This window comes from Mercenaria mercenaria, chromosome 17 (genome assembly GCF_021730395.1).
Source record: "Mercenaria mercenaria strain notata chromosome 17, MADL_Memer_1, whole genome shotgun sequence".
NCBI lineage: Eukaryota > Metazoa > Mollusca > Bivalvia > Venerida > Veneridae > Mercenaria > Mercenaria mercenaria.
Genome location: NC_069377.1, coordinates 17,399,615 through 17,854,761, shown reverse-complemented (window position 1 = coordinate 17,854,761; position 455,147 = coordinate 17,399,615). Strand labels below are relative to the sequence as shown.

At 36.6% G+C, this 455,147-nt stretch overlaps 2 protein-coding genes and 2 long non-coding RNA genes across 4 annotated transcripts; 3 read left to right on the top strand and 1 right to left on the bottom strand.

The window, feature by feature from the left end:
* The first annotated feature begins 19,536 nt into the window (after window positions 1–19,536).
* Window positions 19,537–256,145, top strand: LOC123536082 (dynein axonemal assembly factor 3-like). Its single transcript, XM_053529209.1, is given in 17 exon segments — window positions 19,537–19,871; window positions 50,399–50,446; window positions 78,031–78,125; window positions 100,621–100,714; window positions 109,079–109,172; window positions 121,933–121,996; window positions 142,501–142,586; window positions 150,039–150,132; window positions 173,030–173,152; window positions 197,537–197,659; window positions 202,299–202,331; window positions 202,334–202,436; window positions 210,989–211,132; window positions 224,716–224,830; window positions 232,338–232,412; window positions 239,618–239,699; window positions 255,843–256,145. Coding segments are annotated over 17 exon segments (1,509 nt in total). The 5' UTR covers window positions 19,537–19,804; the 3' UTR covers window positions 255,912–256,145.
* On the top strand, window positions 87,949–89,658 carry LOC123536083 (uncharacterized). The gene is made up of 2 exons (XR_008368221.1): window positions 87,949–88,377; window positions 89,459–89,658. It is a non-coding gene; the product is annotated as an uncharacterized LOC123536083 (long non-coding RNA).
* A 70,072-nt stretch (window positions 256,146–326,217) lies between the features above and the next one.
* Window positions 326,218–409,227, bottom strand: LOC123536293 (differentially expressed in FDCP 8 homolog). Its single transcript, XM_053528779.1, has 9 exons — window positions 409,110–409,227; window positions 403,311–404,058; window positions 384,190–384,302; window positions 383,590–383,739; window positions 355,300–355,444; window positions 349,274–349,438; window positions 347,928–348,055; window positions 340,176–340,289; window positions 326,218–326,466 (listed from the first exon to the last, which is right to left on the bottom strand). Exons 2-9 carry the CDS (start codon window positions 403,972–403,974, stop codon window positions 326,218–326,220), a joined length of 1,728 nt encoding a protein of 575 aa, XP_053384754.1. The 5' UTR covers window positions 403,975–404,058; window positions 409,110–409,227.
* Window positions 409,228–420,519: 11,292 nt separating this feature from the next.
* LOC123537553 (uncharacterized) lies at window positions 420,520–421,506 on the top strand. Its single transcript, XR_006683559.2, has 2 exons — window positions 420,520–420,838; window positions 421,244–421,506. It is a non-coding gene; the product is annotated as an uncharacterized LOC123537553 (long non-coding RNA).
* Window positions 421,507–455,147: the final 33,641 nt, after the last annotated feature.

Sequence of the window (455,147 nt, the reverse complement as noted above, 5' to 3'; positions counted from 1 at the left end):
TCTGACTAAGTTTCATGAAGATAAAATTATAAATGTGGCCTCTAGAGTGTTAACAAGCTTTTCCTTTGATTTGACCTAGTAACCTAGTTTTTGATCTCACCTGACCCAGATTAAAACTTGACCTATAGATCATCAAGATTAACATTCTGACCAAGTTTCATTAAGATATGGTCATAAATGTGGTCTCTACAGTTTTAACTAGCTTGATTTGACCTGGTGACCCTAGTTTTTGACCCTACATGGGCCAGATTCAAACTGGACCTTGAGACCATCAAGATAAACATTCTGACAAAGATTCATGAAGATACAGTCAAAAATGTGGCCTCTGCAGTGTTAACAAGCTTTTCCTTTGATTTGACCTGGTGACCTAGTTTTTCACCCCAGATGACCCAATATCGGACTCGTCCAAGATTTTATTAAGGGTAACATTCTGACCAAGTTTCATTAAGATTGAGCCAAAATTGTGACCTCTAGAGTGTTAACAAGCTTTTCTTTTGATATGACCTGGTGACCTAGTTTTTGACCCCAGATGACCCAATAGCAAACTCATCCAAGATTTAATTGAGAGTAAAATTCTAACCAAGTTTCAATAAGATTGGGTCAAAATTGTGACCTCTAGAGTGTTAACAAGCTTTTCCTTTGATCTGACCTGGTGACATAGTTTTTGACCTTAGATGACCCAATATCGAACTCGTCTAAGATTAAATTGAGAGTAACATTCTGATCAAGTTTCATTAAGATTGGGCCAAAATTGTGACCTCTAGAGTGTTAACAAGCTTTTCCTTTTATTTGACCTGGTGACCCAGTTTTTGACCCCAGATGACCCAATATCAAACTCGTCCAAGATTTTATTGAGGGTAACATTCTGACCAAGTTTCATTAAGATTGGGCCAAAATTGTGACCTCTAGAGTGTTAACAGTCAAATTGTTGACGACGGACGGACGACTGACGACGGACGGACGGACGACGGACACAGGGCGATCACAAAAGCTCACCTTTGAGCACTTCGTGCTCAGGTGAGCTAAAAATAGGGGATGGAGCCTGCCAAAAAATTAGAGGTGTGCAAGTTTATATCATGATAAACACATTATGCAAGTTTTCAACCATTTATATTAAATACTTTTTGAGCTAGATGTGTCACATGGTGAAAATGTGCATTTTTGACTATTTCAGGGGCCATAACTCTAAAAATAGGGGACTGACCCAAATGAAAAACAGGAGGTGCGCAAGTTCATATCATGATAAAGACTCATGCAAGGTTTCATGAATCTATATCAAATACTTTTTGAGCTAGGCATGTCACAGGTGAAAATGTGCATTTTTGACTATTTCAGGGGCCATAACTCTTAAAATATGGGGCGGACCCAAATGAAAAATAGGAGGTGCGCAAGTTTATATCATGATTAAGACTCATGCAAGGTTTCATGAATCAATATCAAATACTTTTTTGAGCGAGGCGTGTCACAAGGTGAAAATGTGCATTTTTGACTATTTCAGGGGCCATAACTCTTAAAATATGGGGCGGATCCAAATGAAAAATAGGAGGTGCGCAAGTTTATATCATGATTAAGACTCATGCAAGGTTTCATGAATCTGTATCAAATACTTTTTGAGCTAGGCATGTCACAAGGTGAAAATGTGCATTTTTGACTATTTCAGGGGCCATAACTCTAAAAATAGGGGGCAGAGCCAAATAAAAAAAAAGAGGTGCGCAAGTTCGTACCATGATTAAGACTCACGCAAGGTTTCATCAATTTATATCAAATACTTTTTGAGCCAGGCGTGTCACAAGGTGAAAATGTGCATTTTTGACTATTTCAGGGGCCGTAACTCTGAAAATAGGGGGCGGAGCCAGACGAAAAATAGAAGGTGCGCAAGTTCATATCATGATAAAGACTCGTGCAAGGTTTCATCAATTTATATCAAATACTTTTCGAGCCAGGCGCGTCACGAACTTCGGACGGACGCACGGACAGACGGACGGACGCACGGATGCACGGACAAGACCAAATCTATATGCCCCCACCACTCATGGGGGGGGGGGGGCACAATAAGTAATGATAAGAAGTCTGAAATGTCCGTTAAGACTAAAGATACGGTTTCTACTAGAATCTAGTACGAACAAAAATAAATCTGAAAAAGAACCTTCAAAAAATAGAAATATATCTAATAGTGATAAGTCTACAAGTTTAGATACACCTGTAGAATCAAATGTTAAATTTATTCAAACTAAGCCGTCTGTATTAATGAAACCAGCGAAATATGATGGTACAGGGTCTTGGATAGACTATAAAGCACATTTTGAGGCTTTTCAAAAATTTAATTATTGGTCAGATGAACAGAAAGGGTTGTATCTCGCTGTATCGTTAAGAGGGCAAGCTCAGGGTGTATTTGGAAATTTAGGAAAGTCTAGTAGTAGTTATACTGATTTAGTAAATGCACTTCAAGGAAGGTTTGCACCCCCAAATCAGACAGAGCTATACAGAGCGCAACTTCGGGAAAGACGACAGAAAGCCACAGAAACTTTATCTGAAATGGCTCAAGAAATAAGACGTTTGCCTAATTTAGCATACCCTTCAGCCCCTGGAGATGTAAAAGAAACCCTAGCAAAAGAAAAAATTATTGATTCACTTTCAAATTCAGAAATGCGTTTAAGAATAAAACAAGCCAGGCCAATAAATCTAAATGATGCTGTACGCCATGCAGTAGAACTCGAAGCATTTAATAAGGCTGAACGTAAACGTCTAAAATAAAATAACCAAATATATTGTGCAGCAGGTACTAAACCGTTTCAACGCTTTTGAAGTAATGCAGACAATTATTCTTGCATTTTTTCCAATATCTACCTTTTATTTTCACCGACTTCGTCATTTTTTCAATGTCATTTATATATTCTATGCCAAACATGGCGGAAATTAACATATTGAAAATTTTCACCTAAACTATGGGCGAGTAGCTTTAAAAACCAAATTTATCTAAACATATACTTAGCTTTTCATTGCAATTTTATTCTTGAAAACATATCCACCATGTGGTCTACATTTAAGCAAGTCAAAGCTTCTGTGCTAATCACAACATCACACGATTCAAAATCAATCAAATTACAGCATCTTTCGGGCTATTGTTGTTTTCTCTGATTACATATGCTAAAAGCTAATAGCATCATCTGAAAAAGAATAATTAATATATCTAATATTAAATCGAATTGTAAACGCTTTAAAAACGACCGAGCTAAAACTATTGAATCAGTTACGCTCGATAAATTAAAGAACGAATATGTATGCTTCGCTACTACTTACTGATACAATAAGCACACCATTTATTTACTAGTTCACAAAACTCGTCCCAGAAGTATATACATTTAACCGAGATACCAAATTATTAACTTTCCTTCAATAGCATGTTTTTTTTCATGGTGAATTTATATTAAATAATATTAACAATAAAATAACACATAAAGCAAGAAAACATCTGCAAAGTCAAATAGAAAAATAAATAAACGAATCTATAAGATGTATATGTTATACAAACCTTCTTGTACACAAGTACCATAAAACTAACCGATTTGTTTGTTTGTTTTCGGTTTAACGCCGTTTTTCAACAGTATTTCAGTCATGTAACGGCGGGCAGTTAACCTAACCAGTGTTCCTGGATTCTGTACCAGTACAAACCTGTTCTCCGCAAGTAACTGCCAACTTCCCCACATGAATTAGAGGTGGAGGACTAATGATTTCAGACACAATGTCGTTTATCAAATAGTCACGGAGAACATACGCCCAGCCCGAGGATCGAACTCGCGACCACGCGATCCGTAGACCGACGCTCTACCTACTGAGCTAAGCGGGCGGGTCTAAAACTAACTGAAAATATACAAAACAGAGATAACAGATTTTAATATAAAACTTTTCTTTGTTTGAACATTCTGACCAGACGGAGTAATTGTTGCACCATTTGCACGAAAACTTCGTGACCTGACACTACCAAAACCTTCTCTGTGGTTACACGAACCGAATCACAAAGGATTATGTAGTTCGTCACTTACAGTTTTGCTATATAGGTAACTAATCCGCCGCTTACGATATTCAAAATGTTTACAGATAAATTGTTTCAAATTTCTACAGCCAACATTACTAATTCAAGTATTAATGGATCGCGATAATTTCATTTTAACGGTACTCGGTAAAATCCAAAAACAGGTAAAGCAGGTGTGTTATCCGATAAGTGGTGTTAATTTGTATAGTGTAGTATTCTTAACTCTAAATACGATCCTTTATTCCAAAACAGATTTGTAGCCTAGTGGATAGTGTGCCGGTCATCGATTCTTTTTATGTTTGTATGGTGTAGGTTCGAGCCCTTCTTTTTATTAAATGAATTTTACTTATTCTATTTTGCAGGTATTTTTTTTATATCGTCTTTTGTATTTTTTCTTTCATTTTTTTTTCATTTATGTATTTGTTTATGTATTGCAATGTATATAGATTCAATGTCTATTCTAATAAGAGATCCTCTAAAAAAATGTCAATAAGTAATCAATATAAGTGCACAAGAAAGTCATGATATAAATAGTTTTACATGAATTCCTTCTCCAGGTAAAAACATGCTGAAAAAATAAAAAAAAGTAGCTCGTCCTGTATTCGAACCGGCACCGTAAGCTTACAAATCATACGTGTTCACCACTAGACCACGCCGCAACTTGCATTGGTTTTGCGGTATAAGATATTTGTCATTTAATGTGTCCACCTGACTCCCTATTTCATTGTTATGGGTTAATCCGGTATTAGTAAATAAAGGCCACAGTTATCGCGTTTTGTTAATACAGAGTGGGCCAAGATTAAAACAAGATATTTTGTAATACCGTATTAGCATATATCCCATAGCGTTGATGAACCTTACATGGCAATAATCTTCGTACAAGATATTCTAGCCAAAATCAAAACTTTAAACAATATGAAATGTCTCATTTTGTAGAAACAGTATGTTGATAAATTCTAAGACATTCCCGTTACATGTGTCTAAATTTCAAACACATATTCATTTTGACAAAACACTACGGAAAATAGAAAAAAGTAATCAGTCTTTACCTTTCCGAAATTGCCACCTTTTTCGCTGAGTATTAGATTGAAATGTTCCTTTCAAGATGCAGATGTTGTCCAAAAACTGAATATTCATCTGATAAGGGTTTGTCGAGTTTTCTTACGAGAATAAACAAATAATCAAAATACTTGGTTTGCTGTCAAATATTCAACCTCGAGTGAAGAATTATCAGTTAACAATCACGTAAATAGTGCACTGAAAACATGAGAAAATCGTGAATTGTAAGCAGAAAACACGGTAAAATAACTACCGGGAACTGGAGATAAAAATAGTTAGCAGACGATGAAAAACGTGAATAATTTCATATATACTTTTAGTTCAGGTCTTGCAAACTGAGCTGTTTTTGTACTCTGGAACAGCTGCATTTGAAAGCTGATGTTCACTATATTTTCACACCTCAAATGAAGGTCACCCTAAATTCAAGATGGCGGAAGTACCTTAAAGGGAAAGGGAAGGCCTATTCATAAAACAGAGTGGTGATTATAAACACTTTCCATACTTTACCTGTTCAATTGTACTTATAACTGTACAATTTATTGTTAGAAACTGACTAAATGAATTTGAGGACTGTCTGTATTTTTGCAAAAACTGTTTAAGGGGACGCATATTGCTACACAGGTCAGGCGGGTTAAATGCATAATGTCGATCACTTGAAATTCATCTTGAAAAGGTGGTTAATTTTCCCACGACTTCTCGGCGATTCACTGCAAAAAGTATTACTGCGCCGGACGAAAGGTAACTCTAATAAACAACGGGAGATTTTGATATTTAAGTGCACTGTAGTTCATGAATACCAAGTTGAAAATTAATAATGGCAACATTTCTAGGCCCTTATTGTAAGCCACTCGACTTCTGTAACGATAAATGTTTAATGTATTAAGGGGAATATACTCTTTTAGTTTTGGAATGTGGCATTCCTTGACCACCGTATCTTTTCTTATGCACTACTTTGTAAACAAACTAAATAATGTGTTTAAACTTACACATGCAAAATGAAAAGCAACACAGTGAACTTATTTCACTTTTTTTCTTTAAATTAGAATCTGTAGGAGATTGATAAATGTTTGGACAAGGTGAAGCACTATTATTTTCGCACAAAAAAAAGTATTAATTGTTGACTTTGAAAGTACACAATAAGTCTTATGTAATTCAACAATAACTTTCTTGTTTCAGTTTTTCTCATTTTCATTTTAGTGAGCAATCCTTTGTGTACTTATAACAGTTGAAACAGTACCCATTTCATGTACCAAAACTTTGTACTTTTTTGCAGGTAAATTTGATCATACCCCACCCACTTTTTTCTGATTTCAAAGTATGCGTCCCCTTAATATAAGGCAATTTACATACAATTGAAATAGCTATTTACATACCTTTAAAAAATCTCCGTGCCTGGTCATCCAATAAGTGGCTTACTGTCCTTTTCCACAATTTATTTCGGTATCAGTATTTGCTAGATGACTTTTTGTTAGAAATATTCTTATTCCAGTGTATAATTGCAGGACTGGTTCTCATAGTGTAAGCAGAGTCATGCATTGTCCAAATTCTTTTGTTTTGATACATGTTAACAGTGTTATAGAAAGAATCCATGGCATAAACAAAGTTTTGAGCATTTCTGTAAAAACTTGCTTTTAAAGAGTTGCCGCGAAAAACTTGAAAGAAGTACTTGTTTTGCGCTACTATTTTGTGAATTTGTTTAAAAAAATCAGCGGTCGACTATTCGAATCTTTTACACAATGGAATTAACTATTATAATAAAACAAGGGCCAAAGGGCCATAATTTGTATTATATTCAAGAACGAGTTGTCTAACTTTATTATTTTAATATGTTTGATCACTGGGAAGACCTGTGTGATGTTTCAATCAAATACATCCAGTGGTTACTGAGATATGGTCTTGATGTTACTTGCACGCAAAATCTTAACCAGAATTTTTTTAAGTCGAACAAGGGCCATAATTTGAATTACATTCATGCAAGAGTTGTCTAACTTAATTATTTTAATAAGGATGATCACTGGGAAGGCTCGTGTGATGTTTCAATCCAAGACATCAAGTGGTTACTGAGATATGGCATTGATAGTAACTTGCACGCAAAACCTCAACTAAGGTGTGACGCAGACGCCAGGGCCAGTAGAATAGCTCTCCTTAATCTTCGAATAGTCGAGTTTATAAAATGTATGACTATGAATATAGTATTGAAGTTCTATTTTCTTTCAACTCATAAAATGTATCTTCATACGATACTAGAGCTGAAGGAACACAAATTTAGATACTTCACTGATTACAATAACAGGATTGAAACAGTTAACGGTACCCAATCGGATATGATATTATTTGGTTATTTAACATTGTTCTGTACAATACGGAGATATATTTGGACGAGTACCGAGCTGAGAATACCATATTGGACGAGCCGCTAGTTCAATATCGTTTTCTCAGCTGGGTACGAGTCCAAATATATCTCGTATTGTACAGTACAATGTTAAATAATCTTTTTATTCTATATCTATTTTATCTTACTATAATAATAGTTTAAATTAAAAATGTTTCACTGAATATTGTATTCCTGCCTTTTCTAGTTTTTCCCAGCTTGGTATGAGTGCACATATATATTATACAGAACAATGTTAGACCTTAAATAACCTTTTTATTCTATATTTATTTCACTTCATACGTAATATACGCAATTCATTGAATGTTGTTTTTTCTGCGTATCATCATTAAAAAAGTATATGGTGCAACCTCCCTACAACAGCCATTTGGCGATTTGGGTGGTAATAATACTTGGCTGAGATATTATGCCCACAAACATTGTCAGCAAGTTTGGTGAAGATCGGATGAAAACTGTTCGACTTAAAAGAGCGGACAAGGCTAAATTCCCCGTTTTTCGAGTAATTCAAGGACTATAATCAAAGAGTGCCTGGTACAATTTGGCTGGTTATCGAAATTGGCCGGATGTAATGCCCACAAACATTGTCAGCAAGTTTGGTGAAGATCCGACGAAAACTGAATTATAGAGCAGACATGTTTTGGATGCTGACCGCCCGTCCGCTGCCATTCATAATCTTCTCCATTTTGTTTCTTAACCGTTAAATAAAAACTGCTGAGGTATCTATTCAGACAGTCAGGGCTGATACCAATTTCTAGGTTTCGTCCGGAACGGCTTCTTTTAGCGACTTTTCAAATATTCCAACATCTGATGATCCTTTTTACTGTATTTTTAAGTTTTTGATTATTAACGAACGTTTTAATATCTAAATCAGATAGCATTGTTATCCCTTGAATCGTTTTTGTGTGTTGTAAACAAAAAAACTCAAATTAAATCCAGATTTCAAGACGCATAATCAAACTCTGTACATAGAGCGCCTACTTCATCCGATTTACATTCGGAACATTTTCACGCGTTTCGGGCTTTATCGTATGTTTAACATGGGACTGTTGAACCGTCCAAATACAGAAAATACAGGATTTTTTGTACGCGCGTGCGTCCAAATACAGAAAATACAGGATTTTTGTACGCCCGTGCATCCAAATACCGTAATATATTGTACGGTCACGTGTTGCAAATGAACGTTCGCGATTGGATAGATAAAATAGGTATAGAATAATGTTTTATAAATTGTAGATTTACACATAATTTTATCACTTGTGTATATCTGATTATAATCAGAGAAAAGGAAAGTATTTGTTCTCAGTCAAGTTTTCATCTTTTGGTACGTTATTTGGCAAACTATTTGGAAAATATTTCTCTAGTTCACCATAGTTAAGTCAAGTGAAACATAAAATGACTTCTCCAGATTTTTTTTAGATTTTGAAGAAATTATCCGATTGGGCACCTTTAATCCCTATGCTTTTCCCATGCAATGACCATACATTCTTTTCAGCCGGTGATCAGTTTTGTGACTACAACTCGGCAACCTTTACCATCCCACATAGGCGATCTCGCTAGAAAAAGGCATGCCAAATAGGCTTGAGTTAATGGTAACATGTAGAAGTTTTGGCTGTACGATTTCCACAGTATTAAATTCTGAAGAGTGTAGGACAAAATTCCCTGCGGACATAACCCCATTCGCTTATTTTTGCATAGGTGGACAAAACCCTCTTCATCTTTTTTTACAAGGAGGACAAAACCCCCTTCACTGAATTTTACAAGGAGGACAAAAACCCCTTCGCATTTTTTGCAAGGAGGACAAAAACCCCTACGTGTTTTTTACTAGGAGGACAAAACCCCCTTCATCCTAGTATCAAAAGGGTAAATAGTACTCTTAACAACAAGACAAACACAGCAAAATAAATAAATGTTTGACAATATCTTTGATAAATTATGTATCTGTAATTACGTACATCAATTGAATGTGAATAAAAAGGTTTCTTGAAGATAAATAAAATTTGAGAGTATAATATGGATAATTGATGCACTTATTCTTTTATATACAATTAATACATTTTGTTCCTAAATAAGTAAAATTAATCAGACTGAAAAATGAACATTGCCAAAATTACTGCATATACAATTATTAAAGTTTGTTGATTTTTTTTAATTTGTTAGTTGTTTGTTTTTCTCATTGAACTGTTCATTAAAGTAGATTGAATGAAGAGGGTTTTGTCCTCCTTGTAAATAACGCGAAGGGGTTTTGTCCTTCTTGTAAAATACATGAGGGGGGTTTTGTCCTCCTCGTAGAATTCAGAGAAGGGGGTTTTGTCCTCCTTGTAAAAAAGACGAAGGGGGTTTTGTCCGCCTGTGCAAAACTGAGCGAAAGGGGGTTTGTCCGCAGGGGATTTGTCCGGATCCTAATTCTGAAAGTTTCGGAATCTTAGATTCTGTAGTTGCTAAATATATAACTGAAAATGAGTTTTCATGCCAAATAAGTATATAGCACTTCATGCAATATCATCTCATTTTCCAGCCGTACTCTTGCATATTTTTGAGAATGAAAACAACGGTCGCCCCAATTATTTTTCCAAATAAGATATATACAATGTATCACAATAAATGTAATATCATTTGAAAGAATACCTCTGTTTTCTAAAACGGCCGTATGTATGAGGCCGTTTTTGTATAGTAAATAAAGTAGTGGCGAACTTTTCCCTTTGACGCCTGCATTGCAGGACTTGGAAGCTTGTAACGTTCATGTACAGTTCTTTAATTGCTATCAATATTCGCATTAAAATAGTAGGTTATCAAATGCTTGTTTGTCATCCAAAAAACACACGTACAGATTTAAAGAGTTTTCTCTTGAAATATAAACGCATCCGCGCAAGACAAATGAAGTCATAATGCATCTCTGAATGCATCCTAGCTTTTCTTGAAACCCACCTATTGTATGCTTAAGGTCATGATCAGCCTGCCCTTACACCGCGATAAAAGTATCATTGCAAACACTTTGAGCACAACAGACGATAACATAATAAAGCACGATAATATTTAAATTTTGTCGTCTTTTGAAAGTTGCTCGTAAAGTATAAGTTACACCTGACATAAGATATTTTCCTTTTCCATAACTTAAGATGGACATAAGAATCCAGTAAGTAAGTTGATAACTTAATTAAGCAAAATTGTGACAGTTTATAAAAGAGGAAATAACTACCATTTTAAAAGATACACTGAACGAAAATTGTAAGTATGAAATATTTAACCAAATTTGACACCGTCACTCGTTAAATACCGTGGCAAATCATAAACGGATTACGGCCCCGAAACGGATAACACAAAAGGAATGGCGTCAACGTGAAAAAAAAACGTGGACTTCACCGCGCATTTCATGGAAATTTAATGACGTTGAAGGGCAAAATATTCATTTACTTGGTGTTTACGCATTTTATGCTAGAATAACGTTAGCGTATGTCCTTTTCGTGCTCGGGCAACAACCAATCCCTCGGGATTCTGCAGATGTTATATCACGAAAAACATATATAAATATTGATGTCGACAGTATATAAATGTATACTGTAGTTTGATTGTATTATCTTATATAATTAATAGATATCACACAGTTAAAAGTATCTGTGTGTTTATTTTGATAAGTACCTGTTATATATGTATTACCCTATACCTGTTATATTATCAAATAAAATTTAATCCTAAATGATACTGATCAACTCTAATTGTTGTTCGTATCGTCTGCTGAACTTCACCAGTTACTGACTTGACATTGTTACATTTATTTAAAACAAACATTGTACATGTAAATTGATGTTTGTCATTCTCCCATACCAGACTTCTACCATAGCAGAATTTTTGGCAGAAATTTGATCTTATTCTTTCTTCCAAAAAGAACGTAATTTGACAATAATGACATTAAAAGGAAATACATTAGACATAGTCTATTATCCCAGGATTACGTAAATTCTGATTTCTATAAACGTTGGAATTGGAACATAAAAATATTTACATTAGGTCTTTATTTCCAAACATCCACCCGAAAAGAGACACAATGTCTTTAATTAGGCTATAGGCCTAATGAGATTCTATTAGGTTAGAAACATTCACAGACCAACTTTTTAAATTTGAAGCATTTATTATTAGTGATCTGTTTAGAACTATGATAATAAATTATGTAAAATTGTTGATACAGTATGTTTCAGTATGAATAACAGAAATTATTCAAATACGTTTTTCTCTTGATCTTGGTGCAGATGTATATCTATACCTTACTTTTGTTTGTTTAGAACATTTGTCAAGTGGTCACATGTTGAGATTTAATTTTAATGCAGTCTAAGGCATAACAAGCCTATACATCATATATTGCATTCAAAAATTATGGATTATCATTAATACAGTTAATTGTAATAATAAAACATAAAATTCCTAAAACGGATCCATAATCTGAGATATTAGCAGCCAAAGAAGTACAAAATACATTTATTTTATAGCTCTTTGTAGCCTTACTTATTTGGCAAGTTGGGATGACTTATTTTATAGTTGTCATCCCTAGGGACAGCGACAGTCAATCCCAAACGTCCTATTATTTGGACTATGTTGTAGCCATTGCAATAACACCACTTCTTTATTTTTTGTATGGGCACTGGTGATTTTTCAAGGGAGCACTGCCTTTTAAGTATCACCTAATTTCATATTATCTTTACATGTTTGTAAACTACAGATATTAAGCTTTCAAATTATTGATAGATAATTGTCAAATTTAAAGCAATCAGGAAAAAACAGGGATGGCCGTGTTTTCCCACTTATGGAAGCTGATGGTGACAACGGGAAAAAATCAGCAATTTTCAAGTTTTCAAATTGGTATTAACAAGTCATTTGCAGTTGGATTCTACAAATCTTTACATATTTTTAATCTGCATAATATCATCTTTCAAACTACATATATATCGTAGCAAAATATAAAGTAACCAGGAAATAATTAGGGATGGTCGTATTTTATCACCTTCTGAAATAGATTTTGATTACTGTAAAAAAAAACATTTTATTTTAAAATAATATTACCAATTTGTGTATAAGATAAGAGATATAAGATAAGATAAATTTTATTTTAAGTCGGCAAGACAGAGAAACAATACAACATAAGCGACAAGCGCTTTTTAACCGACTATATATAACAAAGATAAACAGAACATATAGTAAGCAAGCTGTAAAATAAGAGATAGTGTTATACAAAAGTTACATGTAGCAGTACAACATGAAGTTAAACCTGTGAAAGACCTGATGCTCTTGACCAAAAGCCTAAGAACTACTTAAGATAAACATGAAATAAAAAACTGAAAGGCAACACTGGCGCAAAAGGCTGAATAAAAAAATATGCTAAACGAGAAAATCACCTCAGATCAGATCTGAAATGAACTGAGCAGCAGCTCCTTTACAGTAGCACATAAAACATAGCATGGAAATAAGATGTAATAATGACAATAGCACATAGAGAACATAAAATGCATGCAAATTATTACTTAAAAGAATAGAAAGAAAAGTGTGCAACTATAGCAACAAAACAAAGAAACCAGCTAAAGCAGCTAAACATGGAGAACAAGGCATAGATATAAGTCGACTACACAAGGAAACAATGTATACAAAAAGTAGCTAAAGCATGCAAATCAAGACAAGTATTGACAACACAATGCAACAAGCACAGCAAGTAACTAACTAAAGCAACTAAACACTGAGAAAAACGCATAAAACTATGTCAACTACACAAGGGAAGCAAGGTACACATACTAATTGTAGCAAACAATGAGGGACAAGGCATACAACCAAAAACAGATAAACAAAGCAAAAACTACCAAGCAAATAAAAATAAAAATATCAAAAATAAAAAAGCAAAAGACCACAATGAAAGTACAAGCATAGAATTAAACTGGTTGGGTGTAATGAAAAGAGATGCCGTCCGGTCCTATAGAACGAGCTGCTAAGTATGTTTGCACATTGAACATTTGCAGTCTTGACCATTCCAGTGTGAAATTAAGCTTTTAAATTGATTAAAACTAGATGTGTTCCTAAAATTTTCTGGGAGCGACATATCTGAAGCTTTGTTTACCATAATTGTTGTTACCCGGGGAACATCTAATAGGTTGGAATACCTAAAATTGTAACCAGCATCATGGACATGAATTAAGTCATTTAAAACAGGTGGAGCGATGTTGTTAAAATTTTTAAATGTTTCTATGGCCATTGCTCTAGTTTTTCTGATATTCAAGCTAGGAAGGTTTGCTTTACTAAGTAGCTGTTCATATGTACTTGAATAATCTTCATAAACAAAACGAAGAGCTCTTTTTTGTATTTTTTCAATCTTATTTGTACTTTTATTGGAACAAAAATGCCATGTCAGAGGACAGAAGCTGAAGTTTGATAAGATAAAGGAGTGAAAAATAGTTAACCTACTTAGTTTACATAAATTTCTGCCTATATTCTTTTCAATATGTTTAGTTGTTGTGCTGCCTTACTGCAAATAGTACTAATATGATTTTATAAAGTGAGAGAAAAGTCTAAGTTTACTCCTAATAGTTTAACTACATCATCGCATTCTATATTGGCATTTTTAATACTGAGCTTAATATTTTTGAAGGTGCAGGTAAAATGCTGACAGGCCTGTAGTTAGATTTTAGAAGAGGGTCATTTTTCTTAAAGATTGGAGTAACTTGAGCTTTCTTTAGTCGATCTGGGAAAACGCCACTGTCAATAGAGCTATTTATAAAATTTGTATAAAATGGAACCAGTGATTGTGAGCCTAGTTTAAGTAATTTTATTGAAATTTTGTCAACACCTGTGGCTTTCTTTGCATTAAAATTGCGTATAATCTTAGAGACTGTAGACTGACTTACATGATTAAAATTGAAAGAGTTTGTTGTAATAATTTTTTTATACTTGGATGACTAGCCTCATCGAAATTGACATCTTTACCAATATCTTTGGCAACATTTGCATAAAAACTGTTAAAAATTTCTGCAACATCTGTATTGTCTGATACTATTTTGTCATATTCGTTTAATATTATTTTGGTCTGATTGCTTTTGCTTTTATTTGACATATAGGGTTTGATCGTTTTCCAAAAATCTTTATTCTTGCAGCCACCTATGCATCTTTCCTGAAAAAAATTATTAATTGAAATACGTTTAAGTTTATTTACATAATTTCTTCTCTTCCTATATTCTTCCCATGTTTTAGCATTTTTATTTTTCAAAAACTTTGTGTGAAACATTTTCTTATTGTAAATTGCTTTTCTTAATTTTCTATTCATATAAGGCAGTTGTACGGGCTTTTTGTAGACTTGTTTAAGAGGTGCATGCTTATCAATAATATTTATTACATCTTTCTCAAAGTCATTATAAGCAGTATCTATGTCAATTTCATCCATGTTCCTACCGTCAGTAATCATACTCAATTCATTATTAAAAGATTCCATATCAAAAATTTTAAAACTTCTAAAATTGACTTTTTGTTTCTCATTTCCTGGTACACTACTATTTATCACAGTACTGATCATATTGTGACAATCACTAATGCCGGTTGAAAAATTCAGAGTTTTGAAACAAAGGTTCTTATGATTTGTTAAAAATACATCTAAAAGAGAGGGGGTACAATCTTTTTTAAAACAGGCGGGGTTTTTTAATAATATTTGATAAATTAAAAATTTCCATAATGTCCAGGAGTGGTCTACTTTTGGTTTCAGACAAGAGATCATAATTCAGATCCCCTAGCACAGCATAATAGTCATAGAGACTAACACATCTATCAAAAGTTTTACAAAAATTTTCATCAAATAAATTATTTTGCATACATGGAGGTCTGTAAACACAGAAAAAAACACCATTTAGATTTGTTCAAATTTACCTCATATATTATGTTTTCAAGATGTTCAGATTCAATATCTTTCCGTCTGCGTGATGGAATGTCAGTACGGATAAAAGACACTAACCCTCCTCCATGAATGTTCCTGTCTCTTCTTTCTAATTTAAATCCTGGTACTTCAAAAATGGCATCACGATAAGTACTGTCCAATTTTGTTTCAGAGATAAATAAAAGATCAACAAGTTTATCAATCAGAATTTCGTAAATTTCATCAAATTTGGATTTAAGACTGTTACTGTACAGATGGGCCACTATGAATTTTTTGGGGTGCATCTTACGGAGTTCAACAAGTTCCTTGAAAGCAGAGCCACATGCAGAATCAGATGATGTGTTGATATCGACTTCCGTCATATCGTCACTGAAGAAAGAGTCTGTAAAGTGAAAGTTTTCACACTGGCTGCAGGTGCAGGGATCAGAACTGTTACCGAGATTAGTATATTCCATTGGTGTAACATTAGCACATTTAATGTGAATCCATTTATAACACGCCTCGCACTCTAGAGCTCTGTGATTGCTAGCTACTGGTCTGTTACATACACCACATGGGTATTTTGTGGGTCCAGGGTTTTGTGCGATATCTCCAGCCATGACTAGTAGATACAGTTTATAACACTGGCTAAGTTTAATGGACAAAGATGGTACACGTCGATTATGTTTTAGGTGGTAAAATATTATGCTGTGTAAGTTTATAATGCTCGAAGTTGGAGCTATTTTGAAATACGTTACATAATCATTCAGGCTGGTATCATGAAGAACTGCACTTTCTGAACAGTTACACTTATGACTGTTAACATTTAATTGAGCTTTATGAGTTAAGTTTGTGCAGCAGCTGAGGCAACTGCAAAATACAAGTATTAACACAACAAAGTTTATGGGCGCTGCCATGTTTGTTACACTCAGGTGAAGTAGAAAAAGATTCCTGTAAATTCCTGTAAATATCGAGTCCAGGATCACTCCGTGGATGGATAAAGTTTATAAAAGCGTTATTAAGATACTCTGATGTAAAAACGAGAGCTTAAAATCGTTTAAAAGCCAAAAATTTCAAATTTTCGGGTGCGCTTTTCAAAGTTGATGCTTTTCCTAGCGCATGCGCACTCTATTAATACTCTATGTATGGTCGGATTATTAATTTCTTTTAATATTCATAAACTGCATAATGTCAGCTTTACAATGATGTATGTATTATTGTTATATGTAAAAAATTGAAGACTCTATAGGACGGATTACACCAAACCGGAAGTGACTACTCAGTGTTACATGTGAAGTAGTCCAAAATGTAGTTCCATGCTATGGAGGAAATCTGGTATAATGAGTGACATGAGGAGGTGACAGTTAAATTTTTGGCTTATGTTTATTGCTTATTGTATTGAGAATAGATCTAGACCATTTTCATTGTAAATTTCCTGGAATAAGTTTTATTCTTTGCAAAAAATGTCTACCTACGCGTAATTGCTAAACGGCTGTTTTCATGGGGGCATTTTTAGAGGGTGATGTGTCTCAGAACAAATTATTTTTCTTATATACAACATAACATGTCAATATTTTTCTATTTTTGATAAGAAGACATGTTATACTAAATGACCAGATATGGTTTTCATATCATTGAAATGCTCTAAAATGCTGAAAATGAGGTCTGAATGTTTTGTTATTAATATGAAATAAATAAGGAATTGCATTGGTAGAATGTAACCTATAAGTTGTGCAAGGGTAAAAATTGAAACTTATTTAGATGTGGCTGTAAATAGGCAAGTTTGGCCAGATTATGATAGAAAATGACAATTTCAGTACAATTTAGCAGAGAAAAAGAAGAAAAACTAAAAATATTTCAATATCACTGTTTTGGGTGTATTTTTTTCAAAAAATGCATATTTATTTGAATAAATATTGGTAAATTTTAGGTGTCACTGGTGAGTTTGGGTATATTTTACAGTAACAGTGTGTGATTTGAGTGCAGTTTATGGTAAAACTTAATAAAATATGGCAAAAATAAGCCCAAGCAAGGAAAAGTGGTCAAAAATAATGTCGCAACAGCTTTTTTCCAGGAAATTTGGGGCGCTAGCATACGTTACTGAAAAAGCCATAAAACCTTGAAAATTGATTGTATCAAACTGAAACTGGTATTTTTTCCATGCATTTAGGTTACTGGTACAATTTAAGTGAAAATAACACATTTTGAGTATGAAAAATTTTCCTTTAAGGACGGATTACACCAAACCGGAAGTGACTACTCAGTGTTACATGTGAAGTAGTCCAAAATGTAGTTCCATGCTATGGAGGAAATCTGGTATAATGAGTGACATGAGGAGGTGACAGTTAAATTTTTGGCTTATGTTTATTGCTTATTGTATTGAGAATAGATCTAGACCATTTTCATTGTAAATTTCCTGGAATAAGTTTTATTCTTTGCAAAAAATTTCTACCTACGCGTAATTGCTAAACGGTTGTTTTCATGGGGGCATTTTTAGAGGGTGATGTGTCTCAGAACAAATTATTTTTCTTATATACAACATAACATGTCAATATTTTTCTATTTTTGATAAGAAGACATGTTATACTAAATGACCATATATGGTTTTCATATCATTGAAATGCTCTAAAGTGCTGAAAATGAGGTCTGAATGGTTTGTTATTAATATGAAATAAATAAGGAATTGAATTGGTAGAATGTAACCTGTAGGCATACAGACACTAAAAAGAAAAATGGCGTGAAAAAAAATGGCATAATGGCGGATTCAAATAGTCCTCAGTTTTTTTTGCTCTGTAGAGCTATTTTCCTTATTTTCTTTGCAATTTTTTTGCTAAAATCACATGACAGATCTATGCTTGACATGTAGGTAGCATTTTCATAATGAAATAACAACATTACAAAATGTTTCATGGAAACGTAGATCATACACCACCAGTATAATTTGGGGTCTCATTTTTTAGCTGATTTTGCAGTTTGTGTGTTTGACTGAAATTATTTTTCTTGCATCAAACATGACCCCCACTTTTCTTTTGATTTTTAGTTAGTACTGACAATATTCTTCAAGAAAATGTAGGTTACAGAAATTTAAAATGGGTCCTGATGTGTGCTGCGGTCATTGGAATTAGGTCAATTTTATAGAATAAAGAACAATAACTATTTAGTGTGTTATAACCTATAGGTATGACGGAAGTAATGCGCCGGTATTCCTCCGTGGTCCACTCGAATGTAGTCCCTGACACTATATAGTTTCAAATTTTTTTGGTGGTAAAAAGGGCATTTTCATGCTAGGTATTGCTTTTATTTTTAATTTGATCAGTAATTATATCCTTATAGAGTATTTTAGAAGAGGTCAGATATATGGAAGTTGGTAATATGTAGTTTAAGGATGTTGCTAAGTGACAGCTGCGGATGCTGGGAAAGTTTGCGGAAGAATACATTGTTTACAATAGGTTAGAGACCACCAATTGTTTTCCCATAGACTTACATTGTAACATTATGGCGTGTACGGCCTTCCATACATCGAAACATGTATATCTAATTACAAGTTTTTCAAGAACTATCTTAGTTCTACCAAAATATCGGACGGAAAACATATGAATAGTGATACTTTATTTAAGTAATTTTCGTGTGAATGAGATGACCCCCTGTTTACACAAAGAGCTATAAAAATACTTCTTTGGTTTACATCATTGACATGGCGGGAGAAATTCGTTTGATAAAACTTTTTTTCAATACACATAAAATGTAGCAAATTTTGTCAAAATGTATGATAAAATACTGTAAATGCAGTGAAAAAATAATCACTTCCTGGGTTTGTTTACATGACTGACCAATCAGAACGCACAGACGTTACCTTATTCCCAGGTATACACTTACCTCATTCCCAGTAAGTTCCCTGTACTTTTTTGAATTGGTGGTCTCTGACCTATATTGATGTCATTCAAAGTTAGCCGGTGCTCTTGCATTATGGTCGACATTTCTGTGTTTCCAATAGCATTTGGATTATTTTGTAAAAGGAACATGGTCTGGCAAGAAGTGAAAGAATGGAAAAGTAAAATAAAACACTGCAGACTTTGACAATTTAATATGACTCAAAGAAGAAATGTTTTTAATACCGTCATACCTATAGCGACGGCCGGACTATCCGGATGGCCGGGTAGCGCTGGATTATACACATTCCCGGAACTGTAGGCACGGGCGCAGACAGATTTGCATGAGAAAAATGGGATAAATAACTTTTAATTGTTGCTTAATTGAATAAATTTAACTAACGGTTAGCGCGAAAAAAATCCTTAATTTAATGTTGCATGTATCCTTATATAAATATCAATTACTGCAGTACTGCTTTGTTTACAAATGGCTGAAGTTTAGCCAAGCTCATTCATGTAAAATTTTATATTGTAACGTCTCTCAAATTTTATTATAATTTGCGTGGCCTATCTTCAAGATGACTGATGCATTTGGCTCAATCACTTGGTGGGGATTTAGTCCTGCAATAGACCTACTTGATGAAGGTAATTTTTTTTCCTGTAACTTTTTTATTTGGAAGTGTGTCTTGGGGTAGGCCCTACGGATCCGTACTTCTAGAATCTGATTCTAGAGGTACGGATCCGTACCTCTAGACAAGCCTGTTAGGGGTTTTTTAGGGGTACGGACCTCCGTTTTTCTAGAGATAAAGGGTCATTTACATTTCAAATTTTGTTGAAAATGAAATAACAAATAACATTTCATCAGAATTCACGATTGTTCCTAGCTGAAATATTTCAGCTCAGAGATGTTTATATGCTGTTAGGATCTCTGAGCTGAAACGAATCCCGTACTGAAACCTAACCAGGAAACGTGCCAGAAGTCTGTCACGCTGTAATTTCATCAAATGAAATGCAATGGACTCACCTTTTACTTTAAAATATTTCTGATCCATTTTTCTTTTGATCTGGCATAAAATAATCTATGCAACATAATTTGAACGGCAGTGGCTACTGGTTGGCGACCCAGATTTGGACAATTTTACAACCTTTTCAGCTGTCATATTTTCATTTTTAATTCAAAATCCATGAAATGTTACCTGAATCAAGTTCAGTTCTTCAGCATGTTCAGTGTCACAAAACGCGAATTTGTTTGTATATAAAAATAAACTGAACACGTCACTGAGGCCCGAAAAAGGGTACGTAAATTTAACGTTTTAAGCGTGTTGCAAGACCCAGAAATCGGACAGTAAGAAAACGCTAATTATCATCATTTCTGTCACGCAGAATCACTATTAGGCCAGCGTAAATGTTAAAAAGACGTGTGTTTACCTTGTTTACATTCAACTATTAGTATATTGATATAAGGCTGTCGAGACTTAGTAATAAAACATTCAGATGGCCTATATATACGACACAAAATTTTAAGTAAAAACATTGGTTTAAACGCATTTAACTGGTGTTATTGACGAGAAAAGCTTGACACTTGTTTTAAAACACGCAATTTTCATGTCTGCATTTAGCAAATTGTAGACAAGTACCCCTTGAATAATGTTGGGGCCTCAAAAGAAGTATGCGCAAGCGCACTGAAAGCACATGCAGCTCCCCCCAGCGAGAGCTGTCACACCATTTCGTGAACAAATGTATATATATTCCAATTTTATTATAAGTTTTACTTACTGATTTGCAATTGTTGCAATGGATGTTGCACATAAAGCAAGCGTCTGTGTACTTGTCAACAAATGACAAAAAAAACAACGCCAAGATAAGCGTTTACGCGACTGTCCGATTTTCTGGGTTGTCCGAAATTCTGGGTCGCCAACCAGTAGAGAACCGGAATCGGTTCCCTAGACTGCGAAATTATTCGTCCGGAACCGGTTCTCTAAGCAAAATACCGTGCATAGGCTAGGGAACCGGAATTTTATTTCTATGCATAATGCTGCCGAAATCCACTTTGTTACTTGGTAAGTGTCATGCATATTAATATCTTAATTAATTTTATCATGCCCTTGCATTTATCTGCGTTTACTGTCTCCAAAAGTGTACTCGCCGCATATATACCGTGTCTGCCGTATTGGAATGATATAAACTAGTACAAATGAATGCGTGAAAACTACTTTGCAGTTTTTAAATGTTATTAAATTTTGCTTTAAACTTGTACTATGTTTAAATTATTTAAATATAAAATAATATCGGTACGTATTTGCGTCATTACATGTTTATAGATGAACAAATTAATTTAATTGCCCTTTAAACTTCATACAGATTCTTTGATCACTTTAAATACTTGTTTGTAACACCTCGGCATTTCACGTTCAAAGATATGTAATCAATACTAATTAACAGAAATTACTTAATTTGTTTTAATCGTTTCTTTTATTGTCTTATACCTTTTAAGTTTAAATTTCAAGTTTATTTAGGCTCCAGTGTCGACGATTTCGCATTCATTCGTACTAGTTTATTTTATTATTCCAATATGGCGGACAGTATGCGGCGATACACTTCTGGAGACACAGTAAACACAAATAAATAAAAGGGCATAGCTAGCTGAAATGGTAAAAATAATTAACTTATTAAGATAAGAATATGCACATGATACTTACCAAAAGAAACAAAGTGGATTTCGGCAGCATTATGCATAGAAATAAAATTCCGGTTCCCTAGTCTATGCACGGTACTTTGGCTAGAGAACCGGTTCCGGACGAATAAGTTCGCTGTCTAGGGAACCGATTCCGGTTCTCTAGCCACTGCCAATTTGAACACAAGTTATACACTCAAGTTTCAAACTGGTACCCCTGTCTGCAATATTTTGTGGGCCATTACAGTTGTCACCTGATCAGGGTACTCTTCATTTTGAAAACCAATAGACCATATAGAATAATTATTTATTGACCTTTTCGGAGAATTTAAACCTTATAAGGTAGGTTTTCTATGAATTTTATTGAAAATGGTCATGTTTATGATTAAATTAAATTCATAAATAGGTGAAATTTTGATCTTGATTTTCAAAAATAACCACGTGCTTTGAACTGTTGCATGACGTCATCAGTTTCTCACGAGAGACTGTGAGAGATGTTGCGGTTTGATACTGGTTAGTTAACCAAATGGGGTTTCTCCATAACTTACTGACGCGACCATCAGAAAATAAAAAACAGCGTCAGTTAAGTTATGGTAGCCAGAACTAGGTTGTTCCTAATCCCCGTACCGTACATCCATATTCGGGAACACTAGGTTTTGTACAGAGAATGGCGGAAAAGTACGGAAACCGCAGTCTACATTTAAAAATATATTTCGCGGTTATTCTTTCATCATACTATGAAATAATGCCGTTAATATAGTGAATGAAATATAATTAATAAAATTATATAAACACATAAAGCTTATTAGATCTACAACAGAGAACTTTCATATAGAAGTTAGAATTACATATACATTGATTTGATTATATAGATGCAAAAATAGCCTTTTAGCAAAGGCATATCTGTTGAAAAATACATTATAATCGATCAGCTGAAATGGGGGGAGACATATTGTTTTTGCCCTGTCCGTCCTTCCGTCCATCAATCTGTCCATACGTCACACTTCATTTCCGAGCAAAAACTGGAGAACCATTTGACCTAGAACCTTCAAACTTCATAGGGTTGTAGGGCTGCTGGAGTAGACGACCCCTATTGTTTTTGGGGTCACTCCATCAAAGGTCAAGGTCACAGGGGCCTGAACATTGAAAACCATTTCCGATCAATAACTAGAGAACCACTTGTCCCAGAATGTTGAAACTTCATAGGATGATTGATCATGAAGAGTAGATGACCCCTATTGTTTTTGGGATCACTCCGTCAAAGGTCAAGGTCACAGGGGTCTGAACATTGAAAACCATTTTCGATCAATAACTAGAGAACCACTTGACCCAGAATGTTGAAACTTCATAGAATGATTGATCATGAAGGGTAGATGATCCCTATAGATTTTGGGGTCACTCTGTCAAAGGTTAAGGTCACAGGGGCCTGAACATTGAAAACCATTTCCAATCAATAACTAGAGAACCACTTGACCCAGAATGTTGAAACTTCATAGGATGATTGTTCATGAAGAGTAGATGACCTGTATTGATTTTGGGGTCACTCTGTCAAAGGTCAAGGTCACAGGGGCCTGAACATTGAAAACCATTTCCGATCAATAACTAGAGAACCACTTGACCCAGAATGTTGAAACTTCATAGGATGATTGATTATGAAGAGTAGATGACTCCTACTGATTTTGGGGTCACTTTGTCAAAGGTCAAGGTCACAGGGGCTGAACATTGAAAACCATTTCCGATCAATAACTAGAGTACCACTTGACCCAGAATGTTGAAACTTCATAGGATGATTGGTCATGAAGAGTAGATGACCCATATTGATTTTGGGGTCACTCGGTCAAAGGTCAAGGTCACAGGGGCCTGAACATTGAAAACCATTTCCGATCAATAACTAGAGAACCACTTGACCCAGAATGTTGAAACCTAATAGGATGATTGGTCATGAAGAATAGATGACCCCTATTGATTTTTGAGTCACTCCGTCAAAGGTCAAGGTCACAGGGGCCTGAACATTGAAAACCATTTCCAATCAATAACTAGAGAACCACTTGACCCAGAATGTTGAAACTTCATAGGATGATTGGTCATGAAGAGTAGATGACCCCTATTGATTTTGGTGTCACTCCGTCAAAGGTCAAGGTCACAGGGGCCTGAACATTGAAAACCATTTCCGATCAATAACTTGAGTACCACTTGACCCAGAATGTTGAAACTTCATACAATGATTGTACATGCAAATTAAATGACCCCTATTGATTTTGGAGTCACTCCGTTAAAGGTCAAGGTCACAGGGGCCTGAACATTGAAAACCATTTCCGGTCAGTAACTTGAGAACCGCTCGACCCAGAATGTTGAAACTTCATAGGATGATTGTTCATGCAGAATAAATGACCCCTATTGTTTTTGGGGTCACTCCGTTAAAGGTCAAGTCACAGGGGCCTGAACATTGATAACCATTTCCAATCAATAACTTGAGAACCTCCTGATCCAGAATGTTGAAACTTTATAGGATGATTGAACATGCAGAGTAGATGACCCCTATCGATTTTGGGGTCACTCTATTAAAGGTCAAGGTCACAGGAGCCTGAACATTGAAAACAATTTCCGATCAATAACTTGAGAACCACTTGACCCAGAATGTTGAAACTTCATAGGATGATTGAACATGCAGAGTAGATGATCCCTATTGATTTTGGGGTCAGTCTATTAAAGGTCAAGGTCACAGGGGCCTGTTCATGTAAAATCATTTCTGGAGAATAACTTGATAACCACTTGACCTAGAATGTTGACACTTAATAGGATGATTGGACATGCAGAGTAGATGACCCCTATTTATTTTGAGGTCACTTGATCAAAGGTCAAGGTCACAGGAGCCTGAACAGTGACTTGAGAACCACTAGGCCAATAGTGTTGAAATTTAGCGGGATGACTGGACATGCCAAGTAGATGATCCCTATTGCAGCCAACCGTCAGTCTCTTTGCTCCTGACCCCTATTGACTTCTTGCCTATAAGACTTTGCATTGGGGGAGACATGTGCTTTTTTACAAAAGCAATTTCTAGTTTTATATTAAAAATAGATTTCAAAATACATAGTCGTATAAATATACATCTTGTAACACATATAAAAATGAACATCACTATTCGTAATTTAATTATCTACATTCTACAATGTAGAGAAATATAATAGATTAATTATGTCTCATTTCAAGTATCTACATGCACGGTAAAACGGATGAAATTCTGCGGGAAAACAAGTATGGCGTCCATTTTTCGTTCAGAGATACAATTACAATTTTAATTGAACGGCTGTCACTGCGTTTCCACGTGTTTTTATGTATCGTGCAAATGATATTAAATTTAAGAAGCATGCTGTTTCTACTTCCAAATTTTAAATGCACTGCCTTTAAAGTCTAGCGAAAAAAAATCATTGTGGATAAAATTTCAAGGTTTTGACAATTTTCATTTTTGCTTACTTGAAACAACGAATGGGGGCAGGTGTGGGAGGGGGTTCCACCTTCAGCAGGTGGAGGTATGGGGGGGTGTCTCCCAGAATTTTTTTTTAAATCAAAAAAATCATTTCGTGCGATTTGGCGTGTATTTGAAAGCTTGCTGATGGGTAGATATGTGACTCCTTTTATCGTTTTTTTTTTGTGAATAGTGTCTTTTAAGTTCAGTTCAATAAGTCAAGATAATGATAATAATACAAACAATTACCAAAAAAGACACACTATTAAAAAAAATGACAGATGCGACGAGCATAGAAAAGGTCATCGTTGTTTATAAAACAAAGATTACATTGTACCATTTAATAGAAAATTAATGTAAACTGAAACTGTCTTTTTTATAGATTCTATTTCATTCCACTATTGTGAAAAGGTATATAGCTATACAGAATCATTTTCGCATAAAAGTAATGCTCTGAGCTTTCTAAAAATCATATTCTATGATACAAAGAATATTTACATGTATATGTACACAGCTAAGAATATTTGGCAAGTAATGCCTAGTTCACATCTGCGGAGCCCGTAGATTGCCCTTATCCTTCTTCAAGTGCAGGAGGCGGCATTTATATTTTCGTACGGATTCACGGGCTCCGCAGCCTCACCGATTTGTTTAGTGAAAAGTTATTTATACAAATTAGAAAAATCGAAATCCCGTAGCTCGTAGACGTGTCGTAGATGACATTGCAAATCCCCGCACGGGCATCTTTAGGAGGCTTGCGCTGATCGTGCAGCAAACGCACGATTTTTCGGTGACATGTTGCCCAAAAGAAATCGTACGGAGATTGTAGGCTCGTCGGACCTTAGCACGGCCTCTCACTTACTGCCCGTGCCATACCCACGAAAATGCACAGATATTAATCAGTCATCGCGCGGCAACTCTACAGCGGCGGCATCATTGCCGCAAACATTTTTCAGATGGTTATATATATATATTGGCCATCTCCAACATGTTTTCATTATTTGTCTTTTCGGAGAAATAATTACCACTAAGATTAAGAGCGGCATACCCACGGTTGCAGTTGAGGCAGGTCAGGAGAAGAGAACATTGAAACGTTAGGTAAAAATCTGTAAAAGGCTGCCGGGGCTCAATCCATTGATCTTTTGCAGGTTTAGACGGTCATCAATAGACTTTATACAAAGGTTACAACGTCAATAGTAGTAAACATATGTAAGCTGGTGAGCATAGCGAGCGGAAAAAATCAAAGAATGGACATTCAAGGGTATTTTGGTGTAATGAAAAATGCAAGCTTTACCGAAAAAGGGGCATCCGTCGCTCCCCCACCCCCTGGTTACGCCCTTGAGATATTAGTAAAAATTATTAGAGAAAGGCCCTTTCGTTCCTTTCAGCATATGAACTTAATGGATCATTTTCAAACTTTATTAGATATACTAGTAAAACATTCTGCTGATGTTATGATTGTTATCATTACGGCTTGAAGATGAAATGCAAAACATAATAAAATTATATATTTTTGAAATGCAAAACATAATAAAATTATATATTTTTATCAAATCCCTTAATTGATTCCAAATATCTTAATAATCTGTTTATGGCACCGGGTTTTTATAAAATAGTATTAATAATAGTAAGAAAAAGAAGAAAAATAGAACAATCTGTAGTTTTATCTCAAGGATTTTCAAATGTTTATTATCAACATTAATTGAACACAGTTAAGTTACATGTCATTTCTACACTCAATTAGAAAACGACAATGCATGTGACAAAAGAGCCTAAGGTTAGCATTTATTTAGATATCATTTATTATTATTATTATTATTTTATTAGCTCACCTGTCACATAGTGACAAGGTGAGCTTTTGTGATCACCCTTCGTTCGTCGTCAGTTCGTGCGTCAACAATTTCTTGTCTGCACGATAGTGGTTTCATTTATAATTTTATTTTAACCAAAATATAAGATCTCGGTTCCTTTCTTGAACTGGCCAGATCCCGTTATGGGTTTTAGAGTTATGGCCCCTGAAAGGGCCAAAATTAGCTATTTTGACCTTGTCTGCACAATAGCAGCTTTATTTATGATTTGATTTTTACCAAACTGGCACACAACTTGTATCACCATAAGATCTGGGTTCCAGAGTTATGGCCCCTGAAAGGGCCAGAATAAGCTATTTTGACCTTGTCTGCACAATAGCAGCTTCATTTATGATTTGATTTTAACCAAACTTGCACACAACTTGTATCACCATACAGGGATCATCCCAGGTCAAAATTTTAGGGAGAAGTGACTTCTCCCTCCACAGAAGTTAGGGAGAAATCAAGGAATTTAAGGAGAAGATTCGTCATAGTATTTAGTTTCCCGCCTATTTATCCACTTTCTATGGGTCTTGCTATAACTTATAAACAGTAATTATTTAAGGAAATTGAATATTGTATTATTATTTTCATGAATTTCTAAATAAAGTACAAACTGAGCTATGAAAAAGTGGCCTTTAAATTTTTATCCGAAATTTACACGTCCGAAACTTGTAAATGTATCAGGTGCACGTTCGAAACGCCGTGAAAATTTTCATTCATATTTCGATTCTCGTGCTTTAATAATGCCCGATTCTTGCATCAACTTGTTCAGATTTATACATTTAATTGATTGATTTATTAATCTTTTCGAAAATAATACCAAACTTGTAGATATTGGCGATCTTTTTACAAGATTTTGTCCGGCAGATCAGACGACTGCGAAATCGCTTTTTATCCACATTGCACGGGCAATTAATTTACAGAAATTGGCCGTATTTGAATTAATTTTCATAAAATCAAGAAATAATATACAACTGATGCATAAGATCATGCACTCGTAACGTTTATCGGCTTTTTATCGGCTTTTTACACGCCGATTGAAAATTTTCAAAATGGCGGCGGCTTACAATATTATTCATAAACTACAGTGGGATATTAACGCCACAACTGGCTGAAGTTTGACAGGCGAGTAGGCGGGGTTGACCATGGATTTATCGGTAATTTAACCTAGAATATGCATCAAGTTTTACAACTTTAAGTAAACAGATTACAACACTCTGAAAAACTCGGCGATTCGGATTTCGCCCGGAGCCGATAATTAGGCGAAGTGGCCTACTTTACAGCGATGATATTGCTCAAATCGCCTTGTAGGATGATCCCTGCCGTAAGATCTTGGTTCATTTCTTGAACTGGCAAGATTTCGTTATGGGTTCCAGAGTGATGGCCCCTGAAATGGCCAGGATTAGCTATTTTGACCTTGTATGCACAATAGCAGCTTCATTTATGATTTGAATTTAATCAAACTTGCACAAAACTTGTGTCACCATAAGATCTCGATTCCTTTGTTGAACCGGCCAGATCCCTTAATGGGTTCCAGAGTTATGGCCCCTGAAAGGGCCAAAATTAGCTATTTTGACCTTGTCTGCACAGTAGCTGCTTCATTTATGATTTGATTTTAACCAAACTTGCACACAACTTGTATCACCACAAGATCTTGGTTCCTTTCTTGAACTGGCCAGATTCCGTCATGGGTTCCAGAGTTATGGACCCTTAACGGTCCAAAATTGGCTATTTTGGCTTTTGCAGCCATATAGACTTCATTTATGGTTTGATTTGATACAAACTTCCAAAATATCTTCAACAACAATAAATCTTGGATATCATGACAAATCAGATCCAGTCGTAGGTTCCAGAGTTATTTTATATCTGATTACCTCCCCTGATTGTAATCAAAATGGATTTATATCAGTAAGTATTTATAGGACTTATTTGAAATTTCATTATTGTCATTAGTTGGACTGAGCCAATCAGGGTAGATAACTATGGACTGATTTTATGTCAAATTACCTCCCTTTATTTCAAATTAAAATGGGTATATCTCCGTCAAGAGATTTATTTGGCAGATCCTTCTTTTGTTCACTTACAATAATTTTTTTTTAATTACTTCCCTTTTACGTTACTATAAATAGCTTATTTTTAGTAACTTTTTTATTATTGGCCATAGGGAAAAACCGAGACCACTTTTCCGTGGTACAACATGGATGGTACCTCCAATTTTTAGGTGTATTTTGACATATCTGTACCTTGTAAGAATTTTTTTCTTTTTGGTTAAATTTCTTCTCTTTGTTGTTACTGTCCTTTGGACTTAGATATTTTTTCTGAGGACCTTCTTGTCCTCAAGTGCAATGATAACAGGTGAGCGATATAGGGCCCTCTTGTTATTATTATTATACCAGATTTATATAGTGCCCTTTTCATGATCAATTTCACGTTCAAAGGTGCTTTACATAGTCCAAATGCAGCCACACAGGGCGCATAATTCATCCTCTGCTAGTACAGACACAGAGCGATCTGACCAGAGGGACAGAGTGAGACAAAGCCCCCACGACAGAGAGATCAGAAATCAGATACAGGCTTGTCCGGCTAACTTAGCCTAGCTCGTTGCGAATAGACAGCCTGGTTCTTTAACGTGCCCAGTGTATAGCACTGATACACGCAAGGATTGCCTGGGTTCCTGACCAGTACACCTCTAGTTGGGTGGGAAACACTGAAAAGCGTTTCTGAAAATTCCCCGAGTAGCTGCCGGGGATCGAACCCCCGACCTCAGGATTGGAAGGCCAGTGTGCAAACCACTGAGCTATCCGTCCACCCACTACATTTACTACGACAATTGTGTTTAATATAATCAGTAATAAGTTGAAATAAAGAAGAAACATTCTGAAAATAAACGAGAAATTTTAGAATAAAATCTATTTGAGGATCGCTGTGTCACAAGTGAAACAAAAATTCCAAGTGAAAATCTTTGTATTTTTCTCTCATTCATCTCATTAAAATATAATTACTTATTATTTCATGTTACACACATAGATCAGGCCCCGACCTTATCTTTTTTCAGCAGTTGCCAGCAGGTCCACGAACTGCTAAAATCTAGTAGACCTGCTCAGACTTTAGTGGACCTCCAATTCTATCACATAAATTGTGATGTTGTAGACGTCATAACTTCATATATGACTCAAAGAAACAGGACTTATTTCTAAAATAATTAAAAATGGAAGACTAGCAATCTGTTATCCCGAAAAATAATTATTTTGAAAAGTGTCCCAAAATATGGACACAATAATCATCATTCACCCCACCCGTGTTGAAAGTGAAAAAAAACAACATTAACAATTATCGGTAATTATTCTGATGATAAACTAAGTAATTGGCCTTGTTTTTATCATCAATTAACACCCCCTCAAAGAGCTAAAAGAAGTGTGTCGGTTATTATGGCATCTGAAGTGGAGATCAAAGCGGTATAGTTGCCTGAGATTGTCATGGCATTACGTCATGTTTTCGCGCCATGTGACACATCACTGTCTGATCGTACTTTCTTGATTCCATAAATTGTTGAGAAGAAATCAATAAAAAAGTTTTTTCTTTAATTTTTAAAAGCGAATGTGCAATATCCCGAATAATCTGACCTGTAAATGTGTCAAACCGTGAATAATGATAGTGGATATCCTACCTCTGTGACCTATTTGCCCTTAAGGAATTTACATTATTGTTTGAGAAGAATATCTTACAAAGTGTTGTGTCCAAAAATACATGTACAAATTATTAAAAACCGCAACAACATCACACTGCTTTATTTTAAAACCACATTTCTATTTACGTTCACGAGGTCACGTAACCTATTCTGCCGCGCTAACAGAAATCTGTTTGCCAAAAATCATTTTACTCCTTGTATTTAAATTGCTGCCGCTTTTTCATTAATTAAGATTTTTTAATTGTGTTTTTTGTACTTTCTGGTCAAAAGTCTGAATTTTATTATCATAGTATGTACCGTTTATTTACTTTAAGAAAGAAATAAATAATCAAGATTGCGCTGTTTGAAATTTTACAAAACATTATATGAAAATTTGATCGTTTTTAAAGAATTTTGCCTACATTCCTGTTGATATCTTATTAAAATTGTTATAGAATTCAAACTGTATTAGTTCTCAAGCGGTGTTGAAAATTTGAAGCGATTATATTAAAAAATGAATGCACTACGCGCGTTTTTTGTGTCAAAAGTAACCGCAATGTAAAGTAAATATTACGATAGGGCGCACATGCTTGTGGAATGGAAAATTACCAGCATGACGTTTTGATATTTTTACGATTCGCGGGTAAATTCCAGTTAATCCAGATAATTTTGCCTGATGTAATTTCTCAATTTGGTAAAGTTACCACGTAAAAATCACTCGCCCGATCGGTGGAGTAGTCTTCTTCTTCTTCTTCTTATCGTTCGCGACTACACTGTCAGACCAGTAGCCTTGATGAAATTTGTGGTTTGCCGCAGAATCTCAATGCCTCCATACAATTTCTGGTGGATTGAGGTATCTATCGGCCAAGTCGCAGCTCGCTCCTGGTCATGCCTTTTACATCTCTGAAGTATATGCTCCGCAGTCTGATCTTCTTCACCACATGGACAAGTTGGCGATGATGTATTTCTTGTACATGCGAGCATTGAGCTTGTTGTGCCCTGAGCGGAGCCTGACCATCATCACTTGTTCAGACCGATCAAGGAGATGAAAAGCATCTTCCTCCATCCTTGGTCTCGTTAGTGCCTTGATGATGGTGACTTTCTCCTTGTAACTCACAGGTTCTGTTGGTTGTTCTGACTGAGCTCCTAGCTTAGCCAGTTTGTCTGCCTCTTCATTGCCTGCAAGTCCACAATGGGATGGAATCCACTGAAGTGCTACTTTGCAGGTTATACTCAGGCTCTGCATTCTCCTGGCTAGCTGCGGAGCTTTATTGTTGATCAGAGCTTCCATGACAGACAGTGCATCTGTGAGAAAGACGACTAAGGAGCTTTCTTCTGCCGAGTGTTCAACCGTTGAGACAGCCTTCATGAGTGCTTCAGTCTCTGCCTTGTAATTGCTGCAGTGTTTTCCTGTGGCTGCATGTAGTGTTTCTCTCTTGCCAGATGGGTATTGAATGAAAACTCCTGCTCCTCCATATTTGACGGCGCATGTGGCTGATCCGTCTGTATAGACACGAGTCCATGATTCCGGAGGATAGTCTTCATTGATCATAGCAAGTGTGAGGCTCTTCCAAATGCCTTCATCCTCTTGCTTCCCGCAGTCAAGACAAGGAACAGCAAGTCTCACAGTCACTGAGGACAGATCATTCGCTAGTGGGTTTATAATGTCTTCACTACCTAGGGGAGTCGTTGGTATGTTCAGCTCAGTTTTGAACTCTCGGTTGAGTTTCTTTGCCTCATGTATGAAGCTGCTACATTTGAGCCGATTCTTTGTGTAGCCATCTAGCTTGGCTTTCATGGGATGGTCTTGAAAAGACCTGAACTTCTCTGCTTGAAGCAGAACCTTTGCATGTCTTCTGTCTTGTAACAGCTGTGTGCCTGTTAGCTTCTCCATGAAGGAGATTGGTGTAGACTTTGTAGGACCTGTCATGATCTGCAATGCTTGGTTCTGGACCTTGTCTAAAGCCTGTTGGTTAGTTTTGGCAGTAGTGGACCAGGCAGTTGAGCTATACTCTAAATGGGGTCTCACTGTTCCCTGGTTTACTGTCTTGAGTATTTGCTCATTTGCTCCCCACGTTGTTCCAGCAAGTTTGCGCATCATGGCAAGCTTCCTACGGGCCTTCCCTTCTGCTTGACTAATGTGGGGCTTCCAGGTTAGCCGTTTGTCAAAGGTCACTCCGAGGTATTTTGCCTCGTCTGCTTCAATCAGCAAAGCATTTCCCATCTTGATTTTTCCCGCCCTCTGCTTTGACGACAGGGAGAATAGTGTGGTGGACGATTTCTCTGTATTGATCGACACACACCGATCTTCAGCCCAAGCTGAAAGCTTGTTGATGGCTTCTTGCATCCTGTATGTGGCTGTAGTGGCATGTTCTTCCTTATACCATAACACCAGATCGTCAGCGTAGAGAGCAGCCTTAACTCCTTTCGGTAGTTCAGACACCAGATCATTGATGAAAAGCAAGAAGAGTGTAGGGGATAAGACTCTGCCTTGTGGGACACCATGACGCAACAGGAACTTCCTACTGCTGGCATGTTCTAAATTGACTCTTGCTCTCCTGTTGTGGAGGTATGACTTAATCCACCTCAGCATGTGACCTCCTACTCCAGTCCTCATCAGCTTGACGAGGAGCCCATCAGTCCAGACTTTGTCAAACGCCCTCTGCAGATCAATCCATGCTTTAAGCACGACTTTCTGCTCTTGGAAGGCATTCTCTATCTCTTGCGATAGGTAAGTGGTCTGGTCCTCAGTGGAGCGGAATTGTCTGAAGCCAGCTTGTTGCGTTGCGAATAGGTTGTTAGTCTCCATGTAGCACTTCAGGCCTGCATTCACAATCCTCTCCATGGTCTTTCCAACACAGCTGGTTAGGCTGATTGGGCAGTAGCTTGCAGCCTTCTTTGGATCCTTCCCTTTCTTGTGGATGGGGATCATGACTGCCTCTTTCCATATCAGTGGAAGCAGTCCTTGTGTCCAGCTGTAGTTGTAAATTTCCAGGAGTTTGCAAATTGCTTCAATGCCTTAAGATGGGTCAGCATTTCATTTGTGACTCCATCTGGTCCAGGAGACTTCTTTGTCTTCAACTGCCTAAGAGCTGTCTGTAGCTCATGCAGTTTAAGACCCTGCTTCATGCATTCTGGTGTCACTTGGCTTGTCTGCCTTTCCCTTTTTTCTCTTCGGGCTTCCCTTTGCCGTTCCCTGTTGATGGGGATGTTGGAAACATCTTTGTAGTTAGAGGCAAAAGTGTTTGCTGCTTGTTTACCCGTCAACAGTTCACCATTCTCTTCCAGAGTTACTGAGCCTCTTCCTGTTTCTTCATCGTTCAGCTGTCGTGTCAATCTGCACAGCTTTTGGCCATCTCGCTCTAGGTTGCGCGAGGCTGTTTTGTTTCTCCAGCTCTTCCTCTGTGCTTCCCGTTTGTGCCTGAGGAATTTGGCCTTGGCTTGCTGTAGAGAGAGGTTACTTTCTTGTGAGGGTTTGTTTTCTGCTTCCTCCCTGGCTCTGATAACTTTGCCTGTAGATTCTCCAACTCATCACTCCAGTAGGGCTTATAGTCTTTTCTTGCTCCCCTTGGAATGGCGCTGTAGGCAGCCTTAAGTATACTGGTGTTGAAGTCTTTGACAACCCGGTTGATGTCTCTACCTTCCACTCTGATGTCTTTACAGAGCTCATCACTCAGACTTTGGTAAAAGGTCCACCTGGCCTTCTTGTAGTTCCATCTGGGGATGTTAGGTGAAGTAGAGGCTATACGGTCCATAGTAAGTTGGACTGGGCGATGGTCGCTACCTCCTAGTTGTTCATTGACTTCCCGCTTGACATGTCCATGTATGTCATCAGTACATAAAGCAAGATCAGGGGTTGATGTTGTTCGCCAGCTTCTGGAGTAAAAAGTTGGGGGATCGTCTGGCTTGTTGATGAGGTTTAGCTTGTTATCATCTTGCCAGGTCTCCACTTCCTCTCCACGTTTATCCAGGTGGTCATATCCCCAGCTTTTTGAGTGACTGTTAAAGTCTCCTACAATGATGAACCTGGTTTCATCAGTTGTAACTTTGTCAAGGGACAGAGCTTTGTCACTTGGAGAGTATATGTTCACAAGTTTCAAACTGAACTCGTTCTTTCTGAGGCTCAGAACTTGGAACTAGGAGTCATCCATATGCGTGTTGGTCTGGACAGTGCTGATGTTGTTCCTGACCAATGTCATGATGCCTCCTTTTCGTCTTCCAATTCTGTCACAGCGGAAACACTGGTATCCTCTGACTTTGAAGGATTTCTCTGGCTGTAGGTGAGTTTCCTGAATGCAACAGACATTGATGTCTTTCTCATGGAGGATATGCTCAAGTTCAGCTTTCTTGTTGAAGACACCCTCCGCATTCCAATGCATCAGCCTGAAAGGTTGATGCGAATTGGTTCTTCTTCTTGGTATGTTCCTCCTTCTTCTCTTTGCATGTTGTGGATTGAAGGAGGGACCCCCAGTAGCTGTGGGTGGACTCTATCGAGGCTCAGAGCCCGGCACTGAATCCCCCTGGTGGGACCTCAGAGATGCAGCACCACATTTTTGAATACCGGATGGCTGTGTAGTCATAGCGATATTCGTGGTGCTGTGGTTCGTTAAGAGAGTGCCAATGACCCAGCACCTCTGTCTTCAACTCTCTAGGTTTCTTTCGGTGTTACCTCACCATTAGTTCCGAGTTAAAACCCTATCCTGGGAACACAGGAGCTATTTGTCCCATAGCTGGGGGTCTGTTCGTAGGCATCAGGGCGTGTCCACACACCGGTGGGCCTGGTATGCCACATGTCTGGGGGCAGACCTCCTCCGAGTCCCCTGCAGTTCTGCCCGAGGCCGCAAGGTGCTCAGTTACCGTGTGGCGCCAACTCGGAGGCACTGCAAAAGTGCTTGTCTGCAGAGAGGCTATGTACTGGCAGGGAAGACTTACGCACTCGGCTCCTTTTTCACCAGAAGGCTAGCCAGCTGTGGAGGCTGAAAGCGGAAGGTGACAAGCACACAGCACACCACACTTGACGCATCAGCAGACCAATTGCCACACGGTGGAGTAGTCCATTCGTGCTATCCTGACTTTAACTCGCCAATGCTTATAACTGTAGAATGCCGTGCTTAAGGTAAAATTAACTTTTGTTTTGTGAATTCGCCGATATGGGTACGATTTTTCGCCCTTATTTTTCACTTTTAAGGGTTTTATTTTATTTGCAGACCGTGACTGAAAATTGGTTGACCGTCGGTCTACCCAACTTTTGATAGTTAGTGGACCTGCCGATATTTTCGTTGCGTCGGTCCAACTGTCCGCCGCTAAGGTCGAGGCCTGTAGATATAACTTACTATCGTACATTTTATACTACCATAAATTTCACAGGTAGATCTATGTTAAAAGTTATCTGCTGTTTGATTATTTAATAAAACTATATTTCATGATTTATCTAAAATATTATATAGGTCTAGATATAACAACCGCGAAATATATTTCTAAAAATAGACTTCAGCTTCCGTACATTTCCCCCATTCTCAGTACAAAACCGAGTGTTCCCGAATATTGATGTAGGGTACGGGTACAGTATGGGGATTAGGAACAACCGAATTCACCTTAAACTTGGATCTAAATGCTTTACAGATAACAACGTTCATCCGATTTGTTACATTTTCTTTCGGAACGTAAATAACCGAGGAACACCAAATAAATCACGAGGATTCGAACTGGCAGAAAAAAAGATATAAAGATTAAACAAAATAATGTTAAATATGTTGGGAAAAAACTATTTTTAATTGATAATTAACCCTTAGTGTATTTATGTTTTTAGCACATTTGGTAGCCGTTACGAGATACATGGGACGTTTTCACAAACAGTTTCTTTTACTTAATGTCGCTTAATTGATTATTAAACAATCTATTCCGTGCCAATTATCATTATACCTTGTTAAATAACAAAATAAATTGGTGCATATTATTAGGAGTTTTATCGTTTGTAGCGTAACGTTATGTTCTTACGGTAAACTAACGTATTTTGAATCAAGAAATATACTACAAGGTACGGAGAGAAACTATCAAGGTACCTGCTTTTTTCGTATTTGTACATAAACAATGTATTATCAGTGCATGAACCACTAGTTGTCATTAACAGCACGAGAGTCATCTGGCATGGGGGTGCCAGATGGGTTTTGCCGGCATGGCTAAAATCACCGGAAACACCAGTCCGGTGTGCAAGAAAACTTGAGAATGCTTGGGCCTAGGATCATGACAGTTGATAGCAGAGCTACCGGCGCCGAGAAGCAGCGCCGACAGCGTCGCATTACGGTTAGACGTATGAACAAGAAAACGAATAGAGAGATCTAACTGTGTATACTATCGAGTTGAAAATTCGTGGTACTTTTTGGAATCGGTGTTGTTCGGACTTTTTCATGTGCTCTATGCACATAGTAATTAATCAGTAAAGACGTCAGTAGACGCTTACTGTTTTCGGTTGACAAAAGCGTTTCGCTTACTGCTTTGAATATTGAATAAAAATGCAAATGAGCGTTTGATAATAAGAAATAAATGCTTAATACATTTTCTACGAAGACAAAAAGAAATAAAACACAATATTTTCATTTTGAAACGACTTTCGTCACGCTGCCATTACTGAACTTTATTATATATACTTATGTTTGTCTCATGACGTCATAACTCCACAATGGTGTAGTGGTTAGCGAGTTCGCGTTGTAATTCAGAGGTCATGAGTGCTCACCTGGACCAGTTTTTTTTTATTTCATTTTTTTTGTATTATTATGAATTTTGAAAATATTGTATAACTAAAGTCATTCATGTGAAATTTAACATGTGTTTAGTTTTGATGTCAGGTTCCACTGTAGTGCCTGTGCAGAACTCAGTAGACATAACTTTAAAAACAAAAACAGCTTTAGAATCAAAATAATGCTCTTCTCCCCATTCGCATGTATTTCACGGGTATGAAACGTTGCCTGTGGCACAAAATGTGCCCCACTGAAATGAAGGCATTGCTCTTCCAACAGCACAGGCAGTGAGCAGGATGTTTACAAATATAATGGACACGGTGAGTAAAATTGCATGTTTTTGGTTAATTTCTTTTTACAGTAAAAACTTTTGAGAAATCGGGGAATGCAGCGGGATGTAGTTGTATCTTGCCGACACATCCATGCCCTGTTAGTGAAGAAATATGTAATATTGTTAGTTTGCGCGTACAGTAACGTTAAAATTACAGAAGCAGTGAATATTTCGAGTCATTTTACCTCCTGGTAAGAAAGGAATTATGTATTTCTGTTGTATGTTATAAATGAAAGTAGGTGCTACCTAAAAGGCAGAGCTCCCATGAAAAATCACCAGTGCCCGTTAAAAATTACAGGAGTGGTGCTGGAATTATCTGGAATTATGGATTCGTTTAGGAAGTTTATGTTCTTTTAAATCTATTAATGAAAATTCATGATTTCTGAATGCATGTTTTAGACTGCATCAAGATTAATTCTCGACATGTGAAAACTCTACAAATATTATGTATATAATCAAAAGAAAGTTTGGTATAGATTAACATCTGCACCAAGATAAAGAAAAAAAAAACGTATTTGAATAATTTCTGTTATTCTTATTAAAACGCACTGCATCAACAATATTACATAACTTATTAGCAGAGCTACCGGCGCCGCTTTGCGGCGCCGACAGCGTCGCATTACAGTTAGACGTATGAACAAGAAAACGAATAGATAATTCTTACTGTGTATACTATCGAGTTGAAAATTCGTGGTAATTTTGGAATCGGTGTTGTTCGGATTTTTTCATGTGCTCTATGCACATAGTAATTAATCAGTAAAGACGTCAGTAGACGCTTACTGTGTACGGTTCACAAAAGCGTCTCGCTTACTGCTTTGAATACTGAATAAAAATGTAAATGTGCGTTTGATAATAAAACATTAGTGCTAAATACATTTTCTACGAAGAAAAAAGAAATAAAATACAATATTTTCATTTTTAAACGACTTTCGTCACGCTGCCATTACTGAACTTTATTACATATACTTATGTTTGTCATGATGACGTCATAACTACACAGTGGTGTAGTGGTTAGCGAGTTCGCGTTGAAAACCAGAGGTCGTGAGTTCGAACCTCACCTAGACCAGATTTTTTTTTCAATTCCTTTTTTTTTTATTTCAGTTTTGTTTTCTATTATTATGAGTTTTGAAAATATTGTATAACTAAAGTCATTCATGTGAAATTTAACAAGTGTTTAGTTTTGATGTCAGGTTCCAATGTAGTGCCTGTGCAGTAGTCAGTAGACATAACTTTAAAAACAAAAACAGCTTTAGAATCAAAATAATGCTCTTCTCCCCATTCGCATGTATTTCATCCCTTAGCTTTAAAATCACTGACCAGATTTTATCAAAAAAACTAAAACAGTTGGCGATGAATTATCAATAAACATCAAAAAGGTTTTACTACCACCCCTATTTTATAGTGCTAATTGATTAACCATAAAAAAGCCATAGAAATGTTAACTTAGAAGTTCAGTAAATAAACAGGGTTTTTCGAGAATTTCGGCAAACACTGTTTTTCTCCGGTAAAATTCTGATCATTAACTTTTAAAAGATGCTAGTCTTTTGGGTTTAAAACAAGCTTTGTACAGTCATGTAAATGATTGTAATTTTCCCATACCAGGTGTCTATTATAGCAGTATTTTTGACTGAGAGTTGGACACAATCATTCTTCCTTTCAGAAAGAACCAAAATTTGACAATTATGACATTTAAAAGAATTACAATAGTCATTTCCAGCATTACGTAAATTCTAATTTCTATTAACTTTGGAATTGAAACATTAACTTTTTACATTAAGTCCATCTTGCCAAACATTCACACGCAAAGAAACAAAATTCCTTCGGCTATTGGCCTAATGAGATTCTGTTAGGTTTGAAGCTTTTCAATTTGAAGGAGTTATCATTTGTGACTGGTTTCCAGTATAATAATAATTTATGTAAAATTGTTGATGCAGTACGTTTTAATAAGAACAACAGAAATAATTAAATAATAAAGAAATAATTAAAACACACTACGTTAAAGCAATTAACTATTCCTGTAGAACAAAGCAACTAACAGATCTACAAAAGCAAGGAATTATTACATTACTACCAAAAGAGGGAAAAGATACATTATCTTTATCAAACTGGCGCCCTATAAGTCTCTTAAATGTTGATTATAAAATTGCAACTAAATCAATAGCGAATCGTCTTAAAAAAGTTATAAATTCCATAATAGATAAAGCTCAAACAGGATTTTTGAAAAACAGATACATCGGTGAAAATATTAGGTTAATATTTGAAACTATGGAATATTTACAAACTAAAAATGAACCCGGCCTACTACTGTTTGCAGATTTTGAAAAAGCTTTTGACAGCATCGATCATACTTTCATGTTTCAGTGCTTATACCACTTGAATTTTGGTGTCTCTTTTATTGATTGGGTAAAATTATTTTACAACGATATAAGTAGCGTAGTTATAAATAACGGAAACTTGTCCGAATCCTTTCCAATAAAGAGGGGTGTAAGACAAGGATGTCCATTGTCATCTCTGCTTTTCATAATATGCATTGAATTTTTAGCAGATTATATCAACACTGATAATTCTATTAAAGGAGTGACGATCAATGGTAAAGAAATTAAACAAACACTTTTTGCAGATGATGCAACCTTCTTAAACAACGGACAAAGAAACTCATTCGAAAAACTTATTGATGTCATCACTAATTTCGGAAACATATCAGGACTAAAACTTAACTTCAACAAATCAACAATTTTAAGAGCGGGATCTTTAGTAAATACAAATATGAAACTGTGTAATGATAAAAAATTTAATTGGACATCTGAATCGGCAAAAACACTTGGTATGACATTCTCGAACAATATTAATAAAAATGTAGACCTTAATCTAGACCCAAAATTAAATAGCTTTAAAAACTGTTTGAAACAATGGGAACACAGAAAACTAACATTACTAGGAAAAATTACAGTGATAAAAACCTTTGCGTTACCGAAGCTTATATATCCTTTTACAGTTTTACCAAGTCCGTCTGAAGAAAAATTAAAGGAAATAATAAAGATAATGTATAATTTTATATGGAACAATAAACCAGAAAAAATCAAAAGAGATGTACTACAACTTGATTACTAGAAAGGAGGACTAAAAATGATAAATATTAAGTGTTTTTTGAACTCGATAAAAGCCTGTTGGATAAAACGATTTATGTGTAACAGTGAAAGTGTAATTTGGGGTACTTTCTATAATACAATTCTAAAACCAGCAGGGGGAAAGTTAGTATTTGAATGTAATTTAAATGATAAAGACATTGAAAACATATGTAAAAACAACACATTTCTCAAAGATGTTCTTATTGCATGGCATACTATTAAGAAGGTTGAATTAAATGACATAAGTGGAAAACAGATAATCTGGAACAACTCTGACATAAGGAATGGGAATAAAACGTTGTATTACAAAGAATGGTATGAAAAAGGAATAAAATATTTAGAACACTTATTTGATTACAGGAAAAAAGATTTTTACTCTTTTGAACAATTCAAGTATTTATACAGTCTAGAAGATAATGAATTCCTAAAATATTATCAAATTATCACCAGCATTAAGCCAGATCTAAAAGAATCACTTAAAAAAGAAAACATTATTTACAATACTACAGACAACCTGCTTAATAAAATTCAAGCAGCAAAAGCACCAAACAAATTACTATACACCAAACAATTAAATGTAAAACTTAAACCAGAAATAAAATCAGAAAAGAAATGGGGATCTACTGTTGAAAACAATAACATAAAATGGAATAAAATTTATGGACAAATTTTTAAAGCAACGATAGACACAAAAATTAGAAACTTCCAGTATAAATTTTTAATGCGAATAGTTCCAACAAATAAATACTTGTACAAAATGAAATTGTCTAGAACAAACTTATGTGATTTTTGTAACATGCAAGTGGAAAGTATAGAACATCTATTTTGGGAATGTAATCATGTTCAAATTTTGTGGAATAGACTAAGTAACTTTCTTGCAGAAAAGGGAATATCGTGCCTGTTCAATCTAGAATGTATAAGTTTTGGCACTGTGCAAACGGGGTTAAAAAGCAATACCATAAATTTCATTATTTTTTTGATGAAATATTTTATTTTTCAAATGAAAAATAGACAAAAGGTTCCCGTATTCAATCAGTTTTTATCCTATTTAAATATCAGAATTTGTCTAGAAAAAGAAATAGCAATAATGCAAAACAAAATTGATTATCATTTAAAGAAATGGTCTTTCTTGAATTTTTAATATGCATCCTTACCACGTACATCACTGAGACACATGAAAAAAAAAAAAATTGAAATAATCTATTTCAAAGGTAATCAAGAGCGCACATGGGTATACTCTATACTCTATACTTTTTTTTTTCTCTACTTTTATTTTATACAGTGTTAACTTTCTTCTCAAATTAAGCGTCTTATCATGCAAAATGGATACTTTTATTTATCTTTTTTTGACATACAAAACGATTTTATAAACAAAACTGAAAGGGAAATAATTGCAATTGTTTTATGTATCTCAAAGATATTATTTCTGTTTTATTATTATTTAGTAGGTCTGCAGAATTGTACAAAACAAGTGTAACGTGTTTGTATGATGTATGTCATAAAAGAGAAAAAAAATAAATTATAAAATAAAAAAAAAAGAACAACAGAAATTATTCAAATACGTTTTCTTCTTTATCTTGGTGCACATTTTAAGCTATATCGGACTTTCTTTTAATTATATGCAGAATATCTTTCGAGTATTTCACATGTCAAGAATTAAATTTGATGCAGTCTAAAACATGCATTCAGAAGTCATGAACTATCATTAATACTTATAATTTTAATAGGTCTAATAGAACATAAACTTCCTAAACGAATCCATAATTCCAGACAATTCCAACACCACTCCTTTAATTTTAAAGGGGCACTGTGATTTTTCAAGGGAGCTCTGCCTTTTAGGTAGCACCTAATTTCATATTATCATACTGGAAACCAGTCACAAAATGATAACTGCTTCAAATTGAAAAGCTTGAACTTTGAAAATTTCAAACCTAACAGAATCTCATTAGGCCAATAGCCAAAGGAATCCTGTGTCTTTGCGTGTGAATGTTGGGCAATGAGGACTTAATGTAAAAAGTTAATGTTCCAATTCCAAATTTAATTACTAACGACTTTAGTTATACAATATTTTCAAAACTCATAATAATACAAAAAAAAATGAAATAAAAAATTAAAATTAAAAGAATCTGGTCCAGGTGAGGTTCGAACTCACGACCTCTGGATTACAACGCGAACTCGCTAACCACTACACCATTGTGGAGTTATGACGTCATGAGACAAACATAAGTAGTATATAATAAAGTTCAGTAATGGCAGCGTGACGAAAGTCGTTTCAAAATGAAAATATTGTGTTTTATTTCTTTTTTCCTTCGTAGAAAATGTATTTAGCATTTATTTCTTATTATCAAACGCTCATTTGCATTTTTATTCAATATTCAAAGCAGTAAGCGAGACGCTTTTGTCAACCGTAAACAGTAAGGGTCTACTAACGTCTTTACTGATTAATTACTATGTGCATAGTGTACTTGAAAAAATCAGAACAACACCGATTCCAAAAAGTACCACGAATTTTCAACTCGATAGTATACACAGTTAGATCTCTCTATTTATTTTCTTTTTCATACGTTTAACTGTAATGCGGCGCCGGTAGCTCTGCTATAAAGTTTAATGATATCTGATCAATTGAGATATAATACATGTCCAGGAAAAGGCATATCCTCTCGTTCTGCCGACTTTTAAGTTAAGTGCTGCAGGCATCTCGAAGGTGTCGCAGGCATCGTGAGGGGCGCAGTCATCTTGAATACTACTGTTGTCAGTCGTACGTGTAATTCAGCGGGGCACATTTTGTGCTGCTGGCAATGTTTCATACCTGTGTATTAATAATGAGGGGATATCTCCCTGTCTCGCCATACATTGCCAGGTTATTCGTAGACATTTTCACATTGAGTGTCTGTTTGAGGAATTTGCGGTGTACCCGCTCGATTTTGTCCGCTTGAGAGAAGCCCCAGATTTCCGAGCAGTAATTCAATATTGATGTTACAAAAGAGTCAAACAGGTCAAATGATATCTTAATAGGCAGACACATATCTTTTGTTAGATATTGCAATGAATACATAGATTTAAGTGCTTTTGCGGCTAAATTATCAATTCCCTTCCTTAAAGCACCACCAGAAGTGAGTACGAATCCCAAGTAATTAAAGTTATCAATGATTTCAATTTGATTTCCATTAAAGGTGAATGAATCATTTCTAGAAAGTTGACCACCTTTTCTGAAAACAACAATTTTAGTTTTTTTGACATTTACACACAAGCTCCATTTTTTAGCCCCCCTTCAAAGAAGGAGGGGTATATTGTTTTGCAGATGTCGGTCGGTCGGTAGGTCGGAATGAATGTAGACCAATCTGTTTTCGGATGATGACTCAAGAACTCTTGGGCCTAGGATCATGAAAGTTGATAGGGAGGTTGGTCATCACCATCAGATGACCCCTATTGATTTTGAGGTCTGTATGTCAAAGGTCAAGGTCACAGTGACCCTGAATAGTAAAACGGTTTCCGGATGATAACTCAAGAACCCTTGGGCCTAGGATCATGAAAGTTTATAGGGAGGTTGGTCATGACCAGCAGATGACCCCTATTGATTTTGAGGTCAGTATGTCAAAGGTCAAGGCCACCGTGACCAGGAACAGTAAAATGGTTTCCGGTAATAACTCAAGAACGCTTAGGCCTTAGTGTCAAGAAAATTGATAGTTAGGTTGGCCATGACAAGCAGATGACCCCTATTGGTTTTGAGATCATTAGGTCAAAGGTCAAGGTCACATTGGCCAGGAACAGTTAAACGGTTTCTGATCTTCTTGTCCAAAACCATAGGGCCTAGGGCTTTGATATTTGGTATGTAGCACAATCTAGTGGTCCTCTACCAAGATTGTTACGTTTATTTCCCTGGGGTCAAATATGGCCCCACCCCAGGGGTCACATGGTTTATATAGACTTATATAGGAAAAAACTTTGAAAAACCTCTTGTCCAAAACCACAGGGCCTAGGGCTTTGATATTTTGTATATGAAATCATTTAGTGGTCCTCTACTAAGATTGTTCAAATTATTCCCCTAGGGTCAAATATGGCTCCGCCCTGGGGAGTCACATGGATTACATAGACTTATATAGGGAAAAACTTTGAAAATCTTCTTGTCGAAACCACAAAGACTATGGCTTTGATATTTTGTAATGTAGCATCATCTAGTGGTTCTCTACCAAGTTTGCTCAATTATCCCTCTAGGGTCAAATATGGCCCCGCCCCAGGGGTCACATGGTTCATATAGACTTATATAGGGAAAAACTTAGAATCTTCATGTCCAGAACTTACATCATTCAAATTTGGACCACATGTATAGTTTTGAGTGACAAGATGAACCTTGACATGAGTTGACCTTGATCTTGACCTAGTGACCTACTTTCACATTTCTCAAGCTACAGCCTTCAAATTTTTACCACATGCATAGGTTTGTGTACCGAAAAAAACTTTGACCTTGTTATTGACCTAGTGACCTACTTTCACATTTTTGAAGGTACAGGCTTCAAATTTGGACCACATGCATAGTTTTGTGTTCCGAAATAAAATCTGACCTTGATTTTGACCTAGTGACCTACTTTCACATTTCTCAAGCTACAGCCTTCAAATTTGAACCATATGCAAAGTTTTGTTTACCGAAATGAACTTTGATTTTGAGATTGACCTAGTGACCTACTTTCACATTTCTGAAGCTACAGGCTTCAAATTTAGACCGCATGCATATTTATTTTTGTCTTCTGAATTGAAATTTGACATTGATTTTTACCTATTACCTACTTTCACATTTCTCAAGCTACAGCCTCCAAATTTGAAGCACATGCATAGTTGTGTCTACCGAAATGAACTTTGACCTTGAAATTGATCTAGTGACCTACTTTCACATTTCTCAGGCCACAGCTTTCAAAAATTTGGACCACATACACATTGTTTTGTACCGAAATGAAATTTGACCTTGATTTGGACCTTGAGCTAGTCTTGAAATTTGGAACATTCAAAAATGGCTCAGAGGATGGCACCAAGATCACTCTGTAATCTCTTGTTAGGTTAATAGGTTAAAGGTCAAGGTCAGATTAAACCAGAATGGTAGAACTTTTGTTTACAGTGAGCATATAATTTCTGTTCCTTGTGCAATTACTGAATGCATCAAGGGGGCATTTCGTGTTCGACGAGCTCTTGTTTACAGTACTCCTCTAGTTGGTTCAAGTGTAACTGTAACCCGTTTGCTGAATCGCTAAGCAATACACAGTCATCAGCAACATAATTAGAAATATTGATAACTGGTCAAGTGTCAATCCAGAAAAAATATTTTGCTGAAGGCAGGTCTCAAGATCATTGATGAAATGACAAAACAAGATTGGCGAAGTTATCTCCCCCTGGAATAGTCCAACATCGCATTTTGAAGAAATCTGATAGCATATTCATGTGTCAGACACATGATTTGAACTCGTCATACATTGACCGCAGTAATTTTAACAGTTTACCATCCATACCTTCCTGAATTTGCTTGTACCATAAACCGTTTCTATATATTAAGTCAAAACATTTTCTGTAATCTATAAAGGCTGTGTACACCTTTTTGGATTTTCCAAGTACATCTGAATGATATTATGAAGAATAAATATTGCGTCCGTTGTACTTTGCCTAGATTTAAATCCAAATTGTGCATCTGTGAGTTTATCATATTTGTCTGACCATGCTTTTATAGTGTTATTAAGGATATTCTGCAAATTGAAATTAGAAATTCAGGTGAAAAATCAGAATCCTCGGAACAGCTTTGGAAATGCAAGGACACTAAAAATAAATGATAAAAGTTTATCGCCAGATCCCATCATGTGTTCCAGAGTTATGGCCCCTTTAAAAGCGGACTTGAAGTATTGTTCCACATCATCACCCACATCATATGACACAAGGTGCATAACTCTTGCACCAATATTTCCTGAATTATGCCCCCTTTTTGCTTAGAATTACACTTATATAATGCTTTGATACACTTTATCTGTACCTCTCTTATTATTTGATATTTTTCAACACAGACTCAAGCTATTGTGCAATATTCATCCACCACTGGAGTCATTAAAAACTCCAATGACAGTTCTTGACAGATTTAAATGTTTTTGGTACACAGGTGTAACATCATAAAATAAGGTAAAGTTCGACTTTGGCTACAAACCACCAATTTTTTAGCTCACCTGTCACAAAGTGACAAGGTGAGCTTTTGTGATCGCGCGGTGTCCGTCGTCCGTCCGTGCGTCCGTCCGTGCGTGCGTCCGTCCGTCCGTAAACTTTTGCTTGTGACCACTCTAGAGGTCACATTTTTCATGGGATCTTTATGAAAGTTGGTCAGAATGTTCATCTTGATGATATCTAGGTAAAGTTCGAAACTGGGTCATGTGCCTTCAAAAACTAGGTCAGTAGGTCTAAAAATAGAAAAACCTTGTGACCTCTCTAAAGGCCATATATTTCACAAGATCTTCATGAAAATTGGTCAGAATGTTCAACTTGATGATATCTAGGTCAAGTTCGAAACTGGGTCACGTGCCATCAAAAACTAGGTCAGTAGGTCTAAAAATAGAAAAACCTTGTGACCTCTCTAGAGGCCATATATTTCACAAGATCTTCATGAAAATTGGTCAGAACATTCATCTTGATGATATCTAGGTCAAGTTCGAAACTGGGTCATGTGCCATCAAAAACTAGGTCAGTAGGTCAAATAATAGAAAAACCTTGTGACCTCTCTAAAGGCCACATTTTTCATGGGATCTGTATGAAAGTTGGTCTGAATGTTCATCTTGATGATATCTAGGCCAAGTTCGAAACTGGGTCACATGCGGTCAAAAACTAGGTCAGTAGGTCTAAAAATAGAAAAACCTTTTGACCTTTCTAGAGGCCATATATTTCAGGAGATCTTCATGAAAATTGGTCAGAAGATTCACCTTGATGATATCTAGGTCAAGTTCGAAAGTGGGTCACGTGCCTTCAAAAACTAGGTCAGTAGGTCAAATAATAGAAAAACCTTGTGACCTCTCTAGAGGCCATATTTTTCATGGGATCTGTATGAAAGTTGGTCTGAATGTTCATCTTAATGATATCTAGGTCAATTTCAAAAGTGGATCACGTGCCATCAAAAACTAGGTCAGTAGGTCAAATAATAGAAAAACCTTGTGACCTCTCTAAAGGCCATATTTTTCATGGGATCTGTATGAAAGTTGGTCTGAATGTTTATCTTGATGATTTCTAGGTCAAGTTCGAAACAGGGCCATGTGCGGTCAAAAACTAGGTCAGTAGGTCTAAAAATAGAAAAACCTTGTGACCTCTCTAGAGGCCATACTGATGAATGGATCTTCATAAAAATTGGTCAGATGTTCACCTTGATAATATCTAGGTCAAGTTTGAAACTGGGTCACGTACCTTAAACAACTAGGTCAGTAGGTCAAATAATAAAAAAACCTTGTGACCTCTCTAGAGGCCATACTTTTCATGGGATCTGTATGAAAGTTGGGCTGAATGTTCATCTTGATGATATCTAGGTCAAGTTTGAAATTGGGTCAACTGCGGTCAAAAACTAGGTCAGTAGGTCTAAAATTATTAAAATCTTTTGACCTCTCTAGAGGCCATATTTTTCAATGGATCTTCATGAAAATTGATCTGAATGTTCACCTTGATGATATCTAGGTCAGTTTCGAAACTGGGTCACATGCGGTCAAAAACTAGGCCAGTAGGTATAAAAATAGAAAAACCTTGTGACCTCTCTAGAATGAGATCTTCATGAAAATTAGTGAGAATGTTCACCTTGATGATATCTAGGTAAAATTCAAAACAGGGTCACGTACCTTCGAAAACTAGGTCAATAGATCAAATAATAGAAAAACCTTGTGACCTCTCTAGAGACCATATTTTTCAATGGATCTTCTTGAAAATTGGTCAGAGTTTTTATCTTGATAATATCTAGGTCAAGTTCAAAACTGGGTCACATGAGCTCAAAAACTAGGTCACTATGTCAAATAATAGAAAAAACGACGGCATACTCAAAACTTGGTCATGTGGGAAGAGGTGAGCGATTCAGGACCATCATGGTCCTCTTGTTTTATGTAGTTATGGCCCCTTTCCAACTTAAAATTTGCCAAACTTATGGTTTCCGGACAATAAATCATGAAAGGCTTGACAGATTTAGATAAATTTTGGTACACAGGTGTAACATCATCAAATACAGGTAGGGGGGGGGGGGGTTTAACGTCGCACCGACACAATGATAGGTCAACTGGCGACTTTCCAGCTTTGATGGTGGAGGAAGACCCCTGTTGCCCCTCCGTGCATTATTTCATCACGAGCGGGCACCTGGGTAGAACCACCGACCTTCCGTAAGCCAGCTGGATGGCTTCCTCACATGAAGAATTCAAAGCCCCGAGTGAGGCTCGAACCCACATCGATGAGGGGCAAGTGATTTGAAGTCAGCATCAAATACAGGTCAAGTTCAATTTAAATTGCACCTTCTTTTGGCCATGTCATTCTTATGGTTGCCATTCTTCTGTGACAAGACCGTATTGTGGGGGTATTCATCACTCCTGTGACAGTTCTAGTTTACACTGACATATTCTTGATTGATGAATATGTATTTTGTATAAATATGAGCGTCGTACGGTATCAAATACTTGTCCTGAAAATTTCTTTGCATTATCTTCTAGTACACTGTTTGGACACGTTTTTGAGTGTCATTGATACTTTATATTGTTTGTTTTATTTGACCTTGAGGGGCAGGGTTTCCCGACGGTCCACTGAATTATTGTACAGGATTTGTAGTACATGTAACCAATGAGGTGTTGAATCTTAGTTGTTTGTTACTGAAGATTATGAAATTAAACATAAAACCTTTAAAATGTAAAATTTCAGGAATATTCAGCAAATTTAACCGGAAGCAATGTCAGATGGTAAAATTCCTCTTCAGGTGTTTATATTGTCACTAGAATTGTCACAAACTAAGGGTTTTCATAAGAAATCTGCTCAAGTGATGAACTTGACACCTTTCTGGCATCTTGTTTGTACAATGAATTGCTAAAGTATAATTCCCGCACGATAACTCAAACAATACATGCTTGATAATTATGATTTTTCTTCATTAAAACGTTTCAATACAGAAAATATTTTTTGTAAAACATTACAGTATGCACTGACAACCTTTTTGAGTTCAGTGCATGAGAACCATAATAATCAAACAATAATATAGATATTTATGCTGTCGTTTAAATTATCGTGCGGGAGTAGTAAGTAAATATTTAGTTTTTCAACTTTATACAATTTAATGTGTTGTTTCTTTCAGATCATATTAGAGCTATGAAAGAGATGAACATGGAAGACACAAAGACGAGTATGTATGATTGAGTGTTAAAAGTTTGACTGGCTGTTTTGTTGCCTTTTTTTAACCAGGTTTTCGTAGAAAACCGGTTATTAGGTATGTTGTTGCGTGAGGGGGGGGGGGGGGGGGGGGGGGGGAGTGCGTCAAACTTGGTTTGTGCACAATTTAGGATTGCATTTGGGGTTATTTGGGTCAACCAGTTATTAAATTGGGGTATGTCATTGGATGGGTGGGCAGACAGGTGTGCGGGTGTCAGACTTGGTTTCCGCAAAAACTTTAGTTTGGAACAAGCTATAGACACCAAACTTGGCCAGTAGATAGATGGTAAGGAGTTGAAGGTTGGGATTGCATTTGGGATCATTTGGGTCATGGTCAAGGTCGCTATTACTAAAAATAGAAAAAATATTTTCCACTCAGTAACTTCAGTTTGCATTGATGTTAAACTTGGCTTAAGGTAGCTTATAGAACAAGGCGATTGGTAACACCGGTGGATGCTCCCTGAAGCAAATATCTAAAACAGGGGCAATTGAAAAACAGGGTCATGTGGAGTTATGTCTTAGTTACTGCACTCCCCCTCAATGTGTTCTATAAGAATTTTAAGTTTGATATAAGTTTCTCTTATAGTTAAAGAGAGATGCTCTAGACAAAGTTTTAAGACAAAGGGAGGTAATTAAAAAAAATGAGGCCAGCTAAATTTATGGTTTTTAGTTACTGCACTTCCTCTCACTGATCTCTGTAAATGTGTGAAATATTGAATCAATCATATATACACTTTTCAAGTAATACACTGGAAACATTTTTTAAACATAAAGGGAGATAATTCAAAAACTGGGTAAATTAGAGCAAAGAAGTATAAAATACACAGAATGGCAACAGGAGATAATCTCACGTAAGCTTGTGTCAGCGCGTTATCTTATTGATGCGTTTGCTGACAAGTGATAACAGACGCTTATTAAAGTATTACAGTGACGATACGGCCGGCACGTAATAAACCGAATCGGGTCCAATTTTCAAACGACAGCTGTTGATTTCTCAGACTTCCAGTCATAAATTCATTCTTTCCACATGTAGAAAATACTAATAACATTAAAAAGACACCATTATTGTTATAAACAAATGATCCGATAGAAAGTTTTCACGACACAAATTTTTATTTTTCTGTTGTCTGTTTCATACACTGGTAAAATGAGATCTCATTCAGTTCCCACGTGATGTTGGCGGGATTTGCTGTATATGCCTTTCAAGTTGCTGATCTATATATTTTTATAGCTCTTTGGCTAGAATTATTGTTCCTTGAAAATGCACTCCCTCTCACTGATTTCAATCAATATGTAAAGTACTAAGTTAATCCTTGATATAGTTTCCAAGTTATGCTCTGGACAAGGTTTTTTCACATATGGGGACATAATTCAAAAATGGGGTCAGCTTGAATTATGGTTCTTTGATATTGCACATCCTCTAACTGACCTCTATCCATATTTACAGTATCAAGTCAATCCCTTCTATAGTTTTGGACTTAGGCTCTGGACAATTTTTTTACATAAAGGGAGATAATTCAAAAATAGGATCAGCTAGACTCATAGGTTCTAGTTATTGCACCTCCTTTCAGTGGTCTCTATATTTGTGTGAAGTATCAAGTCATTCCTTCTTATAGTTTTCAAATTATGCTCATAACAAATTTTTTAGCTCACCTGAGCACAAAGGGTGAACTGTTGTGATCGCTCACCGTCCGGCCGTCTGGCGCACATTTGTCCGCCGTCTGTCCGCACTTTCTTTTAAACAACATCTCCTAAACCACCAGGCCAATTTTGATGAAAATCCACAGGGATGTTCCTTTGATGGTCTTCTTTAAAAATTGTTCAAAGAAATGAATTCCATACCAAATTCTGGTTGCAACCAAAAGGAAAAACTTTGAAAATCTTCTTGTCCAATACTGCAAGGTGTAGTGCCTAGATATTTGGCATGTAACGTCATCTAATGGTTCTCTATGAACATTGTTCAAATTATGCCCCTGGGGTGAAAAGAGGCCTCACCCCTGGGTCCCAAATTTTACTTAGACTTGTATAGGAAAAAAACTACTTGTTTGAAACCACAAGACCTAGGCCTTTGATATTTGGTATGTAGCATTGCCTTGTGGTCCTCTATCAAGATTGTTCAAATTATTACCTTGGGGTGAAATTAGGCCCTGCCCCGGGGGTCCCAAGTTTTACATAGTTTTATATAGGAAAAAAATTGAAAAACCTTTTTGTCTGAAACTGCAAGGGAAAGGCTTTTGATATTTGGTATGTTGTGTTGCCTAGTGGTCCTCTACAAAGATTATTCAAATTATGCTCCCGAGTTGAAAAGAGTCCCACCCAGGGGGTCCCAAGTTTTACACAGACTTGTAAAACTAAAACATTAAAAATCTTCTTGTCTAAAATCACAAGACCTAGGCCTTTTGGTATTTGGTTTGTAGCATTGCGTTGTGGTCATTTTCCAAGAGTGTTCAAATTATGCCCCTGGGGTGAAAAGAAGCCCTACCCTGGGGGTCCCAAGTTTTACATAGACTTATAAAGGAAATATTTTAAAAATCTTCTTGTCTGAAATTTCAAGGCCTAGGCCTTTGATATTTGGTATGGAGCATTGCCTTGTAGATCTCTAATTAGATTGTTCAAATTATGCCCCTGGGGTGAAAAGAGGTCAATTAGAGTTATGGTTCTTTGACACTATACTTCCTCTCCCTGACCTCTATCAATGTGTGAAGTATCAAGTCAATCCCAACACTGTACTTCCTCTCACTGACCTCTAGCAATGTGTGAAGTATCAAGTCAATCCCGACACTGTACTTCCTCTCACTGACCTCTAGCAATGTGTGAAGTATCAAGTCAATCCCTTTCATAGTTTTGGACTTAGGCTCCGTACAAGTTTTTTTACAAAAAGGAAGATAATTCAAAAACGGGACCAATTAGAGTTATGGTTCCTTATCACTGCACTTCCTCTCAATGAGCTCTATCATTGTGTGAAGACACTACTAAGATACTTCAACACTTTTCGAGTTATGCTCTGGACAAAAAGTGTGACGGATGGACGCATGGACGGACAAGGTGGCGATTATATGCTCCCCCTTTGGGGAGCATAAAAATCAAGTTTGGGATTGTATGTGGTCATTGGAGTCAAGTTCAAGGTCAGGATAACTTACTAAATCTTCACACAGTGGGTCTAGAGCGTTGCGCCAAAAGCTACTTTTTAGTGAGTGGGACGGAAAGGTGTCAGGTCAAATGCAAAAAAATCATGGCGAGCTTTTGTGACCGCTCAATGTCCATCGTGTGTCATAAGTCTGTCAAAATTTTCTAATAAAATCTTTTTCTTGAAAACCACTTGGCAGAATTACACCAAACTTGACAGAAATGATTCTTGGATGGCCCCCTTTCACAGTTGTTCAAAGAATTGAATTCCATGCAGAACTCTCGTTGCCATGGCAACCAAATGGGAAAACTTTAGAAATCTTCTTGTCCGAACCGCAAGGCGTAGAGCCTTGATATTTGGCATGTGATATCAACTAATGGTCCTCTATGAAGATTGTTCGAATTGTGCCCCTGCGGTGAAATGAGGCCCCGCCCTGGGGAGCACAAGTTTTGCATAGACTTACTGTATATAGGAAAAAACTTTAAAAATCTTCTTGTCTAAACCAACAAGACCTAGGCCTTTGATATTTGGTATGTAGCATTGCCTTGTGGTCCTCTACCAAAATTGTTCAAATAATAACCCAGGGGTGAAATTAGGCCCTGTCCCGGGGGTCTCTAGTTTTACAGACTTGTATAGGAAATTTTTTTTAAAATCTTCTTGCCTGAAATTGCAAGGCCTAGGCTTTTGATATTTTGTATGTAGCATTGCCTAGTGGATCTCTTACAAGATTGTTCAAATTATGTCCGACAGGAAAGGCCGTACCGGCGACAGTAACCATCAAAACAAATCAACACCCTTTACAATATTTACAAATTTATTTACATAAGATGATTATTAACAATGAATAGATGATATGAAAAAAAAACTGATTATAAGAAAGAAAGAAAAAAAAATCAAAGTTCATTATCACCAGATACAAAGTTCTTACAGTTCCATTTTAAAGTGACGTGACACAGTTCTTTAATTTAATTGCGAACTTTAAGTAGCACAAACAATATATAAACGTATCTGTAAATCAAGTCCCTTTAAACCGTGAATACGTTGATTCCGTTTTGGCACCCTATGGTGGTAGGTGATTGCATCCCTGAGCTGACTTCAGAGGATAACAAAAATCAGCGTCTTTGCGGTTTACGGCACAACCATGGGACGACAGCTCTGCGCTGGGAATATCACATCCAGGCGAGTGAAGACAAGTAAACCTTGGGCATTGTACTTCCGGGTTATGACATCACCAGGTAAAATCGTCTGGCGGAAGAAGCTAAAATATATAACATATGGTAAGCACCATAGCAAAACAAATAAGTCAGGGCATAAAACTGCTCCTTTGGGTACACCATACCTCCGTAGGCTCCTATAAATAATACGTGCTACTTATAAAAAATATATGTGCTACTAAGTTCAGACGTCACGTGATTAAAATACGTCACTAATTACTTCCATTATTACAAAAATTACTTTCTTAACCCTTTACCACATCGATACGTTTATCACCGTATCTATCGATTACCGAACAGAAACGTATTGACCCGAGTCTATCGGTTCCCGATAGAAACGTATTATACCGATTAACGGCCATTTGAACAGAATCGTTTTATCCCGTGTCTCATAATCAATCGCTTTATTTTCGTTCTTTTCCTAAAGAAACAAATTCCGGATGTTTACTAACTCAAAATATGGGATTTCGTCATCATTATTTACGTACAAGATCATGTGGTTACTATTTAAATTTATCGAGTACTTTGCAAAGAAAGGGTTTTTTCCTACATGTGCACGACGCTACGTCATGGAAAATTACTGAGAAAACTGCTTGCAACTGGACGGTTCGCGGGCTTTCCTCGTTCTAAAAATAACAACCATTTAACATCAAAGTATTTTTAAATGTGTTAGGTCATGAAGGTCACGCGTGATACATGCAGATTTCCCCTAAACAACAATTTGTGTATACGATGGCTTGGAATTTATGGCCTTACATAACGGGAAGTGTTAATCAAAACAGAAGGACCGCGGCTTTCAAATATTTTATGACACCCCAAGAGTTAATTGCAGCGGAAGTCACCCGTGATGTACCGACGTTTGATCATTAAAATATTACGTAATATTATCTTAAAAACATTTTAATTTTTAGCACAAGAATATTGTAGTCGGTTACGAGTCTCGATCTCAGCGATCTTTTTGCACTTTCAGAAATTTTACGATCCGTTATTTTTGTAGTGTTATTCAGTTTGAGGGTTGTTTTTTTTATATAAATACTTACCGATTCCGATTCGGAAGATAAGTCTATTAACTATAAATCAAACTTTCAAACATCATTTTGAAATGAAATTGTATATGAATTTCAATGTGAAAGTAATCCAAAACAGAATTTTATGCCTAAAAAAATATATTCGCGTACTTTAACACTTTATATCTTCGAAACTCAAAGAGAAACTACAAAAAAATTTTGTATCATCGAAAAGAGAATTTAAATTGCTATAAACTTTATATTGACAAAAATAATGTCAAACTTACAGAAAATATTAAAATAATGACATTTTTAACATAAGTGTGTGTAATCACAAAATAATGCCAACACCTCTGTTCAGATAAGACAGTCACCTTTATCAGCCATATACCGATTATTGATTATTGATTATCACTTATCAGTGTTATGTAAAAGAGGTTACTCTGGCTTCTGTTCTGTGTGGTAAAGGGTTAAAAGACTAAAATTGAAGTATGAAAAAGATATGAAACTTTTATGATGAAAAATATAGATACGGAAATGATTAACTGCAGCTATTATTTACAACTACAAATTAACAAAATTCAATGTAAATCAGACGTTATATCATAGTTTGCATCCATATAATATCTAATGCCATATAACAAAACGGACATTGTATGTATATGCAATAGACTGGCACACAATTTCATATTACAATAATATATAACATACATGGTACTAGACTTGCCATATAGATTTATACATAACAATACAATGCAGTAATGGCATTCCATAACGAAATGTTTGACATAAGTTTTTGAAACAAAGTACTTTATAAATATCATGTTACAAATTTCAGTACAAATTTTACATCTTATATAAACGAAACATTTTAGACTCCTCTTTCGAAATAATTTACAAAAGTCTGAAAAAATTAATAAATAGTCCTGACATACCGAAACTAGCCAAAATCATATGCCGAAAAGTAAATGTTACAGAATTCTGTAGAATGCACAAAAATTTACCAAATAAAAATCGTAATGCAAAATCATACAAAAATCTAACAAATAAATTTCTTACCTCGATCGAGCATCAATTTCTAGCAAGAAAATTAATCAGACATAGATTCGTCTATAATGTCGGAAGGTGGTGTGCGCAAGGCATATCTAGTCCAGTCTATTTAAAGGGTAATGTCCCGCCAAATACTAAATTTCATGGGATTCACTGCCTATGCGTAAACTCTTGACTATTTGTATTTCCACGGGATTCACGATATAGCCGGGGAATCTAACTACTTTGGCGCGGATTGAAATTGACAATTTGAGGCCCATTATAGTGGTTTTGGGGATAAAAACATAAATTACTGAAGTTTATAAAATATCAACTTTCTTATTACTGAACCGAATTTAATGAAATTTACATGGAAATTTAAGTTATGAAATACAGAAAAACATGAGAGGTATTTCATGCGTGAAATCTAACATTTACCCCAATAACTCAAAAATTTACAAAAAGATGATGCAATACCTGCATTTACAATACAGATAAAATAAGGCCCGTATGTCAATTTGTGACACTGGGGTAAAAAAAGGGGCCCTGCCAAGGGGGTCACTTGTTATATGAGTTGTATAGGAATAAATAGTTAAAAAATTATAAGATCATATTTCCTAGACTGTTTAATTGTAAATACCTGATGACCCCAAGAGATTAGGGGTCACTTGACTGTAACCTTGACCTACTCACCTACTTTCCTGTTTTTAGCTCACCTGAGCACAAAGTGCTCATGGTGAGCTTTTGTGTTCGATCTGTGTCCGTGGTCCGTCGTCGTCCTTCAGTCGTCGTCAACAATTTGACTGTTAACACTCTAGAGGTCACAATTTTGACCCAATCTGAGTGAAACCTGGTCAGAGTGTTACCCTCAATAAAATCTTGGACGAATTCAGTATTGGGTCATCTGGGGTCAAAAACTAGGTCACCAGGTCAAATCAAAGGAAAAGCTAGTTAACACTCTAGAGGCCACATTCATGACCATATCTTAATGAAACTTGGCCAGAATGTTAATCTTGATGATCTTTAGGTCAAGTTTAAATCTGGGTCAGGTGGGTCAAAAACTAGGTCACCAGGTCAGATCAAATGTAAATCTTGTTAACACTCTAGAGGCCACATTTATGATAATATCTCTATGAAACTTGGAAGAATGTTAATCTTGATGATCTTTAGGTCAAGTTCAAATCTAGGTCAAATGGAGTCAGAAACTAGGTCACCAGGTCAAATCAAAGGAAAAGCTTGTTAACACTAGAGGCCACATTTATGACTGTATCTTTATGAAACTTGGTCAGAATGTTTACCTAGATGATCTTTATGTCAAGTTCAGATCATGGTCATATGGGCTCAAAAACTAGGTCACCAGGTCAAATCAAAGGAAAAGCTAGTTAACACCCTAGAGGCCACATTTATGACCATATCTTAATGAAACTTGGCCAGAATGTTAATCTTGATGATCTTTAGGTCAAGTTTAAATCTGGGTCAGATGGGGTCAAAAACTAGGTCACAATGTCAAATCAAAGATAAAGCTTGTTAACACTCTAGATACCTAATTTTAAGTTTGAAACTCATGGGAATTGATCAGAATGTTTGTCTTGATGACCTCTAAGGCAGGTTTAAATCTTGGTCATGTTGAGTCAAAGACTAGGTCACCAGGTCAAATCAAAGGTAAAGCTTTTTAACAATCTAGAGGTCTAATTTATGACTATATCTTCATGAAACCTGGTCAGAATGTTAATCTTGATGATCTTTAGGCCAGGTTCGAATCTGGGTCATGTGGGGTCAAAAACTAGGTCACCAGGTCAAATCAAAGGAAGAGCTAGTGAACACTCTAGAGACCACATTTATGACCGTATCTTTATGAAACTTGGTCAGAATGTTAATCTTAATGATCTTAAGGTCAGGTTCGAATCTGGGTCATGTGGGTTCAAAAACTAGGTCACCAGGTCAAATCAAATGTAAAGCTTGTTAACAATCTAGAAGCCACATTTATGACTGTATCTTCATGAAACTTGGTCAGAATGTTAATCTTGATGATCTTGATGATCTTTAGGTCAAGTTCGAATCTTGATCATGTGGGGTCTAAAACTAGGTCACTAGGTCAAATTAAAGGAAAAACTGTTTAACACTTTAATGAATTTTCATGAAACTTGGTCAGAATATTAATCTTGATGATCTTTAGGTCAATAGGTCAGGTGAGCGATACAGGGCCTTCATGGCCCTCTTGTTTAAGATACAGCCTTGAAATTTGGATGTGTACAGGTTTCCACACCGATCTTAAAACTGACTTTCAGTGACCATCAATGTGACCTACTGATCTACTTTCTAATATTTTAGGATCAGTTTGCCATTTTAAACATGTGGCTCAAATTACTGAGGTGAGTGATTCAGGGTCATCATGACCCTTTTTTTATGCCCCCGAAGGGAGGCATATAGTTTTTGCACCGTCTGTTGGTCTGTCCGCAATTTTCGTGTCCGGTCCATATCTTTGTCATCCATGGATGGATTTTCAAATAACTTGGCATGAATGTGTACCACAGTAAGATGACGTGTCGCGCGCAAGACCCAGGTCCGTAGCTCAAAGGTCAAGGTCACACTTAGACGTTAAAGGTCATTTTTCATGATAGTGCATTGATGGGCGTGTCCGGTCCATATCTTTGTCATCCATGGATGGATTTTCAAGTAACTACGCATAAATGTGTGGCACAGTAAGACGACGTGTCATGCGCAAGACCCAGGTCTGTAGCTCAAAGGTCAAGGTCACACTTAGACGTTAAAGGTCATATTTCATGATAGTGCATTGATGGGCGTGTCCGGTCTATATCTTTGTCATTCATGCATGGATTTTAAAATTATTGGGCACGAATGTGTACCACAGTAAGATGACGTGTCGCCCGCAAGACCCAGGTCCGTAGCTCAAAAGTCAAGGTCACACTTTGACGTTAAAGGTCATATTTAATGATAGTGCAATGATGTTCATGTCCGGTCCATATCTTTGTCATTCATGCATGGATTTTAAAATAACTACGCATGAATGTGTGGCACAGTAAGACGACGTGTCGCGCGCAAGACCCAGGTCCGTAGATCAAAGGTCCTAAACTCTAACATCGGCCATAACTATTCATTCAAAGTGCCATCGGGGGCATGTGTCATCCTATGGAGACAGCTCTTGTTATCCCCCGACGAAAGTCGGAGGGATATAGTTTTGGCGTTGTCCGTCCGTCCGTCCTTCCGTCCGTCTTTCCGTCCGTCCGTCCTTCCGTCTTTCCGTCCGTCCGTCCGTCCGTCCGTCCGGAGCCATATCTAGGAAATGGTTGGGAATATTTATTTAAAACTTCATATATATGTTCACCACTATGAGTTCTTGCGGCCCTTCAAGTTTCAGTCAGATTGCCCAAGTAACACCAGAGTTATGGCCCTTAGAAGTTTCTAGTGTTAACTATATAGGGTACTATAAATATGGCAATTTCTGCATCATAACTTTTGATATATTTGACCTAGAACTATGAAACTTAAACAGAATTTAGATCACCATAATGTGGTTGTGTACACACAATTTCATTCGGATTTATATGTAATTTAAGAGTTATTGCCCTTTAATTGTATATAAATCCACATATTTGTACATAACAAACTTACCATTTGGTAGAATTTCATTAAATTTCTTTCATTCTTTTCCATGAACGTTTATTGTAAACATGTGAAGTTGTGTACCCACACCTGGTCACCCCCTTACCTTGATCACACACCTCCCCCCCCACTATCCCCTGACCCCCCCCCCCCAAAAAAAAAATAAAAAAAAATTAATTCCTTATTTTTGATTTTTTTCAAACAAACTTCATATACATGTTCACCACTATGAGGTTATGGGGCCCATCAAGTTTCAGACAGATTGCCCAAGTAACACCAGAGTTATGGCCCTTAGAAGTTTCTAGTCTTAACTATATAGGGTACTATAGATCTATAGATATGGCAATTTCTGCATCATAACTTTCGATATATTTGACCTAGAACTATGAAACATTAACAGAATTTACAGCACTATAATTTGGTTGTGCACAGACAATTTTATACGGATTTCTTTTGTAACTTCAGAGTTATTGCCCTTTAATTGTCTAAAAATCCACATATTTGTACATAACAAACTTACCATTTGGCAGAATTTCATTAAATTTCTTTCATTCTTTTCTGTGAACATTTATTATAAACATGTGAAGTTGCGCACCCACACCTGGTCACCCACTTGCCTTGGTCACCCCCCCTCCCCCCCCCCCCCCCAACCCCCCACAATTTTTTTTTTTTTTTTTTTCATTTCTTATTTTAGATTTTTTTCAAACCTTCCAAGTTGTACCATTCCCCCACCTCACTTCTCCACCCAGTCATGCCCACCACCGATCATGCATCCTCTGCCCCCCCCCTCCCCTAACTTCACCCTTTTACCCCTTTTTTTTTTTCATTTTTAATTTCCAATCAATATTTATAATCAACATGTGAAATTTTATTTCCTCTCCCGTTCCCCTGCACCCCCACCCCCTAAAAAATAAATATATACATATATCTATATATATATTTCCATTCCTTTTTATACGCCCGAAGGGACGTATTATGTTATACGCCCGAAGGGACGTATTATGTTATGACGCTGGTGTCCGTCTGTCCGTCCGTCCGTCCGTCTGTCCGTTAGCAATTTCGTGTCCGCTCTGTAACTCTTGAACCCCTTGAAGGATTTCAAGGAAACTTTACATAAATGTTCACCACACCGAGACGATGTGCAGACCGCATGTTTTGGATGTCTCACTTCAAGGTCAAGGTCACACTTAGGAGTCAAAGGTCATATCAGTTTGTTTCGTGTCCGCTCTGTAACTCTTGAACCCCTTGAAGGATTTCAAAGAAACTTGACACAAATGTTCACCACACCAAGATGACATGCAGAGCGCATGTTCCGGATGACTTGCTTCAAGGTCAAGGTCACACTTAGGGGTCAAAAGTCATATCAGTTTGTTTCGTGTCCGCTCTGTAACTCTTGAACTGCTGGAAGGATTTCAAAGAAACTTGGCAGAAATGTTCACCACATTGTAACGATGTGCAGAGCGCATGTTCCGGATGACTCGCTTCAAGGTCAAGGTCACACTTAAGGGTCAAAGGTCATATATGACTTTGCTTTGTGTATATTGCTCTGCATTGCAGTGGTCTTGTTTTTATTTGGCAGATCTCTTTTTTGTACTTACAATAATTTTTTTTTTTTGAATTACTTCCCTTTTATGTTACTATAAATAGCTTATTTTGAAACTTTTTTATTATTGGCCGTAGGGAAAAACCGAGACCACTTTTCTGTGGTACAACATGGATGGTACCTCCAATTTTAAGGTGTATTTTTACATACCTATACCTGATAAGGATTTTTTTGTAGACTTTGATTTTTTTTTTTGTGGACTTAGATTTGTTTTTTGAAGTTTTCCTTTTGTTGTTCCAGTCCTTTGGGGCTACAACAGTCAAGTTCTTAAAATTTTGCTCAAATCCTATGATGTAAGCCTTCGGGCGTATATTGCCCCGCATGGCTGCGCTCTTGTTTTTTTTTTTTTTTTTAAATGTTCAAACCTTCAACATGTTAAGTTGTGACTGCACAAACCTTGCCCTCAGCCATGTTCAAGATATTTTACCTGTGTTCTCTTAAGGACATCTGTTCTTTTAAGTTCAAATGTACATGTTAAACAGCAACACCTGGTGCCAAACCACTCAAAGATAATATTTCGTTCCAGTTAAACTTCAAGCTCACATTTCAATTAACTGCATTTAATTTTAAAAGCTAAGCTTATTACATTAAGCATATCCCATTCAAAATAAATTCTTTAGTCAGGATCAAAGTATCATACATTTATTATGTACTCTTTAATTAAATATTTGTTTTCTGTTAAATTGATTTTGACTGATGAAATTATTTGCTTCTTATTAACATCCTTAACTTTTTGCCAGATATATCTTTTTGCCATTCCTCACCACAAACCCTTTCGGCGGGGGATACCAATTCATCGAATTTGCTTGTTTCTTTTTGTTTTTGTGATAAAAAGGGTCATTTTAATGCAATTTGGTCAAGGTCAATGTCACAGTTATTAAAAACAGATTTTTATGCCCCCAGCATCTACTGATGCGGGAGTCATATAGTGATTGTCCTGTCCGTCCGTTCATTCGTTTGTTCATCCGTCTGTACGAGGTTAACCAAATGGGATCGTTTCGTCTAGCATCAATACCCCTTACTAGAATGACTTAATACTAATGCAGATGTAACCTGTGACCATTCCTCATCTTCAGACGTCACCTGACCTCAGTTTGACCTTGACCTTGACCTCATTTTGGACTTAGATGCAAAATCTATCGACAAGGATGCCACTGGGGGCATCAAGCGTTTATTGAACACAGCTCCTTGTTTCATTTAAAATAGATTTATTTCTCAGTGCGATCATCAAAAAGGTGGTTTCCGCATTATAATTTTAGTTTGGACTTACTTACTGCCACAAAAATTTGTGTACAGCAAGCTTATCTGAAAAACTAGGCTTGAATGATATTTGGTGTCACTGTTACTAAAAATAGAAAAATGGCTTCCACTCAATATTTTTAGTTTTGGTGCGCTTATTGTCTGTATACTTGTTGTGTAGATAGCTTTTATGAAAGACAAAAGGACTTGTTGTGTAGATAGCGCTTATGAAACACAAAAGGTTGGGAATGTATTTGAGGTCACTTGGATTGGGGTGAAGATCAGTGTAGCTAAAAATAGAAAAATGGGGTCATATTTGAAATAAAAAATAGATCTTTGTGCTGTGGAATGGAAGGGTCTTGTTTCAAATCTCACTGAAATCCCAGTGTTTTTAGCTCACCTGTCACATAGTGACAGGGTGAGCTTTTGTGATCGCCTTTCGTCCGTCGTCTGTCGTCCGTCCGTCGTCCGTCCACAATTTCTTGTGAACAAGATAGAGACAACATTTTGCAAGCAGTTTTGATCAAACTTGTACAAAACTTGTATTGGCATGATATCTCGGTTCCTTTCAAAAACTGGCCAGATCCCATCATGGGTTCTAGAGTTATTGCCCCTTAAAGGTCCAGAATTTGCTATTTTTGTGCGTCAACAATTTCTTGTCTGCACGATAGTGGTTTCATTTATGATTTTATTTTAACCAAACTTGCACACAACTTGTATCACCATAAGGTCTTGGTTCCTTTCTTGAACCAGCCAGATCACATTATGGGTTCCAGAGTTATGGCCCCTGAAGGGCCAGAATTAGCTATTTTGACCTTGTCTGCACAATAGCAGGTTCATTTATGATTTGATTTTTACCAAACTTGCACACCACTTGTGTCACCATAAGATCTTGGTTCCTTTCTTGAACTGGCCAGATTCCATTATGTGTTCCAGAGTTATGGCCCCTGAAAGGGCCGAAATTAGCTATTTTGACCTTGTCTGCACAATAGCAGCGTCATTTATGATTTGAATTTAATTAAACTTGCAGAAAACTTGTGTCACCATAAGATCTCAGTTCCTTTCTTGAACCGACCAGATCCCATTATGTGTTCCAGAGTTATGGTCCCTAAAAGGGCCAAAATTAGCTTTTTTAACCTTGTATGCACCATAGCAGCTTCATTTATGATTTGATTTTAACCAAACTTGCACAAAACTTGTGTCACAATAAGATCTCAGTTCCTTTCTGGAATTGACCAGATCTCGCAACAGGTTCCAGAGTTACGGCCCCTGAAAGGGCCAAAATTAGCTTTTTTGACCTTGTCTGCACAATAGCAGCTTCATTTATGATTTGATTTTAACCAAACTTGCACACAACTTGTATCGAACCAAGATGTTGGTTCCTTTCTTGAAATGGTTAGATTCCTTCATGGGTTCTGGAGTTATGGCCCCTGATAGGGCCAGAATTAGCTATTTTGACCTTGCTGGCACAATAGCAGCTTCATTTTTGATTTGAATTTAATCAAACTTGCACAGAACTTGTGTTACCATAAGGTCTTGGTTCCTTTCTTGAACTGGCCAGATCCCCTAATGGGTTCCAGAGTTACGGCCCCTGAAAGGGCCAAAATTAGCTATTTTGACCTTTTCGGCTTAATAGCAGCTTCATTTAATATTTGATTTTAACCAAACTTGAACACAACTTGTATCACCATAAGATCTTGATTGCTTTTTATACGCCCGAAGGGACATATTATGTTATCGCCTCGGTGTCTGTCAGTCTGTATGTCTGTTGGTTAGCAATTATCCTTCTGCTCTGTAACTGTTGAACCCGTTGAAGGATTTCAAAGAAACCTGACACAAATGTTCACCTCATCGAAACAATGTGCAGAGCGCATTTGGATGGCTCACTTCAAGGTTAAGGTCACACTTAGGGGTCAAAGGTCATATGACTTCTTTTATGTGTATATTGCTCTGCATTTGCGTCGATTGCAGTGCTCTTATTTATATTTGGCAGATCCTTCTTTTGTTGACCTACAATATTTTTTTTCAGTTACTTCCCTTTTATGTTACTATAAATAGCTTATTAAGTAATTTTATTATTATTGGTCGTAGGTAAAAAACCAAGACCACTTTTCTATGGTACAACGTGGATGGTACCTCCAATTTTTAGGTGTATTTTGACATATCTGTACCTTGTAAGAATTTTTCATTTCTTTTTGGTTAAATTTTGCCCTTTGTTTCTGTCCTTTGGACTTAGATATTTTTTCTGAGGACTTAGATTTACTTTTAATTTCTTCCCTTTGTTGTTCCTGTCCTTTGGGCTTCATCAGTCAAAATTTTGCTCGATGTAATCCTTTGGGCATAAAACTACTGGCCTGATTTGAAAATAATTTTAATTGAAGTAACTTTAAGAAACTTTCAACTGTATTTTCTCATAATTCTTTTGATTGATCTCAATGCATGGAGGGGCACCTGGGGTCTTCCTCCACCATAAAAGCTGGAAAGTCGCCATATGACCTAAAATTGTGTTGGTGCGACGTTAAACCCAACCAAATAAAATAAATTTTGATTGATCTGGATTATGATTCTTTGATCTTCTTGTACTTAAGTGCAATGATAACAGGTGAGCGATATAGGGCCATTTTGGCCCTCTTGTTTTTTTTTTTTCGTTTTTTTTTTTTTGGTGACAGAAAGGTCATTATAAATAATGCCATTTTATAACTAAAACTAGAAAAATATGGTTATAGTTATAATAAAAAATAGATTTTTCTTTCAGTTTGATCATCAAAAAGCTGGTTTCGAGTTTATAACTTTAAATATAAGAACTGGCTTTGGATTATATTTTGGATCACTGTTACTAAAAATGGAAAAATGGTTTATGCTCAATATCTTTAGTTTGGGTGCACCTTTTGTCAGCAAACTTTGTGTTAGGTAGCTTTTCTCAAAGAATCATAAATTACATAGGAAAATGACACATACTTTTCTTATACCTGTACTTCTAATTGGCATGATTGGATGCAGTTAGATTATGTATAATACAATATGACCATTTTTTAGCTCCACTATTCGGATTACTTTGTACAAGGGAAACAAATCTGTTCCTGTCCATAACACTATTGCTAATGACAATGGAAAACTTTTTATTGCCGAGGCGGTCCAGGTTCAATTCCCGACAAAGTCATCTTTTCTAGCTCACCTGAGCTCATGAAACTTTGTCAGAATGTTAACCTTGATGATCTTTAGGTTTTAATTAAATCTAGGTCAAGTGGAGTCAGAAACTAGGTCACCAGGTCAAATCAAAGGTAAGGCTTGTTAACACTCTAGAGGCCACAGTTATGACTATATCTTAATGAAACTTGGTCAGAATGTTAACCTTGATAATCTTTAGGTCAAGTTGGTCAGGAGGGTTCAAAAGCTAGGTCACCAGGTCAAATCAAAGGAAAAGTTAGTTAACACTCTAGAGGCCACATTTATGATCATATCTCTATGAAACTTAAAAGAATGTTAATCTTGATGATCTTTAAGTCAAGTTTATATCTGGGTCAGGTGGGGTCAAAAACTAGGTCACCAGGTCAAATCAAAGGAAATGTTAGTTAACACTAGAGGCCACATTCATGACCATATCTTAATGAAACTTGGTCAGAATGTTAACCTTGATAATCTTTAGGTCAAGTTTAAATCTAGGTCAGGTGTTGCCAAAAACTAGGTCACCAGGTCAAATCAAATGTAAATCTTGTTAACACTCTAGAGGCCACATTTATGATAATATCTCTATGAAACTTGGAAGAATGTTAATCTTGATGATCTTTAGGTCAAGTTCAAATCTAGGTCAAATGGAGTCAGAAACTAGGTCACCAGGTCAAATCAAAGGAAAAGCTTGTTAACACTGCAGTGGCCACATTTATGACCATATCTTAATGAAACTTTGTGAGAATGTTAACCTTGAAGATCTTTAGGTCAAGTTAAAATCTGGGTCGGGTGGGGGCAGAAACTAGGTCACCAGGTCAAATAAAAGGAAAAGCTAGTTAACACTCTGAGGCCACATTTATGACCATATGGTAATGAAATTGGTTAGAATGTTAACCTTGATGATCTTTAGGTCAAGTTTAAATCTGGGTAAAAAACTAGGTCACCAGTTCAAAACAAAGGAAATGCTTGTTTACACTCTAGAGGCCTCATTTATGACTGTATCTTCATGAAACTTTGTCAGAATGTTAACCTTGATGATCTTTAGGTCAAGATCGAATCTTGGTCATGTGGAATGTGACCTACTGACCTACTTTTTTGTTTTTAGCTCATCTGAGCAATGCAAAGGTGAGTTATTGTGATCACTTGATGTCCGGCGTCTGTCGTCTGTCTGTCTGTCGTCTGTCAACATTCAGCTTGTGTATGCGATAGAGACTAACTGATCTTCATGAAATTTAGTCAGAATGGTTACTTGATGAAATCTAGGCCAAGTTTGAAAATGGGTCATCTGGGGTCAAAAACTAGGTCACTAGGTCATATAAAAGAAAAACCTTGTATATGCAATGGATGCTGTATTTTTCAATTGATCTTCATGAAATTTGGTCAGAATGATTGCCTTCATGTAATCTAGGTTGAGTTCGAATATGAGTCAATTGGGTTCAAAAACTAGGTCACTAGGTCAGATCAAAGAAAAACCTTGTGTATGCAATAGAGACTGTATTTTTCAAATGATCTTCATGAAATTTAGTCAAAATGATTGCCTCGATAAAATCTAGGTCAAGTTTGAATATGGGTCATGTGGGGTCAAAAACTAGGTCACTAGGTCAAATCAAAGAAAAACCTTGTGTATGCAATAGAGGCTGTATTTTTCAATTGATCTTCATGAAATTCGGACAGAATGATTGCCTTGTTGAAGTCTAGATCAAGTTTTAATATGGGTCATATGGGATAAAAAAGTAGGTCACTAGGTCAGATCAAAGAAAAACCTTGTGTATGCGATAGAAGCTGTATTTTTCACTTGATCTTCATAAAATTTGGTCAGAATGATTGCCTTGACGAAATCTAGGTCGAGTTCGAATATGAATCATCTGGATTAAAAAATAGGTCACAAGGTCAAATAAAAAAAAAAACCTTGTGTATGCGATAGAGGCTGTATTTTTCAATTGATCTTCATGAAATTTAGTCAGAATGATTGCCTTGATGAAATCTAGGTCAAATTTGAATATTGGTCATCTGGTTTCAAAAACTAGGTCATTAGGTCGTATCAAAGAAAATACTTGTTTAAACTCAAGAGACCACATTTTTGGTCCAGTCCTAATGAAAATTAGCCAGAATAATTGTTTCCATGAAATCACTAGGTCAAACATGTTTACACATTTATGATGTGTTTCTCAGGTGAGCGACTTAGGGCCATCTTGGTCCTCTTGTTTAAGATACAGCCTTTAAATTTTAATGACATGTACAGTTTGCACACCGACCTTAAAACCGACTTCAGTGACTATGAATGTGGCCTACTGACCTACTTTTTTCAGTTGAGCGAGACAGGGCCTTCAGGGCCCTCTTGTTTTATATATTATTTGTGAAATCGTAAATGTTTGTGTACATGTGTATTGTTGTTGTTGTTAACTGAATGCCATACTGAAAATAAGTATAAGTTTCATTTTCATGTTATGTACACTTTGTATGTTAACTTCATTAAATAAAGAGTTTATTATCCAACCCAATTCACTAGTAGAAGACCAAGGTCACACTTAGAGGCCAAAGATCAAATAGCTCAAATTTGTGTATGCTCTGTATCTTCTTAACCACTGGAACACTTTTTATAAAACCAGAATCAATTATTTAACCTCATCAAGCAAAGTTGCAAAGTGCACAACCCAGGTCACTTGGTTCAACAACAAGGACGCACTTGAAGGTCAAAGATCATGATCACAACATTTTACTTCTATCAGAGCAGCATCTCTTGGGGTATAAATTACCTTCAGTGATAACTGTAGTTTACTTTCAGTTCAGTTCATAGTATCCCTCATCAAGAACCCCCACCTTACACATACACACCTCTCATTGCCCCTGTTATTTTTAGCTCACCTATGCATTTCAAGCTCAAGGTGAGCTTTTGTGATCACCCTATGTCCGTCGTCATCCATCGTCTCTCATCGTCAACAATTTGACTGTTAACACTCAGGTCACAATTATGGCCCAATATTAATGAAACTTAGTCAATATGTTACCCTCTATAAAATCTTGGACGAGTTTAATATTGGGTCATCTGGGTTACCTAGGTCACCAGGTCAAATCAAAGGAAAAGCTTGTTAACACTCTAGAGGCCACATTTTTGACATTATTTCTATGATTTTTTGGTCAGAATGTTAATCTTGGTGGTCTTTAGGTCAAGTTCAAATCTGGGTCAGGAGGGGTCAAAAACTAGGTCACCAGGTCAAATCAAAGTAAAAGCTTACTAACACTCTTAATGCCATATTTATGAATTATCTTCATGAAACTTGGTCAGAATGTTAATCTTGATGATCTTTAGGTAAAGTTCGAATCTGGATCACGTGGGGCAAAAAACTAGGTCACTAGGTCAAATGAAAGGAAAAGCTAGTTAACACTCTAGAGGCCACTTTTATGACCTTACCTTAATACAATTTAGTCAGAATGTTTATCTTGATATCTTTAGGTCAAGTTCAAATCTGGGTCAGGTTGGTTCAAAAACTAGGTCACCAGGTCAAATCATAGGAAAAGCTTGTTAACACTAAAGAGGCCACATTTATGACCATATCTTAATGAAACTTGGTCAGAATGTTAATCTTGATAATCTTTAGGTCAAGTTCAAATCTGTCTCAGGTGGGGTAAAATACTAGGTCACCAGGTCAAATCAAAGGAAAAGCTTGTTAACACTCTGGAGGCCACATTTATGACTGTAAACTTTGTCAGAATATTAACCTTGATGATCTTTAGGTCAAGTTCAAATCTGGGCTATGTGGAATATGACCTACTGACCTACTTTTTTGTTTTTAGCTCACCTGAGCACAAAGTGCTCAAGGTGAGCTTTAGTGATCGCCCTGTGTCTGTCGTCGTCCGTCTGTCAGTCGTCCGTCGGTCGTCAACAATTTGCTTGTTAACACTTTAGAGGTCACAATTTTGGCCCAATCTTAATGAAACTTGGTCAGAATGTTAACTGCAATAAAATCTTGGATGAGTTTGATATTGGGTCATCTTGGGTCAAAAACTAGGTCACCAGGTCAAATCAAAGGAAAAGCTTGTTAACACTCTAGAGGTCACAATTTTGGCCCAATCTTCATGAAACTTGGTCAGAATGTTACCCTCAATAAAATCTTGGATGAGTTCGATATTGATTTATCTGGGGTCAAAAACTAGGTCACCAGGTCAAATCAAAGGAAAAGCTTGTTAACACTGTAGAGGCCACATGTATGACTGTATCTTCATGAAATTTGGTCAGAATGTTAATCTTGATGATACAAGGTCAAGTTTGAATCTGGGTCATGTAGCGTCAAAAACTAGGTCACCAGATCAATTCAAAGGAAAAGCTAGTTAACACTCTAGAGGTGACATTTAAGACCATATCTTAATGAAACTTGGTCAGAATGTTAATCTTGATGATATATAGGTTTACTTTAAATCTGGGTCAGATGGGGTCAAAAAGTAGGTCACTAGGTCAAATCAAAGGAAAAGCTTGTTAACACTCTAGAGGCCACATTTATGACCATATCTTAATGAAACTTGGTCAGAATGTTAATCTTGATGATCGATAGGTCAAATTTAAATCTGGGTCAGGTGGGGTCAAAAACTAGGTCACCAGGTTAAATCAAAGGAAAAGCTTGTTAACGCTCTATAGGTCACAATTTTGGCCCAATCTTAATGAAACTTGGTCAGAATGTTACCCTTAATAAAATCTTGGACGAGTTTGATATTGGGTCATCTTGGATCAAAAACTAGGTCACCAGGTCAAATCAAAGGAAAAGCTTGTTAACACTGTAGAGGTCACATTTATGACTATATCTTCATGAAACTTGGTCAGAATGTTAATCTTGATGATCTCAAGGTCAAGTTTGAATCTGGGTCATGTAGGATCAAAAACTAGGTCACTAGGTCAAATTAAAGGAAAAGCTAGTTAACATTCTAGAGGCCACATTTATGACCTTATCTAAATGAAACTTGGTCAGAATGTTAATCTTGATGATCCATAGGTCAAGTTCAAATCTGGGTCAGGTGGGATCAAAAATTAGGTCACCAGGTTAAATCAAAGGAAAAGCTTGTTAACATTCTATAGGTCACAATTTTGGCCCAATCTTAATGAAACTTGGTCAGAATGTTACCCTCAACAAAATCTTGGACGAGTTTGATATTGGGTCATCTGGGATCAAAAACTAGATCACCAGGTCAAATCAAAGGAAAAGCTTGTTAACACTGTAGAGGTCACATTTATGACTATATCTTCATGAAACTTGGCCAGAATGTTAATCTTGATGATCTCAAGGTCCAGTTTGAATCTGGGTCAAGTAGGGTCAAAAACTAAGTCATTAGGTCAAATTAAAGGAAAAGCTAGTTAACACTCTAGAGGCCACATTTATGACCTTATCTAAACGAAACTTGGTCAGAATGTTAATCTTGATGATCCATAGGTCAAGTTCAAATCTGGGTCAAGTGGGATCAGAAATTAGGTCACCAGGTTAAATCAAAGGAAAAGCTTGTTAACACTCTAGAGGTCACAATTTTGGCCCAATATTAATGAAACTTGGTCAGAATGTTACCCTCAATAAAATCTTGGACGAATTTGATATTGGATCATGTAGGGTCAAAAACTAAATCACCAGGTCAAATCAAAAGAAAAGCTAGTTAACACTGCAGTGGCCACATTTATGACCATATCTTCATGAAACTTGGTCAGAATGTTAATCTTGATGATCTATAGGTCAAGTTTAAATCTGCGGGTCAGGTGGGGGTCAAAAACTAGATCACCGGGTCAAATCAAAGGAAAAGCTAGTTAACACTTTAGAGGCTACATTTATGACCATATCTTAATGAAACTTGGTCAGAATGTTGATCTTGATGATCTTTAGGTCAATAGGTCAGGTGAGCGATACAGGGCCTTCATGGCCCTCTTGTTTCTGATTGTCATCAGTACTTTTTGCAGAGGTCCAGACGGTGATGGGTAATGATAACACACTTGTGACAATTTCAAAACCGGTATTACAAATGTTATCTATGATAGACGTTTCAATGTGTAATTTGTAAATGACACATGTGAAGAAACTACTAAGACTTCTTTTATTTATCAATAAGTGCATATAGAAATTAGATTTTCATTCATTCATTTCTTGACGGACTGGTGTTGACAACATAGAGAAGGTAAGCAAAACAACATGGAAGATTTTCATATGATAAATCTGACTTTTCCTTATTTTCTGCCACTTCTGTTTGAAAAACTGTACTCGAATTTGCAATTTTTTTCTCCAAATGTAGATCTCATAATTATCGTCTCCATTTTATGAAAAGGCTATATTATTTCCTTTATTTCCATGCAAACAACCGCTGATTAAAATATTTAGATCTGATTATCTTCTCGATCCCGCAGAAATGATGTAATAAGTATTATGCTTTAGTCTAAAACTAACCATAGTTGATCAATAAAACTTTTCTTCAATCTTTCTTCAATAATTAATCTCATTATCAGATCAAATATACCGACAAACAAACATTTAAGATAGTTGAGGAATAGATCATGCAATTCTCACAGCGTGCAAAAATTTTGAATTAATCGATACATTCTGACCGCTGAAGGTGTGAACAATTTTGACACCTCTGCTCGAGTTTGCAAAAAGCAACAAAGAGTAAATTAATACACAAGAACCATGTGTGATGCTTGAGCGATCAAGCCATGGTAATTTCACATAGAAAATAGAAGGAAATCTAACCACATGAATTGCTCGAGCGAGCCCGGATGCTTGAGTCATCGGTGCTCAAGTGAGCGGTGTTTCACTGTATAAATAACAAGCTCAGTTTCAGCTTGACTTTCAATAAGACAGTTGAAACTATATTTCGTAATCGCTTATTTCAAAATAATGGCTATCTCGAAGACATTTTCAAGTCGCATGCCAAAAAATATGTGCACAAAATATCATTTTAAGTGTAATTTCAGTTATCTCTAAGTAAAATGCCCAATCTCTTTGAATTTGAAATTCAGAGTTTGAACTGTATTTTTGAATATGATATTAAAAAGAAAACTATAAGAAAAAGTCAAAGAAATTTAGATCTGAAACCCACAGGCCATTCGGGCCACCATTAGCTTGCAGAATTTACCGGTTGAATTTTTCTCCCTTTTTCTGTACAAAAATGAAGGGGGGAAAAAAACAACCAGGAGTGGTGGGAGGGGGACCAACCGGTTGATTTTTTCCCTGGGAAAATACTGAGTGGGGGAAAACCTGGGCTGTTACACTGGATCACTATCTACTGGGAAGTCATTAGAATAATTACTGCTGATACAGTCTAACTGTAATATTTGTGTTTCTGCTCATCAGTTTGCTTTGGCGTCGGTTGAGGCTTATTCACATTTTCCAACTATCGCCACATCAGAAAGTAAACCCAGAAAGCCGCGAATATTTAGAAAACTTTTAAAAATTAAAAACCCATAAACCATGGGCGCTGCCATATTGGATCTAATCCTCTGACATGGTTAAAATACGAAATGGGTTCTTACTGCGATTGAGACCTGTCCGCAATAAGATGTCATGTTTGATTGTTTGGTTATATTTAATAGGACAGACACCATAATGGAATTGCTTGTGATGAATTTTTACCGAAAAAAAAAAACTTTGATCTATCCAGTGTGGCTTTCTATAGGGGAAAAATCCCAAAAAAGGGGAAAACAAATTTTAGACATAGGCACTGGAAATTCATACCAATTGGCAAGAACTGGCATCTTATGAGAAGTTTATTTTTGTACTCAAAACTATAATTTGTTCTATAAAGATCTATGCTGTCAAATAGAACTACCAAAAGTGACATATATTTAGATTTTATGTCTCTGTTCTCAAGGCATAGAGATGGATCTTCATCAAACTTGGTCTGAAGCATCATTATATAGCCCGCCCGCTTAGCTCAGTATAACGTTGGTCTACGGATCGCGGCGTTGTTAGTTCGATCCCCAGGCGGGGCATAATAATATTATGTTCTCCGCGACAAGTTGATAAAAGCCATTGTGTCTGAAATCATTCGTCCTCCACCTCTGATAATTCATGTGGGGAAGTTGGCAGTTACTTGCGGAGAACAGGTTTGTACTGGTACAGAATCCAGGAACACTGGTTAGGCTAACTGTCCGCCATTACATGGCTGAAAAACGGTGTTAAACCCATAACAAACAACGAAAGCATCATTATAATGGTCCTCTCCCAAATTTGTTCAAATGGGGGCACTTGTCCCCTTTTAAGAGGCTGCTAGTGTTAAAAATAGAAATACCTTTAAACAAATTCTTACCATGGACTGCTTGATGGATCTTCATTAAACTTGGTCTGTGGCAACATTATATGGTCCTCTCCCGCGTTTGTTCAAATGGGGGGACTTGGCCCCAGGTTTTAGGGGCCGCCAGAGCTAAAAATAGAAATACCTTTTAAAAGTCATTTTTAATTTAAAATTTGTAAAAAAATTTAATATTTTTTTTTTAAAGTTAATACTTTGTCACAAGCAAGATCTTATCATGAACTGCTTGATGGATCTTCATCAAACTTGGTATGAAGCATAATTATATGGTCCTCTCCGAAGTTTATTCAAATAGGGACACTTGGCCCCTTTTAGGGACTGCTAGAGCTTAAAAAAGAAATACTTTTAAAAGTCATTTTTAATTTAAAATTTGTAAAAAAAATTATTAATTCTTTTTTTTTAAAGTTAATACTTTGTCACAAGCAAGATCTAATTAGGTCAAAGTCTGCCTCAGGTGAGCGACTTAGGCCCACTTGGGCCTCTTGTAAATTATAGCCTCGTTTTGGAGCATTCTTCCGAAAAAATCCGAAGGTGCGCGACGGATCGGTAAGCAATCGGAAAACATACTTTCGGTTTGAAATAGGAAGAAGGTATTTGTTTATTTATTGGTTATTCTTGAACATATTCATGACTTTTGGTCAGATCCGATGCAGTGAGTCATATTTTCAGTAAATATGAAGTCACAGCTACAGACTCTGGTTTTTATATAATTCTCGTTCGGGTGTTAGTAGTGGAACTTTAACCATGAAATTAATAAAAATTAGTTCCCCATATATACATTAATGATTTCACAGTTTTAAATACAAAAATGTTGTCCTACATTTTGTTAGGGACAAATGTGACAGGATGGTCGAACCGGAGACAGAAACTACAGGATCAATTTAACACTCACTACAATATTTACAAGTTTATTTACAGAAAAAATGATTATTTACAATGAATGAAAAGAAAACTAAATAGAAGAAAAGAAAGAAAAAACTGAGCTCACAGTCCGATTTCTACAAGATGTTCAGTTCTATTAATTACAATTCATTTTCATCTTGACGTATAACAGGTGTTTCCTTTTACTTAAAACTTAAAGTAGGGGCCTCCGTGGCCGAGTGGTTAAGGTCGCTGACTTCAAATTACTTGCCCCTCATCGATGTGGGTTCGAGCCTCACTCGGGGCGTTGAATTCTTCATGTGAGGAAGCCATCCAGCTGGATTACGGAAGGTCGGTGGTTCTACCCAGGTGCCCGCTCTTGTTGAAATAATGCACGGAGGGGCACCTGGGGTCTTCCTCCACCGTTAAAGCTGGAAAGTCACCATATGACCTATCATGTGTTGGTGCGACGTTAAATCAAAGAAAAAAAAGTACTTAAAGTAGCACTAAGAACTAATCTTTGGTAAAATAATGTCCCACTAAATCGCGAAGACGTTGACTCCTTTTTGGCTCCCCATGTCCGGTGTTTGTAGGTGTTTGTATCCCTGAATTGTCTCAGTTGACTACAAAAATCAGCGTCTTGGCGGTTAAGGCACAACCATGGGACGAAAGATCTCTGCGCTGGGAAATTCACATCCAGGCGAGTAAAGTAAAGCAAACCACGGGTATAGGACTTCTGGGTCGTGACATCACCCGGTAAAAAGTTGTCTAGTGGAAGAAGCTAAAATGTATAACATATGGTAAGCACCATAGCAAATACTAATAAAGGCATAAAATTGCTCCTTTGGGTACACCATACCTCCGTAGGCTCCCATAAATAATACATGCTACTTACACAAAATATACGTGCTACTAAGTTCATACGTCACGTGAATACAATACCTCACTTATTACTTCCATTATTTCTCAAATTAATTACTTACTAGTCTAAAGTTAAAGTATGATAAAGATATGAAAAGATTATGATGAAAATTTATAGATAAGATGATGATAAACTGCAGCTATTATTTACAACCACAAATTAACAAAAAAGCAATGCAAATCAAACGTAACACAATAGCTTGTATGAACTATTATCAGATGCCATACAACAAAACGGACATTTTATAGATATGCAATATACTGGCACATGATAAATTTAAATTGCAATTACATGTTAAATACACGGAACTAGACTTGTCAACACATACATTTATACATTACAATGCAGTGCAGTACCGGCGTTCCATAGTTTACAACGAAAAGATTGACATATACGTTTTATGACAATAAGTACTTGCTAATTTTTACGTTACACAATTTCCAATATAGATTTTACAATTTATACAAACGAAACATTTTAGATTCCTCTTTCGATATGAATAGTTTACAAAAGTCAGAAAACTTTAATAAATTATCCTGACATACCGAAACTAGCTAATCTCTTGCCGAAAAGTAAACGGTTTACAAAATTCTGTAGAATGAACAAAAATTTGCTAAATAAAAATCGTAATTCAAAAATCATACAAAAATCTAACAAATAAATTTCTTACCTCGATTGAGCAAAATTTTATTTCTACCAAGAATATATAAGTGACATAATGTCGTCTCAAGACTGTAATGGCGTGTGCGCTAAAGATATCTAGTCCAGTCTGTTTGTATGCTTATGTCCTGCCAAATACTGGATTTTCACGGGATTCACGACATAACCATGAAATCTTGACTATTTGGATTTTCACGGGAATCACGACATAGCCGTGAGCTTTGACTACTTTGGCGTGAATGTGAATTGGACAATTTAAGGCCCGTTATAGTGGTTTTGGGGATAAAAACATAAATTACTGAAGTTTAAAAAATATCAACTTCTTTATTATTGAACCGAATTTAGTGAAACTTACATGGAAATTTAAGTTATAAAATACAGAAAAACATGAGAGGTATTTTATGCGTAAAATCTGACATTTACCTCAATAACTCAAAAGTTTACAAAAAGATGATGCAATACCTGCATTTAAACTACAGATACCTTGAGGCCCGTATGTCAGTTTGAGACAACAAGAGAGGATTTGTTCACCTTAATTTTTTTTTCAGATTTGAAATTTCAGTTGATAGGGTTTATTGTCCTACCTTTTAAAACTGTGGGAGTGGCTTTGTCTACTTGATCATCAAAAAAAATTAGGAGTGGTTATTTCCACTTCATCAAAACATAGCGGAGGGTTTTTCTGCTTCGTCAAAATAAAGCAGGAAGGACTTTGTCTGCTGTATAATAATATAGCTGGAGGGGCTTTGTCTGTTTTACCAGAAAACAGTGGGAGAGATTTTGACCTGCTGTCAATAGCTATAAAATGCATTAAATGAAGAATTTTTTTGCAGGAGAGCTCAATGTGTTATTAATTGGAGCTGGTGATTTGCGCCATGTTATGATGACAGTAGCAAAATCCTACAGACATAGAAAAAAGAAATTGAATGTAAGTGTTTTGCTGCATTAATACTCGTGTGACTTGCAATGCTTTGTTTCAAAATATATCATTTTTAGCCCACCATCTGATGATGGTGGGCAATTCAAATCACTCTGCGTCCGTCGGTCGGTCCGTTTATTAACAATTTCTCTATGTCGCATCTCCTCGGAAACTACTGGGGGGATTTTGACCAAACTTATTATGGGAGACACAAAAAAGTTTTTATGCCCCGGGTTGCTGTATGTATGCCCCGAAATCTTGTGTGTCCAACTCCTCCCACACTGTTAGCCTGATTTGCTTCAAACACAGATGAACAAGCTTGATGTGCATAAAGGAAAGAACATTTGCTGTGACTATTTTTCCTGCAGTTATGGCCCTTTGATAGTTTTGCTATATAGTGTATAGAGAAAGTTATTGTGCCAAACTCCCCAAGCACTATTGAAAGGATACGCTTGAACGTTTCATAGATGAAGAATCTTATGTGAAGATTACCATAAATAATGGACTTTTTTCTGCAGCTTTTTTTCTATAATTAATTGGCTCTTTCTTAATTTCACAAAATAGACCATAGGGAAGACATTTGGTGTGCTCAACTCCTACACTTTTTGAAAGAATGGATTGAAAGTTACTCAGATGCTCAACCTTTTCTGAATACAATGTACTTCAAACTTTTAGTCGAACATCCTTCATGTGAAGATGATCTGTACTAAAAACTTTAGAGGATGATGCAGTATGTGGAGACATCTGTGTCTAATATACATAATCTAGTTTTCCATTAATTTGGGAAATTTGGCCGGGGTTTTTATTAACTGAGAACAAAATATAAAAGAATTCCATAATAGCAGGTTTTTCAGACATTTTCTAAAGTGTTTTGTGAGACTCCGCTGACAATGTCTATGTTCAGTAGTATAAATGTATTATCATAACAGGAAATTTTTCCTGTCCGTGTTGGTGGCATTTCAACTTTATGGGACCATCACATTCAGATTGTCAAAGCTTCAGCTCTGTTAAACCTTCCCCATAATGTCTGGTCAGATTTTAAAGAGATTTTAATCAATACAAGGATTGATCAGTGCAAAAATTTCTTATACATATTCTTATGTATATACATATTTTATAGGTTTTGTCCGTTTTGATTCTTCATATGTACCAGGGTTATCACCAAGCCTTTCCCCCTAGGCTCAAATATGGGTCCGTCATCAACATTTGTGTTTAAACGACATCTCCTCAAAAACCACTGAATGGATTTTGATGAAACTTGGCCATAATGTTCCCTGGGTGGTCCTCTATCAAAGTTGTTTAAACGGTTCTCCTTTGTTGTACCTAGGGGCTTTTGAAATAATTTCACACAAATGGTCTTTATGTCACCCTCTGCCAAGATTGTTAAAATTATACCGATTCTACAAAAAAATGGCCGCTTGGTCACTTTTCCCTATATGTATATAGTGGAAACTTTAAAAATCTTCTTGTATGAAACTGCTTGCCTGATTTTAGAATAATTTTACACAAATAGTCCTTATGTGACTAAGATTGTTCAAATTATTTTGATTCATCATAAACATGGCCGCCAGAGGGTGTGGTCACTTTTCCCTATATGTATATAGATGAAACTTAAAAAATATTTTTATGCCCCCAAAGGGAGGCATATAGTTTTTGAACCGTCTGTCGGTCTGTCCGCAATTTTCCGGTCCATATCTTTGTCATCCATGGATGGATTTTCAAATAACTTGGCATGAATGTGTACCACAGTAAGACGACGTGTCGCGCACAAGACCCAGGTCCGTAGCTCAAAGATCAAGGTCACACTTAGACGTTAAAGGTCATTTTTCATGATAGTGCATTGATGGGCGTGTCCGGTCCATATCTTTGTCATTCATGCATGGATTTTAAAATTATTGGGCATGAATGTGTACCACAGTAAGACGACGTGTCGCGCGCAAGACCCAGGTACGTAGCTCAAAAGTCAAGGTAACAGACGTTAAAGGTCATATTTCATGATAGTGCAATGATGGGCATGTCCGGTCCATATCTTTGTCATTCATGCATGGATTTTAAAATAACTACGCATGAATGTGTAGCATAGTAAGACGACGTGTCGCGGGCAAGACCCAGCTCCGTAGGTCAAAGGTCCTAAACTCTAACATCGGCCATAACTATTCATTCAAAGTGCAATCGGGGGCATGTGTCATCCTATGGAGACAGCTCTTGTTGTTTCTAAAATATTTTAAAAGTTCCAAATCAAGAAAAAAAGATGACCGTGTCAGGAATCGAACCCCGGACCGCCGCGGCAATAAGAACATTTTCCTGTCGTCGTAACCAATAGGTCTATAGCTGAAGTAGTGAGTAATGACTTCAAAATATAGATATTTATAATCGAGACAGTTTACATGGAGTAAAAGCATGAAAATTTTTTTGTTCTTGTCGAACGATCTTGAGGCATGCTGCTTTAAAAGAACTGAGATGATTTATGGATTTGCAGTTGAAGTGCTGTGAACTTCGTTTCTTTTTCCTTACTTTAAAGAACTAAATCACAATTTGACATGCATACACATTAGGGGTGTAACGATACATCGAAATATCGATGCATTGCGATACTGAGTGTCCCGATAGTATGCATCGATAGAAAAGTCACGATCCAATAACAATCACCGATAGTTCCTTAAACAATCGATAGTTTCGATAGTTTTGAAATTTTAGTAAATACAGAAATAATTAATAATTCATAAATCAAGAAACAGAGCCAGCTCTCATTTGCGCCTCGGAAAATGTTTACGTCTCCATTACAATAATAACCCTCATGGAATAAAACTACCATAAAGGACTGAGAAGTCTGGGAGATAATTAATAAATTTAATTTTTTTTTAGAAACTTTGATTAAATATATTTAAATAATCTTAAATGAGAAAAAGTACTTTGGACATGGAGAAAGTAGGCTACTTGTATGATATAGCAAACTGTTCGGTAGGGCCATTCATTTAGTGCTGGTACACTTTAGTCCTATCCGTCAATTTTCGATGCTTTGGGTTATTAAACACGTTGACATTTGCAACAATGGCCGTTTCGTTTGAGTATACCTTCCATAGGTTTATTGTTTTACTTATTGTTTCAAAGCCAAGGAAGGCAAGAAATAGAAAAAATGTTAAAAATATTTAATGTTAGATTTATATCTGTCCATTTCAGTTAATATACAAACATCTCAATGTGTATTATTAACACTATTAACAGCAATTATAAACGGTGTTGTGTCTTACACTGTGTAAAAATGCCAGTTGGTAGTTTTACTGTACAAAACATGGTGGCCGATAACTATTGCAATAGTATTGCAATAGTAACCTGCAATAGAATAGTATTGCAATAGTTTTTCAGCAATATCAATAGTATTGCAATAGTCAGAATTGGCCTCAATAGTCACCCCTAATACACATACTTCAGCTTGTGTTTAAAAGGGTTGTAGGACATTTGCCCCCCAGGACATTTGTCCCCCAATGAAAAAATGTACTACCAGAAATTTGCCCCCCCGCCCCCCCACTTGAAATGTCCAGTAGTACATTTGCCCCCCACTTCTTATTTTTAGAATGGGCATTTGCTCCCCCCCCCCCCCACCCCCCAATATTTTTGTCCTATGTGCCGGTAGATATACTGTGTTTTATGTTGTTTTATTATCAAAATTACTCTAAAAGGCAATTTTCAGTCAAAAAAAACTATTTTATTGATAAAAATTTGATGAATATGTTAATTACATTCAGGTGTTAAGGTAAATAATAGCCTATTATTAAAAGTGCTCATAACAATGTTATAATTTTTAGCTCACCTGTCACAAAGTGACAAGGTGAGCTATTGTGACCGCTTGATGTCCGTCGTGCGTAGTGCGTCGTCCGTCAACAATTTCTAAAAATAATCATCTTGAAAACCACTGGGCAGAATTACACCAAACTTCACAGGAATGATCTTTGGTTGGCCCCCTTTCAAAATTATTCAAAGAATTGAATTCCATGCAGAACTCTGGTTGCCATGGCAACCAAAAGGAAAAACTTTAAAAATCTTCTTCTCAAAAACCAGAAGCCTAGAGCTTAGATATTTGGTGTGAAGCATTGCCTAGTGGACCTCTACCAAATTTGTTCAAATCATGACCCCGGGGTCAAAATTGACCCCACCCCAGGGGTCACTTGATTTTACATAGGAAAATCTTAAAAAATCTTCTTCTCAAAAACCAGAAGCCCTAGAGCTTAGATGTTTGATATGTAGCATTTCCTAGTGGACCGTTACTAAAATTGTTCAAATCATGACCCTGGGTCAAAATTGACCCCGCCCCAGGGGTCACTTGATTTTACATAGGAAAATCTTCAAAATTTTTCTAAAAATAAACCAAAAGGCCTAGAGCTTAGATATTTCACATGTAGCATTGCTTAGTGGACCTCTACAAAATTTGTTCAAATCATGACCCCCAGGGTCAAAATTGACCCCGCCCCAGGAGTCACTTGATTTTACATAAGAAAATCTTCAAAATTTTTCTAAAAATAAACCAGAAGGCCTAGATCTTAGATATTTGACCTGTAGCATTGCCTAGTAGACTTCCACAAAAACATTTCAAATCATGACCCAGCCCCATGGGGTTACTTAATTGTACATAGAAAAATCTTCAAAATTTTCTAAAAATAAACCAGAAGGCCTAGAGCTTAGATATTTCACATGTAGCATTGCCTAGTGGACCTCTACAAAATTTGTTCAAATCTTGACCCCCCCAGGGTCAAATTGACACAGCCCCAGGGGTTACTTGATTGTACATAGGGAAATCTTCATAAATTTGCTAAAAATAAACCAGAAGGCCTAGATCTAAGATATTTGATATGTAACATTGCATAGTAGACTTCTACAAACTTTGTTCAAATCATGACCCCCGGGGTAAAATTGGCCCTGCCCCAGGGGTTACTTGATTGTACATTGGAAAATCTTCCAATAAAATTTCTAAAAATCATCAGTTTGGCATTTGAAACATGTAGCTCATATTACTCAGGTGAGCGATCCAGGGTTATAATGACCCTCTTGTTTAATTTGTGCAATGTTTTTAACACTCAAACTTGTTAATTTGGCAATTATCTACTAGAAAGATGTAAGAAACAAAGACATTGTTATCTGCAATATGATAATTATCTTCTACTAAGTTCCTAAAAAATCACTAGGGGACAAAAATATTGGGGGGCAAATGTCCGTTTCAGAAATAAGCACTGGGGGGCAAATGTCCTACCTACCATTTCAACTGGGGGGCAAATGTCCAGCAGTCCACTTTTTATTGGGGGGCAAATGACCGTTTCAGAAATAAGCACTGGGGGGCAAATGTCCTACCTACCATTTCAACTGGGGAGCAAATGTCCAGCAGTCCACTTTTTATTGGGGGGCAAATGTCCGGATCCTGAAGCCTTTCAGTTTTCAAGCCTTAATTTTCACTAAACAGAGACTAAAAAAATAAGCATGAGAAGCTCCACAGCTGGTCAAAATCACCCTCGTCTACACAGACCTGGATTCAAAGGGGTGGGGGTGGAGGGGTTTGGAAGCCTATGCTCTCCTGCCCCTAGTAGCCCGAGAAGTTACGTTTATTTAATAAAGTTTTGACTAAAAAATGCACCAGAACCCACTGTTTCACACTTGTATTAAAAAAATTCCTGGACCCTCTATCTTCTATACCTACCGCCAAGAAAATATAAAACACTAAAGATATGACATTAAATAGATAGTAAGTGTAACAAGTGTTATGTTGTTTATTTTATATACATATCCCATCTTTATGCATACAAGACAGACCACGGCTTCAAAAAAATGGATTGGCTCCGAAGTGGCTCCAAAATTTTGAAAGTGGCTAAACTGGTGGCTCCAACTTTTAAAATCCCAGCGGACGCCCTGCTTCTCTCTCTCTGTTATTACTAAATACATTTGACACAGACTTAAGCTATTGTCCAGTATCTTTATCCGCATTTGAGTAATTAAACACTTCAATGACAGCTCCAGTTTCCTCACAGTATGCCCATTTTTGCAATCCAGCATCGAATTAATCGAGCACGCTGTCTCCTGAGACAGCCCTGTTTTTTGTTGTCATACAATCTGGAGGTCAGTGCCTTAAGTTGAAACCAAACATAATTATGGACACCGGTAGAACATGTTACATTGTAGCAGTAAGCTATTTCAGTTGAAATGTTGCAAAAAAAATCGGCAAAAGTCTTTCCCGAAATTTTAAAGTATTTTCGATAAACTTTCACAAGGGGACATAGTTGAATGACCAGTTAATCTGCTCATTGTCCAGTTTGATAGTGATTGATGCAAGTTACCTGAAATGTTACCTGTATGATTATAGATATAAAATCTACAGAAGGACCAAAAGGATCATAAGTATCGAAAGCTATTAAGGGCCGTCTGATAAAAATAATACATACATCCTGCATATTGGTTTAAAGTTTTTTTTACAGAACTTTATGCATGAGCAATATAGGGTCATTATGACCCTCTTGTATATGTTCTGTTGCTGAGAAGCTCTACATAGCTTTATAATGTTCATTGTTTCACAGAGTGATGGTAAATGATATTTACCTTTACCCTTTCCTCACAGAACTTCTATGTTTTAATAAAAAACTTGATTACAGGAAGAAAATTTCTCAATATATATTTTTTATGCTCCTGTTGTCAAAGACCTGAAGGCATATAGTGTTAGAATTGTCCATCTGTCTGTCACACTTTCTTGTGTACTCAACTTCTCTGAAATATCCATCCAATTCATTTGAAACATTGAAGCGGACATGTGCATATTGCCGGAACTTTCATGTCAGATTAAATTTTCTGGAGTTATTGCCCTTTCTGGATTTAAAATATATTACAACAGTTACTGTTTACTCAATTTCTCCTACATATTCTGTCCATTTGAAATAAAACTTAGTGTACATCATCAACATGACATGGACATGCACATACTTTCGGGACGGAGTGTTCAATTATTTTTCAGGAGTTATGGTCCTTTTTGGTATCTAAAAATATTGCAACTACTTCAGAATAAGGTGTATCCACCAAGATTGTTCAAGTTATCCCCCTAGGGTCAAATATGGCCACGCCCACTCAGCCTCTGGGGTTCACCTTTATATAGTGATAAACTTTGAAAATCTTCTTGTCCAAAACCACAGGACCTAGGCCTTTGATATTTTATATGTAGCATCATCTGGTGGTCCTCCGCCAAGATTATTCAAACTATCTCCCTAGGGCATACATGTGATAAGTTCAGAATCCCAAAACTGGAGGTTTGCCATTTTTCAGCTGGAGTTGGGGTCTCAAAACTGGAGGTTTTTTATCGACATAAATTAAGCGCGCGGACACATAACTTTGAGACAAAATCCAACATTTTAGGCCATACAATAACGCATAAGTCTACCCCACCCGTCCCTAGATTTGCCACCTAATGCCACTCTTTGCCACTTATTTCCATGAAAAAAGGGTGGCAGTTGGTGGAAATAGGTGGCATTAGTTGGCGTTTGGTGTAATTCAGCTCTTTTTTCACCTAAGTGATAAATTTGCCACCAAAAGCCACTTTATTTTGGTGGCATTTAGGTGGCATTAGGTGTAAATTTGAACATAGATTTTCTTTATGGTGGTAGAAAGGTGTAAATTGGTGGAAAGTAGAACATAGTTTTTTTTCATGGTGGAAATCTAGTGGCATTTAGTGGAAAATAGGGACTTAGCAAATTTTCTTGGTGGCGAATAGGTGGAAAAAAAAACTTAGAAATTTTTGTGATGTTTGATTTAAAAGAGAACTGTAAGACATTGGATTACCCTGTACAAAAATCTTCACATGGACTCAGGTTGGAATCAAGGTATAATGGACACTAAACTTCAAACTTCAGGCCTAATTGACACGGAACCTGACTTTGCTAAAACTGCACATTGAAAACAGCTTGTAGAACACAAAATGCTCCCGACCCCCACTTGATGTATTCCTGGGCTAGCGCTGGGTTGAAAAAAGTTTGAGCCAGATTTTTTACGCCCCGGATCGAAGAGGCTCGCACGCCCATTCGTGTGTCCATGAAGAGTTTAGTTGTGGATCCTGCGGGCTTTGGTCGATTCCTGAAGGGGAATTTCTGAACAGGAAACTTTTGTGAACAATAAAGATCAAACACACTTAGCTTTCAACATTCTTTAATCTTGTCTTTTGATGAGATAATAAAAGATGATGACCAGTTATTCAATCAAGTTACTTCAATCATGGCATGTGCCACAAACAAACACCTTTGATCCATGTATATTCATTAATCAGTACCAATTTAGCTAAACAAACTATGAGAGATGCTTTTAATTACCCCAAGGACACAGGTTTATTGTCACTTGATGGTGTTAATGAACCATGGACTGTGCCTCTTGTTTATTGCATGTTTTGCCACAGTCTGTCTTAGCACTCTTTGGTCCAAAATAACATTATATGAAAATTGACTGGCTTTAATTCTTAAAGTAGGGTTTTTTTTAGAGTTTGAGCCATTTCTGAATTTTCTTGAGCCAAAATTAGCATTTTATGCATTTTGCTCAAAATGCCCATTCCAGCGCTAGCCCTGTATTCAGTAACTGTACAAGAAACAAAAATCATTTTGTCACTGTGCACTGGATGTTTGATGTACTACCTTTATATCAAGAATTATGGGCCATTTACCAGTCATAAGTGACTTCTGTATCAAATTTGATCTTAGACCAAAGCATTATCTAGTTATTGGGCAAAAAGCGTTCTAATGTTCTGGGTCAATGTGACCTAGACCTTTGACCATTGACTGACCTCAAAATCAGTAGGGGTCCTCTGCCGGTCATGATCAACCTCCCTATGCAGTTTCATGATCCTAGGTCAAAGAGTTCTCAAACTAACATCCCGAAACAGCTTAACTGTTCCAGTTCACTGTGACCTTGACCTTTGACCTACTGAACTAAAAATCTATAGGAGTTATCTGCTAGCTATGTTCAACCTTCCCATTCACTTTCATGATCCTAGGCTCAAGAGTATTAGAGTTATCATCTGGAAACTGTTTAACTGTTCCAGGTCGCTGTGATTTTGACCTTTGACCTACTGGCCTCCAAGTCAACATGGTCACTGCTGGTCATGACCAATCTACATATAAAGTTTCATGATCTTAGGCCCAAGCATTCTTGAGTTATCATCCCGAAACCAATTGGTCAACATACCAAATGACCGACAGACTGACCAACATCTGCAAAACAGCCTATACCCAGGCTCCTTCTTCAAAGGGTTTCATTAAAATGAGAGTAAGTCTATGCTGACTCTATCTGGACAAAAATAATATTCAGAATGGTATACAGAAAAATTTTCGTTCTTTTGTGAAACAGAATATTTACTGCTTATTATAGCTTTGCATTATATTCAAAAAGACAGAAAAGGTGGAAAATAGGTGGCAACTGTACTAGCTGAATCTGAAAAGATCATTTTGAAATGTGTCTGCAGTGTATTATTTCTGCATGAGTGAAAGTTGGTTAAAGATAAGATTAATGATAGATCAAGTTACAAGCTCCCACACAAATGTATAGAAACAACCCAGGTGAATTTGGGTCAGTTAAGATTTATATATGCAGGCAAACATCAGGTCAGATGCAAAGAAATAGTTCTTGCCTGTTCTCTTCATTAATTGAAAAAAAAAAGAAGTGTTTATAAAAAGGATGTTTTTACAATAGCTTTCAACTTAAGGTTTGACACCTTCTTTAGCTGACCAAGAAAGTGTATGTGTGGAATCAATTTATCTGTGTAGTAATACCAAAATTTGAAATCTGGCATTTGATGAGTCAGCCTGGGAGAAACTGAAACACATTGTGAGAGGTAACAATATTATACTGTTTATTTTTTTTAATTATTACTGTCTTTAACATTGTCTTAATTACTTACTCTTAACAAATACTGAATTTGAAACAACATTTACCAAACTGCTTTGAATTAAAGTCAACAAATCTCCTTTATGTCTTAGGAAGTTTGGCAGATGGATAAATCCCAGATATATTTTCTGGAATATAGCTCAATCATGTTTATAACACTGTTTGTAAAATTGTATCATTTTGTAATTATTTACATTATTGATTAGCACTTGGGATACAATATGTACTTTAAACTGTTCATACCAGGTACCTTCTGTGAAAAAAGTGCAACTTTGTGACATGATATGCCTGCCTGACGGTATATCCCTGAGCAGCATACAGCTTATTACTGCATAAAAGAAACATTATCAAGATAATTTTGAATCAGGTAAATATTATATGTTTTTATAAAAGCTAATGTTTAAATAACCCTTAATTTTTAAAGAAATACACCAATTAATAGAAATTCCTGGCATATTATATGATAAATATTAATTATAAATGTGATGAAAAGGCGGAGGGATATTATTTTTGGCGTTGTCCTTTCTTTTTTATCTGTCCGTCAGATTAACTGAAAATGCTTGTAATTGGAAAAATATTTTTATAGCTTTGTCTATAGAATCACTAAACCTCATGTAATTATTATAAGCTCATTAACACTGCTTAACACTGCTCAATTATTTACCTAGTAAAAGAAGTATTTCCCCTTGATTTGGTAAAAAATAGGGATTTTTCCTGCATCTATTGATGGACTTTACAAAAATGTAGATCACTACAGGACAGCATTGCTTGTGCAATTTCCATCAGGATCACTTCAGTAACCAAAGTTATTGCACTTTAATTGTTTTTCAATCCATAAATTCCTACATAACAAGTAATCTATTGATAATATTCATGAAATTTGACACAAGTGTAAATCACCTTAGAGCAATGGTGCTTCCACATCTTTCATCAATTCTCAAGTTCTTGTTATTGATTCAAGATGCATATATTTCCACAAAACAATGTAACTGTTTGAGTGAATAGAATTTTTTCTACAATGTAGATTTTGATAAAACTTCTCACAGTTATAATAAAGATGTTGCATTTTACTGTGAAATCATTTTTATTCGCGTAGGACGAATTTTCGCGTATTTCGCGCTAGAACCAATGCGTGAATTTAAGACCGCGCTGTTATTATTTTTTAATTTATTTTTTCATTTATAAATTGAAAATGTGCGAATTAAAGCCCGCGCGAAACAGTCGTTTTTACGTTTGCTTGAAATTTCATGCCAGCGAATTTAAATGATTTCACAGTATTTGACATAGATTAAGTTTGTAGAGTTCTTCGTTTATGTCAGTGAGTTACAGTTTAGTCTTTCGATTTCATAATATTTTCTAGAGGAAATTTACAATTTTCTGCAAAATTATTCAGAATGTTAGAAAAATATATCTATTAATAGTTGACATTGTATGGTTTGCTGTTACAGATTGTGTGCTGGAAAAATGGCCTTACATTCAAAGGAGTGAAATTTGGAGAGTCATTCGCCATCTACTTAAGCCATCCTGGAATATGAAAAAATAAGACTGCATTGACAACATCCTGATCCTCGTGTTCAGATCTTTTGTGATTTCTTGTGAAGAGTCTTTGATTTTTCATAAAAATAAAAAATATATTAATATAATTTGATTTTTGCTTACTACTGAGTTTTTTCAGATTCAGCAGGTGCAGCCGATCATATTTTCCTACTATTGCCAGCTATTTGGTGGCATTTAGTGAAAAATAGGACTGCCACCATAGTGGTGTTTTGGTGAAATTTTGTTTGCTTACTGCCACCTGTTAGGTGGCAATTGGTGGAAGTAAGTGGCGTTTAGTGGAAAATATTTTTACACCATAATGGTGGCATTTTAGTGGTAATTTGTCTAAATACTCCACTTACTGCCACCACGAAGGTGGCTATTGGTGGAATTAAGTGGCAAACAAATTTTCCACCATAATGGTGGCATATTGGTGTTAAACTGTCTAAATACTCCACTTATTGCCACCTAAAGGTGTACACAAGTGGAAAGAGGTGGAATTTAGTGGAAAACAGGTTTGCCACTGTCCTGTTCATTTTTTCACAATTTTGGTGGCATTTTAGGTGGCATTTTGGTGGAAAATTGTCTAAATACTCCACCATTGAAAAGGGTGGCATTATAGTGGCAAATCTAGGGACGGGCAGTAGAAACAATCCTCATAACTCTTGATATGAATATTAATGTATTCAGAGTTATGCCACCTTTTTACTTACATTTTTTGGTTGAAGTTTTAAATAATATTCAATATATATCTCTGTTACATTCAAAGCTACTGACGGCAAAGCTTTAACTCAGAGCCAATCACTGAGAAAAGTTGAGCACTCCCTCTTGTTCTAACTTTAAACTTTCTTAACAGATTAAATTTGTTGAAACAAAGTCTCACTTTAGGTCTGAAATGGTGGTGAACATGCATTAACATTATTCTACTCGAGGACTGGAAAAAAAAACGAAGCTCTACATTAATCAGAACACAACTCATAAATTATGTAAGCTCCTTACCCCACCCACTTTTGTGATCATTAATGATTTTGTTATGAAAAACAAAAAACAGAAATGCATCAACATGTATTTACCCTTACCAAAATAATGTAGATTGATGTTATCAAATAAATGAGTGTATGTTTTCATCCAATTTTCAATAAAATACGATCGATTTTTGGAGCAAATTGATTTGGTAAACATTGGAAGAAAATGGCATAACTGCATAAGGGGAAGTAACATTCATGTTCTAAAAATAGTAATGGGTTGGTTTTTCCAACAATTATTTATGCGATTTTATTACTGAACAAAACTTTTCTTCGAATAATCAAAAATTTATTTCAGCTAGGAATTATTTCTTCTGACTGGGAGTTTTTTTGCTTCATATTGGTAAAAAAATGGAGCCTAATTGGCAAAGGCCCTGCTTGTCTAATCCCTTATCAAAACAAACAATCATGTTATCAAAATTCACCTGTGAAAAACAACTCCAGCTAGCCAGCAACCTCCGGCTACATGTGTGTCAAACATGTATAATACACAACAGTCCGTGACACTTTAATTTACTGTGTAAACATATTTGGCACTCCTCGGTAATTATCAACCCAGTCATAATATTGATTTTTTTTTTTTTTTTTTTTTTTTTGAAAAGCGGGAGAATTATGGTTTTGGTCGGGAGACGGAAGGCAAGGTGAAAAAATCGGGATTTTGACCCTCCCGCGTGGGAGATCACATGTATGCCCTAGGGTCAAATTTGGCCCCACTCTGGGGGTCAGATGGTTTATATAGACTTATATAGGGAAAACTTTGAAAATCTTCTTATACAAAACCACATGGCCTACCGCTTTGATATTTGGTATGTAGCATCATGTTGTAGCCCTTTACTTGTATTAAATTTTTACCCTGGGGTTAAAACTGGTCCCACCGCTTTTTCACAAGCTATTTCATATCATTCTTGCAGGTGTGAGAGATGTGAGACACAAATTATCTTGCAGGGATGAGTTTTAAGACAAATTCTTTTAAAATGTTTTTGAGGTGTACCGTTTGAGGTTTAAAGGCATATTTTAAGCTAATTTTCATGAGTGAAATTGAAAGATAAAATTGTTGCAGGTGGGGAAAGCTTTTTGTGACAGAAAAAGTTTGTATAAAAAAGTTGTGGAGAGAAAGTCTTGAATTTTGAGATGTGAGACAAAGTTTTGCTGTGTGAAAGTGTGAGACAAAGTTTTGAGGTAAAGCTGTGAGACAAATTTTTGCTGTGTGAGAGGTGAGAACGTTTTGATGTTTGAGAGCTGTGAGAAAAGTTTTACTGTGTGGAGCTGTGAGAAAGTTGTGCATGTGTGAGGCTGGAGACAAAGTTTTGCATTGGGTGAGAGCTGTGAGAAAAGTTTTACTGTGTGAGAAATTTTTGCATGTGTGGAGTGTGAGAAAATTTTTTCAGGTGAGGCTGGAGACAAGTTTTGCATGGTGGAGCTGTGAGACAGTTGGATTGTGGAGGCTGTAGACAAGTTTTACATGTGTGAGAGTTTTGGAAAACCTTTTTACATGGTGAGGTGTGGAAAAGTTTTATGTGTGGAACTGTGAGACAAGTTTTGCATTGTGAGAGTGTGAGAAAAAGTTTTGCTGGTGGAGAGCGTGGAAAAGTTTTGCATGTGTGAGGTGTGAGACCGTTTTACATGTGTGAGAGCGGAAACATTTTTACATGTGTGAGAGGTGAGAAAATTTTTTTTGCATTGGGGGGCTTTGAGAAAAATTTTTTTGCATGTGTGAGAGTGTGAGACAAAGTTTTGCATGTGTAGGTGTGGAGAAAAGTTTGATGTGTGAGGGTGAGAAAATTGGCATGTGTGAGGTGTGAGCAAGTTGTGCATGTGAGAGCTGGAGACAAAGTTTTGATTTTGGAGGCTGTAGAAAAAGTTTTGCATGTGTGAGAGCTGTGAGACAAGTTTTTGTGTGTGGGCTGGCATGAGACAAGTTTTGCATGTGTGAGAGCTGTGAGACAAAGTTTTGCATGTGTGAGAGCTGTGAGACAGAGACAAGTTTTGATGGGGAAAGGTGTGAGAAAAATTTTGATGGTGAGAGCTGTGGACAAAGTTTTGTTGTTGGAGGTAAACAAAGTTTTGCGTGTAGAGTGTGAACAATTTTTAATGGTGGAGCGTGGAAAAGTTTTTATGTTGAGAGCTGGGGAAAAATTTTTGCTTTTGTGAGAGCTGTAGAAATTTTTGCATGTGTGAGGTGTGAAAAAAAGTTTTGCTTGTGTGAGAGTGGGGGAAAAGTTTTGCATGTAGAGGTGTGAGAAGTTTTGCATTGTGAGGCTGTGAGAAAAAATTTTTTAAAATGTGTGAGGCTGTGAGACAAGTTTTCATGTGTGAGAGCTGTGAGACAATTTTTGCTGTGTGAGAGCTGTGGACTAAAAAAGTTTGAAATTTTGAGGTTGTGAAAGATGCATGGAAAAGTGAGAATGTGAATTCATTTGAAAAATCTTTGGGGGTTTTAGACGTGGAGAAAAAAGTCTCGGGGTTTAGATAAATGAGAAAAACAAAATCTAGCAGATGTTAGGTGTGGGGACGGGTTTTCTTGGGGTGTTAGATGAATAAAAAAACAAAATCTCCCAGTGCTTAAAATCTGAGAGAAAACAAAGCTTGGGGGGGTTAGTGAATGAGAAAAAAAAAAATCTAGCGATGTTTAAAGCTGTGGAGAGCAGGTCTTTGGAGGTGTTAGATGAATGAGAAAACAAAATAGCAGGTGCTGAGCTGTGAGAAGTAAACAACAGTCTTGGACGGTTTTAGATAAATGTGAAAAACAAAATCTAGCAGTCTTTGATTGTTTGAAAGGGACAAATGGTTTTGGTCGGGTAGAGAAGGGAAGGTGAAAAAAAAATTTTTCCCCTAGCGTGGGAGTCACTGTACCCAGGGACAAATTTGCCCCACTCTGGGGTGGTTTAGATAAAATGGGGAAAAAAAACAAAAAACCACATGGCTACCGCTTTGATTTTTGGTATGTAGACATGTGACAAAATCTTAGGGGTTAAAATGAGCCCAGCTTTCAAAAGCAAAATTTGCAGGTGTTAGAGATGTGGGGGATTAAATCTTGCAGGTGTTGAGATTATGAGCACAAACAAAATGTGGCAGGTTGCTTGAGTTTTTGAGTAGAGGGGACAAAGTTTTTGGAGGTTGAAAGATGAATTTTGAGGTGTTAGATGATTAAAGAAAAACTGAAATGTAGGGCAAGGATGCTTGAGATTGAGAGCTGTGAGACAAATTTTTGGGAGTGTGTTAGACAAATTTTGAGGGAAATAACAAAGTTTTGCATGTGTGAGAGCTGTGAGAACAGTTTGGATGGTGTTAGATGATGAGAAAGATTACAGGTGTAGAGCTGTGAGAAAGTAGTCATTGGAGGTGTGTTTTGCATGAGTGAGAGCTGAAGAAAGTCTTGCAGGTGCTTTTGAGTGTGAGAGGGAACAAAGTTTTGGATGGTGTTAGATGATGAGACAAATTTGCAGGGGGGCTTGAGCTTTTGTGAGGAGAAACAAAGTTTTGGGGCTAGGTTTTAATGGTGAGAGTGAGACAAAACATGTGTGAGAGCTGGGGCAGTTTGCTGTGAAGAGGTGAGACAAAGTCTTGGAGGCTGTGAAAAATGCATGTGGAAAGAGCTGGAAATTTTCCAGGTGTGCTTTGAAGCTGTGTGAGAGCGGAGCAATTTTCTTGGAGGTGTGAGAAATGAGAAAAATTCAAAAGCTGTAGCAGGATGTGTAGAGCTGTGAGAGAGGACAAAGTCTGTGCATGTGTAGACGTGAGACAAGTCTGTGAAATTGTGAGAGCTGTGAGCTTGTGCAGTGGAGAAGCTTGGGGTTTTGAATTTTGAGACTGTGAGACAAATTCTAGCAGTGTGCTTGAACGTTGAGGGGAGACGGAAACAAGTTTTGAGGTAATTAGAAAATTTTGGATGTGTGAGAGATGAAAAAAAACAATATTACATGTGTGAACTGTGAGACAAACAAAGTTCTTGGAGGCTGTGTAGAAAATTTGATGTGGAAAACAAAGTTTTGCATGGTGATGAGCTGTGAGGGACAAAGTTCTTGGAGGTGTGAGAATTGAATGTGTAGAGCGGAGACAAGTTCTTCAGTGTTAGAGCTGTGAAAAAGGAAAAAGCTTGGAAGTTTTTAGTTAAGTGTAAAGAACAAAAATCTAGCTGTGTACAGAGCTGGGGGAAAAGGGATGAAGCTTGGGGGTTTTGTTGTGTGAAGTGTGAACAAAGATAATTTAGCTGGAGCATTTGCAGTGTAGAGTGGGACAAGTCATGGGGAGGTGTTAAAATGAAATTTTTTTGAGAGGTTGTAAAAGATGAATGGGAGAAAGAACAATTTGATAAAATCTGGTGCTTAGAGTGTGAGAGAAACAAAGTCTCGGAGGTGTTAGATAAATGAGAAAAACAAAATCTAGCAGATGTTAGAGCTGTGAGAGAGACAGAGTCTTGGAGGTGTTAGATGAATGAGAAAAACAAAATCTAGCAGGTGCTTGAGCTGTGAGAGAAACAAAGTCTTGGAGGTGTTAGATGAATGAGAAAAACAAAATCTAGCAGGTGCTTGAGCTGTGAGAGGGACAAAGTCTTGGAGGTGTTAGATGAATGAGAAAAACAAAATCTAGCAGGTGCTTGAGCTGTGAGAGAAACAAAGTCTTGGAGGTGTTGGACGAAAGAGAAAAACAAAATCTGGCAGGTGCTTGAGCTGTGAAAGGGACAAAGTTTTGGGAGGTGTTAGATAAATTTTGAGTGTTAGAGAATGAGAAAAACAAAATTTAGCAGGTGTTGAGATGTGAGAGGGACAAGTCTGGAGGTGTTAGATAAATGAGAAAAACAAAATCTAGCAGGTGCATGAGCTGTGACAGGGACAAAGTCTTGGAGGTGTTAGATGAATGAGAAAAACAAAATCTAGCAGATGTTAGAGCTGTGAGAGGGACAAAGTCTTGGAGGTGTTAGATAAATGAGAAAAACAAAATCTAGCAGGTGCTTGAGCTGTGAGAGGGACAAAGTCTTGGAGGTGTAATTTTGGAGGATGAATGAGAAAACAAAATCTGCAGGTGCTTGAGATGTGAGAGAAAACAAGTCTTGGGGTGTTGTTGAGGTTCTTAGAGGGGAATTTGGAGGTGTTAGATGAATGAGAAAAACGATATCTAGCAGGTGCTTGAGCTGTGAGAGAAACAAAGTCTTGGAGGTGTTAGATGAATGAGAAAAACAAAATCTAGCAGGTGCTTGAGCTGTGAGAGGGACAAAGTCTTGGAGGTGTTAGATGAATGAGAAAAACAAAATTTAGCAGGTGCTTGAGCTGTGAGAGAGACAAAGTCTTGCAGGTTTTGGATGAATGAGAAAAACAAAACCTGGCAGGTGCTTGAGCTGTGAAAGAGACAAAGTCTTGGAGGTGTTACATGAATGAGAAAAACAAAATTTAGCAGGTGCTTGAGCTGTGAGAGGGACAGAGTCTTGGAGGTGTTAGATAAATGAGAAAAACAAAATCTAGCAGATGTTAGAGCTGTGAGAGAGACAAAGTCTTGCAGGTTGTTGGACGAATGAGAAAAAAAAAAATCTGGGCAGGTGCATGAGCTGTGAAGGGGAAAAAGGGTCTTGGAGGTTTTAAATAAATGAGAAAAACAAAATCTAGCAGGTGCTTGAGCTGTGAGAGGGACAAAGTCTTGGAGGTGTTAGATGAATTTTGGAGGTGTTAGATGAATGAGAAAAACAATATCTAGCAGGTGCTTGAGATGTGAGAGAGACAAAGTCTTGGAGGTGTTAGATAAATGAGAAAAACAAAATTTAGCAGGTGCATGAGCTGTGAGAGGGACAAAGTCTTGGAGGTGTTAAATAAATGAGAAAAACAAAATCTAGCAGGTGTTAGAACTGTGAGAGGAACAAATCTTGGAGGTGTTAGATAATTTTGGAAAAATGAAAATCTAGCAGGTGCATGAGCTGTGAGAGGAAACAAAGTCTTGGAGGTGTTAGATGAATTAGAAAAACAATCTAGCAGGTGCTTGAGCTGTAGAGGACAAAGTCTTGGAGGTGTTATAGTTGATGAATGAGAAAAAAAAATATCACAGGTGCTTGAGATGTGAGAGAGACAAAGTCTTGCAGGTGTTGGACAAATGAGAAAAACAAAATCTAGCAGGTGCTTGAGCTGTGAATGAGACAAAGACTTGGAGGTGTTACATGAATGAGAAAAACAAAATCTAGCAGGTGCTTGAGCTGTGAGAGGGACAAGTCTTGGAGGTGTTAGATGAATGAGAAAAACAAAATCTAGCAGGTGCTTGAGCTGTGAGAGAAACAAAGTCTTGGAGGTGTTAGATGAATGAGAAAAACAAAATCTAGCAGGTGTTGAGCTGTGAGAGAGACAAAGTGTTGAGGTGTTAGACAAAATGAGAAAAAAAAAATCTGGCAGGTGCTTTGAGCTGTGGGAGGGAGGGACATGTTTTGGGGGTGTTAGATGAATGAGAAAAACAATATCTAGCAGGTGCTTGAGATGTGAGAGGGACAGAGTCTAGGAGGTGTTAGATAAATGAGAAAACAAAATCTAGAAAGATGCTTAGAGCGTGAGAGAAACAAAGTCTTGGAGGTGTTAGATGAATGAGAAAAACAAAATCTAGCAATGTTAGAGCTGTGAGAGAACAAAGTCTTGGAGGTGTTAGATAATGGGGAAAAACAAAATCTAGCAGGTGCTGAGCTTGTGAGAGGACAAAGTCTTGGAGGTGTTAAAATAAATGAGAAAAACAAAATGTAGCAGGTGCTTAAAGCTGTGAGAGGGACAAGTCTTGGAGGTATTAGATAAATTTTGAGTGAAAAAAAAAATCTAGCAGGTGCTTGAGCTGTGAGAGAAACAAAGTCTTGGAGGTGTTAGATAAATGAGAAAAACAAATTCTAGCAGGTGCATGAGCTGTGACAGGGACAAAGTCTTATAGGTGTTAGATGAATGAGAAAAACAAAATTTAGCAGATGTTAGAGCTGTGAGAGGGACAAAGTCTTGGAGGTGTTAGATAAATGAGAAAAACAAAATCTAGCAGGTGCATGAGCTGTGACAGGGACAAAGTCTTGGAGGTGTTAGATGAATGAGAAAAACAAAATCTAGCAGATGTTAGAGCTGTGAGAGAGATAAAGTCTTGGAGGTGTTAGATTAATGAGAAATACAAAATCTAGCAGGTGCTTGAGCTGTGAGAGAAACAAAGTCTTGCAGGTGTTGGACGAATGAGAAAAACAAAATCTGGCAGGTGCTTGAGCTATAAAGAGAAAAAGGGTCTAGGAGGTTTACATGAAATGAGAAAAACAAAATCTAGCAGGTGCTTGAGCTGTGAGAGGGAAAAGAGTCTTGGAGGTGTTAGATAAATGAGATGAAGAGAAAAACAATATCTAGAGTGCTTGAGATGTGAGAGAACAAAGTCTTGGAGGTGTTAGATGAATGAGAAAAACAAAATTAGCAGGTGTTGAGCTGTGAGAGGGACAAAGTCTTGGAGGTGTTAAAAATGAGAAAAACAAATTTAGCAGGTGCTTGACTGTGAGGGGGAAAACAAAGGGTGTGTTGGGAGGTGTTAGATGAATGAGAAAAAACAAAATCTAGCAGGTGCTTGAGCTGTGAGAGACAAAGTCTTGGAGGTGTAGATAAATGAAAAAAAACAAAATCTAGAAAGATGCTTAGAGCTGTGAGAGGGACAAAGTCTTGGAGGTGTTAGATGAATGAGAAAAACAAAATCTAGAAAGGTGTTGAATGTGAGAAAAATCAAAGTCTTGCAGGTGTTGGACAAATGAGAAAAACAAAATCTAGCAGGTGCTTGAGCTGTGAATGAGACAAAGACTTGGAGGTGTTACATGAATGAGAAAAACAAAATCTAGCAGGTGCTTGAGCTGTGAGAGGGACAGAGTCTTGGAGGTGTTAGATAAATGAGAAAAACAAAATCTAGCAGGTGCTTGAGCTGTGAGAGAAACAAAGTCTTGGAGGTGTTAGATGAATGAGAAAAACAAAATCTAGCAGATGTTAGAGCTGTGAGAGAGACAAAGTCTTAGAGGTGTTAGACGAATGAGAAAAACAAAATTTAGCAGGTGCATGAGCTGTGAGAGGGACAAAGTCTTGGAGGTGTTAGATGAATGAGAAAAACAAAATCTAGCAGGTGCTTGAGCTGTGAGAGGGACAAAGTCTTGGAGGTGCTAGATAAATGAGAAAAACAAAATCTAGCAAATGTTAGAGCAGTGAGAGAAACAAAGTCTTGGAGGTGTTAGATAAATGAGAAAAACAAAATCTAGCAAATGTTAGAGCAGTGAGAGAAACAAAGTCTTGGAGGTGTTAGATAAATAAGGAAAACAAAATCTAGCAGGTGCTTGAGCTATAAGAGAAACAAAGTCTTGGAGGCGTTAGATGAATGAGAAAAACAAAATGTAGTAGGTGCTTGAGCTGTGAGAGGGACAAAGTCTTGGAGGCATTAGATGAATGAGAAAAACAAAATCTAGCAGGTGCTTGAGCTGTGAGAGAAACAAAGTCTTGGAGGTGTTAGATAAATCAGAAAAACAAAATCTAGCAGATGTTAGAGCTGTGAGAGAAACAAAGTCTTGGAGGTGTTAGATAAATGAGGAAAACAAAATTTAGCAGGTGCTTGAGCTGTGAGAGAAACAAAGTCTTGGAGGTGTTAGATGAATGAGAAAAACAAAATCTAGCAGATGCTTGAGCTGTGAGTGGGACAAAGTCTTGGAGGTGTTAGATGAATGAGAAAGACAAAATCTAGCAGGTGCTTGAGCTGTGAGAGAAACAAAGTCTTGGAGGTGTTAGATAAATGAGAAAAACAAAATCTAGCAAATGTTAGATCAGTGAGAGAAACAAAGTCTTGGGGTGTTAGATAAATGAGAAAAACAAAATCTAGCAGGTGCTTGAGCTGTAAGAGAAACAAAGTCTTGGAGGCGTTACATGAATAGGAAAAACAAAATCTAGCAGGTGCTTGAGCTGTGAGAGAGACAAAGTCTTGGAGGCGTTAGATGAATGAGAAAAACAAAATCTAGCAGGTGCTTGAGATGTGAGAGAAACAAAGTCTTGGAGGTGTTAGATCAATCAGAAAAACAAAATCTAGCAGATGTTAGAGCTGGGAGAGGAACAAAGTCTTGGAGGTGTTAGATAAATGAGAAAAACAAAATTTAGCAGGTGCTTGAGCTGTGAGAGAAACAAAGTCTTGGAGGTGGTAGATGAATGAGAAAAACAAAATCTAGCAGGTGCTTGTGCTGTGAGAGGGACAAAGTCTTGGAGGTGTTAGATGAATGAGAAAAACAAAATTTAGCAGGTGCTTGAGCTGTGAGAGAAACAAAGTCTTGGAGGTGTTAGATGAATGAGAAAAACAAAATCTAGCAGGGGCTTGAGCTGTGAGAGAGACAAAGTCATGGAGGTGTTAGATGAATGAGAAAAACAAAATTTTACAGGTGCTTGAGCTGTGAGAGAAACAGAGTCTTAGAGGTGTTAGATGAATGAGAAAAACGAAATCTAGCAGGTGCTTGAGCTCTGAGAGGGACAGAGTCTTGGAGGTGTTAGATGAATGAGAAAAACAAAATCTGGCAGGTGCTTGAGCTGTGAGAGAAACAAAGTCTTGGAGGTGTTAGATGAATGAGAAAAACAACTGTGAGAGAAACAAAGTCTTGGAGGTGTTAGATGAATGAGAAAAACAAAATCTAGCAGGGGCTTGAGCTGTGAGAGAGGCAAAGATGTGCACCTGTTAAGAGATTTGAGACAGACAAAATCTTACAGGTGTCAGATCTGTGAGATTTCACATTTGAGAGATTTGAGATGGACACATTCTATCAGGTGTAAGAGCTGTGAGACACATATATATATGAGAGATATATAGAGCAGACAAAGTCTTGCAGGCTTTAGAGCCATGAGAGAGGCAAAGTTTTGCATGTGGGTGAGGTGATAGAGTGACAAACTCTTGAAGTCAGTTGCAGGTGTGAGAGATGTCAGACAGACAACATCTTGCAGATTTGAGATGTGTGAGACAGAGTATTTGCTGTCATCTAAGGTTTTGACTTCTTCATTATGACAATTTCTTTGTAAAGACATTCTTTCAGCTAACTAATTCTTTGTTATTTTTTCCAGTTTTATATCTTGGAGAACAACTTGGAGCTTTATGCAAGAGACATGCTATTTCTAACTATTGCCCTAGAACCTCAGTACAGAATGGGATTACAAGGTATTAACTTTGATAATATTTTTGGAGATAATCACGGGAAGAGGGCTAAGGAGCAAATATGAAGTATGCAGTCAATTTTTTGTCTTGTATCTGGAACTTAGCATTTACTTTGATATAGGAGTAAGTTGTAAGTAATGGGCAGTGATTTTTTCTTAGTTTGAGGGGGAAAGATGGTGGGACACTTAATTATACTAAGGAGGGAAATTTTGTGTCATTTTGACAGGAAAGGGAATTTTTTACATAGGTAATATTTAGAATCCTTCCAACTTTACTAAATATGTTCACTGCAATTGTCCTAATAGCATTTTAGTCCCTCCAGATTCATAATTGAGACATGGTTCAAAGGATTTCAATAAAACATACGGTAGTAGAAATGTTAACTGTTGTAGGGAAATGCAGTGGTGCAAGTTTCAGTCAGATTGCATTTGGAAGGCATGAGTTATGGCCCATTATATTTAAATATTTAGTACATAAACAGTGTTTTTATTCTGTTTATGAAAACAAGTAAGTTAAAAAGACATGAATGTCTGGTAAATTTATTAGATAAGAACAATTAGATAATATTATGGAGAAAACGCAAAAAAAAAAAGTCAGTCATAGTAATACAAAACAGGATACAGTAGATTCACATGGGCAACTTAGTATAATTTTACTGGTTTCAAAATGTTTTGTTTTTAGCTCATCTGTCACGTAGTGACAGGGTGAGCTTTTGTGATCACCCTTGGTCCTTCCGTCCACAATTTCCTTGTTAACACGATAGAGACCACACTTTGTATTTGATTTTAATTATACTTGCACACAGCTTGTATGGGCATAATATCTCGGTTCCTTTTGAAAACTGGCCAGATCCCATCATGGGTTCTAGAGTTATGGCCCCTTAAAGGGCCAAAATTTGCAGTTTTTGGCTTATGAACACGATAGAGACCACATTTTGCAATCAACTTTAATCAGACTTGCACACAACTTGTATTGGCATAATATCTCGGTTCCTTTCGAAAACTGGCTAGATCCCTTCATGGGTTGCAGAGTTATGGCCTCTTAAAGGGCCAAAAATTGCTATTTTTGGCTTGTGAACATGATAGAGACAACATTTTGCAATCAACTTTAATTATGTCTCCCCCAGGAGACATATTGTTTTTGCCCTGTCCGTCCGTCCGTCAGTCCGTCCGTGCGTCCTTCCGTACGTCCGTACGTCACACTTCATTTCCGAGCAATAACTGGAGAACCATTTGACCTAGAACCTTCAAACTTCATAGGCTTGTAGGGCTGCTGGAGTAGACGACCCCTATTGTTTTTGGGGTCACTCCGTCAAAGGTCAAGGTCACAGGGGCCTGAACATTGAAAACTATTTCCGATCAATAACTAGAGAACCACTTGACCCAGAATGTTGAAACTTCATAGGATGATTGGCCATGAAGAGTAGATGACCCCTATTGATTTTAGGGTCACTCCGTCAAAGGTCAAGGTCACAGGGGCCTGAACATTGAAAACCATTTCCGATCAATAACTAGAGAACCACTTGACCCAGAATGTTGAAACTTCATAGGATGATTGGTCATGAAGAGTAGATGACCCCTATTGATTTTGGGGTCACTCCGTCAAAGGTCAAGGTCACAGGGGCCTGAACATTGAAAACCATTTCCGATCAATAACTAGAGAACCACTTGACCCAGAATGTTGAAACTTTATAGGATGATTGGTCATAAAGAGTAGATGACCCCTATTGATTTTGGGGTCACTCTATCAAAGGTCAAGGTCACAGGGGACTGAACATGGAAAACCATTTCCGATCAATAACTAGAGAACCACTTGACCCAGAATGTTGAAACTTCATAGGATGATTGTACATGCAAAGTAGATGAGCCCTATTGATTTTGGGGTCACTCCATTAAAGGTCAAGGTCACAGAGGCCTGAACATTGGAAACCATTTCCGATCAATAACTAGAGAACCACTTGACCCAGAATGTTGAAACTTCATAGGATGATTGGTCATGAAGAGTAGATGACCCCTATTGATTTTGGGGTCACTCTATCAAAGGTCAAGGTCACAGGGGCCTGAACATGGAAAACCATTTCCGATCAATAACTAGAGAACCACTTGACCCAGAATGTTGAAACTTCATTGGATGATTGTACATGCAAAGTAGATGACCCCTATCGATTTTGGGGTCACTCCATTAAAGGTCAAGGTCACAGGGGCTTGAACATTGAAAACCATTTCCGGTCAGTAACTTGAGAACCACTTAAACTAGAATGTTGAAACTTAATAGGATGATTGGTCATGCAGAGTAGATGACCCCTATTGATTTTGGGGTCACTCTGTGAAAGGTCAAGGTCACAGGGGCCTGAACATTGAAAACCATTTCCGGTCAGTAACTTGAGAACCACTTGACCCAGAATGATGAAACTTCATAGGATGATTGGTCATGCAGAGTAGATGACCCCTAACGATTTTAGGGTCACTCTGTTAAAGGTCAAGGCCACAGGGGCCTGAACATGGAAAACCATTTCCAATCAAAAACTTGAGAACCTCTCGACCCAGAATGTTGAAACTTCATAGGATGATTGTTCATGCAGAGTAAATGACCCCTATTGTTTTTGGGGTCACTCCGTTAAAGGTCAAGGTCACAGAGGCCTGAACATTGATAACCAGTTCCGATCAATAACTTGAGAACCACTTGACCCAGAATGTTGAAACTTCATAGGATGATTGAACATGCAGAGTAGATGACCCCTATTGATTTTGGGGTCAGTCTATTAAAGGTCAAGGTCACAGTGGCCTGTTCATGTAATATCATTTTTTGGAAATAACTTGAGAACCACTTGACCTACAATGTTGAAACTTAATAGGATGATTGGACATGCAGAGTAGATGACCCCTATTTATTTTGAGGTCACTTGATTAAAGGTCAAGGTCACAGGAGCCTGAACAGTGACTTGAGAACCACTAGGCCAATAGTGTTGAAATTTAGTGGGATGACTGGACATGCCAAGTAGATGATCCCTATTGCAGCCAACCATCAGTGTCTCTTTGACTTTCGCTCCTGACCCCTATTGACTTCTTGCCTATAGGACTTTGCATTGGGGGAGACATGCGCTTTTTTACAAAAGCATTTTCTAGTTTAACTTGCACACAACTTGTATTGGCATAATGTCTCAGTTCCTTTCGAAAACTGGTCAGATTCCATCATGGGTTGCAGAGTTATGGCCCCTTAAAGGGCCAAAATTTGCTATTTTTGGATTGTGAACACGATAGAGACCACATTTTGAAATCAACTTTAATCAAACTTGCACACAACTTGTATTGGCTTGATATGTCAGTTCCTGTCAAAAACTGGCCAGATCCCATCATGGGTTCCAGAGTTATGGCCCCTTAAAGGGCCAAAATTTGCTATTTTGGCTTTTACAGCCATATAGAGAATTCATTTATGGTTTGATATGATACAAACTTGCAAAATATCTTCAACAACAATAAATCTTGGATTCCATTTTGAATCTGTCAGATCCAATCATAGGTTCCAGAGTTACTGCCCCTGATTGACACCTGAAAGAGCCAAAATTTGTTAATTTTTACCTTGTGAACACGATAGAAGTGACATTTTATATTTGATTTTAACTACACTTTCACACAGCTTAAGTCACAGTAAGATCTCAGTTCTTGTCAAAAACCGGCTAGATTCCATCATGGGTTCTGGAGTTACTGCCCCTGAAAGGGGCAAAATTTTCTAGTTGGCCCTTTCAGCCATATAGAGGTTTCATTTATGCTTTGATTTAATACAAACTTGCATAGAATGATTATCTTGATGATTTCTAGGCCATGATCGAAACTGGGTCATGTCACTGGTCAAAAACTAGGTCATCAGGTCAGATCAAAGGATAAGCTTGTTAACATCCTAGAGGCCACATTCATGATCCTGTCTTCATGAAACTTGTTCAGAATGTTCATCTTGATGATTCCTAGGCTAAGTTGGAAACTGGGTCATATGAGTCCAAAAACTAGGTCACCCGGTCAAATCAAAGGAAAAGCTTGTTAACACTCTTGTTTATTTGATGTGCATGAAACTTGGTCAGAATGTTTCTGTGCATGAAATATCACATGAATTTTATCTGGGTCATGTGGGGTCAAAAACTAGGTCACCAGGTCAAATCAAAGAATAAGCTTGTTTACACCCAAGAGGCCGTGTTTTTTGGTCCAATCTTAATGAAAATTGGTCAGAATATTAGTCTCCATGAAATCACTAGGTAAAACATCTTTACACTGTTATTGTGTGTTACACAGGTGAGCGACTTTGGGCCAGTTTTGGCCCTCTTGTCTAAGTTCAGACATTTCCAATACAATGGTGATGGTTTCAATGCAAAATTTTGATAAAATATTTGATTTCAAAAGTTCCCGCAAAAGTGATATCTTGACACTGACAAGATAAAGCAAAGTTTATTAGGCAGGCCGATTTTGTGCTGTATCTTGTATGAGGGTAGGATAAATTGGAATACTGCCACAATGGAATATAAGAACATTTTAAAGATCATATTTATTTATTATATCATATAGCTATTTCTGTTTAATTTTGATTAATTTCAAATGCTTTGTGTGTTGTAAAATGAAATCTCAGGATAATTGTACACATCTGTAGCATTATGAGGGTTGATCCAGAAGTAATGTCACTATGTCCATTTTGTATTTATCCATTGTTGCAAGGGATGATCAATATTTACATAGACTGCCTCTATATCATTAATAGTATAAGACATGCATTAATAAAAAATAAATCAATAGAAATGTCGTTCTATCCTCTACTATGTCTGTAAATACCAAAAATGTCTGTCTCTCCTACATCAAATGACGGCGACTTGAAAACAAACACTATCGCGCTGCCGGCCCACGTCGTGATCAGTTTGACGATGTCAACGATGTCGCCTATCCTGAATGTGCTCAAGATACGTCTGGTGTGATCAAATATCATTGTACAAGAGAAGTGAACACTGCTAAATACCTTCCGCATGTTTAATTTGTGGTCAGAATGCTGTGTGCGGTTCCATAGCTGACATTGGCAGCCTCTGACAGCTCCCGTACGGTCATTCTGCAGTCCGCTTTCAGTTTGTCTTCTATTGATGTTACGACTGGCGGTCCGATTGTTGACTTCTGTCCACGACCTGTATCGTCTTCAAGGGACAGTTGGCCATCAGAAAAGCGTCGAAACCTGTTGAATACAAGTACAGGGCAAGCGCAGTTTTCTCCCCGTGTCTGCTTTAGTAGCTTGTATGTTTCCGATGGTGTTTTGCCTATTTCTATGCAAAATTTAATGTTTGCGCGAATTTCCAAACATTCTTGTGATATTTAAATTCAATGCATGCGTGACTGTCATACAGCAGAAGTTGTTTATTTCACAAAGCAACGGCCGAAAAATTGACATCATTTATGGGACCAGTCTACGTAATTATTGATCATCCCGCATATATTGTTATAAAAATATATCATCAGCATGCAGTCATGATTATACAGGTAAATATTATTTCCTAAGGTTGTTTGTTTTAAAAACACAGTACTTCAAAGTTCCTAAAAGTTCCTCCCTCATAGTATTTTGCTATATGCATAAACAGCTTTTCTTTTATAGATGGAAAACTGCAACCAAACAAAGACAGTCATGAGTTGACATCAAAATAATACACTTAATCATAGGAAACTGTAATGTTGTGAAGCTTTCAGCAGTCCACTGTGAAAACTATAGTGACATCCCTGCAGATTAAAGTTGCTTTCTGTGCATGTCAATATCTCCATAAATATATAAGCAATGGTTTTTAGCTCATCTAATCTTTTGAAAAAAAAAGATGAGTTATTGTCATCACTTGATCGGTGTCGGCGTTGGCTGGTTGGCTGGTTAAGTTTTATGTTTAGGTCAGCTTTTCTCCTAAACTATCAAAGTTATTGCTTTAAAACTTGCAACACTTGTTCACCATCATAAGCTGACTCTGTACAGCAAGAAACATAACTCCATCCTGCTTTTGCAAGAATTATGGCCCCTTTTGAACTTAGAAAATATCAGATTTCTTGGTTAAGTTTTATGTTTAGGTCAACTTAAATTCTCCTAAACTATCAAAGCAATTGCTTTAAAACTTGCAACACTTGTTCACCATCAATACCTGACTATGTTCAGTAAGAAACATAACTCCATCTTGCTTTTTGCAAGAATTATGGCCCCTTTAGGACTTAGAAAATATCAGATTTCTTGGTTAAGTTTTATGTTTAGGTCAACTTTTCTCTTTATGGTCTAAGCAATTGCTTTAAAACTTGGAGCAGTGATTTGCCATTAAAAGCTGACACTGCACAGCAAGTACTGTAACTCTACATTGCCTTTTTGCAAGAATTATGGCCCCTTTTGGACTTAGATAATCATGAGGAGGACAATATTTCCATTATACAGGGCCAAAAAAATCACATGAGCGTCTGCACCCGCAAGGCGGTGCTCTTGTTATGATATTTTCCCATCAGTTTCATAATGAAATGTTATCAAAAACATCTTTATATAATGGATGTTATACTGTAAAAGCATAAATTTTCGCGAGGGTTTAATTTCCGCTATATTCACGAGGCTCTACATCTCGCAAAACTTAATCCTCGCTTAAATATTCACCATTAATATAATTAAAATTCAAGTATGATACCATTTTTACAGTTTCGCCAATATTTAACCTCATGAACAATACTCAAAATTTTGATCCTGCGTAAAAATGTGCTTTTACATTAAGCAAAATGAACAACTGTAGATTTGTATAGATGAAAATTAATTTTAATCATCTTCCAGTAGGGGACTTTGTATTGCATGGCAATACATCAAACACTAATTATGTCTCCCCCAGGAGACATATTTGGGGGAGACATATTGTTTTTGCCCTGTCCGTCCGTCCTTCCGTCCGTCCGTACGTCACACTTCATTTCCGAGCAATAACTGGAGAACCATTTGACCTAGAACCTTCAAACTTCATAGGGTTGTAGGGCTGCTGGAGTAGACGACCCCTTGTGTTTTTGGGGTCACTCCGTCAAAGGTCAAGGTCACAGGGGCCTGAACATTGAAAACCATTTCCGATCAATAACTAGAGAACCACTTGACCCAGAATGTTGAAACTTCATAGAATGATTGGCCATGAAAAGTAGATGACCCCTATTGATTTTGGGGTCACTCCGTCAAAGGTCAAGGTCACAGGGGCCTGAACATTGAAAACCATTTCCGATCAATAACTTGAGAACCACTTGACCCAGAATGTTGAAACTTCATTGGATGATTGGTCATGAAGAGTAGATGACCCCTATTGATTTTGGGGTCACTCCATCAAAGGTCAAGGTCACAGGGGCCTGAACATGGAAAACCATTTCTGATCAATAACTAGAGAACCACTTGACCCAGAATGTTGAAACTTCATAGGATGATTGTACATGCAAAGTAGATGACCCCTATCGATTTTGGGGTCACTCCATTAAAGGTCAAGGTCACAGGGGCCTGAACATTGAAAACCATTTCCGGTCAGTAACTTGAGAACCACTTGACCCAGAATGTTGAAACTTACTAGGATGATTGGTCATGCAGAGTAGATGACCCCTAACGATTTTAGGGTCACTCTGTTAAAGGTCAAGGCCACAGGGGCCTGAACATGGAAAACCATTTCCAATCAATAACTTGAGAACCTCTCGACCCAGAATGTTGAAACTTCATAGGATGATTGTTCATGCAGAGTAAATGACCCCTATTGTTTTTGGGGTCACTTCGTTAAAGGTCAAGGTCACAGAGGCCTGAACATTGATAACCAGTTCTGATCAATAAGTTGAGAACCACTTGACCCAGAATGTTGAAACTTCATAGGATGATTGAACATGCAGAGGAGATGACCCCTATTGATTTTGGGGTCAGTCTATTAAAGGTCAAGGTCACAGTGGCCTGTTCATGTAAAATCATTTTTTGGAAATAACTTGAGAACCACTTGACCTACAATGTTGAAACTTAATAGGATGATTGGACATGCAGAGTAGATGACCCCTATTTATTTTGAGGTCACTTGATCAAAGGTCAAGGTCACAGGAGCCTGAACAGTGATTTGAGAACCACTAGGCCAAGAGTGTTGAAATTTAGCGGGATGACTGGACATGCCAAGTAGATGATCCCTATTGCAGCCAACCATCAGTGTCTCTTTGACTTTCGCTCCTGACCCCTATTGACTTCTTGCCTATAGGACTTTGCATTGGGGGAGACATGCGCTTTTTTACAAAAGCATTTTCTAGTTTAAGTTTGTTATACTGTTTGTTAAAGGGATAAGGTAAAATGAAATATGTCAAAGGAAACAAAAAAATGAGTATTGTGCTGTTTATTTATCAGAAAAGATGGAGCTGTTCCTTGAAATATATGGGAATATTCTGGTGAGAAAACAGTGCGAGGAGTACGTTGTCAAAATGGCGTCGGAACTCATCAAGTAAGATAGCCACATTGAAAAATGCTAATGTCAGTAAGGTTTTATATGCTTGTATATTATGTTGATGTTAAATAATATACCTGTTGTTAAAAGGTTGACTATTCAGAAAGGGGCATAAATTATTCACAAAATATTATTATTATTATACCAGATTAATATAGCGCCCTTTTCATGATAAACACGTTCAAAGGCGCTTTACATATAGCAAACGCAGCCACACAGGATGCGAAATTCATCCTCTACTAGTACAGACACAGAGCAATCTGACCAGAGGGGCAGAGTGAGATGAAGCCCCCAGAACAGATAGAGAGAAATCATTTTAGATACAGGCCTGTCCGGCTAACTTAGCCTAGCTCTTTGCGAATAGACAGTCTGGTTCTTTAACGTGCCCGGTGTATAGCACCGATACACGCGAAACCGTCTTTCCTGGGAAGAACCAGTACAGGCCTCTTAGTTAGGTGGGAGACACTCAAGAGCATCTCAGAAATTTCCAGTGCCTGGACCACGATTCGAACCCCGGACCTCTGGATTGACAGTCAAGTGTGTTACCACTAGACCACCAGCCCACCAAATAGGTAGAGCTATTGTACTCTCACCCATTCATTGGTGTCTGCATTGACATTGACTTGCACACATGGATTTTGTTAAGATTTTGTAAGTAGGTTGGTATCTCAGAAACCACTGATAGAAACTTCACATACTTGTTTACTTGATCATCTGACATGTATGCAGTACTGTTGGTTTCTATCATACTATCGTCTACCTAAATATCAAAGCATGAATGTAAGATAGCAATGAAAGGATGGCGATTTTGGAATGTTAAGATGGCGTTGGTAAGATAGTATAATAGCAATAGTAGGATGATAGGATAGCAATGGTAGGATGATAGGATAGCAATGGTAAGCAATGGTAGAATGATAGGATAGCAATGGTAGGATAATAAGATAGCAGTAGTAGGGTGATAGGATAGCAATGGTAGGATGATAGGATAGCAATGGTAGGATAATAGGATAGCAATTGTAGGATGATATGATAGCAATAGTAGGATGATAGGATAGCAATTGTAGGATGATAGAACAGCAATAGTAGGATGATAGGACAGCAATAGTAGGATGATAGGATAGCAATAGTAGGATGATAGGACAGCAATAGTAGGATGATAGGACAGCAACAGTAGGATGATAGGACAGCAATAGTAGGATGATAGGATAGCAATGGTAGGACGATAGGACAGCAATAGTAGGATGATAGGACAGCAACAGTAGGATGATAGGATAGCAATGGTAGGACGATAGGACAGCAATAGTAGGACGATAGGCCAGCAATAGTAGGATGATAGGATAGCAGTTGTAGGATGATAGGACAGCAATAGTAGGATGATAGGACAGCAACAGTAGGATGATAGGACAGCAATAGTAGGATGATAGGATAGCAATGGTAGGATGATAGGACAGCAATAGTAGGATGACAGCAATAGTAAGATGATAGGACAGCAACAGTAGGATGATAGGACAGCAATAGTAGGATGATAGGATAGCAATGGTAGGATGATAGGACAGCAATAGTAGGATGATAGGACAGCAATAGTAGGATGATAGGACAGCAATAGTAGGATGATAGGACAGCAATTGTAGGATGATAGGAAAGCAATGGTAGGACGATAGGACAGCAATAGTAGGATGATAGGACAGCAATAGTAGGATGATCATTGATATGATAGCAATTGTAGGATGATAGGACAGCAATAGTAGGATGATAGGATAGCAATGGTAGGACGATAGGACAGCAATAGCAATGGTAGGACGATAGGACAGCAATAGTAGGACGATAGGACAGCAATAGTAGGCTGATAGGATAGCAATGGTAGGACGATAGGACAGCAATAGTAGGATGATAGGATAGCAATTGTAGGATGATAGGACAGCAATAGTAGGATGATAGGACAACAATAGTAGGATGATAGGATAGCAATGGTAGGACGATAGGACAGCAATAGTAGGATGATAGGACAGCAACAGTAGAATGATAGGATCGCAGCAGTAGAATGATAGGATAGCAGTAGGACAGCAGTGGTAGGATGATAGGATAGCAATGGTAGGATGATAGGACAGCAATTGTAGGATGATAGGACAGCAATAGTAGGATGGTAGGATAGCAATAGTAGGATGATAGGACAGCAATGGTAGGATGATAGGACAGCAATGGTAGGATGATATGATAGGACAGCAATGGTAGGATGATATGATAGGACAGCAATGGTAGGATGATAGGACAGCAACGGTAGGATGATAGGACAGCAATGGTAGCAATTGTAGGATGATAGGACAGCAATAGTAGGATGGTAGGATAGCAATAGTAGGATGATAGGATAGCAATGGTAGGATGATAGGACAGCAATAGTAGGATGATAGGACAGCAATGGTAGGACGATAGGACAGCAATGGTAGGACGATAGGACAGCAATAGTAGGATGATAGGACAGCAATGGTAGGATGATAGGATAGCAATGGTAGGATGATAGGACAGCAATGGTAGGATGATAGGATAGCAATAGTAGGATGATAGGATAGCAGTGGTAGGATCATAGGATGATAGGATAGCAATAGTAGTATGATAGGATAGCAATAGTGTGTTTCTAGAGGAAGAATGGCCTACTTTCCTGGGCAGGTATGCTACAGTTGATAAAGACATCATCATTGTGGGAGACATGAATTTCCATCTTGATATTCCATCAGACCGAGATGCTGTCAGATTTAAAAGTGTACTTCAGTCATGTGGTATGCATCAACATGTGAACGGACCAACCCATGCCCGCGGTCATACATTAGATGTTGTAATAACCAGGAACGACAGCAAAATAATATCATGTGTCGAGGTCATCGATCCAGGTCTTTGTGACAATACTGGTAATATGTCACAGGATCACCATGCAATTCACTTCAACTCCTGTGCCGCAAAACCAGCTCCGATACGGAAGCAAGTTTCTTTTCGGAAATTACGCTCTATTGACGTAAGTTCTTTCAAACAAGACATCTCAGCGTCCCTTGCACTAAGTACGTTTCCAGAAGGCGCAGACGTGGATCAGCTAGTAAATGCATATTCAAAAGGATTATCCTTACTGATAGATAAACACGCTCCTTTACGCACAAAAACTATTGTTCTTCGACCTAGCTGTCCGTGGTTTACAGACGAACTTCATGAGGCTAAACACTTAAAACGCAAGCTTGAGCGGAAGTGGCGTAAATCCAAACTAACAATCGACCATCACCTCTATAGGGACCAATGTGCTACCATGAATAAACTCCTAATTCAGGCACGAACCGACTACTTCTCTGATAAGGTGAAGTCGTGTGGCACTGACCACAAAAGTTTGGCCAAGGTAACCAAAAATCTACTAAGAGACAGCCAAGATGCTTCCCGTCCCTCTAACACATCATCAAAGGAACTTGCGCAGAAGTTTAGTGAATTTTTCATCGAGAAAATTGAGAACATTAGAATGATATTATTTCGCATAGCCAAACTGATCGTGATTCAGTAGACTTGCATTGTTCAGAACACCAAGAAGTTTCAAATTGTCTTATTGATTTGGCTCCTACAACGATAGAAGAGGTAGAACAAATTATACAAAAATCTCCAAACAAATCCTGCAAACTTGACCCTTTACCAACATGGCTTCTGAAGAAATGTCTCGATGAGCTCTTGCCGCTGATAACAAACATCATAAATACATCAATGGAATTAGGTTATGTACCAAAAGAGTTTAAAAGTGCTAGGATAAGACCCCTGCTTAAGAAACCAGATCTTGAACCAAACATTCTCAAAAACTACAGGCCTGTATCTAACCTCCCTTTCATTTCAAAAATCTTAGAAAAGGTAGTAGATGCGCGTCTTGAGCTGCACTTGAGTGAAAATGAGCTACATGAGGGACTGCAGTCTGCTTACAGAAAGTTTCATTCAACTGAGTCGGCTTTGATAAAGGTACAGAATGACATCCTCACATCTCTCGATCAAAATTCTGTAACAGTCCTCGTGCTACTCGATCTTTCTGTGGCTTTCGACACGATTGATCACCAAGCACTGTTACACCGGCTCGAACATCATTTTGGAGTCACAGACAAAGCACTTGCATGGATGTCATCATATCTTAGTGACCGCTATCAAACTGTATGCATTGATGGTGAGTTGTCGACGCCTACGTTGATGAAATACAGTGTGCCCCAGGGATCAGTGCTTGGTCCAAAGAACTATATCATGTACACTAAACCCGTGGGTGCCATATGCAGACGTCATGGACTTCTTCATCATTTCTACGCTGATGACTCTCAACTATACCTATCTTTTAAGCCGATAGAGGCTGTGGCCAGAAGTGAAGCTTTGCGCCGCATTGAGAGCTGTCTGGCTGAAATTGTCTCGTGGATGAATTCCAACATGCTGAAGCTCAATGCTGATAAAACTGAGGTAATGCTATTGACATCAAAGCGTAACTCCAAGTACATTGATGACGTTTCTGTGAAGGTCGGTGATTCTGTGATAAAATCCACGAAATGTGTTAGGAATCTTGGAGCAGTATTTGACAGCGGTATGGATATGGAACAACAAGTCAACTCGGTGTGCCGGGCTGGATATGCACAACTTCGCAGAATAGGTCACATCAGACGGTATCTTACCAGTGATGCCACAAAAACCCTTATAAACAGCCTGGTTACTTCATGGTTAGACTCTGTAATGCCTTGTTAAGTGGTATACCAAACAGCACACTTAACAAGTTGCAACATGTCCAGAACACTGCAGCTCGCGTAATCACTAAGACGCCCCGTCGCAATCATATAACACCGGTTCTGAAGGAGCTTCACTGGTTGCCAGTGAAATACAGGGTGCAGTACAAGGTTCTGACCCACACCTTTAAGGCTTTACACAATCAGTCCCCTGCCTATATTAGGGATATGCTAGACGTGTATAAACCAGTCAGGACCCTAAGATCACAAGACACGCTGTCACTTGTTATGCCAAAATCTAAAACCATGATGTATGGCAATCGCAGCTTTTCGTGCACTGCTCCAAAGCTTTGGAACTCCCTTCCTGTCAAGATCAGGGAAGCTGACACGCTAGCTGCTTTCAAAAGCCTGCTCAAAACCCACTTCTTTGTACAATATTTTGTTAACTGACGGATACATTTATGTTTTTTATCTTGTTTTTAAATTATACTTGTTTTCATTCATGATTTTTGTTAATGTGGAATGCATTATCTTTGTATATGTATTTGTTTGTGTTTTTGCAATTTATTCTGTAAAGCACTTTTGAACGTGTACAGGTGCATGAAAAGAGTGCTATATAAATATGGTATAATAATAATAATAATAATAATAATAATAGTAGGATGATAGGACAGCAGTGGTAGGATGATAGGATAATAATGGTAGGATGATAGGATAGCAATAGTAGGATGATACACTGCTATACTACTATTCTGTCATTGCTATGTTACCTTTCTTCCATCCTATTATCCTACCATCAATATCCTACTGTCCTACTAGTCCTTTGTTCAGTTGTACTATCCTACCATCACACTTTTTGATAATTGGATGATGGGCTATGGTAGGATATGAAGGAAAAAATACTGCTTTAACATGTACTGTACATATTTCATGACTCTATTTTAAGCTCACCTGAGCAAAACGTCCCCAAGGATGAGCTATTGTGGTCAGTGATTGTCCTTCATCCTTCAACATTTTCCTTTAAACACCATTTCCTCCTAAACCACCAGGCCAATTTTGATGAAACTTCACAGGGATGTTCCTTGGATGGTCTTCCTTAAAAAAATCAAAGAATTGAATTCCATACAAAACTCTGGTTGAATCTGTTTGATATTTGGTATTTAGCATCATCTAGAAGTCGTCTACCAAGGTTGTTCAAATTTCCTCCAGGGTCAAATATGGCCTCTCCCTTGGGGTCAGACTTATATAGGAAATAACTTTGAAAATCTTCATGTCCAAAACCACAGGGCCTAGGGCTTTGATATTTGGTAATTAACATCATCTAGTGGCCCTCTTCCAAGATTCTTCCAATTATCCTGCCAGGGTCAAATATGGTCCTGCCCTGTTGGTCATATGGTTTATATAGACTTTGGAGTTTATTGTTTACCACATAGAAGGTCCTGTGCATGAAGAGAGTGGGATCCGTTTTCTCATTTACCACAGAGAGGGATCCGAAATGCATACACACCGTTGGTATGGTATTGTTCGCATGAATGCAAATTATTGCATTTAAATAAATGCGGATGTTTGAAATCATTGTGCTGTCCAATGTGATTCGAATCCTGGGCCAGCAAATTGGTACAGAATAATATTCATGTGTAGCAGGGGAATGAGCTTTGAGCCTTCCATTTCATGTCCGCTCTGTATCTCATAAACCCCTTGGAGGAAATTCATGAAACTTGGGTCAAATGATCACCTTATCAAGATGATATGCAGAAAGTATAAGTCAGCCATGTCGGCTCAAGGTCAAGGTCACAACTCACGGTCATAAGTTTGGGCTTTCCATTTTGTGTCCGCTCTGTATCTACTAAACCCCATGAAGAAATTTCAAGAAACTTTTGTCAAATGATCACCTCATCAAGACCATGTGCAGAACTCACGAGTCAGCCATGTCGGCATAAGGTCAAGGTCACAACTCTGGGTCAAATGTTTGAGCCTTCCATTTTATGTCTGCTCTGTATCTCCTAAACCTCTTGAAGGATTTCCATGGAACTTGGGTCAATTAATCACCTCATCAAGATGATGTGCAGAACTCATGAGTCAGCCTTGTTGGCTCAAGGTCAAGGTCACAAATCGAGGTCAAAGGTTTGAGCCTTCCATTTTATGTCTGCTCTGTATCTCCTTAACCTCTTGAAGGATTTTAATATGACTTGGCTGTAATATTCCATTTATCAAGACAATATGCAGAATTCAAAATTCACCCCTGCCAGCTTAAGGTCAAGGTCACAACTGGATTGTTTAATGGTTCCACCCAATATCATAAACCCTTTCACTATCCATAACAATGGCGGGGGATATAGCTGTCTTTCAGACTGCCTTGTATTGATAAAATTTATTTCGAAAAATGGAAAATGTAGTGCCGTGTAAGAACACTTTTACTACAGGATAACTGTAAATTCATAAAAATATTATGAAAATTGTGGTGTCGAGAGCATTTCTCCTGATTTGCACAATTGTATATTTTGATATCTGTCTGTATTCGAGCTGTAATTTGTTGTATAGTCACACTATAAGAACATTATCTTGCATGCAAATTGTCTAATATCTATGAAACTTACACAGGCAAACATTAGCAGTAATGAAATTTTTCTTAAAAGAAATATGCCATTATTTTTTTCTTAAAAGTGGTGGCGATATACAGTAGTGGTGGCGCTATGGCTATGGTATGCATTTTCTGTTCAGTTGCGGCTACCAACTTAAACATCTACCTTGTTTAAGATCTGAACAAATTGAATGGGCATCAAATCTCCAATCAGTAAAAACACACACAGAGAAAAGACAACAGTTGGTACCTAAGAATTTCCAAAATAAAGGTGTCCACCACATAATATTTCCTATGGCCTTTTTCATTGCGAAATGTATCATTATACATATCTAACCTGCTGAACTCCATCTGCATTGAATCATTTTATTACGTCGAGAAACAAGATACATGTAACATCAGCATGTGGTATGTTCCTGGGTGACAGAAACTCAATTTGAACATTTTCTTTTTCAAATATTTTCAGAACATCTTTTAATACTTCTGAAATTGTTTTCTCTTTGGTAAAAAGAAAGGAATCAATAGACTTATCTGCCTAATTAACGAGTCTTCACAGGCACCAAATTAATACAATTAATACATTCTTCCATTCCGCTAATATTTTCAAGTACTTCTCCATATTTATTGCCATATTAGAATTGTCTCATATCTTAAAGTGTTTGTTGATTTGAAAGTGACTGACTTGTCAAAAGTTTTGTTTTATTTGGAATGTGATTTCAGTTTTATGACCTATTTTTATGCCCCCGAAGGGAGGCATATAGTTTTTGAACCGTCTTTCGGTCTGTCGGTCTGTCGGTCTGTCAGTCTGTCCGCAATTTTCGTGTCCGGTCCATATCTTTGTCATCGATGGATGGATTTTCAAATAACTTGGCATGAATGTGTACCACAGTAAGACGACGTGTCGAGCGCAAGACCCAGGTCCGTAGCTCAAAGGTCAAGGTCACACTTAGACATTAAAGGATAGTGCATTGATGGGCGTGTCCGGTCCATATCTTTGTCATCCATGGATGGATTTTCAAATAACTTGGCATGAATGTGTACCACAGTAAGACGACGTGTCGCACACAAGACCCAGGTCCGTAGCTCAAAGGTCAAGGTCACACTTAGACGTTAAAGGATAGTGCATTGATGGGCGTGTCCGGTCCATATCTTTGTCATCCATGGATGGATTTTCAAATAACTTGGCATGAATGTGTACCACAGTAAGACGACATGTCGCGCGCAAGACGCAGGTCCGTAGCTCAAAGGTCAAGGTCACACTTAGACGTTAAAGGATAGTGCATTGATGGGCGTGTCCGGTCCATATCTTTGTCATCCATGGATGGATTTTCAAATAACTTGGCATGAATGTGTACCACAGTAAGACGACGTGTCGCGCGCAAGACCCAGGTCCGTAGCTCAAAGGTCAAGGTCACTCTTAGACGTTAAAGGTCATTTTTCATGATAGTGCATTGATGGGCGTGTCCGGTCCATATCTCTGTCATTCATGCATGGATTTTAAAATAACTACGCATGAATGTGTGGCACAGTTAGACGACATGTCGTGCGCAAGACCCAGCTCCGTAGGTCAAAGGTCCTAAACTCTAACATCGGCCATAACTATTCATTCAAAGTGCCATCGGGGGCATGTGTCATCCTATGGAGACAGCTCTTGTTTTTGATCAGTGAACAAATAAAGCCTTTTTTCAGTGACGGCATTTTGGAGGAGTTATTATGTTCTTGTTGAGGAACTTGCCTCCAGTGGGATAATTATGTTCATTTGAATTAATCCCTTCAAAGAAAAAGGCTTGGCAGCTTTAGATATTGTTCTTCTTTTAAAATATAAGGAGATCCATGCACTTTTCCCTTTTTAGCTCGACTATTCGAAAAATAGGGGAGCTATCCTACTCGCCCCGGCGTCGGCGTGAGCGTGTGCGTGAGCGTGAGTGTCACACAAATGTTGCGTACCACCCCACATATTTTCGAAGTCCATTGAGATATTGCTTTCATATTTTGCATACTTGTTTACCATCATGACCCCAGTCTGTAAAAAGGTGGAGGCAACTCTATCAAGCATTTTGACTGAATTATGGCCCCTTTTTGACTTAGAATAAATGTTAAAGTTTGCGTACCACCCCACATATTTTCGAAGTCCATTGAGATATTGCTTTCATATTTTGCATACTTGTTTACCATCATGACCCCAGTCTGTAAAAAGGAGGAGGCAACTCTATCAAGCATTTTGACTGAATTATGGCCCCTTTTCAACTTAGAATAAATGTTAAAGTTTGCGTACCACCCCAAATATTTTCAAAGTCCATTGAGATATTGCTTTCATATTTTGCATACTTGTTTACCATCATGACCCCAGTCTGTAAAAAGGAGGAGGCTACTCTATCAAACTTTTTGACTGAATTATGGCCCCTTTTCGACTTAGAATATGCTTATTGTAATGTAAAAGTTTTACTTATTGCTTATATTATACTATCAAGCACTGAGAATAGTTGAGCATGCTGTCCACTGACAGCTCTTGTTACTTGAGACTTCCCATCTGCAACGGATAAACAGTGTCTGCATGATAGTTGAATATATAAAAGGTTTATAATGTGATTAAAAACTTAGTCGTTCCATCATTATTCACACACATGCTTCTCTTAATTCTAAAATAACTTTCAGACATTAAATATAAAAAGGTAAATGACAATCTCTGTACATACCTTATTTCTCATAAAAACTACTTTTTTATAGTCAACGCTACACGTCCGCCACAGCGCCACCACTACTGTAGAGCGCCATCACTTTTAAAAATGCTGGTGTATTTCTTTTACATGAGATTTTTTATGCCCCCAGCATCTACTGATGTGGGAGGCATATAGTGATTGTCCTGTCCGTCCGTTCGTTCGTTCGTCCGTCCGTACGAGGTTAACCAAATGGGACCGTTTTGTCTAGCATCAATACTCCTTACTAGAATGACTTGATACTAATGCAGATGTAACCTGTGACCATTCCTCATCTTCAGACATCACCTGACCTCAGTTTGACCTTGACCTTGACCTCATTTTGGACTTAGGTTGCTTTATATGGTCATCTCTTGGTTAACCAAATGGGACCGTTTCGTCTAGCATCAATACCTCTTACAAGAATGAATTGATACTAATACAGATGTGAACTGTGACCATTCCTCATCTTCAAACATCACCTGACCTCAGTTTGACCTTGACCTCATTTTGGACTTAGGTGCAAAATCTTTCGACAAGGATGCCACTGGGGGCATCAAGCGTTTATTGAACACAGCCCCTTGTTTTATGTCTGTGTGAGTATCATACAGATGTAGACCATTTACATGCATGTTAGTGTTCATAGAGTGTGTCTATGCATATAAATTTAGTTGGAATGCATACAGATGTCAAAATTTACAAACGTCGGAATCAGGAGCAAAGCTCTTGATACCACAATTTGCATAATATCTCAACAAAGCTGCAATCAACATATAGTAAAAGTGTTCTTATGCAGCACTACATTCACCGATTTTTATACGCCCGAAGGGACGTATTATGTTATGGGCCTGGTGTTCGTCCGTCCGTTGTCCGTCCATCCGTCCGTTAGCAATTTCGTGTCCGCTCTGTAACTCTTGAACCCCTTGAAGGATTTCAAAGAAACTAGACACAAATGTTCACCACACCAAGACGACATGCAGAGCGCATGTTTTGGATGTCTCATTTCAAGGTCAAGGTCACACATAGGGGTCAAAGGTCATATGAGTGTGTTTCCTGTCCACTCTGTAACTCTTGAACTGCTTGAAGGATTTCAAAGAAACTTGGCACAAATGTTCACCACACTGAGACAATGTGCAGAGCGCTTGTTTCGGATGACTAGCTTAAAGGTCAAGGTCACACTTAGGAGTGAAAGGTCATATATGACTTTGCTGTGTCCGCTCTGTAACTCTTGAACTGCTTGAATGATTTCAAAGAAACTTGGCACAAATATTCACCACACTGAGGCGACGTGCAGAGCACATGTTTTGGATGACTGGCTTCAAGGTCAAGGTCACACTTAGGGGTCAAAGGTCATATATGACTTTGCTTTGTGTATATTTTTATGCATTGCAGTGCTCTTGTTTTTATTTGGCAGATCCTTTTTGTTCTCGGACAATAATTTTTTATGCCTCCGGCATCTACTGATGCGGGAGGCATATAGTGATTGCCTGTCTATTAGTTTGTCCGTTCGTTCGGTCGTCCGTCCGTACGAGGTTAACCAAATGGGACACGTTTCGTCTAGCATCAATACTCCTAACTAGAATGACTTGATACTAATGCAGATGTAACCTGTGACCATTCCTCATCTTCAGACATCACCTGACCTCAGTTTGACCTTGACCTTGAACTTGACCTCGTTTTGGACTTAGGTTGCTTTGTATCAACAGGGATGCCACCGGGGGCATCAAGCGTTTATTGAACGCACTCCTTGTTTTTAATTACTTCCCTTTCTTGTTACTATAAATAGCTTATTTTGAAACTTATTTATTATTGGCAGTAGGGAAAAACCGAGACCACCTTTCTGTGGTACAACATGGATGGTACATCCAATTTTTAGATGTATTTTGACATAACTTTACCTGGTTAGAATTTTTTTGTGGACTTAGAAATTATTTTTTTTAATTTCTTTTTTTTGTTCCTGTCCTTTGGGCTTCAACAGTCAGGTTCTTTAAATTTTGCTCCCATCCTCTGATGTAACCCTTCGGGTGTATAATGCCCCGCTTGGCGGCACTCTTGTTTAAATAAGTTATATCAATGAAAATTTAACATCAAATAGATTTTACTCACCTGTTTACATTTTGAAATCGGTGATAGATAGCTGCACCAGGAAAATGTCAATAGCTGTTTTCCTTATCACCACTGTTTGGTGGTGGCACTAGGGTTTAGTAGCCGTGTATTGGAATATGATGATATTGGTATATTTTAATGGTTTAGCATATACCAAACAAATATATTCAACAAGAAAATAATCTTTTGAAATAAAGTGGGTGGGGTAAGATATATTTTGATTATTTCACATTATTTAATTGTTTATATACTTCAATATTGTTATTACATTGACAACGAATATTCTAGGATGGAAAACCAAAGATAATAAGACTAAGTTTTACTGCGTAACTTAAGTAAATTATGAGATATGCAAAGTTATATATTTTCAAAGTTGGCTGCCATTTTGATGACGTCATAGATAGGTCCAGTCGCAGCATTTGAACTAGTGATGTGTATTTTTGTGACCTTCAGACATGGTCTAACAGTTTGGTATATGTCCCCATTATAATCTTTTTTTCTGATCACACAGGATCCCCGCTCTGCATACTCGTATGTTTTGCACACAGCTCAAGACAGGGAACTAGCAGCATTTATGCAAGTTTTGAATTTCAGCTGAATTGAATTAGCAAAGTTTTGAGGAATTTGATAGGGGTGTACAGTAATCTTCAAATCTGTTTCAGAATGGTTACAGATTTAAACTATCTGGAAAGGAAACTACCTCCCATAGATCTCAGTCAGCTGAAGGTAACTTCTTTCTTCTGTATATTATAAGAGTTGATATGGGCATGGTTTCAGAAGTCTCATGTCTGGTGCCTAGGACATGCCAGAAAGTGTTGTTGGGCTTCTAAATATTTTAAGAAGGAGCACCACTAGCTTCCTTGAAAATCAGTGATCACTAGTTTGAAAATGAGTCTCTGGTCTTCAATGAAAGTCATATTCACAAGCAATAATCCTTGGTTACATACTTGACAATGAATTTAGGGAGGTATATAAGAGTCATGTTATGAATTGTGAATTATGATTTGTTAAAAAAACATGGCTGCCAAAGTCTTAGGTTATTTTATTCTATACGGCTGTATTAATTCAAAATAATTTCACACAAATGGTTCTCTAAAAGTGCTGACTTGGTATCAGAATAATTTCACAGCAGTGTTCCTTCAATTCATTCTATATTGTTTACTTTAAGCATGGCCTCCAGTGGGCTGGGCTAGTTTTCCCAATATGGCTTTATAGAAAAGTTATAAGATCTCTCAAACCACTTCCACACGGACCCAACTTTCAAATTCCTTCAAGGAAAAGGAAAAAAAGATGTATATATATATATATATATCTTTTTTATGCCCCAACACATTTATGTTGGGGGTATGTAGTGTTGCTGCTGTCCGTACGTACATACGTCAGTCCGTCCATATGTACATCCCGAAATCTTGTGTGTCCAATTCCTCCCACACTATTAGCCTTATTTGCCTCAAACTTTCACATATGAACAAGCTTGATGTGCAGATGACCATAAAGAAAGCAGTTGTTATGCCCCCGCCATAAAATGGGGCGGGGCATATAGTGTTACCCCTGTCTCTGTGTGTTTGTTTGTTTGTTTGTTTGTGTGTTTGCGTTTGTTTGTGTGTTCTGGAAAGGGTGATGTTCGTGTCTGGGCCATAACTTTTACATGCATGGTCCGATTTCAGAATAATTCCACACAAATGATAAGCATGGATAGACTGTCATGCGCAATAACCAGGTCCCTAGGTCTAAGTTCAAGGTCACAGTCCTTGGTTGAACTTAGCCACTTTTCACTACATATATACTGATATTGTGGTCTTCGTGTCCGTTCCGTAACTTTGACATGCATGGTCCGATTTCAAAATTATTTGACACAAATAATAAGTATGGATAGACGATGTGTCTTGCGTAAAAACCAGGTCCCTAGGTCTAAGGTCAAGGTCACACTTTGAGGCCAAAGGTCATATACAAGAATGACTTTGTCCTGAGCATTTCTTTTTCATGCATGGAGGGATTTTGATGTAAGTTGGCTTAATTGTACACAATCATGAGACAGAGTATCATGCGCAAGAACCAGGTCCCTAGTTTAGAATTACTTCCTTTTGTTGTTACTATAAATAGCTTATATTGTAACTTTTTTATTACTGGTCGTAGGGAAAAATCAAGACCACTTTTCTGTAGTACAACATGCATGTTACATCCAATTTTGAGATGTTTTTTGACCTATCTCTACCTGGAAAGGATTTTTGTGTGGGCTTAGAATTTTTTTTTTTTTAGCTCACCTGAGCACAAAGTGCTCATGGTGAGCTATTGTGATCATGCTGTGTCCGTCATCCGTCATGCGTCTGTCCGTCCGTCAAGTCGTCCGTCCGTCGTCAACATTTGTGTTTGAACAACATCTCGTCCAAAACCAATGAATGGATTTTGATGAAACTTGGCCATAATGTTTCTTGGATGGTCCTCTGCCAAAGTTATTCAAACGGTTCCGCTTGGTTGCACATAGGGGCTGCTAGAGCTAAAAATAGAAAAAAGCTTCAAATAACATTTTCTCCTAAACTGATGGTCTGATTTTAAAATAATTTCACACAAATGGTCCTTATGTCACCCTCTATTAAGATTGTTCAAATTATACCGATTTGTCAAAAAACATGGCCGATAGAGGACGTGGTCACTTTTCCCTATATGTATATAGTGGAAACTTTAAAAATCTTCTTGTGTGAAACTGCTGGCCTGATTTTAAAATAATTTTACACAAATGGTCCTGACCCTTTACCAAGATTGTTCAAATTATTTTGATTCATCAGAAGTCATGGCCGCCAGAGGGCGTGGTCACTTTTCCCTATATGTATATAGTGGAAACTTTATAAATCCTCTTGTTTGAAACTGCTTGCCCGATTTTAGAATAATTTTACACGAACGATCCTTGTGTGACCCTCTACCATAAATTGTTCAAATTATTTTGAATCGCAAAAAACATGGCTGCCATTGGGCGTGGTCACTTTTCCCTATATGTATATAGTGGAAACTTTAAAAATCTTCTTATGTGAAACTGCTAGCCCGATTTTGAAATAATTTTACACAAATGGTTCTTGTGTGACCCTCTACCAAGACTGTTCAAATTACTCTGATTCGTCAAAAAACATGGCTGCCAGGGATCGTGGTCACTTTTCTTCTCTGAATCAATAATAGCTAGAGCCTTGATATTTGGCATGTGATATCAGATTTGTAATGTCTACCATAATTGTTCAAATTATTGCCCTAGGATCAAACGTGTGTGTGACATGTATATAATATAGGCTAGTAGATAGAATAGAAGAAACCTAACTCTGTACTTATACAAACACACTTGAAGTCTTGTACACAGGTGAGCGCTTTAGGGTCAATGACCCTCTTGTTTTAAGATTAACTTCTCAAGAGTCCTTCTTTTTGTTTGTATATATGTATATAGTGGAAACTTTATAAATCTTCTTGTTTGAAACTGCTTGCCCGATTTTAGAATAATTTTACACGAACGATCCTTGTGTGACCCTCTACCATAAATTGTTCAAATTATTTTGAATCGCAAAAAACATGGCTGCCAGTGTGACCTTTCTCATGTTGCAGGGGCATCCATGTCTGTGACACATTTCTAGTTTCTGTGACTGGGAGAAACAATCCCCATAACTCTGTTTGAATTTTGATGGAGTTATGTCCCTTCTTGACTTTGACTTTATCAATTTTTAGCTCACCTGTCACGAAGTGACAAGGTGAGCTATTGTGACCGCTTGATGTCCATCGTGCGTCGTCCGTCGTGCGTAGTGCGTCGTCCGTCAACAATTTCTAAAAAAATCTTCTTGAAAACCACTGGGCAGAATTACACCAAACTTCACAGGAATGATCCTTGGGTCGCCCCCTTTCAAAATTATTCAAAGAATTGAATTCCATGCAGAACTCTGGTTGCCATGGCAACCGAAAGGAAAAACTTTAAAAATCTTCTTCTCAAAAACCAGAAGCCCTAAAGCTTAGATATTTGGTTTGAAGCATTGCCTAGTGGACCTCTACCAAATATATTCAAATCATGACCCCGGGGTCAAAATTGACCCCGCCCCAGGGGTCACTTGATTTTACATAGGAAATTCTTAAAAAATCTTCTTTTCAGAAGCCCTAGAGCTTAGATATTTAACATGTAGCATTGCCAAGTGGACTAAAGTTGTTCAAATCATGACTCCGGGGTCAAAATTGACCTCGCCTCAGGGTTCACTAGATTTTACTTAGATTTCTGTAGGAAAATCTTCCAAAATTTTTAAAAAAATAAACCAGAAGGCCTAGAGTTTAGATATTTGACTTGTAGCATTGCCTAGTGGACCTCTACAAAATTTGTTCAAATCATGACCCCCGGGGTTAAAATTGACCCCACCCTAGGGGTCATTTGATTTTACATAGGAAAATCTTAAAAAATCTTCTTCTCAAAAACCAGAAGCCCTAGAGCTTAGATATTTGACATGTAGCATTGCCTAGTGGACCATTACTAAAGTTGTTCAAATCATGATCCCGGGATCAAAATTGACCCTGCCCCAGGAGTCACTTGATTTTACATAGATTTCTATAGGAAAATCTTCAAAAATTTTAAAAAAATAAACCAGAAGGCTTAGAGCTTAGATATTTGACATGTAGCATTGCCTAGTGGACCTCTACAAAATTTGTTCAATCATGAACCCCGAGGTCAAAATTGACCCTGCCCCAGGGGTCATTTGATTTTACATAGGAAAATCTTCAAAAAATTTCTGAAAATAAACCAGAAGGCCTAGAGCTTAGATGTTTCACGTGTAGCATTGCCTAGTGGACCTCTACAAAATTTATTCAAATCATGACCCCCAGGGTCAAATTGACCCCGCCCCATGTGGTTACTTGATTGTACATAGAAAAATCATCAAAATTTTCTAAAAATAAAGCAGAAGGCCTATAGCTTAGATATTTGACATGTAGCATGGCCTAGTGGACTTCTACAAAATTTGTTCAAATCATGACCCCCGGGGTCAAAATTTACCATGCCCGAGGGGTCACTTCATTTTACATAGGAAAATCTTCAAACATTTTCTAAAAATAAACCAGAAGGCCTTGATCTTAGATATTTGACCTGACCTCTACAAAATTTGTTCAAATAATGACCCCTTGGGTCAAAATTGACCCTGCCCCAGGGGTCATTTGATTTTACATAGGAAAATCTTCAAATATTTTCTGAAAATAAACCAGAAGGCCTAGAGCTTAGATGTTTCACATGTAGCATTGACTAGTAGACTTCTACAAAATTTGTTCAAATCATGACCCCCGGGGTCAAATTAACCCCGCCCCATGGGGTTACTTGATTGTACATAGAAAAATCTTCAAAAATTTCAAAAAAAACCCCCAGAAGGCCTAGAGCTTAGATATTTGACATGTAGCATTGCCTAGTGGACCTCTACAAAATTTGTTCATATCTTGACCCCCCCCCCCCCAGGGTCAAATTGACTCAGTCCCAGGGGTTACTTGATTGTACATAGGGAAATATTCATAAATTTGCTAAAAATAAACCAGAAGGCCTAGAGCTTAGATATTTGATATGTAACATTGCCTAGTAGACTTCTACAAACTTTGTTCAAATCATGACCCCAAGGATAAAATTGGCCCCGTCCCAGGGGTTACTTGATTGTACATCGGAAAATCTTCTAAAAAATTTCTAAAAATCATCAGTTTGATATGTGAAACATGTAGCTCATATTACTCAGATGAGCGATTCAGGGTCATCATGACCCTCTTGTTTAAACTCAAGAGACCACATTTTTTATCCAATCTTAATGAAAATTGGTCAGAATGATTGCCTTGATGAAATCTGGGTAGAGTTTGAATATGGGTCATCTGGGGTCAAAAACTAGGTCACTAGGTCAAATCAAAGAAAAACATTGTGTATGCGATAGAGACTGTATTTTTCAATTGATCTTCATGAAATTTTGTCAGAATGATTGCCTTGATAAAATCTAGGTCCAATTTGAATATGGGTCATCTGGGGTCAAAAACTAGGTCACTAGGTTATATCTAAGAGTATAAATGCTTGTTTAAACTCAAGAGACCACATTTCTGGTCCAATCTTAATGAAAATTGGCTAGCATATTTTTTTCCATGAAATCACTAGGTCAAACATGTTTACACTGTTACTGTGTGTTTCTCAGGTGAGCAATCTAGGGCCATCTTGGCCCCTTGTTACAAAATTATGCCCCTTTTTCAACTTAGCAGTTTTTGGTTATATTCTTTTATGTAAGCTGGTATCTCAATACCCACTAATAGGAATGGATTGAAACTTCACAAACGTGTCTACTGTCATGAGCTGATAAGCACTATGCAGGTTCCATAACCCAGTTTTGCATTTTTACAAAATTATGCCTCTTTTTCGACTATTGTATTCATTCAGTTGACAAGGCTGTTGAATAATCGAGCGTTGCTGGCCTCCGAAAGCTCTTGTTTATTGAACATTATATAGATGCTTTTATGTAAAGCACTTTTGAAGGTATTTTTATATAGAAAGAGTGCAATATAAATGTGGTGTATAATAATAATGATAATAATAATAATTATAATCTCTAGGTCAAGTTTGAATCTGCATCATGTGGGGTAAAAAACAGGTCACCTGGTCATATCAAAGGAAAAGCTTGTGAACACTATAGAGGCCTCAGTTGTGACTCAGTCTTTATGAAACGTAGTCAAAATGTTTTTCTTGATGATTTCTAGGTAAATTTGAAATTGGGTCATGTGGGATCAAAAACTAGGTCAGACCAAAGGGAAATCTTGTTAACACTCTAGAGACCACAATTTAAGTTTGAAACTCATGAAAATTGGTCAGAATGTTTGTCTAGATGACATCTATATCAGATTTTAATCTGGGTCATGTTGGGTCAAAAACTAGGTCCCTTGGTCAAATCAAAGGAAAGGCTTGCAGAGCTCCAGATAAGCTTTTGGTGCAATTGGGTATTTACCCATCACTTTTTGTCTGAATTGGGTATTGGAAATCTGAATTGGGTAAAAATGATATCATTACCCAGCCTTTTCAGAAGTAATTGGGTATTTGCTAAAACCAATTGGGTATTTCACCAATCTCGCATAAACAATTGAGTATTTTTTGCTTATGGTAACATGGTTATATCTACATATTAACTACATAAAAGTACTTTTTATAAATCAATATCACCCTTCAATGTTTTAATACAAAGAGATTAATTAAAACCGTACTGTCTTTTTAAAATTGTTTTTACATGCCTGTAATCAATGTAAACATGTGTTTCAATCATTTAATGTATTCGAGATACTTTTGTTCCATACTGTTCTTGTCTTTTTCACATTTAATATAGTCGGAGATCAATTCATCAATATCCCGAACGATGTGTTCAGCGCAGTATTCGTTCTCCCATAAGATGTCGTCCAGTATCGGTGACACTACATCGTCACAAAGAGATAAATGTCATTGTTGAACAGCAAGATATCCCACTAACTTGTTTTGTTTGTGCTGCAACAATATTGTTTACTGCCCTTTTTTACATTTTATCGGCGTTAAAGAAAATTGTTTACAAAGCGTCCAAATGACACCTATCAGCCGACTGAATGGTCCTTCAATTTTTCCGATAAATTGCAACCTGTTTTGCGGGAATGTATAATCGGTCAGTTGTCAAGCGTTAAAGTCTCGTACCCGTTGTAGTAATAAGGAAAATGCGATACGCAAGCGACTTTTTATGAATTGGGTATTAGGAATTTTAATTGCGTTTTAGTACGCACACTATATAAATTAAATTGGGTTTTCTGCAATTTCAATTGCGTAAATACGCAAATACGCAGCTTATCTGGAGCTCTGGGCTTGTGAACATTCTAGAGGCCACAGTTGTGACTTAATCTTTATGAAACTTGGTCAGAATGTTTGCCTTGACGATTTATAGGTCAAGTTGGAAACTGGATTATGTGGGGTCAAAAACTAGGTCAGTAGGCCAGATCAAAAGGAAGTCTTGTTAACATTCTAGAGACCACATTTTAAGTTGAAACTCCTGAGAATTGATCAGAATGTTTGTCTTTATGACCTCTAGGTCAAGTTCAAATGTGGGTCATGTGGGGTCAAAAACTAGTTCACCTGGTCAAAGCAAAGGAAAAGCTTGTGAATACTATAGAGGCCACAGTTGTGACTCAGTCTTTATGAAACATGGTCAAAATGTTTTTAGCTCACCTGTCACAAAGTGACAAGGTGAGCTTTTGTGATCGCGCGGTGTCCGTCGTCCGTGCGTGCGTGCGTGCGTCCGTAAACTTTTGCTTGTGACCACTCTAGAGGTCACATTTTTCATGGGATCTTTATGAAAGATGATATCTAGGTCAAGTTCGAAAGTGGGTCACGTGCCTTCAAAAACTAGGTCAGTAGGTCAAATAATAGAAAAACCTTGTGACCTCTCTGAAGGCCATATTTTTCATGGGATCTGTATGAAAATGGTCTGAATGTTCATCTTGATGATATCTAGGTCAAGTTCGAAACAGGGTCATGTGCGGTCAAAAACCAGGTCAGTAGGTCTAAAAATAGAAAAACCTTGTGACCTCTCTAGAGGCCATACTTGTGAATGGATCTCCATAAAAATTGGTCAGAATGTTCACCTTGATGATATCTAAGTTAAATTTGAAACTGGGTCATGTGCCTTAAAAAACTAGGTCAGTAGGTCAAATAATAAAAAAACCTTGTGACCTCTCTAGAGGCCATACTTTTCATGGGATCTGTATGAAAGTTGGTCTGAATGTTCATCTTGATGATATCTAGGTCGAGTTTGAAACTGGGTCAACTGCGGTCAAAAACTAGGTCAGTAGGTCTAAAATTATTAAAATCTTTTGACTTCTCTAGAGGCCATATTTTTCAATGGATTTTCATGAAAATTGTTCTGAATGTTCACCTTGATGATATCTAGGTAAGTTTCGAAACTGGGTCATGTGCAGTCAAAAACTAGGCCAGTAGGTATAAAAATAGAAAAACCTTGTGACCTCTCTAGAGGCCATATTTTTCATGAGATCTTCATGAAAATTAGTGAGAATGTTCACCTTGATGATATCTAGGTAAAGTTCAAAACAGGGTCACGTACCTTCGAAAACTAGGTCAATAGGTCAAATAATAGAAAAACCTTGTGACCTCTCTAGAGACCATATTTTTCAATGGATCTTCATGAAAATTGGTCAGAATTTTTATCTTGATAATATCTAGGTCAAGTTCAAAACTGGGTCACATGAGTTCAAAAACTAGGTCACTATGTCAAATAATAGAAAAAACGACGTCATACTCAAAACTGGGTCATGTGGGAAGAGGTGAGCGATTCAGGACCATCATGGTCCTCTTGTTTCTTGATGTCTTCTGGGTTAAATATGAAATTGGATCATGTGGGATCAAAACCTAGGTCAGTAGGTCAGATCAAAGGGAAATCTTGTTAACACTCTATAGAGACCACAATTTAAGTTCGAAACTCATGAGAATTGGTCAGAATGTTTGTGTAGATGACATCTAGGTCAGGTTTGAATCTGTGTTATATGGGGTCAAAAACTAGGTCACTTAGTCAAATCAAAGGAAAGGGTTGTGAACATTCTAGAGGCCACAGTTGTGACTTAATCTTTATGAAACTTGGTCAGAATGTTTGCCTTGACGATATGTAGGTCAAATTGGAAACTGGGTCATGATGGGTCAAAAACTAGGTCACTAGGCCAGATCAAAAGAAAGTCTTGTTAACACTCTAGAGACCACATTTTAAGTTTGAAACTCATGAGAATTGATCAGAATGTTTGTCTTGATGACCTGTAGGTCAAGTTCAAATCTGTTCCATGTGGGGTCAAAAACTAGGTCACCCAGTCAAAGCAAAGGAAAAGCTTGTGAACACTCTGAAGGCTATAGTTGTGACTAAATTATTATTAGTCCCCTACTGGTTGAAAACCAGTTACGGGGACTATAGGAATGCGCTTTTCCGTCATTCCGTCCGTCCGCAATTTCGTGTCCGGTCCATAACTCTGTCATCCATGAAGGGATTTTAATATTACTTGGCACAAATGTTCCCCATGATGAGACGACGTGTCATGCGCAAAACCCGGACCCCTAGCTCAAAGGTCAAGGTCACAATTGGAGGTCAAAGGTTAACAGGGCTTTTTAGCTCGACTATTCGAAGAATAAGTAGAGCTATCCTACTCACCACGGCGTCGGCATCACACCTTGGTTAAGTTTTTCGTACCAATCCACATTTTGACAAAGTCTTTTGAGATAAAGCTTTGAAACTTTCAACACTTGTTTACCATCACCATGTCCAGTTATAGGCAAGAGCACATAACTCCATCAAGGATTTTGGCTGAATTATGGCACCTTTTGACTTAGAAATCATGGTTAAGTTTTTCGTACCAGTTCATATTTTGACAAAGTCTTTTGAGATAAAGCTTTGAAACTTTCAACACTTGTTTACCATCACCATGTTCAGTTATAGGCAAGGGTACATAACTCCATCAAGAATTTTGGCTGAATTATGGCCCCTTTCGACTTAGAAATCTTGGTTAAGTTTTTCGTACCAGTCCACATTTTGACAAAGTCTTTTGAGATAAAGCTTTGAAACTTTCAACACTTGTTTTCCATCACCATGTCCAGGTATAGGCAAGAGTACATAACTCCATCAAGAATTTTGGCTGGATTATGGTCCCTTTTGACTTAGAAATCTTGGTTAAGTTTTTCGTACCAGTTCATATTTTGTGTAAAGTGTTTGACATAAGGCTTTGAAACTTTTATCACTTGTTCAGTATTATAGTCTCTATCTGTAGGCAAGAGTACATAACTCTGTCATCTATTTTGGCTGAATTATGGCCCTTTTTGGATTTGGAAATCGGTTTTGTTTTTGTACAAGTCCATGTTTTGTCAAAATTATTTGACATATGGCTTTTAAACTTTGAACACTTGTTTATCATCATGATTTCCATCTGTAGGCAAGAGTACATAATCCTCACAACTATTTTGGCTGAATTATGGCCCTTTTTGGACTTGGAAATCAGTTAAATTTTTTATACCTCTATATTTTGTTTAAACTGTTTGACTTGGAAACTTTGAACACTTCATAACCATCATGGTCACACATTGCCATTAAGTGCAAGACTTATCGAAATCCACAAATAAAGGAACATGGTCTGTCTAATCTATTTTTTTCTTTTGTCTGAAAATCTGTTGTAATAATTTGACACCATTCTTCAATCAATTCTTCGAATAGTCGAGCGCGCTGTCATCTGACAGCTCTTGTTTCCTGTCCGGTCCATAACTCTCCCATCCATGAAGGGATTTTATTATTATTTTGCACAAATGTTCCCCATGATGAGACGATGTGTCATGCGCAAAACCCGGACCCCTAGCTCAAAGGTCAAGGTCACAAATGGAGGTTAAAAGTCAACAGGGCTTTTTTCCTGTCTGGTCCATGATAAACTCTCCCATCCATGAAGGGATTTTAATATTACTTGGCACAAATGTTCCCCATGATGAGACAACATGTCATGCACAAAACCTGGAGCCTTAGCTCAAAGGTCAAGGTCACAATTGGAGGTCAAAAGTCAACAGGGCTTTTTTTCCTGTCCGGTCCATAACTCTCCCATCCATGAAGGGATTTTAATATTACTTGGCACAAATGTACCTCATAATAAGATGATGTGTCATGCACAACTTTCAGACCCCTAGCTCAAAGGTCAAGGTCAAACTTAGCAGTCAAATGTTAACATAGCATGAACAGGGTCTGTTTCGTGTTCGGTCCATAACTCTGACATTCACTAAGGGATTTTAATATCACATGGCACAAATGTTCCCCATGATGAGACGACGTGTCATGCGCAAATCCCGGACCCCTAGCTCAAAGGTCAAGGTCAGAATTGGGGGTCAAAGGTCAACAGAGTTTTTTTCCTGTCCCATCCATAACTCTGCCATCCATGAAGGGATTTTAATATATCTTGGCACAAATGTTCCCCATGATGAGACAACATGTCATGTGCAAAACCCGGACCCTTAGCTAAAAGGTCAAGGTCACAATTGGAGGTCAATAAGGTTTTTTTCCTGTCCGATCAAGAACTCTGTCATCCATCAAGGGATTACAATGTTACTTGGCATAAATATTTCCCATGATGAGACAACATGTCATGCGCAACACCCAGTACCCTAGCTTAAAGGTAAAGGTCACACTTTGAGATCAAAGGTCAATAGGATTTTTTCCTGTCCGGTCTATAACTTTGTCATGCAAAACAGGATTTAGATATCAGTTGGCACAAATATTCCCCTAGATGAGACAACATGTCATGCTTAAAACCTAGGCCCAAGGTCTGATGTCAAGGTCACACTTAGAGGCCAAAGGTCAGACACAAGAATGACTTTGTCTGGAGCATTTCTTCTTCATGCATGGAGGGATTTTGATGTAACTTGGCACAAATGTTCACCAACATAAGACGGATTGTCTTGCGCAAGAACCTGGTCCCTGGGTCTAAGGTCAAGGTCGTATTTAGAGGTCAAAGGTCAAATTCAAGAATGACTTTGTCCGGAGCATTTTTTCTTCATGCATGGAGGGATTTTGATGTAACTTGGACCAAATGTTCACCAGCATGAGGCACCCTTGTTATTAGAATTACGTCCCTTTGTTTTACTATAAATAGATTTTATTGTAACCTTTTTATACGCCCATTTGAAAAACGGGACGTATTACGGGAACGCCCCTGGCGGGCAGCGTCCACAGACTTTGTCCGGAGTATATCTTCTTCTTGCATGGAGGGATTTTGATGAAACTTGGCACAGTTGTTCACCATCATGAGATGGAGTGTCTTGCGCAAGAACCAGGTCCCTAGGTCTAAGGCCAAGGTCACACTTTGAGGTCAAAGGTCAAATTCAAGAATGACTGTCCGGAGCATGTCTTCTTCATGCATGGAGGGATTTTGATGAAACTTGGCACAGTTGTTCACCATCATAAGACGGAGTGTCATGAGCAAGAACCAGGTCCCTAGCTCTAAGGTCAAGGTCACACTTGGAGATCAAAGGTCAAATTCAAGAATGACTTTGTCCGGAGCATATCTTCTTCATGCATGGAGGGATTTTGACGTAACTTGGCACAGTTGTTCACCATCATGAGACAGAGTGTCATGCGCAAGAACCAGGTCCCTAGGTCTAAGGTCAAGGTCACACTTAGAGGCCAAAGGTCAGATACAAGAATGACTTTGTCCGAAGAATTTCTTCTTCATGCATGGAGGGATTTTGATGTAACTTGGCACAATTGTACACCATCATGAGACGAAGTGTCATGCGCAGGTCCCTTCTTTAGAATTACTTCCCTTTGTTGTTACTATAAATAGCTTGTATTGTAACTTTTTCATTACTAGTCGTAGGGAAAAATCAAGACCACCTTTCTGTAGTACAACATGCATGTTACATCCAATTCTGAAGTGTATTTTGACTTATCTCTACCTTGTAAGGATTTTTGTGTGGACTTACAATTTTTTGGGGGGATTTTTTTTTTTTTTTTTTTTTTTTTTTTTTTTACGATTAACTTCCCTTAGTTGTTACTATAAATAACTTATATTGTAACTTTTTTTATAATTGACCGTAGGAAAAAACCAAGACCACTTTTCTGTGGTACAACATAGATGCTACTTCCAAATTTTAGGTGTATTTTAAGGTATCTCTACCTGGTAAGGAATTTTTATGTGGATTTAGAAAAACAAAAGAATTACAATAATTACTACCGCAAAATTAAAATTCCATTTGCAAATACAGGCGCTAGTGTAATGAAATTTGCTGTGATGGGCATATATTGTGACATTCTGGCACTCTTGTTATTACTGGCCTTAGAGAAAAATCGAGACCACTTTTCTGTGTTACAACATGCATGTAACATCCAATTTTTAGGTGTATTTTGACCTGTCTCTACCTGGTAAAGAGTTTCTTGTGGACTTATATATATCCAGTAGGGGACTTTGTATTGCATGGCAATACTTCATTCACTTGTTATTATTGTACCAGATTTATATAGCGCCCTTTTCATGATAAACACGTTCAAAGGAGCTTTACATATATAGCAAACGCAGCCAAACAGGGCACGAAATTCATCCTCTACTAGTACAGACACAGAGCGATCTGACCAGAGGGACAGTCTTAGTGAGACAAAGCCCCCAGAACAGATAGAGAGAACTTTTAAGATACAGACTTGTCCGGCTAACTTAGCCTAGCTCTTTGCGAATAGACAGTCTGGTTCGTTAATGTGCCCAGTATATAGCACCGAAAACTTGGTTAGAATGTTTGTCTTGATGATCTCTATGTCAAATTTGAAACAAGGTCATGTGGGGTCAAAACTAGGTTGCTAGGCGAGATCAAAGGAAAATCTTGTTAACACTTTTTGTATATGACATCATCTAGTGGTCCTCTACTAAGATTGTTCAGATTATTCCCCTAGGGTCAAATATGGCCCCGCCCTGGGGGTCACTTGGTTTATATAGACTTATATAGGGAAAAACTTTGAAAATCTTCTTGACCAAACATCAAAGACTAGGGCTTTGATATTTGTAATGTAGCATCATCTAGTGGTTCTCTACCAAGTTTGTTCAAATTATCCCTCTAGGGTCAAATATGGCCCGGGGGTCACATGGTTCATAAAGACTTGTATAGGCAAAAAACTTAGAATCTTCATGTCCATAACCTACATCATTCAAATTTGGACCACATGTATAGTTTTGAGTGGCAAGATGAAGCTTGACATGAGTTGACCTTGATCTTGACCTAGTGACCTACTTTCACATTTCTGTAGCTACAGCCTTCAAATTTGGACCACATGCATAGGTTTGTGTACCGAAACAAACTTTGACCTTGTTATTGACCTAGTGACTTACTTTCACATTTTTGAAGCTTAGTAACAGACTTCAAATTTGGACCACATGCTTAGTTTTGTGTTCCGAAATAAAATATGACCTTGATTTTGACCTAGTGACCTTTTTTTCACATTTCTCAAGCTACAGCCTTCAAATTTGAACCACAAGCATAGTTTTGTGTACCGAAATGAACTTTGATCTTGAGATTGACCTAGTGACCTACTTTCGCATTTCTGAAGGTACAGGCTTCAAATTTGGACCACGCGCACAGTTTTGTGTTTCGAAATAAAATTTGACCTTGATTTTGACCTAGTGACCAACTTTCACATTTCTCAAGCTACAGCCTTCAAATTTGAACCACATGCATAGTTTTGTGTACTGAAATGAACTTTGATCTTGAGATTGACCTAGTGACCTACTTTCACATTTCTGAATGTACAGGCTTCAAATTTGGACCACATGCATAGTTTTGTGTACCGAAATAAAATTTGACTTTGATTTTGACCTAGTGACCTACTTTCACATTTCTCAAGCTACAGCCTTCAAATTTGAACCCCATGCATAGTTTTGTGTACTGAAATGAACTTTGATCTTGAGATTGACCTAGTGACCTACTTTCACATTTCTGAAGCTACAGCTTCAAATTTTGACCGCATGCATATTTTTGTGTTCTGAATTGAAATTTGACATTGAATTTTACCTATTACCTACTTTCACATTTCTCAAGCTACAGCCTCCAAATTTGAAGCACATGCATAGTTCTGTCTACCGAAATGAACTTTGACCTTGAAATTTATCTAGTGACCTTCTTTCACATTTCTCAAGCCACAGCTTTCAAATTTGGACCACATGCACAGTATTTTGTACCGATATGAAATTTGACCTTGATTTTGACCTTGAGCTAGTCTTAAAATTTAGAACATTCAAAAATGGCTCAGTGGTAGGCGCCAAGATCACTCTGTGATCTCTTGTTAGGTTAATAGGTTAAAGGTCAAGGTCAGATTGAACCAGAACGGTAGAACTTTTGTTTACATTGAGCATATAATTTCTGTTCCTTGTGCAATTACTGAATGCATCAAGGGGGGCATTTCGTGTTCGATGAGCTCTTGTTAACACCGAGTCATTCACCGAGGAATGTCAGTATCTCACTCGAATAAAACTGAAAGTAAAATGTGTAAACTAGAAATACATATTCAAATAAATTCATCGATGGCAGTCAATTTAACGTAGTGCACGTCGTAGTACATGTCGTTCTTTTATCATAGATATCAAATAATTGTGTACCATATTCCAATTAATCGCATGGTTAATCAGCAGTTTCTTTATAAAACGTTTTTTTTGCATTCTAACATGCTGACAATTAACGCGAAGTGTCAAAGACGTAACCGCGGCGCTAATTGGCTGAACACAATCGACTCTGGTGTATCGGATAATTTGATTCACTTTCACACTTCTCGGGAAAATCTTGCAAGTACCTGAAGTAGGCGGAGCTTAAATTATGCTGCCGGCGTGTGTTTGTGTATTTGACACTCGTTATGACACTGTGCAAATTGTCAACAGTCCGGGTAGCAGTAATTAGCGAGTGCGGAAATCAAAGAAAATTGGGCGACTTGCATTTCGCTTTGAGGTTAGATTTGAGCGAAGTTTGAAGTTCTAGAGCGCCTATTTCGCTCAAGTCGCCCACTTGCGAGAGCCCTGAGACCAATCCGTTTCCGGATGATAACTCAAGAACGCTTGGGCCTAGGATCATGAAAGTTGATAGGAAGGTTGTTCATCACCTGCAGATGACCCATATTGACTTTGAGATCAGTAGGTCAAAGTTCAAGGTCACAGTGACCCTGAACAGTTAAACGGTTTCCGGATGATAACTCAAGAACGCTTGGGCCTAGGATCATGAAAGTTGATAGGGAGGTTGGTCATGACCAGCAGCTGACCCCTATTGATTTTGAGGTCAGTATGTCAAAGTTCAAGGTCACAGTGACCAGGAACAGTAAAACGGTTTCCGGGCGATAACTCAAGAACGCTTGGGCCTAGGATCAGGAAAATTGATAGGAAGATTGATCATGACCAGCAGATGACCCCTATTGATTTTGAGGTCAGTATGTCAATGTTCAAGGTCACAGTGACCCGGAACAGTTTAACGGTTTCCGGATGATAACTCAAGATTGCTTGGGCCTAGGATCGTGAAAGTTGATAGGGAGGTTTGTCATGACCAGCAGATGATCCCTATTGATTTTGAGATCAGTATGTCCAAGTTCAAGGTCACAGTGACCCGGAACAGTTTAACGGTTTCCGGATGGTAACTCAAGATTGCTTGGGCCTAGGATCGTGAATGTTGATAGGGAGGTTTGTCATGACCAGCAGATGACTCCTATTGATTTTGAGATCAGTAGGTCAAAGTTCAAGGTCACAGTGACCAGGAACAATAAACGGTTTCCGGGCGATAACTCAAGAACGTTTGGGCCTAGGATCAGGAAAATTGATAGGGAGATTGATCATGACCAGCAGATGATTTTGAGGTCATTTTGTCAAAGTTCAAGGTCAGATTGGCCAGGAACAGTTAAAACGGTTTCTGGACGATAACTTGAGAACGCTTGGGCCAAGGGTCATGAAAGATGATAGTGAGGTTCATCATGACCAACAGATGACCCCTATTGATTTTAAGGTCAGTAGGTCAAAGGTCAAGGTTACAGTGACCCGGAACATTTTAACTGTTTCCTGACAATAACTTGAGAATGCTTGGGCCTAGGATCATGAAACTTGATAGGGAGGTTGGTCATGACCTGTAGATGACCCCTATAGATTTTGAGATCTGTAGGCTTAAGGCAAGGTCACATTGACCCGGAACAGTTAAATCCTTTCCAGACGATACCTTGAGAACGCTTGGGTCTAGGATCACTAAACTTGATAAGGAGGTTGATCGTGACCAGGAGATGACCACTGTTGATTTTGAGGTCAGTAGGTCAAAGTTCAATGTCACATTGAACCAGAACAGTAGAACTTTTGTTAACAGTGAGCAAATTATTTCTGTTCCTTGTGCAATTACTGAATGCATCAAGGGGGGCATTTCGTGTTCGACGAGCTCTTGTTTGACTTTCGTATTCATTCAATCGACAAGGCTGTTGAATAATCGAGCGTTGCTGTCCTCCGACAGCTCTTGTTAATTCTGTCATCATAAAACTTGGTCAGAATGTTTTTTAATCCCCTGCCACGAGTGGTGGGAGTTATAGGAATGGTCTCCATCTGTCCTTCCATCTTCCGTCCTGCTGTCTAACGTCCTTCCGTCCTTCCGTCTGTCCGTAACATTTTGTGTCCGCTCTGTATCTCCTAAACCCCTTGAAAGATCTTTATGAAATTTGGGTCAAATGATCACCTCATCAAGACAATGTGCAGAACCCATGAGTCACCCATGTCTGCTCAAGGTCAAAGTCACAACTGCAGATCAAAGGTTTGAGCCTTCCATTGTGTGTCCGCTCTGTATCTCCTAAACCCCTTGGAGGATAATCATTAAACTTGGGTCAAATGATCACCTTATCAAGACAATGTGCAGAGTTTGAGCCTTCCATTTCGTGTCTGCTCTGTATGCAATGCATATGTTGTTTTTCTCTATCATATACGAGCCAGGTATGATTTTTAGCCTCATTAAATGTTTGGTCAACCCTCTTGTTTTTGTACTTTATTTCTTTTCACTACGATTGTTGGGCATTAATTAACCTTTCTTTCCAATAATATGTTAATGACACCATTTTGATGTGTTGTCTGAGATGGTACGATAAATGTTGGAGTGACCGCATCCGGATTAAGACCGTGTCAAAATTTTCCAGTCGTGTCAGTTGGACGACTTTCCAGAAGTAACATTGTAAAGGTGTTCCAAACAATGTTTCTGGACAGTACAGTTGCCAAGAAATTCACATGACTGTGGAGAAAGGAAAATGGCATATATGGCAGTATTTGGCATTGCACCCCAATAAACTTTATTTTTGTTATTTTGTGGGATTACCATTAACGACAGTTTATTTTCTTGCATTTGAGTGTTTGGAATATGTTCCTTGAACAAATTATTTTTAATTTGAAATCCTTGAATTTTGGTGAGAGATTTCTGCATGAACCATGCCAGGGCTCCAGATAATTTTTTTGGCCTATGAGTATTTACTCATAATTATTGTGAATGAGTAAAATGGTAAAATCTGAAATTGACAAAGAGTAGTAATTTTGCTCCTGAAAATTTGTAAATGAGAAAAAACAGAAATCAGTTTTACAACATACTTATTGGGTGCATGAACAGTGATGAATTTGTTTGCAGTTCAGTTTCAATTCAGCTTTCAAGTTTTTGCTCCCTTTTCTCCCTTGGCTTGTACTGGCTTCACACTCACTACCGAATCCAATAGTTTATTCAGTATACCTTTAAAGATGTTTTGGGGATCATTTTATGTTGAGTAGGTAGAGCGTTTGTTCACTTTTACATTTTAGAAAGATCTTGTTGTTTACTCTGCACCGGAAGTTGATATTTTACATTGACACTGCTTTAAAATACACTTAGCCCCGATTAATCTCTTTTTTGCAAAAATATAAATTATATCTCAAATGACGTACATACCATTGATCTAGAAATACAATCTATATTTTTGCAAAAAAGACATTAATCTTTACCATTTCTTTAGCATACAAACCACCACCAGCGATTATTATCCTCCGTATGTTGTAGCGTTATCCAGGAAAACTGCAGCATCCTAAATCTGTAACATAATATCCTCCATAACCGAGTCTCGTGTAACAGTTCCTCCCCCGTGAGTAAAAAGTCATTGCATGCATTTCTGTAATTTCATATACGTTTTTATATGCGTTTCTGTAATTTCATATACGTTTTTAAATGCTAAAAAGTTATCAGACATGCGTTTATGCATTACTTCAAAGCGTAATTTACACTAATACGCATCTTATCTGGCATCCTGCCGTGCTCAGGTTATATGAATCACAGTCAGTGTATATGCCCATGGTATATACCGTCAAAAACCTTTATAACTAATATTATATAAAAATATAAACATATATGCCAATATAAACATGACTGTATCAAAAATATAACGTTTATGTTCATTGATATCACAGTGTTTAAATTCATATCAGTTATAATGGACACTTCAAATCTGCTAATTTGGATAAATAAATACTGATAACAAATCTTACAAATGTTGCTGGTTTTATACGCCTGTTTGAAAAACTGGACGTATTATGGGAAGGCTCCTGGCGGTGGGTGGGCGGGCGGCGTCCACAGACTTTGTCCGGAGCAATTGTTCACCATTATGAGACGGAGTGTTGCGTGCAAGAACCAGGTTCCTAGATCTAAGGTCAAGGTCGCACTTAGAGGTCAAAGGGTACAAGAATGAAAACTTTGTCCGGAGCATTTCTTCTTCATGCATGGAGGGATTTTGATATAACTTGGCATAAATGTTCACCACCGTGAGACGGAGTGTGTAATATCACACAAATGATAAGCATGGATAGACGATGTGTCATGCACAAAAACAAGGTCTCTAGGTCTAAGGTCAAGGTCACAGTCCTTGGTTGAACTCAGCCAATTTTCACTACATATATACTGATATTGTGGTCTTCGTGTCCGTTCCGTAACTTTCACATGCATGGTCCGATTTCAAAATAATTTGACACAAATAATAAGTATGGATAGACGATGTGTCTTGCGCAAAACCAGGGCCCTAGGTCTAAGGTCAAGGTCACATTTAAGAGGCCAAAGGTCACATACAAGAATGACTTTGTCCTGAGCATTTCTTCTTCATGCATGGAGGGATTTTGATGTAAGTTGGCTTAATTGTACACCATCATGAGACGGAGTGTCATGCGCAGGTCCCTTCTTTAGAATTACTTCCCTTTGTTGTTACTATAAATAGCTTATATTCTAACTTTTTCATTACTAGTCATAGGGAAAAATCAAGACCACTTTTCTGTAGTACAACATGCATGTTACATCCAATTTTGAGGTGTATTTTGACCTTTCTCTACCTGGTAAGGATTTTTGTGTGGACTTAGAAATTTTTTTTTGGATTTTCTTTTTTTTTTAAGATTAACTTTCCTTAGTTGTTACTATAAATAACTTATATTGTAACTTTTTTTATAATTGACCGTAGGGAAAAACCAAGACCACTTTTCTGTGGTACAACATAGATGTAACTTTCAAATTTTAGGTGTATTTTAAGGTATCTCTACCTGGTAAGGAGTTTTTTAGTGGATTTAGAAAAACAAAAGAATGACAGTAGTTATTATACAACCACAGAATTAAAATTCCATTTGCACAGGTGCTAGTGTAAAGAAATTGGCTATGACGGGTGTATATTGTGACATTCTGGCACTCTTGTTATTTACAGTTGAAAGAAAGAGATTTCTTAGAAGCAATATTCAAGTTTTGGAGAAACAGAGATATAAAAGGAGTTTTTGAAGTATCAGCTTACTGGTAAGTAGAGTCATACAACTTCAAACTTATGTTGGTATGAAGCGCTTTAATATAATCTATTATTGGTTGTTTTTCTGTTTGACTAAAGATGTTGTCAGTAAGGTAGCAGGTCATATACTCATAGAAAGTTCATCTCAGTGATTGCTTTCTTCCATTTTTAGCATGATTATTTGAAATTTTTCAAATTAGTGTGCTTTTTTGTCACCCTTGCATTGGTGCTAGCATCTGTCTGCTTCACAAAAGGTTTGCATGTAAACACAACAGTTTGCTAAAAAACAACTAGACAAAATGCTCAGAAACTTCAGACATGTTTTCAGCATCATGATAACCTACAGAACAAGATACCTAGTTCTTGCTTATATGTTGTAAAAATTATGCCCCTTTCTAGCTCAACTTCCCGAAGAAAAAGTAGAGCTATTGCACTCGCCCCAGCGACGGCGTCGGCGTTGCCATTGGTTCAAGTTTTTGATAGTCAAATATCTCTGTTACTATTGAAGCTATTGATTTGAAACTTAAAACAGTTATTGACTATCAAAGTCTACACAAGGCGAAACAATCCCCATAACTCTGGTTTCAATTTTGACAGAGTTATGCCCCTTTTTAGCTCACCTGTCACAAAGTGACAAGGTGAGCTTTTGTGATCGCGCGGTGTCCGTCGTCCGTCGTCCGTGCGTGCGTGCGTCCGTAAACTTTTGCTTGTGACCACTCTAGAGGTCACATGTTTCATGGGATCTTTATGAAAGTTGGTCAGAATGTTCATATTGATGATATCTAGGTCAAGTTCGAAACTGGGTCACGTGCCTTCAGAAACTAGGTCAGTAGGTCTAAAAATAGAAAAACCTTGTGACCTCTCTAGAGGCCATATATTTCACAAGATCTTCATGAAAATTGGTCAGAATGTTCATCTTGATGATATCTAGGTCAAGTTCGAAACTGGGTCACGTGCCGTCAAAAACTAGGTCAGTAGGTCAAATAATAGAAAAACCTTGTGACCTCTCTAAAGGCCATATTTTTCATGGGATCTGTATGAAAGTTGGTCTGAATGTTCATCTTTATGATATCTAGGTCAAGTTTGAAACTGGGTCACTTGCGGTCAAAAACTAGGTCAGTAGGTCTAAAAATAGAAAAACCTTGCAACCTCTCTAGAGGCCATATATTTCAAGAGATCTTCATGAAAATTGGTCAGAATGTTCACCCTGATGATATCTAGGTCAAGTTCGAAAGTGGGTCACATGCCATCAAAAACTAGGTCAATAGGTCAAATAATAGAAAAACGTTGTGACCTCTCTAGAGGCCATATTTTTCATGGGATCTGTATGAAAGTTGGTCTGAATGTTCATCTTGATGATATCTAGGTCAAGTTTGAAAGTGGATCACGTGCTATCAAAAACTAGGTCAGTAGGTCAAATAATAGAAAAACCTTGTGACCTCTCTAAAGGCCATATTTTTCATGGGATCTGTATGAAAGTTGGTCTGAATGTTTATCTTGATGATTTCCAGGTCAAGTTTGAAACTGGGTCACGTGCCTTAAAAAACTAGGTCAGTAGGTCTAAAAATAGAAAAACCTTGTGACCTCTCTAGAGGCCATACTTGTGAATGGATCTCCATAAAAATTGGTCAGAATGTTCACCTGGATGATGTCCAGGTCAAATTTGAAACTGGGTCACGTGCCTTAAAAAACTAGGTCAGTAGGTCAAATAATAAAAAAAAACCTTGTGACCTCTCTAGAGGCCATACTTTTCATGGGATCTGTATGAAAGTTGGTCTGAATGTTCATCTTGATGATATCTAGGTCAAGTTTGAAACTGGGTCAACTGCGGTCAAAAACTAGGTCAGTAGGTCTAAAATTATTAAAATCTTTTGACCTCTCTAGAGGCCATATTTTTCAATGGATCTTCATAAAAATTGATCTGAATGTTCACCTTGATGATATCTAAGTCAGTTTCGAAACTGGGTCACGTGCGGTCAAAAACTAGGCCAGTAGGTATAAAAATAGAAAAACCTTGTGACTTCTTTAGAGGCCATATTTTTCATGAGATTTTCATGAAAATTAGTGAGAATGTTCACCTTGATGATATCTAGTTAAAATTCAAAACAGGGTCACGTACCTTCGAAAACTAGGTCAATAGGTCAGATAATAAAAAACCTTGTGACTTCTCTAGAGACCATATTTTTCAATGGATCTTCATGAAAATTGGTCAAAATTTTTATCTTGATAATATCTAGGTCAGGTTCAAAACTGGGTCACATGAGCTCAAAAACTAGGTCACTATGTCAAATAATAGAAAAAACAACATCATACTCAAAACTGGGTCATGTGGGAAGAGGTGAGCGATTCAGGACCATCATGGTCCTCTTGTTTAGCTCACCTGTCACATAGTGACAAGGTGAGCTTTTGTGATCACCCTTCGTCCGTTGTCCGTCGTCAGTCCATCCGTGGGTCCGTGCGTCCGTCCGTCCGTCTCGTGCGTCCGTCCGTGCGTCAACAATTTCTTGTCTGCACGATAGTGGTTTCATTTATGATTTTATTTTAACCAAACTTGCACACAACTTGTATCACCATAAGATCTCAGTTCCTTTCTTGAACTGGCCAGATCCCATTACAGGTTCCAGAGTTATGGCCCCTGAAAGGGCCAAAATTAGCTATTTTGACCTTGTCTGCACAATAGCAGCTTTATTTATAATTTGATTTTTACCAAACTGGCACACAACTTGTATCATCATAAGATCTCGGTTCCTTTCTTGAACTGGTCAGATTCCATTATGGGTTCCAGAGTTATGGCCCTTGAAATTGCCAGAATTAGCTATTTTGACCTTGTCTGCACAATAGCAGCTTCATTTATGATTTTATTTTAACCAAACTTGCACAAAACTTGTATCACCATATGATCTTGGTTCCTTTCTTGAACTGGCCAGATCCCATTATGGGTTCCAGAGTGATGGCCCCTGAAAGGGCCAGAATGAGCTATTTTGACCTTGTCTGCACAATAGCAGCTTCATTTATGATTTGAATTTAATCAAACTTGCATAAAACTTGTGTCACCATAAGATCTCGGTTCCTTTCTTGAACCGGCCAGATCCCATAATGGATTCAAGAGTTATGGCCCCTGAAAAGGCCAAAATTAGCTATTTTGACCTTGTCTGCACAATAGCAGCTTCATTTATGATTTGATTTTAACCAAACTTGCACAAAACTTGTATCACCACAAGATCTTGGTTCCTTTCTTGAACTGGCCAAATTCCTTCATGGGTTCCAGAGTTATGGCCCCTTAAAGGTCCAAAATTGGCTATTTTGGCTTTTGCAGCCATATAGAGACTTCATTTATGGTTTTATTTTGTATCTGATTACCTCCCCTGATTGTAATCAAAATGGATTTATATCAGTAAGTACTTATAGGACTTATTTGAAATTTCATTATTGTCATTAGTTGGACTGAGCCAATGAGGGTAGATAACTATGGACTGATTTTATGTCAAATTACCTCCCTTTATTTCAAATTGAAATGGGTATATCTCCGTAACTAATGACGTATGTCAATAGATTTATTTGGCAGATCCTTCTTTTGTTAACTTTGTCAATAATCATTTTTTTTTTAATTACTTCCCTTTTACGTTACTATAAATAGCTTGTTTTTAGTAACTTTTTTATTATTGGCCGTAGGGAAAAACCGAGACCACTTTTCTGTGGTACAACATGGATGGTACCTCCAATTTTTAGGTGTATTTTGACATATCTGTACCTTGTAAGAATTTTTTTTTTCTTTTTGGTTTAATTTCTTCCCTTTGTTGTTCCTGTCCTTTGGATATTTTTTCTGAGGACCTTCTTGTCCTCAAGTGCAATGATAACAGGTGAGCGATATAGGGCCATCATGGCCCTTTTGTTTTAACTCAACTAAGCACAAAGTGCTCAAGGGTGAGCTATTGTGGTAAGTGGTCGTCCGTCAACATTTTCCTTTAAACAACATCTCCTCCTAAACCACAAGGCCAGTTTTAATTAAATTTCACAGGGATATTCCTTTGATGGTCTTCTTCAAAAAAATTTCAAAGAAAACTCTGTTTGCCGTGGCAACCGAAAGGAAAAATCTTCTTGTCCAAAACAATAGGTCCTAGGGCTTTGATATTTGGTATTTAGCATCATCTAGTGATCCTCTGCCAAGACTTTTCAAATTATCCCCCTATGGTCAAATATGGCCCCGCTCTGGGGGTCACATGGTTTATATAGGGAAAAGTTTGAAAATCTTTTCCAAAACCACAGGGCATAGGGCTTGATATTTGGTATGTACATCATATAGTGGTCCTCTACCAAGATCGTTCGAGTTATATCCTTAGGGTCAAATATGGCCCTGCCCTGGGGGTCACATGGTTTCTGTAGACTTTTATAGGGAAAACACTTAGAGGTCAAAGGTCAAATTCAAGAATGACTTTGCCCGGAGCATATCTTCTTCATGCATGGAGGGATTTTGATGTAACTTTGCACAATTTTTACCATTCCATCTCCTGCACAAGAATCAGGTCCCTAGGTCTAAGGTCAAGGTCACACTTAGAGGTCAAAGGATACAAGAATGAAAACTTTTGTCTGGAGCATTTCTTCTTCATGCATGGAGGGATTTTGATATAACTTGGCACAAATGTTCACCACCATGAGATGGAGTGTCATGCGCAAGAACCAGGTCCCTAGGTCTAAGGTCAAGGTCACACATAGAGGCCAAAGGTCAGATACAAGAATGACTTTGTCCCTAGCATTTCTTCTTCATGCATGGAGGGATTTTGATGTTACTTGGCACAATTGTACACCATCATGAGACAGAGTATCATGCGCAGGTCCCTTCTTAAGAATTACTTCACTTTATTTTTAGCTCACCTGAGCAATGCTCAGGTGAGTTTTTCTGATCACTCGATGTCCGGCGTCTGTCGTCTGTCTGTCTGTCAACATTTAGCTTGTGTATGCGATAGAGGCTGTATTTTTCAACTGATCTTCATGAAATTTGGTCAGAATGATTACCTTGATGAAATCTAGGCCGAGTTCGAAAATGGGTCATCTGGGATCAAAAACTAGGTCACTAGGTCAAATCAAAGAAAAACCTTGTGTATGCGATAGAGGCTGTATTTTCAGTTGATCTTGATGAATTTTGGCCAGAATGATTACCTTGATGAAATCTAGGCCGAGATCGAAAATGGGTCATCTAGGATCAAAAAGTACGTCACTAGGTCAAATCAAAGAAAAACCTTGTGTATGCAATAGAGGCTGTATTTTTCAATTAATCTTCATGAATTTTGGTCAGAATGATAACCTTGATGAAATCTAGGCCGAGTTCGAAAATGGGTCATCTGGGGTCAAAAACTAGGTCGCTAGGTCAAATCAAAGAAAAACCTTGTGTATGCGATAGGGGTTGTATTTTTCAATTAATCTTCAAACATTTTGGTCAGAATGATTACCTTGATGAAATCTAGGTCAAGTTCGAATATAGGTCATCTGGGGTCAAAAACTAGGTCACTAGGTCAAACCAAAGAAAAACCTTGTGTATGCGATTAAAGGCTGTATTTTTCAAATAATCTTCATGAATTATGGTCAGAATGATTGCCTTGGTGAAAACTAGGTCAAGTTTGAATATCGGTCATCTGGGATAAAAAAATAGGTCACTAGGTCAAATCAAAGAAAAAGCTTGTATATGCATTAGAGGCTGTATTTTTCAATTAATCTTCATGAAATTTGGTCAGAATAATTGCATTGTTTAAATCTAGGTCAAGTTCGAATATGGGTCATCTGGGATCAAAAATTAGGTCACTAGGTCAAATCAAAGAAAAACCTTGTGTATGCAATAGAGGCTATATTTTTCAACTGATCTTCCTGAAATTAAGTCAGAATGATTGCCTTGATGAAATCTAGGTCAAATTTGAATATGGGTTATCTTGGATCAAAAAGTAGGTCAGTAGGTCAAATCAAAGAAAAACCTTGTGTATGCGATAGAGGATGTATTTTTCAATTGATCTTCATGAAATTTGGTCAGAATGATAGCCTTGATGAAATCTAGGTCAAGTTCCGAATATGGGTCATCTGGGGTCAAAACCTAGGTCACTAGGTCAAATCACAGAAAATACTTATACTCAAGATTTTTGCTTCAATTTTAATGATAATTTGTCAGAATATTTTTGTCCATGAAATCACTAGGTCAAACATGTTTACACTGTTATGTTGAGTTATGGTGTGTTTTTCAGGTGAGCGACCTAGAGCCATCTTGGCCCTTTTGTTACTATAAATAGCTTATATTGTAACTTTTTCATTACTAGTCGTAGGGAAAAATCGCGACCACTTTTTTGTAGTACAACATGCATGTTACATCCAATTTTGAGGTGTATTTTGACCTATCTCTCCCTGTTAAGGATTTTTGTGTGGACTTACAATTTTTTTTTTTTGGATTTTTGTTTGTTTAAGATCAACTTCCCTTAGTTGTTACTATAAATAACTTATATTGTAACTTTTTTATAATTGACTGTAGGGGAAAACCAAGACCACTTTTCTGTGGTACAACATGGATGTTACTTTCAAATTTTAAGTGTATTTTAAGGTATCTTTACCTGGTAAGGAGTTTTTTGTGGACTTAGAAAAACAAAAGAATTACAATAATTACTAAACAACCACAAAATTTAATTTCCATTTGCAGGTACAAGACTGGTGCTATTTGCTAATTTGCTGTGATGGGCGTATATTGTTACATTCTGGCACTCTTGTTTGACATAGAAATTAGTTAGGTTTTGCATACCATTCCATATTTTGTCTAAACTGTTTGATATATGGCTTTGAAACTTTGAACACTTGCTTATCATCATGGATGGTTACATATTGCTGTATATTGCAAGACTTATCCAAGTCCACAAATACATGTTTGTCTTATCTATTATTTTTCTTTTATCTGAAAATCCCTGGTAATATTTGACCCCATACTTCCATCAATTCTTCGAATAGTCGAGCCTTATTCTGACAGATTATTTTTGTTGCATACTTTATTTTACAAATAATAGAATAAATAAAGCAAATAGAAATACTTTCTTTGTAGCACTCTTTCTTATAGTAGAATATGAATACAAAATGTGGAAAATTAATGTCCTTAAGCAGAAGTGACATCGTGATGTTTCACTGATGCACAATAACTTAGTTCCACTTTAGTTTTATTGTTTGTAGTGTAACGGTAAGTATGTTCTTACCATAAAATAACATATTTTAAATCGAGAAATATACATAAGGAATGGAGTAAAAATGGCAAGGTAAATGATTTTTTAAAATTTTGCATAAACAATATATAATCCATGTATGGATCGCTAGTTGTCATTAACAGCATGAGAATCATCTGGCATGAGGGGTGCCAGATGGGTTTTGCCGGAATGGGTAAAATCACTGGAAATGCCAGTCCGGTATGCAAGAAAAGATTGTGAACAATTGTTGGTGAATTTCAGGGATTTAAGACAGAGACAGTACCTTGGGGTAAGATATGACACAAGGACCAATGTATATGACTGGGATTATAATATGAGATTATCACAAAGAGATGTAAGTAACAACTATATGATTAACAAACAATCAAGGCCTTTGAGTTGTTTATCGTCTTAAGCCCCGATCTTACATTCCCGGTGACGGCCCCGGTTCTCCCAGTACATTAGCCAGTATACCTGGACAAACCGTGACATTTTTTTTGCAAAAATTTAAGTTTGATCTCATATTCCCGACCTTGTCCCGGTAAATCCCCGATAATGAAGCAGAATCTACACTTTGATCCCGGTTTAGTCCTGGTCTGACACCGGATATCCACGATGATTGTCCGGCGTAAACCCAGTTGATCCCGGTGTAATCCTGAGTGACCCGGGTCGTAGCCGGTAGTGCCCCGATGACCGCAGGTAGCATTCCATCATAGCCCGGCTGTGATCCAGTGACACACCGGCGCCTACCGGTGCTTACTCGGTAGCATATAAAACAGGATGCACGTCGATCCCCAAAAGTTATCTTGTAGTCACTTGAAGCCAAACATCATGCCGAAGACCAAGAAACCTGCCAGAAAATTGCCACCAGTGGGAAGTTAAGTTGAAGACAACTCTACCAAGAAGCAAACACAGAGCCCAACGGACGAAGACTCTGCTGGAAGGCAAAAACCTCCCTCCCCAAATAGGATTTTCACAGTGTTTTTATATACTATATAGAGGATATTTGTTTGTTTTGAGTGAATATGGAATATAGACCTATTTCACTCAGAAGTGAGAAAATTCCAAATAGCGCTCGTGAAAATGTGAAAATTTTCTCACCGAGGTTAGATATATTCCATATTTACAAAAAAAACACATTTTCTTTTTATTTTATGCTTAATTACGTTGAGATTTGCATTTTGCAACAAATTTTAATCTCATCGCATAAAACAGACGCACGTAAACAGACATGACGTCAGACGTGTTGTGACTTTAGAAAGACGCACAACATAAAGTTCCATTTTATTTTATTTTTTGCTGCATAACATTATGAAATTCTCATAAATAAAAATAAAATGATTTGAATCGAGAAATATTCTACAAAGAACAAAGTGCGACTACAATTTTCATCCTGTTTTAAGCAAATAATTTAAAATTTATACACAATGTACAAATAGATCAGCATTTACAGTGAGTGATATGCAGTGAGTGATATGGATTATATCACAGTATTTCATCAGTTAGCATAAAATAAATCATCATCTTATCTTATATCACCACAACTTCACCATCTGTTACCGACATAGATCCGTGACCTCACCTTCTGTCACCATCGTGTGGCCGGAATTAGCCAGCACACACCTGGTTAAACCCGGACAGTCCGTTGTGAAACGGGATTCTACCGGACTCAACCGGTGGTTTGCCGGAATTTCCCGGCTATAACCGCGAGTTAATCGGCGAATAAACCTGGGCTTACCGTGCTTCACCTGCACTATGCCGTCCTGGGGCCGGAGTTCGCCGCAGCTCTACCGTGTATATCCGGTGTTACCCCGGAAACTGCCGGCATTGCGCCGATTTTGCACTGAATATGCCGGTTTTGGCCATCATTCCCGGTGATTCCCGGTTGTGTTAAACATTTTAAAACAACTGGGGCCGTTTGCCAGTTCTACAAGATTTATCAAGGATCTTCCTGGACGTTCACGGAATCGTCAAGGTTGTACGCCGGTTCAACAAGGTTGAACAAGGTTTATCCCGGACCACTGAACTGGGATAAACTGGGAGACCAAACCGTGACAGTGAGATCGGGGCTTTAATCTACCATGGTTCAGAGTTCAGATGCGTAGGAATTGAACCACAAGGGTGTTAGCCTGAGTGGTTAAACACTGAAGCATCTGAATGATGAACCGTGGTAAATTAGATGATAAATCACAAGAAGTTAACCATTGTTTATCGCAGAATATACAGAGCTTAATTTCCTTCTTTGTTTAACTGGAAATCAAATCAAGTCATGTTAGAATTTTATTGTTAGCTTACCTGAACCCAGGGTTCATGGTGAGATATTAGTATAGGTGGATGGTCCAGCATTCAGTATCTGTCAACAACAGTTTACATAGGCATATTCTCTGAAACTTCTTGTCAGAATTACACCAAACTTGGTCTGTAGCATCTGGCAAGGTCCTCTCTTAAGTTTGTTCAAAATCAATGGTTCCTCTTGACCCCTTTTTATACCCCCACCAAACATGTTGAGGGGGAGGGGGGGGCTATGTAGGAGTCAGTTTGGCATGTCCCGTCCCGTCCTGAAATCTATATGCCTGGAAAGATTTTAATTTAAGTTCACATTATTATTCCTCAAGACCAGATGACATGTTGAACATATCACCTATGCCTGATGGTCAATGGTCAAGGTCCCAATTTAAGGTCAGAGGTTAGATATTTAGTTTTTGCTCCATAACTTCTATGTGCCTGGAAGGGTTTTATTACTAAGTGGATTTGATTCAAACTTAAAGTAGTTGTTCAACATCATAACCCATATCATATGACACAAGAGCCATAACTTTTGATACACTTTCACTCTATCTAAATGGATTTGATTCAAACTTAAATAGATGTTCCACCTTATCACCCACATCATGTGACACAAGGTGCATAACTCTGACACCAATTTTTCATGAATTATGCCCCCTTTTACTTAGAATTTAAGGTTAATTTTGATGCATTTTTATTATATCTCAGTTATTATCAAACACATTTGATTCAAACATGAAGTAGTTGTTCCACGTCATCACCCACATCATATGACACAAGGTGCATAACTCTTGCGCCAATATTTCCTGAATTATGCCCCCCTTTTTGCTTAGAGTTATACTTAAATAGTGTTTTGATACACTTTATCTGTACCTCTCTTATTATTTGATATTTTTTAACACAGACTGGAGCTATTGTGCAATATTCATCCACCATTGGAGTCATTAAACACTGAGTGACAGTTCCAGTTTCCTCAGATGTGCCCAGTTTCACTATCCAGCATCAAAATAGTCGAGCGCGCTGTCTCCTGTGACAGCTCTTGTTTTACATAGTTATATCCTCTTTTCAACTTAAAATTTGCCAAAGTCATGGTTCCTGTACAATTATTCATGAAAGGCTTGACAGATTTAAATGTTTTTGGTACACATAAAATACAGGTAAAGTTTGACTTTGTCTACAAACCACCAATTTTTTTTATGTAGTTTAGCCCCTTTCCAACACTCATGGTTGCCAGACAATAATTCACAAAAGGCTTGACAGATTTAGATAAATTTTGGTACACAGGTGTAACATAAAATACAGGTCAAGCCATGTCTTTCTTATGGTTGCCATTCTTCTGTGACAAGACCGTATTGTGGGGGTATTCGTCACTCCTGTAACAGTTCTACTTAGGGGCTGCTAGAGCTACAAGTAGAAAAAACATATAAACAACTTCTTGTCATGAGCCACTTGATGGATCTTCATCAGACTTGTTCTGTAGCATCATTGTAAGGTCTTCTCCTAATATTGTTAAAATTTGTGCACTTGGCCTTTCTTAAGGACAGTTGGATTTAAAACAGAAAAAAGAAACTTCTTACTCTCTGGAACCTTAATTAAATTGTAGCATCATCAGTTTGTTCAAATAGGGGCATTTGACACCTTTTATGGTCCACTAGCAATAAAAGTAGAAATACCTTTCAACAAATTCTTTTCATGAACCTCGGGAAAGATCTTAATAAAATTGGTCTGTATCATCATTTTAATGTCCTCTTTTCATTTTGTTTAACTGGGAGCACTTAAACCCATTTTTGGCAAAGAAAAGAATAGAAATAACTTTAAACAATTTTGCTCATGAAGTCCTTGAAGGATATTCATCAAACTTAGTCTGAACCATTCTAATAAAGTCCTCTGTTAAATTTCTTCAACTGGGGGCACTTGACCCCTTTAAGGGGACATTAGAGCTAAAAGTAGATATATCTTTAAATGACCTTTTCCCTTGCAGTGCTTGGTGGATCATCATCAAACCTGGTCTTTAGCATCCTTGTAATGTTCTGTTTTAAATGGGGGCACATTAGCTGTTTTATGTTTTTCATACTAAACACAGTTGTTACAATTCATGATTCAGTGTGTTATACCTTCATACATTGAAGGTCAAATGATCAAGGTCAGGTGAGTGACTTAAGACCGCTATGGCCCTCTTGTGTATCTTTATATATTAACTGTAAAAAGCTTGACTTGTATTGAATTCAGGGGCTTACTTGGGTGAACGGTTGAGGATGTTGACTAGATCACTTGCCTCTCACAGCTGTTAATTTGAGGTACAATTCTTTTGTTTGAGGAAGGTTGGTGGTTATATCCAGGTGCCCACTCATACCAGGAACAATGCCCAGAGGTGTGCCTGGAGCCTTGCTCCCACTGTCAAAAGCTGAAAAAATAAACATAAGACCAAAATGACTCTGTCTGGGTGACAAAACTTATTTCACAGAAATAAGTAAAATAGGAGGAAATATAATTATGTCTTCAACATGTAGTAGGGGAGACATAATTATTGATTTAGTATGTCAGTCTGTCTGTATGGCACAAAGTTTGTGCACATAAGTCCTCCTGTCTGTATGGTCCACATAAGTCCTTCTGTCTGTATGGCACAAAGTTTGTCCACATAAATCCTCCAGTCTGTATGGCACAAAGTTTGTCCACATAAGTCCTCAAGTATGTATGGCACAATGTTTGTCCACATAAGTCCTTCTGTCTGTATTGCACAAAGTTTGTCCACATAATTGCCCTGTCCATCCGTCCGTCCATACGTCACACTTCATTTCCGATCAATAACTTCAGAACCATTTGACAAAGAACTTTCAGACTTCATAGGGTGGTAGGGCTGCTGGAGTAGACGACCCCTATTATTTTTGGGGTCACTTCATCAAAGGTCAAGGTCACAGGGGCCTGAACATTGGAAACCATTTCCAATCAGTAACTTGAGAACCACTTGACCCAGAATGTTGAAACTTCATAGATGATTGATCATGCAGAGCAGATGATCCCTATTGATTTTGGGGTCACTTTGTTAAAGGTCAAGGTCACTGGGGCCTAAACATGCAAAACCGTTTCCGGTCAGTAACTTGAGAACCACTTAACCCAGAATGTTAAAACTTCATTGGATGATTGGTCATGCAGAGTAGATGACTACTATTGATTTTGGGGTCACTCTGTTAAAGGTCAAGGTCACAGGGGACTGAACATGGAAAACCATTTCCGATCAAAAACTTGAGAACCACTTGACCCAGAATGATAAAACTTCATAGGTTGATTGGACATGCAAAGTAAATGACCCCTAACGATTTTAGGGTCACTCTGTTAAAGGTCAAGGCCACAGGGGCCTGAACATGGAAAACCATTTCCAATCAATAACTTGAGAACCTCTCGACCCAGAATGTTGAAACTTCATAGGATGATTGTTCATGCAGAGTAAATGACCCCTATTGTTTTTGGGGTCAGTCTATTAAAGGTCAAGGTCACAGGGGCCTGTTCATGTAAAATCATTTTTTGGAAATAACTTGAGAACCACTTGACCTACAATGTTGAAACTTAATAGGATGATTGGACATGCAGAGTAGATGACCCCTATTTATTTTGAGGTCATCTGATCAAAAGTCAAGGTCACAGGAGCCTGAACAGTGACTTGAGAACCACTAGGCCAAGAGTGTTGAAATTTAGGGGGATGACTGGACATGCCAAGTAGATGATCCCTATTGCAGCCAACCATCAGTGTCTCTTTGACTTTCGCTCCTGACCCCTATTGACTTCTTGCCTATAGGACTTTGCATTGAGGGGAGACATGCGCTTTTTTACAAAAGCATTTTCTAGTTGTTTTCTAAAAGTTTCAGGGACACTTAAATTGTTATCACAATCTTTATCAACAAAAGTCAAATTAATACGGCTTTTAAATGGACAAAATCTTAAAACAACTCTAAGCAGTATCCAGTATCTCACTCATAAAAATAAATGACATCTCCCACTTAAAGGTCAAACACGGGGGACATGTGGACAGTTATAACAATTGCTATCACAGTTTCTTTGTGACCGCTTGATGTCCGTCGTCCGTCGTGTGTCTTCCGTCATGTGTCCGTCAACAATTTCTAAAAAAATCTTCTTCAAAACCACTGGGCAGATTTACACCAAACTTCACAGGAATAATCCTTAGATGGCCCCTTTCAAAATTTTTCAAAGAATTGAATTCTACACAGAACTCTAGTTGCCATGGCAACCAAAAGGAAAAAATTAAAAAATCTTCTTGTCCAAAACTGCAAGTCGTAGAGCCTCTATGAAGATTGTCCAACTTAACAGGGAGATAAGCGCGTTACAATTGCACCAACACTAATTGATAGAGTGACACCTGTCATAATGTATTACAAGTTAAGTGTTTGAGATTCAGTCAATACCCCAAGGCGCGAATAAAGCTGTTGTTAGAATTTGCAAACATGTATAATATATACGTCAATCTAAACAATTTTAGCAGTTTTCCATTAAACCTTTTACATTTTTTATCTTCCTTTTAGCACCGTCGATATCAGCTTCAGTGTTTTGCTTCAAATTTATATCCTTCGTAAGTCTGTCTGTCAGACGGTCATCATAACTCGTGTAATGTCTGTAAATGAAATAGCATCCAAGCAGGCATACGACATCGAATCAACGTTGGATATTGGTTGGATTTAGGTCGCAACGTCGGCAACCTAAATGCAATGTCGAACAGACGTTGAAACCACGACGTCTAACAGACGTCGGTAGTAGACGTCTAAGCGCCGTTGGATAAATGTCGAATTGTGAGTTTTTCTGATCGCTCAATGTCATCGTCCGTCAACATTTAGCTTGTGTATGCGATAGAGGCTGTATTTTTTAACTGATCTTCATGAAATTTGGTCAGAATGATTACCTTGATGAAATCTAGGTCGAATTTTAATATGGGTCATCTTGGTTCAAAAAGGATGTCATCCGGTCAAATTAAAGAAAAACCTTGTGAACGCAATAGGGGCTGCATTTTACACTGGATTTGTATAAAATTTAGTCAGAATAATTGCCTTAATGAAATCTAGGTCAAGTTAGAATATGGGTCATCTGGGGTTAAAAACTAGGTCACTAGGTCAAATCAAAGAAAAGCCTTGTGTATGCGATAGAGACTGTATTTTTCAATTGATCTTGATGAAATTTGTTCAGAATGATAGCCTTGATAAAATTAAGGCCAAGTTCGAAATTGGGTCATCTAGGATGAAAAACAAGGTCACTAGGACAAATCAAAGAAAAACGTTTTGTATGCGATAGAGGCTGTATTTTTCAATTGAGATTCATGAAACTTAGTCAGAATGATTGCCTTGATCAAATCTAGAACAAGTTTGAATGTAGGTTACCTTGGCTTAAAAACTAGGTCACTAGGTCAGATTGAAGAAAATACTTGTTTACACTTCAAGAGACCACATTTTTGGTCCAATCTTAATGAAAATTGGTCAGAATATTTGTTTCCATGAAATCACTAATGTCAAACATGTTTACACTGTTATCATGGTTTGTTTCTTAGGTGAGAGACCTAGGACCTCTTGTTTTAAATATTTTGCAACAAAACATAATTATATTTTCCAATGATAAACTCGATTCTTGAATGGACACACTTGAGTTTAAAACAAAATCATAATTTCAATTTCATTTTTACACGATGTAACTCTTAAGTGTAGGTAAGTGTTTATTAGTAAGCATTTATGATATTAAATTAGTCTGGTGCAAGAATTTTCAGGTTTGGCTCAATTTTAAACTATGATGTCAGATAAAAATGGTAATCTGACCTAGCGTTAAACTTTACACATGTAGCTCAGTTAGACACACGCAACTCGCAGTAACTCATGGTAATTTGATACATTTGCGAGAGTTTTGCAGACATTTAGAGCAACTGTATGGATTATTATTCAACACGATTTGTAGAAAGTGAGTATTTTAATATTCATTTCTCAGTTATTTGACTTGACAGGTCAGTTATTTTCCGTCTTTGAAAATTCATACAATTCGATAAAAAAGATAAAACATTTAACCATAAAATAATAATTTTAAACATACTTAATAATAGAGTTAACATTGATTAGAATGTTTAAAATTTAAACTTTCAGAATGCCTTTGAAATTACTGAACATTAAAATTTTATATATCTCAGATGAAGTTTGCACAGATAATCGTGAAGATTTTGAGAGATTCAACAAAGCAGAAAGTTCTCCACTGACTACACCGAATTTATGTTGACCTTATACTACTGTTTGCAGATCAAATTGCCCTTTCGCCTTTTTTTAAATTGATAGACTTTTACCTTTACGTCACAAAAGCAGCAATGCTGAAGCTATTTTTGGACCTCGTCTATACAGGTAACTCCGCCCTTTAAGTATTTTTCCGATACGAGTAAATTGAATGAACTTGTTTACATTGGCTGCATGACGGAGAATTTTACAAGATAAAATGCTGATTTAAATACTGTTGGAATGGGTGTTTAACCGGAATTTAACAGATGTACTTATCTTCATTTCAAATTTAAATGAATCTTGCCACAATACACTACATTTAGGTAGCGTGGATGTGAAAAAAAGACACCTTCTTACACATTACAGGCATTTTTAGCTCACCTGAGCCAAAGGCTGATGGTGAGCTTTTGTGACCACTCAATGTCCGTCGTGTGTCTTGTGTCCGTCAACATTTTCTAAAAAAATCTTCTTCTTGAAAACCACTGGGCAGAATTACACCAAACTTCACAGGAATGATCCTTGGGTGGCCCCCTTTCAAAGTTGTTCAAAGAATTGAATTCCATGCAGAACTCTGGTTGCCATGGCAACCGAAAGGAAAAAATCAAAAAAATCTTTTTGTCCAAAACCACAGGGCCTAGGGCTTTGATATCTGGTGTGTAGCATCATCTAGTGGTCCTCTACCAAAATTATTCAAATTATCCCCCTAGGGTCAAATATGGCCCCGCCCCGGGGTCACATGGTTTATATAGACTTACATAGGGAAAACTTTGAAAATCTTCTTGTACAAAACCACATGGCCTAGGGCTTTGATATTTGGTATGTAGCATCATCTAGTGGTCCTCTACCAAGATTTTACAAATTATCCCCCTATGGTCAAATATGGCCCCGCCCCAGGGGCCCGAAGTTTTACATAGACTTATATAGGAAAAAAAGTTTAAAAATCTTGTCTGAAACAACAACACTTAGACCTTTGATATTTGGTATGTAGCATTGTCTTATGGTCCTCAACCAAAATTGTTCAAATTGTACCCCTGGGACGAAAAGAGGCCCTGCCATGGGGGTCCCAAGTTTTATATAGACTTATATAGGAAAAAGCTTTAAAAATCTTCTTGTCTGAACCCATACGACCTAGGCTTTTGATATTTGTAATGATGCATTGTCTAGTAAATTATGCCTCTGGGGTTAAAAGAGGCCCCGCCCTGGGGTCACTTAGTTTTTATGTGAGTTATATAGGAAAAAATACTTAAAAAATCATTTGATCCTATTTCCAAGACTGTTTAATTATTATTACCTGATGACCCCAACTAATATGATGTCACTTGACTGCGACCTTGACCTACTGACCTACTTTCTTGTTTTTTAAGATACAGCCTTGAAATTTTGATGACGTACACAGTTTTGCACACTAAACGTAAAACTGAATTTCATTGCCCATGAATGTGACCTACTGACTTTCTTAATATTTTATCATCAGTTTGACGTTTGAAACATGTAGCTCGTATTACTCAGGTGAGCGATCCAGGGACATCATGACCCTCTTGTTTAGATATTTATGTCTCCCCCAGGAGACATATTGTTTTTGCCCTGTCCGTCCGTCCGTCTGTACGTCACACTTCATTTCCGAGCAATAACTGGAGAACCATTTGACCTAGAACCTTCAAACTTTATAGGGTTGTAGGGCTGCTGGAGTAGACGACCCCTATTGTTTTTGGGGTCACTCTGTCAAAGGTCAAGGTCACAGGGGCCTGAACATTGAAAACCATTTCCGATCAATAACTAGAGAACCACTTGACCCAGAATGTTGAAACTTCATAGGATGATTGGTCATGAAGAGTAGATGACCCCTATTGATTTTGGGGTCGCTCCGTCAAAGGTCAAGGTCACAGGGACCTGAACATTGAAAACCATTTCCGATCAATAACTAGAGAACCACTGGACCCAGAATGTTGAAACTTCATAGGATGATTGGTCATGAAGAGTAGATGACCCCTATTGAATTTGGGGTCGCTCCATCAAAGGTCAAGGTCACAGGGGCCTGAACATTGAAAACCATTTCCGATCAATAACTAGAGAACCACTTGACCCAGAATGTTGAAACTTCATAGGATGATTGGTCATGAAGAGTAGATGACCCCTATTGATTTTGGGGTCGCTCCGTCAAAGGTCAAGGTCACAGGGGCCTGAACATTGAAAACCATTTCGGATCAATACCTGGAGAACCACTTGACCCAGAATGTTGAAACTTCATAGGATGATTGGTCATGAAGAGTAGATGACCCCTATTGATTTTGGGGTCACTCCGTCAAAGGTCAAGGTCACAGGGGCCTGAACATTGAAAGCCATTTCCAATCAATAACTGGAGAACCACTTCACCCAGAATGTTGAAACTTCATAGGATGATTGTACATGCAAAGTAGATGACCCCTATCGATTTTGGGGTCACTCCATTAAAGGTCAAGGTCACAGGGGCCTGAACATTGAAAACCATTTCCGGTCAGTAACTTGAGAACCACTTGACCCAGAATATTGAAACTTAATAGGATGATTGGTCATGCAGAGTAGATGACCCCTAACGATTTTGGGGTCACTCTGTGAAAGGTCAAGGCCACAGGGGCCTGAACATTGAAAACCATTTCCGGTCAGTAACTTGAGAACCACTTGACCCAGAATGATGAAACTTCATAGGATGATTGGTCATGCAGAGTAGATGACCCCTAACGATTTTGGGGTCACTCTGTTAAAGGTCAAGGCCACAGGGGCCTGAACATGGAAAACCATTTCCAATCAATAACTTGAGAACCTCTCGACCCAGAATGTTGAAACTTCATAGGATGATTGTTCATACAGAGTAAATGACCCCTATTGTTTTTTGGGTCACTCCGTTTAAGGTCAAGGTCACAGGGGCCTGAACATTGATAACCAGTTCCGATCAATAACTTAAGAACCACTTGACCCAGAATGTTGAAACTTCATAGGATGATTGGTCATGCAGAGTAGATGACCCCTATTGATTTTGGAGTCAGTCAATTAAAGGTCAAGGTCACAGTGGCCTGTTCATGTAAAATCATTTTTTGGAAATAACTTGAGAACCACTTGACCTAAAATGTTGAAACTTAATAGGATGATTGGACATGCAGAGTAGATGACCCCTATTTATTTTGAGGTCACTTGATCAAAGGTCAAGGTCACAGGAGCCTGAACAGTGACTTGAGAACCACTAGGCCAAGAGTGTTGAAATTTAGCTGGATGACTGGACATGCCAAGTAGATGATCCCTATTGCAGCCAACCATCAGTGTCTCTTTGACTTTCGCTCCTGACCCCTATTGACTTCTTGCCTATAGGACTTTGCATTTGGGGAGACATGCACTTTTTTACAAAAGCATTTTCTAGTTTCATTAGGTAAGTATCATCTTTAAAACTAATGCTGTTGTTTTATCTTGTTGTTTTTCCGATATTTTCATTATGTATGTATCATCTTCAAAACTAATGCAGTTTTCTGTTGTTTTTCAGATCGCGTGTTGTGTCTGCAGATGATTTTAAGCTACGTTACATGCTTCAAAATTTGAGTCAAAGCTGTTTGGTAAAATGAAAGTGAAAGTAGTTATTTCCTGATGTCTACCTACGCAATATTAGCATTTTCATCACGTGTTTTTAGCTCACCTGTCACATAGTGACAAGGTGAGCTTTTGTGATCACCCTTCGTCCGTTGTCTGTGGCGTGCATGCGTGCGTCCGTCAACAATTTCTTGTCTGCACGATAGTGGTTTCATTTATGATTTTATTTTAACCAAACTTGCACACAACTTGTATCACCATAAGATCTCAGTTCCTTTCTTGAACTGGCCAGAGCTCATTATGGGTTCCAGAGTTACAGCCCCTGAAAGGGCCAGAATTAGCTATTTTGACCTTGTCTGCACGATAGCAGCTTCATCTATGATTTGAATTTAATCAAACTTGCACAAAACTTGTGTCACCATAAGATCTCGGTTCCTTTCTTGAACCAGCCAGATCCCTTAATGGGTTCCAGAGTTATGGCCCCTGAAAGGGCCAAAATTAGCTATTTTGACCTTGTCTGCACAATAGCAGCTTCATTTATGATTTTATTTTAACCAAACTTGCACACAACTTGTATCACCACAAGATCTTGGTTCCTTTTTTGGACTGGCCAGATTCCATCACGGGTTCCAGAGTTATGGCCCCTTAAAGGCACAAAATTTGCTATTTTGGCTTTTGCAGCCATATAGAGACTTCATTTATGGTTTGATTTAATACAAACTTCCAAAATATCTTCAACAACAATAAATCTTGGATTCCATGATGAATCTGTCAGATCCAGTTGTAGGTTCCAGAGTTATTTTATATATGATTACCTCCCCTGATTGTAATCAAAATGGATTTATATCAGTAAGTACTTACAGGACTTATTTGAAATTTCATTATTGTCATTAGTTGGACTGAGCCAATGAGGGTAGATAACTATGGACTGATTTTATGTCAAATTACCTCCCTTTATTTCAAATTAAAATGGGTATATCTCCGTAACTAATGAAGATACTGATCTGAAATTTCATTTATATAAACAGATGGACTTGGACAATCAATGAAGATATATATTGACTGAATTTATGACAAATTACCTCCCTTTTTTATCTAAATGAATACACCTTAGCAGCTTCTAAAGAGTTTAGTTTGAAACGTTATTTATGTCTTCCATGGTAAGAAGTAGTCATATTAGATAACTCTTGATTGAACATTTATCAATATGAATACTTTACTAATATATTGTTGTAAAGGCTTGTACTCTGTATCTTCTACATGCATATACCAATGCATGATTACCTCCCCTGATTTTAATAAAAATGGATTTATCTCGGTAATTATTTATAGAACTCATTTGAAATTTCATTATTGTCTTTAGTTGGACTGAGGCACTCAGGGTAGATAGCTATGGACTGATTTTATGTCAAATTACCTCCCTTTGTTTCAAATTAAAATGTCTCGATAACCAATGAAGATACTGATTTGAAATGTCATTTGTGCCATCAGATGGACTCGGACAATCAGGGTAGATAATTTTTGACTGAATTTATGATAAATTACCTCCCTTTATTTTATGTAAACGAATATATCTCAGCAGCATCTAATGAGATTGGTTTTAAATGTTATTTAAGTCTTCCAGGGTAATGAAGTCATGTTAGTACAAAAATGCAGCATTTGAGCCTAGGACCCTTAAACTTGGTGTGGAAATTGGCCCTGACTAGGTCAAAAGGGACTGTTACAAGAAAATGTTTATCCTGATGATATTTAATGTGTATGCCTATGTGCTCTATGTCAAAACTTGATCATATCATTTTGAGCAATGGTACTCAGGTGAGCGATACAGGGCCATCATGGCCCTCTTGTTCTGCCTAAATTTCAGTACCTTTTGCTGCAGACTTTTCTTTTAAAGAATGTATCTCGTGTTTAGCTTCCACAATAATTATAAAACATGATTGACTCGTTGTCGAGTTGTTGGATTTGGCCATCATTGATTAAAGGGCATAAGATCGATTCCTGGAACCGACCATGCCTCTTTAGTTAAGAAATGTTGGTCAATTCTTTTGGAATATGTGAGTCTTGACGCGATCCTATGAAACAATTACGAGTTATTTTCTCCACTCGAAAGAAATTGTCATGGCTGCCGACCTGATATTCCTTGCATGGTTGGAAATTTCGTCGATAATATTTGTCATTACAGACAAAAAAAAAAACGCGGTTTCCATTTGAATGTAGTTGAAATATTCTATATTCTACTTTTAAAACAACATATCCATTATCACCTAATTGTACTTTAAGATGTGTGCAAGTAGGCTACAGTGATTTCAAAGATAAGAGTCAGAGCGCGCGCTTTGTGTTACGTCAAGGACGCATTCAATGAATAGATGGGGTGGGGTTAACCTGTCAGAATTACTCAAAAAATAGCTTCAGCTTCACCGTTTTTGTGACGTAAACGTGCAACTCTATCGATTTCAAAAAAGTTGAAGGGGCAATTTGATCTGCAAACTTATATGACGATAGATGTCGATTGAAAAGAATTTTAGTGTTACATTATTAATAAAATGATTAATAAAGATGAAATGATTAATAAAGATGAAATGATTAATGTTGGTTCTTTGAAAGAAAACCGATCTGGTCAATATCAGAAATATGACGTCTGACCAACGTCAGAAAACCGACGTTGAATCGACGTCAGAATCCGATGTTTAAAAAACTTCCATTTTCAACCAAAACGCAACTGTGAATTGATGTCTTTATCCAACGTCGTTACGACGTCGAATGCCCACTTGGATAGTTCTTAGATACCGTACACAAAAAGTATATCTTCTAAAACTATGTTACTCCAGCTTTTTGTCTATTATTTGCCTGCTTTAATCTTGGGTAACAACAGTCGCGTATCGAAAATGAAACACACGAACATACAGTTTATGACATGAAATACATGGCATTATATGGTAAATATAATAATCGTGCTTATAGAAAGTCGTCCGTGACTTCAGAACTGTATTCATACTTAATGAAATATGAAATATTTAAAGCAGTAGATTATTAAGTTATTATGTTACAAACAACGTAATCAAAAAGCATTTATAGCATTATCAAACTGCAGATGATTGACCCCTGTCACTTTTACCAGGTCATCATTAAATATTTCTAGCAGATACACTGCCGATCAATGATCCATGTCAGTTTTACAGTGTAGCTGATGAAAATCAATCACAGCATTAACAAACTGCTGACCATCGATCTCCCTCAATTTTACACCTCGTCTTATATGCGAGTGTCAGCAAATATCAAGATTTTTTTCGGATCAAAGTTAGGGTCTCGTTTTATAGATGAATAGTCTTATAAGTGCAGACGGACAATACTTGTACTTTCAAAGGAATTTGCAATGAATATTATTTGAATGATAAAGTTACTTTAGTTAAAGATGGGCCACTAAATGAATCTGTATTCTTTTATTTAAGAATTCTTAAAACAGAACAAAGATATGGACCAGTATTGAAATAAACATTACAAATTATTTTCTCTCCAGTGTAACAGCACAGTTTTTCCCCTGGTCAGGTTTTTTCCCCCTTCATTTTTGTTTCTTCCCACGATTATTTTTCCCCCATAGTTTTTCTCCCTTACTTTTTTTGTGCGCAGAAAAATGAGAAAAAAACTAGCTATGCATTCATCTTGCTCTGTAAAAAACTGCAAAATGATAATTAAGCTAATCCAAGATAAGTGTCCTGTTTGCATAAAACACTCTATGTTTTTCATACTCTTGGTCAGATTTGGCCACGATCTAATAAACTGTGCCATGCTGTCTCCACCAATAATAGATCATCACTGCCACCGATCTAAAAATAGATTAAAACCGGCACCATACTGGCACCACACCGGCACCACTTAAAATAGATCACTACCAGCACCATAGCTTCTTTGGAAATAGAAACCAACAACTAGCCGGCACCAGGAGTATCCCAGAAAGCCATGTAAAGGCCAAACCGGCCTCATACCAGCTACGTCACCGTATATTTAGCAGTATGCAGCATCACACTGCACATAATGCAAACCAGACTTGCATAGTCATTACGGTCAAGTCCACTCAAGAAGTTCACAACTGCTGAACGAAATCGGTCAGGGAAAATCTCTTAACCAACAAGAGAGCATGCCCTCCATAGCTCACATTCAGCCAAATCATACTAGAAGCAACCCCACTTGGGCCTTAGAGACCTGCTCCGCAGCAACTCCAACTACGAATCTCACCTCTGGGAGTAACTCCAGCATCGGCAACAGTTACTGTCTATGCAACCTTTCACTTGCCTCTAGCTCTGCCAGCATGATAGTTACCACGGGCACTAACAATACAGCGCTGCAGAACAGAGTGTGAAACTGAAACACCTCCAAAGATGAGGATAACCTTATATATAGACATATCCAGTATACAGATGCCTCTTTACAAAGAAGCAACATAGATCCTAAGTAAATATGTAAAGTCTTAAGGCATTAAAGACTACACACTAAATGTGCAGCAATAGTATGATATCAAATAAAAAATCTTTGAGATCATGCATTGTGACCCAGAGACAGCAAATAACACAAAAATATAAGTTGTAACAGGAAATACTATTGGATCCACCAGCTTCATACTCTCAACCTAGTAGGGATCAATATGTATAGATAGAATGGGAATACTCAGCCACTTCATTAAAATTTTATCTTATATATGGAAAAACTTTGAAAATCTTCTTGTCCAAAAGCACAGGGCCTAGGGCTTTGATATTTGGTATGTAGCATCATCTAGTGGTCTTCTACCAAGTTTATTCAAATTATCCCCCTAGGGTCAACTATTGCCCCGTCCTGGGGTCACATGTTTTATATAGACTAATATAGAGAAAAATCTTAAAAAAATTCTTGACTTAAACCCTAAGGCCCAGAGCTTAGATATTTAGTATGTGTTATTCTCTAGTGGTTCTCAACCAAGATTGTTCAAATCATGACCCTGGGGTCAATATAGGACAAGCCCGGGTGGTCCCTTGTTTTACATGGACTTACTTGTTTTTTAAGCAGTGGCAAAGAAATTTGGACCACAAGGATAATGTTTGATACAAATTTCAATACTCCTTTTGAATAGTCTGAATCATGACCTACTGACCTACTTCCTTGTTTTTGAAGATAGAGCGTAGAAATTTGAACCAGGTTTATAACTTTTGATACTGATTTCAATACTCATCTTTAATATTCTTAACCCTGAACTACTGACCTTAACTTTCGTGTTTTTGAAGCTACAGCAAAGAAATTTAAACTACCAGTTTAATTTTTAAACAGATTTTAGTAGTTATCTTGAATAATCTTTACCATGACCTACTCACCTAGTTTTTGTTAGTGAAGCTTAAAGACCCACCATGACCTAGTGACCTACATTTTTCTCCCACAAGAACTTCATGAAAATCATTCTAATAATACAGCTTTATTACATGGATGACAGGCGGATAATATAGGCCCTCCCTGAATTAATATGTTTTCACAACTTCATCTACAAACTTATTCCGTCAATCGCTTTTCAGTATATGGTTAAAAACATTGATAAAGCCAGCATTTTTTTATTTTCTGGTTTACGGGAGATTTTTCAAAAAGTTTGGGGGGGGGGGGACAAATAAAAATAAAAATCCCAATTTTGAGCAGTCGACCAAATAAATAAAAATAAAACGTCCAAAAGGATACAATTTTTTTTTATTTTTTGTACACCACAGAAAACAACAGCTTTCAAGCTTAAATTGCATACACACAAATGAACTATTCTGAACTGGTTTATATCTCATCATCCCAGTATACTGTTGTTTTCTTTATGTGTAGCTTGTATGAATAATGCCATTTTCAAAGTCACCAAGGATATGTATTATTTGTGTTTTTGTATGTATCTATTTTGTAGTAAAAATACGACTTGTGGAAACATTTTTCATAATAAAATATACAGATACCACAGTTGACATATAAGAACATTGCATAATGTTTATTATATAAACATGAATAAAAACTGCTATTAAAATGGGGATATGCAATGACTACTTTAGGTCTGCATCCTACATACATGCATATTAATTGACTGTAGATGCAAAGTGTTAAAAGACAGGCATTGTCATACTAGAAAGCCAAAATTACGAATTGATATAAACTATGCACATTGGCTTTAAAATTAAATGGCTTTGGGTAAGTTTCAGTGACTTGAATATTGTTTTATATTTTGCCGGTTGTCAGTGCCACCTATATTGTACGACAAGCCAAAACAGTCTGAATTTTGGTTCAGATAAAATGTGTACAAAATAACAACCTTATCGGTTGATTTTCAAACAACAGTATCGGAGAGTTAAAAGACTCTTCACTGAGATGGGACTTGGACTTAGTAAGTTATGAGTCCACAAAAACATTTATTACTGGATATGTCATTATGTGTTCCTCAGTGTCAAAGGCACATGTGACATTATACTGTAAGTGTATTAATATTAGCGGAGTACTAATTTTCGAGCTATTAGCGGGATCGGGCATGTGCTAATTCATGTCTAGCGCTAATATTAGACTGAAATGAAAGGCTTTCCTAATAAAAAGTAACATTTATTGTATTGTAAATATCGTAATTACAATGCAACAGAACACAGAAATACATTATGTAGTGTGTAAATATGACAATAACTGCATTCCTAACTAATATTCTGCTGAAAGTTTTGCTGTTTGAACATTAGTAAAAAAAGTCATCTATTTTTGTAAATTAAGTTGCATTTTTATCAAGTTTCAAGTTCCTTCGGAGTAGATCGGATCGCCAGTTTGTCTGGTGGCGCTAATTACGAGTGTCGCCATAACATTTTACTGCTTTGAAAACCAAGTGTGAATTTGAAAACAAACAATTATCACCATTCTGCACTGTATACTAATAAACTTTGATAATGTGGCAGTTGAGTCTAATAAGTCCAGGGGTGTTCAAAGATAATCTGTCAGAGATCTTGTGCAAAGCAATTATTGGATTTACCTGTATTGGAAAATAAAGTGTCGATTGTATTGAGGTCAGCTGCCACATTATCAAAGTTTATTAGTACATGTACAAATTTACAGTATACAGAGTAACATGATCTGTGTGTGTTCGGGTTTAACGTCTTTTTCAACAATTTTTCATTCATATAAACGACAGGTAACATGATCTAAACAAATTTAGATTTTATGTCATACTGTAGACCTATGCATGTTTATTTGCAGGCCATGTCGATTTCATTACGAATACCAGTCAGCCGCCAGCCATTTAGTATTGTCGAGTTTTTCACATTCTGATGGGCAGTAATAAGCCAGTTTGCGTGAATAGGATTCATTCTTGAATGTTTCGGGCTATTCCGTATTTCATCGGAAATTGGTGTTTACGATACCGCCAATTGGTTATTTTAGCACTGCTGATACTGCGCTAATACAAGTACGCGCTAATAAGTCGAAACTACTCAATTTAAGGCGTTTGCGCTAAAATTTAGCTGCGCTAATATAAGTACACTTACAGTAGTGTCTAAATGTTTGTCCCAAACATACTTTCAAAGGGGCTTCCTACAGATTTTATTGGTATACTTCAAGTGAACAGGACTCATGAGAATATTGCTGGGAATTTCATGTTTGATAATTATCTTTTGAGTTACAGTACCTGGCTAGAACTTAGTCAAACTAATTTGACGCGATCCTAGGAAATATTGAGATAATCTTTTCATATGGGCAATATCTCCACTCGGATTAGATTGCCTGTCAAACATCTTAAACAACCATTAATCTGACTGTCCAATTATTAGTCCCTTACTGGTTGAAAACCAGTTTCCGGGACTATAGGAATGCGCTTTTCCGTCATTCTGTCCGCCCGTCCGCAATTTCGTGTCCGGTCCATAACTCTGTCATCCATGAAGGGATTTTAATATTACTTGGCACAAATGTTCCCCATGATGAGACGACGTGTCGTGCGCTAATCCCGGACCCCTAGCTCATAGGTCAAGGTCACAATTGGAGGTCAAAGGTCAACAGGGTTTTTTTCCTGTCCGGTCCATAACTCTCCCATCCATGAAGGGATTTTAATATTACTTGGCACAAATGTTCCCCATGAGGAGATGACGTGTCGTGCGCAAATTCTGGACCCCTAACTTAAAGGTCAAGGTCACAGTTGGAGGTCAAAGGTCAACAAGGCTTTTTCCTGTCCGGTCCATAACTCTCCCATCGCATGAAGGGATTTTAATATTACTTGGCACAAATGTACCTCATAATGTGTCATGCACAACTTTCAGACCCCTAGCTCAAAGGTCAAGGTCACACTTAGCAGTCAAATGTTAACATAGCATGAACAGGGTCTGTTTCGTGTCCGGTCCATAACTCTGACATTCATTAAGGGATTTTAATATCACTTAGCACAAGTGTTTCCAATGATGAGACGACGTGTCGTGCGCAAATCCCGGACTCCTAGCTCAAAGGTCAAGGTCAAAATTGGGGGTCAAAGGTCAACAGAGTTTTTTTCCTGTCCCGTCCATAACTCTGCCATCCATGAAGGGATTTTAATATTAGTTGGCACAAATGTTCCCCATGATGAGACAACATGTCATGCGCAAAGCCCAGACCCTTAGCTCAAAGGTCAAGGTCACAATTGGAGGTCAAAGGTCAATAAGGTTTTTTTCCTGTCCGATCCAGAACTCTGTCATCCACCAAGGGATTACAATATTACTTGGCATAAATGTTCCCCATGATGAGACGACATGTCTTGCGCAACACCCAGTACCCTAGCTTAAAGATCAAGGTCACACTTTGAGATCAAAGATCAAGAGGATTTTTTTCCTGTCCGGTCTACAACTTTGTCATGCAAAGCAGGATTTAGATATCAGTTGGCACAAATATTCCCCTGGATGAGACAACATGTCATGCCCAAGAACCAGTCCCTAGGTCTAAGGTCAAGGTCATATTTAGAGGTCAAAGGTCAAATTCAATAATGACTTTGTACGGAACATTTCTTCTTCATGTATGGAGGGATTTTGATGTAACTTGGACCAAATGTTCACCACCATGAGGCACCCTTGTTTTTAGAATTACATCCCTTTGTTTTACTATAAATAGATTTTATTGTAACTTTTTTATTACTGGCAGTAGAGAAAAATCGAGACCACTTTTCTGTGGTACAGCATGCATGTTGCATCCAATTTTTAGGTGTATTTTGACCTGTCTCTACCTGGTAAAGAGTTTCTTGTGGACTTATATTACATAGATTTTTTTTTTTAAGATTATTTCCCTTTGTTCTTACTATAAATAACTTACATGATAACATTTTTATAATCAGCCAAAAAAAATTCAATATGAAAACAACTGTGGGTTTTTATATATGCACATTTTAATCCAAGTGTGTTGTTATAACATATTGTATATATAGTACAATATTGTTTATACATCATTGACAGATATCAGTTCATTATGTTATACTGCAGTAGAGAAAATTAGGTGCCTTCCAGTAGGGGACTTTGTATTGCATGGCAATACTTCATTCACTTGTTTTGACTACATGTAGTTTGAATTTTTTATCACATGTATCTTTGTCAAGCATTTGAAGGGACATGTGCCATTTTACATTGAAATTGCACTTTGTTTTGAACAGAACTACTGAAAATTGTGGTATTAGTTATTTTTTCTGCTCTAACCCTCAAGACTTCAAAGTAAAAAAAAATGTGTTTAGCTAGTTGTTAGTTGATACTCACTTTTGCTCTTCCATTTTGCCATTTCTTTGGTTTCTTTCCTTTTTATCAATTGTGGTATTTTTCTGACAGTCCCACATGAATTTGATAGTTGTCCAATTATAATATACAGACAACAAATCTTGTACATGTGATACGCCAGATTTTTCAACATCTGGACAGCGTTGATAGTGAAGGTCATTTTTCATAGGTGATTATTCCTAATGTTGAGCTTTAGGTGCAGTAATTTCTACTCAGATCCAATTTGTTTACAATACTTGTTATCTCTGCAAACTTATTCCAAAGATTATTGTCTGTTAACTTGTATATTTTTCCTATTTATTAATTTCACACAGTTACATTCATGGAGGCCGCCATTTTTCATGCGTCTGCTGATCTTGATTAAAAACCTCTACCTTACAGTTAAACTTTTATTTTTGGTAGCAGCAATTATGGACGGTCGGCGGGTAAAATGAAAATAAAAGTACTGAAAATGACTTTTATTTTTATTTTGTTTTGTCAAAAAATAGGGTCGGCGCTCCCATAAACCAGAAAATTAAAAAATGCTGGCCTAAATAATTATCTTGCCATATATAAACAAAGATTTATCTAAACTTAGTTTAAAATAATCAAATACTGTTCTTAATGCTACATTCATCCAAAACAATGTTTAGACATTAAACACATTGTCTTGGCCTTAAATATCTCACAGTAAACTTGTATCTCTCACTTTTTTCATGCAAATCATGTATAATTGCCATCATGGAAACACAAAAGAATACTGTTATTTTGTGGTGCCTCTTTAAGCAAAGAAATTTGTTCAAGCAAGCAACAAAACTTGTGTGTATGTTTATATCTTGGTAACCATAATATGTATTTGATTGAGACTTTACACAATGCTTATAATGCATTAAAACCTATTAGAATAGCCAAGTCAGATCACATTGGTTAATATACATCCAAAGGGACGTATTATGTTATGGCGCAGGTCTTCGTCTGTCTGTACATCCATCCGTTAGCAATTTCATGCCCACTCTGTAATTCTTTACTTGAAGCATTTCGAAGAAACCTGACACAAATGTTCACCACTTCGAGATGACATGCAGAGTGCATGTTTTGGATGGCTCGCTTCAACGTCAAGGTCACACTTAGGAGTCAAAGGTCATATGACTTTGTTTTCTGTCTGCTCTGTAACTCTTAAACTGCTTTAAGGATTTTAAAGAAACTTGGCACAAATGTTCACCACATTGAGACAACGTTCAGAAAGCATATTTCGGATGGTTCACTTCAAGGTCAAGGTCACACTTTCAGGCGTATATTGCTCTGCATTGCATTGCTCTGTATTTAATTAAATGAAGACCTTTTTTCGATTGCATACAATTAACAGTAGTTTTATCTCAGTTAGAACTGTATGTATTAGCTGAAATAGCTGTGTGAATTTTAGAATTTTACAGAATGTGTTTTTCAGGCAGAGATTATCAATTCACATGAGTATCGATCCTGGAGAAGTACAGGAGTAGCATTTGAAGTTAGGGAAGGTGATTATGATGTTCCAAATAAAACACTGGCTTCTGGTCTCATTCTCACACAAGTAAGTATACATTTATATAGTTTTGGGTGAATTCAGTTACCTGCAGTCAAGATTTGTTAACATATTACAAGGTTAGCTTCATGTTAAAGGTAGTCAGATGCCCGTTTTTAGCTCACCTGTCACATAGTGACAGGGTGAGCTTTTGTGAGCCCCCTTCGTCCGTTGTCCGTCCGTCCGTCCGTCCGTCCACAATTTCTTGTGAACACGATAGAGACCACATTTTGCAAGCAACTTTGATCAGACTTGTACAAAACTTGTATTGGCATGATATCTCGGTTCCTTTCAAAAACTGGCCAGATCGGATCATGGGTTCTAGAGTTATTGCCCCTTAAAAGGCCAGAATTTGCTATTTTTGTGAGTCAACAATTTCTTGTCTGCACAATAGTGTTTTCATTTATGATTTTATTTTAACCAAACTTGCACACAACTTGTATCACCATAAGATCTTGGTTCCTTTCTTGAACTGGCCAGATCCCATTATGGGTTCCAGAGTTATGGCCCCTCAAAGGGCCAAAATTAGCTATTTTGACCTTGTCTGCACAATAGCAGCTTCATTTATGATTTGATTTTTACCAAACTTGCACACAACTTGTATCACCATAAGATCTTGGTTCCTTCCTTGAACTGGCTAGATTCCATTATGGGTTCCAGAGTGATGGCCCCAGAAAGGGCCAGAATTAGCTATTTTGACCTTGTCTGCACAATAGCAGCTTCATTTATGATTTTATTTTAACCAAACTTGCACACAACTTGTATCACCATAAGATCTTGGTTCCTTTCTTGAACTGGCCAGATTCCCTTATGGGTTCCAGAGTTATGGCCCCTCAAAGGGCCAAAATTAGCTATTTTAACCTTAACTGCACAATAGCAGCTTCATTTATGATTTGATTTTTACCAAACTTGCACACAACTTGTATCACCATAAGATCTTGGTTCCTTTCTTGAACTGGCTAGATTCCTTTATGGGTTCCAGAGTTATGGCCCCTGAAAGGGCCAGAACTAGCTATTTTGATCTTCTCTGCACAATAGCAGCTTCATTTATGATTTGATTTTTACCAAACTTGCACACAACTTGTATCACAATAAGATCTTGGTTCCTATTTTGAACTGGCCAGATTCCATTATGGGTTCCAGAGTGATGGCCCCTGAAAGGGCCAGAATTAGCTATTTTGACCTTGTCTGCACAATAGCAGCTTCATTTATTATTTGAATATAATCTAACTTGCACAAAACTTGTGTCACCATAAGATCTCGGTTCGTTTCTTGAACCGGCCAGATCCCTTAATGGGTTCCAGAGTGATGGCCCCTGAAAGGGCCAGAATTAGCTATTTTGACCTTGTCTGCACAATAGCAGCTTCATTTATGATTTTATTTTAACCAAACTTGCACACAACTTGTATCACCACAATTATTATTATTATTATTATTATACCAGATTTATATAGCGCCCTTTTCATGATCAATTTCACGTTCAAAGGCGCTTTACATAGTTCAAATGCAGCCACACAGGGCGCATAATTCATCCTCTACTAGTACAGACACAGAGCGATCTGACCAGAGGGACAGAGTGAGACAAAGCCCCCACGACAGAGAGATCAGAAATCAGATACAGGCTTGTCCGGCTAGCTTAGCCTAGCTCGTTGCGAATAGACAGCCTGGTTCTTTAACGTGCCCAGTGTATAGCACTGATACACGCAAGGATTGCCTGGGTTCCTGACCAGTACACCTCTAGTTGGGTGGGAATCACTGAAAAGTGTTTCTGAAAATTCCCGAGTAGCTGCCGGGGATCGAACCCCCGACCTCAGGATTGGAAGGCCAGTGTGCAAACCACTGAGCTATCCGTCCACCACCACAAGATCTCGGTTCCTTTCTTGAACTGGCCAGATTCCATTATGGGTTCAAGAGTTATGGCCCCTGATAGGGCCAGTATTAGCTATTTTGACCTTGTCTGCACAATAGCAGCTTCATTTATTATTTGAATATAATCAAACTTGCACAAAACTTGACTCACCATAAGATCTTGATTCCTTTCTTGAACTGGCCAGATCCCATAATGGGTTCTAGAGTTATGGCCCCTGAAAGGGCCAAAATTAGCTATTTTGACCTTGTATGCACCATAGCAGCTTCATTTATGATTTGATTTTAACCAAACTTGCACACAACTTGTATCACCATAAGGTCTCGATTCCTTTTTATACGCCCGAAGGGACGTATTATGTTATCGCCTCAGTGTCGGTCTGTCTGTCTGTTGGTTAGCAATTTCCCTTCCGCTCTGTAACTCTTGAACCCGTTGAAGGATTTCAAAGAAACCTGACACAAATGTTCACCTCATTGAAGCGATGTGCAGAGCGCATATTTCGGATGGCTCACTTCAAGGTGAAGGTCACACTTAGGGGTCAAAGGTCATATGACTTTGTTTTGTGTGTATATTGCTCTGCATTTGCGTTGCATTTCAGTGCTCATGTTTTTATTTGGCAGATCCTTCTTTTGTTCACTTACAATAATTTTTATGCCCCCACTTTGCGGGGGGGGGGGGGGGGGGGGGGGGCATATAGATTAGCCCTTGTTCGTCCGTCCTTCCGTCTTTCCGACCATCCGTCTGTCCATCCGTCCTTCCAAGAATGTTGTGTCGCGCCTAGCTCCAAAAGTATTTGACGTAGAGTCACAAAACTTTACAGGAATGTTGGTCAGCATGTGTAGTTGTGCACCTGGGGTTTCGCGTCCGGATTCATTCAGTCGTGTAGAAGTTATGGCCCCTGACTTTGTAAAAATTGGTCATTTTAGTGTTGTGTCGCGCCTAGCTCCAAAAGTATATGACTTAGAGTCACAAAACTTTACAGGAATGTTGGTCAGCATGTGTAGTTGTGCACCTGGGGTTTCGCGTCCGGATTCATCCAGTCATGTAGGAGTTATGGCCCCTGACTTAGTAAAAAATTGGTCATTTTAATGTTGTGTCGTGCATAGCTCCAAAAGTATTTGACCTAGAGTCACCAAAGTTTACAGGAATGTTGGTCAGCATGTGCAGTTGTGCACCTGGGGTTTCGCGTCCGGATTCATTCAGTCTTGTAGGAGTTATAGCCCCTGACTTAGTTAAACTCATGGTAGCTCCAAAAGTATTTGACCCAGAGTCATCAAAGTTTACAGGAATGTTGGTCAGCATGTGCAGTTGTGCACCTGGGGTTTCGCGTCCGGATTCATTCAGTCGTGTAGGAGTTATGGCCCCTGACTTAGTTAAAAATTGGTCATTTTAATGTTGTGTTGTGAGTAGCTCCAAAAGTATTTGACCTAGAGTCACCAAAGTTTACAGGAATGTTGGTCAGCATGTGCAGTTGTGCACCTGGGGTTTCGCGTCCGGATTCATTCAGTATTGTAGGAGTTATGGCCCCTGACCTGGGAAAAAATTGTCATTTTAATGTCATGTAGTGGGGGCATCTGTTTCCCATGGACACATTTCTAGTTTTTTAATTACTTCCCTTTTATGTTACTAAAAATAGCGTCCGTTGTCCGGCGTCCATAAACTTTTACTTTAAATGACATCTCCTCATAAACCGCTAGGCCAATTTCATCCAAACTTCCAGGAATGTTCCTTGGGTGAAGCTCTATAAAAATTGTTCAAAGAATTGAATTCCAATTGCAGAACTCTGGTTGCCATGGCAACCGAAAGGAAAATCTTTAAAAATCTTCTTCTCAAAAACCAGAAGCCCTAGAGCTTAGATATTTGGTGTGAAGCATTGCCTAGTGGACCTCTAGGTAAAATTGCCCCAGGGGGCAGTTGATTTTACATAGGAAAATCTTCAAAATTTTTCTAAAAATAAACCAGAAGGCCTAGAGCTTAGATATTTCACTTGTAGTATTGCCTAGTGGACCTCTACAAAATTTGTTCAAATCATGACCCCCGGGGTCAAAATTGACCCCGCCACAGGGGTCACTTGATTTTATATAGGAAAATCTTCAAAATATTTCTAAAAATAAACCAGAAGGCCTAGAGTTTAGATATTTCACTTGTAGTATTGCCTAGTGGACCTCTACAAAATTTGTTCAAATCATGACCCCCGGGGTCAAAATTGACCCCGCCACAGGGGTCACTTGATTTTATATAGGAAAATCTTCAAAAAATTTCTAAAAATAAACCAGAAGGCCTAGAGCTTAGATATTTCACATGTAGTATTGCTTAGTGGACCTCTACAAAATTTGTTCAAATCATGACCCCCATGGTCAAAATTGACCCCGCCCCAGTGGTCACTTGATTTTACAAAGGAAAATCTTCAAAATTTTTCTAAAAATAAACCAGAAGGTCTAGAGCTTAGATATTTCACATGTATCATTGCTTAGTAGACGTCTACAAAATTTATTCAAGTCATGACCCTGGGGTCAAATTGACCCATCCCATGGGGTTACTTGATTGTACATAGAAAAATCTTCAAAATTTTCTAAAAATAAACCAGAAGGCCTAGAGCTTAGATATTTGACATTGTAGCATTGCCTAGTGGACCTCTACAAAATTGTTCAAATCGTGACCCCCCGGGGTCAAATTGACCCGCCCCAGGGTCACTTAATTTCATAGGGAAATCTTCAAAATTTTTCTAAAATAAACCAGAAGGCCTAGAGCTTAGATATTTTCATATGTGACATTGCCTAGTGACTTCTACAAACTTGGTTCAAATCATGACCCCTGGGATAAAATTGGCCCCCGCCCCAGGGGTCAGTTGATTTTACATAGGAAAATCTTCAAAAATTTTCTAAAAATAAACCAGAAGGCCTAGAGCTTAGATATTTCACTTGTAGTATTGCCTAGTGGACCTCTACAAAATTTGTTCAAATCATGACCCCGGGTCAAATTGACCCCGCCCCATGGGGTACTTGATTTACATAGAAAATCTTCAAAAATTTCTAAAAATAAACCAGAAGGCCTAGAGCTTAGATATTTGACATGTAGCATTGCCTAGTGGACCTCTACAAAATTTGTTCAAATCATGACCCCGGGGTCAAATTGACCCGCCACAGGGTCACTTGATTTTACATAGGAAAATCTTCAAAAATTTTCTAAAAATAAACCAGAAGGCCTAGAGCTTAGATATTTGACATGTAGCATTGCTAGTGGACTCTACAAAATTTGTTCAAATCATGACCCCAGGGATCAAATTGACCCGCACCAGGGTTACTTGATTTATATAGGAAAATCTTCAAAATTTCTAAAATAAACCAGAAGGCCTAGAGCTTAGATATTTGACATGTAGCATTGCCTAGTAGACTTCTACAAAATTGTTCAAATCATGACCCCGGGTCAAATTGACCCCGCCCAGGGTTACTTGATTGTACATAGGAAAATCTTCAAAATTTTCTAAAAATAAACCAGAAGGCCTAGAGCTTAGATATTTACTTGTAGATTGCCTAGTGGACCTCTACAAAATTGTTCAAATCTGACCCCCCAGGGTCAAATTGACCCGCCCATGGGTTCACTTGATTGTAAAGAAAATCTCAAAATTTCTTGAAATAAACCAGAAGGCCTAGATCTTAGATATTTGATCATGTGACATTGCCTAGTGGACTCTATCAAAATTGTTCAAATCATGACCCGGTAAAATTGCCCGCCACAGGGGTCAGTTGATTTTACATAGGAAATCTTCAAAAATTTTCTAAAATAAACCAGAAGGCCTAGAGCTTAGATATTTCACTGTATATTGCTATGGACCTCTCAAAATTTTCAAATATGACACCCGGGATCAAATTGACCCTAACCCATGGGTTACTTTATTGTACATAAAAATCTTTCAAAATTTCAAAAATAACCAAGGCCTAGAGCTTGATATTTCATGTAATTGCCTATTGGACCTCTACAAAATTTGTTCAAATCATAACCCCGTGGTCAAAATTGACCCCGCCCCAGGGGTCACTTGATTTTACATAAGAAAATCTTCAAAAAAGTTCTAAAAATAAACCAGAAGGCCTAGAGCTTAGATATTTCACATGTATCATTGCCTAATAGACCTCTACAAAATTTATTCAAATCATGACCCTGGGGTCAAATTTACCCCACCCCATGGGGTTACTTGATTGTACATAGAAAAATCTTCAAAATTTTCTAAAAATAAACCAGAAGGCCTAGATCTTAGATATTTGACATGTAGCATTGCCTAGTAGACTTTTACAAAATTTGTTCAAATCATGACCCCGTTCCATGAGGTTACTTGATTGTACATAGAAAAATCTTCAAAATTTTCTAAAAATAAACCAGAAGGCCTAGAGCTTAGATATTTTGATATTTGAGCTTACAAAATTTGTTCAAATCATGACCCCCGGGGTCAAATTGACCCTGCCCCATGGGGTTACTTGATTGTACATAGAAAAATCTTCAAAATTTTCTAAAAAAAACCCAGAAGGCTTAGAGCTTAGATATTTGACCTGTAGCATTGCCTAGTGGACCTCTACAAAATTGTTCAAATCATGACCCCCCTAGGGTCAAATTGACCCAGCCCCAGGGGTTATTTGATTGTACATAGGGAAATCTTCATAAATTTGCTTAAAAAAAACCCAGAAGGCCTAGATCTTAGATATTTGATATATTACATTGCCTAGTAGACTTCTACAAACTTTGTTCAAATCATGACTTCCGGGGTAAAATTGGCCCCGCCCCAGGGGTTACTTGATTGTACATCGGAAAATCTTCAAAAAAATTTCTAAAAATCATCAGTTTGACATTTGAAACATGTAGCTCATATTACTCAGGTGAGCAATCCAGGGTCATCATGACCCTCATGTTATCCCACGCTGATGAAATCGGGAGGGGGGTATTGAAATGGCATTGTCCGTCCGTCACGTCCGTGCATCCGTCCGTCCATCCGTCCGCAGCCATATCTCAGTAACTAGTTGGTAGAATTTCATGAAACTTGAAATAAACATGAACCAACATACTGCGATGGTGCCTGTCAAGTTTTTTTGATTGGTCAATTTTCCTTAGAGTTATTGCCCTTGATTTAATGAAAAATGCCCAAAAATGTCCGTCCGCAGCCATTTCTCAGTAACTATCGTGTAGAATTTCATAAAACTTGATATAAACATGCACCAACATACTGCGATGATGCCCGTCAAGTTTTTTTTTTTGACTGGTCAATTTCCCTTAGAGTTATTGGCCTTGATTTAATGAAAAATCCTCGTCTGTAGCAATTTCTCAGTAACAAGCTGGTAGAATTTCATGAAACTTGGAATAAATATGAACCAACATACTTCGATGATGCCTGTCATTTTTTTTTTAATTGGTCAATTTTTTAGCTCATCTGATTTTTTGAAAAAAAATGATGAGTTATTGTCATCACTTGAGCGGTTGTCGGCGTCGGCGTTGCCTGGTTAAGTTTTATGTTTAGGTCAGCTTTTCTCCTAAACTATCAAAGCTATTGCTTTGAAACTTGGAATACTTGTTCACCATCATAAGCTGACCCTGTATAGCAAGAAACATAACTCCATCTTGCTTTTTGCAAGATTTATGGCCCCTTTTGTACTTAGAAAATATCAGATTTCTTGGTTAAGTTTTATGTTTAGGTCAACTTTTCTCCTAAACTATCAAAGCTTTTGCTTTGAAACTTGGAATACTTGTTCACCATCATAAGCAGACCCTGTACATCAAGAAACATAACTCCATCTTGCTTTTTGCAAGAATTATTGCCCCTTTTGGACTTAGAAAATCAGTTTTCTTGGTTAAGTTTCATGTTTGGTCAGCTTTTATCCTAAACTATCAAAGCTATTCCTTTAAAACTTGCAACACTTGTTCACCATCATAAGCTGACCCTGTACAGCAAGAAACTTAACTCCATCCTGCTTTTTGCAAGATTTATGGCCCCTTTTGGACTTAGAAAATATCAGATTTCTTGGTTAAGTTTTATGTTTAGGTCAACTTTTTCTCTTAAACTACCAAAGCTATTGCTTTAAAACTTGCAACTCTTGTTCACCATCATAAGCTGACCCTGTACAGCAAGCAACATTACTCCATCCTGCTTTTTGCAATAATTATTGCCCCTTTTGGACTTAGAAAAATCATTTTCTTGGTTGAATATTATGTTTAAGTCAACTTTTCTCATAAACTATCAAAGCTATTGCTTTAAAACTTGCAACAGTTTTTCACCATCATAAGTGGACACTGTACATCAAGAAACATAACTCTATCCTGCTTTTTGCAAGAGTGATGGCCCTTTTTAGACTTAGAAAATCATGGGTAGGACAATATTTCTATTATACAAAAAAAATCAGATGAGCGTCAGCACCCGCAAGGCGGTGCTCTTGTCTTAGAGTTATTGCCCTTTAATTGTTTAAAAATCTACAGATTTGTACATAAAAACCCAACCAATTGGTAGAATTTCATTAAACATCTTTCATTCTTTTCCATGAACATTTATTATAAACATGTGAAGTTGTGTACACACACCTGGTCACCACCTTGCCTTGGTCACCCCCGGAAAAAAACAAAAAAAACTGTTATTTTTCATTCCTTTTTAAAAAAATTTCAAACCTTCCATGAATATTTATCAACATGCAAAGTTGTACCATTCCCCCACCTCACTCCTCCACCCAGTCATGCCCACCACCCCAAGCATGCATCACCCCGCCCCCTCCCCCCGATCTTTTTTTTTTTTTTTTTTTTTTTAATTTTCCATCAATATTTATAATAAACATATGATGTTATGAAATTATTTGCCTCTTATTAACATCCTTAACTTTTTGCTGGATATACTGTTTTGCCGTTCCTCACCACAAACCCTTTCGGCGGGGGATACCAATTCATCGAATTTGCTTGTTTATTATTGGCCGTACAGAAAAACCGAGACGACAATTCTGTGGTACAACATGGATGGTACCTCCAATTTGTAGGTGGATTTTGACATATCTGTACCTTGTAAGAATTTTTTTTTGTTTTTGGTTAAATTTCTTCCCTTTGTTGTTCCTGTCCTTTGGACTTAGATATTTTTTCTGAGGACTTAGATTTATTTTTAATTTCTTCCCTTTGTTGTTCCTGTCCTTTGGGCTTCATCAGTCAAAATTTTGCTCCTATCCTCCTCTGATGTAATCCTCCTGGCATGAAACTACTGGCCTGATTTGAAAATAATTTTATTTGAAGTAACTTTAAGAAAATTTCAACTATATTTTCTCATAATTCTTTTGATTGATCTTGATTATGATTTTTTGACCTTCTTGTCCTTAAGTGCAATGATAACAGGTGAGCGATATAGGGCCATTATGGCCCTCTTGTTTCTGCTAATGTTCAAAAGAACCGAGACTGAAATATCTTGAAAATACACTGTCAATAGCTGGTTCTCAGCTTACCGGGCTCACACAGAAAGCAAGGTAAAACAGCCTCCCTGAGTTTCGAAGGCTTTGGTGTTTAGTTGCTTTTAAAAAAAAATCCTGGCCCAATAATAATAATAGCCCATTTAGACAGGCCAGTATAATGTCTGTTTGATTGTATATTGAGAACTATATTCAGTCGCTTATTACAGTTCATCTTTATTTGTTTGAACTCTACAGAGGAATGGAAGTTTGAAGAAACAGTAGTTCAATCCAGTCATAATTTTTCAGGTTCTTGATAGTTTATATGGTTGAACTTTCCTTTCTGTCTTTCATATTTTAATGTTTCTCAGTATAGTTGTGACCCCAAAAAATTTGAGTAAGCATTCAAAAATGTCCATCCATCCATCTAAATTTGTGTATATCTCAAGTTATGCGCCTTGGGTTTTAATTAGGATGTTACTCAGTTAGAGACCCTTGACTTAGTTAGAAATATGAATGAAGGACTTTTGTTTGTGTCACAAAAGTTTGACCTAGGGTCTTGAAGTTGAAAAATTATAGGAAGAATATTCATCATGTGAAGTTTAGCACTTAGAGTTTCGTTTGGGATTTCTCTCCGCCAGACCTGGGTTATGCCTTTTGTGACCCTTAACTTAGTAAAAGAAATATGCTTTAAGGTCCAAAAGGTTTTTGCTGCACATATCTGAAAGTGTTTCTTTCATCTTGTGTTAGTATCTTCTTTATTTAGTCTTATTTTGTCAACTAGAAACATATAATCATACACTTGTCAGTAAGTTTGGGCAGTAATGTCCTACATTTACCCCCTCTCCCCACCCCCACACACACACCTACCTACTGGACCACACACCCCTCTCCCACACACACCTACCTACTGGACCACACACCCCCCTCTCCCCCCCCCCCCCCCCCACACCTACCTACTGGACCACAGCCCCTTTCCCCCACACACCTACCTACTGGACCACAGCCCCATCTCCCACACACACCTACCTACTGTACCACACCCCCACCCCTCTCCCACACACACCTACCTTCTGGACCACACACCCCTCTCCCACACACACCTACATACTTGACCACACCCCCCTCTCCTACACACACCTACCTACTGGACCACACCCCCCCCCCCTCTCCCACACACACTTACCTACTGGACTACACCCCCTCCTCTCCCACACACACCTACCTACTGGACCACACCCCAAGGTAATATGAAATTTTCCTGGTCTTAAATTTTTATCAAGTAACAGAATGACCATACAGTGACAGTAAGTACACACACACACACACACACACACACACATCCAGTTTCTAAGTAACTCTTTCCTCCATCCCTCTGAACACAGAAATTTTAATGTTTTTACCTGGTGTCCTTCTAAAAGCATTTTAGAGTTTCCAGTTACACAATATTTAGTTTCATTCCATGTGCCTCCAACAACATGAACAAAGTACTTCCTATTTGCCCGTGCGAAAATGGAACAGGAAATCCTCGGATAATGTCCTGAAAATATCTCAGGAATTCCTGGGATAGTCCTGGGACTTTTCACGCCGTTAAATGGGACAATCCCAGGATTTTCCTATGAACAGGAAAAAACAGGACATCTGAGAATTCCAATCCTACTATCCTGAAAATCCCAGGCATGTCCTGAGATTTCCTGAAGACAGGACATAAAAGTATAATATTGTCCTGTTCTCAGGAAATCCCAGGAATTCTTGAAGTCAGGATATCCCAGGACAATTGTCCTGTCTTCAGGAAATCCCAGGAATTCCTGATGTCAGGAAATAACAGGACAATTGTCCTGTCTTCAGGAAATCCCAGGAATTCCTGATGACAGGAAATCTCAGGACAATTGTCCTGTCATCAGGAAACCCCAGAACATGTAATTGAATACCTTGTAAACATGATTTGAAATTCTCTTTGGCGGGAAATACAGTTAACAGTTGACTGTTAAAGTTCAATACTATTTACAGTAAGAATATAAGGATTATCATTTCCTAATATTAAAAAATATTTTGTAGTTAAAAGGCAAACATCATGTACATTGAAACAGTACAACCTGTCATAGCAGAAATATTAATTTGTTGGCACACCTTAAATCAGCTCAAATATGTGCACTCATGGCAAAAAAAACTAGGTGAAAGTACTACTATTTAGTCTAGAATCATCAAATTATGAGCTTCATACTGAGCAAAAAGCTCTTATCATTCTATGATCTGTTCACTAGAGTGAAATTGTTTTTGATCAAACATGCATGTACAGATAACCTAAACTGTAGTAACGCATTTCACTTTTTAATGCTCTGACTGATTTTAAAGAAAACTACTTTTCTAAATAACTTATTGTTTTGTAAAATCATTAAATGAAGGAGTACATTTAGTATTATTTCTAAAAGTTTATACAGAAATAATTTGCTAACTTACCACCAATTTATAGAATATATTCCTGTTACACTGACAACACCACAATCAGAAGTACTTAATGATACAGTTTCTCCCAAAACATGGGTCTTCAACACCAGGATGTAATTAACTTATTACGCCATTAAAAGATCATGTTTCAAATTAATTACCATCTTTCAATCTGTATCTTTTAGAAAAAGTCCTATCTTTTTCCTGTGAACAGGACAATTTTTCTATCAAAAGTCCTGTCTTTTAGTGTTAAAGTCCTGTCTGGACTTTCTTGCAGCCTTGCTAAAAGAATCCCAGGATAATCCTGGGATTTCCAGAGAACAGGAAAATATTTCTGCACGGGTACATTCAAATTTTTGGTGTTCATGAGCAATTTTCTTCAGTACAATTAGTTACTGATAGGAATATCTAGAATGTTATAAAAATAGATACATATACAATTCAAGAGTGAATTTGACCATTTTTATGCCCCCTGCATCTACTGATGCGGGAGGCATATAGTGACTGTCCTGTCCATTCGTTCGTCTGTCCGTCCGTCCGTCCGTCCGTATGAGGTTAACCAAATGGGACTGTTTCGTCTAGCATCAATACCTCTTACTAGAATGACTTGATACTAATGCAGATGTAACCTGTGACCATTCCTCATCTTCAGACATCCCCTGACCTCAGTTTGACCTTGACCTTGACCTCATTTTGGACTTGGGTTGCTTTATATGGGCCATCTCTTGGTTAACCAAATGGGACCGTTTCGTCTAGCATCAATACCACTTACAAGAATTAATTGATACTAATATAGATGTAACCTGTGACCATTCCTCATCTTCAAACATCACCTGACCTCAGTTTGACCTTGACCTCATTTTGGACTTAGGTTGCTTTGTATCGACAAGGATGCCACCGGGGGCATCAAGCGTTTATTGAATGCAGCTCCTTGTTTAGCTCACAGAATTTGCAAAGATCACAGGAAAACAAACAGAATCAAAGGACTGAAAATGCTGGAGGATCGATTGTCTTTGAACAACACAGATTGTACAAGATTTTGACGATTAGCATTTACCAATTAACATTAGCTATTTGGCATTGACAGAACCGGCTACCTAGCCACTGCCTTTTCCGCATGTAAAGATATGACTGTTTAAGGTTTAGGAGTATATCACCAAAACACAGAAATTTTTGATAAACGAACAACATCGTTACCAATATTTTACCTGACCAGTACATGTTCTGCCATACTGTCCCGTACTTAAAATATTCTGAAAAAGTTGTCCCCCTTTGAAAATGAATGCCATTTGTAAAGAAATAAAAATAAACAATTGCTGAAAACTATGTTCCACCTATTTATGTGAAATTTCAACACTCGCACGCTATTGCAAATGCATCAAAACAAACATGTGTAACAGTTCTTTGAAAATGGTGAGTTTTTAAAGGCGCTTGACTGTCCAGAAGTGGGGCCCCTTTAGGCAGTCCTTTTCCGGAATTCAATGTTTATATCAGTATACTGACACTTGTTTTGTAGTTTTTGTAATGATAGCGTGTATATTACTCTACAAAACAAGTGTCAGTATACTGATATGAATTAAAACATTAAAATCATCTTTTCTTAGAAAGGAAAAAATTATACTCCCTCGATAGAGAAAAAGTGTTGCGATATATATCGGATCAGTTTTACTGTGCTGATGTATATCACAACAGTTTTTTTCCAGTGAAACTCTATAGAGATTTCTGTGTTGATATATATCGTAACAGTTTTGTTACCATGTTTAACATACTGCAAAAGATCAAAGGAAAACTGCAGCACTATGCGATAATAATAGAGTAATTAAATATCATTAACTTTTGCCGGTAGCTTTTAATTTTAGCTAGTGATCAAAAAAGGCACTAGCTAATTTCAGCTAGTACAAATTATTGTTAAATTTGATCCCTGATATTACTCAGGTGAGCGATCCAGGGTCATCATGACCCTCTTGTTTAATGAAATGGATGTCCTGAAACTAAATTGAGCGCCGTAAAATCGGCAATGTCACAACTGTTTAGGGCAAGGCTAAAACGTGATTTTTCGATGCCATTTGCATTAGAAGTGTGCATTTGACCTTTTTAATAATAATAAATCGGGTGAAAATCAGCTTTTGCTATTATTTAAACAGGTTATCAAGGATCAACAAGTTTTTGAAATTCCTGCTCATTACGCCTTCTTTACCTTAAAAATGACTAATAGTTTGCAAACAAAGGCAATGTGCAAAATAAATTGAAAAATCACTATTCCATCATACATGTAAGTATTATAATCTATTATTTTACCCAAATAAAAAATATTTCAACAGTTATTGAAGTTCTCCCAACCTGAAAAAACTTCAACTTGATTTTTATTAAAACTGAGAACTTAAATCAAATGATTAGAATTGTTGGGGTGACTAGTGATTCAACAGCTTTTATGGTTTTATTTTTAGCTCGACAATTCAAAGAAAAGGGGAGCTATCCTACTCGCCCCGGCGTCGGCGTTAGCGTGAGCGTCACACAAGTGTTAAAAGTTTGCGTACCACCCCAAATATTTTCAAAGTCCATTGAGATATTGCTTTGATATTTTGCATACTTGTTTACCATCATGACCCCAGTCTGTAAAAAGGAGGAGGCAACTCTATCAAGCATTTTGACTGAATTATGGCCCCTTTTCGACTTAGAATATGCTTATTGTAATGTTTAAGTTTTACTCATAGCTTATATTATACTATCAAGCACTGAGAATAGTCGAGCACGCTGTCAGCTGACAGCTGTTATTATTTCAGGTATTCAGCTGCTTTAGTGTTTTCTGTTTATCTTTTTACTTTGTGTGTAAATCTGTTTACTGCTAGTATGTATACATCCTATGAGTTTGTTCATGTTTAAACTGGATTAAATAAATGGTTAAAAAGTTTATTAGTATTTTTCTGTTGGGTAACTGCATTATTATCATTGAATTCTAAAAGTAGCATTTATTTATTTATTTTGGTGGGGTCGCGTTATGCACAAGTTATGCCCCCTTTTTACTAGAATTTCTGGTTCAAGTTATGATGCACCTTTGCTCTAGTTATTACTAAAAAGATTTGATTTAAACTTAAAATAGTTGTTCCACAATATTAGCCACATGATAAGACACATGGTGCATTACATTTGCAGAATTTTTCCATGGATTATGTCCGTTTTATACTTATTTAATGTTTTGATACACTTTTTCTATATCTCTGTTATTACTGAATACATTTGACACAGATTTAAGTTATTATCTAATATCTTCATCCATATTGGAGTCATTAAACACTCCAGTGACAGCTCCTGGGCTTCTTCAGATGTACCCAGTTTCACCATCCAGCATTGAAATAGTCGAGCGCGCTGTCTCTTGTGACAGCTCTTGTTCACTTTCACGGTGAGGATGTGTACACCGGATATTGCCATTTAGTGATAAGGTATTTTCCGAAAATGTGATAATTTTTCGTCAACAAGGTAAGTAAAACACCTATTTACTAATGTATTAACTATTATAGAAGAAAAGAGCATTACTTTTAATAACTATGTACTGTATATAATGCTCTCACAAGTGTAAAATGAGTCAATCTTATGAAGAAAAGCTAAAATTTGTGATAAAATGGCAACTTTATCATCTGATAAATGCAGGTCGGGGACATTTCTCCCGATATCGTCACTTATTGTCTTGTGATAAAAGTTCTGAATCATACGATTTATTTAGCTACATACAAAGAAAAAATATGCAAAATTTCAGCTTTGTAAATGTTCAAGTGACAGAGAAATTGGTGATAAATGAGCATCGATGGTGTACTGTGTATTGCAAATATATGTACTGTATTGACCACATTTTACTGTACTGTGTAATATTTACATTATCACTGAGTTTTATAGAATAAATCTTACAAAATGTACATTATCATTTCCTTTTCAAAGTGCAAAACAGTAATTTCTTTAGCCCTGAAGATACGTGATGTTTTTACATTGATATTTATAGCGTTTACTCTGTTGTAATTCATGTAATAAGCTCTAAACATAATTCACAGTCACCATAGTGCAACAGTGGGCAATATTTTTTGTGCTTACCAGTTGTAAATGTATATATATTCTATTCTTACGTTGAGCATTGTTTAAGTTGATATTACATGAATTATCAAAAACAGTTAAAGGTATCTTTTTAAATTTGGCATTGGGATGCCACTAAGTCTTACTCTTAATATCTTGCAGAAAGCCCGGCCCTACTAATAAATACTATATTATGATTTATTTCGTTGCAATTCAACTTGTTTATGTGTGTTTATGCCTCAACGAACGAATTTAAGGCCATTTTATTGAACACCACCCAAATGACAAGAATAATATAGTACGCTGTTATGACCCAAACTGCAAAAAAGTAAATTACACGATGGCACATATGCAGAGAAAAAAAAGCAGAAAAAATACTGTTGATTCAGAAAATAATAAAATACATGTTTCAAAAAGGAACCCGCTTACAAAAGGGACCAATTTGCAACAGAAAGAAAACTTTGATTTGGGCAAAGGGTGAGGAGCCTGTTCACTGACGCAGTGAAAATGTATGCTACCTACCACACCCTCTAGCAGAACTCAACATTTACACAATGCTACCAGTACCAAAATATAATTTAGAGACACATACACAGCTGTGTACGTGGAGCATTCAAAGATACACAGAGTGCAATTCCATGGACAGACAAGGTTTTCGGAGAGTATTGTTATACAGTCTTTCAAAGAATATGGCAAAGTAGATGGATGAACAAATAGCCTTTAATCAGTTTGTTTGCCAAGAAAAGTTTTTTTTAACTGGTATAGTTTCCTATATTTCTTGACGTCGCAAAATGTTTTCCATCGACAACTTGGTTAATATGAGGTATAGTGAAGACTGCAAGTTGTTTCGAAGAGCAGGCTTAAAACTCTTCTGAGGATTTTACAACTGCTTGCATAACAATTAAAGACCACATTTCTGATGCTAAATTAAGAGGAAAGAGAAAAGCCAGACAGACGAATACTTATTGACATTAAAAGAAGCAGCTGGTTACTGCATAAATGTGATGAGAGTACATTACTCCCACATAAAAGACTGGGCATTAATACTGAAATAGGTTCTGTTGTGACAGATTTATTTTACCAAACATTATTTGACAAGCAATATTTTAAAAGCCATGTTTTACTTTGATAAAGAACAAATAGTCATGTTCATTGAAATATTTATTAAACAAACCTGAAACGTAACTACAAATTCATAAAATAACAAAGATCATAATAAGATAGTAGAAGAACTCTATAAGACTTGTCTTTAGTTCTAATCTTTTCCATCAACTATACTTGTAATGTTAGTATATAAATATAATTATGCATATTGTTGGGAATAAATATGTTTAAACCAAAGATCATAAACATTTTACATTCAACAGTTTGAATACATGAAAAAAAGTTCTTGATCGTTTATTATTGTACAAAGTTGACCTTTACAAGAAATATACTATTTTGGTCAACAGGGAAGTTGATCACATAAAAGTAATAACGAACTGTTTGCATAGAAATGGCATATATCATGCAAATGAAGTATACAATATGACACCTATTTTGTTTCGTATGTAGCAAGTGGTGAGCTAATTACATTTCAGAACAATGCATTTAAAGCAATAAATATAGCTTTGACTATATTGTTTTAAGAAATTTTCAAGTGAAACTAGTTCGAAGGTTCTATGTCAAATGAGTCTAAGGTTATTGAGGAGAAACAACTTTAAAAGTTCAGCCCCTATGACCTTGACCTTTGAACCATTAACACCATAATTGATAAGGGTCATCTATTGACCAAGGTTTATGTCTCTTTATTGTTTAAAGGCAAGAGGATTACATATTTTCATGTTTGCTCTTCTTATAAGGGGAGACCTTTTCCACACTTATCGTCATCATATCCTGTGTTACATTATAAAACTTTACGGGTGTACTTGTGGCTGGGTCTTTACTTGGCAATGGCTAGTCTTTAGACAGTTTCTCGGAGTGACTATTGGCATGCTGCTGTAATTGTAAGTTGTAATATCAGTGTTCAAACTGTTGCTTGATAGTTTCGCTGTGAAGTCTAATGTCATCTGCAAACAGAAAAAGACATTCCATCATTTGGGTCAATGTCATTACATGCCTTGTCTATTTAATGACCATAAATGCTGAAAATATGAACAGTTTTCAATATCAGTACTCAATACACGAAACTGCAATACACAGTACACATATTACTTTGAAAACTCAATACACAGTACACCATCAACGCTCATTTATCACCAATTTCTCCGTGATTTGAACATTTACATAGCTGAAATTTTGCACATTTTTGAGTCGGCTAAAGGCTGAAAGCCTTTTGACGAGTCCTTGCTGTTCAGCGATTCTCTAAATGGACCGAATAACACGCGAAGGGATGTAGTTCCATTAGATTTCTCAAACTTCAAACAGTTCACTGCATGAATGAAGTTAAGTTGTGTCAATTCCCTTTGCTATGACCAATATACGATGTAATCTGTCATATTTATGACTTGTAATTGTGCAATACTCGAATGTAACTCATTAAGCATAAATGTGCATTTTAAGAATTGCGCAGGCTTACAAAGCTTGGGTAACATCCAGCGAAAGACAAAAAATAGTTCCACAGGGCTCCAGATAAGATGCGTATTAGCGTAAATTACGTATAGAAATAATGGAAATACGCATGTCTAATAATTTCTAAGCGTATAAAAACGTATATAAAATTACAGAAACGCACACAATGCTTTTTTAAAAACAAAATCTGAATTGTCTGGATGCGTTAGGTAACATAGCCGATCAGCCTTAATTCTCCCACATTGAACGTAAACACGCATCGTAAGATTTCTATAAACTTTGCGTGGGTTGAATTTTGCAGTCAGTAAACAGATAAATTATCGGAAGAAGAAGCTCTTACTGGTTTGTTTAGTTACTACTGATATTAAAAATGATTTTTATTCTTATTTTTCGAGAAATAAACAAATTGGCGAAACATTAAATTGTATTTTCTTGTAGTTTTTGAAATCGAAAGTAGATCGTCTATGTTTGGCTGCTTTCGCGAAACAAAACAACTTTTTTATGAAAAGATTTAAATAAGAGATAATTTAACCGTAAACTTCAATGTCAGATACTGCCAATTGCTGCTAAATGTCTTCGTATCATCACAATTTGTAGAATATATTGTTGAAACTGGAGAAAAGTGTTATCGTATCCGGATATAATATTTTGGGTAAATATCGAGCTGTGTTATGAAATTTTAAGAAAAAAACTAAAAACAAACTGAAACTGGTAGACTATACTGTCAGTACATCAATCATTAGCCGACTCAGGCCCTTCAGGCCTTTGATTTCTTTGTATGTAACTAAATAAATCGTATGTTTCAGATTTTCCCCACAATGCAAATAGGTAATGGTATCGGAACAAATGTGTTCACGGCATGCATTTATCAAATGATAAACTGGTCATTTTATCACAAATTTTAGCATTTCTACTTAAGATTGACTCATTTTATGCTTGTGAGAGCATATACACAGTATCTGGTTATTAAAAGTAATGCTCTTTTCTTGAAGACTCACTGTAGTAGTATTATACAATAGTAAATCAGGGTTTTACTTACCTTGTGGATGAAAAATATTCACGTTTTCAGAAAATACCTTATCACTAAATGGCAATATCTGGTGTACGCATCCTCACCGTGACTTTGAAAATGGCCAAAAATTAACATTTAATATTTCTAAAAGCTATCCATCATCTGATGGAAACGTCACACAAACCAGAACATACTGTTAGTTTATTATATCAACTTGCATTACTCTTTCATTTATTTTGACAAAATTATTTCCCTTTTTTATAGCAAAATTGTTAATTTCATAAAAGTTTCTCTGAAAGTATTGCATTGAGCTTCAAAACAGGTTGTAAGGATCATAAGGCAACGTCAGGTCCAAGGTCCCAAAATTCTGACTTTAATTTTGACAAAATTACTTTCTTCTTGCACTTTGAAGATGACCTTAGATAGCTATTTCATTTAAAACCTAGTATGATTCTCCAGACAATTTTGAATCACAATGCAATAACACACACCTCAGGTCAAATTCTATATGAATTCTGTGTTTTATTTTGCAAAAACTTTTAAGTTTTGCTCCAAAATGAATGCAGATAATACATTGAAACTCTATAGATAATTAGATATTGTAACATTTAGGGTAATATTCCAGCAGATAATACATTGAAACTCTATAGATAGTTAGATATTTTAACATTTAGGGTAATATTCCAGCAGATAATACATTGAAACTCTATAGATAGTTAGATATTTTAACATTTAGGGTAATATTCCAGCAGATAATACATTGAAACTCTATAGATAATTAGATATTGTAACATTTAGGGTAATATTCCAGCAGATAATACATTGAAACTCTATAGAATATTAGATATTTTAACATTTAGGGTAATATTCCAGCAGATAATACATTGAAACTCTATAGATAGTTAGATATTGTAACATTTAGGGTAATATTCCAGCTTCTGGGGCATTAATTCAAATAGTCGACCATTGGCTGTCTTACAGAGGGCTTTTTTGTGCATTCATGGATTATTCAAGTAATTTGGCATTAACATTTACAGTAACAAGATGATATATTGCATTCAAAGACTTATACCCCAACTTTAAAGGTCAAGGTCACACTTGCAGTCAATGATTTAAGGTCATTTTTCTTGTCTACTGTATAACATTTAATGCTTTTTGAAGAGGAGGGGGATGCGTAATAACACAGTATTTATGTGGCCAAGTTAGAGAACCACTGGTTGAAATGAATTCAAATTATTGCCCTTATTTGCCTTAGAAAAGCTGACTGATGCGTTGCATGCAAGTTGTTTTCATTACCATGTAAAATTTTAATTATATTGAATTATCTTATGAACAGCTCTTGTCAAAGTTACTTTTCTCTGCCTGCTAATAATTTAATGTTTTTAAAGATCATACGATATTTTCCTAGATGCTTTAGTTATCAGGGGGTCGGACGTATATAATGTCTCTCGGGTTTTTAAGCGAGAATTCAATGTCATCTTGGCAGAAATGGCAATGTAAACAGAGAAATGGGAGTTGTTTTTTCTCCAAAAACATGTAAGTATATGCTTATTTGCCATTTGATCGAACTGCTGATATACTCTTTTGATAGCCACATGTATAAGGTGAGATCGACACATTCGTTTTTGGTCGTACAGTTGACAGTACAAAAACTATTACAGGGACAAATTGATTTGAAGTGACTGTTTTTGGATTTCTGTCATGTTTTTGTGCAAGTTTTGACCAAAACAGGCATTCTGCTCATGTTAGATTGACTGTATTACGTACTATATTACTCAAGAACAGGAGAATTACAAGGCTAACTCCATTTTCATTCAACGTTTCGACTATTTATTAAGTCTTCATCAGGAAGTCAACAAATATATCTCAATTTCGGAAATGTTTGCACGTTTCTAAAACCTGGCATCGCCTGTTTTAGCTCACCTGTCACGAAGTGACAAGGTGAGCTATTGTGACCGCTTGATGTCTGTCGTGCGTAGTACGTCGTCAACAATTTCTAAAAAAATCTTGTTCTTGAAAACCACTGGGCAGAATTACACCAAACTTCACAGTAATGATCCTTGGGTGGCCCCCTTTTAAAATTGTTCAAAGAATTGAATTCCATGCAGAACTCTGGTTGCCATGGCAATCGAAAGGTAAAACTTTAAAAATCTTCTTGTCCAAAACCACAGGGCCTAGGGCTTTGATATCTGGTGTGTAGCATCATCTAGTGGTCCTCTACCAAAATTGTTCAAATTATTCCCCTAGGATCAAATATGGCCTCACCCCAGGGTCACATGGTTTATATAGACTTATATAGGGAAAACTTTGAAAATCTTCTTGTACAAAACCACATGGCCTAGGGCTTTGATATTTGGTATGTAGCATCCTCAAGTGGTCCTCTACCAAGACTGTTCAAATTATCCCCCTAGGGTCAAATTTGGCCCCGCCCCGGGGGTCCCAAGTTTTACATAGACTTATATAGGAAAAAAAGTTTAAAAATCTTCTTGTCTGAAACCACAACACTTCGACCTTTGATATTTGCTTTTTAGCATTGTCTTATGGTCCTCAACCAAAATTGTTCAAATTGTACCCCTTGGGTGAAAAGAGGCCCTGCCCTGGGTGTCCCATGTTTTATATAGACTTATATAGGAAAAAGCTTTAAAAATCTTCTTGTCTGAAACCATACGACCTAGGCTTTTGATATTTGGTTTGGTGCATTGTCTAGTAGTCCTCTACCAAATTATTCAAATTATGCCCCTGGGGTTAAAAGAGGCCCCGCCCTGGAGTTACTTAGTTATTATGTGAGTTATATAGGAAAAGTACTTAAAAAATCATCTGATCCTATTTCCAAGACTGTTTAATTATAATTACCTGATGACCCTAAGTAATATGATGTCACTTGACTGTGACCTTGACCTTCTGACCTACTTTCTTGTTTTTTAAGATAAGATACAGCCTTGAAATTTTGATGACATACACAGTTTTGCACACAAATCGTGAAACTGAATTTCATTGACCATGAATGTGACCTACTGACTTTCTTAATATTTTATCATCAGTTTGACATGTAGCTCATATTACTCAGGTGAGCGATCCATGGTCATCATGACCCTCTTGTTTTAACTTTAAGCATATTTGGATGTCTGTTGGGCCTATTTAAGCAAATTTAATGTATCAACTAGTTTCAAAGCATAAGCAAATCAAAGGTTGAAACATACATGCTAATTGTGAAAAAGTAAAACATAACTTAAACCAATATTTGCATTTGAAACGTATATGCCATTCGAATACTGTGTTTACCATGTTACATTCTAGACCCTTGTATGTAAAAAAATTTTTTTGGTCTTAAATCACGTACAGTAAGATACGGTACAAAAAATCGTAATTTTCTGCATTTTAAAAAAATCTTTCTTTTTTTTAATTTCACTGAAATAGTAAAATATTATCTATGATCAATCATCTTTATGGAAATTGCAGATTATAAGTTTGGTCATTTTTAAATTAGCAGCGGTATTTTAATTGGAAACAGTTCAATCGTTTTATATCGGCAATCTCCGGAGAAAAGAAGCACGTCAGAGCATTTTCAAATGTTCATATTGAACTTCACAACTTATGAAATAGAAGTCTTAATTAGACTAGTCTACATGCATTAACGTTGTTTGAAACTGCCGCAGCAAGTAAAAGGTAGCCCTTTCGTATTATGACCATAGTGTCTAAGGATTGAACCTTTCCAGCGCTCATTTAGGTCTGTCTGTCAGTGTAGATCGTAGATATGTTGTAGATAAGATATATTACTAATATGTTGTAACTTTACCCTCTCCATATCTCCCTTCCTCTCTCCCTATCCCCCTCTCTCCTTCCATCCACCCCTCTTTCTATCGCTGACTCTCTCCTCAATTCGACACCCTCTCTCTCACTCCTCTATCCACCTCTTTCTATGTCTATGCATGCTGTAAAGATAATAGTTACGAATATCGAAATAATTGTCCTTTAATATGTTACGTCATTTTAGATGCACATGTATACATCTATGTATCGGACCGCATGCGGATGTGTACAATCAGTATCCTCTGGATTATTTTTTTGTGATTAGTTAGTAGATACAGTATGTCGTTCACTTCATTTTGTTAAATGGGGGTATTTTAAAGGAATAGGCCCACACATCTCAATCATGTAAAAAAAAGAATAAACATAGAAATAGTTGTATTTATAAAGAGAGCTCTGAAACTAGGCTATTTACATATTAAACGTCTTGGTGAAACATCAGAAACAATAGTCAATAGTTGTTTTTTTCCGCTATTTTCGACCTCAGACCTCTTTAGTTTTAGTAAGTTGTCACATAATCTATTTTTTTCAGACAGACATGCGCAAGGAGTGGTTCACGTACCGCTAATTAAGAGCCCTCTCTCTAATGGCAGAATGCGGTGTTTTGAAACCAGTTGATACATTAAATTTGCTTAAATAGGCCCGACAGACATCCAAATATGCTTAAAGTTAAAAAAACAGCGATGCCAGGTTTTAGAAACGTGCAAACATTTCCGAAATTGAGATATAGTAATATAGTACATAATACAGTCAATCTAACATGAGCAGAATGCCTGTTTTGGTCAAAACTTGCACAAAAACATGACAAAAATCCAAAAACAGTCACTTCAAATCAATTTGTCCCTTCAGTAGTTTTTGTACTGTCAACTGTATGACCAAAAACGAATGTGTCGATCTCACCTAAGCTTACACGTGGCTATCAAAAGAGTATATCAGCAGTTCGATCAAATGGCAAATAAGCATGTACTTACATGTTTTTGGGGAAAAAAACCTCCCGTTTCTTTATTTACATCGCCATTTCTGCCAAGATGACATTGAATTCTCGCTTAAAAACCCGAGAGACATTATATACGTCCGACCCCCTGGTTATAATCATATTGGATTGGAAACTCCTTTGGAATACAGCTAGCAATTAAGGGAGTCTCTGCAATACAAAAGTTGAACAAAATGATTTATTCTTTATTGTCAGTTTTGCACTGGTCTTGCTCTAAATCTGATCTTCTGCCTTTAATAGCTTATACTTATTTCAGGGTGGGGAGAAACATGCAAAAAGAGGTTACTGGGGTGATATACTTGTTAGTCCATATGTTCCATTGGGCATACAGTGTGAGAACAAATCTTTCTTCACAAAAGCAAATAAACAATTTACAAAGGTATGTATACTTATGAAGTTATGTTGTTTTCAACAATTTTTATTAATTATTTGGGCCCAGTTGTTTTAATGGTTGGTTAGATTTTGATTCAAAATCTTAGTCTTGGCAGGAAACACTAATGTGATGTTTTGATTTAACTGTAAAGACTTACAAGAGGTCAACATCCTTTACTTCAGAATATGGTACACTAATTTTCGAAATATAACCCTAAAAGTTTATACCGTTACCTTAATCACATGTTAAATTGTAGAACAAATGGGCCATGATGTAGATTAACAAGACAGTAGGCAAATTAGTGTAATGGAGTTTTTATGTATATGCTAATTTTTGCTTGACTCTTTTTGAAATAGTAGAGCTATTATTTTCACTCCGTGATGACCTCACCATCTGCATCACATACAGGTTTTGCATGAAGCAGGTATCTAACTACTGGACAGAATGCTTTTAAAATCCATACAAGTATTTTGCATGATGAAATGACCTCACAGAGCCAGTTTCCATAAATACTGATTTACATTTTTATGCCCCCTACTTTGGGGGGGGCATATAGATTTGCTCTTGTCCGTCCGTCCTTCCGTCCGTCTGTCCGTCCGTCCGTCCTTCCGAAAATGTTGTGTCGTGCGTAGCTCTGAAAGTATTTGACGTAGAGTCACAAAACTTTACAGGAATGTTGGTCAGCATGTGTAGTTGTGCACCTGGGGTTTCGCGTCCGGATTCATTCAGTCATGTAGAAGTTATGGCCCCTGACTTTGTAAAAATTGGTCATTTTAATGTTGTGTCGCGCCTAGCTCCAAAAGTATATGACCTAGAGTCACAAAACTTTACAGGAATGTTGGTCAGCATGTGTAGTTGTGCACCTGGGGTTTCGCGTCCGGATTCATTCAGTCATGTAGAAGTTATGGCCCCTGACTTTGTAAAAATTGGTCATTTTAATGTTGTGTCGCGCCTAGCTCCAAAAGTATATGACCTAGAGTCACAAAACTTTACAGGAATGTTGGTCAGCATGTGTAGTTGTGCACCTGGGGTTTCGGGTCAGGATTCATCCAGTCATGTAGGAGTTATGGCACCTGACTTAGTAAAAAATTGGTCATTTTAATGTTGTGTCGCGCATAGCTCCAAAAGTATTTGACCTAGAGTCACCAAAGTGTACAGGAATGTTGGTCAGCATGTGCAGTTGTGCACCTGGGGTTTCGCGTCCGGATTCATCCAGTCATGTAAGAGTTATGGCCCCTGACTTAGTAAAAAATTGGTCATTTTAATGTTGTGTCGTGCCTAGCTCCAAAAGTATATGACCTAGAGTCACAAAACTTTACAGGAATGTTGGTCAGCATGTGTAGTTGTGCACCTGGGGTTTCGGGTCAGGATTCATCCAGTCATGTAGGAGTTATGGCACCTGACTTAGTAAAAAATTGGTCATTTTAATGTTGTGTCGCGCATAGCTCCAAAAGTATTTGACCTAGAGTCACCAAAGTGTACAGGAATGTTGGTCAGCATGTGCAGTTGTGCACCTGGGGTTTCGCGTCCGGATTCATCCAGTCATGTAAGAGTTATGGCCCCTGACTTAGTAAAAAATTGGTCATTTTAATGTTGTGTCGTGCCTAGCTCCAAAAGTATATGACCTAGAGTCACAAAACTTTACAGGAACGTTGGTCAGCATGTGTAGTTGTGCACCTGGGGTCTTGCGTCCGGATTCATTCAGTCATGTAGAAGTTATGGCCCCTGACTTTGTAAAAATTGGTCATTTTAATGTTGTGTCGCGCCTAGCTCCAAAAGTATATGACCTAGAGTCATCAAAGTTTACAGGAATGTTGGTCAGCATATGCAGTTGTGCACCTGGGGTTTCGCGTCCGGATTCATTCAGTCATGTAGGAGTTATAGCCACTTACTTAGTTAAAAATGGGTCATTTTAATGTTGTGTCGTGCGTAGCTCCAAAAGTATTTGACCTAGAGTTTTTGGCCCCTGACCTGGAAAAAAAATTGTCATTTTAATGTCATGCAGTGGGGGCATCTGTGTCCCATGGACACATTTCTAGTTAGCTCACCTGAAGGTGAGCTTTTTGTGTCCGTCGTCGGTCGTCCGTCATCAACAATTTGACTGTTAACACTCTTAGAGGTCACATTTTTGGCCAAATCTTAATGAAACTTGGTCAGAATGTTACCATCAATAAAATCTTGGATTAGTTTGATATTGGATCATCTGGGGTCAAAAACTAGGTCACCAGGTCAAATCAAAGGAAAAGCTTGTTAACACTCTAGAGGCCACATTTATGACCATATCTTAATGAAACTTGGTCAGAATGTTAATCTTGATGATCTTTAGGTCAAGTTCAAATCTTGGTCAGGTGGGGTCAAAAACTAGATCACCAGGTCAAATCAAAGGAAAAGCTTGTTAACACCTAGAGGCTACCTTTATGACAATATCTCTATGAAGCTTTTCCTTTGATTTGACCTGGTGACATAGTTTTTGACACCACATGACCCAGATTCCAAACTGACCTAAAGATCATCAAGATTAACATTCTGACCAAGTTTCATGAAGATAGTCATAAATATGACCTCTAAAGTGTTAACAAGCTTTTCCTTTGATTTGACCTGGTGACCTCATTTTTGACCCCACATGACCTAGATTTGAATTTGACCTAAAGGTCATCAAGACTAACATTCTGATCATAGCCCGCCGGCTTAGCTCAGTAGGGAGAGCGTTGGTCTACGGATCAAGGGGTCGCGAGTTTGACCCTCGGGTGGGGTGTATGTTCTCCGTGACGATTTGATAAAAGACATTATGTCTGAAATCATTCGTCCTTCACCTCTGATAATTCATGTGGGGAAGTTGGCAGTTACTTGCGAAGAACAGGTTAGTACTGGTACAGAATCCAGGAACACCGGTTAGGTTAACTGCCCGCTGTTACATGACTGAAATACTGTTGAAAAGTGGCGTTAAACCCAAAACAAACAAACATTCTGAGCAATTCTCATTAGTTTCAAACTTAAAATTGAGACTCTAAAGTGTTAACAAGCTTTACCTTTGCTAGTTAACACTCAAGAGACCATATTTATGACCTTATCCAAATGAAACTTGGTCAGAATGTTAATCTTAATGATGTTAAGGTCAAGTTCCAATATGGGTCAGGTGGGGTCAAAAACTAGGTCGCCAGATCAAATCAAAGGTAAAGCTTTTAATAATCTAGAGGCCACATTTATGACTGTATCTTCATGGAACTTGGTCAGAATGTTAATTTTTATGATCTTTAGGTCAAGGTCGAATCTGGGTCATGTGGGGTCAAAAACTAGGTCACCAGGTCAAATCAAAGGAAAAACTAGTTATAAAGGGTTAGAATTAGGTCAGGTGAGCGATACAGGGCCTTCAGGGCTCTCTTGTTGGTTTTTTTCAGATGGTGAACTTTGCAGTTATCTACACATGTGTCTAAAATACAGATGAAAATGTATGTTCTGATTTGTTTACATTCATTTACAGACTTCATCCGATGTAGCTGAGTACAATGTAATATCCATGTTCTGTGTTTACATTCATTTACAGACTTCATCCGATGTAGCTGAGTACAATGTAATATCCATGTTCTATGTTTACATTCATTTACAGACTTCATCCGATGTAGCTGAGTACAATGTAATATCCATGTTCTGTGTTTACATTCATTTACAGACTTCATCCGATGTAGCTGAGTACAATGTAATATCATCCGATGTAGCGGAGTACAATGTAATATCCATGTTCTGTGTTTACATTCATTTACAGACTTCATCCGATGTAGCTGAGTACAATGTAATATCCATGTTCCGTGTTTACATTCATTTACAGACTTCATTCGATGTAGCTGAGTACAATGTAATATCCATGTTCCGTGTTTACATTCATTTACAGACTTCATCCGATGTAGCTGAGTACAATGTAATATCCATGTTCCGTGTTTACATTCATTTACAGACTTCATCCGATGTAGCCGAGTACAATGTAATATCCATGTTCCGTGTTTACATTCATTTACAGACTTCATCCGACGTAGCTGAGTACAATGTAATATCCATGTTCTGTGTTTACATTCATTTACAGACTTCATCCGACGTAGCCGAGTACAATGTAATATCCATGTTCCGTGTTTACATTCATTTACAGACTTCATCCGACGTAGCTGAGTACAATGTAATATCCATGTTCCATGTTTACATTCATTTACAGACTTCATCCGACGTAGCTGAGTACAATGTAATATCCATGTTCTGTGTTTACATTCATTTACAGACTTCATCCGATGTAGCTGAGTACAATGTAATATCCATGTTCCGTGTTTACATTCATTTACAGACTTCATCCGATGTAGCCGAGTACAATGTAATATCCATGTTCCGTGTTTACATTCATTTACAGACTTCATCCGATGTAGCCGAGTACAATGTAATATCCATGTTCCATGTTTACATTCATTTACAGACTTCATCCGATGTAGCGGAGTACAATGTAATATCCATGTTCCGTGTTTACATTCATTTACAGACTTCATCCGATGTAGCTGAGTACAATGTAATATCCATGTTCCGTGTTTACATTCATTTACAGACTTCATCCGATGTAGCTGAGTACAATGTAATATCCATGTTCCATGTTTACATTCATTTACAGACTTCATCTAATGTAGCTGAGTACAATGTAATACTAATATCCATGTTCCATGTTTATATTCAAATGAACCATATGTATTACCTGAACAAAAGATAGAAGCTGCAGATACACAACAATCAGCTGGACCAACAGTCACTGGTACTTATACATTTTAGATATTGTCTAGAGGTACTGCTGTACTGCTTAGCAACTTGTAAATGACAAATAGTGAGTAAACTTTGATATAGGTTAAGGAGTTAAAAAAAAAAAGGTTGACCCAGTTTAAAATGCCTATCTAACCAATGGGCCTATTTGACCCAGTTTCTAATGCCTATTTGACCAAGTATATAGTGCCTATTTTTGACCTAGTATATAATGCCTATTTGACCCAGTATATAATGCCTACTTGACCCAGTATATAATGCCTACTTGACACGATATATAATGCTTATTTGGGGCAGTATATACTGCCTACTTGACCCATTATATAATGCCTATTTTACCCAGTATATAATGCCTACTTGACCCAGTATATAATGCCTACTGTGAAATCATTTAATTTCGTCGGCACGAAATTTCGTGGTTTTGACCAAAACGGCTGTTTCGTGGGGACGTAAATTCGTGGATTTCCAATTTTTGAAGAAAAAAAAAAATCAAAAAGAAATCATAATTTCCACAGGAATAGATCTACTAGTACTTCTGTCCTTACATGTGAAACCTACACGTGTCAAACAGCGCTACCATGGTTACCGAATTTGCAGTCAACGCCGCGGGAGATTAGCGAGTGATCATGTGCCAATTAACGACTGCGTTATCTATAATTATACAAACCCTAATTTGTAAAACTTTTTAGAACTGTGAAATATTCAATGAGAAAAGTCGGCGCCAATTAAAAAGTGTCAAAACCGTAGCACCTTGCACAATTAGTATTCATAATTGAAACAAATATAAAGTTGATCATTTGATCGAGTTTTAAACAAGAACTACTTATTTTACCGCAAATTAAAACATACTATTAAAGATTTAAATAATGTAGTGCTAGTATAACCATAATAATTCTTACATAAACTATTATAAACTGGTCCGACTTTTTTTTTTGGCAAAAGGAATGCGCGTCTGCATCTAAAATTACAAGCTGTTGAACTTGTGCATGTGTTATTTCCTGCCGGGAAACGTGTAATCTGAATTAGGTATAAATGCATGGGATACAAATCTTACAATTAATATGTAATATTTAATAGTTCCAAAGTCGTAGTATTTTACTACATGTCATTAAAATAAGGGCTAGTGTATAAACATTGCATAGCGGGGCCGTAAAAAATCATATAACAGCCGATTTATAGTGTAGTTGGCACGTGACGTTACGTCAAACTTCTTTATTTAGTATCTACTTTCACTTCGACAAACATGTCATAAACAAACCACGGGTACATTTCTAAATGAAATAGTCGGTTTTGTTTCCACGCATACTTACGTTTATCGTTGATGGAGATTCCATAAACTACACGAAAGCTGCAGGTTAGTACTGCCGCATGCATACAACTACGGATCAGATCGAACGGCTATGGTGTCAATTTTGGCGACTGCGTACAATTATTAAAAATTATCGTGGGCATAATTTGTTCGTTGGGACTTAAATTCGTGGTTGAGCTCAACCACGAAATCCACGAAAATTAATCCCCCACGAATAATAATGATTTCACAGTATTTGACCCAGTATATACTGCCTACTTGACCCAGTATATAATGCCTATTTTACCCAGTATATAATGCCTACTTGACCCAGTATATACTGCCTACTTGACCCAGTATATAATGCTTATTTGACCCAGTATATACTGCCTACTTGACCCAGTATATAATGCCTATTTGACCCAGTATATAATGCCTATTTTTGAACTGGTGTATAATGCCTATTTGACCCAGTATATAATGCCTATTTTTGACCTAGTATATAATGCCTATTTTTGAACTAGTATATAATGCCTAATTGACCCAGTATATAATGCCTATTTTTGACCTAGTATATAATGCCTTTTTGACCCAGTATATAATGCCTATTTTACCCAGTATATAATGCCTACTTGACCCAGTATATAATGCCTACTTGACCCTTTATATAATGCCTATTTTACCCAGTATATAATGCCTACTTGACCCAGTATTTACTGCCTACTTGACCCAGTATATAATGCCTATTTGACCCAGTATATACGGCCTACTTGACCCAGTATATAATGCCTATTTGACCCAGTATATACTGCCTACTTGACCCAGTATATAATGCCTACTTGACCCAGTATATAATGCCTATTTTACCCAGTATATAATGCCTACTTGACCCAGTACATACTGCCTACTTGACCCAGTATATAATGCCTATTTGACCCAGTATATACTGCCTACTTGACCCAGTATATAATGCCTATTTTACCCAGTATATAATGGCTATTTGACCCAGTATATACTGCCTGCTTGACCCAGTATATACTGCCTACTTGACCCAGTATATAATGCTTATTTGACCCAGTATATACTGCCTACTTGACCCAGTATATAATGCCTATTTGACCCAGTATATAATGCCTATTTTTGAACTGGTATATAATGCTTATTTGACCCAGTATATAATGCCTATTTTTGACCTAGTATATAATGCCTATTTTTGACCTAGTATATAATGCCTATTTGACCAAGTATATACTGCCTACTTGACCCAGTATATAATGCCTATTTTACCCAGTATATAATGCCTACTTGACCCAGTATATACTGCCTACTTGACCCAGTATATAATGCTTATTTGACCCAGTATATACTGCCTACTTGACCCAGTATATAATGCCTATTTTTGAACTGGTATATAATGCCTATTTGACCCAGTATATAATGACTATTTTTGACCTAGTATTCGTCGTAACTGGGTTGCCCGAAGTCCGGGACAAGTAGATCCTGTTTCGGGCAAGCCAAAGTTTTCAGGTGGTTGCCCGAACGGACAAGTGCTTTTTCCGAAATTTAAATCCCTTAATTTTCACAATAATTACAAAAAAGAGTTTCATGAATCTGAAATGAACATCCTAAATACTAGCTTTCGTATATTTATGCAGGAATTGATGACTTCACATTTGCAATATATAAAGTTGCTTTATAAAATTCAGAAATTACATCCCTATGACTGGAGTTTACCTGCGAATCGTAAAGATATCAAAACGTCATGCCAGTAATTTTCCATTCCTTGAGCACGTGTGACATATCGTATCGCCGTTACTTTTGTTTATTGACACGTATACAAAAAACGCGTGTAGTGCATTCATTTTTAGCTCACCTGTCACAAAGTGACAAGGTGAGCTTTTGTGATCGCGCAGCGTCCGTCGTCCGTCCGTGCGTGCGTGCGTGCGTCAGTCCGTAAACTTTTGCTTGTGACCACTCTAGATGTCACATTTTTCATGGGATCTTTATAAAAGTTGGTCAGAATGTTCATCTTGATGATATCTAGGTCAAGTTCGAAACTGGGTCACGTGCCATCAAAAACTAGGTCAGTAGTTCTAAAAATAGAAAAACCTTGTGACCACTCTAGAGGCCATACAGTGGCTAGTCTTTAGACAGTTTCTCAGAGTGACTATTGGCATGCCGCTGTAATTGTAAGTTGTAATATCAGTGTTCATACTGGTGCTTGTTATTTTCCCTGTGATGTCTAATTTCATCTGCAAACAGAAAAAGACATTCCATCATCTTTTAGGCCAATGGAATTACATGCCTCGTCTATCTTATGACCATAAATGCTGAAAACATGCACATTTTTCAATATCAATACTCAGTACACCAAACTGCAATACACAGTACAAATATTACTTTGAAAACTCAATACACAGTACACCATCGACGCTCATTTATCACCGATTTCTCCGTAATTTGAACATTTACAAAGCTGAAATTTTGCACATTTTTTCTTTGTATATGACTAAATAAATCGTATGATTCAGATTTTCCCCACAATGCAAACAGGTTATGGTATCGGGACAAATGTTTTTACGGCATGCATTTATCAAATGATAAACTTGTCATTTTATCAAAAATTTTAGCATTTCTACTTAAGATTGATCCTTTTTACGCTTGTGAGAGCATATACATAGTATCTAGTTATGAAAAGTAATGATCTTTTCTTCTGTAGTAGTATAATACAATAGTAAATCGGGATTTTACTTACCTTGTTGACGAAAAATAATCACGTTTTCGGAAAATACCTTATCACTTGGTGGCAATATCCGGTGTACACATCCTCACCGTGATAATGCCTATTTGATCCAGTTTCTAATGCCTACTTTACTCAGTTTATAATGCCTACTTGACCCAGTATATAATGCCTATTTGACCCAGTTTATAATGCCTATCTGACCCTGTATATAATGTCTATTTGATCTAAATATATAATGCCTATTTTACACAGTATATAATGCCTTCTTGGCCTATTTGACTAAGTATAATAATAATGCCTATTTAATCAAGTTTCTAATGCCTACTTGACTCAGTTTATAATGCCTACTTGACCCAGTATATAATGCCTATCTGATCCAGTTTTTAATGCCTACTTGACTCAGTTTATAGTGCTTATTTGACCCAGTGTATAATGCCTATTTGACACAGTTTCTAATGCCTATTTGACCCAGTAAATAATGCTTACTTGACCCAGTATATAATGCCTGTTTGACACAGTTTCTAATACCTATTGACCCAGTATATAATGTCTATTTGATCTAAATATATATTGCCTATTTTACCCAGCATATAATGCCTATTTGGCCTATTTTACCCAGTATAATTATAATGCCTACTTGACCCAGTATATAATGCCTATTTGATCCAGTTTCTAATGTCTATTTGACTCAGTTTATAGTGCTTATTTGACCCAGTATATAATGCCTATTTGACACAGTTTCTTATGCCTATTTGACCCAGTAAATAATGCCTACTTGACCCAGTATATAATGCCTATTTGACACAGTTTCTAATGCCTATTTGACCCAGTAAATAATGCCTACTTGACCCAGTATATAATGTCTTTTTTGACCCAGTATATAATGCCTATTTGACACAGTTTCTAATGCCTATTTGACCCAGTAAATAATGCCTACTTGACCAAGTATATAATGCCTATTTGACACAGTTTCTAATGCCTATTGACCCAGTATATAATGTCTGTTTGATCTAAATATATATTGCCTATTTGACCCAGTAAATAATGCTTACTTGACCCAGTATATAATGCCTATTTGACACAGTTTGTAATGCCTATTGACCAAGTATATAATGTCTATTTGATCTAAATATATATTGCCTATTTTACCCAGTATATAATGCCTATTTGGCGTATTTAACCCAGTATAATTATAATGCCTACTTGACAGAGTATATAATGCCTATTTGATCCAGTTCCTAATGCCTATTTGATCCGAATTATAATGCCTACTTGACTCCGTTTATAATGCTTACTTGACCTATTATATAATGCCTTTCTAATGCCTATTTTACCCAGTATATAATGCTTACCTAACCCAGTATATACTGCCTACTTGACCCAGTATATAATGCCTATTTGATCCAGTTTCTAATGCCTACTTGACTCGGTTTATAATGCCTACTTTACCCAGTAAATAATGCCTATTTTACCCAGTATATAATGCCTATCTGACCCGGTATATAATGTCTATTTGACCCAGTACATAATGCCAATTTTACCCTTTATATAATGCCTACTTGACCCAGTATATAATGCTTACTTGACCAGATATATATTCTGCCTATTTTACCCAGTATATAATGCCTATTTGACCCAGTTTATAATGCCTTTTTTTCCCAATATATAATGCCTATTTTACCCAGTATATAATGCCAACTTGACCCAGTATATAATGCCTATTTTACCCAGTATATAATGCCTACTTGACCCAGTATATACTGCCTACCTGACCAAGTATATAATGCCTATTTTACCTAGTATATAATGCCTACTTGACCCAGTATATAAAGCCTTCTTGACTCTGTTTATAATGCTTATTTGACCCAGTATATAATGCCTGTTTGACCCAGTTTATAATGCCTATCTGACCCAGTATATAATGTCTTTTTGATCTAAATATATATTGCCTATTTTACCCAGCATATTGTGCCTATTTGGCCTATTTTACCCAGTATAATTATAATGCCTACTTGACCCAGTATATAATGCCTATTTTATCTAGTTTCTAATGCCTACTTCACTCAGTTTATAGTGCTTTTTTTACCCAGTATATAATGCCTATTTGACACAGTTTCTAATGCCTATTTTTGACCTAGTATATAATGCCTATTTGACCCAGTATATAATGCCTATTTTTGACCTAGTATATAATGCCTATTTGACCCAGTATATAATGCCTACTTGACCCATTATATACTGCCTATTTGACCCAGTTTATACTGCCTACTTGACCCAGTATATAATGCCTATTTTACCCAGTATATAATGCCTACTTGACCCAGTATATACTGCCTACTTGACCCAGTATATACCGCCTACTTGACCCAGTATATAATGCCTATTTGACCCAGTATATACTGCCTACTTTGCCCAGTATATAATGCCTATTTTACCCAGTATATAATGCCTATTTGACCCAGTATATAATGCCTATTTGACCAAGTATATAATGCCTGTTTTACCTAGTATATGATGCCTACTTGACCCAGTATATAATGCCTATTTGACCCAGTTTATACTGTCTACTTGACCCAATATATAATGCCCATTTGACCCAGTATATACTGCCTACTTGACCCAGTAATAATGCCTATTTGACCAGTATATACTGCTACTTGACCAGTATATATGCCTTATTTGACCCAGTATTAATGATAATTGATCCATTTTTTAAGCCTACTGACAGTTTATAATGCCTACTTGCCATTATATAATGCCTAATTTGACCCATTTTATAATGCCTATTGATCAGTTACTAATGCCTACTTGACTCAGTTATATATTCCTACTTTGAACCATATATAATGCCACTTGACCCAGCATATAATGCCAACTTGACCCAAGTGAAATAATGCTATTGATCATTTTCTAATGCTACTGACATCAGTTATAATTTCCTACTTGACCCAGTATAAATTGCCTACTTGACCCAGTATATAATGCCTATTTGATCCAGTTTCTAATGCCTACTTGACTCAGTTTATAATGCCTACTTGACCCAGTATATAATGCATATTTGACCCAGTTTATAATGCCTATCTGACCCGGTATATAATGTCTATTTGATCTAAATATATATTGCCTATTTTACCCAGTATATAATGCCTTCTTGGCCTATTTGACTAGGTATAATTATAATGCCTATTTGATCCAGTTTCTTCTCCGTGACTATTTGATAAACGACATTATGTCTGAAATCATTAGTCCTCCACCTCTGATAATTCATTTGGGGAAGTTGGCAGTTACTTGCGGAGAACAGGTTTGTACTGGTACAGAATCCAGGAACACTGATTAGGTTAACTGCCCGCCGTTACATGACTGAAATACTGTTGAAAAACGGTGTTAAACCCAAAACAAACAAACAAACAAAATGATCCAGTTTCTAGTGCCTACTTGACTCAGTTCATAATGCCTACTTGACCCAGTATATAATGCCTATTTGATCCAGTTTCTAATGCCTACTTGACTCAGTTTATAGTGCTTATTTGACCCAGTATATAATGCCTATTTGACACCGTTCCTAATGCCTATTTGACCCGGTAAATAATGCTTACTTGACCCAGTATATAATGCCTGTTTGACACAGTTTCTAATGCCTGTTGACCCAGTATATAATGTCTATTTGATCTAAATATATATTGCCTATTTTACCCAGCATATAATGCCTATTTGGCCTATTTTATCCAGTATAATTATAATGCCTACTTGACCCAGTATATAATGCCTATTTGATCCAGTTTCTAATGCCTACTTGACTCAGTTTATAGTGCTTATTTGATCCAGTATATAATGCCTATTTGACACAGTTTCTAATGCCTATTTGACCCAGTAAATAATGCTTACTTGACCCAGTATATAATGCCTACTTGACCCAGTATATAATGCCTATTTGACCCAGTATGTACTGCCTACTTGACCCAGTATATAATGCCTATTTTATCCAGTATATAATGCCTATTTTACCTAGTGTATAATGCCTACTTGACCCAGTGTATAATGCCTACTTGACCCAGTATATAATGCCTATTTGACCCAGTATATAATGCCTACTTGACCAGAATATAATGCCTATTTTACCCAGTATATAATGCCTATTTTACCCAGTATATAATGCCTATTCTAACACAATCCGATTCATTTTCCTATTAAACAAAGAAGGCAGAAAACAGTGAATTATTATACAACAAATCACTGTTCTGACGTCACAATTATTACGTCATGATTTATTCAACGACAAAACACTGGATGAGATATATTATTTCTTAATTTCATCCAGTATATAAGGCCTATTTGACCCAGTTTCTAATGCCTACATGACCCAGTTTATAATTCCTACTGTGCGTGGACTTAATGACTGGATAAACCTGTAGTGAGAGTGTAAAGCTGAAGTGCTTATGTCTGCTGAGATCAGCCTTATAGGATAAAAGGCATGGTACATAGCAGAAACAAATTCTTAACATTTAACTAATTGTAGAAATCCTTGAGGAAGATGAGGCTGGTAAGGAACAAGAACTGGAGGAAAATGAAGCTGAAGAAAAGACAGATGTGAAGGCAGAGTATAGCAAGGAAGTGAAAGGTGCTGAATCAGTGGAGAATAAACCTCTGGAGGCAGAATATGGTATGTAGCACACTGTCACAGAAATACATGAACTACTCTCTGCTCACCTACAGTGCAAGCCATACACTACTCTTTTCAAGTTTATATCAATTTCTTTTCACTTCAATGAAAATATAAATATTTCGTTAGATTTCTTTACCAAGTAGTTTTCTGTTTAACACCAAAAAAGAGTTTTCCATTGTAAATTTCAGTTTTTTGGACACACAAAAATGTTAAGATTGCAATTTTGACAATATTTTACTATGAAATGTTTTGCATAAGCAACTTCTGGGCATACTATGCAATTGTGGTGCTTTTGTTTCATCACCACTTTGTTCAATGAGACATTTGTTCATTAGTTTCTATCAATATGTAAATGACAAACATATTTTTGAGAACTATTAACCTTTAGCATGCTAGATAAATAGTCGTCTGCTGGAAATGTCGTCTGCTAAAATTGTAAAGTTCATTCAATTTGCTCCAAAATTGGAAGAAATATTGTCAGAGTAGCAAACAGCTTGGAACCTGATCAGACGCCGATTTAATCGGCGTCTGATCTGGTTCCAAGCTGTTTGCAAAGGCTGTTAAATTCGCCTGCAGCAGGCTAAGGGTTAAATAAACATGGGAAAAGAATATTGCCTATTTCCTGGATTTTTAGCTCGAGCTATTGTGATCATGCTGTGTCCATCGTCCATCCGTCTGTCGTCAACAATTGTGTTTAAAAAATATCGCCAAAACCACTGAATGGATTTTGATGAAACTTGGCATGGATGTTCCTTGGATGGTCCTCTACCAAAATTGTTCAAATGGTTCTGCTTGGTTGCACATAGGGGCTGCCAAAACTAGATATAGCAAAATCTTCAAACAACATATCCTCCTAAACCGATTTTGAAATAATTTCACATAAATGGTCCTTATGTCTTCCTCTACCAAGATTGTTCAGATTATACCGATTTGTCAAAAAACATGGCCACCAGGGGGAGTGGTCACTTTTCCCTATATGTATCAGTCAGGGGTGTAACTGTTTCAAGTTATCGCAGTTTATAACCCATTCGCGTTATTGCTTATACTTTCATAACTTGTTTCAGTTATCATAAAATATTACAAAGCCCAAAGAATGGGACTAGTGCATTTATTTTCTGAATCCTTGACCTTTTATCTTTCCAGCTATGCAGTAAAAAATTTTACGTAAGGCTGATAAAGTTTACTATATTTTATAACTAATACAGGTTATAAAATGCTTGAAAAAGTAACTGAAATAGGTTACATAACTTAAAACAGTTACACCCCTGACTGTGTATATAGTGGAAATTAAAAGAATTCTCGTGTAAAACTGTTGGCCCGATTTTAGAATGATTTTATGCCCCGCCATAAAATGGGGGGGAGGGGGTGGCATATAGTGTTACCCCTGCCCGTGTGTGCGTTTGTTTGTGTGTGTGTTCGGGAAAGGTTGATGTTCGTGTGCGGTCCATAACTTTGACATGCATGGTCCACTTTCAAAATAATTTGACACAAATAATAAGCATGGTTAGATAATATGTCATGCACAATAACCAGGTCCCTAGCTCAAAGGTCAAGGTCACAGTCCTTGGTTGAACTTAGCCAATTTTCACTACATATATACTGATAATGTGGTCTTCGTGTCCGGTCTGTAACTTTGACATGCATGGTCCGATTTCAAAATATTTTGACACAAATAATAAGCATGGATAGACGATGTGTCATGCGCAAAAACCAGGTCCCTAGGTCTAAGGTCAAGGTCACACTTAGAGGCCAAAGGTCACATACAAGAATGACTTTGTCTTGAGCATTTCTTCTTCATGCATGGAGGGATTTTGATGTAATTTGGCTCAGTTGTATACCCTCATGACACAGAATGTCATGCGCAAGAATCAGGTCCCTAGTTTAGAATTACTTCCAATTGTTGTTACTATAAATAGCTTATATTGTAACTTTCTTATTACTGGTCGTTATGGGAATAAACAAGACCACTTTTCTGTAGTACAACATGTATGTTACATCCAATTTTGAGAAGTATTTTAACCTATCTCTACCTGGTAAGGATTTTTGTGTGGATTTGGGAATTTTTTTTTTTTTTTTTTTTTTTTTTTAAGATTAACTTCCCTTAGTTGTTACTATAAATAACTTATGCCGTGACCTTCTCATGTTGCAGGGGCATCCGTGTCTGTGACACATTTCTAGTCGTTTGTCTTAAAATCTCTGGTAATATTTTGACCCTATACTTCTATCAATGCTTCGAATAGTCAAGGGCACTGTCAACAGACAGCTCTTGTCTTTATTCCATCCTTTCTTTTCTTCAGCTGAGAGTGAACCTCGACATATTCCATACCTTACTCTGATACTGTGTAATTTTCATGTGAAAGCAACATTTCAAGAACACAGCCTCTTCAAAACTTAACTCTAAGCAGTGCTAAGCAGTGCATGTATAGTTTAAAACAAGATAAAAGCATGGACCAAGTAAAGCATATAAGCAACAAGTTCAAAACATACAAATAAAGGAACATAGTGTGACAACACCTGTAAAACAACGTTGGAGTGTTTACACTAGTTCATTCTATAAAAAAACACCTCTACATTCCTTCTTAGGTTTTACAACAGTATACATAAAAGTTACCGCTGACAGCTGAATATACACTGGGACCCCGTTATAACGCTGTCGTCAGGGTCCAAGGTGCGAGACCCGCGGATCTAGCGGGGTTAAATTTATAACGCGGGTTGGCCGAAAAAGCGGTACATGCAATACCCCACCCACCGGTAATGTATTAGACGTATTTTGAATGCTGTTTTATGTTACATAAGAAATTCTAATCGTACAAACGGGACATTTATTTACCTTAAATGCTACTGAAAAATGCATTAAAAGAATTATATCGCTGTGTCAGCTTCTCATTTCATCGTGATTCTAAAAGAAAGTTGGAATTGTGTACCCCGGAAGTAAACATATAACGTTGTGTGAGGAGTGCGTGGTCGTGAAAATTACATATGCAATGCAATTGCAATGGGGGTTTATGTAACTAAAAGAGAGAAAAACGCGGACAGTCTTAAAATATTTTGTTTTGAATACATGAAGAAAATCGATAAATAAGATAGAAAATTGTAAAATCACCGTCGTTTGCAGCATTCTAATCTTGGTTAATTCCGATAAACTGAATGTGATGATTACGAAAAACGGCTGCATTTTATTACAAAACTGGGCCTGTTGTTTGATTTTTTATTCTCTCAAATGTTCATGTCAACCGCTTAATTGGTGCAAACTTAAACGGTTTGAAAGTTGACTGACCAATGTTACATGCTTGTTATGCAAACAATCTAATTTTGACACGGTACTGATTGCCTAATTGTCACTTGTCTACATGTATTCAAACTTTAACAAAGGCGATACGCAAACAAGTAAGCTAGCAGACAATTATTATCCCCCGACGAAAGTCGTCGGAGGGATATAGTTTTGGCGTTGTCAATTTCGTTCTGATTTATTTGTAAATTAAGAGTTATTGCCCTTTAATTGTATAAAAAATCCACATATTTGTACATAACAAACTTACCATTTGGTAGAATTTCATTAAATTGCTTTCATTCTTTTCCATGAACATTTATTGTAAACATATGAAGTTGTGTACCCACACCTGGTCACCCCCTTACCTTGATCACAACCCTCCCCCTCCCGACACCCCCACCCCACCCCCCTCCCACCCCCCTCAAATTTTTTTTTTTTTAAAATTCATTCCTTATTTTTTATTTTTTTCAAACAAACTTCATATACATGTTCACCACTATGAGGTTATGGGGCCCATCAAGTTTCAGACAGATTGCCCAAGTAACACCAGAGTTATGGCCCTTAGAAGTTTCTAGTGTTAACTATATAGGGTACTATAGATCTATAGATATGGCAATTTCTGCATCATAACTTTTGATATATTTGACCTTGAACTATGAAACCTTAACAGAATTTAGAGCACTATAATGTGGTTGTGCACACACAATTTCGTACGGATTTCTTTTGTAACTTCAGAGTTATTATGCCCCCCTTTGAAAAAGGAGGGGTATATTGTTTTGCAGATGTCGGTCGGTCGGAATGTAGACCTATCCGTTTCCGGATGATAACTCAAGAACGCTTGGGCCTAGGATCATGAAAGTTGATAGGGAGGTTGGTCATCACCTGCAGATGACCCCTATTGATTTTGAGGTCTGTATGTCAAAGGTCAAGGTCACAGTGACCCTGAATAGTAAAATGGTTTCCGGATGATAACTCAAGAACACTTGGGCCTAGGATCATGAAAGTTGATAGAGAAGTAATGACCAGCAGATGACCCCTATTGATTTTGAGGTCAGTATGTTAAAGGTCAAGGTCACAGTGACCCTGAACAGTAAAACGGTTTCCGGATGATAACTCAAGAACACTTGGGCCTAGGATCATGAAAATTGATAGGGAGGTTGGTAATGACCAGCAGATGACCCCTATGATTTTGAGGTCAGTATGTTAAAGGTCAAGGTCACAGTGACCCTGAACAGTAAAACGGTTTCCGGATGATAACTCAAGAACGCTTGGGCCTAGGATCATGAAAGTTGATAGGGAGGTTGGAAATGACCAGCAGATGACCCCTATTGATTTTGAGGTCAGTATGTTAAAGGTCAAGGTCACAGTGACCCTGAACAGTAAAACAGTTTCCGGATGATAACTTAAGAACGCTTAGGCCTAGGGTCACGAAAGTTGATAGGGAGGTTGTTCATGACCAGCAGGTGACCCCTATTGATTTTGAGGTCAGTATATCAAAGGTCAAGGTCACAGTGACCCTGAACAGTAAAACAGTTTCTGGATGATAACTCAAGAACGCTTAGGCCTAGGGTCACGAAAGTTGATAGGGAGGTTGGTCATGACCAGCAGGTGGCCCCTATTGATTTTGAGGTCAGTATGTCAAAGGTCAAGGTCACAGTGACCAGGAACAGTAAAATGGTTTCCAGGCAATAACTCAAGAATGCTTCGGCTTAGTGTCAGGAAAATTGATAGTTAGGTTGGCCATGACCAGCAGATGACCCCTATTGATTTTGAGGTCATTAGGTCAAAGGTTAAGGTCACATTGGCCAGGAACAGTTAAATGGTTTCTGATCTTCTTGTCCAAAACCATAGGGCCTAGGGCTTTGATATTTGGTATGTAGCAAAATCTAGTGGTCCTCTACCAAGATTATTCCCTGGGGTCAAATATGGCCCCACCCCTAGGGTCACATGGTTTATATAGACTTATATAGGAAAAAAATTGAAAAACCTCTTGTCCAAAACCATAGGGCCTAGGGCTTTGATTATTTGTATATGACATCATCTAGTGATCCTCTACTAAGATTATTCAAATTATTCCCCTAGGGTCAAATATGGCTCCGCCCTGGGGGTCACATGGTTTACATATACTTATATAGGGAAAAACTTTGAAAATCTTCTTGTCCAAACCGCAAAGTCTATAGCTTTGGTATTTTGTAATGTAGCATCATTTAGTGGTTCTCTACCAAGTTTGTTCAAGTTATCCCTCTCGGGTCAAATATGGCCCTGCCTCAGAGGTCAAATGGTTCATATAGACTTATATAGGGAAAAACTTAGAATCTTCATGTCCATTCAAATTTGGACCACATGTATAGTTTTGAGTGGCAAGATGAACCTTGACATGAGTTGACCTTGATCTTGACCTAGTGACCTACTTTCACATTTCTGTACCTACAGCCTTCAAATTTGGACCACATACATAGGTTTGTGTACTGAAAAAAACTTTGACCTTGTTATTGACCTAGTGACCTACTTTCACATTTTTGAAGGTACAGGTTTCAAATTTGGACCACATGCATAGTTTTTTGTTCCAAAATAAAATTTGACCTTGATTTTGACCTAGTGACCTAGTTTCACATTTCTCATGCTACAGCCTTCAAATTTGAAACACAAGCATACTTTTGTGTACTGAAATGAACTTTGTTCTTAAGATTGACCTAGTGACCTACTTTCACATTTCTGAAGGTACAGGCTTCAAATTTTGACCACTTGGATAGTTTTGTGTTCCGAAATAAAATTTGACCTTGATTTTGACCTAGTGACCTACTTTCACATTTCTCAAGCTACAGCCTTCAAATTTGAACCACATGCATAGTTTTGTGTACCGAAATGAACTTTGATCTTAAGATTGACCTAGTGACCTACTTTCACATTTTTGAAGGTACAGGCTTCAAATTTGGACTGATTGCATATTTTTGTGTTCTGAATTGAAATTTTACATTGATTTTTATCTATTACCTAATTTCACATTTCTCAAGCTACAGCCTCCAAATTTGAAGCACATGCATAGTTCTGTTTACCAAAATGAACTTTACCTTGAAATTGATCTAGTGACCTGCTTTCAGATTTCTCAAGCCACCACTTTCAAATTTGGACCACGTACACATTGTTTTGTACCTAAATGAAATTTGACTTTGATTTTGACCTTGAGCTAGTCTTGAAATTTGGAACATTCAAAAATAGCTCAGTGGATGGCGCCAAGATCAATCTGTAATCTCTTGTTAGGTTAATAGGTTAAAGGTCAAGGTCAGATTAAACCAGAATGGTAGTACTTTTGTTTACAGTAAGCATATAATTTCTGTTCCTTGTGCAATTACTAAATGCATCAAGGGGGGCATTTCGTGTTCCACGAGCTCTTGTTGCCCTTAAATTGTCTAAAAATCCACATATTTGTACATAACAAACTTACCATTTGGCAGAATTTCATTAAATTTCTTTCATTCTTTTCTGTGAACATTTATTATAAACATGTGAAGTTTCGCACCCACACCTGGTCACCCACTTGCCTTGGTCACCCACCCCCCCCCCCCCCAATTTTTTTTTCATATTTTAGATTTTTTTTAAACCTTCCATGATTATTTATCAACATGCAAGTTGTACCATTCCCCCACCTCACTTCTCCACCCAGTCATGCCCACCACTGATCATGCATCCTCTGCTCACCCCCCCACCCCCCCATCTTCACCCTTTTACCCTTTTTTTTTTTTTTTCATTTTTAATTTTCTATCAATATTTATAATCAACATGTGAAATTTTGTTTCCTCTCCCGTTCATCCGCACCCCACCCACTAAAAAAATAAATATATACATAAATATATTTCCATTCCTTTTTAGCTCACCTGTCACAAAGTGACAAGGTGAGCTTTTGTGATCGCGCGGTGTCCGTCGTCCGTGCGTGCGTGCGTCCGTAAACTTTTGCTTGTGACCAAATTCATGGGATCTTTATGAAGATTGGTCAGAATGTTCAACTTGATGATATCTAGGTCAAGTTCGAAACTGGGTCACGTGCCTTCAAAAACTAGGTCAGTAGGTCTAAAAATAGAAAAACCTTGTGACCTCTCTAGAGGCCATATATTTCACAAGATCTTATTGAAAATTGGTCAGAATGTTTACCTTGATGATATCTAGGTCAAGTTCGAAACTGGGTCACGTGCCATCAAAAACTAGGTCAGTTGGTCTAACAATAGAAAAACCTTGTGACCTCTCTAGAGGCCATATATTTCACAAGATCTTCATGAAAATTGGTCAGAACATTCACCTTGATGATATCTAGGTCAAGTTCGAAACTGGGTCACGTGACATCAAAAACTAGGTCAGTAGGTCAAATAATAGAAAAACCTTGTGACCTCTCTAAAGGCCATTTTTGTCATGGGATCTGTATGAAAGTTGGTCTGAGTGTTCATCTTGATGATATCTAGGTCAGTTTCGAAAGTGGGTCACGTGCCTTCAAAAACTAGGTCAGTAGGTCAAATAATAGAAAAACCTTGTGACCTCTCTAAAGGCCATATATTTCATGGGATCTGTATGAAAGTTGGTCTGAATGTTCATCTTGATGATATCTAGGTCAAGTTCGAAACAGGGTCATGTACGGTCAAAAACTAGGTCAGTAGGTCTAAAAATAGAAAAACCTTGTGACCTCTCTAGAGGCCATACTTGTGAATGGATCTCCATAAAAATTGGTCAGAATGTTCACCTTGATGATATCTAGGTAAAGTTTGAAACTAGGTCACGTGCCTTAAAAAACTAGGTCAGTAGGTCAAATAATAAAAAAAAACTTGTGACCTCTCTAGAGGCCATACTTTTCATGGGATCTGTATGAAAGTTGGTCTGAATGTTCATCTTGATGATATCTAGGTCAAGTTTGAAACTGGGTCAACTGCGGTCAAAAACTAGGTCAGTAGGTCTAAAATTATTAAAATCTTTTGACCTCTCTAGAGGCCATATTTTTAAATGGATCTTCATGAAAATTGATCTGAATGTTCACCTTGATGATATCTAGGTCAGTTTTGAAACTGGGTCACGTGCGGTCAAAAACTAGGCCAGTATTTATAAAAATAGAAAAACCTTGTGACCTCTCTAGAGGCCATATTTTTCATGAGATCTTCATGAAAATTAGTGAGAATGTTCACCTTGATGATATCTAGGTCAAGTTCAAAACAGGGTCACGTACCTTCGAAAACTAGGTCAATAGGTCAAATAATAGAAAAACCTTGTGACCTCTCTAGAGACCATATTTTTCAATGGATCTTCTTGAAAATTGGTCAGAATTTATATCTTGATAATATCTAGGTTAAGTTCAAAACTGGGTCACATGAGCTCAAAAACTAGGTCACTATGTCAAATAATAGAAAAGACGTCCTACTCAAAACTGGGTCATGTGGGAAGAGGTGAGCGATTCAGGACCATAATGGTCCTCTTGTTTTAATTTTTTTTTAATGTTCAAACCTCCAACATGTTAAGTTGTGACTGCACAAACCTTGCCCTCAGCCATGTTCAAGATATCTTACCTGTGTTCTCTTCAGGACATCTGTTCTTTTAAGTTCAAATGTACATGTTAAACAGCAACGCTTGGTGCCAAGCCACTCAAAGACAATATTTCGTTCCAGTTAAACTTCAAGCTCACATTTCAATTAACTGCATTTAATTTTAAAAGCTAAGCTTATTACAGTAAGCATATCCCATTCAAAATAAATTCTTTAGTCAGGATCAAAGTATCATACATTTATTATGTACTCTTTAATTAAACATTTGTTTTCTGTTAAATTGATTTTGACTAATAAAATTATTTGCTTCTTATTAACATCCTTAACTTTTTGCCGGATATATTTTTTTTGCCATTCCTCACCACAATTAAACCCTTTCGGCAGGGGATACCAATTCATCGAATTTGCTTGTTGATTTTTGTCACAGTTGTCATGGCAAAGGTGTTAAAGTACACAGGACTGGTACATGTAGTTTTAACGCTGGTTATGATCAAATTAAATAGCATCCGCAGACTCGTTTTTTTGTGCCCCCCCCATGAGTGGTGGGGGCATATAGATTTGCTGTTGTCCGTGCGTCCGTCCGTCTGTCCGTCCGTCCGTCCGTCCGAAGTTCGTGACGCGCCTAGCTTGAAAAGTATTTGATATAAATTGATGAAACCTTGCATGAGTCTTTATCATGATATGAACTTGCGCACCTCCTATTTTTCATCTGGCTCCACCCCCTATTTTCAGAGTTATGGCCCCTGAAATAGTCAAAAATGCACATTTTGACCTTGTGACACGCCTAGCTCAAAAAGTATTTGATATAGATTCATGAAACCTTGCGTGAGTCTTAATCATGATATGAACTTGCGCACCTCCTATTTTTCATCTGGCTCCGCCCTCTATTTTCAGAGTTATGGCCCCTGAAATAGTCAAAAATGCACATTTTGACCTTGTGACATGCCTAGCTCAAAAAGTATTTGATATAGATTCATGAAACCTTGCATGAGTCTTAATCATGATATGAACTTGTGCACCTCCTATTTTTCATCTGGCTCTACCCCCTATTTTCAGAGTTATGGCCCCTGAAATAGTCAAAAATACACATTTTCACCTTGTGACACGCCTAGCTCAAAAAGTATTTGATATAGATTCATGAAACCTTGCATGAGTCTTAATCATGATATGAACATGCGCACCTCCTATTTTTCATTTGGGTCTGCTCCCAATTTCAGAGTTATGGCTGTGACAGGAAAGGCCGTACCGGCGACAGTAACCATCAAAACAAATCAACACCCTTTACAATATTTACAAATTTATTTACATAAGATGATTATTAACAATGAATAGATATGAAAAGAAAAAAAAACTGATTAGAAGAAAGAAAAAAAAAGAAAGTTCAGTATCTCTAGATACAAAAGTTCTTATAGTCCATTCTAATCTGACGTGACACAGGTCTTTAATGTAATTGTGAACTTTAAGTAGCACAAACAAAACAGCTTCTAAATTCAAAATACAGTCCCTTTAAACCGTGAATACGTTGATTCCGTATTGGCTCCCTATGGTGGTAGGTGATTGCATCCCTGACCTGACTTCAGAGGATAACAAAAATCATCGTCTTTGCGGTTTACGGCACAACCATGGGACGTAAGCTCTGCGCTGGGAATATCACATCCAGGCGAGTGAAGACAAGTGAACCTCGGGCATTGTACTTCCGGGTTATGACATCACCAGGTAAAATCGTCTGGCGGAAGAAGCTAAAATATATAACATATGGTAAGCACCATAGCAAAACAAATAAGTCAGGGCATAAAACTGCTCCTTTGGGTATACCATACCTCCGTAGGCTCCCATAAATAATACGTGCTACTTATACAAAATATATGTGCTACTAAGTTCAAACGTCACATGATTAAAATACGTCACTTATTACTTCCATTATTACAAAGATTACTTACTTAAAAGACTAAAGTTAAAGTATGAAATGATATGAAAAGTATATGAGGAAACATTATAGATACGGACATGATAAACTGCAGCCATTATTTACAACTACAAATTAACAAAATTCAATGTAAATCAAACGTTATATGATAGTTGGCATCCATATAATATCTAATGCCATACACTAAAACGGACATTGTATGTGTATGCAATAGACTGTCACACAATTTCATATTACAATAATATATTACAAACATGGCACTAGACTTGCCATATAGATTTATACATAACCATACAATGCAGTAATGGCGTTCCATAATTAACAAAATGTTTGACAGAAGTTTTTGAAACAGTGCTTTACAATTATCATGTTACAAATTTCGGTACAAATTTTACATCTTATATAAATGAAACATTTTAGATTCCTCTTTCGAAATAATTTACAAAAGTCTGAAAAATTTAATAAATCATCCTGACATACCGAAACTAGCAAAAATCATATGCCGAAAAGTAAATGTTACAGAATTCTGTAGAATGAACAAAAATTTATCCAAAAAAAATCGTAATGCAAAAATCATACAAAAATCTAACAAATGAATTTCTTACCTCGATCGAGCATAAATTTCTAGCAAGAAAATAATTCAGACATAGATTCGTCTATAATGTCGGAAGGTGGTGTGCGCAAGGCATATCTAGTCCAGTCTATTTAAAGGATAATGTCCCGCCAAATACTAAATTTCATGGGATTCACGGCTAAGCCGTGAGCTTATGACTATTGTCATTTTCACGGGATTCACGATATAGCCGGGAAATCTAACTACTTTGGCGCGAATTTAAATTGACAATTTGAGGCCCATTATAGTGGTTTTGGGGATAAAAACATAAATTACTGAAGTTTATAAAATATCAACTTTCTTATTACTGAACAGAATTTAATGAAATTTACATGGAAATTTATGTTATGAAATACAGAAAAATATAAGAGGTATTTCATGCGTGAAATCTGACATTTACCTCAATAACTCAAAAATTTACAAAAAGATGATGCAATACCTGCATTTACACTACAGATAAAATAAGGCCCGTATGTCAATTTGTGACAATGGCCCCTGAAATAGTCAAAAATGTACATTTTCACCTTGTGACACACCTAGCTCAAAAAGTATTTAATATAAATGGTTGAAAACTCGCATAAGTCTTTATCATGATATAAACTTGCACACCTCTAATTTTTTGTCTGGCTCCACCCCTTATTTTTAAAGTTATGGCCCCTGAAATAGTAAAAAAAATGCACTTTTTCACCTAATTATATATCTAGCTGAAAAAGTATTTGATGTAAATTCAGGAAACCTTGCTGGAGTCTTTATCGTGATGTGACCTTGCACACTTAGCATTCTTCTTGAGAACCTTAGCTCTTATTACAGAGTTATGGCCCTTGAAATAGCCAAAATAGTGGATTTTTTGTTTGTGATGCTCATAGCTCAAAAAGTATAGCGCCTAGAATAATGAATCCTTTTCATAAAATGTTTGTTGAGGCTATACCCCATTAAGACTGCAAACATTTGAATTATTGCCACTTATTTGTGACAAATGAACCAGTGGGGGGCACACCCTGTGTCCTACAGACACATTCTAGTTTTGGGTTTTTTTTACCCCCGAAAATTTGGGAGCCAAGAGCATACAACATTATAACGAGAACCGCGGTATATCGAGTAGCGTTGTAACGGGTTTCGGGTGTACATGCATTGGTATCTAAAGGCACAATATGGCAATCACCAGAATGCTGGTGTAAATATTTATATGAAAAACTTCTGGTGTCCTTTCTATAATATCATAAAGCTGATGTTAGAGGGCATGAGGGGTGTTTCATGTTTTTTTTCATGGCCCTCTTGTTTCACATGGAGTAGATTTTTATGCCCCACTTCGAAGAAGGTGGGGTATATTCCGTTTTGCAGATGTTGGTCGGCCTGTCTGTCCATAGACCAATCTGTTTCGGGATGATAACTCAAGAACCCTTGGGCCTAGGATCAGAAAGTTGATAGGGAGGTTGATCATGACCAGCAGATGACCCTATTGATTTTGAGATCAGTAGGTCAAAGGTCAAGGTCAGAGTGACCCAGAACAGTTAAACCGTTTCTGGACAATAACTTGAGAATGCTTGGGCCTAGGATCATGAATGTTGATAGGGAGGTTTGTCCTGACCAGCAGATGACCGCTATAGATTTTGAGGTTAGTAGGTCAAAGGTGATGGTCACAGTGACGTCTGGATGAGACCACTTGTGCCTAAGGATCATGAAAGTTGATAGGGAGGTTGGTCATGACCAGCAGATGACCACTTTTGATTTTGAGGTCAAATGTCAAGGTCACAGTTACCTGGAACAGTTAAACTGTTTCAGGATGATAACTTGAGAATGATTGGGCCTAAGATCACGAAACTTAATAGGGAGGCTGATCATGACCAGCAGATGACCCTATTGATTTTGAGGTCAGTAGGCCAAAGGTCAAGGTCACATTGACCTAGAACAGTAGAACTTTTTTTGCCAAATGACTAGAGAATGCTTTGGTCTAAGATCACATTTCATACTGAGTTTACTTATGACTGATAAAGGACCCATAATTATTGATTTCAGGTCAGTATGTCAAATGTCCAGTGCACAGTGACCAAATAATTTCTGTTCCTTGTGCAATTACTGAATGCATCATTTTGTGTTCTACAAGCTCTTGTTCTAACTTAAAAGTAAAACCTTATTTTTCATCAGCTGAAAAGTGTGGCTGATTGTGTATATATTTAATTACCTGCCATGATTTATCAGTGGCATAGCAGTATTACTAATGATTTGGTACTCACCTTCTTTGTGTTTCAGTGCCATTGCCTTTAGAGGATGTAAAGATTACATTTCTGCCTGTAGGCTCTTTGATAGATCTATGCAAGAAAAGCAAATATAAAGAACTCTTTCACATCATTTACTTTTCAAACAGGTAAGCATTCCTAATGTAGTATATATTTAAATATGTATTTTCACTATATATTGCAGACTTAACATTATTAAAATGGTAAGACTAACTCATTTTGATTTGTCAAAAAACATGGAGGCCAGAGGGCGTGGTCACTTTTCCCTATATGTATATAGTGGAAACTTTAAAAATCTTTTTTGTGTGAAACTGCTGGCCCAATTTTAAAATAATTTTGCGCAAATGGTTCTTGTGTGACCTTGTACCAAGATTGTTCAAATTATTCTGATTTGTCAAAAAACATGGCTGCCAGGGGGCGTGGTCACTTTCCTTCTCTGAATCAATAATAGCTAGAGCCTTGATATTTGGCGTGTGATATCAGATTTGTAATGTCTACCATATTAAATTGTTCAAGTTATTGCCCTAGGTTCAAAAGTGTGTGTGGCATGTATACAATATAGGCTTATATAGAAGAAACCTAACTATATACTTATACAAACACACTTGAAGCCTTGTAAACAGGTGAGCGCTTTCGGGTCAATGACCCTCTTGTATCTTTTTAGCTCGTCTGATTTTTTTTTAAAAATCTACAAGGTATTGTCATAGCTTGATTTTGGCCATCTGCATAGGCTGTTGTTAAGATTTTTGTTTAGGTCTAATTTTTCTCAAAAACTATAGGAGCAATTGTTTTAAAACTTTGCACACTTGATTTCCACTATTAGATAAGTAATTAGGTCAAGAACCATAACTCTGATATGCATTTTATTACAACTGTGGCCCTTTATTTACTTAGAAATTTTGAATGTCTTGGTTAAAAAATTTGTTTATATTAGGTTCACTTTATTTGAATACTACAAGAGCAATAGCTTCTTGTTTATCATCATTAGGTGAGTTAGTACCACCAAGAACCATAACTCTAATATGCATTTATCAGAATTATGGCCTTTTATATACTTAAAAAATTGGAATTTCTTGGTTAATTTTTTTTCAGGTCCATATTGTGTTCACCTTAGCAAAAGTGCAAAGGGTAAGCTGTTGTAATTGCTCACAGCCTGTCCATCGATCTGTTGGCTGTCCATCCATCCATCTGTCTGTAGTCTGTCAGTTTGTTATCTGTCTGTCCATAATTTTCTTTAGTTGACATCTCCTCTGAAACTACTGGTCAGATTGCACCAAACTTGGTCAAGCTTGGTTTGTAGCATCATTGTAAGGTCCTTTCCTAAACTTGTTCATATGGCGATCTCTGCACCCTCTAACCCTTACCATGCTAAATTTCTATAATGGACTGGTCCATCTTCCAATAGACCTTTTTCCCATTCCCTGGTTACATGCAGAGTTATCTGCACATTGTTATCCAAAACAAGGCACAGACTGCTGGATGGACACATTGATATATCGTAGTAATCGTTTTTTTTATAAGATATCTGACAAAATTGAATTGTTGTTTTTGTTTTTGTTTTTTTTTACTATACTTCTTCACACATTTCCTGTTGGTCGGTTCTATAATGAAAACTTCATTTCTATACATATTCATAATTACTCTTATTACGATGCAAGTGAAAGCCTAAAACTCACACTGAGTTGCTAATACATATACATGATATATTGAGATGTAGTTTGATAGAATGAATATTAAAAGACAACCTGCGCTCTGTAATGTAATTTGGTATTATACACATAATGATTTAATTAATTCTGGTTTTGTGCTCGAATATGATAAAGATATTGACAGCATGTGGGACTGTCCTTGATTGACATCAGATTGGCGTTCTGATTCCTGTGACTAGTTTGCAAGTATTTTATTTAAAGCAGGAAAATGTCTCCAGATGTATGCCTCTTTTCAAAGAACTTTCACTATACCCCCACAAAACGAAATTTGGGGATGTATATAGGAGTGAGCTTGGCGGTCGGTCCGTTGGTTTTGCATGGTTTTCGGATGATAACTCATGAAAGGCTTGACCGATTTAAATAATTTTTGGTACACAGGTGTATACAGGTTAAGTTCAACTTTGAGGTCTTTTGGTCAAAGGTCAAGGTCACAGGGACTCGGAACAGTTAAATGGTTTCCGGATGATAACTTGAGAACGTTTGGGCCTAGGATCATAAAATTTGGTACACAGGTGTAACATCATGAAATGCAGGTCAAGTTTTACTTCGAGGTCAGTAGGTCAAAGGTCAAGGTCATAGTGACTCGGAACAGTTAAATGGTTTCCGGATGATAACTTTAGAATGCTTCGGCCTAGGATCATAAATTTTGGTACACAGATGTAACATCATGAAATGCAGGTCAAATTTGACTTTGAGGTCTGTAGGTCAAAGGTCAAGGTCACAGTGACTCGGAACAGTTAAATGGTTTCCGGATGATAACTTGAGAACGTTTGGGCCTAGGATCATAAAATTTGGTAGACAGGTGTAACATCATGAAATGCAGGTCAGGTTTTACTTTGAGATCAGTAGGTCAAAGTTCAAGGTCATAGTGACTCGGAACAGTTAAATGGTTTCCGGATGATAACTTGAGAACGCTTCGGCCTAGGATCATAAATTTTGGTTTACACAGATGTAATATCATGAAATACAGGTCAAGTTCTACTTTGAGGTCAGTAGGTCAAAGGTCAAGGTCACAGTGATTTGGAACAGTTAAATGGTTTCCGGATGATAACTTGAGAATGCTTGGGCCTAGGATCATGAAAATTGATAGGGAGAGAATGCTTGGGCCTAGGATCATGAAAATTGATAGGGAGGTTGGTTATGACTAGCAGATGACCCCTAATGATTTTGAGGTCAGTAGGTCACAGGTCAAAGTCACAGTGACCTGGAACATTTAAACAGTTTTCGGTTAATAACTTGAGAATGTTGGGACTAGGATCAGGAAACTTAATCTGGAGGTTGGTCATGTCAAGTAGATGACCCGTATTGATTTTGATTCCAAAGGTCAAAGGTCATTTAAACCTTTTACGGACAATAACTTGAGAACACTTGGGGGGAGGATCATGAAACTTCATAGGGAGATTGATCATGACTAGCAGATGACCTCTATTGATTTTGTGGTCAGTAGGTCAAACGTCAAGCAAGTTCGGCTTTGACATTGGCTTAGTTCTGTGACAAGGCCATATTGTGGGGGTATAATTCGTCACTCCTGTGACAACTCTAGTTTGTAAGTAAATATATATAACTAAACAGTAAAAGTCAATAAAGCCACTGCTCTAGTTGAAGAAGACTCACAAAGTGTATAAAACAGAAATGTTTAGCTGCATCTGCACTTAAAGAATTGTAACATACTCGTAGAATAACAAGTTAAGTCTAAAAATATCTGGATCAATAGACACATTTACAGTGCTGTAAATTGAAGTCATACCACTCCTCGGAAACTGGTAAAGTTCTTTTAATCAAAAGCTTGAAACCCGGTTTCAAAAATCAAGGATTACTAAAACAATAGTAATTTAGTGTGAAATTTTGCATATACAAAGTAAATGAAACAGAATATAAGTATCACAAATGTGAAAAAAATACTAGTAACGAAAAAGTCGTTCGACAAAGTTACTATTTAATAACTATTACTAATAAACACTAATTTTCAATAGACACATTTACAGTGCTGTAAATTGAAGTCATACCACTCCTCGGAAACTGGTAAAGTTCTTTTAATCAAAAGCTTGAAACCCGGTTTCAAAAATCAAGGATTACTAAAACAATAGTAATTTAGTGTGAAATTTTGCATATACAAAGTAAATGAAACAGAATATAAGTATCACAAATGTGAAAAAAATACTAGTAACGAAAAAGTCGTTCGACAAAGTTACTATTTAATAACTATTACTAATAAACACTAATTTTGTAGCTACTTAAAAGGCCATGACGGGCTCCAAAAAATTAGCGTGAGATATATTGAAGTTATTTTTTTCCTAGTAAAAACTTATTAGTATTTAAAATTGGACTAAAGAAAATAGTGGGATTCACATCATGAATATCAACTACCTCTTCAAAAAAATAGCTAGCAGATATTTGAATGTCAGAGGACTGTGTTGCACTTATGTAATTTGGATCTACCAACTTTGGTGTAATGTTTGTAACTCAATAAAAATTTACTTTTAAGATTTCTTTTTCATTGACGTTTAAGGAACTCGAGAACAATGACTTTTCTGTAGAAGTAGTAAATCATTTTGTCAAACAACATCCTATTCATTAGGCCTAAAAAAAATTCTTTTTATTCCGGTAACATGCTCAAAAAAATTAGGGTAGGTAGGTTGGAAATTTTTTTTTTTTGGAATTTTTTTTTTTATTAAGGGAGACTTTGCGGAAATTATTCTTGTGTCAAAAAATGAATGCAAATAAGGGGGTAATGCCTTTAGAGCATCAATAAGTTGATTTCTAACATCACTGGCCATGTTTAAAAAGTGCATGAAAAAGTGCAGTTTTGCAACTTTTTGTTAAAAAGTTGAAAAAAAATATTCTCCAAGGCCATAAAAACATTTAGGATCAGGCCAAAAATTTAGCGTAGGTCGGGATACCGGAAAAAAACAATTTTTTTTTTACGCCTTATCATTATCTCTTAGTTCTGACTCGGCAGTCTGCGCCTTGTTTTGAAAATTCGGGATTTGGCGAGAAATCCCAATAATGCTAAATTCGCCGAATGTGAAACTGGTCTATTTGGGCAGTACCGTTTAAAAATCGTTAATAAATTGTGTGTTGTCCAAATATTTGACAAAATTACCTTGCCAGCGTCTTAAGTTTAAATTATAGCAATTGTTAACATCTTACTCAGGAAATTAGTTTTAAAAATATCAGGGTCCAATACATTTTACACTTTCACGGGAAGCGCTTTATCAAGTAGGATGCTGTACCACGAAATTAGAATTAACTCCCTTGGTAAAAGTGAAGGTCACATGCATCCGAAACATGATGGATTAAAAGTAAACAAGGACTAGAAAAATGATTTTCTGTTTGAAATAATATTGAAAAAGAAAAGGTTACTAAGTTGATAGGAGGTAAAAGCAGCACAATCTTTTGTTTATTCATTTATTCCCTTAGTACTAAACAGGCTAACTTTAAACTTTCTTGACGGATTAAATTTGTTGAATCAAAGTCTCAATTAAGGTCTAAAATGGAGATTAATGTGCATTAACATTATTCTGCTCGGGGATTGGAAAATTTTAAGATCTAAATTGGTCTGAACACAACTCATAATGTAAATTCCTTACCCTACCCACTTCAGTATACAGATACAGACAGGAAAAAAAGAAAAGAGAAAAGTGACATTCATCGATATGTATTTACCCTTACCAAAATAATGTAGATTGGTGTTATCAAATAAATTAGTTTGTTTTTAGCTCACCAGAGCACAAAGTGCTCAAGGTGAGCTATTGTGACCGGTCATTGTCCGGCGTCTGTCGGCGTCCGTCGATTTGCCTTGTGAACACTCTAGAGGCCACATTTGTGACCCAATCTTTATGAAACTTGGTCAGAATGTTAGTCTTGATGATCTCTAGGTCAAGTTCGAAACTGGGTCATGTGGGGTCAAAAACTAGGTCAGTAGGCCAGATCAAAGGAAAAGCTTGTGAACACTCTAGAGGCCACACTTGTGACCCAATCTTTATGAAACTTGATCAGAATGTTAGTCATGATGATCTCTAGGTCAAGTTCGAAACTGGGTCATGTGGGGTCAAAAACTAGGTCAGTAGGCCAGATCAAAGGAAAAGCTTGTGAACACTCTAGAGGCCACACTTGTGACCCAATCTTTATGAAACTTGGTCAGAATGTTAGTCTTGATGATCTCTAGGTCAAGTTCGAAACTGGGTCATGTTTTTCAAAAACAAGGTCAGTAAGCCAGATCAAAGGAAAAGCTTGTTAACACTCTAGAGGCCACATTTGTTATCCAGTCTTTATGAAACTTGGTCAGAATGTTTGTCTTAATGATCTCTAGGCCAAGGTCGAAACTGGGTTATGTGGGGTCAAAAACTAGGTCTGAAGGCCAGATCAAAGGAAAAACTTGTGAACACACTAGAGGCCACAGTAAATTGTTTTGACCCAATCTTTATGAAATTTGGTCAAAATGTTTGTCTTGATGATCTCTAGGCCATGTTAGAATCTGGGTCATGTTGGGTCAAAAACTAGGTCAGTAGGCCAGATCAAAGGAAAAACATGTGAACACTCCAGAGGCCAATGTTTTGACTCAATCTTTATGAAATTTTGTCAGAATGTTTGTCTTGATGACCTTTAGGTCAAGTTTGAATTTGGGTCATGTAAGATCAAAAACTAGGTCAGTAGGCCAGATCAAAGGAAAAGCTTGTGAACACTCTATAGGTCACAGTTGTGACCCAATATTTATGAAACTTTGTCAGAATGTTTGCCTTGATGATCTCTAGGTCAGTGTTGAAACTGGGTCATGCGGGGTCAAAAAATAGGTCAGTAGGCCAGATCAAAGGAAAAGCTTGTGAACACTCTTTAGGCCACAGTTGTGACTCAATCTTTATGAAACTTGGCCAGAATGTTTGTCTTGATGATCTCTAGGTCAAATTTTAATCTGGGTCATTTATGGTTAAAAACTAGGTCACATGGTCAAATCAAAGGAAAAGTTTGTGAACACTCTAAAGGCTACAGTTGTGACTCAATCTTTATGAAACTTGGTCAGAATGTTTGTCTTGATAATCTCTAGGTTAAGTTCGAAACTGGCTCATGTGGGTTAAAAAACTAGGTCAGTAGGCCAGATATCAACTCTGGTGAGCGGTATATAGGGCCATCATGGCCCTCTTGTTTCATCCAATTTTCAATGAAATAAATCTGATTTTTGTAGCAACTCAATTTGGTAAATCATTCGAAAAAAATGGTGTAACTGTATAAGGGGAAATAACTTTATTGCAACTAAATATAAATATTATGATATATTATAGGGGATGTGTGTACATAGTATGTATTTATTGTGATTAAAGTCCATTTTAGAACAATCTGGGACTGGAATTATAAGCATTTGTACACTGTTACTTCCGTAAAAAGTAGCACACTATCAAACTTCGCCTTGATTATTTTTAATGGGGCGAGCGCAAGCAAAAAACAACAAACATTATTTGTGTTTCTGAAAATATACGAGTGGCAAATTCAGTGAACAGCTTTTTAATTTGGTGAAGCCTGAGATTATGAAACATAAGAATTTTATTCATCTTGTGAAATTGTGCACCTGGTGTTCTGTTTGGGATTTTACTCAGCCAGACAAGAGTTATTGTCCTTGAAATACACATGAAGAGCTTAAAGGTTTATGTTGCAGTTATCTTAAAAAAGATTTCACCCACAGTCATAAAACCATGCACAGTGACAGGAAGCACTAGTGGCCTATGAACACACATTATTTTTTTTTTAGTTTGCCCCATTTTAGACTATAGTTTTCTTCTCTCCAGCATTTTAAGGGCCATGTGTCATACAATGTTGACATCCTTCTTAGTTCTATGCTGGTTAGAAGAGATTGTTTTCAAAAGACACTGCTGTCAGAAAGCTGTTTTACCTGCAGTATTTGTTGAGGGCAGAATCACTCCTTGTTTTTCAGTATGGTACATCTACTGAAGCCAGAGATCAGCTTGTTGTTTGCAGACAGAGCAACAGTCATCATGGAATCAGCAAGGTACAATCTCTCAGTATAAACATTGTTAACACTTGAGTATATTATATCAAAATCTTGGGGAAAACACATACATTAGAATTTTTACCAGAAATCAGTCTGAGAATTTTATTTACAACTGACCTTTTATGGTTTGTGTAACAATGACTTCGGGGCCTCCGTGGCCGAGTGGTTAAGGTCGCTGACTTCAAATCACTTGCCCCTCATTGATGTGGGTTCGAGCCTCACTTGGGGCGTTGAATTCTTCACGTGAGGAAGCCATCCAGCTGGCTTACGGAAGGTCGGTGGTACTACCCAGGTGCCCGCTCGTGATGAAATAATGCACGGAGGGGCACCTGGGGTCTTCCTCCACCATCAAAGCTGGAAAGTCGCCATATGACCTAAAATGTGTCGGTGCGACGTTAAACCCGAAACAAAAAAAAAAAAGTAACAATGACTTCAAGTGAAAATCTCAGTCACTGCTTAACTGGTTATGGACATCTCAAAAATGTCATCAATATTTAAAGGTACTCTGAGAACATGACGCTTTCTCGAACTATCAACACCTCAGCACGCTTTAGACATGCGAACAAACATTCCATAATTATGGGTACATTAAAGGAGAAAATCACAGTTAATTTGAGCATTTTTTAACAATATAAGGCAGACTGTATTGATCATTAATAATTTGCTGGAATTAAAGAAAAGGGACTCTTACGTAATAACAAACACGCTATTTTGATTGCAACTTAATTGAACAGCAAACAGAAATTTTGTATTTCACCTGGTTTTGATAATCTACTGGCCCATAATTTGTTCATCGCGTCAGACTTGTAGAATGCAAATCCAGGCACAAGTTATAAATTAATGGTTTATATAGGTAAATACAGCATGACTATGGTTGCAAAACATTAGGTTGATACGTAGTGCAGCTCTGCATTGACCAACAGTAGAATTATTTCTTATATACATATTAAACAGAATTAGTGCATATGAAGAACAAAATCTCTTTTTCTTGTACAGTGTCTTGATTTGTACATATTTGTTAAAGTATTAAAATACGTGGATATAATCTCTGTTTTTAACATTAGATAATGATGTGCAGTTATTATGCCAGGCAATTAGTGATTCTTACGACATGCTATTTTTATGCAACCTGGAAATCGGTAATCCACTAATATTTCTGCATGCTAAATGTCTGGAATTCCAGATTTGCTAACTTTTTCAACACACGGAAATATTCACATATACAATAACCTTTCTGGCATATATATCCTTGCTTGGCAGAGCTCTTGTTATAATTAATATTACATTTTGTAACAGGGCTCCGGAAATGTGCCAGTTTTGGACCGATTTTTTACTTTTCAGCATACATGCCATATCTCCGGCCGGGAGCCTTTTTCTCCCGTATTTTCAATATATCTCCCAGTCTCCCGCCGGGACATGAAAACCTCGAGCTCCCATAAAAAAATAAATTCAGAAAAAAAGTTCTCTGTCGAAAAATCGTATCTCGGACCCAATGTAGACCTTTAGAAAATACTTGAAATTCAACATCGAGTAGCCCGGAAATACTCTTCAAACATAATTTTGATAATTGTCTATAATCCCTAGCTTGTTTATCGAGAGATACACGCCTGAGGCATTAATTACCTTTCCGCCTTCTGACACCATCTGCAAACAATTAACCATTTAATTTTACCTGTAGGCAATTGTAAACATGTGCATTCGAGATTTTAGACTGATTCAATAACATCAAAGTCGCTGATCTGTAGTTTTTAAAACAATATGTATACCAGTCTTAAAATTACGTCATTTTACCGCCACCTGCCAAAGTGTACTTTCGTTTTCGCTGACCTCAATATTTATCGAGAGACAGGTTAGTGCTAACACCGAGTTCATGCTTCTCCATTTAAATACTTGCACAACATGCAAAAAATCAACCACAATTTAACAAAAATTGGCGAGTTAATGTCAGACTACACAGAATTTCGGACAAACATGAATTCGGATAAGTGAATTTTTTAAGATAAATTGCAATTCTTACTGCCCAAAGACTGCCATTTGTCATGTTGCAATAATTAACGGGAGAAGAATTCCCAGTTTAATTACATGTAGTTTTAATCTAAATATGGACAATCCAGCAGTAGAACGACTTTCATTTTTGTTTTAACAACTTCATTTCTGAAAAGAAATGACTGCCCTTAAAAGACTGTTTGGACATGATATGTCCGCAATCTTTTGAGTATTGTATGCTTAAACATGTCAAAAAGATCACTCTCTCCAGATGCAGAAGCATCAACACATAAAGCAAAAACAAAGTTCCTGGTTCAATCTTTCATGGAATTCTGAATTTCCTTGGATTAATTAAAGTGCTGTAAGTAATAATCATGCATTCTATACACAACTGTTGGCTCCACTCATCAATTCAATATAGAAAACTTGATGATTTTTTCATGAAAACGGCTATTTAGCGCGTAACAATGAGCATATAAAAGTCTCCCTTATTTTTACCCAAATCTCCCTTAAAAAAAGCCCTGCTGAGGCAAATCTCCCTTACTGACCGTCTGAAAATATGGCATGTATGTTTTCAGACCGATTCGTGAAGTGAAAAAACGAAAAAATTGGTCTGATAAAAATGGAGAAAAAGTATAAATTTTGATCTGAAATCTCAATATTCGATCACTTGCCAAGCAGGAAATTGTTGATCGTACCCTCAGATAATCATTTAACGTTTCAAACGTTCTGATTGTCACCTTGGTAATCGATCTGTAATTAGCATGTGACACTACAGTGATTGCGCAGCACATCCTTTAATGTTTGCAGGCAGCCAACTGCAATGTTTGAAACATTTTTGACTGGACCCAAATGCTTCTGATTCGATCCAAATGCTTCTGGGACCCACTTCTTTTATTTAGACCATAAGCCGACGGATTGTTATACCCCCACCAAACATGTTTGGGTGGGGGTCTATATAGGAGTCAGTTTTGTCGCGTCACGTCATGTCACGTCCCGACGCGTCCCGAAATCTATATCTCAGTTATTACTAAATGGATTTGATTCTAACTTAAAATAGATGTTCCACCTTATCACCCACATCATGTGACACAAGGTGCACAACTCTGACACCAATTTTTCATGAGTTATGCCCCCTTTTACTTAGAATTTAAGGTTAATTTTGATGCATTTTCACTATATCTCAGTTATTACTAAATGGATTTGATTCAGACTTAAAATAGATGTTCCACCTTATCACCCGCATCATGTGACACAAGGTGCATAACTCTGACACCAATTTTTAATGAATTATGCCCTCTTTTACTTAGAATTTAAGGTTAATTTTGATGCATTTTCACTATATCTCAGTTATTACTAAATGGATTTGATTCAAGCTTAAAATAGATGTTCCACCTTATCACCCACATCATGTGACACAAGGTGCATAACTCTGACACCAATTTTTCATGAATTATGCCCCCTTTTACTTAAAATTTAAGGTTAATTTTGATGCATTTTCGCTATATCTCAGTTATTAGGAAATGCATTTGTTTCAAACTTGAAGTAGTTGTTCCACATCATCACCCACATCATATGACACAAGGTGCATAACTCTTGCACCAATATTTCCTGAATTATGCCTGCTTTTTGCTTAGAATTATACTTAAATAGTGTTTTGATACACTTTATCTGTACCTCTCTTATTATTTGATATTTTTTAACACAAGCTATTGTGCAATATTCATCCACCATTCGAGTCATAAAACACTCCAGTGACAGTTCTTGACAGATTTAAATGTTTTTGGTACACAGGTGTGACATCATAAAATACAGGTAAAGTTCAACTTTGTCTACAAACCACCAATTTTTAGCTCAACTATTCAAAGAATAGTCTAGCTATTCTACTCACCCTGGCGTCGGCGTCGGCGTCACACCTTGGTTAAGTTTTTGCATGCAAGTACATACAGCCATCAATTAAAGACAAATAGCTTTGAAACTTATTTTTTCTTTTTCTAGGTCAATTACCAACCTCTCTGGGTCAAGTCCCATAACTCTGACATGTATTTTGACCAAATTATGGCCCCTTTTGGACTTAGAAAATTTTGGTTAAAGTTTTACATGCAAGTTACTATCTCCAAAACTAATGCAGATATTGATTTGAAACTTCACATGTGTCTTCGGGGTTATAAAACTAGTTGATGGCAGCAAGTCCCATAACTCTGACTTTCATTTTGGCCAAATTATGCCCCCTTTTGGACTTAGAAAATTCTGGTTAAAGTTTTGCGTGCAAGTACATACAGCTTTTTCTAAAAGGCATATAGATTTTAAACTTATTTTTTCTTTTTCTAGATCAATTACCAACCTCACTGGGTCAAGACCCATAACTCTGACATGTATTTTGAGCAAATTATGCCCCCTTTTAGACTTAGAAAATTTTGGTTAAAGTTTTACATGCAAGTTACTATCTCCAAAACTAATGCAGATATTGATTTGAAACTTAACATGTGTCTTCGGGGTTATAAATCTAGTTGATAGCAGCAAGTCCCATAACTCTGACCTTCATTTTGGCCAAAGTATGCCCCCTTTTGGACTTAGAAAATTCTGGTTAAAGTTTTGCGTGCAAGTACATACAGCTATTTCTAAAAGGCATATAGATTCTAAACTTATTTTTTCTTTTTCTAGATCAATTACCAACCTCACTGGGTCAAGTCCCATAACTCTGACATGTTTTTTGAGCAAATTATGCCCCCTTTTAGACTTAGATAATTTTGGTTAAAGTTTTACATGCAAGTTATTATCTCCAAAACTAATGCAGATATTGAATTGAATCTTCACATGTGTCTTCGGGGTTATAAAACTAGTTGATAGCAGCAAGTCCCATAACCCTGACCTTCATTTTGGCCAAATTATGTCCCCTTTTGGACTTAGCAAATTCTGGTTAAAGTTTTGCGTGCAAGTACATACAGCTATTACTAAAAGGCATATAGATTTGAAACTTATTTTTTCTTTTTCTACATCAATTACTAACCTCACTGGATCAAGTCCCATAACTCTGGCATGTATTTTGGGCAAATTATGCCCCCTTTTGGACTTTGAAAATTCTGGTTAAAGTTTTACATGCAAGTTTCTATCTCCAAAACTAATGCAGATATTGAATTGAAACTTCACATGTGCCTTCGGGGTTATAAAACTAGTTGATAGCAGCAAGTCCCATAACTGATATGCATTTTGGTCAAATTATTCCCCCTTTTGAACTTAAAACTCTTTTGATATTTAACCTTTTTGGGTAATATTTTCCTGCTTCTGGGACAATATTTCGAATAGTGGAACTTGGCTGTCTTACGGACAGCTCTTGTTTATGTAGTTATGGCCCCTTTCCAACTTAAAATTTGTCAAACTCATGGTTGTTGGGCAATAACTCATGAAAGGCTTGACAGATTTAGATAAATTTTGGTACACAGGTGTAATATCATAAGATACAGGTCAAGTTCGATTTAAATTGCACCTTCTTGTGGCCATGTCTTTCTTATGGTTGCCATTCTTCTGTGACAAGATTGTGGGGGTATTTGTCACTCCTGTCACAGTTCTAGTTTTATTTCAAAAGGCTATGTTTGAAGACAGTTAAAAAGAAACAAAAGGTCATTGCATTTAATGAGACATCACATTGGAAACCAATAAAATATTTTTTATTATTACTTGATTTGTAAAAATTACATGGTACATTTGGCAGTACAGCTGAAACAAATACAGAAAATCATCTTTGCAACCCGACTGTACAAAAAAAGGACTGGCAAACCCAAATGACCTGAAGGAAACCGGAGTGGTGGACTGGCTGGTTTATCAAATTGGTCTTACAAAAAAGTTCAAAAATGAAATTTTGTTTACATCAGAGAAGAATATATAAGTTATCAAAACGTGGTTGCTTGTTGAAGTACAACGCCAGTGAAATGAAATATCCGCGTAGATTGATCAGTACCATGATTAGGACGGCCAACCAATGTGACCTTTTGGTACCCTACACGGGAAGTTCGATCTCAGCGTTCATATAACCTACACATTTGGTCCATGGCAGAGTACTCTAAAAATACTGAGGATATTTGGCAGAGACTATGGGTCGAGTAAATCACTTTGACACATTGTATTTTATAAAAACCCTTCAAATAATGAGGAAACGCTGTGTTTATGGTACCAAAGTCACATGCGTTGGCTTTTAGACTAGATAGATAAATACGGTGCCAGCAAAACAATGCCTCAGCAATTTTATCCTAGCAAGTATTTCTCGGAAAAACATCGAAACTTAAACAAAGTTACAACCACATATAACACTGAATGACTGTTTTCATTGTATTATAACTCGCGGTGACTGGTAAATCATTTTTAGCTTGACTATTCGAAGAATAGGGGAGCTATCCTACTCGCCCCGGCGTCGGCGTGAGCGTGAGTGTCAAACAAATGTTAAAGTTTGCGTACCACCCCAAATATTTTCAAAGTCCATTGAGATATTGCTTTCATATTTTGCATACTTGTTTACCATCATGACCCCAGTCTGTAAAAAAGGAGGAGGCAACTCTATCAAGCATTTTGACTGAATTATGGCCCCTTTTCGACTTAGAATAAATGTTAAAGTTTGCGTACCACCCCAAATATTTTCAAAGTACATTAAGACATTGCTTTCATATTTTGCATACTTGTTTACCATCATGACCCCAGTCTGTAAAAAGGAGGAGGCAACTCTATCAAGCATTTTGACTGAATTATGGCCCCTTTTCGACTTAGAATATGCTTATTGTAATGTTAAAGTTTTACTCATTGCTTATATTATACTATCAAGCACTGAGAATAGTCGAGCGCTCTGTCCGCTGACAGCTCTTGTTAATGCCTAACATACTAGTTACTTTAGTCTATCACATTTTACAAATGTAGTCTATATGTATGATACGGCGGTTGTGGTAGCGCAGATGTCGTGATTTTCATTTCGGATAGATTGGGTTTTCAGAATTTCCGGAGCCCTGTTTTGTAACATTTTTCATTAAAAGGGGGATAATTCAATCAGTATGAAAAAGCTGGAGTTACGGTTAATTGTACTGATCATTGATACTGAATATCATTTAATTATCTTTGGTGACTCAAGACGAGAAGAAAGTGAGATTGAACTGAATGAAAGCAGTTTGGACTGCAGGTGTTCATTTGTAAGGCAACCCAATAGCCTTCAACATAATTGTAATATTTTCTAGGTATATGTTGGAGTTGAAACTAGAGCAAGTGAAGATGTTTGTAGAAAAAGTTCGTGGAATAGCTGCAGCTGCTGGATGCACAGTATGTATTGTGAAATCTCTTATTGTAAACACTGGTAACAAGGGAAGAGATACTCTCAGTGTTTTTAAGTAGAATATAGATGTTTATATATCTTTAACTTATTGTAAGCTGTCAACAGGATAGCTGAAAATAACATTACTTTTGTGCAATAGGGTGTAAAGAAAGTTTGTTCCAATTTGAAAAGTAAACAGCATATATTTTAAGTCATCTTGAATGCTGTTATGTTGACTTGTTGCTGCTACGTAAATTTGGTAAATTTCAGATTTCTTTTTGTAGAGTATATCTAAAATACCTGCAGCTTGAAAATAGTTGTTCCACCTAAGAATATATACCAAACAAAAAATAAAGGTTATAAATATATAAAATTCAGTGTATCTCTTTTAGGGTCTGCAACAGGAAAATTTAATGATGTAACAAATGAATAACTTTATTTTTCAATTAACCTTGTTTTTGAGACATCAAGAAAGATTGATAAATACAGTGTAAAATCTGGTAAATAAACGCATATTCGAATATAAGCGCATATCAAAAGTAAGCGCATATGGCTTTACCGTTATTCCGTATGGGATAATAAGCGCATGTCGTGCCTTTACCATAATTTTGTCTCAAAAGTAGGCGCATATCCGATTACTGATAAACAAACAACAGATGTAGCAAAAAGATGTAATTAATGGTATTATACCGTGATAATTGTTTATCATAAATACAGGCGAAAAGTGTTATTACCTGTTGAATAGCCGGTAGGTGTTAAAAGATTTTAACGTCTATTAATTGTCTGATAAAACGATAATTGTTTACGATAATCATGCTTTTTGAATAAAAAATGTTTTCAGTAAATGAAAGTTTGCATTGTCATAACAGTTTGTCATTTTTTGTAAATCTGTGAAAAGAATATGGATAAAATGCTACAATCTTAGTGTTGAACAATTATTGAATGGTCCGAGAGATTGAATATTATTTGCAAAATATGTATTCATTATGCTTTCATTTTGTCTAAATAATGTATGCAATAAAAAGGAAGTAGTCCACTGCGCACGTCCATGACCATGTTTTACTTTCGTTTTCTCAACCAAGGTAAGCACTGTCAATATTCTTAATATATCAAAAATAGGTGCACGCGGCTTGTCTATAAATGCATATCAAATATAAGCGCATAGTTTTGGCTTAAGTATAAGCGCATATCAAAAATAGGCGCATTAAAGTGTCACTAAAATTATTATAAGCGTATACCCTTATTTAGCAGATTTTACAGTATAATGATTACTAATGACTTATGACAGGGTTTGTAAATAAGTATATGAAGCAGTTCTATTTTAAAACTTGGTCTTTATAGCATTGTTATAAGGTCCCCTTCCAGATTTGTTCCAATGGGGACACTTGGCCCCTTTTAGGGTCTGTTAAAGCTTAAAGATAGAACAATTATTTAACAACTTGATGGAACTTCATCGAACTTGGTTTGTAGCATCATTTATAATGTTGTTGAAGTTGGGCACTCGGCACATTTTACGGGTTGCTAGAGCTAAGAAAAGAAATACTTTTAAAAGACTTCTTCTCGTGGACCACTTGATGGATCTAATTTTCATCAAATTTTATCTGTAGCATCCTTATAAGGTCCTCTCCCAAAAGACTTCAAATGGGAGTGCTTGGTCTCTATTAGATGGTGCTAGAGCTAAAAATAGAAATACATTTAAAAGACTTCTTCTCATGAACAACTTTATGACTCTTCATCAAACTTTGTCTCTAGCTTCATTATATTAGGTACTGTCCTAATTTTGTTCTAAAGGAGGCACTCATTTAAACAGCTTCTTCTTGTGAACCACTTCACAGATCTTTGACAAACTTGGTATGCGGCATTTTTTTAAGGTCCTCTCCCATATTTATTCAAATGAGGACATTAGGCCCTTTTAGGAGCTGCTAGTGCTAAAAATAGAAATATATTTAAACAACTTCTTATAATGAAGTGCTTGATGGATCTTCTTCAAACATGGTCAGTAGCATCATTTTTAGTCTTTTCCCAAGTTCGTTCAAATGGAAACCTTGACCCTTTTTAGGGGTCACTAGAGCTTAAATTAGAAAACCTCTATATGACATTTTTTACTTTTTTGATGGATCTTCATGAAACTTAGTCTGTAACATCATTGTAAGATCATCTCTCACATTTGCCCAAATTGTGGCACTTAGCCCCTTTTAGGGGCCACTAGTTTATATTAGTCACAGTTGTTACAATTCATGATTCAGTGTGTCATACATATATTCAAGATCAAACAGTCAGTGTAAAAACAACTTCTTCTGTGAACTGCTTCACAGGTCTTTATCAAACTTGGTATGTAGCATGATTATAATGTCCTCTCCCACATTTGTTAAAATGGGGGGAGATTCAGGGGTTGTCCCATTTTAGGAGCCGCTAGAGCTTAAATAGACATACAGTCAAACCTGTGAACAAAGACCACTCATCGGAACAAGCAAATGTCAAACTTCTCAGCCATTATCATGCTCATAAAAAGTATTTTTACAGCTTCTACAGCACTTGCTTTCTTTGTGTTCTATGTAATAATTCCTTTTGTAAATCATAACCACTACTACCATCATCACCATCATCATCATCATCATCAGATACTCAGAAATAGGACTACACTCGTTTGGAATGAAATACAGAAATACCTTTAAACTTTGGAAAAGAAGAATGCAATGTTATGTTTCTTTTTATTTTAATATGCACTCTAATGAACTTAATCTAATGTTTTACTAAGCATCAATCATATGCTAAATATGTAAGCATTTCATTCTGTACCAATTTGCTTACTGCAGATTGGGAAATTTTTGTGAGAGTTTATTTTGCGCACTGACAGGTTTATGTTTGCGGTACTGCAGATTCGTCAATACACGCATAACTGCGATAAACGAAAATGTAGATGTCCAAAACACAAGAACAGTCGAAGTTGCAAATTTGAGAAAAAATAAAATTCTCCCAATTTACAGTAACCTTTAACATCTGTCACTTATCACCAATGTTAACCTAAACAATATTATTCTGTCTGAAGTCCCCTTTGCTGCACAGTAACTGACTCACTTCTTTACAAAAAAGTCACTGATCTTTGTTATGCCCCCCTTCGAAGAAGGAGGGGTATATTGTTTTGCAGATGTTGGTCGGTAGGTGGGTCGGTCGGTCGGAATTTAGACCAATCCGTTTCCAGATGGTAACTCAAGAACGCTTGGGCCTAGGATCATGAAAGTTGATAGGGAGGTTGGTCATCACCAGCAGATGACCCCTATTGATTTTGAGGTCTGTATGTCAAAGGTCAAGGTCACAGTGACCCTGAATAGTAAAACGGTTTCCGGATGATAACTCAAGAACACTTGGGCCTAGGATCATGAAAGTTGATAGGGAGGTTGATAATGACCAGCAGATGACCCCTATTGATTTTGAGGTCAGTATGTTAAAGGTCAAGGTCACAGTGACCCTGAACAGTAAAACGGTTTCCGGATGATAACTCAAGAACGCTTAGGCCTAGGATCACGAAAGTTGATAGGGAGGTTGGTCATGACCAGCAGATGACCCCTATTGATTTTGAGGTCAGTATGTCAAAGGTCAAGGTCACAGTGACCAGGAACAGTAAAATGGTTTCCAGGCAATAACTGTAGAACGCTTGGGCCTAGTGTCAGGAAAATTGATAGTTAGGTTGGCCATGACCAGCAGATGACCCCTATTGATTTTGAGGTCATTAGGTCAAAGGTCAAGGTCACATTGGCCAGGAACAGTTAAAACGGTTTCTGATCTTCTTGTCCAAAACCATAGGGCCTAGGGCTTTGATATTTTGTATGTAGCAAAATCTAGTGGTCCTCTACCAAGATTGTTCAGATTATTTCCCTGGGGTCAAATATGGCCCAACCCCGGGGGTCACATGGTTTATATAAACTTATATAGGAAAAAATTTGAAAAACCTCACGTCCAAAACCACAGGGCCTAGGGCTTTGATATTTTGTATATGACATCATCTAGTGGTCCTCTACTAAGATTGTTCAAATTATTCCCCTAGGGTCAAATATGGCTCCGCCCTGGGGGTCACATGGTTTACATAGACTTATATAGGGAAAAACTTTGAAAATCTTCTTGCCCAAACCACAAAGACTATGGCTTTGATATTTTGTAATGTAGCATCATTTAGTGGTTCTCTACCAAGTTTGTTCAAATTATCCCTCTAGGGTCAAATATGGCCCCGCCCCAGGGGTCATATGGTTCATATAGACTTGTATAGGGAAAAACTTAGAACCTTCATGTCCATAACTTACATCATTCAAATTTGGACCACATGTATAGTTTTGAGTGGCAAGATGAACCTTGACATGAGTTGACCTTGATCTTGACCTAGTGACCTTCTTTCAGATTTCTGTAGCTACAGCCTTCAAATTTCGACCACATGCATAGGTTTGTGTACCGAAAAAAACTTTGACATTGTTATTGACCTAGTGACCTACTTTCACATTTTTGAAGGTACAGGCTTCAAATTTGGACCACATGCATAGTTTTTTGTTCCAAAATAAAATTTGACCTTGATTTTGACCTAGTGACCTACTTTCACATTTCTCAAGCTACAGCCTTCAAATCTGAACCACAAGCATAGTTTTGTGTACTGAAATAAACTTTGATCTTGAGATTGACCTAGTGACCTACTTTCACATTTCTGAAGGTACAGGCTTCAAATTTGGGCCACTTGCATAGTTTTGTGTTCCGAAATAAAATTTGACCTTGATTTTGACCTAGTGACCTACTTTCACATTTCTCAAGCTACAGCCTTCAAATTTGAACCACATGCATAATTTTGTGTACTGAAATGAACTTTGATCTTGAGATTGACATATTGACCTACTTTCACATTTCTGAAGCTACAGGCTTCAAATTTGGACCGCATGCATTTTTTATGCCCCCGAAGGGAGGCATATAGTTTTTGAACCGTCTGTCTGTCAGTCTGTCCGCATTTTTCGTGTCCGGTCCATATCTTTGTCATCGATGGATGGATTTTCAAATAACTTGGCATGAATGTGTACCACAGTAAGATGACGTGTCGCGCGCAAGACCCAGGTCCGTAGCTCAAAGGTCAAGGTCACACTTAGACATTAAAGGATAGTGCATTGATGGGCGTGTCCGGTCCATATCTTTGTCATCGATAGATGGATTTTCAAATAACTTAGCATGAATGTGTACCACAGTAAGACGACGTGTCGCGCGCAAGACCCAGGTCCGTAGCTCAAAGGTCAAGGTCACACTTAGACATTAAGGGATAGTGCATTGATGGGTGTGTCCGGTCCATATCTTTGTCATCGATGGATGGATTTTCAAATAACTTGGCATGAATGTGTACCACAGTAAGACGATGTGTCGCACGCAAGACCCAGGTCCGTAGCTCAAAGGTCAAGGTCACACTTAGACATTAAGGGATAGTGCATTGATGGGCGTGTCCGGTCCATATCTTTGTCATCGATGGACGGATTTTCAAATAACTTGGCATGAATGTGTACCACAGTAAGACGACATGTCGCGCGCAAGACCCAGGTCCGTAGCTCAAAGGTCAAGGTCACAGACGTTAAAGGTCATTTTTCATGATAGTGCATTGATGGGCGTGTCCGGTCCATATCTTTGTTATTCATGCATGGATTTTAAAATAACTACGCATGAATGTGTGACACAGTAAGACGATGTGTCGCTCGCAAGACCCAGGTCCGTAGCTCAAAGGTCCTAAACTCTAACATCGGCCATAACTATTCATTTAAAGTGCCATCGGGGGCATGTGTCATCCTATGGAGACAGCTCTTGTTTGTGTTCTGAATTGAAATTTGACATTGATTTTTACCTATTACCTACTTTCACATTTCTCAAGATACAGCCTTCAAATTTGAAGCACATGCATAGTTCTGTCTACTGAAATGAACTTTGACCTTGAAATTGATCTAGTGACCTGCTTTCACATTTCTCAAGCCACAGCTTTCAAATTTGGACCACATAACATTGTTTTGTACCGAAATGAAATTTGACATTGATTTTGACCTTGAGCTAGTCTTGAAATTTGAAACATTCAAAAATGGCTCAGTGGATGGCGCCAAGATCACTCTGTAATCTCTTGTTAGGTTAATAGGTTAAAGGTCAAGGTCAGATTAAACCAGAATGGTAGAACTTTTGTTTACAGTGAGCATATAATTTCTGTTCCTTGTGCAATTACTTAATGCATCAAGGGGGGCATTTCGTGTTCGACGAGCTCTTGTTTTGTTACACTTGCCATTTTAATGTTCTGTAATAAATCACCACAGTTCATTACACTGTTCAGTAGGTCCAAGTGTCCATGACTCACAGCAAATGCCTTAAGCTTTTCCACAAAACTAAAGCACTCAGTAACTGAACATGGTGCACACTCTCTAATGCACAGTCATCATCGTCATGATCGCCCACATCATTTTCACTTCTACAGTCCTTCAGCAGTAATTATTCTGTTTGCTATAATGCGCAAGTCGTGAAAGTCATGCCAGAACGGTCAAGCTTGCTTGTTATTGGGGGTCCAATATAACTCTTGGAAATGAATTAGGTTGGTCACTGGTCGTGGTCGCTATTCACAGCCTTTTTATGAGCACTTTTAGCTCGACTATTCGAAGAATAAGTAGAGCCACCTACTCACGTCGGCGTCACACCTTGGTTAAGTTTTTTGTACCAGTCCACTTTTTGACAAAGTCTTTTGAGATAAAGCTTTGAAACTTTCAACACTTGTTAACCATCACCATGTCCAGTTTAAGGCAAGTACATAACTCCATCAAGGATTTTGGCTGAATTATGGCCCCTTTTAACTTAGAAATCTTGGTAACGTTTTTCGTACCAGTTCACATTTTGTGTAAAGTGTTTGACATAAATAAATTATGGCTTTGAAACTTTTATCACTTGTTTATTATAACAGTCTCTATGTGTAGGCAAGAGTATATAACTCTGTCAACTATTTTGGCTTAATTATGGCCCTTTTTAGCTCATCTGATTTTTTGAGAAAAAATGCTGAGTTATTGTCATCACTTGGTTGGCGTCGGCGTCGGCATTGGTGTTGGCATTGGTGTTGCCAGGTTAAGTTTTATGTTTAGGTCAGCCTTTCTCCTAAACTATCAAAGCTATTGCTTTGAAACTTGCAACACTTGTTCACCATCATAAGCTGACTCTGTACAGCAAGAAACATAACTCCATCCTGCTTTTTGCAAGAACTATGGCCCTTTTTGGACTTAGAAAATCAGATTTCTTGGTTAAGTTTTGTGCTTAGGTCAGCTTTTCTCCTAAACTATCAAAGCTATTGCTTTAAAACTTGCAACACTTGTTCACCATCAAAAGCTGACTCTGTACAGCAAGAACATAACTCCATCCTCTTTTTGCAAGAATTATGTCCCTTTTTGGACTTAGAAAATATCAGATTTCTTGGTAAAGTTTTATGTTTAGGTCAATTTTTCTCCTAACAAAGCTATTGCTTTGAAACTTGCAACACTTGTTCACCATCATAAGCTGACTCTGTACAGCGAGAAACATAACTCAATCCTGCTTTTTGCAAGAATTATGGCCCTTTTTGGATTTAGAAAATATCAGATTTTTGGGTTAAGTTTTGCGTTTAGGTCACCTTTTCTTCTTAATGGTCAAAGCTATTGCTTAAAGCTTGGAGCAGTTATTTGCCATTCAAAGCTGACACTGCACAGCAAGTACCGTAACTCTACATTGCTTTTTAGCTCACCTGAGCCAAAGGCTCATGGTGAGCTTTTGTGACCACTCAATGTCCGTCGTCCGTCCATCAACATTATCTAAAAAAATCTTCTTCTTGAAAACCAAAGGACAGAATTGCATCAAACTTCACAGGAATGATCCTTGGGTGGTCCCCTTTCAAAACTGTTCAAAGAATTGAATTCCAAATAGAACTCTGGTTGCCATGGCAACAGAAAGGAAAAACTTTAAAAATCTTCTTGTCCAAAAGCGCAAGGCGTAGAGCCTTGATATTTGGCTTGTGACATCATCTAATGGTCCTCTATGAAGATTGTTCAAATTATGCCTCTGGGGTGAAAAGAGGGCCCGCCCCGGGGGTCCCAAGTTTTACATAGACTTATATAGGAAAAAAACTTTAAAAATCTTCTTATCTGAAACCACAAGACCTAGGCCTTTGATATTTGGTATGTAGCATTGCCTTGTGGTCCTCTACCAAAATTATTCAAATTATAACCCTGGAGTGAAAAGAGGCCCTGCCCTGGAGGGTCTCAAATTTTACATTTTAGACTTATGTAGGAAAAACTTTAAAAATCTTCTTGTCTGAAACTGCAAGGCCTATGCTTTTGATATTTGGTATGTTGCATTGCCTTGTGGATGTCTAACAAGATTGTTCAAATTATTCTCCTGGGGTGAAAAGAGGCCCTGCCCTGGGGGTCCCAAGTTTAACATAGACTTATATAGGAAAAAAAACTTGGCTTATGTTTGGCTTGTGACATCATCTAATGGTCCTCTATGAAGATTGTTCAAATTATGCCCCTGGGGTGAAAAGAGGGCCCGCCCCGGGGGTCCCAAGTTTTACATAGACTTATATAGGAAAAAAACTTTAAAAATCTTCTTGTCTAAAACCGCAAGACCTAGGCTTTTGATATTTGGTATGTAGCATTGCCTTGTGGTCCTCTACCAGAATTGTTCAAATTATGCCCCTGGGGTGAAAAGAGCCCCTACCCTGGGGGTCCCAAATTTAACATAAACATATAGGGAAAAAAATCTTCTTGTCTGAAAGTACATGGCCTAGGCCATTGATATTTGGTGTGTAGCATTGCCTAGTGGATGTCTAACAAGATTGTTCAAATTATTCCACTGGGGTGAAAAGAGGCCCCACCCTGGGGGTCACTTGTTATTTCAGTAATATAGGAATAAATACTTAAAAATTATCAGATCATATTTCCTAGACTATTTGATTATAATTACCTGATGACCCCAAGTGATTAGGGGTCACCTGACTGTGACCTTGACCTACTGACCTACTTCCTTATTTTTTAAGAAACAGCTTTGAAATTTAAACGTGTGGCTATTATTACTCAGGTGAGCGATTCAGGGTCATCATGACCCTCTTGTTGCAAGAATTATGGCACCTTTTGGACTTAGAAGATCATGGGTAGGACAATATTTCTATCATACAGAGACAAAAAAATCAGATGAGCGTCTGCACCCACATGGCGGAGCTCTTATTGGACTTGGAAATTGGTACAATTTTTGTACAAGTCCATATTTTGTCAAAACTATTTGACCTGTGGCTTTGAAAGTTTGAACAATTGTTTATCATCATGATTTATATTTGTAGGCAAGAGTACTTAACTCTGTCAACTATTTTGGCTGAATTATGGCCCTTTCTTGACTTGGAAATTGGTTCAGTTTTCGTACATGTCCATGTTTTGTCAAAACTATTTGACATGTGACTTTGAAACTTTTAACACTTGTTTATCATCATGATTTTCATCTGCAGGCAAGACTACATAACTCTGTCAACTATTTTGGCTGAATTATGGCCCTTTTTGGACTTTGAAATTGGTTCAGATTTCATACAAGTCGATGTTTTGTCAATGCTATTTGACGTGTGGCTTTGAAACTTTTAACACTTGTTTATCATCATAATTTCCATCTGTAGGCAAGAGTACATAACTCTGTCAACTATTTTGGCTAAATTATGGCCCTTTTTGGACTTGGAAATCAGTTAAGTTTTTTGTACCAGTCTGTATTTTGCCTAACCTGTTTGTCATATGGCTTTGAAACTTTGACCACTTGTTTATCTTCATAGTCTACTTACCTAGAACAAGGACTTTAGCTGAGTCATGGCCCTTGTTTGGACATTAGGTTTCGCATACCATTCGATATTTTGTCTATTAACTGTTGCTTACCAACATGGTCACACATTGCCATATAGTGCAAGACTTATCCAAAACCACAAATGCAGGTACATTGTTTGTCTTATCTGTTCCTCTTCTTTTCTGAAAATCTCAGGTAATATTTTGACCCTATACTTCTATCAATGCTTCGAATAGTTGAGCGTGCTATCAACAGACAGCTCTTGTTCTACGGGGGGATCAGAGACCGGTCATTGTTGACAGGTGGTCGCTACACAAGGGTGGTCGCTAGCACAAGTTTGACCGTATATTATACAGTTTTACACAACGTGCCTTGTCTATCACTTGGCAATGATAATGTGCAATAATCAAAACAATGTGTTGTCCATCATTAACCACTGAATGTCCAGTTATAGATACAATAACTAAAACTTCCATTTCCACGTAATTTAAAGTTTCACCTCCATACAACTGGTGTAAATTGTTCTGCTGATGACTCAGTAAAAATGAAGGTATATGTATTCTGCAATCTGATGTAGCAAGTCTGACAGTTCACAACTGCATTCCAGCTAAAATCTACGGAATCCTGTTTGTGCCACTTTAATTCTCACCTCACTAACACACATTATCGCATTGGTGCTTTATCCCAAAACATATATATATGTGAGATTGAACAATCCTCGCGAAGTTTTTAGGGCGATAATTATCGTCTTAATTTTCGCATGTCTTTCTTAATTCTCACATCGGGAAATTGAAATTCTGCTTAAATACTGATACATAGTTGCGAGAATCAGTAAAACTTCATATTGTCGCCGGGTGTTAGGGGTTATTTCTTTCTTTAGCACCGTGGATGAAAATTTCTGTTACATCGTTAAAAAGGGCAGGGACTGTCATTATGTCTTCCCCCCCCCCTCTGGGGGAGACATATTGTTTTTGCCCTGTCCGTCCGTCCGTACGTCACACTTCATTTCCGATCTATAACTGGAGAACCATTTGATCTAGAACCTTCAAACTTCATATGGTTGTAGGGCTGCTGGAGTAGACGACCCCTATTGTTTTTGGGGTCACTCCGTCAAAGGTCAAGGTCACAGGGGCCTGACCATTGAAAACAATTTCCGATCAATAACTCGAGTACCACTTGACCCAGAATGTTGAAACTTCATAGGATGATTGGTCATGCAGAGTAGATGACCCCTATTGATTTTGGGGTCACTCTGTTAAAGGTCAAGGTCACAGGGGCCTGAACATTGAAAACCGTTTCCGGTCAGTAACTTGAGAACCACTTGACCTAGAATGTTGAAACTTAATGGGATGATTGTTTATGCAGAGTAGTTGACCCCTATCGATTTGGGAGTCACTCTGTTAAAGATCAAGGTCACAGGGGCCTGAACATGGAAAACCGTTTCTGATCAATAACTTGAGAACCTCTTGACCCAGAATGTTAAAACTTCATAGGATAATTGGACATGCAGAGTAAATGACCCCAATTAATTTTGGGGTCACTCTATTAAAGGTCAAGGTCACAGGGGCCTGAACATGGAAAACCGTTTTCGGTCAGTAACTCAAAAACCACTCGACCCAGAATGTTGAAACTTCATAGGATGATTGTTCATGCAGAGTAAATGACCCCTATTGTTTTTGGGGTCACTCCGTTAAAGGTCAAGGTCACAGGGACCTGAACATTGATAACCATCGAGAACCTCTCAATAACTTGAGAACCTCTTGATCCAGAATGTTGAAACTTCATAGGATGATTGAACATGCAGAGTAGATGACCCCTATCAATTTTGGGGTCACTCTGCTAAAGGTCAAGGTCACAGGAGCCTGAACATGGAAAACAATTTCCGATCAATAACTTGAGAACCACTTGACGCAGAATGTTGAAACTTTATAGGATGATTGAACATGCAGAGTAGATGACCCCTATTGATTTTTGGGTCAGTCTATCAAAGGTCAAGGTCAAAAGGGCCTGGTCATGTAAAATCATTTCCGGAAAATAACTGAGAACCTCTTGACCCAGAATGTTAAAACTTCATAGGATAATTGGACATGCAGAGTAAATGACCCCAATTAATTTTGGGGTCACTCTATTAAAGGTCAAGGTCACAGGGGCCTGAACATGGAAAACCGTTTTCGGTCAGTAACTCAAAAACCACTCGACCCAGAATGTTGAAACTTCATAGGATGATTGTTCATGCAGAGTAAATGACCCCTATTGTTTTTGGGGTCACTCCGTTAAAGGTCAAGGTCACAGGGACCTGAACATTGATAACCATCGAGAACCTCTCAATAACTTGAGAACCTCTTGATCCAGAATGTTGAAACTTCATAGGATGATTGAACATGCAGAGTAGATGACCCCTATCAATTTTGGGGTCACTCTGCTAAAGGTCAAGGTCACAGGAGCCTGAACATGGAAAACAATTTCCGATCAATAACTTGAGAACCACTTGACGCAGAATGTTGAAACTTTATAGGATGATTGAACATGCAGAGTAGATGACCCCTATTGATTTTTGGGTCAGTCTATCAAAGGTCAAGGTCAAAAGGGCCTGGTCATGTAAAATCATTTCCGGAAAATAACTGAGAACCACTTGACCTAGAATGTTGAAACTTAATGGGATGATTGGACATGCAGAGTAGATGACCCCTATTTATTTTGGGGTCACTTGATCAAAGGTCAAAGTCACAGGAGCCTGAACAGTGACTTGAGAACCACTAGGCCAAGAGTGTTGAAACTTAGCGGGATGACTGGACATGCCAAGTAGTTGATCCCTGTTGCAGCCAACCATCAGTGTCTCTTTGACTTTCGCTCCTGACCCCTATTGACTTCTTGCCTATAGGACTTTGCATTGGGGGAGACATGCGCTTTTTTACAAAAGCAATTTCTAGTTAGAAATTTGTTTCGGTGAATTGATACTAATTAACCAGGAAGAATTTTATTGATCAATTGTCCAAAAATTTTATCCCAAGCGACCATCCCAGGTTTTATTAATTCTCGCAACTATGTATCATTATTAAAGCGAAATTTCAATTTCCCGATGCAAGAATTAAGAAGACATGCGAAAAATTAAGATGATAATTATCAACTGAGAAACCTTGCAAGGATGGTTAAATCTCGCATGTATATACGTTTTTTGGACAAGGCAACAAAGTGATAATTATCCCATTATCGCGTGTTGGTAAGATGAGAATTAAAGTGGCACAAACAGAATTCCATATAAATCTGTATTAGACCAATATCGTCTGGAACTGTGTTAATAGTAGTTCAAATAGTAGTGATCCATGAAGACAACAATTGACCATCTATTTGTAATTAGGCGTAGTCATTGACATGTGATACTTGTTTACAATTCACATCAAAAAGGACTGCCACCAGTATCACTAAGCTAAGTGTTCTGTATAGGTAAGGTCCAAAAGGCCTCTTTTGACATCACCACTTGGTTGACTGAAAATAAACAACAGACAGCATTAATAAATCAGCATGTAACATTAAGTTTATAATATAAAACTAAACACGTGAAGGTGGGTGGGAATTTTGTGTCTGTTTCACCAGCTAATGTGTTCCACCAAAGAGAATCTGCATGATACTGTGACGTCAGTGATAAATTTGCTGTTGTAACCGAAGTATTCCAAATGACAAATAAAATGACAAATTGTCTAAAAATAGCATCAATCTAAAAATTGCATTGAGAAAAAAAAACCAGATAATTCCTGCCTCAATACGTACATTTTTTTTCTATGCAGAAATATTCGGTATTTCCTAATGAATTTAATTCAAACTAATAGTCCTTCCACATCATCGACCTCATCATATGACACAAGGTCCATAATTCTGGCACAAATGTTAAGTGACTTTTGTCCCCTTTTAAACTTTTTAAGGCTTTTTACTTAGAAATTCAGTTTAATTTTGATGCTTTTTTCTCTATATCTCTGTTGTTACTAAATGGATTATATTCAAACTTAACATGGTTGTTCCATATGGTCACCCACTTCATATGACAAAATGTTCATGATGCTGGCACCATAATTCTATGAGTTATGGCCCCTTTTTACTGGAATTTCAGGTTCAAGTTGTCACTTCTGTTCTATTTCAAATATTTGATTCAAACCTCAAAACGTTGCTCCACATTATTAGCCACATGATAAGACACAATGTCATGGTGCATTACTTTTGTAGAAATTTTTTATGAATTATGTTCCTTTTGTACTTATTAAATGTTTTGATACACTTCTCTGTTTCTTTTATTACTAATTGCATTTGACACAGCCTTAGGCTATTGTAGCTTCATCCAGATTGGAGTAATTAACACTCCAGTGACAGCTCCATCTTCCTCAGGTGTGCCAAGTTTCACTATACAGCATCAAATTAGTAGTGCATGCTGTCTCCTGTGACAACTCTTGTTTAGTCCCCTACTGGTTGAAAACAAGTTTCGGGGAGTAAATACCCCATAATAAGACAATGTGTCATGCACAACTTTTACCGCCCGCCCGCTTAGCTCAGTAGGTAAGAGCGTTGGTCTACGGATCGCGGGGTCGTGAGTTTGATCCTTGGGCGGGGCGTATGTTCTCCGTGACTATTTGATAAACGACATTGTGTCTGAAATCATTAGTCCTCCACCTCTGATTCATGTGGGGAAGTTGGCAGTTACTTGCGGAGAACAGGTTGGACTGGTACAGAATCCAGGAACACTGGTTAGGTTAACTGCCTGCCGTTACATGACTGAAATACTGTTGAAAAACAGCGTTAAACCTAAAACAAACAAACAAACATGCACAACTTTTAGATCCCTAGCTCAAAGGTCAAGGTGACACGTAGCAGTCAAATGTTAACAAGGCATGAACAGGGTCTGTTTCGTGTCCGGTCCAGAACTCTGTCATCCGCACACAAATGTTCCCCATGAGACAATATGTCATATGCAATACCCAAACCCCTAGTGCAGAGATCAAGGTCACACCTGAAGGTCAAAAGTCAACATTGATCTTTTCCAGTCCAGTCTGTAAAATATTTTGATATAAGCTAATGTGTCATATGGACCCAATGAAAAAATTTATTGGTGTATTTTCTTTGGGTTTTCTTCCCTTTAATATTGATTTCTCACATTTTTTCTCATATTTTCCCACCAATTTCAAAATAAAATGTTATCAAAATTAAAATAAAATACTCCTTAGCTTGACTATTCAAAGAATAGGAAGAGCATAATTGGACTCACCCATGCTCCGGCATCTGTTGGTATTTCAGTACCCACTAATTGAAATGAATTGAAACTTCACACACTTATTCACTATCATGATCTGACATGCTGTGCACAGGTGCGATAACTCTACTTTGCACTTTTACAAAATTATGCCCCTTTTTTGACTTAGCAGCTTTAGTTAAGTTTTTGAATTATGTAGGCAGGTATCTCAGTACCCACTAATGGGAAACTTCACACAATTTTCCATTGTCATGAGCTGATATGCATTGTACAGGTTCCATAACCCTGTTATGCAATTTTACAAAATTATGCCCCTTTTTCAACTTTTTTTATTAATCAGTGGACAAGGCTGCTGAATAGTTGAGCATTGCTGTCCTCCGACAGCTTTTGTTTACATTTCTAAATGTTATGAAACAACCAACAACTGTAGATTTTTGTATATGCAAATTTGATCCATGGCAAGTGTTTTTTTTTATAACATATTGCATATATAGTACAATATTGTTTATACATCATTGACAGATATCAGATCATTATGTTATACTGCGGTAGAGAAAGTTAGGTGCCATATGACCGTTTCGTGCCAGTTTACTGTAAAACCCAACTCATTTATTCGTTCCAGTAGGGGACTTTATGGCAATACTTCATTCACTTGTTCTCTTTTTCTTCTCTGTGATTAACTTTTTCCTATATTTTTTTTTTGTTACATAAAAAAAAGGAGAGGAAAAATTAACCAGTTAAATTTTCCCCCTTTTATTCATTTTTCTTCCTCTCTTAGTGATTTTAAAACATGAGAGAAAACAATGACCAGTTAGTGAAGAAAAAAAGACCAATTGTTTTCCCTCCTATTATTTCCCCCCAAGAAACAAACTTTCTTTACACCATTGACAGCATGTTTTAATGCCCATCCATATCTACTTAAAGATATGTTATGCTCATCTTCCAATAAAAAAAACCCATTTTATCACAAGATTTTGATTTGAATCCAGAAAAGTCTCATTAGGTATATTTTACTGTGCTAAATGTGCAAATTAACTATAAATGGAGAGTTGCAATCACAAAAAAAAAATCTAAAATGTTTATATTTCAGCCTATGGAAGAATTTGATCCTGAAAAATCAAACTTCATCAAGATGTTATTTGAAAGGAAAGGCACTTGAAAGATACAGTAACGTTAACAAGGATGTGTTGATGTGAACCTGCTGATAATGTTCCATCTGTGTCTAAAGTAACTGTTACAGTTATGAAAGAGAAGAAATTGAAACAGACATAAATATTGGAGATTTAAAATCTATGCACAAGGGGTTTTCTACATACATAAAACATACATAGATACCATTTTCTTCAACATTAAAGTGACCTGTATGAAGGCTGATTAAAAAATGAAAATGCTATACTTTCTTTGTTTTTGCTGCTATTTTGATATCGTGATGTATTGCATTCAGTATTCTTTGATGATGTTGTATATAAAACTAGGGCTAAATGTATGTATTCGATATCTGGTCATAACACTTATGAGGGGCCTAGGGTCTTGAAAGTTGATGAGGAGGTTGGTCATAACAGCAGATGACCCCTACTGATTTTGAGATCAGTAGGTCTAAGGTCAAGGTCACAGTGACCTAGAACAGTTAAATGGTTTCCAGACGATAACTCAAGAACACTTAGGCCCAGGATCGTGAGAGTTGAAAGGGAGGTTGGTCATAACCAGCAGATGACCCCTATTGATTTTAAGATCAATAGGTCAAAGGTCAAGGTCACAGTTAGCTGGAACAGTTAAACTGTTTCCAGATGACAACTTTAGAACACTTGGGCCTAGGATCATAAAACTTAATATGGAGGTTGATCATGACCAGCAGATAACCCGTTTTGAGTTCAGTAGGTCAAAGTTCAAGGTCACAATGAACCGGAGCAGTTAAATGGTATCTGGAAGATAACTTGAAAATGCTTTGGCCTAAGATCATGAAACTTAAAAGGAAGGGTGATAATGACCAACAGATGACCTACAGATGACCACTATTGATTTTGAAGTCAGTAGGTCAAAGGTCAAGGTCACATTGATGAAGAACAGGTCTACAGGTTCCTGATGATACCGTATTGTGGGTTAATTCTGCGGGCAAAAAATTCTGCGGTTTTGTCCTAAAATGGGCCTAGTTTATTTCTGTTCTTTATTTCTGTGAAAGGTATAATCCCCTTGGTAACCCTTTTGAACAAATCCCTCCAAAATGAAACCATTGATGCTGAAGAAGTAATGGATTTGGCCAGGGATTCATTCACATTAATGCCTGTGGACATGGAGACCTGTCTACCTAAAGGAAATAGCTACTAACACCAGTCATTAACACCAGATATAGAGCTTTATGCCAGGAAAATTCACCTGTAACGCCTGATCAACTGTTTGGAGAAGATTTTGGGGAAAACATTGAAAGAGATTGATGAGAACAGGAAGTTGGTCTTTCGGCAGGGAAACAGCACCCAAAAACTGCGTCTGTGTCAACATACAATAACACAATCAGATATGACAGACATGTGCACAATAGTTACCATAATAACAGAGCTCACTTGCAGCAGAGGCCTTTTTTGGGGGGGAAAGAGGTCCAACAATCTGAAGACAATACACAAAGATCACATAAAGATGGTGAGGCAAAAGAAGTAAATGAAGTCAGTGCTGTAGGTGTAAGTATTTTGAACTTAAAACATCTGCAAAATAACCCAGAAAATTTCAAAGGGGGAAAGATTTCAGAATTTTATGAAAACTGGACAAACATTACATCAGATAAAAACCTCTTGACAACTGTATGTCATGGTTACAACATCGAGTTTCACACAGTTCAAGGAGAAGAAGACGGGAATATCAATCTTTTGTATATTGATGACATTTTACTTCAAAGTGACTCACATAATGATTGTGTTATAAATGTTTCAGACACAATTACATTAATTGATAGTTTAGGGTTTACCGCTCATCCTAAAAATTTCACCACAAATGACAAAGCCGATTTGATCTTAAAAGAATTTAAAGACTGGGATTTCTTCCATTCATTCAGTACTTCAACAAGCAGAGGGTGTTCTATTTTAATCAGTAAATCAATGAGCTATGAACTAATAAACTATTTCGTCAATGTAAACGGACGCTATATACTTATTAATATTTTCATAGACAATGACACCTATACAATTCTAAAAATTTCTGCAAACAATGACAAAGCTATGCGAAATAATTTCTTTAATAATCTAACTACATTACTGAGTGAAAATGCACAAGGATAAATCATATCAGGTGGTGTTATGAACGATATATTGCAACTCTCTGATAGATATAACAAAAATGAACATTTTAAATCCATACCGGGAGAAGGACTGACGAATTTCCTAAAATAAAACAATCTTAAGGATGTATGGAACCTTTTTAATAATAGTAAAACACAGTATACTTGGAGAAGAGAAAACAACTCTGAAAAAGGTAGAATTGATTATTGGCTGATTGAAGAAAATGTAATGTCTCTGATTTTAGGTGCAGATATAATACCTGCATGTATTAAATTTACAGATCACCAGGCTATTTCATTAAAAGTGACAAAACCAACAAAACATGGTAAAGGATATTGGAAACTTAATACAATGTATTTAAATGATAATTTGAAAAACTTTAATAGAACAAACAATAAAAAAAAATGTGAAACCACTTACAAAAACACTGTATCTAAAACTGATCTCTGGAAGTTTTGTAAAACTGAAATTAAAAATACATCAATAAACTACTCAAAAATGAAAGCAAAGGAAAGAAGAGATAAAATTGATGAATTGGAGACCAAGCTGAAATTACTACTCGAAAAAGAAGAAACTGTTGTTATAAAAAAAGAAATAGAAAGTTTAGAATCTAAAATGCAAGAATTATATGACATTAAAGCTAAAGGCACACAGATTAGATCAAGAATGAGATACATCGAAGAAGGTAAAAAGAATACAAAATATTTTTTAAACCTTGAAAAATCAAGGCAAATAAAGAAATCTATATACTTGTTGAAAATCAATGGTGAAATAGTCACAGAAAAAACATCAATTTTAAAGCAGACTGTTAATTATTATAAAACATTATATTCATCTTATGAAATTGACCAAGATAAAATAACTTCATATCTAGACAATACGCCATATGAACAAAAACTCTCTGAAACAGATGCAGATATTTGCGAACGGTCCATTTACAACAGATGAAATTAAAAAATCCGTTTTTGAAATGAAATCTAATAAAACTCCTGGAATTGATGGTCTCCCATAAGAATTTTATTAAGTGTTCTGGTATTGCATCGGAAATATTCTTACAGATTCTTTTAATGATAGCTTTGATAAACAAGAGGACCATGATGGTCCTGAATCGCTCACCTGTCCCCAAATGACCCAGTTTTGAACTGAGTATGACGTCGTTTTTTCTATTATTTGACATAGTGACCTACCATAGTTTTTGAGCTCATGTGACCTAGTTTTGAACTTGACCTAGATATCATCAAGATAAAATTTCTGACCAATTTTCATGAAGATCCATTGAAAAATGTGGCTTCTAGAGAGGTCACAAGGTTTTCCTATTATTTGACCTAATGACCTAGTTTTTGAAGGCACATGACCCAGTTTCGAACTTGACCTAGATATCATCAAGGTGAACATTCTGACCAATTTTCATGAAGATCCATTCAAAAGTATGGCCTCTAGAGAGGTCACAAGGTTTTTCTATTTTTAGACCTACTGACCTAGTTTTTGACCGCAGTTGACCCAGTTTTGAACTTGACCTAGGTATCATCAAGGTGAACTTTCAGACCAACTTTCATACAGATCCCATGAAAAATATGGCCTCTAGAGAGGTCACAATGTTTTTCTATTATTTGACCTACTGACATAGTTTTTGTCGGCACTTGACCCAGTTTCAAATCTGACCTAGATATCATCAAGATGAACATTCTGACCAATTTTTATTAAGATCTATTCCAAAGTATGGCCTCTAGAGAGGTCACAAGGTTTTTCTATTTTTAGCTCACCTGTCACAAAGTGACAAGGTGAGCTTTTGTGATCGCGCGGTGTCCGTCGTCCGTGCGTCTGTCCGTGTGTGCGTAAACTTTTCCTTGTGACATCTCTAGAGGTCACATTTTTCATGGGATCTTTATGAAAATGAGTCAGAATGTTCATCTTGGTAAATTCTAGGTCAAGTTCGAAACTGGGTCACGTGCCGTCAAAAACTAGGTCAGTAGGTCTAGAAATAGAACAAGAGGACCATGATGGTCCTGAATCGCTCACCTGTTCCCACATAACCCAGTTCTGAGTATGACATCGTTTTTTTTATTATCTGACATAGTGACCTGGTTTTTGAGCTCATGTGACCCAGTTTTGAACTTGACCTAGATATTATCAAGATAAAAATTCTGACCAATTTTCATGAAGATCTATTGAAAAATATCGTCTCTAGAGAGGTCACAAGGTTTTTTAGCTCGACTATTCGAAGAATAGTCTAGCTATTCTACTCACCCTGGCGTCGGCGTCGGCGTCGGCGTCGGCGTCACACCTTGGTTAAGTTTTTGCATGCAAGTACATACAGCTATCATTTAAAGGCATATAGCTTTGAAACTTATTTATTCTTTTTCTAGGTCAATTACCAACCTCACTGGGTCAAGTTCCATAACTCTAACATGTATTTTGAGCAAATTATGCCCCCTTTTGGACTTAGAAAATTCTGGTTAAAGTTTTACATGCAAGTTACTATCTCCAAAACTAATGCAGATATTGAATTGAAACTTCACATGTGTCTTCGGGGTTATAAAACTAGTTGATAGCACCAAGTCCCATAACTCTGACCTTCATTTTGGCCAAATTATGCCCCCTTTTGGACTTAGAAAATTCTGGTTAAAGTTTTGCGTGCAAGTACATACAGCTATTACTAAAAGGCATATAGATTTGAAACTTATTTTTTCTTTTTCTAGATCAATTACCTACCTCACTGGGTCAAGTCCCATAACTCTGGCATGTATTTTGGCCAAATTATGCCCCCTTTTGGACTTAGAAAATTCTGGTTAAAGTTTTGCGTGCAAGTACATACAGCTATTACTAAAAGGCATATAGATTTGAAACTTATTTTTTCTTTTTCTAGATCAATTACCTACCTCACTGGGTCAAGTCCCATAACTCTGGCATGTATTTTGGCCAAATTATGCCCCCTTTTGGACTTAGAAAATTCTGGTTAAAGTTTTGCGTGCAAGTACATACAGCTATTACTAAAAGGCATATAGATTTGGAACTTATTTATTCTTTTTCTAGATCAATTACCTACCTCACTGGGTCAAGTTCCATAACTCTTAACATGTATTTTGAGCAAATTATGCCCCCTTTTGGACTTAGAAAATTCTGGTTAAAGTTTTACATGCAAGTTACTATCCCCAAAACTAATGCAGATATTGAATTGAAACTTAACATGTTTCTTCGGGGTTATAAAACTAGTTGATAGCATCAAGTCCCATAACTCTGATATGTCCCCTTTTGAACTTAAAACTCTTTTGATATTTAACATTTTGGGTAATAATTTCCAGCTTCTGTGACAATATTTCGAATAGTCGAGCTTGGCTGTCTTATGGACAGCTCTTGTCTATTATTTGACCTATTGACCTAGTTTTCGAAGGTACGTGACCCTGTTTTGAACTTTATCTAGATATCATCAAGGTGAACATTCTCACTAATTTTCATGAAGATCTCATGAAAAATATGGCCTCTAGAGAGGTCACAAGGTTTTTCTATTTTTATAACTACTGGCCTAGTTTTTGACCCCACGTGACCCAGTTTCGAAACTGACCTAGATATCATCAAGGTGAACATTCAGATCAATTTTCATGAAGATCCATTGAAAAATATGGCAGCTAGAGAGGTCAAAAGATTTTTCTAATTTTAGACCTACTGACCTAGTTTTTGACTGCAGTTGAACCAGTTTCAAACCTGACCTAGATATCATCAAGATGAACATTCAGACCAACTTTCATACATATCCCATCAAAAAGTATGGCCTCTAGAGAGGTCACAAGGTTTTTTTATTATTTGACCTACTGACCTAGTTTTTGAAGGCACGTGACCCAGTTTCAAACTTGACCTAGATATCATCAAGGTGAACATTCTGACCAATTTTCATGAAGATCCATTCAAGGGTATGGCCTCTAGAGAGGTCACAAGGTTTTTCTATTTTAAGACTTACTGACCTAGTTTTTGATTGCAGTTGACCCAGTTTCAAACTTGACCTATATATCATCAAGATAAACAATCAGACCAACTTTCATACAGATCCCGTGAAAAATATGGCCTCTAGAGAGGTCACAACGTTTTTTCATTATTTGACCTACTGACCTATTTTTTGATGGCACGTGACCCACTTTCGAACTTGACCTAGATATCATCAAGATGAACATTCTGACCAATTTTTATGGAGATCCATTCACAAGTATGGCCTCTAGAGAGGTCACAAGGTTTTTCTATTTTTAGACCTACTGACCTAGTTTTTGACCGCACATGACCCTGTTTCGAACTTGACCTAGATATCATCAAGGTGAACATTCAGACCAATCTTCATACAGATCCCATGAAAAATATGGACTCTAGAGAGGTCACAAGGTTTTTCTATTATTTGACCTACTGACCTAGTTTTTGAAGGCACGTGACCCACTTTCAAACTTGACCTAGATATCATCAAGATGATCATTCAGACCAACTTTCATACAGATCCCATAAAAAACATGGCCTCTAGAGAGGTAACAAGGTTTTTCTATTTTTAGACCTACTGACCTAGTTTTTGATGGCACGTGACCCACTTTCGAACTTGACCTAGATATCATCAAGATGAACATTCTGACCAATTTTCATGAAGATCTCATGAAATATATGGCCTCAAGAGAGGTTATAAGGTTTTTCTATTTTTAGACCTACTGACCTAGTTTTTGATCGCACATGACCCAATTTCGAATTTGGCCTAGATATCATCAAGTTGAACATTCTGACCAATTTTTATGAAGATCCATTCACAAGTATGGCCTCTAGAAAGGTCACAAGGTTCTTCTATTTTTAGACCTACTGACCTAGTTTTTGACCGCACGTGACCAAGTTTCGAACTTGACCTTGATGATATCTAGGTCAAGTTCGAAACTTGGTCACGTGCCGTCAAAAACTAGGTCAGTAGGTCAAATAATAGAAAAACCTTGTGACCTCTCTAAAGGCCATATTTTTCATGGGATCTGTATGAAAGTTGGTCTGAATGTTCATCTTGATGATATCTAGGTCAAGTTCGAAACTGGGTCACGTGCGGTCAAAAACTAGGTCAGTAGGTCTAAAAATAGAAAAACCTTGTTTCCTCTCTAGAGGCCATATATTTCATGAAATCTTCATGAAAATTGGTCAGAATGTTCATCTTGATGATATCTAAATAAAGTTCGAAAATGGGTCACGTGCCATCAAAAACTAGGTCAGTAGGTCAAATAATAGAAAAACCTTGTGACCTCTCTAGAGGCCATATTTTCCATGGGATCTGTATGAAAGTTGGTCTGAATGTTCATCTTGATGATATCTAGGTCAAGTTCGAAAGTGGCTCATGTGCAATCAAAAACTAGGGCAGTAGGTCAAATAATAGAAAAACCTTGTGACCTCTCTAAAGGCCATATTTTTCAATGGATCTTCATGAAAGTTGCTCTGAATGTTCATCTTGATGATATCTAGGTCAAGTTCGAAACAGGGTCATGTGCGGTCAAAAACTAGGTCAGTAGGTCTAAAAATAGAAAAACCTTGTGACCTCTCTAGAGGCCATACTTGTGAATGGATCTCCATAAAAATTGGTCAGAATGTTCATCTTGATGATATCTAGGTCAAGTTCGAAAGTGGGTCACGTGCCATCAAAAAGTAGGTCAGTAACATTGTGACCTCTCTAGAGGCCACATTTTTCATGGGATCTGTATGAAAGTTGGTCTGAATGTTTATCTTGATGATATCTAGGCCAAGTTTGAAACTGGGTCAACTGCGATCAAAAACTAGGTCAGCAGGTCTTGAAATAGAAAAACCTTGTGACCTCTCTAGAGGCCATACCCTTGAATGGATCTTCATGAAAATTGGTCAGAATGTTCACCTTGATGATATCTAGGTCAAGTTTGAAACTGGGTCACATGCCTTAAAAAACTAGGTCAATAGGTCAAATAATAGAGAAACATTGTGACCTCTCTAGAGACCATATTTTTCAATGGATCTTCATGAAAATTGGTCAGAATTTTTATCTTGATAATATCTAGGTCAAGTTCAAAACTGGGTCACATGAGCTCAAAAACTAGGTCACTATGTCAAATAATTGAAAAAACGACGTCATATTCAAAACTGGATCATGTGGGAAGAGGTGAGCGATTCAGGACCATCATGGTCCTCTTGTTAGATCTACTGACCTAGTTTTTGTCCGCAGTTGACCTAGTTTCGAACTTGACCTAGATATCATCAAGATGAACTTTCAGACCAATTTTCATACAGATCCCATGAAAATTATGGCCGCTAGAGAGGTTACAAGGTTTTTCTATTATTTGACCTACTGACCTAGTTTTTGTCGGCACGTGACCCAGTTTCAAATCTGACTTAGATATCATCAAGGTGAACATTCTGACCAATTTTCATGAAGATCCATTCAAAAGTATGGCCTCTAGAGAGGTCACAAAGTTTTTCTATTTTTAGACCTACTGACCTAGTTTTTGACCGCAGTTGACCCAGTTTCAAACTTGACCTAGATATCATCAAGGTGGACATTCAGACCAACCTTCATACAGATCCCATGAAAAATATGGCCTCTAGAGAGGTCACAAGCAAAAGTTTACGGACGGACGCACAGACGTTCTAACGAAACGGTATTTATGTGACACCCCCATTGTTCTCTCTATTGTTCTAACAGTCACATAAAAAGGAAAAGGTCAGATAAACAGAACGGAATGAATGACATCAAAGAGAAAGTACCGTTATGCAGTCACTTAACCATCATTTCGCGGGCACGCACGCACGGACGACGGACGCCACGCGATCACAAAAGCTCACCTTGTCACTTTGTGACAGGTGAGCTAAAAAGAATTATCTCACTCTCAGAAAATTAGTTGTCTAGCTTTAGCTTACAAAAAAGGTGACCCTTTATTATTAGAGAATTATAGACCTATATTATTACTTTGTGGAGATTTTAAAATAGGAACTCATGCTTTAGCAAATAGATTACAGAAAATTATTCACAAAATTGTAGGCTTTATTAAAAATAGATTCATTGGATATAATATAAGACTTATACAAGATGTTATTGATTATTCTGAAAAGCTTCAAACTGAAGGAGCCATCTTATTTTTAGACTTTCGAAAAGCATTCGATACTTAAGAATGGAACTTTTTAATAAATGTTTTAAAACATTTTGGATTTAAATCCAACTTTATTCAATGGGTTGAAACAATATATAATGATATCAAGTCATGTATTCTTAATAATAGACACAGATCACAAACATTTAATCTAAATTAAGGTATTAAACAGGGCTGTCCACTTTCAGCCCTTTTATTTATAATAGCAGCTGAAATTCTAGCACTAAGTATACGGAAGTCAGAAGAAATAACTGGTATTGAAATAAAAAATAGTATAAACATATAAAAATATCACAACTAGCTGATGATACAATGCTGTTTATGAAATCAAGTCAAGATATTAATAACAATAGAAATGGTTGAGCAATTTGGCAAACATTCGGGGCTTGAGCTTCATAAAACCAAAACAGATTAGCCATGCGGATAGGATGTAATAAGTCAAACATGGAAACCACAGGAAATATTACAAGGCCGAACAAACAAATAAAGGCATTAGGAGTATATTTTGGCACAAATAAAGATGAATGTTCAGCTTTAAATTGGAAAACAAAATTAACAGAATGTAAACAATCAATAGAAACATGGAGTAAACGTAAGGTGACCATTTATGGCAAAGTTCAAATCATTTAAATTCTACTAATACCAAAATTTACATATCTATTTCATTCTCTAGTTGTACCAAAAGAAACAAGTGAATGAAGTATTGCCATGCAATACAAAGTCCCCTACTGGAATGCACATAACTTTCTCTACTGCAGTATCATAACATAATGAACTGATATCTGTCAATGATATACAACAATATTGTACTATATATATAATATGTTATAACAAAACACTTGGATTAAAATTTGCATATAAAAACCTACAGTTGTTTTCATATGGAATTTTTTGGCCGTTTATAAATAAAAAAGTTACCATATAAGTTATATATAGTAACAACAAAGGGAAATAAATCCTGAAAAAAAAAAATTATGTAATATAATTCCACAGGAATTTTTTTACCAGGTAGAGATATGTCAAAATACACCTAAAAATTGGATGTAACATCCATGTTGTACCAAAGAAAAATGGTCTTGATTTTTCCCTATGACCAGTAATAAAGTTACAATATAATCTATTTATAGTAACAACAAAGGGAATTAGTTCTTAAAACAAGGGTGCCTCATGGTGGTGAACATTTGTTACATCAAATCTCTCCATGCATGAAGAAGAAGTCTCCAGATAGTCATTCTTGAATTTGACCTTTGACCTCTGTGTGTGATCTTGACCTTAGATCTAGGGACCTGGTTCTTGCACAAGACGATCCATCTTACGGTGGTGAACATTTGTGCCAAGCTACATCAAAATCCCTCCATGCATGAAGAAGAAAAAATCCTATTGTCCTTTGATCTCCAATTGTGACCTTGACCTTAAGCTAGGATTCTGGGTGTTGCGCGTGACACATCGTCTCATCATGGGGAACATTAATATGCCAAGTAATATTGAATTCCCTTGATGGATGACAGAGTTCTGGACCAGACAGGAAAAAAACCCTATTGACCTCCAGCTGTGACCTTGACCTTTGAGCGAGGAGTCCGGGTTTTGCGCACGGCACGTCGTCTCATCATGGGAAACACCTGTGCCGAGTAATATTAAAATCCCTGGATGGTAGAGTTATGGGCCGGACAGGAAAAAAGCCCTGTTGACCTTTGACCTCCAATTGTGACCTTGACCTTTGAGTCAGGGGTCCGGGATTTGCGCACAACACTTCTCATTATGGGGAACATTTGTGCCACGTGATATTAAAGTTATGGACCGGACACGAAACGGACCCTGTTCATGCCATGTTAACATATGACTGCCAAGTATGACCTTGACCTTTAAGCTAGGGGTCTGAAAGTTGTGCGTGACACATCATCTTATTATGAGGTATATTTGTGCCAAGTAATATTAAAATCCCTTCATGGATGGCAGAGTTGTGTACCGAACAGGAAAAAAGCCCTGTTGATCTTTGACCTCCAATTGTGACCTTGACCTTTGAGCTAGGGGTCCGGGTTTTGTGCATGACATGTCGTCTCATTATGGGGAACATTTGTGCCAAGTAATATTAAAATCCCTTCATGGATGACAGAGTTATAGACCGGACACGAAATTGCGGACGGACGGAATGACGGATGGACGGAAAAGCGTTTTCAACCAGTAGGAGACTAATAATAAACAAGAAACGCGGCAATGCCACGAAACCAGGTTTTCAACACTTTTCATAAGAATAAACAAGAGTGCCAGAATGTCACAATATACGCCCGTCACAGCAAATTTCTTTACTCTAGCACCTGTATTTGCAGATGTAATTTTAATTTTGTGGTTGTTTAGTAATCATTGTAATTCTTTTGTTTTTCTAAGTCCACAAAAAAACTCCTTACCAGGTAGAGATACCTTAAAATACACCTAAAATTAGAAAGTAACAACTATGTTGTACCACAGAAAAGTGGTCTTGGTTTTTCCCTACGGTCAATTATAAAAAAGTTACAATATAAGTTATTTATAATAACAACTAAGGGAAGTTAATCTTTAAAAAAAAAAAAAAAATACAAAAAAAAAAATTGTAAGTCCACACAGAAATCCTTACCAGGTAGAGATTGGTCAAAATACACCTCAAAATTGGATGTCACGTGCATGTTGTACTACAGAAAAGTGGTCTCGATTTTTCCCTACGTCTCGTAATGAAAAAGTTACAATATAAGCTATTTATAGTAACAACAAAGGGAAGTAGTTCTAAAGAAGGGAACTGCGCAAGACACTTCGTCTCATGATGGTGTATAATTGTGCCAAGTTACTCAAAATCCCTCTATGCATGAAGAAGATATGCTCCGGACAAAGTTTTCATTCTTGTATCCTTTGACCTCTAAGTGTGACCTTGACCTTAGACCTAGGGACCTGGTTCTTGTGCATGACACTCCGTCTCATGATGGTGAACAATTGTGCCAACTTTCATCAAAATCCCTCCATGCATGTAGAAGATATGCTAACCTTAACCCTAACCTAACCCTAACCCTATTTTTAGTAACAATGACCTTGAGCTTGATCCCAGAAACCCCAAAATCAATCCCAAGCTACAACTTTATATAAGTTTTCTATACACCAAGTTTCATCATGATAGCTCATTCCTAAGTTAAGTTATTGACCGGAAACCTTTTTTCTATTTTAAGTAACAGTGACCTTGACCTTGACCCCAGAAACACCAAAATCAATCCCAGCCTTTGTCTTGATATAAGCTACATACATACCAAGTTTTATTGAAATATCTTTACCGAAACAAAAGTTATTGACCGGAAACACCAGTTTGATGCCGCCGCCCATCCGCCCGCCCGACCAACGGCATACCCCAATCTAATAACTCAGGTTTTCAACGAAAACCTGGTTAAAGATATAAATATTTGATATTCAAGTTCCTATGGGATAATAAAAGAGAAAAAATAAAATGAACCACACTTATTGGAGATAAAGAATGTGGTGGAATAAATATGATAGATATTGACTGTCATAAAACTAAAATAGGTCAAAGTGCTGACAGATAATAATAATGCAAGTTGGAAAATCATTCCAAATTACTATTTAGATGACTTTGGAAAAGACTTTCTAATTTTTTCAATGTAATTTGATCAGTGTGAAAAGTATTCAACTGAACAAAATTTCAGATTTTTATAAAAACTTAGAACTCTTGCTGAGGGTGAAAAACCTAGAAAAGCATCTTGAAATAAAGACATTCATTTGGGTTAGAAGACAAAATTTAATGTTATGGTGTAACAGTTTCATCCAAATAAACAATAAATATCTATTTTTATGTGCCCGAAGGGACGTATTATGTTATGGTCCCGGTGTCCATCTGTCCGTTAGCAATTTCGTGTCTGCTCTGTATCTCTTGAACCCCTTGAAGGATTTCAAAGAAACTTGACACAAATGTTCACCACACCAAGATGACGTGCAGAGCGCATGTTTCGGGTGACTAGCTTCAAGGTCAAGGTCACACTTAGGGGTCAAAGGTCATATGAGTGTGTTTCGTGTCCGCTCTGTAACTCTTTAACTGCTTGAAGGATTTCAAAGAAACTTGGTACAAATGTTCATCACACTGAGACGACATGCAAAGCGATTGTTTCGGATGACAAGTTTCAAGGTCAAGGTCACACTTAGGAGTGAAAGGTCATATATGACTGCTGTGTCCGCTCTGTAACTCTTGAACTGCTTGAAGGATTTCAAAGAATCTTGGCACAAATGTTCACCACACTGAGGCGACGTGCAGAGTGCATGTTTTGGATGACTTGCTTCAAGGTCAAGGTCACACGTAGGGGTCAAAGGTCATATATGACTTTGCTTTGTGTATATTGCTCTGCATTGCAGTGCTCTTGTTTTTATTTGGCAAAATACCTTTTTGTTCTCTTACAATTGATTTTTTTTTTAATTACTTACCTTTTTTGTTACTATAAATAGCTTATTTTGAAACTTTTTTATTATTGGCAGTAGGGAAAAACTGAGACCACTTTTCTGTGGTAAAACATGGATGGTACATCCAATTTTTAGATGTATTTTGACATAACTTCACTTAGTAAGAATTTTTTCTTGGACTTGGACATTTTTTGGTGGGGAATTTCTTCTTTTTGTTGTTCCTGTCCTTTGGGCTTCAACAGTCAAGTTCTTTAAATTTTGCTCCCATCCTCTGATGTAACCCTTCGGGTGTATATTGCCCAGCTTGGCGGCGCTCTTGTTTGAAAGTTGGATTAAATCAAAGATAATATTCGTGAATGACATAATAAACACAAAAGGAGAAATTGATCAAAATAAATGTATGCTAAATAAGCTGACAGACAAAAGGAACTGTTTAGCTGAATTGAATAAGATTTTCCAGGCTATACCAAAATTATGGAAGCAAAAGCTCAAATCTGAAGATTCGTCTAAAACTAAATAAAAACTGATAAAATTTTGAAAACTGAAGGAAAGTCGTAAGATACGCTAGATACCAAAGCTATTTATCAAGTATTAGTCAAAACAATATCTATGAAACCGATAACTCATAAATATTGGTCAACTAAAATAAATGAAGAAATAAAATGGAACAGCGTCTATCAATTTATAAAAAGAATTCCCAATAATCGACATAAACAATTTAAATTCAGAGTCGTAAACAAAATATTTACAAGTGGAGACATACAATACTCCCGTAGAATTTCTGAAACTCCTCTGTGTGTTAAATGTAGAGTCCTAGAGGATTATGAACATCTTTTCATAAATTGTACAACAGTAGATATATTCTGGACAAAAATACAAAATCTGCTTTATAAGTGTGGAATTCAAAGAAATAAGCGCAACATAAAAAGTTTAATTTTTGGATACAAACTTTATGAACCGAATTATTTCTATATCAACAAATTTTTAACCAAAGTACCTCTTTTTAACTTAGAATTTCAGGTTAATGTGGTGCACTTCCACTATATCTTTGTCATTACTTAATGAATTTGATTAAAACTCAAGTTTTTCCAGATCCTCATCCTCATCATATGGCACAAGGTCAGTCACTCTGGCACAATTGTTTTATATGAGTTATATCTCCTTTTTATTAGTTTAATTTTGATGCTTTTTATATCTCTGCTGTTACTAAATGGATTTAATCAAACTTAAAATGGTTGTTCCACATCTTCACTCACATCATACAACACAAGTTCGATAATGCCAGCACCAGTACATTCTGAGTTACGCCCTCTTTTTATTAATAGAATTTCCAGTTGAAGTTGCAATGCAATTTTGCTGTATCTCCAGTATTACTGAATAGATTTGATTAAAACTTAAAATAGTTGTTCTGAATTATTAGCAGCATGATATATGAAACCTGGTGCATTGCAACTTTTGCAGAAGTTTTCCATGAATTCATGTTCCTTTTATACTGATTTAATTTTTTGAGACTTAAGCTATTGTCCAATATCTTTGTCCACATTTGAGTCATTAAACACTCCAGTGACAGCTCCAGCTTCCTCAGATGTACCCAATTTCACTAGATTAGGACTAACAAAATTAAGATCAAACATCATCTTATGGTAAGTTTCATTTAATTTGCAGAATCCCACAAGGCTTGTTGATTGCTTCATGAATGCCATATATATTTTTCCAATGGCGGCTCACAGTTGTAGAAATTCGGCCACCATTGCGCTTACTCTCTAAAACGGAGAACATGAAAGTTCATGTGAATTACTTGGGGAGCAACTCCGAATAGATTTAACAAGAGCACCTCCATGTGGGTGCAGACGCTCATCTGATTTTTTTGTCTCTGTATAATAGAAATATTGTCCTACCCATGATTTTTTAGGTCCAAAAGGGGCCATAATTCTTGCAAAAAGTAATGTAGAGTTATGGTACTTGCTGTTCAGAGTCAGCTTTTAATGGCAATTAACTGCTCCAAGCTTTAAAGCAATAGACCATTAAGAAGAAAAGTTGACCTAAACGCAAAACTTAACCAAAACTGATATTATCTAAGTCTGAAAGGGGCCATAATTCTTGCAAAAAGCAGGATGGAGTTATGTTTCTTGCTGTACAGAGTCAGCTTTTGATGGTGAACAAGTGTTGAAAGTTTTAGAGCAAAAGCTTTGATAGTTTAGGAGAATAGCTGACCTGAACACAAAACTTAAACAAGAAATCTGATTTTCTAACTCCAAAAAGGGCCATAATTCTTGCAAAAAGCAGGATGGAGTTATGTTTCTTGCTGTACAGAGTCAGCTTATGATGGTGAACAAGTGTTGAAAGTTTCAAAGCAATAGTTTTGATAGTTTAGGAGAAAAGTTGACCTAAACATAAAACTTAACCAAGAAATCCGATATTTTCTAAGTCCAAAAAGGGCCATAATTCTTGCACAAAGCAGGATGGAATTATGGTAGTTGCTGTACAGGGTCAGCTATTGATGGTGAACAAGTGTTGCAAGTTTCAAAGCAATAGCTTTTCTAGTTTAGGAGAAAAGCTGACCTAAACATAAAACTTAACCTGCCGACGCCAACGCCGACGCCAATCAAGTGATGACAATAAATCATCATTTTTTTCAGATGAGCTAAAAATGAATAATCATTGTTTTGCACTGAAAGACCTTAGTACATCAACAGCTCAATTATTCAAAACAAATTTCAAATGCTAGGAAGGAAAATTTAGTCACATGCAAATTCTATGTTTATTGTATCCCAAATTGTCCAGTTTACAAATTAATCACTTTCCCGTTTATTTTTGCACTGTCAATCGGAATACAAATTCATTTTTAGCTCCACTATTCGGAGAATAGGGGTGCTATTCTACTAGCGCCGGCGTCGGCATGTCATTTCTTGGTTAAAGTTTTTCGGCAACCTTTGTTTTTTGTCATATCTTTGTTACTATTGCTTATATCTTACTGTAGCTTCACATAAACATTGTCCAGCATACAAAGAAAGTAATTGCAGGGGCTGGGCCCATTATACCAAGGTCAAGGTCACCAAGGTGTTGTACTTAGGCTAGTTTTAAGGTTAAAGTTTTTCGGCAACCTTTGTTTTTGTCATATCTATGTTACTATTGCTTATATCTTACTGTAACTTCACATAAACATTGTCCAGCCTACAAACAAAGTATGTGCAGGGGCTGGGCCCATTATTCCCAAGAATTATTTTCATGTTAAATTTTTCCGAAAGCTTTGTTTATAGACATATCTTTGTACTTTAAAAGATAATGACTTGAAATTAAAACTATTTTTGACAGAATTATGCCCCTTTCATACTTTAAGTTTTTTGGCAATCTTCGCTTTCTGGATATAACATTAGTATAATATAAGATTATGACTTGAAACTTAAAATGTATCTTTATCATCATCATCTGCATGTGTAGTAACAATCCCCATAACTCTGATTTGTATTTTTGACCAAATTGCCCCTTCCATACTAAATTCATTTTATTGTCAAATCGCCAAATAGTGGAGCGCTGTCTTACGGACAGCTATAGACATTAAAAAAAATCGAGGCGAATGCCTATATCTTCGCTGTACATGCATATTCCAGAATAACTGTGGAAAAACTGCGGACAAATGCAAAAATTTAGTATTGAAAAGTCACCTGTTATATAACATGTCCAGAGTGGTTGCCTATATTTTCCACAGACATCTCTAGAAATCACTCTGGACAGACATCTCTAGAAATCACTCTGGACATCTTTCAAAATGTTCATGGAATGTTCACGGACACTACGAAAATGTAGCACTTAGAAATATTTCTGGTCCTTTCAACTCTGGAAAATAACTGTCATTTTCTGAGGGATTTTAAACACATCAGAAAATAATTATCATCTGACTGGGAATGCCATGTGATCAAGTTCAGCCAATTAGATTAACTTAAAGAGAAATTTTCAAAATTTGTAACTAGAAGTCTGATGTAAACAAGTTGTGTAGAAATTAGTGAAACTTTAGCAAATACATGTTGATGTTAAAATGTTATAGTCAGTCAACTTCTAGGGGCATGAAAGCACATTTTTTTAAAATTATATCTGCTTGCATTTTCTTAGCAACAGTAAAGTTCCATAGAAAACAAACAACAAAATCCATAATAAATTTATTTACAAATATAAATAATTTTAGCATTCTTTTTTAACAACTGCTTATCACATATAATGAAAGACAGGCAAATGGTCCCTAGCACCATAATTGATCATATGCAACTAGACAGGTCTATGGTTTAATAGTGGTTTTCTGTGTTAACAGGTTAAAGGACATTATGATTTTTTTTAAAAACCAAAATCAGTCCTAATTTTAAACCCAATGACCTCAAAATCAGCAGGGGTCATTCACTGCAAAGGAGCAATGTGCCTGTATCTTCAATGTTTCTTTGTCATAGGTCAGGGTATTTTCAACATATTGAGCAGAAAGGTATTTTGAAAACAAAGATGCCATCTGAGCAATGTGATGATAGGTTAAAGGGTTATCCAGATATTAAGTAGAAATCATTTTTGTTTCATGCACTGCACATGAACATGCATGGGGTCATGCACTATCGAGTCTGAAAATCCTAGGTTAAGGCATTCTAGTTATTCAGCAAAAATTTCTAACAGACGTACAGAAAGATGACCTGCACCACCGCATAATACATCCCTTCGGGTGTATAAAAAGGGGCATAACTTAAAAAAGTAAAATAAAGTTATAAAAACCTGTACATTGTATGTCAGATCATTACTGTGAACAATTGTATGAAGTTTCAATTCATTCCTACGAGTGGTTACTGGAATACCAGCCTAAATTAAAAATTTTGAGTCCAACAATGATGAAACATGTGCATAAGTGAACAAGTGTGTGAAGTTTCAATCCATTCTCATAAGTGGTCACTGAGATAACAGCTTACAAACAAAAATTTAATAACTGTCCATAAGAAGTTGTCAGCAGGCAACCATAAGAACTTGTCAGCTGACAACCATAAGAAGCTGTCAGCTGACAACAAAGGTTGCCACATACGGTATTTCACTGGGATTTTACATAGACCTATTGTCTCATGGGAAAGTTGAAAAAACAAATCCAAAATAGCCCGCATATATTTTATTTTGTACGTCTTATAACAAACTTGTTCGAGGACCATGCTGGGATGCTACTGACCAAGTTTAGTGCAAGTGCAATTCTGACCAGTTGTTTCAGAGATGTCATCTGAAGAAATGTGTAGAAAGGCCGATGGGCAATGGAAAGACGCATGCAAGCTGGGTGGTGAGCGATCAGAACAAATCACTCTCGAGCACTTCCTGCTCAGGTGAGCTGATAAAGAAAGAAACTTATGGGACCTGTCATTCAGTTGGTATCACCATGAAGAAAGCATGTGCGATTTTCATTCAATTGTAATAAGCAACTAGAAATTGCTTTTGTAAAAAGCACATGTCTCCCCCAATGCAAAGTCCTATAGGCAAGAAGTCAATAGGGGTCAGGAGCGAAAGTCAAAGAGACACTAATGGTTGGCTGCAATAGGGATCATCTACTTGGCATGTCCAGTCATCCCGCTAAATTTCAACACTATTGGCTTAGTGGTTCTCAAGTCACTGTTAAGGCTCCTGTGACCTTGACCTTTGATCAAGTGACCTCAAAATAAATAGGGGTCATCTACTCTGCATGTCCAATCATTCTATGAAGTTTCAACATTCTAGGTCAAGTGGTTCTCAAGTTATTCTCCAGAAATGATTTTACATGACCAGGCCCCTGTGACCTTGACCTTTAATAGACTGACCCCAAAATCAATAGGGATCATCTACTCTGCATGTTCAATCATCCTATGAAGTTTCAACATTCTGGGTCGAGTGGTTCTCAAGTTACTGACCGGAAATGGTTTTTCAATGTTCAGGCCCCTGTGACCTTGATCTTTAACGGAGTGATTCCAAAATCAATAGGGGTCATCTACTTTGCATGTACAATCATCCTATGAAGTTTCAACATTTTGGGTCAAGAGGTTCTGAAGTTATTGATCGGAAATGGTTTTCAATGTTCAAGCCCCTGTTACCTTGACCTTTGACGGAGTGACCCCAAAAAACAATAGGGGTCATCTACTCTACATGACCAATCATCCTATGAAGTTTCAACATTCTGGGTCAAGTGGTTCTCAAGTTATTGATTGGAATGGTTTTCAATGTTCAGGCCCCTGTGACCTTGACCTTTGACGGAGTGACCCCAAAAACAATAGGGGTCATCTACTCTTCATGACCAATCATTCTATGAAGTTTCAACATTCTAGGTCAAGTGGTTCTCTAGTTATTGATCGGAAATGGTTTTCAATGTTCAGGCCCCTGTGACCTTGACCTTTGACGGAGTGACCCCACACGATGCTGACTCCAGGGGTTTCACAGTAACTGTTGACTTTTGTTGCTGGGACATGATTTTGTAAAACAGCAAAATACAGTTACAAAGCTGCTGTATAGCATGTCATATCATTACACTGAAGAAGTGTTTGAAGTTTAAGTGGTAACTAAGATACCAGTTCACATATACAAGAAAGTCATGATGACCCTATATCACTCACCTGTTATAAACCTGTCCTAGGAATCATCAAGATAAACATTCTGACAAATTTCATGAAAACAGGTAATACATTTGGCCTCAATGGTGTAAACAAGCCTTTCCTTTGATTTGACCAGGTGACCTAGTTTTTGACCTCACATGAGCAAGTTTCGAACTTGGTCTAGGAATCATCAAGATAAATATTCTGACCAAGTTTCATGAAGATAGGGTAATAAAGGTAGCCTCTACAGGGTTAACAAACTTGACTGGGTTATCTAGTTTTTGAACCCATATGACCCAGTTTCAGACTTCCTACGAATCGTCAAGATAAACATTCTGACCAAGTTTCATGAAGATAGGGTTATAAATGTGACCTCTAGGGTGTTAACAAACTTTTCCTTTGATCTGACCTGGTGACCTAGTTTTTGACCCCACATAACCCAGTTTTAAACTTGGCCTAGGAATCATCAAGATAAATATTCTGACCAAGTTTCATGAAGATAGGATCATAACTGTGGCCTCTAGGGTGTTAACAAGCCTTTCCTTTGATTTGACCAGGTGACTTAGTTTTTGACCCCATATTACCTAGTTTTGAACTTGGCCTAGTAATCATAAAGATAACCATTCTGACCAAGTTTCATGAAAACAGGGTCATAAATGTGGCCTCAAGGGTGTTAACAAGCCTTTCCTTTCATTTGACATGATGACCTAGTTTTTGACCACACATGACCCAGTTTCTCGCTTGGCCTATAGATTATAAAGATAAACATTCTGTGCAAGTTTGTATCAAATCAAAGCATAAATAAAACCTCTATATGGCTAAGAGGGCCAAAATAGAATAGAAAAGGTTGCCCCTTTCAGGGGCAATAACTCAAGAAACCATGATAGAATGTAGCCAGTTTCGAAAGGAACCGAGAACTTATTGTGATTTAAGTTGTGTTTAAGTGTGGTTAAGATCAAATGTAAAATGTACCTTGGATCGTGTTCACAAGGTAAAAATTAACACATTTTGGCTCTTTCAGGGGTCAATCAGGGGCCATAACTCCGGAACCTATCATTGGATCTGACGAATTCATCATGGAATCCAAGATCTATTGTTGTTAAAGATATTTTGCAAGTTTGTGTCAAATCAAACCATAAATGAAGTCTCTATATGCTGCAATAGCCAAAATAGCAAATTTTAGCCATTTAAGGGACCATAACTCTGGAACCCATGATGAAATCTGGTCAGTTTTCAAAAGGAACTGAGCCAAAAAAGCAGTTTGGCCCTGGTAGGGGCCATAACTCTGGAACAATGATGGAATGTAGCCAGTTTTTGAAAGGAACCAAGATATTATGCCAATACAAGTTGTGTGCAAGTTTGATTAAAAGTTATTGCAAACTATGGTCTCTATCATGTTAACAAGAAATTGCGGACAGATGAAGAAAGATCACAAAAGCTCACCTTGTCACTACGCGACAGGTTAGCTAAAAAAAAAAAATGGATGCCCACATGGACAAGCTAAAAACAGTTTTAGACTTAGTAGGGTGTTTTGCATTGTAAATTTTAGCCACTGAAGAGAAATTTTATTGTTTAAGGATTTCATATAATTTTCAGCGTATCTTGCATAAAAACATTTTCACACACACAAAAAAAACCTGTACAATTTTTTAAAAATCTAATTTTTTCTTTCAATTTTACAAAATGAAAAATACATCTTTGGCCATAAAATCTACATTTCTAAAGGTATCAAAACTCCTTGGAACCAGGATCTTGCAAAATAGTCACATTTCATGAATCCGGTCAAACAGCAAAACAATAATCAAACATGTGAGCGAGCATTGCAGTGGCAATACGGAAGTCCCCTACCAGTAGAAAACTTTCTAAGTGTTCATTGTTGGCAACAGTGTTAGAACTAAAAATGCTTCAAGGAGCTAAGAAACAAAAAGTAATTTTACTTACATCTCAATACTGACCCTGACCTACAAGCATAGATCAAGTACGCAACACATTGTCTCATCATGGGGAACATTTGGGTGCGGTACTAAGATAATCCATTCATGCACATTAAAGTTATGGAGCGGACCTTCAGTAATGACCTTGACCTTTGACTGACTACCATTGGTCATGTGCGCGACACAGTCTAATCATGGGGAACATTTCTGTGTAGTAATAAAAATATCCTTCAGTGTAATTAAAAGTTATGGATTTGAAACAACATTTTACTTGACCTTAAATGGTGACCTTGACCTTTAACCAACAAGCATAGATCATGTGTTTACACATTGTCTCAACATGGGAAAAATTTGTGTGTAGCCCCAAGACAATCCATCAATGATAACAAGAGGGCCATGATGGCCCTATATCACTCACCTGTTATCATTGCATTTGAGGACAAGAAGGCCCTCCGAAAAAATATTTAAGTCCAAAGGACAGGAACAACAAAGGGAAGAAATTTAACCAAAAAGAATAAAATTTCTTACAAGGTATAGATATGTCAAAATACACCTAAAAATTGGAGGTACCATCCATGTTGTACCACAGAAAAGTGGTCTCGGTTTTTCTCTACGGCCAATAATAAAAAAGTTACTAAAAATAAGCTATTTATAGTAACGTAAAAGGGAAGTAATTAAAAAAAGAATATTGTAAGTGAACAAAAGAAGGATCTGCCAAATAAATCTGTTGACATAAATGAAATTTCAGATCAGTATCTTCATTATTAGTTATGGAGATATACCCATTTTAATTTGAAATAAAGGGAGGTAATTTGACATAAACTCAGTCCATAGTTATCTACCCTGATTGTCTCAGTCCAACTGATAACAATAATGAAATTTCTAATAAGTCCTATAAGTACTTACTGATATAAATCCATTTTGATTACAATCAGCGGAGGTAATCAGATATAAAATAACTCTGGAACCTACGATTGGATCTGATTTGTCATGGAATCCAAGATTTATTGTTGTTGAAGATATTTTGGAAGTTTGTATCAAATAAAACCATAAATGAAGTCTCTATATGGCTGCAAAAGCCAAAATAGCCAATTTTGGACCTTTAAGGGGCCATAACTCTGGAACCCATGATGGAATCTGGCCAGTTCAAGAAAGGAAGCAAGATCTTGTGGTGATACAAGTTGTGTGCAAGTTTGGTTAAAATCAAATCATAAATGAAGCTGCTATTGTGCAGACAAGGTCAAAATAGCTAATTTTGGCCCTTTCAGGGGCCATAACTCTGGAACCCATTATCGGATCTGGCCGGTTGAAGACAGGAACCGAGATCTTATGGTGACACAAGTTTTGTGCAAGTTTGATTAAATTCAAATCATAAATGAAGCTGCTATTGTGCAGACAAGGTCAAAATAGCTAATTCTGGCCCTTTCAGGGGCCATAACTCTGGAACCCATAAAGGAATCTGGCCAGTTCAAGAAAGTAACCAAGATCTTATGGTGATACAAGTTGTGTGCCAGTTTGGTAAAAATCAAATCATAAATAAAGCTGCTATTGTGCAGACAAAATCAAAATAGCTAATTTTGGCCCTTTCAGGGGCCATAACTCTGGAACCCATAATGGGATCTGGCCAGTTCAAGAAAGGAACCGTGATCTTATGGTGATACAAGTTGTGTGCAAGTTCGGTTAAAATAAAATCATAAATGAAACCACTATCGTGCAGACAAGAAATTGTTGACACACGCACGCACAGACGACGGACGAAGGGTGATCACAAAAGCTCACCTTGTCACTATGTGACAGGTGAGCTAACAAAAGTTATTGAGTGGAAACAATTTTTACTTGACCTTCCATAGTGAACTTGACCTATGATCTACAAATGTAAGTTATGTCTGTGCATAATCTACATATTGCCCTCTAGTCACATACCAAGTTTTATGAACCTAGCTTGAATACTTTTTGAGTAATTGCAGGATCCAGATTTGCAAACGGATGGACGGAAGGCATTCCTATAATCCTCTATGGAGTTCCACCAGTAGGCGACTAAAACGAAATCAAATCACAGATGCATACAGATAATCAAGCTTCTAGGAAACCCACAGTTACTGAAAAATGTAAGTTATTCATTACTTGTGCAAAATGATCTTTACATAATAATAATAATTACCATAATGAAAAAGTGCTTTTGAACAAGATGGTCATGATGGCCCTAGATTGCTCACCTGAGTTTTTTAACAAGTTTTTTCATGCATAGAAAATATTCTTCTATGTAAACCTATATTATATACATGTCACGCACACTTTTGAACCTAGGTCAATAATTTGAACAAGTACGGTAGACATTACAAATCTGATATCACACGCCAAATATCAAGGCTCTAGCTATTATTGATTCAGAGAAGAAGATTTTCAAAGTTTCTAATATAAAAGCCTATAGTAAGTACATGTCAGACACAGGGGCATGGCCACTTTTTTTTTTACCTTAGGCCAGTAATTTGGACAAGTATGGTATACATAAAGGGAAAAGTGACCACGCCCCCTAGCAGCCATGTTTTTTGACGAATCAGAATAATTTGAACAATCTTGGTAGAGGGTCACACAAGAACCATTTGTGTAAAATTATTTTTAAATTGGGCTAGCAGTTTCACACAAGAGGATTTTTAATGTTTCCACTATATACATATAGGGAAAAGTGACCACGTCCTCTGGCGGCCATATTTTTTGACGAATTGGAATAATTTGTTCAATCTTGGTAGAGGATGACATAAGGACCATTTGTGTGAAATTATTTTAAAATTGGACCATCAGTTTAGGAGGAGACATCGTTTCTATTTTTAGCTCTTGCGGCCCCTATGTGCAACCAAGCAGAACCGTTTGAACAATTTTGGAAGAGTGACCACGCCCCCTGGCAGCCATGTTTTTTGACGAATCGGAATAATTTGAACAATCTTGGTAGAGGGTCACACAAGAACCATTTGTGTAAAATTATTTTTAAATCAGGCTAGCAGTTTCACACAAGAAGATTTTTAAAGTTTCCACTACATACATATAGGGAAAAGTGACCATGCTCTCTGGCGGCCACGTTTTTTGATGAATCAATATAATTTGAACAATCTTGGTAGAGGATGACATAAGGACCATTTGTGTGAAATTATTTTAAAATTGGACCATCAGTTTAGGAGGAGACGTCGTTTCTATTTTTAGCTCTTGCGACCCCTATGTGCAACCAAGCAGAACCGTTTGAACAATTTTGGTAGAGGACCATCCAAGGAACATCCATGCCAAGTTTCATCAAAATCCATTCAGTGGTTATGAAGATGTCTTTTAAACACAATTGTTGACGAAGGAAGGATGGACGCACGAAGGACACAGCGTGATCACAATAGCTCACCCTCAGGTGAGCTAAAAAACTATGGCCTCTTGAACCGAGATCTTACTGTGACTGAAATTGTGTGTAAGTGTGGTTAAAATCAAATATAAAATGCCACTTCTATCGTGTTCAGTAAAAATTAACACATTTTGGCTCTTTCAGGGGTCAATCAGGGGCCGTAACTAAAAATCAAATCAAATCATAAATGAAGTCTCTATAATGGCTGCAAAAGCCAAAATGGCAAATTTTGGCCCGTTAAGGGGCCATAACTCTGGAACCCATGATGGGATCTGGCCAGTTTTCAAAAGGAACCGAGACATTATGCCAATACAAGTTGTGTGCAAGTTTGGTTAAAGTTGATTGCAAAATGTGGTCTCTATCGTGTTCACAAGCCTAAACAAGAGGACCATGATGGTCCTGAATCGCTCACCTGTCCCCACATGACCCAGTTTTGAACTGGGAATGACGTCGTTTTTTCTATTATTTGACATAGTGACCTAGTTTTACAGCTCATGTGACCCAGTTCTGAATTTGACCTAGACATCATCGAGATAAAAATTCTGACCAATTTTCATGAAGATCATTTGAAAAAAATGGCCTCTAGAGAGGTCACAAGGTTTTTCTATTATTTGACCTAATGACCTAGTTTTTGAAGGCACTTGACCCAGTTTCGAACTTGACCTAGATATCATCAAGGTGAACATTCTCACCAATTTTCATGAAGATCTCATTAAAAGTATGGCCTCTAGAGAGGTCACAAGGTTTTTATATTATTTGACCTAATGACCTAGTTTTTGACCGCACGTGACCCACTTTCGAACTTGACCTAGATATCATCAAGGAGAACATTCAGACCAACTTTCATGAAGATCCATTGAAAAATATGGCCTCTAGAGAGGTCACAAGGTTTTCTATTTTTAGACCTACTGACCTAGTTTTTGACCGCACATGACCCACTTTCGAACCTGACTAGATATCATCAAGGTGAACATTCTGACCAATTTTCATAAAGATCCATTGAAAAATATGGCCTCTAGGGAGGTCACAAGGGTTTTCTATTTTTAGACCTACTGACCTAGTTTTGGATCGCACATGATCCAGTTTCGAAATTGACCTAGATATCATCAAGGTGAACATTCTGACCAATTTTCATGAAGATCCATTGAAAAATATGGCCTGTAGGGAGGTCACAAGGTTTTTCTATTTTTTGGACCTAATGACCTAGTTTTTGACCGTACGTGACCCAGTTTCAAACTTGACCTAGATATCATCAAGGTGAACATTCTGACCAATTTTCATGAAGATCCATTGAAAAATATGGCCTCTAGAGAGGTCACAAGGTTTTTCTATTTTTAGACCTAATGACCTAGTTTTTGACCGCATGTGACCCAGTTACAAACCTGATCTAGATATCATCAAAGTGAAAATTCTGACCAATTTTCATGAAGATCCATTGAAAAATATGGCCTCTAGAGAGGTCACAAGGTTTTTCTATTTTTAGACCTACTGACCTAGTTTTGGACCGCAGGGGACCCAGTTTCGAGCTTGACCTAGATATCATCAAGATGAACATTCTGACCAATTTTCATGAAGATCCATTGAAAAATATGGCCTCTAGAGAGGTCACAAGGGTTTCCTATTTTTAGACCTACTGACCTAGTTTTGGACCGCACGTGACCCAGTTTCAAAACTGACCTAGATATCATCAAGGTGAACATTCTGACCAATTTTCATGAAGATCCATTGAATAATATGGCCTCTAGGGAGGTCACAAGGTTTTTCTATTTTTAGACCTAATGACCTAATTTTTGACCGCATGTGACCCACTTTCAAACTTGACCTAGATATCATCAAGGTGAACATTCTGACCAATTTTCATGAAGATCCATTGAAAAATATGGCCTCTAGTGAGGTCACTAGGTTTTTCTATTTTTAGACCTACTGACCTAGTTTTTGACCGCACGTGATCTAATTTCAAAACTGACCTAGACATCACCAAGATGAACATTCAGACCAACTTTCATGAAGATCCATTGAAAAATATGGCCTCTAGAGAGGTCACAAGGTTTTTCTATTTTTAGACCTAAGGACCTAGTTTTTGACCGCATGTGACCCAGTTTCAAACTTGACCTAGATATCATCAAGGTGAAAATTCTGACCAATTTTCATGAAGATCCATTGAAAAATATGGCCTCTAGGGAGGTCACAAGGATTTTCTATTTTTAGACCTACTGACCTAGTTTTGGACCGCAGGGGACCCAGTTTCGCACTTGACCTAGATATCATCCAGATGAACATTCTAACCAATTTTCATGAAGATCCATTGAAAAATATGGCCTCTAGGGAGGTCACAAGGTTTTTCTATTTTTAGACCTACTGACCTAGTTTTGGACCGCACTTGATCCAGTTTCGAACTTGATCTAGATATCATCAAGATGAACATTCAGACCAACTTTCATAAAGATCCCATGAAAAATGTGACCTCTAGAGTGGTCACAAGCAAAAGTTTATGGACGGACGGACGCACTAACGCACGGACGCCACGCGATCACAAAAGCTCACCTTGTCACTTTGTGACAGGTGAGCTAAAAAGCAAATGTTGACCCTTTTTTTGGTTCATAACTCTGGAACCCATGATGGGATCTGGCCAGTTTTTGAAAGGAACTGAGATATTATGCCAGTACAAGATGTGTGCAAGTTTGTTAAAATCAAATGCAAAATGTAATCTCTATTGTGTTCACAAGAAATTGAGGACAGACGACAGGCAATCACAAAAGCTCACCTTGTCACTACATGACAGATTAGTTAACAAGAGCTGTCCGTAAGACAGCCAATGCTCGACTATTCGAATTATTGTCCCAGAAGCAGGAAAATGTTACCCTAAATGTTAAAATATCTATAGAGTTTCAATCCAGTATCGCCCATGTGGTTCTGGGACGATCTGTGTATGAAAAGAATTGGAACCACTGCCTTACCCTTGCATGATTGTAAGAGGCGACTAATAGGGTCTTAACACTTGCTTTTGCAGTAACTCTGTAATTCCAGCAGGTATGCAAATTTTGATTTCATACCTCATGTTTTTATTTCGATGTAAATGAGATGTGGAACCAAAATTTGTAGTCCTGTTTGGCGCCATATAACCTATACTGTGTTGGTGCGCCGTAAAACCCAAATAAATAAATACAATCCAGTATCTACATCAGTTTTGGAGATAGTAACTTGCATGCAAAACTTTAACCAGAAGTTTTATGTTCAAAAGGGGACATAATTTGACCAAAATGCATGTCAGAGTTATGGGACTTGATGCAATCAACTAGTTTTATAACCCCGAAAACACATGTGAAGTTTCAATTTAATATCTGCATTTGTTTTGCAGATAGTAACTTGCATGTAAAACTTTAACCAGGATTTTCTAAGTCTAAAAGGGGGGCATAATTTGCCCAAAATACATGTCAGAGTTATGGGACTTGACCCAGTGAGATTGGTAATTGATCTAGAAAAAGGAAAAATATGTTTCAAATCCATATGCCTTTTAGTAATAGCTGTATGTACTTGCACGCAAAACTTTAACCAGGATTTTCTAAGTCCAAAAGGGGGCATAATTTGGCCAAAATGCAGGTCAGAGTTATGGGACTTGACCCAGTGAGGTTGGTAATTGACCTAGAAAAAGAAAAAATAAGTTTCAAAGCTATATGCCTTTAAATGATAGCTGTATGTACTTGCATGCAAAACTTCGCCAGGGTGTGTAGAATAGCTAGACTACTCGAAGTATTCTTAGAATAGTCGAGCAAATAATTGTTGTATTAAAGAAGTATTTTGTACCTACTTCCTGTTGTGATCTTATTTTTTCTTTAGCTTTAAATTAGTATTGGGGTAGAGGCTCGTATAGAATAGAATAGTTGAATATTCACTGGGGTGATTGTCTGCGTTTTAGCCCAAAACTGATGGCAGTGAATATTCAGGATAACTTGGGAACGAACATGGCAAAACACCTCCTACCCAGGATATATGCATACATTCATGGCAGTCATAACCACACTAAAAAATTTGTGGAGCAAGTTTTACACCACAATCTTTATAATCAATACAATCTTTATAGATTTGAACACATCTATAAAAACATCTAAGCTTCAAACAAAAATTCAAATATTCTTCTGCTAAAACTGAAATACTATTTCATCTTAAGTCAGAGTTCTTGATAGGAAATGCAACAAAGAGTTAAAATATTGTTTTCATTCTGATTCTAATTAAAATGACATACATGTAGTTCAAAATGAACAAAAATAAAAATTTCTGACAAAAATTGGGAATGGAAATCACATTATAAATAAACTAGATTTATATCCATAGGACACTGGTGCCCCCACGTCCTGTGACTATATGGTTATATGTTACTTGCTGACAATACAAGACTACCCCTGGTGCACAACTTCACCTAGGAACAACACTCCTATAGTTTCATGACTCTATGTCAAATAGTTTTTTAGATACATGAGACACAAACTTTTAAGCCCATTATGTATATTCCTGGTAAGTCAAGGGCCACAACTCTGATCCAGCTGAGTGAAATCCCAAACAAAACCCCAGATGCACAACTTCACATAATGAACAACAAAACAATCCTGTAATGTTTCATGATTTTAGATCTAACACACTTCGAGATAAATGTGACACAAACTGTTAGGCCCGTTCTGACAAGTGTCACACCTCTGCTCATACTGAATAAAATCCCACATAATCCAAGGTGCACAAGTCATTTTGAGATATGCAGAGATATGCACAACACAAATTTGTAACGGCGGATGGACATCTGGACGTACAGACAAGGGTATTTCTAAGTGCCCAGCCCCCCCCCACCCCCCACACACACAAAGACATTGGGGGCACAAAAACAGAAATGTATCCTGCTTAGTCCTGGAGAAACAAAGCTAAAATATTATTTAAAAGTCAGAGTTAAAACATCATAAACACATGAATGTATCTCAGTCATTATCACAGTTACACTACAGCATTGCAGTATCAAAAAAACATTCCCTACCCCTTGCTTTACACTTAACTGTTGCAATATATCTTTTTTAAAAATAAAAGGATCTTATAGTGTTGGATGAACAGACATGTGTCTCTCCACTGCTTTCTGCATTGTTCAAACAAAGTTAGTTTCAGTTCCTCTGAATAGATTTACTGTTATTTATTGTTGTCTGGTAATACGAATACCATGTTTTAGTGCTGACTGACTGGTGGATAGAAGCCAGCCAGAAGTTTCTTCTGCGATACACAGGTAGTATGCTACTAATGCTTAAATTTCTATGAACTATTTTTTTCAGTTTTCCGTTTATTTCGCCTTTCACATCTTGGACAGACCCCATCACGTTTGGCAAAACAATGCCTGAAAAAAAAAAATAGAACAACAATTAAATGAGTAATTTTCTCATCAGTTTAAAAGATCTATTTCAGAGCTTGTTTTTTAACTATTATTAAAATACAAATATCTTTGGACATAAAACCAAAAATAATGCTCCCTACCCGTACAAGGATTCTTCCACTACTATACACCATCAAAAGATGGAGAAACAAGGCTATCACTGGAACTAAATGATGCTCCCTTGTGGTACAAGGACTCTTCCCCCACCACCATCAAAAGATGGAGAACAAGACTATCACTGGAACTAAATGATGCTCCCCTGCGTTACAAGGACTCTTCCCCCACCACCATCAAAAGATGGAGAACAAGACTATCACTGGAACTAAATGATGCTCCCCTGCAGTACAAGGACTCTTCCCCCACCACAATCAAAAGATGGAGAAACAAGACTATCACCGGAACTAAATGATGCTCCCTTGTGGTAAAAGGACTCTTCCCCCACCACCATCAAAAGATGGAGAACAATACTATCACTGGAACTAAATGATGCTCCCCTGCAGTACAAGGACTCTTCCACCACTACCATCAAAAGATAGAGAAACAAGACAATGACTGGAACTAAATAAAGCTCCCCTGCGGTACAAGGACTCTTCCCCCACAACCATCAAAAGATGGAGAAACAAGACAATCACTGGAACTAAACAAGAGGACCATGATGGTCCTGAATCGCTCACCTCTTCCCACATGACCCAGTTTTGAGTATGATGTCGTTTTTTCTATTATTTGACATAGTGACTTAGTTTTGAACTTGACCTAGGTATTATCAAGATAAAAATTCTGACCAATTTTCATGGATATGGTCTCTAGAGAGGTCACAAGGTTTTTCTATTTTTTGACCTATTGACCTAGTTTTCAAAGGTAAGTGACCCTGTTTTTTTTACCTAGATATCATCAAGGTGAACATTCTCACTAATTTTCATGAAGATCTCATGAAAAATATGGCCTCTAGAGAGGTCACAAGGTTTTTCTATTTTTATACCTACTGGCCTAGTTTTTGACCGCACGTGACCCGGTTTCGAAACTGACCTAGATATCATCAAGGTGAACATTCAGATCAATTTTCATGAAGATCCATTGAAATATATGGCCTCTAGAGAGGTCAAAAGATTTTAATAATTTTAGACCTACTGACCTAGTTTTTTATCGCACGTGACCCAGTTTCAAACTTGACCTAGATATCATCAAGATGAACATTCAGACCAACTTTCATACAGATCCCATGAAAAGTATAGCCTCTAGAGAGGTCACAAGGTTTTTTTTTTATTATTTGACCTACTGATCTCGTTTTTTAAGGCACGTGACCCAGTTTCGAAACTGACCTAGATATCATCAAGGTGAACATTCTGACTAATTTTCATGAAGTTCCATTCACAAGTATGGCCTCTAGAGAGGTCACAAGGTTTTTCTATTTTTAGACCTACTGACCTAGTTTTTGACCGCAGTTGACCCAGTTTCGAACTTGACCTAGATATCATCAAGATGAACAGTCAGACCAATTTTCATACAGATCCCATGAAAAATATGGCCTATAGAGAGGTCACAAGGTTTTTCTATTGTTATACCTTCTGGCCTAGTTTTTGACCGCACATGACCCGGTTTCGAAACTGACCTAGATATCATCAAGGTGAACATTCAGATCAATTTTCATGAAGATCCATTGAAATATATGGCCTCTAGAGAGGTCAAAAGATTTTAATAATGTTAGACCTACTGACCTAGTTTTTTAACGCACGTGACCCAGTTTCAAACTTGACCTAGATATCATCAAGATGAACATTCAGACCAACTTTCATACAGATCCCGTGAAAAGTATGGCCTTTAGAGAGGTCACGAGTTTTTTTTTTTTATTTGACATTCTCACTAATTTTCATGAAGATCTCATGAAAAATATGGCCTCTAGAGAGGTCACAAGGTTTTTCTATTTTTATACCTACTGGCCTAGTTTTTGACCGCACGTTACCCAGTTTCAAATCTGACCTAGATATCATCAAGGTGAACATTCTGACCAATTTTTATGAAGATCCATTCACAAGTATGGCCTTTAGAGAGGTCACAAGGTTTTTCTATTTTTAGACCTACTGACCTAGTTTTTGACCGCAGTTGACCCAGTTTCGAACTTGACCTAGATATCATCAAGATGAACATTCAGACCAATTTTCATACAGATCCCATGAAAAATATGACCTTTAGAGAGGTCACAAGGTTTTTCTATTATTTGACCTACTGACCTAGTTTTTGAATGCACGTGACCCATTTTCGAACTTGACCTAGATATCATCAAGATGAACATTCAGACCAACTTTCATACAGATCCCATGAAAAATATGGCCTCTAGAGAGGTCACAAGGTTTTTCTATTTTTAGACCTACTGACCTAATTTTTGAACATACGTGACCCACTTTCGAACTTGACCTAGATATCATCAAGATGAACACTCAGACCAACTTTCATACAGATCCCATGAAAAGTATGACCTTTAGAGAGGTCACAAGGTTTTTCTATTATTTGACCTACTGACCTAGTTTTTGAATGCACGTGACCCAGTTTCAAACTTGACCTAGATATCATCAAGATGAACATTCAGACCAACTTTCATACAGATCCCGTGAAAAGTATGGCCTTTAGAGAGGTCACGAGTTTTTTTTTTTTATTTGACATTCTCACTAATTTTCATGAAGATCTCATGAAAAATATGGCCTCTAGAGAGGTCACAAGGTTTTTCTATTTTTATACCTACTGGCCTAGTTTTTGACCGCACGTGACCCAGTTTCAAATCTGACCTAGATATCATCAAGGTGAACATTCTGACCAATTTTTAAGAAGATCCATTCACAAGTATGGCCTTTAGAGAGGTCACAAGGTTTTTCTATTTTTAGACCTACTGACCTAGTTTTTGACCGCAGTTGACCCAGTTTCGAACTTGACCTAGATATCATCAAGATGAACATTCAGACCAATTTTCATACAGATCCCATGAAAAATATGACCTTTAGAGAGGTCACAAGGTTTTTCTATTATTTGACCTACTGACCTAGTTTTTGAATGCACGTGACCCATTTTCGAACTTGACCTAGATATCATCAAGATGAACATTCAGACCAACTTTCATACAGATCCCATGAAAAATATGGCCTCTAGAGAGGTCACAAGGTTTTTCTATTTTTAGACCTACTGACCTAGTTTTTGAACATACGTGACCCACTTTCGAACTTGACCTAGATATCATCAAGATGAACACTCAGACCAACTTTCATACAGATCCCATGAAAAATATGACCTTTAGAGAGGTCACAAGGTTTTTCTATTATTTGACCTACTGACCTAGTTTTTGAATGCACGTGACCCATTTTCGAACTTGACCTAGATATCATCAAGATGAACATTCAGACCAACTTTCATACAGATCCCATGAAAAATATGGCTTCTAGAGAGGTCACAAGGTTTTTCTATTTTTAGACCTACTGACCTAGTTTTTGACCCCACGTGACCCAGTTTCGAACCTGACCTAGATATCATCAAGATGAACACTCAGACCAACTTTCATACAGATCCCATGAAAAATATGGCCTTTAGAGAGGTCACAAGGTTTTTCTATTATTTGACCTACTGACATAGTTTTTGATGGCACGTGACCAAGTTTTGAACTTGACCTAGATATCATCAAGATGAACATTCTCACCAATTTTCATGAAGATCTTGTCAAATATATGGCCTCTAGAGAGGTCACAAGGTTTTTCTATTTTTAGACCTACTGACCTAGTTTTTGACCGCAGTTGACCCAGTTTTGAACTTGACCTAGATATCATCAAGATGAACATTCAGACCAATTTTCATACAGATCCCATGAAAAATATTACCTTTAGAGAGGTCACAAGGTTTTTCTATTATTTGACCTACTGACCTAGTTTTTGAATGCACGTGACCCATTTTCGAACTTGACCTAGATATCATCAAGATGAACACTCAGACCAACTTTCATACAGATCCCATGAAAAATATGGCCTCTAGAGAGGTCACAAGGTTTTTCTATTATTTGACCTACTGACCTAGTTTTTGAACGCACGTGACCCACTTTCGAACTTGACCTAGATATCATCAAGTTGAACATTCTGATCAATTTTCATGAAGATCTCATGTAATATATGGCCTCTAGAGAGGTCACAAGGTTTTTCTATTTTTAGACCTACTGACCTAGTTTTTGACCGCACGTGACCCAGTTTCGAACTTGACCTAGATATCATCAAGATGAACACTCAGACCAACTTTCATACAGATCCCATGAAAAATATGGCCTTTAGAGAGGTCACAAGGTTTTTCTATTATTTGACCTACTGACCTAGTTTTTGATGGCACGTGACCCAGTTTTGAACTTGATCTAGATATCATCAAGATGAACATTCTGACCAATTTTCATGAAGATCTTGTCAAATATATGGCCTCTAAAGAGGTCACAAGGTTTTTCTATTTTTAGACCTACTGACCTAGTTTTTGAAGGCACGTGACCCAGTTTTGAACTTGACCTAGATATCATCAAGGTGAACATTCTGACCAATTTTCATGAAGATCTTGTGAAATATATGGCCTCTAGAGAGGTCACAAGGTTTTTCTATTTTTAGACCTACTGACCTAGTTTTTGACGGCACGTGACCCAGTTTCGAACTTGACCTAGATATCATCAAGATGAACATTCTGACCAACTTTCATAAAGATCCCATGAAAAATGTGACCTCTAGAGTGGTCACAAGCAAAAGTTTACGGACGCACGCACAGACGACGGACACCGCGCGATCACAAAAGCTCACCTTGTCACTTTGTGACAGGTGAGCTAATAAAGCTCCCCTGCGGTACAAGGACTCTTCCCCCACCACCATCAAAATATGGAGGAACAAGATTATCACTGGAACTAAATGATGCTCCCCTGCGGTACAAGGACTCTTCCCCCACCACCATCAAAAGATGGAGGAACAAGACAATCACTGGAAATAAATGATGCTCCCCTGCGGTACAAGGACACTTCCACCACCACTAGACAATGCCACATGTAAAATATCAAAGCTCTGTGGCTCTCAGTTTCAGACAAGAATTTTTTTTTAATTTTTCCTATAGAACTCTATGTAAATTCAAGGGACCACAGTGCGGGACCAATACTGACCCTGGGATCATAACTTGAATAATCTTGGTAAAAGTCGACTAGACAATGCCACATACCAAATATCTAAACTCTAGGTATTCCGGCTTCTGACAAGAAGATTTTTGAAACATACCATATAGTCAAGTAGGGAAAACAAGTAAACCCTGTGACGGGGCCTCTCTTCACACCAGGGACAAAATTTGAACAGTCTTGTAAGAGAACCACTTGGCAATGCTATATATCAAATATCAAAGATCTAGGCCTTGAACTTTCAAACAAGAAGATTTTTAAAGTTTTTTCCTATATAAATCTATGTAAAACTTGGGATCCCTTGGCTGGGGCCTCTTTTCACCTCAGGGGCTTAATTCGAATAATCTTGGTAGAGGACCACTAGGCAATGCAACATACCAAATATATAAAGACTAGGCCTTGACAAGGAGATTTTTAAAGCTGTTTCCTATAAAAGTATATGTAAAACTTGGGACCTCTTTCACATTAATGGCATAACTTGAACAATCTTTATAGAGGACCATTAGATGATGTCACATGCCAAATATCGAGGCTCTATGCCTTGTTTTGGACAAGAAGATTTTTTAAGTTTTTCCTCTTCATTGACATGGCAACCAGAGTTCTGTGAGGAATTCAATTCTTTGAATGATTTTGAAAGGGAGCCACGAAAGGATCATTCGTATGAAGTTTGGTGTAAATCTGCCCAATGGTTTTTAAGAGGAAGATCTTTTTAACAAGAGGGTCATTGACCCTAAAGCGCTCACCTGTGTACAAGACTTAAAGTGTGTTTGTGTAACGCAATGGTACAAATACAAAGCTAATTGCTTCTTCTATGTTAGCCTACATTATATACATGTCACACACACATTTTTGAACTTAGAGCAATGATTTGAACACTTCTGGTAGACAGTACAACTCTGATATCACAGGCCAAATATCAAGGCTCTAGCTATTATTGCTTCAGAGAAGAATTTCAAAGTTTCTTATATATAGGCCTATAGTAAGTACACGTCACACACTTGGGCTTGGCCATTTTTGGCTTTAGGGCAGTAATTTGGACAATTATGGTAGAGAGTCACACCCTTATATCACATGCCAAATATCAAAGCTCTAGAGAAAAAGATTTTTTAAGTCAGGTAGCTGAAAATCTTTTTCTAACCAAAAAGACCCATATGTACAATGAGCCAGAACCTTTTGAATAACTTTCAAAGAGGGCTACCAAGAGATCATTTGTGTCAAGTTTCATCAAAATCCATTCAGTGGTTTTGGAGGAGATGTTGTTTAAAGAAATTGTTGATGAAAAGTGACCACGCCTTCTGATGGCCATGTTTTTAAACGATTCAAAAAAAATTGAACAATATTTGTAGAAGATCACAGTCACAAGGACCATTTGACGTGTGAAATTATTACAGTTTTATACAAGAAAATTTTCTAAGTTTCTACTATACACATATAGGGAAAAGTGACAACACCCGCTGGCTGCCAGGTGTTTTGCCAAATCGAAATAATTTGAACAATCTTGGTAGCAGGTCACACAAGGACCATTTCTGTACAATTATTCTAAAATCAGGCTAGCACTTTTTTAAATTTCCGCTATATACATATACTGAAAAGTGACCACGCTCTCTAGCAGCCATGTTTTTTGATAAATCATTATAATTTGAACAATCTTGGTAAAGGATCACATAAGGAACATTTGTGTAAAATTATTTTAAAATCTGGCCAACAGTTTCACACAAGAATATTTTTTAAATTTCCACTATATTTACTCACCGTCATAAGAAAGTACCCACACTGAAAATTCTTTTATTTTGTCCTAAGCAATCGAGCTTGAAATTTAAATGGTATAAACTGGTGTTATGGTCAACGCTGAATGATATTAAGGTTAAACATACGGAATATAAAGGTTGCTTGGATTGCTTGTGGTGCACATGCAAAATGGGCATTTTTACGAATAACTGTTCATTACAAAGTTTTTTGTGTGTTATCAATCAGTGTAAGGATATTACAGAAAAACGCCATTGTTTTTGCTTATTACTGCACCAAAATGGCATGTTTGAATGATGCTCAACGTGACCAAGCCATTGGATGATTGAGGGTGGTATGTCATATTGGCAAGTGGCACATTGAATGAATTGCGCACATCAAATTATAAGAAAATTTGTCGAACGGCACAATGCAACCGGGTCTGTGAGTGACAGAGAGCATTCTGGACATTCTAGAATCAACTTGGTCGCAGGACCTACAATAGCGGTAATCCCATCCAAAACTGTCAGCAGCTATTTCAAATGCTTGTAAATGAATGGAATGCCATCCCACAGTATCATATATAACGTCTGATTCGAAGTATGCACCGAAGATGCCAAGCATGTATTGATGTTAGAGGTGGAAACATTTGCTATTAGGTCTGTGACTTTTTGTTTTCACTTTGTGCACATTTCAAAACAGTAAGAACTTATGTATTCAATAAATTCATGTTTTTGGTGCTTAACCATATTTTAAAATATCTGATCTATTTCCAGATTGAAATTTATCTCGATTACTTGTGCTTTGCTTATTTTTTACCAACATTACTCAGTGAGTACTTTCTTATGACGGCCAGTATACATATAGGAAAAAGTGACCATGCCCCCTGGCTGCCATGTTTTTTGATGGATCAGTATAATTTGAATAATCTTAGTAGACGGTGACAAAAGGACCATTTGTGTGAAATTATTTCAAAATCAGACCATCGGTTTAGGAGGAGATGTTGTTTGAAAATTTTTCTATTCAGCTCTGGCGGACCCTATGTGCAACCAAGCGGAACTGTTTGAACAACTTTGGTAGAGGACCATCCAAGAAACATCCATGCCAAGTTTCATCAAAATCCATTCAGTGGTTTTGGAGGAGATGTCTTTAAAACACAACTGTTTATGACAGATGCACGATGGACACAGCGTGATCACAATAGCTAACCATGAGCATTGCTCAGGTGAGCTAAAAATGCTAATTTCTTTCAGGTCAAGGACAATAAGAGGCCAGGACTCACCATGGGATGTAAAATTAGTTTCTAAATCATCCTACAAGGTTTAAAAGAAATATATGTAATGGTTTTAGAGTTATTCCCAGTTGCTGCGCCATCACCATCATCAGAATTTGGATCACTTAGTCTCGCTTCCACTAGAAGTGGATGAGACAAAAACTGTGAACCTGGTACCTCCGGTATAAAGAAACTAGGAACAATCGTCTTACTCTTGCATGAACATGAGAGGCAACAACTAACGGATCTGAACACTTGATTTTGCTGTATCACTACGATTCCAGCAGCTATAAAAGTTTTGATTCTATACCTTATATTTCTATTTTGATGTTAATGGGATGTGAAACTGAAATTTTCAGTCCTGTTTGGCACCATATAATCTGTACTGTGTTGGTAGACCCAAATCAATCAACAAATCAAACTAACAAGAAGACTTTTTAAGTTTAACAAGAGCTCGTCGAACACGAAATGCCCCCATTGATGCATTCAGTAATTGCACAAGGAACAGAAATTATATGCTCACTGTAAACAAAAGTTCTACCATTCTGGTTTAATCTGACCTTGACCTTTAACCTATTAACCTAACAAGAGATTACAGAGTGATCTTGGCGCCATCCACTGTTCCAAATTTCAAGACTAGCTCAAGGTCAAAATCATGGTCAAATTTCATTTCGGTACAAAACAATGTGTATGTGGTCTAAATTTGAAAGCTGTGGCTTGAGAAAAGTGAAAGCAGGTCACTAGATCAATTTCAAGGTTAAAGTTCATTTCAGTAGACAGAACTATGCATGTGCTTCAAATTTGGAGGCTGTAGCTTGAGAAATGTTAAAGTAGGTAATAGGTAAAAATCAATGTCAAATTTCAATTCAGAACACAAAAATATGCATGCGGTCCAAATTTGAAGGCTGTAGCTTGAGAAATGTGAAAGTAGGTCACTAGGTCAAAATCAAGGTCAAATTTTACTTCGGAACACAAAACTATGCAAGTGGTCCAAATTTGAAGCCTGTACCTACAGAAATGTGAAAGTAGGTCACTAGGTCAATCTCAAGATCAAAATTCATTTCAGTACACAAAACTATGCTTGTGGTTCAAATTTGAAGGCTGTAGCTTGAGAAATGTGAAAGTAGGTCACTAGGTCGAAATCAAGGTCAAATTTTATTTGGGAACAAAAAACTATGCATGTGGTCCAAATTTGAAGCCTGTACCTTTAAAAATGTGAAAGTAGGTCACTAGGTCAATAACAAGGTCAAAGTTTTTTTCGGTACACAAACCTGTGCATGTGGTCCAAATTTGGAGGCTGTACCTTCAAAAATCTGAAAGTAGGTCACTAGGTCAAGATCATCTTGCCACTCAAAACTATACATGTGGTCCAAATTAGAATGATGTAAGTTATGGACATGAAGATTCTAAGTTTTTCCTATATAAGTCTATATGAACCATATGACCCCTGGGGCGGGGCCATATTTAACCCTAGAGGGATAATTTGAACAAACTTGGTAGAGAACCACTAAATGATGCTACATTACAGAATATCAAAGCCATAGTCTTTGTGGTTTGGACAAGAAGATTTTCAAAGTTTTTCCCTATATAAGTCTATGTAAACCATGTGACCCCCAGGGCGGGGCCATATTTGACCCTAGGGGAATAATTTGAACAATCTTAGTAGAGGACCACTAGATGATGTCATATACAAAATATCAAAGCCCTAGCCCCTGTGGTTTTGGACAGGAGGTTTTTTAAAGTTTTTTTCCTATTTAAGTCTATATAAACCATATGACCCCCAGGGTGGGGCCATATTTGACCCCAGGGAAATAATCTGAACAATCTTGGTAGAGGATCACTAGATTTTGCTACATACCAAATATCAAAGCCCTAGGCCCTATGGTTTTGGACAAGAAGATCAGAAACCGTTTAACTGTTCCTGGCAATGCGACCTTGACCTTTGCTTAATGATCTAAAAATCAATAGGGGTCATCTGGGGATGGCCAACCTAACTATCAATTTTCCCTAAAACTAGGCCCAAGCGTTCTTGATTTTAATGCCGGGGAAAACCTTTTAATTTTCCCTGGTCACGGGGACTTGACCTTTAACATACTGACCTCAAAATCAATGGGGGGTTTCCTTTTGGGGCGGGTGAAAAAAACCCCCCTATCAATTTTCGTGACCCTAGGCCAAAGGTTCTTGATTATAAAAACCGGAAAACCTTTTTTTTACTTTTTCAGGGAAACTGTGCCCTTTGGGCCCTTTAACAAAGATCAAAAAAACAATGGGGGAATACTGTTTTTCCCTTACCAACCTCCCTATAAAAACTTTCATGACCCTGGCCCAAGGTTTTGAGAAAACCTCGGGAAAAACCTTTTTTACTATTCAGGGTCACTGTACCTTGCCCTTTGGCTCCATCCTAAAAATCAATGGGGGTCATCTGCGGTGAGGGCCCAAAACCCTCCCTATAAAATTTTTTCATGATCCTGGGCCCAAGCGTTCTGAGTTATAAATTTTGGAAACGGGGGGGTTTTAACATTCCGCCGGGACCGACCAAACCGAAAAACTGCAAAACAATAACCCCCAATTTCCTTCGAAGGGGGGATAATTAAATTCCCTATTCCCCCGCCGCTTACTCAATAGGGGAGCGCAGATCAAACGGATCGGGGGCCATGAATTTGAGCCCTAGGCGAGGAAAATGTTCTCCAGACGTTTGGGATAAAAACATTGGGTCTTAAATCATTTCCCCCCCCTTTGCCCCCAAGGGGGGAATTTGGCATTTTGCTTCGGAGAACGGGTTTGAAACTGGTAATAATCCCGGGGTAAGGGCTGTTAACCCCCGGGCCCGGTTTCCGTAACTGAAATCTTTTGGGAAAAAACGGCTTTAAAACCCCAAACAAAAAACAAAAGGAAAGGGGGGACTGTTTTCAAATACATAAAAAAATACCTGTTTTAAACCCGTAAAAACCCTTTTTGAGAAACACAAACTGAAATTGTTGTCAAATGGAAAAAATTATCTCATCCTATAAACACTTTTAAACGAAAAAACCCCTTTGCACGACAAACGAAAATATTTAGGTTATTAAGCATTATTCTTTTACAAAATTTTAAAGTATTTTGGATAAGTCCCCAATTAAACAAAATAAACAACACGGGTTTGTAAAAATTTTAAAGGGAATTTTCATTTTTCTGCATGATTGCATCACAAAAAAAAGGCCCTATATCGCTCACGGGTTTTCATTGCATTTAAAAGGCCCCAAGAAGATAAAAAAATCATAACAAGATAAATTAAAAAGGAAATCTTTAAAAAAATATATTTAAAATTTTTTTCTTAAATATACTTCAAATAAAATTATTTTAAAAATCAGGGCCATATTTTTCATGCCCCGAAGGATTAAAATCAGGGGAGGATAGGAGAAAAAATTTTGACTGATGAAGCTCAAAGGACAGGAACAACAAAGGAAAAATTTAAAAAAAAAGAAATCTAAGTCCTCAGAAAAAATACAAACGTCCAAAAAAACGGGAAAAACAAAAAGGGAAAAAATTTAAAAACCAAAAAAAAAAATTTTTTTTTTTCCCAAGGTACAGAAATGTAAAAATACCCTTTAAAAAGGAGGTACCATCCATGTTTTTCCCCACAGAAAAGTGGCTGGGTTTTTTCCCTAGGGCCCTTTAAAAAAAAATTTACTAAATGCTATTTATAGTAACATAAAAAGGAAAAAATATTTAAAAAAAAAGGGCCTTTGTGGCCCAATATATCCCTCACCGGGATTTTGATATGGCCGAAAGACCTGTTTTACCCCACATGACCAAAAGCGAAAAATTGACCTAAAGCCCTCAAGACAAACATTCGAAATTTAAAATTTTATAAAGTTTGGTTTTCAACTGTTTAGAAAGGGGCCTCTTAGAGTGGGCACAAACTTTTCCTTTGATTTGACCCGGTGACCAAGGGTTTTTTGGGGGCCCCCCATGACCCCGATTTCGAACTTAAACCCAAAAGGGTTATCAAAAAAAACATTTGAAATAATTTTTCATGAAATTTCAAAAAATTTAAATTGTGGCCTAGGGTGTTGAAAAAAATTGTCCTTTGTCGGGGCCCAGTGACCCCAGTTTTTGAAACCCTACATGAAACCCAGATTCAAAAATTTACCTAGAAATGATTAAACAAAAAATTTGACCCCGTTTTTTATAAAGACTGAGTTAAAACTGTGGCCCCTAAAATGTTCCAAGCTTTTTCCCTTTGATTGACCAAAGACCTAGGTTTAGACCTTAAAAATAAAACCCCGATTCGAAAACCCGCCCTAGAGACATCAAGTCCCAAAAATTTTTGACCAACTTTTATAAAAATTGGGGCAAAAAAGTGATCTCTGAGTGTTCACAAACTTTTTTCCCCTTTTAATCTGACCTCTGTTTTAGTTTTGGGGACCCAAAAATGACCCAGTTTCGAACTGGGCCTAGAGATCATCAAGGGTAAAAGTTTTTGACCCAAATTTCATAAAAATTGGGTCACAAATTTGGTTCTAGGGGTTGGTTTATAGCTTTTTCCTTTGATTGACCCATGACCCAGTTTTTTTACCCCAAAATGACCCAGTTTCCCATTTTTTATAGAAAAACACAAATTTCATTCTGACCGGGTTTTTTATAGATTGGGTCAAAAATGTGGACTCTAGGTGTTCACAAGCTTTTCCTTTGGGTCTGACCTGTGACCCTAGTTTTTGACCTTTACAAGGGGCCCCCGTTTTCCCAAAATGACCTAGGGGATTTATTTAAAACTAACATTTGACCAAGTTTCATAAAGATTGGGTCAAAAAGTGGTCTCTTTGATGTTCACAAGCTTTTCCTTTTTATCTGACCTCCGACCTGTTTTTTTTCCCTACGCCCCCCCGGTTTTTGAACTTGACCCAACCTCATTTAAGGGAAAAAATTCGGCCCCAAATTTTTAAAAATTGGGGCCCCAAATGTGGCCTCTAGAGTGTTTCCCAAAGGAAAAAAGTTATGGGCGGGCCCCGCCCGGGCAATTACCCGGTCACAATAGCCCCACCCTTTAGCACTTTGTGCCCCTGGTTTAGCTAAAAAAGGCTGTCCGTTTAAAACAGCACGCTCGACTTTTCTCAGGGTTGACTCTGAATTAGAAACTTTGCCATAAAAAAAAAACCAAAATTAAAAAAAAGGGGGGGAATTCTGTTTAAAAAAAAAAAACAAGTTAAAGGGAATTAATGGTGTAGACTTTGAAAAGGGAAAAAAATATTCTGATTTTAAGCAAAAAAATTTTTTGTAAAAAGGATATTTGACCTTTTTTTCCAAATTAAAAAAAAAAAAAATTCAAAAATTTAAAAAAAAGGGTAAAATTTTTCAAAAATTTAAATCGAGTTTAATTGGTTTTGGGACCCCCCCCCCCCCCCCCCCAAAATTAGAATTTTTATAGTAAAAAACTATTTTGGTTTTAAGTCAAAAACTTTAAAAAAAAACAGAATATTTGACTTTTATCAAAAAAATTTAAAAAAAATTTTAAGTTTTAAAAAAAGGGGATAAAAAAAATCAGAGTTAATGGGGTTGTTTTCTCCCGGGTTTTGACTTTTTTGGTTTAAAAAAGTATTTTTAAATTTCAAACCCAAAAACTTTGATAGAAACAGAGCAAGGTTTAAAAGCTTTGATGTAACCGAGAAATTTTACTTTTAAACAAAAAATTTTTAAAAAAAAATTCTAAGTTAAAAAGGGGCATAATTCGCAAAATTTTAATCCCGAGTTTCGGGGTTTTTTTCTTCTTGGGGTAGATTTTTGGGTGGTAAATAAGTATTTTAAGGTTTTAAGTCAAAAGCTTGGGGCAGTAAAGGATATTTGATTTATCAAAAACCCAACCAAAAAATTTTAATTTAAAAAAAGGGGGATAAATTTTGCAAAAATTTAAATAGAGTTAGGGGGTTTTTTCTCGTGGTTTTAGACTTTGATAGTAAATATCTATTTTTTTGTTTCAAGTCAATAGCTTTGATAGTAAATAAGATATTTAACTTTATCAAAAAAATTTAACCAAAGGCGACGCCACGCCGGGGGGGAGTGCAAAAAACTTTTTTTTTTTTTGAAAAAAACAAAACTAAAAAAATTTTTGTAAGTGAAAAAAAAGAAGGGGTTTCCCAAAAAAGAGGGCCCCGATGGCCCTAGGTCGCTCACCTGAAAACACACCATAAAGTGAAACAAAGTTTTGGGCCTAGTGATTTCATGGAAAAAAAAAGAGGGCCCTGTTTGGACATGGGCTAATTCCCCCCCCCGGGCCTTAAAATAATTGAAGGTAAAGTTTCCCGGCAAGGGTTTGTGTCTGAAATTTTTAATTTTGGGAAAAACTTTGGGAAGGAAAACCTTTTGTTGTGGGCAGCTTCAGGGGTTTTTAAAGATTTTGGAGAAAGAATAAGCAGTTTGGGGAGGTGGGTTTTCTGCTAAATTTTTTAATGTTTTATGGGAAAAGAAAAGCTATAATGGGTTTTTTTTTATGGCTACTGTAAAAAGAAAAGGGAAAGGAAAAAAAAACAGGGAACAAAGGTGCCAGAAAGTCACAATAACGCCCCTAAAGGCAAAATTTTTTACTCCCAGCAGCTGTAATTTTCAAAAGGAAATTTTTAAATTTTTTGGGTTTTTTAGTAACATTTTAAGGGGCTTTTTTTTTTTTCTAAATCCCAAAAAAAAACCCCTTTCCCTAGAGATACCTTAAAAAACACCTAAAATTGGGAAAATAACTCTATGTTTTTACCACAGAAAAGTTCTTGTTTTTTCCCAAAGGTAATTTTAACAAGAGGAAAAAATAAAGGTCCTGAAATTTGCTCCCCCTGTCCCCACATGACCCCGGTTTTAAAACCCCCCCTTTTAAAGTCGTTTTTTTTATTAATTTTACATTGGGACCCAGTTTTTGAGCTCATGTGCCCAGTGTTTAAATTTAACCCAGAAAATTCCCCAAGATAAAAATTTAACCAATTTTCAAGAAGATCCCTTTAAAAAATTTTGGCCTAAAAGAGGTTTACATGATTTTTTTTAAATTTTACCCCATGACCCAGTTTTTTGAAGGGACATGGCCCCGTTTCGAACCCTTTACCCCAGATATATCAAGGTGAACATTCTGACCAATGTTCATGAAAAATCCATTCAAAAGCCCGGCCTCTGAAAGGGCCAAGGTTTTTCTATTTTTAGACCTACTGACCTATTTTTGACGGGAAATTGACCAAAAATTTGAACCCTTTACCAAAAATCTCAAGATGAACTTCAGACCAACTTTAAACAGAACCCATGAAAAATATGGCCTCTTAAAAGGTCCCAAGGTTTTTTTTTTTATTATTTGGAAACCCACTGACCAATTATTTACAACACGTGACAAATTTCGAACTTGACCTAGATTCATCAAGGGGAACATTTGAAAACTTTCATGAAGAAAAATTTTCCCCCCTTGAAATTTTGGCCTTTCCCCCAAGAGGTCACAAGGTTTTTTTTTTTTTTTTAGACCTCTGACCCAGTTTTTGACCCCAGTTTAACCAAATTTCGAAACTTGCCCCAATAAACATCAAGATAAAAAATTTTAACCCAAAATTTTTTATACAGATCCCATGAAAAATATTTGGGCCCCTAGAGAGGTCCCCCGGGGTTTTTTTGTTTTTTTACCTACTGACCTAGTTTTTTGTGGGATGGCCCCGTTTCGAACTTGAAAACCCAGATATCATTAAGGGAATATTCTGACCCAATTTTTATGAAGAACCCTTTACAAATATGGCCCTAGAGAGGCACAAGGGTTTTTTTATTTTTAAAAACCCCATGGAAACCCAGTTTTTGTCAAGTTGACCCCGTTTAAATTGACCAAAAATCATCAAGAAACATTCGACCAAAATTTAAAATTTGATCCCATGAAAAATATGGCCTCTAGAGAAGGGGGGCACAAGGTTTTTTTAAATTTGGGCCTACTGACCAGTTTTTGAAAGGGCAAGTTTACCGGTTTCCCCAAAAATGACCCAGATATATCCCAAGGGGGAACATTCTGAATAAATTTCATGAAGAACCATTGAAAAATTTGGCCTCTAGAGAGGTCACAAGGGTTTTTTTATTTTTAAAAACCTATGGGCCCAAATTTTTTTATCCGGGAGTTGAACCAAATATTTGACTAGTAATGAAAAAGTTTCAATAAAAGCTAAAATTTTTTGTAACAACAAAGGGGAATTTAAATTTAAAGAAGGGGGAAAAAAAATTGGGGCCCTGACACTTCGTCCTGATGGTGTATAATTTTTGGGGCAAGTTTCATCAAAAACCCTCCATGAAGAAGAAAAAAAATCTTCGGGCAAAAATCATTCTTGTATCGACCTTTTTGGGCCCCTAAGTTGACCTTGACCTTTAAAAACCAAAGGGGTCGGTTCTTGCGCATGAAAACATCTCGTGGTGGGGAAAAAATTTTTGCCAAGTTATATCAAAAACCCCCTATTTTATGAAGAAAAAAATGCCCCCGGCCCAAAGGTTTTCCCCTTCTTGTATCCTTTGAAATAAATTTTGGGCCTTCACCTTTAAACCCAGGGCCCCGGTTCTTGGGTCAAGGGCACTCCGCCTCGGGGTGGTGAAACATTTGGTCAAGATTAACAAAATCCCTCAAAGCATAAAGGGAAGATAGGCCCCCGGGCAAATTTTTTTAAAAAAAACTGAAAAAAGGGGAAAAAAACTAAAAAAAGAGGGGCCTGATGGCCCTATACGCTCCCCCTGTTTCATTGATTTTTTCCCAAAAAGGGCCTCAAAAAAAATATCTAAGGCCAAAGGCAGGAAACAACAAAGGGAAGAAATTTTAAACCCAAATGAAATGTGTCCATGGGCACAGATCCCCCACTACCTTTACATTATCAGGGGCCAGAATCCTACAATACTGAATGAATCCGGATCGAAACCCCCGGGGGGCACAACAAAACATGCTGACCAAAATTCCCGTAAAAAATTTGGTGAAATTTTAGGTCAAAAACTTTTGGGGCTAAAGCGCGACACAAAAATTAAAAAAAAACCAAATTTTTTTAAAGCAGGGGGCCCTAACTCCCTCATGACTGGGGGAAACCCGGGCGCGAAAAAACCCCCTTTTCACAAATACACATGCGACCAACATGCCTTTTTAAAATTTTTTTTGGGGCTCTAGGTCATAACTTTTGGAAACTAGGCACGAACAACTTTTAAAAAGACCCAAATTTTTCAAAGTCAAGGGCCCTAACTTCACATGGGCCGAAAAGAATCCGGATGCGAAAAACCCCCGGTGCACAAATTCACTGCGGGCCAAATTCCTGTAAACTTTGGGGGATTCTAGGCAATAAATTTTGGAGCAAAGCGCGGGCACAACCCTTAAAATGACCAATTTTTTACTTTAAATCAGGGGCCATAACTCCCACATGTCTGGATTAATCCCCGGGCCCCGAAACCCCAAGGGGGCACAACTACACATGCTGACCCAAAAGCCTGTAAAAATTTTTTTGACTCAGGTCAAAATACTTTTGGAAACTAGGCAGGACACAACATTTAAAAAAAACCCAATTTTTTTCAAAGTCAGGGGGCCATAACTTTTACATGACTGGGAAAGAATCCCGGGCGCGAAACCCCCGGGCACAATACACATGGACCAACATTTTTTGTAAAATTTTGTGACTCAAAGTCAAAATTTCTTTTTAGAGCTACGCGCGCAAACGTTTTCGGAAGGGGCGGACGGGGCCAGACGGATGGCGGAAAGGGGCGGACGGGGCAAAGCAAATCTATATGCCCCCCCAAAGTGGGGGCAAAAAAAGGAAAAAAAAAAAACTTAAAAGGTACAGTGGGAAAAATTCCGAAAAGGACCTTCTGAAAACCGGAAACCTTTGAAAAACCCCAAAGAAAACCCCAAAGGGCCCCTTTTTTCCGTTTTTTAAACTATATTTTTTTTTAACCTCTTTAAAACCGGAACTTCCGAATTCCCGAAAACTGGACATTTATAATTTTTAACACTAAAATTGACTTTTGAAAACCGAACAGCAAAAATTTAGCTTGTTTAAAAAGTTTCACCTGAAAATCCAGAAAAAGCTTTTCAAAATGTTCTTTTGTTTAATTTTTAGTGGTGCGGGTTTTTTTTTTGACACGCTATAAAATCCCAAAAGACAAAATTTTATGAAAAGGGGGAAAGTAATTGCGATTTTTTTTCTTTGTATTCAATTTATAAAACGTAATGAAACAAAAATCTTATGTGTAAAAAATTTTTTTTAATGTCGAACGAAAGAAAGATGGAAAGTTTTTTAAATTTTTTAGTTACATTTAATTAACTTGCTTACACTTAATTAAAAACTAATGTTTGACGAACTCGGGGCCCAAAAATGGGAAAATTTTAAGTGGAATAGGTTTACTAAATGCTAAATTTTATTAAAGTTCGGGTTTTTTTTTTTATATTTGTTAAATTTTTGTTTTTTTCTATCCTTAATGTTTGTAAATAATTAATTAATTATTTAATTAATTTATAAATTAATATGAAATTGTAAAGTTAAGAAGGATAAAAATCTCCTTCATCCTAAGTGTAAGAAAACATAACTCTTGTGGACAACGTCCACTTTGCCTACAAACTTTCAAACTTCTGAATTCCGGAAACTTCCAAAAACCGAACTTTTAGGCTGGTCCGGAGGTCGTTCGGTTTTCAGAAGTTACACTGTATAGATATGTTAAAATACACCTAAAAATTGGAGGTACCATCCATGTTGTACCACAGAAAACTGGTCTTGTGTTTTCCCTACGGCCAATAATGATAAAGTTACTAAAAATAAGCTATTTATAGTAACGTAAAAGGGAAGTAATTAAAACAAGAGGACCATGATGGACCTGAATCGCTCACCTCTTTCCACATGACCCAGTTTTGAGTATGACGTCGTTTTTTCTATTATTTGACATAGTGACCTAGTTTTTGAGCTCATGTGACCCAGTTTTGAACTTGACCTAGATATTATCAAGATAAAAATTCTGACCAATTTTCATGAAGATCCATTGAAAAATATGGTCTCTAGAGAGGTCAAAAGATTTTAATAATTTTAGACCTACTGACCTAGTTTTTGACCGCAGTTGACCCAGTTTCAAACTTGACCTAGATATCATCAAGATGAACATTCAGACCAACTTTCACACAGATCCCATGAAAAGTATGGCCTCTAGAGAGGTCACAAGCTTTTTTTATTATTTGACCTACTGACCTAGTTTTTATAGGCACGTGACCCAGTTTCAAACTTGACCTAGATATCATCAAGTGAACATTCTGACCAATTTTTATGGAGATCCATTCACAAGTATGGTCTCTAGAGAGGTCACAAGGTTTTTCTATTTTTAGACCTACTGACCTAGTTTTTGACCGCACATGACCTTGTTTCGAACTTGACCTAGATATCATCAAGATGAACATTCAGACCAATTTTCATACATATCCCATGAAAAATATGGCCTTTAGAGAGGTCACAAGGTTTTTCTATTATTTGACCTACTGACCTAGTTTTTGATGGCACCTGACCCACTTTCAAATTTGACCTAGATATCATCAAGATGAACATTCAGACCACTTTTCATACAGATCCCTTGAAAAATATGGCCTCTAGAGAGGTCACAAGGTTTTTCTATTATTTGACCTACTGACCTAGTTTTTGACCGCACGTGACCCACTTTCAAACTTGACCTAGATATCATCAAGGTGAACATTCTGACCAATTTTCATGAAGATCTCATGAAATATATGGCCTCTAGAGAGATCACAAGGTTTTTCTATTTTTAGACCATCTGACCTAGTTTTTGCTGCACATGACCCAGTTTCGAACTTGACCTAGATATCATCAAGATGAACATTCAGACCAACTTTCATACAGATCCCATGAAAAATATGGCCTCTAGAGAGGTCACAAGGTTTTTCTATTATTTGACCTACTGACCTAGTTTTTGAAGGCACGTGACCCAGTTTCGAACTTGACCTAGATATTATCAAGGTGAACAATCTGACCAATTTTCATGAAGATCTTGTGAAATATATGGCCTCTAGAGAGGTCACAAGGTTTTTCTATTTTTAGACCTACTGACCTAGTTTTTGAAGGCACGTGACCCAGTTTCGAACTTGACCTAGATATCATCAAGGTGAACATTCTGACCAAGTTTCATGAAGATCTTGTGAAATATATGGCCTCTAGAGAGGTCACAAGGTTTTTCTATTTTTAGACCTACTGACCTAGTTTTTGATAGCACGTGACCCAGTTTCGAACTTGACCTAGATATCATCAAGATGAACATTCTGACCAACTTTCATAAAGATCCCATGAAAAATGTGACCTCTAGAGTGGTCACAAGGAAAAGTTTACGGACGCACGCACGCACGCACGGACGACGGACACCACCGCGCGATCACAAAAGCTCACCTTGTCACTTTGTGACAGGTGAGCTAAAAAAATATTGTAAGTGGACAAAAGAAGGATCTGCCAAATAAATCTGTTGACATAAATGGAATTTCTGATCACTATCTTCAGTAGTTATGGAGATATAACAATTTTAATTTGATATAAAGGGAGGTAATTTGACATAAAATCAGTCCATAGTTATCTACCCTGATTGTCTCAGTCCAACTAATAACAATAATGAAATTTCAAATAAGTCCTATAAGTACTTACTGATATAAATCCATTTTGATTCCAATCAGGGGAGGTAATCAGATATAAAATAACTCTGGAACCTATGATTGGATCTGATTTGTCATGGAATCCAAGATTTATTGTTGTTGGAGATATTTTGGAAGTTTGTATCAAATAAAACCATAAATGAAGTCTCTATATGGCTGCAAAAGCCAAAACCGCCAATTTTGGACCTTAAGGGGCCATAACTCTGGAACCCATGATGGAATCTGGCCAGTTGAAGAAAGGAAGCAAGATCTTGTGGTGATACAAGTTGTGTGCAAGTTTGGTTAAAATCAAATCATAAATGAAGCTGCTATTGTGCAGACAAGGTCAAAACAGCTAATTCTGACCCTTTCAGGGGCCATAACTCTGGAACCCATAATGGAATCTGGCCAGTTCAAGAAAGAAACCAAGATCTTATGGTGATACAAGTTGTGTGCCAGTTTGGTAACAAAAGGGCCAAGATGGCCCTAGGTCGCTCACCTAAGAAACACACAATAACAGTGTTAAACATGTTTGACCTAGTGATTTCATGGAAACAAATATTCTGACCAATTTTCATTAAGATTGGACTGAAAAATTGGTCTCTTGAGATTAAACAAGCATTTTCTTAGATATGACCTAGTTTTTGATCCTAGATGACCCATGTTCAAAATCGACCTAGATTTTATCAAGGCAATCATTCTGACCAAAATTCATGAAGATCAATTAAAAAATACAGCCTCTATCACATACACAAGGTTTTTCTTTGATTTGACCTAGTGACCCAGTTTTTGACCCCAGATGACCCATATTCAAACTCGACGTAGATTTCATCAAGGCAAACATCCTGACCAAATTTCATGAAGATCAATTGAAAAATACAACATCTATTGCATACATGATGTTTTTCTTCGATTTGACCTAGTGACCTAGTTTTTGACCCTAGATGACCCATTTTCGAACTCTGACTAGATTTTATCAATGTAGTCATTCTGACTTAATTTCATGAAGATCAGTTGAAAAATACAGCCTCTCGCATACACAAGGTTTTTCTTTGATTTTACCTAGTGACCTAGTTTTTGACCCCAGATGACCCATATTCGAACTCGACTTAGATTTCATCAAGGTAATCATTCTGACCAAAATTCATGAAGATCAATTGAAAAATACAGCCTCTATCGCATACACAAGGTTTTACTTTGATTTGACCTAGTGACCTAGTTTTTGATCCCAGATAACCCATTTTCGAATTCGGCCTAGTTTTCATCAAGGTAATCATTCTGACCAAAATTCATGAAGATCAATTGAAAAATACAGCCTCTATCGCATACACAAGGTTTTTTCTTGATTTGACCTAGTGACCTAGTTTTTGAACCCAGATGACCCATTTTCAAACTCGGCCTAGATTTCATCAAGGTAATCATTCTGGCTAAATTTCATGAAGATCAATTGAAAAATACAGCCTCTATGGCATACACAAGGTTTTTCCTTGATTTAACCTAGTGACTTAGTTTTTGACCCCAGATGACCCATTTTCGAACTCGACCTAGATTTCATCAAGGTTATCATTCTGACCAAAATTCATGAAGATCAATTGAAAAATACAGCCTCTGTCGCATACACAAAGTTTTTTCTTGATTTGACCTAGTGACCTAGTTTTTGAACCCAGATGACCCATTTTCAAACTCGGCCTAGATTTCATCAAGGTTATGATTCTGACCAAAATTCATGAAGATCAATTGAAAAATACAGCCTCTATAGCATACACAAAGTTTTTCCTTGATTTGACCTAGTGACCTAGTTTTTGACCCCAGATGACCCATTTTCGAACCCGGCCTAGATTTTATCAAGGTTATCATTCTGACCAAATTTCATGAAGATCAGTTATAAAATACAGCCTCTATCGCATACACAAGCTAAATGTTGACAGACGACAGACAGACGCCGGACATCGAGTGATCAGAAAAACTCACCTGAGCATTGCTCAGGTGAGCTAAAAATCAAATCATAAATAAAGCTGCTATTTTGCAGACAAGGTCAAAATAGCTAATTTTGGCCCTTTGAGGGGCCATAACTCTGAAACCCATAATGGGATCGGGCCAGTTCTAGAAAGGAACCGTGATCTTATGGTGATACAAGTTGTGTGCAAGTTTGGTTAAAATAAAATCATAAATGAAACCACTATCATTCAGACAAGAAATTGTTGACGGACGGACGGACGGACTGACGACGGACGAAGGGTGATCACAACAGCTCACCTTGTCACTATGTGACAGGTGAACTAAAAATAGGCAAGGTACAGTTATTGTTCTTGCAAATTGCACTTCCTCCCAATGTGTTCTATCAGTGTATGAAGTTTGAAGAAAATCCCTCCAGTACTTTTGGAGTTATGCTCCGGACAAAATTTTTTAAGAAAATATGATAAAGGGGAATAACTCAAAAAACAGGCAAGGTAGAGTTATTGTTCTTGCACACTGCACTTCCTCCCAATGTGTTCTATCAGTGTATGAAGTTTGAAGAAATTCCCTCCAGTACTTTTGGAGTTATGCTCCGGACAAAATTTTTTAAGAAAATATGATAAAGGGAAATAACTCAAAAAATAGGCAAGGTAGAGTTATTGTTCTTGCACACTGCATGCACTTCCTCCCAATGTGTTCTATCAGTGTATAAAGTTTGAAGAAAATCCCTCCAGTACTTTTGGAGTTATGCTCCGGACAAAGATTGTTGCGGACAGACAGACGGACGGACACACGCAAGGACGGAGAGCATTTCTAATATCCCCTTTGCCTTTGGCGGGGGGATAAAAATATTCTGACCAATTATCAGTAGAAATTGGAGCAAAAATCTTGAGTATAAACAAATATTTTATTTGATTTGACCTAGTGACCTAGTTTTTAACCCCAGATGATCCTTATTCCAACTTGACCTAGATTTCATCAAGGTTATCATTCTGACCAAAATTCATGAAGATCAATTGGAAAATACAGCCTCTATCACATACACAAGGTTTTTCTTTTATTTGACCTAGTGACCTAGTTTTTGAACCCAGATGACCCATTTTCGAACCCAGCCTAGATTTCATCAAGGCAATAACTCTGACTTAATTTCAGAAAGATCAATTGAAAAATATAGCCTCTATAGCATACACAAGGTTTTTCTTTGATCTGACCTAGTGACCTAGTTTTTGACCCCAGATGACTCATTTTCGAACCCGGCCTAGATTTCATCAAGGTTATCATTCTGACCAAAATTCATGAAGATCAATAGAAAAATACAGCATCTATTGCATACACAAGGTTTTTCTTTGATTTGACTTAGTGACCTAGTTTTTGACCGCAGATAACCCGTTTTCGAATTTGGCCTAGATTATAAGGTAATCATTCTTAACCAAAATCATAAGTAAATGAAATACGCCCCCTATCGCATACACAAGGTTTTTCTTTGATTTGACCTAGTGACCTAGTTTTTGACCCCAGATGACCCATTTTCGAATTCTGCCTAGATTTCATCAAGATAATCATTTTGACCAAAATTCATGAAGATCAATTGAAAAATACAGCCTCTATCGCATACACAAGGTTTTTCTTTGATTTGACCTAGTGACCTAGTTTTTGACCCCAGGTGACCCATTTTCGAACTTGGCCTAGATTTCATCAAGGTAATCATTCTGACCAAAATTCATGAAGATCAGTTGAAAAATACAGCCTCTATCGCATACACAAGCTAAATGTTGACAGACGACAGACAGAGGACAGACAGACGCCGGACATCGAGCGATCACAAAAACTCACCTGAGCATTGCTCCGGTGAGCTAATCAAAGGCCTGAATGGCCTGAGTCGGCTAATGATTGATGTACTGACAGTATAGTCTACCAGTTTCAGTTTGTTTTTAGTTTTTTTCTTAAAATTTCATAACACAGCTCGATATTTACCCAAAATATTATATCCGGATACGATTACACTTTTCTCCAGTTTCAACAATATATTTTACAAATTGTGATGATACGAAGACATTTAGCAGCAATTGGCAGTATCTGACATTGAAGTTTACGGTTAAATTACCTCTTATTTAAATCTTTTCATAAAAAAGTTGTTTCGTATCGCCAAACATAGACGATCTACTTTCGATTTCAAAAACTACAAGAAAATACAATTTAATGTTTCGCCGATTTGTTTATTTCTCGAAAAATAAGAATATAAATTATTTTTAATATCAGTAGTAACTAAACAAACCAGTAAGAGCTTCTTCTTCCGATAATTTATCCGTTTATTGACTGCAAAATTCAAAGTTTATAGAAATCATACGATGCGTGTTTACGTTCAATGTGGGAGAATTAAGGCTGATCGGCTATGTTACCTAACCCATCCAGACGATTCAGATTTTGTTTTTAAAAAAGCATTGTGTGCGTTTCTGTAATTTTATATACGTTTTTATACGCTTAGAAATTATTAGACATGCGTATTTGCATTATTTCTATACGTAATTTACACTAATACGCATCTTATCTGGAGCCCTGCTGGAACTATTTTTTGTCTTTTGCTGGATGTTACCCAAGCTTTGTAAGCCTGCGCAATTCTTAAAATGCACATTTATGCTTAATGAGTTACATTCGAGAATTGCACAATTACAAGTCATAATATGACAGATTACATCGTATATTGGTCATAGCAAAGGGAATTGACACAACTTAACTTCATTCATGCAGTGAACTGTTTGAAGTTTGAGAAATCTAATGGAACTACATCCCTTCACTGTGTTATTTGGTCCATTTAGAGAATCGTTGGATAGCAAGGACTCGTCAAAAGGCTTTCAGCCTTTAGCCGACTCAATAAAAACAAGAGCACTGCAATGCAACGCAAATGCAGAGCAATATACACACAAAACAAAGTCATATGGCCTTTGACCCCTAAGTGTGACCTTGACCTTGAAGTGAGCCATCCGAAACATGCGCTCTGCATGTCGTTTCAATGAGATGAACATTTGTGTCAGGTTTCTTTGAAATCCTTCAAGGGGTTCAAGAGTTACAGAGTGGAAGGGAAATTGCTAACCAACAGACAGACAGACAGACGGACACTGAGGCGATAACATAATACATCCCTTCGGGCGTATAAAAAGGAATCAAGATCTTATGGTGATACAAGTTGTGTGCAAGTTTGGTTAAAATCAAATCATAAATGAAGCTGATATTGTGCAGACAAGGTCAAAATAGCTAATTTTGGCCCTTTCAGGGGCCATCACTCTGGAACCCATTATGGGATCTGGCCAGTTTAAGAAAGGAACCAAGATCTTGTGGTGATACAATTTGTGTGCAAGTTTGATTAAATTCAAATCATAAATGAAGCTGCCATTGTGCAGACAAGGTCAAAATAGCTAATTCTGGCCCTATCTGGGGCCGTAACTCTGGAACCCATAAGGAATCTGGCCAGTTTAAGAAAGGAACCAAGATCTTGTGGTGATACAAGTTGTGTGCAAGTTTGGTTAGAATAAAATTATAAATGAAGCTGCTATTGTGCAGACAAGGTCAAAATAGCTAATTTAAGGCCCTTCAGGGGCCATAACTCTGGAACCCATAATGGAATCTGGCCACTTCAAGGAAGGAACCAAGATCTTATGGTGATACAAGTTGTGTGCAAGTTTGGTAAAAATAAAATCATAAATGAAACCACTATCGTGCAGACAAGCAATTGTTGACGCACAAAAATAGCAAATTCTGGCCCTTTAAAGGGCAAAAACTCTAGAACCCATAATGCGATCTGGCCAGTTTTCGAAAGGAACTGAGATATCATGCCAATACAAGTTTTGTACAAATTTGATCAAAATTGCTTGCAAAATGTGGTCTCTATTGTGTTCACAAGAAATTGTGGATGGACGGACGGACGAAGAGCGATCACAAAAGCTCACCCTGTCACCTCTCACCTACGTGACAGGTGAGCTAATAAAAATCATGAGCAAATGGCATTGTTTGAAAAACTCAACAAAATTTCATAGTGAACATTAAATCATAGTAAAAACTAATATTTCTGATCAAAATTGAATCAACCATCTATATGATTTTCAATGGATTTAACAATACTTTGAATAACAAGAGGGCCATGATGGCCCTATATCGCTCACCTGTTATCATTGCACTTGAGGACAAGAAGGTCTTCAGAGGACAGGAACAAAAAAAGGGAAGAAATTAAACCAAAAAGAAACAAGAGGACCATGATGGTCCTGAATCGCTCACCTCTTCCAACATGACCCAGTTTTGAGTATGACGTCGTTTTTTCTATTATTTGACATAGTGACCTAGTTTTTGAGCTCATGTGACCCAGTTTTGAACTTGACCTAGATATTATCAAGATAAAAATTCTGACCAATTTTCATGAAAATCCATTGAAAAATATGGTCTCTAGAGAGGTCACAAGGTTTTTCTATTATTTGACCTATTGACCTAGTTTTCGAAGGTACGTGATCCTGTTTTGAACATTATCTAGATATCATCAAGGTGAACATTCTCACTAATTTTCATGAAGATCTCATGAAAAATATGGCCTCTAGAGAGGTCACAAGGTTTTTCTATTTTTATACCTACTGGCCTAGTTTTTGACCGCACGTGACCCAGTTTCGAAACTGACCTAGATATCATCAAGGTGAAAATTCAGATCAATTTTCATGAAGATCCATTGAAAAATATGGCCTCTAGAGAGGTCAACAGATTTTAATAATTTTAGACCTACTGACATAGTTTTTGACCGCAGTTGACCCAGTTTCAGACTTTACCTAGATATCATCAAGATGAACACTCAGACCAACTTTCATACAGATCCCATGAAAAGTATGGCCTCTAGAGAGGTCACAAGGTTTTTTTATTATTTGCCCTACTGACCTAGTTTTTTAAGGCACATGACCCAGTTTCAAACTTGACCTAGATATCATCAAGGTGAACATTCTGACCAATGTTTATGGAGATCCATTCACAAGTATGGCCTCTAGAGAGGTCACAAAGTTTTTCTATTTTTAGACCTATTGACCTAGTTTTTGACCGCACATGACCCTGTTCCGAACATGACCTAGATATCATCAAGATGAACATTCAGACCAACTTTCATACAGATCCCATGAAAAATATGGCCTTTAGAGAGGTCACAAGGTTTTTCTATTATTTGACCTACTGACCTAGTTTTTGATGACACGTGACCCACTTTCAAACTTGACCTAGATATCATCAAGATGAACATTCAGACCAACTTTCATACAGATCCCATGAAAAATATGGCCTCTAGAGAGGTCACAAGGTTTTTTTATTATTTGACCTACTGACCTTATTTTTGATGGCATGTGACCCACTTTCGAATTTGACCTTGATATCATCAAGGTGAACATTCTGACCAATTTTCATGAAGATCTCATGAAATATTTGGCCTCTAGAGAGGTCACAAGGTTTTTCTATATTTAGACCTACTGACCTAGTTTTTGACAGCATGTGACCCAGTTTCGAACTTGACATAGATATCATCAAGATGAACATTCAGACCAACTTTCATACAGATCCCATGAAAAATATGGCCTCTAGAGAGGTCACAAGGTTTTTCTATTTTTAGACCTCATGACCTAGTTTTTGACCGCAGGTGACCCAGTTTCGAACTTGACCTAGATATCATCAAGATGAACATTCAGACCAACTTTCATACAGATCCCATGAAAAATATGGCCTTTAGGGAGGTCACAAGGTTTTTCTATTATTTGACCTACTGACCTAGATTTTGACGGCACGTGACCCAGTTTCGAACTTGACCTAGATATCATCAAGGTGAACGTTCTGACCAATTTTCATGAAGATCCATTGAAATATATGGCCTCTAGAGAGGTCACAAGGTTTTTCTATTTTTAGACCTACTGACCTAGTTTTTGATGGCACGTGACCCAATTTCAAACTTGACATAGATATCATCAAGGTGAACATTCTGACCAATTTTCATGAAGATCTTGTGAAATATATGGCCTCTAGAGAGGTCACAAGGTTTTTCTATTTTTAGACCTACTGACCTAGTTTTTGATGGCACGTGACCCAGTTTCGAACTTGACCTAGATATCATCAAGGTGAACGTTCTGACCAATTTTCATGAAGATCTTTTGAAATATATGGCCTCTAGAGAGGTCACAAGGTTTTTCTATTTTTAGACCTACTGACCTACTGACCTACTTTTTGATGGCACGTGACCCAGTTTCGAATTTGACCTAGATATCATCAAGATGAACATTCTGACCAAATTTCATAAAGATTCCATGATAAATGTGACCTCTAGAGTGGTCACAAGCAAAAGTTTATGGACGGACGACGGACGACGGACACCGCGCGATCACAAAAGCTCACCTTGTCACTTTGTGACAGGTGAGCTAAAAAAAAATTCTTACAAGGTACAGCTATGTCAAAATACACCTAAAAATTGGAGGTACCAGCCATGTTGTACCACAGAAAAGTGGTCTCGGTTTTTCCCTATGGCCAATAATAAAAGTTACTAAAAACAAGCTATTTATAGTAACGTAAAAGGGAAGTAATTAAAAAAAAGAAGGATCTGCCAAATAAATCTGTTGACATAAATGAAATTTCAGATCAGTATCTTCATTAGTTACGGAGATATACCTATTTTAATTTGAAATAAAGGGAGGTAATTTGACATAAAATCAGTCCATAGTTATCTACCCTCATTGGCTCAGTCCAACTAATGACAATAATGAAATTTCAAATAAGTCCTATAAGTACTTACTGATATAAATCCATTTTGATTACAATCAGGGGAGGTAATCAGATATAAAATTACTCTGGAACCTACGAATGGATCTGATTTGTCATGGAATCCAAGATTTATTGTTGTTGAAGATATTTTGGAAGTTTGTATCAAATAAAACAATAAATGAAGTCTCTATATGGCTGCAAAAGCCAAAATAGCCAATTTTGGACCTTTAAGGGGCCATAACTCTGGAACCCATGAAGGAATCTGGCCAGTTGAAGAAAGGAAGCAAGATCTTGTGATGATACAAGTTGTGTGCAAGTTTGGTTAAAATCAAATCATAAATGAAGCTGCTATTGTGCAGACAAGGTTAAAATAGCTAATTCTGGCCCTTTCAGGGGCCATCACTCTGGAACCCATGATGGAACCTGGCCAGTTGAAGAAAGGAAGCAAGATCTTGTGGTGATACAAGTTGTGTGCAGGTTTGGTTAAAATCAAATCATAAATGAAGCTGCTATTGTGCAGACAAGGTCAAAATAGCTAATTCTGGCCCTTTCAGGGGCCATCACTCTGGAACCCATAAAGGAATCTCGCCAGTTCAAGAAAGGAACCAAGATCTTATGGTGATACAAATTGTGTGCAAGTTTGGTTGAAATAAAATCATAAATGAAGCTGCCATTGTGCAGACAAGGTCAAAATAGCTAATTCTGGCCCTTTCAGGGGCCATAACTCTTGAACCCATGATGGAATCTCGCCAGTTCAAGAAAGGAACCAAGATTTTATGGTGATACAAGTTGTGTGCCAGTTTGGTAAAAACCAAATCATAAATAAAGCTGCTATTGTGCAGACAAGGTCAAAATAGCTAATTTTGGCCCTTTCAGGGGCCATAACTCTGGAACCCATAATAGGATCTGGCCAGTTCAAGAAAGGAACCAAGATCTTATGGTGATACAACTTGTGTGCAAGTTTGAGTAAAATAAAATCATAAATGAAACCACTATCGTGCAGACAAGAAATTGTTGACGCATGGACGCACTCACAGACGGACTGACGACGGACGAAGGGTGATCACAAAAGCTCACCTTGTCACTATGTGACAGGTGAGCTAAAAATCACGAGCACAATTCATGGATTTGCAAGAACTCCCAATGTGGTTTATACCCATATAACTGCACTTTCAATTGTTAAACAAAAACATCAAATCAAGCATATACAGATGCTGATAATTATGCAAATACATCTATCAGCCCACAGTGTATAGTTAACATGGAGACCCAAATCAGAGTTGTTGCATTGTCCAGTAAGGAATACAATGTAGCCAAAATACATTAGAAGGTCATGAAGTACAAATGCAAACTGCTAAATGGAAGAGAATAAATAGGTACAGGATAATACTGGAGTGAAATGCAACATTTCAAAATGTATGTTCATTTTAATATTCAGCTTCAAATTAAGTAAACAGTGTGCCATGAATGTAACATCCTAACGACAATCTCGTTTACAAGGGACTTGGTGAAGACTACTGGTAGCTGTTTAAGATTTACCCTGGACACATGATGGACCATGCGAAAAGTGTACAAGAGTAGTATTCCTTTTCATGAAGTAACAAAATGAAATTTACTTTTTATTTTACATTTTCAATGTCATCTCGACTGTTACAGCATGGTGATTAGAGAAGCACACTGGGGTATGGTCAGAGAAGCACACTGGGGTATGGTTAGAGAAGTACAATAAGGTATGGTCAGAGAAGCACAAAGGGTTATGGTGAAAGAAGCAAACTGGGGTATGGTCAGAGAAGCACAAAGGGTTATGGTGAAAGAAGCAAACTGGGGTATGGTTAGAGAAGCACATTGAGGTATAGTAAGAGAAGCACACTGGGGTATGGTTAGAGAAGCACATTGAGGTATGGTTAGAGAAGCACACTGAGGTATGGTCAGAGAAACACACTGGAGTGTGGTCAGAGAAGCACACTGAGGTATGGTTAGAGAAGCACATTGAGGTATGGTAAGAGAAGCAAACTGGGGTATGGTTAGAGAAGCACATTGAGGTATGGTAAGAGAAGCACACTGGGGTATGGTTAGAGAAGCACATTGAGGTATGGTTAGAGAAGCAAACTGGGGTATGGTTAGAGAAGCACTTTGAGGTATGGTAAGAGAAGCACACTGGGATATGGCAGGAAACACACTGGAGTGTGGTCAGAGAAGCACACTGGGGTATGGTTAGAGAAGCACATTGAGGTATGGTAAGAGAAGCAAACTGGGGTATGGTTAGAGAAGCACATTGAGGTATGGTTAGAGAAGCACACTGAGGTATGGTAGAGAAGCACACTGAGGTATGGTTAGAGAAGCACACTGAGGTATGGTAGAGAAGCACACTTGGGTATGGTTGGAAGCAATGGTATGGTAAGAAGCACAACTGGGTATGGTTAGAGAAGCACATTGAGGTTAGGGTCAGAGAAGCACACTGGGTATGGTTAAGAGAACACATTGAGGTATGGTTAGAGAAGCACACTGGAGGTTGGTTAGAGAAGCACACTGGAGTGGGTCAGAGAAGCACAACTGGGGTATGGTTAGAGAAGCACACTGGGTGGTAGGTACAAGGGTAGTTAAGAAGCACACTGAGGTGATGGTCAGAGAAAGCACACTGGGGTATGGGTTAGAGAAGCACACTGAGGTATGGTCAGAGAAGCACACGGGTATGGTCAGAGAAGCACACTGAGGTATGGTAGAGAAGCACATGAGGTATGGTCAGAGAAACACAAGTGGGTATGGTCAGAGAAGCACACTGGGGTATGGTCAGAGAAGCACACTGAGGTATGGTCAGAGAAGCACACTGGGGTATGGTTAGAGAAGCACACTGGGGTATGGTCAGAGAAGCACACTGGTATGGTAGAACACATGGGTATGTCAGAGAAGCACACTGGGTATGGTTAGAGAAGCACACTGAGGTATGGTTAGAGAAGCACATTGGGTATGGTCAGAGAAGCACACTGGGTATGGTAGAGAAGCACCTGAGGTAGGTCAGAGAAGCACACTGAGGTATGGTAAGAGAAACACACTGGGGTATGGTTAGAGAAACACACTGGAGTGTGGTTAGAGAAGCACACTGAGGTAGGGTCAGAGAAGCACACTGGGGTAGAGTCAGAGAAGCACACTGGGGTAGGGTCAGAGAAGCACACTGAGGTATGGTCAGAGAAGCACACTGGGGTAGGGTCAGAGAAGCACACTGAGGTATGGTCAGAGAAGCACACCGGGATATGGTCAGGAAACACACTGGGGTATGGTCAGAGAAGCACACTGAGGTATGGTCAGAGAAGCACACTGGGGTATGGTCAGAGAAGCACACTGGGGTATGGTCAGAGAAGCACACTGAGGTATGGTCAGAGAAGCACACTGGGGTATGGTCAGAGAAGCACACTGGGGTATGGTCAGAGAAGCACACTGAGGTATGGTCAGAGAAGCACACTGGGGTATGGTTAGAGAAGCACACTGGGGTATGGTTAGAGAAGCACAATGGGGTATGGTCAGAGAAGCACACTGGGGTAGGGTCAGAGAAGCACACTGAGGTATGGTCAGAGAAGCACACCGGGATATGGTCAGGAAACACACTGGGGTATGGTCAGAGAGAGCACATGAGGGTATGGTCAGAGAAGCACACTGGGGTAGGTCAGAGAAGCACACTTAGGTATGGTCAGAGAAGCACACTGGGGTAGTTAGGAAGCACTGGGTATGGTAGAGAAGCACACTGGGATGGGTCAGAGGAGCACACTGGGTATGGATCAGAGAAGCACACGGATGGTCGGAAAACTGGGTTGGCGAGAAGTACATGAGTATTGGTCAGAGAAGCACATTGGTGTAGGCCAGGATGACATGGAGGTTGGTCAGAGAAGCCACCTGGGATATGTAGAAGCACACGGTATGGTCAAAAGACACTGAGTAGGATTAGAGAACACACTTGGTTATGGTCAGAGAATAGCACCTGATTTTGCCGTAGAGCACACTGGTTATTGGTCAAAGCACATCTCGAGTATGGTCAGAGAAGAACATGGTCTGGTCTGTGAATCCACTGAGTTGTCAGAAAAGCACATTGGGGTTGCCAGAGACATGGTATGTCTAGACAACTATTGGGGTATGAGTTAAGACCTGGTAGGTAGAGAACACAGTAGGGTATGTCCAATGAAGCACATTGGAATGGTTAGGAAGCACACTCGGGAATTGTCAGAGGACACATGGTTCATGAAAGAAGCACGAGTTTGAAGTTGGCCTCTAGATTGTTAACACTTTACATTTGATTTAACCTGGTGACCTAGTTTTTGACCCAACCTGACCCAGATTAAAACCTTCAAGATTAACATTCTGACCAAGTATCATTAAGATATGGTCATAAATGTGGTCTCTAGAGTGTTAATTAGCTTTTCCTTTGATTTGACCTGGTGACCTAGTTTTTGGCCCCACATTCGTTCTTGACCTATAGGCCATCAAGACAAACATTCTGACTGATGAATTCTCATGAGTTTCAAACATTAAAATTAGGTCTCTAGAGTGCTAACAAGCTTTACCTTTGATTTGACCAGGTGACCTAGTTTTTGACCCCACCTGACCCAGATTGGAACTTTGCCTACAGATCTTCAAGATTAACATTCTGACCAAGTTCCATGAAAATACGGTTATAAATGTGACCTCTAGAGTGTTAACTATCTTTTCCTTTGATTTAACCTGGTGATCTAGTTTTTCACCCTACATGACCAAGATTCGAACCTGACCTAAAGATCAGCAAGGTTAACAACCTGACCAAGTTTCATTAAGATATGGTCATAATTGTGGCCTCTAGAGTGTTACCTAGCTTTTCCTTTGATTTGACCCACTAGTTTTTGACCCCACCTGACCCAGATTTGAACTTGACCTAAAGATCATCAAGACTAACATTCTGACCAAGTTTCTTTCTATAAAAGCACAATGCTACAACAAAGTCAGAATGAAATACTCCTTGGCATTTGCATACAACTGGATCATAAATGGGATTTGCATGTTAACGTTATATGTAAAAAGATATCCTCTTACATATGGTTACTCTCTAGGATAAAGGAATTTTTAAGTACAGAATATAGAATCGTATTTTATAAAGCTTATATTCAACCACATAGAGATTATTGGAAGCACAGTCAATAAAAATATACAGAAAATTATAAGATTGCAAAAATGTGAATGTAGTATCATATTAGGATGAAATTACTCAGACTTGAATCAAGCTCTCACTTTTCTCAATATACAACGGTTTGATCAGCGTCTCTTTTACCAGAAAGCATGTTTTATGTTCAAAACCGCAAATAGTCTATTACCAAACTACCTATGTGAAATGTACAAACAAAAAGAAAGTACAAAATTAATGATACGTCTTTGTCATAACGGTCAAACACGAACAAAAATTTTTATATACCTAAAACACAATCAGAACTTTTCAAATATAGTTCACTTTATTCAGGTCCAATTGTTTGGAATATTTTTACCTATCGATGTAAAATTGTCTAGCTCACTACAGTGTTTTAAATCAAAGTGTAGCAACTGGATGACTATGTCATAAAATAGACATGTTAAAGTGATTTCAAAACTAAGATAATTTGTATTTTTGATGTTCGTTTATATTTTTATTTCATGTCATACTTATGGTAATATTTGTTGTTGTTTTTTGTTTGAACTATATTTGTATAATCTGTGTTATAAGAGGGCCTCATGGAAGATTAGCGTCAGCTAAATGAGTTACCCTCTATAAATAAATAATTACTTACTTACTTACTAGATATGATCATAAATGTGGCCTCCAGAATGTTAACTAGATTTTCCTTTGATCTGACCTGGTGACCTAGTTTTTGTACCATACCTGAACGAGGTATCAACCTGACGTAAAGATCATTAAGATTAACATTATGACCAAGTTTCATGTAGATACAGTCATAAATGTGAATACTAGAGTGTTAACAAGCTTTTCTTTTGATTTGACCTGGTGGCCTAGTTTTTGACCATATATGACCAAGATTTGAACTTGATCTGTAGGTCATCAAGACAAACATTCTGGCCAATTCTCATGAGTTTAAAATTTAAAGTTAGGTCTCAAGAGTGTTAACAAGCTCTACCTTTGATCTGACCTGGTGACCTAGTTTTTGATCCCACCTGACCCAGATTACAACTTGACCGACAGATTTTCAAGACTAACATTCTGACCAAGTTCTTTAAGATATGGTCATAAATGTGGCCTCTGGAGTGTTATCAAGCTTTTCCTTTGATTTGACCTGGTGACCTAGTTTTTGACCCTACATGACCAAGATTCGAACTTGACATGAAGATCATCAAGGTTAACATCCTGACCAAGTTTCATGAAGATACAGTCATAAATATGGCCTCTAGAGTGTTAACAAGCTTTTCCTTTGATTTTTTGACCTGGTGACCTAGTTTTTGACCCTACATGACCCAGATTTGAACTTGACCTTAAAATCATCAATATTAACATTCTGACCAAGTTTCATAGAGATATTGTCATAAATGTGGCCTTTAGAAAGTTAACAAGCTTTTCTTTTGTTTTGACCCGGTGACCTAGTTTTTGACCACAGATGACCCAATATAGATCTCGAAAAATTTTAAGATTTTATTGAGGGTTACATTCTGACCAAGTTTCATTAAGATTGGGCCAAAATTGTGACCCCTAGAGTGTTAACAGTCTAATTGTTGACGATGGGCACAGGGCCATTACAAAAGCTCACCTTGAGCACTTTGTTCTTTAAAAAAAATCTAGTAAATATAAGTGCCCTTACAATTTAATAAAGGATTTATGTTAGATTATTTATACCAAGATATAAGTTTCCAGGGCATAACTTGAATACTATGTAAGGTATTTACTTCATACTTTACATACTGATAGAGAAGACCAGTGAGAGGGGGTGCAGTGTTAAAGAACCACAACTCTTGCTGACCACATTTCTCCTTAACACAAACTCTGTGACTGAAAAAACCCTTATACTACAGTTATTTCAGGAAGCACCCACTGGTGTTACCGATCACCTTGTTTTTCCTGATAACAGTGAAACAAAACAAGAGGACCATGATGGTCCTGAATCGCTCACCTCTTCCCACATGACCCAGTTTTGAGTATGACGTCGTTTTTTCTATTATTTGACATAGTGACCTAGTTTTTGAGCTCATGTGACCCAGTTTTGAACTTGACCTAGATATTATCAAGATAAAAATTCTGACCAATTTTCAAGAAGATCCATTGAAAAATATGGTCTCTAGAGAGGTCACAAGGTTTTTCTATTATTTGACCTATTGACCTAGTTTTCGAAGGTACGTGACCCTGTTTTGAATTTTACCTAGATATCATCAAGGTGAACATTCTCACTAATTTTCATGAAGATCTCATGAAAAATATGGCCTCTAGAGCGGTCAAAAGATTTTAATAATTTTAGACCTACTGACCTAGTTTTTGATCGCAGTTGACCCAGTTTCAAACTTGACCTAGGTATCATCAAGATGAACATTCAGACCAACTTTCATACAGATCCCATGAAAAGTATGGCCTCTAGAGAGGTCACAAGGTTTTTTTATTATTTGACCTACTGACCTAGTTTTTTAAGGCACATGACCCAGTTTCAAACTTGACCTAGATATCATCAAGGTGAACATTCTGACCAATTTTTATGGAGATCCATTCACAAGTATGGCCTCTAGAGAGGTCACAAGGTTTTTCTATTTTTAGACCTACTGACCTAGTTTTTGACCGCACATGACCCTGTTTCGAACCTGACCTAGATATCATCAAGATGAACATTCAGACCAACTTTCATACAGATTCCATGAAAAATATGGCCTTTAGAGAGGTCACAAGGTTTTTCTATTATTTGACCTTCTGACCTAGTTTTTGATGGCACGTGACCCACTTTCTAAACTGACCCAGATATCATCAAGATGAACATTCAGACCAACTTTCATACAGATCCCATGAAAAATATGGCCTCTAGAGAGGTCACAAGGTGTTTCTATTATTTGACCTACTGACCTAGTTTTTGACGGCACGTGACCCACTTTCGATCTTGACCTAGATATCATCAAGGTGAACATTCTGACTAATTTTCATAAAGATCTCATGAAATATATGGCCTCTAGAGAGGTCACAAGGTTTTTCTATTTTTAGACCTACTGACCTAGTTTTTGACCGCACGTGACCCAGTTTCGAACTTAACCTAGATATCATCAAGATGAACATTCAGATCAACTTTCATACAGATCCCTTGAAAAATGTGGCCTTTAGAGAGGTCACAAGGTTTTTCTATTATTTGACCTACTGACCTAGTTTTTGACGGCACGTGACCCAGTTTCGAACTTGACCTAGATATCATCAAGGTGAACGTTCTGACCAATTTTCATGAAGATCTTGTGAAATATATGGCCTCTAGAGAGGTCACAAGGTTTTTCTATTTTTAGACCTACTGACCTAGTTTTTGATGGCACGTGACCCAGTTTCGATCTTGGCCTAGATATCATCAAGCTGAACATTCTGACCAATTTTCATGAAGATCTTGTGAAATATATGGCCTCTAGAGAGGTCACAAGGTTTTTCTATTTTTAGACCTACTGACCTAGTTTTTGAAGGCACGTGACCCAGTTTCGAACTTGACCTAGATATCATCAAGATGAACATTCTGACAAAGTTTCATAAAGATCCCATGAAAAATGTGACCTCTAGAGTGGTCACAAGCAAAAGTTTACGGACGGACGCACGGACGCACGCGTGGACGGACGACGGACACCGCGCGATCACAAAAGCTCACCTTGTCACTTTGTGACAGGTGAGCTAAAAATTCCAAAGCCAATTCTTTCTATAAGCTTGCTATACAACAAATTTGGTGATAGTTTGTTGATCACAGTGAAACAATTTCTTTAGTAACTGTGACCTTGACATTAACCCTATGGCATCTGAATGGTTCTTTTTTATTACAAAAAAGTATACAAGAGGCCCATTAGTCACTCACCGAATGAGGACACTGATCATCTGACCTTGCTTCTGACCAAGTTTTGTGAACATCCTTTCAGTAGTTCATTAAAACAAGAGCTGTCAGTAAGACAGCCAATGCTCTACTATTCGAATGGTTGTCCAAGATGCAGGTATATTACCATAAATGTTAAAATATCTTTAGTTTCAATCTAGTACCTGCATTAGTTTTGGAGATAGAAACTTGCATGCAAAACTTTGACCAGAAGTTTTTAAGTTCAAAAGGGGACATAATTTTGCAAAATACATGTCAGAGCTATAGAACTTGATGCTATGACCTATTTTATAAACCCGAAGAAACGTGTTAAGTTTCAATTCAACATTTGCATTAGTTTTTGAGATAGTAACCCGCATGCAAAACATTAACTTGGAAGTCCAAAAGGGAGTATAATTTGGCCAAAATACATGTCAGAGTTATGGACTGGATGCTGTCACCTAGTTTTATAACTTGAAGTTTCAAATCAATATCTGCATTAGTTTTGGAGATGGTAACTTGCATACAAAACTTTAACCAGGATTAATTTAATAGTAATTTGCACCCAAAAGGGAGCAAAATAGCCCAAAAGGACCATTTGTGTTAAATTATTTCAAAATCGGACCATTGGTTTAGGAGGAGATGCCGTTTGAAAATGTTTCTATATTTAGCCCATGTGCAACCAAGTGGAACTGTTTGAAAAACTTTGGTAGAGGACCATCCAATGAACATTCATGCCAAGTTTCATCAAAATCCACTCAGTGGTTTTGGAGGAGATGTCTTTTAAACACAATTGTTGACGACAGATGGAGGCACGCACGGACAACGGACACAGTGTAATCACAATAGCTCACCCTGAACATTGCTCAGGTGAGCTAAAAAATCAAAGATCCTCTATTTACCTCACAATCTGTTTTAATATGTTGAGCCCAGCTGGAGTGAACTTGAGCTAATTCTGGAAGCAAGGTATCTTTCTGAATATCTATGAGATCCTTCATGGAGTAAATGTCAGAATTTTCTACAAAATGTTGCCTATTCTTCAGTTGTAACAGAAGCTTACTCTTCATTGCTAATGAACACAGTAAGATATAACGCTTCATAATGAGCAATTCCTCTCTCAATTTCTGAAAATAAATTTGTTTAATCATCAATAAATGAACATAAAAGAAGAGATTGTTTTCCTCAAAAAGTGTATCCTACAGACATTGTAAAATGCCACAAACTCCAAAGAAAATCAGACACATAACATTCCAACAATATAACTAACCACTCTTGTGGTTTAGTGAAACTTAGCCCAATGGTGTAAAGAAAGTAGTGTAAAATTGGACAAATCCTGGGCCATAACTCTGCTGAAAATCATTGAACCAGAACATGCTGATGATATACATAACTAGGCTTGCAACTGATAACTCCTGTAATGTTTGGTGGAAATCTGCTAACTGCTTAAGAGAACCTGACAAAATATCATAAAATTTGACAAATAAAGGGCCATAACTCTGCTGAAAATCATCAAAATGGAATATGCCCATGAAATGCACAATTACGCTTGGCAATGATCACTCTTCTGAAGTTAGGCATAATTAAGTTTGACATAATTCATCCGGGTGGTGTTGGAACAGTTGCATAGACAAGGTAGACTATGACAAAGGACCAACTCCACTGAAAATCATTGGACTTAAACATGCAGGTAACATGAAAAATAAGGTTTGGCACTGATCAGTCCTGTACAGTTTGGTGGAAATCTGTCCAATAATATAAGAGTAGTGGCCAATACATCATAACATTTGATGAATCAAGGGCTATAACTCCACTGAAAATCATCAAACCGGAACATGTCAATGATTTGCACAGCAAGGCTTGGCAATGATAACTTTTATGAAGTTTGGTGTAATTACTCCCAGTGAAACTGAAACTGAATAATTCGATTAAACACCTATTTCTATACAATGACATATTCGATGGCGTTGTACATAATAATAATAACTAGAATGTGTCTGTAGGACACAGGGTGTGCCCCCCCACTGGTACATTTGTCACAAATAAGGGGCAATTACAGTTGTCACAGGAGTGATGAATTATACCCCCACAATATGACCTTGTCACAGAACTAAGCCAATGTTTAAGCTGAACTTGCTTGACCTTTGACCTACTGACCTCAAAATCAATAGAGGTCATCTGTTGGTCATGATCAACCTCCCTATGAAGTTTCATGATCCTCGGCCCAAGCGTTCTCAAGCTATTGTCTGGAAAAGGTTTAAATGACCTTTGACCTTTGGAACCCAAAATAATTACGGGTCATCTGCTGGTCATGACCAACCTCCCTATTAATTTCGTGATCCTAGTCCGAAAGCGTTGTGAAGTTATTGTCCGAAAACCGTTTAAGTGTTCCAGGTCACTGTGACCTTGACCTATGACCTGCTGACCTTAAAATCATTAGGGGTCATCTGCTGGTCATTACCAACCTCGCTATCAATTTTCATGATCCTAGGCCCAAACGTTCTCAAGTTATCATCCGGAAACCATTTAACTGTTCCAAGTCACTGTGACCTTGACCTTTGACCTACAGACCTCAAAGTCAAACTTGACCTGTATTTCATGATGTTACAGCTGTGTACCAAAAATTATGATCCTAGGCCCAAGTGTTCTCAAGTTATCATCCAGAAACCATTTAACTGTTCCGAGTCACTGTGACCTTAACCTTTGACCTACAGACCCTAAAGTCGAACTTGACCTGTATTTCATAATGTTACACCTGTGTACCAAAATATATGATCATAGGCCCAAGCATTCTCAAGTTATCATCCGGAAACTGTTTAATTGTTCAGAGTCACTGTGACTTTAACCTTTGACCTACTGATCCCAAATTCGAACTTGACCTGTATTTTCTGATGTTACATCTGTGTACCAAAAATTATTTAAATCTGTCAAGCCTTTCATGAGTTATCATCCGGAAACCACAAAAACCAATGGACCGACCGACCGACCGCCAAGCTCACTCCTATATACCCCCCAAAACTTTGTTTTGTGGGGGTATAATAATTCAAATGTTTGCTGTCTTAATGGGGTATAGCCTCAACAAACATTTTATGAAAAGGATTCATTATTCTAGGCCATATACTTTTTGAGCTATGAGCATCACAAACAAAAAATCCACTATTTTGGCTATTTCAAGGGCCATAACTCTGTAATAAGAGCTAAGATTCTCAAAGAAGAATGCCAAGTGTGCAAGGTCACATCACGATAAAGACTCCAGCAAGGTTTCCTGAATTTACATCTAATACTTTTTGAGCTAGGCACATAATTAGGTGAAAAAGTGCACTTTTTTACTATTTCAGGGGCCATAACTTTAACAAGAGGACCATGATGGTCCTGAATCGCTCACCTATCCCCACATGACCCAGAGTTGAACTGAGTATGACGTCGTTATTTCTATTATTTGACATAGTGACCTAGTTTTTGAGCACATGTGACCTAGATATCATCAAGATAAAAAATTCTGACCAATTTTCATGAAGATCCATTGAAAAATATGACCTCTAGAGAGGTCACAAGGTTTTTTTCTATTATTTGACCTAATGACCTAGTTTTTGAAGGCACATGACCCACTTTTAAACTTGACCTAGATATCATCAAGGTGAACATTCTCACCAATTTTCATGAAGATCTCGTGAAAAATATGGCCTCTAGAGAGGTCACAAGGTTTTTCTATTTTTCGACCTACTGACCTAGTTTTTGACCGCACATGACCCAGTTATGAACTTGACCTAGATATCATCAAGCTGAACATTCTCACCAATTTTGATGAAGATCCATTGAGAAATAGAGACATCACAACGTTTTTCTATTTTTAGACCTATTGACCTAGTTTTTGACAGAACGTGACACAGTTTCAAACTTGACCTAGATATCATCAAGGTGAACATTCTGACCAATTTTCATGAAGATTTCTTGAAAAATATGGCCTCTAAAGAGGTCACAAGGTTTTTCTATTTTTAGATCTACTGACCTAGTTATTGATCGCACATGACCCAGTTTCAAAACTGACCTAGATATCATCAAGGTGAACATTCTCACCAATTTTCATAAAGATCCCATGAAAAATATGGCCTATAGAGAGGTCACAAAGTTTTTCTATTTTCAGACCTACTGACCTGGTTTTTGACCGCACGTGACCCAGTTTCGAAATTGACCTAGATATCATCAAGGTGAACATTCTGACCAATTTTCATGAAGATCCATTGAGAAATATGGCCTCTAGAGAGGTCACAAGGTTTTTCTATTTTTAGACCTACTGACCTAGTTTTTGATCCCACGTGACCCAGTTTCGAACTTGACCTAGATATCATCAAGATGAACATTCTGACCAATATTCATGAAGATCTCATGAAAAATATGGCCTCTAGAGAGGTCACAAGGTTTTTTTTATTTTTAGATCTAATGACCTAGTTTTTGACCCCACGTGACCCAGTTTTGAACTTGACCTAGATATCATCAAGGTGAACATTCTGACCAATTTTCATGAAGATCCATTGAGAAATATGGCCTCTAGAGAGGTCACAAGGATTTTCTATTTTTAGACCTACTGACCTAGTTTTTGAACCCACGTGACCAAGTTTCAAACTTGACCTAGATATCATCAAGGTGAACACTCTGACCAATATTCATGAAGATCTCATGAAAAATATGGCCTCTAGAGAGGTCACAAGGTTTTTCTATTTTTAGACCTACTGACCTAGTTTTTGACCCCACGTGACCCAGTTTCGAACTTGACCTAGATATCATCAAGTTGAATATTCTGACCAATTTTCATGAAGATCTCATGAAAAATATGGCCTCTAGAGAGGTCACAAGGTTTTTCTATTTTTAGATCTACTGACCTAGTTTTTGACCGCACGTGACCCAGTTTCGAACTTGACCTAGATATCACCAAGGTGAACATTCTGACTAATTTCCATGAAGATCCATTGAGAAATATGGCCTCTAGAGAGGTCACAAGGTTTTTCTATTTTTAGACCTACTGACCTAGTTTTTGACCCCACGTGACCCAGTTTCGAACTTGACCTAGATATCATCAAGGTGAACGTTCTGACCAATTTTCATGAAGATCCATTGAGAAATATATGGCCTCTAGAGAGGTCACAAGGTTTTTCTATTTTTAGACCTACTGACCTAGTTTTTGAAGGCACGTGACCCAGTTTCGAACTTGACCTAGATATCATCAAGGTGAACATTCTGACCAATTTTCATGAAGATCTTGTGAAATATATGGCCTCTAGAGAGGTCACCAGGTTTTTCTATTTTTAGACCTACTGACCTAGTTTTTGAACCCATGTGACCCAGTTTCGAACTTGACCTAGATATCATCAAGATGAACATTCTGACCAATTTTCATAAAGATCCCACAAAAAATGTGACCTCTAGAGTGGTCACAAAAAAAAAATTAAGCACGGACGCACAGACGACGGACGCTGCGCGATCACAAAAGCTCACCTTGTCACTATGTGACAGGTGAGCTAAAAATAGGGGGTGGAGCCAGCCAAAAAATTAGAGGTGTGCAAGTTTATATCATGATAAAGGCTTATGCAAGTTTTCAACCATTTATATTAAATACTTTTTGAGCTAGGTGTGTCACAAGGTGAAAATGTACATTTTTGACTATTTCAGGGGCCATAACTCTAAAAATAGGGTGGGGACCCAAATGAAAAATAGGAGGTGCGCTAGTTCATATCATTATTAAGACTCATGCAAGGTTTCATGTACCTATATCAAATACTTTTTGAGCTAGGCATGTCACAAGGTGAAAATGTGCATTTTTGACTATTTCCGGGGCCATAACTCTGAAAAATAGGGTGCGGGCCCAAATGAAAAATAGGAGGTGCGCAAGTTCATATCATGATTAAGACTCATGGAAAGTTTCATGAATCTATATCAAATACTTTTCGAACTAGGCGTGTCACAAGGTAAAAATGTGCATTTTTGACTATTTCAGGGGCCATAACTCTGAAAATATCCACCCCCAGACGAAAAATAGGAGGTGCGCAAGTTCATATCATGATAAAGACTCATGCAAGGTTTCATCAATTTATATCAAATACTTTTCGAGCTAGGCGCGTCACGAACTTCGGACCGGCGGACACATGGACGGACGGACGCACTCCCATGTCACACACACACTTTTGAATCTAGGGCAATTATTTGAACAATTATGGTAGACATTACAAATCTGATATATCAAGGCTCTCGCTATTATTGATTCAGGGAAGAAGATTTTCAAAGTTTCTAATATAAAAGTCTATAGTAAGTACATGTCAGACACAGGCCATTTTTTTTTTTACCTTAGGGCAATAATTTGGACAAGTATGGTATACATAATGGGAAAAGTGACCACATCCCCTGGCAGCCATGTTTTTTGAAGAATCAGAATAATTTGAACAATCTTGGTAGAGGGTCACACAAGAACCATTTGTGTAAAATTATTTTTAAATCGGGTTAGCAGATTCACACAAGAAGTTTTTTAAAGTTTCCACTATAAACATATAGGGAAAAGTGACCACGCCCTCTGGCGGCCATGTTTTTTGACAGTCCTGCAATTTCATACAAGAAGATTTTTAAAGTTTCCATTATATACATATAGGGAAAACTGACCACACCCTCTGGCAGCACGTTTTTTGAGGAATCAAAATAATTTGAACTAGAAAATGCTTTTGTAAAAAAGCGCATGTCTCCCCCAATGCAAAGTCCTATAGGCAAGAAGTCAATAGGGGTCAGGAGCGAAAGTCAAAGAGACACTGATGGTTGGCTGCAATAGGGATCATCTACTTGGCATGTCCAGTCATCCCGCTAAATTTCAACACTCTTGGCCTAGTGGTTCTCAAGTCACTGTTCAGGCTCCTGTGACCTTGACCTTTGATCAAGTGACCTCAAAATAAATAGGGGTCATCTACTCTGCATGTCCAATCATCCTATTAAGTTTCAACATTGTAGGTCAAGTGGTTCTCAAGTTATTTCCAAAAAATGATTTTACATGAACAGGCCACTGTGACCTTGACCTTTAATTGACTGACCCCAAAATCAATAGGGGTCATCTACTCTGCATGTTCAATCATCCTATGAAGTTTCAACATTCTGGGTCAAGTGGTTCTCAAGTTATTGATCGGAACTGGTTATCAATGTTCAGGCCCCTGTGACCTTGACCTTTAACAGAGTGACCCCAAAATCAATAGGGGTCATCTACTCTGCATGAACAATCATCCTATGAAGTTTCAACATTCTGGGTCGAGAGGTTCTCAAGTTATTGATTGGAAATGGTTTCCATGTTCAGGCCCCGGTGGCCTTGACCTTTAACAGAGTGACCCCAAAATCGTTAGGGGTCATCTACTCTGCATGACCAATCATCCTATGAAGTTTCATCAGTCTGGGTCAAGTGGTTCTCAAGTTACTGACCGGAAATGGTTTTCAATGTTCAGGCCCCTGTGACCTTGACCTTTCACAGAGTGACCCCAAAATCGTTAGAGGTCATCTACTCTGCATGATCAATCATCCTATTAAGTTTCAACATTCTGGGTCAAGTGGTTCTCAAGTTACTGACCGGAAATGGTTTTCAATGTTCAGGCCCCTGTGACCTTGACCTTTAATGGAGTGACCCCAAAATCAATAGGGGTCATCTACTCTTTATGACCAATCACCCTATGAAGTTTCAACATTCTGGGTCGAGAGGTTCTCTAGTTATTGATCGGAAATGGTTTTCAATGTTCAGGCCCCTGTGACCTTGACCTTTGACGGAGTGACCCCAAAATCAATAGGGGTCATCTACTCTTCATGACCAATCATCCTATGAAGTTTCAACACTCTGGGTCAAGTGGTTCTCTAGTTATTGATCAGAAATGGTTTTCAATGTTCAGGCCCCTGTGACCTTGACCTTTGACGGAGTGACCCCAAAATTAATAGGGGTCATCTACTCTTCATGATCAATCATCATATGAAGTTTCAACATTCTGGGTCAAGTGGTTCTCTAGTTATTGATTGGAAATGGTTTTCAATGTTCAGGCCCCTGTGACCTTGACCTTTGATGGAGTGACCCCAAAATCAATAGGGGTCATCTACTCTTCATGACCAATCATCGTATGAAGTTTTAACATTCTGGGTCAAGTGGTTCTCTAGTTATTGAACGGAAATGGTTTTCAATGTTCAGGCCCCTGTGACCTTGACCTTTGACAGAGTGACCCCAAAAACAATAGGGGTTGTCTACTCCAGCTGCCCTACAACCCTATAAAGTTTGAAGGTTCTAGGTCAAATGGTTCTCCAGTTATTGCTCAGAAATGAAGTGTGATGTACGGATGGACGGACGGAAGGACGGACGGACGGACAGAGCAAAAACAATATGTCTCCTGGGGGAGACATAATAATCTTGGTCGAGGATCAAACAAGGACCATTTGTGTGAACTTATTAAAAATCGGGCTAGCAGTAAATGTTTCATACAAGAAGAATTTTAAAGTTTCCACTATAATAGGGAAAAGAGACCACGCCCCCTGGTGACCATGTTTTTTGAGGAATTGGAATAGTTTAAACAATCTTGGTAGACGATCACACAAGGACCATTTAACTCCTTGGGGCCGAAATACGACTTAAGGCGCTATATTTTCTACCCCTATCGCGTCGTTATCCGACTATACGCGCGTAATCAGGACTCCCCAGGACGGCGATTGACGAGTATAGTCGCCGCACCGAGATCATGCTGACTGCATCACGTACTTGTTAATTTTTGATAATCCTGATAAAAGCAAAATTATTTTGCATACCGGCTATTATTTCTTAGATGTTATAATTATACTAATAATTAGTTTCCTTGTTAAAATAAATGTTTGTAAATATGCGGTAAAGGAAATAAAAAAGACGAACTCCGCTGTGTTTCCTTCATAGTGTATTTCAAAAGATTAAAATAATGTCGGCTGCCAGAGACTTTTCTTACACTGAAGAAAATATTCATTATCATGCTGATTAGTTCCGTCGGATGATGATTGAGATGATTAAATTTCATTATCAGAGAAATGGATGATCGGAAAATGTTAAGTTTTAGAAAGCTGAAATTTGTACACTTACATCGCATTAAATTCAAATGGATAAAAATAACACAGAAAAACATGTTTCATACATAAAAATGTGAGTAAATAAATGCTTTTTCTCAGTTTAATAATTCTTCAAAGATGGGTATAAATATTACAACTTAACTGTCTCAGTGCGAGTCACACAACGTTTGTGTACATGTTTAGAAATTAATTATACATCAAAATAAACCATCGATATTCACACAAAATGGGTGTTAATTTTGATTAATGCTGATGTAAATACTCTGTGTTAATAATGTGTTTCTATTTATTGGAATTTAATGTTTTTACATGTGAAAAAAGTAATAAAATCAGAAATGTCCAAATATTTATTAAACGCAATAGGTGTGTAAAAATGGTAAATGTTTCGAAGTGAAATTATTATTCTGTTTGGATATAAGTTACGGACGAAAGTGGATATATATAAATATTTGTTCAAACTTGGAAGATTTTGTAAGTATAGTTTTATTTACACCCATGTTAATAATATTTCAATGCATGATTTTAATTGACTGCATGCGAGTGTGATTATGATAAGATCAGATAATATTCTTTGACGTCAGGTTGTAATTCTTATCTCGCCGCAGCATGTATATTATGATATCGGCCTCAGGGAGTTAAGTGAATTTATTTCAAATTGGACCAGCAGTTCCATAAAAGAAGATTTTTAAAGTTTCCACTTATAATATACATACAGTCTAACCTCCCAAAACATCACCTCCCAAGAGCGTCATCCTCTTCACAACGGTATTTTTGATTCCCCCCATTAGAATTCAAAGTTATTTCACCTCTAAGGAACGACACCTCTCAACAACAAACAACGACACTACTTTTTCTTCCCAACGACGCATGAAAACCTATGTTAAGTAAACAAAGCGTGATCACAATACCTCACCATGAGCACTTTGTGCTAAGGTAAGCTAAACAAGAGGGTCATTGACACTAAAGCGCTCACCTGTGTACAAGGCTTCAAGTGTGTTTGTATAAAGTAATGGTACAAGTACTAATTGTTAGCCTACATTAAAGTAATTACAGAATAAACTAGAGCTATCACTAAAGGTGATGAATGTACCCCCCGCATGCACTGACACAGTACACTGCAATTTTACGCACACAAGATTTCATAATTATGTGGACTGTATGTATATAGACTGTATGTATACAGTATAGTAACAAAAAACAAAGTCCCATAACTATGCAGAATATTTATCTAAAAGAACGTAACATGCACCATGCACAACTAGGGTTGGTACTGAAGTTTCATTAAATTGTGTGCAAGTGTTCGGAAGATTAGGCACACACAAGATTGCACATGCAGACTGTATGTACATAGTATGTTAACAAGAAACAAAGTCCCATAACTCTGCAATTTTTGTTGTTGAAAAAACCTAACATGCCCCATGCACAACTACTGTTGTTACTGATCACTTGTGTGAAGTTTCATTAAATTGCGTCAAAGGGATGAGAAGGGTGCGCACAAGATTGTGTCTATGTATATAGTATTATACTATAGTAACAAAAAACAGTCCCGTAACTCTGCAAAAACTAGAGCTATCACTAAAGGTGATGAATGTACCCCCCGCATGCACTGACACAGTACATTGCAATTTGACACACACAAGACTCCATAATTATGTGGACTGTATGTATATAGACTGTATGTATACAGTATAGTAACAAAAAACAAAGTCCCATAACTATGCAGAATATTTATCTAAAAGAATGTAACATGCACCATGCACAACTAGGATTGGTACTGATCACTTGTGTGAAGTTTCATTAAATTGTGTGCAAGGGTTTGGTAGATTAGGCACGCACAAGATTGCATATGCAGACTGTATGTACATAGTATGTTAACAAGAAACAAAGTCCCATAACTCTGCAATTGTTGTCGCTGAAAGAACCTAACATGCCCCATGCACAACTACTGTTGTTACTGATCAGTTGTGTGAAGTTTCATTAAATTGTGTCAAGGGGATGAGGAGAGATGGTGCGCACAAGATTGTGTCTATGTATATAGTATAGTAACAAAAAAACAAAGTCCCATAACTCTGCAAATTTTTTTTCTGAAAGAACCTAACATGCCCCATGCACAACTACTGTTGTTACTGATCAGTTGTGTGAAGTTTCATTAAATTGTGTCAAGGGGATGAGGAGAGATGGTGCGCACAAGATTGTGTCTATGTATATAGTATAGTAACAAAAAAACAAAGTCCCATAACTCTGCAAATTTTTTTTTCGGAAAGAACCTAACATGCCCCACGCACAACTACTGTTGTTACTGATCAGTTGTGTGAAGTTTCATTAAATTGTGTCAAGGGGATGAGGAGAGATGGTGCGCACAAGACTGTGTCTATGTATATAGTATAGTAACAAAAAAACAAAGTCCCATAACTCTGCAAATTTTTTTTCTAAAAGAACCTAACATGCCCCACGCACAACTACTGTTGGTACTGATCACTTGTGTGAAGTTTCATTAAATTGTGTCAAGGGGATGAGGAGAGATGGTGCGCACAAGATTGTGTCTATGTATATAGTATAGTAACAAAAAAACAAAGTCCCATAACTCTGCAAATTTTTTTTCTTAAAGAACCTAACATGCCCCATGCACAACTACTGTTGGTACTGATCACTAGTGTGAAGTTTCATTAAATTCTGTCAAGGGGATAAGGAGAGATGGTGCGCACAAGATTGCGTCTACGGACAGACGGACAGACAGACAGACAACCTGAAACCAGTATACCCCCCCTTACAACTTTGTTGTCGGGGGGTATGAAAAATTCTGAAAGAACCTAACATGTCCCATGAACAACTACTGTTGTTACTGATCACTTGTGTGAAGTTTCATTAAATTGACCAGACGCCAGGCTCCGCCTACAGGTCACGTGGTACCACAAAATACTAAACCTCCGACATTTAGATCGATAATAGCTGATGCTGCTACTTTACACGATATTTCTAAAGAGATTGACAAGAAATTTCTGTCTTATTATGTGTCTTTAAAACATTTAGATGATTTTCGAGAAAGTACTGTTAGGAGTCTTACATTGATAGTTTTGGGATTTTCCGACATTCGGGGACGGAATTAGTTGAGAAAGCATGTATATTCAGAAGACGGAAGAAGGCTTACACGACGACAATTACTGATGATATTTATTGTTGAAAATTTTGTGTTGCTTCTTTAATAAACCACTGACAAGTTTATGTGTGTTTTTATTATTATAAAAATATTTGTTTATCATTCAGTTTGATATTTTCTTAGTATTTTCTCGACTTGTACTCTATCAGTACTTATGCCCCGTGTGCAAAACTGGAAAAAGTGCATTGAAGGATAATGATACATTTACATTTTAGGTATAAATAGCCCTTCTCCCTCAATCTAAAAAGAATTCACATCACCGATGTCTTTCCACGTACATGTTGATCGAGGCAACTGAAAAGTTTGGGCACGAATAATGTAGCACTTTTAGTTCATATTTTTGCTACTTGAACATTCTGGCACTTTCTCTTCACAGTTTCTTGTTATGTAAATGCCCAATAAGAAGTGCTATGGCTGAGAAATAAACCAACAATGCCTAGTTTATCTTTGGCCTACGATGTGTCTGCTGAACCCGTAGACTGCCTGTATCCTCCTTTCTGTGTGACTGCGGAGGCAGTGGGGATGGGGGGGGTGGTATGGATGTGCGATTTTTGTATGGGCTCCGCAGCCTCTACGACTTTGTTTAGCGAAAAGTTATACATATTTGAATTAATTGAAAGCCCGTAGACCGTAGACATGTCGTAGGTGGCATTGCACAATCTCCGCACAGGCATCGTTAGGAGGTCATGGGCTGATCGTGCAGCCAACGCATTCCGTGGACAAAGTGCCTAAAAGAAATCGTACGGAGATTGTAGACACCTGAGACCTTCGCACGGCACTCGCAGAGCTGCCACAAGGTTCCTGCTTGCTGCAGTACCGAATGAAATCGCATGGATATTGAGCAATCATCGCGCGGCCACCCTACAGCGGCCGCATCAAAGTTTCCGTGCGGCAGCCTTTATATGGCATAACATTTTTCAGATGGTTATATATATTGGTCATCTCCAGCACGTAAGAGTTCCATTGGAAGCCTGCGGTGACTGCAAGAAAACTGCACTGAAATTGCAAAAAAAAAAAAAAAAAAAAATATGGCACGATGCCCGTATTTAATGTGAACACATACACCGTAGCTCGTAGCCACCTACGATGCCAAATTTAGACTAATTTATCGCACGGCACCCGGGTCAAATGTGAATTAAGTGAAAGCTAGATATATTAATACCATTGTATATACAAATATGTGGTAGTTTCCGTCGATTTTATCCACTTTCAATCGTCTGTGAGGACGTCCACAGGTCTTAATATCCAGCGAAGATACTTCTCAAAACTTTACTTAGGTTTTGGAAAAGGAATAATCTAGGCGTTCTGGGAAGCGACTATCGGACTTGCAAAGTCCCCACTGACACCTTTTTACCATTTCTAATAAGTTTTACTTGTATATATAATCATTTTCAAAACGAATTTATCAGTTATTTTAATCGGTGTCGAGATCGCAATGTCGGAGGGTAATATTTACATTAACACTGTATGGAGGTGTGCGTCGAATCAAGCGCATTGATTGGTTGATCGCTTATCGATTTATTGGTTTGATTGACAGCCGGCGTCTGGTCAATTGTGTCAAGGGGATGAGGAGAGATGGTGCGCACAAGATTGTGTCTATGTATATAGTATAGTAACAAAAAACAAAGTCCCGTAACTCTGCAAACTTTTTTTTCTGAAAGAACCTAACATGTTCCATGCACAACTACTGTTGTTACTGATCACTTGTGTGAAGTTTCATTAAACTGTGTCAAGGGCATGAGGAGAGATGGTGCGCACAAGATTGTGTCTATGTATATAGTATAGTAACAAAAAACAAAGTCCCGTAACTCTGCAATTTTTTTTTTTTTGAAAGAACCTAACATGCACCATGCACAACTACTGTTGTTACTGATCACTTATGTGAAGTTTCATTAAATTGTGTGAAGGGGATGAGGAGAGATGGTGTGCACAAGACTGTGTCTACGGACAGATGGACGGACGGACGGACAGACAACTTGAAACCAGTATACCCCCCCTTACAACTTTGTTGTCGGGGGGTACAATAACTCAAACAGAGGCAGGGAAGTTCTCAACCCTGTTGCAAGCATTATGTCTGATGTGAAATGCATATTCTTCTTCTTGGCCAAAACTATTACAGCTATTAATCTGTAACAAAATGTTTTCAGCCCAAGCATTTGAAGTTTTTCTTAAAGGTCAGATGTGAAACAGAAGTACTTGTGTGATTGGTTCAAAATAAATAGTTGCCCAAAACATTGTCATGCATGTTTGTCTCTCTGGCTGGACTTACAGAGGCTGAATAACTTGTAAATTCACAGACTTCTCACAGTCAGAAAGCTTTTTTTCTTTATTCATGGGATTGTTCCTGTTTTTCTAGAAGTGTGGGAACCATGTATACAATATGTCTAACTGGTCTTTAACATCAGGGGCATAAAGAGAACCAACTTTACAAGATTTTCCTGAAACAGGTCATTTTGTAATTTTCCTAATGGAATGTTGCTAAGATCAGCTCAAAATACCTTTGAAGAATATATTATTAGAGATATACATGTCCATACAAGCAGCTATAACACTTTGTAACACTGATAAAAGAACAACAATAAGATAAACCTTGACTTCATTGAGTTCCTCCACAAAGCTGAATAACATAGGGTTGATATCTTGTATTCTTATAACAGCTTTGTTCTCCATCAGTCTAAGAAACTGTTTGGAAGCTCGACATACCTGCAAGTACAGCATTTTCATACAACTTTTACCAGTAAACTCATAATTATAACAGAGCTTTACATGCCAGCTTAAGTTTTTGCTATTTTCAGAAGTCCTGCAAGAGATAAAACACTAAAAAAGAACCATATTTACCTACAAATAACAAAGCTAATATAACTGTTAATACATTATTTTACTTTGTATTATATAGTCAACTTTTTTCTGTTTTGATTCTCTTGGATAACCTGCACTGATGTCATGCTGTTATTATACATTGTAGGAAGTTACATGTGCTTAATACACACAAAATTTCAGTTCTATGAAAACTAGAGCTATAACTAAATGTGATTTATACCCCAAAGTAAAGCTCTGTTTGGAAAGGTAATAATGGTAATAAATAATACTCACTACATCTTATGTTTAATCCAAGTTGAGTGGAGGAGATAATTTCACACACATTCAATTAAGAGTAATAGAAAGAGTAATCATTCTTGTACTTTTCTGTCTATTCAATGTGTATTAGGAATTCATTTTATTATCTCAAATCATAAAATGTGAAAAGTGTATACAGAAAGTTCTTTTTTATACAAAATAATTTAACAAGAAACTGTAATCAAGTTACCAATGTCCTCTAGCTGCCTAAGAACATTTTTCACAAAACATATTACCATCCAAGAAAATGACAACGCACTCAAACTGATCATCAATTATTTTGTTTTTGTTGGCACTTATATGGTGACTTTCCAGCTTTGATGGTGGAAGAAGACCCTAGGTGCCCCTCACTGCATTATTTCATCATGGGCGGGTACCTGGGTAAAACAACGGACCTTCTGTAAGGCAGCTGAATGGCTTCCTCACATGAAGAATTAAATGCCCCAAGTGAGGCTCGAACCCACATCGATGAAGGGGCAAGTGATTTGAAGTCAGTGACCTTAACCACAATCAATGATTTTAGTAATACGTGTTTACCAACTGATCATTTACACTTATTTGTGTTCATAGAGCTCTTAAAGAGAATTCCTATAGTTTTTTTTCCTTTCATAGAATTTTTTCAAATTCACATATATGATCGGAAATTTTGTGCTGAAAACAATGAATAAATAAAAAAAATGGGTCACCAGGCTTGTTTTTGTGAAAAATTGTTTTGAACACACCCACTGTTGCTGAAACTGCGAGCGATTTTTCAACATTTTCATAATTTTCTGTTTTTTATAAATACCGACCAAAATATACATAAAGACAGCACAATAAGGTTGATTCTTTTTACAGATTTCATTATATACTTATTTGATATCATAGTCATATTTGTAATACTATATCCTTACAATAATGGGTACAAATGAAAAATAAATCTTGTTTCTTATTCACTTTTGTGATTTTTTTTCAATGAAAAATACCCATAGTGAAGAATATTTTTTTAAATTTTGAAAAAACTGTTTCATAGAATTTTTTCCTATTTTTCTTCTGTATGAATAATTTTATTGTGAGCATGAAAATGGCTAAAAATGTATGGGTCACCAGGCTAAATTTTATGTTAAGACTGCTTGAATACAACACCTGTTTGGACGAAAAATGGCGCGAACCTGACCAAATTGATTACATGTATATCTGCTAGAAGTTAAAAAAAGTTTTTAAAATTCTTAATTCTTTCTATAATTGAATACTAAATAATCTGAAAGGTGATATTGTCTTATCAGTACTAAGTCAATTGTCTTACATTATATGAACAACACTGTCTTTGTACTAAAATGCGATGTGAAAACACAACCACTAAAATGGCAAGATACCTGGAAGGCATGATACTTTTCAATACAACATAAACCAGTATCAACATTTGATTACTGAAAAAACTTATCAAAACTGTTATTTCATTCAAGACTCCTCATATTTAAGGTTGTATGTCACATGTTTCAAGAAATGTTGACTTCATTTCAGTTTTCCATAGAAAGTGTCAGCTGCGCAGAAAGATGCGCATAAAAAACTATAGGAATTCCCTTTAATAGACATCAGATTTTCACTGGAAGTATTTTTAAACTTATTTTCCTATCCTGGTTGCCCAACCAAGATAGCGTTACTTCTGCATAAGTATAAATTTAACAAGAGCTCACAGAACACGAAATGCCCCCTTGATGCATTCAGTAATTGCATAAGGAACAGAAATGATTTGGTCACTGTACACAAATGTTCTACTGCTCTGGGTCAATGTGACCTTGACCTTTGACCTCAAAATCAATAGGGGTCATATGCTGGTCATGATCAACCTCCCTTTTAAGTTTCGTGATCCTAGGCCCAAGCGTTCTCAAGTTATCATCCGGAAATGGTTTAATTGTTCCAGGTCAATGTGACCTTGACTTTTGACCTACTGACCTCAAAATCAATAGGATTCAATTGCTTGTTATAACCAACCCCCTTTTCAACTTTCATGATCCTAGGCCCAAGCGTTCTTGAATTATCATCCGAAAACCGTTTAACTGTTCCTGGTCACTGAGACACTGACCTTTGACCTACTGACCTCAAAATCAATAGCAGTCATTTGCTAGTCATGACCAACCTCCCTATCAATTTTTTTGATCCTAGACCCAAGCGTTCTTGAGTTATCATCCGGAAACCCGTTTAACTGTTCGGGTCACTGTGACCTTGACCTTTGACCTACTGACCTCAAAATCAATAGGGGTCTGCTGGTTATGACCAACCTCCCTACAAACTTTCACTGGTTTAATCTGAAATTCATTCTAAGTAAAAATTTGGGATAATTCATGAAATATTGGTGCAACAGTTATTGCCCTTGAGTTATGTGATGTGTGCGATGATGGCAATAACTATATGAAAATAGAAGTGGATCTAATCCGGTAATAACAGAGATTAAGTGAAAGTGCATCAAAACTTTAACCAAGGTGTGAACACAGGAAGAACGAGGATGCGGATGCCAGGTTGACAGTATCGCTCTCCATATACTTTGTATAATCAATAGGGCAAGAGTCCCTACTTGAACAAAGAGGTCTTAAAAGACTGCTACAGAGCAAACTTGATCAATCAGTAGAAATATTTATTTAAAGATATTTCAATTTTTAGCTAAAATGTCCCTTTAAATAGGCAAAGTAGCCTTATTTGGAGAAATTTATCAGAGGACTATATAAGAAAGCTACAGACCAAGTTTGATGAAGATCCATCTAGGACTTAATGAGAAGAAAATGTTTAAAGGTATTTCTATGAAGTTTTGATGAAATTGGCACAATAGTTTAGATGCTCTTTAAAGAAATGTGGGCAATGGAGACCCAACGATCCTTAAAGCTCTCCATTCATGCTTTTGTGCTGAGGTCAGCTAAAAAATCTACCAAATGTGTTTCCTTAAATGAAACTATATATAGCTGAGACCAACATTAAACAACAGTTGCCAGCAGGGGTCATTCACAGCCAATGAGCAATTTGACCGCCAAGTTTGAGGGTTTTAGCTTAAGTCTTTCTCAAATTACTGAGCATAAAAATTGTATGTACTTAACAGGCACTGTGATCGTGACCTTTTACCAACTATAAGATTCATCTTCTGTTCACTGACAATGTGCCTTCAAAGTTTTAAGGTTGCAGGTCAAATAGCTCTCAAAATAATAAGAGGAAATTACTTTGATACTAACAGGAGATAGATCCTTATATAGCCCAAGACTCAGTCATCCACTGCCCATTGGCAATGTGCCTACCAAGTTTGAGAACCACAGGCAAAAGCATTCTAAAGTTAGTGAATGGAAAGGATTTTTGTATAACATTCACTGTGATCATGTCCTTTTACCTTGACATTTGACCCACTGATTTTAATATCAACATGGGTTAAACACTGCAAAAACATATCAAGTTTGAGGATTGTAAGTCAAAGCATTCTTAAACTAAATATCTAACCAATATGGACAAGTGCCAACATAATACTTCCCTTCAGGCATATAAAACGTAAGCAAAGAAGTTATTCATCTTTTATACTGCATTTCCTTTCAATGTCCTCTGCCAGTGTAAGAAGATGCAACACTATCTCTGGACAGAAACGTAATGGATAGACACATGCACAAACAGAGATCATTAAATACTGTGAAATCATTATTATTTGTGGGGGATTATCTTTCGTGGATTTCATGGTTCAGTCCCAACGAACAAATTTAATTATGGCCACGATATAATGTAAATTGTACTCAATGTCGCCAAAAAAGACAATCATAGCCGTCTGATCGGGTCTGATCTGGTCCGTAGTTGTGCGGTAGTACTGACCTGCAGCTTTCTTGTAGTTTATGGAGGCTCCATCAATGATAAACATAGGTATGTGTCGGAACAAAACCGTCTATATCATTCAGACATTTACCCATGGTTGGTTTACAGCATGCTCATCAAAGTAAAAGTAGATACTAACAAGAGCTGTCCGTAAGACAGCGCGCTCGACTTTTCTCAGTGCTTGACTCTGAATTTGAGCTTTGCCAGTAAAAAAAAATCCAAGTTAAAAAGGGGCATAACTCTGTTAAAATTCAAATTATAGTTATGAGAATTTTGTCTCCTGGCGTAGACTTTGATAGTAAATAATTATTTTGAGTTTCAAGTCAAAAGCTTTAATAGTAACAGAGACATTTGACTTTATCAAAACATTTAACAAAAAATTCTAAGTTAAAAGGGGCATAATTCTGTCAAAATTCAAATCAGAGTTATGGGGAGTGTTTCTCCTGGTGTAGACTTTGATGGTAAATAAGTATTTTAAGTTTCAAGACAAAAGCTTTGATAGTAACAGAGATATTTGACTTCATCAAAAACTTTAACTAAAAATTCTAAGTTAAAAAGGGACATAATTCTGACAAAATTCAAACCAGAGTTATAGGAATTGTGTCTCCTGGTGTAGACTTTGATAGTAAATAACTATTTAGAGTTTCAAGTCAAAAGCTTTAATAGTAACTGAGATATTTGACTTTATCAAAAATTTTAACAAAATTTCTAAGTTAAAAAGGGGCATAATTCTGTCAAAATTCAAATCAGAGTTATGGGGATTGTTTCTCCTGGTGTAGACTTTGATAGTAAATAACTATTTTATGATTCAAGTCAATAGCTTTGGCAGTAACAGAGATATTTGACTTTATCAAAAACTTTAACCAAAAATTCTAAGTTAAAAAGGGGCATAATTCTGTCAAAATTCAATCAGAGTTATGGGGATTATTTCTCCTGGTGTAGACTTTGATAGTAAATAACTATTTTAAGTTTCAAGTCAATAGCTTTGATAGTAACAGAGATATTTGACTTTATCAAAAACTTTAACCAAAAATTCTAAGTTAAAAAGGGGCATAATTCTGTCAAAATTCAAATTAGAGTTATGGGGATTGTTTCTTCTGGTGTAGCCTTTGATAGTAAATAACTATTTTCAGTTTCAAGTCAATAGCTTTGATAGTAACAGAGATATTTGACTTTATCAAAAACTTTAACCAATGCAGACGCCGACGCCGGGGCGAGTGCAATAGCTCTACATTTTCTTCAAAAAGTCGAGCTAAAAACAGAAGTTTGATGTAGCATCACGTGCCAACCGCACTATGCTGCAGCTGTGTAATTTGATTTTTTCGGCCTCGCTCTGCAATGTTTATATTCACTGACATGTAGTAAACTGCTACTACTTTGGGATTATTTGATATCATGAATTAATTGCTAGATTTGCGTCCGATGCATTATTACCCAATTCACATTACACGTTTCTCGGCAGGAAATAACACATGCATAAGTTCAACAGCTTGTAATTTTTGATGCAGAAGCGCATTCGTTTAGCAAAAAAAATATTTAAATTAAAGTCTAGCAACCAGTTTATAATAGTTTATGTAAGTATTACTATGGGTATACTAGTACTACTTAATAAAAACAACAGCTATGTATGGAACTCTTTTTTTTTCATGATTCTAATCCATTTATATTGTATCAATTGTGTGCAAAAACACATTTTTAGCAACAAAAAATCAGTAAATCTATAATAGTTTTTTTTTTAATTTGCAATAAAAGAACTATTTCTTGATCAAATGTTCTTGATCAAATGATCAATGTGATGAACATTATATTTTGTTTTGACTATGAATGCTAACTGTGCAAGACTATATCCCAGGTGTTACGGTTTTGACACTTTTTAACTGGCGCTGACTTTTCTTATTGAATATTTCACAGTTTCATTAAGTTTTGCAAATTAGGGTTCGTATAATTATAGATAACGTGGTCGTTAATTGGCACATGATTACTTGCTAATCTGCAGCGTAGATTGCAAATTCGGTAACGATGGTAGCGCTTGGCACGTGTAGGTTTCACATGTAAGAACAAAAGATCTATTCCTATGGAAATTATGGAAAAAAAAAATGTTTTTCAAAAATTGAAAATCCACAAATTTACATCCCCATGAAACAGCCCTTTTGGGCAAAAACTACAAAATTTCATGCTGACAAAATTAAATGGTTTCACAGTACTCTTAAACAACATTCAGTTTTGGCTTGGGTTAACAACTCGACACCAACTGGTTTTTATACTACTTAAGGTAAACATGCTATATCTAAATGAAAACATATAAAACAAGAGGGTCATGATGACCATGGATCGCTCATTGATTAAATGAGCTACATAGACAAGGGTAAGAGATCAGATAAGAAAGTCAAATATAAGTAACAACTGAAATCTTTTCCCAGTTGTGTGAATATGTATCAAATGTCAAACTGATGCTAAAATATTAAGAAAGTAGGTCAGTAGGTCACATTCATGGTCACTGAAAGTCAGTTTTAAGATTGGTGTGCAAAACTGTAAATGTCATCCAAATTTCAAGGCTGTATCTTAAAAAAAACAAGAAAGTAGTTCAGTAAGTGATGGTTACAGTCAAGTGACCCCTAATTACTTGTAGTCATCAGGTAAATATAATTGAACAGTCTAGGAAATATGACCAGATAATAATTGAAGTATTTTTTTCTATATAAGTCATACAAGTGACCCCTGGGACTTCACCCCAGGGGCATAATTTGAACAATCTTATTAGAGAACCATTACGCAATGCTACATACCAAATATCAAAGGCATAGGCCTTGAACTTTCAGACAAGAAGATTTTAAAAGTAAAACTTGGGACTCCCTGGGTGGGGCCTTTTTCCCCTTAGAGGCATAATTTGAACAATTTTGGTTGAGGACCACTAGGCAATGCAACACACCAAATATCAAAAGCCTAGGCCTTGCAGTTTCATACAAGAAGATTTTTAAAGTTTTTTCCTATATATGTCTATGTAAAACTTAGGACCCCCAGGGTGGGGCCTCTTTTCACCCAAGGTAATAACTTGAACAATCTTGCTAGAGGACACCACAAGGCAATGCTACATACCAAATATCAAAGGCCTAGATCTTGTGGTTTCAGACAAGAAGATTTTAAAGTTTTTTCCTACACAAGTCTATGTAAAACTTGGGACAGTCTTCATAGAGGCCCATTAGATAATGTCACATGCCAAATATTGAGGTTCTATGCCTAGCACTTTTGGACAAGATTTTTTAAGTTTTTCCTTTCAGTTGCCATGGCAACCAGTTCTGTGTGGAATTCAATTCTTTGAACAATTTTGAAAGGGGGCCACCCAAGGATCATTCCTGTGAAGTTTGGTTCAGGTGAGCTAAAACTTCCCATGTTTGCAAGTCTTACCTTCCATTCATCAAAGTCCCAGTTGTGGAGAACTCGAGCAGGTATCAACATGTTATCATTCCAATGACACAGCTCACAGTAAAAGTTCCCTGAGTAATCACATAAACGAGGCTCACTAAATCCAGACTCTAAAATGTTCAAACAAAATCTCAGAGAATTTATCGACAAAAAAAAATTACACTATTATTTATCTTTCACCAGAACTTCTGGTTATAACTTACTACTGTCAAAATAGGACAGAGGGACCTCTGTAAAGTCAGACAAACATAACAAAGTAATTCCAGTTCAATGTGATACCATTTAAATTCGCTGGCATGAAATTTTGTGCAAATGGCAAAAAAGACATTTTCGCATCTGCTTTAATTTGTGCATTTCCAATTCGAGATAGATTTTTTTTTAAAATATCTATTTTTCTCAGAAATCGCCAGCATTGCATGTGTCACTACCATGTACCGCTCATCTGATTTTTTTGTCCCTGTGTAACAGAAATATTGTCCTACCCATGATTTTCTAAGTCCAAAATTCTTGCAAAAAGCAATGAAGAGTTACAGTAATTGCTGTGCAGTGTCAGCTTTTAATGGCAAATAACTGCTCCAAGTTTTAAAGCAGCAGCTTTGACCGTTAAGGAGAAAAGTTGACCTAACGCAAAACTTAACCAAGAAATCTGATATTTTCTAAGACCGAAAGGGGCCATAATTCTTGCAAAAAGCAGGATGGAGTTATGTTTCTTGCTGTGCAGAATCAGCACTTTATGGTGAACAAGTGTTGCAAGTTTTAAAACAATAGCTTTGATAGTTTAGGAGAAAGGGTGACCTAAACACAAAACTCAACCAAGAAATCTGATTTTCTAAGTCAATAATTTTTGAAAAAAGCAGGATGGAGTTATGATTCTTGCTGTACAGAGTCAGCTTTTGATGGTGAACAAGTGTTGAAAGTTTCAAAGCAATAGCTTAGATAGTTAAGGAGAACAGTTGACCTAAACATAAAACTTAACCAAGAAATCTGATATTTTCCAAGTCAAAAGGGGCCATAATTCTTGCAAGAAGCAGGATGGAGTTATGTTTCTTGCTGTACAGAGTCAGCTATTGATGGTGAAAAAGTGTTGCAAGTTTTAAAGCAATAGCTTTGACAATTTAGGAGAAAAGCTGACCTAAACATAAAACTTAACCAGGCAACGCCAAACCAACACCAATCAAGTGATGACAACTCTTCATTTTTTTCCAAAAAGACAGCAGTAGCTATAAAAATTCATAGTTTTAAGCTTTTATGGTTTTTTTGCATTGTTCAGTTGCAAATGAAAGCAAAAACTCTTCAAGAACTTCATTTGTGATAATTACAATACTTACTAAATGATATAGGTCCCCTGCACTCAGCACATCTGTAATTTTGTGATGACAGTCCCCTTTCAGGACATATATCAAGGCAATAAATTGGGTCTTCCTGAACCTTTACATAGGCACACGTTCTTGTAATCTGGTTAAGGCACTTTTCATGGGAACAATAGCCACATTCTGTAGATAAAATATGTTAACAATAAACTCATTATGCAGATAAAACATGTTAACAATAAACGCATTCTGTAGAGAAAATATGTTAACAATGAACACATTATGTAGGCATAGGAAAAAGAGATCAATATAATTGCACCTTTACTAATCCTACCAGGTGTTCTGTATTACAAAAGTGCTTCTATTGTGACATTTCGATACAAGCAAAACTGTATTATCTGCACTATAAAATACTTACTGGTATTTCATTTTATTATCGGCTTGTTAAAAGTTATTTTTTACCATAAGTAAGTTGACAAAATCATAGGAACCAGTGGTTCAGGGTTAAATCAAACACATATTAATAAATCCTAACGATTTTGTTGTGCAAAAATGTATATTATTGTGTTTTAAACCGTTTTCGTTTTCTACTCTATTGTGTAATTGCAAGGGAAGTAAACTAATAAATATCTCTGCTTTAAAGTACTAGCCCAAGGCAAGAGTTGACATTATTTGCGGATCACAACTTTGAATTAAATATTAAAATTTCTGTTATTGATATTAGCAAAACTATCATACACTGCACATTTGTGAAATCATTTTTGTTAATTTCAAGGACTTGGAAATCAATTTCTAGACTTTATTTAATGTATTTCTATCAATGAAAATGTTACGGTCTATCTCTACATTATGCAGATAAAACATGTTAACAATAAACACATTCTGTAGATAAAACATGTGAACAATATACACATTATGCAGATAAAACATGTTAACAATGAACATATTCTGTAGATAAAACATGTTAACAATAAACACATTATGCAGATAAAACATGTTAACAATAAACGCATTCTGTAGAGAAAATATGTTAACAATGAACACATTATGCAGATAAAACATGTTAACAATGACCACATTATGCAGATAAAACATGTTAACAATAAACACATTCTTTAGATAAAACATGTGAACAATGAACACATTATGCAGATAAAACATGTTAACAATGAACATATTCTGTAGATAAAACATGTGAACAATGAACACATTATGCAGATAAAACATGTGAACAATGAACACATTATGCAGATAAAACATGTTAACAATGACCACATTATGCAGATAAAACATGTTAACAATAAACACATTCTGTAGATAAAACATGTGAACAATGAACACATTATGCAGATAAAACATGTTAACAATGAACATATTCTGTAGATAAAACATGTGAACAATGAACACATTATGCAGATAAAACATGTTAACAATGACCACATTATGCAGATAAAACATGTTAACAATGACCACATTATGCAGATAAAACATGTTAACAACAAGAGTGCAAGAATGTCACAATATACGCCCGTCACAGCAAATTTCTTTACTCTAGCACCTGTATTTGCAAATGGAATTTTAATTTTGTGGTTGTTTAGTAATAACTAAGTGTTTTGTTTTTCTAAGTCCACAAAAAAACTCCTTACCAGGTAGAGATACCTTAAAATACACCTAAAATTGGAAAGTAACATCTATGTTGTACCACAGAAAAGTGGTCTTGGTTTTTCCCTACGGTCAATTATAAAAAAGTTACAATATAAGTTATTTATAGTAACAACTAAGGGAAGTTAATCTTAAAAAAAAAAAAAAAAAAAAAAAAAAAAATCAAAAAAAAAAATTGTAAGTCCTCACAAAAATCTTTACCAGGTAGAGACTGGTCAAAATACACCTCAAAATTGGATGTAGCATGCATGTTGTACTACAGAAAAGTGGTCTCGATTTTTCCCTACGACTAGTAATGAAAAAGTTACAATATAAGCTATTTATAGTAACAACAAAGGGAAGTAATTCGAAAGAAGGGAACTGCGCATGACACTTCGTCTCATGATGGTGTATAATTGTGTCAAGTTACATCAAAATCTCTCCATGCATGAAGAAGAAATGCTTCGGACAAAGTCATTCTTGTATCTGACCTTTGGCCTCTAAGTGTGACCTTGACCTTAGACCTAGGGACCTGGTTCTTGCGCATGACACTACGTCTCGTGGTGGTGAACATTTGTGCCAAGTTATATCAAAATCCCTCTATGCATGAAGAAGAAATGCTCCGGACAAGGTTTTCATTCTTGTATCATTTGACCTCTAAGTGTGACCTTGACCTTAGACCTAGAGACCTGGTTCTTGCGCATGACACTCCGCCTCATGGTGGTGAACATTTGTGCCAAGTTATATCAAAATCCCTCTATGCATGAAGAAGAAATGCTCCGGACAAAGTTTTCATTCTTGTATCCTTTGACCTCTAAGTGTGACCTTGACCTTAGACCTAGGGATCTGGTTCTTGCGCATGACACTCCTTCTCATGATGATGAACAATTGTGCCAACTTTCATCAAAATCCCTCTATGCATGAAGAAGATATGGTCCGGACAAAGTCATTCTAGAATTTGACCTTTGACCTCTAAGTGTGACCTTGACCTTAGACCTAGGGACCTGGTTCTTGCGCATGACACTCCGTCTCATGATGGTGAACAACTGTGCCAAGTTTCATCAAAATCCCTTCATGCATGTAGAAGATATGCTCCGGACAAGGTCTGTGGACGCCGCCCGCCCGCCCGCCAACCCGCCCGCCCGCCCGCCCGCCAGGGGCGTTCCCGTAATACGTCCCGTTTTTCAAACGGGCGTATAAAAAACACATTCTGTAGATAAAACATGTGAACAATGAACACATTATGCAGATAAAACATGTTAACAATAAACACATTATGCAGATAAAACATGTGAACAATAAACACATTATGCAGATAAAACATGTTAACAATAAACACATTCTGTAGATAAAACATGTGAACAATGAACACATTATGCAGATAAAACATGTTAACAAAGACCACATTATGCAGATAAAACATGTTAACAATAAATGCATTCTGTACATAAAACATGTGAACAATGAATACATTATGCAGATAAAACATGTTAACAATGAACACATTCTGTAGATAAAACATGTGAATAATAAAAACATTATGCAGATAAAACATGTGAATAATACAAACATTATGCAGATAAAACATGTTAACAATGAACATATTCTGTAGATAAAACATGTTAACAATAAACACATTATGCAGATAAAACATGTTAACAATAAACACATTCTGCAGATACAACATGTGAACAATGAACACATTATGCAGATAAAACATGTTAACAATGACCACATTCTGCAGATAAAACATGTTAACAATAAATGCATTCTGTACATAAAACATGTGAACAATGAATACATTATGCAGATAAAACATGTTAACAATGAACACATTCTGTAGATAAAACATGTGAACAATGAACACATTCTGTAGATAAAACATGTGAATAATAAAAACATTATGCAGATAAAACATGTGAATAATACAAACATTATGCAGATAAAACATGTTAACAATGAAACCATTCTGTAGATAAAACATGTGAATAATGATGTTTGTTTGTTTGTTTTGGGTTTAACGTCGCTTTTCAACAGTATTTCAGTCATGTAACGGCGGGCAGTTAACCTAACCAGTGTTCCTGGGTTCTGTACCAGTACAAACCTGTTCTCCGCAAGTAACTGCCAACTTCCCCACATGAATTATCAGAGGTGGAGGACTAATGATTTCAGACACAATGTCGTTTATCAAATAGTCACGGAGAACATACGCCCCGCCCGAGGATCGAACTCGCGACCCCGCGATCCGTAGACCAACGCTCTTACCTACTGAGCTAAGCGGGCGGGCTTGAACACATTATGCAGATAAAACATGTGAACAATGAACACATTCTGTAGATAAAACATGTGAACAACGAACACATTATGCAGATAAATCATGTCAACAATGAACACATTCTGTAGATAAAACATGTGAACAATGAACACATTATGCAGATAAAACATGTTAACAATAAACGCATTCTGTAGATAAAACATGTGAACAATGAACACATTATGCAGATTAAACATGTTAACAATGACCACATTATGCAGATAAAAATGTTAACAATGAACACATTTTGTTAATAAAACATGTGAACAATGAACACATTATGTAGATAAAAAAAATGTTTACAATGAACACATTCTGCAGATAAAACATGTGAACAATGAACACATTATGTAAATAAAACATGTGAACAATGAACACATTATGCAGATAAAACATGTGAACAATGAACACATTATGCAGATAAAACATGTGAACAATGAACACATTATGCAGATAAAACATGTTATGCAGATAAAACATGTGAACAATGAACACATTATGCAGATAAAACATGTTTACAATGAAAACATAATGCAGATAAAACATGTGAACAATGAACACATTCTGTAGATAAAACACAATGAAAACATTCTGCAGATAAACATGTTCACAATGAACACATTCTGTAGATAAAACATGTTCACAATGAACACATTATGCGGATAAAACATGTTAACAATGAAAACATTATGTAGATAAAACATGTTAACAATGAACACATTCTGTAGATAAAACTTGTTAACAATGAACACATTATGCAGATAAAACATGTGAACAATGAACACATTCTGTAGATAAAACTTGTTAAAAATGAACAACATTATGCAGATAAAACATGTTAACAATGAACACATTCTACAGATAAAACATGTGAACAATGAACACATTATGCAGATAAAACATGTTAACAATGAAAACAATATGTAGATAAAACATGTTAACAATGAACACATTCTGTAGATAAAACATATTAACAATGAACACATTCTGCAGATAAAACATGTGAACAATGAACACATTCTGTAGATAAAACATGTGAATAATAAAAACATTATGCAAATAAAACATGTTAACAATGAACACATTCGGTAGATAAAACATGTGAACAATGAACACATTATGCAGATAAAACATGTTAACGATGAAAACATTCTGTAGATAAAACATGTGAACAATGAACACATTATGCAGATAAAACATGTTAACAATGAAAACATTATGCAGATTAAACATGTGAACAATGTACACATTCTGTAGATGAAACATGGAACAATGAACACATTATGCAGATAAAACATGTGAACAATGAACACATTATGCAGATAAAACATGTTAACAATGAAAACATTCTGTAGATAAAACATTCTAACAATGGACACATTATGCAGATAAGACATGTTAACAATGAAAACATTCTGTAGATAAAACATGTGAACAATAAACACATTATGAAAATAAAACATGTTAACAATTAACACATTCTGATAAAACATGTTAACAACATCCATGTTATGTCAATAAAACATGCTATTAATATCCACAGACACTAAATATGAAGGACAGATTTGACACCTGAGCTCAATTTGTACATGCCTTTTGTTCATCCTCTCATACCCCTATAAGCTAAGTTTAAGTAAATTCATTGAATTGTTATTAAGTTATGCTCTAGACATGAAATAAAACAGGCAGACCTTACTATGAACTTGGCCTTTGACCTACTGACCTAGTTCATGCACTAGGAAAAATATGTCATCACCACCTACCTATACAGCAAGTTTTTTATTCAGTTGTGCTCTCAACATGAAATATGACAGACAAATTTGACCTTTAAGCTCCATTTCTGACCTTGAACTATAATCTACCAATACTGTCCATGCACTCTGCACATAATCTCATCATCATTTACCTAAATACCAAGTCTAAAGTCAGTATCTTGAATGGTTATGCTTCTGACCAAAAATATGACAGATGGACACCCTGACGAGCATATAGTAAGTGTTGAACAAAACATGTGACTTCTAGAACTTTAACTGTGAAATTGTTGATAATGCCTAATGGCTATCTAGGTGATCAAAATAGCTCAACTCACCCGAACATTTATACCATTGTTGTAAGACTCCCCAAATGACAGCATTACATTTCTCACAGTAATGTTTAGAACCTGACCCAGAATGAAGTACAAACTTGTGACCTACTGCCAACTTCACACCTTCCTGCACAGGTTCTGGACCTTCCTACAATGGAATAATTGCATTCAATATTACACTGTGGCCCATGCTACCATGGAATATTGCATTCCTTATTACACTCTGTAACCCCCTACATGGAATAATGCATTTCTTATTAAACTCTGTACCCCCCTACATGGAATAATGCATTTCTTATTAAACTCTGTACCCCCTACATGGAATATTACATTCCTTATTACACTCTGTAACCCCCTACATGGAATAATACATTTCTTATTAAACTCTGTACCCCCTACATGGAATATTACTTTCCTTATTACACACTGTAACCCCCTACATGGAATAATGCATTTCTTATTAAACTCTGTACCCACTACATGGAATATTACATTCCTTAATACACTCTGTAACCCCCTACATGGAATAATGCATTTCTTATTAAACTCTGTACCCCCTACATGGAATATTACTTTCCTTATTACACACTGTAACCCCCTACATGGAATAACGCATTTCTTATTAAACTCTGTAACCCCTACATGGAATATTACATTCCTTATTACACTCTGTAACCCCCTACATGGAATATAACATTCCTTATTACACTCTGTAACCCCCTACATGGAATAATGCATTTCTTATTAAACTCTGTACCCCCTACATGGAATATTACATTCCTTATTACACTCTGTAACCCCCTACATGGAATAATGCATTCCTTATTACACTCTGTAACCCCCTATATGGAATAATGCATTTCTTGTTACACTCTGTAACCCCCTACATGGAATTATGCATTTCTTATTACACTCTGTGACCACCTACATGGAATAATGCATTTCTTATTACACTCTGTGACCCCCTACATGGAATAATTGCATTTCTTATTAAACTCTGTAACCCCTTTCATGGGATAACTGCATTTCTTATTACACTCTGTAACCCCCTACATGGAATAATTGCATTTCTTATTACACTCTGTAACCCCCTACATGGAATAATTGCATTTCTTATTACACTCTGGTCCCTCCTATATGGAATTATGCGTTTCTTATTACACTTTGTACCCCGAACATGGAATAATTGTATTTCTTATTACACTCTGTAACCCCCTACATTGAATAATTGCATTTCTTATTACACTCTGGCCCCTCCTACATGGAATATTGCATTTCTTATTACACTTTGTACCCCCAACATGGAATAATTGCATTTCTTATTACACTCTGTAACCCCCTACATGGAATAATTGCATTTCTTATTACACTCTGGTCCCTCCTATATGGTATATTGCATTTCTTATTACACTTTGTACCCCCAACATGGAATAATTGCATTTCTTATTACACCCTGTAACCTCCAACAATGGAATAATTGCATTCATTCTAACACTCTTAACCCTCCTATAATAGAATAATTGCTCTCCTTATTTCATTCCATTTCCTTCTAAAATGGAATAATATCACATTTATTATCACATTCTGAACCCTCCTAAAATGGAATAATATCACATTCATTATCACATTCTGAACCCTCCTAAAATGGAATAATATCACATTCATTATCACATTCTGAACCCTCCTAAAATGGAATAATAGCATTCATTATCACACTCTGAACCCTCCTATAATGGAATAATTGCATTCATTATTACATACATTCTGAACCCTCCTAAACTGAACCCTCCTAAAATGGAATAATATCATTCATTATCACACTCTGAACCCTCCTATAATGGAATAATATCATTCATTATCACACTCTGAACCCTCCTATAATGGAATAATTGCATTCATTATCACACTCTGAACCCTCCTAAAATGGAATAATATCATTCATTATCACACTCTGAACTCTCCTATAATGGAATAATAGCATTCATTATCACACTCTGAACCTTCATAAAATGGAATAATAGCATTCATTATCACACTCTGAACCCTCCTAAAATGGAATAATAGCATTCATTATCACATTCAAAACCCTCCTAAAATGGAATAATATCATTCATTATCACACTCTGACCCTCCTAAAATGGAATAATAGCATTCATTATCACACTCTGAACCCTCCTAAAATGGAATAATAGCATTCATTATCACATTCCAAACCCTCCTAAAATAAAATAATATCATTCATTATCACACTCTGAACCCTCCTAAAATGGAATAATAGCATTCATTATCACACTCTGAACCCTCCTAAAATGGAATAATATCATTCATTATCACACTCCCTCCTAAAATTGAATAATAACATTCATTATCACACTCTGAACCCTCCTAAAATGGAATAATATCATTCATTATCACACTCTTAACCCTCCTATAATGGAATAATATCATTCATTATCACACTCTGAACCCTCCTAAAATGAGATAATAGCATTCATTATCACACTCTGAACCCTCCTAAAATGGAATAATAGCATTCATTATCACATTCCAAACCCTCCTAAAATGGAATAATATCATTCATTATCACACTCCCTCCTAAAATGGAACAATATCATTCATTATCACACTCTGAACCCTCCTAAAATGGAATAATAGCATTCATTATCACATTCTAAACCCTCCTAAAATGGAATAATATCATTCATTATCACACTCTGAACCCTCCTAAAATGGAATAATATTATTCATTATCACACTCTGAACCCTCCTATAATGGAATAATATCATTCATTATCACACTCTGAACCCTCCTAAAATGGAACAAGTGAATGAAGTATTGCCATGCAATACAAAGTCCCCTACTGGAAGGCACCTAATTTTCTCTACTGCAGTATAAAATAATGAACTGATATCTGTCAAGATGTATAAGCAGTATTGTACTATATATACAATATGTTATAACAAAACACATGGATTAAAATTTGTATATATAACAAGAGGGCCATGAAGGCCCTGTATCGCTCACCTGACCTATTGACCTAAAGATCATCAAGATTAACATTCTGACCAAGTTTCATTAAGATATGGTCATAAATGTGGCTCTAAAGTGTTAAATAGCTATTCCTTTGATTTGGCCCTGTGACCTAGTTTTTGACCCCACATGACCAAGATTCGAACTTGACCTAAAGATCACCAAGATTAACATTCTGACTAAGTTTCATGAAGATACAGTCATAAATGTGGCCTCAAGAGTGTTAACAAGCTTTTCCTTTAAATGACCTAGTGACCTAGTTTTTGTCCCCACCTGACCCAGATTTAAATTTGACATATAGATAATCAGGCTTAACGTTCTGACCAAGTTTCATTAAGATACAGTCATAAATGTGGCCTCTAGAGTGTAAACTATCTTTTCCTTTGATTTGACCCTGTGACCTAGTTTTTGACCCCACATGACCAAGATTCGAACTTGACCTAAAAATCATCAAGATTAACATTCTGACTAAGTTTCATGAAGATACAGTGATAAATGTGGCCTCTAGAGTGTTAACAAGCTTTTCCTTTGAAATGACCTAGTGACCTAGTTTTTGATCCCATCTAACCCAGATTTGAACTTGACCTATAGATAATCAAGATTAACATTCTGACCAAGTTTCATGAAGAAACAGTCATAAATGTGGCCTCTACAGTGTTAACAGTTTTTCCTTTGATCTGACCTGGTGACCTAGTTTTTGACCCCGGATGACCCAATATCTAACTCGTCCAAGACTTTATTGACGGTAACATTCTGACCAAGTTTTATTAAGATTGGGCCCAAATTGTGACCTCTAGAGTGTTAACAAGCTTTTCCTTTGATTTGACCTGGTGACCTAGTTTTTGACCCCAGATGACCCAATATCGAACTCATCCAAGATTTTATTGAGGGTAACATTCTGACCAAGTTTCATTAAGATTGGGCCAAAATTGTGACCTCTAGAGTGTTAACAAGCTTTTCCTTTGATTTGACCTGGTGACCTAGTTTTTGATCCCAGATGACCCAATATCGAATTCATCCAAGATTTTATTGAGGGTAACATTCTGACCAAGTTTTATTAAGATTAGGCCAAAATTGTGACCTTTAGAGTGTTAACAAGCCTTTCCTTTGATTTGACCTGGTGACCTAGTTTATGATCCCAGATGACCCAATATCGAACTCATCCAAGATTTTATTGAGGGTAACATTCTGACCAAGTTTCATTAAGATTGGGCCAAAATTGTGACCTCTAGAGTGTTAACAAGCTTTTCCTTTGATTTGACCTGGTGACCTAGTTTTTGATCCCAGATGACCCAATATCGAACTTGTCCAAGATTTTATTGAGGGTAACATTCTGACCAAGTTTCATTAAAATTGGGCCAAAACTGTGACCTCTAGAGTGTTAACAGTCAAATTGTAGATGACGACGACGACGCCGCCACCGCTGACGGACGACGGACACAGGGCGATCACAAAAGCTCACCTTGAGCACTTTGTGCTCAGGTGAACTAAAAACCTACAGTTGTTTTCATATGGCATAATTTTTCACTACTATGAGAAGGATTGTTAAATCGCTATCCAAAAAACTAACAAGAGGACCATGATGGTCCTGAATCGCTCACCTCTTCCCACATGACCCAGTTTTGAGTATGACGTCATTATTTGACATAGTGACCTAGTTTTTGAGCTCATGTGACCCAGTTTTGAACTTGACCTAGATATTATCAAGATAAAAATTCTGACCAATTTTCATGAAGATCCATTGAAAAATATGGTCTCTACAGAGGTCACAAGGTTTTTCTATTATTTGACCTATTGACCTAGTTTTTTAAGGCACCTGACCCAGTTTCAAACTTGACCTAGATATCATCAAGGTGAACATTCTGACCAATTTTAATGGAGATCCGTTCAAAAGTATGGCCTCTAGAGAGGTCACAAAGTTTTTCTATTTTTAGACCTGCTGACCTAGTTTTTGTCCGCACATGACCCTGTTTCGAACTTGACCTAGATATCATCAAGATGAACATTCAGACCAATTTTCATACAGATCCCATGAAAAATATGGCCTTAAGAGAGGTCACAAGGTTTTTCTATTATTTGACCTACTGACCTAGTTTTTGAAGGCACGTGATCCAGTTTCGAACTTGACCTACATATCATCAAGATGAACATTCAGACCAACTTTCATACAGATCCCATGAAAAACATGGCCTCTAGAGAGGTCACAAGGTTTTTCTATTTTTAGACCTACTGACCTAGTTTTTGATCGCACGTGACCCAGTTTCGAACTTGACCTAGATATTATCAAGATGAACATTCAGACCAACTTTCATACAGATCCCATGAAAAATATGGCCTTTAGAGAGGTCACAAGGTTTTTCTATTATTTGACCTACTGACCTAGTTTTTGAAGGCACGTGACCCAGTTTCGAACTTGACCTAGATATCATCAAGGTGAATGTTCTGACCAATTTTCATGAAGTTCTCATGAAATATATTGCCTCTAGAGAGGTCACAAGGTTTTTCTATTTTTAGACCTACTGACCTAGTTTTTGAAGGCACGTGACCCAGTTTCGAACTTGACCTAGAAATCATCAAGGTGAACATTCTGACCAATTTTCATGAAGATCTTGTGAAATATATGGCCTCTAGAGAGGTCACAAGGTTTTTCTATTTTTAGACCTACTGACCTAGTTTTTGAAGGCACGTGACCCAGTTTCGAACTTGACCTAGATATCATCAAGATGAACATTCAGACCAACTTTCATAAAGATCCAATGAAAAATGTGACCTCTAGAGTGGTCACAAGCAAAAGTTTACGGACGGACGGATGGACGACGGACGACGGACACCGCGCGATCACCAAAGCTCACCTTGTCACTTTGTGACAGGTGAGCTAAAAAACTATATAAAAACCTACAGTTGTTTTCATATGGCATTTTTTGGCTGATTATCAAAAAAGGTATCATATAAGTTATTTATAGTAACAACAAAGGGAAATTAATCCTCAACCAGGTAGACATAGGTCAAAATACACCTAAAAATTGGATGTAACATGCATGTTGTACCACAGAAAGCTGGTCTTGATTTTTCCCTACGGCCAGTAATAAATAAGTTATAATATCATCTATTAATAGTAAAACAAAGGGACGTAATTCTAAAAACAAGGGTGCCTCATGCTGGTAAACATTTGTGCCAAGTTACATCAAAATCCCTCCATGCATGAAGAAGAAATGCTCCGGACAAAAAAATTCTTGAATTTGACCTTTGGCCTCTAAGTGTGACCTTGACCTTAAACCTAGGGACCTGGTTCTTGCACAAGACACTCCGTCTCAAGATGGTGAACATTTGTGCCAAGTACTATTAAAATCCCTTTAAGGATTGTTGAAGAAAAAGATTGGACAAGAAAAAATCCCTTTTGGCCTCCAAGTGTGACCTTGACCTTGCAGCTAAGGGCTCAGGTTTTGCGCATGACACATTGTCTCATCCAGGGGAATACTTGTGCAAAATGTTTTGCATGACAAAGTTATAGACTGGAGAGGCAGAGATAGGTCAAAATACCATGAAAAATTATCATAAAATACTCGGAACCCTCCTAAAATGGAATAATGTCATTCATTATCACCATCTGAACTCTCCTAAAATGGAATAATACCATTCCTTAGTACAATCTGAACCCTCCTACAATGGAACAAGAGGGCCATGATGGCCCTATATCACCGGAGTTTAGTTGCTAGCTTGAACAAATGCCTTTGCTATAGCTTCAAAAACAAACAAGAGCTGTCACAGGAGACAGTGTGCTCAACTATTTCGATGTCGATAGTGAAAATGGGCATATCTGAGGAAGCTGGGGCTATCACTGGAGCAATGGTGGATGAAGATATTGCACAATAGCTCGAGTCTGTGTCAAAAATATTACGTAACAAGAGGGCCAAGATGGCCCTAGGTCGCTCACCTAAGAAACACACCATAACAGTGTAAAACATGTTTGACCTAGTGATTTCATGGAAACAAATATTCTGACCAATTTTCATTAAGACTGGACCAAAAAATTGGCCTCTTGCGATAAAACAAGCATTTTCTTAGATATGACCTAGTTTTTGACCCTAGATGACCCATGTTCAAACTCGACCTAGATTTTATCAAGGCACTCATTCTGACCAAAACTCATGAAGATCAATTGAAAAATACAGCCTCTATCACATACACAAGATTTTTCTTTAATTTGACCTAGTGACCTAGTTTTTGACCTCAGATAACACATATTCAAACTCGACCTAGATTTCATCATGGCAATCATTCTGACCAAATTTCATGAAGATCAATTGAAAACTACATCCTCTATTGCATACACAATGTTTTTCTTTGATTTGACCTAGTGACCTAGTTTTTGACCCCAGATGACCCATTTTCGAACTTGGCCTAGATTTTATCAAGGTAATCATTCTGGCTAAATTTCATGAAGATCAGTTGAAAAATACAGCCTCTATCGCATACACAAGGTTTTTCTTTGATTTGACCTAGTGACCTAGTTTTTGACCCCAGATGACCCATTTTCGAACTCGGCCTAGATTTCATCACGGTTATCATTCTGACCAATAATCATGAAGAATAATTGAAAAATACAGCCTCTATAGCATACACAAGGTTTTTCTTTGATTTGACCTAGTGACCTAGTTTTTGACCCGAGATGACCCATTTTCGAACTCGGCCTAGATTTCATCAAGGTTATCATTCTGACCAATATTCATGAAGATCAATTGAAAAATACAGCCTCTATCGCATACACAAGGTTTTTCTTTGATTTGACCTAGTGACCTACTTTTTGACCCGAGATGACCCATTTTCGAACTCAGCCTAGATTTCATCAAGGTTATCATTCTGACCAATATTCATGAAGATTAACTGAAAAATACAGCCTCTATCGCATACACAAGGTTTTTCTTCGATTTGACCTAGTGACCTAGTTTTTGACCCGAGATGACCCATTTTCGAACTCGGGCTAGATTTCATCAAGGTTATCATTCTGACCAATATTCATGAAGATTAATTGAAAAATACAGCCTCTATCGCATACACAAGCTAAATGTTGACAGACGACAGACGACAGACGACAGACAGACAGACAGACAGACGACGGACGCCGGACATCGAGTGATCAGAAAAACTCACCTGAGCATTGCTCAGGTGAGCTAATAAGAGAGATAAAGATAAAGTGCATCAAAACACTAAATAAGTGTAATTCTAAGCAAAAAGGGGGCATAATTCATAAAATATTGGTGCAAGAGTTATGCACCTTGTGTCATATGATATGGTTGATGATGTGGAACAACTACTTCAAGTTTGAAAACAATAACCTGAAATTCTAACTAAAAGTGGGGGATAATTCATTAAATATTGGTACCAGAGTTATGGACCTTGTGTCATATGATGTGGGTGATATTGTGGAACAATATTTTAAGGTATTGGACCCGTAACAGAGTACCTCCTTTTTGAAGAGTATTCAATTCATACCATAAACCTACTTTGACTGCAATTTGCAGGGGGGCGTAGGTTCAAGCCCCAGTGGGACCAAATTATTTTTTTCCCTTTATTTCTAGTAAGTTTTTTCTTCTTTCAAATTTATTATGGATGTTTTGTACAGAAGTGGAAAATTTTCATTTTATAAGCGATTTCTTGCTGTTCAAAGTGAATTTACCTCTGAATCAGGAGGGGTAGGGTTAGACATCTTTAAAAATACCGAGTTACATGCGGTAAAAGTTCTCTATTTTGCCTTCATTCTTTAGATTACATATTGTGGAAGAAATGCAGGTAGGTTTTACTTCTGCCCCAAAGTTATTTTTGAATGAAGTGAGCAAAATTCAAAACAGACCCACAGGATTCGACCTTAATTTTTCAATGTTGGAGTTAGAATTCCGTCTCATTAAATCTGTTTACTTGAGGCACCCTAGAAAAAAAAAGATATTTACGGTCTTATTTTGTGTTTTATAATTGTTTAACAATAGTTTCATGTTTCTTTTATTATAATTAATGCTGTAATGAATTCTCTGCAAACGTTTTAGATAGTGGCAATCACACTGAAATTTGTCTCTACTTGAGCTTGAGGAAATACCATATATAATACAAAATTTACAAAAACGGCATGGTAAAAGTTGTTTAAAATTTGCAACACAGTGCGAAACATGGTCAACTTTAAGAATATACCAAGCAAATGCCATTTTTTAAACATTGCTATTAGGGGTCCAATACCTTAAGTTTGAATCAAATCTATTTAGTAACAAAAAACGCGGCAATGCCATGAAACCAGGTTTTCAATACTTTTCATAAGAATAAAAAAGTATACTGAATCACAGTGCACCACTTTAAAGCACAACCCTAACCCTAACCCTATTTTTAGTAACAATGACCTTGACCTTGATCCCAGAAACCCCAAAATCAATCCCAAGCTACAACTTTATATAAGTTTTCTATACACCAAGTTTCATCATGATAGCTCATTCCTAAGTTAAGTTATTGACCGGAAACCCTTTTTCTATTTTAAGTAACAGTGACCTTGACCTTGACCCCAGAAACCCCAAAATCAATCCCAGCCTTTATCTTGATATAAGCTACATACATACCAAGTTTTATTAAAATATCTTTACCGAAACAAAAGTTATTGACCGGAAACACCAGTTTGACGCCGCCCGCCCGACCAACGACATACCCCAATCTAATAACTCAGGTTTTCGTTGACAAATTACTGAGATAGAGTGAAAGTGCATCGAAACTTTTACCTGAAATTCTAAGTGAAAATGGGAGATAATTCATGAAATATTGGTGAAAGAGTTATGGAACTTTAACCAAGGTGGAGACGCGGAAAGACGCGGACGGTGGGTGAGTAGGATAGCTCTCCATATACTTTGTATAGTGGAGCTAAAAACTTGGTAAAGATTATTCAAGATAACTACTGAAATCTGTTTAACTAGAATGTGTCTGTAGGACACAGGGTGTGCCCCCCACTGGTACATTTGTCACAAATAAGGGGCAATAATTCAAATGTTTGCAGTCTTAATGGGGTATTGCCTAAACAAACATTTTATTTCAAGGATTCATTATTCTAGGCCATATACTTTTTGAGCTATGAGCATTACAAACAAAAAATCCACTATTTTGGCTATTTCAAGGGCCATAACTCTGTAATAAGCGCAAAGATTCTCAAGAAGAATGCCAAGTGTGCAAGTCACATCATGATAAAGACTCAAGCAAGGTTTCATGAATTTACATTTAATACTTTATGAACTAGGCACATAATTAGGTGAAAATGTGCATTTTTTTCACTATTTCAGGGGCCATAACTTTAAAAATAGGGGGTGGAGCCAGCCAAAAAATAAGAGGAGTGCAAGTTTATATCATGATAAAGACTTATGCAAGTTTTTAACCATTATATTAAATACTTTTTGAGCTATGTGCAGCACAAGGTGAAAATGTGCATTTTTGACTATTTCAGGGTCCATAACTCTGAAAATAGGAGGCAGACCCAATAAAAATAGGAGGTGCGCAAGTTCATATCATAATTAAGACTCATGCAAGGTTTCATGGATCTATATGAAATACTTCTTGAGCTAGGCGTGTATACAGGTGGTCCAAATCCCTTTGCTGTAGCTTCAAAAACAAGAAAGTAGGTCAGTAGGTCAGGGTTATGAATACTGAAATCTGTATCAAAAGTTACACACCTGGTCCAAATCTCTTTGCTGTAGCTTCAAAAACAAGAAGTAGGTCATGATTAAGACTATTCAAGATCAGTATTGAAATCTCAAGTGATCCAAAATTCTATGCTGTATCTTCAAAAATGAAAAGTTAGGTCAGTAAGTCATGATTAAAACTACTCAAGATGAGTATTGAAATCTGCATCAAACATTTAACTTGTGGTCCAAATTTTTTTGCCACTGCTTCAAAAAAAAATGTCTATGTAAAACAAGGAAACACCTGGGCATGGCCTTTTTAAAGGTTTTTCTCTACATAAGCCATTGTAAAAACCGCTGAGCAGTCAATTTTTACCCCAGGGTCATGATTTGAACAAACTTGATAGTTGACCAGTAGAAAATACCAAATATCTAAGGTTCAGACATCCCAACTATTTCTGAATGCCAAGTGGGAGTTTTTGCATTCCAAAGTGGAAGATTGAAGTGTTCAAGTGGGAGATTTAATACTGCGGTACTTACGTTCATGGTATTGCAGTACTATCGCTTAATAGGTACTAAAAACTAAAAAGTGTAAAACATCTCTTTAGCATTCCTTATAAAAAATTAATAAACAACATGCAATGTAGCAGCTAATGATAATATAAACTTAATTTACACTTATAATATCACTAGTCATTACTCTTCGCATGTTCATGCATTTTTCAAGTCCTGAAATGGTCACCACTCTTCAACTCTTTGTTGTAACTTACGCAAGCCTTCTTTGCAAAATTTAATAGTTATGGCACTTTTAGCACTACTGAATGTCTAAATTCAAAACTCCACTGAGAATTAAACCTGCATTCATATTTCTTTTGTGGGGAAAAAGACTCCCCAGGTGAATTAATGCAACTGTTAGAACCGTCAAAACAAAATGTACAGAGTTAAAAGAATACAAGTTTAGGCGATAGAAAATTAACTGTTTGATTCTCATCCCCACCCAACCGTATCTAAAACCCCAAGCCCCAACATTTTTATTGATTAAAATCCAGATATCCAAAATTGTATGTCTGGATACTGTTACGCTTTCGTAAACATTCAACAGCCCAAATCTCCAGTTTAAAGGATGTGTTTGACAAATTGTGATGATGCAAGGACAGTTCAACAGCATTTGACAGTATCTGATATTAAAATTTACCATGACATTTCCTCTTATTAAAATGATTTTAGAGAAATGTTTATTAAAAATCGGCATGCAACAACCTACTTTCGTTTTCAACAGGGGTAGTAGGTGTGAAAATATCTGAAAACTGTTGTTTACAGATTCATTATTAGTGATATTGGATTAATGTAAAGGAGCTAGTGGATAATTTGTTTGTTTGTTTGTTGTTGCTTTTTTTTTAATCGGGAGATTTGGACTTCTTATCGGGGTGATTGGGCTTTACATCCAGAATTGGGAGAAACCCGATGGGATCAGGATAGTTGGGATGTCTGAAGGTTTGGGCCTTATGGTTCTGGACTAGAAGTTTTTTAAAGATTTTTCCTATATAAGTCAATGTAGGAACCCCAGGCGTGGCATATATTGACCCCGGGGTCATGATTGGGACAATCTTGGTAGAGAACCACAAGGGCATGCCACATACTAAATATCTAAGCTCTGGGCCTTATGGTTGACGACAAGAATTTTTTTAAAGGTAACTTTTCCCTATACAATTTTATTTAAACCATGTGCCCCCCGCTACGGGGCGGGGCCAGTTTAGCCCAAGGGGGAAAATTTTAACAATCTTGGTAAAGGTCTACTACACAATGCTACATACAAAATATCAAAGCCCTAGGCCATGTGGTTTTGTACAAGAATATTTTCGAAGTTTTCTATACATGTCTATATTAACCATGAGACCCCCCAGGGCGGGGTCATATTTGAACCTATGGGGATAATTTGAATAATCTTGGTAAAGGACCACTAGATGATGCTACATACAAAATATCAAAGCCCTAGGGCTTGTGGTTTTGGACAAGAAGTTTTTCACTGACCACAATAGCTCACCCTTGCTAATAATATCATTCCTTATTACTTTCTGCACCCTTCTACAATGGAATGATGTCATTCATTATAATTACAATCTCTGCACCCTTCTACAATGGAATGATGTCATTCATTATAATTACAATCTCTGCACCCTTCTACAATGGAATGATGTCATTCATTATAATTACAATCTCTGCACCCTTCTACAATGGAATGATGTCATTCATTATAATTACAATCTCTGGACCCTCCTACAGTGAAACAATTTAATTCCTTATCAAACTTAGGACCCTTCTAAAGCAGTAAAATGTCATTCATTATTACAATCTGGACCCTCCTACAATTGAATAATATCATTCATTATCATACTAAGAACAATCCAAAAGAGAAAGATGTCATTAAAACAAGAGGGCCTCAATGGTCAATGGCAATTGACTGTAAAATTATTTTGAAATAGTGCAGTGTTTTCTGACAGGAATATTTTAAATGTTTCTGCTAAATAACAAGAGGTACAAGATGGCCCTAGGTCGCTCATCTGAGTAACACACCATAACAGTGTAAACATGTTTGACCTAGTGACCCAGTTTTTGACAACACATGACCAAGTTTCAAACTTGTCCTGAGTTTTTGAGGAGATAAACATTGTTACCAAGTTTCATGAAGATTGGAGCAAAAATGTGGCCTTAGAGTGTAAACAAGATTTTTCTTTGATTTAGCCTAGTGACCTAGTTTTTGACCCAACCTGACCCAGTTTAGAACTTCATAGAGACAAACATTTTGGCAAAGTTTCTTGAAGATTGGAGCAACTAGAGCTAAAGGTGATGAATGTACCCCCCGCATGCACTGACACAGTACATTGCAATTTGACGCACACAAGATTGCATAATTATGTGGACTGTATGTATATAGACTGTATGTATACAGTATAGTAACAAAAAACAAAGTCCCATAACTATGTAGAATATTTATCTAAAAGAACGTAACATGCACCATGCACAACTAGGGTTGGTACTGATCACTTGTGTGAAGTTTCATTAAATTGTGTGCAAGGGTTCGGAAGAATAGGTGCGCACAAGATTGCATATGCAGACTGTATGTACATAGTATGTTAACAAGAAACAAAGTCCCATAACTCTGCAATTTTTGTTGTTGAAAAAACCTAACATGCCCCATGCACAACTACTGTTGTTACTGATCACTTGTGTGAAGTTTCATTAAATTGTGTCAAGGGGATGAGGAGAGATGGTGCGCACAAGATTGTGTCTATGTATATAGTATAGTAACAAAAAACAAAGTCACATAACTCTGCACATTTTTTTTTCTGAAAGACCTAACATGCCCTATGCACAACTACTGTTGTTACTGGTCACTTGTGTGAAGTTTCATGAAATTGTGTCAAGGGGATGAGGAGAGATGGTGCGCACAAGATTGTGTCTATGTATATAGTATCGTAACAAAAAACAAAGTCTCGTAACTCTACAATTTTTTTTCTGAAAGAACCTAACATGCCCCATGCACAACTACCGTTGTTACTGATCACTTGTGTGAAGTTTCATTAAATTGTGTCAAGGGGATGAGGAGAGATGGTGCGCACAAGATTGTGTCTACGGACGGACAGACAACCAGAAACCAGTATACCCCACCTTACAACTTTGTTGTCAGGGGGTACAAAAATGTAGCCTGTAGAGTATAAACAAGCTTTTCCTTTGAATTGACATAGTGACCTAGTTTTTGATCAAAAGTGACCCAGATTCCAATCATCTAAGACTTTGTGACAACAAACATCCTGAACAAGTTTTATGAAGAATGAATTAAAACTGTGGCCCCTAGACTGTAAACAAGCTTTTGCTTTGATTTGGCCTGACGACCTAGTTTTTGATACCACGTCAATCAGATAAGAATTCATCTGAGATTTTATTTAGACAAACATTCTGACAAAGTTTCATGCACATCAGATGAAACACGCAAGCCCTATTGAACACATCAAGTTTATCAAGTTTTTCTATGATTTGACAGAATGACCATCAAGACAAACAATCTGTTCAAATTCCATGGATATCCAGTGAAAAATGCAGCCCTTATTGCATACATAGGCTTTTCTTTGATTTGACCAGGTGACCTAGTTTTTGACAACCAGATGACCCATATTCGAACTTGATCTAGATTTCATCAAGATCATTCTGATCAAATTTCACAAATATCCAGTGAAAAATGCAGCCCACGTCAATCAGATAAGAACTTACCTGAGACTTTATTGAGACAAACATTCTGACAGTTTCATGCATATCAGATGAAAAATGCAGCCCCTATTATACACATCAAGTTTTTCTATGATTTGACAGAGTGACCTAGTTTTTGACCCCAGATGACTTATATTCTATCTTGAACTAGATTTCATCAAGAAAAACATTCTGATCAAATTTCATGAAGACCCAGTGAAAAATGCAGCTCCTATTGCATACACAAGGTGTTTCTTTGATTTGACCAGGTGACCAAGTTTTTGACCCCACATGATCCAGATTCTAACTTGACCTAGAAGTCATCACGACAAACATTCTGACCAATTCTAATAAGTTTCAAACTTTAAATGTGGTCTCTAGAATGTCAACAAGATTTTCCTTTGATCTGGGTCTAAGGACCTAGTTTTAGACCCCATAAGACCCAGTTTCGAACTTGGCCTAAAGATCATCGAGATAAACATTCTGACCAAGTTTCATGAAGATAGGGTCATAAATGTGTTCACATTTGACTGGGTGACCTAGTTTTTGACCCCACATGACCTAGATTCCAAGCTGACTTAGAGGTCATCAAGACAAAGATTCTGACAAATTCTCATGAGTTTAAAACTTAAACTGTGCAGCGCCGTAGCCACACTGAGGCAAACCGAGGCAGTTGCCTCAGTTAAAATTTGATGAGCAAAAAAAAAAGAGTAAAATCTAGTAGGCCTATCACACAGTTTATGAAAAATTCAGTTATAACAGTTAAAAAGTATATTAATATCATTAGAATATATCAGAATATCATTTGCCTCATGACATCATTGAGGAAAAGTAAGGCAGAAATCCAAGCAGTCAGTCATATTGATAGCCTTACCAGGCCCGTGAACCCTTCCCCCCCCCCCCCCCACCCCACGTCCAAGTTGGCTGAGAAGTGACCTATACTTATCAAAGTTGCACCCAATTATTTATCATTATTATCAAATTTAAACCAAAAAACGCACCAGAGGCCACTATTTTATACCGATATTTCAAAAATTTCCAGGGGAAGAACCCCCGCCCCAACTAAAATGAGGAAGAACCCCACTCCTATACCTCAAAATTTAGACCAAAAATGCACCAGAGGCCACCATTTTATACCTGTATTTCAAAACTTTCCAGGGGGAGAGCCCCTGACTCCTGACACCCCTAAAATGAGGGGGTTCTCCCATAGTACCTCAAAATTTAGACCAAGACTGCACCAAAGGCCACCATTTCATACCTGTATTTCAAACTTTTCCAGGGGAGAGCACCCTGACCCCCTTAAAATGAGAGGGTTCCCCCTCAGTACCCCAAGAGGCCACCAATTTATACCTGTATTTCAAAAATTTCTAAGGGGAGACGCCCTGAACTCCCCCCACCCCGCCCAAACACGGACAGAACCCCCTTCCGTACCTACTCCCTCTCGAGCTATAAACTTATAAATTTCCAGGAAACTGACAAATAGTATGTTGTTGTATGTCTTAAATTTACTGATTGTTTTCTGCTTTTATTACCCATTTAATTAAGACACCATATTAGACTAGGATAAACCCCCAATTAAGTATCCTTGTTATCAATATTTTTTTCTTAAAATATGAAAGTAACTATGATAAATAGGGCTAAAAAGACAATTTTTACTGTGATATAACACATGCAGTCTGAGATATGAGAGTGCTTCGGAACGTACCAGAGATGTTCTGGTGGTGGGGGGATGCAACCCCGGACCCCCTAGATTGCCTCGGTTAAAATTTGTGTCTGGCTACAGCACTGCTGTGGACTCCTGAGAGTTAACAAGATTTTCCTTTGATCTGGCCAACTGACCTAGTTTTTTTAATTCCACATGACCCAGATTCCTTGTCCTAATTATGTAGTCTTGCCTACATATGTAGACTATAGTTTTGACAAAACATGGACTTGTACGAAAACTGAACCAATTTCCAAGTTCAAAAAGGGCCATAATTCAGCCAAAATACTTGACAGAGTTATGTACTCTTGCCTACAGATGGAAATCATGATGATAAACAAGTGTTCAACGTTTCAAAGCCACATGTCTAATAATTTTGACAAAATGCTGACTTGTACGAAAATTGTACCAATTTCTAAGTCCAAAAAAGGGCCATAATTCAGCCAAAATAGTTGAAAGAGTTATGTACTCTTGCCTACAAATAGAGACTGTTATAATAAACAAGTGATAAAAGTTTCAAAGTCATAAGTCAAACACTTTACACAAAATAATGAACTGGTATGAAAAACTTAACCGAGATTTGTAAGTTAAAAGGGGCCATAATTCAGTCAAAATCCTTGATGGAGTTATGTACTCTGGCCTAAAGCTGGACATGGTGAAGGTAAACAAGTGCTGAAAGTTTCAAAGTTTTATCTAAACTTTGTCAAAATGTGGACTGGTACGAAAAACTTAACCAAGGTGTGACGCCAACAACGACACCAACACCGACGCCGTTGTGAGTAGCTTAGCTCTACTTATTCTTCAAGTCGAGCTAAAAATTGGCGAGTAATGTGTGTATGGTGGGGGAAGTAGTGTAAGATTTTTTTTGTTTTTGTTGGTCTTTTCACTGCAGCACAATTATAGGTCATATGGTGGCTTTCCAGCTTTTCATGGTGGAGGAAGACCACAGGTGCCCCTCCGGGCATGGGTAGAACCACTTCCATAAGCAAACTGGATGACCTCCTCACATGGCGACTTCAATGCCTGATACTATGAGACAATATCAAACAAGAAGATTCTAAGTTTCCCCATAATTATAGGGAAAAGTGACCACACTCCCTTGCAGTCATGTCAAAGGGTCATCAAGAGAAAATTTGTGTAAAACAGTTTTAGAACTGGGCCTTAAGTTTTAAACAAGAACATTTTTTGAAGTTTCCATTATATACGTATAGGAAAAATGATCACGTCCTCTGGCGGACATGAGTTTTGGCAAATGTAATTATTCGCATTTCGATATTAACCAGTTTTGCTAGTTTTGGTCAAGTTAGCAGTACATTTTGGTGAGTATTCATCAGTGTTTTTCATGCGGTATCGCTTTACAGATGTATCGGTCAGATTTTTCCCAGTCAGTTTTTCCCCGGGGAAAAAACCAACGGGTTGATTTCTTCCCCGGGGAAAAAACCCAACCGGTTGATTTCTTCCCCGGAGAAAAAATCAACCAGTTGGTTTCCCCCCCCCCCCATCCAGTTGGTTTTCACCCCCCAGCCCCTAGTTTTCGTGCATAAACAAGCTCTCCCCTGGCTGTTTTTTCCCCCCTAGTTTTTGTGCATAAACAAGGGAGAAAAAAACAACCGGTTGTTTCTTCTCTCCCCTGGTTGTTTTCCCCCTAGTTTTTGTGCATAAACAAGGGAGAAAAAAACAACCATTTGTTTTTTTCTTCCCCCTGGTTGTTGTTTTCCCCCTAGTTTTTGTGCACAAACAAGGGAGAAAAAAAACAACCGGTTGTTTCTTCTCTCCCCTGGTTGTTTTCCCCCTAGTTTTTGTGCATAAACAAGGGAGAAAAAAAGCAAACAGTTGGTTTTTTCTCCCCACCTGTTTTTTTTCCCACTAGTTTTTGTGCATAAACAAGGGAGAAAAAACCAACTGGTTGATTTTTTCTCCCTCACCCCTCTCCTGATTAGTTTCCCCCCTATTTTTTTCTTTTCACAAAAGACAGGGTGAAAAAAAAAAGCAGTTGCTTTTTTCAGACGCTTGCTTAGTTTTTGTCCCCGTTGTTTTGTACACAAAGGAAAAACAAACCAACCAATTGATTTTTTCTCCGCCCTGGTTAGTTGTTTCCACCTTTTGTACACGAACCAAAAAGGATAGACTGACTAGTTGGTCCTTTCCCCCTAGTATGCATATATCTACATACCAGAAAAATAATACATGCTGAAGGGGAAAGAAACTGACCAGTTGGTTCTTTCCCAATAGTGTGCATGTATCTTTATGTCTGAATAATACATGGTGAAAGGGGAAGAAACTGACTAGTTGGTTCTTTCTCCCTTAGTGTGCATGTATCTGCATGTCTGAATAATACATGGTGACAGAGGAAGGAACTGACTGGTTGGTTCTTCCCCCCATAGTGTGCATGTATCTGCATGTCTGAATAATACATGGTGACAGAGGAAGGAACTGACTGGTTGGTTCTTCCCCCCATAGTGTGCATGTATCTGCATGTCTGAATAATACACAGTGCAGAGGGAAGGAACTGACTAGCTGGTTCTTTCTCCCTTAGTGTGCATGTATCTGCATGTCTGAATAATACATGGTGAAGGAGGAAGAAACTGACTATCGTAATCGGCCGATTATAGGTCGCACTAGTGTATAGGACGCAGTGAAAAAATATCAACAGAATTCTGGAAAAATGCTTATACCCATGTAAAGAGAATCTCTTGCTCTGGATTGTCCATATTTAGATTAAAACTACATGTGTATGTATTTAAACTGAGAATTCTTCTCGTTTTAATTAATTGCAATATCACAAAAGGAATGTAAATCAATTTTTATAAACTTGCAAAATCCTTAGGTTAGTATGAATTGCAATTTATCTCATAAAATTCACTTATCCGAATTTATGTTTGTCCGAAATTCTCTAAATTTCTGGCACGAACTTGCCGGCCTTTTGCTAAATCATTGTCGATGTTTTTGCACGTTGTGCAAGTATTCAAATTGAAAAGCATAAACTCTGTGTAAGCACTAAACTGGCGCATCCTCTGATCACACCATGAATATTGACGCCAGCGAAAACGAAAGTACACTTTGGCACGTGGCGGTAAAATGACGTAATTTTAAGACTCATGGTTTGCAAATTGTTTTGAAAATTACGAATCATCGACTATGATGTTATTGGATCAGTCTAAAATCTTGCATGCACATGTTTACAGTTGCCTCCGGGTATGATTAAACGGTTAATTGTTTGCAGATTGTGACAGTAGTTGGTAAGATAATAATGCCTCGGGCGTGAATTTCTCGATGAACAAGAGGATTATAGAAAACTATAAAAATTATGAAGACTAGATAATCGATTTCCGGGCACTTGATATGGAGTTTCAAGTATTTTATTACAAAATGTGTGAAAACATGCCGGGAAAGTTTTACACAGGTTTTGTTAAAAACTCAATGATCAGTTACAGAAATGCGTTGTAAAATATATTTATGAAAAACAGCATTTATCTGTCTTAAGATTTTAAGTGAGCTCTTAATTTTACATTTTATACAAAAGTAATTTAAGACGCCGGGTCCCGATACTGGCTATTAGCTATGCCCGAGTCATTGGTATTTACTCCCCTTGAATTCTCTTCAATATAAAGGTACGCGTTGTAAACAAAGATCGATTTTCTTAATTTCTGAGTCGGGGAAAATGTTTGGTCTTTTTCTATCCCCATATATAGGACGCACCAGTCCTTCAAGACCAGAATCTCAGTAAAAATGTGCGTTTTATATTCGTAGGATGATGGTAGTTGGTTCTTCCCCCTCATAGTGTGCATGTATCTGCAAGTCTGAATAATACACAGTGCAGAGGGAAGAAACTAACTGGTTGGTTCTTTCCCCCCTAGAATGTATGTGTCCACATGTGTGAATAATAGGTGGTGAAGGGGGAAGAAACTGACAGGTTTATTCTTTCCCCCCTAGTATGTATGTGTCTACATGTTTGAATAATAGGCGGTGAAAGGGGAAGAAACTGACTGGTTGGTTCTTTCCCCCCTAGTATGTATGCGTCTGTATGTGTGAATAAGATGATGAAGGGGGAAGAAACTGACTGGCTGGTTCTTTCCCCCCTAGAATAATATGTCCACATGTGTGAGTAATAGGTGGTGAAGGGGGTAGAAACTGACTGGTTGGTTCTTTGCCCCACTAGTGTTGTATGTGTTTGTATGTGTGAATAATAGGCAGTGAAGGAGGAAGAAACTGACTGGTTTATTCTCCCCATCCCCCACAAGTATGTATGTGTCTACATGTGTGAATAATGTACAGTAAAGGGGGAAGAAACTGAATGGTTGGTTCTTTCCCCTAGTATGTATGTATCTACATGTGTGAATAATAGGCGGTGAAGGGGGAAGAAACTGACTGCTTGGTTCTTCCCCCCCCCCCCCCCCCCCTCCCCCTAGTGTTGTATATGTTTGTATGTGTGAATAATAGGTGGTGAAGGGGAAAAAAACTGACTGGTTTATTCTCCCCGCCCCCCAAGTATGTATGTGTCTACATGTGTGAATAATGTACAGTAAAGGAGGAAGAAACTGACTGGTTGGTTCTTTCCCCCAAGTATGTATGTATCTACATGTGTGAATAATAGGCGGTGAAGGGGAAAGAAACTGACTGGTTGGTTCTTTCCCCCCTAGTATGTATGTGTCTGTATGTGTGAATAATAGACGGTGAAGGGGGAAGAAACTGACTGGTTGGTTCTTTCCCCCCTAGTATGTATGTGTCTGTATGTGTGAATAAGATGATGAAGGGGGAAGAAACTGACTGGCTGGTTCTTTCCCCCCTAGAATAATATGTCCACATGTGTGAGTAATAGGCGGTGAAGGGGGTAGAAACTGACTGGTTGGTTCTTTGCCCCACTAGTGCTGTATGTGTTTGTATGTGTGAATAATAGGCAGTGAAGGAGGAAGAAACTGACTGGTTTATTCTCCCCATCCCCCACAAGTATGTATGTGTCTACATGTGTGAATAATGTACAGTAAAGGGGGAAGAAACTGAATGGTTGGTTCTTTCCCCTAGTATGTATGTATCTACATGTGTGAATAATAGGCGGTGAAGGGGGAAGAAACTGACTGCTTGGTTCTTCCCCCCCCCCCCCCCCCCCCTAGTGTTGTATATGTTTGTATGTGTGAATAATAGGTGGTGAAGGGGAAAGAAACTGACTGGTTTATTCTCCCCCCCCCCCCCCCCAAAGTATGTATGTGTCTACATGTGTGAATAATGTACAGTAAAGGAGGAAGAAACTGACTGGTTGGTTCTTTCCCCCAAGTATGTATGTATCTACATGTGTGAATAATAGGCGGTGAAGGGGGAAGAAACTGACTGGTTGGTTCTTTCCCCCCTAGTATGTATGTGTCTGTAATGTGTGAATAATAGGCGGTGAAGGGGGAAGAAACTGACTGGTTGGTTCTTTCCCCCCTAGTGTGTATGTGTCTACATGTTTGAATAACAGGCGGTGAAGGGGGAAGAAACTGACTGGTTGGTTCTTTCCCCTAAGTATGTATGTGTCCACATGTTTGAATAATAGGCGGTGAAGGGGGAAGAAACTGACTGGTTTATTCTTTCCCCACTAGTGTGTATGTGTCAACATGTTTAAATAACAGGCGGTGAAGGGGGAAGAAACTGACTGGTTGGTTCTTTCCCCCCTAGTGTTGTATGTGTTTGTATGTGTGAATAATAGGCGGTGAAGGGGGAAGAAACTGACTGGTTGGTTCTTTCCCCCCTAGTGTTGTATGTGTTTGTATGTGTAAATAATAGGCAGTGAAGGGGGAAGAAACTGACTGGTTTATTCTTCCCCCCCCACCCCCAAGTATGTATGTGTCTACATGTGTGAATAATGTACAGTAAAGGAGGAAGAAACTGACTGGTTGGTTCTTTCCCCTAGTATGTATGTATCTACATGTGTGAATAATAGGCGGTGAAGGGGAAAGAAACTGACTGGTTGGTTCTTTCCCCCCTAGTATGAATGCGTCTGTATGTGTGAATAATAGGCGGTGAAGGGGGAAGAAACTGACTGGTTGGTTCTTTTCCCCTAGTATGTATGTGTCTGTATGTGTGAATAAGATGATGAAGGGGTTAGAAACTGACTGGTTGTTTTTCCCCCACTAGACACACCAGATTGTGAAGGGGGTAGAAACTGACTGGTTGTTTCCCCCCCCCCCCCCCCCCCCTATGAATGTATGTGTCTACATGTGTGAATAATAGGTGGTTAAGGAGGAAGAAACTGACTGGTTGGTTCTTTCCCCCCCCAAGAATGTATGTGTCTACATGTGTGAATAATGTACAGTAAAGCGGGAGGAAACTGACTCGTTGGTTCTTTCCCCCCTAGTATGTATGTGTCTGTATGTGTGAATAATAGGCGGTGAAGGGGGAAGAAACTGACTGGTTTATTCTTTCCCTCAAGTATGTATGTGTCTACATGTGTGAATAATGTACAGTAAAGGGGGAGGAAACTGACTGGTTGGTTCTTTCCCCCTAGTATGTATTTGTCTGTATGTGTGAATAATAGATGGTGAAGGGGGAAGAAACTGACTGGTTGGTTCTTTCCCCCTTAGAATGCATGTGGATACATGTGTGAATAATAGGCGGTGAAGGGGGAAAAACTGACTGGTTTATTCTTTCTCCCCAAGTTTGTATGTGTCTACATGTGTGAGTAATAGGCGGTTAAGGGGGAAGAAACTGACTGGTTGGTTCTTTCCCAGTCTTCATCGTAACTGGGTTGCCCGAAGTCCGGGACAAGTAGATCCTGTTTCGGGCAAGCCAAAGTTTTCAGGTGGTTGCCCAAACGGACAAGTGCTTTTTCCGAAATTTAAATCCCTTAATTTTCACAATAATTACAAACAAGAGCTGTCGGAGGACAGCAACGCTCGACTATTCAACAGCCTTGTCAATTGAATGAATACAAGTTGAAAACGGGGCATAATTTTGTAAAATGCAAAGTAGAGGTATTGAACCTCTGTACTGCATGTCATATCATGACAGTGAACAAGTGTGTGAAGTTTCAATCCTTTCCAATTTGTGGATACTGAGATACCAGCTTACATACAAAAACTTAACAAAAAAGTGCTAAGTCAAAGGGGCATAATTTTGTAAAAATGCCAAGTAGAGTTATGGGACCTTCACAGTGCATGTTAGATCATGACAGTGAACAAGTGTGTGAAGTTTCAATCCATTCCAATTAGTGGATACTGAGATATCAGATTACATACAAAAATTTAACCAAAAACTGCTAAGTCGAAAAAGGGGCATAATTTTGAAAAAAAAGAGAGTAGAGTTATGGGACTTGCTTAGTGCATGTCAAATCATGATAGTGAACAAGTATGTGAAGTTTCAATCCATTCCCATTAGTAACTACTGAGATACCAGCTTACATACAAAACCTTAACCAAAAATTTCTAAGTCGAAAAAGGGGCATAATTTTGTAAAAAAGCAAAATAGAGTTATGGAACCTGTGCAATGTAGATCAGTTCATCACAGTGAATAAGTGTGTGAAGTTTCAATCCATTCCCACAAGTGGTTACTGAGTTACCAGCTTACATACAAAACCTTAACCAAAAATTTCTAAGTCGAAAAAGGGGCATAATTTTGTAAAAAAGCAAAATAGAGTTATGGAACCTGTGCAATGTAAGTCAGTTTGTCACAGTCAATAAGTGTGTGAAGTTTCAATCCATTCCCACAAGTGGTTACTGAGATACCAGCTTACATACAAAACCTTAACCAAAATCGGGACGCGGACGCGGACGCAGACGCCGACGCCGACGCCGACGCATGGGCGAGTGCAATAGCTCACTATTCTATGAATAGTCGAGCTAAAAAGAATTTCATGAATCTGAAATGAACATCCTAAATACTAGCTTTCGTATATTTATGCATGAATTGATGACCACATTTGCAATATATAAAGTTGCTTTACAAAATTCAGAAATTACATCCCTATGACTGGAGTTTACCCGCGAATCGTAAAGATATCGAAACGTCATGCCAGTAATTTTCCATTCCTCGAGCACGTGCAACCTATCGTATCGCCGTTACTTTTGTTTATCGACACGTACACAAAAAACGCGTTTAGTGCATTCATTTTTTAATATAATCGCTTCAACTTTTCAACACCGCTTGAGAAGTAATACAGTTTGAATTCTATAACAATTTTAATAAGATATCGACAGAAATGTAGGCAAAATTCTATAAAAACGATCGAAGTTTCATACACTTATTTGTAAAATTTCAAACAGCGCGATCTTAATTATTTATTTATTTCTAAAAGTAAATAAATAATACATACTATGATCATAAAATTCAGACTTTTGACAAGAAAGTACAAAAAACAGAATTAAAAAATCTTAAATAATGAAAAAGCGGCAGCAATTTAAATACATCGAGTAAAACGTTTTTTGGCAAACAGATTTCTGCAAGTGCGGCAGAATAGGTTACGTGACCTCGTGAACGTAAATAAAAAATTGTTTTAAAATAAAGCAGTCTGATGTCGCTGTGGTTTTTAATAAGTTTAATAAGTAAATGAATCTTTGTACATGTCTTTTTTGATTCCACACTATGTCAGATATTCTTTTCAAACAATAACGTAAATTCCTTGAGGGCAAATAGGTCACAGAGTGTAGGAGATATCTACTATTATCGTTTGACACATTTACCTGTCAGTTTATACGGTATATTGCACATTCGCTTTTAAAAAAATTAAAGAAGATACTTTTTTACTGATTTCTTCTCAGCAATTTAAAGAACCGAGGCCATACGATCAGACAGTGAAATGGCGCGAAAACATGACGTAATGCCATGACAATCTCGGGCAACTATACCGCTTTGATCTCCACTTCAAATGCCATGATACCGAAACACTTCTTTTAGCTCTTTGAGGGTTTTTTAATTGATGACGAAAACAAGGCCAATTACTTGTCTATCAACAGAATAATTACTGATAATTGTTAATGTTTTTTTTTCGCTTTAAACACGGGTGGGTTGATGATTACTGTGTCCATATTTTTTGGACACGTCGCCCCGGACTGTGATATTTACTTGATAATAATGATTCAACTTTTTTTGGCCATGCCACCAGAAACACAACAATTTTTTTTTTTTTTTTTGGGGGGGGGGGGGGGGGGGGGGGGGGCCCTAACCAGGCTGATCCATTATTGCAGTTAAATTTGAACAACTACACTATATTTTAAAGGCCCCGGATTAAAAAAGTAAGTTTTAGAAGGGTAGTGTAAATTTGAACCCTACACCTGGCATATAACTAGATACTGGTATAGGTTTTACTTTTTTTCTACAGTTTTCTCCAATAATTTTTGTCGGCTAGTTACTTGAATATTGCAACATGGTTATCCACTTATGTTGGCTTAGCCTGCCCATCAATAGTGTGGGTAGGTTAGTTGACTACCATTTAAATAACTGAATGTTGAATTAAGCATAAACCAAAATACATCATATTTATAAACAAAATGATTTCGGGCAAGTAAAAATGTTTTCGGGCAAGTGGTTTTCTTAACTTACTTGCCCGAAAGGACAAGTGCTGAAAAAAATTAAGGCGAAGACTGCTTTCCCCCCTAGAATGTATGTGTCCACATGTGTGAATAATAGGCGGTGAAGGGGGAAGAAACTGACTGGTTTATTCTTTCCCCCCTTGTATGTATGTGTCTACATGTTTGAATAATAGGTGTTGAAGGGGGAAGAAACTGACTGGTTGGTTAAATTCCCCCCTAGTATGTATGCGTCTGTATGTGTAAATAAGATGATGAAGGGGGAAGAAACTGACTGATTGGTTCCAGGCTTGGGGTAATCGAATACAGTAATTGTAATCACCTGAAACTGATTACTCAAATACAAGTATTCAAATGTATTTGGTTACTCACCTCAATCTTATTACATGTAATGTAATTTAACGAATTACAGTGAATTTTCTGCCTGTAATCATGATTACTTTTGATTACTTTCTGGTTACTGGAGGAATAGTTAGACACCAGGGTATAGATATATAAATTTACAATGTAAGTGATTATCTAATATGCTTCACTTCATCTGGAGAATATTCCTAAAAGTTCAATGTATTCAAAAACATTTCAGTTCATTATTATCCCTTAACAATTGAGAGGTATGATAAATGCAGTCTGCCATCTTATCATAGTCTTAACTTTTTAAGGATCAGTAACCCACATTATTTAGTGGGTTCAGGTATTATGCACAGGTGAGAAAATATGACATTTAGCTGTCAATACCAACAATTTACACAATACCCCTGGGTAATGCAAACATGACATGTCTGAATTGAAATATAAAAGCAGTGTTTGCGCAGTTTATTACCACCGGAGGCTAGGTTTTTGGCAGCTGAACTATACACCCTCCCCATCCGCCCAGCGGTGGCATAATGGCTAACATAATAACTCTTATTTTCAGGTTTACTTGACATGAGTAGCAGTTCAGAATAGTTAATAACTTTCTTCCTGCACAGGTTATTGAGCTGACAAGAAAATCGAAATTTCCAGTAAAATGTATTCACGATTTGTATTTTGTCTCAATTCTCTTTAGTTTCGTTTCAGTTTTCCAAAGACGCACAAGTGAAGTTGTTATCCCAAACCACTACCCAAGGACTACAAAATATAAAATGCTGTATTTACTCCATGAGAATTTATAAATATTTGCTGCCAAATACAAGCCTTATTCTTAAATTCTGTCTTTGTATTCACTAGTAGTTGATTCAGTTTTATTGGTTCAGTTCAGGATTAATAGTGATTAGAGAATAATTAATTTACTCACAGCTTCAGCGTGAATAAATCAGAATACTGTAAAATCATTTAATTTTGTGGGCATGAAATTTAGTGGTTTTGCTCTAAACGGCAATTTCGTGGGGATATGAATTCGTGGATTTCAAATTTTGAGCATAAAATGAATGGGAATTTTACTTGTTCGTTGGGATTAAATTTCCTGGATTGACTCAACCACGAAAATTAGTCCCCCACGAATATTAATGATTTCACAGTAATCTGAACAATCGTGGTAGACGGTCACACAAGGACCATTTGTGTGAAATTATTTCAAAATCAGGCCATCAGTTTCTTACAAAAAGATTTTTAAATATACATATACGGGAAAGTGACCACTCCCCCTGGTGGCCATGTTTTTTGACAAATTGGAAAAATATGAACAATCTTGGTTGAAGGTCACACAAGAACTACTTGTATGAAAGTATTTCAAAATTGGCCTAGCGGTTTAGGAAGGATGTTGTTTGAAGATTTTCCTATTTTTAGCTCTGGCTGCCCCTATGGGCAATACAGCAGAACCGTAAGAAGACCATCCAAGGCACATCCAGGCCAAGCTTCATCAACTTCCACCGAACGGTTTCAAAGCAGAGGTTGTTTGAAGGAAAGTGTGGATGGACGGACAACAGTCAGACAGCTGGTGAGTGATCAACAATAGCTCAATCCGAGGTGAGCATCAGCATTTTTTCTGTTAGGTTTGACAAATCCATTGCAACAGGAACATAAATACATTTTCCAATATTTTTCTCACTTTTTTGTTGGTAAAATAATTGCTTAACATACATTCTCAAACTACAGGAACAGAAAAATATCCAAGAAATTATTTGTCCCAAATTTGAGGGTGGCCTAGAGCTTAGGGTGTCCCAATAATTAATGAAAGTACTTGATTTGTAAACATACCTTTAATTCCTGAAGTTTTATTCTAAGTTGAATAAGTTTCTTGACAAGGTTCTTCTGCTTATCAGAGTGAGGCTGAGCTGTAATGATCATTTCTTTACATGTCTCTATTGCCATTTCTAACTCTTCAGTACTACTCATACCAAAAAATCCCTGAAACATTTGATTGTAACATTATACAACCTATTCAATCATTAATACCAAACAGTTCATTTTCTTCTTGCTTCTAATATTTTATTACTTATGAGCTATTGCTTCTAGTATAACAGAACTATCCAGAAGACACAGATGCACCTGTTATGTGATGTTATTGCCTGAACCTTCTGTTCTGGTGTGCTAATAGAAAGACAGATGGATATTTTTTTTAAATACTGTGAAAGCATTAAATTTTATGGTTTGGGCTAAATATAAATTTCTGGATTTCAAATTCTGAATATGAAACAAATAAGAATCTCACTTGTTCATTCGATTTCATTTTGTTGATTCACTCAACTACGAAAATGTGTTCCTAACAAATGTAAATAAATTCACAGAATCTGAGTTTAATTGTCCTACCATGTATGCTGTATTTGAGATATGATTTTTAAGAATGAAGCAACTGACCTCAGGCTGGGAGTAATGATCCTCAGACAGGCCAAGATCAGCAAAAGTTATATCATCACTTGTGTGCGAGCCTCGTGTACTTGGATCTGTCCAAGATGAGCTCTCATTTGAATCTGCAAAAGTTAAATATACATTATGTATAACCTCATTTATTGAAACTCAAGGTAGCTTGAGTTAACTGAATTTCCAGTAGTGTTATATATATTCAGGCTGAACTTACCAGAGACATACCGTATTTTCCCGAATAAACGCCCCTGGGGGCGTTACATTTTCCAAAGAGGGGGCGTTCATTTGAGGTAAAAAAATAAAAAATTAAAATTTTTGCAAAACTTAAAAACATCGTTCAACCAACTGTAAAGTGTTTCTGTGTTGTTTAATTCCCCCAAAACGTAATTATTTGGCATCCAATTTAATGCAGTTTGTCTTAAAATTATGCATTTAAATACGGTACCTCATGTATTCCGTGACACGCTCGCGACATTACACATTACGTCATCATACCCAAACAGCTGTGTACTCCGATAATATTTTCCTTAGTACATGCGGGTAGCAATACACAATGTCAGTGGTTTGACACGCTGCTTATGTGTCGGCTTTTAAATTAAAAGTTATTAAAACTGCCGAAGAAAAGGTTAACACTTTGCCGCAAATTTGTTTAAAGTCGACAGGAAGCTTGTGCGCGGGTGGTGCAAAAACAAATCAAAAATGGATTGACCGTTTAATTTTCTATTTGATGATTGGATACGTACCGTACTTAGTATAAACGTTTTGGATTTACGGTACATGTACTGTTTAAAAGTGTGTTTAATTCTCTATACATTGGATACTTACTGTAAATTACTTATTATATGGACTTATAAAAATGAGGTAGGTGATTTTTTTTCGTTCTTGTTGACTTTTTTCCCCCTCCAAAACGGGTGGGGGGCGTTAATTAGAGGGGGGGGCCTTAATTCGGGAAAATACGGTAGATGTACTGCACGCCATATTAAGTAATTGATTAAGAACTGGATGAATATGCTATATAAAGTCTAATTTTACATTGTACATTTTGATGCTTACACAAGATTAATTTAAAGCAGAGTTTTCTTAAGATGTATTAAAGTAACATGCGGCAGTGTAAAAACAGATTGTGCTGAGTGTGTAGTTCAGGCAGAATTTGTGTATTTTGGAGTTTAACGTTTCATTAAAACAAAACTGCATTTCATCTTTATATGTCACAGTTTTATTTTTAATTGTGTATCATTTTATTTTTCATCTGTGTGTGTTTTTTTTTAATAATCATAAGCACAGATGGTGAAATAACTTTAAACACTGAATAAACATCAAGCAGTATAGGTGAATATAACCAATTACAGAAAAATAATCTTTTATTGCCAATTTACAGTGTGTAACAAATCTGCACTACTGAAAATGTGCAATCTGGTTCAAGTTCTCAATCTTCCTAAAAGTTAAGATGATAAATTGAAGACAGCCTATTCAAATTCATCTTCTGTATAATCGGATTTCCAATATTGCTATTTTTATTCCCACCAATCTATTTTTATTTTAACCAATCAGACACCTCGTTTCAACTAGCATTCAGCTAAAAGGGACTGGACACAAATAATTTTTCTTTAGAAAAAAGTCTCGTCATATTATGAACATAAGAACATGAAATTTTGTTTCTAAACTATCTTTAAAATGTGAAATCAAGAAAAAATCAAGCCTGAGTCGAGAATCGAACCCGGGTCACTGCGGCAATAAATATTTTACTTGACCAATACACCACAGAAGAACAGGTAATTATTGGTGGTTGAATATAAAGCTTCCGAAGAAATTGGCAGAAAAAGTTTTAAGTCAGAACAAGGGAAAAGTTTTTTAACTTCATTAAAATTCATTACTTTCCTCTTTTTTATACAGGTACAGGTATTCAAATAAATTGATATGAAACAAGGAATCTAAATTAGAAAAAAATCACTTCTTATAGTTTGCAAAAAACACAAGTTTCTAAATTAATTGGATATAGTAATCATTTTAATATAATTGCTTCTTTTCTTTATTATTGAACATCTCAAACAATAGCACCAACAAGTATATAAGTAAAACATTAAGTTTCATTAGGGTTAAATGTCATATAGCCAAAGAATTATACTATGCTGCTAGTCTGTTGCATCATCATAACATGATTAATCTATACCTTGACTGACTGACAGTCATTGGATATCTAAGGGTCAACTATCAATAGATAGAGAGAAATAACTGATACCAGATGGTATACTTTTATTTAGAAACCTCATCAAGATAAGAACCAATGAAAATGAAGATGCAATGTTTGGCTGCTGAAGCTCAAATAGTAATCCCATTTTTTTTCTGTTTCTTTTACTATTACAATCATCTTTGCAAATTAAGTCAGTAAATACATGAACAAATCCCCCTTGTACTGTACATACAGATATTATTAGCACTCTATATGTTCAATTCAGTACTTATAGTATACCAAAGGAAATTGCCCATGAATATGAAAATTTGAACAAACTGTAAACAGGAAGTTCTTTCTTGGAGGAAAACGAAATGGAGATAAACTTTGTTGCAAGAAATTTTAAAATGGCTCTTAGACAGACATTAGTTAAGTCTCTTATACTAATTTATTTCAAAAAGTAATTTAATTTAGAACACAACAATTAAGATTAGAAAATATTAGATGGAAACAGGAACTTTATCAGTCACAGAGACTTTAACCTGATTACAGGTATTTTTGTCAGGAATTTACTAACATTAATGCCTTTAAGCAGCAATATATTTATATCTTTTAGAAATTTAATGTTTTTTTTTTCTTATAGAATTTTTACACAGGTGGTAAACGCGCAATCCAATTCCCGCCGGGAATACGCTTAAAATGGGTTGCGCAACGTCCGGTGCTAGTGTTGCACGTAAAAAAAGACGAAATTGAGGTATGTGAAGTTATCATTTTGCTTAGTATGAGACAAGAATAAATTTTCTCGAAAAAAGCAAAATGCTATTCAACACAAATATGGTAATACATCATATGTGTAAAATATCTAGTTTGTAATTTATGATTCGTCTCCATTATCACAAAAACTCAGACAACACGAAGCGTGAAAAAAAGTATGAAATCAACAAAAATGGAAGTTTCTGACCTCATATGCCTAATCTTAGGACATCTGATGCTTTTTATGATAACTCAACTATTATAAAGTAACGAATATCAAAATTATTTGCTTCAAATCCTGCTTACGGGGACATAATTGACAAAAAATCATCGGGAATGGGGTTGTGCACCGGGAATGGAGTTGCTCGTATACATCACCGGGAATGGAGTTGCTCGTATACAATTATGATGTATACGAGCAACTCCATTCCCGGTGCGCAACCCCATTCCATAATTATGTTGTATACGAGCAACTCCATTCCCGGTGCGCAACCCCATTCCATAATTATGTTGTATACGAGCAACTCCATTCCCGGTGCGCAACCCCATTCCATAATTATGTTGTATACGAGCAACTCCATTCCCGGTGCGCAACCCCATTCCATAATTATGTTGTATACGAGCAACTCCATTCCCGGTGCGCAACCCCATTCCATAATTATGTTGTATACGAGCAACTCCATTCCCGGTGCGCAACCCCATTCCATAATTATGATGTATACGAGCAACTCCATTCCCGGTGCGCAACCCCATTCCATAATTATGTTGTATACGAGCAACTCCATTCCCGGTGCGCAACCCCATTCCATAATTATGATGTATACGAGCAACTCCATTCCCGGTGCGCAACCCCATTCCCGATTATTTTTTGCCAATCTTTCCCCCAAAAGCAACATTTCATTCAAGTGTATGTAATATTCATGACTGTTTTACACGTGTTTGATCATTACAAGCGTCACATTTCCAGAAAGAAGGCACAAGAGTTAGAAAATTTTCATTCGAGCCAGCAGAGTTTTCATGATAACAGAGCTGATTCTTAAACTAATAAGTTTGTATTTCACACATAATTATGATCTTTATTCATTTTTGTGTCAAATAGCATTTTCCTTTTTTTCGAAAACACTCGTAAATGTGTCATTATTTACAAAAACAAAAACCCACCTACCTCGATTTTGTATATATTGATGCGCAACACCAGCACCGGAAGTCGCGCAACCCATTTGTAGTGTATTCCCAGTGGGAATTGGATTGCGCGTTTACCACCCGTGTTTTAGGTAATTAATACTGTGATTGCTATATATCTATGGCTTTACAAGACTGTCCAAACACTTACATCACAAAACTATTTTTCAGAAAAAATGTGTTTATCAGAAGTATGTCCTCCGAAACACACATGCATGAATCATGATCAGTGCATGACCACAATGCAGAATAGATTGGAATCACAGAGAGACATCATCAAACAGATCACATTAATGTTTCAATATGGTAAATATTTTAACAAACACTGCAACTAGTGTTAAATTGAATAATCAATGTGTACTTTTGATTTTTAATTATTTCCATTTTTGCATTTCCATGTGAAAGCTACTGGAATATGATATCCAAGATATATAAATGATACAACGAATACTGTCTGCTATCTTGCATTCAAGCTAGATCACCTGAAATTGATCAACCTAAATTTCTTTGGGACAATCGTATTGCTGCTTATAAGACTGTCAAATCTTGAAAGCAACAGCAAAAACTCAAGCCCTAAGGTTGTATTTTTTACAAAATTGGTGCCAATCAATTTGGGTGATTTTCCAATTTTAGTAGCTAGGTAATCTGGCAAAAGATAAGAGTTGACAGAAGATTGTGGAACAGTTAAATACAAACTGAAATTGACTTCTGTGATAACAGTTAATACCGATAATTTTATATTGTTTTAATTATTTTTATATTAATGATTAGTGATTTATGATTGTTATTTACATGTATTTATGTTGTCATTTTCAGAAATTGTTGGAATGAAGTTCCCGAACATGACTCCAGTGCTTCTGAAGCTGCCTAAAGCCAACAGAACTCCAAAAATGTTTTTTTTCTGTTGTATAAACTATCAATAAATTATTATTTAATAAATTTTAACTTGAACAGAAGTCATTCTTATTTTTATCAAGAAATTTCCTGGGATCTTGGTTTTCTAAGATTTTCCTGTGATTTTCCTGTTATCCTGGTTTTCTTAGATTTTCCTGGGATCCTGGTGTTCCAAGACTTTCCTGGTTACCAGGCAGATTCCAGGATTTTCTTGGCTACCAGGCAGATTCCAGGATATTACTGGTTACCAGGTAGATTCCAGGATTTTATATTCCTAGGTCATCCTGGAATATATTCCTGTTCCAATACCGCGTCTGGTATTATCCTGGTCCCAGGACCAGGCGTTTCTCAGGAAATTCCCAGGATATTCCTGGGAATTTCTGCACGGGTAAGCACTATCAGCATGTGAAGTTTGAAGGTCCTGGGTGCAGTGGTTCGCGAGTAAAGTGCCTTCATGCAAAAAGTTAACGTTGTGACGAATGAACGAATGAACTAACGCACGGACAGTTGAAAACTAATATGCCTCCCTTCGGGGGCATAAAAAAATAGGAGGTGCGCAAATTCATATCATGGTAAAGACTTATGCAAGGTTCCATCAATTTATATCAAATATTTTTTGAGCAAGGCATGTCACAAACTTTTTTTCGGATGGACAGAAGGATGCACAGACAAGACCAAATCTGTATGCCCCCTCCGCTGAGTGGTGGGGGGCACAAAACTCTGTTCGATACAATGCCTTGAGAGAAATGGAAAATGTGCTAAATGACGATGAAGGTGATAATCATGTTACCCTTACGGGTGAAACACAGGGCACATTTTGAATATCACACTGTTATGCATATTTTTCATAAATTTCCTAACCTTTTATTGCAATTTAACATTACACTTCATAACACTAAATATGAAGAAGTTCTATGCAAAATTGCATTCTTCTAGGAAGTCATTTTTGAAACGTTACGGTGTTGCACTTAGAATTTTCCATATTTTTCAAACAAAACAATGGTATGATACTACATATTTTCATGTAAATGAGTGTTATTTGCACACAGAGAATCTATTATGAATTATTTTGGTGTTTGATTATACTATTCAACTCGTGAAGATTAATTTTTTCTCTTGAACTGTAAGATGTACAATGATTTAATCAGAAATTTCAGTAATACGGGTTGTTTTTGATATTGTTTCAATTTCTGTAGTGTCCGTAACCAGAATATACCCCCATCACTCTGAAACATTTTAAATAGAAACATTATTGTAACTTACATGCATCTGAATTATGTGACAAACAATGATGCATTTGAAGAAATTTATCATAGTGAATAACTGTTAATCATCATTATCACAACTTTACATTTTTAATATAAACCTGTGCAATTTGGATGAAAAACAAGAATTTTAGCACTTTTAAACTGAATTTTTATTTTCAGATCTGAAAATATTTGTGAACAAATAAATATATTTGCTTTAACTCAATACTGGTAATAATAATCTTTGAAATGATAATTGTTCACTTTTCTGTAAAAAAAATACAGGTTTTGATTTTTTCAGCTTTTGTTAAGGACGCTACATTTTCAAATAGCATTATTAACAAGAGGGCCAAGATTTTCAAATAGCATTATTAACAAGAGGGCCAAGATGGCCCTAGGTTGCTCATCTGTGTAACACACCATAACAGTGTAAACATGTTTTACCTAGTGATTTCGTGGAGACAAATATTCTGACCAATTTTCATTCAGATTGGATCAAAAAACGTGGTCTCTTGAGTGTTATAATGAAGCATTTTCTTTGATTTGACCAAGCTACCTAGTCTTTTTACCCCACATGACCCAGATGCGAACTTGTCCAAAATTTCATGAAAACAAACATTCTGACAAAGTTTCGGGAAGATTGGAGCAAAAAACTGACCTCTAGAGTGTATACAAACTTTTCTTATGATCTGACCTAGTGACGTAGTTTTTGACCTCACGTGACCCAAATTTGAAATCGTCCAAGACTTCAGGATAACAAACATTCTGACCAAATTTTATGAAGATAGAATCAACAAGAGTGCTGCCAAGCGGGCCAATATATGCCTGAAGGGTTACATCAGAGGATGGGTGCAAAATTTAAAGAACTTGACTGTTGAAGCCCAAAGGACAGGAACAACAAAGGGAAGAAAATTTAAAAAAAACCTAAGTCCACAAAAAAATCCTTACCAGGTACAGGTATGTCAAAATACACATAAAAATTGGAGGTACCATTCATGTTGTACCAAAGAAAAGTGGTCTCGGTTTTTCCCTTGGGCCAATAATAAAAAAGTTTCAAAATAAGCTACTTATAGTAACATAAAAGGGAAGTAATTCAAAATTTTTTTATTGTAAGTGAACAAAAAAGGGATCTGCCAAATAAAAACAAGAGCACTGCAATGCAGAGCAATATACATAGTGCAAAGTCATATATGACCTTCAGGGCTTCGGAAATTTGCCGGTTTGTCGGTTTTGGACCGATTTTTGACTTTTCAGACCGATTCGTGAAGTGAAAAAACGAAAAAAATCGGTCCCGTAAAAATGGAGAAAAGTATAAATTTCGGTCTGATATCTCGATCACCTGCCAAGTAGGAAATTGTTGGTCGCACCTTCAGATAATCAATAAACGCGTCAATCGGTCTGATTGTCACTTTGATAATCGGTCCGTAATTAGCGCGTGACGCAATCAGTGCTCGCGCGGCACATCCTTTAATGTTTGCAGACAGCCGACTGCGGTGTATTAAACATTTTTGACTGGTTTCCTAACGTTTCTGACTGGATCCAAATCATTTCGACGGGGATCCACTTCTTTTATTTAGAATCCGACGGATGGTTTATTTCAAAAGGCTATGTTTGATCACGGTAACAAACAAATGGTCGCTATAATTGTACATTATAGGTCTTTGATTTAATGAGACATCACACGGAAAACCGATAAAAATAATTTTTATAATTACTTGATTTGAAAAAATTACATGATTCATTTGTTGGGGCTCCAGTTGAAACAAATGCAGAAAATCGTCTTTGCAACCCGACTGTACAAAAAAGAAAAAAATGGACGGGCAACCATGAATGATAAAGAAAACCGGAGTGGCACTGTTTATCAAATCGGTCTTTTAAAAAACGTTTCAAAATGAAATTTTGTTTACATCAGAAGAGAACATATAACTTTATAAAATGTAGTTGCTTATTGAAGTACAACGTAAGTGAAATGTCCGTGGCCAACCCGCGTGACATTTTGGTACTATACATGCGGGAAATTCGATCTCAGCTTTCAAATAACGTACACATTCGGTCCGCGGCAGAGTATTCCTTAAATACTGAGGCTGTTTAGCAGAGAATATGTGTCGTGTAACTCACTTTGACGCATTGTATTTTATAGAATTCCGTCAAAGAATGAGGAAACATCACAAAGTATCTGCCGTGTATACGGTATCGAAGTCACGTGCGTTGGCTTTTAGACTAGTTACGCACACGGTGTCAATGCCTAGTATTATCTCGGAAAAACATCGAAATTTAAACAAAGTAACGATCACACATAACACTGAATAACTGTCTTCATTGTATGGTAACGCGCGGTGACTGGTAACTCAGTTTTAATGCATGGCATGCTTATTTCTTTACCCTATCACGTTTTACAAAATATGTAATACATGTATTGGGAATGCGGTGGGTGGGGTAGCGCCGATGTCAGGATTTTCGTTTCGGACCGATTGAGTTATCAAAATTTCCGGAGCCCTGATGACCTTTGACCACTAAGTGTGACCTTGACCTTGAAGCGAGTCATCCAAAACGTGCGCTCTGCACGTCATCTCAGTGTGGTGAACATTTGTGCCAAGTTTCTTTGAAATCCTTCCAGCAGTTCAAGAGTTACAGAGCAAACACGAAACAAACTGATATGACCTTTGACCCCTAAGTGTGACCTTGACCTTGAAGCAAGACATCCAAAACATGCGCTCTGCACGTCGTCTCAGTGTGGTGAACATTTGTGCCAAGTTTCTGTGAAATCCTTCCAGCAGTTCAAGAGATACAGAGCAGACACGAAACAAACTGATATGACCTTTGACCCCTAAGTATGACCTTGACCTTGAAGCGAGACATCCAAAACATGCACTCTGCACATTGTCTCTGTGTGGTGAACATTTGTGTCAAGTTTCTTTGAAATCCTTTAAGGGGTTCAAGGGTTACAGAGCGGACACGAAATTGCTAACAGACGGACGGATGTTCCTACATATGGATACTTATGTGGCTACTCTTTTGTTCTCTCTATTGTTCTTTTAGCCACGTAAGAGAATAGCCACATAAAAGCCTTACGGAATGAATGACATCAAAGAAAAAGTACAGTTACCTATTGTTCCTATAGCCACCTAAATATGCAAATGTGAGCTCGGACGGATAGACAGACATACACCGGGGGTATAACATAATACATCCCTTCGGGCGTATAAAAATGTGCCCCCCTAGGGTGTAAACAAGCTTATTCTTTGATCTGACCTGGTGCACATCAAATGAACAAGACTGTTAACAAGATTTCCTTTGATTTAACTGGGTGACCTAGTTTTTGACCCCATATGACCCAGTTTCAAACTTGGCCAGGAATCATCAAGATAAACATTCTGACCAAGTTTCAAGAAGATAGGGTCATAAACGTGGCCTCTAGGTTGTTAACAAGCTTTTCCTTTGATTTGACCCAGGGATCATCCTACGAGGCGATTTGAATCGCCGAGTTTTTCAGAGTGTTGTAATCTGTTTACTTGAAGTTGTAAAACTCGATGCATATTCTAGATTAAATTACCGATAAATCCATGGTCAACCCCGCCTACTTGCCTGTCAAACTTCAGCCAATAATATTATAAGACGCCGCCATTTTGAAAACTTTCAATCGGCGGTAAAAAGCCGATAAACTTAACGAGCGCATGATCTTATGCATCAATTGTATATAATTTCTTGCTTTTATTAAAAATTACTTAAAAAATTATTTCAAATATGGCCAATTTCTGTAAATGAATTGCCCGGGCGCTGTGGATAAAAAACGATTCCGCGGACGTCTGAACTGCCGTACAAAATATTGTAAAAAGATCGCCAATTTCTACAGGTTTAGTACGTATTAATTTCGAAAAGATTGATAAATAAATCAATTAAATGTATAAATCTGAACAAGTTGATGCAAAAATTGGGCATTATTAAAGCAAGAGAATCGAAACATGAATGAAAATTTTCACGGCGTGCACCTGATAAATATACGATTTTCGGACGTGTAAATTTCGGATAAAATTTAAAGGCGACTTTTTCATAGCTCAGTTTGTACTTTATTTAGAAATTCATGAAAATAATAATGCAATATTCAATAATAATATTTCCTTAAATAATTACTGTTCATAAGTTATAGCAAGACCCATAGAAAGTGGATATATAGGCGGGAAACTGAATACTATACTGAATCTTCACTTCTCCCTAAAATTTTGACCTAGGATGATCCCTGTGACCTGATGACCTAGTTTTTGACCCAACATGACCCAGTTTTGATCCAGGCCTAGAGATCATCAAGATAATCATTCTGTGCGAGTTTGTATCAAATCAAAGCATAAATGAAACCTCTATATGGCTGAAAGGGCCAAAATAGAAAATTTTGCCCCTTTCAGGGACAGCAACTCTAGAACCCATGAGGGAATCTAGCCTGTTTTCGAAAGGAACCAAGATCTTATTGTGACTTAAGTTGTGTGTAAGTGTGGTTAAAATCAAATAAAAAATGTCACTTATATCGTGTTCACAAGGTAAAAATGAACAAATGTTGGCTCTTTCAGGGGTCAATCAGGGGCTGTAACTCCGGAACTTATGATTGGATCTGACAGATTCATCATGGAATCAAAGATTTATTGTTGTTGAAAATATTTTGCAAGTTTGCATCAAATCAAACCGTAAATGAAGTCTCTATATGGCTGCAAAAGCCAAAATAGCAAATTTTGGCCCTTTAAAGGGCCATAACTCTGGAACCCATGATGGGATCTGGCCAGTTTTCGAAAGAAACCAAGATATTATGCCAATACAAGATGTGTGCAAGTTTGATTAAAGTTGATTGCAAAATGTGATCTCTATCGTGTCCACAAGCCAAATATAGCAAATTTTAGCCCTTTAAGGGGCTGTAACACTGGAGCCCTTGATGAGATCTGGCCAGTTTTCGAAAGGAACCAAGATATTATGCCAATACAAGAAGTGTGCAAGTTTGATTAAAGTTGATTGCAAAATGTGGTCTCTATCGTGTTCACAAGCCAAATACAGCAAATTTTGGCCCTTTAAGGGGCCATAACTCTGGAACCCATGATGGGATCTGGCCAGTTTTCGAAAGGAAATTATGCCAATACAAGTTGTGTGCAAGTTTTGTTGAAGTTGATCACAAAATGTGGTCTCTATGGTGCTCACAAGCCAAAAATGGCAAATTCTGGAACCCATAATGGGATATGGCCAGTTTTCGAAAAGAACCGAGATATTATGCCCATACAAGTTGTGTGCAAGTTTGATTAAAATCAAATACAAAATGCGGTCTCTATCGCGTTCACAAGGAAATTGTGGATGGACGAATGGACGACGGACAGACGAAGGAGACGGGCCAGCTAAAAAGATAAAACTTATCCTTTGTAGTGGAATTATTAGTAGACCTTCAGGGACTGCGTTTTAGGCGAAGTTGAGCGAAAACTTCGCTTTAAAATATTTCACTTCGCCCTTCCCGCCCAGAAAAGCGAAGTTCAAGTCGCCCTAAAATTGGATGAAAGTAAAACATAATCGGCAATAAAGTGCGCCGATATTATACATCTCGGTTATGTAAAGTCTGTAAACACAATACGCAATACACAGGATGTCACCGGGAGGCACGCGCGGCGAAACGTGTTCATGACAACAAAAGATGATCACTCGATTTCAGATTGACGCCGCATGATAAGCTGCTAATTGTTTGCATTTAATGTGATTGCAGTAAACGATAATTAAAGAATGAAAGAGTAATAATTAAAGCTGACCGACATCGGAGATCAGAGAGCCCGAAAACTTCGTAAAACGGTGATAATTAACTTCCGAATTACAAACCTAATTACGTGTCAGTCGGCGCGTGGAGTGATTGACATCTGTCAGTAGCTAATTAACATACGACACTCCGCCTACTGTCATACTTAAATTGTGGCGGCGAACAATTCAAATTCGCCGAGATTTTGATTCATAATGCAGAACTTCGAACTCGAGACGCATTTCGCGGATCGAGCCGACGCACGGGACACATTTTTTGTGCGGGTCAACTACGAGTTTTTCTTGATTTTCGCGGGTCAAAACACGAAACCTCGGGTCAACCGAACGCCCTCGGTACTTGTCTTATCCAGTTATTCTTGTTTTCAGATAAAAATCGTTTCGAAATTTTTATTGCCATCACAGTGTAGACTACCCGTTACTCCCGACGTTTATTTTTCAATTGGGATCTGCTTACTATTCATTTTAATCTGCATTTCTCTTTCATTAAAAACAGATATAAGTTAAATATATGGCCCTTGACAAACTATTAAATTTGTTGTTTGATAAAAAATAGCAGACAACTATTTTAGTTAATTCTGAAATGTGTTAAAGGGAGGTAATACATTTAACCAATTTTTAGATTTTTTATGTCAAAATATGTAGTTTTAAAAAATATTGCCCCTGATTTTCAAGTATTTTATCTACTGATCAATACAAATAACATTTCATTGTAAGATTGAGAGGTTTTTAAACTCTGTAGTTTGTCAAATTGAAGGAACATAAAAAAATTTAAACTCAGAATGCTCACATACCTGAAAAAGCTGCTCTAGGAAGGAAAAAAATTAATCCAAGAAATATTAAGTACTGATTATATGAGGAAAGATTTGTTGTGTCAAGTTGTTAAACATTTTGCAGTAAAACAGTACAAATATGTACTGTATTGTTGAAACATTGCACCATTTTTATTTAAGTCATAGCAAGATAATACTACAAATGGAACTGAATAAACATTATTATTGTTATTTAATGCATGTAAGCAATGTCCTGTCTCACGTTTGCCGAACTTCTCCCAAAATTTCAAAACTTCTCCCTGTTTCCCCAGGAGGGAGAAGTCACTTCTCCCTAAATTTCCAGGCTAAGGTAGTCCCTGACCTTGTTATGCCTCCCTTCAAAGAAGAAGGGTTATATTGTTTTGCAGATCTGATGTACATCAGCCAGTCGGTCGGTCTGTAGACCGATCCATTTCCGGACGATAACTCAAGGACACTAATGGGTCTAGGACCATGAAAGTTGATAGGGAGATTGGCCATAACCAGCAGATAACCCCTAATGATATTGAGATCAGTAGGTCAAAGTTCAAGGTCACAGTGACCCGGAACAATTAAACGGTTTCCGGATGATAACTCAAGAACACTTAAGCCTAGGATTGTGAAAGTTGATAAGGAGGTTGGTCATTACCAGTAGATGACCCCTATTGATTTTGAGGTCAGTAGGTCAAAGGTCAAGGTCACAATGACCTTGAACAGTTGAACGGTTTCCGGATGATAACTCAAGAACGCTTGGGCCTATGATCATGAAAGTTGATGTGGAAGTTGATCATAACCAGCAGATGACCCCTATTGATTTGGAGATCAGTAGGCCAAAAGTCAAGGTCACAATGACCTGGAACAGTTAAACCATTTCCGGATGATAACTTGGGCCTAAGATCACGAAATTTAAGAGGGAGGTTGATCATGACCAGCAGATGACCTCTGTTTACTTTAAGGTCAAAAGGTCAAAGGTCAAGGTCACATTTACACAGAACTGTTGAACTTTTGTGTACAGTGACAAATAATTTCTGTTACTTGTGCAATTACTGAATGCATCTGGGGGGACATGTTGTGTTCTACGAGCTCTTGTTGTACAATTGTGTTTCAGATGAGTTTAGATCTGATGAGGCAACTGAAGTGCAGAAACATACATGGCAGAAAAAACCCTGAAAAGTTTAGATGTTAAACAGAAAGAAAGACAGAAACTACATCCAGAAGCATGTGAAAATTTAAAGAAAAAAAAACATCTGTAGATAAAAAGAACAAGAGCTCGTTGATGCATTCAGTAATGAAGAAGATATGCTCCAGACAAAGCTATTCCTGAATTTGACCTTTAACCTCTAAGTGTGACCTTGACCTTAGACCTAGGGACCTGGTTCTTGCGCATGACACTCCGTCTCATAATGGTAAACAATTGTGCCAAGTTTCATCAAAAGTGACTTCTCCCTCCACAGAATTTAGGGAGAAATCAAAGAATTTATGGAGTAGATTCGGCATAGTATTCAGTTTCCCGTCTATATATATCCACTTTCTATGGGTCTTGCTATAACTTATAAACAGTAATTATTTAAGGAAATTGAACATTGCATTGTTATTTTCATGAATTTCTAAATAAAGTACAAACTGAGCTATGAAAAAGTTGCCTTTAAATTTTTATCCGAAATTTAAATTTTTATCCGAAATTTACACGTCCAAAACACATAAATTTATCAGTTCAGGCTCCTGTGGGTGTACAATCGAAACGCCGTGAAAATTTTCATTCATATTCCGATTCTCGTGCTTTAATAATGCCCAATTCTTGTGTCAACTTGTTCAGATTTATACATTTAATTGATTGATTTATTAATATTTTCGAAAATAATACAAAACTTGTAGATATTGGCAATCTTTTTACAATATTTTGTACGGCAGTTCAGACATTCGCGGAATCGTTTTTTATCCACAGCGCCCGGGCAATTCATTTAAAGAAATTGGCCGTATCTGAAATAATTTTTGAAGTAATTTTTAATAAAATCAAAAAATTATATAAAACTGATGCATAAGATTATGCACTCGTTACGTTTATCGGCTTTTTACACACCTATTGAAAATTTTCAAAATGGCGGCGGCTTACAATATTATTGATTAACTAAGTGGGATATTAACGCTACGATTGGCTGAAGTTTGACAGGTGAGTAGGCGGGGTTAACCAAGGATTTATCTGTAATTTAATCTAAAATATGCATCAAGTTTTACAACTTTAAGTAAACAGATTACAACACTCTGAAAAACTCGGCGATTCGGATTTCGCCCGGAGGCGATAATTAGGCGAAGTGGCCGACTTTACAGCGACAATATCGCTCAAATCGCCTTGTAGGATGATCCCTTCTTGTAGTGTCCGTAACCAGCAAAATATTGCATTTTATCAGCATGTAAAAATTATATTCCTGATGCAAGTACCAGCAAACCACTTAAGTTGCTTATACTTCAAGCACCCTACTCTGTAGAAAAATACTTTTTTTTGCCAAAATTAAGATTTTTTTTCACCTCCATGTGCAACACTACTGTTCCCTTCATTGTGTTTCACCCGCTTAAGGAACCAGCCAGCTTCCGCTGGTTGTCTCTGGAATCAGCAGTCAAGGATATCCACAAGGTCTATCCAGCATTAGTGTTAACACTTGAATCTGAAGCAGCCTCTGGTAGTGTTTGAGGCCAATGGCCTCCTGAAGTCTGTCAAAAATTGCCGGATTTATTCTAAGAACAGCATTCCTGATTGATGTGCTCCAGTGTGTGAACAAGCCACGTTAACTATTCCAAAGGGATCCAATGAGTTTAACATTGAAAAAGTGGCTGTAAAATAATCTCCACCAAGGCCACACTTGAAAGCTTCAGTGAAAAATGGAGAGTGCTTGAAGAATGCCTATGAAACACTGACAGAAGGCAAGTACTTGAATGTTAAGTTGATTGACTGTGACTCCCCAGATAAGCATGGGCTTTCAGTCAAGTTGTGACAGTTATTTGGTCAGACTTGTAGACAATATAGAGACACAGTTTGAAGAAGAATCCGTGGACAAGCTTACACTTGCAAAATCGAATTCTTAAACCAAGCAAGCTGCCTGTAGCCACCTCTGCCATAATCAGTAATGAAGATGACGATCTTGAACAAATCACTGACTGGCTTGGGCATATAAAGGGCTATGGTGGACTTATTGACCAGAATGTGCCAGGACTACATGCAGTTCAAAATGACAGAGGGCTATCATTAGCAATTGTATGTCAGACTGTAATTACAGAGTATAGTGAGTGTTTCCCCGACTTTGTTGTACTTGCCAAGTATGTACTGACATCACCTCTTACTAGTGTTGCGTGTGAAAGGGGCTTCTCCACACAAAATCGCCTGAAGACAAAAGCATGATCTGAACTTAAACACTAGAGGGTTGCCAAACTTATCTGTATAACTGAAGAAGGTAACTCCCTCCAAACCAACTTCCCTGCCAAAGACATCGTTCAATGTTTCAATGAATTAACAAAAACAGAAAGAAGAAAGTGAAATGTACATGTATAACTTAGTTGCTAATGTCATTTACACAACAATACATTCTGTGTTGTACTATTAACGCTAAAAATTTATATAATCATGACATAGATTAGAGATAGTACCTAAGTCTTTTAAATAATAGGTCTTTGAAATGAAGGCAAGTGTCCATATATTTCTCAAAAATAGATATATAGACAATATTTGAACCAGGAGCATAGAGTTATGAGCATTTAATATTTTCATGTAAAACAAAATTTTGTGATCAAGGAAATGTAACTCTTCTTGAACATGGAGAGCAGAAACATCAAAGGGACATAATATAGTGAATATTTTCTAATCGGGTGCATTTGATTTAACATTCAATTGTGATCTGGATTTCTAAATAATGATCCATGATACTGTGTGCTAAAAATTTAGAACATCTGGAACAGTCTGTAAACAGCAAAAATATGCTGTAGCAGAATGCAACTATCTAAGCTCTAACCGAGGCTCGAACCCAGGACCTCTCACACCTAAGGCAGACACTCTACCACTTCCCTATAACAGCAGTAGCTAACAGCTATGCAGTTTAAGTGCACCTATTACATTACGTAAACTGGAACAATTTCGTGACAATAACATCATATCGATGAACTCCGGATTATCGGCGTATTCGCTTCGTTACCTAACGGTAATTTTCTTGTAAAGAAAAAATATAATCTAAAGTTGCCAGCGTTTAAATCGGTCAAAACTACCCAAATTTCTCTGACATGTTGTTCAGAGTATGAACTTACTAACTGGTAGTACCAGTGAAATATAACTTACACTGAATCTTTTATATTTGCCCTTGTAGCAGCTGGCGAACGGCAAAGACGTTGAGCTTTGTCCAAATATAAGCAATTAGTTTACCAGTTTTGAAAGGATTTCAATTGATACGAAATTACAGCTACAAACTAAATACCTTTCTGCAACACACGGAGTCATTTGCATTCTATGTCAATAAGTATTATGACTAAGATCGACTGCCATTCATTCATTCCAAAGATTCATAAACAGAGTCCGTTGTTTACATTTTTTAATCGTAACCGGTGCGCTTGTAAAAACCACTTTATTTTGAAAAATGGAAGTATGCGAAGAGCTATGGTATGGTCTCTACATAGATTTCTGACACTATGTGTTTAGACTTGATAATGCTCATCAGTTTTTTAAGTCATTGTATTATAGTGCTTGATGATAGAATTTTAGCTGTTATACACCTGTTATATATGAATGGACTGACAAAGAATGAGGTGAAATTTCAATGACAAAAAAACAACAATTAGCATTTAATACTGACACTGTATTTGCCACTATGATTTATAAACAGGTTTTCATATGATTGACTTGCATATATTTTATTCAAGTTTATTTATGAAGTATGAAGTAAATGTATTATGACTTTATGAAAAGTTCAAAGTACACTTGCATTTTTTATTTTTATAAAAGTACATAAAATATATTAATTTATGTGTTTTGTTTGCTTGTAGACTTGCATGGAGATTATACAATGTAAATGTACTTTTTTTTAGATAAAGCCTGTGGAAGTTGCATTTATAACAGATTTCATATTAAACACTTTATTTATATGATAAATACCACAGATTTTCAAATACAGATGAAGGATTGAATATGTTGAAGAATTCCAAACGAATTGGCTCGATAATGAAATTGAAACAAACTGGACACAGTACACATGTGAATCATGCTGAAATACCAGTGACTGATGGGATGCCATTACCCAACTCCTAAAAATAAATAGTTGTGCCAGGATTTAAGTTAGAAGTCGTAAATTCAGTTTAACAGCCACAAAAGAGAAACCATTTGTATATTGAATGAACTAACAATTTAAAATAAAGAAATTAATGATACCAAGAATTAAGAAGAATTTACGATGACAAAAAGTACATCAATCTGAAAGTCAGCTTGTTCAAAACGTACATATTGCGTTAAATATACAACAAATTTAAAGTATTTTCTTCAAGCGGGTTACATTTGAAAATGTTCTTTTTGAACAACTACAGACTTTGAAATATAGTTGAAATACTGTATAGAATTTGAGAAACATACGAAAATACAGTATAGAATTTGAGAAACGAACATGAGTGAAGAAAACTACTATTATTAACTCAAGGCGGAACCTTAGCAAAACATTTATACATTGTACTTTCAAACCACCTACATAAAATGTTGAATACCCACAGCCTCTTTAACTCAATAGTGTTATTTTCATCCTGAAAACATTTCACAGTGTTGATATTCAACTCATTAGCAAACTTATTAGTCACAATGATGTTTTGAAAGGAAAGAAAGTTGATGTTCGCAAAACATCTTAAGGGAAATTATTCAGCAGTATCGTATCCGCCACTTTGGAGCTTGTTTGTCGAAGGTTTCGCATTTCCAGACCACGTGATCTAAGAGGCGTAGCGATCAGACATTCGGCAACTGGTCATTTAGCGCATGTGGATCCAATTTACGGATGAACAATGTATTTTCAGTCAGATAATATACGCCTGCATTGTACCCGCAGATTGTTAAAACTTGCGTGGAAATTACATTTAATGCGGGAATTACAGATTTTATAGCATGAATGGGAATGCTGGAAAACCGTTAAGTTTTACTCTGTTACTGCTAGTGGATAGTGTGCTATCAGCTTACATACAAGAACATTACCACATCTAACTTCTTAGAGAAGTTTAGCTTTAAATGATTTGATAATTCACCATGGTATGCTGAAAAACAATTAGTCTGATAAAACAAATAAAACTTCTTACCAGATTTTAATCTATCTGAACAAGTCCTACGCATGTGATTTTCTTGGTTAACATCAAAATGGTCTTCCTCTATGTACAAGTCTCTGTCAAATGGGTTAAACCTTGATTCTCTGTAACTATTAGTTATTTCTGTTTCCGAGTCAACTGAATCATGTCTTCTACTTGATGTACCACTGTTTTCAGATATTTTTTCTGAAGATATATTACCATTCAGTGTAGCAACTGAAGACCCCACTGATGAAGACTTAGATTTTACAGTTACCACTGATGAGCTCCTTGAGTCAAAAGATGTTTTATTAATCTTTAAAGAGTTCACAATAGTCTGGTTTGGTGGAGTTATACTAGTTGTGCCTGGTGGAGTCACACTAGTTGGGTGTGGTGGAGGTAATCTGTTCATTATCTCCTCCCCCTCAGAGTCGGAGGAATCATAGAGACTTTGTGCATGTCTTATTGCTGCAGACATTTTCACTGAAGCTACAGCTGTATCTGACTGTATCACTTTCATGTGCTCATTCTGTTCCCTACATGCTCTCAAGATCTTTCCTTTCTCAGGAAGGCCAGATTTTGTCTCCATGTTGGCAATGATGATATCTTCATCTTCACTACTGTATATCTCGTCGGATAACTCTAATGATGACATTATCATATGTTTGATGTCCAACATTTACTCTCTGTATGATGTCCAACATTTACTCTTTGTATGATGTCATAACTGGGCAACACAGCATTTCAAAACAGCAGTGCCTGCCTGTAAGTATATTAAAAAAAAATCATTTCACTTTAGTTCTACAGCCAATACATTTTAATTTCTTTGGTTTAAACAGTATTCATTTTTAATACAATGCATACATACATACCTACATGATACATACATACAAGTGAACAACATATGAGCAAAATATATGTATGGGATTTGTGGTAATAACATATTGTTTGTTTGATTTGGGTTTAACGCCATTTTTCAAGAATATTTCAGTCATATAACTGCGGGCATTTAACCTAACCAGTGTTCCTGGATTCTGTACCAGTACAAACCTGTTCTCCGCAAGTAACTGCCAACTTCCCCACATCTATCAGAGGTGGAGGACTAATGATTTCAGACACTATGTCGTTTATCAAATAGTCACGGAGAACATACGCCCCGCCCGAGGATCAAACTCGCGACCCCGTGATCCGTAGACCAACGCTCTACCTACTGAGCTAAGCGGGCGGGTAGGTAACATATTGAGATTTTCAAAGTGAGGATTAATTTCTTTGAACAACATAACATCAGATCTTACACAATTACTGGTTGACAGAAAACAAAGTACTCTAACAAAACTGAATAGATAAACAAACTGTCATTTTGTTATGTTTTAAGCATTTTTCAATATCAAACAAGAGGGCCAAAGTGGCCATAATTCCCTCACCTGAAACTATTTGTTCTTGAATAAAAGGAGTCATTTGTCTAGTTTTATGAAAGGCTATTACTTTTTGTTATTTTGATAATACTAAGATAGAGTAGGTAGTTTTCCAGAGTTTTTAGCTCACCTGAGTTAAAGGCTCATGGTGAACTTTTGTGACTGCTCAATGTGCGACGTGTGTCCATCAACATTTTCTAAAAAAATCTTCTTCTTGAAAACCACCGGGCAGAATTACAATAAACTTCACAGGAATGATCCTTGGGTGCCCCCCTTTCAAAATTGTTCAAAGAATTGAATTCCATGGAGAACTCTGGTTGACATGGCAACCGAAAGGAAAAACTTTAAAAATCTTCTTGTCAAAAATTGCAAGGCGTAGAGCCTTGATATTTGGCATGTGACATTATCTAATGGTCCTCTATGAAGATTGTTCAAATTGTGCCCCTGGGGTGAAAAGAGGCCCTGCCCGGGGAGTCCAAAGTTTTACATAGACTTGTATAGGAATATACTTTGAAAATGTTCTTGTCTGAAACCGCAAGACCTAGGCCTTTGATATTTGGTATGAAGCATTGCCTTGTGGTCATCTACCAAGATTATTAAAATTATGCCCCTGGGGTGAAAAGACCCGTCCTGGGGAGTCTCAAGTTATACATAGATTTAAATAGGAAAAAATTTAAAAATCTTCTTGTCTGAAAGTTCAAGGCCTAGGCCTTTGATATTTGGTATGTAGCATTGCCTAGTGGATCTCTAACAAGGTTGTTCAAATTATGCCCCTGGGGTGAAAAAGAGGCCCCGCCCTGGGGTTCATTTGTTATACGAGTTATATAGGAATAAATACTTCAAAATTTATCAGATCATTTTTTCTAGACTGTTTAATTATAATTACCTGATGACCCTAAGCAATTAGGAGTCACTTGACTGTGACCTTGACCTACTTTCTTGTTTTTTAAGATACAGCCATGAAATTTGGATGACATGTACAGTTTTGCAAACCAATCTGACTTTCAGTGACCATGAATGTGACCTACTGACCTACTTTCTAATATTTAAGCGTCAGTTTGCCATTTGAAACATGTGGCTCATATTACTCAGGTGAGCGATTCATGGTCATCATGACCCTCCTGTTTACATTCCAAAGTCAGGAATGATTTTTTAATCTCTGGTTTTTAATCTGTATAGATCTAGGTTGATGACTGTACAGTCAGTCATTGTGTGTATAATGCGTTTTTCATAAAAGATAATTATCTGATAATGTTATTTGTCTGAAGTTGATATGCATAGTGTATGCTAATTGGTATTTGTTTATAAAGAATATGATCATATATTCATGTACTTGTACAGCATAAAATGCTCAAAATAAAACAATTGCAAGTCTTGCCCATTGCAAAACAGAGTTTGTGTTTTGTGCGTAGATAAGTATGTTCTACGCTGTAATATAACAAGTATATCAACTTTTCCTAACCAGTTTATAAACTACATGGAGCTTACAAAACAAAAATATTTATTACAACCTAAGAAATATTTGAATTTGAATAAAGTAGATGTGAAACAATCGAAGCCAAGTGGAGAACTGACTAACAACCGCATTATCTGTACAAATTCCCGCCAAGTACCACCTGGCCAATCACTGATATCACGTGATCCAACACATCAGTGATTCGCACAAATAGTTCAGTCATATACACTGACCAATTTACTTGTCACATTGTAAAATGAACGAAAAGACTGAAATTCGTAGTTTTTTTAAATGCCACATTCGGCTTGATATAGAACAGCTTCAAAGCAGATATTTGAGAATTGTTTGGTATATATGGATAATATATATATAAATTAATTAATAAGTCAAATGTAGATTTTGTGTGATATGATTTTTATTGTGATAACATTGTTCGTGTAATATATGTATGTCTATGTACTGACAACATAATTGTGCACTAATTCTGCATAAACTGTATCTATTATTATTATTTATATTATTTAAATACTCTTGTCCATTATGACAATATTTTCAAGGACCTGTTGGAAATAAGCTGCAAGGCTTTTACAGGTTATCCTGTGTTTTTATATATGTCATAATTGTGCACTAGTCACCAATAATGTCTGTGATATCCAAACTGTGTTAAAATATGTGCTTTATAAATTGTGTGTGATAATTGTGTCAATGTGATGTATATATTTACACGAATAAATCTATCTATCTATGACCTCAGGCCATTTAATGCGCACAGTTTTTAGGTGGGTTAAAGCTTTTAAAGCTGGGAAATTATCTGTCGATTGTAGGGCAGTGGTATTAAGGAACACTTGAGAATGCCTGATTTTTTTTCAGGGTTGTATCAAGGATCCTGCGGCCGTTTCAGGGTTGTATCAGGGGTCTTGACTCTTGGGTGGGGTGTAGTCCTACAAATAATTATAAGACCTGACATAATTAACATTTTTTTACATTTTGACATCTATCGGTTATGTCAGGTCTTATCAGATCGCCATTCATAAGATGTATTGAGAACCAAACAAACTTCCTTGTCGCCTTAAATCTTCAAATTAAAATTTGGGGAAAGCTAATCAATGATATCTGTCAAAAACAAAATCCCTGAATTACACCTAGTCATCGACCAAATTAAACCAGATGTTATTTGCCTTACTGAAACATGGCTTAAGCCAGAAATCAGTTCCTCTCAAATATTTCCTGAAAATCTTACTTATAAAGTATATAGGGATGACAGGAGTGAAGGTCAAGGCGGAGGAGTAATGATCGCTATATCTAACTCACTGATCAGCCAAGAACAACCAGACCTCAAGACCTCATGCAATATAACCTGGGCCAAAATTACCATCACTGGCCTTAAAGACATCTTTGTTGGAGCCTACTATAAACCCCAAGAATTAGACGCTGATTCCCTGTCCCAACTCTGTTTATCCCTTAGTAAAATACCCAAGGGCAGCATAGTATGGCTACTTGGAGACTTTAACCTCCCTGACATTGATTGGTCAAAAGAGTCACCTAAACAAACTTGTTAAAACATATCCTTTTATGAAGAATTTATTGAAAGATACTCCCATTATAATCTTGAACAAATAGTTTAGATCCCAACTACATGTAGGTTATCCAACACCCTTGATCTCTTTTTCACATTAACCATCCATCCTATGTCCATCTGGTTAAATCCCTACCGAGTCTAGCCACCTCAGATCATGATATATTATTCCATGAACTGAATCTTGATAGGGGCTGTCCAACCCAACCTAGACGCCCTATTAAACTCTACAAGAAGGCTAATTGGGAAGGGCTAAAATTTGATATGAAGGCTTTTGGTACTAGCTTTCTTACCGAAAACCATTCAGACCCTGAAGTAGCGTGGAATTCATTCAAGGATTGCCTAAATGAATCCCAATCAAAACACATTCCATCCAAAATGTCTAAACCCCGTGCCGACTTGCCATGGTTAACCCCTGGAATTATCAGGCTTATACACAAGCGTGATAAACTATACCGGAAACTGCACAAATCACCCTCCCCAGCCCACCAAGAAAGATTCAAATCCCTTTTAAAAGTCTTCTATCCAGAAGCAAATAAGAGCACAATACTGGTCATATATGGAAAGCATCATATTTGACCATGATTCACAACCTGGTAAAAACAAAAAGTTTTACAGCTTCATCAAGCACAACAAAAAAGAAAATGTCGGCATTGCCCCCCTCAAATCGGATGGTCTTACCCACACAGACCCCGTCCAAAAGGCTAATATCTTAAACAAACAATCTGAATCTGTCTTTTCCCCTCCCCAGCCCCTTAGTCTGAAGCATATATGTTCCAACGTCCTCTCACCCCCAGTCTCCAAGATGAGTAAGATACAGGTCACCACTGAAGGTGTGGAAAAACTGCTCCATGGCCTATCCCCACATAAAGCCTCAGGACCTGATGAATTATCGCCATGCATCCTAAAAGAACTCCACCATGAAATTGCTCCTGTACTTGCCCATATATACAGGTTATCTCTCGAATCTGGCCTAGTACCCAGTGACTGGAAAAAAGCCATCGTAGCCCCCGTATTTAAAAAAGGTCTCAAGTCTAAACCTAGTAACTATCGTCCAATTTCCTTAACTTGCATTGCTTCCAAACTCCTTCAACACATTGTTGTTTCCAATCTTATGACCTATTTTGACAAGCACAAGCTACTTAGCCAGTTCCAGCACGGCTTTAGATCAGGTCACAGTTGCTCATTAATTTCACTCAGGAATTTGTAGGGTAAAATGTCAGAATATGGATTGTTGAACGTCAAAATCAATCGACAACTTTTTTTTCAGGTCTAATTAGATTCTATTTGGACTAGCTCTGCAACACTCAAAGAAGTTAAGATCTCCAAAACTAGAGAGGTCAAGTTTAAAGTTTAGTTCTACCTACAGTCTGGATAAAAGTAACTTTCTTCTCTTCCTGAAAAGTAATTATATCGCCCAAAATAACTTGTTGTTTTCATTTCAAAGTTCACATCACATATTTCGACCGGAAGTGCAGAATGTATCTCAACTTGCTGACGCTATTCTCCGTAAAGAGGTCAGTACAAAACCGGAATGACTATTCTATATAAAACTGTAGTGGTTGTAGGTATATAAAAAGCCACTTCCAACAGCCTTGCTGTTGGGTTACAGATACAAATACAGATACATGTAAGTGATTGTCACAATTTTGCTGATATACAATTCAAACAGAAGACACAAAAGTCAAAAAACGTCAAAAAAGTGATGTGTTGGAGGTATAAAAGGCCACTTCCAACAATCTTGCTGTTGGGTTAACCCTTTAGCGACGTGGTTAGAGTGTCCGCCTACAGATCATGAGGTCCGGGGTCCGATCCTCGGTAGAGTCTGTGGTATTTTACTACAATGGCGACGAGGATGTTTGGCGGATTCATGCATCTGGATGAGGCTAGAAACTGACAGTATATAGGTTCAGTTGATGCCTGATAGGAGGTTCAGTTGATGCCTCGGGCTAGAACCTGATAGGAGGTTCAGTTGATGCCTCAGGCTAGAAACTGATAGGAGGTTCAGTTGATACCTCGGGCTAGAAACTGATAGGCGGTTCAGTTGATGCCTGGTCCTTACATATTAGAGAGGAGATTAGCGTGGTGGTTGTAGGTATATGAGGCCACTTCCAACAGTCTTGCTGTTGGGTTAACCCTTTAGCGACGTGGTTAGAGTGTCCGCCTACAGATTATAAGGTCCTTGGTAGAGTCTGCGGTATTTTACTACAAAACTGACATTTTTTTAAAGAGCTACCAAACATAGCTAGATCCATTTCAGAGAACAAATCCTGACCTCATTTTAAAGAGTTATGATAAAACTGATATAAAATGAAGAGAAAAGTAGGGGTCATATATCTTCTAAGAGAGATTCCTTTTGTCACATTTGCTTACTGTAAAATCACGTCAAAGTCACACTGCTGTGACCTGGAAGTAATTGAGTTTAACTTCACCAAATACAGCCTCCTCTCCCATTTTTTTCTACCAAAATGTCAAAAATACATCCACAATGAAATTTAAAGATAGCAAAGCTTTAATTTAGACTCTGTGGCCATGTCAAGTGAACAATGAGTAAAAAACCCGTCCGCCGACCAGATGCGTCGATGACAAACATTGTCAGGAAGGTCCTTATTAGAGTCGATTAACGAAGCCTGGCTGCAAACGAATTCATTCAATAGATCAGATTTTGATTTAGAATTAAAGACAAGTTCCCGAGTGGCAGGGTTTGTGAGTGGTGGTATAGTTTATTTATCAGTTGTAGAGATGAAGCCTTTAACTTTCCACCAATCTTTAGCCCTAGTAGAATCAGATTTAAGTGTGTCAGCAAGTTTTAAGAAGTGATTTTGTTTAGCTGTGCGAATTAATGATGCTATTTCATTACGAAACTTTCTGAATTTATTCCAGTGCCCTGGGTTCTGAGAAAGTTTAGCTCTGTGATAACATTTTTTTGCGTTTCTGATTTTTTTTTCTTGATTTGTGCTGTGATCCAAGGTTTATCATTAGTTTTCACAGTGGTATCAAGTGCGTCGATGCTCCAGAGTGGGCCCTGTACTTTATCCGGAAGAAGAAGATGGCTCCCACACTTGTTCCTTTACTATTATTAAGCCTACATGGGCTAACGTAATCGGAAAAAGGACCCGTCATCTGTTTATCGTTGTGAATTATCTAGTTTTACCTTTCTAATTCATTTGAGCAATACAATCTGCAAACAAGTAAGAAAGTTGCTGCAAGATGCAGCAAAAGGAAACTCCTCGCCAAACAAAGCTGTGTATGTAGTACTGATAGAACAGGAGATGGTATTACGATACTGGTGTCTTTGTTGTAGACTCTAGGCAAACAGACAGTCTGATGGGGTTTCATGAATGTTAGAGAAAAAACTTTGCATTTGTAGTGTGAGCAGGATTTTTATTTTTGTATTTGGGACCTTATTATTGACTGATCGTAACCCATATGCGAAATTGACCTCTTTGTTTCGGTATATGGAATGAAATGTATTGCATACACAAGGCGACTTAACTTTAATCAGCGATTGTGGGCGCGGAGAATAACTGATGAAAAAGAATCCATCAGTTTGCTATCAATTTTGTAGATGACTGCGGAAGTGACGACAGATAAAAAGTCAACGATAAGATAAGATTTATTTAGTCAGAAAAAAGCAAACAAGTACAACATTAGCTCAGGTGTGCTTTTTAACCGACTAAGATTTCAAAAGCGTAATTTAAAAATATGTTTTAATATCTGTGTTAGTTAAGAAATAATACATTTGTGGTAAGGCCTAAGACAATATACGAGACCTCAGCTCTAGCATAGTTCTGTAAAACTATATGCATTGACAGTTTTAGCTTTAAAGTATATCAAAAATACCGGAATGATTCTGTTTAGTATTTCTATGTAAATGCTCGGATATGAAATTATGATCAGTTAGACATGTTGCCAGTTATGTACGAGACAGTAATGTTCACAATTTTATTCAATTATTTCCTAATTTAAGACAGCAACTAATTAGTTAAGTAATTTAGATTGTTTATATATGACGTTTATTGATTGTATGACGTAATCATAGTAGTGTTTAGGGATTATAAAGCAGCTGATGTTGACTAAGATTTACTTAATAGTATTGAACATATGAGGAAAACAACTTTGGTAAAGGATAATAATTATGTCTCCTAAATTATTTCTTCTTTCACTCAAAAGACGAGAGTGTGCGTGCAACCGGAAGAAGTCGTATTTTAGACTAGCTGAAAAAATGGCTATTTTATCAAAATACTCATTTGTTACAGTGACTTGAATATTTAAATCTGGTTTGATCACTGTTGTTTCTCCTCCTACACACTTTGGTATAAAAAGATATGTCTGACTAAACCCTCAAATCTGGTTACCGCCCTCGTCCCACCTTATCTTTCTTCAAACTGACCGATCAAAGATGTCGTCTTCCATTAGCAATACCCACCACTCGTCGTAGAACTACTACTGGTTTTCATAGTAACCTACAGAACTCTATATATACATGAATCTACAACATCAGCAGTTCCACCAACCCCAACATGTACCACAGCCTTTTTATTTAGATCTTGTCATATGAAACAATTCTCTTTTGCTGACAGCATAAATATTATGTCGTGTAAATTTGATAAAACCCCAAATAACAGAAACAGTCATTATTTGTATTGCTGATACTAATGTCTGGTGACATCCAATCCAACCCAGGACCAGGAGATGGCTCTATGTTCCCATGTGGAATTTGTGATTTACCAGTGACATTGACACAGTTAAGAGTATGCTGCAACAAATGTAGCATATGGTATCACAAGACATACGGTGACATCAGTATCCAGTGTTATATGGCACTGTTGTAAATTTGAAAGCATCAATGTAAACAGTTTCACTTTGAATAATTATGAATTATATACATCAAATATGTTTGCACCTCTATCAAACATTGATATCAAGATCGATTCAGTGACATCTTCTTGCTTCAGCCTGATACTCACAAGTAGCCATAGACCTCGTTGTACGGGAAGCAGCAGGCACCAATCTGTACCAAGGAAGACTTGCCACATCAGTCCTCACCAACCAGGACCTATAAGGTCCTCAAGATTTTCTTCTTCAGAACTTACTCATACTGCATCAGCCCACAATACATGTACAAGTATGCATACCGGAGGCATTTTCCCTACAGAAAAAGACGAACCTCAGGCTTATTACAGTAAACTGCTGCAGTATCAGAGTAAACCAGTTAGAGTTTAAGGCCTCTACAGACTATCTCAAACCAGATGTTATCTGCGAAACAGAATCCTGGCTTCGAGGAGCCAAACCTGATAAAGACACAGAGAAGAATCAAAACCAGAGAAGTGTTCCCGGAATCATTTACTCTACACCGAATGACAGAACATCAGGAATAGGAGGCGGCGTCTTCACAGCCTTCTCTAACAGGATCCTCAACTGACGAGCAACCTTCTCTGGTCACCGATTGTGAAATCATCTGGTCAAACTTAATCAACAGAAGGAACTCTACATATGCTCATTTTACATGCTCATGGGAAACTCCATGACATCGGTCAACTAGAAATTTCACTTCATAAATTGACCAACAACCATAAAAGTAGACATCTGTTACTGGCAGGAGATTTTAACTGCCCAGATATTGACTGGAAAAACTTCACAGTTAAACCCGGTGCAGCTGACAGGGAAGTCCAACAAGCACTGCTGGATCTTTCCATCAATCATTGTCTGACCCAGATTCGCGATCAACCAACAAGAAACGTGAACATGATTGTCTTGGTATTTACAGGCAATCCAGCCCTGGTTAAATCATCAACCTCCATTCCAGGCATCAGTGACCATCCAATAATTGTCACAGATAACGATATCCTCCCCCACTATGTAAAACAGAAACCAAAAGATCTATATTTTTTCGAAAGCAAACTAAGGAAACATTAAAGACGGCACAGCGCAACTGTCACAAGACATCATTAACTTAAAGATTAACATCAAAAACATAAACATTAAATGATCTTTGGACAACCTTCAAGAAGAGAATCTCCACAACCATGGATGCAGACATCCCTTCAAAAACCTGTAAGAAAAGGTAGTCTGTGTCATGGTTCAACTGAAAACTAAAACGGATGATTAAGAGGAAACAAAGGCGATACAACCATGCTAAAAAGACTAACCTGTTGAATGACTATAGGGCTTTCCAGAAAGTCTGCAAGCGTGAATTCAAACTGACCGAGATAAACTGCATCAACATTGACAACAATTGCAACAAGGACTTGAAGAACACAACACAAAACCCTTCTGGCGATATGTCAAATCCAGAATACAAGATAATATTGGTACTAAAGAAAAATGGGCACTCTAGTCAACAACAGCCAAGACAAGGCGCAACTCCTGGTTGACCAGTTTAAGCCAATTTTTACAAGTGAAACAGACTCTTCATCCTTACCCACTATGGAGAGACACGCTAGATTTTCAATAGCCGCGTTTAACATTTATACTAAAGGAGTAGAGAAACTATTAAAGAATATTAATGTGCAGAAAGCAAACGGTCCAGACAACATTGCCACTCAAATTGTCCAAGGGCTGCGGGTGATCTTTCAATTGTCCATTGACTTAGGCCAACTTCCTCTAGACTGAGTCAATGCTAACATCGCACCAGTGTTTAAAAAAGGGGATGTTCACTACCAGAAAACTACCGTCCAGTTTCATTGACTTGTGTTACCTGCAAGCTTCTAGAGCATATCCTCTGCCGTCATACCAACATACCAAGACCACCAGACCCTCAAAGAGGACCTTATATCACTTGAAGCATGGGCCAATACCTGGGGAATGAGGTTCAATGCAAATAAATGCTACCTAAATAGTATCAACTATAAATCTTCTCACTTCTACACTTTAAACAACGTTATCCTCCAACAAGTGAAAGAGAACCCATACTTTGGAGTTACACTCTCTGAAGACCTGAAATGGAATTCTCACATAACCAAGATAATCAAGAAGGCTAATTCCTCACTTGGATTCCTTAAGCGTAATATCAAGTACTGCTCACAGTCTTGTAGAGGATCAGCCTACCTAGCCCTTGTTCGATCTACTCTCGAATATAGCTATACAGTTTGGGACCTCCATTCAGTAAAGGATATAAATTGGCTTAAGAAAGTGCAACGCTAAGCTGCAAGATTTGTGTCGGGTAACTACAAACCAAGAGAAGAAGGCTGTGTCCCAAAGATGCTTAAATAATTAAAGCTTCCTTCGCTTCAAGATCGGCGCAAGATGAACCACCTAGTCTTTTTCTACAAGGTGATCGAGGGGCTGGCACCGGCTTTCACTTGTTATTAATATCCAAACGTCGTATGAAAGCCAAACATTACACAGCTGTCTAGAAAAAAAATATAATTGAAAACCAAGTGACTAACAACTCTAAATGCTTTAAATTGGTGCATTGTAAATCTGAACTCTACAAAAACTTTTTTCCAAAGACAATTATTGATTGAAACCATCTGGATGACAGCCAAGTGCACGCAGCATCAACAGAGCTTCAGGATAGCTCTTTCCCAGCACTTATAATCATGCTCTCTCCGACGTGTATATGCTGTAACAAGGCCCTACGTCGTATTCATTCAGATTCAGAAAGACATTTCTATACAGACAGAGCATAGACATTGATGATTTGTTCCCTGAAATGATTTCATAATTCACATTCATATGTCTATATTCATAAGCAATGTAATGCTCGCTACAGTTGGTATCGGGCATTATAGTTTCGACTGGAGTGATATCTATGATGACTTGTAATTTTGAGTTATAATTGTTAAATTGACTGCTTGCTTTTTTGTATAGAGACAATGTCAAAAAAATACTTCAGCGCATGTTCTAACATGCAAATGCGAAAAGAAACCTGTTTGATTCACTGTCTTAATGAATAGAAATTCTTCATATTAAGACAAATGTCTACTGATCATTAATTTTCTTAAAAGTAGCTGAAATAACAAGTATGGTTTGCTAGTCCAACGACTATATTGATTACAGTTTCTGCTTTTGTTGTTAAAAGTACAAACCACAATATTACTGAGTAACCCGTTCATATATCAGTCGCGAACATTACGGCAATATATTTTGTTAATTTCAATTATACATTTCAATAGTATATATATTAGTTTCATTTCATAATCCATCTGGAAAAGTAAATCTGAATGCTTGAATAATACTTATCAGAAATGATATATATATATATTAACATACGTCATAATGCAATGAACAACCTCATTGCAACATAAACTGGTTTAATAAGCATTGAATGTTTACCAGACATCATTGCAGTATTGGATTTTAGACAAAGCGATTTTATAAATGTTTTCAATGAACCGTAAATTAAACACAAATTCTTGAATGATATATATTGTAAATCAGTTATAATATCTTGTATTATATTTGCGACTGTTCTTAACTGTTATTCATGTAATGGAAATCAATAATGTTTGTTACATTTTACATTGCATTTGTAATTGAGACCTACAACTTTGTATATCTAAACTAAGTTAAAATGTACTGAAAAGATTAGAAGTTCATCATTATTTAATGATTTTACTGCTTAAGTAAAAAAAAAAAGGAAAATAAATGACATTGACATTGATAATGTACTAACATATATCTATCAAGACTGCAAAAATACGTATATTATGCAATTTTTTAGGACTTAAAGACTTAATTTTTTTAGGTATGTGTCGCATAATAACATAGTTTCAATCATCTTTCTACAATACGGAAACAATCAGGCCGTGTTAGAATATGCAACAAACTGCTTGTATGTCACAATTATTATGTCTTAGCTTAGCTTCAAACTAGTTCCAAAAATCAAATTTTATACAGCGCCAACTGGGCAAAAACTTTATTATAGGTTATAACACACTAAATAGTTGTTGTTCTTTATTCTTTATAAAATTGACCTATTTCCAATGACCGCAGCACACGTCAGGACCCATTTTAAATTTCTGTAACTTACATTTTCTTGAAGAATATTGTCAGTGCTAACTAAAAATCAAAAGAAAAGTGGGGGTCATGTTTGATGCAAGAAAAATTATTTCAGTCAAACACACAAACTGCAAAATCAGCTAAAAACTGAGACCCCAAATTATACTGGTGGTGTATGATCTTAAGTTTCCATGAAAATTTTTGTCATGTTGTTATTTCATTATGAAAATGCTACCTACATGTCAAGCATAGATCTGTCATGTGATTTTAGCAAAACAATTGCAAAGAAAATAAGGAAAATAGCTCTACAGAGCAAAAACAAAACTGAGGACTATTTGTATCCGCCATTATGCGACTACCATTCTTTTCGCGCCATTTTGCTATTTAGTGTCTGTATGCCTATAGCTTATAGCATTAATGTGTATTTTCCACTAAGTCAAGCACCAAAACTCTGTACTGGCTCAGTTAAAATCTTGTGCACAACTTCACATGCGATATAACAATTCTGTAATTCTTTATGACTTTAGGTAAAATACTTTTTGAGATGCAGGCGAGACAGTTTTTTATGCCATTTTATGCATTTTTTTTAACTAAGTTAAAGGGAATAACTCTGGTCTGCTAGGTTGAAATCTGAAACAAAACCCCAGGTTCACAACTTCACATGCTGAAAAACTGTTCCTGTAATGTTTCATAATCCTATGTGAAATATTTTTGAGATACGAGCGACACAAACTTTTAAACCCTTATAACCCTTATTAATCATATCTTTGGACTAAGTCATCATCATCTTCTTCTTCAGTAATCGCCCCCCCCCCCCCCCCCCCCCCCCCACACACACACACACACACACACACACACACACACACTCTAATGGAGTTTACTCGCGAGTTGGTATATCAAGGACATATCTTGTGTAGATGTGTGACATCCCAATTAAAACACCAGATGCACAACTTTGTACAACTATATATGCTGAATGACAATCCTGTGAGGCTTGATGACACTGGGTCAAATACTTTTTGAGACATGCACGTCACAAACTTATGACGGACGGACTGACAGACACACGGACAAGGGCAACTCTAAGGCTATCAAATAAAACTGATGGAACAGAACAGTGCAAAATGCACGAAACAGCAAAACAGCCAGAAGGTAGGAATGAACCATACAACGACAAACAATCAAGTAACAAAACAAACGAGAAGTCTGATTTTTTGTGGAGAACTGCACCATCAATAGTACCAATATCGCAATACCAAAGATTAATGAGCTGTTACCTTAATTGAATATTGTTTCTTTTAATTGTATAATCGTTCGAACAAATGCACATGCAATTAATGAACACTTCCAAGCCATGTTATATTACTATATGATACATGGCTGATTCAGTGTGATCAGGATCTCCTGGGTGAAATTAGCAACGAGGCGAACTAGACAGGCAAATGATCTGGTTATTTAGATCCAATGCAGCCGTTTCATATGCCACTGGGTTATGTTGCAGATACAATTCTGTGAAAAACACTTAAATAGTACTGTAATAAATCTGCCAGACGGAGAGGAAAGAATACAGTGTACAGAATTAAAATGTCAACGTTTATATGCCATCAAGAGGAAAAACGGAGACTGAAACAGAATTTCAAAACTGCATTGACCAGTAACATGAAATATTCATAAAATTTTATTCTATGCATAAACTGATTGTTGGCAGAGATTTAAACGTAGAACTTAAAAATGTCAGGGGATCAAACATACGTTTAGATTATCCAGAACTTTATCCAGAATTGTAATCTTCGATTTGAATCAAGTGAAAAATGTATATTAGGACTCGACAGTGTCACAGAAACAGATACATGACATGAACATTCTAACAGGAAATTACACAAATATATCTGACCACTATCCTATACAGTTAACTATGAAACACAACAAAACTTTGAAAATTCCAGAGGAAATAGCAAAAGAAAAAGTTACCTAATGTAAAGCTGAAAAAAGGGACTGTAAAAATTGAATAAGGATTAGACTTAATGAATGTTTGAATGCAGATTTTTGGAAACCGCAATAGCCTGCGAGAGCTACAAGGATAGTATTACCAGCTTCAATGTAATGAAGAAGTCACTCGGCGCTTAACCAAAACTGTAAGTCTGGAACACAGAAATAGCAAAATCAATTAATTAAAAGCTGCGACTAGCATAAAAGCATTGGAGCTTAAGCGACCGACCAAGAAACCCATATCATCCGCTATATTCAAAAGAAAAAAATACTATTCTGAACTGAATTCTGGCATGAAAAGGCATGTAGACGCAGCAAGGATATTGAAATTATTCATTCCACAAGAACAAAAGACTCTAAATTTTTCTTTAAATTAGTAATCAGGCAGAAGTTTCAGACGAAGTTGAGATACCATGCTTCTACAAACGTTACTGAGGGGTTTAAAGAATAATTTGAGAAAGTAGTTGAGGTAAAGAATAAATAAAACTTTTGATGAAATCTATAACAATTTGGTAAATTCAGAAATTAAACATATCAAAACTATATTTAATATGTCAAAAATTGAACTGGCTAGTATGGAGAAACTACAGGTAGCTATGAAATCCGTACATAGAAGTAAATCACCTGATTACGAGACAGACGTACAATTGAAACTATTCCATATGGTAGCACTGCAAGAACAAATCTTAAAATAGATAACACAGTCTTCGAGTCTGGCGTCATTCCAGACGTTACTAAGGCAGGACTACGGACTCCAGTATAGTTGCACCAGTAATGTAACTTTAAAGAATCCAAACCAACGCAGGTATACCGCTTATACGACTCCTCTTCATGCAGCACTCATCGTCAAGGAAACAGCTAGTGCAAACCCATTACATTAACTGGGAACCATACGCCGCTTTTCATGGAATTACACGCTAGTGTATCATTGAAGGTTCCGTGTATCATCCATTTCCGCTACCATCCATGAACAGGCTTAATCAATCCGAGTCTGCAGCATTTTCGTTTGTGTCGTGTTGAGCGACCTGTGGGGTTTCCACTTTTTCTGTTTTACTCGAAAAACATTAATTATGTTTTCCTGGACGCAACAGCAGCTTTTTGACGTACCATGCAATAATCACCTCCGTCGAGTATACTAAAGCGGGTGTGCAGGACAGACCTTGGTCACTCATACATTAGTCTACAAAATACGATGTTTTGACGTGCCCCCCCCCCCTCCCCCCTCACCCCATATTATAACACCCGGTCTCTCAAAATTCATTGATAACAATTTTTATCATCCTTATTTTGGCGGCCATTTTGATTTCAAAACGGCCACCTCAGATTATGTTATTTTCTATTTTCTTATCGAATGAATTTGTCTAAACTGTCCTGCATTCTGTTACATAAATTCTAGTATTTGTTAAACAAGTTCAAAATATTGAGTTACTTGTGCTTAAAGGGAGATAAATCTCTTTTAGTTTTACAAATTAAATATAATTTCGTCGTTTCTTGCCGTTTTTTACATTCTAATGATCAAACTAGCCTGTTTTGGGGCCCTAGCTTAAGCGAGACAAAACAATTAATTCTGAAGAATTCTATAAACGTTTGGCTCTGCATGTTTTCGGGATAGTGTTATACCCAAATAAATCTTGTTCAAGCTAGTTTTTGTTGCAAACTTGTATTTCAAGCAATTTTTGTTGCAAACTTTTTCTGAAAAAATTGTGTCCAACTATCAGAGAATGTTTATTGTGTAACTCGTGTACATTTCTTTTCTGTTTAGGGTCGTACATTTTTATAGCATCAAGTGGCCCTTTGATATTTTAATATAATTGTTGAAAAAAAAACCTTATCATGTTTTCATGAAACCTGGAAGGATTAGGGCTAGTGTTCCTACATAATTCTAACATCTTCCCTGTTTATAGATTCAGCTGTCTAGGTTGCAAGCAAAAATAAAACTAAACTTTCGGAGACATTGTCTATAGGTACATTTTGTCTTTTGGATCTTGTCCAGCTATACACACTATACATACAACGACTTTAACATGCAGTTGTTTTCTTTCAGATCTTTTCAGGTCTAGATGCTATGAACATCAGACGCTATTATAACCCGAGAGCATGAACATGAATCTTCATTAGTTGAACAAACTACGCTAACACGTATATCAGAAATAACCGTTAGGTAAGTGTTATTGATATCAAAGACAATTTATAAAATTTTGTAAGCCTATTCTTATTTTCTATTCCTATTCTGAACCAACAATTTTAGCAACCTAAAGTCAGATACATTTTTTGCGTAATATTATAGTACACACAAGCAATGTTGGTTACCAACCAGTAATGAAAAGTAAATTAATTGCAGTGCCATAATACAGAAGACATATAAGTAATTTGCTAGGGAAATGAATGGCAAGGACAAACATTGAAATGCCGTTTACTTGCAAAATTTATTTTAATTGTTAGAAACAAAACAAAAGCGTCAAGTGCAACAGTGTATAATGTTGTATGTTTAGTTCTATATATTATTTTAATTTTGCATTACATTGCAATATATTACACAAATTACCAGTGTTACTTTTTATTGCAGAGACCACGAGTTTAACCGAAGGAAAGGAAGCGTATCAAAGTATGGAACATTAGGAAAATTGAATGATATATCAAGAGGTGTTCGACCAGTTAAGTCACATTACAGAGTTGACGAGTCCACTAAGACTATATTTTGAGCGAACTCACAAATTAAAATACAGCGCAACAGTTACGCTGTACACAGTGGATTGAAATTGATAAACTATAACAAGAAAATGTTTGGCTGCGATTAAATCCGTTTTCTCTGAAAATGAACAAACATAATTATGATGTTTTCTGTTGATTGCCACCACAAATTTAAATGCCAACTCTACTGTTTTCAATTTTGCCTTAATAAAGTTATCAAATTGCCAAATGTTTTATTCTTGAAGTATGAGAATGCCACTGGTATGGGGCAATGTTAGTCGAACTAATAGGGGCAATGTTAGCTGATTTTTGTTTCAATTAATGAAAGTGATACAAACATAATTACTGCCTATTCTAAAAAGTATACTTGTGAGTATTTCAATTATTTCATGAAATTTATATGCATGATAGTTATTTTAACTGGAAATTTACTGACTGCACATTTAAATTTTCTATTTGCACGCAGTTGGTGAAAAACATATATATGATAATAAGAGGGCTTTTAAAGTTTACTAGTTTAAAAATGAAAAATAAAGTGCAAGCAGTAACAGCAACCACCCAAGTAAGTCACACAGACATAATTTATTATGCTAAAGAAAAGTATTTAAGGAACAAATACTTTGCTTTTCATAACATAACGCTGTGTGACTTACAGGTTTGAGTTGAATGTTCTTACTGCTTGCACCTTACTTTTCATTTTTAATTAATAAATATACGATCGCAAATTTGATAAATGATAAACAAGAATCAAATTCTTGTTTTTTTCGGGACTGATGAATGATAATACAGCGAGTTTTTCTCTATATCGAAGGGTCGCTTAGAAGGTTCCATTCCCTATCGCCAAATATGGCATTTATTCCCAAATGTAGCAGTGAAAAAATCCCGATTTTGAGAAAATATATATAATTATGTCAATCCTTGAGTCATAAGTATAAAATACTTTTTCAATGAGAGAAAATGAAAGCTGACAAAATTTTTATTTACAATACTATACATTTTCCCCAAATTTGGAGAATTCATGAGTCATTTATTCCAAATATCCAGCTATGAAAATAAATGTATTTTTAGTTCTTTGACTATTTAAACTAATTCATGAGTCACTTATTCCCATTTTCTAGAATTTTTAAACTATTTAAACTAATTTTTCACCATTTAAACAGTACCTGACCCATTCCTGTAATAGTGAAAAAAAAATGCTAAAATAAATGATGGACTTGACATTTTCTTTAGTATTTAAGTCATGGAATGTGCTCATTAATTTCCTTTTGCTGTATGGCTAAATAAATAACGATGATTACCAGAAAATTCATATTCAATATGCCTCGAACCAGAGTGAGAGCTAATTATTAAGATATTAAAAATAACATAATGACGGCATCTATCTTTATGACAACTAATTATATCTTTTTACCAGCAACTGTCTTGTACACTGGTAATACATTTCATAATAGTATATGTATATTGACAACTGGACATTTTTTACTCCGGGTCTAGAGGTCCGGTGATTTGACCCCTAGCCACTTCATCACTTTGCAAGTTTACGTGGTTTAACAGAACTATAAATGCATTAAGTTTAAAATAGCAAACACTGTATTCAAGTACAGATAAACACAGTATAAATGTATAATGGGACTAATGGCTGCTTTTGAACAACTAACTGGAACAACATGACTTTTAATTATGAATAACATATAACATATATTCAGTAAAGTTAATAATATTTGATGAGGCTTTTATTTATTCAGATAATGTAGATCTAGATAAAATATTTTCAAGCGAAAGATGGCCATTTGATATCTTTAAGTATTTCTTAGTTTACACACAATTTCAACGAAAGCTTAATATAAATAATTCTCTGAGTAGCCTCCTGGAAAAAAACAAAAACATTCACTGGTAGCATGAGAGGTGTTACACATTTTGTTACCTTTCAAGGACGACTATATTAACCCGAGTTTGCTGTCACTATGGTTGCACATTGTCCAGACTCATACAAATTATTTAACTATTTTATCCACCAAATACATAACACAGTTTTTCATGAATTGCATCTTTACTGTAAAGACTTTATTAAGCTTAATTTAACTTGTAACGGGCTTTCCGCGTCAAAGGTAGCACCTAATTTCATATTATTTCTTCGTAAGTAGATTTATAAAAGATAAATCCCCATGCTAGGCGGTGCCTTTTAAAAGTCATATTAGCAGAGCTACCGGCGCCGCGAAGCGGCGCCGATAGCGTCGCATTACGGTTAAACGTGTGAAAAACAAAATGAATAAAACTGTGTAAAGAATTACTATCGAGTTGAAAATTCGTGGTACATTTTTGGAATCGGTGTTGTTCGGTTTTTTTCCAGCACACAATGCTCATAGTAATTAATCAGAAAAAAACATCAGTAGACGCTTGCTGTTTACGGTTGTCAAAAGCTTTTCGCTTACTGCTTTGAACGTTGAATGAAAATGTAAATGAGCGTCTGATAATAAGAATTTAGTGTTAAATACATCTTCTACGAAGAAAAAAAAAGATAAAATACAATATTTTCAATGCGAAACGATTTTCGTCACGCTTCCATAGCTGAAATTTATTATATATACTTATATTTGAGGTGATGACGTCATACTTCCACATTGGTACAGTGGGTAGCGAGTTCGCGTTGAAAACCAAAGGTCGGGAGTTCGATCCTCACCAGATGCATATTGTTTTTTTTTTATTGTTTTTTTTTTTTCAGTTTTATTTATTTATTTAATATGAGTTTTGAAAGCATTGTAAAAAATAAAGAGATTCATGTGAAATTTAACAAGTGTTTTGTTAGTGGTGTCGGGTTCCAATGTACTGTCTGTAGATAAAACTTATTTTTAAAAAAGGTTTTGGGATCAAAATATACGGGCATTGAACTGTGAAAAGCACATAATGCTCTTCTCCCTGTTCACATACATTTCATCCACAACTGACCAGAGTTTATTACTAGGAGGAAAAAAACACAAACTATTGCCTATGAATTATCAATAAACATCGAAAAGGCTCCTACTACCATTCATATTCTATACCAGTAGTGCTAAAAGATAAACCATAAAAATGTCATAGACTGTTAACTTAGCAGTTCAGTAAATAAAACAGGAGTTTTCGAGAATTTCGGCAAACAGTAATTTTTCTGGGTAAAATTCTCATAACTAACTTTTAAAAATGGCTAGTCTTTTGGATTTTAAACAAGCTTTGTACATGTAAATGAATTTCATTTTCCCATAGCAGACGTCTATCATAGCAGTATTTTTGCCTTAAAGTTGGACACATTCTTCCTTCTAAAAAGAACCGTAACTTTCTTTAGTTCGTATATAGCATATTTGTAGAGTGTCCGCATGTCAAGATTTAATCTTAATGCATTCTAAGACATTCATTCAGAAATCATGAATTATCATCAATTCTTAAAATTTTAATAGATCTTAATGAACATAAACTTCCTAAAACGGATCCATAATTCCAGATAATTCCAGCATCACTCAATTTTCAAGGGGCACTGCTGATTTTTCAAGGGAGCTCTGCCTTTTAGGTAGCACCTAAGTTCATATAAGTTCTTAAGTGTGGTTTATCGTAGAATAACCCGTATCTTGAGTTCTTATGCGTCAGAATATATCACGAAGGCCGTAGAACGAAAAACTCTGGTTATTTAAGAAATAATATATATCATCCAGAGATTTGTCGTTGAATAAAATCATTGTCTGGAGTTTAGATCCGAAGTTTCAAGTTTATAATAATAGGCTACGCATCTGAACGACAAACAATATGTTATTCAAGAGCAAATCACTAAATGAGGTATATTATTTCGATTCTAACACGTTACCAATAATTTTTAAGCACATCCTTGACGACGTCCGTCAAATATTTGCCTGTTTTCTGATGGTTTCTTTTTCAACGCGCCGCTATGTCGTTTGACGCTATGACGTAATAATTGTGACGTCAGAACAGTGAATCGTTGAAAAATAACACACAACTTTCAGTCTTCTTTGTTATACTGGTACTGATGATAAACTCGAACAGATTATGAAGTCGACCATCTTCAAATTATTCAATTGCAATTAGTTTTTATATAATTGAACATGCCGTCTAATAGCAACCACTTAAAATACCAACTGGTGTAAACAAAAACAAAATTGGTAAATATTCTGTAGATAAATAAATGACTTACATTTATCTGTTTAAAAAATATTTACCCAAAAATACTGGGGAAGAGAATGTTTTTTTTTTTGCGCATGCTCACTGTCAATACATGAAGGCCTGACATTGGGTCACTTTTCATTACTTGATCGGGAATGATTGTTGCATCATTTTTGGGAAAGTTTCAATATAATACTATGGAGAATTTTTTTTAAATGACAAAGTGGTCGAATTTATCATCAGTCAACGTTCGTAAGTCCCCATTTTATATACCCCTTTCAGGGCCTCACTTCTTGTGAGTTTGCTTGCTAAATATAAATTTAAATTATGTCAATTATTCAGTAAGAGCTAAGCTTTATTTTGATACAAACCACTGATAACAATTTGCAGCAATAAAAAAGTTACAGGTAAAAAACCTCATTTTCCGTCCGAGTTTATCATCAGTACCAGTATAGGAAAATGAATCAAGTCGTGTTAGAATCTACGATAAATCACATTTGGGAACTTGTTATTTCGATTATAACACGACGTACTTGAAACAACAGTGTTAGAAGAAATGGTAACTACTTTTTACGATATGAGCTAGATCTACACTTCGCGCTACGCACCTGGATTTTGTTGTTGAAATTTCCTCCATGTATTCTCCCCATTGCTTAAAGATTGCAGCAAATATTGTGTAACATGGCCATCAAAAATATTCACGTGACTAGCCTCTATCATTCGTAAAATGAATTGCACGCGGGAGTAGTATAAGAAATGGCGCTTCTGGGACACTTTTTTCAATTTTAATTAACCACCCTCTTCTAAAAAATCCAAAGTCGACCAATTAAAAAAACAAAAGATTTTAATAAATTATTTATTAAAATCTTTTGTTTAACCAAATGAAGAAAACATATATTTAAAAATAAAATCCAGAAGGAAAATTTAAGAGATTCTATATTTAAACTCCACACTTAAAATAGTTTAAAATAATTTATAATTGTTTGTTCATTTACTCTTTGATTGTTAACTTGTAGTATTCTATACAATAAATCATAAATATTTATACCATCTTGTAACATTTTAATGAAAAATAAACAATAATATCCACAGAGCGTACTTGTTTTGTCTTGATATTGTATGTTGTTATACTTAACTCCGGGTATATATTCAATTACCTCCTTCGGTGGAGGAAGTCCAAATGGATCAAAGTACAAAGTACTTTTCCGAAAACCTCTGGTTTGATCAAAGTACAAAGTATTTAAGTAACAAACCCAATGTGTTCCAGGCCCAACAGAGTCGTCCAAATTTATAATTCCACATTCATTATTCAACTTTGATTTTGGTAAATTATTTCTACTAAATACACCCCTAAAATTTTTAATTCTTAATTTTTTAACCCATTGTTCAAATTGGTTTGTTTATAAATTTTTTTTTTTTTCACTATAGGAATTCGTCTGTACGACCTCCGTTGGGAATCAATCTGTAATCCTTTCCCACTTAACAAAGATGTAATCAAAGGTATTCCTAGACTAGCAGCCAGCATACCCAAAAAGCCGCCATATTGTCTCTGTTTTTGTGTTAATTTAATCACTCCAGATCCTACTAGTTGCCTTTTTTGATTAGGTGTAAGATATGGCGATATCATATTTCTCTTATCATTAGCTACCGAAATCATACCATTCCCAAGTAACTTACTAACACCAGTACTGGCCAGCCCAGAGAGGGCTCCGATGCCCAGAGGAGCTAATATTTTTGGAGCTATTTTTGCTGCCATTGGAAGAATTGTTTTTCCTAACAAACCAGCTAAAGCTCCTAAAAATCCACCATTTTGACCTTGACTGGACATTTGTTTTTTTGAAATTGTAATTTCTAACCCCTTATTATTTCTAATAGACTTTTTAATTTGATTAATTTGTGTTTTTGTTAAAAGTAAAGGAAAGTTTCCATGCAGTTGTTCATATTTTAATCTAAAAGTATATGGAATTTTATTATTATAAGCTTGTGCTAAATTTTTCTTTTGCCCATCTGTTAGGTTAACCTTATATTCAATATAATTTGATGACATTATATACTTTATATTTATTTTATTTTAATTTAATTTTAATTTTATTTTATTTAAACAATAATAAGTTAATTTCCAATAGTATTTATTTAAACTGTTTCTTCATACAATACAATTGCATAAACACGGACATTTGCTGCCGGCCGAACATTTAATTTAGCTGTTAATGTAATGTGTTTAGGATCTTCTGTAGTTACTTCCTTTTTATATTCCAAGTTAAAATGAACAAATCCAAATAAATTATTAAAGTTTTATCTATTTAGCAGACTTCCGGTAGTCTTATGTTTTTGTTTATAATAATAATTAATTACATCGTCATATATTCTTGATATACTTGTGTATTCTGTTTCTGGATAAAAACACCATTACCAACTTCAAGACGACAAGATTCCAATGTACAATCATCATCTGCTGCATTAGTTTTAAATGTATCTAATAAATGCGGATTCTGTCTTTGTGCATTACTTTTATCAGGTCGTTGTAAATAAATAAATACATGTTGTGGTTTTATTACACCAGCTGTTATTCTAAAAGTTATGTTCGTCTGTCGTGTATCAGTTGATTGTGTCACCATTTCCCGAAGGTATGACCATCTTGCTTTTGTAAATCTTTCATAAATTAGATTAAACCCAAATTCATTAAAAATTAAACGTGGAACCCATAGAATTAATTTTGTTACAATTACCCTACCTGGATCAGCAGCATTAGCTCTAAAAATTAATTCCTCATCATCTGTCAACTGCAGTGTTATTTGAATTTGACTTGGAGGTAAAATATTAGTTTCTAAACCCTGAAAAAATGAATAATTATTTAGTGGAATTTTAGCATTTAACTCATTACCACCCTGGATTGATAACTTTCTAGAAGCAAAACCTTTACTATATCCAGCTTGGTCATTCCTACTTTCGGCAACAGCAGTAGTATCTAAAGAGATAAATTCATTTGTTCCAGTTGATTCTGCATAATCATTAGATAATTCAACTAAATATTTTACATTTATTACTTTGTATAAATTATTACAATCATATACAATTTTCCCATTTTGTTTAACCACTAACTGATCAATTAATGAAGCTGCATTATTAATTAAAGCAATTTGATCTCCGTCAGCATAATTAACACCATCAGTAAATTTATTAACTTTAAAACTTACTTCAAAATAACCATTAAACCAATCAAAATATGAGCTTCTATCATTAATTGTAAAGTGATATCCGTTTTTTTGTTGCTTAACATTATTTCCCAAGACAGATATTAAAGCTGTATCTAATTGAATAGGAGTTAGTTCGTATCTTTCACAATATTGTTTTGTTCTAAACATGTATATATTATATATTATTTTTTATAAATTAATCTGTTAATACGTTTATGCGTCCCCGATCCTGACAATATTTTATTTATTCTCATATTAATATCCTCCTTCTTATTATTTTTACTGTTATTCTTTTCTTGTAATTCCTTGGCAATTAAATTACCAACTGCCGGAGCAGGTTTCTTTTTAAATTTTTCAATAATTTTATTAGCAGCTAAATTTCCAACTTCCACTCCAACCTTTTTTGTTCCACTTTCTAGCGCGGCTTTTCCTGCTGTTTCCAGAGCTTTTTTTCCAGCTGTGCTAATTGAAGATGCAACTCCACTTGAAAACAATTTCGTTAAAGTGTCAAAATTACCTGTACCAAGGACTGCGTCCTCGGAGACCACAGGTATACCATGTATGATTTCTTTTCCCGTGTGAGCATCAACATAAATAAATATTCCTTTATTTTTATCATAAACTTTCTTGTACATTATATAAAACTAAATTTTAATTAATTTCTTTTAATATTAATGTAAAACTTGTTTCAACCTCATTAAAATAATTTTATTCTACCAAATATATCTGTAATATATATTCTTATTGAATTTATAATATTTTTATTAATTTCAGAATATCCAACTCTTTGTGGTTCTTTTGTAAACGGATAAGCTCTTGTTAAATCTGCAGTACTTAAAACATAGATAATATCACTCAAATTACCATCAACAAGTGAATTATCAATAAGATCACAATGAATATAAATTGTATCCACAGAGTTAGTTATATTTGGTGTTGTAGTTCCCCATTCAGTATTTCTCAATGCTTTTTTCTCAAATCCAAGCAATGTATGAAAATTTGTCATTCTTAAATCCAACATAAAATTATCTTTAATTGAAATCAAAATCTTAAAACTACTTAAATCAAATTCCAAACTTATTGGAGCAATATCTGATTTATCAAATTCATAATCATCATTACTTATTAATGTTTCCCTTATGTAATTATTAATATCAGTGTAACTGTAAGAACCATTTGTAAATATAATATCTTTCCAATCCTTACCATTATTATAACGAATTCTTTTATTATCATATTCATCACTAATATTATGCCAAGAATAAGTCATAGTGTTAATACTATCCAAACCAACAGCATAAGTTTTATTTTTATCTAAAATTAAAGAACGACCAAATCTGATTGTAAAATCACGCGGGGTATTTTTATTATCATCTTTAACTGTTTCAGAACTTAATACTATTTTTTGTTCCATTTATATATTCAAGAAAAATATTTTTTATATAACATTTCATGTTGTTTTGGTAAGAGTGAATTCATTTTTAATAATTGATCTACTACCCTAATACCTTCATTTTTTAGTTCTTCATTATTATTTCCAGCATCAATCGAACCACAAATTAACTCCAAGTCATTAACCAATTCTTCTGGATTGCACGGACAGATACCATAACCTTGTCCCCTAATTACTTTTTTAAATTTCATAGATCTTTTATTGATAGGCAATCCTGATTTTTCTGTTAATTCTTTAAATATTTTTCTAGAATGAATTGAATGTTTTTTATTATTGTTATATCTTTTATTAATCAAATCAATTAAATCATTATCTACTTTAGTGTTAATTACTTCTTTTCCAGTTATTCTATCCTTAGCAGTCAATTTGTTTTGACTATAAAGTTTATTAAGATCAATAATTAAATTACCATATTGGCCATTTGGTGAAACTTTATATGGGTTATGATATCTTATTCCTTTTCCCATATATTTACCTGTGCTAAGAATATCATAGATCGTTTCTCTATATTTTTTAAAATTATTCGACTTAGCTATAATTGCTTCCCGTTGCTTTAAATCAAGATCTGTGGGGTTTTTCTTTCGAGTTATTGCACCAGAGTCATTACCCAATTTTCTTATATCCTTTGATGTCTTTTCTATGATATTTTCTACTTCTTCCCTAGTCATTATTTCATCAGGATTTTCAGATTCGGTGTGAAAAAAGTCAAACACTTCTTGTGGTGTGTTATATTTTTCTTTATCTAAAAGTTCTAAATCAATGTCTTTATTAAATCTAATTGTAAATTCTTTTGGTCTTGCTCCCAATTCTTCAGGAAATTCTTTTTCTCTACTATAATCCCCTTCTATTTCTCTAAAATAATCCTCTTTTTCTTTTTCTCTAAGATAATCCTCATATTCTTTTGGTGTAAATTCTCTACCTCTTTTATAATCTTCCAGTATTTTATCAATCTCTTTGTTGTCTAGTTTTTGCGGTAATGGTGATAATAATGGTTGTTCTAGTTCCCCCGGGGGTGGTTCTTCCAATAACTCTGCCAATCTTTGTTCTTGCATTTTATCAACAAACCTTTTTGGAAGTAACGCTAATTGTTCCTTAATTCCAGGTAATGCTTTTAACTGACTTGACAATTCTTCTTTTTGACTTTTTATTCCTTCAGTAATTGGTTTATAAATTTCAGTATACATGTCCCGATTTGTAGCTTTTTTAATTTTTTCTCTCATTATTTCTTCTCTAAGAGCCCTCATCTTTTGCCCGACTAAGTTTTTTCTTATTCTTATTTCATTAAGTTTTGATTGCATTTATATAATAATGTAAGATAATGTAAGATAATGTAAGATAATGTAAAATAATGTAATATTATTATATAATGGAAATTCCAAATTATGATACAAAAAGTAATAAATCCAATAACTTTAAACAACATTATCCTTTTATGCCGGATTCATGTTTTAGAATGTTAATATGTGGATCTTCTGGATCTGGAAAAACAAATACACTAATGCATATACTTCGAAAACCTCTTATATATTATGATAAATTATACTTGTATGCTAAAAACCTAGAACAATCTAAATATCAGGATTTAATTAACCACTTAAGCCAAATTGCAAAAAAAATTAAAGTAGATCCAAATGAAATACTTGAATATTCGGCCGATTCCAACCAAATTGAACCTTGTGAGAATCTTGAATCAGAAAAACAAAAAGTAGTAATATTTGATGATTTTGTATGTGAAGATAAAAAGGTTCAAAATGAAATAACAAAATACTTCATTCAAGGGCGTCATAAAAACTGTTGTGTTATTTATTTAAGTCAGTCTTATTATAAAACACCAAAAGATATTCGGATTAACTGTTCACATTATATTTCATTTGAAAGTCCAAGTAAACGAGAAAATGATATGATTTGTAATGAACAAAATATTAACCCTAACTCTTTTGCTAATGCAACAATATATTGACAAACCAAGGAAGTTTTTAAGAAAAAACTTTACTGGTAATATATAGATGGGAGTTTTTAATGATGTAAAACAAATAAGTGAACCCGACAGTATAAGTAAAGTTAAATTTGATATTGATTTAAGTGATTATGCTACTAAAAAACAATTCAAAAAACTTAAGAAAGAATCGGAATCGTATCTTCACAGAAATAAGGAACTTGATAACACAATGAACAGAGCATTAGATATGGGAGGTAATAAACATATAAACCTAGGAAATCCAGATAAACCCAACGATGCAGTTTCGAGACGATTTATGTTTAAAAAAGTTCAAGGTGTAATAGATGATTATAATCTTGAAGATATTAAAAGTATAAAACAGACATTAGAAACAGAAGTAAAGAATATTGAAGAATTAACAAAAGATTTTAAAAATAATTCATTATTAATAGTTCAATTACAAGATAAAATTGAAAAAGAAATGAAAGCTATGGTTGATTCTATTAAAGAACTTGAAGAGAAATCTGATTTGACAGACGAAAACATAAAAGAAGTATTTCGAGTCAATTTAAACATTTTATTCACTCAAATTCAAGAATTAAAAGATAGTATGATTAAACATGAAGAACTAAAAGACAAGATTATTGAAGCCGAGAAAAAGTTACAAAATATGTATCAGTTAGAAATCAGAACAGAAATAAATAAACTAAATACTGGCTTTACAAAAAAACACCAAGATTTACTCGATACATTTTCAAATAAATTTGCAGAATATAAATCTGAATTGGAAAAGGCAGCTTCGCAAAGAGGCGACGACCATGACACTACATTAAATAACCTTAAAAAAGAGCTTAATTCTAAAATAGATGACTTTAAAAAACAAATTCGAATTTGGATTAGTACTGTTGATAACCGTCATAATTTAAAGTATGCAGACTTAAGTAATATTACAAAAAATTACAAGAAGATATTAATGAATTTAATGCTAAAGTTGAAGAACATAAAAATGAACTGGACCTTGTAGTTGAAAAATCAGCTAAACAAGGAGAAGCAATTAATATAGTTAATGATCAGCTAGAAAATTTTAAGAAACAACTCCGGATCTTGATTAGTACTGTTGACACACGTCATAATTTAAAGTACGCGGAATTAAGTACACTAACAGGTTTATTACAAGAAGATATCAACGAATTTAATGATAAAATTAAAAACATAATAAATGATCTGGACTCTGTAGTTGAAATATCAGCTAAACAAGGAGAATCAATTACTGCTAATACCCAAGTAATTTCTACTAATGCTGCAGAAATTATAAAAGTAAAAAATGTTTCTTAAAACAAGAAACACAATTAGTTAGAACAAAAGGTGTTGTTGACAATTTGTCTGCTTCTGAAGTTGCTACAACAAAACGAGTTGATGATTTAGCTGAAGTAATTCTTGAACTAAATGAAAATTATAAAGCAATAGAAGATGAACTAGAAACAGTAAGACGTGAAGTGTTTCTTTTTGAACATTATAATAAAAACAACTACATATAACGGTTTTTAGTAACTTATTATATGATATTGAAGATAAACTGTTACAACAAAGAGTGAGAACGGAAGATTTGTTTGCATTATTTGGAATACGAGCTAATAGGATTACAGATTATAAAAGTTTTATTAAAAAAGAAAGGGAGGAATTTGAAATTCAACAAAATGGGGATTATATAATTGACGTAAATATTATTGGTAAATTTATTAGTGATAATGTTGAATTTCTTTTTAGTTGGAGAGGTGATCACACAAACGGATATGAGCGTATATCACCTGAGGGTGAAGGTGTAACACGGGTTTTTAAGAAAAAGATTAAAATTCTTTTAAGCAAAGGAATGACGTTTACAATTCATCTTGGATTGATTATAGGATATCAATATATTATTGAACCAGGAAGTTATGTTAGATTCTATCTAGTCAATTAATTAAATATTGTGTTTTTTATATAATGGGAATATTCAATAATATAAACGAAAAAGTAAGTAAAATAGAAAGACAAATAATAAGAAAACCTCCATTGTTTTTAACATTTTATACTGAAGATACTGATAGTGGATTATTTCAATGGGAAACTGTAAATGCTAGTCCTGGTTTAGTTCAAAATGGTAATAATGTAAGAATTAATTTTAATTGTATTTTAATTATTCTTGTTGATGCAATTAAATTAGATAAAGGAGAAGCTAAATTACAACTAAAAAACAAAGAAAATAAAATTCTTCAAAGTTACGATGTAAAAAATAACAGAAAAATGAATCTATTTCTATTAATTATGCTAATAAATTTAACATGAATGATGTTATTTATATTAATTCTTTAAACGTTAAAAATATTCAATTAACTATTTACGGTTCTATTATTTAAGTAGAAACTTATGTTTCTCCTAAAACAATCATAAAAACAGAAACTTACGTTTCTCTAAACCGGAGCTAAAAATTGGGAAATGATGTCCCAAAGAAAAATTACATCGTAAAAGATGTCCTAAAAATAATAAACTATGTTCTTTCTAAAGTGTGAAAAATTACGTCGTAAAAGATGTCCTAAAAATAAGAAACTATGTTCTTTCTAAAGTGCGAAAAATTACACCGTAAAAGATGTCCTAAAAATAAGAAACTATGTTTTTTCTAAAGTGTGAAAGATGTATAAATCTTTAATTTTTTATGTATAAGCCAGGGTAGTAACCCCGTCCTCGAGGATATATATTTTATCATCATAACATGATAATGATGTTTTATTTATAACATAACTAGAAACATTATGTTTTTTCGATCTTATAACTTTAAATTTATGCATACTTTGTGTTGAGTTAAACAAAGTATCTTTGCAATCTTTATGAACTATTGTCTTCTTAACAACACTCTTTTTAATTCCTTGACATTTTTTAATATTAATCTGAGCTTTATGCTCACATGAATTCTCTAATAAATATTAATACATTTCACTCCGTAATCCAACAAACTCAACTATTGGAATGCCGACAGCTTCATCTTTAAATTTTCCTATTACTTTTTTATTATTACCGAAGTGAAATTTTGAATTACTTTCGTAATCACTATTATCAAATAATTCTTTATCTTTATAAAAGTCTTTATACGCATCTTTAGTTTTAATTTCATAACACAATGAGTCTGTGTCAGTAAATAATAACTTTGCTGAATCTCCATACTTTTCTTTAATGTAATTATAATGGAAATCATACATTAAATATTTTGATAAGTCTAGAATGCACATTCCGACGTAACAAGGTCTATTTAATAATAAACTTTCTTTTATTCTATGAATACCAAATAAATTCTTGTTAAACATCGTTGAACTAGCAAATGAAGGTTTTGCTATATACTTCAATAAAATATTTTCATCATGGGTCAGCTTAATATTAACCCTCTTGCGCAGATTTTCCATAGTCTTACCGAATACAGAGTTGTTCATCAACTTAAAAAAGTCCTTTTCAAATGAAGTTTTTGCTTCAGATCTTTTCTGTGTATTAAAGTCAATATATTCTTTTAACCAGGGACTTTCATCAAAAGTTAATACTCTACGTATTTTGGTTACTTTTAAACCGAGTTGTGTATACAGTTCAAGATTTCTATAATGAACTACATAATTCTTCTTTTTCTTCAAAGTTGGAACCAACTTCTTTACATTGCTTTTTCCTACTTCAAATTTTTCTTTAATATTTTTACTGTAATTAGATAACCATTCATCTGGTATTTTAATTTTTTCTGGTGCTAAAGGATAATCGCTGTGAACAGAATGTAATTCTTTTGAATATTCCAAATCACATTCAATTACAAAATTAGTTTTACCTTTTGAAATTAATTTCTTATATTGTTTTTCGGTGACCCATTTAAAGTTCCCAGAGGGCAAAGGTCGCGACATGGCCCAACCGCAAAGGTTATTGGCGTCAAGGTACATAATGTATTTACTTTTTTCTTTTGGATTGTAATCTTTCATATATTTATTATTTGCTTTGCTATATCTGTTCGAAATATAGCTAATTCCGTTCTAAGCCCCTTTTCAATAAATAAATACATATCGATATCAGTTATTAAATCTAACTGAATCCCGGTCATTTTAAGCATTGCATCCCAGGCTAACCCAGGACTACTAAAATAATGGCACGGATCTAATTTATAATATGATAAACACAACCTTCTAAAATTTTCAAATACGTCTGCTAGAAGCAGTACGTCAGTTTTTAGGTAGAGATCATGGTATTCTCCCATTGTTTTTATTTTATTATATTTTTTGCATGTTCGTATTCATTATCAGAAATATTAGTTTCATTTAACACTGAATAAAATTCTTCTTTTGATGGTAATTTAGTTTCTTTGAATTTTTTGAATGAATCCATATAATCATATGGATAAACACCTTTTGTTTTTAATAAATTAAGTTTATTTTTAGGAAATTCTTGGGATAAATATTTAAAATCTGGGATGTTTTTACTAAGTTATCCAATGACTGCGACATAAATTGGAAACTGTCAATAAAAATTAAATCAGAAATCATAAACGCCATGTATTTTTCCATATTGTTTGGAATGACGTTAATTTCTTTTTTGAATTTTCCTATTTGCTGCATAATAAAATGGCTGTCATAACCTCTTAAATTATGAAAAACAACAGGAATTTTATGCGTTAGTCTAAAATTAATATTACACTCTGAGTGAGCGCTTCCTCTAAATTTTCCAGTTATATGACAGTGATCCCGGACCTTTGGTCCGTTTGGAAAACTTTGTTTTTCATCTCTTACTGGTGTTTCATTTTTCTTATATTCTTTTCCACAGATATGACAAGATGTTTGCTTTTTAAATAAAGCTTCATCTTTTTTAGACATTTTCAAATCTTTCTTAAAGTTTTCATTAAATATTTCCTTACAATGCTCTTCTTCCTCGAGCATTTTTTCTATAAACTTATAAACTGCGTTGGGTCCTCTGTAAACCCGTGTTGGTTTAGTATATTTGTCGTCATAACAACAAACAACTTTGTAACCATAACCACAATCTATATGTTTTTGATATTCTTCGGTAAATGAAGATTCTGGATTTGGCTGGGCACTTGAAACTTTCTTTGTTACTGATTCAAAATCAGCATAGATAACAAAGGGTACTTCTAATTGTTTGTGGTAGTTTTTAAATTCTACTTTACTACCTTCTGGTGGCATTTTAACACCCTGAACACCATTGATAGCTAAACAATTTTCAACATGTTCTTTTAATATTTTTTCTTGTGAAAAAATTTGTAAGCATGATTTACAAAAATGTTTTTTATGTTGATGTTTTGTTTTTTTAAACATTAATCTATTAAAGTCTTTTATCCAAACATAATGATGGACCGGGGTTCCTGGTGACGTGCCATTTATCTTATCTTTACTGAATAATAACATATCACAGTGTTCTTCGTATTGATATTTTGATATGTACAATGGATAAATTCCCATAGGTTCTTCATAACCAAATATATTAAATGAAATATCATTTAAAACTTCTATTTTAGGTATTTGATTTAATGTAACAGGAAATTTAATTCCAGTATAATCAAGATCGTTTATATGTTTTTTATAATTTGAAACTCTTTCAGAATGTTTTGTTGCAGGAAATTTGTAAGCTAAATGACACCATCTAAAACATTCGTTATCATCATTCTTTATATTTATTAATCCTTTCTTTGGATTTTGTAATAATTTTGACAATTCTAAATAACTTGAAGCAGCCAGTGGTGTATATTTATATCTATTTATATAATGAGCATCAACTGACTCTATTCTCCAACCACTTCCTTCTGAACTCCAATTACCAATTCTATTTATTATTTCATCAAAAGCTTGACGTAAAGTTTTTTTTTATTTCGTTTGTGTTAATAATTTCTAAAGCCTTTGATTGAAAATAAGCTGATTTATATATTGTATCAGTTTTATCCATTTTTACAAAAGTTATTTTTAAAACAACGTTTATTTTTATACCTTTTAAAGTTTTAAGTTCGGATTTAAGAATACCAAATGAGTCGTTTATAGTTAAATATAATTGATTCTTTGGATCTTGTCTATATTCAATTTTAATTTCAAATTTCTTATAATATTGTTTTGTGGATCTCTCGATTTCCATCTATATATTATATTTAGAAAATAAATCTTCAAGCAAAAAAAAAAGGATTAAAAAAAATAATAAAATAAATAAAGTTTAAGAAGAAATAAAATATTTAAATTTATATCTTTTTCCATTAGTTTTTGATATTCCACATTTTACTCGGTTTGTCCCTTCACAACACATTTTTATTAACCCAGCATTAATACTAAATTCTTTGGATGCTTTGTAAGTGCTTTTATATGTTTTTTCTTCATTAGTATCACAATCGGTTACAATAACTTTTTTTAGGATTGTTTCGATAATTATTTGGTCTGGGACAATCACATAACCTTTCGGTATTTTCTTCTTCAGTTAATAGACAACCACATTCCCATTCAAATAAATTCCTTTCTAATAGATAAGGATCTATAACATTTTGTAATTTATCAATGATATGATTTTTATATTCATCGCTAACTATTTGATTAAGTTTTGATTTAATAACATTTCTTCTTTTAAGAACTTTTTTATATGAATTTTTGTCTGGATTCATTATTTCTCCTAAAGTGCTAGATAATTTTGGTATAATCATTCTATCTACCTTTCTATTAACCATCTATATATAATATACTTATAGAAAAAAATCTTTAAAAAACACATCTAAAGAACATTTAAAAAATAGGTAATATTATCTATATCTTTTGAATAAGATTTTAAAGTTATTTTTTTCTAAATTGTTATCAACTGTTAAAATTTTAATACCTTCTTGAGACATTCTGTTTAACCATTCTTCGTGTAATTTGTGTAGTTTTTCTAAATAATCTAAACCAACTCTGTTTTCTTCAGTTCTGTTTCTTTTTTGAAGTCTTTGAAAACATATTTTAGGATCGGTTTTAACATAAATAAAAGCATCAATTGGGTTTTTTCCATGTATTTTAATAACATGATCAATTAAGAAAAGATTGTATACTGCCCACTCGGGGTCATTTATAACACCGCTGTCGTGATATTGTTTTGAAAAAACGTTGTTGTTAGTTAAATAACATCGTTCAAGAAAAGAAACACCATCGAATTTTTTAGCAGAATTTAACATTTTTATGTGACTGTTTAAAGTTGCTAATTGAAAAGGAAATGAATATTTTAGAGGTTCTTGAGCAGCAAGTTCAAAAAGATTATATGAATTTCCGCTTGGGTCCATAACATTTTGCCATTCATGAATTGGTTCTGGAATTATATTAAAATTAGGATTATATTCTTTAATAATACCTAAAAACGTACTTTTTCCTGATGCAATATTACCTTCGACTGATATAATTTTTCTCATTTATATAAAATATTTATAGAAAAAATCTTTAATTAAAGTTAAAGTTAATATAACTCTTCTTCTTTTTTACTTTTATATCCGTTAAGTTTAAATTCCTTCATATATGTTTCAAAGGGCATTGAATAGTTTTTTTCTTTCTGCATTTCTAACAGTATTGTAAAAATATCTTGAATAACTTTTTTCTCTTCTTCTTTTCCAGGATCATTGGGGTTACGAACAGCTAAAGCTGCAATCCGTGCTTTTGTTATTAGTTGTTTTATTTTGTGATGATGTGCTTTTAAAATAAATTTCTTGCCGCCAACTTTTAGTCTATTAATAAATATAGTAATTATTGATGGAACAGCACCAGCAACTGCTACACATATAGGAATAGGTGGAACAAATGCTAATGCAGCTGAACAACCAAAGATACCTGCTGTAATCTGTAATCCTGTATTCACTCTTCCACAAAATTTATAACTTTTTCTGTAAGCAGCAGCTAGTTTAGTTAGGTGAATAATTAATTGATCTATTGTTTCTATTCCATTATTAGAAATTAGATTTTTATGACTCAGTTATATAATATATTTTTTAAATTAAATTTCTTCCAGTTCGCTAAATGGTACCCAACTATTAAATTTTTCATTGTAACCTTTCCATTTTACTAAAGCTTGTTTTTTCTTATAGTCTCGTCTGATAACTTTTTCCATTCTAAAAACTTCTTGTGTAGTAGGTAAAAGTTCTTGTTCATAAAATGAACCCTGAATTATTTCATCATTTAAATCTTTTATAGTGTATGTTCTGGAATTTGTATTATTAATTCCATGAATTATAAATATCTCCTCTGTCCAGTTTGGTGTATATCCTTTTTCAAAATGTCTTTTCAGTTTGCTTAAGCGAACACGATCACCAGTTTTAAATTTTGCTTTACTCTTTGGTATCTTTAAATTACCATATAAGTTAAAGTAAACAGTACCTTTATTTAAGTTTTTACTGGCTTTGATTGGTGTCATTTTTATACTAGAGTGTTTTGTTTTGTTATATTTATCAACCATATCCTGCAAATTATCTAAATAAGTATAAGTATTATTTGCTGTAAAATATTTCCACATTATTCTTTTTAAACTTCTATTAAATCTTTCGATTACTACGGCCTTTCTTTCATTAAATGTATGATATATGTTAATCTTATTTTTATTCAAAAATGATTCAAACTTTTTATTATAAAATTCTTTTCCTTCATCTACCCATAAATTTTGTGGAATCCTTGCAGTCTTCGGGGACTTTCGTCCCTGAATTCTATCTTTTAAAATTATTTTTTCAAATGCTTCAGTAACAGATTCTCCGGTTTTATTCTTTAATGGAATAACCCAAGCATATTTACTGAATATATCAATAACGGTTAACAAGTACTTTACTCCTTTATTATATTTTGAAAAAGCTTGCATATCAACTAAATCGGCAGACCAAGTATCATCAATATCATTGACAATCACTCGTCGTTTTATAAATTTTCTTTTAATTGGCTTATGTAATTCTTCTGCTAATTCATCACTCCAGCGGTAGCTTGGTACAGTTATTTCGGGCGTGTACTCTACCCCCTTTTCCCGTTTTTTGACTTTCGTTTTTGTCCAAAACCAAGTTTATATTTCGTTTTAATTATAGGTTTTACAACTAAATGTTTTGCAATCTTTTCTCCAAATGTTTTTGATTTAGTGTTATTTAAGTTGGAAAGCATTTGTTTGTCACATATACCCTTTTTTACACCGCTGTCATAGCAAAAGTCGTGGGTCTTACATACTGCGTCCAGTTCGTTGACAGGAGGTCCATTATCTAAAGGCTTTCCTGGTCCACAATAGTTATATCCTGGAAGTGTTAACCCTTTTTTAGGTAATAAAGGTAACACTGCTTTATGGATGTCTAAATTACCTGCTGTCATAGTACTTTTAACAAACTTTGATTTCATTCTTCCACAAGACGAACAAGTAGCCATTATCATTTTTCTCCCGTTTTTTGTTGTAACATAATGAGGATTTATATTATCAGTAAATCTTCTTTCTTTCAAACAATATATTTTATTTTGTAAACTCATCTATATTATATGTATTTTAATTTAAATCACACAATATCAAGACAAAACAAGTATACTCTGTGGATATTATTGTTTATTTTTCATTAAAATGTTACAAGATAAAGTACCGTTGTATGATTTATTGTATAGAATACTACAAGTTAACAATCAAAGAGTAAATGAACAAACAATTATAAATTATTTTAAACTATTTTAAGTGTGGAGTTTAAATATAGAATCTCTTAAATTTTCCTTCTGGATTTTATTTTTAAATATATGTTTTCTTCATTTGGTTAAACAAAAGATTTTAATAAATAATTTATTAAAATCTTTTGTTTTTTTAATTGGTCGACTTTGGATTTTTTAGAAGAGGGTGGTTAATTAAAATTGAAAAAAGTGTCCCAGAAGCGCCATTTCTTATACTACTCGCGGGGGTTTGGCGGTATACGGAACATCCAAACAATCCTTTGCACGCGCATGGGTTATCGCAAAATAACCGTGGATTGATTTTCTTCTTATTTGCTGGTCGTGTCAGAATCAAGTTTGGTCCACTCAATGAGTCGATATATCAAGAAATTGTCAAACCAAACTGGTATGTAGGCCTATATATACACGATAAAGAAAATAATATGATTTGAAGAAGTTTCCCCAACTAACCTACTTGGGTCTAAAAATATTTTTGCATATGTATTGTGTGGCAAACCATTAAGGTGGCTTTGTTGCACAAATATCTATACAATCAAGAGGTCATAGCTTGTGCATTGATTCTTCAAGAAGATGACGTAAGGATCGAGAGGGCCTTGTTCAAAACAGTAAAGGTAAAGTTTCTTCTATAACGTGGGTAGTCGACGAAAGTACCCACCTGGAATGAAACAAATTATTTCCAGCCGAGCCCAAGGCAGGTTTGGGATATCAGCCGCGGCCGGGAATCGAACTGTGTCAGGTCATGCATATTAATGAAAGTAGTCCGGCAGCATACAATACGGATTTTTTTTCTGCCTGTTCATATTTCATTGTGAAATACAAGCCGATTTTTTTACAGAATTTATATAGGTATATAATAAAAATAAATTATAAAAAAAAATAAAATCCCGTTATTTCGTTGACAAAATAATAACTAAACCATATATATTCTATAAGGCGTATTTTATTCTGCTATCTTGAAAACACACAAGAGAAAGCATTTTTACGTTTACTGTAAGGTATTTTTAAATGAATCAAACTTGTAAGTTAGTTATTTTCTTCCTCTATGGAGTTTAAACATTGGTCACATATATAGAGGTAAAAAAGATTCAGAATGGTAAGAGGAAATTAGGTTCAATATGACTGTACAATTCAGACAATTTACCTAACAGTCGTTCCTGAGAATGACTAGCCCAAGGTTTTGATCTTCCTTCAGAAAATGCTCACTTTCTCATATAACAGTTCGGTACTATGACTCAAATTCACGACCTTTAAAGGGAAAGGAAAGGCCTATTCATAAAACACAGTGGTGATTATAAATACGTTCCATGCTTTACCAGTTCAAGTGTACTTATAACTGTACAATTGACTGTTATTGGCGAAATGAAATTGAGGCCCGTCTGTATTTTTGCAAAGACTGTTTAATTAAAATAGCTATTTACATACCTTTAAAAGGTCTCACTGCCTGGTCATTCAATAATTGGCTTACTGTCCTTTTCTACAATTTCGGTAGCAGTATTTGCTAGATGACTTTTTGTTAGCAATATTCCCATTCCAGTGTATAATTGCAAGACTTGGTTCTCATAGTGTTAGCAGAGTCATGTGTTGTCCAAATTCTTTTGTTTTGATACATGTTAATAGTGTTATTGAAAGAATCCATGGCATTAACACAGTTTTGAGCATTTCTGTAAACATCTTGCTTTTTAAGAGTGGCAAGTAACAGTTGCCGCGAAAAACTTGAAGAAAGTACTTGTTTCGCACTAATATTTTGTGAATTTGTTTTAAAACAAGAGCTGTCCGTAAGACAGCGCGCTCGACTATTCATCCATTGACACAATGAAATTAATTATTATAATCAAACAAGGGCCATACTTTGTATTATAGTCAAGCACGAGTTGTCTAACTTTAATTCTAATAGGTTTGATTACTGGGAAGGAAGACCTGTGTGATGTTTCAATCCAATACATCAAGTGGAGATATGGCATTGATAGTAACTTGTACGCAAAACCTTAACCAAGATGTAACGCAGAGGGCGACGCCGACGCCAGGGCGAGTAGAATAACTCTCATTATTCTTCGAATAGTCGAGCTAATAAAATGTATGATTGTGTCATAGGTTGCAAATAAATAAACAAATAAACTTTATTGCTGATACATATTGTCTGTTGTTCCGTTGTCCATCTTAAATTCCATCTAATAAACACCTCTGGTTTGTAAATGTAGTGTAACAGTATTCCAACAGTAGCTTTTACTACAGTTTAGTAAAATTAGTACTTTCTTCCCCTTGACCATAAACGGACACGTACTGTTGACCTTCTACTCGGACAGTTAAATCACATGACCTACAGTTCGTTTTCGTAAACATCATGTTTGTAAACATCAAAGATTGCGTTTTGTAATATGAACTCGGGGTTCCACATTTTAGTGTGTCTTGTATAAGGAAAGCGTGAGCTCAAGCTAAAACAAAACATAATCAAAAAGTAGAAAGGTCATTTTGTAAGTAGAGAGTTTTTGGTTTGAAAACGTGTAAACACGAATGACCTAGTAATCGAACTGTAAACTGACCACTCACAGCAAATAAACATTCGCACTCGCCGTTTTTGCAAAACATCAGTGAAATGCCATGTTTTTGTGCTAACAAATATTCCAACATTCTGTACACATATATACATAAACTTGTACCGCTAGTTTTTATCTACAACTACATGTACTTATTTGTCGATTGATGTTTTGGTAATTGTAGCAATGGTCCGCTGAATTGTTGATGAATATAAAAACTTTATATAGAAGGGGGTCTTTTTTCATATAAAGACTTTTCATGGCTTTTGGATAGAATTTCAGGCTCCTGTGGTTGTCCGTGTAAAAGGCATACATCACGATCCAGTTATTGCTTGATCGTCAATGTGTTTCATGTATTGTCCTATACAGTACTTGTACTTTAACATCAGTAGCTGCTTATTTATTATGGTATTTTGTATTTTGTATATGTTTATGTTGATTTACATATTGGTTTGCGACAATACATGTCACAACAAATATGAGGTGTTCCTCTTCTGACCCCCGACCAAAACACTAACTGGCAGCCGGCGACAATTGTATGAGTATAGCATTGAAGTTATATTTTCTTTCCACTGGTTGTTTTAATTCATGATATGTATCTTCATACGACACTAGTAATGGATGAGCATAAGAGCCTCAGATTTAGATATTTCACTGATTACAATAACTGGATTGTAACAGTTAACGGTGCCCAACCGGATATAACATTATTTTTTCAAAGTGTTGATTTACACCTAATTGTATCACTTGTGTATATCGGATTATTATCGGACAAAAGAAAGTATTTGTTTTCGTATTTAACCATTCTCGCATGCCAGAGGTCTACCATGGTTCCCCGGATGCTCATCTCGGGATTTTGACGAACCTCTGATGGATGAGATTGTTATTAAACGGTGTATTTACTATAGACATATAGGAAAATCATTTCGTTCTGAGAACGAAATACATTATCTAAGTCAAGTGAGCTATTTGGCAAAATATTTGGAAAATATTTCTCTAGTTCATCATTGTTAAGTCAAATGAAGAACAGAATGACTTCTTCAGAGTATTTCAGATTTTGAAGAAATTATCCGATTGGGCACCTTTAATCCCCATGCTTTTCCCATGCAATGACCATACATTTCTTTCAGCGGAAAGTAGGACACTTTATATCTTTAACCTTTACCCTGCTAAATTTCTAAAATGGACTGGTCCATCATTCAATTTGGGCAGTACCACTTATTATTCAAAAGGATGTTCACTGAAAATTTATTGTTTGAATAGCGAACAGTGCAGACCATGATCAGCCTGCACGGATGTTAGGCTGATCTTGGTCTGCACTGGTCGCAAATGCAGAATCGTTTGCCGCCAGCAGGCTAAAGGTTGTGATAAGAACTCGGCGACCTTTACCATATCCCACATAGGCGATCTCGCTAGAAAATGACATGCCAAATAGGTCAGAGGTAATGGTAACATGTAGAAATATTGGCTATAGGTACGATTTCCACAGTTTCTTATTTTCGGTCATGAAAAGGTGGGGTAACGTTATATTTAGACCCCGTAATTTACATAGGTGTCATTTTACAACGTTGAAAATTGATTGACCCCCTTAGTCATTTCAACGTTACATCACCATTACATGACAGACCCATAAAACATTAACAATCAGGTCAGTACAGCGACTCGAACTTACGGAGCTTTTGAATTAAACGTTGAAATATGACCCGACTGTAGTTGATCGGTTTTCTACGGTGTTCCGTTAGGGCCAACGTGGTTTCGTGCTGTCCACTGGCACCAGATCAGAAAGAAAATGCCTCCGAACGTGTTATACCCTACCCCTAGGTATTCTATAAGAACCATGGTCATGAACGGGAAAATATACTAACCCGTTTCAATCGCGCATTTCATACCTAAAACACGCAGTGCGGTAAATGTGTACTATGGATATCAAACAAGTGGTAATTTATCTTCCATTGAGTACCGGTCGCATTTCTTTAATACATCTTATCTTAGAAAAACAACGCGTAGTTTATAGTAATTTCAACGTAACACAAAAAACTTGCTTGAATTTCCCTGGTGAAGTTCCGTTCTAGATTAAAAAACCATTCTGATTGGCTGTTGTGAAAATGTTTGTCAATCGTCACTTTACTACACGTGTTCGCTAAAATGTGAAAATGCAGCATTAATGTGCAAAATGAATGAAATAAACAGAACAGATGCAGACTAATGTACGATTTCAAATTAAATATCGTATACAAGATTAATTTCATTCATCATTTCGAGTTTTAGTGTAAAATTGTGATTTTTTTAAATTCTGTTTTTGTTTGTTTACGTTTCGCCAAACATGTGCACACTGTCGTGACCTCTAGACCGGATGTTCATTAGGGAAGGTCAAGCAAGTTTTTTCTGTAACGTTGACGAAAGCATAAAATATGTTGATAATCTCAGCAATATGGAATATTGAGACAATGTGACTGGTGCACGATGGAAGATAAATTATCGCTTGTTCAATATGCTACATACCCATTCACCGAACTGCGCGTTTAAGTTGAGAAATGTACGATTGAAACGGGTTAGTATAATTTCCCGTTCACGACCATGGTTCTTATAGAATACCTAGGGGTAGGGTATAACACGTACGGAGGCATTTTCTTTCTGATCTGGTGCCAGTGGTGCTGTCATCTTAAGAGCACGATGCATTGACGCGAAAACATGATGTGATAAAGCGAAAACACGATGCGATAAATATATAATGTTTTTCGCATTATCAATATCGCATTTTCGCCCTTGATCTCCCATCGTGTTTTCGTGTTCGCCTTCGCGGTTAATAGGGCGAAAACACAATACTAAAAGCGCGAAAACGTGATATTTTTCGCATCATGTTTTCGCGATCTTGTATTGTGTTGATTTTTTTTTTTGCGTTTTCATCCTCTCAACCGCGAAGACGAAACCGCGAAAACACGATGTTTTGATATATATGTTTAAATGCAGTAAGCTGCATTTACTCAGGTGAGCGCAGGACCAGTTGGTCCTCTTGTTTATTTATTACTTGGTGTTTGTTCTTTGAGATAAATCGAAGTTTGGAGCTGTTTTATGCTATTTCTTTAGGTATATCCCTTTTTAGCTTAAACGTTCTACTTAGTCCAAACACCTCAAATAATGTAGGGGCGATGTCTATAATGTTCATTTTTGAAGTGTTTAAACGAAATAGAAAGTTTTAGCCAAAAAGAGATATATCGTCAGAAGCAGCATGAAAATAGCTCCAGACTGGGACATGTCTGTAAATTAAAAAAAAAACGTCAAGCAACAAAAATTCGACTTTTACCTCTGTGTATTTCGGTTTCTTGCATACCAGACGGGGATTCCGTTATTTTTATCGGTGCTGGAAAAATCCATCTTACACCCTGGGGTGTAAGATGACTCTCGTGCTGTAAATGACGTATTACGAACTACATATATGTAGCAATTTACATTTTATTTCATAAAACGGAATAAAAATCCGATACCTTGACAGTTCCTCTTGTTTCCTGATAGTATATTTCTCGATTCAAAAAACGTTATTTTATCAAAAATTCATAACGTTACGCTGCAACTGATAAAACAAAACGGGAACTAAACATTGTTATTTGTCTTTGAAACGTCATGACATCTTTCCTGTTTACGGACGTTAGTTTCCCGCGCTTTGTTTAAATACGCTGCTAGAAGAAATAGTTCTAAAAAGAAAGCCTTCGATTGATTTTATTTCTATTTTTATTTCTTTAATATGGTATGCAAGAAAAAGGTTCTGTCACTGGCTATAGAATATAGGTGGCGCCTGGTGTTAGGCTGCTTAATTTGAGGCTCTCAATAAAATTGGATTTTAAGTGGTTTATACTGTTCACAGAAACTGGATTTTTGGCAGAAATAATTATGAATATATACTAATCATGCAGATGAATTTTAATTTTGGAGTTACTATTGCATTTGTGTTTTTGAATCAATCAATTCATAACAAAGGATTTCATAGGATTCATAGTGACCTAAATTTTGTGAACTCCATCTCAGTGATCATAATGGATGATCCAAATCACACATTTACCGGTATAAAGTATGGTGTTAACAAATTGGTGAGATTTTCTTCAGTGCCTAGACAATGGATTAACCCTGATCAGAATGTATTGACTAGATTAAAAAGCCTGGGGATATTGAACTTTAGAAGGAAAAAAGCAGGTCGCCCAAGGACTAAGAAACAAAATGGTGTAAATCTAAATAATCTTGTGTATCCAAAACGTTGTAACACCTTAGGCAGTTATAAACAGAATGTTATATGTATGACTTTAAATTGCCGGTCCTTAATCAGGAAAGATGTGCTTGTTGGACAATTGCTCCGCGAAGAAAATATTGACTTTGCAATATTAACAGAAACTTGGTATTCTGATGAGAAAAAACACCAATTTGAATCCTCAGACCTTAACCAAAATGGTTATAAAATTAGTGTATCAAACCGTAGAAACAGGGTTGGCGGGGGTGTTGCATTGACTTGTCGAAGTGGTATTAACATGCGTAGAATGTCAACCGGTGTGACTCAAAGTTTTGAGTACGGAGTATGGCAACTTATTTTCAAAAACATCACCATGCACTGTGTGGGTATATATAGGCCTCCTGCGTTGGCTACGACCAACCAGTTTGTGGCGGACTTTTTCCAGTATGTAGAAGATGTGGTTCCAAAGTATTCCAATCTCATATTTATGAGTGATTTTAACCTACATATTCAGGATGATAGTAATGCTAGAGCGGAATTCAAAAATTCATTATTTGCTCTTGGTTTGACGCAGCATGTGGATTTTCCCACCCATGTCCACGGTCACAGTCTTGACCTAGTAATCACCGAAGTTGCCAATGGCATTGACATACTTTCATGTGAACCGGGTCCTTTCTTGTCCGACCATTGTGCTGTCAAAATCGTAACTAAGGTGAGAAAGGAAAATATTGTCAGCAAATCTGTTGTTTTTCGGAACTTTAAAGACATGGATGAATCTGAGTTTGCTAAGGATCTCGCAGATATGTCCATTTGTAGCGAATCCGTCGATCAGTACGTAGAGCAATTTGAAGATGAAATTAATATACTTCTTGATAAACATGCTCCGAAAAAAGAAAAAATGCAAATTTATAGAGCTCCAAAACCCTGGTTCACTGAGGATATTCATTCCATGAAACGACTAGTCCGTAGATCTGAGAAATTGTGGAGAAAATACCGCCAACCTAAAGACTGTGAAACTTTCAAAGCAGACCTAAATAACTATCATTATGCTCTAAAACGAGAAAAGGAGTTAACTATAAGCCAGAAAGTACTCGAGTCCAGGGAGACTCAAAGAAACTCTACCGCTTTGTAAAAGACTTAACTGGAAGCAAGTCTGAGAACCATATGCCAACTGTGGAGGACGGTAGTAACTTAGCTGATAAGTTTGCTGATTATTTTATGGATAAAATAGAGAAAATACGAGAGTCTTTGAAAGATTTTGAAAACTTCAATCCGGTTGTGAAAAATGTGCCAACTTTTGAAAACTTTGAAGAACTCACAAATGAGGAAGTTAGAAAACTTATCAATCAATTACAAACAAAATCATCAGAACTTGACATTCTCCCTACGAATGTTTTAAAGTCATTCCATAATGAGTTGTTGCCTTCAATCACTAGGCTTGTGAATCTTTCCTTGACACAAGGAGTGTTTCCGATAAAATGGAAACAGGCGACTGTCAGACCACTTTTGAAAAAGTCTGGCCTTGAACTGAAATTTGCCAATTATCGCCCTGTCAGCAACTTGTCATTTTTATCAAAATTAATTAAAAAAGCAGCACTTTATAGACTAAATCATCATGTCAATAAGCATAACCTCCTCCCAAAGAACCAGTCTGCTTATAGACAGTTTCACTCGTGTGAGTCTGCTTTGCTCCGACTTGTGAACGATTTGCTCGATGGGATGGAACATCAGGAGGTAACAGCTTTAATAGCTATAGACCTTAGTGCGGCATTTGATACCGTTGATCATGACATCCTAGTCGACGTACTGAAAAATCAATATGGTGTTTGTGGTTCAGCACTGGAATGGGTGGATTCGTACCTACGACCTCGTAGCTGCAGTGTGAGGGTTGATAAAACATCATCATCTCAGCGTGATCTAACATGTAGTGTTCCGCAAGGAAGTTGTTTGGGCCCCTGGCTCTATTTGACCTATGCCGGGACGCTTTTTGACATTGTACCCCCATCTATTTCCGTGTTTGGATTTGCAGATGACCATACTGCGAACGTTCGTTTTCAGCCAACAATCATCGCAGAAAAGACTGCAATTCAAGACCTTCGAAATTGTGCTACTGTTATTAATGATTGGATGAACAGTAACAAACTAAAAATGAACAAATCTAAAACAGAATTTATAATGTTTGGTAGTCGCCAACAGTTGAATAAGTGTTCCACCACAGACATTGAAATATGCAGTGATAAAATCAAAGTGCAGAGTTGTATTAGATACTTAGGCGCTTTTCTAGATGACACACTTAATTTCAAGGAGCATATAAAAAGGAAATGTAAAACTGCAATGTTGAATTATTTCAAGATCAAAAGTATCCGTAAATACCTAACCAAAGAAGCCACTGAAATATTGGTTTTGTCATTAGTAATTTCTCACTTGGATTACTGTAATGTTATTCTTTATGGTGTTGCTAATTGTGAAGTAGGTAAATTACAACGTATTCAGAATATGTGCGCCAAACTTGTTCCCAACCGTAAGATGCGTGATAGTTCAAAACAGGCATTATATGACTTGCACTGGCTACCTGTGAAGGCAAGAATCAATTTTAAGATCCTTACTTATATGTACAACTGCTTTGTTGGTAATGCTCCTCAATATCTAATAGAACTTTTGTCTAGTAAAATTTCAAAACGTACACTACGTTCGTCAGAATCATCAGTAGGATGCTACGTTGTCCCTTATAACAAGAAAAAAAACATTCAGTGACAGAAGCTTCAGTACGGTTGGACCAAAACTTTGGAACGAACTGCCATTAAATCTCAGACAAAGTGAATCAGTTAAAATCTTCAAAAAGCAGTTGAAAACTCACTTCTTCAAAGACTACTATTCATTGTTCTAAAATTCATACTACAGCAATTACATTGAAGCAAATCAATGACTTTGTGTTAATACTGATGAATTGTTTTTACTGTTTTTAATGCATGAGTGTACAACGCCATCGAAGATGCTTTGTGTGTTGAAATAGGCGTTTAAGAAAATTCTCAAGTTTCAAGTTTGTAGGTGCAGATGGGAATATCCGGCGCTCGGGTAACTGTTCACGCGGTTACTCGGCTGGAGCCTCGTAACCGTCTAAACAGTTACCCTCGAGGCCGGAAATTCCCATCTGCACCTACAACCGGTAAAAGAATCTTATAATCTGTATTATTGCACTTTAATCACGTGATCCCATATCCTGGAATTACAGAAGGAGAATTTTTGATGCTTGACCTTAATCAGGTGATATTCCTAGACAGAAGACAAACAGGATCTGGTTTGCAGACTTAAAGTGGCATGCCTCCATATCGTTCGACAACAAAAATAATTTTTTTTTTAGATATCTTGAAATAAATGCTATATTTCTTAAGAAGGCTTTAAACCTTATTAATGGCAAACTTTATGTTACGGAAACACATGAGAATTTGCTGTTTTTATTACTTTTTACGATGAAAATCGAAAAGCGTTTGTCACACTTTTACTCAAGGTAAACCGTCTCGATTATAAATATCAAAATTTGAAGTCATTATTCACTACTTCAGCTATAGCGTTATTGGTTACGACGACGGGAAAATGTCTTTATTGCCGCGACGGTCCGGGGTTCGATTCCCGACGCGGTCATCTTTTTTTCTTGATTTGGAATTTTTAAAATATTTTAGAAACAAAAATTCATATTCTAATGTTCATAATATGACCAAAACTTCAATTTGAAGGAAAGATTATTTTTTAGCCAAATCTGGAGGCGTGCTGCTTCCTAATTTCTTAATTAAATTTATCATTGCTCTGCTAAATCCATACATGTGCGACAGTGTTTTAACGTATGCATATACTGTTTTTTTTATGTTTCAAATACTTCACCATTTAAACGTCTTTACACATTATATATACCGTTAAGCAAAATATCTCTTCCATGTTTACGCATGTCCAACGTGCGATATTAAAATATCGTGTTTTCGCGTTTTCGCCCTTGATCTCCCATCGTGTTTTCACCTTCGAAAACGAGAAAACACGATGCGAAAAATTTCGCGTTTACGCGCTATTAGTGTCGGTTTTCGCGTGAAGGCGAAAATACAAAAACACAATGGGAGATCGAGGGCGAAAACGCGAAAACACGATATTAATAGCGCAAAAACGCGACATTTTTGGTATCGTGTTTTCGCTTTATCACATAGTGTTTTCGCATCAAAGCATCATGTTTTCGCGATTTCGCCCTTTGAACGACAGCACGAAACCACGACGGCCCTAACGGAAAGCAGTAGTTTTCAGACATCCCGTCCATACGTTAATAAGCATCTATCACGACTGACCAGTATGTGCAGAGTTATGGCCGATGAATTGGCAATTAATTACACGTGGCGCGCTCGAATGCATAACTAAATGTTTATTACCTACCGTCCTGAAAAATTACAGATATGTTAATCTTTAATCTGTGTGGTAATAGGCAAATTGCGTAAGATTATTGGGATCAGTTTTCAACGTTGAAATATGACCTGACTATAGTTGATCAGTTTTCAACGAGAGCGTGGATAGATCATTAAATAACCAATGGTCCTTTACCAACGGATGACTGATCAATTTTCAACGTTGTATTTTAATGTTAAACCGGACTACTTTCATTTAATATGCATGACCTGACACATTTCTGTAAATAGTTCACACAAACACTTCATCCATTTCTACTTTAACATCGACAAACATTCGATTACAAACAAACAAAAAGGTGGAGGTATATAATAAAAGGGTTGTATTTTTGCAAGGACGGATCACCTTCCACGCTTACGCCTCTCTTGAGATCCGATCTCGAGCATCCCAGATCGAGCTATTATTATTATTATAATAACCCCTTTATTATTTTAACTTCTAAATTCATTTTTAGCATCTGATAGAATAAAGTATAATGAATTACAAGAAATATCTTTAAAAATGATGGTCGGCGAATTGTAATAAGGAAAGAAGTTTATGAATTTTTCATCTAACATTCATTTTTCATCTAACATTTTTCAAACTGCAAAACTAAACACCGCACTTTAACAATTTAAATGGTTCTCTTTTAATTTTTCGCAAAGGTTTCGTAGGGTTGCAATTTTGTTTCGTTTTTCCTTAGACGAATAATTACAGCAGTAGTTTGATGAAGATTCATGAAGCGGTTCATGAGAAGAGGTCATTAAACGTGTTTATATTTTTAGTTAAATTGGTCCCTATCCCCATTTGTAACAAAATAGCAGGAGACCTTACGATATTGTTACACATCGAGTTTGATAAAAATCCATTACATTTTAGTGGTTAATGCGAAGAAAGGCATATCTACTTTTAGCTATAGTGGTCCCTAATAGGGCTCAAGTTCCTATATAAATAAATTTGGAAGAGGACCTTATAATGATGCTCCAGACCAAGTATGACAAAGATCCACCAAGCTGTTCATGAGACGCTGTATAAAGGCATTTCTAGTTTTAGCTCTAGCAGCCCCTAAAAGGGGTCAAATGTCCCAGCTGAACAAAGTTGGCTGCGGGCCTAATAAAGATGCTACAAATCAAGTTTGATTAGAATACATGAGAAAAAATCAAAGGATTTTTTTATTTATTATTTTTATTTATTTCTAAAATAGGCCAACTGATCCCGCTTTAACAAATAGCATATTCGCTATTCATGAATCTTTGGACAATGGCGTCACACCTATAAAAAAGTGAAGGTCAAGCAAAACATACAATTGTAATTATTTCAATATTTCTGTTTCATAAGCAAAGTTTGACCGTAGTCATATCACATAGATAAACTGTATGCAGCGTACCTTCATTTCAGTGTAATGAGATTCAGTCATTATGTAGCATATATATAATAAAACAGATTTCAACTGAGTTCAATATTTGCATGCCATACTAAAGAAAATATTCATATATAATAAATCAGTTAAATAATTTATAACAAATATTCAAAGCAAACAAGTACTCATTTTAATATGCAATCTGAGTAAGTCACAAAAGCAAGAAACCTTTTCATATACAGACAACAACTGTAACAAGGAAAATCTTTTAAAAAGCACTTCTCTACATAAAAGACTCTTATCACACCCTTATTCTTGTGATACGCAGACCGTATTCAGCTCTTTCTTTAATTTGATATATGTTGGTATTTGAATAGGTTTTTATCATATTTATTAAACTTACTTATCATTTTGAGATATATCAATATTCTTGCTAAATATACTGAGCCAAATTTAGCTTTAAAACTGTGAACAGCGTCGTTTAGGATAAACGCTTCGTCTACATTTCACTCAGCGTAGCACAATCAACAGAGTGAAAGAAATTGACACTCTCGTCCAATCAGGCACAGTGTTGCATAAATCTTCCATTTTGATAAATTATCTATAATGCGTTATCAAGTAGTTTGATTTGCAAACTGAAGTCACGTGGCATAGGAAACGAAAACGAATTTAGACGGCGTCGCCGAAAAAAAATAATCACCCCTTAATAATTCTTGCTTTGTAAGTTCAAATATAGAATTTGTTAGCTTTACTTATTTCTTTGTTCATTGTCGCGTTATTTTCGTTATACAGGTACACTAAGGCACACTCTTAATTTACAGCACGGGAT

Bases quoted from the DNA above. Each gene is read 5' to 3' on its own strand.
- LOC123536293 (XM_053528779.1), bottom strand. From the start codon at position 403,974: ATGTTGGACATCAAACATATGATAATGTCATCATTAGAGTTATCCGAC. The intron at 384,303-403,310 runs GTAAGAAGTTTT...TAACTTTTGCAG, and splicing joins TTCAGATAGATTAAAATCTG to ATTCAAATGAGAGCTCATCT. The intron at 326,467-340,175 runs GTTTATCTTATT...ATTTATTTTCAG, and splicing joins AGGAACTCAATGAAGTCAAG to AAATTGAGAGAGGAATTGCT.